At 39.3% G+C, this 576716-nt stretch overlaps 3 protein-coding genes across 9 annotated transcripts in view; 1 reads left to right on the top strand and 2 right to left on the bottom strand.

The window, feature by feature from the left end:
- Positions 1 to 112958, bottom strand: part of NUP42 (nucleoporin 42) — a 1164542-nt gene extending 1051584 nt beyond the window's left edge. Inside the window, exon 1 of the mRNA XM_050783137.1 lies at positions 112955 to 112958. The gene's annotated coding sequence lies outside the window, so the exon portion shown is untranslated. The remainder of the gene's footprint in view (positions 1 to 112954) is intronic.
- A 25535-nt stretch (positions 112959 to 138493) lies between these two features.
- On the top strand, positions 138494 to 183674 carry CDCA7L (cell division cycle associated 7 like). 7 transcript variants are annotated; one of them, XM_050785411.1, is made up of 10 exons: positions 138494 to 138651; positions 167626 to 167766; positions 172751 to 172885; positions 175944 to 176321; positions 177853 to 177924; positions 178036 to 178206; positions 178882 to 179031; positions 180302 to 180451; positions 181431 to 181567; positions 182157 to 183674. In XM_050785411.1, the coding sequence occupies exons 1-10, from the start codon at positions 138628 to 138630 to the stop codon at positions 182185 to 182187; spliced, it is 1389 nt and encodes a 462-aa protein (XP_050641368.1). In that variant the 5' UTR covers positions 138494 to 138627; the 3' UTR covers positions 182188 to 183674. The 7 variants fall into 7 exon arrangements, with proteins under 7 accessions (XP_050641368.1, XP_050641369.1, XP_050641367.1 ...); XM_050785412.1 differs by having other exon boundaries at positions 172748 to 172885; positions 178906 to 179031; XM_050785410.1 differs by having other exon boundaries at positions 172748 to 172885.
- DNAH11 (dynein axonemal heavy chain 11) lies at positions 183199 to 555778 on the bottom strand. The gene is made up of 83 exons (XM_050784822.1): positions 555257 to 555778; positions 553705 to 553848; positions 539038 to 539234; positions 538239 to 538431; positions 536881 to 536980; positions 533696 to 533907; positions 527542 to 527772; positions 525917 to 526084; positions 515660 to 515776; positions 509452 to 509589; positions 509019 to 509143; positions 508235 to 508430; positions 506626 to 506730; positions 506065 to 506457; positions 497518 to 497850; positions 496712 to 496966; positions 496463 to 496632; positions 496026 to 496248; positions 491106 to 491222; positions 490904 to 490990; positions 480351 to 480509; positions 479352 to 479435; positions 477857 to 478015; positions 474879 to 475001; positions 474004 to 474126; positions 459443 to 459667; positions 457540 to 457631; positions 456993 to 457045; positions 456329 to 456411; positions 441229 to 441378; positions 438187 to 438420; positions 415105 to 415236; positions 413151 to 413311; positions 409750 to 409906; positions 409483 to 409628; positions 406139 to 406255; positions 399252 to 399390; positions 394653 to 394745; positions 392844 to 393038; positions 391936 to 392013; positions 389552 to 389684; positions 386688 to 386815; positions 385512 to 385660; positions 379176 to 379326; positions 376245 to 376376; positions 371128 to 371301; positions 361915 to 362119; positions 358730 to 358895; positions 357914 to 358016; positions 355427 to 355666; positions 352981 to 353142; positions 352521 to 352714; positions 348863 to 349025; positions 347804 to 347927; positions 347248 to 347390; positions 332028 to 332189; positions 323693 to 323926; positions 318015 to 318161; positions 312592 to 312705; positions 310384 to 310527; positions 309569 to 309751; positions 307825 to 307926; positions 289513 to 289651; positions 283140 to 283306; positions 274833 to 275068; positions 273193 to 273315; positions 240755 to 240959; positions 231366 to 231530; positions 229539 to 229679; positions 221469 to 221639; positions 218700 to 218822; positions 216721 to 216914; positions 215373 to 215521; positions 214397 to 214524; positions 210280 to 210507; positions 203558 to 203749; positions 199720 to 199839; positions 191479 to 191721; positions 189372 to 189554; positions 189178 to 189293; positions 185053 to 185165; positions 184405 to 184545; positions 183199 to 183584 (listed from the first exon to the last, which is right to left on the bottom strand). Exons 1-83 carry the CDS (start codon positions 555629 to 555631, stop codon positions 183337 to 183339), a joined length of 13560 nt encoding a protein of 4519 aa, XP_050640779.1. The 5' UTR covers positions 555632 to 555778; the 3' UTR covers positions 183199 to 183336.
- Positions 555779 to 576716: the final 20938 nt, after the last annotated feature.

The raw sequence follows: 576716 nt of genomic DNA, 5'->3' as shown, positions 1-576716 counted from the left end.
GCTGTGGCTTCAGGGAGTGCAAGCCCCAAGCCTTGGCAGCTTCCATGTGGTGTTGAGCATGCAGGTACACAGAAGTCAAGAATTGAGGTTTGGGAACTTCTGCCTAGATTTCAGAGGATGTATGGAAATGCCAGGATGTTCAGGCAGAAGTTTGCTGCAGTGGTTGAGCCCTCATGGAGAACCTCTGGTAGGGCAGTGAGGAAGGGAAATATGGGGTCAGAGCCTCCACACAGAATCCTTACTAGGGCACTGTCTAGTGGAGCTGTGAGAGGAGAGCCCATGTCATCCAGACTCCAGAACGGTAGATCCACCAACAGCTTCCACCATGTACCTGGAAAAGCCACAGATACTCAGCACCAGTCTGTGAAAACAGCCAGGAGGAGGGGGCAGTACCTTGCAAAGCCACACAGGTGGAATTGCCCAAGGCTGTGGGAACCTACCTCTTGCATCAGTGTGACCTGGATGTGAGGCATGGAGTCAAAGGAGGTCATTTTGGAACTTTAAGGTTTAATGACTATCCTATTGGATTTCAGATTTGCATGGTGTCTGTAGCCCCTTTGTTTTTGCCAATTTCTCTCATTTGGAATGAGTATATTTACCCAGTGCCTGTATCCCCATTGTATCTAGGAAGTAACTAACTTGATTTTGATTTTACAGGCTCATAGGAGGAAGAAACTTGCCTTGTCTCAGATGAGACTGTGGACTTGGACTTTTGAGTTAATTCTGGAAAGAGCTAAGACTTTGGGGTACTGTTGGAAAGGCATGATTGTGTTTTAAAATGTGAGGACATGAGATTTGGGAGGGGCCAGGGTGGAATGATATGGTTTGGCTTTGTGTCTGCTCAAATCTCATCTTGAATTGTACTTCCTGTAATCCCCATGTGTTGTGGGAGGGATGCAGTGGGAGGTAACTGAATCATTGGGGTGGTTCCTCCCATGCTGTTCTTGTGATAGTTAGTTCTCACGAGATCCGGTGGTTTTATAAGGACCATCACTTATAAGGGTTTTCCCCCTTCGTTCAGCACTTCTCCTTCGTGCCACATGTGAAGAAGGATGTGTTTGCTTCACATCCACCTGACTGTAAGTTTCCTGAGGCCTTCCCAGCCCTACAGAACCATGAGACAATTAAACCTCTTTCTTTTATAAATTACTCAGTCTTGGGTACGTCCTTACAGCAGTGCAAGAACAGACTAATACAACTAGTGAGTGACAAGGCTGGAATTTGAAACCAGGGCTGTATGATTCCAGAGGCCTGTTACTGGTTATCAAACTTTGGCACCCAAGGTCACCTGCAGGGCTTATTAAACACAGATTGCTGGACCCCACTTCCAGAGTTTTTGGTGCAGTAGGTCTGGGTGGGGCCAGAGCATCTGCCTTTCTAGCAAGTTCCAGGTGCTGCTGCTGGTGCAACACCAGACTTTGAAAGAAGCTTTCCCAGCAGCTTTTGGACTCTCATGGCCATAAAAATCACCTGGGAACTTTTGTTTGTTCATTTGAGCAGATCTTCTGGCCCATTCCAGAAGATATGGATTTGGTAAATCCAAAACAGGGCCCAGGAATCTGCACTGTAAACCAGCAAACCCAGTGATTCTCAGAGGATCAGTGTCCACCCTTTGAGAAAGAATGTAGTTCCCACTTCCTTGAAGACCCACAAGGTCCTCAGCTTTGATGGCACATTGGAACCACCCGGGAAATTTTCAGAAATTTGAAGCTGAACTGATGTCTGGGATTCACCCTGAAAGATTCTAATTTCAGGTAGTGTGGGGAGAGGATGACCTGAGCCACTGGGTTTAAAAAAATTCTCATCAGGGTGACTCTAACATGTAGATAAATTTGAGAACCACCAGCACCGCTCAAAATAATAAGCTACTAGAGGCTGGTGACCATGTGCAAAATTCCGCAGCACTTAGGTAGCAGAGCCTGGGGGCCCCGGGAGTTCTAGTTCTTCCCCAGCACTCAGAAAGGGTCCGCCTCCTGACTAAGACCTTTTCCAGCCCAAAAGCCTGTGCATTTTTCCAGACAACTCACCAAAATTAGCACACATTCATTCACTTATTCATTTATTCATGGACAAAATGGCCATGTGGAGGCCGGATAAGCTGTGAGGGCACTGGGCCAGGTTGCCTAAATCAGACCTCAGCTTCAGCACTTGCTGGGAATGTGACACCCTGCACATTCGTTATGGGATGCCTGGCTTTCCTTATTGGAAAACCTTACCTCCTAGGCTTGTTGTGAGGAATAAGTGAGTCACTGCAGATGGAGATCTTATAGCTCTAAATTAGTGTGTTTTATAATCAATCATCGAAGAACTCTCTATCCAGCAACTACCACGTGTCAGGCACGGGGTACAACGGAATAAAACACAAGGTCCCTTATCTCATTGAGCTGACAATCAAGGAGCAGAAAGTGACAATATATCATGTGAGGGTAATAAGTTACTGCGTTTCTCAGAACCTCTCAAATGCCCAGGAGCACGCTAAGTAAGGGCAGCTGGACATCCTGTCCTGTGGGGTATCACAGATGAGGGGTGTCAATGAGGGAAGTGTGGCGGGTCAGGACGCTCATTCACCAGCTCGCTGCTTTGGTACCCGCCGCCTTCATGCTGTCGGGTTAAATCTTTCCAAGAAGGCACCCTTGATCTCTCTCTTTCTCTTCCCCTTTGCTCCTTCCTTCTCTGCCTCCTGCAACTGCTCCCAGGGATATGTCCCACTGTCGCTAGTGTTTCAGTTTCTCCTGCAGGATTTCCGTTTGGGGGTGGGGTGGGGGGCAGCAGGGTGGGGCGCAGAAGCACACATCATGGGGAGGCAGCGGTGGCAGGAGCTAGGGCCGCAGGGTCCGTCTGATAGGGAGAATGGAGCAGATTGAAGGTCGCATCTTTTCTCTTTTAACCCTGAAGGCATCTCCCAGCCGGCACTGGGGGGCGCGGGCCCCTTGATTTCCTAAAAGTCAGTGCCCCTGCGAGACCTTGCTGGCCATTCCTGCAGTGTCCCGTCTGGCAGCGCACGGTGGTCTCCGGGGGGCGCCTCTCCCCACTCACGGCCCCAGGCCGCTCCCCTCGCCGCGCTTGGAGCTCCGACGCCGGGTCGCCGTGCAGCGCGGTTCCGCAGGGCTTCGGCAGGTGTCACTGTGGTCTGGGGAGTGAGCGTCTGCGAACCCCTGGAAGGCTGGGCGCCGCCTGATGCGGTGTTGGGGGATGGGAGTACTGAGGAGCATGAAACCGAGCCTTAAGCAACTGCGGTGCCCAGACAGAGACTGTTCCCGTTGCAGTGGAGGCAGGGGGCCTTTTGGAGAAGCAGGGAGAGATCTGGATTTGACTCTTGCCGGTCTAGTGGGATCTCCGGTGCCGCTGCTTCCCCGACCTACTTGGAGCCGGCAGGTGGATGATTTTCCAAAGGCAGTGTGATCCCGGGGATGCAGATCTCGCGTCCGCACCCTAGAGTTTCTGATTAGGAACTAGTGGGTCGACGCCCAGGAATTTGTAGCTTTAGCGCCTCTGCTGTCACAATGGGTGCAGTTCCTGCTTCGAAAAACACAAAATAAGAGAACCAATCAGATTAAGTCAATTTGCTGGAGGTTTTCCCAAACATCTGTGTTCTGTTTCAAAATATGTTTCACCAGGTAATTAGGAAATTACATTAGTAATTTTACCTCCAAAGGGCAGGAAGTGGCCATTCCCACTCCTGATCCTATGGCTCATTCCCCCGCATCTTTGCAGGGCCTGCTGTCGACTCATTCAGGCCTCCACTCAAATGTCATTTCCCAATAATCTTCTCTGATGACACTACCCAAGAAAAGCGCTCCCTCTCCATCAATTCCCACCACCTTACTTTGCTATTAAATATTATTGTTATGCATAACACTCATCAGTATCTAAAAATTTTGTCACCCATTGTCCTTTTAAGTTCTTCCCTCTAATAAAGACTTTTTGGTCACACTTAGGTTTCCTAAAAAATGAAAATAATCACTTCTAATACAAAACAATGTCAGTGTGAACATGTGGTATTTGATTTTCTGTTCCTGCATTAGTTTGCTTAGGATGATAGCCACCAACTCCATCCATATTCCCGCAAAAGATGTGATCTCATTCTTTTTCATGGCTGCATAGTATTCTGTGGTGTATATGTACCACATTTTCTTTATCCAATCTGTCATTGTTGGGCAATTAGGTTGATTCCATGTGTTTGCTATTGTGAATGGTGCTGCAATGAACAGTGTGCATGTGTCTTTATGGTAGGATGATTTATATTCCTCTGGGTATATACCCAGTAATGGGATTTCTGGGTCGAATGGTAGTTCTGCTTTTAGCTCTTTGAGGAATCACCATATTGCTTTCCACAATGGTTGAACTAATTTATACTCCTACCAACAGTGTATAAGTGTTCCCCTTTCTCGGGAACCTCACCAGCTTCTGCTTTTGTTTTGTTTTGTTTTTCTTGATTTTTAGTAATAGCCATTCTGACTAGTGTGAGATGCTATCTCATTGTGGTTTTGATTTGCATTTCTCTAATGCCCGGTAATATTGAGCTTTTCCCATATGCTTTTTGGCTGCATGTGTGTCTTTTGAAAAGTGCCTGTTCGTGTATGACATAGATTTAAAATATAGGTGTGGCTTGCACCTATAATCTCAGCTACTGCAGAGGCTGAGGCAGGAGGGTAACTTGAGACCAGACTTTTGAGACCAGCCTGGGCAACATAGCAAGACGCTATCTCTAAAAATAAAACAAATTAGCTGGGTGTGGTGGCGTGCACCTGTAGTCCCAGCTACTTGGGAGGCTGAGGCAGGAGGATGTTTTTTTCCAAATGTGTCTTTGTTGTAGGTGGTGTTTGGTTTTCTTTTTCATTTTATAGAATTAAACAGTTGTAGAAGAGTCACAATCATATGCTAGACTACTGCCTATTTTAGATTTTGTTCCTGGCTACTTATTTTACCTTTTATTATTTAAAATTCAACTTATAGTAGACTTAAAAATATTTGGCAACCAAATCTCTATTTCTGTGCATCAGTACAATAAGGTAAGTATAAAGTCACATCGTGCAATAAAATTTCTCTTCTTAAAAGGTGGAAACTTTCCTTTCTTGGTGTGTTTATTAATCTCTTATAATACATTTGCATTATAAATCACTCCATAAAATACTGATATCTTATACACCTTTGCTGTTCTATCAACTATAACTTATTTACATTGAGCTCCATTGTGTCTGGAGTTGGTTCCTTTCAGTGGGTTCTTGGTCTCGCTGACTTCAAGAATGAAGCTGTGGACCTTTGCGGTGAGTGTTACAGCTCTTAAAAGTGGTGTGGACCCAAAGAGTGAGCAGCAGCAAGATTTATTGTGAAGAGTGAAAGAACAAGCCTTCCACAACATGGAAGGGGACCCCTGCTGGCTCGGGTGGCCAGCTTTTATTCCCTTAATTTGTCCCCGCCCATGTCCTGCTGATTGGTCCATTTTACGGAGCACTGATTGGTGCATTTTACAAACCTCTAGCTAGCTACAGAATGCTGATTGGTGCTTTTTACAATCCTAGCTACAGAGTGCTGATTGGTGCATTTTACAATCCTCTTGTAAGACAGAAAAGTTCTCCAAGTCCCCACTCGACCCAGGAAGTCCAGCTGGCTTCACTTCTCACCATCTTAAAGTATCAGATTTAAAGATTTTACATTTGTATTCGATTTAGAAATTAGAACTTCAAATAATTTGGAACTTATTCATGATTAACTCACAAAAATCAACACCAACATTTTCCCTGTACACCATTCACCCTCATAGACATACAAAATTTAATAGATACTTTCAGTGTTTCCAAATCAGAGGCATCCTGGAAGCAGATTTCTAGATCATAAAATTGCAAAACTGGAATTCAAAGGGACCTTAAAGTTCCAGAAGAACTTCTCAAGAGTATAAAATATCTTCTCCTAAGCTCCGTTGGTTTGTCCTACAGTATTTCAGTCTCATAAAGTTCAGAGAATAACCTGGGCAGAGCTATTTTCAGCAGAAAGAACAGATTGAGTGATTAAATAGCACAATCCAGTGCTACTGTTGCCTAGAGGATATTTAAGAATGTTCCCCATGAAGCCTTGGCTCCAGGCATAGAGATATGGATGTCTTCAGCTCAAATTCCAAGCAAGAGGTTATTCTTTCAGTCAGTAGGATTTTGGGGCTCTTCTTTCCACTTTCTAGGTGAAAACATGCAAAGAGTACGGTTTCTGAAAGGAGGAAACACACTCATCTGAGCAAAGGAGTATGCATCTCCCTCCTTCCCACCAGGGCCCCGTGTTGTCATGGGTCACTGGGTAAGGATTCATGGTGAATTTGCCCATGTGTCTGAACCTGCTGTGGAAGTGTTTTCACTGGTTTCCTAGTGTGACGACACCAAGACTCACATTAGAACCCATTACAGAAGTCATGTCGAATAAAAATGAACTCCAAAGCTGAGGCTGATGTACCTTTCCACCCACTGAACCACAAAAAAGAATTCTCATTTCTCCTACCAACTGGATCAATGAATTTGACCAAGAAAGAATGATGTTTTTGGGTGAGATGGAAGAGAAGGGAAGTTGCTGTTTTTGTTTTTGTTGTTTGTTTTGTTTTGAAGGAGGTTGTTTGCTAAGGATCAGATGGTGGTTACCGCAACATTGTGTGTGATGTTGTGGAAGGGCTTCCAAAGAGGCTCAGAGCAAAGCTGGAATTGCCGGGAGTCTGAACCATGGCTGATTCCCAGCTGCTCAGGTCTGCCTCATCAATGCCCTGGTCTAACAAGCCCCCTTCTCTCCCACCGCCATCTCACGTGCCTCTCATGGTCCATGGGCCTGAATTGTTACTCAATAGCTGCATCTGTACAAACAGCTACTGTATAAAAGTTATGATTTTTGTCTACACAAATATGTGGAAGCAACAAAATTTAGTTCTCACTACAGAATAAGATTTCTGCCATTCTTAAAGCTTTTTTCTGTTTCTAAAAAAAAAAAAAAAGTTAAATTTTTCTACAGCAGAAGTAGATTTATACTGAAGCAAAGAAATAATAAAGCTTAAGGTTCGGAGGTATGCATTTGTACAACTTCTTCCAAGAGCTGTAAAATTTGAAAAAATAAGATATTTTAACTGTAGTCAGTTAAGACCACTGTCTTTTCTGCTTTAACTTACCCTTTAATGACTTCTTATATCTGGTGGCATTGGAGTAGCCAAAGACATTTTTGGGATCCAGTTAAGGGAAAGCTGAATGACAGATACATTTTGTTTGGGTTTTATGAGATTGTATTGATTTGGTTCACAATTATTTCACGTAGGAAGAACTTAGGCTGAGTTATATTGATTGTCCCAGTGTGGGAAGGGTTTTTATGAATATACCTGTGGTCCACGGTGGTTCTCCTGGGAGTGTGAGCCAAAGGTGCCCCAAACCAAATATGCAAGCAATGAAGGAGAAATAAGGTTTAAAATGTATGAAGTCAGAAGCTAGTCTGCATGAAACGTGTACAGTCATCAGAAATGTAATATTTAAGTAGCGGACTTAGTGCTCATTGATGCTGGGTCAAAGTAGTCCTATCTGGTCAGGAAATAAAAATTTGAAAAAATTCATAATGAGCCTCCACAACAATGACATCCATGACTCTGAAGTGTTTTTGATTTATAGTATTTAAAATTAGTCACTCCCTAAAATCATAAACTCACATTTGAAAAAAACAACTTAATAGAGGTTTTCCTAAATTTGATGTCAATCTGAAAGATTTACATGGCATTAAGGATACTCAGCTGCTTTTATTTGGCAGCACGGAAATCATCATATAAAAAGTGTGCAGGCAAAATGTAGACAAAACTAATGTTGGGCTGGTCAGTCAATTACTATGTATGTATATACAGTAATATATTCATTAATATTTTAATAATTATATACAAATTATATGATGCCATGTTTCTGGATGTCGTGACATTTGTGATATTTGTCAACTTTTAAAAATTTATGGCCAGGTGCAGTGGCTTACGCCTGTAATCCCAGTACTTTGGGAGGCTGAAGCAGGTGGATCACTTGAGGTCAGGAGATCAAGACCAGCCTGACCAACATGGGGAAACCCCATCTGTACTAAAAATACAAAATTAACCAGGCATGGTGGCGCATGCCTGTAATCCCAGCTACTTGGTAGGCTGAGGCAGGAGAATTGCTTGAATCTGGGAGGCAGAGGTTGTAGTGAGTTGAGATTGCACCAATGCATTCCAGCCTGGGCAACAAGAGTGAAACTCCGTCTCAAAAAACAAAAAAAAATTGTCCTTGGTTATGATCTCATTTCTCATTCTAAATCATCACTTTTATAACCCACCCCCACCTACGTATTAAGATTCCACTGTCCAGGATGGACAAAAACAGGTAAGCAACTCCTCCTACAGGAACCTTTCTTAGCAAGCCTAAGACAAGAGGCAACACCACCCTACTAGCTAATCAGAATGGGAAAGAAAAAGTAGATCAAAAGAAGGAGAAACTAGAGAGAAAAGGAAGTAGTACAGAAACTCAAGCTAAACAGGTGAAAGAGGGCCAGCAGAAAGATGAAGACCCAATAATAGTTACTAACTAGAGGGAGACATATAAAGCAAAATATTAGGAAAATGTAGAGTAAAACAGACTAAACATTTTAGAGGGTTTTCTAACTCTCTGCCAGGCCTTTCCCAGATGGCAACTGAACCATTTGTTTAAATTAAGTCTTGCCTAAATTATAAGGAGCTGAGCTAATTTTCAATGTCAAGAATTCTTGGAATAGAGCCACAGGAGGTGGGAGAATGTACAGTAATGTGGAGGGGTTGGGGGAGAAGCGAAACATTTGTCAGCTGAGGGTTTCTGGGATCCTTCACTCATGTTTAAAACAATGGCCGCCCTCCAGAAGCCAGCCACTTCATCATTATTATAGTGTTGAAGCCTAGTTGTGTGAAATATTCGGCGTCTTGAATGGAAAACTTTTTTAAAAATTCCCCTGAAATAAATGTCATGGAGGAAAAGTGAAGGTTCAGGTAGCAGCCTTGTAGGTGGCTTTCTCCTCCCACTTCCTTGTTTTATAGATTTTATCAAGTTCTTTGAATTAGAAATAATTTTTAAAACAAGTAGGCAACCTGCAAGGTTAAAAATTAAGATAAAATTGACATTATTTTTGTTAAAGAGTCCTAAACAGTCACATATAGAAATAAGAATTTCCTGGCCTTACAAAATAGATTCCTAAATTTCTATGATGATGACACAGGATTTGAGATGAGCTATTAAAAGAGAGTGAAGAAAACATCCTGGAAATGGGCAGAAACCATAGGGGCTACTTCTGAATATCCGTGAAAGAGAAGCACCCGCTGGATAAGGACAAATGATCAGATTTCACCCTCTTCAAACTGTCTGTTCCTTTGCCCCTGAAAACAGCTCTTGGGGCTGTCCCCACACCCTTCCCAGCATCTCCAGTTCATCCGAGTCCTTGGTCAGATAGCTTCCTTCACACCCACCTGCCCCAGCTGTGTCTTTCAAAAACACTCAGATGCTGCAGCCAAGCCGGGATTTTTTTTTTTTTTTTAAACTTTCAGTTTTTATTGAGAAGTAAATTAGGAGTTGGGAAAAATCCCAACTTAACTTTCCTAAATACTGTCACTAAGTGGCCACGGGTGATTGCTTGAAAACTGCAGCCGCCAGATGACAGGTCTGCACAGAACAACCTGGGGTGGTCAGCAAACCTCCAAAGGGTCAGCCATTTGGCACCACTCCACTGCCACACCAAACCTCCTGGATCTGTGAAATTTGGATCAGAACTACCTAAACAGCTTCTCTATTGGCTTTTCTGGGCTAAAGGGACAAGAATGGTAATTGTTGAAAGCTAATGATGATGATGTCTAACAGAAAATCACCTGCCCATGTACACATCAAGTTGGATCAGGTTCTGGGGACTGTTCACCTAGTGCCAATGACTTTTAGAGTATCTCAGTGCCATAGGCAGGGGCATTTCAGCTCTTTAAATTCCTGCAGTGCATATGAAGGCAGTGTGACATATTGAAAGGAAATTGAACCCAGTTTCAGGTCTGCCTCTATTGCCTACCTGCAAGCAGTGCAAAGGTCGGGAAGTCACTCCATCTCTGGAAGCCTTAATATACCCATCTGTAAAAGTGGGGGAAAATATAGCAACATATGCACTTCAAAGGGTAGTTAAAGACATCAAAGTCAATAATGTTGACAGAGGATTTTGAGATTTCTATACAAATTGAAATAGAACATATTATACAAATGAAAGGTTCTTTATTACTAATGCCTGGAGTATGGTCTTGATCTGCAGACCCTGCTGAAGCAGCCATATCTGCTCGTGCCAAAGGCATTTCAGCAGGTCAGGAGCTGTGGTGTGGAATTCCTTGGATCAATGCGATTCTTTCAGTTAAAGAGTCAGTAGTAGTATTTGCAAAGTCCTTTAAGACTTTGAAAGAAATTTGGAGGTCTCTGATTTGCCACAAGTTTAGCCTGAATCTCAACCAGCCTCATATACAAGCATCATGATTGATAAGCATGTGTTGATAATGCGTGAGTGATGGAATGAATGAACACACAAGAACGCACAGAAAATCTTAGCTAGCCTGCAGGGTTGGCTACCGGCCCTCTTTGTTTTGACTCCATAATTATAATGAAGTAAATGACAGGAGAGCATCACTAACCTATGGAAGTGTCGTCATTTCCTACTCTGAGGACAGATTTTCCTTGTTTAATTGTTTGTTCCTGTTAGATTGTTATTAAGCCTAATGGTAGTTTTCTGTTAAGTTCTATCTTGCTTACTTGACTTTAAACCTTCCAAGCAAAAGGGCATCTGTTTTCTCATTCTTACTTTGATCTGTTGCTGGGGAGTGTTCACTTAGTGCCAATGACTTTTAGAGTATCTCAGTGCCATAGGCAGGGGCATTTCAGCTCTTTAATTTCCTGCAGGGTATATAAAGGCAGTGTGGCATAGTGAAAGGAAATTGAACCCAGTTTCAGGTCTGCCCCTATTGCCTACCTGTAAGCAGTGCAAAGGTCGGGAAGTTGCTCCATCTCTGGGAGCCCCAATATACCCATCTGTAAAAGGGGGGAAGATACAGCACCATACGTACTTCAAAGAGTTAAAGACATCAAAGTCAATAATGCTGAACATTCCTTCATGGGGTGAAATAGGAAAGTAATTGCCAGCAATAGTGAAACAGACCACAAAGCTCTCAGGCAGGGAAAACTGAGGAATTAGAAAACAAGGAGACCTTGTTTATTTTTGTATTTGTCTTTTCAAATTATAAAAGTAGTACATGTTATAGAAAATGTGTACAAAAAGTAAAGTAAAAGAGACAGAAATCACTGTTAACATATGGGCACTTTCCTTCCAGTTTTTTTTTTCCCTACAATGCCTTTGTCATAGCTCAAGTTAGTTGTTTATTCATTTAGTAAATAATTTTGGTGTGGCACCTATGTAACGGGCACCATGCTGGGCAGGCACTTATTTGGAAGACACTGGTGAACAGGACAGTTTGACCCAATGTTGTATTACTTTCTTCAGGGCTTCTCCCAGAGCATCATGAGCTCTGTCTGCAAAGTTGTGCTCAATTATCTTCCTATGTGGATTGTTTACTAAGAATCGCATCCGTCTCTGAGGCGCATGAAACTCTCTGTTCATTTGTTCCTTATGATAAAGCTATAACCATCTTAATACATCTAGTCCATGAAGGATAAGACCCCTGAATTCTGACAGTTACAATTGCCTTGGCCCAGCTGGCTCATCTTTTTCTGTGGAAGAGACAGAGAGACAGAGACAGAGAGGGAGGGAGGGAGGGAGAGAAACGGCATTGTTTTTATCCTTGCTCACATGACATGGAATTGTTCTCTACGGTATTCCCTCAGTCCTAGTCTCAGAATTTTATAGGCTTTCCTATTAGAATATTCCCACAAATGGTGAATCAAAGAAGAGAATGAAAGAGAAGTATTTTCTTTCTAAATTATTCATGTCTAAGAATACGGGTACAGATCAGACTGCAAAACCATTAAAAATGACTCTCCCTAGGATGTAGCAAATACCTCCACCCCCAGTCAAAAGTCAATTAACTTCCCACTGACTTAAGTGGCCTCCCCAGCCACAGAAAGGGCTCTCCCTCATTTTCCTTTGTACCCAGGCCTCCCTCCAGCCCTTGAATGAAATGATCTAAACATTTGTACACAATCAAGCTCTGAGTACAGTGTTCACAGCGGGGAGGGCTGAACAGAGGAGAGGCAAGAGATGCACAACGACCATCTCAGTGCCAGGGATCCATCCTGGGAAATATCTGAAAGTTCCCCCACTTTTTTAGAGAACAATATTTTTTAAGTCCCCTTGTTCAATACAAAAGCACCTTTTGAGTTCAGATTTTCAAAAAGTTATATTCAGTCTTTTCATATTACAGATGTCAATGGACATATGTATTGAGATGAAAATTTCCAGTATGTAGATGATTTGTTGCTAAAATTTTAAAGAGATTTATTGTCTTCTGTCACTCATTTTAGTTCAGGATAGCAATGCTTTAGTTCAGGATAGCAATAGTAATGCTTATAAAACAAGTCTTAAAAAAAAAAGACAAGTCTTACTCCCTGAGAAAGAGTAATTGGAAATTAAAAATATACATACATGTATGTGTGTGTGTGTGTGGTGTGTGTGTGTGTGTGTGTGTGTGTGTGTATATATATATATATATATATATACACACACAGTTGACCCTTGAACAATGCAGAGGTTAGGGGTGCCCATCAACACACAATTTAAAATCCATGTATAACTTTTGACTCCCTGAAAACTAATGGCCTACTATTGACTGAAAGCTTTACCAATAACATAAACAGTCAACACATATTTTGTATGTTATACATATTGTAGACTGTATTCTTAAAATAAGCTGGATAAAAAGTTAAGAATATCATAAGGAAGATAAAATGTCATTACTCTTCATTTGAGTGGATTGTCATAAAAGTCTTCATTGTCACCATCTTCATGTGGAGTAGGTTGAGGAAGAGGAAGAAAAAGAGAAAGGATTGGTCTTGCTGTCTCAGGCATAGGAGAGGCAGACAAAAATCTACATATAAGTGGACCCTCATGGTTCAAACCCTTGTTGTTTAAGGATCAACTGTATGTGTATACACACATTATAGATAGGTGGATAGATAGATACATAGAGAGATAGACACATACATATACTATGTGTAAAAGTATACAATTATACATACGTTTAATATATGTAATATATATGTAGCATATATTACACATACATATAATTGTATACTTTTTTCCTTTTGATAAAATATAATAGAATTCTTGATATTTCAAGTTTTTAATGAAAGATCTCCTAAGGCAATGGAATGGCTCCCTGTGCAAGTCCATTGGCCATCTACGTCAGAATCACCCAGGAAGATTTTTTTCTTTAATGTAGATTCAGGGTTTTTCATTTCTAGAGACTGACTTAGGGAGGTCTGGAATTTGTATTTTAAACATCAGCTCATTTTCACGCCCAGCTTGATTTGAGAACCACAATTTAATGAAATATATTTACTCAGTCGTGGAAAAAAAAAAAGCAAAACCATATGCCAGGCTTTAGTTTTCTAAAATAATAGTGGCAATGGCTATCACTGAGTTACTGTTAGGTTCCCGGCCCTGTGCTAGGTATTTCTGTTATATTATCTTGAATTAAACACTTGTTGAGAACCTATTATTGCTTTGATTTGAGGTCATCTGACCTAAGTCAAGAGTTTTTCTCTGGCTTTAGGAGGATGGTTTTTAAACCAGACCATATCTGAACAGTCTGTTAAAGTGTGCCTTGCTCTCTTTAGTTTGGGTTTCTTTTGGTGAGGTGCACAAAGAAGAGTTGTAATAGACTGAAAGACTCTCAAATATGTAGCTGTTAAATAACATTGAAAATGGTAGAAAGTACATTGTTAAGACACAAAAGAGTGGAGTACAGTTTTGGTAAGTGAGCTGATAGTCTATCTTTAGCAGTGTTATAGATTCCTTCTGTGATGCTGATAGCAAGCCTAGTAAATGCCTTACTAGAGAGATATAGAAATATATTTAGATAGATCAATAGTTTCATCTCTTTTCATATAGAGATCTATACATTTATATATATATATATATTTCCTTGTTCATTTCAATAATATAACTATGTAACTGTGCTGATTTTGGTGGTTAGAACTGTTATTATTTTTATATCTAAGGTACAGCCATTTGCAAGTTGGTTTATTGTTAATTATAAGCTATATTCCAAAGACCAATTTCAGGGCATGGTCTTTATCTTTTTGAGAATAACCCAGTTTGCTAAAGGTAACATTAGTTGTTACTGCAAGTAGAATTAGAATATAAGTCCATCCTTACACTGTCTCAATCACCTTGTTGGAGCCCACGTGATTTTTTGGTCTACGACATGAATGCTACCCTCCATCCTGACTGTCAAGTCAAAGCATTTGAGACTAGATAGAAAAAAACTGCCATACCCAGTTTGCCCTTTCAACCCCAATAATGCAGTATAGAAGCTATTTACTTTTCAAAGGTTTAGCAAGCATTGGTTTTTAGAATATCTGATCTCAGCAGCACTTTAGGGTTGTAAAAGAATGGATTTTCAGTCTGTGTGATTCTAAAGGCTCTTAACATCCCCCATATGGTCTGCGTTGTTTTGAGTACATCTTCTATGAATGTTGCTCAAATGGAGACCATCAAAATTCACGGGTCCTGGGCGATTTCTCCCCAGTGAAATAGAGAACTGGGATCTGTTTAAAAACTTAAAAGTTTTCAGCCATTATAATCCTGGCTAAATGTTAAGCATGAGGAAATCAGAACAATCTTCCTCTTATCTATTCAGACAGCTAAACTAATGGGCACAAAGTTCTTTTCTGGTAATGAAGAGCTGTCTCTTGGACAGTGGTATAATTGACTCAACAAACACTGATTGCATGGCTACCATGTGCCAGCAACTGGTCTAGACACTTGGGAAACGTCAAGGAACAAAGAGACAAAGATCGTTTGTCTCCAGAGCTTTTATACTAAAAGTTTTATGTATTAAACCCTATCGCATCCTTGGCTATTTGGAAATATCAATGGCATATTCCATTGGTCTATAAGTTGCAAACCAGTAATCAGAATTGTTAGTATAAACTTGCCTCCCTTACCTCAAATAATTCAGATACATTGAGTGTATTCACAGCTATATGTGAAATGTTTTATTGTTCATGAGATGTCAACTCCTAAGAGTTGTACTCACTTTGTACTCACTTTGCCTTACAAAGAGTATTCAAAAGGACCACTGACTGACATGGTTAGTAATAGCTAAGGTGATTCTAAAACTGACTCTATCATTCCTTTCTCTTACACTAACAAACCAAATTTTTTGGTTTTTTGTTGGCAAAACTATATGTGGTATGATTACTATTTACTGTTACTATTGCACTGTGTGACTCCCATACTCATGTTAGTCTTCTAAAATGGAAAGCTCCTCTCCCATCCCATCCACCCCCATAAATCCTCCCCATCCAGTCAGTTCAACTTATCCTCCCCTCAAGGTTCCCATCTCATCCATGAAAACAACCCATTCTATGCTAACCCTTGTTCATTTCCCCTTCTCTGAATCCATCACACATTTAGAGTAGTCAATGATAGTCATCCATTTGTTTATTCAACATTTATTGATTGTCTACCCCGATCTGCTCCAGGCACTCCACAGTTAGATTTAATCATAAATTGTCTTGTAGGGTTTAACGATAATTGTGATATGTTTATCCTGTCTTTTCAACAAAATGTGCATTTTCCAATGTGACGAACCGTGTCTGAGGCCACCATTAGCCACACAGTGCTCTGTGTGAGCTGGAAAAGGAGCCTCTTCTGTGTGTGGTGTGGAGAGGGAGCTTCCAGCCCCTGCTTACCCCTCACCTGTGCACTTTCTGTCTGCACTGGAACACCTAAACAACCACATGAGAGAGCCCAAGCACTGAACACTGCCCCAGCAAAGGGAAGGCACCTCAAAGCTTGACAAATAACTCATTTTGTTTAAGATGTAGATAGTCCTCAATTATCATTAATAACAGAATGAATCTTCCTAGCTTTGGATTAGCCAGGCTCTCAATTTCAATTCCTATATTACAAGTCCGATGTAAGGACAGAACATCGAGTCTTTGTTAAGCACTCAGTTTTTATTGGGGTGATAATAAAATTTACCTTCCAAACCTGGACACTTGTGAGAGGAGGTGCACACCAAGACACCAAGAATTAACTGGGACTGTCACAGACAAACTGGGATGTATGCATCCTAATGTCTACAGTAGTAAAATAAGGAGTGCCTCTCACTGCCCACTGTTTAAGATGGCATCAGCTCTAGTCTCTGACAAGATAGGGCAAAGGAGGACAACCTGCCTCCTACGTTAGGACAGGATAGGAGATCATTAAGGCCTGTAGCCAAGTGTTCATTCGGTTTTAGAGTCGAGTGGGCTGTGATGTGTCTAACATCTAGTCCTAAATAGTCATCATGCTCTCTACTACCCTGGCCCTTTTGGGTAAGTACTAGGACTTTCCAACGCAGCAAGAGGCTGCCCCACCAGCTTGCAAATCCTCCCTTGGGATCCCATTTTCAGCCCTGATCACTACCATCCACCATGATCATTTTAGCAGCTCAACACCCACAGAGGTGTGGTGGTATAACTCTCCAGAGAAAGAACCTCAGAGGAAAAGTCCTCTTTGGCCAATGAAGTAGCCTTTTGTATTCATTTGATAAATACTAATTGGATATCTGACTGTGAGAGAAAAACCCAGCTTCTTTCCATCCCATACTGGAGGTGGAAAGGGACTGAAACTACAGAGATCCTGTGATTTCTCTCTCCAAGGCAAAGGAAGAAGCTCCACCTTAAGATGTCATGAAGGAAGCTTGGAAGAAAGTCAGGGTTATCTATTTCTTAGGAGCTTCTTTAATCTCAAGATCAAGAGATTTTCATTCAATTCCAGCTTCCTTCTAAGAAAGTTTCACTCTCTAAGTCTTTCAAACGTGGAGGACATCTTTCAGGAACTTTGAATCTATTTAAGGACATGCCAAAATATTTCTGACCCAGAATCTTTTTAGACTAAGAAACTCACATGCAATACACATACACAAGGTCCTCTATATTTATGCCTATATGTGTATCTCCTCTCTATACAAATAGACAAACACCTTTTATCTTGATAAAGAAAGCATGTTCTATTCATAGGAAAATAGTTGGGTCAGGCTTTCTGGGCTTTTTGTTTGTGCTCCACAGGGTGCCTAATAGCACTGCAGGGGCAGGCATCCAATGTCACGCCAGCCACCTACAGCATGCGTGGTGCCAGAGGCAGTGATGAGAGCACTAATTAGAGGGTGTCAGGAAACAGGAGGGAAGCAAGGGACACACACACACACAAAAGCATAAAACCTTCCATGAAGATGGAAAGTAAAGGGGGATGGGGTTCTCCTTTTTATTTTTGGTGGGAATTCTCTGCTTTTGGACTGTACTTCCTTCAAAAGAGTACTTTCTCATTTTACAGTTTACAGCAGAGCTGGGTTTGTAGAAATTGCTGGATGATCTTTTGAACATTGGCTACCTGCTTATAATAAACATTGTTTCAATCTGCTTTTATCTACGTGTACACCATGATGACACCTTCTACTCTATAGCAGCCATCACTGACAGAGCATATATTCAAGAGTCTTCATGAAGATGCCCCAGTGTTGTAAAATTTATCCTATGGTCTAGCACTGACTGTCTTCCTATGGGCCATTTGTAGCTTTGTGTTTTCGTAGACATTACATTTTTATTTAAGTGGTCCAAGCCCCCTCACCCTGGATGGTTATGTTGGTGGACAAAGTAGATACCCTGTTAAAACGGTGTCATTACTAATGCTACTGATACACGCAATGTCTTCCAACATCTAAAGATTTGGATGGTTCTGGTTATACACTTGACATTATTTTCCTGGATCTGATGTTGCCTATTTTCCCCTGCCAGCAGTTGTCGTCTTTTCTAGGTAAGCCTTTTACAACCCTATATGAATGTAAAAATCATCTAGGAATGTTAAAAAATACCAGTGCCTAAATCTCACTCTAGACCAGTGAAATCAGAGCCTCTGGAGAGGATGTCCAAGAATTGGTTTCTTTACAAGTTATCCAGATAATTCCAGTATTCAGCTGGGGCCGAGAACCACTAGCTGTCCTCATCACACCTGTGAGTGGTCTGCCTGGCCCCACTGTCTCCTCCTTTGCACAAAATGCCACCCACTGCTTAATCAGCCTCTTTATGATTCTTAATCAGATCACCAGGGCCGGGACCAGGGGGAACTGAATGAGACACAAAATTTAAGGAGACAGTCACTCTTGTCTCATCCTAGTCCTGGCCTGCAAACCAGCAGACCTTCACAGAACCTTGCACTTGATTGTCCTTGAACTAAAAGCATTTACCTCCTAATTTATCTCCCGCCATCTCCATCTAAACCTGCCTTATTTCCTCTACCTGGTTTGACAATCCTGTGTAGCAAATGTCATTTTAAGGAAATGAGACTTTTTTTTTTTAATTGCCTTTGGAGCCAGCACCAAACTATAACTAAAAACATCGTTTGATTTTTGTTCTTTAATTTCATTTTAGGCTCAGGGGCACGTGCGCAGGTTTGTTACATAGGTAAACTCGTGTCATGGCGGTTTGTTGTACAGATTATTTTGTCACCCAGTACGAAGCCTGGTACCCGATAGTTTTTTTTTTTTTTTTTTTTTTTTTTTGATCCTCTCCCTCCTCCCACCCTCACTCCTAAGTAGGCCCCAGTGTGTGTCATTCCCCTCTAGGTGTCCATGTGCTCCTACTTATAAGTGAGAACATGCTGTAGTTGGTTTTCTGTTTCTGTGTTAGTTTGCCAAGGATAATGACCTTCAGCTCCACCCATGTTCCTGAAAAGGACATGATCTCATTCTTTTTTATGGCTGCGTAGTATTTCACGGTGTATACATACCACATTTTCTTTATCCAATCTGCCATTGATGGTCATTTAGGTTGATTCCATGTCATTGCTATTGTGAATAGTGTTGCAATGAACACATGTGTGCATGTGTCTTTATGATAGAATATACCCAGTAATGGGATTTCTGGGTCATATGGTAGTTTTTCTTTTAGCTCTTTGAGGAATCGTCACTCATAGTTCCATGATGGTTGAACTAATTTACACTCCTACATATGGTGTATAATCATTCATTTTTCTCTGCAACCTTGCTAGCATCTCTTATGTTTTTGACTTTTTAATCATAGCCATTCTGACTGGTATGAGATGGTATCTCATTGTGGTTTTGGTTTGCATTTCTCTAATGATAACCATATTTAGCTTTTTTCATATGCCTGTTGGCCACATGTGTATCTTCTTTTGAAAAGTGTCTGTCCATGTCCTTTGCCCACTTTTTAATGGGGTTGTTTGTTTTTTTTCATGCTAGTTTGTTTAAGTTCCATATAGATGCTGAATATTATTATAGACCATGGTCAAATGCACAGTTTGCAAATATTTCTTCCATTCTGTAGGCTGTCTGTTAACTTTGTTGATAGTTTCTTTTGCTGTAGAGAAGCACCTAAGTTTAACTAAATCCCATTTGTCGAGATTGCTTTTGACATCTTCATCATGAAATCTTTGCCAGTTCGTATGTCCAGAATGGTCTTGCCTCAGTTGTATTCCAGGGTTTTTATAGTTTTGGATTTTACATTTAAGTCTTTAATCCATCTTGAGTTTATTTTTACATATGGTGTAAGGAAGGGCTCCAGTTTCAATCTCCTCCCTATGGCTAGCCAGTTATCCCAGCACCATTTATTGGACAGGGAATCCTTTTCTCATTGCTTATTTTTGTCAGTTTTTTCAAAAAGCAGATTGTTGTAAGTGTGCAGCCTTATATCTGGGCTCTGTATTCTGTCTGTTGGTCTATGTGTCTGTTTTTGTACCAGTATGATGCTGTTTTGGTTACTGTAGGCTTGTAGTATAGTTTGAAGTTAGGTGCTTCCAGCTTTGTTCTTTTTGCTTAGGATTGCCTTGGCTATTCAGACTCTTTTGGTTCCATATGAATTTTAAAATAGTTTTTTCTAATTTCTTTTTCAAAGAAAGCCATTGGTAGTTTGATAGGAATAGCGTTAAGTCTATAAATTGCTTGGGGTAATAAGGCCATTTTAATGATACTGAGTCTTCCTATCCATGAGCATGGAATGTTTTTTCCATTTGTTTGTATCGTATTTGATTTCTTTGAGTAGTGTTTTGCAATTCTCATTGTAGCAACCTTTCGCCTCCCTGATTAGCTGTATTCCCAGGTATTTTGTTCTTTTTGTGGCAACTATGAATGGGAATATGTTCCTGATTTGGCTCTCCACTTGCCTGTTGTTGGTATATAGAAATGCTAGTGATTTTTGTGCATTGATTTTTGTATCCTGAAACTTTGCTGAGGTTGTTTACCAGCTGAAGTAGCTTTCGGGCCAAGACTATGGGGTTTTCTAGATATGGAATCATGTTGTCTGCAAACAGGGATAGTTTAACTGCCTCTCTTCCTATGTGGATGCCTTTCATTTCTTTCTCTTGCCTAATTGCTCTGGCCAGGACTTCCAATACTATGTTGAAAAGGAGTGGTGAGAGAAGGTATCCTTGTCTTGTGCCAGTTTTCAAGGGGAATGCTTCCAGATTTTGCCTATTCAGTATGATGTTGGCTGTGGGTTTGCCGTAGATGGCTCTTATTATTTTGAGGCATGGTCCTTCAATACCTAGTTTATTGAGAGTTCTTAACATGAACAGATGTTGGGTTTTATTGAAAGCCTTTTCTGTGTCTATTGAGATAATAATATGGTTTTCATCTTTAATTCTGTTTATGTGATTAATCACATTTATTGCTTTGTGTATATTGAACTAACCTTGCATCCCTGGGATAAAGCCTATTTGATCATAGTGGGTTAGGCTTTTGATGTGCTGCTGGATTTGGTTTGCAGGTATTTTGCTGAGGGCTTTTGCATCAATGTTCATCAAGGATATTGGCCTGAAGTTTTCTTTTTTTGTTGTCTCTCCCAGGTTTTGGTATCAGGATGATGTTGGCTTTATAGAATGAGTTGGGGAGGAGTACCTCCTCCTCAATTTTTTGGAATAGTTTCAGCAGGAATGGTACTAGCTCTTCTTTGTACATCTGATAGAATTCAGCTGTGAATCTGTCTGGCCTTAGGCTTTTTTTGGCTGGTAGGCTATTACTGCCTCAATCTCAGAGCTCGTTATTTATCTGTTCAGGGGTTCAATTTCTACCTGGTTCAGTCTCGGGAGGGTGTATTTGTCCAGGAATTTACCCATTGTTTTCTTGGAAAAACACTGTTTTCTTCTCATTAGAGGTATGATTACTTTTTGCCAAAATATTTTATGAGTAATTTTCTTTACTTTTTCCAAATACAAATTCTCCCTCAAAAGACCAAATCCCAAAACTATTGTTCTATTTCTGAAAAAATGTCTGGTGGAATTCCAAGGGCTTTTGTACCATATATCATACATTGACACCCCAAAACACCTTCTACGGGTAGAGTTGTTTTACTTCCATGATGATTAAATGATATAATTTACTTTGGATGGCTGTTACAGACCCTGGATGTTGCAACAGATGTCAGTTTTCTTTCCTTTAGACCCTCTTTTCCAATTTCCCACTGCCTTCCCCTCCACCCAGAGGCCCCACCTCTACCTCAGCTGAACATGTCTAAAACTCACCTCATTAGCCTTCCCTCCAGACCTCCTGCTTCTAAACCCTCCTCTCCCCTATTCCCTATCCTGGTGACTCACTCTTCTTTCTATCCCACTACACCAGACCAGAGTTCTGGAAGACATTCTGTTTATGCGTCCAACCAATCCAACTCCAACACCTGCTAATTCTACCCTCTCAACATCCCTCTGAGCTGTTTTCATAAGTAATACCACCCATTTCCTGAAACTGCCATGTTCTCTCATGCCCCTTTGGAAATGTTACATTCTTGCCCAGTGAGTTCTTTCATCGCTTGTCAGACATGTGCATGGTCTTTCTGACCTAGTTAATGGCCACCTCCCGTGGGAAACCACCTTTGAACCCTCTAGTCAATGATCTCTCCAGTTCTGAGTCCCCATTGCCCCAAGTGGATGCCCCCAGTATATCTTTTATCATATTTACTGTAATTGTCTGTGACTATGACTCTTTCTTCTCTCTGAAACCCTGGATTCCTTGGAGACAAGAGCCACTTTCCATTTATCTCTGTAGCCCCAGTCTTTTTTTTTTTTTTTTTTGAGACGGAGTCTCGCTCTGCCGCCCAGGCTGGAGTGCAGTGGCCGGATCTCAGCTCACTGCAAGCTCCGCCTCCCGGGTTCACGCCATTCTCCTGCCTCAGCCTCCCGAGTAGCTGGGACTACAGGCGCCGCCACCTCGCCCGGCTAGTTATTTTGTATTTTTTTTTTAAAGTAGAGACGGGGTTTCACCGTGTCAGCCAGGATGGTCTCGATCTCCTGACCTCGTGATCCGCCCGTCTCGGCCTCCCAAAGTGCTGGGATTACAGGCTTGAGAATAGCCGCAGTCTTAAGCCCAGTTAATGACAGCTGACAAATGTACAGTGGATGTTTCTTAAGTGGGAGAATACTTTGGTGGTGGTAAAGAGTAAGAACCCTTTAACAGGGAGTTAAACTACCTGAAATCAAACACTTCAGGACCCCTGTTTGCTAGTTGCATGAATCTAGGCAAGTTATTTTAACTTTCTCTGCTATAGTTTTTTAACCTATAAATTGATATAATAATAGGACCTACATCATGGGATTATTGTGAACATTAAATGAGCTAATAACTTTAAAGCACTTTCCAATCCTGAGATTTAAGAACTCCATACAAATACTCCCCCTCTCCCCATCCCCAGCAAATGTATGTATGAAGTTAGGGACTATGAGAGCCTTTTTGAGATCACTTGCAGCACCTAACCCAATGTAGTCCTTAAGATCAACTATTTCATAGCATAGTTGTGAGGATGAATGTAGTACCACATGTAAAGAACTTAGAACAGTGCCTGATACATTACATAGTAAGTGCTCAATAAACAACAGCTATTCTTATTATCATTATTGCCAATTCCCTCCCCAATTCCTTCAATAGCTCTCCAATGTTAACTTAATTAAGTCCAAATTCTGCAGCCCAATAATATGACTGATACACCTGTTTCTCATTTATAACCAGCATTTACTACTTTCACAAATGCTGTTCCTTTGACCCAGTATTCTTTTCCAGCCCCACTCACTTTTTCACTTGTTAGAATCCAGTCATCCTTTAAGGCATGTCTCAGATATTAACTTCTTAATAAAACTTGTTTTTTTGAATTTTGAAATTATGTATAAACTTTCTTATTCTGAATGCCTTGTGAACTTCCTTCATCTGTATTATTATTTTTTACTACGACTAACATTTATTGAGCACATAGTATATACCAGGACCCTGATATGCACAAAATACACACATCATATCATTTAACTGAAGTAAGTAGGAGGTAGTATTATCCCATTTTCACACTGCTTTAAAGAACTATCTGAGACTGGCTAATTTATAAAGGAAAGAGGTTTAATTGACTTGCAGTTCTGCATGGCTGGGGAGGCCTCAGGAAATTTACAATCATGGCAGAAGGCAAAGGGGAAGCAAGGCACATCTTACATGCCGGCAGGAGAGAAAGAGAGAGTGAGAGCAAGCGGGGAACTGCCAAACACTTTCAAACCATCAGATCTCACGAGAACTCACTCACTATCATGAACACAGCATAGGGGAAACTGCCCCCATGATCCAGTCACCTCATACCCAGGTCCCTCCCTTGACACGTGGGGATTATAATTCAAGATGAGATTTGGGTGGGGACACGGAGTCAAACCATATTAAAGGTTTATGTGGAAAAGGATTCAGGCAGAGTTGGAAAGGAGGTGCAGTGGGTGGGGTATGGCTGTGTTTCTGCCTGTGTCTGGCCTTGGGTTTATCCAGCTTCATGGAAAGCATATTACTTTGCTGGTTAGCAGAATAGGACCATTTGTTTTTGTCTTGGGTGACGGGGATTGGGCTTTTTAAATCTTACATCTCTAGTATAAAAATAAGACATTTTACAACTTTTTTTCAAATCTGTATCTTAGTTAATAAATATGAATTTTATTTAATCTTAACATTAGAAAGAACATAGTATGTTTTTTCTTTGATGATCCAGATGTCTCCTCTGTCAATAGGAAGATACACTATCAACGCTCTACACAACACAAAAGTACAAAAAGAGATTTTTCTCTTGATATGAGAACTCACCAATGATATCCATTGCATTTGTTTTTATTTTAGTACACTCCTGGTCAGTACAAAGCATGCTGCCTTTTCCAGCAATGAATCATTTGCATGTATACACTCAAAGCATAATATTGAGCCTGCTGATTTTTAGACCCCACTAGTGGATTAGTTTGGGAATCAGAGCATCTCCATAAATTGTCTGAGGAGTTTGACTCCCCTACCTGCCAAAAATGGAGAATGTATTATCCTCGGAATAATTTTTAATGTACATTATCTCATGTGGAATATTAAGCATGTGGATATGTAGTGCATTGATAGAACTTTTGTGGACAGCCTGGTGTGTTGATATCCACCCTCCCATTTAGTCAGCACTGCTGTGTGCTCTCCTGAAATCAAGGAGCTTCCTTACTCTCTGGGTCCAGTTGGGTTTGGCCAGTGGGAAGCACCAATAAGAGAATGGAGGGAGAGTGGAGAGTAATTGAAGTATTTAGTTCCTGGCCCCTCCCTGGCACAGTGCCTTGGTCATGGCTTCCATCAGGCTACCTTTTCCACACAGCTCCCTCTGGCAGTAAACCCCTTCTTCCCCTTGCTGGTTGAAGCCAAGGCGGGGGTAACAAGCCAAGTCTTGTGGTGTCCTTTACTTTGATGATGTCTTTATAAACAGTCCCTGTATGAAACATCTTCAAATTTCCAAATTTGGGTCTGCTACCTGCTCCCTAGATACTGGCTGAGAAGCCACCATTATCATACCTATATCTCTTAAAGTAATTTAGTGTCCAAGTTCAGGCAGGCAATGAAAAGACATCCAGGTGCAGCCAGGAGGTCTTTCTAAATCTCAAATAAGTTCTAACTTGAGGTCCTACCAAAGCTCTCAAGGAAAGGCCCGGAATGAGGGAGGAATTTCTCATATGGTTTTCATATAAGACCACTCCTGCATATATCACTGTTTCTTCTTAGAATTGGATCCAGAGCAAAAATGCCAGTGAATTCCAGAGATGACTTGTTGACTTAAATCCATGTTTACTTGCCAGGCTGGAAATTCATTGCAGCAGGCTTTGAACAGAAAATATTTGTCTGAAGTAAAATCTTGGAAGCTAGCAATGCATGATTCACAAATGGAAAGTGTCATTTTTTTTTTAAATTGGGGAAGATGGCTGTAAAGTGGAAGATTCTGTTATATCCTTAATTATGTGGCTGGTTCTTCATAAACTCTTAGTCTAATCTGCATAGATACAAAAATTACACAGCAATCTGGAAGCTTTAAAAAAAGATAGAATGAGAGAAAAGGAAAAAATGGCAGTAATTAAATGACAAAACTATATTCAAATAAAATTAAGGGTTTGACTTAAAGCCATGGGGGGCATCTCCCTTTGTTTCCTTCTCTATAGCATTTAAAGGAGAATGAAGCAAAAAGAGTATTCTGGAAGTGTCTGAGCACTGACTTGTAGCCCCAGCCTGAGGAGAGGTTCGTTGACCCAAACTGCCCTGTGAGTCCAGCACACAGTTTTACTGCTTTGGCTTCCTTGTTTTGCTTCATGTCAAAGCCCCAAAGAGGAGGCCCAAAATCCGGAAAGAAGGAAGGATCTTGAGTTTAGTTGTTAGGTTTATCTGTCATATCAAGGGCTTAAAAGATCCATTCTTGAGTAAAATGGAAGTTATTATAATATTAATGAAAAAAGAGGAGAATTTCAGATACAAAGAAAAGCACCCATATGCCCAGCTATATTTAATATATATGTTAACAGTGTGTTTCGTTTCTTAAAGGAATAGAATAGTTTTGGATATAGTCGAAGTCCCTAGAGTAGTCCTTCCTCTTCCCATTCCTCATACTCTCGCCAGAGTCATCACAGTATGGAAACTGGTGCTCACTTTTTCTATCATTTTATGCTTTGACTATAAAGGTATATATTTAGAAATAGCATGCATAGTCATCATTTTTTTTTTACTTTTAACTCTAGATAAATTGTATTATACTGCATTGGGTTTTCCAGATTATCCATGTTGATACATTGTAACTTTTAGATCACCCATTTTAAATGCTGGGTACTATTCCATCATATGAGTATACACCATGGTTTATTTCTCCATTTACTATTGACAAATATTTAGAATGTATCTATTTTTTTTAATGGTTTGATGAACATCTTGGTAAACATCTTCTTATATACACCTGCAAAAGATTCTCTAGGATTCTTACTTTGGAAAAAAATGTGGGGCCCCGTGTCATGTACACTAGCAGTGTCCCTGCATGTTGATATAGTGTCTCCAAAGGGGTTGAACAATTTGCATTCTTACCAGAAGGCTCTGAGAATATTCATTACCCCATCAGCCTTGTTTACATTTTGTATGATCAAACTTTAAGGTTTTGCTAATCCAGTGGTGGTTTTATTTGCATTTCCCTGATTGCTAGTGAGGCTAAGTTTCTTCTCAAGGGTTTATTGGCTGTTCAGGTTTTCTCTTTTTCAATGATCCTTTCATGGAGATTATTGCTCCTTTTTCTTTTGTATTGTTTGTCTTTCATAACTGATTTGTATGACTTCTTTATGCTGGGTTCTCATCTTTTGTCAGTTATTAACATAATTTTTCTCAGGGAAATTCCAGGTTCTGTCTACTAAGCAGCAAATATTGCAGATGCCTGTTGCAATTGACACATTATTCCAGGGTTGACTCTAGGTTTTGTCAAAAGGAAGAAGCAAGCCTGTAATGATATATATTCTCAGATGAATATGATAGCAGAGCAAGTCACCATCCTTTGTGGATTTAGGACCTGAGTTATTAGGGAGAAGGATCCTGGGAACACACCAAAAGCAGGAAATTAAGGATCTGTTGGAGAAGAAGTCAAAGCTCATACACGAGAGGCCAGCTTGGAAATTTACAGGACAGGAGTGAAGGGTTTCCAGGAAAATGTGTTAAAAGATGGGTTAGTGGTATATGCTCTGTGGTGGATAGGATGACTCTAATGGTCTCTGTGACCTGGAGGAAGAGGCATCCCAATTCCCCACTGTCAGTCCAGTGTCACAGCATGCTGAGGTGGGTGGGCAGCAGGGAGAAAAACCAAAAGGGATTTGAGAAGGAAAAGCTTGCAGTTAGCTGGTATTCCTCACTGTCAGAGCCACTAATAACTTTGCAGTGATTAGTCAGTGATTTTGCCAGTGAGGATGGCCAAAACCCAGCCAGGCTGTCTCCATTGCAATGTAATATCCACGATGGGGTAGGGCACCAGAGCTCAGATCTGTCACCAAATTGTAATTTAACTTAAGACAGTTTTAAATAACAAAACTAGGTGGTTTGCATTTGACCTCCTTGGCCTTCCCTTCCTCCCTGCCTAGCAGAGGTTGTAACTGACAAAATGACACTCACTGAGGTGGAGGCAGGCACAAGCACATCCTTGGCATCAATGGCTGGACACAGAGTAAGAGGATTGATGGTAACATAGCAGCCAAACTGACCCTCTCTTCTACTCTGGAGTATAGCAACCTGTGTGTTATTCAAGAAGGTAAGTAAAGGCTGATATGGTTTGGCTGTGTCCCCACCCAAATCTCATCTTGAATGGTAGTTCCCATAATCCCCACATGTCATGGGAGGGACCCAGTGAGAGGTAATTGAATCATGGGGGCAGTTTCCCCCATGCTGTTCTCATGATGGTGAGTGAGTTCTCACATCTGATGGTTTTATAAGGGGCTTTCCCCCCTTTTGCTTGGCACTTCTTCCTGCTGCCATGTAAAGAAGGACATATTTGCTTCCCCTTCTGCCATGATTGTAAGTTTCCTGAGGTCTCTCCAGCCATGCTGAACTGAGTCCATTAAACTTTTTTCCTTTATAAATTACCCAGTCTCAGTTATGTCTTTCTTAGCAGCTGAGAATAGACGAATACAAGGCTGAAAAGCAATTAAACTTAGAAATCCCCCAAATCGGACATCTGTTTGGTTTCTAGCTATTTCAGGTCCAAATAAATAAAACTAATTGAAAAGCTTCTTTCACTTGGGTGGTGAAACACTGTCTCATAAATCACCAAGTGAGGAAACTGAATCAACCCCAGTGCCTTGGGCATAATTAGCTGTATTAGAGAAGAAATTAAGAAGCACTCTACCCTACTGCTTAAGCTAAGCACAGCCTTTTCCTGTAAAGCCAGACATCAATCTTTGTTGCTGTTGTTTGTTGTCTTCTTGCTAGTACGTGTGAGAGTTGGTGTTCTCACCTGAATGTAGACTGCAGAGCAATGAAATATAATGTATAGCAGACATAGTAAGGCTTGCGGTAAGCATATAGATAAGTATTCTAATAAATAAACTAGTCCTGCAGTACTGATTAATTCCAAAGCCTAATTTCCTTTTGTTTTGTTTCATTCACCAAAGTCTATATTCTCTAAATCTACCTCACGATCCATCAGAACCAATTCTATGTGTCCTCAAAGCAGATTTGGAAAACAAGCAAAAGCAGATCAGAAACTCCTAGATTTCTTTTTGGCAGTATCAGTGGTTATTACCACAGAGCCATACAATGTTGTCAGAGACTTTAAAAAATAATAATAAGGGGCCGGGCGCGGTGTCTCACATCTATAATCCACTTTGGGAAGCCGAGGTGGACGAATTACGAGGTCAGGAGATCGAGACCACCCTGGCTAATACAGTGAAACCCCATCTCTACTAAAAATACAAAAAAATTAGCTGGGCATGGTGGCGGGCGCCTGTAGTCCCAGCTATGCGGGAGACTGAGGCAGGAGAATGGTGTGAACCTGGGAGGCAGAGTTTGCAGTGAGCTGAGATCGCGCCACTGCACTCCAGCTAGGACAACAGGGCGAGACACCTTCTCAAAATAATAATAATAATGAAGAAGAAGGGGAAGAAGGAATCAAATCAGTCTGGTGTCACAGATGACCAGGGAGTGAATTAGAATGTTAGAGGATGTCCCTTGCCTTTTCCAGAATTTAGGAATATCAGACAAACAAAATCTTCAGTTAACATGAAATTTCAAACAAAGTCTAACCCACCTTTGACATTCATCTTTACAATTCTATTAAAAGGGTTTTTTGATAAAAGTAGGTTATTGGGTTTCCAGTAATAAATGACAATCATCATTCATAAATATCTTTTCTCAGGTTATCATCTGATTATGTAGTCTCTGGAATTTCTCCTTTATTGCAATTTTAAGGAAATTTGCTTTTGCACAGGGCTATCCTCCAAATTAAGCTATAGCCCATTGAAAATTCTCTATATCCATTCAATTGGGAACCCAGCTTTCTGTTTCAAATTTATCTGTGCTTCTAAGGTGTTTTTTTTTTTTTTTCTTTGAGACACGGTCTCGCTCTGTCACCCAGGCTGGTGTGCAGTGGCACGATATCGGCTCATTGCAACCTCCACCTCCAAGGCTCAAGCAATTTTCCTGCCTCAGCCTCTCGAGTAGCTGGGACTACAGCGTGCACCACCCCACCCAGCTAATTTTTGTATTTTTTGTGTAGACAGGGTTTTACCATGTTGGTCAGGCTGGTCTCGAACTCCTCACCTCAGGTGATCCACCCGCCTCAGCCTCCCAGAGTGCTGGGATTACAGGCATGAGCCACTGTGCCCAGTCAAAAAGGTATACTTTAAAATTAAATTTCATCTAAAATTCCCTAATGTTGTTTCCAGTCATACCCTATCTCCTTTTTATCTGTGTACATGGAAAATATTTCTCCTCAAAAAAGTGATTTTACCTCTTTCTCCAGAGTCGTATGAGGATGCTTATCCCCTTTGATAAACAACTGAAGATATGAAGGAGACTGAGAAACATCTCATTACTGTATGGGAGAAAAAAGGGGGATCGGTTGGTCAGGTAGCATAGGAAAAGTCTCTTTCCCATACTTCTCTTTCCTGGAGTGGCCCTCCAGCCAGGCTGCATGTTAAATCCTCCTGGGAACTCTGAAAGATGAATAATGCTTAAGACCCATCCTACACTAACTAAATCAAGATCTCAAAGCAATGTCCCCAAATCAGCAGCAGCAGCAGCTGGGAACTTCATAGAAATGCACATTCTCACCCCCATCCCCTAAGACCTGCTGAATCAGAAACTCCAAGACTGGGCCCAGTAATCTATGTTTTAATCAGCACTTCCAGTGATTCTGGTCACATTCAAGCATGAGAGGAAATTCCCTTTAGGTTGATATTTTTATAAGTTCCCTAGATGACTCTGATGTGAAACCTGGGTTGAGGACATTTAGGGTTTTCCTTCTCTTCCTATTTTTTTGCTTCTGTTTGATTTCAGTGAAGAAAAGACCAACTGCCTATTTCATTTACAGTTATTTAGCTCAAACAGCTGTAGTTGAGAGTTCTGGCTTTCTATACTAAGGTTCTAAAAATCTCAGGCTAAAATGTGCCTGGGAGAATCTATCTCTGGGACCTGCCCTTTGACAGAAATGAAATCTCATCCCAGAGTACTAAGAAGTATTGTAAGATCCTGGAAGAAATGAAGAAACATTATTTAAATTACTAGAATACTAGTCATCTTTTTTATATTCATAATGTTCAGAATCTCAAGACCTTTCAGGTTTGTTTTGTTTTCAAGGGATCTGAGTGACTTTCTGATTGCTACTCACTTAATAAAATCTCAGGCCTGATATCACTGAACTTGGTTTGGTGGATAGAAATCCTCACAGTTTTAAATAGGAAGAGTCCATGAAACCATTTCCTCCTCTTAACTGCAGTTTCTTAAAATGTTCATCTTCTGCCTCCTCCTCCTTCCTTTTTTCCGTTAACTCTCACCATACTCCATTCTTCTCCTTTTATTAGCAAGTTTTCTGCTTCTCTGTAAGAGAAAAAAAAATCACTCTTACTAGAGCCACAATCTTCTTTCTAAAATCCTTGGGACCAGATGTTTTTTCAGTTCATGCCTATTTCAGTTTCTAAGGAATAATGCATTGTTCATATTGTGTATAGAGAGGTCTGGAGAAAAGGTGGAGATATTCAGCTGAAGTGGAATAGAGGCTATGCATAGCCTTATGATGGGTAAGGTTAGGTTTGCCATCAAATCACTTAAGAAACATTTGCAGGCTTTCAGAGCTTTTTGCATTTCAGCATCCTGAATATGGGATTATGGATGGTGTTCTATCCTTGAACCCAAGGGTAAGCTGGCACCAGCAGCATTAAAAAGTCACAGAATTCTGAAATGAGCTTAACATCTTGATGATGTTAAATTTAGATTGTTGACATTTAAAGGGAAGAACTTGTGAATATGTAGCATTGAGTGCCTAGTCCCTAGACCCTGTGATGAAAGCAGCCTGGCTTAAAATATGGTTTTCTATGTGATGACAGTCTGGGATGGTCATGTTACTCCTTAAGATGGACTACTAAATAATCACGCTGCATCTCTCACCCATTTTTAACTACAATACAGTCCAGGTGGCTCAAGTTATAAACATTCTTTAAGAAAATAAAGGAATGAATATGTTTACAATACTACAGTCGGGAGGACTTTTCAAACATAATGAAACTCCCAAAAGTCATAGAGTTAAGAGCTGTTAAATTTCACAAACATCAAAAATTTCTTTAAAGCAAACATTATTATGAAAGTGTCAAAGTGTCAACAAGTATTTGTAAAATATACTGGATAAACATCTTGGATAAACATGCCTTAAAGAGTGCTTTTATAAATCAAAAAGGAAAAGACCGCCAGCCTAACTGAAAAATGGGCAAATAAGCAAGCCACAGACAAAAAGAATTACAAATTTCTTTGAAACATGAAGAGATTCTCAACCTTATTTTTAGTTTAATAAGATGAAATGTGAAAAACAATCAACTGTCAAATTGCCAAGGATTAAGCTATTTGGTAATTCTGTTTTTAGAAATTCACCCTACAATTATGCTCACATAAATGAATGAAGAGATACCTACAAGGATTTTCACTGCAGTGTTACTTTCAATAGATCAAGATTTAGAAACAACCTAATTGTCCTTCAGTAGAAAGATTGGTTGAATAAAATGCATCCACATGCCAAAATAGTCTGTTGATGTTAAAACAAATGAAATTATTTTGCCGGTGCTGACACAAAAAGGTGTCCACTGTGTCTTGATCGGTGAAGAAAACCAGTTGCAGGACAGGATGTGGAGTGTGATTATACCTCTGTGTAGGGTGGTATCAACATAGAAAATGTCTGAGATAACACACACCACACTTAGGATAGTTGTTACCCCTGGTGAAGGTAAGCGTGGAGGGAGGGAGTGTTTTATACAATTTGATATACTGTTTGATTTATTTATAATAAACATGTGTTAATTCAATAATATATTTTGGAAAACTTTAAAAATCTGTGCACCCTTCTTGCAAGTCAAAGACAGCTTGGAGTCAGTCTTATTTTGGTAGACTTCCAGTGGGGCATAGATGGAGGTACGGTTGAAGGGATCGTATTGCATCATTTTGTAGGAATGTCTTATTTGCAGTGGATGCCTTACTGTCCATTTTCAAGAATGCCTCATCCTATCAGCATTTGTTGAGAATCTTAGCTATTTCAAGACAATCCCCAGTGGGATCTCAGACTAAAGATATTAGCCTCATACTAAAGGAACTTCATGGCATTCAAATTTTCTTGACTGAGGAGCATTATTCCTTTCACGCCTTATAAATACATTGACTATTAACCAGTGTGTCAGGGGCCAGAAAGGGACTGTGGACACTAATGTAGTCAGCAAGTGTCCAGGAAGGTCCGAGTGTAAGCCCAGCCCTGGGTGATGCCAGAGCCCGGGCCCACGGACATCCTGCTTTGCTGCCTTTTGTAGCTGTGCAGTGTATCTGTATCATGTGGGTTCCAGTCAAGCCGAACTGTTCAGGTTCTCTTCTGGAAGCTTTTACCAGCTGCCTAAGAGGATATCATGAGTAAGTTTGAAGCTGAAATCAGGATGACCAGAGACAGGAAAAACTGGTGCCAGATGTGAGACCCTGTTTCGTTTTGTTCTTTTTTCTTTCTTTCTTTCTTTTTTTACATGGAGTTTTGCTCTTGTGGCCCAGGCTAGAGTGTAGTGGTGCCATCTCGGCTCTCTACAACCTCCGCCTCCCGGGTTCAAGCGATTCTCCTGCCTCAGCCTCCCGAGTAGCTGGGATTACAGGCGCCCGCCACCACGCCTGGCTAATATTCGTATTTTTAGTAGAGACGGGGTTTCACCTTGTTGGTCAGGATGGTCTTAAACTCCTGACCTCAGGTGATCCACCTGCCTCAGCCTCCCAAAGTGCTGGGATTACAGGCGTGAGCCACTGTGCCTGGCCTAGTTTTGTTCTTTATGGTGTGGAAAGAAAAGAGCTGATGAGGACCTCATAGTTCCAGGCTGTCCTCCCACAACCTCACGTCATTGCTACAAAAGGCTCAGAACACACTTTCAACCAAAAGCAGTTCATCTTCCTATCAGCCAGGACCTCAGGCAAAAGAGAAACGGTGGGGTTGATGTGAGTGAAACCTGCTGGAGACTTCAGTCCCCAGAAAGCAGTCCCTCTCCGAATCCCAGCCAGCTTAGCCTCAGATCAGCTAGCCAGAGGCCTGAAGGCAAAAGTTTGGGACTACAAAGACCTTGACATCACCCTCTCTCATTTTACCTTTTTTGTTGTTGTTGTTGTTTTTCAAGCTAATCTAATGCGTTTTAAGCTTTGGCACGCAAGTGGGGTTTCTATTAGCAGCCAAGTCTGCACTGTTCACAAAATAATTAAAGAACCAAAAGGGGATCTACTGTGAAAATAAAAGCCATGAAGCTTTTTATCACTGTGATTTGCATCACTAACTTCCTAGCAATCCATCTGATTTACAATGACGTCTTCATGACTCCAAATTTAGAGCATTTATTTGGGAACTTTGCTTCAGTCTCTTAACAGCTACCTCCTGACAAGGCACATTGAAATGTATGCTGTATGTTTTGGGTTTGCTAATCCAACAGTCATTTCTGAGATCCATGCAAATGAAAAACATACCAATAAGACACGAAACCCTTAATTACTCTAATGTATGTGCCAAGGCTCTCCTCCCAGCTCCTCTCTCCCTTCCTCCCTCCACCCCAACCTTTCTTAACTCCTCCGGGCACAATCCACTAGCTGAAGCATCCAGCCCATCGCAGTTCACTTAAATGGCTGCAGGAAATTTGTTTTACAAGGCTGGTTTTAACTGAACTACCTGCTGTGCGCCACATTGCTACTGTTTGTGAAATGAATGATGGGAAAGGCAAGTCTGTGATTTCATTTGTTCAGACCGATTACTCACACGTTGCACACGGTATCATTTGCTTGTCACTTAATGACTGACCAGCCTGCCTGAATCATTAGTGCTGCAGTGCAGTGAAAAGAAGACCTCACGGCATAATGAGGAGCTGAAGGAAGTGGAGTGCTGTTTTACCTAAAAGAAATGGTGCGCAGAAATCCAGCACAGCTGCAGGTGTTCCAATGACAATGTGGGAAGCAGTTAGCTTCCAATTTAGCAGAAAATTAAGAGCGAAAAAACTGTTATTTGTGAGAGAAGATACTCATGGCAAGCAATCATCCTCGCTCTGCATCCACAAGATGAGCATTCAGCTGTCTTTGTCGTGACTTAAAACAATTGGTATCTTGGGCTGCATTCAACACCAGATTGGTGCTTATTATCTGCAGTTTATTCTTTCTTGGGACATTTTGTTCCCCCCCTCCTCTATTTTATGGTTAATTTGCTTGCTTGAATGTAAAGCCATTTAAGCTGAAAAATCTGGATTGTGGCTGATCATTGTGCCAGGGCTCTGAGCTGTATGATACAAGATAATTGGCAATTTTCAAATTCATAATCTATTTTGTTTCACTCGCTTCCCCCCTCCCTCTTCGTCTCTTCTGCTAGTTCTTCTACCCCGTTCTTTGGCATAGTCTTCAAAACTGGCCACAGACGGAAGGTGAGAGCATACAAATTCCTCCAGTCGAGACCCCAGACTCCCAAGATGTCTCTTTGGGGAAATGGCAAAGCTCTGTGATGTGAATCCACATGCCTCCAGGGAAGGCAGTCACAAAACAACGCGCGCACACACACACACACACACACACACACTGTTTTCCCAATGAAAGATTTCATTCCGTTTGGAGCCAACACTCAAAGTCATGTTGGTAGTAAAAATAATAAAAAGATTTTTACTTTATTTGAGGTTTTGGTTTGAGGCAGGCAAGAAAATCCTGGCATTCTATAAATCAACTGACATGTTCCCATTTGGTTGTGGTCCAGTGGACAGCTCAAACATAGCACGTTAGATTCCTATTACCCCTCGCTATGCTAATCAGGGTGATGATAGAGAAATATGACCATATCCATGCTGACCAATACCATTTTCTACTTTAAACAAGTCTAGCCCATTTACTCCTAATAGTATGATCTCTTCTTGTTTTATTCTTTTCTGCTTTTCTGATATGTTATCAGAGTTTACACATTTCAGTCAAGTAATTTGGGACCTGCCACGTTTCCCTCAGATATCTTTAGAGATGAAGTAGTGTGCTCCTGTTATGCTACCCTGACCTGAACACAGAGTGATGGTAGCACTCTATGTACAATTTCTCAGTGGAACTTCCAGGGGTGATAGCAACATGTTAAGCAGACCAGGGAGCTGTCAACAGCGATCCTGTTGCCTCAGCTCAACAAAATAGGCAGAGATTCTCTCTCATCAAGAGGGTTCAGTTTTCAATGAAATGTTTTATTCTTGCCAATGGCCAAGCCTCATTTCCTTGAAAGCAGGAAGGTAATGTCCTGGTTCACTTTTCTTCGTCTTATTGATTCCAATGTATTTCCATTCTGTCACTCTGTTATGTCTATGGACGCAGCTGCTAATAACATCAGTTAAAACTGTAAAACATCATGTTTCCCATTTTGCAATAATTTTCCACTTGAATTGTATTTTTCATGTATATTTGGGTAAATTCACAGAATGAAAACACAAAAGAGAAAGAATAGAAAGCACAAATATGGTGACCAATCATAGGTAAAACAAGCAACAAATTAGCAGACGGAGGAGAAAAACAAGCAGAGAGGAGATAAAAGGGTTTCCACCTGCAGATCCTATTTTATGTTCTGTGTTTATCTTTCATGACTGTGTCTTTCTGCTTTCATGTTACTCCCCAACTCAGGTACCCAATTCCCTTTCACCGTGGCTGTATTTATTTTTCAAAATACTGGCAGGCCGAAATTTCCAACTGATGCGCTGCTTTCTGTGCTGTAACTTGGATTTCCAAATACTCCCCATCCCATGCGGGTTTCATTTTACTACTTCCTCACGCGGATGTTCTGCTGTCACCAGCTGGCCTGAGAAAACACTCAGCCACACTCTATGTTTGTGTCCACTAATAGTCACTCCGTCTTCGGTTCTGCCAATTTGGTGCATAATATTTTCATTTTCTCTATATTCATTTCCAATACTGCTGTCAGGTTCCAGCGTCTCCTTCATTAAGCTTCTCCTCTGGTTTCGTAGCAATCAGCAATGAAGGATCTTTTGTGAGGCCGGGGGAGAATTGATCTTGTTCTCCCACCGCACTTGTGGAGCTGCCAGAGCGGGAGGATTTACTGCGTGTCACGCAGATTGCCTGGAGGATGCTCTGTGTCCCCATTTGTCACGCGGCTCCCATTGCTTACCAGGCGTGTGGGCTTGTAAACTTATTTCTGAAAACGTGAAAGGATTATCCTCGCTCATAAAATGCAAAATTTGCTTAACTGCCTTGGAAGATTTAAGGCTGTTCCACTTGTTTTTAAAGAAAGGCTTATTTGAATTACAAAGTATGACTGCTGTTGTGGTCGGAGAGAGGGAGGGGATGGCTACAGGCTGGCCAGACAAGACTCACTGTCAATGGTGCATAAAGGAAGCGATCATGTTGTCTTCCATGCTCTTCTACGCTGTGAAACACAGTCGTGGCGCGGGACATCTATTTCTTTAAGGGTTCTTGGTCCAATCTGCCTAATTTTCCTAATGGGCAAAAATACCAATGCAGAAGAGCATTGAAAAATAATTAAACTCCAGTTGGCTATTTAACTTTTATTTAGCTCCTAAGGAATGGTAGATTTGCAATAGAAGATACAAAGGCCCAGACCAAGAGTAGAATCTCCATATTTGGTAAGTCTAGTAACATCCTAAATAGGCACATGAAAACCTTCGTGTTTTTTTTTTTATCATTTACAGAATCCCATAGTTATTTTTATACCCAACCCAGAGATAAATCAACTCCTACAAACTGAGTTGTATGTGACATTTATAACGGAATCCAGATATGACTATACTTTTGTAAAAACATTAATAAACAATGACAACAAGAAAACCCGTTTGTTCCCTTGTTAAAGCTATATCCTTCTGACAAAATACCCTCTAGGACTAGCAATAAAATAAAATCACCTGTGAGAGGGGGCAGCTGTATCTCTTGAGGATCCTTCCCCAAGGGCAACCTAGAAAGCCAATCTCACCCTATCCATCTCTCTCTGCAGATCCCTTGGCAATGATGACTATGTCTTACTGGATTTTGTATCCCCCACACCTGTATTGGTGATTGGTACATATTAGTGCTCAGTAGATGGGTGTCTGGGTAAATGGATGAGGTGTGTAGTTCTGTGGCCATTTATTTCTTCTTCATTCTCAATGAATAGTTTCAACTCAGATCTGTTCATTCAAAGCAATTCATAAACTCACAAATTTATAAATGGAGGTGATATTTCTGGTGGAGAGAAAATTTCTTGAGGAAGTCTCAAAATGTGAAGTTAAAGGATATTTATAAAAGAGAATATCAAAGAGAATGCTCAAATGTAACCCCATGGGGTGGATGAAATAAATGATAGATACAGAGATAGAAGAAAGAAATAAGGGCTCTTATGCAACCAACTGAGACAAATGCCCATCTTCTTCACCTTCTTCAGAGGTGAGTGACAGGAGACTGATTTTAGCATCTGTAGAAAGGGGCGTTTCATGAGCAGCCTTCACCATACTTGTGAGTCAGGAAAAGTTTGCTGCTCTTTTTCTGTCACTCCATTTCTTGTCCTCACTCCCAGGTAACTATGCTACATTACTCTGTCACAGAGGGAACTGTGGTACGCTTCACCAATTCTTACTAAGGCAGGACAACAGAAAGGAGTTCTGTCATGACTCCCTGCAGAAATTACACAGGGTGTACTAGGAAAGTCTCTGGGGATATAGAAACACACAACTGTTCTACCTAAACATAATCGAGCACCTCTTCTTAGCCCCACATTGGCTGTATTTGACAATGGAATTTTTTCCCCTTCACATCCTCCATTTGTCCATTTTGGTGCCAATGCCTTCACTGTTTTTGTTTTCTTTTGCCGGCTCCTTTGACTGGCTCTCTCCCGACTATGAAATAGGCCTCAGCCTCCCATTTGGAGATCACGTGCTCTCTCTCAGGTCCTCCCTGGGCTGGTTCCCTGTGGGTGTCACCATTGGGCTCTATGTGCCACCTGTCTGTTCCTTCCCATTTATGGCAATGGCAGCACCCTTATCCTGGCCCCCAACGCTGCACTTACGACACCACTCTGACCCCTCTGTCTTTTTGCCTATCATCTGATCAGTCCGGCCAAGGGATATCAAGAGTTCATTCTAAAACTCTTTTCCATTTTTCTCATTTTCACTGTCATTACCCCAATCTAGGCCTTCATAACTTTGGGGCTGAATTATTGTATTAACTTATATTTGATTTTTCTCATTACCACCCCTCATAAATACATGCCCACACCTTCACCTTCTCATGCATCTGACATGTAGTTGCTAGATTAATACTACAAAAAGACCATTTCTATTAGGCTTATCTCCTTTTTTCATTTTTTTAAAAAAAACTTTGATTTTTTTTTAATTCACAAATAAGCATTATATATATTTATGTGTACAACATGAAGTTTTCATATATGTATACATTGTGGAATAGTTTAAGCAAATTAACGTATTCATTATCTCACATACTTATCCTTTTTTTTTGTAGGGAGAACATTTAGAATTTACTCTCCCAGCAATCTTCAAGTGTACAATGCATTGTTATTAACTACAGTCACCATGTTGTACAACGATCCCCTGGACTGATCTCTAAAGAGCTAAAAATAGTCTCCTTTTTGGGGGAACAGCATAGATTTTATGTAATTTTATTAAATATTATATCTTAATATAAGTCTTAGTGCTAGGAGTACTACTCTCTACAGTTTGGAATGCAACTAAAATGCCACAGGACAACTACCTGTATTCAAAAATCTCTTTCTTTAGCTTCACGGATCTCCAACTCTGATTCCACTTCATTAAAAGATGCCTTTGACCACAATTAACTCCTTCTGCATCTTTGATATTTCTCCTCAAAGATAAAAGGTTTTTTTTTTATCCTTAGAGATGGTTTTAAACAGAAAGAAGGGGAATATAGATACACTCAGAGGGTATGATGTTACATAAACACCTATATGCATTCCTTTTCACTTAGGACAAGCTTACCCTGACACCCAGAGGATTCTTTCCAAATTCTGTCCCTCACCCTGTGCCTTGCAGCGCCTACATTTATTGAAAATTTGCTTTGTACAGATTGCTTAAGACAATATTTAAGATTATATTTGAATTGTCCTCACTTATCCAAGGACAATTGGATATCCAAGGGCACTGGATATCTTTCAGTAAAAGGACTATGGATATTTTTCTCTCTAATTATTTTAAAGCACATCTGGACAAAACAAGTTTTAAACTATAATTTTTTTTTCATAATTTTGCATGGATGAGAGGTGCCAGGGAAGAAGTAGGGCAGGGGTCCCCAACTCCTGGGCCACAGACCAGTACCAGTCCATGGCCTCTGAGGACCCTGGCCACATAACAGGAGGAGAGTGGTGGGTGAACAAGCATTACCGCCTGAGCTCCGCCTCCTGTCAGATCAACAACGGCCTTACATTCTCACAGGAGAGTGAACCCTATTGCGAACTGCACGTGTGAGCAGCTAGGCTGTGTGGCCCTTATGAGAATCTAAGGCCTGATGATCTGAGGTAGAACAGTTTTATTCTCAAGCCATCCCCACCACTCCCCCTATCCATGAAAAAATCGTCTTCCATAAAACTGGTCTCTAGTGTCAAGAAGGTTGAGGACCGCTGAAGCAGAGGACCTCTTTGTTCAGCTAAAATCTTGAATGGTTTGTAGCTATGCAGAGGCAGGTTGGGACTTGTATTTGTGAGAAGGGACAAGAAAGCTGAGCAGCTGTGCATGAGAAGAAAAGACTTCAGAGCTCTAGAGGCCAATCTGAGAGAAAGGGGATAAGGAGGAAAGTGGAAGGGGAGGGAGGAGTCAGGCAGCCAGACTAAGATGCAGAGTGTTGTGTGGAATGAGTTAGCCAGTGAGAAATCCCTGTCTGGGCAAACAAAGGCAAATAAAAGGACTTCAACTACAGGAATGACAGAACACCCTACAGGTCCATCAGAGGGATCAACAGATTTGAGTATATTCATACAATGGAAGACTTGATAGCAAAGAAAATAAATGAATTAAAACTACGTAAACTGGTAGGAATCTTGTAAGCATAATGGTGAATAAAAACATTTTCCAAAGCAGATGTAATAAGATGCAATTGATATGAAATTTAAAAACATCAAACAACGTATCAGAAAAATATCAGTAAATTCATGGGAATAATAAATTCCAAATTCAGGATAGTAGTTACCTCTAGAAGGGAGGTGAGAGTATAATTGATAGAGGAGTATGTAAGGGACTTCAACTCTATCCATAAGCATCATTTTCTAAGCTGAGGAGCGGACACATGGTGTTCATTTTACCTTTTCACCTTGTGTATTAGTCAGGATTGTCTAGAGGGACAGAACTAATAGGATATATTTACATACAAAGGTGAGTTTATTCAGGAGTATTGACTCACATGATCACAAGGTGAGGTCTGAAGTAGGCCGTCTGCAAGCTGAGGAGCAAGGAAGCCAGTCAGAGTCCCCAAACCTCAAAAGGAAGGAAGCTGACAGTGCAGCCTTCAGTCTGTGGTCGAAGCTCCAAGAGTCCCAAAGCTGTAGAACTTGGAAAGATGTAGGCCAGAAGTCTAAACCAATCTAGTCTTTCCGTGTTCTTCTGCCTGCTTTTATTCTGGCAGTGCTGGCAGCCCCTTAGACTGTGCCCACCCAGATTGAGGGTAGGTCTTCCTCTCCCAGTCCACTGACTCAAATGTTAATCTCCTCTGGCAACACCCTCACAGACACACCCAGGAACAATACTTTGCATCCTTCAGTCCAATCAAATTGACACTCAGTATTAACCATCACACCTTTTTTGTATATCTCTTTAATACTCATACTTTTCAGAATAAATTTGATTTTTTGGAAGTTTCAGATTCATTGAAAAATTACAAAGATAATATAGAGAATTCCCATATACCCCAAAGGCACCCAGTTTTCTCTATATCCTAATATGGCACACTTCTTATAATTAATGAACCAATATTGATCCATTATTATAAACTAAGGTCCGTACTCTATTCAGTTTTCCTTAGTTTTAACCTAACATCCTTCTATTCCAAGATCCCACCCAGCATACCATGTTACATTTAGCCATTACGTTTCCTTAAGCTCCTTTTGTCTATGACTGTTTCTCAGACTCTCCCTGGTATTTTTTTTCCCCCTTGAGATGGAGTCTCACTCTGTTGCCAGGCTGGAGTGCAGTGGCACGATCTGCAACCTCTGCCTCCCAGGTTCAAGCAATTCTACTGCCTCAGCCTCCCGAGTAGCTGGGACTACAGGCGCCTGCCACCACGCCCAGCTAATTTTTGTATTTTTAGTAGAGACGGGATTTCACCATATTGGCCAGGATGGTCTCGATCTTTTGACCTCATGATCCATCCGCTTCGGCCTCCTAAAGTGCTGGGATTACAGACAGAGCCACTGCGCCTGGCCAACTTTCACTGTTTTTGATGATCTTGATAGTTTTGAGAGTACTGGTAGGTATTTTGCAGAATGTGCCTCTTTTGCAATTTGTCTGATGTATGTTTACTGATTGGACTGGGGTTATGGGTCTGGGAAGGAAGACCATAGATAAAGTGCCGTTCTTGTCACATCATATCAAATGCATATGTTGACATGTTGTCAACATAACTTATCACTATTGATGTTGACCTTGATCACCTGGCTGAGATGGTGTTTTTTAAGTTTTTCCCCTAAAAGTTTACTTTTTTTTTTTTTTTGAGATGGAGTCTCGCTCTGTCCCCTAGGTTGGAGTGCAGTTGTGTGATCTCGGCTCACTGCAAGCCCCACCTCCCGGGTTCACGCCATTCTCCTGCCTCCCGAGTAGCTGGGACTACAGGCGCCCACCTCCATGCCTGGCTAATTTTTTGTATATTTAGTAGAGACGGGGTTTCACCGTGTTAGCCAAGATGGCCTCCATCTCCTGACCTTGTGATCCACCCACCTCGGCCTCCCAAAGTGCTGGGATTACAGGCATGAGCCACCATGCCTGGCCAAGTTTACTTTTTTAGCCTCTTTCTATAAAGGGGTAAAAAACTTCTTTCTTTTGTTTTACAGCAAAATAAAAGGCCCACATTATCCACGAGGGATAAGTTCCCCAGTGATCACCTGAAACCTCATATACTATGGAACCTGACTGCCATCGCTTGAAACATTTCTCTTCATGTCCTCCACTCACAAATTTAATACCTTTTTCATTATAGCTAAGCACTTTTGAAAATCATGCACTATGACTATAACTTTTGTAGTCTGAAGTAAGACAGCAAAATTGCATGAATTTCTTTTTTCTTCTTCACAATTTCACAGATAGAAGATTCATTTTTATCAGATAATTTAGCAACCTGAACACATGGTTTTTTTCTTTGTTAGGTTGAGAACTTTCACCTTTTCATTGAAAGGAAGCACTTTATGGCTCCTCTTGGGCATAGACGAATTGCTGGCATCACCACTCTTGTGCTTCAGGCCATGATTCAGTAAAATAAAGGCTACTAAAACACAAGCATGCTGCGACACTGCAACAGCCTAAATTGATAACTGAGATGGCTGCTAAGTGACTACTTGGCCGGTAGCTTTTGGAGCATGAATACTCTGGACAAAGGGATGGTTCACATCCCAGGCAGGATGGCAGGAGATTTCATTGCATCATTCAGAATGGTGTGCAATTTAAACCTTATGAATTGCTTATTTCTGAAAGTTTCCATTTAATATGTTCAAATCACAGTTGACTGCAGGTAGCTGAAACCTCAAAAGCAACACCACGAATAAGAGGGGATTATTGTAATCACTTCCTCACTTTTTGGCACATGAGATGCTCCAGGTTCACCTTGTGTAGTTTTCACCTAGGTCCTAGAATCAACCGTTTCACCAAGGAGCCCTGGTTGCTTTTACTGACAAATGGGATTAGACACCAAGATTTGGATGTTAGATGTGCTCATTGCTACTGGGGTGCTGTTGCTTCTATGCTCTCTCTACAGACAAAACAAGGAAATTATATACATATCTATATATAATCATACTAACCCATACATATATACATTTCTATATATAACCATCTCTATTAAGCTAAATAAGAGTTCATGTTTATATCTCCAACTCTAATCATTACCATATGGGTCATTCTAGTCTCTTCCCCCTTGGTTATCTGTAAATTTTCACTCCAACAGCGAGAAACTTGGCTCCCACAATAATACACTTAAGTCAGTCTAAAATTTGGAAAAAGAGAAAAAGCTGTATATAAATGAGGAGTATGCTAATAGTTTTTCTGTTACAGAAAGCAAATTCTGCCTATCTTGTGTACACTGAGAAGTGAAAACACATTGAGTTGTAATAAAAGTGTTCATAGCCCAGAAACAGAATATATGTGTATATTCTACATTAATATACAAACTACACATATGTAATTTAAATATAGGACAATAAAACTGAAACATACATAATATGTAACATATTTACAAAAGAAATTCATAAAATGAGGAAGCCTAAACATTTACAAATCAAGTTTTATAAAAGATTCAAGTTCAAATTAAAATAATGTAATATTATTTTTCTCCTAAATCATTGTGTATGTATGTGTGTGTGGCACTACTGGTGAGTACATGGTGAGCTAGGCATTCTGTTAATACATAACCAACAATGATATAAAATTGTAACTACTTTCCCAGAAAGAAATCTGAGAATAAGAATAAAAAATCTTAAATATATTCTTAGCTTTGGGTTCAATAATTTCTCTTTTCAAAGCCTATTCTAGAAGCTAACACTCAGAAAAGTAGACAAATATTTTTGTCACAAAATGTTTATCACAGGATAACTTAAGACAGCAAAAGATAGAAATGATTACATTAGCAACTAGAAAACAATTAACTAATTTATGGCATCTTCATAGAAAAATATTGAAGTCATTGAAAATAATATATATAAAGTATTTTGAATAATATGGGGGAAAGGATAATATAAAATCAGTTAAGTGAAAAAATTCAGAAACTAAAATTGTTTTATAGTACAATCTCACCTATATTAAAAATTAAATAGCACAATTTAAAAATACATAGCAAAAACTTTTAAATGTGCATATCCTTAAACACTTCTTATTCCAAGAATTCATCCTATAGATATACTGACTTAAGTGTCAAATGCGTATGTGCAAATATGCATCCCAATATTGTGATAGAAGATTGGCAACAACTTATATGTTCCCAAAATAGGACTGGTTAAATAAATTATAATACATGAAGACAATGAATAGCATGCATTGAGGCAATGCTGTATGATTATATGCGATCTTGAAGATTTAGCGTTTAATGAAGAAAGTTGCAGGATAGTATTTTTATTTTCTTAAAACGTAATATATTCATATAACTTTTTATACTTATAGGATAACTCTGGATTCACAAGAAACTAGTAACAGTAGTTGCCTCTGTGGGATGGGGAATATGGTAACTAGAGGATCAGAGGTGGGAGGAAGAATTTTCACTTTTTTAGATCTTGCATGTTTTGAATATGTTACTAAGTGCATTCATTGTCTTTTGAAATTAAATTAATATTTTAATTTTAAAGAAAAGTACAAGAATATGTAGTAAATTCATTTCAGTTAAGTAATAAGTGGTTTGCTATGTGTTGCAGTCTTTTAAAAGCTGCAACAGTCTTTTAAAGGCTCCCAATCTCTCCCAAACATTCAAGTCAAGGCTTCATACCAGGGCTTTCTGGGAGTAGTTCTTTTGTTTTTTGGTTTCTGGGTTTTGAGGTTTCTTCGGCAATCAAAGAAAGCAGTTGAATTTCACATCTCGTTTGAAGCCAATTAGGAAAAGAACAGCAGTTTTGAGACAGTAAAAGCATCCTCAAAATCAACTAAAGCCACAGAAGAAGCAGCTCAGAAAGCCAAGGGTAACTATAAATATATATTATGGTTATAATATAACCATAAAAATATAAATATAAATGTAAAAATTGATATACATTTTATATGCTTATATAAATATGTAATTCCCCAGAATTACAGACATTATGGGGAAGTCATCAGAATTCATGGAGGACATGAAAATAGATGGAAGGGTGGCTGAGCCTGTTTTATCTAGATGTGAAGGAGAAGTGTGACTCCATCTGGCATGAAAATCTACATTTCTATGTGAAAACTGTGGACACTTTCATTGACAGTTTCTCAACGAAAACTGAGCAGAGAAAAATAACCAGCAGAAAATATTAATTACCAATCTTAAGAAAAATCAAACGATAAATTCAACTGTGTTGAAAAGGTCTTTTAAAATTCCAGGCAATGTTTAAGACTAACCCACTCATTAGAATTCTTCAATGGTTTTTTTTTTTTCTTTTTTTAGCCGGTGGGAAATTTCCTTTCATGGATGTATGATACATGGATCATATTAATGCACAATTCTAACAGAGGTGTCACAAAATCTTATATGCCCATTCGACTGCCAGCTAAAATATTTACATCTATGTTTAAAAAAAAAAAAATTGGATGTAGGCCTGGCGCGGTGGCCCATGCCTGTAATCCCAGCACTTTTGGAGGCCGAGGCGGGTGAATCACGACGTCAGGAGTTCGAGCCCAACCTGGCCAATATGGTGAAACCCCGTCTCTACTAAAAATACAAAAATTAGCCGGGTGTGGTAGCAGGCACCTGTAGTCCCAGCTACTCGGGAGGCTGAGGCAGAAGAATCTCTTGAACCCAGGAGACAGAGGGTGACAAAGCGAGACTCTGCCTCAAAAAAAAAAAAAAAAAAAAAAAAAAAAAAAGAGGAAAAAGAGGATGTATATCCCAACAAAAGATTTATCATAAATAGGCTCCTAGAAGATAACAAAAGAAATTTAACGCACTACCATTAAGTTTTGATAGATTATCAGTTCTTCCTAGCAAATATCACTAATAGAAGCTAGAAAAAATAATCAATTGCTTATGAGCGGTTACTATTTTTTAAATTGTGATTTCAAGAAAACCTATTCCAGTCACTAACACTTTACAATGGGACCTAAAGCACACAAAATAATAAATAACCATTTGCTTTTGGAATTTCCATCAAGGGGATAGGAGACTTGTGAATGTTGGAACAGTCTTCTTTCCTCTTCAGTGGAGCCTCTAACAGTTGTTATAATAGTTAGAACATTATGCTTCAATATAAGGCATCATGCTTGGTAATGTCATGCAGGTATTAGTCTATTTGCAGATTGTGTTTTATTACTGCTGCTCTTAGAGTAATAAACAATGCTCTGTGTTATTTGTAGGATTTTGAAACCATCAGAAGCTCTTATATTTGTCACCACTGCAGAGAAAAGACAAAAGGCAGCCTGTTGTTTCCAATGAGTTCACAATGTATTGGAGAACATGGGGCTTGCTTGAGGCAGAAAAAAATAAAAGTAAGTTCATATGCAGTTCAGTTATGTCTGAACTGATTAACGGTAAGTGTAATTTGTGAACTATTATTGTTTCCTACCACAGGCAGGTTTTATGATTTTCCATAATTATCTGAAACATATTTTACAAACTTTTGACAGCAATAAAAATATAAAGGTCTACAATTTAAGTGGCTCAAGACAAGTTCTGTAGAAATTTGACAAGTTTCTTGCCAACACAGAGAAGGAATTTACAACATAATAATTGAAAGAAAAATAAAACAAAGTGATCTTAGATCCATGGAGATTAGTTTACAGTCTTCCTTTAATTAGAAGTTGAATTCCTTCTTAAATGGAGATTTGTATTTCTGATTTCATATTATCCTTACTAAAAAAGGGAATTTATATTATTTTTAACACACTGTCATATTTACTGTTAAAAATGTAGATACTTAAAATTTTTTCTATCCAGTGGCCGCAAATCTCAGATTATAAAATCAATGATAACAACTCAGAATTTGTAGCAATGCAGTTAGTTAACAGCTTTCTTTGTTATCTCTAGTTATGAAAATATGTAATTGTGGAAATCACTACAAGTAAATGTGTCCTCTTCAATCTCCAGTTGGGTCACAGGCTTTTTACACAAAATTATTTTATTGAATCAAAAAGCCTTATTATATTGAACAAATCTCTGAATATCATTAAGTAGAAATATAGTTATATTGCCTTTGATTTTATTTATCTTTTAAACAACTGCATCAAGTTTGTATTGCTGCCTAGCAACCAGCCCCAAAACTTAATAGCTTGAAATTCCCTTCATTCGAGGTGATTTCTTAATTCCCCTGATTCTGTACGTTAGCTGGCAAGTTATCCTGCAGGGTTCATCTGAGCTCACCTGTTCAGCTGCATTCAGCTGGTGAGCCAACTTGGGCTAAGCTTAGCTATGACAGGATGGAGGGCCATTCTCTCCATGGCTGACAATCACCTGGACATGTCAGCTGGGACCCTTCCATTTTCCTTCAGGTTGGACTGGACTTCTTCATAGAAGAGTAGAGGAGTTCCAAAGCTTCTGCTTCAAAAGCAGAAGCTGCAAGGTCATTTGAAACCTACACTCCTCAAATTGGAGAATACCACTTCTACCACTTCTTGGTCAAACCAAGTCACAAGCTAACCCAGATTCAAGAAGTAGAGAAATAGATTCTATCTCTTTATTGGGGTAGCTACAAAAATATTCTGGCCATGTTTTCCAATCTACCGTGCCCATATAATTAGAGATACCAAATTTCAGTCCCCACTGATAGCTATGCAGATTATGTCTTTTCTCAAGACATTTTACTACCATCTTCTAGAAAACTGTAATAACTACATAGATCTAAGAGGATTACTAATTACAATGATATCTCCTGCAGTCATGCAGAGCACACATACATAATTGTAAATGGCTGTTCTGCTCAATTTCATACTGATTACTATATTAAAGGCAAGAAGGGGCTGGGCTTAGTGGCTGCTGCCTGTAATCCCAACATTTTAGGAGGCTGAGGCAGGAGGATTGCTTGAGCCCAGGAGTTCAAGAACGTCCTGGGCAACATAGTGAGACTTCACCTTTACAAAAAATAATAATAATTAAAAATAGCTGGGTGTGGTGGTGCACATATTTGGTCCCAGCTACTCAGGGGGCTGAGGTGGGAGGATTTCTTGAACCCAGAAAGTTGAGGCTGCAGTGAGCCATGAGCACACCACTGCACTCCAGCCTGGGCAACAGAGCGAGACCCTGTCTCAAACAAACAAACAAACAAACAAAAAGGTAGTAAGGGCTGGAATATCAATAGGTACTTAGAGATGATAATGAAATAAAGGGGTATTGGAAACCAGAAATATAGGCTCAAATATTTATGATGATAGTAGATTGTAATAGTCAAGAGGTTAGACTGCAGAATCAGACGATTTGAAATTAAATTCCTTGTTCGCGAGCTGTGTGATCTTAGGCAAAGTACTTACTCCCCTGTGCTTCAGTTTCCTCATCTGTAAAATGGGGATAATTATGCCACTTCTCACATTGACTTGTAGTAAGGATTGATTGATATAAAGCACTTGGAAAGTGTCTGGCATCTAGTAAGCATTGAAAAAGTATTCATCATCATCATTGGTAAAAGAAGGAATCCATCAAATTGGGTACACCATTAGAAAGGAGAAGAGGGATTTTTTTCCTGAGTGAAATAATTCTGAGAACCAAAACAATAATCTTGTTAAATCAGATCCCATCTTCCAATGCGAGCTAAATGTTTAGGATAAATAGAAGAAAATTTAACAAGATGATAACTTTGAACATTTCTGAAACAGAATTTTAACCATTTATCTAGAAAGCTTCAAAATCTGGAAAAATGTGTTACTTCATGGAATAATTAGGAATGGCGCAATGCTAACAAGGATAGAACAAAACAATGAAAAGCAGAAATTGTCCAAGGACTTTTGTTAGGTATTTTATTACAATATCTGAAGTCTGTAAGGAGCCTCTGGGTAATTTCTTAGAAACTGAGGAATTCAGGCCAGGTACGGGGGCACACATTTGTAATCCCAGCACTTTGGAAGGCCAAGATAGGAGAACTGCTTGAGCTTATGAGTTTGAGGTTATGGTGAGCTATGATCCTGCCACTGCACTCTAGCCTGGGTGACAGAGTGAGATCCTGCCTTCTAAAGAAAAAAAAAAAAAGAAATTTAGTAATTCACAGTGAATATCAGTGAGTTTCCATAGGAAATGTATCTATGTGTCTAATACATATTTATATACTACAAGATGAACATCCCAAATTCAAGTTTGAAATGCTCCAAAATCCAAAACTTTTTGAGCACCAACATGATGTTCAAAAGAAATGCTTATTGGAGCATTTTGAATTTCAAATTCGTGGCTTTGGTATGCTCAGCCAGTAACTATAATGCAAATATTCCAAAATTTGAAAAAATCCAAAGTCCTAAAAATTCCAAAATCTGAAACACTTCTGGTCCCAAGCATTTCTGATAAGGAATACTCAACCTGTAGACATTAGTAACCTTCCAAGTCCCCAAAGTTCTGTTCCATGAACACAGGGGTATGTATGTGTGTGTGTGTGTGTGTGTGTGTGTTTAGTGGAAGGTCAGGGTAGTGAGGTGTTTACACTTGGGAGACTCCAGGAATCTATGTTCCTAATAAGCATCCTAAGAGACTCTTACCATTAATCAGAACTGTGATACACTGCTCCCACTGAAATCTGGTCAATGGGCCAGCAGCATCAGCATCACATGGGATCTTATTAAAATGCAGAGGCCTGGCCTGGCGGCTCACTTCTGGAGGCTGAGGCAGGCAGATTGCTTGAGGTTAGGTGTTTGAGACCAGCCTGGCCAACATGGTGGAACCCCATCTCTACTAAAAATATAAAAAATTAGCCAAGCATGGTGGCAGACGCCTGTAATCTCAGCTACTCGAGAGGCTGAGGCAGGAGAATCACTTGAACCAGGAGATGGAGGTTGCACTGAGCCAAGATCGCACCACTGCACTCCAGCCTAGGTGACAGAGCAAAACTCCAGCTCAAAAAAATACATACATAAAATGCAGGATCTCAGGCCCCATTCCAGACCCCAGAATCTGCATTTTAATAAGATTTATTATTCCTATGCACATTAAGGTTTGAAAATAACTAGATGACAACGTTTGGTCACAGTTGCATTGTGGTTCCATTTTCCAAATCATTTTCAAACATTGCCAAGTTGGCATTTAAATTACTAGCTATGTAATTACTAGTAGTGTTCTCTTAAATAATGCCATTTCAATAAATTCTACAAGAAGATAAACCAAAGGTTCGTTTTTGCCACACCTGGTGTTTATGTCTCAAGGTATTAAGTTTTGAAATAAAGGCTTTAAAATAACAATTGTATGTGTAGAATAACAGAATCATTCTACTAATTCAAAAGAGATAATAATAACCACAACAACAATAGCTACCCTTTGACAGTGTCTTTGTCTAACAATAGGCTCTATTATGTGTTGCCGCGGCTTACATATGTTATCTTACAGAATCCTCAAACTTCTCATTGTAAAACCACAACATTATTTTATCATTATATGATAATAATTTACATACTTTTGGTAAGGTACAGGTAAAATCTCTTGTAGCTATGCTTTTTTCCTTCTACCTTTTAAGAAACATTAAAAACGTCACTACTTTGAAGCTAATTCCGCTGTAATTAAATTGCTCACTTGTGAATCACTTCACTAGTAAATAGAGTAAGCCAGTGGGTAAGGAATAGTGCAGACTCTTTTTGTGACTTTTGCCCATTCATTCATTCATTCATCTAACAAATAGTTATTGAGCTCAACATGTTTTGGGCTTTATACTCATACAAGAGATACAGAGGAGAACAAAATACAATCTGTCTTTAAGAAACATAAATCTAATAGAAAAGACAGATGAGGCCAGGCGCAGTGGCTCACTCCTGTAATTCCAACACTTTGGGGGACTGAGGCAGGAGGAAGCTTTTGTGTCCGGAATTGGTGGGTTCTTGGTCTTGCTGACTTCAAGAATGAAGCCACGGACCCTCCCGTGAGTGTTACAGTTCTTAAAGATGGTGTGTCTGGAGTTTGTTCCTTCAGACATTCAGATGTGTCTGGAGCTTCCTCCTTCTGGTGGGCTCATGGTCTTGCTGACAGGAGTGAAGCTGCAGACCTTCGCAGTGAGTGTTACAGCTCTTAAAGGTGGCGCGTCTGGAGTTGTTTGTTCCTCCCAGTGGGTGGGTTCGTGGTCTCGCTGGCTTCAGGAGTGAAGCTGCAGACCTCCACCGTGAGTGTTACAGCTCATAAAGGGGGCGTGGACCCAAAGAGTGAACAACAGCAAGATTTATTGCAAAGTACAAAAGAACAAAGCTTCCACCAGCGTGGAAGGGAACCCAAGTGGGTTGCTGCTGGCTAGAGCCAGCAGCCTGCTTTTATTCCCTTATCTGGCCCCACCCACATCCTGTTTATTGGTCCATTTTACAGAGAGCTGATTGGACCATTTTGACAGGGTGCTGATTAGTGCATTTACAATCCCTGAGCTAGACACAGAGTGCTAGACAGAAAAGTTCTCCAAGTCCCCACTAGGTTAACTAGACACAGAGCACTCTGTATCTAGCTCAAGGTTTGTAAACACACCAATCAGTGCTCTGTATCTAGCTCAGGGATTGTAAACACACCAATCAGCACCCTGTCAAAACAGTCCAATCAGCTCTCTGTAAAATGGACCAATCAGCAGGATGTGGGTGGTGCCAGATAAGGGAATAAAAGCAGGCTGCCTGAACCAGCCAGCAACAACACGTTGAGGTTCCCTTTCTCAGTGGTGGAAGCTTTGTTCTTTTGCTCTTTGCAATAAATCTTGCTGTTGCTCTTTCTTTGGGCCCATGCCACCTTTATGAGCTGTGACATTCACTGGGAAGGTCTGCAGCTTCACTCCTGTCAGCGAGACCACGAACCTACCAGGAGGAAGAAGCTCCAGACACATATGAACGTCTGAAGGAACAAACTCCGGACCCACCATCTTTAAGAACTGTAACACTCACTGCGAGGGTCCGTGGCTTCATTCTTGAAGTCAGCGAGACCAAGAACCCACCAATTCTGGACACACTTTGAGCCCAGGAGTTTGCCACCAGCCTTGGCAACACAACGAGAACTTGTCTCTACAAAAAAAAAAAAAAAAAAAAAAAAAAAAAAAAAACATTAGCCAGGCATGGTGGTATGCACCTGTAGCCCTAGCTGCTCAAGAGGCTGAGGTGGGAGGACCAGTTGAACCCAGGAGTTGAGGGCTGCAGAGAACTATAGTCGTGTCACTGTACTCCAGCCTGGGTGATAGATAGATAGATAGATAGATAGATAGATAGATAGATAGATAGATAATACATATGTAACAAGCAATCATAACTAGATTCAATACATAGTTTTAATAGCATTTTAAAGGATGCATAAGCGAGGCTCAGGAAGCACTTACACAGAGTTAATGGCCTGTGAGCTGTCATAATAGACAAGGGGACTTGATGAGGAAAGGTGCTACATACAGACAGTGGAAACAAAACAAGCAAAGGAGTGAAATCGCCTGATGTGTTTGGGGGAATGTTCTAGTTCACTATGGTTGTGGAGTGAACTAGGTGCATGTGTTTAGATATGTGGTTTGAAATGTTGGCAGAGGCTACATTGAGAATGTCAGGCTAAAGAGTTTGAATGAATATTGTCCTGATGGCAATAGGGATCCTTTGGAAGATTTATTTAGGGGAGTGAGATCATCAGAAGTACAGTTTGGAAAGATCATGCTGGCAGACATGTGGAAGATAGAATTGAGACAGTGGAGACAGCATTGAAAAATAAATGTATAGGCCAAGTCAGTAGGCATAAGGACAAGAAGACAAATTAGAGAGAAGTGTAAAGTCCAAATGGACATGGCTTGATGTCCGGTTGAATATAAGGGATGCTGAAGAGAGCAGCCTCCAGGATCCTGCTTAGCTTTCTGGCATGGATCCTAGGTGGATGATGGCATCAGTCACTTCAGTGGGGAACACCATAGGACAAACAGGTTTGGGGCAAGAGAATAAGACATGCCATTTGGAGCAGGTTGAGTTTGAGTAAGTTTGTACATTATCCACTGGAAGTGTGCAGTGCACGGCTAGTCTGGGGCCCAGAGGAAAGGCCTCAAATTATTTATGAAGTGTCTATCGTAATGGACCATTTATGGAGTGACTGACCATAAGTCGTCGTTATTCTCTTATATGACCATTTTAGCTGTCACATGCTTAGAAGGGATTTTCTTCCCTCTGCGTGACATTTTTCTTCTTTAGCAATGCTGTACAATGGAAGTTCTCTTTGTTGACCTCCATTTGAACAATATATAGAATTAAGCAAAATTCTCCATTCCCTCTTGTAAATCATAAACACTAACCTCACTGAACACTCCCAGGTAGTAGGTTTCTCTCAAATATAACCTCATACATCCCCTCGCACCAGCTGAGTTGAACACTTACCAAGAGTTAACTTGATTGGTTCCCAGACCTATTTCATACCAGTGTAGTTGCTATTGTAATTACATCATTTAAATAAATATTATAAAGAGCCATGAAATATGAAAGTGAAAATAAAGATGTGGTTTTTATGAAGACAATAAAAATAAGTTTGCTAAAAATTTCCTGTCAAATGAGTGGGTAAGACAAGTGTGATAGATCAGGGGAAATCATCAGAGTTTGGAAGAACTCATGTATTCAGATTGCTTTGCGTACATGTTAATTTCCCACTCCACTTTGAGGAAAGAAAGCTGGAAACTGTGCCAAAGGATTGTGCCTATAGTTAATGCAAGAAAGATGTTGAGAGATTCTAACCAGAGGACCCATTTTCAAAAAGTCTTGACTCTCCATAGTAAAGTTAAATTGTCAAGTTAATGTCCATTTGTAATTTTACATTGAAGTAAAACGTATAAACTAAGAACCTTTTAAAAAATATTGTCCCACTTTAAATGACTTTTTTGACTAAGTAGCCAATATGGGTCCTGATCTCTTGGTTAAGAGAGTTTCTATGATCTGTGATAAATGTGTCAAATGTTGTCTATAGCTTGAACTTTTGAGGAAACAAAGTGACCACGAAGAACTTAATTCTAAAACCCCCATAAAGCACAGGAGATGGGATCCTCTGGTTGTAGCTCTGACTTTAGTTATATGCTTGGCCTCAAACAAGTTTTCCTCCTCTCACACCAGTTATTTCTCTTGGAAAATGGTCATTTTAAGGCAACTCAACCACATTAAAAAAAAAAAAAAAAAAAAAAAAAAAAAAAAAACGGCCAGACGTGGTGGCTCACGCCTGTAATCCCAGAACTTTGGGAGGCCGAGGTGGGCGGATCACAAGGTCAGGAGAGTGAGACAATCCTGGCCAATATGGTGAAACCCCATCTCTACTAAAAGTACAAAAATTAGCTGGACGTGGTGGTGTATGCTTGTAATCCCAGTTACTTGGGAGGCTGAGGCAGGAGAATCGCCTGAAACCAGGAGACGACGGTTGCAGTGAGCCGAGATCGCGCCACTGCACTCTAGCCTAGCGACAGAGTGAGACTCCATCTCATTAAAAAAAAAAAAAAAAGGAAAAACACACAGAGTGAGAGTTTTGCTTTACAAAACACAGCAACAAATTTTACAATCTCTTGCTCCAGCACAACTGAAAGGGATGATGTCAGTCAGTATCATTTAGGATTTTCTGCTGCCATGTAGATGTTGGGCATGTAGGAATCCTCTAAAACATGGTCCTGCTGTCTTATTTACTTTGGCTTTTTAAAAATGTATAGGCCGGGCGCAGTGGCTCACACCTGTTATCCCAGCACTTTGGGAGGCCAAGGCGGACAGATCACTTAAGGTCAGGAGTTCGAGACCAGCCTGACCAATGGTGAAACTCTGTCTCTACCAAGAAATAAAAAAATTAGCCAGGTGTGGTGGTGTATACCTGTAATCCTAGCTACTCAGGACTCAGGAGGCTGAGGCAGGAGAATCGCTTGAACCCAGGAGGCAGATGTTGCAGTGAGTCAACGTTGTGCCACTGCACTCCAGCCTGGGCGAGAGAGTGAGACCCCTTCTCAAAAAAAAAAAAAAAAAAAAAAAAAAGTGTGTGTGGTGTGTGTGTGTACATATATACACATATATAAACAAATATATAGTATTTGTTCAAGTGAAAGCAATTAAAGCCACCAGTAAATGTTTCCTGAGTTTCATGCATCATGCCACATTACACCAGCCTGCAGTGAGGGGACTAATAGGCTTAAGTGACACCCCAGTGGCTAATCCCTTAGCTACATTTGGGAAAACTTGGGAAAAATATTGCAACCAAATGTATCTGAAAAGCAAGCCTCTCTAGAAGTCGTATCCTCAACAATGATTTAAGAAGATCAGCAAAGAAAATATTATCTTTCTTTCCTTATTCTTTTGTTTAAAAAAACCTTTATGAAATACATGTAGCACAAAAAGATTTAAGCACAAACTGGTGGCTCATGGATCCAGTTTTGCTTACATTCCTCTGTAGGAGCGACTGATTTTACGTTTAAAAATTGGGAGATTTCATACAAGCCTCTGAATCAGGATTTGGAGCTTTTTCACAAAATCAGAAAGGCTGACAAGAATCAGCTAGATTCAGCCATTGTGGCGGAGTGTAGAATATTCCCCAAACAGGTGCCTGTATGTTGCCTGTTTGCTATAAATGTTTAAGTTTGTAGCTCCTAAATTTTAGAAAGTAACAATATAAAATCAGCCACTGATACAAAACTCTGGCCCAAACTTCACATTCATTCAGTTATGCTCCCTCAATTATTTTCAGTTTACTTCTATCAGTAATTGGTGTCTATTTGTATTTAGCCATATATCAACTTCTGTATTTTCTAATTAATAATATTATCCATTGCTGTCTATATTCATCTGTATAGCTGCTACATTGCTACCTGCTTCTAATATGTCTTGAGGGCTTTTCTCCCCTCTTTAAGTAAGAGTCTTACTCTCTATATACAGTTTTGGAGGCTGGAGTTCTGTATCAGGCATCAACAAACTTTTGCTGTAAAAGGCAAGATAGCAAAATTTCTGGTTTTGCGTGTGACAGTTTCTACCCAATTGCTCAAATCTGCCATAGCCCACGAGAGGCCGCAAACAATGTCTTAGTCAGCTCAGGCTGCCGTAACAAAACACCATAGACTGGGTGGTTTAAACAACAGAAATTTATTTTCTCACAGTTCTGGAGGCTATAAGTCCGAGATCAAAGCGCCAGCGGGGTCAGGTCCTGCTGAGGGTCCTCTTCCTGGCTTGCAGACTGTCCCCTTCCTGCTTGGCGCTCTCATGGCCTTTCCTCAATGCACACATAGAGAGGCCCCTATCTCTTCCTTCTCCAGTAAGGCCAGCAATCCTATCAGATTAAGACCCCCACCCTCAGGAACTCACATAACCTTAATACTTCCTGAAAGTTCTGTCTCCAAATAGTCACACTAGGAGTTAAGGCTTCAACATACGCATTTTGAGGGGACACAATTCAGTCCATAGCAGATAGTCGGTGAGTGAATGAGCATGACAATATTCCAATAATACATTATTTCCAAAACCAGGCAGCAGACTGGATTTGGTCTGTGTGCTGCACTTCACCAGCCCCTGTTCTAAATCATTTCTTGATTTATTTTGAGAGTATATTTTTAGGTTAAGTTTTTCTTTCCATCTCTTCTTGCTGTTGAAATCAGTCTCTCCCTAGTAAGCTAAATGGAAAGTGGTTTTTGAATTGCAAAGATAGCTGAGCATATGCAATGTGTATTGATTAGCCTTGGAGAAGAATAGAAGAGGCCAAGATGTGAGGCTGCTCATTAACCTAACTGGCGTAACTGTCCCATTCAGGTAAGTTGCATATGAGGTGCTGAAGGACCTAGGGTTATCTGAAATGAACCTGAAGGTCATATCAAAATCATTGACATCCAGATCCCTACAGCACTGGCGGCCATGACCACAATCTGTTTAGCAGAAATTGTTCTTGCCTTACAAGCTTGATCCTTCAATCAATGATGTTGGTACACTGAAAATGAAAACTGGCCAAGAAATTCGCTGTACAAGGTAACAAAACAAACCTTAGTATAATATCCCACAACAGAATCTTTTAATCCGAGAGGACTGTTGGTTGGGAAAAAAAAAAAAAAAGATCTCATTTCCCAAAAACCCAGAGTGCTTCGCAAATTTCCGGACTTGCTCGGTAGATGAGTTGAGAATATATATTTTAACCCTGGGCAGCAATGTTGCCCCCTTGGCAAGGAGGGAAGGAAAGGAATCCATCTCATTCCATGGCTGGAAGCTGCATTTCCTTCCCGGTGAACCGCCCCACAGCCTGACGCTGAGTGGAGCACCCCCAGCCGCCTCCTCTCCTTGTTTACCTTCTACCCACACGACCTATGGCAGTCAGCATCAACAGTGTCAAAGCAATATTCTCTGTTGTTTTCATGGAAGGGATGTGTTGACACGAACTCCCTAGCTGTGAACGTAAACACGACGCTGACAGCAGTGAGGCAGATGGGTTAGCAGGTACCTCTGCTTACCAGGGGCAGATGTTTAAACTTGACATGAATAGCAATTAAGCAGAACCTCAGAAACCAGAGCCTCCCCAGGAGCCAATTAATAATTTGGTGGGGGAAATGCCGTATGCAAATTTCCCCCACAAACCACTCCAGAGTGGGCTTTCACCCTCCACTCAGTGGACTGAGCAAGGGAGTCATTTGTAACAAAGCCCTATGGTGTGGGTGTGAACAACTGGTAATTAGGCAAATTGAATGACTGTTGCATGTACATCAATTAATTCCTGGTACGAGATACTCAGTGATTGGTACTACCTGTGTTGTACATCGAAGGCTTCATCTTGACAGCAGCCTTTACCCGCCTTGCCTCCCTCCTGTCCCTTCTACACCCACTGCCCTCACTTAATTCTCCTTGAGTTACTTCATCCCAGTTTACTTTTACTTTATAACAACTAAGTATCAATATACACATTCCAAGCAGTCTTCTAAAAAGAAAAAAGCATCCCCTCCGCCGATTCAAGTGATGTTTATAAAACGCACGTATCTAGCATGTATTGCTCTTTCTGGGCACAACAGTGATAACATCCATTTCCTCTCCCACTGAGGCGAACAAAATAAAATAAGGCTTCTGTGAAAGAATGGCAGGCACAAGTTGGGGACTTCCCCACAGAGTAAATTGTTTGGGGAAGGCACATGATTCAACATAATTGTCCCAAGTTAGGTCCCCCTACTGTGGATTTATGTGGGACTGAGTCATCCCACTAAGAAAAAAGCCTTAGAGGAAATGTAGTTAAATAATCGGCCTCACAGTTCTCATTGCTTAGACAGATTGCACGGCGTTAAACCCCCTCAGTGCTGTAGTCGTGCCCCTGTAGGGCCGTCTAAATTTGCACGCTAAAATGTTATGGAAGGAAAAACAAAATAATTTCTCTACTGTATAGGGCCCCGACAGGAAAAGAATATATAAAAGCAAAGTTTAGGCCTCCACTGTAATTTAGTCCTAATGCTTCCTTCATCTTGGATGGAAGGTCCCCGATGCTAAACCCTCATTGGCCACCATTGTTTAGTTTTCTACAGAAGCAGTTATCTATTTTTTGTCCTGGTAAAGCTGACTATTCAAGAGGTAAGGGATTTCCAAGTAAAAAGGCCAACCGAAATGGAGCAATAGTGAGCTGGTGGGCTCCAGCGGGCCAGCTGTTGCTATCCTGGCAGATCAGCACTCCCTGAAGGAGAGGAAGGTCCAAGGCCAAGAGGAAGCAGCTGGGGGTGGGAAGGGTGCCCAGTGAGCACATGGCATAGGATACCTCAGCCCTGGAGGCTGAAGCTTGGATTGCCTCTTCGGTCCTATATGATTTGGGGCAAAGTATTGTATGGACCATGAGCAAAAGGACCCAAGGACACTCTGTTCAGCATTCATAGAAGAACCGATGCTCCTCCCCAAATCAAAGCCCCAGATTCAGCAAAATACTCAGATTCAATTTGGGAATGCTTTTTATAGCTAAGTGTTTTTCATTTATATTTATTATATATATAATATATAGTTCACACATATTACATATTCATTTATATTTATAATTTATTTGTATATATTTCATTTATATTTATATATTTCATTTATAATTAATATATAGTATACTTATATAACACATTATATATTTATATTTATATAAAAAACTATATATTTATATTTATAAAATAAAATTGATTTTATTATATGGCTGGCTGGCTGGGTAGATGAGAATTTATTGAAATTTTTTCCACACCCCCGTCATGCATCCCATCTGCAGCTCTGACTTTGTTCCATCATCCTACACTAGACACTGTTGTCTCCATGCAACTGTAAGCTCTTCAAAAGTAGACCCTGGGCCTTTTCTCTCTTTTCCATCACTTCCCCCAGTTGCACTGTTGTGCAATGCTGAGCACAGCATGGCATGGGTGCTTAGAATACATCCTCAAGTACATATTCAATAGATCCAATATCCTCACATTGAACCTAGCAAAGGAAAATAAAACCCTTAAGAATTTCAGGAGTCGGGAGCCAGGGAATTGCCTTAGAAAGCACTGAAAAGGAACCCCCCAAAAAAAAGAAAAAGAAAAGAATTTCAGGAGTCAAGGAACTAGAGTCACATTCATAGATACTCGGGATGAAGCCCCAGCTGCTGGGTATACCTCACCTGGCTTCTGCCAGCATCACCAGCACCTCCTCTGACTACTCCCCACCCCTACTCTCTGCTCCAATCATATCTGTTTTTCAGTTTTTCAGAAAACACCAAGTTCTTTCCTGATGCTATGCCTTTTCTTTCCTGTTATCCCTTTATTCTTGTCACACCAGCTGATGAGCAACTTCCAGTTGTTCTTTCTGTCTCAGCTTAAAACTCCCCTCCTTTGATAGCCTCCATCATCCTTTCAGAGAGAATTTGGATTCTCTTTTTTACAAACTCTTTTGTAATTCTCATCACATATGTAATGTTCAATAGCCATCCTTACGATAGACTTTGGGTTTGAGGAGAGGAAAGGGACTGGGGCTGTCATGCCCATTATTTAATTCCCAAGCATCTAACATAGTAGACATATGTGTTGAAGACATGGGTAGATGGATGTGTAGATGGATGGAAGGATGAGTGAATGAGAGGATGAATCGGTACATGTGTAGGTGGACAGATGGGCAGATGAGTGAATGGATGAGTAGATGGATGGGTGAATGAATGGATAGATGAATGGATAGATTTTTCTGTCCTTCCCTTACTTTTAGGGTTAGAAACCCAGGCCTCTGCTGTGGGCTGGGCTCTCTGGGGCTGAGCTGAGAAGGGACTAGGGTTATGGAGGCCAGCTGCAGCAGGAGGTAAATCAAAGGGCAGAACCAAAGATGTTAATTAGAGGTGGGGGCCAAAGGAAAAACCAGAAGACTATCTGAAGAGAAGACCCAGGGGAAGAGAGACACGTATGTTGTGGGGTTGAAAGGCTGCAGCCAGTGTCCCCAAGGTAAAGAATTAAAAAGAAGCCTGGAAACTGTCTTGAGAGGGGCTATAGTTTGTGTAAGCCTTGTTAAATGGTGTTTTCCTGGTAGATTGGCACTCCCTGAAGGAGAGGAGGGTCCAAGGCACGGAGGAGGCAGCTGGGGTTAGAATGGGTACCCAGTGGGCACGTGGTATAGAATGCCTTAGCCCTGGAGGCTAGAGCGTCTTCTGACAGTTTCCCAGCTTCTAATGATGAAGAAGGAGCTGTTGAGCATGCTGAATTGTTTTAAACAAACATACAAACTTGGGGAAAAGGTCATTTCAAATACTTTCTCCCAGAAGTTTAACATAGGGAGAAGCTCTATTGTTCCACATTTCTAATTGCCTCAAGTCAGTAGCCCAATGATGAAACATAAATCTCAAATGGATCATGCGTAGTTCAGTGGTTCTCAAACCTAGCTGGAGATTAGAATCACTGGAGAGTTTCTGAAAAATATCAATGTCAGGTCCTGCCCACAGAGATTCCAATATATTACATTGCAAAGTTACTCTCAGTGAGTGATTCTAATGTGAAGCCAGAATCGAGAAGCCCCTTGCTACTCAAGAGTGCTGTAATCGTGCTACTCACAGTGTGGTCTATGAACCAGTAGCATTGGCATCACTCAGGAGCTCATCAGAAATGCAGAATCTGGCCAGGCGCAGTGGCCTATAATCCCAGCGCTTTGGGAGGCCAAGGCAAGCAGATCACCTGAGCTCAGGAGTTCAAGACCAGCCTGGCTAGCATGGCAAAACCCTGTCTCTACTAAAAATACAAAAATTAGCCAGGCATGGTGGTGCGTGCCTGTAATCCTAGCTACTTGGGAGGCTGAGGCAGGAGAATCGCTTGAACCCAGGAGGCAGAGGTTGCAGTGAGCCAAGATTGCGCCGCTGCACTCCAGCCTGGGTGACAGAGCAAGACTCTGTCATTTAAAAAAAAAAAAAAAAGGCCGGCACAGTGACTCACGCCTGTAATCCCAGCACTTTAGGAGGCCGAGGCGGGCAGATCACAAGGTCAGGAGATTGAGACCATCCTGGCTAACACGGTGAAACCCCGTCTCTACTAAATATACAAAAAATTAGCTGGGCGTAGTGGTGGGTGCCTGTAGTCCCAGCTACTTGGGAGGCTGAGGCGGGAGAATGGTGTGAGCCCAGGAGGCGGAGCTTGCAGTGAGCCAAGATTGCGCCACAGAACTCCAGCCTGGGTGACAGAGCGAGACTCCGTCTCAAAAAAAAAACAAAAACAAAAAACAAAAAACAGAAATGCAGAATCTCAGGTCTCACCTCTCTATCGAAATTTGCATTTCAGCAAGATCCCTGGGAGATTCACATGCACATTAAAGTTTGAGTAACACAGCTCTAGTTAACCCAGATGTTATGAGAACCCAAAGAACATTCACCAAGGGCTGGACCAAGAGACATGGGCTTTGTGAGTTTCCTAGGGCTGCTGTCACAGAGCACTATACCCTGAGTGGCTTAAACAACAGGAATTTATCTTCTCACAGTTCCAGAGGCTAGAAGTCTGAGGTCAAGGTGTTGGCAGTGTTGATTCCTTCTTGAGAGCTGTGAGGAAGGATCTGTCCCAGGCCCTTTCCCTTGGCCTGTAGGTGGCCATCTTCATGCTCACATGTGTCCTCACTGTATGTGTGTGTGTGTCTAAATTGTGCCTTTTTAGAAGGACACCAGTCAGATTTGATTAGGAGCCCACCCTACTCCAGTATGGCTCATCCAACAACTTAACTAATTATATTTGCAATAAACTGAGTTCCAAATAAAGTCACATTCTCTTGGAGTTTAGGACTACTACATATGACTTTTGAGGGGACAAAATTTAGCCTATAATAATGGCCTAAGATTTTCCACACAGTTTAAGGAAACTTTTCTAAGGCAGGACAATAATAAGAAATAAAGGACAAAATGAGGAATTTGAAGTTCTCCTTCCACAGGATTAAAGTGGGCATCCATTCCTAGTCTCTTTGTTTACTTTCATTCCCAGCACAAAATAATTGCAAAAAATGCTCTTTCCTTAGCAGAGTCTCGAGTAAATCAGCAGCCAAATCCAAATTTCTACCTCTCCAGATGAAATCCAGGGGCACTCCTGAAAAGATCTGGCTGCCACCTTTTGACTTCACCATTTAGAAAATTATCTTCCCAAATGTCCTTTAAAATACCCAGGCAGCTTTAAAAGGATCAGCAACATTTCAAATGAAAAATAGCAAGCAATTTTACCTGATGTGGCCAAATAGATGGTTGGCAACAAATTCAAATTTTGTAAAACATGTCTTGACAGAAGGTGGTTTTCTCTTCATACTCATAGGTCTCCCAGACTTTGAAGGAGATGGGCAGATGGGGTTCCAGTGTGCCAAAGTAACTTTAGTCTCTTCCCTCCTGGTGGTCTCCTAGGGCGGACTTTGAAAATAAAATAATGATAATGGGTGAGACTTTTAATCATAGGGAGAGGTTTTGTACTGCTAAACCGGGCTTTCTCAACCTCAGACTATTGACATTTGGGGCCAGATAACCCTTTGTTGTAGAGACCGTCCTGTGCTTTGTGGGTTTAGCAGCATCCCCGGCCTCTACCCACAAATGCCAGTAGCACGTCACACCCTTACTGGGTGTGACTACCAAAAATATCTTCAGACATTGCCAAATGCCCCTTGAAAGTTGAGCAGCTCTAACCCAAAAAACCCATCTTAATTCTCCTAATATCCTATATTGTTCTTATTTTTTAATTCATGTAACAAAGTCTTGCTTTGATTAAAATAAGATTTACATAGATGATAGAGCTCAACTTTCTCTTCTTCCTTGTAGCAACCACCGCTGTTCTGAGCTTTAGAGAGATGATAAGAAATAAGGGACAATGTGATCAATAATTTTAAAACTACTGGCATAAGAACATCTTAAATTTGCCACAATGCACCATAGTCTAATAATACCGTTTCTTAAGATGCAGCGAGAAAGCATCCTTAAACCCAAGTGAATCTCACAGGAAAAACAAAGTCAACATTTTCTTAAGTTTCTTAATTTAATGGGTTCTAAAATTTATCTAAATACAACAGAGAGATTTGGGAGGCCGAGGTGGGTGGATCACTTCAGGTCAGGAGTTCGAGAACAGCCTGGTCAACATGGTGAAATCCTTTCTCTACTACTAATAAAAAATTAGCCGGGTGTGGTGCTGGGCGCCTGTAATCCCAGCTACTCCCAGTGGAGGCTGAGGCAGCAGAATTGCTTCAACCTGGGAAGTGGAGGTTGCAGTGAGCCAAGATCCAACCACTGCACTCCAGCATAGGTGAGAGAGCAAGACTCCACCAATCAATCAACCAACCAATCAATACAACAGTGAGAAAGTTAAACTGCATTAAAAGTAGCATATTTTTGGCCAGGCGCGGTGCCTCACACCTGTAATTTCAGCACTTTGGGAGGCTGAGGCAGGTGGATCACCTGAGGTCAGGAGTTCAAGATCAACCTGGCCAACATGGTGAAACACCGTCTCTACTAAAAATATAAAATTAGCCAGGCATTGTAGCATGTGCCTGTAATCCCAGCTAATCGGGAGGCTAAGGCAGGAGAATTGCTTGAATCCGGAAAGTGGAGGTTGCAGTGAACTGAGATCGCGCCATTTCACTCCAGCCTGGGTAACAGAGTGAGACTCCGTCTCAAAAAAAAAAAAAAAAAAAAAAAAGTAGCGCATTGTGGGATTCTTTGGGTCAGAGTGAACCAGCAGTCATTGGACGAAGTGAGTAACAAAACAGGACCAGCTCTTGTTAAGCATGGAAAGCAAAAATGATGTCTTTAACCAAAATTTCACTTAAAAGAACAATTAGTTAAAAGTCTATAGCTTTGCTCTCTCAGAATTTTCTTAAAACAAAATTTCACACTAAATTATCATGCGTTATCACAAATGATAGAGAGAACATTTTTCTGCAGTTAAAAGATACATGTAGGTGGCCAGGCGTGGTGGCTCACGCCTGTAATCCCAGTACTTTGGGAAGCCGAGGTGGGTGGATCACGAGGTCAGGAGATCGAGACCATCCTGGCTAACACGGTGAAACCCCATCTCTACTAAAAATACAAAACATTAGCTGGGTGTAGTGGCGGTCACCTGTAGTCCCAGCTACTTGGGAGGCTGAGGCAGGAGAATGGTATGAACCTGGGAGGCAGAGCTTGCAGTGAGCCGAGATTGTGCCACTGCACTCCAGCCTGGGGACAGAGTGAGACTCCGTCTCAAAAAAAAAAAAAAAAAAAAAAAATACATTTAGGCCAGGCATGGTGGCTCACACCTGTAATCCCAGCACTTTGGGGGGCCGAGGCGGGCAAATCACGAGGTCAGGAGATGGAGAGCATCCTGGCTAACATGGTGAAACCCCATCTCTACTAAAAATACAAAAAATTAGCTGGGCGTAGCGGCGGGCGCCTGTAATCCCAGCTACTCAGGAGGCTGAGGCAGGAGAATGGCATGAACCCGGGAGGCGGAACTTGCAGTGAGCAGAGATCACACCACTGCACTCCAGCCTGGGCGACAGAGCATGACTCCATCTCAAAAAAAAAAACAAAAAAAACATGGAAATGCATATGTGTGTGGGTAAGCAGATGGTCCTCAACTTATGGTGGAGTTACATCCAGTAAACCCACCATAAAGCTGACAAATAACAAGTCAAACCATTGTAAGCCAAGGGGGTGTGTGTGTGTGTGATGTCTTTTTCTGTTACAGTTTTGTGTTGCCTCAAATCCTGTGGAATGTTATGTTATAAAAAGAAACGTGCAATAATATCTCTCTTTTTCTTTTTTTAACTTTTAGTTTAAGTTCAGGGGTACATGTGCAGGTTTGTTACATCATCCAGGTATTAAGCCTAGTATCCATTCGCTGTTTTTCCTGATCCTCTCCCTCCTCCCACCCTTCACCCTCTGAAAGGCCCCAGTGTGTGTTGTTCCCCCCATGTGTCCATGTGTTCTCATCATTTAGCTCCCACTTATAAGTGAGAACATGTGGTATTTGGTTTTCCGTTCCTGTGTTAGTTTACTGAGGATAATGGCCTCCAGCTCCATCTGTGTCCCTGCAAAGGACATGATCTCATTCTTATTTGTGGCTGCATAATATTCCATAGTGTATATGTACTAATTTTCTTTATCTGGTCTATCAGTGGTGGGCATTTAGGTTGTTTCCATGTCTTTGCTATTGTGATTAGTTCTGCAATGAACATATGTGTGCATATGTCTTTATAGTAGAATGATTTGGCCGGGTGCGGTGGCTCACGCCTGTAATCTCAGCACTTTGGGAGGCTGACACAGGCAGATCACAAGGTCAGGAGATTGAGACCATCCTGGCTAACATGGTGAAACCCTGTCTCTACTGAAAATACAAAAAAATTAGCCAGGGGTGGTGGTGGGTGCCTGTAATCCCAGCTACTGGGGAGGCTGAGGCAGGAGAATGGTGTGAACCCAGGAGGTGGAGCTTGCAGTGAGCCAAGATCGTGCCACTGCACTCCAGCCTGGTGGCAGAGCAAGACTCTCTCCAAAAATAGTAATAAAAAAGAAAAGAATGATTTATAGTCCTCTGGGTATATACCCGTAATGGGATTGATGGGTCAAATGGTAGTTCTGTCTTTACGACTTTGAGGAATCACCACACTGTCTTCCACAATCGTTGAACTAATTTACACTCCCACCAACAGTGTATAAACGTTCGTTTACAACCTCACCAAGTGTTGTTTCTTTGGCTTTTTAATAATAACCATTCTGACTGCTGTGAGATGCTATCTCATTTGGTTTTGGTTTCCATTTCTCTAATGATCAGTGATGTTGAGCTTTTTTTCATATGCTTGTTGGCCACATGTATGTCTTCTTTTGAAAAGTGTCTGTTTATGTCTTTTTCCCATTTTTTAATGGGGTTGTTTTTCTCTTCTTGTAAATTTGTCTAAGTTCCTTATGAATGCTGGATATTTTACCTCTGTCAGATGCATGGTTTGCAAAAAATTTTCTCCCATTCTGTAGGTTGTCTGTTTACTCTGTTGATAGTTTCCTTTGCTGTGAGGAAGCTCTTTAGTTTGACAGATAGTATATCTTCCACATGTGTTGCACATAGCAGGTGCTTAATAAATGGCTTCAGAAGAACAAAAGGAGGAGGTTTAATTTCCCAGCTGGCAGGACTAAGGATCAGATTCAGAAATTAAATCAATTTTAAGAAAACACAGCATGTGATGTTCTTGTACATGTGAATCTGTGGACTGAGATTCATGCTAGTTATGTACATTTATGCTGCAAGATGTAACAAAACCAGCGTGTTAGCATTTGCCATCTGGGAGCCTCTCACCTACAGATTACTTAATGCTATGGGGTTGCAGAGATAAAGTGTTCCAGAAAAGACCAGACCCTACTTGCTGTCTACTGTAAATAGACACAAGCTATTTTGTGTAGCCTTTATCATCAATGCCCACCCAGCAACATGGATGGATGAACCCCTACAGGAGACTGTGTTCTAGGGATTACAGTCAGAGATGACGAAGACACAACTCCTGCCCTTGGGGAGCTCATAGTCTCAAAGGGGAGATGGATTTAAATAAGAAATATTCAGCAACTGCATAAAGAAGTAAATAATAAGTTGTTGGCAAGGACCAGGGGGAGGTCAGAGATGTTTTGCACAAGAGATGACTTTTTATTGAATCTAGCAAGATGTGTTTGTGTTCATCTAGGTGGAATGATGAAGGAGAAGGGAAAATATCGGCATAAGAAATAATGCATGCAAAGACAGAGGATCATAAAATCAAGCTCAGCAAACAATGTTGAGAAGTTCAGGGTCGCGTAGGGCTCTGGCAAGGCAAGACGTCACACACAGGAAAGGATCAGATAATGAAGGGCTTATATCCCTGTGAAGAAATGTGGATTGTATTCTGAAGGCAGCAGGAAGCCACTAAAGGAGAGGAGAAAAGTAATAACACCCTCATATTGATTTTAGAAGATGAGGCAACAAAGAATCCATGGTCAAGTGTAGCTCTCAGAGACAGTGAGAACTTTCATTTCCATGAAAATGATGGGAACACAATTATAGCAATTTTAGATCTAGGACATACAGCACTAAGTGTACTTTCAAATCAATGAGAGTCCAGGTCAGGAAGAAGAAGGGAGAAGTGCCCCAGGCTGGTATCTCCCAGCTCTTGACTTGGAGTCTTAACTGACGAGTGGGCAACCCGGGATCTGGGGACAGCTTGTAATGAGAGTGGAGTACAGAGCAGAAGAACTTTGTAGAAGACAACGACGAGGTGATTTACAGCTGCAGTGAATGCCGTTTCTCTGGAATGCTCTAACAAAGAGGAGAGGGCCCCACGGTCAGCCTGTGCTGTGACCCTGGCCACCACTGACCAATGGAGAGGTGGACACCTCACTGCAGCTGAGCCTGGAAGTGGGCATCATCTAAGACTCTTGTGGACAAGAGGGGTTGGAGCCGAATCTCATCAACATCAGGGCTCCACAGAGCAAGTCTACGTGCTTTATCATGTGACGTCCTGGGAGAAGGCCCCGTTCTGACCCCAGGACTATTCGTTCAGCTTTTCCATAGATACTGAGAGCTTCTCAAATATCTTTCCAATACATCTCTACCTTTTTAAGGGAAAGTGGGAGGAACAGAGTTGTTTTCAGCTACCTTACAAAAAGAACCCAAAACGGAAAAAAAAAAAAAAAAAAAAAAAAACACCACTTAACTGGTACAGAGGATTGATACGTTGCAAATGCTTTAATTGTTTTCAATCGTGGCCCCCTCTACATTCAGAGCCATGTTTCCAGATAGACCTCTCATACTGGGAGCAGACAGTGCCTTATGTGGCAACAGCCCTTGTACCTTGACAACCCCAGCCCTGTGTTTGGTGAACCAGGACACCTGGGTGAGAGAGGCGACACGGTCTTCCAGGTCTTCCTCTTTCACCGTCACTGGGATCCCCGGTCCTGCAGAAAAAGCTGTGGTCACAGAGCTAATGCGGTACAAAGCCCTGTTCAGTGAGGCCGAACAAACCCCGCTGTCAGCAGGATGGCACGGTCTCTCTTAGCTCTTTTCCTTCTTTAAAGCTTCCACTAAGAATTCCAGGAAACGTCAAGTGGCTTTTCTGCCCAGTCTCCCTGTTACTAATACTTGAGCACCAAGAGATGAAACACTTGGAACAGGAAAGACTAGAAGTAGGAGAAAATCCGAGGCTAATTCCAAAGTAGATGGGCTTTTCTTTTTATGTGTGGCCTTAACACTGTTTATAAAATTTCATGACATGCAAAAGCTGGGAGGTTGCAGATACTCCTAGCCTCTCCACTAGTAATTTGTTTCAGTTAGGTAGAATCATATTCAGATTCTGAATTTGAGATGAATTCTTGTTTAATATGTATTTCTATTATATATAGAACCTAATTAAAATGCTTAATGTTAATGTATCTTAACATATATTTCTATAATGTGTAGAACTACTTAATTTAGCGTAATTATCAAAATGAACCACGTCAAACCTTACAGGGAAATTGCAACCTGTTATAAAATAAGAGGGCCCGTATTATAGCCGAGCCCTCACCCTGTGAGATACCCTGTTAGAAAAGCCAAATATTGCAAATAAATCCTCACTCCCCAGTTCGATGCTGCTTTGGTGACTTGATTAATTATTGTGAAGTGAAACAGCGAACAAAGAAGGATAAATAAAAATAACTTCTTGCATCCAAAAAAAGGGTGTAAATTTTAACTCCAATGCATGACAGCAAATGTAAGCAAGAATTATAAACAATGGAGCCTGCTGAATGAATTAATATGCACCAGCCTCTGTTGCTAGAAATAGGCCCCTTATTGTACTGGTAAACTGTGGTTCCACTCAACCGCAAGTCTAGCTTTTCTTCTCCACTCTCCTGGGAATTCAGAAACTGTCTTCTTATTAACAACAATGAGGAAACACCACAGCTGAGAGGATCCTGAAAGTGCCTGTCTGTGAGCTTTACCCTTTTCCCTAGACCTTACTATTTTTATAAAGCATTTCTGGGTTTGGTGTGGCTTCCATTTCTCTTAATTCTTTAATATGGATTAGATAACTCTGCCGACATTCAAGTCCCACTACAAATTCCTGCTGGTCCATTTCCACTAGACTCTCGCTGATTCACCTTCTGATTCATTGTTTTTTCTGTTGTTGTTGTTGTTTTCTTTCTTTTTTTGGAGATGGAGTTTCATTCTTGTTGCCCAGGCTGGAGTGCAATGGCGCAATCTCGGCTCACTTGCAACCTCTGCCTCCCAGTTGAGTTCAAGCGATTCTCTTGCCTCAGCATCTGAGTAGCTGGGATTACAGGCACCCACTACCACGCCTGACTAATTTTTATATTTTTAGTAGAGACGGGGTTTCACCATGTTGGCCAGTCTGGTCTCGAACTCCTGACCTCAGGTAATCCGCCTACCTTGGCCTCCCAGAGTGCTGGGATTACAGGCGTGAGCCACTGAGCCCAGCCTGATTCATTGTTGAAAGTCAAATTCCAACCCCAAAAGTTTCTGTAAATATCTTACTTTTCTACAAGCCCCCAACACAAGCTGGTTTCTAAGCACCTATTTTATCGAGCTTAAGACGAGAGGCAAACACTGACCCAGCAACTACTAGGCACATAATGGTTGTACGTGGAGTGAGAGAGCACCCTGACGATGTGTATCACATCCATCAGTACGTTGTCTTCCCTTCATGCTCCATCCTCAATCCTATCCTTTCCTGTTTCCTTAGTAACCTTCCTTCCACATATTTGCTTCTTCCACTGCTCTCTTTCCTAACTGCTTCCTTTCTGCCTCTCAACTTGTTGCAAAATAAATCTTTTTTTTTTTTAACCAAAACCACCACAAAAGCCAACCAACCAACTGACTAAATAAACCAAAAGACATCATAAACTTGCCCTTAGGACTCTGAATTCCTGGAAAGCTGGGCAGGTCCAGTCCATCACGAAATAGGCCTATCCACCTAGCAGTGAGATATACGTACAGTCAGGTCCAGAGGAGGCCGTACACTTTTCTTGACTGAACCTTTCAGCCCAGAAGAGCCCACTTTCCATGGGTGTACAAGAATCCCCTTGCCCTGAGTCTCCATTATCCCTTTACTTCCCATGTGGGTGCAGCAAGTATCCCCTTTCTTGCACTTCTTGGATCCATGCAGCATGCCATTTGTCCTAGGCTGTCATATTCTTCCATTAGAACACCTTCAATACCAACAGCCCTCCCACTGTTCATCACATAGCTTTGATGTGTGTCCTTGCCCAAAAGCCCCACCCCACAAAGCTGGATGCTAGGGAGGGCTAATGGGGGGCGGGGGTTCACTTGATCTAACTGCTCCTTCCATTTGCCTATTTCTCTTTATTTCCTGACAAGTTTCTCTAAATGGTCTACAACTGCAGCGCCCATTTCCTTGTTATCTAAGACTGGTTCTGGCCAATACTACCCTTTGCCCCTGCCTTCCTGGGGCCATGCTCCAGCGCCCTTCTGAGTGTACAGTTTCCTTGGCTTCCTCTCTGTCTGACTCCCTGGGAACCCCTTCCAGATCGGCTCCTGGGCTCTCAGTTATCCCTTCTTCCTCACCCGCTAAACATTTCCAGTGCTCGTGACTTTAAACATTCCCATTTCTTCTCCCCATAAAAACTTCCATTCCCATTTCCTTGGAGAGGCTGGTCTCAGCTTGATGTTTGACTTTAAAGGGGGATTTTGCATGCTTTATGGCACAGAAATGACTGAGCTGCAAATTCTAACTATTCATATTTAATAGCTTCTGCCTGGTCTGCTAGGTTCAGAGTGCTTATGGACTGTGACTTCACCCAGACTCAAACCAGCTTGTCAGGGACTCATCAGATTCAGTCACCTCTCCAAAAGAACAAGGTGCCAACATTTTTCTTTGGCATTGTGTTTAGTGGGCATCTGGTCTTAGCATTGCTAAGTACCCAATTTTACCAAGCCAGTCATGCGTTCCCATATCATCCGCTAAAGCCAGAAGTGACACAGGAGAATGCTATGTCATAGTATGCACGTGTGTGCGTGTGTACGAAAACACACGCACAGCTACTGTGGGAAACTAACTCAGTTTGGGAGTCTTATTGCAACATGGAGGAAATACAGCAAGGTCACATTAAGTTTTTTAAAAATACACGATACGTTTTCATTCTTTCCTACTACAACTGCAAAGTGCAAAAGCTACAGTTCTGTATTTTAACTACTGACTATGATGTGTCCTTAAATCTACGTTCACTTTTTATTCTCAGCACTGGCCCTACTTTTGTGAGTGTACTTGTGACCACCTCATGCTCAGGTTATAGATATACCATAAACCTGTGGCAACAGAGGCCTTGTCATCTTGTGGTCATCATCAACATGATTTGGGAGTGCCATGGTAGGACACTATTGAAGAGCTTCAGGACCAGGCGGTGTGAGGTGAGGGTGTCATCCTAAAGGGGCTATAACTACATGAAATGATAACTAAAATCTCGTAGTAGTATAGAGGTGACATGGTAAATAGGCGCAAAACCATGAACAAATACATATGGAACAGGGCAGAGAGACGGAGAGGCAGAAAGGACTTCAGGATTGAGTATGAAGGTATTAAACCCGGTGGATTATTAACACGTCTAAAGAAATAAGCTGTTGATCATGAGAACACTTGGACACAGGAAGGGGAACATCACACACCAGGACCTGTCATGGGGTTGGGGGATGGGAGAAGGATAGCATTAGGAGATATACCTAATGTAAATGACGAGTTAATGGGTGCAGCAAACCAACACGGCACAGGTATACATATGTAATAAAACTGCACGTTGTGCACATGTACCCTAGAACTTAAAGTATAATTTTTTAAAAATGGAAAGATTGGTCTTAAAAGAGAAATAAAAATAAAATATAAAAATTTAAAAAAAAATAAGTTGTTGATCAAAAAGGAGAGAGGTCAACAAAGAGGACACAACCCAGGAAGAGTTTGAAGACAATGTCTGGCAGGGTCCATTGGAGCACTGCCCAAGACAGAAACCAGTGTGATTGTCCATCTAGTGCGAGGATGGAAGCGCGGGCCAGCAGAGACATGCCATTGTGTACTCAGAGCCTCTGATTCTTTGCTTACCAAGCAACCCCCTGGTAATTTGGCCCCCCATGCTGCTTGTAATATAACATGGAACAATTGTGCTTATAACAACCCATCCATCCTGTCTCTTTGGAAGTAATATTTTTTGTGATAATTTTGATTGCATTCTTATTTTATACATCAGTCTCTTGTAAGCTTTTTAATGTGAGTCAGCCTCCCTAACAGTGATCAATTCTGGGATTTTGTAAAGGTCAGAGCCCTCTGAACTTCCACAGCTGATGGCCAAACTTGATACCCAGGGCAGAGATTGCTATTTGTTTCTTAAAATGTATTTCCCCTTCTTCTGTTACTAACTATACTTCTAAATTTTAACTGGATACATGGCCTCAAATAATAAAAACCATATTTCCAAGCTTCACTGCTCCATGTGGCCATATGACTAGATTCTGGCAGAAGAAATACAAGTGGAAGTGATGTGTACAACATCCAGGTCATGTCCTTAAAAGGAAATAATGTGCCCATGTCCTCTCCTTGTCCTTTTTCTCTTTCCTACTTGCTGCAATGTTGACAGGTAGACTCAGATGAGATGAAAATGTCCTAAAGGATGGTGTATCCAGGAATCCAGTTCTCTAACACCACAGAGTCACTAAATCATCCTTGAACTTCTTACTCTCAGTAACTCCATAAGAAATAACTAACTTCTTCGCTGTTTAAGCTATTCTTATTTAGTTGAGTAATTGTTACAGCAACAGAAATTGTAAGACCTAATAGTGTACCATGAGCAGCTGATCTCCTAGAGGGCTACTGTTGAAGTTCCCTCAGGCTGACTGGGTGCGGTGGCTCACGCCTGTAATGCCAGAACTTTGGGAACTGAGGCGGGTGGATCACATGAGGTCAAGAGTTCAAGACCAGCCTGGCCAACATGGTGAACTCCAGCCTCAACTAAAAATACACAAAAATTAGCTGGGCATGGTGGCGGGCACCTGTAATCCCAGCTACTCAGGAGGGTGAGGCAGGAGAATCGCTTGAACCTGGGAGGCAGAAGTTGCAGTGAGCCGAGATCATGCCACTGTACTCCAGCCTGGGCAAAAAGAGCAAAACTCTATCTCAAAAAAAAGTTCCCCCAGGCCACACTGTTCCATTCATCACGTTGGGAGCTTTCCCACTGGAAATGTCTAGCTAATACAATAATAATCAAGCAGAAAATAAAACGGCAAAAATGGAAACCAAAGTGCTAAGGGGAAATATGCACAGGGACAGATTAAAAGGGAAAAACAGCAGCAGCCACCGTTATCCAACACTTGCTACATGTCAGACATGTTAAAGGATTAGCATAGAATTAATCCTTACAATAACCAGATGCAGTAGATATTATTTCTGCATCTACAAATAAGCCAATCAAGGAACAGGCAGTTAAAAAAACTGCCCAGTGTAACACAGCTAGAAAGTGGCAACGTTAGGATTCAAATCTAATTCTGTTTGAATCCAACACATTAAACTGGCCAAGTCAAGCCCCATAAGTAAGTCAAGTGGACAAAGCAGCAAATTCTCTTACCTTAGACATCAGCATCCTGGCTGGAAGGGGACCAGACTCAGAAACAGTCAAGATTATATACTTCAGAAAGATTTTTAAATATACTCATTCAATCCCTAAATATATATGTACAGGAAGAGGAGGAATTATTCAAGACAGCAACTATAAAATTTCATCTGATCACTAACCTGTAGCACAAATAACAACCATTTCAATTTAGAACTTTCTGTGGAATAACAGGAATCTGGGCAACCTTGCTCGATGCCTATTGTTCAATTGTGTCATTAAATCTCATTAAATCTCACTGTAACCATCACATTGATCAGCTCTCATGTTTTTAACAAAAAAGATTGTAAATGTTTTTCACCAAATTTGTAAAAATATATTTATTGTTAACCAAATGTTTTTATTTAGTGATTAACTGGAAAAGACTCCCATATTTAAAATGCTTTAATTTTTTAAAATAACTTTTTTTTTTTTTTTTTTTGAGAGAGTCTCGCTCTGTCGCCCAGGCTGGAGTGCAGTGGCTCCATCTCAGCTCCCTGCACTCCTCCCGGGTTCACACCATTCTCCTGCCTCAGCCTCCCAAGTAGCTGGGACCACGGGTGCCTGCCACCACGCCCGGCCAATTTTTTGTATTTTTAGTAGAGACGGGGTTTCACTGTGTTAGCCAGGATGGTCTCAATCTCCTGACCTCATGATCCACCTGCCTCGGCCTCCCAAAGTGCTGGCATTACCGGCATGATCCACCACGCCCAGCCTAAAATAACTTTTTTAAAAGCTGCTAAATTAGACTCCTGTTTGCTCACCAGTTGATTCTCAGAATCGACATTAAAATTGAGAGCTCATCGTGCCAGGCAGCCTGTTGCCTCTGGGGGCACATGGAGGAATCTGGAATGGGCTAGTCCCAGAGCAGCCTATTGGAATAGGAGGCACTCATTCCTATTGTAACTGAGTACCCCCATTTTTCTAACAAAAAGAGAATGAGTTAATATTTTTTAATTTTTTCTCTTCTATTCTTTTTTATCTGTTTCCTTCTGTTCCCCACTTCCTACTTAGTCCTTTAGAAATGCAAGTAGAACCTTTTACCTCCCCTTCACCAAACACTTCCTACAAGGCAAGTTAAGTATGAGCTTAGAAGCTCCAGAGTGGAACTCTTTTCCACCAGGAGACTGCCTCGAATAACAACAGTTAATCCACAGCCCAAAGTCCGCCCACCACGCACTCTTCCATCTGCAGAGTTTCGGCCACCTTTACAACCTAGTTCTGCCCACACAGGTGCTAACTTGATTGCCCGGTAGATAAGGCACCAAAGCGAGTACTCGGATCCCCACCTGCTCGCTTCCTCCCTTGGGTGCTATTCATGCTAGGCCCCCTTTTAAAAGCGCCCACATTTCTGTTCCAGAAGCCACGCAGTACCCTTAAGGCAAGAAGACTATATTTCTTCCCCTAAGCTAGCTTTGGAATAAAAGGTCACTTTCTTTATACAAGACTTTGCTCTTGTTAATTGCATTCTGCAAGTGGTAAGTGAATGAACCTGCAATTTGGTTATGCTCTCAGTGAAGAGTCACAGTCAGACTTGACGGGTTGAATCACAAAGGTAAAGAGCCTTGGAGAATGGGAGAAAGAGCAACCGCCGTATGGGAGTGGTTCTTTGGCCTTTCTTCAAGGGTCGAGGATTTCAGAGCAGTCCCATCCTCTCTCCCATTCTTACTCTCCACTCTCCTCTGCTCCATACACCTGACACCTTTGGAGAGAGAGTGACTGTGACTGTGTGTCAAGTTGATAGTTCCTTGTCAACACATTATAAAATGTCATATTTGTGCCAGGAAACTTGAAGTTGAAATATAGATGAGCTGGTCAGTATTTTTCTTCTGAACAATTGCCCCATCATTGTTGCAGGAGAGGTGAAGTTCTGGTTCCCAGGAAAAATCTGTGGAGCTAAATTACCTTGGTAGTTTTTAGAAAATGTAATGTGCTTGTTGGGGTATGGTGACTCACGCCTGTAATTCCAGAACTTTGGGAGGCTGAGGCAGGTGGATCACCTGAGGTCAGGTCAGGAGTCGAGACCAGCCTGGCCAACATGGCAAAAGCCCGTCTCTACTAAAAATAGAAAAATTAGTGGAGAGTGGTGGCACACGCCTGTAGTTCCAGCTACCCAGGAGGCTGAGGCAGGAGAATCACTTGAACTCAGGAGTTGGAGGTTGCAGTGAGCTGAGATTGTGCCACTGCACTCCAGCCTGAGTGATAGAAAGAGACTCAGTTTCAAAAAAAAAAAAAAAAGAAAGAAAGAGAAAGAAAGAAAGAAAATGTAATGTGCTAGATTAATCGTCTAGCCATTAAAAAAAAAGATGTGATTTTCAAGTTTGAATGTGTGAAAATACTAGTGGTAGAATGTGAATTTAAAAGGCAAGATACATAATTGAATGTGCAGTGTGATTTGAACTTTGTAAACAATGAAACGATGTGAGTTTAGATGGTTGAAAGAGTAGAGAACAGATCATTAATAAAGGTTATTTCTTAGTGGGATTTTTGAGTAATTCTTATTTTCATTTTTGTATCTTGCTATGTTTTCCAAATCTCTATAATGAGCACATGCTATTCCCTCCCCACTTCTTCTTCTCCCCTTCCCTCTCCCCCATTTCCCTCTCCCCCTACTTCCTTCTTTTTATTGATTACCTAATAACTGCCAGGCAGTATACCAGTTTCTGAGAATAAACAGATGGAAATAATAGAGTTCCCTGAGGAAGTAGTCACACTAAAACTTCCAAAGTACAGCCATAAACAGACTAAAGGATCCCTATTCCAATCCCTCCATGGGACAGGGAGTGCTGTTCAGAAACATATCATCATCTCTTTGAAATTTTCACGTGAAATATAGCCAGTGATTATGCTTATTGTAAATTGTGGATTCCCTTGGGCAGATGTTCCCTTCAATACAGAAATGCACTAAATAGAGACTTTGGCACCTATTCTTCAAACGAGTGTTAGGAAGCGCAATTCATTTTGGATCCTTCCCAGAGATCCTGGACAAAGCCTGTTGCTGTGACAGCTTGGTGGGGGCGTTGGTGCTCCTGTCACATCGTCCCACGCCCCACTTCTGGTTTACTACCGAGAGACCAGACATCAGGGTTCAAGGCCAAGTCAGCGAGACAGCTGGGTTCCCCCCACCCTTTGCATCCTGGTGGCCTCTGATGACTCCCAGCACAGCCTGTCTGCTGCTGCTTCTCCTGGACTCCTCATCCTGTCCCAGGGACAAACTCTGGCTCTCCAGTGGAGCCCTCAGCAAGGACCCCTGAGGCTCTGTAGTTGGCAAAGACAAAAGTGTTAAATACCCGGGGTTAAACAGCTGCAGGAGAAAATAAGTCTTTCTCTTTCTCTGGCCTGGCTACACAGCTTTCTTTTTCTTTCGTACTGTTCTTATTTCTTTCTTTGGCCTTACAGACTGTTTTCAAAGCCCCGGCTGAATGGTAGCTTGTGAGAAAACAAAAAAACAAAAAAACAAAAAAAAAACCATATTGAAAAGACAAGTAAGCATCCAGAACTCTGGAAAGAAGAAAGAAAATCTCATGAATATAACTCTGACCTCAGCTGACTCAAATAAGGTGTTCACTACCGAACGATTAGAACCACCTACACAAGACAAAGTGAATTTCTAATCAACAGGTAGTAATAATAAAACCCCTTCAAAGGCCAAGAAGCATTAGAGTGGATTATCCATGAAGAGAGGATTAGAAAAAGAGAGACCCGGAACCCAGCAAAGGAAACCCCAGCGGGCCAGCTGGCTAATGTTTGGGATAATAATTCCAAATGTATAAAAATAAATTGTGAGAAAGAAAAGGCTGAAGGCAATAAAAGCAAGCTTCACATGATACTGTATATTGTGGATAAAACCATGCACATTTGCAGTAGTCAGTTCCCCAGAGGCAGGCTGTAAAGGCACCCCCCCAGGAGAGACGGCAGAATTTAAAGAGACAGGAAGTCCACTGTATGCTAATAAGAGTTGCGAGAATAGGGATGGGGGAGGGAGGTGTTTATAACGAAACCTGCCTCACAGAAACTTCTTGTCCATTTTTCCTGTGGCCTGAGGAGTACTGTTTCACAATGTAGAAATGAGAAGGATGTAACAGTAGTAGACAACTTCACTCCTCCACAGTCTTAAATGCAGTCTTGCTTCATAAAGGACTTCTTCATTCCCTTAAGAAAGGACAGAAATGTTTCTTTTTAAATTATTTTTTATTTTTTTTTTTGAGACAGGGTCTCATTCTGCTATCCGAGCTGGAGTGCTGTGGTACCTTCACACTCACTATCGCCTTGACTTCCCAGGGAAAAGTGATCCTTCCACCTCAGCTTCCAGCCGAAGCACAGGACTATGTCTTGTTCCCCATTGGCTCTCCAGGCCCTGCTACAATGCCAGGTCTATGCAAACACTCAGAAAGTAATATATTTCAAAATGAGTTGTAGCTGGGACTATAGGTGCGCATCACCATGCCTGGCTAATTTTTTCTTTTCTTTTCTTTTCTTTTCTTTTTTTTTTTTTTTGAGACAGAGTCTCACTCTGTCGCCAGGCTGGAGTGCAGTGGCAAGATCTCGGCTCACTGCAACCTCCGCCTCCCGGGTTCAAGCAATTCTCCTGCCTCAGCCTCCCGAGTAGCTGGGATGACAGGTGCACACCACCACACCCAGCTAATTTTTGTATTTTTAGTAGGGACGGGGTTTCACCATGTTGGCCAGGCTGGTCTTGATCTCTTGACCTCGTTTTCTGCCCACCTCAGCTTCCCCCTGGCTAATTTTTAAAACATTTTTTGTAGAGATGGGATCTTTCTATGTTGCCCAGACTGGTTTAGAACTTCTGACCTCAAGCAATCCTCCCGCCTCAGCCTCCCAAAGTGCTGAGATTACAGGCATGAGCCACTGCACCGGCCAAATGTCTCTTCTTTTTTTCCCACTTCAGGAGTTTCACCGGAAATCCTTCTCAGCTCTTGACCCTCAAGGGAAGGACTAGAATTCGGAAGGCCACTGCAGAGTAGAGTGATCCATGTTTGTTTTCCCTATATCCAGAGCCTGCCAACATTTTAAAAAACTGTCATTTCTAAGTTTTCAATGATAAGATTTCTCACAGATCCATCACTACACTGAAACATTTGGGAAGAAGCTTGGAATGGATTGAACAGCCTTAGCTTCTCCAAAGCCTTGTATATTCTGCTCTCTTTTTGTCTTCATTTCATTTAAACATTTTTTTAAGATCCAAGTTTCATTAGATATCAGCAAACCTTAAACTTTCTTATTTAATGTATTTCAAATATACATAAAGTATAGAGAATATTTTTTAAAAATCTACCAACCCACCAGCGAGCTTTATCAACTCTGAATAGTTCTGCCATCATTTTTTATCTTGAGTGTCTGACTTTTTTTTTTTTTTTTTTTTTTTTTTTTTGCTTATTTGAGATGTCTTTGTTACTTCCAGGAAATCTGTAAATGCTATTTATTGGAATGTTCCCCCTAATTTTTTCCATTTTTAGCCTAGGTCAATGAAATAGAACAACTAGTCTAAGCTGGAGGAACTCACTGAGCCAAAGATTACAGGCTCCTTATATAATCACTGGGCCAAAGATTCCTGCAGTTACAGGCTCCTTCTTAACCCTTTAATTTATGAATCTGAAATTCCTTTATGGTTAACTTTTGGATAACTGGTGGCATTATTACTGAAGGATTTCCTTTCTGACTTGATTTGAGAGTGTGCATTGAGTCTGTGGTTCCGGTTTAATACCGTCCATCCATCAATCCATTCAACTATTAAGTGCCTAACACTTAGTAGGCACTGTTGAAGATGAAATAAACACAAATACAAATAAAAATGATTCTTGTCCTCCAGCCTTTATGGTTTATTGAGGAAATAAGATCTACAACAAGTAATGAGAGCAATGGTTTAAGAGAGAGGATCAAGGCTTTAGAGGGCTTTATGAGGATCTCCATGAGAAAGCTCCTGATGATTTTGATGAGTACTCAGAGAGGTCTCTATAGAGGATCTGAACATGAATTAACCCTGAAGAAAGAATGAGAAGCCAGAGGTCAACGTTATGTGTGGGAAGGACATGCCAGGGAAAGAACAGGAGGCAAATGCAAGTTCAAAAACTGGGAGGGAAGAAAGAGCACAGCTTGTTTAGAGATTAGCCATGTTTAGTTGCATGGCTGGAATGCAACTGTGTGTTGTTGAGGGTTTTGAGGTTGGAAGGGGAGGAGTAGAACGAGGAGAAATGACAGGAGATGACAGAAGAAAGCAAACCAGGGGCCAGATCATGCCCACTATTTTGCCCATAAAGGAATGTAGCCAAAGCAGAGTTTCCTGGATACAGTGTTCCTTTCACTAGTCTTCTTGGCTCCCAGTCTACCTTCCAGCTAATTAGAACTTGCTAAATGCTCCAGCATCCTCTCTTTTGGATAGCTGTGCATCTAGTTGGTTTTGATTTATTTGATACATGAGAATGTCATGAGGCCATTAATTTACCTCTTTGTAGATTTCTTAAGGAATAAGACCAAGATTAAATCTGTTTTTCCATATCCGGGTGTTGCCTTGTATAATCTTCCAACCAAAAAGTTTCAAACCTTTCTAGCAGAGCTGAGGACAGAAAATTGGGGATCTAGATCCACACAAATGAATTCAAAATTGAATGGTGCTCTCTCAACTTTACCAATCTATTGTACCACAGGTGTTCAGCTCTGCTAGAGACACATGTACCTTTGTAAGGACGAGGAAAAGACAATCTAATAGGGTTAGCCTATTAACAAAATAGTTCAGGTTCAGAACTTTTTCTTTCTTATTAAAAAGCATTTATTGAATAACACTTGTTGAAACAAGTGAAGTAAAACACAGATAGGAGGCAAGGCAAAATTATAATTCAGGATAATCTGCATCAAACACAATAAAACTACGTAAGATTGGAGGCAGTATGATGTAGTGGTTAATGGCCTGGGTATGTTGGTCAGACAAATCAGGTTTAAACTCAAGGCAGAGCTCTTATTGGCTGGGTGATCTTAGACAGCTTACTGGGTCTCTCAAATCCTCAGTTTTCTCATCTACAAAAAGAATCATGCCACCACTCCTGGAAAATTGTAGTCAGGATTAAATAAGATAATGTGTCTTGGGTGCATGCCACATGCTGATCAGGTAATAAGCATGTGCTAACTGGGGCTCTTTAAAATCCAGTGGGGTAAGTACAGTCCTAGCTCATTCATCAATTCCCCCAGGAGGTATTTTTGATGCCCCACAGTACCCCACCATCCACCCTGCAAGACTAGGCTAATGCTCCTTCTAAAAAACATATTCCCATAACATTTTATTCCACCCTTACTTAGGAACACATTCCATTTTCCAATTAGTGGTCTAACTCCCCCCGCCAGCCTATGAGCAACCGAAGCACAGGACTGTGTCTTGTTCCCCATTGGCTCTCTAGGCCCTGCTACAATGCCAGGTCTATGCAAACACTCAGAAAGTAATATATTTCAAAATGAGTTGTAGGCCAAGTACAGTGGCTCATACCTGTAATCCTAGCACTTTGGGAGGCTGAGGTGGGAGGATCATCTGGGGTCAGGAGTTCAAGACCAGCCTGACCAACATGGTGAAACTCCCATCTCTACTAAAAATACAAAAATTAGCTGGGCATAGTGGCGGATGCCTGTAATCCTGGCTACTTGGGAGGCTGAGGCAGGAGAATCACTTGAACCCGGGAGGTGGAGGTTGCAGTGAGCTGAGGTTATGCCACTACACTCCAGCCTGGGCAACAGAGAGACACTCTGTCTCAAAAACAACAACAATAACAACAACAAATTAATTAGTTAAATAAATAAATAAAATAAGTTGTAGTTTAAAAAGAAATTGTTGGCAGGCCACATCAGATGAGCAATGCAAAAATGTTAAGATAGTTTTGCCATCTAGCTTAGTGCATGGAACACCCACAGGCTTTAGCAATGGAGGAGCCTGGATTTTAGGTCAACCTTTACTGCTTGGTGGCTGTGTGACCTTGGGAAAATTAATTAATTTCTCTGAGATTCCTATTTGCCATCTCTAAAATGAGGATAAAACAACAAATAAAGTACGTAATGTCTGGCATATAGTAGGCACCTATCAAATGGAAACAGCTGATTTTGCTAATGTCATCTAAATAGTGTTAATACCTTTGCTGATGTTTTGGGGAACTTACAATAAATAGTATACGATTTCATTGGCCATGCAGAGAATGGTAGCAAACATTTATTGAAGATTTTTTTTTTTAATCTGCCAGGCACTGTCTCAAATCCTTTATTAATTTGTTCAACATCCTAAGAACTCTGAGATAATGTACCATGATTATCATCATCCCATTTTACAGATGAGGATATTGAATAAAGAGATTTGCCCAGTGCATAGTTAGTAAATTACACAGCCTAGACTCAAACCCAGGCACCAGGTCCATACCCTTGACCAAGCCAAGAATATAACTTCAGAAAAATGCACTGTGGAAGGAAGACTGAGATGCCAGCCTCTACTCTGCTTTTTATGAGACAAAGTCACTCCAGCTCTGAAACTTCATTTGCCTTCTGTAATGTGAAGGATCATGCTTGTCCTCACAAGATTCCAAAGTCAAGTACAGACATACTACTTTTTGTTTCCATAATGGTCTCCTGGAAACCACATTGTGAGGTAAATCATTGCCAAGTGTTGCATATTTTCCCATAGGAATGATGTTCTAATTGCAGGTTATATTCCTGAACAAGGCCTCAGAATCAAATAAATCATTAATATGACCCAAAATGTGTCAAAGGAGAAGATATTAAACAACTATAAACCTTTAGCGTCCTTTTAAGAATAAAACTGTCTTCCAGGTTCTGCAAAATAGGCACATACAAACTATTCCCAGGTTAAGCAAGTACATAAAGAGAAAAAGCACTGGTAACAAATTGAACCCATATGTTGAGTATTCTTGCTTTTAGTAACACTTAATTATTAATGGTATTGCTCTTTTTAGAATTTAGAATAGTTTTGGGGGCAATCATTTAATGGCTCATGGCTAACATTTTTGTTTTCTATGAAAAGCAGAGGTATTGAAAATAATTCCAGTGATCTCCCTGTTCCTCTTAAAATGGGGATTAGTGTTTTACAGTTTAGTCACCACAGAGTCCACATATTTAAGGCAACCCTAAGAACTGGTTGTTGGGGGCAGAGAAGCCTCTTGAAACTGGTCTTTTAATTTATTTTCTGTTCTGTGATTCAACTTCGCCTCCACCTCACTTCCCCTCTGCCATATGAGGGACAGTTAGAAAGATGGGGAACCTAGCAGGTTGGAAAATATTGAGCTTCTTGTTCTGTTGCCGCTTTATTAATAGAAGGTATCTGGGGGCTGATTGAATGGATAAACACCCAAAGGAGATGAAAGTCCCTGTTTAGAGTTGTCCTGAGACCCTACTGTTCACATGCAACTGAGGTGAAATAGTGACGTACATTGACCTAAGCTGTAAGGATTAGAGCATTTGGAACAATGATGATTATGTCTGTTACTAAATGGAAAAATCCATTTACAGTACAATAAGTGTAATATGATTCCATAATTGTAAATAATTGAAACACAAAGAAATTTCAAAGGATAGCTATATTTTAGCAGGAAAATTACAGTGATTATGTTTTCCTTTGGCCGCTTCCCTAAATGTTTTTATCTTTCTACAAAGGACAGCTTCTTTGCGATACTTTTTTTCTATTTCAAAAGAAAAAGAAACTTGGACTGATAGATGCGCATCTGTTTCTATTTGGTCTAGTATGAAACCCTTCAGCAACATTTGTAGGCTGGTATGTGGTTTCAGTGCATATCCAGGAATTGACCATGTCTTTGCCCTATGATAACATATTAATTAATAAAATAGAGCTGTTCATAACACTAACTGAGAATTGAGATATTAACATTTTTAGCCCATATGAAAATTTCTGGAGTGTCCTGTAATTCTGAGTTACTCCAGTAGATGGCAGTGTTGTACAAAACAGCCAATAAATTGGGGCTGAAGGACTAGAGAAAGATTTTTGCTGTCTTTCTAGAAGAGCACTCCCTCCCTCAATGCACAAATCACCGGAATGAGGTGAATAATAAAAACGGTATTTTCTTCCGTAGTACAATGCGGATGGTGTTAACGGGAAAGTTGTTTTATCTGTTTCAATATGTATGTATTTGGTAATTCTCAGGCCGGATGCTTTTATCCACGATATTAACAGAGAGGGTTAACCCTCTCTGTCCCCACCCACCACCAAGTTTAACAAGTCTTTGGTTTAAAGAAAGCGGGTCTCAGAGACCTTAGCTGTATTTTTATCTCTTTTCCTATATTACTACTCTGAGGTAAAGGTACAAAGTGAGGGATTGACACCCTTTTTTTTGTTAAATGTTTTCCTTTGTTTGTGTCTGAAAAACTACAACTGGGTGGTGGAAAGATCAGATGCTTTTACCCTAAAGGGTTCTCATCGTGGGTTTTTCACTCACCCCCTGGGCTGATTCTCTGATTTCTCCAAGCCCCAGGTTCCTCATCTGGGAGAAATGGAGCCAGCAACTAGTTTCAGATGTGTGTCTCTAGGGATTAGCCATTTCCATACACACAACTTGCTGACATGCCCTGCACAGCATAGATCCCCAACAAACGGTGGCAATTCATACTAAAATTGATATTGCCGTATCAATTGCCTATCTATCATCTACTCAACTGCCCGCACACACACATATGTGTGTGTGTGTATATACATGTGTGTGTATAGGTATATAAACATGGGTTTATACCCAGATCTGTAACTTGAATAAATTCCATGGGTTCATTTTTGCCTTGCCCCTTTCCTTATGTATAAGGTCTTTCTCCAACAGTGAGAAACTTGACTCTTTGTCTGATCTGGTATATAATTCTAGTATCCTTGTTGGAATACTAGAATTAGTATTAATCACATTAATGGATTAAACTATCCCACGATTAATTTCTGCTTTTATTCAATCTTCCAACATTGCCTTAAACTGAGGCAAGATAATTTTGCCAGCCTTGAGGTGGAATCTGTGTCATTTCTTTTCTTTCTTTTTCTTTATTTTGAGATAGAGTATCGCTCTGTCACCTAGGCTGGAGTGCAGTGGTGCGATCTAGGCTCACTGCAACCTCTGCCTCCCGGGTTCAAACCATTCTCCTGCCTCAGCCTCCCGAGTAGCTGGAACTACAGGTGGGGGCCACCATGCCTGGCTAATTGTTGTTATTTTTAGTAGAGACAGGGTTTCATCATGTTGGCCAGGCTGGTCTTGAACTCCTGTCTTCAGGTGATCCACCCGCCTTGGCCTCCTAAAGTGCTGGGATTACAGGTGTGAGCCACCACGCCCGGCCCTGTGTCATTTCTTAAAGAAGTGTGGACATCCGCAACTACCTTAAATTGATGTATGTATGCTAGAGTGCTGTCTTCACCAGAAACAAAATACTGTTGTTTTTTGTTTCGTTTTATTTTAAATAGGGTCTTACTCTGTCACCCAGGCTGGAGGGCAGTGACATAATCATAGCTCACTGCAGCTTCAACCTCCTGAGCTCAAGCGATCCTCTTGCCTTAGCCTCCCAAAGTGTTGGGATTACAGGCATGAGCCACCATGCCTGGCCACAAAATCCTGTTTTAGTAAATGAAGATGACAGTTATTGCTTAAGCACATGCATTGATGGTGAAGGGATGATGTTCGCCCAGCAGGGCGACTGGGGACTCATGATCTCATGCCCCAAATGAATGGATCTTACACATCATATGACTCAACATACTCATTGTACAGACAAGAAAACTCAGGCCCAACAAGGGTTTCATTTTTAAATTTTTCTTTTGAAATAATTTGAAACATACAGAAAAGGTGCAAAATTGTACAAAGAGTTTCTATATACCCTTCACTCAGTCTTTTCTAATACATGGCCATAACATAATCTTACATAACCACAGTAAGTTATGTAAAGAAATTAAGACTGGGTGCAGTGTCTCACGCCTATAATCCCAGCATTTGGGAGGCCGAGGCGGGCGGATAACCAGAGGTTGGGAGTTCGAGATCAGCCTGGCTAACATGGTGAAACTCCATCTCTACTAAATATACAAAATTACCTGGGCGTGGTGACGTGCGCCTGTAATCCCAGCTACTCTTGAGGCTGAGGAAGGAGAATTGCTTGAACCTGGGAGGCAGAGGTTGCAGTGAGCTGGGACTGTGCCACTGCACTCCAGACTGGGCGACACAGTGAGACTTGGTCTCCAAAAAAAAAAAAGAATTTGAACACAGTTACAATACTGTGAACTGAATCTAGTAACCTTTTTTGAATTCCTATTAACATCCTTTTTCTGTTCAAGACTCAGCCTAGGACCCCACATGGCATTTAGTTGTCATGACTCCTTAGTCCCCTCTAGTCTATAACAATTTCTGAGTCTTTTCTTACCTTTCCTGACCTTGTCACTTTTGAAGACTACGAATCAGTTATTTCATAGAATGTGCTTCAGTTTGGGCTTATCTGATGTTTTCTCATGGATAAAGGAGGTCAAGCATTTTTCGCAGGAATGCCGTGGAAATCAGTTTGCACCCTTCTATGTGCATCATATGATGTCCTATGTCTATTACTACAGATATGAGCCTTCGTTCCCAGTCAGGGAGGTGACTACCAGTTTTTCCAAAGTAAAATTACTATTTTCCAATTAGTAATTGGTTAATAAATGTATCTGGGAAGATACTTTAAGACTATGCAAATATCTTGTTTCTCCTTAAACTTATAGCCACTAATTTTAGCATCCTTTGATGTCTACAACCATTTTTACTGCCGGGTTTTCCCCCCATTTCCTCTTTTCCTTCTGCATTTATTAATAGGATTTCTTCTGTAATGAAGATGTGTCCCTTCTCTCCCATTTATTTACTACCTTATATCACTGTAGGCTCATGGATATTTATTTCAGTCTATGGCTTATAATCCAATGCTATTACCCTTTCTTGCTTGCTCAAAACTACTCCAGATTTGGCCACTGGGAGTTCCTTCAGGTGGGCTCCGTGTTCTTCTTACATGGCTCCATCCTTTGTGGCTACTTCCTTGTATTCTGGCACATGGTGTTCCAGGCTCTTTTTTTTTTTTTTTTTTTTCCTGAGACAGAGTCTTGCTCTGTCACCCAGGTTGGAGTACAGTGGCGCAAAGTCAGCTACCTGCAACCTCTGCCTCCCAGGTTCAAGCAATTCTCCTGCCTTAGCCTCCCGGGTAGCTGGGATTGCAGGCGCCCACCACCATGCCCAGCTAATTTTTGTATTTTTAGTAGAAACGGGATTTCACCATATTGGTCAGGCTGGTCTCAAACTCCTGACCTCAGGTGATCCACCCACCTCAGCTTCCCAAAATGCTGGAATTACAAGCATGAGCCCGGCCTCCAGGCTCATTTTATACTTTGCCTGCCCCAGTCTTAGAATCACCAACTTCTCCAAGGAGCATGGTTCTTTTTATTCAAGAGGGATATTTAGAAACTAAGATCTAAGCACTAAATGTATTCATTGCTACTAGAGAGTCATTGTTTCTAGGACCTTCCAGCAGAGCAAGGAACTGTGTGTATGTATACTAACTCATGCAGGCACACACATCTGTATGTGTGTGTGTCTGCCTACCTATCATCTACTCAACCGCCCACACACACACACGTGTGTGTGTGTGTATATATGTGTGTGTATATGTATATAAACATGGGTTTATACCAAGATCTGTAACTCGAATAAATTCCATGGGTTCATTTATGCCTTGCCCCTTTCCTTATGTATAACGTCTTTCTCCAACAGTGAGAAACTTGACTCTTTATCTGATCTGGTATATAATTCTAGTATCCTTGTTGGAAACAAATTTACTAACTACATTACAGTAATTGTATACTGATTCTTTAGACTTTAGCCTTCCACTTGCAAGTCAAAATTATGTTTTTCAAATTTACTTAGGTTTTTTTAAGGTATGGGAAATTTTGCTATAATTCTGAAAGTCAAAGTTATAAAAAGTCTGTGCTCAGAGAAAGGTTACTTCCTCCTTGTTCTTGCTACCGTGTTCCCATTATCTTATCCTTTCTACCCGGTTGCCTGCCATTCTTTGTAGGTAACCAATGTCTTTAATTTATGGTTTATAATTCCTATATTTCTTTTGCACAAAAAAGCAGATACAGTTATATTTCCTTATATCTCTTTTCTTACATAAAAGGTAGCATATAATAGAAACGCTTATAAACTTTGCCTTTTACACTTAACAATATATCCTGGAAACTACTCTATCTGTTCACAGAGATCTTCCTCTTTATCTTTTATAGCTGTGTAGTATTTCATTGTGTGGCTTTATCATAGTTTATTCAACCCACTTTCCTATAGACAGACAATTACATTGTTTCCCATATTTTTCAATTATAAACAGTACTGTAGCAAATAGCTTATACATATAATTTTTAAATGTCAGATGTGTATCTTTAAGGCAGATTTTTGAAAGCAGGATTACTGGGTCAAAAAGTAAGTACAGCTATGGTAAACAGACTGACAGCTCCTCAAGATGTTACACATAGAGTCCCAGCTACTTGGGAGGCTGAGGCAGGAGGATCACTTGAAACCAGGAGTTCAAGGCTGTCGTGCCTATGATCATGCCTGTAAATATCCACTGTACTCCAGCCTGAACAGCATAGATCCTCTCTCTTAGAAAAAAAAAGTTAAACATAAAATTATACAATTTGGCAATTCTACTTCTAGGCATATAGACAAAATAATTGAAAGCATGGATTTCCAAATGGATATTTGTACTCCAGTATTCATAGCTGGATTATTCACAAAGGCTAAAAATGTCCATCAACAGATGAATGAATTAAAATAATATTGTATATACATACCAGGAAATCTTACCCTTAAGAAGGAAGGAAATTCTAAGACGTGTTACAATAGGGATAAACTTTGAAAACATGCTGTGTGAAATTGGTGAGACACAAAAGGACAAATATTGTATGACTTCACTTACGGGAGTTACCTAAAGTAGTCAAATTCATAGAGTCAGAGAGACAGAAAGTAGAATGGTGATTACCAGGTGGTGGGAGAAGAAGAAATAGAGAGTTAGCGTTTAATGGGTAGAGAGTTTCTCTTTAGGATGATGAAACGGTTCTGGAAGTGCATGATGGTAATGATTACTCAACATTGTGAATATACTTAACGCCACTGAACTGTCTTTAAAATGGTTAAAATGGTGAATTTTATGTCATGCATATTTTATTAAAATTTAAAAACTGGAAAAAATAGGTACATATGTAGTTTTTTTATAAGTATTTCCAAAATCTCCCAGCAGGATTTTTAGTCTGCAGTTCCATGAGTTATATAGGAGTGCCTGTTTGCCCACAGCCTCACAACAGCTATTATACAATAAAAAGTACGATAACAAGTGCATCAAAATGTTATACTTTTTAATTATTGTCAATCTGTTAGGTGAGAAATTGTATCTCATATTGTTTTATTTGCATTTCTGTAATTATGAGTGAGCTTGAATATATTTTCATATAGTCAAGGGCTATTATATCATTTTTTGGTGAATGGTCTGCTCATATCTTTCCCCAATTTTTAGTGAGTTTTTGGTATTTTTGTCTCTCAATTTTTATAAGTTTTTTTTTTTAAATACACATTAGGGATATCAGCCTTGTGGTTGTAGTATATACTGTAAACAGTCTCTTCCAGTTTGCCAGTTGTCTTTTAGTTATAATTTTGATTATAGTGCTTTCACCATGCAAATGTTTTAATATTTATGTGAACAAATGCATTGATTTTTTTTCTTATATTGCCTCTCGATTTTGAGTCATAGTTAAAGGAAGTTTCTCTACATTGAGGTTGAAGAATTCACCAATATGTTCTTCTAGCACATGTATAGTTTCATTTTAACAGATTTGCTAAAACATTTGGAGTTTATTCTTGTGTATTTTGTGAGATATGGATCTAATTTAATCTTTTATTCCAAATGGACACCCAGTTGTCAATGTGCCATTTATTAAAATTTCCATCATTTCATTTGAGATGTCACTCTTATCATATACTACATTTCCATATATCCTTAGGTCTTTTCCTGGGCTTCCATTCCATTCTGTCTATGGATGTGCCATTACCACACTGTTCAAATTATAGAGCTTCATAATATGTTTTCATGTCAGTGGGATTCATTCTCCCTCATAGTTTTTCTTTTTCAATGTTTTCCTGGTTTTTCTTGCATTTTCACTTTTCTATGTGAACTTTACTGTCAACTTGCCTAGCTCCATCAAAGTGCTCACTGACATTTTTATTGGAATTTTATTAAATACATATATTAACTTAGAAAGAACTGGTATCTTTATATTTTTTCCACTTACTAACATGAATTTAAATTTTTAAAATATATTTTTAATTGATAAAAATTATATTCATTGTGTACAACATGTTTTGAAATATGAGATTGTGGATTGGCTAAATCAAACTAACATATATAGTACTTCATATACTTACCTTTTTTTGAGGTAAGAACACTTACAATTTATTCTCTTGGCAATTTTCAAGAATACAGTATGTTGTTATCAACTGTAGTCACTCTGTTGTAAAGTAGATCTCTTGAACTTTATCCTCCTATTGAGCTTATGTTTCATATCCTTTGACCAACATCTCCCAACTCTCCTGCTTCTCAGCCCTGAATAACCACCATTCCACTCTCCACTTCTATGAGTTCCACCATTTTAGATTCCACATGTAGATGATATCATGCAGTATTTGTTTTTCTGTACCTGACTTACTTTACTTGACACAAGGTCCTCCAGGCTCATTCATGTTGTTGCAAATGACAGGATTTCATTCTTTTTTATTCTGTTTTTGTTGTGTACCTATATCACATTTTCTTTATCCACTTATCCATTGATAAACACTTAGGTTGAATCCATATCTTGGCTATGATGAATAATGCTGCAATTGACATGAGAGTGCAGATATCTCTTCAAAATATGGATTTTATTTCCTTTGGATATTTACCCAGGAGTAGGATTGCCGGATCATAAGAACTAGTATCTTTATAAAGTTCAGACATTCTCTCCAAGAATGGAGGATGCTTTCCCATTTGTTCATGTCTACTTTTGTATCTTTCAGAAGTGTTTTTAAATTTTCCTGATTAGGTTTGTACATTGTTAAATTTATTCCTAAATACTTTATCTTTCTGTTGGTTCTCTAAATAGATTTTTTTCTCTCATAATATCCTCTAACTGGTTACTGTTTGTATATATTAAGGCTACTGATTTTTGTTTGTCCATTTTATATCCTACCACCTTATTAGTTTTTGCTAGTTTGTTGATTCTGTAGGATTTTCTTGTTAGATTATCATATTATCTGCAAACAGACTTTGGTTTCTTTTTTACCCATTCTATTTGATGTGTCTAATTAATTTATCTCATCTAATTGCCCTGGTGAATATGCTAATATAATTTTCAGTAATAGGGAAGAAAGTGGGTATTCTTGCCTTGTTAGTCATCTTAGTGAAAACACTTTTAATATTTTCCCATTAAACAAGATACCAGATTTAGGGTTTAGACAACACACACACACACATAAGCATATGCAGATATACACGTATACACATATAAAGAAAGCATTTCTCATTTTCTATTCTCTTGAGTGTTTCTATTCTCTGGAGTGTTAAAAATTTCTGAGTTAGGCTGGGCACAGTGGCTCACGCCTGTAATCTCAGTACTTTGGGAGGCCAAGGTGAGCAGATCACCTGAGGTCAGGAGTTTGAGACCAGCCTGGCCAACATGGCGAAACCCTGTCTCCACTAAAAATACAAAAATTAGCCAAGCGTGGTGGTGCACACCTGTAATCCCGGCTACTTGGGAGGCCGAGGCAGGAGAATCACTTGAACCCAGAAGGTAGAGGTTGCAGTGAGCCAAGATCACACCACTGTACTCCAGCCTGGGGGACAGAATGAGACTCTATCTCAAAAAAAAAAAAAAAAAAAAAAAAATTCTGAGTTAATGGCTTAAGAACACTTTTTTCCCTGTTGAAAGTATTTGAGGTTCAATTTTCATAATTTGCGGTGGGGGGGGTGGTTAAAGAATACTCAATTTGTAAAAATGCTTATTTAAGCCAATCAGAACAGAGCTCCTTTGGATTTTATAATCTAATTTGGTGGTATTTGGAAAATCTTACACAGTGAGGAATCAAACATATCTACAAATACAGAGAGCTTCTAGATGCAGTCCTAAAATTTCAGCCATGGATAAAGCATAAATAAAGAATTACAGAAGCTACTGGTCTATTTCAAAGAACTGTTCTCTTTCCAGTTGGTATGAATTCTTAATTGATTTGAGCTCAAAGCAAACAAATAAATAAATCAACAGGAAAGGCTAACATACCAGATTTTACCCAACAGGGATCTCTAAGAACCGTCAATCCATTTACAGAGGTCACCAAATGGTCAAGTCATAAAACCAAAAGAAGCAGGCACAAGAAATGAAGCAAGCACTCAAAAATAATCCAAATCAAATCTTGACTATGCTACCAATGGGCAAGAATCTGGAGTATAAAACCAAGAGTTGGATTCACCATTGGGTCTCTGATCACCTGTCAGGTGTAGAATCACAAAAGGCTCCAAGGGGCTTGTTGCTTAGGTGGAGTTCATGGAGAGCAGAAGGTGAAGTCCAAACCTATCCAAGTCACAGAACCAAACTGTGCAAGACAAAATGTACCTCAAAATGAAAGGGATTAACTTATTTAGAGTATAGCATTGGAAAAACCTTCATTAATGCAGGATGTCTCAAAGAAAAGGAAGGGATCCTGGGGTTTTTTAGAATCAAGTGATGCAGGGGAGGCAAGCTCCAAACTGGAGCTTAGTCTGGGAGGGTTCTTTGCTTCATCCAGGAAAGAATTCAAGGGCAAGCTGATGGTAGAAGAAACAGCTTTATCCAAGTGGCAGTGTTACAGCTCCGTGACTGCTCCTGCAGAACAAGGCTATTTCATAGGCAGTGTGCTGAGAGTAGCAGCTCAGGGGAATTCTGCAGTCATGTTTATACCTACCTTTAATTGCTTGCAGGTTAAGGGGTGGTTTATGTAGAAATTTCTAGGAAAAGGGTAGTAACTTCTGTCATGTTCTGTAGTGTTAAGAATTTTTACATTGTTGTACAAACAATGTCCAGGACACTTTCATCTTCCAAAACTGAGACTCCATACCCACTAATTGACTCCCTATCTCTCCTTATCCCAGCTTCGGCAACTACTTTCTATTAGTCTGACTATTGTAGATACCTCATATAGGTGGAATCATATAGTATTTTTTTATGATTGGCTTATTTCAGGTAGCATGATGACCTCAAGGTTCATCCAAGCTGTTCATCCAATTCATGTGTCAGAATTTCCTTCTTTAGTTTAAGGCTGCATAATATTGTATTGTATGTATATATGACATTTTGTTTACCATTTATTCATCGATGGACACTTGGGTTGCTTCCACCTTCTGGAGATTGTGAATAATGCTGGTAAATCTTGACGTTTTAAAGAGTAATTAAAAACCTGGGCCGGGCACAGTGGCTCACATCTGTAATCCCAGCACTTTGGGAGGCCGAGGCCGGCGGATCATTTGAGACCAGGACTTTGAGACCAGACTGGCCAACATGGTGAGACCCATCTCTACTAAAAATACGAAAATTAGCCGGGGTACTGGTGCGCACCTGTAATCCCAGTTACTCGAGAAGCTAAGGCAGGAGAATTGCTTGAACCTGGGAAACAGAGGCTGCAGTGAGCCAGTTGCACCACTGCACTCCAGCCTGGGTAAGAGAGTGAGACTCTGTTTCAAAAAAAAGAATAAATAAATAAATAAATAATAAAAACCTGACTGGCTGGAAAATATCCAGAGCTTCAAGTCATACATTATGCATTCTTTCATTCATTGCTTCAACATTTATTGAGCAGTTACTATAAGACACTATTGAAAGCACTGTACGGAGAAACAGTACAGTGAATTAAACGTAAAGTCTAATCTCAGTAGTGTGTGTCTAATAAACTTTGTTTTATACTGTTATTCTTAAATTATGCACTCCTGTAAATAAATCCTGGCCATTTCAAGCTTAATAAAAGAGACTAAAAGAAGGATAATATAGATCAAGGGAAAGCAACTGAGATCAAAGGCAAAACAGGAATTCCCCAAAATGTCATCTGGGAGAGTCCTTACATGCATACACTTTTTCATGAATGTGTGAATCCTTATGCTGTATTCTCTCAGAGTGCCTTGTGGACTCATCAAAAAGCCCTGATACTTTGTTTTTTACTTAAATTATTTTTAAGGCACCAAATAGTTGTACGTATTTATGGGGTACAGAGTGATGTTTTAATACACATATACAATATGTAATGGCCAAATCAAGGTAATTATCATATCTGTCACCTCAAAGACTTATCATTTATGTTGGGGACATTCAAAACCCTCTCTCCTAGCGATTAGAGAATATACAATAAATCATTTTTAACTATAGTCACCCTCCAGTGCTATAGAACACTGGAACTAATCCCAACACTTTGGGAGGCCGAGGCGGGCAGATCACGAGGTCAGGAGATGGAGACCATCCTGGCTAACACGGTGAAACCCCATCTCTACTAAAAATATTTAAAAATTAGCCTGGCTGAGGCAGGAGAATGGCGTGAACCTGGGAGGTGGAGGTTGCAGTGAGCCGAGATAGCGCCGCTACACTCCAGCCAGGGCGACAGAGCGAGACTCCGTCTTAAACAAACAAAAAACACTGGAACGTATTCCTCCTATCTAGCTGTAATTTTTATTTTTATATTTATTTGTTTGTTTGTTTGTTTGTTTATTTTTTAAGACAGAGTCTTACTCTTGTCACCCAGGCTGGAGTGCAGTGGTATAATCTCAGCTCACTGCAACTTCCACCTCCCAGGTTCAAGCGGTTGTCCTGCCTCAGCCTCCCTACTAGCTGGGATTACAGGTGCCCGCCACCACGCCCAGCTAATTTTTGTATTTTTAGTAGAGATGGTGTTTCACCATGTTGGTCAAGCTGGTCTCGAATTCCTGAACTCAGGTGATCCACCCACCTCAGCCTCCCAAAGTGTGGGATTATAGGCTTGAGCCTCCGTGCCCAGCTAATTTCATATCCTCTAACTAACCTCTTTGCTTTCTTCCCTCCCTCCTATGCCTCCCCACCTCTGGTAACAACTATTCTACTCTCTACTTCTTTGAGATCTACTGTTTTAGCTTCCACATATGAGTGAGAACACATGGTATTTATCTTTCTGTGGCTGACTTATTTCACTTAATGTCTTCCAGACTCATACATGTTGTTGCAAATGTCAGGGTTTCATTATTTTTAAAGACTGAATAGTATTTAATTGTGTATATATACCACATTTTCTTCATTCACTCATCCACTGATGAACACTTAAGCTGATTCCATATCTTGGCTATTATAAATAGTGCTGCAATGAACATGGGAGTGCAGGTATCTCTTAAACATACGGATTTTATTTCCTTTGGATATGTACCCAGTAGGATTGGTGGATCATAAAAACTGTTATCTTTATAATGTTCAGTCATTCTATCCGAGAATGGAAGATTCTTTTCCATTTGTTCAAGTCTACTTTTGTATCTATCAGAAGTGTTTTAAAATTTTGCTGATTAGGTTTGTACATTGCTTTTTAAATTTATTCCTAATATTTTATCTTTTTGTTCATTCTCTAAATGAGTTTTCTTTATCATAATGTCCTCTAATTGGTTATTGCTTATATATAAAGCCTATTGATTTTCATTTGTTAATTTTATAATCTACCACTTTATTAAATTATTTCTGTTGGTTCGAATGTTGGTTCTGTAGGATTTTTCTATTTATGCTATCATATCTGCAAACAGATAGTTTTTTTTACCCATTCTTATGCCTCTAATTGATTTATTGTATCTAATTGCATTGGCTAATACTCTAATACAATTTCTAGTAACAGGGACTCTAACAGGCATCCTTGCCTTGTTATAATCTTAGTGAAAACACCTTGAATGTATTTCCATTAAATAAGATGTCAGCTTTAGGATTCAGACACACACATACCACATATAAAGAAAGTATTTCTCATTTTCTGTTCTCTTGAGTATGTTTTGGTTTTTAAATTATGAATGGATGTTGAATTTTGTCAAGGGCTTTTTCAGCATATATGGAGATAATAATATGATTTTTCCCCATTAGGTTTATAAATTTTGTTTATGATATTAATTAATTTTCTGATACTGAACTAATCTTGTGTACTCCAGAAAGGTTTTGAAATGTATTAAAAGTAATGGTGAAAACCGCAATTACTTTCACACCAACCTAATAAAACTTAAAGTGAGTTAAGTTAAAATGTTATATACAAAGTGAAATATTGTATCCTAAAAATTGCTCAAAAGGCCTGAAAAGTGTATGCCCTCATCATTAGATGCATCAAAAAGATTTCCAGGATTATGTATGTTACTATATAAAAGGAAGCTTACATAGGCTAAGAATAATTTAATAGAAGAGTAATTTATGGAGTTATCCCATGACTAAGTGTGCCATGCAAAAATAAACACTCATGTATGTATATATAAGAATATACCACTCAGGAATCAAAATCAGACCACATAATTACAATAACCAGGTGTGAGCACTTCTTTGCAGCACTCAAGCCAGGATGGCCTATGTGAAGTGATGTTTGGAGTAGGGTCTAAATCAAGTTTCTCAACCTGAAATCACCTGGAGCTTTACAAACTTTTGATGCCCTCCAGAGAGTGCAATTTGGGTAGTCTGAAGTCCATTCTGGTTTACTGGAGTGTTAGAAATCTTCCCAGGTGATTCTAATGTTCAACCAAGGTTGAGACCCTCTGATCTAAATGCTTGCTCTACCTTGTTATTCACTTCATAAATATTTATTGGATGCCCACTACATGCATAGTGATAACTACTCTGTATGATTGTGCATGAGTCTTCACAAACATTTTAGTTTTCCTTCTAGGTATATGATAGGATAACATTTCTCTTCCCTTTAAGATATACATGGACAAGTCACGTGCTTTAGCTAATAAAATGTGGGCAGAAATTATGTGTGACACTTCCAAGCTGAACCTTTGAAAGCCAGTACACAATTTATAACACTCCCTTTTCCCCTGCTTCTGTAATTGAGAAGTCAGTGTTGAGATGGTCCCCTGTCATCCTGGATCCCTGATGGCTACAATGAGTGAAGTTTCCCTGCTGACCTGTACCAGGCAGGTATGTAGCATGAATGAGCAAGTTGTGTTGGGTTAATCCACTGGGATGTTGGAGTTCTGGCAGCAGCATAACCTAGGCCATTCCTCCCATTACACTCAAATACAGAGATGAGTCCATTGTAGACCTGGACTTCAAAAGGTTCCATTCTTAAGGGGAGACAAAACATGGACACGAATAGATATAACCCAGAATGCAAAGTGATATGAGCATGTGAAGCATTAGTCTTGAGTTTGATTTTTTGTTTTCATTCATTTAACAAATATCTGTATAGGTATACCGTACCTTTAGTTTCTTTCTTTCTTTCTTTCTTTTTTTTTGAGAGACAGAGTCTTGCTCTGTAGCCCAGGCTGGAGTGCAGTGGCGTGGTCTCTGCTCACTGCAACTTCCACCTCCTGGGTTCAAGTGATTTTCCTGCCTCAAATGTCCAAGTAACTGGGACTGCAGACATGCGCCACCATGCCTAGCTAACTTTTGTAGTTTTTAGTAGCGACCAGGTTTCACTATATGTTGGCCAGCCTGGTTCTGAACTCCTGACCTCAGCTGATCTGTCCGCCTCGGCCTCCCTAAGTGTTGGAATTACAGGCGTGAGCCATCGCACCTGGCCTGCACCTCCACTTTCTTATGAGGATCAAGATGCCTACATGGGAAAGGGTGTTACATACACAGGTGTGTGTGCGTGTGAGATAAATGGAATTATCCATGCAAAGCACCCAAACTAATGCCTGAATCATTTTTTGCCTCTTGACAAATGCTGATACTAGCTAACTTTTGTATAGCACTTATTATGAGCCTGGTATGATTCTAAGGGCTTGACATATGTTAGTTCATTTAATCCTCACAACAACTCTGACACTATTTTTAATCCCAATTAAAAATGAGGAAACAGAAGCATGGAACGTTTAAGTGACTCCCCCAGGTTATTCAGCTTGTAAGCAGAGGAGCGTATCTGCTCTAACGCTCATGCTGGTAACGTCCTCATCATTATTAACCACAGGTGCGAGACCCTTCTGTTCAGAGTCTTGTCTCTTAGTAATTCGAGTCTGGCCCATGGTATTTACTCATTTATGGGTGAGTGACACTCCTCAGTGCTCCTAAGACTGTGATGCCATGAGCAATAATAGGTAACCTTGGCCCAAAAGTGTGTGGAGATAAACCATGTATCAAGGTAATTTTGATGATGTGGGAATATAGAGATTAATAGATATTTAAAAATAGTCAGGCAATTCTAAAAGCAAATGAGCCTTCTTTCTATACCCTGGAATATCCATGCCTGAGAGCCTGAGCAGAATTTGGGGAAATCAAAAATGGTCTCCCCAGGCCAAGCTAGGGACCTGCTGATGAGCCCTTATATTCAATGTAAGCTCTCATTTACTTTAGCTGCATTTTAGATTTGTCTCCCGAGTGACATAAGGGAGAGCTTTTATAAACACAAAACACAAATTTGATGTTTGAATTCCAGCAGCCGGCCCTGCTCTCAGACTCCCGGACTCCGGGTTCCCGTTTCCCAAGGCCTGGGCTCTGCTCGTCTCCGGCCCTTGAGGCGCCACTTGGAATCCTTCACTGCTTTCTCTCCTCTCTTCACTAGATTTCAAGCCCTTATGAATGGCGGCAGCTCATACTTCACAGGTGCTTTCAAGGCAGTTAATTAATGCTAATTAAGCTGAAAATATTTAAAATTTAATTTGATAAACATTCATCAAGTTCCCCACTGCATGCCAAATACTCTTCTAAACACTGGTAATGAGGGCAGAAAGATCTAGCATGGTGATTTACACTAAATAGCAGTTCAATAAACGTGTGTAGCATAAAGGAAGGGCTCTTAGTTTGCTCATCATAGGGCTCAGTATCTGATGGGAAAGGCAGACAAATAAGAAAATACCTGCCACGTAGAGTGGGAATTACCAGGGAGGAAGGTAAGCAAGAACTGCTTGCTCAGGAAAGAGGTCACACCTGTGAAAGGACAGGTAGGAGCCAAGTCAGGTCATTGAGGGAGGGTGGGCCTAGGATGGGGAGGCGCAGAGCAGCATGCTGCGCTCAGTCCTCTCCTGGGGCTGCTGCAGGACAAGAAGGCATTTATGGGGAGAGGGGAGGGATGAGGCTGCAGAGCGTGGCAGGGGCCAGCCCAGGGAGGCCTCACTTGCAATTTAACCTGGGGAGTTTGGAGGAATTTAAATAGGGGAATGCATGACCAGATTTGTGATTTACAGCTCTCTGACAGCAGTTCAGAGGTGTATTTGGAACGTGGGAGCACAGGGCAGAAAACTAGTGACAGGAGCAATTGTGAAGTAGGCCCAGCAGGGATAGGGTGTGACCGAGACAGTAGTGGCAATGGAGAGAGGGTCAGAGCCTGAGACATTTAAGAGAGAAACTTTTGAAAGGATGTGAGCGGGGAGGGCAGAACAGAGGAGATGAGGAACACTCTAATTGTTTTTGCTTGATCCCTTGGGAAGAGAGGAATAAACTTCACCCAGACAAGGTGAGTAGGAAGAAGAGTAGGTTTGGGAAAATCGAAATAGTCTTCTTATGATGGGTGGAAGCATCTATGACGCTTTCAAAGGAGGTATCCGGGAGGTACTTGGCTGTCCTGTATGATGACAATGCAGGTGATGATGGTGATGCCATCCTGAAGAGAAGGTAAACAGGCAGAACAACCCCATGTATACTATTCTTTGTAAAATGATTCTTTTTGGCCAGGCGCAGTGGCTTGTGCCTATAATTCCAGCATTTGGGGAGGCTGAGGTGGGCCAATCAGTTGAGCTTAGCAGTTCCACACCAGCCTGGGCTACATGATGAGACCCCCATCTCTACAAAAAAATACAAAAATTAGCCAAATGTGGTGGCAGGTACCTGTAGTCCCAGCTACTCAGGAGACTGAGATGGGAGGATCATTTGAGCCCAGGAGGTCGAGGGTGCAGCGAGCTGAGATCATACCACTACACTCCAGCCTCGGCAACAGAGCAAGACACTGTCTCAAAATAATTAATTAATTTAATTCAATAATTTTTTATTGTACTTAAAAACACACATAACCTAAAATTTATCATCTATACCATTTCCAAGTGTACAGTTTGGTAGTGTTAAGTATATTCACATTGTTCTGCAAACAATCTCCAGAGCTTTTACATCTTATAAAACTGAAACTCCATACCCATTAAACAGCAACTCCCCATTTCCCCTTCCCCAGTCCCCTGGGGACTATTCTCTTTTCTGTTTCTATGAATGTGACAACTCTAAGTATTTAAAAATCGCACAGTATTTTTCCTTTCGTGACTAGCTTATTTAACTTAATATAATGGCCTTGTTATAGACTGAATTGTGTGCCTCCTGATTCATATGTTGAAGCCCTAACTCCCAGTACCTCAGAAGTTGACTGATTTGGAGATAGGGGTCTTTTAAAAGGTGATTAAGTTAAAATAAGGCCTTTAGGATGGGCTCTAATGCAATCTGACTGGTGTTTTCATAAAAAGAGGACATTTGGACAGAGAGACTCCAGGGATGCATGTGTGCAGAAAAAAGTCCATGTGAGGACGCAGTGACGAGGCAGTCACCTGCAAGCCATAGAGAGTGTTCTCAGGACAAACAAAGCTAGCTGGTGCCATGATCTTAGACTTCAAAACTTAAGAACTGTGAGAAAATAAATTCCTGTTTGTAAGCCATCTAGTCTGTGGTATTTTGTTATGGCAGCCCTAGCAAACTAATACAGGCCTCAAGGTTCATTCATGTTCTAGCATGTATTAGAATTTTTTTCCTTTTTAAGGCTGAGTAATATTCTAGTTTTGCTGTTGTTGTTGTTGTTGTTGTTGTCATGGAGACAGGATTTTGCTATGTTGCGCAGGCTGGTCTTGAACTCCTGGTCTCAAGCACTCTGCTAGCTTTGACCTTGCAAAGTGCTGGGATTACAGACATGAGCACTGCACAAGCCCTGTTGTATTTTTAGATTACATTTTCTTTATCCACTTATTTGTCAATAGACACTTGAGTTGTTTTCACCTTTGGCTAGCGTGAATCATGCTACTATAAATGTGGGTATACAATATCTCTTCAGTATCCTGCTTTTAATTCTTTTCAATATATACTCGGACATGGAATTAATGAATCATATAGGAATTCAATTTTTAAAATTTTGAGGAACTGCCATATTATGCTATTTATCCCATTTTAAATCTGCCCCATTTTATATTCCACCAACAGAGCACAGAGTTCCAATGTATCTGTATCCTCACCAGTACTTAGTTTCTGTCTTTCTTATGGAAGCCATGGGTGTAAGGTGATATTTCATGTAGTGTTGATTTATAGTTCTCTAATGATTAGTGATGTTGAGCATCTTTTCATATGCTTCTTTAGGCCATTTTCATAAGATCTTTGGAGAAATGTCTATTCAAGTCCCATGCCCATTTTTAAATCAGGTTTTTGTTGTTGCTGAGTTGTAGAAATTCTTTATATATTCTGAATATCAACCCTTTATCAGATATATGATTTGCAAATATTTTCTCCCATTCCATAGGTTGCCTTTTCACTCAAAGGATTGTGCCCCTTGATGCAATGAAATTTTTAGTTTTGAGGTAGACTGATTTGTCTATTTTTACTTTTGTTGCCTGTGCTTTTTGGTGTCATATCCAGGAAATTCTTGCCAAATCCAGTGTCATGAAGCTTTTCCCCTGTGTTTTCTTCTAAGAGTTTTATAGTTACATATACACGATTCTTTAACAAGTTTGGATATGTAGGAAAGGAGAAGAGGGGAGAATCTGAAACCAGGGAAGAATTATTTTGAGATGAGCAGAGATGTATCCTACTTCTAAGCTAAGAGAAAATACCAGAGCAGAGCTAGAACTTAAAGCTACAGAAGAAAAAGAATAATGAGTGGGTCTCAGACATCATGGAGGTATGTGTGTGAGGGGGAAGAAGGTGATGTCCAAAGGCCAGAAGAAGGGGGTGAACCAGATATAAGAGAAGCACCTTTTCCTCTGACAGGAGGTGAAGGAGGTAGGATGAGTGTGGTGGAGCTGAGGTTGTTAATTGAAGGCATATTATGGAGAGATATGCTTCAAGAGGGCTTCCATTTTTTTCAGTGAATCAGTCCCAACATCATCTAATGAGAGTAATGGAAGAGATGATGGTAAATGGTGAAGTTGGGGAGAAGTTGCTTAGGGAAACAGGAAGGGGCTGCCCTTGGACATGTTAGAAGAACTGTGAAACCCATTAGGCCAATGGATGTGAATTGATGCTGGTACCAACCCCATGTAGTTTTATCATGCAGTCCCTAGCAGCTCAGGTGGAGGATGAAGAAGTCAGGCTGTTGGATTGAGGTTAGTGTCAGGGTTTTCATGTCTGACATTGTATTTTTCATCTTTAGAAATTTAACTGAGTTTTTAAAAAAATATCTTTCACGTCTCTGTGTAATATGCACATGCCTTTGTCTATCTTAACATAATGTTGAATTGTCTTGTCTACAAATTTTATCATTAATGCCATTTCTAGGTCAGTTTCTATTGATTTTTTTTCCCTCCTCATTACAGACCATGTTTTCTTGCTTCTTAACATGCCCAGTAATTTTTTATATAATCCAAGTTGTGGTGGGTTTTATTTATACATTTTCCTTTTTTTTAGCTTTTATCACAAAGTTATCATTTAATATATGTCCAACACCAGAAATTCTGAAAGCATAGAAAGAAATATACATTTCTGACAGGTAATAGAGCACAACATTTTCATTTCATAGAAATTTAAACTTATAATGTGGACTCTTTGTATATTTATTTTTAAACAAATGATATTATTACAGCTTTTATCTTTGATTAATACGTACAATTTTTCAAGTAAATCAAGGCTGAGATATATATTGTTTATAAAATTGCTCCAAATATATATGAAATTTTATTTTAAGAAGGAATAATCAATAATTTTTCTCTCACCTTTTTTTTTTTAATCTAAAGATACCATATGGTACAGTGGAAACAGAAGGAGATTGGGGAAATCGAGAAATAGTTGAGTTTCAATCCTGCCTTCGTTTATTATTTCTCTGGGCTCAAATCAATTACCCTTCTGCATCTCATTCTCCTTATCTATAAAGTGATAAGATTGGAGTTAGTATACTGAAGTTTCCTTGTATGTCTAAAAGTGCATGATTCTAACATAAATATTTTTAAAATATTGAATAATTCTTGAAAATATGTATATACACACGAATACCAAATACACCCTATATAATTATCAGGAAAGCCATTGTAGATTCTAGTCTTCTTTCTGTTTTCTTTTTTTTTTTTTTTTTTTTGAGACAGAGTTTCACTCTTGTTGCCCAGGCTGGAGTGCAATGGCACAACCTCGGCTCAATGCAACCTCCGCCTCCCGGGTTCAAGCGATTCTCCTGCCTCAGCCTCCCAAGTAGGTGGGATTATAGGCATGCACCACCACACCTGGCTGTTATTTATACACTTTTCAAAATTTGTAAAAATAATCTTGAGCCTTGTTCTAAGATGCAGTTAACTTACTTTGTAACACCGATTTCTTTAATCATTCATGTGTTTGCTCTTGCCATGTTTAGGGAAGGCCATCAGGCAGGGACAGGGTGAAGGAGAAAGGACAGTACTACTTTAGACCTTCTGGGAGTCTGTGCAGGGGTTCACCAGTAAAGAACTGAGCAGACCTATATTGGGAAGGAGACCAGGGGGTTGAAACCAGTGAAATGGCTGAGACATGTTCTTTAAGATGTGACTTCATGCCCTGTGACCTACAAATATTGAGTGAGAGACCCCAAAACTCATGCTATGCTTAGTGTGATTGGGTTTCCTGTAGAATCCAGCAGGGGACGTCCATGTCGCCACAAGGCCAAACCAAGGTGGCCCATGAAGACTTAACTTGTGAAATAGAGAAGATTAGGAAGAAATAGGTCTGGGTTTGCAAAAATTATGAGGAGGATGGAAAAGGTACAGTTCTTCTGTTCTCACACATGAATGTGATGTTTGGATCTGCTCATACACGGTAGATAAGCAGGGGAACAAACCAACAAAATGTGGTGTTAGTCTGAGTACCCCTGAGAAGGAGACATCACAACAGAATTAAACATGCAAGAAACTTACAAGGAGAAACATCTGTCACAGAAAATGGGGAGGGAGAGGCTGGGAGAATCATCAGACCCTGAGTGAATCCCTAGTGCAGGAGAGAGGGAAGGAAAGAGGGGTGTGTGGGTGGAAGTGTCTGAGACTTCCTTAAATTCTATCAGGAATTTAAGATGTTTAAAACTAGGGTCACATTTTTATTGCGCCAGGAGGAACCTGGCAACACCACCAGGCAGTCTTCTAGCCAGAGTCACCTGATAGAGGATTCTCGTGTCTCCTGGAAATGAGCCTGCCTCGTTATCACTGTCACCAGAAACAGCAGATAAGGAGGTGACTATGCTTTTTGCTTGTGTCAGCAGAACCAAAAAAACCCATGACATCATTGAAGACATTGACCCATGGAGGAGTGGACCATGCACTGAGGCACACACACAAATACACAGAGCCTCATCTTTTTCTTCTTAGCCCAGTTCACCTTCCCTGTGGTTATCTCACATTGTTGTCTCACGTTTGTATAATTTTCTTGATGCAAATGTTTAATAAATGTGCCAATGTCAATTTCCTGGTTTGGATCATGTACTATAGATGTATAAGTTATCACTGTGGTGAGGAGGTGGGGGCTATGTGAAGGTTCTCCTAATCTCTCTATTATTTTTGCAACTTCTAATTAGTCTATAATGATTTTGAAATAAAAAGTTTTTGAATAATGTTTAACACAGAATCCCAAACATGAGTAAGCCTGCTGGTTTTAAGAACACAATAAAAACACACAAAAAAGATAGCCTTCATTATGGAAGCAAATCTCGACATAATAAAAGACATCTGAAAGAAATGATAGAAGAATGAATGTCATACCACAGAGCAACAGGCCTAAAGGAATATATCGTGTGCCTTCAGAGACAAGGCCGCAAACTTAGCAGAAAGGAGAACGGAACACATCACAGTTTTCCTGGCTTTAAGTGGAGTTGAACAGCATTTGAAGTGGATTGAAAATAATGACTATGATGTTAAGCCCAGCAGCCTACCATTTCGTGGAATCTAGTTTTGCTTGGAGCCATATAAGCTGCTGCTTTAAGAAAGGAAGAAACCGAAAACAACAAAAGCAGGATTTCTTTTTGAATCCAGACCAGAAGAAACAAAATCAGGGCAAATGAGTCATCTACCTCTGCTACTGCACATCTGGCTTCTAATATGATGGTCCTATTCACCACCTCTTTCTCCATCCTTTGGAAGCCACAACATCTCACCATATCACCATATCACTCTCATCAAGCAAACGTTACCTCTTTTTTTTTTTTTTTTTTTTTTTTTTTGAGACGGAGTCTCGCTCTGTTGCCCAGGCTGGAGTGCAGTGGCCGGATCTCAGCTCACTGCAAGCTCTGCCTCCCGGGTTCACGCCATTCTCCTGCCTCAGCCTCCCGAGTAGCTGGGACTACAGGTGCCCGCCACCTCGCCTGGCTAGTTTTTTGTATTTTTAGTAGAGATGTGGTTTCACCATGTTAGCCAGGATGGTCTCAATATTCTGACCTCGTGATCCACCCGCCTCAGCCTCCCAAAGTGCTGGGATTACAGGTGTGAGCCACCAGGCCCGGCCACGTTACTTCTTTTATCCAGGCCTAGTCCTACATTTATTCTATTAGGAATTCAAACTGTTTAAAACTAGAGTCACATTTTTGTGGGAGTGGTTTATTTTAATTAGTTTTTTCACATATTACTCTTGAGATTTTACTGTTGAATTTTTATTTTTGAAGGGGGAGTTTATTTTTTGTTTGATTTAGAGCAAGGGTCTCACTCTGTCACCCAGGCTGGAGTGCAGTTGCCCAATCATAGCACGATACAGTTTCAAACTCCTGGGCTCAAGTGATCCTTCTACCTTAACCTCCCAAGTAGCCAGAACTATAGGCACATACCACCACAATCAGCTAATTTTAAAATTTATTTTAAAGATGGAGTCTCACTCTGTTGACCAGGCTAGTCTCAAACTCCTGGTCTCAAGTGATTCTCCCAGCCTCAGCCTCCCAAAGTGCTAGAATTACAGGCATGAGCCACCATGCCTGGCCAAACTTTATAGTTTTTAATGTTGTGTCTGTAATTCCTTTTTCCCATCAGCCTATTATTTATATTGTACAAGATTCAATAATAACATGGTGATTTTTAGTAATACATATCCCAGGTTACTATTTCTTCTTGTATTTTAATTTTCATTTCCCTGGGTACTAACGTCATCCTTTCTTGTATTTTCTGGCCATTTGTGTATCTCTTTTGTTGTGACACAGATAGCCTAAATTTTTCTCATTTTTCTATTGCCTTATTCCCTTTCTAATGTGTCTGAGGTTTTTGTTTTTGTTTTTTGAGACAGAGTCTTGCTCTGTCGCCCAGGCTGGAGTGCAGTGGCATGATTTCGGCTCATTGCAACCTCTACCTCCCAGGTTCAAGTGATTCCCCTGCCTCAGCCTCCCGAGTAGCTGGGATTACAGGCACACGCCACCACGCCCAGCTAGTAGAGATGGAGTTTCACTGTGTTCATCAGGCTGGTCTCGAACTCCTGACCTCGTGATTTGCCCCCCTCCCCAGCCTCCCAGAGTGCTGGGATTACAAGCGTGAGCCACCATGCCCAGCCATGTGTATGACTTTTAAAAAATCTACTCTGCCTGTAATCCCAGCACTTTGGGAGGGTGAGGTTTGCAGATCACCTGAGACCAGCCTGGTCAACGTGGCGAAACCCCGTCTCTACTAAAAATGCAAAAATTAGCTGGGCGTGGTGGTGAATGTCTATAATCCCAGCTACTTGGGAGGCTGAGGCAGGAAAATCGCTTGAACCTGGAAGGTGGAGGTTGCAGTGAGCCAAGATCGTGCCACTGCATTCCAGCCTGGGCAACTGAGAGAAACTCCCTCTCAAAAAAAAAAAAAAAATTCTACTCTGGAAGTTCATTTTTTATCTATCATATATGAGCCAAATATTTTAACAGTTACTCTTTATTTAATGTACTCTTTTCTTGCCACTCTGCTTTTAATCAAGATATGTGCACACAGTTTAAAAAAACAATAAGCTCATGCCTAGAAGTAGATTTCCCTTGACGCTAATGAAGCTTAAACTTCAGGGCCTTCACTTGCAAGGCCCTGGGAGAGGCTCTGTTATGAGGCCATAACAGTGTACCACATTGTCATGAGTTTTTGTAAAATTTGCAAAGCAAGATGTATATTAATTTCTATTTTTGTTTTGTGCAGGTTTGTTACAAGGGTATATGGTATTGATGCTGAGGTTTGGGCTTCTATTGATCCTGTTGCTCAGATACTGTGAACATAGTACCCAATAGGAAGTACTCAATACAGTTCCCATCTTTATATCTGTGTGTATCCAAGATTTAGCTCCCACTTATAAGTGAGAACTTGTGATATTTGGTTTTCTGTTTCTGCATTAATTTGCTTAAGATAATGGCCTCCAGCTACATTCATGTTGCTGCAGAGGGTATTATTTCATTCTTTGCTGTGCCTGCATAGTTTTCTATGGTATATATATACCACATTTTCTTTATCCAATCCATGGTTGATGAGCACCTAGGTTGATTTCTTGTCTTTGCTATTGTGAACAGTGCTGCCATGAACATATGAGTACATGTGTCATTTTGGTAGAATGATTTATTTTCCTTTTGGTATATAGTGGGTCCAATGGTATTTCTATGTTTAGTTCTTTGAGAAATCTCTAAATTGCTTTGCACAGTGGCTGAGCTAATTTATATTCCCACCAACAGTGTATGAGTGTTCCCTTTTCTCCACAGCCTCGCCAACATCTGTTATTTTTTGACTTTTTAATGATAGGCATTCTGACTGCTGTGAGATGGCCTATCATTGTGGTTCTGATTTGTATTTCCCTGATGATTAATAATGTTGAGCATTTTTTTATATGTCTGTTGGCTGACAAAGTAAGATATATTAATGACAATCTGTTGCGACTGCTGCCTCTTCCTTCCTTTGTGTTTAGTGGTGTTGGAGCAGCTGCTGGAATTATTGGGGTCTGGCCAAGGGGATACTGAATTGGGGACATATGCTGTTTGGGTTTAGTGAGATACATTTATGTGGTTCACAGTCACTTCCACATATAGTAAAGTTATTGTTGGATATCTTGGTGTAGGTGTGGCTTTCAGAAATACATCTGCTCATCATGCTAACTCACCTAGCACTGTGACACTAAGGTTTGGGGCCAGAGGTCATACTGAGATATAAATGGGTTCTATTCTCCCAGCACTGGAAGTATGTGAGTAAGGGAGGAGAAATGAGGTTTGAAATTTCCATAGAAACTAGTCTATGGAAAATCCTTCCAATGTTCGGCTATGTAAATTATAAACAGAGGACAAGGTTCTCATCCATGCCTGGTCAAAATGGAAGTTCTCAACTGTAATAATGAATCCTTATATCAATACACAAAACAATATTACAAGGAGAACATAGATAACAAGTTGGTTTGTGAATAGTTTCAATTCAGAATATTAAGATTAATCACTGCACAAGAAAACTTTAAATGCCCTGAAATTTTACTGTTCATGTATTAAAGAAAGTGAACAGAACTTTTCAAAATTTTTCATAAATTCTATTAAATTAAATGGCATTACCAATAGCAAGGTGTGAGCTTAAAGAAACTTTTCTGTCCTTTCCTTTTTTTTAAGAGATAGGTTCTTGCTCTGTCATCCAGGCTGGAGTACAGTAGTGTGATCATAGCTCACTGCAGCCTCAACTTCCTGGGCTCAACTGATCCTTTTTCTTCAACCTCTGAGTAGCTAGGACTACAGGCATGGACCACCATGCCCTGGTAATTTTTTTTTTAAATTTTCTGTTGTAAAGACAGAGTCTTGCTATGTTACACAGGCTGGTCATGAACTCCTGGCCTCAAGTGGCCCTCCTGCCTCAGCCTCCCAAAGTGCTGGAATTACAGGTGTGAGTCATTGCTCCTGGCAGAAACTTTACTAAACTGTCAATAATAAAGAACAATTTCAGTTATCTGTGCTAAGTAAGGACTGTTTTATTCCTCCAAAAGAAATGGTGTGACATTATTTTTATATTACAATGAAGAGGCAGTCAAAAAATGTGTACCAAAAAATCAGGAAATGTTTTAAAGGGATGTGTCAGGTAGTTAATGAATAAAAATATGTTTTTTTCCCATATTTTGTGGTGTCTGTGGATTTGTTTTTTTTAAAATTTGTAACTTTTGTGTTTTCTAAATTCTAAATATTCACTTTTATAACTATTTTTATTTATAAATGTTTACTGTTTTGTTTAAACAGGACTCCCCTCTCCCCATATTGTAAGAACTTCAAGTGCCATAGAACCCAGATGTGCCCCGGTAGTATTTCAAAAGCTTATAATAAAACCAAGAAGTCTCCTCTGCTACTTCTCCATCCTTCCCAATCCCTAGAGTCATATATATATACACATATTTGCATATATATACACACACATTTTTTTTAGACAGAGTCTCGCTTTGTCACCCAGCTGTGATTCTACTAGTAATTTTCATATTCCAAAATAATACACTTATACTATTTCTTGATCTATCCAATTTTAGGTATTATGTAATGGCTTCTTCCTTGACAGATTCCAATTTAATCTAGTCATCCACTTTTACTCCTTTTACCATCTTTACATATTTCATCATTACTTTTAGTCAAATAAATAATGGTGCAATGGTGCAATCTCAGCTCACTGCAACTTCTGCCTCCCAGGTTCAAGCCATTCTCCTGCCTCAGCCTCCCAAGTAGCTGGGACTACAGGTGCCCGCCACCACACCAGGCTAGTTTTTTGTATTTTTAGTAGAGACGGGGTTTCACCGTATTAGCCAGAATGGTCTCGATCTCCTGACCTCATGATCTGCCCACCTTAGCCTCCCAAAGTGCTGGGATTACAGGTGTGAGCCACCACGCCTGGCCCATATTTTTCTTTTTTTAAAGCTGTGATTCTATTAGTAATTTTCATATTCCAAAATAATATGCTTATACTATTTCTTGATTTATCCAATTTTAGGCATTATCTAATGGCTTCTTCCTTGACAGATTCGAATTTAATCATCTACATTTACTTCTTTCACCATCTCTATGTATTTCATCATTACTGTTAGTCAAATAAATAATCAATATTTATGTCACAACTCTGCAAACATCATACATTTCAGAACCAAGACTTAAACCACAATTACAGCTTCTTTGTAATACAGCTTTGTGTTTTTGTTGAAGTTTCAAGTTGCTCATCTCTTTCCTTGTATAATATGCTATTCTCTAGTTTCCCTAATGCTTCATTTGATCATTCGCAGTTTTCAATTTCCCCTCTTTTCTAGGGCTCTTCCCTTTGGAGTCCTCCACTCTGTTCCAATCTGAGCTGTTACCTCCTCTGCCTGCTTTATAGCTCCTGTTCAAGATTTTCCTTTGACGTTGTCCTTATTGGATCCATATCTACTAGGTCTCTGTCTAAGTTTCCTCCCCTGTTTTCCCTGAGATAATCCTCTAATATATAAGAAGTAAATTTTCATGTATCAAATAATGTCTTTATTTTATACTTATATCAAACTGCTAGTTTTGCTAGGTATTTAATTACAGTTAAAAATCATTTTCTGACAGGGTGTGGTGGTTCATGGCTATAATCTCAGCATTTTGGGAGCCTGAGACAGGAGGATCATTTGAGGCCAGGAGTTCGAGGCCAGCCCGGGCAACATAGCAAGACCCCCCCCATCTCTATAAAACATTTTTTTTAAATTAGCAAAACCAAAAAACAATAATTTTCTCTCTATACTTTGGAAATATTGCTCCATTTTCTTCTAGATCCAGACTACCTGCTAAGAAGTTTGATATTATTCTGATACTTGTGATCTGTTCTTTCTGTAAACTTTAGGATCTTTTTTTTTTTTTTTTTTTTTTTGAGATGCAATCTTGCTCCATCACCCAGGCTGGAGTTCAGCGGTGCAATCTCAGCTCACTGCAAGCTTACCTCCCGGGTTCACACCATTCTCCTGCCTCAGCCTCCTGAGTAGCTGGGACTACAGGTGCCCACCAACACGCCCAGTTAATTTTTTGGTATTTTTAGTAGAGACGGGGTTTCACTGTGTTAGCCAGGATGGTCTCGATCTCCTGACCTCGTGATCCACTGGCCTCAGCCTTCCAAAGTGTTGGGATTACAGGTGTGAGCCAATGTACCCCACCAACTTTAGGATTTTCTTTTCATTCCTTGTGTTCTGAAATTCTGTGATGATTTGGAATAGCACGAAGGTGAGGATATATCATCACTTGTTATGTTAGCTAATCAGTGGATTCTTTCTGTCAGGATATTTAAGTTCCCATTTCTGGATTGATTTATTTGCCTGTTTGTCTATCTATATATGCATCCATATATCCATTTATCTACCACTCTATCTATTTACTTACTTGCCTAATTCTTCCTTTTCTATTTTCTCTGTTCTCTGAAACTCCCTTAGTCAATATTGGAACTCCTGCATTCATTCTATACATTTCTCATCTTTTCTCTAATACTCTCAACCTCTTTTTCTTTTACTTTACTTTGGGAAATTTCCTGGACCTTATCTTCAAAATATTTCATTGAATGTTTCTTTTGACTATTATATGTTTAATTTCTAAGAGCTCTGTCTTGTTCTATTTTGTTCCTTTTTCATAGCATCCTGTTCTTATATATGAGTATAATCTAACCTTTCTGAGGATACAAAACAAAGATTTTAAAAATGTTTCTTCTAGTGTCTGTTATTTCCTTTTTTGGTGAGTTTATTTTTCCTATTGGTTTGGTCAAATTTGTTTCGTGTTGGAGCATTCCCAAAATTATCTGGTATTCCTTGTTGTATTGTATTGTTTATATTCAAGAGTAGCCCATATTATGCTGATTAGAAACTCTGGTGGCATGGAGCTGACGTCTTGGCCACTGGGCTTCACTTTTGGACAACAGAAGAGAGCACTGAATATTTCACTTGAAGACCCACAGATGTCAGCGTGCGTGTGTTTTCCTCCCCCATTGTCCAGTCTGCAGGTTGGATTCCAGACTACTGATATACTGCATGAGGAGTAAAGGAAGAAGTCTCGGGTCCAATCACAGTCCATACAGACTTCGAATCAATTTCTCTGTTTTCAGAGCCTCACTTCTCCCTGCCCTAGGCCATACTTAGCCATACTAACCCTCTTCTGGTTGTTGCAGTAAATTGTATCTCTTCTCTTCCATATCCTTCTCAGGATTTTGGCTGCAAATTCTTCCACTATGCTAAATCAGTTACCAGCCATCCATTTGCTGTGATTCTTCCAAAAGTGGATTGAAATATCTCATCCTGATATCTTTTCTTCCATGTATATTTTTTTGCTCTTGTGGGTTTATACTTTTGTTTTAACTTCCCAATCATTTTAGTGAAGCCTTGAGAAAGGGGAAAGATAAAAACAGTCAACCTAGCATCTTTAACAGAAGGATTGCTTATCTTTTATCTTTGCTATGGTGATTTCTTAAATACAATTTTTAAAAATGTTAATATAGGTAAACTTGTCAGTTTAATGTAAAAAATTTCCCCCAAATGGCTCGACAATTTTCCCAACAATATTTGTCGATAGTCTTTACTGTCTCCGTTAATTGTAAATGTTGATTTTTGTCATATACTAAAATCCCTTATGTACATGGTCCTCTTTCTCAGTGTTCTATTATTTTTCCTGTACTAATGATGGCAGGCTGCAGCTGGGAGGGGTGCTGGGGTTGCATACTCCATGGAGCCTGTGGGAGCCCTGCCTCTTCTGAGTTGGGAGGGGCCCTCCCTGTGCTACTGCAGCCACCCAAATCGCAGCGGCAGACCCAGGCCTCCTACTCTAAGGAGCAGGCAGGATCCCTGCCCTCCTGGGTGGGGCTACAGCCACCCAAACTGCAGCTGTGGATCTGAGCCTTCCTGTGCTCTTGAGGGAGCCGGGAATAGGTAGGATCTGCCCTTTCAGGTGCAGCTGCAACCGCTGCACCCATGGCTGCAGACCTGGGCCTCTTGCTCCAGGAAGCAGGCAGGAGCTGGGGACAAGCGGGAGCTCCTGGATGCAGCTGTGGCTGCCCTCCCGGGTGCAGGACCCAGGTGTCTCTGAAGCCTGCACCCTCAAGTGCCCAGGAAGGACCCCCTGTCCCTGCAGGCTCAGGGGTGTCTGCTCCCACTACCTGGCCCCTCTCCACTCTCAGCGCTAATTTCCATCTGGGTTGGAATGGCAGCAGGAGGCAGACAGAGTCCTGGGTGGAAAGGGGTGGGGTCCCCAGTAAGGCCTCACCCTCAGGTTAGGGAGGTCCTGAAGGCTGGGGGCTGGGCTGCCAGTCTCAGGGACCTAAGTTGGGACTCGTGGTGCCTCTTCTGGGCCCACCTATGGCCACCCATGGATCAATCGGCACACACGTCCTCCCCTCTGAGGTCCATAAAAGCCCTGGGCGCAGCTAGAACAGGGCAGAGGAAAGCCAGAGACAAAGAGAGCAGAGGTTGGAGGGACGAAGAGACGACCAGCTGCAGAAAGGAGTGGCCTCTCGGCTGATAGCTAGAGACGATGGGATGACCAGCTACAGAGAGGAATACCCTCTCCACTGAGAGCAGCAGCCGCAGCAGATAGCTGCAGAGACATCAAATGTCTTGTCTACAGAGAGGAGCCACCCTCTCCAGGGCCTCCTTTCTGCTGATAGCTGAACACTCGAAGGAGGACCTGCCTATAGAGAAGAGCTATCCACCCCTCTGAGCTGTTCTAACACGCAATGAAGCTCTTCTTCTTCACCCCTCACTTGTCTGCGTACCTCATTCTTCCTGGATGCAGGACAAGAACTCAGGCAAAGATACTGTGGCCACAGTTTCTACCCAGAAAAATTGACACCCCAGAGATCCTGTAACACTGATACTACAATAATTACTCTATATAATATGTTTTCGTCTTTGGTAGGGTAAGTCTCCTCTTTTACAGTTCTTTTCAATTCCTGAACTCTCTTCTCACATATAAATTTTAGAATTCAGGACAGACACAGTGGTTCATGCCTGTAATCCCAGCACTTTGGGTGGTTGAAGTAGGAGGATTGCTCAAGGCCAGGTGTTTGAGACCAGCCCAGGCAACATAGCAAGACCTCTTTGCTACAACATATATTAAAAAATTAGCCAGGCATGGTGGCTGAGGAGCCTCAGCCACTCGAGAAGCTGAGGTGGGAGGGTGGCTTGAGCCCAGGAGGTTGAGGCTACAGTGAGCTATGATCACCACTGCACTCTAGCCACTCCAAAGAGGAGGCCCTGGAGAAGATGGCTCCTCTCTGCAGACAAGTCATTCGGATGTCTCTGTAGGTCTCTAAAGCTCTCTGCTGTGGCTGCTGCTCTCAGTGGAGCAAGATCTTGTCTCAAAAAATATATATATATATACACACACACACACACACATATACACATACACGTATACACACACGTGTGTGTGTGTGTGTATATATATGTCAATTGGCACACAGAATTTTGTTGTATTTTTAATTATGGTTATTTTACTTTACACATTAAATACAGGATTTTGACGATTGGAGTTTTCTCATTCATCAATATAGTATATCTGTCCCTTTATTCAGATCTTCTTTTACATATTTCAGTAACACTTTTTTTGTCATATACTTCATTTGTGTATAATGGTTTCATAATGTAGAGGCATTTAATAACCCATTTCAGTTTTCCAACAGCTCTTTTGATTTTTGAAGATAGGCTGTGTGACACAACCACTTGGCATTCTTTTGGACCATGTTTTCTATTGTTGGCTGGTAGAACATGTACCCTAGATGGAATAACATTAGGTTCAAGGTCCTAATTAATTAAGATTTGCCCTGTATAATGCTAGCTGCAAAGCCTCTGAAATAAGAAACAAAATTCCAAATCCAAAGAGACACGGGCTTCATTCAGAACACAGCAGACTCGTCTTGCTCTGTGGACAGGGGCCTGATATAGTCCATCTGCCAGCAGCGGGGAATGCATATGCATTTGAGATTGTGCCTGATTATATTTGCTTTGTCCATGTTCTGTACCACCCTTTTGGTGTTTGACCAAAGAGACCTACCTCAGCATGACCTGCAGCCTGCCATGCCCTGACAGCCTATGAACCCACTTGACATTCTGCAGGTTAATAAAACATTCATTGTTATGTACTATTCAAACTTGACCTTGATAGGACCCCATTTTCCGCCCAGTAACTGTTGAGCTCAAATGCGGTCTATTTTATACTCCTCAATTGTTCATGTCCACTTGGCCTTATTGCACCTTTGGAAGTTATCCAGGAGTTGCTATGAACCTGTGCCAGATGGTCCACAATCATGGCTGGCCACACTTTGCCCTATAGGCTGATTGTCTTCTGTTCTTCCCACTTAGGTGCTACAAAGTTGGGCCACAGAGAGGCAGCTTTCCATCGACAGCCTAAGGCTATCAGTAAACCAAGCAAAGGCTATCAGTCTAAGGCTATCAGTAAACAAAGCTGTGGCTTGTAACTATTAAAGAAGAATCTCAGCCAGGCCCTGTGGCTCATGCCTGTAATTCCAGCACTTTGAGAGGCCAAGGTGGGTGGATCGCTTGAGCCCAGAAGTTCAGGACCAGCCTGGGCAACATGGTAAGACCCCCATCTTGATAAAACATACAGAAATTAGCTGAGCGTGGTGGCATATTCCTGCGGTCCCAGCTACTTAGGAGGCTGAGGTGGGAGGATCTGCTCAGCCTGGGAGGTCTAAGCTGTAGTGAACCATGACTGTTCCACTGCACTCCAGCCTGGGAGACAGAGCAAGACCCTGTCCTCCAAAAAAAAAAAAAAAAAAAAAAAACGAATCTCAGTAGTATAGCCCATTGATCCGCAGATGGAGACCACCATTTGGATTTCATGAGACGGCACTACAGCGTCATCTCTGAGCTCTGCTGGGCCTTATTCAAGACCCTGGTTCTCTCTACCTAGGACTCCCATTTGGCATGTTCCTGACTTCCTGGCAGCTCCTTCTTATGTTAAAGTTGCTCTGACATACCCAAGACATGATTGAAAACGGCGAGGAGAGTAATAAAATGCCCATCAGCAGTTAGTGTGAGCTCAGATGAAGCTTAGTAATAATCACAACAGTGATAATGAATGATAATATTGAAGGTTAACTCGTAAAATTCTCACAACTACCTCTATCATTATTCTAACTTTACAGATTATTAAATTGAGGTACAGAGGGCATAAGAAACTGGCCGAAGGTAACACAACCAGGAAGTACCAAAGGTAGAGTTTAAATCCAAGCCAGCTGGCTCCTGTGTCTTTAGATCGAACCACTTTCCTCCTTCCAGATTTAATGCAAATTGTGAATATCAGTTTCCGGGAGACACGGGGTTCGAAGCCACTGCTACGCTGCCCACTGTCAGGCTAAAAAGTCGCAGCTGATGCCCCAAGCTTCATAGGATCATGTGGTTTGGCTCCCGCAGTACAGCTCCTGTCATGGCCTTTTGGGAATACCCTAGAGCAGCTTCTACTCAGTTCCCCACACAGTCAGTCTTCTTTCCAACCTGGAGGGCAGGACCCAAAACAGTCCACGATCATGGGATACAATTTTGCCAAAATCATAATGGTCTTACCAGGTGATGGGCTTATTGCATGGATTTGGGCAGAATCAGGGCTGAAAACTTATTCTTTTTTTTTTTTTTTTTTTTGAGACGGAGTCTCGCTCTGTCATCCCAGCTGGAGTGCAGTGGCACAATCTCGGCTTACTGCAGCCTCCGCCTCCCAGGTTCAAGTGATTCTCCTGTCTCAGCCTCCTGAGTAGCTGGGACCACAGGCATGCACCACCACACCCAGCTAGGTTTTGTATGTTTAGTAGAGACCGGATTTCACCAAGTTGGCCAGGCTGGTCTCGAACTCCTGACCTCAGGTGATCCACCCATCTCGGCCTCCCAAAGTGCTGGGATGACAGGCATGAGCCACCGCACCCAGCCCTAATAACTTATTCTTGACTGCATGTCCCTCCTATTTTGTTCCCTAGAGCAGGGCTGACATCCACTGGGCACAGAAGGCTGAGGCCTGTGATACTTCAGGGCCTAAAAAAAAGGTTTTAATTTTGTCTAAAATCAGAAGAAAAAAATGCATATAATAATAATGAATCCAGCCTTAATTATATTAATATTTGTCTTTATATCAACATAGTCACGAAATATCATTTTTAACATAGGTTATGGAGGAGGGCACCTACAAAGGCACAAGCGTCGAAGGTCCACAAAAGTCACCATGCAGCCCTGCCGGTGTGTATTAGTTAGTTATTTTTTGCCGAATTATCCTAAAATTCAGTAGCTTTACACAACACACATTTATTATTTCATGCTGTTCCTGAGGGTCAGGAATCTGGGAGTGGCTTAGCTCGATTGTTCAGGCTCGGGTTTGTCCTAAGGTAAGGTTGCAGTCACCTGAAGGCACTGCCGCGGGAAGATCTGCTTCTTAGCTCACTCCTGTGGTTGTTGGCCTCAATTTCCTCCTGCCTGTTGACCAAATACTTCAACTCCTCACCACTGAGCCTCCTCACAAACTGCCTGATGTGTTCACAAGGTGGCAGCCGGCTTCCCACAAAGGGAGTGAGCCGAGAGAGGGAGAGAGAGAGAAACAAAGATAGGAAAGGGAGAAGACACACAACTGTGACAGAAGCCAGTTTGTGCATTTGATGTTGTTTTTGTTATTGCTTTTGCTTAACACAACAAAGCTTATTTCTCACGTCTGCCACATATATGTCGTGGGTGACCAGTGATGTTCTGCTCATTGCGGTTGCCCAGAGACCCAAGCTGATGTAAGTTCCATCTTGGCAATATGCATCCAGAACTGCAGAGCCCCAGAAAAGATGTTGAACCACATGCTGGTTTAAAACATTATTTTTTTTTTATGATTTGAAGTAATTATAGACTCACAGGATGTTATAAAAATAGTACTGAATTTTTAATGTTCCACTTAGAAAGCAAGTTCTTCCAAATAGAAAAGTGCCTTGCAAGACCCTGACCTCTGAACTCTGTTTTAAAACTCAATTAGCTTCACCAAACCATATAGTTCCAAGGACTCCACTCATTTATTTATTTATTTATTTGTTTGTTTGTTTGTTTGTTTGTTTATTTGAGGTGAAGTCTGGTTCTGTCACCCAGGCTGGACTGCAGTGGCCCTATTTTTGCTCACTGCAAAAATAGCTGGGATTACAGGAGCATGCCACCATGCTCAGCTAATTTTTGTATTTTTAGTAGAGATGGGGTTTCACCAAGTTGGCCAAGCTGGTCTTGAACTCCTGACCTCAGGTGATCCGCCCACCTCAACCTCCCAGAGTACTGGGATTACAGGCATGAGCCACTGCACCTGATCTCTCTCTGTCTTTTTTTTTTTTTCCTGAAGCTACAGGTTCAAATATGAAAAGAACGGGAAGATGGTTTCATAAACATTAAAACAGAAATTCTTCTTAAAAGTAATAATGTGACATATCTGTAAATACAGATGAAAAAGGCCTGGGCAGACACATACCTTTGATTCAAGATCTCCCCTGGGTGTCTGTGTGGGGGGGGTGGGGAGTTGCAGGGAGAGGTGACAGAGGTAAAGAGGAACTGTAACGTCTTACACTTTGAGTAAGTTCATGCAAATGTCTTCGTGTGCTATATGTGTAACTAAATTTTTTAAGAAAAATATAGAGAAGTCAGTAAAACTTTCATTTTTTCATCTTAATCTAACTTCCTCTTTTTTTGATCAATCACGCAGGTAGAGTCACATCAATTAAAATATTTTTAGTTCCATTCTCACTTTACATCAAAAACATCAGCAATTATCTAATTTCTGCCTGGAAGTCTCCATTCAGAAGTCTAATGGGGGCCTGAGGAGCCCTCAGCTGCTAGATCTTTCCTAATATCATGGCCCAGGTTTCAGATATTGGCGTTCACTCAAGGTACCTGGTCCAAACTTTAAGCTTCCCCCTCACTTCAGGGATCCTTGGCTACTTGGCTGTGTGCTTCTGGGAAACCAGGGAACCATATCTGGGGTAACTCTGCCCTCAGCTCAGATCTCTTTAACCACTGAGCAGGACCAGTTGGAGTTAGGAGACAACTGGGTAAATTCCATTAACACAACTCCTTCAGTGGCACAAAGGCTAGCCTGTCTCTACACAGGAGTCCTCGGCATTTTTTTCTTCAGCTTCCAGATGTTCCTTCCAAATATAACTGAGGGGAGGTGGGGGCTGGGGGTGAGGCCAACCCCAATGATGACACCAAATACCACATTTAGTGACTAAGGGGAGGACACACACACACACACACACACAATTACCAATTTATGCTCCAAAGTCTTAACAGAAAGGAAGTGGCCACACGGGATAAGGGCAGATATAGATAAGATAATCTTATTTTAGGGCAGTTTCCCTTAATCCTTGAAATCCTCTACGAGGAATGTGAAGTAACCAGAGACATTGACAATGTCTGGTGAGAGGTCTGGGACAACTGGGAAGCCTCATTCTGTGCTTTACTGCTGACCTTTTTACATCACTGCTGAGGAAGAACTTGCCTAAATACAGTGCTCAATGCTTCTATTTAAGGAAGTGCTTTAAGACCTTGGGCTTTCCTATGTCTTCAACCAAGCTGAGCACTGGAAAGGTCTCCCTGTCACTGGAGGGAAAAAGCAGTCAATGCTGCTGTCTGAATCAGTATCCCTGCCTTCGGCTTTCCTGGGCTCAGGAAAGTCCACAGCCTGAACAGTATTTGCTCTTGTTTGCGTCCAGTGGTTCTTTATCTTTTCTCTCTTTTTGTCATCACCAGTCTTGTCAGAACTTTGTAGAAATTTGTGTCTTTTCTAAGAACTGGCTTGGCTTTTTACATTGCTTTTACTCTTTGCTTTGTTAGGTGTTATTTTTAATCCTTATTATTTCCTTGGAATTCATTCTGAAATGGGACAGTTCTCTAGCCCCCCCTCGCAGGACGTGTGACAGGGGTTTGGCTCTCTGTTCGGCCACCATGAGCTCAAACCCCCTACGCAAGGAGGAGCACACAGAGGAGCAGGTGCTGGAGCCGGGGTGAGCGCTTTGGGCTCCGGCCCCATGGTAGCATCTAGGGGTGGGTGTCTGTGACTCTCAAAGCCCAAGTGGGCATGTTACAGCGTCGCTTTTTTAGCTTTGCTGTCCGCAGATGGCTTAAGTGTTAACCTGTTTAGTCCCCTCTTGGTATCCGGGTCCTTGTGCAGAGTCCAGGAATAATCAGGTCACACACGGGCTTGAAGAGTGAATGCAGGGGTTTTACGGAGGGTTGAAGGTGGGATGGATGGAGAGCTGGAAGGGGGATGGAGTAGGAAGATGATCTTCCTGTGGAGTTTGGCTGTCCAGTGGCTGGTCTTCTCTCTGATAGTCCTCAGCTGAACTCCTCTGTGTTCAACATCCCTTCTCTTCTCTCCTTCTCTGTTGTGCTCTTCTGCTGTTTGTCTGCTTGTCTTCTCCTGGAGCTGGGGGTTTGGGGTTAATATGGGTACAGGTTGGGGGTGTGGCAGGCCAAAAGACAACATTTGGGGCTTGAAAACAGGAATGTCTGTACCCATTTAGGGCCACGGGTTTCCAGGCTTGAGGGTGGGGTCTTTGCTGGGGAGCTACCCTCTTCTACCCAGTATTTCCCTGTCTCCTGTCTTATCAATTCTATCCGTTTTTTCTTTTTAACCTTCAGATGAATGATTGGCTCATTTATTTTAAATATGTATTGTATACTAATAGATGCATTTAAAGTTTTACATTTCCCACAAGTTTGTCTTTAGCAGCATCCCCCAAGTTGTGACTGGCAATACTTTGGATACTTTTTGGTGCTATTTCATATTTTTTATTTTATTTCCTTTGAAATTATAAGTTAGTCAGAAGTAAGTTTTTGGTTTCTAAGAATCTGTTTTTGGTTTCTTTTTCTTCCTGTTACTGATTTCTTTTTTCTTTTCATTGAGACTAGAGAATATGATAGTTGTGATTCTGAGTCTTTGCAAATAACTGATACTTCCTTTATTCCTACTGAATTTTTAAATATGTTTTAGGATATGCATATTCTACATGCACACAAATGTATATTTTAGATCTTTCTTAATATTTTGTAAGCTTGATCAAAAACTTTCCAGAGATAGATTTAAAATTTCTCACACTAGCTTTATGGATGTGTCAGTTTCTGTATTAGGCTGTTCTTGCATTGCTACAAAGAAATACCTGAGACTGCGTAATTTATTTTAAAAAAGAAACTTGCTTGGCTCTTGTTTCTATCAATATCTCCCCAGCAATGCTTTTTCACCCAGGCAGCAGCAGTTCCTTCCCACAGAGGCAGCAGAATCCAGCTTGGGATTTTCTGACCCTTGTAGAACCAGGTGTATTGGGCCCACCTCAGCGACATCAGCATCAGCTGAGCAGCATGGCCCTTCAGGGTGTGTGAGTTTCATTCTTCAGGCCCTCGAATTGAATTGAATTGAATTGAATTGAATTGAATTGACATAAGATAGATTAACCAAGAGAAAAGCACACAAATCTATTTAACACAAGTTTTATGTGACAGGGGAGTCCTCATAAGGGAATGAAGACCTGAAGTTACAGTCAATCACTTACATGACGAATTGGACAAAGAACAGTGAGGTGTGAAATAAGAGAAGGCAAAGAGACTTGGGCTAAGGTAGTTAATTGGGTGGAGAAATGACTACGAAGATAAGAGTTGGTTTAACAAGGTTCATGGCGGAGCGCAGTGGCTCACACCTGTAATCCCAGCACTTTGGGAGGCCAAGGCAGGTGGATCACCTGAGGTCAGGAGTTTAAGACCAGCCTGGCCAACATGGTGTAACCCCGTCTCTACCAATAATACAAAGATTAGCCGGGCGTGGTCGCTCACGCCTGTAATCCCAGCTACTCAGGGGGCTGAGGTAGGAGAATCACTTGAGGAGGTTGCAGTGAGCCGAGATCACACAATTGCACTCCAGCCTGGGCAACAAGAGTGAAACTCTGTCTCAAAAAAACAAATAAATAAATAAAAAATAAACCAGATTTGTTTGTACAGATATTCCTTGGCTTCAATTTTCCATCTTTGATAAGAATGCTGCTTTCTTTTCAGGGTAGAGAGGGCATCTTCCACATGGGAATTTCATCCCTGGCTTTTAAGAAACAGCATGAAGGTCACAATGATGTTCATGTACCTACTATGTATTTTTTTTAAGTGCCTTTAACTTAAAATAGTGAATATGCCAGAGCAGCATATTTTGGAGTGGCATATTCTAAACTCCCTTTATAGTGTGGGCTGGCTGACTGTACCAGGAGCCTTTTTCCCTGTGTGACCGATACATATTTGATGTATTAGTCAGCTTGGACTGCCTTAACAAAATACCATAGACTGAGTGGCTTAAATAACAGAAGTTTATTCTTTCACAGTTCTGGAGGTTGAAGTCCAAAATTAAAGTGTTGGCCAGTTGGGTTTCTGATGAGGGTTCTCTTCCTGGCTTGTAGATGGTCACCTTCTCACTGTGTCCTCATATGGTGGTGGGTGGGGGTGGAAAGTGGTGGGAGGGGAAGAGAAAGGGGGGAAGGGAGAGAGGCAGAGAGAGAGGAGGGAGAGAGGAGAGAGAGAGAGAGGAGGGAGAGAGGGAGAGGGAGAGAGAGAGAGAGGAGGGAGAGAGGGAGAGAGAGGAGGGAGAGAGGAGAGAGAGGGAGGGAGAGAGGGAGAGGGAGAGAGGGAGAGAGAGAGAGAGAGAGAGAGAGAGAGAGAATATTTTCCTCCTCTTATAAGGCCACAGTCCTATCAGCTTAGGCTCCCACCCTCATGACTTTATTTAACCTTAATTGTCTCTTAAAAACCCTGTCTCCAGATACAGTCACATTGTTCGGGCTTCAACATATGATTTTGGCATGGGTTGGCAGGGGCACAATTCAGTGACTCTAGTTCACAATTCATTCAAGCATTCATAATATCCGACACAAATGTATGAGTGTGCAGTTACCCCATACAATGGGGCCACAATGAAAACATATAAAATGCTTATTCATTCAACCCTGTAAGAAGCACTACAATGTTCATCCATTTTTTAAAAAACCACATCTGTGGACCACTATTTAACATTCGAAATAATGTCCAGGTGCCATATGTTGTGGTCATCAAGAAGGAGAGAAGGCACATGAGACAGAAAGGTTGGAGAGGCATTTTGCTCTTTACCAGAGCCTAAAGCTAAAGTGAGAAGCATTTAGAAAACGCAAGCATTTTAAATGGCAGTGTTATTCAACATTGTACTAGCTATTGCAATAAGGCAAGAGAAAGAAATATAAGACCATTCGAAAAGGATAAAATAAAATTTTGTCTATTTGAAGATGAGATGATTGTCTACTTTGAAAATACCAAGGATTGCTGGGTGTGGTGGCTCATGCCTATAATCCCAGCATTTTGGGAGGCCAAGGCAGGCAGATCACAAGGTCAGGAGTTCAAGACCAGCCTGGCCAACATGGTGAAACCCCCATCTCTACTGAAAATACAAAAAATTAGCCGGGTGTGGTGGCACGTGCCTGTAATTCCAGCTACTTGGGAGGCTGAGGCAGGAGAATCACTTGAACCCAGGAGGCGGAGGTTGCAGTGAGCCAAGATTGCACCACCACACTCCTGCCTGGGCAACAGAGCAAGACTCTGTGTCAAATAAAAACAAAAAACAAAACAAAACAAAAAGCCCAAGGAGTCTCCAAAAAACTTCTAGGACTAAGTTCAGTCAGGTCATAGCATAAAAGATCAACATACAAAATCAACTGTTTTCTATATAGTAAGAATGAATGAGTGGAAACTGAAATTAAAAACTATAGGCCAAGCATGCTGGCTCACACCAGTAATTTTAGCACTTTGAGAAACTAAGGCAGGAGGATCCTGAAGCTCAAGAGTTCAAGACCATCCTGGACAACATGGCAAAATCCTGTCTCTACAAAAGAATAAAAATATTAGCCAGGTGTGGTGGTGCATCCCTGTTGTCTTCCCAGCTACTCAGGAGGTTGAGGTGAAAGGATCGCTTGAGCCCAGGAAGTTGAGGCTGCAGTGAACCATGTTCATGCCACTACACTTCTGCCTGAGTAACAGAGTGAGACCCTGCATCAAAAGAAAAAAAAGAGAAACTACTTATGATACTGTTGTAAAAGTACCACTTACAATTTCTCCAAAGAAAATAAATACTTAGGTATATACTTAAAGAGCATATACAACATGTATACTCAAGATTACAAAATGCTGATTTAAAAAATTAAAGAGGATGTCTTAGTCCATTTGTGTTGCTGTAAAGGAATACCTGAGGCTGGGTAATTTATAAAGAAAAGAGGTTTAATTGTCTTATGATTCTGCTTGCTAGATTGGGCATCCGGTGAAAACCTCAGGCTGCTTCCACTCATGGTGAAAGGCAGAAGGGTCTGCAGAGATCACATAGCAAGAGAGGAAGCAAGAGAGAGCAGGAGGGGTGCCAGGCTCTTTTTAACAACCAACTCTAGCAGAAACAGAGTGAGAACTTGCTCATTACCACAAGGACACCACCATTCATGAGGCATCTACCCTTATGAGGCAAACACCTCCCATTAGGCCACACCTCCAACACTGGGAATCAAATTTTATTTTATTATTTGTTTATTTATTTATTTATTTTTGAGACAGAGTCTTGCTCTGTCACCCAGGCTGGAGTGCAGTGGCTCGATCTCGGCTCACTGCAACCTCCGCCTCCCAGGTTCAAGTGATTCTTCATCCCTCAGCCTCCTGAGTCGCTGGGATTACAGGTGCCTGCCACCACGCTCAGCTAATTTTTGTACTTTTAGTAGAGACGGAGTTTTACCATGTTGACCAGGGTGGTCTTGAACTCCTGCCCTCAAGTGATCCACCCACCTCGGCCTCCCAAAGTGCTGGGATTACAGGCTTGAGCCACTGTGCCCGACTGGAATCAAATTTTAACATGAGGTTTAGAGGGGTCATATATCCAAACCATAGCAGAAGACATAAATTAACATACATACCTTGTTTATAAATTAAAAGAATCAACATAATAAAGATATAAATACTCTGCCAATTGATCTGTAGACATAACACCATTACTATCAAAATTCCAGTAAAGTTTTATGTAGACATAAGCAAACTTATTCTAAAATTTATATGGAAAGGCAGAGGCCCTAGAGTAACTAAAACAATCTAGACAAAGGTGAATTGAGTAGGAGAGCTCTATCTGAGGTTAAGGCCGAGCTACATAGCTGTAGTAATGAGACAGTGCCATATTGGTGGAGAGATAGACACATAGATCAATGTGCCAGAACAGAGAACCCAGAAGTAGACCCACATAAATATGCTCAACTGATTTTTGACAAAAATGCTGATATGGTTTGGATTTATGTTCCCACCCAAATCTCATGTCGATTTATAATCCCCAGGGTTGGAGGTGGGGCCTGGTGGAAGGTGATTGGATCATGGGGGTGGATTTCCTCCATTGGTGCTGTTCTCATGTGATCTGATTGTTTAAAAGTGTGTAGCACTGGCTGGGCGCTGTGGCTCATGCCTGTAATCCCAGCACTTTGGAAGGCTGAGGCAGGCAGATCATGAGGTCAGGAATTCAAGACCGGCCTGACCAACATGGTGAAACCCCATCTCTACTAAAAATACAAAAATCAGTGGGGCGTGGTGGCGGGCACCAGTAATCCCAGCTACTCGGGAGGCTGAGGCGGAAGAATCACTTGAAACCGGAAGGCGGAGGTTGCAGTGAGCCGAGATCGAGCCAATGCACTCCAGTCTGGGCAAAAGAGCAAAACTCCCTCTCAAAAAAAAAAAAAAGAAAAAACTGTGTAGCACCTCTCCCTCTTTCTTCCTTCTGTTATGGCCACCTAAAACGTGCCTGCTTCCCTTTCTGCCATGGTTGTAAATTTCCTGAGGCCTTCCCAGCCATGCTTCCCGTACAGCCTGTGGAACTGTGAGCTAGTTAAACCTCTTTTCTTTATAAATTACCCAGTTTGAGGTGTTTTTTATAGCAGTGCAAGAACAGACTAACAAAAGCAATTCTACAGAAGAGAGATTTTTGCCTTTTCACCCAATAATGTTTACACGTTTCGATAAAAGCCAAAAAAAAAGCCTTAACCTAAACCTCATCTTATAAAAAATTAACATAAAATGGATGATGGACTTAAACATAAAATGTAAAATAATAAAAGTCAAAAAAAAAAAAAGAGAGAGAGAAAATCTTCAGTATCTAGGTCTAGGCAAAGAGTTGACACCAAAAGCAGGATACTTAAAAGGGAAATTGGCCGGGCGCAGTGGCTCACACCTGTAATCCCAGCACTTTGGGAGGCCGAGGTGGGTGGATCACCTGAGGTCAGGAGCGCCAGACCAGCCTGTCCAACATGATGAAACCCCGTCTCTACTAAAAATACAAAACTTAGCCAGACGTGGTGGTGGGGGCCTGTAATCGCAGCTACTCAGAAGGCTGAGGCAGGAGAATCTCTTGAACTGGGGAGGCAGAGGTTGCAGTGAGCCAAGATCATGCCACTGCACTCCAGCCTGGGCAAAAGAGCGAAACTCTGTCTCAAAAATAAATAAATAAGTAAGTAAATAAATAAAATGGAAATTGATTAATTGAAGGTCATAAAATTGAAAACTTTTGCTCTTTGAAATCACCTGAAGAACATGAAAAGACAAACTAAAAATTGGCAGAAAATACTTGCAAACCATGTATCTGACAATGGACTAGTATCTAAAACATATAAAGGATTCCCAACTGTGCGTGGTGGCTCACGCCTGTAATTCCAGCACTTTGGGAGGCTGAGGCGGGTGGATCATGAGGTCAGATTGAGACCATCCTGGCTAACATGGTGAAACCCTGTCTCTACCAAAAATACAAAAAATTAGCTGGGTGTGGTGGCGGGCACCTGTAGTCTCAGCTACTGGGGAGGCTGAGGCAGGAGAATGGTGTGAACCTGGGAGGCGGAGCTTGCAGTAAGCCCAGATCCAGCCACTGCACTCCAGCCTGGCCGACAGAGCGAGACTCCATCTCAAAAAAAAAGAATTCTCAAAACTCAATAGTAAAAAGAAAATCCAATTAGAAAATGGGCAAAAGACATTGAATAGTCAATTAATCCAAGAAGATATACAGATGGCTAATAACAAATGTAAAGATCTTCAATATCATTAGCCATCAGGGAAATGCAAGCTAAAAACCACAGTAATCTATCACTACACATTTCTCAGAATGGTTAAAATGACAAATAGTGACAACACTGAATGCAGGAGAGGATGCATTTGGAGAAGAATATTGGAATCCTGGAGACTGGATAACTCATATATTTTAGTTGGAATGTAAAACAGTATTGCCACTCTGGAAAACAGTTCGGTAGTTTCATGTAAAACTAAATTTCAACTTTCATATGACCCAGTAACTACTTTTGGGCATTTACCCCAGAAAAATGAAAATTACATTCACACAGATATTCATACAAGCCTTATCTGCTATACCCCGAAACCAAAATCAGCCCAGATGCTCATCCACAGGTGAATGGTTAAAAACTGGTGGCACATATATACCATGGAATACTACACAACAATAAAAAGGAACCAACTGACTAATATACATTGCTACTTGGATGAATCTCCAGAGAATTGTACTGAATTTTTTTTAAAGCCAATTCCAAAATGTTATATACTGCATGATTCCATCCATGTAACATTTTTTAAATGAAAAGGTTTCTGAAATGGAGAATAAATTAATGGTTACCAGGGGTTAAGAAAGGAGGAGGCGATATGGGAGGAAGGTGGATGTGGCTATAGAGGGCAACAGGGGGAACCTTGTGTCCTCCTTGTGGTGGTGCATGGACAAACCTATACAGGTGGTGCCCACGACAGACAAGTAAAACTGGAGAAATCTGAGTAAGTTTAGTGGATCCTATCAATGTCAGTATCCTAGGTGGGACAGTGTACTGTTGTTTCCCAAAATGTTACCACTGGGGGAAACTGGGCAAAGTGTATACACAGAGTCTCTCTGTATTATTTCTTACCACTGTCTATTAATCAGCAATTATCTCAATAAGTATTGTAATTAAAAAGGACACTTCTAGAGGTCTATGTCAACCTTGATATTTGCTCCCAAAGAGGAGGAAATAAGAAACAGATGATTTACAGCTTTTGCCACAGGAGCACACGCTCTGTCACGTATTTGTAGCTGTAACTTGGGGATTTCTAAAGTTTAGAGATCTACAGTGACTACCAAATGGTCAGTAAAAATATGAAACAAGGTTGCACACCAGCCCTGTTGCTGGAAGTGATCAAGATGGAGATACTGAAGCAGAAGCTGTTAATACAACTGTTTTTGCTCACGTCCTGGGTTTCAGTTAAAAGATTTCATGAGGATGAAGAAAATCTAAACAGTTTCAAGCAATTATACTTTTGCCCAGAAGTTAATGAATTTCAGAACTGCTGATTTTAGCCTATGACTTCTGCCTAACCTATTTTGATACATTTAGTTTGCTTTTTTTTTTTTTTTTTTTTGAGGGAAAGGAGTAGAAAACCAAAGATAAATTTATGATGTCAAGTAAATGGCATGTTTACGTTGCCGTTTCTTTCAGTTTTTCAGCCTTGTAGCTCAGTTCCTTTTTGTTTGTAACATAGACACTTCTTTACTTTCTCTTCTCTTGGAATATGGTCTATGAATATCCAGGCACTAGTAGGTCAGAGAACACAGGCAGTTTCTGGAAAAAAAAAAAAAAATAGAACTCCATCTCCAACTTTTATTATCACTTTGACTTTGATTATTTCTTCTTTTCTTTTTCTGTTTTTTTTTTTTTTTTTTTTTTTTTTTTAGACGGAGTCTCGTTCTGTCGCCAGGGTGGAGTGCAGCGGCATGATCTCGGCTCACTGCAACCTCCGCCTCCCTGGTTCAAGCAATTCCCCTGCCTCAGCCTCCCGAGTAGCTGGGACTACAGGTCCTCACCTCTAAGCCCAGCTAATTTTTTTGTATTTTAGTAGAGATGGGGTTTCACCTTGTTGGCCAGGATGATCTTGATCTCCTGACCTCGTGATCTGCCCACCTCGGCCTCCCAAAGTGCTAGGATTACAAGCATGAGCCACTGCTCCTGGCCTGTTTTGTTTTTCTTATTACTTTGGGGAAGCTTGTTTCAAGTATGATAGATTTCTGTCTTGGCCCTCACATGCCCCACCTTTCCTAAGAAACTGCAAAACCTATGCTTCCTTCCAGAAAAAAATTCATCTACGCCTCTCCTGATCCCTATGGAGAACTGCAAGTTCTTTTATAGAAAATGCTTGAGGGTTTCAGAGTGTTCTGAAAGAAAATGGAAGCAAGAGATGGAGTGGGAGCAACTGCAGGAAGGAGGCAGGGAAGCTTTTGTTGCTTATGTTGCTTTTCTTTAAAAACAAAAAGACTCAGACTGTAACATCATTACATTTAAGTTTACTTGTTCAGAGTCTGATGGAAACAGAACACCTCCTGTTTGTAAGAGCACTGTGGAAAGGCTGAACATAACAAGCCATATTTAACATGCTTTCAGACTAGCAGAATTTGTTATATTTCATATACAGATATGATTTGCTTTGGAAGTAATGGCCAGAAATGCCAAGTCCTGTTGTACTGAGCCCATCTCGGAATTTATGGTTATCAATTTCATGAATAGTCTTAAGATTAGGCCTTGAATTTTATACTGTCAGAAATCTCCTGGTGCTGGGCTATAGTTAGCAAGGTCAGGAGCTTGTTTGGACTCAAAAGCTATAAAAGAATCCAGACATGACTTGTAGGTCAGAGCTGAAAGCTGTTAAAGACATGATGATCAGATTATCAGATTCGAATAACCAGCTGGGGCAAATTTTACAGCATTAAAGTCTAGACTATTTGTGGATTGCAGAAAAGAGAGCCAGGGGTGTGTGCGTGATGAAGTGGAGAAAGTCTTTTGAAAATAATTCAGGAATACTGTTAAAAATGGCCTATAAACAGATAAATAATCATTTTCAGAAAGAAATAGGGGGAAGGTATCAGAATTCTAGGCACAGTAAATAAACAGGTTGGGATGGTAGTATGTAAAGGACCTAGTTCCTTAATTTTATTATTTTGTTTATTAACTTGATCTTTTAATTTAATGCTTTTTGAGATTTATGCTTATGGATTGATAAATGTAGACCAATTTATTCATTCGAACTGATATACAGTATTCTAGTGTATGAATTAAACAGTTTACATCTACATGTCCTGATAGACAAATTAGGTTGTCATTAGCCTTTTAAATATTTTTAGTTGACATGTAATAATTGTACATATTTATGGGGTACAAAGGGATATTGGATACATTTTATACAATGTGCAATCCTCAAATCAGGGTATTTAGCATATCCATCACCTCAAACATTTATTATTTGTGTTGGGGACTTTCAAAACCTTCTCTTCAGCTTTTTAAACATATACAATAAATTGCTGTTGACTGTATTCACCCTACAGTGCTACAGAACGCATAGAACTTATTCTTCCTCTCTAGCTATAATCTTGTATCCATTCCCAGTCCCATTTTAATTAATTAATTATATATATTTTTGAGTCAGGGTCTTGCTCTGTCCCCCAGGCTGGAGTGAAGTGGTGCCATCACAGCTCACTGCAGCCTTAACCTACAGGGCTCAAGCGATCCACTTACCTCAGCCTCCTGAGTAGCTGGGACCACAAGGGCATGTTACCACACCTGGCTAATTTTTAAAAAACTTTTGGAGAGATGGGGGTCTCACAATGTTGCCCAGGCTCCATTTTTAAAATTGAAGTTTGAATCTCTTTTCCCTCTCTCTCAGGCTATCTGAAGAAAGGCAAAAATGTGAGAGGGTATAGCCTGATAGTAGCACAGATCTGAGTTCTAACTTGGCTCTGCTGGGTCACCCTGAGCAAGTGTTTTAAACCCTCAAAGCCTCAGTTTCTTCATCTGAAATGAAAAAAAAAAAAGATGGTATTCTGTACAACACATGTTTGTGGTAATGACTGAGTGGTATAATGTGTCAACAGGTTCTGGAACATGGTTAGTGATCAATACATGGAAGGATTACAACTATTAGTACTACTTTACAAGTGTAAAACACTCTAGCTTTCTCAAAATACAATTGCATTTGATACTACATGTTCATCTTTGTAAGAACACTGTTGAAAGGGGTGGGAGGACTGGGGAGATGTTGGTCAAAGAATGCAAAATTTAGATTTGACAGGAGGAATGAGTTCAAGAGAGTTCTTGTACATCATGGTGACTACAGTTAACAACAAAATATGTGTATTTGAAAATGCTAAAAGGGCTGACTGTAAGGTTCACAAAAAGTGTCAACTATGCCAAGTAATGCATATGTTAAATAGCTTGATTTAGCCATGCCAAAATGTACACATATATCAAAAATCTCATGTTGTACACATATAAACATATACAATTTTTACTTGTCAAATAAATAAATGAGAACCTTCACACACATACAAAAAGAAGAATACTGTTGAGGGGGTCAGGCAGGTATCTAGTATCCCGATTTTATAGATGAGAAAAATGAAGCTCAATGATTAGTCTCTAGATTGCCTGGTCGGTGAGCAGTACACCTTGGATTACAACTACAGAGGTTTGTAAATTTCAGTGAGGATAAGAATCACTAGAATGGTGACTAAAGTCCAGATTGCTGGGCTCCACCCCCAAAGTTTCCGATTCAGTAGGTCCAGAAGGGGGCCCAAGAATGTGAATTTCTTACCATAGCTCAAGTGATATGGATGCTGCTGATCTTGCCACACTTTGCAAGCCACTGAGCTATACTAGAGCAATGATTCTCAAATATGCCTGCTCATTAGAATCAGCTGGAGGCTTAAAAGGACTAAATAAACCCATAACTGCCTCACTTCCATACGTGTTCTGTTATCACAAATGCCATCCAGCCTTATCACTAGCATACAAATACTTGATTATTTCAAGAAGGATAAGTCTGTAACAACTTTGGAAATTCTGCAAAGCCTGGAAAGTTGTGTTTTTTTTTTTTTCTCTCAGGAATTTAGTATTACTATATTCCTTGGCCGGGCGCCATGGCTCATGCCTGTAATCCCAGCACTTAGGGAGGCCAAGGCTGGTGGATCACTTGAGGTCAGGAGTTCGAGACCAGCCTGGCCAAAATGGTGACACCCTATCTCTACTAAAGACACAAAAATTAGCCAGGTGTGGTGGGACATGTCTGTAATTCCCACTATTCGGGAGGCTGAGCCAGGACAATCGCTTGAATGTGAGAGGCAGAGGTTGCAGTCAGCCAAGATCGTGCCATTGTATTCCAGCCTGGGTAACAGCAAGACTCCATCTCAAAAGAAAAACTATATAGATAGATAGATAGATAGATAGATAGATAGATAGATAGATAGATAGATAGATAAGATATAGTATTACTCTATTTCTGATCCCAAATTTTCCATTTTATAACCCAAGATTTTCTATTTTTGCCTGTCAAATACTGAATTGGGGCTAGCAAATAGAGATTACTTACCATACCTGAAGCAATAAAGTTTTCCAAATATTATAACAAATATTAATACTCTGACTTTCGTTTCTGAAATACTATATGGTTGGTTATTTTAGCCTTGACAAAAAAGAAATTAAAAACTGCTTTTTAAAATATCCTGCATTTATCTATTGAACTAATGAAATATTTTATGACTTTTTGTTATTTAAGAAGTAATTTAAAAGTCATTTTTATAGATACATTTATTCTGAACTCTGTATATTGACATTTTATAGATTATTTTTAAGTATACTGCCTAAATGATTATGAAGAAAAATGTAGTTCTTTAAAATCTATGTACTAGAGTGCTTTTGTTGATACCACTAATTAGAAATTAAAAATTTTCTTTTATAAGACCTAAATTCATAAAGAATTACTGAATAACATGTTTTCATTTTCACTCATTTATTGTCAGTGCCTAGTCAAAATAATGTTTTATGTTCACATACTAAATGATAAATAATGCACTATCTATTGCAAAAACCTATGTAATATGGGTTGCATTAATCGTATTTGGAGTTTACATAGCATCTTTAAGAATTCCCAAATACTTTAAAAATATTGTTTTACTTACTTTTACAGCACTAGTTTTGAAAAGATGTAGAACTCTCAGTTGAAGGATTCAAGGAGGGAACAGATTCAAAGGTTAATTCAGCGCAGGGCTTAGAGCATGGTGAGTACTCTTTAAATTAGCTGCTATTCTTGATATCACAATTACTATTGACTTTTTGAAAGACCACAGGCAATAAAGTTTCATCATGATATGTATTTTTCTGCATCTGATATATGGACAGATCTGATTATTGATTGTCCAGGTTATTTTGTCATAAGCCATAGGGCAATTTTCATCAGAGTGTACTTACATTGTGAGATTGTGACAACATCATCTTGACATGCCAAGTCAGGAAAATGGAATACCAGGTTGTAATAGTAATAAAGAAAAACGTTTGAGAAAGGCACCCAGTCAGTATTAGATGATGATTTTACAAAAGACTCAATTCTAGATCTTTGATTCTTAGCAACTTGGAAATTTTATATTTGAATGTTTCAAATTTAGGGAGGTCTCCCCCTTCTAGGGTAGGTGTTATCTAATCACAATGAGATGGAAGTTTCAAGAGACCAAGAGCTAGAGAACAACCAGTGATGCTTTCTTGTTTAACCGTCACTTTATTTATTCATGACCACATACAATGCTAAGTGGTACTCAGATACTGTTACCAGCTAGGTCCTAGTGTGTTCTGCCCTGAACAGTAAATCATTTACTGTGACAAGAGTTTTGCAAAAGAAAAAAAAGGTTTATTCACAAGGGCATGGAGTGAGGAGGTGGGAGAATAGCTCTGAAATAAGCCTCCCTGAAGATAAGGCTTAGGGATATTTATGGTTTAGGGAAATGGGGTGGTCTGAGGTATGGGGAAATGTAATTGGCACTGGGAAAAAATGAAGTAACAGGCTCATCCTGCACAAATGTAGCCAGAGTTCATGGCATTATATAGGACGTGTGTACAGAAAAATGGCAGTGTTAGCATAATCTGAGGTTGGAGTTTTTGACCCTCTGACATCTCTCAGGCACTTGAAGAATTGGTGGTCTCAACCAGTTTGAACTGGACAGAAGCTGGCCTAAGTTTCTGGAAAAAAAAAAAAAAAGGAAGCAACAATTACCATGGTGACCTATGAATATTATCTATAAAGTAGCCAGTGAGGGTTAAGTTTCAGTGTTCAGTGGCCCGGTGTTCAGCAACTGCAGTCTTCAACTTCATGGGAAAAGGATACAACATCAAGAGGCAAATGACCAAAAGCAAGCAGGGGAGGCAGACCTAATGAAATTACCTCTCAGTTGCTCATGCTGTTTCCAGCTCTCTGCAGAAGGTAGATTCTCTGGTGAGTTGTCCAGAGCACCAAACCAGCATGATTTTCTGTTATGTGGGGAGGACTAGGGAGTTTGCCCACAACTAAGGTCTGTGGGGAAGGCAGAGATACTACTTCAGATAGAGGAGAGACGTTTGGGTTCCTTTTACAAAGCAAAAATTGTGGGCCAGGGTTGACATCCAATCACAGCTCTCTCACATCATTTAATGAGGTTAAATAATGGCTTTGTAGGGTTACGAGTAAAACTTCATCTCCATCCTTTTGAGTCCTGGCTGAGTCTGAGGATTAAACTGACATAAAATAGATGAACAAGATAAAAGCATATAGATTTGTTTAATCGAAGTTTTATGTGGCATGGGTGCCTTCTTAGGGAAATGAAGACCCCAGGATGAAGTTCAAGTTGGACATTTATATAGTGAATTGCACAGAGTAGTAAACTGAAAATGCAATAAGGCAAAAGGGCATGGGCTAGTGTAGTTAATTGGATGGAGAAGTGTCTAAGAAGATAAGGGTTAGTTTAACAAGGTTTGTTTGTACAGATTTCCCTCAGCTTCAGTTTCCTGTCTTTGATAAGCATGTGGCTTTCCTTCTTGTGTAGGGAGGACATCTTTCACAGGGGAATTTTATCGCCTGCTTTTAAGAAACAACATTAAGTTCAGAGTGATCTTCTTGTACCTGTTTTTTTTTTTTTTCCTTTTAAGTGCTTTTAACTTAAAATAGTGAATATGCCAGAGCAGCATATTTTAGTGTGGCATTATTAACTCCTTTGCCTTCTAATCACAAATTTCTTACCTTGTTCAAGGTACTGGGGACCAAGTTTTTACTCTCTCATAGAAACATTTAAAAAGCAATCAAGCATAGATTTCTGACAGACTTCTTAAAGGAAGTTGCAAACATTATGTCTTCTTTTTCTCTGTTGCAATACGTACACTGTTGCATCTGGGAAGGGACACTCATTCTTGCAGTGCCATGATGAAACCCAGTGCTCACATCCTGTGAACCCTATCAATAATAATTATTAGAAAGTATTACTGCAGTGTGATGTTAAAATCCTCTGGTTCCTTAGGGATTTTCCCAAAGCCTGACTAAAACAAAACAAAACACACCACTATATAACCAATTACTAAATACCATCAAGGGTGCACAGGCTTTGCTAAGCCCAGGAAGAAAATTTCCGGGTTGTCATCTGGACTTAGGGCTGGTTATAGCAAATTTCTGAAGAGAAAGGCTCAACAGCTTATAGGTTTCCTGATACAGAAGTAGCTAGGCTACGCTGCTTCAAGTGCTTTGCAAAATCTGACCTGCTTCAAATTTGTGCTCCCTTTTCCAAAATGGATTTGATTTAACCTACAACGAAAAGGAGTGCAAATAAGATCAGCAGTTCCTGAGGAAGCAATTATCTTAAAAAAAAAACCCCAAAAAACAAAAAATAAAAAACAAAAAAAGCCCCCACAAAACAAGGAAGAAGAGCTCTGATTGAATTAATTTTCACTGTAAGCTTCCTGGCAGCCAAAGGGAAAAACTACAAGAAAGGGAAAGAATGTTGGATCTGGAGGAATAAGGAATGGTTTTCAGTTTGGCAGTCTGCTGCTGTCACTTAGTGGCAGGGTGGCAGGGATCTCTTAAATGTATTTTCTTAGATTCTGTTTCCTTATTTTAAAAATGTGGACAATAAGAATCTGGAAGGATATTGAGAGGATTCAAAGAGATACTGCATGTGAAGGAAAACTCTAAAGCATAATAAAAATGAAGTAGCTACAATGAATAATTAACATTATCCAATAAAAATAAAACATTTTAAGTTAGACAATGTTGTATTGGTCTTACTACTACCAGGAAGTAAGAACACTGAGGGCTGGAACATGAGAGCACATAACACATGTTGTTTGCTGAACTAACCAAAGGAAATAAACCTTTTCCATGTTTTCTCTTAAAGCTTGAGTAAATGTTTAGCAAATTTCATTCACTCACTCAATAAAGATGAACGTCAGATCCTAAGCAGTTGAGAGGGGCTGCAGAAGGTCCTATGCATACAGGATGCTCTATTGTAAACCCATGACCACGGTTCTAAATAGGCGTTCGACACTGTCCAGCAAACCTGCTGTGATTTCAGGACAACTTCATTTACCATTCTCCCCACTCTCTACTTCAAGTCTCGCACAATTTCCACAAACTTAATTCCTCACTCTTCATACCTGAGCTCTAAGAAGTATTCCCTTACCTCTCCCAGATTGTCTCCCTATTTTACACCACCATAATACCACTTGCCTTTTTTCTCATGGCATCATCGCTCCAAATTGACATTTATTTGCATCATCATTACATTTGTCATTGCTAGTGGTATCAAATTAATATTAATTATAAATCTAATTTATAAAATTTACATCATTGTTATTATTACGCTTATTTGCATCATTGTTGTATTTATTTAGAATAATGCAATTAGGTTGGTAACTGGCTCTCAGGCTGTAAACTCCAACAGAGCAGGGGCCTGTTTTTGTTCACCCTTCTGTTCCTAGGACTAACCCAGTGCCTGATGCTTAGTAGGTGCCGGGGTCAATTCTGCTAAATTAATCAGCATTCCTGACCTCTACAAACTCTGTTTGGTGGGTGTGGAGGCCTACTGTGTAATGGCCGTTTAAAGTTTCAGGCGGATTTGCAGTGTCCACCGGGGCCCTGGTAAAGAAACCTGGGTTGCCCGTTTTGCAAAGTGAACCCTGTAGCAAATGTTTTGGGAGACGGAATCCTCCCAAAGAGAACGCTGCCCCTTTACAACAACAAAACAAAACAAGCCCCAAAACCGCCCTACAATATTTTCCTGGATCAGAGACAGGGGTTGCAGCAGAAGCTCGAGCCCTAGGGCATGACCTGGAATAAACCCTGCCAAGTATCCTGCGCGCGTGCCAGCTGGAGGCTGCGCCGGGACAGCCCCCTCATTTCTCCCGCGCTAAACCCCGCCGGACGGCTCCACTCCCTCCCTCCGCTACAGGGGGGAACCCGGCGCCCTAACACTGGTAACTGCTCATGCCACCCCCAACTGCAGCCCCCTCTCGCGCCGCCTGCGAAGACAAGGTCAGTGGCCGCGAAATTGGGACGGTGGTCGGAGCCACGAGGCCCAGTGAGGCGGCACCGAGCGGGCAGCGCGACGCGCTCCCCCTGTCCCGAGCGCCGAGTGCGCCCCTCCCGGGGCCCGCCTGTGCTCTGGGCGCTGCGCGCTGGCTGCTCGGGTGCGGGGCGTTCTTGGTGCGCCGGGCCGTGGCGAGTCCGGGCTCCCGTGGCCGCGTGCTGGGAGGAGACTGGCGCCCCGTCAGGAAGCATGGAGTTGGCGACTCGCTACCAGGTGAGGGTCTGGCCGTCCGCCGCCGTCCGGAAGCACCGACAGTTTGACTTCCCTTTGCGACTCGGTCCTGCTGGCCTTGGGCTGGAAACGTGGCCCTTGGCTGCTCTGCTGGGAATCTGGCGCGCCCAGCCGAGTGAGTGCCGGAGTGGGCGCGCCCTGCAGGTGTGCGCGGTGGGTCACGTTTGTGCCACACGGACCACAGAGCCCGGTCGCCCCAGCACAGAACTGCGCTCAGCCTGGCGCTCTGCTCAGTCTCGGGTGGCTGCCAGGGGTGCAGGCGGGGAGCTAGCGGGGCGCAGCGCTTGCGTTTGCAGCCCTCCTGAGTCGGGGGAGGGGCTTTTTTGTGCACTCCCCACACTTTCTCCGGGAATTGGCACAGAGATCAGGAAGCTTAAGAAAGTTGTATTATTTTTTTTAATAGTCGATCGCCAGACCAGTCCAACTTGGATAATGGAGTTTAAAAAGAGTAACTTTAGTGTTTATTCTAGAACTTTTGTAAACGTTCTCAAGGAATTAGTAACCATTTGGGGGAAATGGTAACGTCATTGGGCCAAGTTAAACAAGCTGCAAGATCCCAAATCATATGCACAGCACGACCCCAATTACGCGTTAAGGGCCTAACTATCCTTTAAAACTCATTAGCAAACAGTTGAGTAAGTTCCTCCAAACGTTTCAGTGAGTGGTGGGAATGTGAACGTGACTTCAGTTTTCTCTTTTTACCTCTTAAAAGAGCTTTACTCTACGTTATCGTAATGGAGATAAATGTTTACTTAGAAGTAAGCAATAAAAACATTTTTCAAAAGAACTAAAAATGCAACCTTTAAAAAGGGAAACAAGCAGCCACGCCTCTGCTTGTGAGTACAGAGATGCTTTGTGCGAGGATTTTTTTTTTTTTTTCCACTTGTTTTTGTGAGAGTCTCTAGACTCACTGCTTCCACTTTGCCTCCGACTGGTGTTTACTTTCCTCCACCTGCGTGCCTGGCCGGGGAGAAGGGGAGGCGGGGCCGCCAGCATCGGAAGGCGCTGAGTGCCAGGTGCCCGAGCCCAAGCCGCTGTCACCTGCCCGAGTCTGGCGGCAAAGACCGAGCCACTAACGGTAGCTTTGGCCTTTTAGTAGTTTCTGAAGCCTTCCTGAAAATGGTCGTTTGAGAAAAATCTGTTGTTGATGTTTCTGAGAATATTTTTAAAATGCCTCCTGTGAGAGAAACTCTGAAAAGCAAGGGAAACAAACAGTAAAGCCTAGGGAATGAGACAGGGTTCGATTTTTTGTTTTTTATTTTTTGCCACTAGCTTTTACCGTGCTAATTTTAATACCGTAAAACATTTAATTACCGTGCTAATTTTAATACCGTAAAAAATTTAATTACTGTGCTAATTTTAATACCGTAAAAAATTAGCATCCAATTTTTTTTTATTTTTTGAGATGGAGTTTCGCTCTTGTCCAGGGTGGAGTGTAATGGCGCTCACTGCAACCTCCGCCTCCCAGGTTCAAGCAGTTTTCCTGCCTCAGCCTCCCGAGTAGCTGAGATTACAGGCGCCCGCCACCGCGCCCAATTATTTATATTTGGTTTTTTTTTTTTTTAAGTAGAGACAGGGTTTCACAATGTTGTCCAGGCTGGTCTTGAACTGCTGACCTTAGGTGGTCCACCCGCCTCGGCCTCCCAAAGTGCTGGGATTACAGGCGTGAGCCACCACTCCCGGCCAGCGTCCTAACCTTCTAGGAGTTTCTGCTGCTACAGGACTCAAAACAAAACAAAACAAAAAACAAACCCTCTGGATGGAGATTTGAGCTCCTTGTGAGTTTAATCAGGAAATGTATCTGAAATTTATCCTGAGCTCCTTGTGAATGTAATCAGAAAATGTTTCTGGAGTGTATCACTCCTGTTGTTAGGCTGGAGAGTCCTTTGTACTTCCACCACTGATATTCATAATTCATGCTTAGGAAACTCAGAAGTCCCAGAATGTATAGTTGGAAGTGAACGTTTACTGCCATAAAATGAGGCTAATTTTTGGTAGTTCTAAAATGTTAAATAAACTATTTATCATGTAGGGGTTACCCACAAATTATATCCGATCCATTATGCACCAATTAAGGCAAATTACTATATGTAAGATGATCAGGGGTTTTTTTTTTTTTTTTTTTTCCCTTTTCTAAAGACCTAATTGGCAGTGCAAATCAAGATGTGTGATGATTTTTCCAGTGGAAATGTTCCTGTTCATCGTAATTTAAATGTGCACAGATTATTGTCTCTAAATTAGTGGAGAGTGGTTCTATCGGGTGGGCAGGTGACTGCAGATAAGAGCACTTAATGAACATTTCAGGCACAGCAAGATGTTAAATTCGTGTGGTTCCACCCTGTCTCCCAGCCTTATGAATAAAGCAACGTAATGAACCGCCTGAAGTGGCATTGCTGCACATCGAATGTCATTCAGCTCAGTGTGCAGTGAGTTTTAGTCTCACACATTGGAGTAAGTATAATTTCTATGGCTTGGAAAGCACAGAGCTAAGTGTTTCAGCAAAGCAGCTTAGGCCTAATGTTATGAGTAACAAGCAAACAAGGAGACTCATTTACTCTGAACTCCTTTCAAGTCTGCTTTCCTGCCATCCCACCAGTGTGTTGGATTTGATGTCCTCTGACAGTGATTATGCTTTCCACAGGCTGTAGTCTTGTGCTGACCACTGTGTCTTTGTGCTTTTATATAAAATGACAGAAATACCTCGTAAAGGCAAGGGTGTGATCTCTTACTAAGAGCTGTCAACAGTGCAGCTCCCTAGGAGAGAAACTGGTAGGCACTGAATGTCAGTGTTCTCCTCGTACTGTCTTCTAGCTCCAGAGTACAGGATGGCCCATTTGAGAAGGAAATGATGCTAAATGTTCTTGTAAATAGGCAGGAACATACTGTTGAAGGGGTAAAGGGGAATTTTTCTGGTATTGGTCTCTCAGCTACAAAATGCTCCCATCTGATCCTGTTGTTTAACATGTAATCACGGAGCCCCAGAAGCTGGTCACAGAAAGGACAATGATTTGTTACTTTAATAGTCCTGTATTTAAAAGGCTCCTTAGTTGGTCTGTCTCTGTTCTGCTGGCCACCCCATCCATAGCAGAGCAGGATTCTCAAAAATCAGGAGAAAACCTCAGAGATCATAACGATTCTGATCAGGTACACAGGCCAGGAAACAGTGAGATAATTGTGGCCTAAAACAATTATGAACATTAGGGTAAATTAATAAAAAAGATTAGAACATCATTGGAATAGAATAAGCCAGGCATATTACATTTAAACCGCTCTTGAGAGTTTTCCTTTACTCAAAGTTATGGTTTAGAATTTTTTACCTCCAGTATACAGTTTTGTTTTAGAAAAGACTCAGCTTTATTCACTAAAGTAGAATAGATACAGGCTACTTGAAGTAGGTGGGGATAGAGATAAGAAAGTATTACTGGGGCCATTTTGTTTTCTTTTTGTTTATGAAAAGCAGTGTTTTCTGGAGTTTTTTTTGAAATGGGACCATTCAGAGGCATACTTGGTAAATATCACTGAAGTTAACACTCAGAAAAATGTATCTTCCGTAGTAGTAAATGCTAGCACCCTGTATGCAGCACAGAAATAAGCTGCCAGCATCTCACAGTGCAAGGGGCCTGAGCTTTAGTTCAAATAAATAGATGGTGCTTCCTGCCTGTTTTCCTTCCTGATCATCAGCTGAGGACAGAGGGCTTGCTGATTAGTCCACTGATCACATACTCAATTGAGCATCTGTTATGTGCTAGGCATTGGTAGGGTGGAAGAACAAAGACAGAAAACACTCTTCTTTCCCCACACTCTACCAGAAGGCCACGCTTGAGCGCTTGAACTCCCTTCCTCTTTTGCTTTTGCCAAAGCTTAGCTGGCTCCTGCTCTGTGCTATGGGGACCTGGGGGACCTTGGGTTTGCAGAGTAGGAGACCTTAAGAGCCATCCATTTTTGCCCCCAAGGAATGGAAACTATCACTTCCTTTTAAAAGTCATGCTGTGCTAGGTGCTTCAAAGTCATCAAATTTAATCCTCACTGTAGTTCTGTGAAGTAGTTTGTGTTATCTGCATTTTAAAGATAAGGCTAAATTGACTAGTTTGCTCAGGGCAATTTGTAAGGAAGGTTACTCAGCCAGGATTCTGTCCCCAGAGCCTCTGCCTGGCCCTTGCTGCTGGAATCATGGGGCCTTGTCGAGTCAGGAAACTTGCCCTGTTCCTTCCTCCCTTTAACTGGAATGGCTGGAGTTAAGTTAACAGCAGCTAGCATGGTTCTTTTTAAGGAACGCACCAGATTATGCTTTATAAACTGCCTATAAAAGTCAGTTTGGGAATGTGAATAAGATCCACCAAGGTTTTACATAGGAATGACTTTTATGTGAAATTTGCATTGTGCTAAACAATAACATGTTACTGTAAGCTGCACTGAACCACTTCTCTGCTTCCCCTACTCTCCATGCCCCATTTTCTGCAGAGTTTCCGTCATCTTTGTCTAAACTTTACAGTATGATTGCTGTTGGAATCTGCTTTCCTTAGCACTGTCAGCATTACTTTTCCTAGTAGCTTAGAGGTCTTTACAGTTTTCATTTTTAGTGACCATGTAGTGTTTCCAGATGTGTATTTTATATATTTTTCTGTTGAAAAAAAATTTTTTTTCTTTATTAGAGGAACTTTGGTAAATATCTCAGGGTAGTATACTGTATATCTTATGGCTTGTGTTGGAGTCTGCACTATTTTTAATCACTCTTTATAATGTATTTAATATGTCATAAAGGGAATGTGCCTGATTTTCAATGGTTAGGAGCCTCTGACACGTTTTCCTAGGGCATTTCCCGTTTTGTTGCACTGTATTAGCTGAGAGAAAGCAATTTTTGCTGAGGTTAGAACCAAGCTTATGATAACTGGACTGAAAGAATGTTGTCTCCTTGAACTTAGAGCATCTCATAGAATGTTCTAGTTGGGGGGAAAGTGGACAGTAGTCCCAGAGATCTGTTCTTTACATCTGGTCTGCTTAGAAAACCAAGAAAACTCATAAATGTGTCAGTGGACATTTAGTGGAAGTGACTGGATTAGGGCTATGGGGAATTTGTGCAAGTTGGTCTCATTGACTTGGTGGAAGGCAGAGACGCCCCATCCAGAGCTTCAACATTCATGCTTCCACATGTGCATCTACAGCAGGTTCTCCAGGGTGACTGCATCCTGCAGCTGTGTAGGTTACTGCTCTTGGAAGTCTTCCTGACCATTGCCCCCACCGCTGGCTCAGGTGCTTGCCCTGGGAACTTCTGGAGTACCTGGGCTGACTTCCCTGATCACATTTATCATACCACACTGAAATTGTTTTAAAGATTATTTCTCTTACCCTACCACTTACGACTCAGTTTTCATCAGATCTCTTAGCATGGTGTCTGGCATATATTTGATACTTAGGAGATGATGTCCAGCACGTATTAGATGCTTAATAAATATCCATTGAATGGATGGAAGGGCAAAGTAGTACTGTTACCAATACACTTTTAATTAACATTTATATAGCGTCTTCTACTTTTCAGAGCACTTTGCAGGCATGGTTTGGAAGTCATCAGGGCTGGTTCTTTTCTTTCCAGGTAAGTGGTAGGGTTGCACTTTCCTGACCCTGAAGCAGACAAGGCCATTTGACTTGCTTTGGCCAGTGGAATATGAGAAGTACTGTGTGTCACTTCTAAGTGAATTATTTAAATGCCAGCATACCACTTACTGTATCTCATTCCCTCTGCCGCTGCATCTGCCAGCATTCTGCAGAGTGGTAGCTCTATCAGCCCAGGTTCTGGTGTGAGGACAGTGTGGAATAGAGCCTTGGGCTGGCCTGTGATGGACATGTAATGTGAACAAGACAGAAGCGTTTTTTTTTTTGGTTTTAAGCCATTGATTGAGATTTAGAGTTGCTTGCTACTGCTTTATAGCTTGTCATATGCTAACAGACCAGGACGCTTATATTTCAGTTTTGGATTCATTCACTCTGAGTGATCTGGGGTCATGGTAGTCGTGGTAACAAACGTGGGTGGGTTTCTTTTTGATTGTTAGCGTGATGAGGGTGATGGGAATGCCCCTGGTAAGTGGTTTGGAGTTCAGGGATGTTAAGCACCATATGGCAGGCAGGAGAGTCCCACAGGATGAAGCAGTTGTTCTGTCCAAAATGTCAATTGCACCTTGTTGGAAAACACTGAGAACAGACTTGTCCAATTTGATAATCTTTTACTTAGACTCCAGAGAAATCTTAACATTGGCTTCACATGTCCTATCTGCTGACCTCCTTGGAGGAGGAAATTACTTCACACTTCCCAAGTGATTTGGTTCACTTCACTCCCAGGATCTCTGCCAAAATTCTGGTTCATTAGGTACTCATCTGCTGAATAGCTCTTCTAAGCCCTCTGTAAATACATGTCTGAAACGTCTCCCCATTTATACCTTCTCTTTTAAACGTAACATTGACAACCTTGCGGGGCTTTTTATTGTGGTAAGATATACATAATAAAATGTACTCTTTTACCCTTTCAGTGTTATTAAGTACAGTCACATTGTTGTGCCACCATCACTGATCTCTCATGAGCTTTTTTCATCATTCTAAACTGAAACTCTCTATCTACTAAACAATTACCCCTATGACCTCTTCCCCCAGCCCCTGGTTACTTCTATTTTAGTTTCTGCCTCTGAGGATACGACTATCCTGGTTATCTCATATAAGTGGAATCATATGGTATTTGTCCTTTTGTGACTGGCTCATTTCACTTAACATATTGTTACGGTTTGTCCATGTTGTAGTATGTATCAGATTTTTTTTTTTTTTTTAATGATTTTTCTTTTGAGACAGGGTCTCACTCTGTTGCCCAGACTGGAGTGCAGTGGTGCTATCGTGGCTCACTGCAGCCTTGACCTCCTGGGCTCAAGTGGTCCTCCCACTGCAACCTCCCGAGTAGCTGGGACTACAGGCATGTACCACCCTACTTGGTGAATTTTTCTTTTTAAAATTCTTGTGGAGATGGAGTCTCTCTGTGTTGCCCAGGTTGGTCTTGAACTCCTGGGCTCAAGCAATCCTCCTGCCTTGGCTCCCAAAGTGCTGGGATTAGAGGCGTAAGCCACTGTGCCTGACCTCATTTCTTTTAAAGTCTGAATAATACTCTATTATATGTACATACCACTTTTATTTACTCATCTGTTTATGTTGTCAGTTGTTTCCACCTTTTGGCTATTGTAAATACCAATGAATAAACATTGGTATACAAATATCTGCTTGAGTCCCTGCTTTCAACTGTTCTGGGTGTATGTACCTAAAAGTAGAATTGCTGGGTTATATGATAATACTAAATTCAATTTTTTCAGAAACCACTATACTGTTTGGCACAGTGGCTGTGTCATTTTATATCATCACCAGCAGTGCACGATGGTTCCAGTTTCTTCACATCTTTGCCAGCCCTAGTTCTTTTCTGTTTTTTTGGTAATAGCCATTCTGATGTGCATAAAGTGGTATCTCATCCTGATTTTGTTTTGCATTTCCCCAATGATTAGTGATGTTAAGCATTTTTTTCTTGCGCTGATTGGTCACCTGTATATCGTCTTTGAAGAAACGTTAATTCAAGTCCTGTGCCCATTTCTTAACTGGGTTTTTCTAGTTGTTAAGTGAGTTATTTATATATCCTGGATATTAATCCCTTATTAGATATTATGATTTACAAATATTTTCTCCCATTCCTTAGATTGCCTTTTTACTGTCTTGATAGTGTCCTTTGCACAAAAGTTTTTCATTTTGATGGTCTAGTTTATTTTTCTTTGTTGCCATATCCAAGAAATTATTGCCAAATTCAGTGTAATGAAGCTTTTCCCCTATATTTTCTTCCATGAGTTTTATAGTTTTAGCTCTTATATTTAGATCTTTGATCCATCTTGAGTTAGTTTTTATAGATGGTTTAAGGTAAGGGTCCAACTTAATTGTTTTGTGTGTGGATATATCCAGTTTTCCCAGCACTGTTTGTTGAAAATACTGTTCTTTGCCATTAGTCTTGGCATCCTTGTTGAAAATCAGTTAACTGTATATGCAAGAGTTTGTATCTGGGCTCTTAATTCCCTTCCTTTGATATATATATCTGCCTTTATGCCAAGACCACACTGTTTTGATTACTATAGCTGTGTAGTAAGTATTGGAAGTCAGGAAATGTGAGTCCTCTAACACTGTTCTTCTTCTTCGTCTTCTTTTTTTTTTTTTTTTTTTTTTTTTTTTTTTTTTTTTTTTAAGAGATAGAGTCTTGCTCTGTCCCCCAGGCTAGGGTACAGTGGCGTGATCTTGGCTCACTGCACCCTCTGCCTCCCAGGTTCAAGCAATTCTGCTTTAGCCTCCCAAGTAGCTGGGACTATAGGCGCATGCTGCCACACCTGGTTAATTTTTTTTTGTATTTCAGTAGAGACGGGGTTTCGCCATGTTGCCCAGGGTGGTCTCGAACTCCTGAGCTCAGGCAGTCTGCCCACCTCGGCCTCCCAAAGTGCTAGGATTACAGGAGTGAGCCACCATGCCTGGCCTGTTCTTTTTTAAGATTGTTTTGGCTATTTAGGGTCCTTTGAGATTCCACATTAATTTTAGGATGGACTTTTTTTGTTTTTACAAAAGAGGTCGCTGAGATTTTGAGAAGAAATGCGTTGAGTCTGTACATAGCTTCAGTTAGAATTGTCATCTTATATTAAGCCTTCCAATCCATGAACATGGGATGGTTCTCCATTTCCTTGTCTTCCTTGATTTTTTTGGGGATGTAGTTTTCAGTGTACAAGGCTTTTTTCGCCTTTTTGGTTAAACTTATTTCTAAGTACTTTATTATTTTGATGCCATTGTAAATGGAATCGTTTTCTTAATTTTCTTTTCGTAATTGTTCATTGTCAGTGTGTAGAAACATAGTTGATTTTTGTGTTGATTTTGTGTCCTGCAATGTTGAATTGTTAGCTCTAACTACATTTTGTGTAATCTCTAGTGTTCTCTACATATACAATCATGTCTCTTATAGCAGAGATAAATTTTGCTTCTTCCTTTCCAATTTGGATGCGTTATTTATTTTTCTTGCCTGATTGGTCTGGCTAGAGCTCACAATACTGCGTTGAATAGAAGTGGTAAAAACAGGCATATTTGTCGTGTTCCTGATCTTAGGGGAAAAGCTTTCAATCTTTCATTCATCATTGAGTATCATGTTAGTTGTGGGTTTTTCATATATGGCCTTATGTTGGTGAGTTTAAATTTCCTTCTTTTTTTTTTTTCTGACGATGGGAGGGTGTTGAATTTTGTCAGATGTTTTTCTGCATCAATTGAGAGGATCTTTGTTTTTCCCCTTTATTCTGTTCATATGGTGTACTACGTTAATTGATTTTTATATGTTTGAACCATTTTGCATTCCTAGAATAAATGCCACTTGGTGACCTTGTATAATCCTTTTGCTACACTGCCAAATTTGTTTTACCCACATTTTGTTGAGGATTCTTGTATCGGTATTCGTAAGGGATATTGCTGTATAGTTTTCTAGTATCTTTCTCTGGCTTTTGTATCAGGATAATGCTGGTCACATAGAATGAGTTTCAGGTGTTCCTCCTTCTTCAAGTTTTTGGAAGACTTTGAGAAAGACTGGTGTTAGTTCTTCTTTAAGTGTTTGGTAGAATTTACCCATGAAGCTATCTTGTCTTGGGGTTTACTTTGTTGGGAGGTTTTTGATTACTACTTCAAATCCTTATTTCAAATACATTCAGATCTTCTATTTCTTCATAATTTAATCTAGCTAGGTTATTTCTAGGGATTTATCCACTATATCTAGATAATCCAATTTGTTGGCATATGGTCATTTATAGTACTCTTAAAATCCTATTTATTTATTTATTTATTTAGAGACAGAGTCTTGCTCTGTCGCCCAGGCTGGAGTGCAGTGGCACAGTCTCGGCTTACTGCAGCTTCTGCCTCCCGGGTTCAAACAATTCTCTGCGTCAGCCTCCCGAGTAGCTGGGATTACAGGTGCCCGCCACCATGCCTGGCTAATTTTTTTGTATTTTTAGTAGAGTTGGAGTTTCACCATCTTGGCCAGGCTGGTCTTGAACTCCTGACCTTGTGATCCACCCACCTCTGCCTCCCAAAGTGTTGGGATTACAGGCGTGAGCCACTGTGCCTGGCCAATCCTTTTTATTTATGTAAAATTGGTAGGGTAGTAATGTCCAATTTCATTACTAACGTCAGTAATTTGAGTCTTCTGTGTATATTTTCTAGTCATGTAGCTTAAGATTTGCCAGTTTGTTGATTTTTTTTTTTTCAAAGAATAAACTTTTGGTTTCATTGCTTTTTCTCTATTCTTATTCTATTATCTATTTTATTTATATCTGTTTTAATCTTTGTTTCCTTCCTCTTGCTAACTTTGGGTTTGGTGTGCTGTACATTTTCTATTCTTCTAATGTGTACAGTTCGTTGGTTGGAGGTCTTCATTTTTGTTGTGTGTAGAGCTATAAATTTACCTCTTAGCAGTGCCTTTTGCTGCATCCCATACATTTTGGTAAATTTTGTTTTTGTTTACATTCGTTTCAAGGTATTGTCTAATTTCCCTTGTGATTTCTTCTTTGACCCATGGTTGTTTAGGAATATGTTATTTAATTTCCACATATTTGTGAATTTTTCATTTTTCCTTCTGTTACTGATTTCTATTTTCACTCTATTGTAACAAAGGATAGTTTTATTTCAGTCATTTAAAAATGTATTCACACTTGTTTTGTGGCCTAACATATAGTGTGTCCTGGAAAATTTTCCATATGTACTTGAGAAAAATGTTCATTCTGTTGTTGGGTCGAGTCCTCTCTGTATGTCTATTAGTTTTATTTGGTTTATAGTGTTACTCAAGTCTTCTGTTTCCTTATTGCTCTGTCTTGTTCTGTTCACCATTGAAAGTGGAGTGTTGAAGTTTCCATCTCTTGTTGCAGAACAGTCTATTTCTTCATTCAGTTCTGTCAGTGTTTGCTTCATATATTTGGGAGCTTTGATGTTTGGTGTGCGTATATTATAATTATTCTGTCTTCTGGTGAATTGGCTCTTTTATCAATCTGTAATGTCTTTTTGTCTTTTAAAACAGTTTTTGACTATCTATTTTGTCTCAGTATAGCCACTGCATCTCTCTTTTGGTTACTATTTGCATTGAGTGTCTTTTTCTATCCTTTTACTTTCAACCTATTGGTGTCTTTAGATCTAAAGTGAGTCCGTTGTAGACAATGTATAGTTGTATCCTATTTTTAAAAAATCCTTCCTGCCAATCAATTTCTTTTGATTTGGAGTTTAACACATTTAAATTTAAAGTAATTACTGGTGGGGAATTACTTAATCTTGTGATTTAAAAAATAAGTTTTCTGTATATCCTATGGCATTTTTGTCCCTCATTTCCTCCGTTATTGCCTTCCTTTGAGTTTATTTGATTTCTTGGTAGTGACACATTTTGACTCTCTTCTCATTTCCTTTTCTTCTTAGATACTTTCTGTGTTACCATGGAGATTACATATAACATTCTAAAGTTATAGCAATCTGGTTTGAATGATACCAACTTCACTTCAGCGACATACAAAAATTCTACTCCTATTGTAGCTGTGTCTTTTTCCATCATTTTATATAATTGAGATAAGAAATTACATCTTTATGTGTTGTGCATCCATTAACAGATTCATAAGTATTTTTAATCCTTTAGAAAATAATGGATTATAAGCCAGATTTACAACAATACTCTAGTTTTTGTATTTGTCCATGTATTTACCTTTACCTGAGAACTTTATATTTTTGTATGGCTTTGACAAAGTTACAGTGTAGTGATTTTCATGTCAATGTGAAGTACTCCTTTCAGCATTTTCTGTTGCAAATGCCAGTAGTAATGAATTCCTTTGGCTTTTGTTTATTTGGGAATGTCTTAATTTTTATCTCATTTTTGAAGGGCAGTTTTTTGTGTTGTTTTTTTTAACCAGATAGAGAATTCTTGTTTGATAGTTTTTTTCCCCCTCAGCATTTTAAATACATTATAAATGTATCATCCTACTGCTTTCTGGTCTTTAAGATTTCTGTGATAAAACAGCTGATAATCTTTTTTTTTTTTCTTTTTTTTATACTTTAAGTTCTGGTATACATGTGCTGAACTTGCAGGTTTGTTACATAGGTATACATGTGCCATGGTGGTTTGCTGCACCCATCAACCCGTCATCTACATTAGGTATTTCTCCTAATGCTATCCCTCTTCTAGTCCCCCACCCCCGACAGGCCCCCATGTGTGATGTTCCTCTCCCCATGTCCATGTGTTCTCATTGTTCAACTGCCACCTGTGAGTAAGAATATGTGGTGTTTGGTTTTCTGTTCTTGTGTTAGTTTGCTGATAATTTAGCTGGTTTCCCGCTTCATCCATGTCCCTACAAAGGACATGATCACATCCTTTTTTACGGCTGCATAGTATTCCATGGTGTATATGTGCCACATTTTCTTTATCCAATCTATCATTGATGGGCATTTGGGTTGGCTCCAAGTCTTTGCTATTGTGAACAGTGCCACAATAAACATACGTGTGCATGTGTCTTTATAGTAGAATTATTTATAATCCTTTGGGTATATACCCAGTAATGGATTGCTGGGTCAAATGGTATTTCTGTTTCTAGATCCTTGAGGAATCGCCACACTGTCTTCCACAATGGTTGAACTTATTTACACTCCCACCAACAGTGTAAAAGTGTTCCTATTTTTCCACGTCCTCTCCAGCATCTGATGTTTCCTGACTTTTTAATGTTTGCCATTCTAACTGGCATGAGATGGTATCTCATTGTGGTTCTGATTTGCATTTCTTTAATGACCAGTGATGATGAGCTTTTTTTCATATGTTTGTTGGCTGCATAAATATCTTCTTTTGAGAAGTGTCTGTTCATATCCTTTGCTCACTTTTTGATGGGATTGTTCTTTTTTTTCTTATAGATTTGTTTAATTTCTTTGTAGATTCTGGATATTAGCCCTTTGTCAGATGGATAAATTGCAAAAATTTTCTCCCGTTCTGTAGAGTGCCTGTTCACTCTGATGGTAGTTTCTTTTGCTATGTAGAAGCTCTTTAGTTTAATTAGATCCCATTTGTCAATTTTGGCTTTTGTTGCCATTGTTTTTGGTGTTTTAGTCATGAAATCTTTGCCCCTGCCTATGTCCTGAATGGTATTGCCTGGGTTTTTTTCTAGGGTTTTTATGGTTTTAGGTTTTACAGTTAAGTATTTAATCCATCTTGAATTAATTTTTGTATGAAGTGTAAGGAAGGGGTCCAGTTTCAGTTTTCTGCATATGGCTAGCCAGTTTTCCCAGCACCATTTATTAAATAGGGAATCCTTTCCCCACTGCTTTTTTTGTCAGGTTTGTCAAAGATCAGATGGTTGTAGATGTGTTATTTCTGAGGCCTCTGTTCTGTTCCATTGGACTATATATCTGTTTCGGTACCAGTAGCATGCTGTGGTTACTGTAGCCTTGTAGTATAGATTGAAATCAGGTAGCGTGGTGCCTCTACTTTTGTTCTTTTTGCTTAGGATTGTCTTGGCTATATGGGCTCATTTTTGGTTCCATATGAAATTTAAAGTAGATTTTTCTAATTCTGTGAAGAAAGTTAATGGTATCTTGATGGGGATAGCATTGAATCTATAAATTACTTTGGGCAGTATGGCCATTTTTTACCATACTGATTCTTCCTATCCATGAGCATGGAATATTTTTCCATTTGTTTGTTTCCTCTCTTATTTCCTTGAGCAGTGGTTTGTAGTTTCCTTAAAGGGGTCCTTCACTTCCCTTGTAAGTAGTATTCGTAGGTATTTTATTCTCTTTGTAGCAATTGTAAATCAGAGTTCACTCATGATTTGGCTATTACTGGTGTATAGGAATGCTTGTGATTTTTGCACATTGATTTTGTATCCAGAGACTTTGCTGAAGTTGCTTATCAGCTTGAGGAGGTTTGGGGCTGAGACGATGGGGTTTTCTAAATATACAATCATGCCATCTGCAAACAGAGACAATTGGACTTCCTTTCTTCCTATTTGAATACTTTTTATTTCTTTCTCTTGCCAGATTGCCCTGGCCAGAACTTCCAATACTATGTTGAATAGGAGTGGTGAGAGAGGACATCCTTGTCTTGTGCTGGTTTTCAAAGGGAATGCCTCCAGCTTTTGCCCATTCAGTATGATATTGGCTCTGGGTTTGTCATAAATAGCTGTTTATTTTGAGATCCGTTCCATCAATACCTAGTTTACTGAGAGTTTTTAGCATGAAGGGGTGTTGAATTTTATTGAAGGCCTTATCTGCATCTATTGAGATAATCATGTGGATTTTGTCATTGGTTCTATTTATGTGATGGATTATGTTTATTGATTTTCATATGTTGAACCAGGCTTGCATCCCAGGGATGAAGCCAACTTGATCCTGGTGGGTAAGCTTTTTGATGTGCTGCTGGATTCGGTTTGCCAGTATTTTATTGAGGATTTTCACATCGATGTTTATCAGGGATATTATCCTGAAATTTTCTTTTTTTTGTTGTGTCTGCCAGGTTTTGGTATCAGGATGATGCTGGCCTCATAAAATGAGTTAGGGAGGATTCCCTTTTTCTATTGTTTGGAATAGTTTTAGAAGGAATGGTACTAGCTCCTCTTTGTACTTCTGGTAGAATTCGGCTGTGAATCTGTCTGGTCCTGGACTTTTTTGGTTGGCAGGCTATTAATTACTGCCCCAATTTCTGAACTTATGGATCCATTCAGGGATTCAAGTTCTTCCTGGTTTAGACTTGGGAGGGGGTATGTGTCCAGAAATGTATCCATTTCCTCTAGATTTTCTGGTTTATTTGTGTAGAGGTGTTTATAGTATTCTCTGTTGATAGTTTGTATTTCTGTGGGATCAGTGGTGATATCCCCTTTATCATTTTCTTATCGCATCTATTTGATTCTTCTCTCTTTTCTTCTTTGTCTGGCTAGCGGTCTATTTTGTTGATCTTTTCAAAAAACCAACTCCTGGATTCATTGATTTTTTTGAAGGGTTTTTCGTGTCTCCTTATCTCCTTCAGTTCTACTGTGATCTTAGTTGTTTCTTGTCTTGTGCTAGCTTTTGAATTTAATGGCTCTTGCTTCTCTAGTTCTTTTTTTTTTGAGATGGAGTCTTGCACTGTCGTCCGGGCTGGAGTGTGTAGTGGCACAATCTCGGCTGACTGCAACCTCCGCTTCCCAGGTTCAAACGATTCTCTTTGCCTCAGCCTCCCAAGTGGCTGGGATTACAGGTGCCCACCACTACGCCCAGCTATTTTTTTTGTATTTTTAGTAGAGACGGGGTTTCACTGTGTTGGCCAGGCTGGTCTTGAACTACTGACCTCATCATCTGCCCGCCTTGGCTTCCCAAAGTGCTGGGATTACAGGCGTGAGCCACTGCACCCAGGCCACTCTCTAGTTCTTTTATTTGTGATGTTAGGGTGTCCATTTTAGATCTTTCCTGCTTTCTCTTGTGGGCATTTAGTGGTATAAATTTCCCTCTAAACGCTCCTTTAGCTGTGTCCCAGAGATTCTGGTATGTTGTTTTTGTTCTCATTGGTTTCAAAGAACTTATTTATTTCTGTCTTGATTTCATTAGTTACCCAGTAGTCATTCAGGAGCAGGTTGTTCACTTTCAATGTAGTTGTGTAGTTTTGAGTGAGTTTCTTAATCCTGAGTTCCAATTTGATTGCACTGTGGTCTGAGAAACTGTTATGATTTCCGTTCTTTTGCATTTGCTGAGGAGTGTTTTACTTCCAGTTATGTGGTCAATTTTAGAATAAGTGTGATGTGGTGCTGAGAATAATGTATATTCTGTTGATTTGGGGTGGAGAGTTCTGTAGATGTCTATTAGGTCTGCTTGGTCCAGAGCTGAGTTCAAGTCCTGAATATCCTTGTTAATTTTCTGTCTCTTTGATCTGTCTAACAGTGACAGTGGGTGTTAAAGTCTCCCACTATTGTTGTGTGGGAGTCTAAGTCTCTTTGCAGGTCTCTAAGAACTTGCTTTATGAATCTGGGTGCTCCTGTATTGGGTGCATATATATTTAGGATAGTTAGCTGCTCTTGTTGGATTGATCCCTTTACCATTGTGTAATGCCCTTCTTTGTCTCTCTTGATTTTTGTTGGTTTAAAGTCTGTTTTATCAGAGACTAGGATTGCAATCTCTGCTTTTTTTTTCTTTCCATTTCCTGGGTAAATATTCCTCCATCCTTTTATTTTGAGTCTATGTGTGTCTTTGGGTGTGAGATGGGTCTCCTGAATACAGCACACTAATGGGTCTTGACTCTATCTAATTTGCCAGTCTGTGTCTTTTAATTGGGGCATTTAACCCATTTACACTTAAGATTAATATTGTTATGTATGAATTTGATCCTGTTATTATGGTGCTACCTGGTTATTTTGCCCATTAGTTGATGCAGTTTCTTCATAGTGTCGATGGTGTTTATAATTTGGTATGTTTTTGCAGTGGCTGATACTGGTTTTTCCTTTCCATGTTTAGTGCTTCCTTCAGGAACTCTTGTAACGCAGGCCTGGTGATAACAACATCTCTTAGCATTTGCTTATCTGTAAAGGATTTTATTTCTGCTTCGCTTATGAAGCTTAGTTTGGCTGGATGTGAAATTCTGGGTTGAAAATTCTTTTCATAAAGAATGTTGAATATTGACCCCCACTCTCTTCTGGCTTGTAGGGTTTCTGCAGAGAGATCCGCTGTTAGTCTGATGGGCTTACCTTTGTGGGTAACCTGACCTTTCTGTCTGACTACCCTTAACCTTTTTTCTTTCATTTCAACCTTGCTGAATCTGATTGATGATTATGTGTCGTGGGGTTGCTCTTCTCAAGGAGTATCTTTGTGGTGGTCTCTGTATTTCCTGAGTTTGAATGTGGGCCTGTCTTGCTAGGTTGGGGAAGTTCTCCTGGATGACATCCTGAAGAGTGTTTTCCAATTTGCTTCCATTCTTCTCGTCACTTTCAGGTACACCAGTCAAACGTAGGTTTGGTCTTTTCACATAGTCCCATGTTTCTTGGAGGCTTTTCCTTCCTTTTTCATTCCTTTTTCACTCTTTTCTTCTCTGATCTTGTCTTCATGCTTTATTTCATTAAGTTGATATTCAGTCTCTAATATCCTTTCTTCTGCCTGATCGATTTGGCTGTTGATACTTGTGTATGCTTCATGAAGTTTTCGTGCCATGTTTTTCAGCTCCATCAGGTCATTTATGTTCTTCTCTAACCTGGTTATTCTCGTTAGCAATTCTTCTTTTTTTCAAGGTTCTTAGCTTCCTCGTATTGGGTTAGAACATGCTCCTTTAGCTCGGAGGAATTTATTACCTACCTTCTGAAGCATACTTGTCAATTCATCAAACTCATTCTCCATCCAGTTTTGTTCCCTTGCTGGCGAGGAGTTGTGATCCTTTGGAGGAGAAGAGGCATTTTGGTTTTTGGAATTTTCAGCCTTTTTGCGCTGGTTTTCCCTCATCTTCATGGATTTATCTACCTTTGGTCTTTGATGTTGGTGACCTTCAGATGGGGTTTCCAAGTGGAAGTCCTTTTGTTGATGTTGATGCTATTCCTTTCTGTTTGTTAGTTTTCCTTCTAACAGTCCCCTCTTCTGCAGGTCTGCTGCAGTTAGTTTGCTGGAGGCCCACTCCAGACCCTGTTTGCAAGGTTGCAGAACAGCAAAGGATTGTTGCCTCTTTCTTCCTCTGGAAGCTTCGTCCCAGAGGGGCACCCACCAGATGCCAGCCAGAGTTCTCCTGTATGAGGTGTCTGTTGACCCCTGCTGGGAAGTGTCTCCCTGTCAGGAGGCATGAAGTCAGGGACCCACTTGAGAAGGCAAGTCTGTCCCTTAGCAGAGCACGAACACTGTGCTGGGAGACCCCCTGCTCTCTTCAGAGCTAGCAGGCAGGGATGTTTAAGTCTGCTTAAGCAGCGCACACAGCTGCGCCTTTCCCCAGGTGCTCTGTCCCAGGGAGATGGGGGTTTTATCTATATGCCCCTGACTGGGGCTGAACAGTTGATAATCTTATTGAGCGTCACTTATATGTGACAAGTAGCTTTTTTCTTACTACTTTCAACATTGCCTTTAGGCTTTTAATATTTGATTATATGGTGTCTTTGTAAGGATCTCTTTCGACTTGTCCTACTTGGAATTCATTGAGCTTCTTGGGTGTATTCCAATTCATGCCTTTCAGCCAGTTTGGGGAGTTTTTGCCCACTGTCGTATCAAATAATATTTGTCCCATTCTCTCTGTTTTCTTTCTGAGTCTCCCATTCCTATATTGGTGTGCCTAAAGAAGTATTTTAGGCTCTTTTCACTCTTCCTATTCTTTTTAATTTTTTCTCCTCTAATTTTTTCACCTCTGACTCAGTATTTTCAAATGCATTATCTTCAAATTTGCAGATTTGCCTGCCTCCTCAAATCTGTTTTTAAACCACTCTAGTGAAGTTTTCAACTTGGTCATTCTATTTTTTTCAGCTCCATAGTTTCTTTTGGAGTCCTCCTTCATTTCTCTTTGTTGATAGGCTCATTTTGCCCGTTTTCCTGATTCACATTATTTTTTTGTGCCTTTTGTTCTTTCAGCGTAGGATAGTTGTCTTTGTCTAGTAAGTCCAGTGTTTTCCTCTGGGAAAGTTTGTCAATTTATTTTGCTTCTTTGAATGGGCCAGGGTTTTCTTCTTTTTTATATGTCTTTGTTCTTTTGTTGAAAATTAGATATTTGAGAAAGTGGCCACCTCTTCCAATCTTTGCAGACTGACTCTGTGCTAGGGAAATCTTCAAAAGATTGACTGGGTATGTTCTGTGTCTGGAAACTGAAGATCATCTTAGATCTTTTCTGAACATATTGTCTTGCCTGGACCTGTGTGTGGCTTTTTTCAATCCCCCATGGCTTCTATTCAACGTCTTCATTATTATTATTATTATTATTATTATTCCTCTGTCACCCAGGCTAAAGTGCAGTGCCTTGATCACAGTTCACTGCCGCCTCCGACTCCCGAGCTCAAGAGCTCCTTTTGCCTTAGCTTCCCAAGTAGCGAGGACTACAGGCATGTGTGCCATCATGCCCAGCTAATTTTTAATTTTTTTTTTTTTTTTTTTAGAGATGAGGTCTTGCTACATTGCCTAGGCTGGTCTAGAACTGAGCTTAAGTGGTCCTCCTGCCTTAGCCTCCCAAAATGCTTGGATTACAGGCATGAGCCACTGTATCCAGCCAGTATTGCCTGTTTTTGATTTGCAGTTCCTTAATGACCGCTGATATGTGTATTTTTATGTACTTGTTTGTCATTTGTGTATCTTCCTTGGAGAAAGGTCTATTCAAATTCTTCACTTATTTTTTGATTGGTTGTTTGCCTTTTTCTTGAGTTGTAAGAAATCTTTATATATTCTAGATAGTAGATCCTTATTGATACATGATTTGTAGCTATTCCTCCCATTCTGTAGATTTTCTTTTCACTTTCTTGCTATCGTTTGATGCACAACTGTTTTTAATTTTGATGAAGTCCAATTTATTATTTTCCTCGAATTGTTACTTGTGCTCTTGGTGTTAGCATGAGTTTGTATTTTTTTTTTTATTAACTGCTGAATACTAATTAATATATAGTTACAGAAAAACAGATCGTTTTCCTATGAAGATGCTTGGAAATGTTTTTATGTAAGGACATTAACAAGCTACATGCCTTTGAGTAAGTCCAACTGTGGTTGCCCTAATTTTATTTTATTTTTATTTCTTATAGAGATAGGGTCTTGCTTTGTTGCCCAGGCTGAAGTTGAACCAGACTCAGGCTATCCTGTCTAGGCCATCTAAGTAGCTGGGACTACAGGTGTGTGCCTCTGTGCCTGGCTGTCACTCCATTATATGAAGAGAGACGCACAAACTGATGGATGAGATCCCTGATGGATGATCTCCCTGATGGATGAGGTCCATCTGATGATCTTTTTTTTTTTTCTTTAATTGTTTGAGATAGGGTCTTCTTCTGTTACAGTGGCAGATCATAGCTAACTGCAGCCTTGAACTCCTGGGCTCAATCAGTCCTCCCTCCTCAGTCTCCCAGGTAGCTGGGACTACAGGCACATGCCACTATGCCTGGCTAATTTTTTATGTTTTGTAGAGCTGGGGTCTTACTGTGTTGCCCAGGCTAGTCTTGAACTCCTGGGCTCAAATGATCCTCCTGCCTTGGTCTCCCACTGCACTGGGATTGCAGGCATGAGCCACCTCACACTTGGCCTGATAATCCTTGATTTTATGATTCTCTTAACTGCTAATAGTAATTCACATACTCCTTCACCCTGAGTTTAGCCACATTTTCCTGGCAGTCTTGAAAATTGTACTGTATATAATTTTTTAAAAATTAACTGCCCTATTTGAGATGTATATGACGATACTTAGTTTCTGAAGCCTTGGGTTCAGTGTCCTCATACCAGTTCTGTATAGGAGTGTTTGTCTCCTCACACCTTCCTCATCATCGAGCATGCCCTTAAAAACGGAACCAAAATGTTGCTAAATTGCTAGATGAAAAGAATACTTGTTTAACTTAACATTCTTTTCATTACTAGGTAGGTTGAGGACTTTTCAAGTGTTTTTAGCCTCTTTTGTTTTCCCTATTCAGTGAGTTTTCTTTGTTTTGCCATTTTGTCTGTGTGGCCTTGGTGTATATTTCGTCTCGTATGAGGTTTTTAGCAATTTTAATAATTTGTCATATTTTTGTCGGATCTTTGCCCTACTTTTTTTGTTTGTTTTTGTTTCTGAGTTTTCTTCTTTTAAGTAAGAAGCTTTAAATTGTTACATGGTCAGTGATACACTTTTCCATTTTGGACTCCTTTACGTGGATGGTGAAAGTCCTCCCCATTCAGAAGTCAGATGCATGTATGTGTTAATTTAATTCTCTTTTGTGCTCATTTACCATTTAACTCGTCGACCATCTGATTTATTTGTTTTCTTTTTATTCAGTTTTGAGCATTCTTTATATTTTCTGGATGCAAATCAGCGATAGCATTTTCAGATATTTTCTCCCAATGTGGGACTTTCCTTTTCATTCTCTTAACGGTGTTTTCTGAAGAGCAGAAGTTCTTAATTTTGATTGTTTAATTTACACATTTTAAAGATCTGTATTGTGCTTCTGGTATTGTATCTTAAGAATTCTTTGCCTAAGTTAAGGTCACAAAGATTTTCTCCTCTTCTAAAAGTTTTACAGTTTTATATTCAAGTTTGTGATCCATTTTGAGTTTGTTCTTGTGATTGGTACATGGTATGTACTTTTCTTATGGGCCAACCAATTTAATTGTAAAAGATTTAAATAAATGATTTTGCATAAGAAAATAACACAGAGTTCTCACCCTTCATGGTGTGTTAAAGAGGAAGGAATGTTCTCCTCTTCATAGATGCAAGACAGTACACCCCGCAAATTCTGCTGTCATTGCTATCAAAATTGCTTTCAAAACACTTAATAACGAAAATGCAGTAGTGTGCATAAATATCTTTTGTCTGCTTTGTAAATCTTAAAATGGAGCTTGTTTCTAGGTGAAATGTACATTGAATATTCTTGGAGTATATAAAAATCAGCCCTTGTATCAGTTGGCCTAAAAAGTGAATCTTATTTTCTTTCTCTTCAAAAACTAATACTGATAAATGTGTTCCTTCTGGGTGTAGGAGGTTGTATTTTTTTTAATCTGGGAAGGATGAATTTAGATATCATTGAGATATGGAAAAGCTTTAATTTAAAAAATATTATATTTAATTTCACTGTATAAAGTTTTAAATTAACAATACTTCACATTAAAATATTTTCAAAGGTAAATACTTGAAAACCAACTGGCAGTTTGACCATCTTTTTATAGCTTATTAGTTTTTTAAACTGAATTTTAATGGAGACTCAGGCTGACAAAAGTCAAAATGATGTGGAGACCTCCAAAACACTGCTTTGTATGCCTGAAAGGCACCTACTCAAGGAGAAGCCAGCAGCAACTCAGCAGGGTTTATTTTTATTAGTATAGCTTAGCTGGGATAGAGCAAAGCTGGATTTCAGCCAAGTGTGGTTCTGCAAACAGCTCTGTCCTCCGGACTATCAGTTCTCTTCTGGGCTTACAGGCTCAGATACCCAGTTGGTCAGACACTAAAGCTGAAGCCTTGGCACCTATGATAATGTATCTGAACCTTTCTTAGGTGAGAGAGTTGGGTTCTCAAGCCGCATGCTCCTGAAGTGATGGTAGCATTAAAACTAGGCTAAAGTCTGGACTTGTTCTGTCAGTTTGGAAGATTCCATTCACTTAAGGAAGGAAAAATTCCCCTCCACCCCGGTTTTTCTTTCTCTTTTGAGACAGGGTCTCGCTGACGCCCTGACTGCAGTGTAGTGGTACGATCATGGCTGACTGCATGCAGCCTCTAACTCGTGGGCTCAACCGATCCTCCCATTTTAGCCTCATGAGTAGCTGGGACTACAGGCACACGCCACCACAACCCAGCTACTTTTTTAATCTTTTTTTGGCAGAGATGGGGTCTCACCATGTTGCCTAGGCTGGTCTCAGACCCCTGGGCTCAAGTGATCTTCCTGCCTCGGCCTCCCAGAGTGCTGGGATTACAGGTATGAACCACCATGCCTGGCTTAAATTGTCTTTCTTAATTTGCCTTTTTTCGTTTTACTCTTTTTAAATTGTGCTAAGATACATATAGAATCTACCGTCTTAGCCATTTTTAAATGTATGGTTCAGTAGTGTTAAGCATATTTAAATTCCAGAACTCTTTTCATCTTGGAAACCTGAAACTCTGTATCCATTAAACAGTAACTCCACGTTTCTCCCTCCCCTCAGCATCTGGCAGCCACCATTCTGCTTTCTGTCTCCAGGAATTCAACCACTCTAGGTACCTGTTAGAAGTAGAATCATACAGTTCTTGGTTTTATGGAGACTGGCTTATTATTTAGCATAATGTCTTCAAGGTTCATCCATGTGGTGGCGTGTGTCATAATTTCCTTCCTTTTTAATGCTGAATAATATTCAATTATATATATGTATCACATTTTGTTTATCCATTTTTCCATCGATGGATACTTGGATTGCTTCCACTTTTTGGCTCTTGTGAATAATGCTGCCATGAACAAGGGAAAGGATATAATATTTTTCTTAATTTTCTTAACACTTTGATGCCCTCTACTGTTACTACTAAGCACTAGTAGATATATTAATACTGTTGGTAATATTTGGAATTCTGGCATTTACAGTTTCCTTGGTGTTCCACAAAGCCCTATGAGTTCCACTAAGCCCTATGAGTTCCACTGTGCGTGTTCCCTGAACAAGTTTGAGATCCAATCTGTAGATGGGAAGTTTCTTACCAGCACTTAGATTCCCAGATTCTCTGGGAATGTTGGAGGTCAGGCACACTAGACCCCTGTTCCCGCAGGGCAGTGATCAGCTGGAGCGGAGGAGTGGCCTCCTTTCCTGGATGTATGTGTTCAGCCCACCAGTCAGCACCATCCCGTATTTTCCTACAACTGACCTACTGCCCTGTTGCCCACCCGCTTGGCCCCAAAGCCTGTTGAGTTTGCATAATCTATTTCAGAGAAAAGCTCTCAGGTAATCTATATGGCTTATAAGGGAAACCTGCAGTCCTTTCTGAACGGGGAGCTGTGAATATGACTGCTTTGTAGATAGATGTCCTAGGATTCTGGGTGAAAATTCTTAATTCCCCTCATGTAGGAATGTCACAGAGTGTACCTTTTTGACTTAGTATTTTCCTAGTAAAATACACCTTTCTTAAGAAAATGACACAAAGTCAGATGCATGTAAATGCTTTCAGCCAGGGTTTATTGTTCATCTGCTTTAGGCTGGGCCCTGTGTTAGGTGCCCTGGGGTTCCTTTCTAGTACCTGTGTTCTTAGGGAGTTGAATCCTGGTCCCCCACATGACTTTTGATGATACTCACACTGTTAATTCCAGTAAAGACAGAGTAGACAAACAGAAACTGCATGAAAGTTAGGAATAGCATAAAGTTGTCAATTTTTAAAAAGTATGGTAAATAATGAAATGGTCTTTTCACTTTCAGATGAGAATTTCCCCTTTTTTTTGGTTCACTAGATTGTAGTTATCCTAATTTTGTAGAAGTTCAACTAATGTAAATATCCAATGATTGAGAAATTTTGTATTTTTGTTGTTTTCAGTTACTTGCTGTAGTGTTCTTTTTGGTGAGTCTTACGACTGGCATTATTGTAATAGAATGGAACACAAACTTTGAAAAAAAAAAGACTGTGCAGCTACCCAGTGGATCACTGCCGAATGGAACAGGAAAGTGACAGATCCTCGGGCCTAATGTATTGCTATGTTGTGGAACTGGCCATTCGTTAGAAGAGGTCCCTGTGTATCCTTTCTGTCAGGTCCTTCTCAAATTAATCTTGCTGCCTTTGTTGCATCTGTTAAACGAATCAGTTTGTTGCATTGAGGACACTTGAATATTTTACAGAGTTTTTTTTTTTTTTTTTTTTTTTTGCCAAATCCTGAAGCTTGTGACTATCTGAAACTCTTTTAATACGCTTTGAAGATTCAGAGCCCTGCATACCCCAGGCATGCACGCTGTTTTTTTGAAAGTGTGCTCTTTCCTTTTGTTCCTAATCAGTAATTACAGCCCGCTAATGGTACCTCTGGAGCAGATGCAGAAGTCAAAGATGCAGAAGGAGGAATTAGCTAGGCGGACACAGGTTCGCAGCAGGGGTGGGGCTGAACACAGTACCATGGGGACTAATGCAGTTGCTGCTGGAAGCAGTTTATTCCTATCACCAACACTCTCCATTCCTTATATGTATTTCCATTACATCCATAAATGGGGTGCTCCTCCTCCTTTAAACCATTTATGTTAAAAGAAGCTTCTGGGCCAGCAGGGCTTTTTCATTTTTGTTGAATGGTGAGAAGTCCAAAAGAAAAAGATTGAAGTTGACACACTGTCCCTGTCAGTGCCTCAGTGGCTATTATGTAACTACAACATAGGCACACTTTCATAAGTATTGTCTGTGTTTCTCTAGTCTGGGTGTTTTCCTTGTGTATTAGTTCTGAGTTTTGAGTGCTAAACCAACAACAAAAGGTGTCTTTGAAAAGATAAGGTGGCAAACATTGTTTAACATACCGCCTAGAGAAAAGTTTTAATATTTTCCCCAAGAACGATGTCAGAGTTAAGCTTTGCTAGTGCTGCCCTACATGTGGCTGGTAAAAAAATTGTTAGTTGAACTCTACTTCTGTAAGTGTTATTCTTGTGTGTCCCTTGCAGTGATTTTATTAGGTGGTGGGAAAGTGTTTGTATTAACCCTTTAGCATCACTGAACTTGGGGTATCCCATTTCTGTATTTATGTTATACTTCCTTTGATTGAACCATTATTTTCTAATTATTTTTAATCAAGAAGCATTAAAATAATGATGAAAGTAAATAGATTAAGGATTACCAATTTCTTAAATGGAACCTGACTAAATGTAAAATTAAGTCAATACACCCATACAGAGAATTCCAAGAAGCTAAGTAGCTTTTGAATACACAGCTCTGTGTATGCTAGCACAGTGGTCAAAGTGTGAGATGGAGGACCCTGAGACCCTTTCACGGGTCCATGAGGGCAAATGTAATGTCATACTACTACTAAGATGTTATTTGCCCTTTTTGCTGTGTTGATATTTGCACTGATTGTGCAAAAGCCAAAGTGAGAAAACTGCTGACCTTTAGCATGAATCCAGGTGGTAGCAGCAAACTATATTAGTAGTCATTGCATTATTCACCTCCATGCACTCAATTTACAAAGAAAGTGTCAATTTCATGTAAGAATGTTCTGATGAAACAGTAAAAATTATTAAATCTCAACTGTTAAGGACATCTTTTTAATATACTGCATGATGAAATGGGAAGTACATGTAAAACATTTCTGCATAACCATACTTTGTGTAGTGATCATCTGGTTAGCTGAAGGAAAAGATCCTGTGTATAGTGAGACTATGTTCCAGGGCTAGAAAGAACCGCAAAGAAATCTTGAACTGCACTGTTTGTTGTTGGTATATATTGGTGGCATCAGTTTGGCACTATTTTGTATTTATTGTAGATAGAGCACCACATGGATAAGTATATTAAAAATTCTGGGGATCGAGGGTTTTCCTTGTGGTGGAACAGCGATGCTAATGTGAGATGAGGGAGCAGAGGAAGAAGCCTCCGTGTTGGATTTGAATTCAAGGTGTCAACATGAACTTGTGATTTACCTATTTAAAATATCCTTGCTCTGTCCAAAGAGCCTACAAGCAATGATATTTCATTAACTGAGGTACACCACGTTCTCCGATCTTGGTTTTTAAATGCCATTTCCCAGTGAAAGGTTTCAGGGTTCCTTGGAGAAATGGCTGATTTGAGGTCTGGGACAGGAAACATACAAGGTTAGCTTGCCATGTTCGTTGCGTCAGAAAGCAAGGAGGTGTTGAAAGACCCCTAGTGCCATGTCAGAAGGACAGAGGATGACTTAAAGGAGCTCCCAATGGCCAAATTTGGGACAGTCAGAAAGAATTATGAGAGTATGGATTATAACACACTGAATAATACTTTTAAAAAATCCATGGATGTACATGGTAGAAGAAAAGGGGGAGAGTGAGAGAAACACCGTGTTATACAAGAATGCCAGCTACTTTATGAAGGAAAGAGAAAATCTGAAAATTTCTCTTTTGCAGTTCCTAATGTAATAATTGATTCAGGGGTGCACTGGCTCACGCCTGTAATCCCAGCAGTTTGGGAGGCTGAGGTGAGAGGATCACTTGAGGCAAGGAATTTGAGACCAGCCTGGGTAACATAGACCCTGTCTTTATTAAAATAAAAAATAATTTTAAAGAAAGCACTGTCAATGATTGCTGAAACTATTGAGTGAGATGTTATCAGGGAGGATATTCACAGAATCTCAAGTATCACTCTGCATAGTCCTTATTAGTGACAAAGAAGAAAAGGTGTTTTTTGTTGTTGTTGTTTTTTTTCTAAAGCAAAGAACAAATCAGGCCGATTCCACCATAACTTATTGACCAAACCGCAACACCACTAAAAAAAGAGACAGCCAGACCTTACGTGCTTTCCAAAGGAAGAGCACAGCACTTCCTACAAAGTAGTCTTGGCAAAAGCAAGCAAACTAGAAGTGAGCCTCCAGATTCAACGCCCAAATTGTAAATCCAGATGAGTCTGTTAAATGCCACCTAGGGGCTGCAAAAAAAATAAAACTTCAGACTTGGACAAACTCCACAGTCAAATGACCCAGTTTCTTCAAAATTAAACTGCAAGAGAAAAAAAGATAAAGGAGTGATGAGAAGGGATTTAAGAGCCATGTTGATCAGTGTGTGAACCTTAGTTGGATCACGATGCAGATAAACTAAGTTTTTAAAAAATGAGGCAGAAGAACTGTGAATACAGACTGTACATTTGATGATACAGAGTGACATGATACTATGTCTACAGTTGCTTCACAATAATTTGGAAGAAGGGGAGTTGGGTCGGGATACGGGGGAAGCACAGTTAGCCTTGGGCAGATAGCTACGGGGAGGATCAATGTGTGTTCATTAAAATATCTTCCTGTCTACTTTTGAAATACCTTTGCAAGTTTTTATAATGAAAAATTAAAAATTAATTAATAGTGGGATAACTTCATATTTTGTGCCCCCTTATGCAATGCATTGACGAGTACATGTCACCTATGTAGAATGGTGCCAAAAATACATAACCTGAATCTAATCATGAGGAAACACTCAGATAAGCTCAGAATACAAGACAAGGCAGTTGTCATGGTCTATCTAAAAAACAAGTCAGTGTTGTGAAAAGCAACAAAAAACACAAAATCAAATAGAATGCAAAACCTTGCTTGAGTGGATCTTATTGTCTCCAAAAAGTTATAAAAGGCATTTTGGGAACAGTTGCAGGTATTAAAATATAGAATTACAGTAAATCGTACTATTAATGTTAATTATTTTCGGTACAATTATGGTTTTGTGGTTCTATAGGAGAATGTCCTTATCCGTGGGAGATACATGCTGAATTATATGAGGGCCAATCAATACAATGTCTGCAAATTACTTTAATGTGGGTATATATGGATTAGGTTGGCTCATATTAAATTGCTGTTTTCCTAAGTTAAAAACAGCCAAATATCAGCAAATGCCCATGGTTCAACCTAATATTTGTTGAAACAGAGAAAGAAAGCAAATGCAGTGACAAATAATGGGTCTAGATAAAGAATCGATAGGTGTTTGTACTATTTGTTCACCTTTCTGTGTGTTTGAACTTTTTTTAAAACAAAGATTTGGGAGAAAATAGTCAACTTACAAAAATGAACTCCAGCAGATACATATTTGTGGATTAAGTGTGCTGACACTGTTCCCTCTGGGATCACTTATCCCCTAATAGCATTTGAATTCTGTTAGAATTAATCCCCAACTACTTAAGTTGACTTACAATATAGAAAAGAAGGAAAACTACTTATTTCATTGTATGAACTTTCTACTTTCTGAATCAGCCTATGACAAAGAAGAAAAAATAAATAGTGTAGCTGAACACTAAAAAAAGAGCTTAATAATGTTTTATGGTATCTTTTTTATGTAGATGACATTTAAAGATGCATCCACTGTAGGAGAAAAAAGAGATCATTGGTTCTCAGAAACAAGTTTTCTTTTTGTCAAGAGATAAAAAATGTCTTCTCTCTGGCCTGGTTTTAACATTCTCTGTAAAACAGGGTATATCTAGAATTTTAAGTTTTATCTCCCCCACCCCCCCTACACCTTATTTTCCCATGAGTTCTTAGCTGAATGAAGCGTGTTTTGCTCAGGGTTACTGGGGACTTCTGGGCAACCGTGGCAGTTGGATGAAGTAATGAGATCTCTTACTCCCCTCCAGAAAATGTCCCTAAGTGATTAGCAAGAGCCCCTGGTTTAATCCTGCCTCTTTTGAATCCAAAACAGATCCCTAAAGAAGTGGCTGACATCTTTAACGCCCCCAGTGATGATGAAGAGTTTGTCGGCTTCCAAGATGATGTTCCCATGGAAACCGTCTCGTCAGAGGAGAGCTGCGATAGTTTTGACTCACTGGAGTCAGGGAAACAGGTACGGATGATTCCTTCCAAGTAGGTGTGTTCATCTGGAGGCCTGAATCTTGGTTTGGATGTTCTTTTATTTGAACATGGTGTGAGATTGGTGAGATCAGTTCATTGTCTAGCATTTTATTTTAGAAACATTATATCTTCCTGTTTTAAAAAACTGGTGAGAGAACCTAGTTCACTTTGTTGTGCTAATCCTTCCCTGTACCATAATTCTTTTTTTTTTAAATGGACTTCACGTGATCCAAGTGCATGTTCTTGGCTGCCTTGGGGCTGTAACCTGCGGCGAGGCTGTGTTCAGTCTTCCCACAGAGGCGAGGCTGCGGCGAGGCATGAGGGATCGTGTGGTTGCGGGGAGACAATTGCACCTCTGTGGTCCTGTGGTGCAATTCTGTTGGCATGTCACTCTTGGGATTGCTGGGGAGAGCCTTATTCTTGCGTTAATTACTTTGATCTCTAGCACACACAAGTTAGTTCTCTGAGAGGTGTAGATTCCTGGAGGGTCACATTGTGTCCTGTAGTAGAATGGCCAATCAAAATCTCTACCCTTCAGTGGCATTTTCTTCTGAGTTCATTGCAGCACTCAGAATTCCTCATTCTCCCTTGACCACGGGCCTCTCCAAAACGGCAGCAAATTAAATCCACCTTGCCTCCACTGGGCAAGTACAGGAAGGGGAGCAGTTAATTGTATGTAAGTGAAGTGCCTGCTTAATTATGTGGGCTGCTGTAAGTTCTGGCCTGGGTGGGAGCTGTGCTTTCTGAGATCGCTGGGGGCTCCCTGGTCTGTGCTGTCCTCATCTCATTTGGCATCTCCACAGCAGTTGACCCCACCAGCCACCTCCTTCTAGCCCCCTGAGTTTCTTCCTCTCTGTTACACCTTTTTCTCTATTATTATTTTCTTTCTTTCCAAGATGGAGTATCACTTTGTCACTCAGGCTTGAGTGCAGTGGCGTGATCTCAGCTCACTGCAACTTCCACCTCCCAGGTTCAAGCAATTCTCCCAGCCTCAGCCTCCCGAGTAGCTGGGATTACAGGCTCCTGCCACCATGCCTGGCTTCTTTTTGTATTTTTTTTTTTTTTTTTTAGTAGAGAAGGGGTTTTGCCATGTTGACCAGGCTGGTCTTGAGCTCCCGACCTCAGGTGATCCGCCCGCCTCGGCCTCCCAAAGTGCTGGAATTACAGGCGAGAGCCACCGTACCCGGCCTGCTCTTTGTTACTATCGCTTGTTGTCCCTGTCCCTGTCCCTAAATGCGGATGTTCTCTAAGGTTTTGTCTTCAATCTTCTCACTTAGTGAACTTGTCTGTTGTCCTGCTTTGAGCTGTTACTGTATTGTTTTGTGGAGCTTGTCTTCTCTCTGCAGCCCCAGGTGGTTTCTGACTACCAGTTGGACTGGTCCTGGTTGCTAAGGGAGATCCGAAGCTCACTTCTCCTTCCCTTGGTTGTCTTTCTGGCTTCCCCCTTTCCCCATCTGGTTCTCCATCTTTTGTTGTTCTTGGCCTTCCTTCGCCTCTTCCATCTCCTTGACTCCCATCCAGAAGTTGATGAAACTTCTGCTGTGTTCCTGGTGTCCATCCTTCCCTTCCCTCTGCAGCTGCCATAGCCCTCGTAGCTCTTACCTGAATGCTCATCCCTTCTTACTAGGATCTGTTATAGGATTGAGCTGTGGTCAGCTCCTCCCTTACTCAGCCCTCCATCTGAGCACAGTCAGGCAGTGGGGAGAGCAGAGCCTGTTGGATCCACCTTGAGGAGCATTTGAGCAGGGCAGAACATGTCTAAAGGGCCGAGGACAGAGCCTGGCAGGCACCGGGCATTAAGAAACAGAACAGCTGCTTCTGCTGCTATGATGACTCTTTTGTAGTCAGGCGTGTTCTCCCCGGGGAGGACAGTGTGCCAACTGCTTTTCATACAAATATTGCATTTAATCCACAGAACTCCCTGGGAAGCTGCAGGTGCTGTTACTATCCCCATTTTGCAAGTGATGAAACTGAAGTTCAGGAAGGTGTAATGACTTGCCCAAGGCCCCACATCTGGGAAGTCCCAAGCTGGGATGTTCCAAATCCAGGGCCACCACTTCTCAGCCTCTTACCCCCTGGGTCTCTTTTCTACCTGCTATGCTGCAGGACGCAGGAACTGAATTGACATGCTCATTATCACTGTTCTGCCCTTTCTGCCCACTGGTCCGTGCTGTCCTTCCTGCCTATCTGTGCTGTCACCATTTTTCTAGCCTCTACTGTGGCTCACATCCAGTTATGCTACTTCTTCCATGAAGTCTTACTGGATTTTCTTTCCCTCCATGTGCCATATTGCTTGTGTATCCCTTAGAGCACTGACCCTCACCAGGGTTAGTCGTGGACCTATCTGCCTCCCTGTTAGATTGTAAACTCCTTGAAGAAGGGGGGACCTCATACTTGAATGGTGCTTTGTAGCTTCCCTGGCTCTGACTTTTCGTCCCCATGTATTGTTCCTTTCCTCTCATTTCAGGCATCTAACACCCCACGTGACTGTATACAGTGAGCACGGGGGTTGTTGTTTGCTGGGTGCAGTTGAAATGGGGTGTTTGTCTGGCTGTCTGGTTCAACAGGCCATTGCTCTCTAGTGTGTTTCTTCATGTCACATGGACTTCAAAATAAGTTTATCCACCTATGTTAGCTTCTCCTCTGATGTGTTACTTGCTTATTGTCCTGATCATGGTAGATGACCAAGGCCCATAGCATAGTGCCCAGTATTGATTTTGAGGGAGAATGAACCAGTGCCAGAGAGCAATTAGCAGTGCAAGGGTTTCTAACTCAGAATGCAGTGGAGCAGTGTGGAGTGGAGGTTGGCATCATACAGACCCACATGAAAAACAGTGTTTACACACTTTGGAGTAAGGAAACTAAAGCATAGGCCTCAGTTCAGGACAACGGTAAGTTGTTTTTCTCTATCAGGACTGACCATCAAAGATGGTGATCTCTCCCAGGATGCCCATTGCCCTGTAAGGCCAGCACACAAGATCAAAATAGCCAGAAAAACTGGAAGATGGGAACTCACTGCTTCAAGGCTTGCCCTGTTCTCTTCAGGCCCTAGGCAGGGGCTTTAGGTAGTTGTTGAAATTTACACACAGAAATACCGCCCTAAATTAGCCTGCAGGGGCTGGCCCAGGGCTCTGTGAGCCAGATGTTTCTTGCACTGAGAGGCCTCAGGTGCATGGTGGGTTTCCTTAGCAGCAGCTGTGTACCATTCTTCCTTAATAATCAAGCCCTGGCTGCTTCTCTACCCTGACCCCACACACTCATGATCCATTTTAACCAATAGAGAGAAGCTGTGCGAACTTGCACACAGTGTGTGTATGCTAACTCTGGTCTCCCTTAAACACGATTTGAATTTCACTTTAAAGAAACTTCCCTTTTGTGTGTGCAATTTTTTTTTCAAGCAGCTGCACTACAGCTATCAACAAAGGAACAAAGTAATTTAGCTCTGAGCAAACTCACTCCAATTACCCATAATAATTCATAGGAGACATTTTTAAGCTTACAGAATGCTAGATGTAGGCATTTCTTTGTGTGCCCCTGTAAGTTTTTCCACTTGTCTATCTATTTTTCCCCAGAGATATATGAGCCCAAAGAAATATATAATTAAAATCAGGGAAAGGCAGGGGTTAGATACAGATTCTCAGCCAAGTGTGGTGTTACAAGGGGTCATTGCTATATCAGGGATGGAGGGAAGAGACGTCAGAGGAAACTGGGGACAGACTCGAACACTGATGAGGCGTGGCGGGCTTACAGGAGGCTGGTCTCATGGGTCTCCCTTTGGTCTGCAGTTTATTTCCTCTTTCTTTCAAGCATACTTTTAAGAGAGCTGAGTTTCCTTCTTTGCCCTATTTCAAAAGCAAGAAAAAGTATTAGAAAATGCCTTTTCTTAAAGAGTCACATTGCATCTTTCCTTCTGCTCACTTGCCACCTAACCATGGTTGTTCACCTCTCACCTCCTGCAGGAGAGAAATTCCTGGGGGTGACCTTGGGTGAGCTTTCCATCAGGCCGCCGTGGTGTCTGCTCATGGAGCAAGTCTAGGCTCTCTGGTGTTGGGCAGTGAGGGCTGGGAGAGACCTCAGCCTTTTCCTACAGAGAAACTCGCGGTTGGTGAACGGGAGGCATGCTCACCCACTTGGAGGAGACTCCGGCTTTGAAAGGCTGTTGGAAAGGGAAGCCAGCATGTGGGAGGGAGCCAGGTTTTCTCCTCATGTCTTCTTTCCATGTGTTTTGGTTCTGTGTGAAAGCAGACGTGTCTGGTTGCCAGCTTTGGCAGGAGAAGCTGAATTCCATGAGCACTTACCAGTCACATTAGAAGCTGATTGAGACTACACCCAATTTTTAAAAATTGTCTGATTTGTAGGTCTGAATTTTGTAAGCTTTAGAAAATGTGTATATATATAATTTATATATGTATGTGGGTTTTTTTGAGAGAGGGTCTCGCTCTGTCACCCAGGCTGGAGTGACAGTGGTGTAATCTCGGCTGCAACCCAGGCTGGAGTGCGGTGGTGTGCAGCTCACTGCTGCCTCGACCTCCCAGGGTTGGGTAATCCTCCCACCTTTGCCTCCCAAGTAACTGAGACTACAGGTACACGCCACCAGACCCCAGCTAATTTTTGTATTTTTTGCAGAGACGAGATCTCACTATGTTGCTCAGGCTTGAACTCCTGAGTTCAAGTGGTCTGCCTGCCTCGGTCTCCCAAACTGCTGGGATTACAGGGTGAGCCACTGCACCCGGCCAGTGTTTGTTTTTTGTTTTTTTTTTTATTGTGGTAAAATACACATAACATGAAATATACCATTTCAGCTGTTTTTGATGTGTACAGTTGAGTGCGTTAAGTACGTTCACATTGTTGTCCGTCCATTTTCGTCATCTCCATCAGAAACTCTGCACCCGTTCAGTAGCTCCTCATTCTACCCTTCCCTGGTAACCTCTATTCTACTTTCCGTCTCTGATGTATGTGTGTCTTTAATTTAGCAGGATGTGCGCTTTCATTCCAAATACTTCACAGAAGAGCTAAGAAGAATTTTTATAGAGGACACTGACTCAGAGACTGAGGATTTTGCAGGATTTACGCAGAGTGATCTGAATGGAATGACTAATCCAGAAGTAATGGTAATAATTACAACAGGAAGGGATGTGGGTGGTAATGTTTTTAATCCTGTTTCTGAATTAGAGTTTTACTTTCAAGAAGTCAATTCACAAGTGAAAAGATTTTACTTTTTCTTACATATTTCTTATAAGCAATTCACATAACCTAAAAAAATTGCTCCTGGAAGGCTAATCCCTGGTCCACCAGTCCATTATTCTCTTAGAGAAAATCCATTACTTTTCCCCTCATGCCTGTTGGGTCTGGGGATGTGTCCCAGGCATCCTTTATTGTCCTTCTCAAAGAATTTCTCTCTCTTGGCCAGGCGCGGTGGTTCATGCCTGTAATCCCAGCACTTTGGGAGGCTGAGCTGACCAATATGGTGAAACCCCGTCTCTACTCAAAATACAAAAATTAGCCAGGCATGGTGGTGGGCACCTGTAATTCAAGCTACTCAGGAGGCTGAGGCAGGAGGATTACTTGAACCCGGGAGGTGGAGGTTGCAGTGAGCTGAGATTGAGCCACTGCACTCCAGCCTGGGTAACAGAATGAGACTCCATCTCAAAAAAAAAAAAAAAAAAAAGAAAAGAAAAACAGAAAACATTATCTCAAGAGTTTCTTAAACCTCTTTTATCTAAAAGTTTATCTTAGAGTGACAACTTCCTTGAGATACTTTCTTACTGTGTGTGAAGTGACAGTTTTTGGTTTGAAGTTAATTTGGCAAAAATGTGGCTGTGGTACAAGCTGGGTGTTCCCCATGCATTGTGCATTTGGATTTGTCATGCTTTTTAGTGTTAAAGATGACCCAGGCCTGCCTGGATTCTGGAGGGAAGTCTACTCTCAGCACTTCCTATGAACAGACTTGTGAGTTGATTTTTTTTTATCCTGCGCAGTTAGGCTAGTTTACTGCCCACTCGTGTTTGAATCTGAAGGTAACTTTAAGGCACAGCCTTCGGATTTAAGTGCAGAAATGTTTTCTGCTAAAAACAGCATACATTTATGCAAAAAATAAACATGCTACAGTATGAAGATGGAACGTAGAGTTTAAGCCTCTTCACAGTCAGAAGCTGCTAAGGACTAAGTTTTGGCAGAGACTCTGTAGAGGTTAAATAAGCTGTGACTCCTAGGCCTGCCTCATCCTTCACCTGTCCTGGGAGAGAATGTAGAGCATAAAAGCCCGCATGGTAGGCTGCTTTGTTTGATGGTGTTTTTTTGCTATGAGTAGCAACATAGAGCTGTGCCAGCCTGGAGGCCCCAGGTCTCCTTTGGCTTTCTTTGCAGAAGCTGTTTGTGTGGCAGTTCATCAGTTCTGGCCAGCAATTCCCCAGTTTCTTGCCAGCACGATATTAAAATCCTTCTAAAACCCTAATGGGCATCATTTGTTAGCGACGTACTTATTTTCTGTTCTTTAGTGAAGTGATGTCTGGTTATTTGAAGCATTTGTGTTTCTAGTGAGAGAAAGTGAATTACCCCAGAAGTCTTCCCTCCCACCTGCCCCCAAGTCTGTGGACTGTGATGTGTTACGTAGATCATGATATAGCTTAGAGTTCAGCACAGGCCCCTGCAAATTTTATTTTAGAATCCAGTGAGAAGAAAAGCATTGTTGCCTCCCAGCCCAGCCCCCTGCCCACCCCTGTGGGAACTGGCGAGCCTGTCTTTCTTGATAATGGGATATTGCTGTAACCTTGGTTTCCAGGGGCCTGCTGGCCGGATGCGAAATAGCCACATCCACGTGCTAGACTTGTGCTCTTCTCTCGGGTCTGATTCTGGGCTGCTGTGGACCATTTGTTCTTTCCTTCCTTCAGGCCTCTGTAGTGAGCCGTTCTACATCTGGTAAAGAGAGGCCTGTAGATGATGAGGATGGTAGATAAATGGATCAAAACTGAAGTTCTTCCCTGACAGTGTCCCCTAAAATTGGGTTCCTTTGCCGTACACCATTTTGAATTCTGAGGCTATTAATATGGAAAGTTCAGGGTATTAAAAAAAATAGGTAAATCAGTGCCGTATAGTATTATTTCTCACTTGGCTTGGTGTGGATATACTAGGGTTGGCAGTTATCTGCATTTTTTTTCTCCTTCTGTCTTATTTCTAACTTTAGTCCAATGAGAATTCGGGGTTGGTGGTGGTCACTGGGGAAGAAGCAGAGTCCCTGAACTGATCCCGGGCCCATATTGGTGCCATTCCACGCTCTTGGTAGATTTTCAGAATTCCCAGATAATGGTTCCCAAAGTTTTCTAACTTGTGGTCATGGAAGGATGCCCAGAAGATGTCCTGGATCTCACATACTTAAACCTGTCTCGGTACCACTAAGAGTCCCGTCACATCTAAGCCGTCACGTAGGTGATGTAACCCTGTTACTGCCTTCCATATTTACTGTGTTCTCACTTGTAAAACGGAGCAATGTTTGAATGCTGGAGACCTCTACCATGTGGAATTTGAACACGTCAGGTGAGGATTTATGGAGTTGACTGAGTGGTGTTTTGCTACAACCTGTCGAGCTTCCTGACCTGGTTTCACCTCATGGCTCTGTGAGGGTTCCAGGGAAGGGAAAGGTGCCCCTTGACTGAGGACCCAGTGGCAGGTCATCTGCCTGTCCTGGGTCACTGCCCTGAGGTGCAGTCAGCTCTCCCGCCCCGTTACTCAGGAGTCCGGTTTCTGCTATTTAGAGGAGACCAGTCAGCATTTTCCCCCCATAGCACCCTTTCCTGTCTGAAGATCACGTCTGTCAGGCATACCCTTTTTTGTGACTGTCTCTCCTCTTGCTGGCGCTCCTTGGTCGTCCCTCGGTGGAGGAGCCCACCCTGTCAGTGTTTCGCTTACAGCCCTCATGCTCCCCATGAAACCCAATTATGTCATGGGTATGACAGTGCACTGTTCGGTAGTAGGTTGTCTGCTCTTTGATTTTATTCATCAACCAATTTCTTGGACATTTAAAGGAAATTCAGAGGGAACTCATAATATGAAGGGAAAGCTTTTCATTTTTCATGTTTTTTCTCATATGCTGTCAGAGTTGTTTTAAATGCATGTCTTTTTTGTGGGTCTGTAACAGAGTCTTTGTGCTTTTTCTTGCTCTTATTTTATTAGGTCGTGGAGTCAGATTTGAGTGATGATGGCAAAGCATCTTTGGTGAGTGAGGAAAAGGAAGATGAAGAAGAAGATAAGGCTACCTCAAGAAGAAGTAGGTCTAGAAGAAGTAGTATTGGTCTTCGAGTAGCCTTTCAGTTCCCCACCAAGAAGCTGGCCAACAAACCAGATAAAAACAGTTCTTCCGAGCAGTTGTTTTCTAGCTCACGCTTACAGAATGAGAAAGAAACAGTTCTTGGAAGAAAGAAAGGCCGTAGACAGGTGATGCAAAGGGAAGATTCTACCTCTGAGTCTGAGGACGACTCTCGGGATGAGAGCCAGGAGAGTTCGGATGCTCTGCTGAAAAGGACCATGAACATCAAGGAGAACAAAGCCATGGTGAGGCTTCACGGAGGGCGCCCTGGGAGTTGGCATCAGGCTCTGGCAGCAGTTGCTGGGCTCCCGGAACCACTTTGAACCACTTTGCTTCTATAGTTGCTGCTGTTGCTTTGGCTTCTGTCAGGAAAATGTACTCTGGGTATTGTGTATCCTTTTTCTTTTCCAGAACCCAGAGCGACTGTTACATGATCAGCTCTGGTTTGGGAACAGAAAGAGATTCCCCAGGACCATTTTTAGCCCTTACACGGTGCCATCATGCTGCTTACTGTTGACCAAGCTAAGTTCTAAGTATATAGTTGTGTTGGGGATGACAGGGGCTGAACAACTGGCCTGTTCCCAGCAGAGTAAAGCAGAGGAAGTGGGATGTCACCAAGTCCACTGAGGAGCTGCGAGGAGCAGGTTGGGCAGGTAGCTTTTCACCATGGAACCACTCTTCTGTGGTGACCGGCCCTGGTTCTGAGACTTCTCAAGGAATGGAAGAAGTCTAGGAATTAAAACAACCTCAACAGTGTTAATTCACTCTAAAATGTCTTCATTAGAACAATGAAAATCTTGTTACATATATTTGGTGAAATCTTGTTACATATATTTGGTGAAATCTTTGTTACATATATTTGGTTTTTCTATATGTAATCAGTTACTGTTAATCTGATCATTGTAGAGAATCATTGTTTGCTTCACAATTGCTTATCTACAGAGTTTTTTTTTTTAATAGTTCTACCACTTATAATCACTTTTAGCATTTTTGTGTTTTTTTAATCTTTTCCTTTTAAAAAAATAATGATGTAGTGATACTGTATATGCAAGCTTATATGTCTAATATAAATCACTTACAAAAATGGAATGCCTACTTTCGGGTTATTTTTATCCTAAGAAACATTTTTACTTAGCTAAGGGAAATTTTCAGCACTGTATCCATCTACATCTTTAAAGTAAGAGCTATTTTCTTTATGATTTTTTTGGTGGCACTCATATAATTGTATAAACTAAAATGAATCCTAATTAAATTCTCTGGCATATTAATGCCTATTATTTGGTGTTATTAGTTGTTCACTTAGGAATATCTTCATAAATTACTTTGATAATTTATTTAAAGAATCAGATTTTTGGAGCTCTAACCATCGAAATAATCTTAATTGAGCTTTTTCTTTTTTGAACATCCTGAAACTTGAGACTCACATGTGCAAAATGAATTGTCCCAGGGTCACACTGCCTTGGATTAGCCTCCGAGTCAGGATCGGAACCTCATGCTCCAGCTCTTGATCATTCCAGGACTGTTTTCCTGGTGTTGTGTTGTCCTTATATATAAGGAATAGGCTAGTGTTCATTCATATGAATGATGACATCAGCATCTCAGGTCTGGAGATAAAATCTTTACATGTGAGGTTAAAAGTATAACTGTTGCGGGTTATGTAAACTATTCAAGTTAGGTTTCTTATGATAGCAAAATGGAAGACTTGAGATAGGTGTTGGATGACCTAACCCTGGAGCACTATTTATGTAAGATCCTTTCTTATGTTCTGAACTTCAGCTTGCCCAGTTATTGGCGGAATTGAACTCAATGCCAGATTTCTTCCCAGTACGAACCCCGACCTCAGCTTCTGTAAGTAGAACTCCTTATAATTATAGCAATACTGATATATGGTGATCAGCCACCAGATGGCTTTTATTCAAGAGAGTGCCCAGTTGCCTCTGTCTGTGCTCTTGATTTCAGAGGAAGAAAACAGTGAGGCGAGCCTTCTCGGAGGGACAGATCACGCGGCGCATGAATCCGACCCGGAGTGCACGGCCTCCTGAGAAGTTTGCTCTAGAGAACTTCACTGTCTCAGCCGCCAAATTTGCAGAAGAGTTTTACAGCTTCCGAAGAAGGAAGACAATTAGTGGGGTATTTTCTGACTAATACTTGAATTCGTTTTTGTCCGAGCTACTGTTCCTCCAAACGTGAACGCACATCACTGTCACCCCAGGGCTGTTTCTGACCCTGTGGGTCTGCGGCAGCTGAGAACTTGCATTTCTGTCTGCTTCCCAGGTGATGCCATTGCTCCCGAGATCATACTTTGAGAAGCAGCCCTGGTCTAAGCTGGAGGTCACAGAGAGAGTCTTTTATCCAAGCCGAGCTGAGAAGCAGCTCATTTGTTAGGACCCTGCTTTGATCTCTGCTGCAGGCAGTAAAGGCCTGTCCACAGCTCCAGTCAGCTTTGTGGTGTCCACTTCGTGGAAAAGTGCAGTGATTCCTCATTGCCTTTCTATTTTAGGCATGAGGCGTTTCAAGCGATTTCAGTTTGGAGGGAGAAACTTTGGACTCATTTGTGGGTTTGGCTGTTCAGTGTGGTTCACCTCTTCACAGAGTTTACAGCAAAGAACCAAAAACCTTGATTTTCTCCTTTATGACTGTATCGCCTTGCTGAGAAGGAAGCTTGGCAGGTGGCAGGAGCTCAGTAAATAACTAAATGAAATGGCTGCAGGGAAATAGAAGAGGGACAGGGTTAACATTAATGGATCTTTGAGAGTTTAAAATATTTATAATTTTTTTATAACTGCTCAAAACATCTCACTCCAGGTTCTGCCTGTGTTCACTGTGCAGGGGAAATGCCGGGAGTATAGACGACGTCACCGTATATCTTCTTTTCGGCCAGTGGAGGATATCACCGAAGAAGACTTAGAAAATGTTGCCATAACTGTTCGAGATAAAATCTATGATAAAGTTCTGGTAAATTATATATTATGGGTAATTTGCATGATTGTCATTCTTATGAGTCTAAAGCATTGATATTTGAAATCTCACTTGTTTTTAAACTCTATCAGGGCTTATGCCATCTCACCAAGGGCTCAGAGCCAGGTTCTGAATTGGAGGGTCAAGGGTCAGCTGTACCTGGGAGGCAGCCTAGTGCAGTAATTCCCATCAGGACAGCAGTCTCTCTTAGGGATGCATACAATCTGGGGGAAGGGAAGGGTATAGTTTAAAAAAGGGATTTTTATATGTAACTTACGGTTTAAATATTTATATAGTTTTATGTTTTAAATATTGAAAAAAGTTCGTGTATTTGGGGGGTAATATAACCATAGAAAATAAAGTTTGGCAGAATATCTGGTAGGAAACAGGTTAAATTTCTTGTAAATGGTGATTTAGAGGGAGGCTTTGCGTTTTGCTTTTTTTGTGTTTTTCTGGATAATGGGACACTGTCAAGATAGTATTAAAATGCTTTAAATTTAGTTGTCAATATTAAAAAAAAAATAGATTTCACATTGAAGATATGCAGGTCTGCAGAGCTAGGCTGGGGTCAAGGTGATGCCACCCAAGGCTCATTGCCACTCAGTCACTTGTCACCTTTCAGGGGCTCTGCCACCCCTGACTTAAGCTTTTCTCTGGTCTCTCTTCCTGACAGCCTGATCATTTCATTCCTTTTGGGTCTCTGCTCAGCCTCATCTGACCTAATATGCTTCTCTGGCCACAGACCTGTGATGGTTACATTCTAGAGTAGTAGTCCCCATTCTTTTTGGCACCGGGGACTGGTTTTGTGAAAGACAATTTTTCCATGGATTTGCGGGGTGGGCAGGGGATGGTTTCAGGATGAAACTGTTCCACCTCAGATCATCAGGCATTAGATTCTTTTAAAGGGTGCACAACTCAGATCCCTCACATGCACAATTCACAATAGATGGTTTGTGCTCCTATGAGAATCTAATGGTGTCACTGATCTGACAGGAGGAGGCAGAGCGCAGGCGGTAATGCTCGCCCACCCGCTGCTCACTTCCTGCTGTGCAGCCCGGTTCCAAACAGGCCACAGACTGGTTCTAGCCTGGGGGCTCGGGACCCCTTGTCTAGAGATGATGCTATGGTTCTTAGGAAGACAGTCCTGCTTCGTTTGAGGAGACAGGTGGTACTTCTTCATACACTTGGAAATGCACAGGATGGCATCTGGCCTCAGTGGGCATCAGCATATCCCTGTGTTCACCTGCTCACTGCCTTCCCCCCGTAGGGTAACACGTGCCATCAGTGTCGCCAAAAGACCATTGACACCAAGACAGTGTGTCGGAACCAGGGTTGCTGTGGTGTGCGAGGACAGTTCTGTGGACCATGCCTGCGGAACCGCTATGGAGAGGATGTCAGGTCGGCGTTGCTGGACCCGGTAGGCGCAGTGTTTGCATTTGTTGTAAATTGTATTGATGAAGGAAGCAAGCTGAAGATGGGCTTCCTGGGTTCTCACGGGGAACTGGGAGGTCCAGAACTCTGGTTTTTCCCTTCCATTTGTGTCTTAAGGCTCCAGGGAAAATGAAAAATAGGGATTCATTCTGGAAAGAGAGCAAGCTGACCAGTGAATAGAAGAATTTGTTAGATTTTCCATTGTCAGAGCAAAACTTGCTTACAGTCCTCTAGTTTTATACAAGTAATCCCTGTACCTGTCCTTCAGCAAAGTGATTTCCCTCTCATTTGTTTTTCTGGGCCAGGCTGAGAGGGAGGTGTACACTGCAGTATTAAGTGCTTTCTGTGTGCCTGGTACTGTGCAAGCTGTCGCTCACTCTTATAAATTCGTTTAATCCCATGAAATAGGTGTATAACCTGTCTCTCTCTCAGCTCCCTTGGTAAAATGAGACATAGTATCATGGTGAGTAGGCACGACCTTGAGCCTGGGGCAGTCCTGCTCCCAAGTGTGGCATCTTAGGCAGCAGTCATGGGGTAAATATATCGTCCTCAACTAACCAGCATAAACTGCTGCTCAGGTTAGTCATTCAACAATAAGCACACATTGAAAGGGCTGAAATTCACACCTTGATCTTTTGGAAACCTTGTGCTCCTAAACCAGGGCTGACATCCTAGGCCTGTGACCTGCACACTCACACAGGGCCCTGTGCTTGGCCAAATGCTTGTGAAACTCTCCATAATTTTTAAGCAGGGAGCCCTGAAAGGTGTCGTTTTTCAGTGTTTGCATGTGACGTGGGGTGATCAGCCTTCCTGCCTCGTGAGGAGCCCCCTGGGACGTAGACTGAAAGATGCCATGTGATTAAAGGTTGGAGGAGAGGCCAGCTGAGCCAGTCTGGATCCGAATCCCAGTTCTTGCCAGAGCCTGTAGATAATGAGCGAAGTGTCTGCTGTCATCTCTCTGTTAGGATTGGGTGTGTCCCCCCTGTCGTGGGATCTGCAATTGCAGCTACTGTCGGAAGCGTGACGGCCGCTGTGCCACAGGAATCCTCATTCATCTGGCCAAGTTTTATGGTTATAACAATGTTAAGGAATATCTGGAGAGGTAAGTCTCTAGCAGCTTAAAAACAGCTTGAAATCCCGAGGCCGAGCACGGGCGATCCTCTTGGCAAATAGTTGTTGCCTTCCTCTGTGACTTATATAAACCACGAGTGCCATCTATTCTGTATCTGTTTGCATTGGAAAAGCTCAGGCCTGATATTTTCCCTATTAGGGAATATTCTCCTTTGCTAGATTTTTCAACTCAACTCCATGTTGCCTTTAACCAAAATTTCTCCTCGAGGTGTATGACAGAAATGGAAGGAGTAAACAAGGCAGGCTGAGGGGAAACGACATAGATTATGAAAAGGCAGCCATAATCCTAGTGCAGAGAGAGAGTTCAGGGCAAGAGGACAGAATGTGAGCTACAAGTTTCACTAATGTGATAAACTCTGAATCGTGGTTCTGGAATGCGGGAGTGAGGCAAGTCGTGCTTCGGGCGTACTGTACCGGAGGGTGTACCGATATTGATGCAGAAAATGTCAGGATTTCGAGTGTCAGGAGATCTGGGTTCTGGCTTTGTACTCTTAGATGATTATAGAACCTCTCAAGCTTTGTACTAATTACTTACCAAATATTTCTCATCTTTTTCTCAGCTTACAAAAGGAGCTGGTAGAAGACAATTAAGAGGAAAACAGAACCAGCCACCTCACCATAGAGTACCCCAACAAGACATGCATACCATTTGTGCCTAAGATTTTTTACGGTTGTGTTTTTATACGGAAATTCTTTGTAGAGATTACTGTTTCTAAATACTATTTTTTTTAAGATTGTTTATATGCTTACAAAGATTTCTCAGGAAGACAGCAGAGCAGAGGAATCTATATAGATGTATGCACAGACCTATTTGTATGCTGAACTTTGTTCAGTGATTAAAAAGCACAGTTTAAATGGGGTGGGGTTAAAGTTCAGATAAGTTAGAGAGAAAACATTGTATGAGCAGCTCCTGCCTTGATCTATCTTTGGCTTCCCAAACAGTAACTCCAGGCCAAGTTTGCCTTAGCACGAGTGACCACAGTTTAATAGACCACACACATCGTTTAACCTGCTCTTGGTCATTGAAAATTTACACTGAACAAAGTGCAATTAACTGCAGAACAGTTTTACTAAAACTTGACTGAACAAAAGGGGACCGTCAACATTGTAGACACTGGAGGCCTCACAGAGTGCTAGCCTCTTCCTTCAGGACTCACCTGAGGCCTGCTGCTTTTATATTTTGAAAGAGTTTAAGGGCTAATAATTTTTAATTTAAGAACTAAAATCTCCCTTCTTTCTGGCTGCATTGCTTTTGCATGTTCAGATGTGATACAGGTTTTTTTGAGATGGAGTCTTGTTCTGTTGCCCAGGCTGGAGTACAGTGGCGCAACCTTGGCTCACTGCAACCTTTGCCTCCTGGGTTCAAGCGATTCTTCTGCCTCCTGAGTAACTGGAACTACAGTTGTGTGCCACCACACCCTGTTAATTTTTTGTAGTTCTAATAGAGATGGGGTTTCACCATGTTAGCCAGGATGGTATCGATCTGACCTCGTGATCCACCCGCCTCGGCCTCCCAAAGTGCTGGGATTACAAGCGTGAGCCACCGCGCTCAGCCCTGAATAAGTTTCTAATATTTTGTCTGATTTTCACTCTCCTTTCTTCACTTTTTAAGGATAGCGTTGAAAAAAGAATGCACATGTGAGTTACTAAAAAGTTGTAATAGAATACATTAATGTGCATGGGAACAGTGCAGCAACACAACAGAAAATCCTCACTGCACTCCAGCCGAGGCTAGAGTTCTTACACTTCTAGCAGCAGAGCCACTCCGGCTAGAACCCATTTTGCAGTCTTCTCTTCGCTCTTCAGCCTGAAGGTCCAGATGTAGCTGGGGCCTCTCAGTTTGGTTCTGTACACAGGGCACTCGTAGGTCTGCTTGGTTTCTTGTCTCTCCACGGGGGTGGCTTTTGCAAAGATGACCGGCATAGGGCATGTCAGCTCCTTGAGACGGGCTTCGACAATGGTTCCTGATTGGGTGTCCCAGCGGGCGCCTATAGCAAAAACACAACGGTTGCAATTGTGTGGCAGGTTGCTACTGATGATCAAGTTGTTTGATGCAATAAACATTCTGGTTTTGTCATGTTTTTTTGCTTGTCAGTGGTATTTTTACTGAGCTGGCCAGACTGAGCTTTGAAAGGTAGGTTACCCTGCCTGCAGTGGAGGCACCGCTTTGCTTCCATGCTTATTGGCTAAACTTTCCTGTGGAAGTAAGCTGATTTTATGAAATGGGATTCTAAGAGAATTCACATACATTAAACTAGTTTGCCCTCCCTTTAAATCTGCAGTTCAACACATTCCCTCCCCGTCGCACCTTATTCTCTTACACCAAGTTCCAGTCGTTCATTTATGTCAGAACTTGTGGCACTTGCTTTAAAGTGAAAAAGGAACATCTTGGTAGGGACCAAGTGTCCTGTAGAATAAATACGTGGCCAGATAAATTTGGAAAATATTGCATAGTGTAGCCCGCTCTCTGTCAGAGAGTTCACCCTACACAGTCACACCTTCAAGGCTTGGAGAAGTCTTGTAGTAAAATATTAGAGCAAATTTACGGACAGTTTTTAAACAGTAGAAGAAAGATTTTGAAATGATTATACTGAAAAGCCAAATAATGTGAATTCAGTCTAAGTCTAAAGTTATTCAGTGGCATTACCACCCAGATATATTTGCAAAATTTAAGTGGAAGAAATGAGATAATGACTAGCATCAGGTTACTGTGTGAGTGAGGAGATGCTGAGAAACAGTAAGAGGACAACCAACCAATCTGAACCTGAGCAAGAAAAGGTTCCCCACTTACTCCTTGGGGTGTCTTACCCTCCATGAAGAGTCCGTGGAGGTATGCACCTTCCCTTGGCGGGTGGCCATAATCTTCCTTTGTTTTTTTGGTAACATCAACAGTCAAGCACGTTTTATCCAGTGGCCACTCATTTTTTCGAGCCATCGTCTGCATGATTGCTTTGGAAACATAACAAACATTGAATAGGATGAAAATGTTGCATATAAGGTTCCCAGGAGCTACCAGTAAATTGAGGCATCCTTTAGTCCCATAGGGTGTTTCTTGGGCATTTGCACGTGGCTGCGCTGGAGCAGGCTTTGACCAACTAAGGCCTGCAGGACAAGCTCGCTGTTTCTGTAAATAGTTTTATTGGAATAGCCACAGCCATTTGTGTATTGTCTGTGGTTTTTGCACTACAATAGAGTAGCTATGCGGCCCTTTTACTAGAGGACACGGTGCCCCACCTCACTTGGCTGCTTTTGCTGCTATAGGAGGCCCTTTCCCTCCTGCTGCTACTCGCCTGTCCAGGGCTTTGTTTCCTCTGTAGCTGCTGGTCCTTTCTATAATGGCTGCTGCTTGAGGATTGGTTAGCAGGGCAAGGAGATGCCATCATAGGTAAACAGGGCAGGGCTTCTGGTAGGGTATGGTCCTGTCTGCATCAGGGACTGCACTGCCTCAGCCCTTACCCGTTAAGAAGGACTGAGGGTTGAAGAAGCCAGACAGCCACACGACAGCCGGAAGGGCAAGGTCTTGTGTCCAAGTATCGAGTTCTCGGCATCGCAGGAGGAGGTCACTGAACCTGGTTTACGGGAGGTAGGAAGAAATAAACTTGTTCAGTAAAATAGCCATTTTCCAATATGTTCTGGTGGTGGGGGGCGGTTAGGGCAGGGTGGTGGTAGAGAAGTATACCACTGGTAGCTGGTCAAATCCTTCCCTGACAATTTGCAGGGCACTGTCCCTTTAAAGGGCTAGTTTGTTTCCCATTGGAGACTTGATGCCTGTAGCTCTTACATTATGGCAAGATACACTGAGGAATGTGGAAAACTCATTTCCATTTATGCAACAAGTTCTATTAGAGCCTCTTCATGCTATATGATGACTGTACAAAGGTCCTCACCCTATGACTTGGACTGACAAATGCCAACTTGGAGGTATGGACAGGGTGTCTGAGGACCAGGGATGGCAAGGCTGTGATGGTGGTTACAAGACCAGAGTTGCCAGGAAAGCCAATAGGCAGAGGGAACAACGTGCGGAGGCAGTGGAGCACGTGACCGCAGTCTAAGCACGTGCAGTAGCTGCCTGAAAGAGGGGAGGAAAAGGTTAATAAGGAAAACAAGTCAGCCACGAATGGCATGCCAGTGGTTTGAGAAACGCTGCTGTTACATACATGTTCTCGGCTCCTCACAATTGGGCAAGGTAGGAAGTATCTGCAGTTGAGCTGGCTCACAGAGGCTAGGGACAGATGAACCTCTGATAAAATTAAGAGACAAGTGACACCTTGAATCATCAGTTTCAGAGGCTGCCTAAAGGGGACCAGGAGAATGGAGTAGAGAGAGCATAGCCTCAATGTAAAAGCCAGCGTTCTCCAGAAGGAAGGGCTGGCACTGAAGTTTTCTAGGACCTTGTCTGCTTCAGAGTTGCAAAGGAAGTGGGGGTGAATGAGGAAACACCCTGACAAACCACATGGCAGAAAATGTCTGCCTGAGATATTTGGCTGACTGGGCTGTGAAGAAGAAAAGGTTCAGAATACTTATGTTCAAACTTATGTTACCACAAGGAAAATCGCTGTGCCTGGACCTATATTAAATTCTTCCCGATAGCTAGATCAGAAAAAGCATACTTGATGGTAAGAAGAAGAAACAGCATAGGCACCACACAAAGGAAAAAGACGAAGAACAAGAAAAGCAAAGGCAGGCAGACATTTCTCTCAAAATGTTGCCATCATGAGGATAAACACTGCAGCCAATTTGTAACAACTAAAACAAGTGATTGTTGATATAAACAAGATCATGACTTAGAAGGGATCAGGTAGGAAAAAGTAAGGAAATTTAAGTTTGAAGATCCCAGAAAAGAAGTAGAAAATATAGAAATGAAGCAAAAAGTGAAACAGCATAAGGGAGAATAACAAAAATAAATGGAAGTGAAGAGGTAAAGGGTTAGAGTGAAAGCAATAAAATGAAAGCTGAAATGAGGCCAGACGTGGTGGCTCACATCTGTAATCCCAGCACTTTGGGAGGCCGAGGCAGGTGGATCACTTGAGGTCAGGAGTTCGAGACCAGCCTGGCCAACATGGTGAAACCCCATCTCTACTAAAAATAACAAAAGTTGGCCGGGCATAGTGGCACATGCCTATAATCCCAGCTACTAGGGAGGCTGAGGCAGGAGAATTGCTTAAACCCAAGTGGCAGAGGTTGCAGTGAGCTGCGATCACGTCACTGCACTCCAGCCTAGGCAACAGAATGAGAATCCGTCCCCAAAAATAATAATAATAATAATTCTAGAAAATTTGAGTTTTCCTAAATTATACCTTTGAATCTATATAATCAAGGGCACATCACGTTCCAAGAAAATTTGGTAGAGAGTAATCAATGCTAATATAAAGAATAATATGAACAATAAAGATAATCCCTGGATGGCCAGGGGAAAACCTGAAGCCATTTATAAAGGGAAAAGAAGTATGCTAGCTTTTGACATCTCCATGGCAGCATCTGACAAGAGGAGAGTGATGGCTACAAAGGCCTCCAACTGAGGGTGTTACTATTTTTTAATAACTAGCCAAACTGTCATTCGGGTATAGACAGAAGAGTATACGGCATGAAAAACCACCAGCAAATCCAACAAACAGGAAGGTTTATAACCCAGGAAATAGAGAAGTCTTGAAGAAAATACTTAATTGTAAGTATATTTAAACTTCTCAGGAAAAGAGAATAGTCAAAGAAGGAAAACAGGAAATTATGAAACTAGGCTGGGCACCCTTCCAAAAATATAAACAACCTGGAACTGAAAATTATGGACAATGAAATATATTTTATTTTTTGAGACAGGGTCTTGCTCTGTCACCCAGGCCGGAGTGCAGTGGCATGATCATGGCTCATTGCACCCTTGACCTCTTGGGCTCAAGCAATCCTACCACCTCTACACCTTGAGTAGCTAGGACGGCAGTCGCATGCCACCACACCTGGCTAATTTTTATTTTATTTATTTTATTTTTTTTAGAGACAGGGTCTCATTATGTTGCCCAGGCTGGCTTCGAACTCCTGAGCTCAAGTGATCCTCCTGCCTTGCCCTCCCAAAGCGCTGGGCATGAGCCACTGCACCCAACCTGGACAATGAAATCTAAATAATTAAGAGAAGAAACAGATTGGATACAGTTGAAGATATAATGAAGATCACCCGGAACTGATGAAGTCTACAAGTATACAGCTGAGAGACACTGAAAACGTTAAGAGGTCTGGCAGATAAATGTAGACATGAGAATAGAGAGAATGACAATATTCGGAGAAAAAAGCACTAAAGACTTTTTCAGAATAAAAGCTATGGATGGAGTCTCACATTTATAACAGTACTTTAAAAATCCACACCTCAATACAATAATAAAATTGTTGAACATCAAGGGTAAAGAGAAAACATTTTAAAACTTTACTTGGGAAGGAATGCAAATATTTAAGACCAGACCTACCCTCTACAATCAATGCTAGAAAACCATGGAGTTAGAACATCAAAGTCCTGAAGGAAAAATAATTGTTGTGTCCTGGAATTCTACATATAAGTAAACTATCAATCAAGAATGAGAGTGCGGTGAGGACAGTTTCAGATACACAAGATGATTGCATCCCCTGCCCCCCAAGCCCTGCTCTATATTTTATACTCTGATGAAAAAAAAAAAAAAAAGCCCAGAACAAGATACAAAAAAAGCAATGATAAGCAAAGAAATCAGTACAGTATATTGAAGCAAAAATAATGATTGACCACAAGCAAAACAGAACAAAAATAATGTGGTTTAAAATAAGATGGAACTACAATTCCAGACCAGAAGGAGGCTGGTGTTCAGAGGGAAGCTGAAGGGTCTAACATTGTGTTAGGAGAATCAAAAGTGTGCGTGCTACAATGTACAGTCTCCACTAATATAATAGGAATGGTACAGGGATAGTTGAGGTTCATGGAATAATGATTCAGGAAAGCAGGGGGAAAGAAAGTCAGCACCGAAAACCCAGGAATAAAGAGCTTTGTGAAACTTCCTGAATTGTCTACCAAGACCAAGGAGCAATTAGGTGTAACACCAGCCTTCAGTGATCTGTGAATTTCTGCCCTAGCTTTGTGACACATCTCTGCAGTTATACCCCCAGTCTAGTTTACTGCATACTGCATACCATATTACAAACTTTCAAAAGTTGTCTATGAGAAGGCATAGGAATCTCAGGTTTGCAAAGTAAAGTTACAAGATGACACAAAGGCAAATTCAAGTTGCTTTCCATGGCCATTTAACTCTTACAACAACTCAGTGAGGGGATTCTATTGCCGTCTACATTTTTCAGATTTAAAAAAGACAGATTATTTTGTCTAAGATCATATACCCAATGAGTGAGAGGCAGAATTTGAATCTTGCTCTGACCCTGTCTTTTAACTGATTTTTGCCTTTGATTCAATATACCAAGTAAACTCAAATGAAATTGGTGGAAGAGTTTTTACAGTTACAGGTTGAGTACAGTCACAAAGCCCAGTCTGCACAGTTCTTAGGAAGCATTATTCAGAACACTAACCCAGCACTGAGGCTGCTCAGGGCCAGTGGCAGTGAGGGTGGGGTAGCTTACCACTGGGCTAGGCCATAAGTAGAAGGATAAGCCAGTTTGCTCCAAGTGTCTGGTACCATGTCATAACTCAATGCAAACTGCTGGGCTTCCAGAGCAGGAGATAATGCCAGTTCCCCCTTGCATCGAGAAAAAAAGCCACATAGTGAATATCTTCCAATGTGCTGAAGTCTGCTATAGCCTCACTTTAAGCTTACCTTCAAACTAAGGTCCAGTTGTTCAAGTGATATACGTATTTCCCGAATGAGAATATTCATCCTCTCACATTCTTGGAAGCAAACAAGAACATATGGGCTTCTATTTGAATTTTTTTGCATTATCTCTGCCATGTTGAACTCTTCTGGAAGTTTCTCCAAAATGTCATCCAAGACATTCTTAACCTTAAAATATTAAAACAAAGATTTAGCTCCTTTCTATTTCAGTTTTGGTCATGGTGACTATATATATCCTCTACTTTTTGAAGTTCCAGAATATATCATACAACTTCTGAAGGTGCCTGCGAATGCATTTGAAAGATGCCTACGGCTCCCAGGAGGTGGGTGGTGTGGCAGTGCCAACTCCCTCAGCTGCCTCATTGGTGCTTCTGCACCAATGCCAGCACTCCCCCTTCCATGGAGCTGCAGATCTAGTCAAGAAGGAGCTACAGTTATTTGCAGTTTATTCACTTAACATTTAGGGAGTATAGAACTGTCATCAACTACGTGTTATTTATATGTAAAGATACGATCAGAGGAAGTAGAAGCCTATTATTTGGGTACTGTATTTTATAATCTGCTAAATTAACAAGATCCTTTTAAAAGCCATGTGAACCAGGGGCTGGGCACAGTGGCTCACGTCTGTAATCCCAGCACTTTGGGAGGCCAAGATGGGCAGATCACGTGAGGTCAGGAGTTCGAGACCAGCCTGGCCAATCTGGTAAAACTCTGTCTCTACTAAAAATACAAAAATTAGCTGGGCATGGTGGAGCGTGTCTGTAATCCCAGCTATTTGGGTGACTGAGGCATAAGAATCACTTGAATTTGGGAGGTAGAGGTTGCAATGAGCCAAGATGGTGCCATTGCACTCCAGCCTGGGCCACAGAATGAGACTGTCTCAAAAAATAAAAAATAAAATAAAAGTCACATAACCCAAATAAGCCTTTTAAGCATAAGCAAATTCTGGTGAACTATGATCCTGCCCTCCCAACCACGGCATCCTAAAATTCCCAATTTAGATCAACATTTTTAACAAAGAAACTTCTATCTTCTGTAGTTGCTCTGAAGGAATGAAAGATTTATATATTAAAGGTATGAGAATGTACATGGTATTCATTCTATCTAGACAGCTCCACTGAGCTGGAGAAACCAGTCAATATCTAGAGAGGAGAAAAGATGGAAGAACTTTGCCTGTCCTTAGCCTCAGGCAGCTTTCCTTCTTTCCTTGGTTTCTCAGACTACTGCCTCTAGTTCTGACATCATGCCTGCCAGCTGGCATCACTCTGACAGGTAATTTATCTGGTCCCGAAATCTTAAACTCATTTACAGCAGGGGTAGACAGTATATCCAAATGGCCGTAAGCATGTGAAAAGATGCTCAATATTATTCCTCAACTGAGGACTGCAAAGTTAAAACCACTATGAGATATCATTACTCTTACAAAATCACAAAAAGATAGAGCAACTGGAACTCACATGCACTGCTGGTGGGAGAGTAACTGGTACAACCACTTGAGAAAACTGATTGGGAATACTATTAAAGCTAAACATCATACCCTATTATCTGGCAATCCCACTTCTGGGTATAGAGAAGTGGGTAGTATGAATGGATGCCTTTGGGAGTTACCTTTGCATATTGACTGTAGAAGAATGTTCATGGTTGTGATATTTCTATAAAAGTGAAAAACAAGAAACCCAAACATCCATTCACAGTAGAATGAAGAATTTTATATTCATATAAAATTCAAAACAAAAATGAACGATTGGTACATAAGCAACATGGATGAATCTCACAAATGTAATACAGAATGAAAGGAGTTAGACATGGATGAATGCACACTGTATGATTTCATATATTTGGAATTAGGTAAAGCTAATCTGTGATGATGGAGGTAAAGATACTGATTATCTCTTGGGGAGATGAGGGATATGTTGACTGATAAGAGGCATGAGTATCCTGGAGTGTTGGAAATGTTATTTTCATCTAGATGGTGGTTAGATGAGTATAAGCCTAGGTAAAAACTTGTTGATTTGCACAATTAAGATTAGTACACTTCAGTACAAGTAAGTTATACCTCAATGAAAAAGAAAAGGAAGGAAAGGTTCTCTACCTTTTCTTCTGTAGACTGCCCCAGTTCATCACCACTGAGTGCATTTCTGGGCTGCATCTCCAGCAAAGTTCTGAAGAGAGTGTTGGACGTCACTGTCAGGAATTCTATTTCAGCGTTTGGGTGGAGGCCGTACAGTGCCGGGCTTTCTGGAGGAAGCATCTCCTCTATGTACTGGTGGTAGCCTGCATAATCTAGGTAGGGTGGGGCAGCAAATCCTGGTGCCAGCATCAGTTCATCTTCAATCTTCAACCACAAAAGAAAAGTCAGTTATTCCAAATGTAGGTAGGCATCCATTTTCACTTCCTCAACACTTTGAGAAGACCCTGACGAGAAGGCCCCAGCACAATGCTGGCTGGGTAGCAGGCTCCCTAAACTGTTTTATAATCAACCATTCTGCTCTATATGCAACACCAGACTGATCTCTGGGGAGGATCCCAAGGAACACCCATTAATCCTATCCCTAAGAAGACTCAGTTTGCAGTGTGCATGGGGCAGTGTGATACATGCACATAAAAGGAATGAGCCATCACAGAGCCCGGGCTACCCTATAACACGCTCCTATTCATTGATTCTCCCAACCATCCCCATTTCCCAGAGAGGAAGTCAAGACTCTGATGTGAATTTGCTGAGGTAGACATTTGATTTAAATCTTAATTCTGAACTCATTTTAGTAGGACTCTATAGCCTGTACTTCCCCAGGGCACCATACTTCCCACAGTACTGCATCCCATCATTTTATATATGATGTGAATTTATATACCTGAATTTTATAAATATAAATAATGATACATGCATTTAATGAAAAATGTGTGTGTATATAAGTACCATTTATAGACCATATATACTAAGAGTCAAACGGATCCTACCTTCCCAGGACTTTGAGCTACTCACAGCAGAGTCTGTCTTGTTTAGGATCCACAGACCCTGAGAGCTAAATACAGTTACCTACTGAGTGAAAGGCTGGAGAAAGTGGGCTTTTATCATGCCCATCTACTTTAATAAGGCTGGGGCAAGAGGGTAGACATTCCATTTAGAGGTAAGTTTTGAACAAAGGCAATGTGAATAGCAATAACAAACCCTCTAAACATTAGAACATAGAACTTCAAAATGTAACAAAAGAATTTATGAGCCTGAGTCTCTGACCAGCCATAAACACAGAGTCAATCAAGTGCTTACATTTTTCTAAGTAACAGTATAATCTTAGATTTATTTTTCCCTGATTGCTCTTTGGTTTCCAGGGACCATTAACCCCTCTGTCTTAATTCTCCCAGTCTCTTGCACCATAAATCCTGTCTGTATGTGCACTTAAATGTACAGGGGAATGTTATTTTTAAATTATCACCTAATGTAGCTATTTTCTGCCTAGATTTTCTAAGTGGGTTTCTGAAATGGATTTGTCTGTAACTGTGTATGCTACGCTGTGGTCCCCTCACTATCACCTGGAGACAAAGTGAATATTCTTTAATTCATTTAGTAATATGTACTCACCACCCAGTACACTACAACAAACCTTAGAAGTACAAGCTCCATATGACCTCGTTATTAAGGAACTGGGAGTCTAAAGAGGACAAAGTAAGTGTGAATTTCCATACAATCATGTGCGTAACAGTGGTTTTCTCTTTCCTTCTTAAACCTACAATCCAGGTTATGTAGAAAGCCTACGTCCTTAATAAGGATGCTCAACTGCTTTCTGTGAATTCCAAGCGCATTTTAAATATTTGACTGAGCATTTTTATTTTTATTTTGTACCAGGAGGATTTTTAAGTTATCTAATCCTTCATATTGCCAGAAATGGAAATCTTGACCCAATGAATATGGGAAGGAAGAAGTTGGACTATTCCACCACCAGTATCCATTGGCTTGGTTTTATTTATTCACATTTGTATCATTTCATGTTTATATATGAGAATCATCAAAACTTAAATGTCACCTGGCTCAGGGTGACCAAGATAAAACCATGCAGGAGAGTTAAACTCATCATTATTAGTATACGATGGATAAAGTAGCCAGAATAAAAATATGAGCAAAATATGAATAAGAAAACCAAAACCTAGAATCCACACATCCCAACTGAACATTGCTCCCTACAAACAAGTACTTGGTCTTCTCTATTTGTGCTTACTAGGAAATTGAAAGAAGTTTCAGAAGCCGCAGTTAATCTGTCCTTAATAAAAACAAAAAGTTAAAAACAGAATTTCAAGCAAAGAAACTGACCAAAACCAAAACCACTTGGAAAGGTTAAGCTGCCATGGGGACATTTGTTTGAATGCATGCTCATGTACTGTTGATGGGACTGCAAATGACCCATGCTCTTTGGAAAGAAAATTAGTCTTTATAGACATGTGACAAGTGCCTTCCATATGGTAGGCAATGAGCAAAGCAAAAGAAAACAGCCAACTCGAAACAGCCTGAGGTTTACAGCTAGACAGCCTGGTTCAGCTCCCATCACTTAATGGATTGGTGGCCTTAAGAAATGACAATTTATCTGCATTTCAGTCTCTTTATCAGTAAAATGTTGCTCATAACAGCAACCTAATGGTTGTGGCTATCAGAATTTAATAAGGTATGCAAACAGCTCAGCACACAGCAGGCTCTTATGTTAGTTTTGGTTTTCCTCGTACCCTAGCAGTAGACTTGATTTTAGTACATCTTGATTTTTCTAGAAGGAAAAAACAAAACCTGGGAAATGTCCTCCATATAGAGACTTGTGTTCCCTTTTACTTTAAGAAAACCGTCAAGACGTTAATATACTCAAGGAGCCCGGTGAATCCTGAAGCTGAATCTAGACTTTCTCCTTTCCCACTCAAGAGTTTTTATGAAAAGCTGCTTTTTGCCAAAGGAGACATAGTTGTAGAGCTCTCTACACAGTGGCCAACGTTCTTGCCTTGCGGGAGGTTTGTTTGAGAAAGCTGTTATAAAGCCTCAAAGAATCAAAAATTCTAAATAGACATTTTCTCCAAGGAAGATACACAAATAGCCAATAAGCACATGGAAAGATGTTCAACATTGTTAGTCTTCAGGGACACGCAAATCAAAACTGTAATGTGACACCACTGCACCTCCACCAGAATGGCTAAAATAAGAAATGTGGACAGTAGCAGTGTTGGTGAGGATGTGGAGAAAATAGAACCGTCATACATTGCTGCAGGGAATATAAAATGGTGCAGCCACTATTTAAAAAACAGTTTGGTGGTACTTGCAAATGATAAACATAAAGTTATCACTTAGCCCAGCAATTCCACTCTAAGGTACATATACAAAAGAAAACATATGTCCACACAAAATTTGTACGTAAAAGTTCATAGCAGCATTATTCATAATAACCAGAAAGGAGAAATAACCCAAATGTCCACTGAGAGATGAGGTAAACAAAATGTGGTATGTCCACACAATGGAACATTATTCGGTCTTAAAAGGAATCGAGTACTGATACATGCTACAGCATGGCTGAAGCTTGAAAACATTACGCTAAATGAAAGAAGGCTACATACTGCATGAAACCATTCATATAAAATGCCCAGATCATGCAAATCTATACAGACAGAAAATAGATTAGTAGCTGCCGGGGGCTGGGGAATAGGGGAATAGGGGAATATGGGGTGGGGAATAGGGGAATATGGGGTGGGAAATAAATGGTGACTGACCGTTAATGGTTACAGGGGTTTTTTTTGTGGGGGTGGGTAATAAAGCTGTTCTAAAACTGGTAATGGTTGCAGAATATACTAAAGACCTTTGAGTTGTGTAATTTAAATTGGTGTGCAAATTATATCTTAGTAAAACCTTTTTAAAAAATAATCAATAGAATCATGCTCATGCAGAAAGAACCTCCACATCATGAAAATATCATCAAAAATTTGGATGATATTTTTGGGCATGCACAGTGGCTCATGCCTGTAATCCCAGCATTTTGGGAGGCCGAGGCGGGCAGATCACAAGGTCAGGAGTTTGAGACCAGCCTGACCAACATGGTGAAACCCCATCTCTACTAAAAATACAAAAATTCGCCCGGCGTGGTGGTGCATTCCTGTAATCCCAGCTATTCGGGAGGCTGAGACAGGAGAATGACTTCAACCCGGGAGGCGGAGGTTGCAGTGAGCTGAGATCACGCCATTGCACTCCAGCCTGGGCAACAGAGCAAGACTCTGTCTCAAAAAGAAGGAAAAAAAAAAATTGAAATCATCCTTGTTGAAATCAGGGGCAGGGACAGTTACTAGAAACTGGAGAACCAGCATCCAGCCCACTATGTTGGAGTCCATGAGATTAGTGTCCTTTTTACATTTTCCTTTCTGGCATGTAATAAAAAACCGTCCCTGACTCCACTGCCTCTCCAAGTAGTGTTGGTAATGACAAGAAGCTCTAGTTCATTGTGAGTTTAAACACATGCATTTGCCCTTGGCCTTTTGGGTCAAAAATGCCATGGCCCCAAAATGCTGTTAGGGATTTTTAGATATTACTCAAGGTTGAATTATCATGGTGTCTTGAGAATGAAAAGGTACACTGGTGATTTTCCAGGCAATACCTTAATTTTACAAATGAATGAACTGAGGCACAGGGAAGCCATGCACAAAGCTAGACAGCAAGTCAGTAGCAGAACCAGAACTCTGGTCTTCCATATTGCCCGTGTTGTTCTCAGTGTCGGCCTGTACACCATCTACATACAGATACAAGTCATTGTTTTGGTGACCTGTACTACAAACAGCTCAGCACTCCAGCCACAGCAGTATGGTGCAGAGAAAGACCAGCCTTTGGAGTCTGACTGTGAGTTTAAATCCTGGTTCGGCTGCTTGACCTCTCTGAGCCTGAGGTTCTTTTTTGATTAAGTGGGATAATAATTACTCCTCCAGATTATAGTAAGAAGAAATCATACATATAAAGTGTGTGGTAATGACCCTTGGCAAAGAGCAGGTATTTACTAAAGGATTCCCATTGTTATCACAGATTAATGTACAGCCAAGTATTAAACATATATAATGAAAATGTATACTTCATAATAAAAAGATTTCCCATCTATTAAGCATATTGTTCTAGCATTGTACCAAAGTTTAGACCTGACAGCAAACCTGTAAGTTGATCATTCTTGTTTTGTAGATGATGAAACTGAGGCTAAGAGAGGCTCAAGTACATCATACGGCAAATACATAGAGGTACAGAGAGGTACTTCAATGGTGTTTTTTGTTTTTGTTTTTTACTTCAAAGCCCAGATTCTTGTTATTCTATATTACTAAAATAGTTTGTATGATATAACTTCAAGGTGATCTGGTACCTTATTCTCTGAAAGTAATTTACTGTATTTCTTAATTAACACTGCCAAATACATGCTTTATGTGAGAAAATGTTTTCTTTCTTAACTTTGGCCGGAGACCCTCTAAAGCCCATTGGAGAACTCTCTCTGAGCGCAAACTCATTCACTCAACAAGAAACTCACTGATCCTCCTAACAGCAAGATATCACTGAAAGCACTCTGATTCTTTTGATAAGAGCAGCAGAACTTTAAACCCCACACCATGAACGTGTTGCTTTTTGATCATGTTCCATTGCAACCAAAGACACTAATTTCCAAATATGTTAACCACTTGTGGGAAGTGGCAAAAAGATGTCCTGCAGATGAAGTGTTAGATCATGTTGCTAATCGTATCAACAGCATGAACAGGAGAAACGTGCATGAGAACAAAATAACTGGGATTTGCAGCCTCTGACAGCAAGTCAGTTAAGTGCTTTAATTTCCTTTGGTGAGTTGAGGCGGTTCCTCTCCAGTGAGGATGCCAGTTTGCAAATGAAGCATTTCGATCCTGAAAACCTCACCAGATCTGTATGGAAGGTCAGGTACCTAAATTTCTGAAGGGCTTATACACACCACTGATGCCCCTTCAGGTTTCATCACCTATATTTATTTTACAGTCATTTGAATGGGAGTTCAGGCTTGTGAAGGTTAATGGACTGCTGCATTTGACAACAGTAATTCTCCCCTCAGCCACAGGCCAGAGCCAGGGGAGGGAGCATCCGCGGGAGCTCCTTGCGGGCCCCTTGCCCTCCACCATCATTCAGAGAAATCAGCCTCTGTAAAGGTCGCATGCCTGGCACTGTTTAGCTTTCCCATCTCCATGGTAACTTGCTCCCAGACCTCTCCTGAGGAGTGACTTCTAATTGTGCTAAATTGGAAGTCTCTCTCTGACATGTGAAGTCCTGCTCATTAGAACTAAGGAAAGACCATGAGACTCACCATCAAAAGAAGCAATTACATAACATTGTGCATTTTTTGCACTCTCTCCAAATTGTTCCACATTATTAAAATTAGTAACAAAATAATGTCCCCAGTTTTCTATATTAGACTAAAATACACTATGTTTTCCTGGTGTATTTTACTCTAAAATGGACTAAATATTAGACTAATACGATTTTAGTGATTTAATCTAATATAGACTAAATATTAGACTGATATGATTATATTACTTCTTAAAATGAACTCAAGGAAGGTGATCAAATCTATATAATGCTTCTCTGAGGTGAAAGTTTCAGAGAAACTATAAATAGGACATTGCTCAAACTATTAAAAGCATTGCTTTAAACATAGTTGGTGTCTCACCCAGCTGGAAATAGACATGATATGGTGTACGGGTGCTTTAGGTTTCCAAGAAATAACCAGGAATGGCCATGAACCTGGATGCCATGAGAGAGAGAGCATGAGAAAACTACAGCCACCACACTCAGCTTGTGCAGTATGAGAAACAAAAATGGAGTACTTTTTCCAGAAAACACAGCCCCGGACTGGAACCATTCACATAGACACGGGATTACTAAGATGAGAAATGGGACAAGGATGCCTGGTCTTTAAAAACTCCACCTATAGGGGTGATCTGCCTCTTCCTCACGAGAGAAGGAAGAATGAGGCTCTCAAATCACCATACTTGTCTTTTTAACTGACACATAATAATTGTACATATTGATGGAGTACAATGGGATGTTTTGATACATGTATATGTTGTGTAATGATCAAATCAGGTAATTAGGCACAGCATCTTAAATATTTCTTATTTCTTTGGGGTGGGAACATACAAAATCCTCTCTTCTAGCTATTTTTAGATATACAATATTGTATTGTTGACTGCAGTTACCCTGCTGTGCAATAGGACAGACACCAGAACTTATTCTTCCTTTCTAGGGATGGTAACTTTGTATCCATTGACGATTCATTCCCCATTCTCTCCCTCCCCAGTCTCTGGTAACCACTGTTCTATTCACCACTTACAGGAGATCAGCTTTTTAGGAGTCTATGTGAATGAGAACATGTATTTGTCTTTCTGTGGCTGACTTATTTCATTTAACATAATGTCCTCCAGGTTCACCCTGGAGGATCTTTTCTCTTTTAAAAAAAAAAACTATATTACTTTATTATCACACATAAAATATTAACAGGAATTCTATATTACCATGATAGGTTAATGTTAATTTCCCATCGTGTCATAAATGTCTTTTTTTTTTTTTTTACAGTTCATTTGGAACAAGATCCAAATAAGGTTCTTACCTTGCACGTGGTTGATATAATCTTTTGGACTATCTTGTTAGATTTAATTTTATTTCAAATTGACAAATAATAATTATATATATTTATGGGGCACAGTGTGATATTTTGACACATGTGTACATCATGAATGGTTAAGTCAAGCTAATTAACAAATCTATCACCTCACATACTTATTCACCACATTTTTCTAGAGCACATATTATAATAGAGTAACTGATACTGGTCAAACTGTAGACTATTCTCTAGGACTTCTATGACAGGCAAAAAAGAAACTTTAGTGAAATGAACTCTGGAATATAAATCAAAAGACTTCTATCAAAAGACGCACACATCTCTTGCCCATGCCAACCTAGTGGCCTGGGGCAAATCCCCATGTTTCAGCATCTCGGCCTATAAAATGGAATAACAGTGTCAGCTCTGCATACCTCATAGGGTTTTTATAAAGAACCGATGAGTCAGTGCATGTGAGGGTGCCTCACGCTGGTACACTCTCTAGCACGCACAGAAATCACCTGGAAGACTTGTGAAAATGCAGATTCTGATTCTGTAGGTCTGGGATGGAACCCGAGATTCTGCTTTGCTAAGAAATTTCCCAAGAGGCCAAGCATCCTCAATAACATTAAGAATTACCCATAGTATAATTCGTTTATAAAATTCTTACCAGAATTTTTTCCTCAGTGAAATTAATTTACAAATTAATTAATTTACAAATGTCTTACCAGAGATGGATTCATGAATTCTTCTAAATATACCCGACACAGTTTGCGATCCCAGTCATCTGTGATGTGGCCTCCATACATGATCTCACCAAAGAGATAACGGAGATCTTCCCATGGGACCTGGGGGGAGAACCACACAAATACTCACTGCCGGGTGCAGAGTTTGCCTCAGAGTAGCCAACCAGTGGCACGTGCTGCTTTAACACAATGCCCTCCAAGCCTCTGTCAATAGGAGGATTTAAAGGTGGTTCAGAAATTGTCTAAGTTTCTGCAGATAATGTCTTGGGAGAATTATTTTCAGTGTCTTCTAATATAGTCAGTGAAAATTCACTAACATTGAGCTATTTATGAAGATTGTTTTTCTTTAAGAGATGAGGTCTGGTTTTGTTGCCTAAGCTGGAGTGCAGTGGCACAATCACAGATCACTGCAACCTTGAACTCTGGGCCTCCAGCAATCCTCTCGCCTCAGCCTCCCAAGTAACTAGGACTACAGGCACAAGACACCACATCTGGCTAATTTTAAAAAAATTTTGTAGAGACAGGGGTCTCACTACGGTGTCCAGGTTGGTCTCAAATTCCTGGCTTCAAGCCATCCTTCCTCCTTGGCCTCTCAAATTACTGGGATTTACAGGCTTGAGCTGCCATGCCCAGCCTTATGCAGATTTTAAAAGAAACTGAGTCACCCCTAGAACATGTTTGCAGGGAAAGTTTATACATTCAAAATCTCATCTAAAAATTGTGAAAGGATGTTGGTTCATAAGGCCTTTGAAGTGTGACATGTTTTTATTATCTGATTTATATCAGCTTATATTATCAGATTCAGGAAAAGAAAGCAACATCCACACAATGTGAATTTGGAGTGTATTTAGAATCCTAGTACTTTCCAAAAGTCCAGGCAAACAAATCCCCTTGCCACAGATGGAGTTGAGGGCTTGTCTTATGGCATGACTGGCCTAATGATTGTTGTAAGGGTTGTAACTAATGACTTTACCATGTTTTACTCAAGAAATCACTGTATCTCCTCTTTATTTGGCTGAGCAGGGTTTGAAGCCTCTCTTTACTACCCTTTAGCTTCTTCTGGGTTTGCAAAACATGCCAGTGTGTGATGAAGCCTTTCTAGACAGGAACCTTTACACCCTCGGGGGCAGTATACTGCCTCCCAACAGTTCAAGTAAAAACGTAATTATAGCCTTCGCTTGTTGCATGATGTGACAGAACAGAACAAGTAAAATTGCTTCAACTATGCCAACGTACTTGCTACAAGTTTATTTGAATTTGAATAAATGAACTTCAAATATGTCTTTTAAGCCAGGTTGAGGTGAATGAAAAATAAGAGAGTGGTGCCTAGACCACAACATGCTCTCTCAACCACTGCATGGACTACCTTCCAAAGAGCTGAAATGGATGGAAAACAAAGGCTTCTGACTTTTAGTTCTTTTTCCGCTTACATTTAATTGATGCTTGCTACACATTTCAGTATTCAATATGTATCTCTTTTCAATTTTTATTTAACTAGGGATCTGTTCTTTTCAATAATTATTTATTTCAATAATTATGTGTTCTTTTTGATAATTATTTAGCTAAGGATTTGCTCTTTCCTCTTGTTTTTGAGACAGAGTTTTGTCCTGTTGCTCAGGCTGGAGTGCAGTAGTATGATCTCAGCTTACTGCAACCTCCACCTCCAGGGTTCAAGCAATCCTCTCACCTCAGCCTCCTAAATAGCCGGAACTACAGGCACACACCACCATGCCCAGCTAATCTTTTGTATTTTTTATAGAGACTGGGTTTCCCCATGTTGCCCAGGCTGGTGTAGAACTTCTGGACTCAAGCTATCCTCCCGCCTTGGCCTCCAAAAGTGCTGGGATTATAGGCATGAGCCATCATGCCTGGCCTCAGATCTATTCTTTCTCAATAATAGATTCTCTTTCCCTCAATCCTGGTCTTTGTTTTTTACATATACTTTCTGGAAAAGGGCATTTTGTACAACTAAACGTGCTCACAGGAATTTAATTCCCAAATCCTGATAAGTCGCTTTATGATGTGCAGAAAATGACTAAGCTGAAGACACCTGAGAAACATGAGAATGTGTTAAAAACTTAAGGCTGTGTTGATCCTGGAGCCTCAGGATGAAGAAAAGCAGGACACAGTGTGACTCAGTTGGTCAACTGGTGTTTCCAAGACTCAGGATGTAAGAGCTGGAGAGAAACGCATGTGTCCACTTCCCTCTTCCTCCCCTTCCTTTCCACCTCAACTGTGTATAGGATTCAGCTGAAATACGATTCTATTCCTGGTCTCAGCCTCACAGGACAGTTATGAAGGACTTGAATCAAAGTCTTAAATGGTCCATTCCTTTTTCTACCTAGAACTATTATCATTTTAAGTGCAATAGTTTAGACAAAATGTGCTGGGAATCAACACAAAACTAGTACAATTAGAATGGTCAAAATATGCTCAAAGTATTCAGAATTACTTTTTAATTCTATAAATTAAAAAATGAGGCCGGGCATGGTGTCTCACGCTTGTAATCCCAGCACTTTGGGAGGCCGAGGCAGGTGGATTATGAGGTCAGGAGATCAAGACCATCCTGGCTAACACAGTGAAACCCCATCTCTACTAAAAATACAAAAAAATTAGCCAGGCGTGGTGGCAGGTGCCTGTAGTCCCAGCTACTCAGGAGGCTGAGGCAGAAGAATGGTGTGAACCCGGGAGGCAGAGCTTGCGGTGAGCCGAGATCGTGCCACTGCACTCCAGCCTGTGAGACAGAGTGAGACTCTGTCTCAAAAAAAAAAAAAAAAAAAAAGAAAAATGAGAGATATGGAACACTGAACATCAAATACCGTATTAAAACCATGTATTTTGGATATAACTTATTTAAAATTTGTTCCTTAGGAAAACACACCTATGTTAGGTACCAAGGATATCTATTCTAATAGCAATCAAATCACCACTGAAGCTTGAGAAAACTGACAACAAAAATTATAACAATTGTTACTGAAGGAACATAAAACAATAGTTTCCATTTAGAAACAGGGACGGGTGATTTTTAAAACGCTTTATAGAAAATGTGGCCTAGAGTACAACACTTGATTGGTTTTGACACATGTATCCTAGTTTTAACGGATTTAACTTAATGAAAAAAGTTTCCCTTGTGAGGATTAAGCTAGAAAATCCTTAGGAATGAATGGTTCTTGCTTTTTGAAATCCAATCATTGGGTTTATGAGAATTTACACAAATGTTCTTGATGAGGCATTCCCATTCCCATCTGTAAAACACATTTTAGCTACGAAATAAAATCATTCATCTACCTTTAACTTCAAATCAAGGGGAACATTACTGAGAAAGTCACAACAAGGTGGCATCCTTAATACATAATAATGACATATGCAGGAAATGCACCATTATTTATACATGTGACGCGCTGTAAATTGCTTCCATCATCAGAACTAATTGTAGTGATTATTAATGCAGTGTTATGAACTGTCAGAACTGCTGTATGTAATTACATTTGTGCAAATGCTTCATTACCTGCCTAATGAATCTGGCATATACGCACATGTAAACCACTGTTTTTGTTAACATAATGAAGGACATTTTTTTTTTTTTTTGGCACTAAGCTGCTGATGTAGAACTGGTTTGACCTATCTTATGAAGTTCGAACATCCACTGCTGGAAAACCTTTGATCTGGTTTATTTTCACACTTGGCAGAAGATACATACATAGTGTCGGCTATTTCAATAATAGCTTCAAAAGAGAAATTATGGTCAATTTTGATTGTGCCCAAAGACTGACAGTTTTGTAAACTCCTTGGAAGAGGTTATTTGACCACCAGCACTTACTTTAGGGTTTGCCTCTAAGTAGTTGTAGAGGACATTGGCACAAATGGTGAGGTCTCCAGGATTAAAAGGATAGTTTCGGCTCCAGCCCTGGGGGCCAAACCTCAGTCTCCCAGCAACACAGGCATGGAAGTAGCAGAGAGAAAAGAGGATGCTTTTAAACTCCTGCTCCTTGGAGCATATTTCAAGTGTATCCTGGGAGAAAAGAGAAGAAATACTCGATTATTCATCCATCTGTATGGTTTCCAAGAGCAACGGTCTGAGTTTTCAATAATCTTGTAAAGAACTTTGAGAGCAAGATGCTACAGAGGTCACATGTAGTTTTCAGCATGGCTCCTTATCCTATGAGAGCACAACAGGAGACGATTGGGCATTTGCCAGTCTGTTGGCTTAAGAGGAATACTTTTATTTTGCTTCAGTCATGCTTTTAAATGCTTCTAAGTTCACTAGAAAATGAGACACTTCATTTTAACCATTTCATACTGCTTGACATCATTTTCCCCTGCAAAAGTTTCCTTGTAGAATCTGGATGACATAAAGCCATCATCTTGATTTCATCACTGTAGTAGAACGCTATTAGAGTTTGGAGAATGCTAGTTAACCACAGCTATCCATTCTTCCCTAGTTCCATTGCAGTAGAGATCGCCTGGGCACACGGACACCTATGACTGTTTCCCAGCCTCCCTTGAAGACATTTGTGTCATAAGACCAAATTTTTGCCAACAGAATTTCAGCTGAAGTGTTGTGTATAACTTCCAGGTCATTTGCTGAAAATGAAATTGCTTGTGTTGTCACTCTTCCCTTTTTCCTGACTTTATTTTTTATTTTTATTTTTTTTTGAGATGGAGTCTTGCTCTGTCACCCAGGCTGGAAGGCAGCAGCACCATCTCAGCTCATTGCAACCTCTGCCTCCTGGGTTCAAATAATTCTGCCTCAGCCTCCTAAGTAGCTAGGATTACAGGTGCATGCCACTACACCCAGCTAATTTTTGTATTTTTAGTAGAGATGGGTTTTCACCACATTGGCCAGGCTGGTCTTGAACTCCTGTCCTCAGGCGATCCACCCTGCTTGGCCTCCCAAGGTGCTGGGATTATAGGCATGAGCCACGGGGCCCAGCAAACTCTTTTCTATGTCTAGAAATGATGACGATTGGACAAGTCTGGAAACCTTGAGTTAGGTATGGCAGAAGCACTCATCAGTCTGGGCGTGTGAATGATCTCATGGAACAAAGCTGCCTAATATGTGAGAGAAAAAAACTCCTATCTTGTTTGAATTCCTAGAGCTTTGATTCTCTTTCTTACAGCAGCTTAGCCTGTACCTTTAATAAAATCACCATGACACATCATTTCCTTCCAATGAACTAAAAGTAAAATTCATTGTTGGGATGGCTAGGTGACATATGGAAAATTGGGAAACACATGTCTAGACCTGTGAGGTTTTTTTTGTTTTGATTTTTGGTTTTGCTTTTTTGAGACAGAGCCTTGCTCTGTCACCCAGCGCCCCGGCTGGAGTGCAGTGGCACTATCTCGGCTCACTGCAACCTCCGCCTCCCTGGTTCAAGTGATTCTTCTGCCTCAGCCTCTCGAGTAGCTGGGACTACAGGCATGCGCCACCATATCTGGCTAATTTTTGTATATATTTTTAAATAGAGATGGGGTTTCACCAGATTGGCCAGGGTGGTCTCAAACTCCTGACCTCATGATCCACCCACCTCGGCCTCCCGAAGTGCTGGGATTACAGACGTGAGTCACTGCGCCCAGCCGAGACCTGTGAGATTTTTTTGAGAATGCAGATGGAAAGTGGAATCCTGGAATGCTACATTGATACGGTTAATGCTCAACAGCCATAAAATTAAAAGGAGAAAAATAGCTGTCCAATCTATGGCTTAAAAGTCATATTTCACCCATGTTCAGATTTGGCAGTTCTGTGAGGCAAGGAAAGGAAGTTGAGGACTACTCCTTCAGTTGGCATTGAGCAATAGGGGAGGAAGAGGCCAAAATCTGCCCTTCCCTGCTTAGTCCTTTAAAATGGGCAAACGATAGCCAGTTCACATTTGAAATGGATCGGACAACGTGGGCCATATATGAAGTATACATAGAACCAGTGAGTAGGGGTTCAGACTTAGTCTTCCAGAGGACTTGTGGTACTAAACCAAGACCAGATTTGTTCTGTGTAGGCCAGGACCAGAGAGCTTAGTTTCTTTAGACAGTGCTTTTAGCAGAATCCAGGGCTTCCACCAAATATGGTTCTAGAATTGGCCAGGAAGCATGTAGTGCAGATCCAATTAAATCACTAGGTCACTCTAAATCATTAGGCCATTTTTAGGTCATTTATGGGGCTTGGAAATATACAATCATTAAAAACTAACTTTTCCACAAATAAAGGGCAAGCTTTTGAAGGCAGAAAAGAGAAACTGTATAACTGGAATTAACCTTGAAGGGTATAAAAGAATATTACTTTTAAATGTAAGAAATTTCTAGGAGATCCATATAAGTATCAAAATTTCACTTTGGAATTATGATCTAACAAATCACTTAATACCTTTCTAAATTACAGGCAGTCCACATAAAACCCAAGGCACTACAATAATTAAGCAGATCACTTCAATCTGTATTTTATATAACTGACTTGGCTTTATCCTCAGTGTTAAAAGAAACAAGTCAATCCATTTCATTGTGTTCTGATAACATAAATGATGTAGGAAGAAAATATGAATCAGGCTGTCTGAAGAAAAGGTATGAGTCTACCTACCAATCCACATTTCAGGCCAGTGGTATTTTTGCAAACCAAGTGATAAGTAAATTAATATTTTATAAATACAGACTGCATTGTGAACAGAGAACAGGCATCTGCATACACATAACAGTGCTATTTGTACACAATCACCAATTTTATATGCACAATGATCAGTTACTTGTTTTTGTCTGCAAATTTTACAGAAACAGAAATCTATATTCTTACTCTAAAAAATATAGTTATCTGGGTGTGAAGGGAGCCAAAAGAGTACTCCTTTATGACATCTTCCTCAAGAGGCTTTTTAGCTGAAAGGTGTAGGTAGATGGCATCCTACAAGAAATGGTTCTTTATGTCTTGGTCACTTAATTAAATTTACAAAAATATTATGCAATGCTCGGGATAATAAAGCACTAATATTAAACTGTTCATTTTGAATACACACGCCAAAGTTTGGAGGCAAATTCTAATTTGTGAGGAAAGATTAAAAATATGGATTTAAAAATTAGCCAGGCATAGTGGCATATGCCTGCAGTCCCAGCTACTCAGGAGGCTGAGGTAGGAGGATTACTTGAGCCCAGGAGTTCAAGGCTGCAGTGAGCTATAAGTGTGCCAATGCACCTCAGCCTGGGTGACAGAGAAAAAAAAAAGAAAGAAAGAAAAAAAAAAGATTTAATTAGATTTGATTTGAAAAATATCCTAGCAGTACAGTTGACTTGTATAAACCTCTTGGATATTTTACTCCACTGTGAGGGACACCCAGGCAACAGGAACAACTGGTCCTCATTTACCTAACCCATATGGGTAACAAGAGAGATAGCATTCATCACTCTATCCATAGACAGGCTTTAACAAGATTGGACCACAGCAGCAACACAGAAGACCCAGGATAATACAAGGAGATGTGGGAAAGGACATCTGGGATGGAGACTGCTGACTGCCTTCCTTAAAAAGTCTTGCTAATTTTTAGCTGGGCATATGGTTGCTTAAGATAAATTCACTTTTCCTAGCCTCTCTTGCAGCTAGGTAATGCAATGTGACTAAGTTTGACCAATGAGATTAAAGGAGAATTTCTGTATGTTAACTTGTAGGAAGCACTTGTACACCAACGCAAACACGGTATTTTTTCTTTTGTCATCTTCTTTGTTTCTTCTTTCTTCCTCCTGTCAGGAATGTGGATATGGAGGCTGCAACTCCTGCAGTCACCAGGGACCATGACAAGCCCATACTAGAAATGGTGAACCATAAAGAGCCAGACTGATGACAATTTGTGGTAATACATGAGTTCTGAATGGACTATCTGTAAAACTCTTATGTGGCAGAACTACTTTTTGGCCTTGTGTATAAGCCACTGTTATTTTATAAGAACTTCTTTCAAAAGCAGCCAACCCAACATTCTAACTGATAGAAGGGTAATGGGAACTTATTCACAGAGAGCCAGGAAGCACAGGCTAAATCCCTTGAATTATATAATCTGATTAAAAACTGCATTTTGTTTTCTAACATAATGACAGGTCAGCATTCATAAAAGACTAACATTTTAGATTTTCTGCAGAGTTTTTATTTTTTTGGTTGGTTCTGGCTAAAATAGGTTTGATGAGAAGATTATTTAGTGAATCACTTTGGTTATCTTTGCTTTTGCTACTTATTATTAAGTTCAGTCTTAATATTTCAGAGGATCCTCTCCGCTAAATAAGAAACATTCTTCCTTGAAGTTCCTAAAAGTCTTTCCAATAAGCGTAATCTTCAATTAATAAAAGCGGCTTTCCAGATAGCAGTCAAAAGAACTGACAGGTTCATGAAAAGACCAGAACAGGTGTTCTTAACTAGGGAATTCATGCATAGGCTTTGGGGGAATCTGTGAATCTTCATCATTATATGCAACATATTTTTAACAGTTAATATTTATTATTTTTTGAGACACTGTCCTACTCTGTTGCTCAGGCTGAAGCACAGTGGTGTGATCATAGCTCACTGCAGCCTCGAACTCCTGGGCTCAAGTGATCCTCCTCTCAGCCTCCTAAAGTGCTGGGATTGTAGGCGTGAGGCACTGTGTCTGGCCCAATATGCAGTACATCTTTGAATGTGTATTTCCCTGGGGAGAGTGTCCGTAGTTTTATGAGATTCTCAAAGTGATCTTTACCAAAAAAACAAAACAAATGAACAAAAAAGCTGAAGGATAATTGGGCTGAAGCATATTTGTTCATGAAATGTTCACTTTCATGAATAAAGATAATTATTTCAGGGGGTAGATAAGTCCTATTTTAAATAAATCAAATCAAATTCCTCTTTGTACTTACTTTCGGGAATAGCTTGAAAATGTCATAAATAGCCAGAAATTATAAATTAAGGGATGATTAAAAACATATATGTCTGTCATAGTGGCATATTGCAAATATTTAATAGTTTCAAAAGATTTTTTGAGTCCTACTATTTATACAATCTTCTGTCTATATATAGGATACAAATTACTCAATTATTTAATGAAGTAATTAACTGCATTCTTCAACACTGTATTCTTAGGTAGTCGATTATCATAATTCCTTCATAATATTGGTTTAGGTACTGACCTAAAAACTACTAGAAACGAAGTTAAGGATGTTGACATGCTTCACAGAAAACGATATTTCTAGGAGGGGGCTGAATATTTATCACCAAATCATATGTATTTCCTCTTTAGAGTTCATTCTACTCTCCTAACAAGAATGCGATTTATCAAGGATTTCCAAAAAATTCAAGGAAGGAAGGAAGATCTCAGAGCAATAGCAAGAAAGGAAAGACTTGATAATGATATTGATAAATATGATAGTTTGGGTAAAAAGAGTAATGGTAATAAAGGTATCATTAATTTATATATGTATTCAGCCAGATGTGGTGGCTCACACCTGTAATTCCAGCACTTTGGGAGGCCAAGGTGAGCAGATCACCTGAGGTCCGGAGTTCGAGACCAGCTTGGCCAACATGATGAAACCCTGTCTCTACTAAAAATACAAAAGTTAGCCGGGCATGGTGGTGGGCGCCTGTAATCCCAGCTACCTGGGAGGCTGAGGCAGGAGAATCACTTCAACCTGGGAGGCTGAGGTTGCAGTGAGCCAAGATCGTGCCATTGCACTCCAGCCTGGGCACAAGAGCAAAACTCTGTCTCAAAAAAAAAAAAAAAATACATACATACATACATACATGAATTTTTTTTGTCTTATCTTGCAAAAAACATGAAAATATAAATAAGGTGTCATAGATATAACCTGGAAAGAAGGCTTTAAATTTACTCATATCAAACCAGGGCTAAAACATTACACTGAAACTTTTACCATGTCATTACTGTCACCATGATCAACAATAACAACAATGACTTCTCCTCTTTCTGTGGTCAGAGATACTAGTCTGCCATATTTGTTTTCAAGAAGCAAGTTCTGGCTGGGCGTGGTGGCTCATGTCTGCAATCCCAGCACTTTGGGAGGCTGAAGCAGGTGGATCACCTGAGGTCAGGAGTTCAAGACCAGTCTGGCCAACATGGTGAAACCCCGTCTCTACTAAAAATACAAAAATTAGCTGGGTGTGGTGGTGTGCATCTGTCACCACAGCTACTCAGGAGGCTGAGGCAGGAGAATTGCTTGAACCCAGGAGGCGGAAGTTGCAGTGAGCCAAGATCATGCCACTGCACTCCAGCCTGGGCGACAAAGTGAGACTCTGTCTCAAAAAAAAAAAAAAAAAAAGCAAGTTCCTTAAGAAGTTACCTAGTTTGCTTTCCCTACACAGTAGCTGAAGTTTTCTTAGCGTTAGGGTGAAACTGAAATATATTTACTGGTCATTAGAATAGGAAATGATGGGGCAATTCTTTCAAGAGATTAAAACACACCCACCCCAACCCCTCCACACGCGAACACTGAGAACTTGTTTCATCCCTCCCAATGACCTGCCTGGGTTGATGCTGGGCCCACAGTGAGAAAACTCTGACTTCATTGTCTGCCTAGCATGCTTCACTTTCTTACCTGATCAAAGTTGTAGAGGGCAGCATGCAAATTGGCCAGCATCCCTGTGGGGGGTTCATTAGTGATCTTAATGGAATTTTCCAGCAGTCCTTGAGGGATGATGTGCTCATCTGGTGTAGGTGCTGACTCGGCACTCATGAAAACCCTGTAATCTCTGTGACTTCCTTGGCTGAATCTTTCAAGGAGCTTCTCCAAGGTTCCTAGCCACTTGGCTACCAGATGAACATTCTGAAAGACAGTATGGTGCATAATTCCTGTGAAGGTGAGGCATATTACTTGCATTATAAGATTACATTTTCCTATATATAATTGCACTGAAAACTCAGAGAACCATGATTCAGCATTTTCTTTATCAATACATCATAAAAAGGAAAAAAAAAGCCAAAAGGAAATTGAACCTTGAACATATTAAATGTTGCCAATCAACACAGATTATCTTTGTAACCCAAAATCTCATGCAATACACATACCTACTTCAAACACCCACCAGTCACTTCTGAGATGCAGTTGCCTAGTACTTTTCTTTGTTATGGTTCAAATCCAATTACTGAGATGTATCGGGGTTAGTTTGAGAAAATATGAAAACTAAAAGCCAGAAATGTGCCTCATCATCCACTTCATTGGTTTCTGATGGAAACCTCTTCTACTCAAACTCCTGCTCATAAGCATATGGACTCAAAAGGATACAAGGGAAGCAAGGCTAGCTGAAAGAAAGCAATCATTCATTGTTAAGATACTTTGTGTATTCCTAACAGATGATTTTCCTTAAATCCTAGGGCTGTCAGAAATCACACACAAAAAATTAAATGCCGCCACCGTCATCATTCTTTGCTTTTCCGTTTTATGATTCACATATTTGCTCCTGCAATACCAAACACCCACAGGGTATAGCTTGGTAGTTGGTGCTGGGAGGGAGGTATAAAGGCTGCACCTTACACGCTCTCTGGCTTTGGAGAAGTCCTCGATATAGTAATTGAAACATCACACCCAGATATATATAATTATTTCCAACAAAGAAAAACATTTAAGATCACGACAGCCACAAAAATACAGAGAATGAAGGCAAACATGGAACAAAATAATAATGCAGGTATTCTTCTTTAAAATTTCTATTGCAAAAAGACCTAAGCCAACTCAGTCATTCACATTATTGGTTTTTATTCCCTTGGCAAATAATGAACATCGGTAGATGTGATGGGCTGAATTGTGTACCCTCAAATTCATATTTTGAAGTCTCAACCCCCAGCATCTCATAATGTGACTGTATTTGGAAATCGAGTCTTTACAGAGATGATTAAAGCTAAATGTGGTCCTTATGAAGGGTCTTAAACCAATATGACTGATGTCTTTATGAGAAGAAGGGATTAGGACTCAGAAACACAGAAGACACAAAAAGTTGGCCGTCTACTCTAGCACAGTAATACAGTAGATAAGGGCTCTAAGTTCCCTCCTTTACATGCTTGTTAACGCGTTATAAGGAAAGAGTATTTCTCACTCCTAATTGTGTCAATCATAAAAGAAAACAAAAGAAACAATAATAAAACCTGCTTTGTAAACTCAATTATATCTTCATTCTCTGTCTTACGGGGTACAGCAGTACCTTACTTGAAAAGTTTACTTGAAACAAATGTAAAAATATTCAAGGCAGTGACTTTGGAGTTACTGAAGGGGACAGAAAAACCTCCCAGCGAGCCATCGTGGAGCACAGGCACACGTCGGAATCTAGCTTGGCAGATATTCTTGAGGGTACTGGCTTCGGGACTGGCTAGATTCTTATGCCTATTTTTCCAAGAACAGCAATGCTTGTTTAGACAATCTATGTGTCTTGGAAACGCATGAAAAATGGTCATTTTGCCCTTGAGAAATGGTTTTTAGTATGCTATGTTAATTCACAAACCTTCTGGTGTGCATATGAGATAAAGATAGTTGCCAGCCTGCTACTTTTATGATAGTTTTCTTTGGAACATGGGCTTTTGATTAACTACTATCTAAACACCTTTAGTGGGCTCTATCTAATAATAATAATTGATCATATTGGGGCTTGGGTAAGAACCAATTAACATGTACATACATATCATATACCCATGTTAATATAATGTAAATTATGAACAGTATAACAAGTTTCCATTATGCTTGTCTTCTCTTTCTTCAAAGTCCTGCTTCTCTTTTTCCTGCTGATCAAATGATACTAGAAACTTCTAGACACTGGGATGGCCTAAAGCCTGGTATAATCCCTCCTTACCAATTACTCTATGTGGGTACGGGGACGGAGAGTGAAGAGGTTTAAACAGTTACATTCTTGGTTACCGGCTTAGCCCTAAGAACAAAAATCAAAGGTCTGAAACAAATATCCAAAAGTAGATCCTTGACAAAATAAGATCTTTTACATTTTTTTTTTTTACGTTAAAACTTACAACTTGCAATTTTAGGGACAACAAGTAACTCAGCATAGATACAAAAGTAATGGAAACAGTTATTTTGAATATGTTCTTTTGAGGATGACTATAGCCCTCCTAATGTTCTCTCCAGTCTGAGCCGCTGGGAGCATGAGAACGCTCAAAGAGCTCTTTCCTTTCTGAGACAATCTTAAAATTTACCAAACTGTCTAAGCCTCAACTGTTTTCTCTGAAAACGCCAACCCTCCTGTGTTTCTGATTCTGAGCCTCAGAAGGGGATGCACCACACTGCCCTCAAGTCCCCTTACAAAGGTCTCTCTATGAAGGCCTCATCGAAGCAGTGGGTATTGTCCTAGAAGGTTACATTCCTGCAGTCATAAGCCTGCTTGGACTCTGGAAGCTTCTTTATGAATCCAGTTGCATTTCAAGCACAAATGCCAAAGGCACCGAGTCTGGATACTGGAGACACTAAGGGAGGCCAATGCTGTATCTTGCATAAGGGTGGCTATTTTCAGGAATGTCACCTGCTGCCAAACAGACCTAGTCTCAAGTAGTAGCTCTGCTATCCAACCAGCCATGTGGCCTTGAGGCTCTCCAGCTACTAGGGTGCTCGCTTTTCTCATCTTTATATGGAGAATGGCGACTCTACCCTTGGAGCTTTGTTGTAATGATCCGAGATAAGGTAGCCTGTGAATTGCCTACTGAACCTTTGCATGACTGAGCTGAAAACTAAACAGCCATTCCTAGACCTGCTGAGACAGCTAACAGAGCGTGCTGTGGATGGAGTCAGCACATTTCTCAGGTGCCCTCTAATGCTGGCCTTTGCTCCACTGGTTCCTGTAATACTCAGCCAAGGGGGCCATCCCAGAGGACACTGGGGTGGGAGAACCATAGGTCTGTATGATGCTTGCCTGAGAAGGGATAAAGGAGTTTTCTACTCAAATTTAATTTATAATCAAAGGTAATGTTACACACCAGGTAGGGGCAGAGTTGGACTTGTATGAGATAATGATTAACGCAGGAGCCAGGTATTGGGGAAGGTCCCCAGAGGATCTCTGACCTGCCTGTGCATTGGGAGAATGCGGTGGAGCCATAGGAAATTGGCATCATTTGCAGCGGGGAGGAGCCTGGCCTCTACAGCTCCTGTGTGGTGGCTTGGTACTCAATCTGTGAGGTCGGGGCGTGTTAGCAGGATCCCCTCTCACTTTGCTGAGAGTATTTTTTTTTCTTTTTCGCTCAATAAATTCCGTTCCCCCCACCCTTCAATGTGTCTGTGTTCCTAGTCCTTTCTGGTTGTGTGACAAGAACCCGGTTTTAACTGAGCTAAAGAGCAAAATTCTGCAACAATAATATACATTAAAAAGAGTTCTGTCGACTCTAATGTCAACCCAGATACTATGATAACAGTGTTGGCAATCTAAACGAGCTTGTTTGTTCTCAGGCAGTATTGAGTGTTCCAGATATCTCTAAGTGAAGGGAATGATGAAGCTCTTCCTAACAGTTTTAATTTCAGAGCACAGTGGCGAGACAGTCTCTCAGAAGATGGCAGCCATCACTGTCCGCAGAGCCCCTCACCGTCTCTGCAGGCATCATGAACACTGACAGAACTGGCTGGACTCTGCAAATCGCCTTGTTAACGGGGCATTCTGATGGGCTGGACAGCTCTGCCCTGGCCCTCCTCTGTGTTTATGCCTGTGTCTTCCCTGAAACTTAATACTCACTTGGAGGATGACCCAGTGTCCTCCTTTGGAAGCTTTCTCCAGTGCCATTTCTGCCACCATCTCCTGACCTTGTCCTAAAGACACATTGTGGAATTTTCCAGAGTCAATTGTAAAGCCAAGTCTTTTGCCTGTGGGAGAATACACCATGGTGAGAGGAAACATCTATGAAGGAGGGTAAGAGGAGCCTGGAATTCTGTGGTCTAATGCACATCTGTGGTCACCGCAGCCATCTTCTGGGTGACTGTCCTGAAGAATCCAAATGAAACTTCTGTTGTATCCACAAGCAGCATTTTGAGCTCTCCACAGCTGCCTCACTGCAAGCATTAGAAAAGCCTGTGGAAGCCAGTTCCTTAGGTTTTATGATAATGAAGCTTTTGACATTTTGATAGATGGCAGGCATTGTTATGGAGCTTTATAAACTCTTGCAGGAGTAGCAAAGCATTTCTCTCATAAAAAGGAGCAACATGTGGTAGATATCACATCATTTTTTTTCAATGGATCTGTTCATTGGGTAAACGCACAAGCCTCTCACCTTGTGAGGCTGCATTTAAATTGAGCAGTCAGGTCACAGCTATATTAACCTGGTATTCTTGGTGCAGGCCGTGGGGAATGGTAATCCAGAACACAAAGGCGACAGTGCCTTGTGCAATCAAATACACTTGCTCTAATGACCATTATTTAGTCACAGGGGGCACAAGATTACATGAACATGGGGAAAATTGCCCTTTGGCCCTCATATAGTCAAAAGGTGGAAAACAGTACAAAGGAAACTTGCATTATGCCAGCCAGAGGAATGTTCCATTTCAACATTTCTTCAGACTATGGTGTTATTAGCTTTATATTTTCCATACATCCAATCTTCAACAACAATAAAAAAGAAACTAAGATCACTGTGAACTGAAAGGAAGGGAAGGGGGTGGGGGGTGAAAGGGAGGGAGGGAGAAAGGGCGGGCCAGTGAGCCTCCCTGCCACTCACCAAGAATCTCCAGGTCTTTAAGGGCATCTACCCCTGGAGACAGGATGAAGAATATGGGGGTGGCCGGGCTGCTTTCTTCGAATGCTTTAACTAAGTCCAATCTGGTCCTCTCTACATACTTTGCACCCAGTTTTTCCTCTACAAAATTTCTATAAAAAACAAGAATACAAAAAAACATGATCAGTCGTTTTGACCTTGAAGAGAGTCACCATTTGGATAAGCTTAAACCACACAGGCACAGGATAGAAGTAACCATGTTTATTATGTGGGATGTCTTGTTAGAATAACAATATGAATCCAACTGGATGTATGGGGTAGGTGTGTTAATGAAATCCCTCTCTTCCTTAGAAGCTCTGAAAATCAGAAGCCTACAATTCCATTTTGGGGGGCTACTGAGACCCCCCTCCGAGTGTCATCAGCTGTCTGCTATGGCTTTGTATCCCCCAAATCCCCTGCCAGATTCCCCCATTACTTATTAACAGTTCATTAGATTTGCCACAGTGCAATTTTCCAGCCTGCTGGGCTTCTCATGAATATACAAATGCTTTTTGGGGTGTTTCTAACACAGGGAGGCTCAATTAAGCAAGTATTTTCCAGCAGCATCAGATTTAGCAGAAAGTAAGTACTACTAAGCAGAATTAACTTGTAAAGTAGAGTTCAGCAGAGGCTTCTGCAAAGGGAAAATTGGCTGAACTAGACAAAGCAAAGGAAAAAACCTGAGGCACATGAATGTTACTGAAGAAACACAATAGGGAAGGAAGTTGAGAACTCTTTCCTTGGTGAATTCAAATTAGAATAAGACTTGTGTGAATTAAGCAGCACATTACCATTTAGAAGCCAAGAGGGCAAAGAAAAAGGACACTTAAACCAAGATGTAGACAAGGGTTTCTGCTTTGAAATTGCATTGGTTGTAAAGTTAGAGGGACTATGAGTGACTTCATGAAAGGAATTCATTTTGGTTTTACATGCAAAATCTTCAGAGCCAAAATGCCATCCCATCACTGAATGAAAACGATGGAAATTATACTTGGATAATGCATGAATGCATGTTCCTGGCCTCTGAACTCTGCTGACACCCATTTCTCTTCCAGGAGTATTTTCATCAGTCCCCTGTCTCCCCTCTACTGATTTCAGAATTAAGTTTTTCAGGAAGAATGTGCTGAGTCTGCCTAGCACATGGTTTAGTGTTTAGCAAATTTTAACAGTAGCAATGATTATAATATCAAAATCTCAGCAGAATCACTCCCCATCAATATGGATGGTAAACACTTCCACCAGATCCTCCTAACTCCTCAGACTACATTTCCTATATGTTTACTTGTGTTTCCAAAACTGCTGACCACCCCACCTGAGAGCATATGTCATTCTGTCAGGGCGCATTGCTCTCAGAATAATCAGCTTCTGTATTAAACTCTTCTTCTTCCATTCTTGAGGTAATTTTTCTTTTTCTGGACACTCGGATTCTACCCACTTCCTCCACTGCTTGGCAGATCCTTCCACATCTCGGTCTATGCCTCGAAATTCTTCCAAGAGGGCAATTGCCTGTAATATGATAGGGAAACAAGTAGGAATGGTGTGAACGATACTTCATAGTTTGAGATGAAGACTTGTGAATGTGCCTAATTTTATGTAAAAAATCCGTGCTGGATAGTGTTCACTTTCCTCTCCAGATTTCCTAATTTTGCTTTTGTTTTTGTTTTTTGCTCTGCGGAACGGGTGAGCTCAAAGGACACTTGAGCTAAGTTCCCTGGTTCCCTGACCTAGTTGGGTTTGGCCAACAAAATGCAATGACAGGAGCCTGGAAGACTGGAGAAGAGAGAAGTGGGGGTACTTCTGTCAGAGGCATTTGAACCAGAGCAACTCCATCTTGAATAGGAGTTGGGTAAATTGAGGCTGGGACCTGCTGGGCTGCATTCCTAGGAGGTTAAGGCATTCTAAGTCACAGGATGAGACAGGAAGTTGGCACAAGATACAGGTCATAAAGATAAAACAGCTTGCAGTAAGGAAGCTGGCTAAAACCCAACAAAACCAAGATGGTGATGAAGGTGACCCCGGTTGTTGTCACGGCTACACTGCACCAGTGCCATGACAGTTTACAAATGCCATGGTAACGTTAGGAAGTTACCCTATATAGTCTAAAAACGGGAGGTATGACTAATCCACCCTTTGTTTAGCATCAAGAAATAACCATAAAAATGGGCAACCAGCAATCTTCAGGGCTACTCTGCCTATGGAGTAGCCATTCTTCGTTCCTTTATTAACAGACTTGCTTTCACTTTACGGACTTACCCTGAATTCTTTCTTGCACGAGATCCAAGAGCCTCTCTTGGGGTCTGGATCAGGACTCCTTTCTGGGAACATTTCCACCCCAGCTCTTTCTCACAGGAATGTGGTTTGGCAGGGAATATGTTTCTCCGCCACAGGCCACAGATCCCCTACGGTTGGCTCTCTCCCATAACTTCATTTCTCAGTAGCTCCAGTAACTGTCCTTTTCCTCCTTTTTCCTGCCCCATCCCCTGGCTGATTTCCTAATCCTTCTTGCCCATACTATGAAAACAGACTCTTGGTTAAACTTTCTTCATCACCCTTTTGAATGTGCCATCTGTTTCCTGTTGACACCCTGAGTGATACACATTTGAACTTGAATTTTGAATTCTAAAGTTACAATCTAATTACAAATTCTAATTTAAAAAACTGAACATATATAAAAATAAGAGGTAACAGTTATTTTCAATGCATAGAAATATTTCCTTCTTAGAAAAAAGAGTAGGGCAAAGCTTAGCGTATGTTGAACATCATTAAGATACTCCAGATCCTGGGAGAATTAACTCCTAACAATAGGGCCTTTGACAGAAAAATGCAATGAGCATTGATAATTGAGGTTTAAGCCAACTGTCACTTTTTTCTCTATAATATTCTGCTTTGCTTAAACATTTTACAATGAGAATAAACTAACCTATTGTGGTGTAATTTAAAGAACTATTTAGAAAAATGGAGAAACAATTTAAAAAGAAAACAAAGTAGATTTAAGGAAATTTTAAAAAATATTCATTTGTATCACTTGGCTTTTATCAAAGGTCCTGACAGATTGTACATGTTTATTAACTTTTCCACCCATACATAAGTTAAAGGCTCCTTTACATCTAAATGAGAAATTAACCAATTTAATAATACAAAGATTAATAACATTACATTATATAGGGCATTTCTAAACTGAAATGGTGCTTAATACATCACTTGTATTCTTTAATGTTTACATTTCAACACTGGAGAGAGCTAGTATTTTAAATAAGATCCAGAAATTAAGAAACTGTATTCCTAACATACCTTGATAGCACTCCATGACTGAGAAGTTAGGAAGTCAACAGGACTCAGATGAGTGTGTTCAACGGTGAATCGAAGCAGGAAATCCAATTCAAGGGGGTCTATCTCTTTCTTTCTCAACAAAATCTTGAGAGTAGACAAAATTGAAAAGGATTATTTGGTTTACATCAAAATCATGACACCGGAAGTAGTCACACATTTAACAGACATGACTGAGCAGGTAGAACCACACCTGCTGGGAAGTCCAGTTGATATCTGTTCTATTGTTGAAATAGTGAATCTCAGATTATGTCAATGATCTCAAAACCATGATCAGAAATCTAACAGAAAATAATTATGAAGGCTGATTTACTCCAATTCTAACACCTATCTCTATTAGCAACATATTTAAAATATGCATTCATAAGTGTTTTATTATTAGATCAAACTTGTCTTAACACTTATTCAAAATGAGAAAGCCTCTGGTGACAATGGATTAAATTACTAAACAGAAGGTAGAATCAGTATTATTAGTTAATTCTGGTACAGTAGTTATTCAATAAACTACGAGGTACATGAAGTTTAATATGTAAGATTATATCGAGAAGAATGAGAAAACCTTTTACAGGTACAACTAAACACATTGTGAAGTGGAATAAACTTCAGATATTCTGCTCACAGAACTGATAAAAAATCCATAGTATATTTTGGAGAGTACAAATGAAGTATTCCTAATTTTCATATAAAAACCATAACACCCCACAGAACTAAACAGGTAAAATTTTTGAGCTTTATATTATCTTAAAATTCCAGATATTTTCAAAAGGTGTTATAAGTGATAACATGCATTAAAATATTTTATTAGATTTTTTTTCTTGAGTTTATTTCAACAAACAAATAATTGTCCATATAGTTATGAAACTTTGATTTATGTAGATTGTCAGGAGTTGAGGTTATGATACAGCTATGGCTTCCAAAGGGAAGTTTTAAATAGATGTTCATGTCATGTACTATCATCCCTGGCCTTTTCCTATTAATGAGCAGTACATACAAAACAAGTATTTCACGGCTGTCATCCCAGCACTTTGGGAGGCAGAGGCGGGTGGATCATGAGGTCAAGAGATCAAGACCATCCTGGCCAACACAGTGAAACCCCATCTCTACTACAAATACAAAAATTAGCTGGGTGTGGTGGTGCGTGCCTGTAGTCCCAGCTACTTGGGAGGCTGAGGCAGGAGAATCGCTTGAACCTGGGAGGCGGAGGTTGCGTAAGCTGAGATCGCGCCACTGCACTCCAGCCTGGCAATAGAGCGAGATTCTGTCTCAAAACAAACAAATAAAAAAACAAGTAATTCATTGTGTAATGCCTTGCTCCTGTTTATTAGATGTACAGTTCATCATTAGCTACAGGTGTGTATAAAGTGCCTTCTTTGGCACACACAGAATAGGTAAGATGTAGATATTTCCTTAACATTTGGATAGAAAAAGACATAAAGCAAACTAGCTGATAAAAAAAAGGGACAACCTGCTTATTTTATCTAGGAATGTGGTCTGCAAGGGTTTCTTTTTTCTTATCATGAACACTTTTTTTTTTTTTTTTTTTTTTTTTTAAAAGACGGAGTCTCCCTCTGTCGCCCAGGCTGGAGTGCAGTGGAGTGATCTCGGCTCACTGCAACCTTTGCCTCTCAGGTTCACACCATTCTCCTGCCTCAGCTTCCCAAGTAGCTGGGACTACTGGCGCCCGCCACCACGCCTGGCTAATTTTTTGTATTTTTAGTAGAGACGGGGTTTCACCATGTTAGCCAGGATGGTCTCAATCTCCTGACCTCGTGATCCACCCACCTCAGCCTCCCAAAGTGCTGGGATTACAGGCGTGAGCCACTGCGCCTGGCCACAAACACTTTTATTTAAACAAAGTCTTTCATAGAAATTCATGTGAAAAAGGAAAAAAAAAAAAAAAAGGAAGCAGGTTTCACTGAAGGTGTGGGCAAGAAACCTGGAGCTCTCTTTACCTATTCACTGCTGTCATTTTCCTAATTTTAATCGACAAATAATAATTATATATATTTAAGTGGTACAGTGTGATGCTTTGATACATGTTTATATTGTAGAATGGTTAAATTAAGCTAATTCATATATCCATCACGTCACATACTTATCTTTTTTGTGATGAGACTTAAAATCTCCTTTAGCAATTTAAAAATACACATTATTAACTACACACAATGTTAAAAAAGGAAAATTCAGTCATTTGTGACAACATGGATGAACCCAGTCGCTGTTTTGTAGGGAGACTCTGAACAACTCCCAGATCCACTCAGATCTGGACTCATAACCCTCATCTCAAAGAACCTTCCTGGTAGGGCCTGGACGGTTCTTTACAGGACCCGAGAAGGTGAGAAGAATGTCTCATGAATGTTTTTCAGGGTGACCACTGTGGTAGGAGTGTAATGTGTATACCCACCCCCCAGTGCCCACTCCCCAAACCAAAGCACTGGGACCTAGGAGAAGGCTGTCACATGCCCAAGTTCCCCATGGGAGGCAAATTCTCCTCATGCCACCAAGAGCTTCTGAAAAAGGTGCCTATTATATTTTGCTTCAACAGAAAATATATAATATTTTATATATTACATAAAAATATATACTATTTTACATAAAAATACATATATAATATTATATATATATTATATATATATAGAGAGAGAGAGACAGAGAGAGAGACAGAGAGAGAGAGAGAGAGAGGCATCTGCCTTTGGTTCTGGGGATCCTTTTTCAAGTAACTGATTTCCTTACCTGAAAAGCCATCTGGGACAGGAAGGTGAGCTTGTCCTTCTCAAACAGCGCCTGGCTGGTGTAGAGGAAGATGGCGTGGGTGATGCTCTCCATCAGGATAGAGATGCGTCCCTGCATGTCTTCCACCTTGTCAGCCTGCTCAATCACTCTGTGGAACAGCACGTTAAATGCCTGGGAAATTTAATGTGACCATTAAAATGTGACAATTGGCGCCTGGATATCTAGCTAGCCCCAGATACACAGGGCGATGGTTTAAGTTTTATCAATAGGGAGTGAGAATGAGGCAAAATTTTTAGAAGGATTATAGTTTCTGGCACATGGTACATGCTCATCAAATGTTTGCTGTCATTACTGTTATTATGAATATGATTCCATGAAATCCATTCAGTCTCTTTCCAAGCAACTGAATTGCATCATTTTCTCTCCTTCTGCCCATGTACTTAAAACAATATTTTAATATTTAATTGTGGTAGGATACACATAACATAAAAGTTACCATCTTAACAATTTTAAGTGTACACACATTCAGTTCAATAGTGTTAAGTATATTCACATTCTTGTGTAACCAGTCTCTGGAATTTTTTTTTCATGAACATAAATTACACTGTTTAATGCAGACTCAAGGCCACACATTTTTGGGGGAGTAGGTTTTACTTGCAGTACAGATTCTCTTCACGTAAGATTACAAAAATACAACACAATGTGATGAGTCCAATTTAAACATTACATGTGGCAGTCCATATTAACACAAATAGCTCCCAAAGAGGAACAAGAAAAGCTAAATCTTGTGTCACTAGGATGCCACAGCTTTTTCATTTTGCAAAACTGAAGCTCTGTACCCATTAAACAACTGTATATTCTTCCTTCCCCCCAACCCTGGCAACCACCTTTATTCTACTTTCTGTATCTATGACTTTGACTATTATAGGTACCTCACTGATATGGTTTGGCTGTGTCCCCACCTGAATCTCATCTTAAATTATCGCTCCCATAATTCCCATGTGTTGTGGGAGGGACCTGGTGGGAAATAACTGAATCATGGGGGCGGTTTCCCCCATACTGTTCTGGTGGTAGTGAATAAGTCTCATGAGATCTGATGGTTATATAAGGGGAAATCTCTTTCACTTGGCTCTCATTCTGTCTTGCCTGCTGCCATGTAAGAAGTGCCTTTCACCTTCCGTGATGATTGTGAGGCCTCCCCAGCCACGTGGAACTGTGACTCTCTTTCTTTATGAATCACCCAGTCTCTTGGGTATGTCTTTATCAGCAGTGTGAAAACAGACTAATACACTCATACAAGCAGAGTCACAGTCTTACTGTGACTGGCTCATTTGAGTTAGGATAATATCCTCAAGGTTCATCCATGTTGTAGCATGTATGAGAAATTTGTTCATTTTTAAGGCAAAAGAATATTCAACTGCATGGATATACATTCGATCAATCTATTCATCCCCTGATGGACACTTGGGTTGCTTCCACCTTTTGACTATTGTAAGTAATGCTATTATGAATTTGGGTGTTTGGATATCTCCTAGAGACCCTCATTTGATTCTTTTGAATAAACAGCTATAAGTGGAATTGCTTGATCATATGGTCATTCTATTTGTAATTTTTCTGAGGAACTGCTACACTGTTTTCCACAGCGGCTGTACCATTTTGCATTTCCACCAAAAGATTCCAATGTCTCCACGTCATCACCAACACTTGTTATTTTTTTTTTTATAGTAGCCATTCTAATGGGTGTGAGGTGATATCTCATTGTGGTTTTGATTTGCATTTCCCTAAAAATTGGTAATGTTGAGTATTTTTTCATATGTTTGTTGGTCTTTTTTTTTGAGACAAACTTTCATTCTGTCATCCAGCCTGAAGTGCAGTGGAGTAATCATGGCTCATTGCAACCTCAGCCTCCTGGTCCTAAACAATACTCCCACCTCAGCCTCTTGGGTAGCTGAGACTACAGGTATGTGTCATCACACTTGGCTAATTTTTAAATTTTTTTGTATACACAAGGTTTCTCTGTGTTGCCCAGGCTTGTTGACCATTTTTATAACATCTTTGGAGAAATGTCCACTTACGTCCTTATCCTATTTTAAAATCTGGTTATTTGCTTTTTTTTTTTTGGTTCCATGTACTTTCGGGATGCCCTTTGGTCATCTGTTCTTCCTTTAAGGATTACTCTTGATATTTATATCTCTCTCTATATATATAAATTTGAAAAATATATCTATATATATAAATAGCTGTCAATATACAAATATTTATTTATTTTTGGATGATAGGGACCAGAGACCACAGATTAATTAACCTTGAAGTATGTATATTTGAGTGAAAGTAAAATCCTACAATGACAGATATATACAGTAAATATTGGTAAGAAGGCATTAATGAAGGATAGCTTGAATATGTCTTATCTGAAATGGTTGGGGCCAGAAGTGTTTCAGATTTTGGATTTTTTCAGATTTTTGAATATTTGCATATACATAATGAGATATCTTGGGGATGGAACCCAAGTTTAAACACAAAAGCATTTATAGGTTGGGCTTGGTGGTTCATGGCTATAATCCCAGCACTTTGGGAGGCCGAGGCAGGTGGATCACCTGAGGTCAGGAGTTTGTTACCAGCCTGGCCAACAGGGTGAAACTCCATCTCTACTAAAAATACAAAATTTAGCCAGGCATGGTGGTGGGTGCCTGTAGTCCCAGTTACTCGAAGGGCTGGGACAGGAGAATTGCTTCAACCTGGGAGGTGGAGGTTGCAGTGAGCCGAGATCGTGCCACTACATTCCAGTCTGGATGACAGAGTGAGACTCTATCTCAAAAAACAAAACAAAATGAAAAAACAAAATTCATTTATGTTTCATATACACCTTATACACATAGCCTGAAGTTAATTTTATACAATATTTTAAATAATTTTGTGCAAGAAGTGCTTGAGGTCAGGTGTAGAATTTTCCACTTGCGGCATCTCGTCAGCATTCAAAAAATTTCGTATTTTGGAGCATTCCGGTTTTTGGATTAGGATGCTCAATCTGTACTAACCTGATATTTACACTTTTTTTGTTTTTGAGATGGAGTCTCGCTCTGTCGCTGAAGCTGGAGTGCAGTAGGGCAATCTCAGCTCACTACAAGCTCCGCCTCCCGGGTTTACGCTATTCTCCTGCCTCAGCCTCTTGAGTAGCTGAGACTACAGGCGTCCACCACCACGCCCGGCTAATTTTTGTATTTTTAGTAGAGATGGGGTTTCACCATGTTAGCCAGGATGGGCTCAATCTCCTGACCTTGTGATCCGCCCTCCTAGGCCTCCCAAAGTGCTGGTATTACAGGCATGAGCCACCATGCCCAGCCGATATTTACACTTTTTTAAAATCAGTTTTTCATTTACACACAATAAAATGTGCCTATTATATGTACAGCTTGATGAGTCTTGACAAATAGATATATTCTAATAACTGTAGCAACCAAGATATAGAACCTTTCTACTTACATCACCAGAAAAAGTTCTCACGTGCCTATTTACAGCCAATTTCCACCACCATCCCCAGCCCCAGTCAATTACTGACCTGCCTCTGTCACTGTAGAATAATTTTGCCTTTTCAATAATTTCACAGAAATAGCATCATATGGTATATACTCCTTGGTATCTGGCTGCTTCTTTTCAACATAATGTTTTGGTGACACATCCATGTTGTTGTGTATACCAACAATTCATACCTTTATGTTTTGAGTGATAGCCCACTGTGGGAACATGCAAAATCTGCATAACTATTAATGTGCCAGTCCTTTGGGTTGTTTTCAGACGTTGACTTTTATGAATAAAGTGTCTCTGAACATTTGTTAACAAGCTGTTTGCAGGCATACATTTTTATTTCTCTTAGGTAAATGCCTGGAGTAAAAGTGTGAGATCATATTTTGTAACTGTATATTTACCTTTATAAGAAATTGCCAAACTGTTTTCCAAAGTGGTTTATTGTGTTTCCTCCAGCAATGTGAGAGAGTTGTGATACCATATCTGTGTTACACTTGCTATTAACAGTCTTCTAAACTTGTAGCCCCCTGCATTCTGCTTTTATTTTGAATTTTTCTGATGCCTGATGAGCATTTTTAATGTGCTTGTGGATAATTCATATGTGTTACATGTCTGTTCAACTCTTATTACTGAGTTGTACAAGTTCTTTATATATCCTGATACAAATTCTTTGTTTTATATGTATGTATTGAGAATATTGTCTTTGGTTGTCTGTGGCCTACCTTTTCATCTTCATACCTTTTGAAAACCATAAACTTTTAAGTTTGATAAGGTTCAATTTATTAATTATTTTTTATTGTGTCCTAAGAAACCTTTACCTAACCCAAAGTCCGAAGCTTTTCTCTTATTTTTTTTCCTAGAAAATGTATAGCTTAATCAATTCATTTTGAATTTTTTATGTGGTATAACAATTTGAGGTTTATTTTATGTCATGTGGATATCCAATTGTCCTAGCACTATTTGTTGTAAAAACTAGCCTTTCCTCATTGAATTGTCTTGGCACCCCTACTGAAAATCAACTGACCATGCATTTGTGGGTGTAATTCTGGATTCTCTAATCTGTTCCACAGATCTATGCATTTTTTTTCAGGCCAGTACTACAACATCTTGATTTGTGTAGATATGTCTTTTCATTTTTTGAGACGGAGTCTCACTCTGTTGCCCAGGCTGGAGTGCAGTGGCACAATCTCATCTCACTGCAAGCTCCGCCTGACAGGTTCACGCCATTCTCTTGCCTCAGCCTCCCGAGTAGCTGGGACCACAGGCATCCGCTGCCACGCCCGGCTAATTTTTTGTATTTTTAGTAGAGACGGGGTTTCACCGTGTTAGCCAGGATGGTCTCAATCTTGTGACCTCATGATCCACCCGCCTCAGCCTCCCAAAGTGCTGCGATTACAGGCGTGAGCCAATGCGCCTGTTCACAGATAGAAGTCTTAAAAACAGAAATTGTAAGTCTTCCAACACTTTTTTCTTTTTCAAAATTATTTAGCTATTTTAAGTCTTTTAAATTTTCACACAAAGTTTTAGGATAAGCTTGCCAATTTCTACCAAAAGGAAAAAGGAAATGTCTTCTGGTGTTTTGACTGGGACTGAATTGAGTCTATCAGTTTGGAGCGAACTGACATCTTAATATTGAGCATTCCAATTGATAAACATGGTGTATCTATTTAGTTAAGCCTTCTTTAATTTTTCTCAACAATATTTTGTAGTTTTTAGAATACAAACCTTACATATATTTTAATAAAATTATTCCTAACAAGTTTCATGGCTTTGGAAGCCACTGTAAACAGTGCTAAGATACTGATTTTATTTTCCACTTGTTTCTCATGTATAGAAATACAAGGTACTTTGTATATCGACCTTATATCCTGCAACCTTGCTAAAAATTCACTTCTTAGTCCTAGCAGGGTTTTGGTGAGTTTCTTGGGAGTTTCTATATACATAATCAGGTCATCTGTGAAAATATAGAGTTTTCCTTCTTCTTTTCAATATCTTGCCTTCTATTGTCTTATTGTACCGACTGTAACTTCCAGTGCAGTGTTGAATAGATGTGCTGAGAGAAAGATATCCTTGTCTTGTTCCTGATTTTAGGGAAAAGCATTTCATTTTCAACATTAAGTATCATCTTAGGTGTAGATTTTTTCTAGATGCATTTTATCATGTTGAGAAGTCACCATCTATTCATTAGTTGAGAGTTGGTTGTTGTTGTTTTTAACTAATTTCTTGAAATTTTTCAAGTTCTTTGCATCAATTAAAACGACCATATGAGCTTTTTTCTTTTATTCTGTTAATTGATTAATTACACTTCGTGATTCTTGAATGTTAAACCAATTTGATTCTTGGCATACATTCCACTTGGTCATAATATGTTGTGCTTTTTGTATATGGCTGGATTCAATTTGTCAGCATTTTCTGGAGGAGTTTACCAACAATGTTTCCAAGGGGGACTGCCCAGTATTTTTCTTTTATTGTAATGCCTTAGTGTAGTTTTGGAATTTGGCTAATACTGAGCTGACACTGATGATTTAGTTTTATCCTTCTCCTCATACACAGTTACTCTCAAACTCCAACCACACTGTGCTTGTTAAAAGTTTTGCATACTAGTTCTGTACTCTTAGGAAACCTGCTAGTTATGCTCGATCCTTTCTTCTTTATTATTGCCCATAACCAGTCCATCTCGAAGAGTCAATGATTCCAGGTTCAAATCATATCTCAGGTCTGTTCATGTATCTCTGAGTCTTTTGTCATCACATCAGTTAACTGCTTGAAATCTTCCAATGGCTTCTTGTTGCACCCAGAATATAATCCCCAAATCCCACACACAGTGGTCTACAAAATTCTGTGTGATCAAGTCTTTCTCACCTCTCTAGATTCATTTCTTGCTACCTTTCCCCTAGCTCATTACCCTCCAACCACAGAAATTCACTCACTACCTGGAATCCCTGAATTCTTTCATCTCACACATTCCTGTTTTCTCCAAACTCTCTTTACATAGCTAAGTCCTACTTATCCTTCAGAAATAAATGTTACTTCCTCTGGGAGGCCTTCCCTGAGCCCCCAGTAAAGCAGCCTCTCCACCTCTATCATTCTCTCTTACAGTACTTTCTACTTTTATAAACTGATGTGTGTTCATAAAGGTGGAACTATATCTATGTGTACATATATATCTTTATGTATCTATATATAGATATAGCTCCACCCTTATGTTCTTTCCAAAAGTATATACTCAAGTGACAAACATCTGACATGATGATTGATCATAATAAACATTTGTCTAAAAATGGATGAACAGATGAACAGAATGAATGAGCACTGCCCAGCAGGCAGCAGCATGATACAAGGTATGGAGCATGGGCTTTGGAAACAGTTACAGGTTGAAATGCTGGCTCTTAACAATAACAGATATAATTTATTGGGCAATGTATTTAAAGTCTGAAAATGTCATCCTTATTTTTTTAATGGGGATGATATTATATTCTTTATTGAGATGTAACAGGGATAAAGAATGAGCCAAACTATAAAAATGTCTTGCATGTAATAGTGACTTAATAAATAGTTGTTCTTATTATTTTTCTTTCTTTAGCAAAGAAATATAAGCATTCTCTTTCCAAGACACATTTTCACAAAGACAAAATAGGAGCCTCAAGAAAAATTCTCTTTAATTTAAGAGTTGGCTGGCCAGGCGCTGTGGCTCACACCTGTAATCCCAGCACTTTGGGAGGCCGAGGTGGGTGGATCACGAGGTTAGAAGATCAAGACCATCCCGGCTAACATGGTGAAACTCCGTCTCTACTAAAAATACAAAAAAATTAGCCAGGCATGGTGGCGGGCGCCTGCAGTCCCAGCTACTAGAGAGGTTGAGGCAGGAGAATGGCATGAACCCAGGAGGCAGAGCTTGCAGTGAGCCAAGATCGCACCACTGCCCTCCAGCCTGGGCAACAAAGGGAGACTCCATCTCAAAAAAAAAAAAAAAAGTAAGAGTCTGCTCAGGAGCAATACACCAATATAATATGATACCATATCCATAGTTTAATTACCTCAAAGTCTTACTGAAAATTATAAATGAAAATTCCTGAGAATGAGGATTTTGCTTTTGTTATTTTGTTAACCAGATCCTCATGACTCCTTACTGGGTATACACTGATTGCTTAAAAATACATTCTGGCCACGCGCAGTGGTTTACACCTGTACTCTCAGCACTTTGGGAGGCCGAAGCAGGGGGGGATCACTTGAGGCCAGGAGTTCAAGACCAGCCTGGGCAACGTGGCAAAACCCTGTCTCTACTAATTATACAAAAATTAGCCCGGTGTGGTGGCGCACTCCTGTAGTCCCAGCTACTCAGGTGACTGAGGCATGAGAATTGCTTGAACATGGGAGGCAGAGGCTGCAATGATCATGCCACTGCACTCCAGCCTGGCGACAGAGTGAGACTCTGTCTCAATAATAATAATAATAGTTATTATTATTAATAAAATAAATTCCAAATTTCCAGAAACAAATTGAACTCCTAAAGTTTTCCATATTTCTTAGCTTATTCAGCATTACCTTCAAAGAGAACTGGTAGATGGGGTTGATTTTTTGGAGGTCATTAATAACAAAATAAAGAAGAGATGCTCTTGCTGCCACTGGTCTGTAACATTCTCGGGCCTCGTTGATTTTTCTTTCATTTTCTTTGGCTTCAATCACCTATGGTGGGATCAAACAAAATAAGTAACTTATATACTCTTCATATTCTCTACACATATCCAAGGAACGGAAGACGTACCTGAAATGAAAAATTATGAGTATTAAAATAGATAACATGCATGGCATCCATGTGCATGAGCTTTTCTAAAATGTTTACATTCATATTTTAAAATAATTTTTTAATAAACTGAGTTTCAGTGAGAATGGACATAACTCTAGTGGTTTTCTAGGTTACAGATTAAACAAACCTACTTGTTTTCGGTTCTACAGAATTTGTTTCTGAGTAATGTCACCTTTCTGCTCCTTCTCTCTCTTTCAAGGCTTAATAACCCAGCTATATCACCTCCCAGGGATGGCTCTTAAAAGTCTGCTGGGTCAATTCAATGCCAATAACTTTATTAGGCAACAAGGCATACAAAAGCAGTCAAGGTCAATAATATATCCGGTAACTATGCTTACTAAAAAGCCTTAATATAAAGACTCTCATGCCTAATTCTAACTTTGCACTGAATCATCCATATGTCCATATATTTCCATTTAGTTTATCTTTATGTATTAGCCTCTGGGCACATTCAGAGAGATAATTAAAAAAGAAAAACCACCACCACCATCAACCAATATATTCAGTTTTACCCAAGGCTCAAATATCTATTTATTTTATCCAGGACTACCGCTGGTCCCACAGGATACAGTATTTTCCCCAACCTTCTCTACAGACTTGACTCATAATATTTGTGTATAAAAGGGAATAAAATGTAGGGCAGAGAAGGAAGTCACTACATGGTGATATATGAAGAAGACAGGAAGACACATTTTAAGAGACAATTAGAAGTTAACTTCAAAGCTAAGTTAATTTACTTAATTGTTCTAACTTTGCCATCTTAGGAGCTGCCTAATATTCACTTACTTGAAAAGATGGAGAAATTTGGGATTCCATTTCCTCACTTAATTTAAGACAAATATATAGGATGTGTGGTGACACAGCTTCTGCTGGGTAATTAATAGATTACTTAGTAATAAGAGTATTCCAGAAAGCAAATAAGGGTCTAATTCACACTGAAATGATGGAATTTTAAGGGTTAACGGTCATTTGTGAAAGCCCAAAGTGCACATCACACATAAGGCATATTGGGACCCATGCTGGACGTTAGCAGGAAGCCTATTTCATAAAAATTTCTACTGGCTTTTAGGAAATGTCATTTTTCCAGGGGTGAATAGTGCATTTGAGTATAGCAGGAGACTATCATTTGCTCAGTATCCTGCCACGGCAGGCCAGTAAACAAAACTTCCACTCTAAGAATTTCTTTAAAATGTCCAACAGCTTGGAGAATCTGCAGAGAAGCTGTAGGATATAAGTTTGGTAGAGCCGGATGCTAAGGCTTTTCAGATTTTCAGCCATAGAAGCCAGCAGGCCTCAACTTTCTTTACATTTGATCACCCAGGAAAAATAGTAGCTGGACAGTGTCTGATTTGAATGAGATCTCTATGGAATTAGGAGAAGCACACATTCAACCATCTCCATCTCCATTTAGAATCCCACACAGTCCAGTTGCAGCTTATTAAATCACCTGAATTCCACACAGTGGTCCTCTTAGAGGAATTACTAAGTCTGATTACACTGCCCGCCCCATGTGTCTCATTCAAACAGACCATTAGAATCTGCCAGGTATCCTCTGCCCTTCCTACCTTGCGCTCTATCTCTGCCGCAGTGGCCTTTGTTGCCTCCAAGCTCTCTACTAGTTTGGTGTCATCCAGAAAGCTTCCCTCTGCTGCAGAAAGGCGCAAAAGGAGGTCGTCTTCCAGATACTTGAGCTCAATCTTAAAATCATTTTGGTGCTTTGTCAATACCAACTAATACAAACCAAGAAAAGTGTGAAAAATGGTGGTTAAGTACATTTATTATTTATTTATTTATTTATTTTTTTGAGAGGAAGTCTCGCTCTGTCACCCAGGCTGGAGTGCAGTGGTATAATCTTGGCTCTCTGCAACCTCTGCCTCCCAGGTTCAAGCGATTCTCCTGCCTCAGCCTCCTGAATAGCTGAGATTACAGGCACCTGCCACCACATCCAGCTATATTTTTGTATTTTAGTATAGACGGGGTTTCACCATGTTGGTCAAGCTGGTCTCGAACTCCTGAACTCAAATGATCCACCCACCTCGGCCTCCCAAAGTGCTGGGATTGCAGGCGTCAGTCACCGCGCCTGGACAAGTACTTATTTTTAAAGCAGAGTTTCCTTAATCACAAATTTCACGAAATCAGTATATAATAAAACACCCTTAACATTGAAACCATACCAATCATAATTTTTAGAAGTTCTTTATAAAAACTTCAGAAGGTATGTTAAGATCTAGTTGCACTCCAGGGCGCAGAGTATAAACACTTACAATAATTTAACATCATGAACCATAGGAAGAATCTGTTTAAGAAAACATCAGAAACTTCTGGTTTCTGCTCAGATGTATAAAGGCTTAGAAGTCTTGTTTCTGTTCTCAAAATAGGAAAAACACTCATCAACAATTCTTCTTACATGCATCAGAAAACTGAGGTCACAGGGCAAATTGCCATCGTAAAAATAGGCAAACAGAATCACAACTTCTCAGGAACACTGACATGGTAATTGGCTAATTGCTGAAGGTAGAACTTGAGTTAAAACTTCAGCGGGGCCCAGTCTTTGGAGTCTCTACACTTCTTTGAGTTTTACCTCCAGGAAACGCCATCAGGTTCTTACAGTGAAAGTCAGATAAAATCTACACCCGCTCTGGGCTCAGGATAGGAAAAGTAACCATTATGGCATAAGCTCAGAGGCAAAGTAATTATTTTAAATATGTCCAGAGCTTTCTGTTCTCCTTAACAAAATCCTGCCCACAAAGGAAACTACTTGGTCAGTGCCTAATATGACCTGGATGTATTAGTCTGTTCTCAATTTGCGATAAAGGATTTCCTGAGACTGGGTAATTTATAAGGAAAAGAGGTTTAATTGACTCATAGTTCCACATAGCTAGGGAGGCATCAGGAAACATAATCATGGCGGAAGGGAAGCAAACATGTCCTTCTTTCCTTGGCAGCAGGAGAGAGAAGTGCCCAGCAAAGGGGAAAAGCCCCTTATAAAACCATCAGATCTCATGAGAACTCACTCACTATCACAAGAACAGCATGGAGGAAACCAACCCCATGATTCAGTTACCTCCTACTGGGTCCCTGCCACAACATATGGGGATTATGGGAACTACAAGTCAAGATGAGATTTGGGTGATATCATAGCCAAACCATATCTCTGGGGAAGGGCAGACTTCCTGTCCTTTAAAAAAGGCTAAGTAACTCTTCTGAAGGTCACATTCCAGTGATTCAGGGCTCCTAAAAAACCCTGAGATTTAATGATAAGATAAAAGAATGCTTCCCGTCCATAATACCTTACCAACACATTGACAGACTCCAGTATATCAGTGGATTATAACTGAGAGATTTGCCAAATCAGTTTTTAGGGAAACCTAAAGACAACAAAGGAGACAAAAACAAGGACACTAGATAAAACTGAAGTCTACAATACAAACAGCTACAATGAACATGAAACACAGCCTTAACTCCTAGCCCTAGAAACATAAAACCTCACACTAAAATGGTATTTACTTCTGTGACAATTATCTAACACACCATGTCTGGCTTTCAACAAACAAGTACAAGGTGTACTAAAAAGCAAAAAACAGAACAAAACAAAAAGAAAACAAAAGACAAACCAGAAGAGAGAACGCAAACCTCAGCACGAGACTCAGATGTGGCAGAAATTTTGGAATTATCAGACTGGGAGTTAAAAGTAACTACTTAATGTGCTAAGAGCTTTACTGGAAAAGTGAACACCATGAAAGACCACATGGGCAATATAAGTAGAGATAGAAACTCAATGAATAAAAAGGAAATACTAGAAATAAAAAACAATGTAACAAAAATGGAGAATTTTTTTTTTTTTTGAGACGGAGTCTCACTCTGTCACTCAGGCTGGAGTGCAGTGGCATAATCTTGGCTGGGTCTTGATCTCCTGACCTTGTGATCCACCCACCTCGGCTTCCCAAAGTGCTGGCATTACAGACATGAGCCACTGTGCCTGGTCGAAGAATGTTTTTGATGGGCTCATGAGTAAATTAGACACAGTGACAAAAATCAGTATGCTTAGACATGTCAGTAGATACTTGAAAAGAAAAAAAGAATAAAAATTAAAAAGGAAAGAATATCCAAGAACTGTGAGATGCTTACAAGGAGAAGAAAGAAAAAAATGAGCAGAAGAAAGATTGGAAATAATGGTAGCTAAAAATTCTTCAAAATTAATGAAAGATACTAAACCATAGATCCAGGACACCCATAGCACGTTAAGCAGGATAAATGCCAAAAAATCAACTCCTAGGCATTTAATATTCAAACTGCGTATCAAAGACAACGAAAAAATCTTGAAGGAGTCCACAGGAAATAAATTACCTTACCTATGAAGGAACAAGGATAAGAATTACATGGAATTTCTCTTGAGAAACTATGCAAAAAGGAGAGTTGAGTAAAATATTTAAAATTTTATGGAAAAAAATTAACAAATAATTTTGTATCTTGTAAAATTATCCTTCAAAAGTAAAGCAGTAATAAAAGCTTTCTTAGACAAACAAGACTGAGGGATTTTGTTGTTAGTAGATCTGCCTTACCAGAAATGTTAAAAACAAAAATTCTTCATAGAGAAGAAAAATGACATAGGTCAGAAATTCACATCTATGTAAAGAATGAAAGAGTACTAGAGAAGGAGTAAATGAAAATAAAATAAGTTAGTTTACTAATTGAGCTGTCTTTTCAAAACAGTAATAACAGCAATATAGTCAGTGATTATAACTTATGGAGAAGTGAAATGAATGACAGCAATGTTATAAAGGATGAGAGGAAGGAAATGAGAATAGTCTCATTTTACCTGCATTGGTAATGCGGTATTTTTTACCTGCATTACCAATGAGGCAGTAGTGTTATTTGAAAATGGAGTTAGAGGCTGGGCACGGTGGCTCATGCCTGTAATCCCAGCACTTTGAAAGGCTGAGACGGGTGGATCACCTGAGGTCAGGAGTTTGAGACTAGCCTGACCAACATGGCGAAAAACCATCTCTACTGAAAATACAAAATTAGCTGGGCATGGTGGTACATGCCTGTAATCCCAGCTACTCGGGAGGCTGACGCAGGAGAATTGTTTGAACTGGGGAGGCAGAGGTTGCAGTGAGCTGAGATTGTGCCATTGCACTCCAGCCGGGGCAACAAGAGCAAAACTTCATCTCAGGGAAAAAGCAGAAAGAAAAAAAAGAAAATTGAGTTAGATTAGTTGTAAATGTATACTGCAAATGCTAAGGTAACCACTAAAAATTTTTTTAAAAAGAAATACAATTTATATTGTACTTATATATAGCAATATATTTTGTTAAGAGAAGATACATTAGAATCATATAAAATGCTTAATTAAAACCAAAGGAGGCAGAAGAAGAGGAAAAGAAAAATATTACAAATACAAAATACATATATTTATATTGTAATATATAAATATTACAGCAATATATACATATATAGAGAAAGAGTGTGTGAGCGTGAGCATGCAATATATACAGCTAAGACAGAAGAGACACTGGAATCATAGAAAGTGCTCATTTAAAACCAAAGATGGCAGAAAAAGAGAAAAAGACAAAAAAAACTAGTGAGAAACAAGTATAATGAATAAAAACCAATAAAATATGGTAGATATTGATGTAATTACAGCAACAATCTCTTTAAATGTGAATTATATTGACATAGTGGATAAAAAACAAGACCTAACTATCTACTGTCTATAAAATCCACTTTAAATATAAAAATTAAAAGGCGAGAGAGAGAGAGATGGAGAAAGATATATCATGCTAACACTAATCAAAAGAGAGTTGGGGTGGTTATACTAATTTAAGACAAAGTAGTTATCAGAATAAGAAAAATTATTGAGAACAAAGAAGTGCATTACATAATAAAGGGGTCTACTCTCCATGAAAGCATAACAATCTTTAATGTGTATGCACCTAATAACAGAGTGTCAAAATACACAAGGTAAAAACTAAGAGTTGCAAGGAGAAATAAACAAGGCCACAATTATAGCTGGACAATTCAAAACCCTTATATCATAACTGACAGATCCAGCAGGCAAAAAATCAGCAAGGATGTAGCTGAACTGTGCAACATCATCAATCATCTGGATTGAATGTCACTGACTACTTTATCCACCTACAGAAGAATATACATTTTTCTCAAGCTCACATGGAACATTCACAAAGATGAACCAAATAACACACCAAAAAGGCTTAAAAGAATAGAAATCATACAAAGTATGTTCCAGACCACAACAAAATTAAATAAGAAATCAGTAACGGAAAGCTTAAAATTCAAAAATATTTGGAGATTAAACGACACACTTTAAAATAACACATGGGTCAAAGAAGTCTCAAGAGAAACTTAAAAATATTTTGAAAGAAATGCAAACAAAAATACAACATATCAAAATTTGTGAGATGCAGAAAAAGCAGTGGTTAAAGGGAAATTTATAGCATTGAATGCATATATTAGAAAAGTACAGAAGAAAACCTAAAGGTATTTATCTAAGCTTTTACCTTAGAAAATTAAATAAAGGAGCAATGTAAATCTAAAGCAAGCTTATGAATACATAATAAAAATCAGAGCAGAAGTCAGTAATATTTTAACCAGAAAATCAATAAAATCCAAAGCTGATTATTTGAAAGGATCAACAGAATGTATAATTCTCTAGCCAGGCTAGCCAAGAGACAAGAGGCGGCACCAATTATTGGTATGAGAAATGAAAGAGGGGCATAAATACCAATTCCATGAACATTAAAGGATAATAAAAGAATCTTATAAACCATTACATGCTTACAAATTTGATAACTTAGATGAAGTGAATTGATACTTTGGAGGGCAGAATCTACCAAAAACACATACATAATCTGAAAAGGCCTATATGCATTAAATGAATTTATAATCTTTCAAAACAGAAACCACCAGGTCCAGATGATTCCACTGGAAGAAAAGAGTTAAGGGGGAAAGAGTATCAATTCTCTACAATATTTTTTTAGAAAACAGAAGCAGAAAGAACACTTCCTATCTCATTCTATAAGGCAAGCATTACTCTAAGACCAAAACCAGATAAACCCACTACAGGAAAAAACAAAAAAACTACAGACCAGTATCTCTGATGAGCATAGATGTGAACATCCTCAAAAAATTAGCAAATCAAATCCAACAATGTACAAAAATAATGAAACACCACGACCAAGTGGGATTTATTCCAGGTATGCAAGTCTGGTTCAAAAGTGAAGTAATGATCTATAACAAGCTAAAGAAGAAAAAATGTAGTCATATCAATCAATATAGAAAAAACATTTGATAAAATTTAACAGTAATTTAATGATAAAAACTCTCAGCAAATTAGAAATAGAGGGGAACTTTCTTGATAAAGAGCATCTAAAAGAAGAGAATCATAGCTAACATTGTACTTAATGGTGAGAAGCTAGAAGTTTTTTCCCTAAGATCAGGAATGAGGCAAGGTTCCACTCCTATTCAGTGTTGTACTAGAAGTGCTAACTAATACAGTAAGACAAGAAAAGGAAATAAAAGGTATACAGAATGGGAAGGAAGAAACAAAAAATTGTCTTTGTTCACGCATGACATGATAATCTATGTGGAAAATCCCAAAGTATGAACATAAGGCCTCTTGCAACCAATAAGCAGGTAGAGCACATTTGCAGGATGCAGATTAATATACAAAAGCCATTGCTCTTCTATACACCAGCTTTGAACAATTGGAATTTGAAATTTAAAACACAATGCCATTCACATTAGTACCAAAAAACTGAAACACTTAGGTACAGATTTCACAAAGTATGTTGAAGATCTGTCTGGAGGAGTAAAAAACTCTGATGAAAGAAATCAAAGATCTAAACAATGGAGAGATATTGCATGTTTATGAATAGGAAGTCTCAATATTGTTAAGCCATTCATTATTCCTTTCTGAAATTCAGCACAATATTATTCAAAATACCTGTACATTATTTTGTAGATATTGAAAATTTGATTCTAAAGTTTATATTAAAAAGCATAAGATCCAGAATCATCAAAAATATACAGAAAAACAAAGTCAGAGAATTGACACTACTTGGCTTCCAGACTATCAAGCTACAGTAATCAAGGTGGTGTGATATTGATGAAAGGATAGACAAACAGATCAATGGAATGAAATAGAGAACCCAGAAATATGAACAGATCCACAGAAATATGGCCAACGGATGTTTAACAAGGATCAAAGGCAATTTAAGGGAGAAAATATGGTCTTTTCAACAAATGGTGCTGGGACAACTAGATATCCACATGCAAAAGAATGAAGGTGTACCCCTACCTCACACCATGTACAAAAATTAACTCAAAATGTACAACGGAGCTAAATGTAAGCACTAAAATTACACAGCTCCTAAGAGAAAACATACATCTTCATGAACTGTCAGTTAATGATTTCTTAGATATGATACCAAAACACAAGCAAGAAAAAATAGATAAATTGAACATTACCAAAATTAAAAACTTTTGTGCTTCAAAGGACACTAACAAGAAAGTGAAAAGACAACCCACAGAATGGGAGAAAATTTTTGTAAGTCATAGATCCAATAAGAATCTGACATTCAGAACACAAGAACTCCTGCAACTTTTTTATGCTAACAGAAAAAAAAATACTATTTTCTTATATGGTCTGGTGGTGCCTTGATTACAGACATGGTCCCTGATCCAGCCTGGCAATTAGTGCACAAGGCAGCAAGCCACTGCTCCTTTGAATTCTGACTTGGTGGATGACCGACTCCTGGCATGTTGCAGTTCCACTGAATGTAGCACATTTGTAAGGAGGCCTCAGGGAACCATGTCCACTCATACCCAGCCTTGATCTCACAGCTGTCTTTGCCTACATGGCAACTGCTGCAGTGGCAAATCCAAGTAAAGCAGCCTCACAAAGAGTGTAAGCATGGACCAGAATTTCTTGCACGGCTTAGTAAAACATGATTGCTGGACCCCCAACCAGAGTTTCTCATTTAGTGGGATCTGGGCTGTGGCCAGATAATTTGCATTTAAAGCGTATTTGTATCAGCACCAGCTGATAGTGATGCTGCTGCTCCAGGACCCCCAGTTTGAGAATCACTGATTTATACCAGGGTGGCAATCTTTTTCTGGAAAGGGCCAGATAGTAAATACTTTTGGCTTTGTAGGTCATAAGGTATCTGTTGCAACTACCCCACTCTGCCATCATGGTGCAAAAGCAGTCACAGAAAATATGTAAATATATGAACAAGTCAATTTTTTGTTTGCTTTTGTTTTTGTTTGGGACAGTCTTGCTCTGTCCTCCAGGCTGGAGTGTAGTGGCACTATCCCCGCACACTGCAACCTCTGCCCCTGGGTTCAAGTGGTTCTTGTGACTCAGCCTCCCCAGTAGCTGGGGCTACAGTGGTGCACCACCACACATGGGTAATTTTTTGTATTTTTAGTAGAGATGGGGTTTTGCCATGTTGGCCAGGCTGGTCTCAAACTCTTGGCCTCAAGTGATCCAGCCTCAGCTTTCCAAAGTGTTGTATTACAGGTGTGAGCCACTGTGTTTGGCGATGGCTGTGTTTCAATAAACTTTATTAACAAAAAGAGGTGACAGGCCAAATTAGGCATGGGAGCCACAGTTTGCAGACTCCTGATTTGTACTAAGAAAAAGTATTCTAGCTTAGTTTTTCAAAATATGAATAATGTTGTTCATCTGTGGGAAGAAATCCTTTCAAGTTCCAAAATGTAGGCCATGAATCTCTAACATCTGAAATATAAATCCTTGTTTTAATTCTTAATATATCTCATTTAAATTTTTGAGACACACTATTGCCAAATTTGCCCAGGTTAGCATGTAAATTCTTTTTAATTTTCACATCACCATTTCAATATTCAAATTTATTGTTAGAAAGCTGGGCACAGCATGACCAGGCATGGTGGCTCATGCCTGTAATCCCAGCACTTTGGGAGGCTGAGGCACGAGGATCACGAGGTCAGGAGTTTGAGACCAGCCTGGCAAATATGGTGAAACCCCATCACTACCCAAAATACAAAGATTAGCTGGGTGTGGTGGTGCATGCTTGTAGTCCCAGCTACTCGGGACGCCGAGCAGAAGAATTGCTTGAACCCGGGAGGTGGAGGTTGCAGTGAGCCAAGACCATGTCACTGCACTCCAGGCTTGGCGACAGAGCGAGACTCCCTCTCAAAAAAAAAAAAAAAAAAAAAAAAAAGGAAAAAAGAAAGCTGAGCACAGCATTCCTTTATAGTTTACAACCTCTGTGTGTAGTTATGTGCCTTTGTCTTCTTTTACTTACCTTTTATCTTTTATTCTTCACTAGTCCTTATGGAGGTATATGTACTATATTACTTCATCACCCCTTCTTGCCAAAGAACTAGCTTGTTTATTTTGTTAATCTTTTCTGTTTCTCCATTTTCTGATTTTATCTTTATTATTGCCTTTCTTCTACATTTTAAGGTTATGTTGTTTTGTTTTCTGTATACAACACTAAATTTCATTATTTTCAGCATTGTTTCTTAATATACTTAGGGCCACAAATGTCCCTTTGAATACTAGTCATAACTAGCTACCAGGTCCTTAATTTTTCCAAGTTTTCTTCATTACACCTCTTTTTCATTCTTTAGCCCAGGCTAAATTAGTCGATTACATTCCAACCTACCTGGGCATACCTCTATTTTACATGACTCGTATGCCTCTTTGTTTGCTGTCAGACAAGATCCAGAGCCACCCTATCTCCTACTTGTGGTATAACCGTAACAATCTAGCATTTATGAAGAGCAACTTTGAATTGTTTAACTTTTAACATGTATACTTATTTTTCCCAATTAGATTGCAAGATGCTAGTGGGCAAGAATCCTATTTTATACTTCTGTGTCTAGCACTACGATCTGTGCAAAGCAAGTGCCGAATAAGTGTTGGTGGTGACGTAAACATTTTTACCTTAAGTTTCTCCAAATCTGGCCTCTCAATACTGACAACCTCTGCCAGCAGCTGGGCTTCTAGACCATCTTCTGTGACTGTGAAATTGAGGAGAGTTGTCTGAGCTTGTAATTCCGGCTTGTAGTGAGGATTTGCCAATTTTGTGTGAAGGATAAGGCGAAAGTTCTTGTGAAATTCGCATTCTTTATCTCCAATCATGATATACCTAAAGGGAGCAAAACACAGACTTTCAGGAGACTCCTATGACCCATAACTGATACTAAGGTGTCATTCCATTCCTGTATTCTTATAATGGACCTTGGCCAGAAGCTTAGGTGATTTAGAATTTTTCAGCTGCTCCCAAATTTCCTAAAGTACAGCAGGATCAGCAATCACCCACCAAATCTCTATATGATTTAGTTTTCTCATATGAGAAATATTGACAATAATAGTACTCACCTCATAGTGTCACTCTAACGATTAAATACAATCATATAAAAGACCTATAACAACAAGTAGTAGCTTTTATTATTATACAGTAAGACCTTGATGTCACTGATAAACTTGCAAACTGTGACTTTAAGCAAAACAACATATGTAGAAACCAGTTTTACCACTGGCTAATTGATAAAAACAAGAGTGAAGTTTTTATGGCATGTTCCTGGTCACAAAAACATCATCAAACTTCTAACTAAAGGCCCCAAACACTTCTAATATTAAACACTGAAATAAATGTGAGCTACATGTATATTTAAAAAGGTTAATAAAAACAAGTAAGATAATTATTTACTCAGTTTTTGGTGCGTTAATGAGAAATGGTGGGCATAATGGGGGTAGGTTAAATTGAGAAATAAATGTGTACGAAGCAGAAAATCTTAAGCAGCACCTCCTACCACCACACAGTTCAAAAGCAATGACAGATCTGGCAGGCTTGAGAAGGGCTTTTGTACTGCAATGTTCAGTGTCGTGCATTTGTATGATTATCGTCTAATTTACAAATTTTTATTTGACAACAGTTTGTATTCACTCATTCATTCCTTTTCCAACCCACTGATTCCAGTGCAGGCTCATGGGTGGCTGGAGACTACCCTGGCAGCTCAGGGCGCTGGGTAGGAACCAGCCCTGGACAGGATGTCATCCCATGGCAGGGCCACTCACACACCACCCCCGTCACTCACTCACACTGGGACCATACAGACATTCCAGCTCACCTAACGTGCTCAGCTGTGGGATATGGGAGGAAACAGGAGGACAAGAGAAAACCTAGGCAGACATGGGGAGCATGTGCAAACTCCACACAGACAGTGGTCCCAGCAAGCAGGAAGTGATTTGTTTTTTTTCCCTCATTAACATTAAAAGGATGTTATTTCAGGGCCAGCTGTACTTTCTGTGATTAAATGTACATTAAATACTGCTATTCTTTAAGGATAAGATAAAATGTGTATGTATGTGTTTATGTGTATCTGTGTATATACGTATAATGCATCTTAAGTGCATATGTATTTAATATACTTATGTATGTTAAATAATGTATTAAAATATTTTACTTTTATAAAGATGAAATGTTAAAAACACATATATCCTTTTTTTCTTTGGGACAGTGTCTCTCTCCTTCACCCAGGCTGAAATGCAATGGTACGATTTTGGCTCACTGCAACCTCCGCCTCCTGGGTTCAAGTGATTCTTGTGCCTCAGCCTCCTGAGTAGCTAAGATTACAGGTGCACACCACCACGTCCAGCTAATTTTTGTATATTTTTAGTAGAGGTGGGGTTTTCCATGCTGGTCAGGCTGGTCTCGAACAACTGACCTCAGGTGATCCATCTGCCTTGGCCTTCCAAAGTGCTAGGATTATAGGTGTGGCCACCTTGCCCAGCCCAAAACACATACATTTAAAAAATTACTTTCCAATACTTTCTGCATTGGCTTCCTGTAACTGCAAATCCTTGGTTGCCTCAGCATTTTCCTCTGAAAATTATTTCTGTAAATAGTCACTAGGCTAATTCTATTCAAAGCTCCCAGCTTAATTCATGTTATTTTTTAAATTTAAGGGTACATAGTAATTGCATGTGTTTATGGGGTACATGAGATGTTTTCATATCGGCTTCATGGTCTCTTTCCTGCTACGAACCTGCTGTGACGATCTAGTAAATTCTAATTTCTAATTCATGCAAGAGACAGAGAAGTCAAAACCACAAATACTGGAACTTCTCAAAGTGGCCTAAGCTGCTTAGAGTGAAACTTCTTATGAGACCTAGAGGCATGGGTGCAGCAAAAAGTCTCTTCTCAGTCTTCTATTTTACCTTACATATGAAAATTCTGGATTCTTCCTTCCTTCAGTGTATAAAATATTTAAATTGTATAGATATCACCATGACAGAAAATTAGACCCCAATTATTTTAATTGAAATTACTTTAAATAGCCATGAGAAAAAAATATTTATTTCCCATCTCATTGACTTCCAGGTGAGATGTTAATTCACTGAATTTGTCAGTTTTGAACAACTGGGTCAATTCTAAAGCAAAGACATTCTATCACATTCAGACAGGGCTCCTTTTTATCAAAATGTCACAATATTAGCAACAATTTTTAATCTGAGGAGCAATATCCAGAATGCCATAAAGTGGCAATGTTTTATGTGGTTCTTGGAGGATGTTTTATAATTATGTCTTGCTGAGAGATTAGGTCTCTTGTGTCTATGGTAAGGAAAGTGCCTCTGAACCACTGGCTGTGTTATTTGACTGGAAACATTTTTAATGAGACAACTGGTTTTAACGTGTGAAGACTATTTAAATATTATAATTTTCTTACATTACTAAAGCTTTTGTTGCCTGAATATGAATTTAAAATCCCAAAGAACTGATCAGTCCTATGACCTACTGTCTTCATCTAACTCTCAAATTTTGTTTTCCCTGCAGAGTGATCTTACACCGGCAACAAAAACCTTCCGAGTTGTTGATTAAGTGTCTAAACTTGAAAAAATTCTGACAAATAAGCCACTTTTGAAAACCCTGTTAGTTGAATGGTGAATTTATTCACTTTATTCAGTTTGGATTTGTTTTTACCTTGTCAGTATCTCTTACTATTTAACTGTTTTTCAAGAGGAGAATAAGCAACTCAGTTAGCAACCCTCTTCTGTCCCAGCCAGTCCCTTTTTTTGTTTTGAGACAGTCTCGCACTGTCACTGAGGCTGGAGTGCAATGGCACGATCCCAGCTCACTGCAACCTCCACTTCCCGAGTTCAAGCTATTCTTCTGCCTTAGCCTCCCGAGTAGCTGGGATTACAGGCATGTGCCTCCACGCCTGGCTAATTCTTTTGTATTTTTAGTAGAGACGGGGTTTCACCATGTTGTCCAGGCTGGTCTCAAACTCTTGACCTCATGATCCGCCCCCCTTGGCCTACCAAAGTGCTGGGATTACAGGCGTGAGCCACCGCATCCGGTCAGCATCAACTTTTAATATACTGATTTATTCTGTCATCTGTTCAGCCAATAAATATGTATTCAGTCATGTTTCTACAATTTGATAGGCATACAGGGATCAAACATCTGTACAAGTGAAAGGTGGGTAAAAGAACTAAATAAATATTTCTCCAAAGAAGAAATGCAAATGACCAATAAGCATATGAAAAGATGCTTAATATCATTAGTCATTAGGGAAATGCAAATCAAAGCCATAGTGAGGTACCACTTCACACCCATGAGAATGACTATAATAAAAAAACAAAGACAGTAACAAGTGTTGGTGAGGACATGGAGAAACTCATACACTGCTAATGGGAATGTAAAATTGTGCAACCACATTGGCAAACGGTTTGGCCATTCCTTAAAATTAGCATGGTGTGGTGGCGTGCACCTGTAGTCCCAGGTACTTAGGAGGCTGAGATAGGAGGATCACCTGAGCCTTGGGAAGTCGAGGCTGCAGTGAGCTGTCATCAGGTCACTGCACTCCAGCCTGGGCAACAGAGACCCTGTCTCATAAATAAATAAATAAATAAATAAATAAATAAATAAATAAAATAGTTTAAAAATCCAAACAATGAAATATTATGGAAAAACCCACAATTACTTTTGCACCAACCTAATATTTGGCCATAGAATGGAATGAAGTATTGATATATGCTATGACACAAATGAAACCTGAAAATGTACAAAGTGAAAGAAGTCACAAAAGATCACAAAAGATATTACATGACTCCACTTATGTGAAATGTCCAGAACAGGCAAATACAGAAAGACACAGGAATTTCAATTCTAAAACAGACTGTGCTGATGGTGGCCCAACTCTGCGAATATACTAAAAACCATTGAATTACACACTTTGAGTGGGCAAATTATATCATATGTGAATTATATCTTGATAAGGATGCTACCAAAAAAATGGAACAATTATCAAGAGGTCAAATCATTAACATTTGGGCTTTTATCAATCTGTAAGTTACCATGCTAATACAGTTTCTCAGAGGTTCATGCTTGTCTTTTGAGTATAGCAATGTGTATCACAGGATGATCTTGTTTGATAAGGACACCTTTCTAAATTAACCTGCCTCTTTTGACTGACAATTTAGTCAAATATGTCTACAATGGAGAGCATCATCAAAATTTCTCCTATTATTTGAGTTTCCTCTTTCCAAGGATTTCCAAAATGATCTCATAAGTAGTTTTGAGAAAATCTCTGTTAGTGCTATTCACTGTATAGTTCACTGCTAGTTCTGTTGACTCAGCTTAACTTTGGCATTTGTATGATTGACTTTTTAAAAAACTATTTGTAATTGACACATAATTGTACATATTAATGGGGCCCCATGTGATGTTTCAATACATGTATACATTGTATAATGATCAAACCATGATATTCAGCATATCCATCATCTCATTGATCATTTCTTTGTGGTGAGAATATTCAGAATCCTCTCTTCCAGTTATTTTGAAATATACACTATAATATTGTTTACCATAGTCACCCTACTGTGCTATAGAACACAGAACGTATTCCTCCCATCTAACTAAAAACCACTGAATTGCACACTTTAAGTGGGCGAATGGTATACAGTATGTGAATTATATCTTGATAATGGTGCTACCAAAAAAAAGTAACAATGATCTGTTAAAACGATCAATGGGCAATTTTGTAACCATTGACCAATCTCTCCCCACCATCCCCTCTCCTTTTCCCTCCCCTGTCTCTGGTAACCACTCTTCTACTCTACTTCTGAGATCAGCTTTTTTAGATAAAAATGAATGAGATCATGCAGTGTTTGTCTTTTTATGCCTGACTTATTTCACTTAACATAATGTCCTCCAGGTTCATCCATGTTGCCACAAATTACACGGTTTTATTCTTTTTTATGACTGAGTAGTATTCTATTGTGTATATATACCACATTTTCATTATGCATTCAATTGTTGATAGGCTGATTCCAGATTTTGGCTAATGTGAACAATGCTGCAATAAACATGCAAATGCAGGTATCTTTTTGACATGCTGATTTCATTTCCTTTTGATTCATCATAGTAGAAATGCTGGATCTTAAGAACTGGTAGTTCTTAGTTTTTTGAGGAATCTCTCTACTCTTTTCCATAATGGCTATATCAATTTACATTTCCACCGATGGTGTAGAAGCATCCCCTTTTCTCCACATCCATTCTAGCCATTGTTAGTCTTTTTGATAATATCCATTCTAATTGGGGTGAAATGATATCTCATTGTGGTTTTGATTTGCATTTCCCTGATAATTAGTGATGTGGAATATTTTTCATGTACCTGTTGGTCATTTGTATGTTTTCTGAGAAATGTCTATTCAAGTCCTTTGCCTGTTTTAAAATCACGTCCTTTTTTTTGTTGTTGTTACTAAATTGAGTTCCTTACATATTCCGGATATTAAGCTCTTGATTGTCAGAGACATATTTTGAAAACATTTTCTCCCGTTCTGCAGGTTGTCTCTTTGTTGGTTATTTCCTTTGTTGTGCAGAAGCTTTTTAGTCTGATGTAATCCCATTTGTCTATCTTTGCTTTTGCTGCCTGAGCCTCTGAGGTCTTATCCCAAAAATCTTTGTCCAGACCAATGTTATAAAGCATTTCCCCAATGTTTTCCTCTAGTAGTTTTATAGTTTCAGGTATTACATTTAAGTGTTTCATCCACTTTGAGTTGATTTTTGTCATTGATGAGAAATAGGGGTCTAGTTTCCTTTTTCTGCATGTGGTTATCATTTTTCCAACACCATTTATTGAAGAGACTGTTCTTTCCACAATATGCATTCTTGGTAACTTTGTTGAAAATCAGTTGGCTATAAGTGTGTGATTTCTGGGTTTTTTATTCTGTTTCATCTGTCTGTGTGTTTGTTTTTATGCAAGTGCCATGCTCTTTTGGTTATACAGCTTTGTAGCATACTTTGAAGTCAGGTAGTGTGATGCCTCTAGCTTTGTTCTTTTTACTCAAGATTGGTTTGGCTATTTGGAGTCTTCTCTTATTCCATATACATTTTAGGATGGTTTTTTCTATTTCTGTGAAGAATGTCACTGGTATTTTCATAAGGATTATATTGAATTTGTAGATCACTTTGGGTAGTATGGACATTTTTACAATGTTAATTATTTCAACCCATGAACAGGAAATATCTTTTCATTTGTTTGTGTCCTCCTCCAATTTATTTCATCAATGTTTCATAGTTTTCTTTGTAAGGATTTTTCACCTCCTTGGTTAAATTTCTTAGGTTTTTTATTTATTTGGTAGCTTTTGTAAATGGAATTGCTTTCTTGAATATTCAGATAATATTGGTGTATAGAAACACTACTGATTTATGTATGCTGATTTTGTATCCTACAACTTTACTGAATGTGTTTATTAGTTCTAACCTTTTTTTTTTTTTTTTTTTTGAGGAGTCTTTAGGACTTTCTATGTATACAATCATGTCATCTGCAAACAGGGACAATTTGACTTTCTCCTTTCCAACTTGGATGCCCTTTATTTCTCGTACTTACTTCTGCCTAGAACTTCCAGTACTGCACTGAATAGAAGTGGTGGAAGTGAGAATCCTTGTCTTGTTTCAGATTTTACAGGAAAAGCTTTCAGTTTTTCCCTGTTCAATACGTTAGCTGTGGGTTTGTCGTATATGGCCTTTATTGTTTTGAGGTATGTTCCTTCTATATACAATTTGTTGAGAATTTTCATCATGAAAGGATCTTGAATTTTATCAAAGTTTTTTCTGTGTTGATTGAAATAATTGTATGTTTTTTCACCTCAATTCTGTTAATGTGATGTATCACATTTATTGATTTGTATATGTTGAACCGCTCTTGCATTCCTGGAATAAATTCCACTTGGTCATAGTGAATGATCTTTTTAATGTGCTGTTGAATTTTGATTGGTCTTATTTTGTTGAAGATTTTTATAGCTATGTTTATCAGGCATATTGGCCCACAGATTTTTGTGTATGTCCTTATCTGGTTTTAGTATCAGGGTGATGCTGGACTCAGGTTGGGTTTGGAAGAACTACTTCTTTTGTGTTTTTTTTTTTTCGTTTTTCTTTTTTTGGAATAGTCTGAAAAGGATTGCTATTAGTTTTTCTTTAAATGTTTGATAGAATTCTGCAGTAAATGCATCAGGTCCTAGGTTTTTCTTTGACGGGACACTTTTGACTATTGATTCAACCTAATTTCTCATTATTAGTTTGTTCAGATTTTCTATTTATTCATGATTCAATTTTGATAGGTTGTACACGTCTAGGAATTTATCCAGTTCTTCTACATTTTCTATTTTGTTGGTATATACTTGTTCGTAATAGTCTGTTATTACTGTGGTATCAGTTATGTTTTCTTTTTCATCTCTGATTTGAAACTTTTGAAAATTTTAGTCTAAGTAGAGGTTTGTTGATCTTGTTTATGCTTTTGGTTTTTTTGGGACAGCATCTTGCTCTGTCACCCAGGCTGGAGTGCTAGACTGGTGTGCAGTGGTGTGATCATAGCTCACTGCAACCTTGAAATTCTAGGCTCAAGCTATCCCCCTGCCTTTACCTCCAAGTAGTTAGAGCTACAGGCATGCACCACTATGCCTGGCTAATTTATCTTACAATTTTTAAAAATTTTTGTAGAAATATGGTTTCTGTTGACCAGGTTGATCTCAAACTCCTGTCCTCAAGCGACCCTCCTGCCTTGGCCTCCCAAAGTGTTGGAATTGTAGGTGATTTTGTTTATATTTTCAAAAAGCCAACTGTTTTGTTATCTTTCGTCTTTCTTTTAGTCTCTATTTTGTTATTTCTATTCCGATCTTCATTACTTCTTTTCTTCTACTAATTTTGGGTTTAGATTTTTTTTTTTTTTTTTTAAGATCCTTGAGGCATAACCATGGGTAGTTTGAGATCCTTTTAATTTTTTGATGTAGGAATTTATTCCCTCTTAGAACTGCTTTTGCTGTGTTCCATAGGTTTTGGTATGCTGTGCTTCTATTTTTCTGGTTTCAAGAAATCTATTTTAATTTCCTTTTTTGACCCATTTGTTGTTTAGGAGTACATTTTTTAATCTCCAAGTATTTGTATAGTTTCCAAAGTTTCTCCCGTTATTGATTTCTACTTTTATTCTGTGTGGTCACAAAAAAGACTTGACATAATTTCAATTTTGTAAAAAAATTGTGTTGGGACTTGTTTTGTGGCAAAACATATGTCCTATCCTGGAGAAACTTGCATTTGCTGATGAGAAGAATGTATATTCTGTGCAATTGGGTGCAATGTTCTGTAAACATCTGTGAGGTTCATTTCGTCTACAGTGTGGTTTAACTCTGATGTTTCTTTCTTGGTTTTCTATCTGGATGTTCTGTCCATTGCTGAAAGTAAGGTGCTGAGGTTTCCTATTATTATCGTTTTGCTGTATTGACTGACGTTTAAATGAAATTTCAAGAGTGAAGGTTTCAAGTAATTAGGGCCTAGGGTTCTCACAGATAAGCGATACCAACATTTATACTCATTTGCATCTCTACAATAAAACTTATATTTTAAATACACCTCTGTGTACATTCTGTGATTTTTTTTCTTTTTGAGGTGGAGTCTTGCTCTGTCACCCAGGCTGGAGAGCAGTGGCGAGATCTTGGCTCAGTGCAACCTCTACTTCCTGGGTTCAAGTGATTCGCCTGCCTCAGCTCCCCCCCGCCCCCAGTAGCTGGGATTACAGGTGTGTGCCATCGTGTTGGGCTAATTTTTATCTAGTAGTAGAGACGGGGTTTCATCATGTTGTCCAGGCTGGTCTTGAACTCCTGACCTCAGGTGATCCATCCACCTTGGCTTCCCAAAGTGCTGGGATTACAGGCATGAACCACTGTGCCCAGCCCATCCTGTGATCTTTTCATTGCCACTCTACCTTGGGTGGAATTCATTCCTCCTCTTGTGGAGAGTCTCAGAGAAATTCCAGGCTGTCACCACCTTCCATCATTTCAGGTTGTTTGAAAATTTCCTCACTTGCTTAAGAATTTTCACCAGGTTTATGTTCATACTTCACAAACTTCCTGTTTCAACCAGTAACATATATTCCCCAATGAAAAGATAATTTATACATTCCTATAATTAAAAATTAAACAAATATGAAATGTAAATTTAAGTCAAGAACACTGAATCAGAGAAGACTAGAATTTTTGTTATTGTTCAAGGGGACAGTTCACTGTCATGGGATTAGGAACTGTGGTAAGAAGTCAGGTTAATTTAGAGATTTGTGTGGTATGTGTGTATGTGTTTGTGTTTATGTGTGTGTATTCACATATGCATGAGAAGCAGCACAAACCACCAGCAAGATGATTAACTTATTTTTTAAAGTAGCAGGTGTTCAGGCTTCAGTGAGAAATCCCTCTAGAGCAGGGGTTGACAAATTTCCCTGTAAAGGGATCAGAGAGTAAATATTTTAGGCTTTGTGGGTCATATACATCTCTGCCATATATTCTTCTTGTTTCCAATCCTTTAAAAGCATTCTTGGCTAGCCATTCTTGGCTCCTGGGTTGCACCAAAACAGGCCCCTTGTTCAGTGCCACTCTAGAGGATCACATTGGCTAATGGTACTAGTGTAATCTCTTCTCAGAGCAATAGGAGCTAATTTTTCCAATTAGCCACAATGTATAACGATGCTCTTTCCTCTAGGCTTTCAAGAATAAATGTGTGAGACTAGTCATCAGGAAGCATGAGGTTCTCAGACACAGATTGCAAATTGGATAAAGAGTCAAGATCCATCAGTGTGCTGTATTCAGGAGACCCATTTCACGTGCAAAGACACACATAAGCTCAAAATAAAGGGATGGACGAATATTTACCAACCAAATGGAAAGCCAGCCAAACTAAGCTTCATAAGCAAAGGAGAAATAAAATCCTTTACAGACAAGCAAATGCTGAGAGATTTTGTCACCACCAGGCCTGCCTTACAAGAGCTCCTGAAGGAAGCACTAAACATGGAAAGGAACAACTGGTGCCAGCCACTACAAAAACATGCCAAATTGTAAAGACCATCGACACTATGAAGAAACTGCATCAACTAACAGGCAAAACAACCAGCTAGCATCATAATGACAGGATCAAATTCACACATAACAATATTAGCCTTAAATGTAAATGGGCTAAATGCCCCAATTAAAAGAAGCATGAGGTTCTCACACTTTTGCTTCTGTGTGCAAGTGACAGAAGCTTTTTTTTTTTTTTTTTTTTTTTAGATGGAGTCTCACTTTGTCACCCAGGCTGCAGTGCAGTGGCGCAATCTCAGCTCACTGCAAGCTTTGCCTCCTGGGTTCAAGCAATTCTCCTGTCTCAGACTCCCGTGTAGCTTGGACTACAGGTGCCTGCCACCACACCTGGCTAATTTTTGTATTTTTAGTAGAGATGGGGTTTCATTTTGTTGGTCAAGCTGATCTTGAATCCTGACCTCAGGTGATCCACCTGCCTCAGCCTCCCAAAGTGCTGGGATTACAGGCGTGAACCACTATGCCTGGCCAACAGAAGCTTTTAACTGGTTAAATGTTTAATCAAGTATCTGAGTTAACCTCCATAAGATGCTTCATGGATGACTTCCTCCCTCTGTGTCTCTCTTGCATATCTACATATACCCTGAAGCATTCAGAGATTCCAGTTTGAAAAGCAGAAATGCATCTGCTTGGGGAACAGGTTTGATTTTCTGTGTGAAAAGAGAGGTTGATAGAGGGGAAGAGGATGCTGCTGTGCTGTTGGAAAGGAGAAGGATGTCTGCCTATAAAACTGGGTTCTATATCTTGCTCTGAAACATTATTTGATATGTTTAGATTTCCCAGGGATAGTAAATTATCCTCAATTGGGGTGTTTATGATCTATGAAAGGCAAAAATTGTATAATGACTCAGTGGGTTTTATCATTGCTGCTAAACTAATTTTTGGTTAATTTCCTATCTGGGAAAATTAAACAGACTGCTAATGTTCTCTCATGACTTGAAGGATCAAAAAGCAACAAAGTTAACCGGAGGGGTGGGAAAAGCAAACAGAATCACTTTGTTGTTTCTGCGAAAGACATGAATCCAGAGGTTATGACTTCTAGAACACTAAAGGTAGCTATGAGCTCTTGAACTTAAACTCCAAACAACAGCAACAGCAGGGGTGAAGAGTAACATAAAACTTGGAAGTGTGGCTATTTTCTTAAAAAGAGCTTCTTAATCCATCTTCCAGCTTCACCCTCCACAGGAACAAAATATACTGGCCCTTGTCACTGCACCACACTGAGAGTCAAGTGGGTGTGAATCTCCCAATCTGGCATGGGGCTCTGCTCCCATAGGATTTTTATACATCCCTCTGCAGGAGTGAGCTCCTCCTCTGTCTCTTCCCACTGCCTGAGATTTGCTGGTTTGGAGGTGAGAAGCTGCTTATGCAATCTCAGAACAGAAATAAAATTATTTTTCTGAGTACAAATACCATGGTTTAATTGGCTAGGACATGGGGTGAGTAAAAGAACATGCTGTTTCATCTAGCAGAGCATAATTTTAGACCAAGAAGAGCCACTAGAGATCATCCAACTGATTTCTTTTTATGGACCTCAAGTGTGTATGGCTTGGCCAAGGTCACTTAGCTCAGTGGCAGAGCTGGGACTAGAACCTGGGGTCTCTAGACTCCTAGTATAAAGTTCATTTCACTGCATAACATTGCAGGTTAATTTGCTCTGACAGTGGCAGCCTGTAATGTCAGCCTCTGTCAACCTGCCTGACTTTCTATCACAAGAGGGTACTGAGAGAATATGACTGACTCAGTACCAATCAACAGCCACTAGAGAAAAACAACAGACACAGTTCAGAGCACACGCCCTGCTGGTCTTTGGTCAGAAACTCTGTCCTTGTTTATGAAGGAGAACAGCACAACTACCGAAGTATTAAATCTTAATCTAAGATCTACAATTTCTGGTCAATAGATTCATAAATTGAATTATTAATTCATAATATTTTTTACAATAAATAATTCAACTTATATAAAAGTTTTCTGCTGTTTACCTCTCAGGGAAAGAAAATATATTAAGTGTGCCAAAATGTTTGCTAGTTAACCAAATGAATTATTTTATAATAACAACAGCCATCTTCAAACATATATCATCTATAAATTAACCTTTCATACGTTAGGTTTGCATAAAAGCCAGGTACACTGGAAATATCAAAATGCTTTCAATGTTTATTTAAAACTCAGCCAAAAAGTGAGTGTCCTGGGACAAAAAAAGAGGTCTAACTTCAAATCATGGACAGTTGTTACCGTTGTGGAAGATAGCTATGGAAATTACGTTAAAAACACTTGGGAATGATTTCTTGCCTAGTTTTCAAAGGACTTCTGTGATAGAACAAGTCAAACACTGGTCCCAATTATCAGTTTCCTGAAAACCAGAATCTCTGTGAGCTGAGAGAGGAACCATTATCTTAATATAACCAAGATGAGAATTTCAATTTAGCGATTACAATCTGAAATTCTTATTTCTAAAATCTTCATCTGAAAAGTCAGACGTCCCTTGTACTTTATTGGAAGCGTTCTCAAGATTTAGTATAGTTACTGTTGGAAATGCCATCAGTATTGATTATAAAACCAAAATGCATTTATTTAGCTATGAGATAGTCTGAGTATCTGAACAAACACCATCACTATTTTTCATTGCTATCTAAAACCAAACATGGAAAGCAACATATTTAATTTGGAATGAAGACTTACTACTGTGGCAGACCAGAGTCTTTAATAGCAGTGGCTTTATTAGAAATGGCTGCAGCAGGAATCTTTTCAAAAGATTTGCAAAACCCGCTGTTTGGAGAGAGATTTCCTAAGATATTGTATTATTATATTGAAGATTCTCACTCTAAGTTGGACAATTCAGATAGCCAACATGTTCTCTGAATAGGAGAAATTCCATTTTGGAGGCTTCAACAGAGCCATTTTGTCAAGGTAAAGAGATAGTAGCTGCTTTTTAAGATAAGCAAATAATATAGCCTACTAGTTGGTGGGGGTGGAGGGAACACATTTAGGAGAAGAAATAAACTTTTCAATGGACATCTAAAAGCCTTACTGCACATCCTGCTGTTTAAAATTAAAAGCTTCTAGATTAGACTTGGGAGTTCCAACAGCTACAGTCACGAGTACAGCGGAAAAGATCAGGTGTAGCAAATGTAGCAAACCACAAGAGGGGAGTTGTTACTTAGCAACCTCAGCGGGAAGGGCTGTGCAAGTTGGTCAAACCCGTTTACCGAAGAAAGGTTTTGGTTGAAAGCTGCACAGCTGGCAAGATGTTCAAGGAAAAGAAGGAAAGAAAACCCTGAATAGAAATGAGTTAATTGTCTTGCTGCTTCATACAGTTAATATAACCAACACGTCCTTCTAAGATAAAAGCAAACTTCAACCAGAATTTAAAAAAACAATAACAACATTGGTGTTTCAGGATTCCAGGTAATATTGCACAGGAAAAAAAAAAAAAAAAAAAAAAAAAAACCCCAGATAACTAAAAAAAAAGTCATAGATTATTTCTCTTTTGATACACATATACACACACTTCAACATATCCATATTTAAACATCATAATGTAGCATCAAAAACAAAGAAAATTGCACTTGTTTGTTATTTTATTGGAAGATTGCTTTTTAAAAAGAAAATAAAAGAATCTGAGGATTCTTTATCTGAAGTCCTGTTTGGTATTTATTTTCAGATAAAGTCAAACAACTATTACCAAGATGACTGAATGTGAGAATGCTTTATCTGCAAACGCTAAAGATTACACTATTAAGGAAAAAAAAAAAAAAAACTTTACTAAATTTAGGAATAGAAAAGCTGTTGGAGATTTGTGGCAATTAAATTTTATTTTGAATTTGGAAATTAGAACAGACTAGAATGCTGAATTCTATTATAGGAGAGCATGAATGAACTTGAAAATAAATCTATTCTTACCCGCAAAGGAAATAATGAGAGAACTACATAACTCTAGAGTTTATTTAAAATCCATAAGCTAGGCCAGGTGTGGTGGCTCATGCCTGTAATCCCAGCACTTTGGGAGACTGAGGAAGGCAGATCACCTGAGGTCAGGAGTTCTAGATAAGCCTGACCAACATAGTGAAACCCCGTCTCTACTAAAAATACAAAAATTAGCCAGGCATGCTGGTACAGGCCTGTAGTTCCAGCTACTTGGGAGGCTGAGGCAGGGGAATTGTTTGAACCTGGGAGGCAGAGGTTGCAGTGAGCCAGGATTGTACCACTGCATTCCAGCCTAGGCAACAGAGCAAGACTCTGTCTCAAAAAAAATAAAATAAAATAAAATTAAAAAAAATTCATAAGCTTCTAGCTCAAGACAGTACAGTCTACTACAGCATAGGGTTCAGTTTAACATGGTCCTGTCTTAAATCTAACCTAACTTTTCATTTGAATAGATCTATAGTCAACTATAATCACATGGCATCAACTCCAAGAACAGCAACATAATAATAGTTAATAAACTGGAAACTTGTTGACTGAAAGCAATTCTTCTTAATGTTAGCATAACTTTCAGGAAATCTAGTCATTATAAAATAAATATCTGTAAAATATCATCTCCCTCTTACCACTTCTGTAAAAATATTTAAAAAATCATATAGCTAATATTTCTATTAGCCAATTTTAAGTTCCTTTCTAGGGCATGCTACTTTAAGACTTATTAAAATAATAACTATGAAAAGTAAATACAGAATGAAGTATAAAATATCTTTTAATAATATGTGTATACACTCCAATAAAACCTGAAATACATATTACAGTAAAGTTACTCCAGTCTTTAAAAAATTATAATACTTAATAGTTTAAAAAATTCATTAACATTTAGGGGTATTTGAAAGATTAAAGAGAATTTTATGAAGATGCTTCACAGATCAGCAACTTCTCCAATATGTAAGCCAGTAAATTTGCTCTGGAAAAATTACATGTTGATAAATCTTTCCAGGTATGTTTTCTGTCGATTGATATAAAATATATTTTATTTAAAATTAGGATTGTCTGGAGCTTGGTGGATTTAATTATTTGTAATTACCCAGCTGTTGTCGGCCTGTGGCCATTTTATGACAGTGGTATCTACTGTGTGGGCCAGGTTCACCTGTATATCTTCTCAAACACAGATTTAATGTGCTATTGATGAAACCATTACTCGAACCAAATTAAAGTCTGGGCTGATATATTGGTCCACAGGGAGCTGTCAGACATGAAAGGAGTAATTAGTATTCATTACTTCATACTCCACAACACTCCAATTATTAATGAACTTCAACTTTTGGACTATGCTATATCTATCACAAACATTTCTCAGACATTCATTATTAGGAAGAATAAACTAATACTGGTTTAAAAAAAAAACACAACTCCCCCAAGCAAATAGAACTAGAATAAACAAAAACACTATTGATAGCCAAAAACTTTCTGAGGGATGTGAGTTTCTCAAAGGAGGATGGTGTTATCCCACCTGAGTTTGAGGATATGATAAAGATGTTCTGGGTGAATGTGGCAGATCAACAGTCCCTGCAGGCTGTTTTCCTTGCTCTCTCTTTTCAATGCTATCTCTTGTCTTTACAATACCAAGGAAAATGTTTGTAAACCCACAGGTTACATAGAGATAGAGTCACATAGGAAAAAAAAAAAAGAGGACAGAGAAATCAAGTAAAATGTTCATTGTTGGAAGTAAACAGGAAGATCCATTATAAAATTTACAAACATGTAGATTAATTTTCAAAAACTTTCTGTTCCTGTTATAACACTGCAAATCAGTACCTCTATTATTAATTTTAATTTTAGCAACATTTTCCCATTAATTTTCTTTTCTATTTTCTCCCAACTTTTGTTGCATTGAAAAAAGAAAAATAATTCCTATTTGTACCAATCTAATTTTTATTTTACCATATCTCTTCCTACTTTGCATATGTATGAATACTTTTTAGTTTCTCTCCTTTCTTTTAAAGAGTTAGATGAGGAAATAAGAAAGCCTTTATTTTGTTTCAAAGATACTTCTTATCAGGCAAAAACAATGCAATAACAAAAATATCAAAATTTATTCAAAATGCTTTTAAAGAAAATGCTTTTTATAGATTTAGGGGCTACAAGTGCAGCTTTGTCACCTGGATATATTGTGTGGTGGTGAAGTCTGTGCTTTCAATGTAACCATCATCCAAAAAATATACATTGAGCCCATAAGGTTACTTCTTATCCCTCACTCCTCTCCCACGGTCCACCTTTCAGAGTCTCCAATGTCTATTATTCCATTAAAGCACTTTTTAAGCATTTGTAACAAAACTATTTTGAAAGTTTAGAGTGCCCTCAATTTGTTCATTCAAAACTAAAAGTGGGGGAAAAAAGGAGGCAGGAATAGTTTGTCGAAGAGGTGGCTAATAGTATTAAATATGGGAAATCGTTTGGATTATAAAAACAGCAGAAGCATAAAAGTCCCGCTCAGTTCTCTGAAAGACTCCACAATTCTTACACACTACTAGTGAGCATGTACATTTCTAAACACTTTGGAAAACAATTCGGCATTATCTTTTAAAGTTGATTGTGCATACGTTCTACAACCTATCTTACTACAGAATATAAACACTGAAGAATCTTGCTGTGTGTACCTGTAGTTGTATGCATGAATGTGCGTACCTGTAGATGTATATATGAATGTGTGTGCCTGTAGATGTATACAGGAATATTCAGTAATATTCACAGCAGTGTCATTAATAGCAAAAAATCTAAAAATAAACAAAATGATCTTCAATAAGAATGTTAAATAAATTGAGGAATAGTCATATCATTGAATATTACAGTAATAGACCCAGTGTGGTGGCTCATGCCTGTAATCTCAGCACTTTAGAGGACGAAGTAGGCAGATCACTTAAGGTCAGGAGTTCGAGACCAGCCTGGCCAACATGGCAAAATCTGTCTCTACTAAAACTACAAAAATTAGCCAGGCCTGGTGGCAGGCGCCTGTAATTCCAGCTACTTGGGAGGCTGAGGCAGGAGAATCGCTTGAACCTGGGAGGTGGAGGTTACAGTGAGCCAAGATCGCGCTACTGCACTCCATCCTGGACAACAGAGTGAGACTCTGTTTCAAAAAGAATATTATAGTAATGAAATTGCAAGAACTAGAGCCAGAAGCAGCAATGTAGATTAAATCTTAGAAACATATGATTGAGGGAAAAAATCAAGTCCTTTTAAACTATATACACCATAATGGTGTTTTTATAAAGCTTTAAAAGAATATGTTGTTTCAGAATATATACACATATGATAAAACATTATTTTAAATAAAACAATGAAGTAATAAGCAACATTCAGAATCTTCACCTTCCTATGTCTTTGATTTGCATGTCCCTGATGACTAACGATGTTGAGCATATTTTCATGTGCTTATTAGCTATTTGTATTTCTTTGGAGAAATGTCTATTTAGATCTTTTACTTATCTTTTAATGGGAAAGATCTTTGATCTTTATACGCCAGTCACATTCTAGAAACTTGACTAAATACATATTTATTGACTGAATTAAAAATATATTTAATGTATGTTATTTAAAATATTAAATAAATAATATTTACTATGTCCTCTCTGTTAGGCTTTATGGAACTGATCATATCATTCCAATATATGAACACTGGTTACCTTTGGAAGTGGAGGCAGAATTGCCAAGGAGGGGAGCACAAAGGTAGCTTAAAGGATATTGTCAATAATTTGAATGGCAGATACATGTCTAATTTATTATGCTTTATAACTTTATATTTTATGTATTTTATAGGTATCAGTATTAAATAAAATTAAAGCACACTAAAAACCCAAAATACTTCTTCTAGGATGCAACTAGGATAGGACATTTTTTCTGCCTCTTCTCAGTGCCAAGCTAGAAAAGGAAAGTTTTCTTGATTTAGTAATTATTTGTGTGTGTTTATTAACAAATTTACCCTTAAACGGAAGGAGTGTCCTCTAGCTTTATACAGGAATCTCTTAGCAGACTGCATATCCTGAATAGGCTCTAGCCTTGTCCAAGCTTTGTACATCATCAAAAGAGAACCCCAAGGTCATCAGGTTTTTTTTGCAGGCACCCTCAGGAAGGAAACCATCTTTGGTGTTCCTTGTCTCTCTGAGTTCCTGCTTTTTGGTTGTACTTTTTTTTTTGTCCACTCATAATACATTTTGAAAGGTGTTTTAAATATTTTAACTAACATATTTAGTTTTGTTTTTAGTATTTGAATACCTAATCCACCATAGTAAGAGAAATAAAAGTTTTATGTTTGTATTGCTCTATTTTTGTTTTGGTTAACCATCTTTTTAAAGACATACAGTATATGATTCTTATCCATAAAGAACTTATAATCAATTACAGTTATGTATGAGTGAAAAAAATTAAGCATATTGTAAGGGGGAGAAAACTGCAAAATGACACAAGGAAAATATACTATGTAAAGGAGACATTAAATATGGAAAATTAAAATGTCCAGTTAACACTTAACTGCTATTGGCTAAATAGCAGTTAAATCCTGAATGTAGTGAATTTAGGCTTTGAAAAGAACAGTTAAGTAAAACAACATATCACAGGAGGGGGGATAATCTGTGGCATGAAGAAATGAAAGGCCTGGGCTATATTATAGGCAACTGTAGGTATGAAAAACATAGTTTCCAAAACAATGATGGGGAAATAAATGAGGCTTAGGAAAAAACTGAGGGGGGAAGAGTTAGACTGGTAACATGGCACTCATCAACACCCTACCAAAAGATAGTAGTGCCTGTTTATTTGCAAAAGCTTGCTAAAAGATAAAAGGTTTTGGGGATAAGACCTCAAAAAGAACAGCAACAAAAGCAACAATATATAAATGGGATTACATCAAGCTAAAAAACTTCTGCACAACAAAGGAAACAATCAATGCAGTGAAGAGACAACCTACAGAATGGGAGAAAATATTTGTAAACTATCCTTCTGATCAAGGATGAATAACTAGAATATATAAAGAACTCAAACAACCCGATAGCAAATAAATAAATAAATAAATAATAAAAAATAAAAGCAAATAATCTGATTTAAAAATGGGTAAAAGACCCGAGTAGATCTTTCTCAAAAGAAGACATACAAATGGCCAATAGGTATATGAAATTGCCCAACATTATTAATCATCAGAGAAATGTAAATCAAAACCACAAGGTGGTACCATCTCATCCCAGTTAGAATGGTTATTATCAAAAAGACAAAAAAATAACAAATGTGAGAAAGGGGAACACCTGTACACTGTTGGTGGGAATGTAAATTAGTACAGCCACTATGGAAAACAGTGGAGAGATTCCTCATGATCACGCCACATGATCCAGCAATATGGCTGCTGGGCATACATCCAAAATAAATGAAATCAGTATATCGCAAACGTATCTGCAATCCCACGTTCACTGCAGCAATATTCACAATAACCTAGATAAGAAACCCTTCTGAGTGTCCAATAATGGGTGAATTGTGATACGGTTTGGGTATTTGTCCTCTCCATATCTCATGTTGAAATGTGACTACCAGTGAATGCTGGAGGTGGGCCTGGTGGGAAATGTTTGGGTCATGGGGGCAGACCTCTCATGAACGGCTTGGTGTCCTCCCCTGTGAGAATGAGTTACCTTGAGATACCGTTGTTTAAAAGAGCCTGGCTCCTCCTTCCCACTCTCTATTGCTCCCTTTCTTGCTGTGTGACATGTCTGCTCCCCATTTACCTTCCACCATGACTGTAAGCCTCCTGAGGCTTCACCAGAAGCAGATGCAGGCACTATGCTTCTTGTATAGCCTACAGAACCATGAGCTACATCAACCTCTTTAAAAAAAAATAATAAATTACCCAGTCTCAGGTATTCCTTTATAGCAATGCAAAACAGATGAACACAAATGGGTAAAGAAATTGTGGTACATATACACAGTGAAATACTATTCATCCAGAAAAAGGAATGAAGCTGTCATTTGCAGCAACATGGATGGAACTGGAGGGTATTATGTTAAATGAAATAAGCTAGGCACAGAAAGACAAATATGGCATTTTCTTACTCATAGGCAGGAGCTAAAAAATCGGGTCTCATGGAGGCAAACAGCAGAATGGTGGTTACCAGAGGCCAGGAAGGGAAGTTGGTGGGGGAAGGGAAGTTGGTGGGAGAAGGGGAAGATAAGGAAAAGTTGGTTACTGGGTACAAAAATACACTTAGAAAGAATAATTCTAGTATTCAATAGAATAGTAGGAAACTTACAGTTAATAATTTATTGTATAGTTTGATATAGCTAGAAGAAAAGAACTGTAATGTTCTCAACACAAAGGAAAGTGTTTGACACGATGGATATCCCAATCACCCTGACTTGATCATCACACATTGTATACATGTATCAAAATACCTCATGTACCCCCAAAATATGTACAACTATGAGGTAGCAATTAAAAAACACAAAAAAGAGAAAAACCTGTTTAAGAAACTAGGTTTTCACATAAATTTCATATAGTTATAAGGTATGCAAGAGGACATTAATATCTCTGGGTCCCCATTTTTCTCATGGGAAAAGGGCAAAGGGTAGACAGGGTACCCCCTGTATTTTTCTGGCTATATAGAGTCTCCCTAGATAATCACATCCACCATGATGGCAGAACTCCTCCAGATAGATATTCCCCAATCTACATGGTCAACCAACATCCTTTCATTAAGCTCCATACGCACATATCCAACTGCTTTTTAGACTTCTGTTTTAGAAATGAGTGTTAAAGAAGTACCTCAACCTTTGCATATCTAGTAAGAGAAATTATTAGTTCTTTCCCTACACTTACTCTTATTCCTATATATACCTCACCATAAAGCACAGTATCATTTACCTGACAGAAGGCAGAAGAAAACATCCTCAAACCTCCTTTTTTACCACCAATAATATCCAATTAATTACCATAAACTAGTGGTACTAACTCCTTGATACCACACTGATTTGTCCTCTCCTCTCTTTCTACTGTGACTGCCTAAGTTTAGGCTCATACCATGTCTCAAATGGATTACTGCAATTATTTACTAACTAGACTCTGGCTCTAGGTCCACACCCTTTCAGTCAATACTTTCAGAAACATTGATCACATCGCTCCCAGTGTGCTCAAAAGTTCTTACTAGCTTCCCCGCTAACTTATGATCATGATACTTGAGTGAAAATATGGAGACTCCAGGAAGGCATGGTCCTTTAGTTAAAAACAATTGGTATTACCAACTAGTGTAACTGATAGAAATAGGCCCCTTGAGCGTACTTAGGAGGGGTTGGAAATTATCAACACATAGCAAAAGGCCAATGTAGGGATCAACCAAGGAAGTCTGCGCTCTGGGTCCTGCTCTCCTCTCCAGTCTCATCTGTCCCAGTCCACATCCTTCTCTCTTCCTCCCCAATACAGACTCTCCACCCATTTGGATTCTGTTTGCAGTTCCCCAAAGCTGTTGGATTGTTTTGTGTGTTTTACTATTTGAAATTAGGGCTCTCTGTCCAGGATTCTCTTTTCCCACTTGTCTACCTTACAAATACCTACTTAACTTTTGAGCCTTGCATTGAATAAAAATGTAATCAAAGGTAATTTTTTCCAAGAAGTCTTTCCAAGTCTCCACTATGGAACTGACAACTCCTTGCCATGTATACATCAATCACCACACCAACGGTTCTGCTTTACGTTCACTGATTGTTTTTAGGTCTATCTTTCCTTATGGAAATGTAGCTTCCTCAAGTGCAGGGTCTGTATCTTACCACACTAAATCTGCAGCCCCCAGCATAGTACCTGGCATACAGCAGTGCTCAGAGAAGGTTTACTCAATGACTGACAGGATATATAAGGACTCCACTGGCACTCATAGTCTCTGGGTGAAAATACTCTAAAAACATCTGCATGGAAGAGGGAAGGAGGAAAAGCTGAGGATAAAGAGTTGAGATTTACCCACAAACAAGTGGTTTTTCCCACACATAAGGGTTTAAGAGCCAGGATTCAGGTAACAACTGTATGCAATCAATACCACTTGTTACATTCTTACAGATTATCTTTAATCTTCTTGGCCTTAAAAGAAATGCTAGAATGATATTAAGGGAAGAGACTACCCCTCATATTGCCTTATGCCCAATTTCTGCTTCCAAAGAAAGAAAAAGTAAGAACTAAAAGGCAGAAATGAAAACCACAAGCAGACAGCCCGGTGCTACACCCTGGGCCTGGTAAAGATCCACCCCTGACCTAATTGGTTATGTTATCTATACATTACAGACTTTGCATAGAAAAGCACTGTGAAGCTCAAGCCTGTAATCCCAGCACTTTGGGAGGCCGAGACGGGCGGATCACGGACGAGGTCAGGAGATTGAGACCATCCTGGCTAACACGGTGAAACCCCGTCTCTACTAAAAAATACAAAAAACTAGCCGGGCGAGGTGGTGGGCGCCTGTAGTCCCAGCTACTCGGGAGGCTGAGGCAGGAGAATGGCCTGAACCCGGGAGGCGGAGCTTGCAGTGAGCTGAGATCCGGCCACTGCACTCCAGCCTGGGCGACAGAGCGAGACTCCGTCTCAAAAAAAAAAAAAAAAAGAAAAGCACTGTGAAAATCCCTATCCTGTTTTGTTCTGAGCTAATTACCGGTGCATGCAGCCCCCAGTCACGTACACTCTGCTTGCTCAATTGATCACAACCCTCTCACACGCACCCCTCTTAGAATTGTGAGTCCTTAAAAGGGACAGGAATTGCTCACTTGGGAAGCTCAGCTCTTGAGACAGGAGTCTTGTCGATGCCCCCGGCCAAATAAACCCCTTCCTTTTTTTTTTTTTTGAGACAGTCTCGCTCTGTCGCCCAGCTGGAGTGCAGTGGCCCAATCTCGGCTCACTGCAAGCTCCGCCTCCCGGGTTCACGCCATTCTCCTGCCTCAGCCTCCAGAGTAGTTGGGACTATAGGCGCCCGCCACCTCGCCTGGCTAGTTTTTTGTTTTTTTAGTAGAGATGGGGTTTCACCTCTTCCTTCTTCAACTCGGTGTCTGAGGAGTTTTGTCTGCAGCTCGTCCAGCTACATTTCTTGGTTCCCTGACTTGGAAGCGAGGTGACTGGCAGATGGTCGAGGCAGCTCCTTAGGCGGCTAAAGCCTGCCCTGTGGAACACCCCTGCAGGGAACTCTGACCAGCCCGAGCGACCCCGATCCTGAGAGCACTTCTGGGTAAGCATTTGCCTCAGTGGGATGCCTCGCCAAAGCAGTGTGTGGCAGGCCCCCGTGGAGGATCAACGCAGTGGCTGAACGCTGGGAAGGAACGGGCACTTGGAGTCTGGACATCTAAAACTTGGTAAGACTAGTCTTTGAAACTTGCCCACTCCGTTTGTGTGGAAGTGTGGCCTGAGCACCCATGGTGTGCCTTTATTGGCACTTTGGTTTTGGTTTTAGTTTTGACTTGGTTTGAATTGCTTGGCAGGACCGGTCTTGGAAACTTGCCCACTCCATTTGAGTGGAAGCGTGGCCTGATCACCCACGGCGTGCCTTTATTGGCACTTTGGTTTTGGTTTTGACTTGGTTTGAATTGTTTGGCAGGATTGGTCTTGGAAACTTGCCCACTCCATTTGAGCAGAAGCATGGCCTGATCACCCATGGTGTGCCTGTACCAGCACTTTGGTTTTTGTTTTTGACTTGACTTGGATTGCTTGATACTTTGGTTTTGGTTTTGACCTGGCTTGGATTTCTGGATACTCTGATTTTGTTTTTGATTTTGGTTTGGTGCAAACTGCAAAAGTGTGTGCGTGCCCTTTTTACCTGTTCTTTGTTTTGTGGTGTGCGTGTGGTGTGAGCGTGGTGTTTTGTCTCATAGAAGCATAGGTCAGACACAAATAAGCCCACCCTACTAGGAACTATGTTGAAAAATTTCAAAAAAGAATTTAAGGGACATTGGTCTCAGCAAGTGCCACTTGTCTTTTTACTGATTGAGTAAATCAGTACTTTTTACTGATGGAGTACTATGACACCAGGAAAACTTAAAACTTTGTGTAAGATAGACTAGCCAGCATTAGAGGTAGGTTGGCCATTAGAAGGAAGCCTGGACAGGTCCCTTGTTTCAAAGGTATGGCACAAGGTAACCTGTAAGCCAGGGAACCCAGACCAGTTCCTGCACATAGACACTTGGTTACAGTGGGTTTTAGATCCCCCACCCCCAACACACAGTGAATGAGAGAAGAGCAGCATAAGCAGCTGGCAGAGGCAAGGAAAGACCAGCAGAGAGAGAGAAAGGAAAGAGACAGAGAGGAAAAGAGGCAAAGAGAGAGAGGAAAAGCGGCAAAGAGAGACAGGAAAAGAGGCAAAGAGAAAGAGAAAGAGGAAGAGACAGAGAGGAAAAGACAAAGAGGGAGTCAGAGAGAGAGAGAGAAAGAAAGAAACAGGCAGAGATAGAAAGAGGAAGAGACAGAGGCAAAAGGAAAGTCAAAGAGAGACAAAGTCAAAACGAGAGAGAGAGAGATATACGAGTAGTTAAGAAAAAAAAAAGTGTACCCTATTCCTTTAAAAGCCAAGGTAAATTTAAAACCTACAATTGATAATTGAAGGTATTCTCCAACCCTATAATACTCCAATACCACTTTATTGTCAGTGTAAACAAGGGCATATCCCAAAAGCACTGATCCTTAACCTATCAAAAATCCTTAACCCAGTAACTAATCGGATGGCCCAAATGCATTCAATCTGTAGCGGCAACTGCTTTGCTAACAACTAAAAAAAAAAAAAGTAAAAAAAAATAACGTTTAGAGGAAACCTCATTGTGAGCACACCTCACCAGTTCAGAAGTATCCTAAAGAAAAAAAAAAGGAAAAAAAAAAAAGGTGGGGCGGGGGGCGGAATTTATATAAACAGAGTATTATATGGTAAATTCTTGTCCCGAAATAAATTAACTGCTTGTTTAAAGAAAAAAAAAATTTGTAATAAGTCAGAAAGTTGAGGCATGTCAAAGAATTGCAAAAGTCATGCAAGAGAAAAATGTTATAAAAAAGATTTTATGCAAGAAATGTATAATTCAAAGGTAGGCCTCCTGCACGTAAAAATACTGAAAAAAAAAAAAAAAAAACCCAAAAAAATAGTTTACATGCAAGGTGTATAAGAAAAGTAAAATATACCTTTGGTAAAAGGTATATATACCTTTGGTAAAAGGATTATAAGGAGGCGTAAGAATGTACATTTTTACCTACATTAAAAAGTTAAAAAAATTATTGTTTTGAAGGTTTAAGCAAGTTTTAAAATGCTAATTGTAAAGAAAATTCTGTGTGTAAACATATTAGCTAAAGTTAAAGAAGTATCATCCAGTTTTTCTGTAAACTGGACATTAAAGTAAAAGTATAACAGGTTTTTCTTAAAGCACCAACCTGTTCTTTAGCAAAAATTATAAAAGGTTAAAAAGAGTCTATAAAGTCTTACCTTACAGTCAAACATTAAAAATTAGATAAATATGCCTATAAGGTTTTATTAAAATTAGGTTTAACATTAATAACACACTAATATAAAGATAGAATTTAGCTTATCTGGTATAAAAATCATACGAGAAGCACTGTTAAATGTAAAATGGTATTTGGCTTTCTTTGGTTTAAAAACTAATAAAAATAGGTGCTAAAGGAAATTTCTCAGTAAAAATGCACTAAGGACTATAAAGTCCACTGCCAAGGTCCCCACATTTAAAACAAAAGGTCAATTTCTTAAAAATTATATACTTGGTTTATCTTCCACTTTCCTTTCTCTCAGAAACTAAAAGTCATTTAGCACATGTACCACCCCTAAAATTTCCGGTAAACCAGCACCTGCCTGAAGATCACGTTCTCATCAAAGGGTGAAAAGAAAAAAAACTCGAGCCAGCCTGGGAAGGACCCTACCTTGTGCTGCTAACCACCAAGACTGCTGTTCATACAGCAAAAAAAAAAAAAAAAAAAAAAAAAAAAAAAAAAAAAAAAAAAAAAAGATGGGCTTATAACACCTGAATCAAGAAAGCGCCACCCCCTCCAGAGTTCTGGGCCACAGTCCCAGGGGAAAACCCTACCAAACTAAAGATAAGAAAAATTTAACTCTTTTCATCTATTCTATTACTGTTTCTTCTTTCCTCGTTCTATTGCTGACCATCTAGTTATTAACATAACCAAGTCAATTTCGCCTCAAACTATTGCATTTAATGCTTGCCTTGTTATACCTTGTGGAGATTGCCAAGTCAAAGACAGCTTTCTACTTCAGAAAAGTACCTCTGTCCCTCCTGATTCTCCTCACACTGGACATTAGTACACTAGGACTATTTAATCCAGTGAGATTTCGATCAAGACCCCAGTGCCAACCAGGAGTCTTGCCCCCTGATGTAGAGCTTTCATGCCATAGTTGGTCCAACGTTCTGTGGACCACTAAAGAGCAAGGATGGACTGCCCCAACCAGTATTTGTAATTTCCTAAAACCATACATTCATTTTACTAGAGGATCAAAGAAGTTAAAGACTTGAAACAAACTTTGGCAATTAAGACAAGATACCAAGATGCAAATGCCTGGTTAAAATGGATCAAATATTCCATCTGCACATTAAACAAAAGCAATTGTTATGTTTGTGCACATGGCAGGCCAGAGGCCCAGATTGTCCCCTTTCCACTAACGTGGTCCTCTAGTGGATCAGGTGTAGGCTGCATGGTAGCTCTTTTCCAGGATTCTACAGCTTGGAGTAATAAGTTGTGCCAAGCTCTCTCTGCTATATCCCAAAGTCCAGCACCCTGCGGGTCAGCCCCCGAGAGGCATCCAGCCTCTATCTCCCAACACTAAGTTCACTTCGTGTCTCTCACAACAGGGAGGAAACTTAGCCTTCTTTGGAGACCTGAAAGGATGCAGTGAGTTTAAGTATTTTCAAGAGCTTATCAATCAGTCAGCCCTTGTTCATCCCTGAGCAGACGTGTGGTGGTATTGTGGTGGACCTTTACAGGGCACTCTGCTGAATAACTGGAGTGGCACTTGTACTTTAGTCTAATTGGCTATCCCTTTCATCCTGGCATTTCATCAACCAGAAGGAAAAAAAATAAGACATTGTAAAGCGAGAGAAGCCCCTCATGGGTCTTTCAACTCTCATGGCTGGCTATTTAGGTGCAACTGGAGTCCCACAAGGAGTACCAGATCAATTTAAAGCTTGAAATCAAATAGCTGCAGGATTTGAGTCAATATTTTAGTAGGTGACAGTTAATAAAAATGTAGATTAGATAAACTATATCTATTACAACCAACAGCAATGAGCTTTTCATGAGTTAAAAGAAAAACTCGTGTTGGCCCCAGTCCTGAGGCTACCTGACCTGACAAAACTCTTTACACTCTATGTGTCAGAAAGACAAAAAATGGCAGTTGGAGTTTTAACCCAGACTGTGGGGCCCTAGCCAAGGCCAGTGGCCTGTCTCTCAAAACAAAGACAGGGTTTCCAAAGGCTGGCTCCCAGGTCTAAGGGCCCTAGCAACAATGGCCCTGTTAGCACAAAAAGCAGATAAACTAACCCTTAGGCAAAACCTGAATATAAAGGCCCCCCATGCTGTGGTAACTTTAATAACTACCAAAAGACATCATTGGTTAACAAATGCTAGAGTAACCAACTACCAAAGCTTGCTCCATGAAAATCCCCATATAACCATTGAAGTTTGCAACACCCCGAACCCCACCACCTTGCTCCCGGTATCAGAGAGCTCAGTTGAACATAACTGTGTAGAGGTCTTGGACTCAGTTTATTCTAGCAGGCCCAATCTCCGAGACCATCCTTAAACATCAATAGACTGCGAGTGGCATGTGGACAGGAGCAGCTTCGCCAACCCCTGCAAACTGACTCTGAAGAAGATGACAAGCCCTGCTCCGGTCACACCTGGAAGCTGACTGGTCCACACGGCCGAAGCATGAGGAAACTCATCATGGGACTCATTTTCCTTAAAATTTAGACTTTTACAGTAAGGACTTCAACAGACCTTCCTCAGATTGAGGACTGTTCCCAGTGTATACATCAAGTCACTGAGGTAGGAAAAAGGCCTTACGGTCCTATTATTTTATGGTTATTATAAGTGTACTGGAACTCTAAAAAGACTTTGTTTGTATAATGTTATTCTATACGAGGTATGTAGCCCAGGAAATGACCAACCTGATGTGTGTTGTGACCCATCTGAGCCTCCGATGACCACAGTTTTTAAAATAAGATTAAGGACTGAGGACTGGTGGGGGCTCATAAACGATACGAATAAAGTGTTAGCCAAAACAGAAGAAAAAGGGGTGCCCAAACAAGTCACCTTAAAATTTGATGCCTGTGCTGTCATTAATAGTAATAAGTTAGGAATAAGGTGTGGTTCTCTTAATTAGAAAAGAGGCTATATGGCAGAAAATAAGTACATCTGTCATAAATTAGGACTGTGTGGAAATAAATGTAAATACTGATCTTGTGTCATTTAGGTCAATTGGACCAAAAAAAAAAAAAAAAAGAAAAAGATCAAGTCTACCTTCAAAAAGGAAAAAATGGCCCTTCCTGTACTAAAGGACAATGTAACCCCTTAGAGCTAGTAATAAGCAATCCCCTTGATCCTCGCTGGAAAAAAGAGGAGTGTGTGACCTTAGGAATTGACGGGGCTGGACTGGATACTCCAGTAAATATATTGGTTCAAGGTGAAGTTTACAAACGCTCTCCTGAGCCAGTGTTTCAAACTTTCTATGATGAACTAAATGTGCCAGTAACAGAAATTCCAGGAAAAACAAGAAATTTGTTTTTGCAATTAGCTGAGCATGTAGCCTAGTCTCTCAACGGCACTTCATGTTATGTATGTGGAGGAACTGTAATAGGAGATCAATGGCCATAAGAAGCCCGAGAATTAGTACCTACAGATCCAGTTCCTGATGAATTCCTGACTCAAAAGAATGATTTCTGGGTCCTAAAAGCCTCAATTATTAGACAATATTGCATAGCTACAGAAGGAAAAGAATTCACTCACCCCGTAGGACGACTTAGTTGTCTGAGACAGAAACTGTATAATGTACCACAAAAACAGTCACTTGGTGGGGTTCAAATCACAAAGAGAGAAATCCATTTTGTAAATTCCCAAAGTTGCAAACTGTGTGGACCCATCCAGAGTCCCACCGGGACTGGACAGCCCCCACTGGATTATACTGGTTATATGGGCATAGAGCTTACGCCACATTACCTGACCAGTAGGCAGGTAGTTGTGTTACTGGCACTATTAAACCATCTTTCTTCCCACTGCCCGTAAAAGCAGGCAAACTCCTGGGCTTCCCTGTCTATGCTTCCCGTGAAAAGAGAAGCATAGCTATAGGAAATTGAAAAAAAATAATAAATGGCCCTGAGAGAATCATACAATATTATAGGCCTGCTACTTGGGCACAAGATGGCTCATGGGGATACCAGACCCCCATTTACATGATCAACTGAATCATATGGTTACAAGCTGTCTTAAAAATAATCACTAATAAAACCGGCAGAGCCTTGACTATTCTGGCCCGGCAAGAAACTCAGATGAGAAATGCTATCAAAATAGATCAGCTCTTGACTACTTGCTAGCAGCTGAAGGAGAGGTCTATAGGAAATTTAACCTTACTAATTGCTGCCTACACATAGATAATCAAGGGTAAGTAGTTGAAGACATAAAGATATGACAAAACTGGCACATGTGCCCTTGCAAGTGTGGCATGGATTTGATCCTAGGGTCATGTTTAAAAAATGGTTCCCAGCGCTAGGAGGATTTAAAACTCTTACAATAAAAGTTATAATAGTAATAGGAACCTGCTTACTGCTCCCTTGTTTGCTACCTGTACTTCTTCAAATGATAAGAAGCTTCATCGCTACCTTAGTTCACCAAAATGCTTCAGCACAAGTGTACTATATGAATCACTATTGATCTGTCTTGCAAGAAGACATAAGTAGTAAAGATAAAAGTGAGAACTCCCACTATTGATTGAGAGTCTCAAAGAGGGGGAATAAGGGAGGAGACTACCCCTCATATTGTCTTGTGCCCAATTTCTGCCTCCAGAGAAAGAAAAAGTAAAAACTAAAAGGCAGAAATGAAATCCACAAGCAGGCAGCCTGGCGCCACACCCCGGGCCGGGTAGTTAAAGATCGACCCCTGACCTAATTGGTTATGTTATCTATAGATTACAGACATTGTACAGAAAAGCACTGTGAAAATCCCTATCCTGTTTCGCTCCAATCTAATTATCAGTGCATGCGGCCCCCAGTCACATACCCTCTGCTTGCTCAATCAATCACGACCCTCTCATGCGTACCCCCTTAGAGTTGTGAGCCCTTAAAAGGGACAGGAATTGCTCACTCGGGGAGCTCGGCTCTTGAGACAGGAGTCTTGCCGATGCCCCCGGCAGAATAAACCCCTTCCTTCTTTAACTCGGTGTCTGAGGAGTTTTGTCTGTGGCTCGTCCTGCTACAATATGATCAATTTTACAAGGCTTAACAGAGAGTACATATTCAGTAAATATTATTAATTTGAATTAAATTGTTCTGGCCTGATATTTGTGATAAAGACTTGCAGCTCTATGTAAAATTTGTTTCTAAAATTGAAGATCTCTAGAATCCTCACTAATAGTTAACTACATCCACACTGAGAATCATGACTCAAATTTATCAGTCTTTGGAAATTTCAGATTGTCCAACTATATATGTAATAAGAGTCATCAAATTGCTTACACCTAAATTGTGCTATTGAAGTTGAAGTTGAATATCAGAGAACATGCATTTCACTGATAAAAATTTTAGGTCTTCATAATAGAGTCAGAACCTTAATAACAAGGATTTCACTTCAGTGACATTCAACATTTTACACTATATTTTTAACACATCAGACACAGCTACAATTATATTTATGTTAAGAGTTGCAGTTTGTCAAGTGGCTTGTTAGATTGTTCTAAATGTGTGCCTGGGTAAATTTTGGTTTATTAAACAATTATAAGTTGTCAGTCACTCTAAATGGATTTACTTGGTGAGTTGTATGATAAATACCATACTAATCAGTTAGAGACCAAGAAGTTAGTCATCCTGATGTAGGCCTATTTCCACTTAAAATTGACAAGAATAAGCTAGTGATGAAAAAGGGGGCCTAGAGGCAGAGCGTGGGTGGTAAGGAAGAACAGGGTGGGGGAAGTTCTGAAATTATATCTCTTTGAAGAAAAAAAGAAGAGAGGGAAGGAAATTCAGTGAATTAAGTCTAATGAATGTTGGTTGCTTGTGTGAAGAGGCATAAGGAGTCTCTGGAGTGCCAGTTTCCCCTATGCCCACCCAGACTTGATTGAAGACACAATTGCTGCACCTGACCTTTCACACATTCATAGGAAAGTGACATGATGACTCCTCAGAAATGGCTTCAAGGCCCCTGAGAGAATGTTCTGGAAAGTACAATTTCTTGGGGGAATGGCCACCTCTTAGAAAGTCACATATAGCTCCTGGAGGGATAGGGGGAAGTGTTTCTCTGTTGTTGATAATCCAATATTGCTGGCATAAGGGATGATTTCAGGGATCCACTAATGAACTCTTCTTTTCTGAATGGTTACATTTTAAATTAGGAAAAACAGAGCTAGCACATTAAACCCATGCTGATTTTAAAAAACAGTGAATGGATTTAAAACCTAGTTAAAGAAAAATATTAAGTAAACAGGGCACAAGTGATATGTAGATTGGCAGCCATATTCAAGGTGTTCTGCAAATTACTGAAGTTAGAGAAACGTTGGTATAAATTTTAAAAGAGGCAACTATTCTCAGATTTATAACAATGCATTTTTTTGGCCTATAGATCAGGAATTGGATAAAACAAATCTAAATCCACCAAATAAATAGTCTGAAAGTCTGAATTATGTTGCAGTTGCTTTGGTCTTGGAGTGCAGGTGCATGAATTGGAAACTCAGAAATATCACTAAGATTTCAATAGACTCCTTGATTATGAAGCTAAGAAATAGATGCTGCTGCTGAAAATCATTTAGCACGATATATATGTTAAAAATTCAAGAATACTTACTTTCCTTTTTTAATTGTATTCCTGCCAAGTAGTGGATCCAGGACTGGATCTATTGTTTCCTCGAGATTTTCAATTAAGATGACATCACCAAAGGCCAAAGCAGTTTCAATGGCATTCACAAACCTTAAAAATCAGTGGGATTTGAGATAATAAAATGTAAATTGGCACAAAATGTTCAAAATTTTTATATGATCAAGTTATATTTAATGTAGATATTCTAAATGGGACAAACTTAGAGAAAACTATTTTATAAAGTAGTAGTTTCCTTTAACTAGATTACACAGAAATTAAATATGAAATTTTAAGATACATTTTAGTTGTATTTTCCAAGTGAAATTTAATAGTTTGAACTAATAAATCTATATATAGATTAGTTGCTTATAATAGCAACCATAGTTGAAATAAGTGTAAGTTACCAAAATATCATACATGTAAATTTATTTGATGGGTCTTTCTAAAGTAAAATTTCATGTGTTAAATGCTTTATAACTTGATCAAACTTTTATTTTTTAAATCTTTAAGTTTAGTCACTTACAATGGTGAGATATCATTTTACTTTGATCTTACTCTCCAACAAATATCTCCCTACCAAAAATAATTTTCTGCAAGTATTCAGATAAGCAAAAACTACATTAAAAAAAAAAACGAAAAACAAAAAAACAGAGATGGCGGTCTCACTCTGTTGTTCAGCCTGGAGTGCAGTGGTATGTTTATGGTTCAATGTAGCCTCCATTTCCTGGGCTCAAGTGATCCTCCTGCCTCAGCCTCTCAAGTAGCTGTGACTACAGGTAGGCACCACCATACCTGCCTACTTTTTTTGTTGTTGTTTTGGTAGAGATGGGGGTCTCACTATGTTGCTCAGGCTGGTCTCAAACTCCTGGCTTTAAGCAATCCTCCTGTCTCAGCCTCCTAAAGTGCTGGGATTATCGGCATGAGCTACTGCACCCGGCCTAAGAACTACATTTCCTTGTATAACTACAGAAATTTATTATTTCACTCTATGTATAAAAAGAGGATGGAAGGGTCAAGTGAAATATCCATAGTTCTAAAGTTATTCAACATTAACTGAATAGCAACTGCATAAAAGACAGCTTTCTATCTATCAGACAGTATTATCATGATGACTTAGTAACAGAAATTCTTGGAGTAGATTCAGTTCTCAAAGTGACATGTAAATCTTGACTAAGATAATAAATTAACTTCAGGCATCCAATGTTGGGACTTGTAGCCATGTTAAGATCCTTCTACAGGCAGAGTATAGATTTAGAAATATGACCGTAAACATCATTAAGCCTGGAGGCACCATTGACAATTCTTGTGTTACTATCCAAACACTCCAGAGAAGGAATGTAATATACATCCATGTTGGCTTTAGAAAATTCACATATTTTTCCCCACAGACACAATGTTTGTTCTAACCTTCAATTTTATCTCTTCTTCAGATAATTGGATGCCATCCAACAAGAATGCCTTTTCAACAGAGATACTTTATATGAAACACGAGCAGGCAGATAAACAAATAGCACCAAGTTGTAATACATCAGCGTGGTGGAGAGGTCTAAGAAACATCACGACTTTATACAAATCAGACTCACTTCACAGCAGGTAACAGAAAGCCAATCTCTTCAAACTTCACATACCCTTTCTGGCCCAAATGTGTGACTTTCAGGTCTGTTCCATACTTATTCTTGATCCACTTAATTCCCTGTTGCTGGGGATCTATCAGCAGAGGCCAGCGCTCACAGTGTGTTAGGATAGCAGCATTTTCGGTGGACATTCTGTCACTGGGCAGCCCTTCGTTATTCCAGGTGGCAACTGTAGCATCATCCGTCAACATGGAAATCAAGTCCAGGCCTTCAGTTAGTGGAATGGCAACCTTTCAAATCAGAGTTGAATGCAACAAATTGGCCACGTGGCAGAGAGAGAAGACAGACAAGAAAAGAAGAGAACAAAGCCATGAGAAAGTAACTCTAGGTAAACACATGATAATTTTCTGTGGATTCTCAGAAGCCAAACACAACTCATCATTAGATGCGATTTGACTTGATAAACCCAGTATTTTATATCTCAGAATTCTGTCAACTGTGGGATTCAACATTGGTTTTATCAATTGCATCTACTGGGCTTCAACTGAGAGAGACTTTGCCCCATACTTAGGTAAGAGAGAATTGACACACCAGGAAGAATGGCAGGACACCAGAAATGTATTTGCCCATGGAGCAATCCACACCCCCACCCCCATATAAGCAATGCTAAAATTCAGTATCTTGTTCAGGCACTTCATTTTTTTTTCTACAGACCAATGCTACAAAGAGATGACCTCTCTTTCTGGGATGGGTTAATGAAAAGTACTCAGTTCACTGGAACTCCATCAACTCCTCAGTTGTGCAAAGGATGTCACTTCTAGGCTAAGAGGAAATTATCCTTGCCTTGATTGCATTGGAAACTAAGGGGTTGGGGAGGGGCAAGCAAGGAGGAAGGGGCAAGCAGGGTGGACAGAGTGATCCATTTTAAAGAATAAACATAATTCTTTATAAAAATTGACAACAAATAATGTTGTAGCAAAAATCGTATTAAAGAATGTATTTGTTCACTCCTCCAGTCATCAATCACCAAACATTTATTGAGCATTTTCTACATACATGAAACACTGTCCAGAGACACCAAAATGTGCAGGATGAATACCGAGCTAGCCCCCCAGCTTGGTGGGGTGGTTAACATGGAAGCATGCCTCCATAAGAGACTGTAGTAAGAACCCTACCTGTAGTAGGTAGGGGAGTCTATATCAGCAGTAACAGTTTGGTTCATTGGTTTGTCACAGAGCTTCAAAACAAAATGCTGAAAGGATTCCCACATTAAGGCTGGGATGCAATTTGATATGAATATAGGAAAAGTAGCACAATGTTCTTACTGCCTCTGACTACAATGTTATCTTAAAAATGAATCAAACCCTATCTCCTAGTGATATTGAACAAGTCTTGGTATCTGACTTGATACGTAGTTCCCTTAGAGACATAGGCAATTTGATCTTTTAGAACAAGCACTTTTCTATTGGCAAGAGATATGTGCTTTGTTACCTTCTACTTAATACAAACAGCTGAAACAATTGGGGGCTGTGAGTAACTTTGATTTCTGAAGCTCTAAGGACTAACAGAAGGGGCACCTGCAGATTTCATATCCAAAATCAATGGTGTGAGTACCTACTCTGTGCAGAGTAGAGAGCCAGGGATCAAAGAGAATATCAATCTCCCCCTTTTTTCCTGGTCAGTAGGGGAAATAAAACCCATTTCAATATAAATGAAGAAATAAAACCCATCTTGATCTAAATGAAGACACCTACGTTAAAGAATATCATAACTACAATGACTACTTTGAGACTCAAATTTTTAGGATGTTTTAATAGTATTGTGTCCAAATAGCTAGGAGCATAGCTACCTACAGAATTTTTTTCATCAAAATATTTTTTGCTAGTTATAATACAGGCATCATTTTCACAATTAGTATTAACCGAAGTGTAGGCTGAGGAAAATAAGCCTCATTTCATACACAGGCGTGCACCATATGATATTTTGGTCAACGATGGACTGCATATACAAAAGTGGTTTCATAAGATTATAAAGGAGCCAAAAAATTCCTATCACCTAGTGACACTAGCCATCATGATGTTGTAGTACAATTACATTATTTTAAAAACAAATTTTGTGTAGACTAAGGGTACAGTGTTTACAAAGTCTACAGTAGTATACAGTAATGTCCTTGGCCTTCACATTCACTCACTGACTAAGCCAGAGCAATTTCCAGTTCTGCATGCTCCGTTTACGATAGGTGCTCTATACAGGTGTACCAATTTTAGTCTTTTATGCTATATTTTTTCTGTATCTTTTCTATGTTTGGATAGATTTAGATGCACAAATACTTATCATTGTGCTACAACTGCCTACCGCATTCAATAAAATAACATGCTGTGCAGGTTTGCAGCCTAGGAGCAATAGGCTATGCCATGTAGCCTAGGTGTGTAGTAGGCTGTCTCATCTAGGTCTATGCAAGTACAACAAAAGGCATTTCTCAGAACATATCCCCTTCATTAAGTGACATATTAGAGTATACCTTTTTATCATAATTAACTTGTCTTGTCAGAATTTCTTGGAGTCTGCAGCAAGGAAAATGGGTTTGGAAACCAAGTGTAAAGAGGGAACCCTTTAGTTCAAAGTCTGCTTCTAGAGTTAGCCTGTTGTGAGGCTCCATCTAATTGCTCTATTAAGTAGGGTCAACATGTTGTGAGTCAGGATGTTACTATGAGGTGGAGCTGAAAGAAAAAAGAAGGCTCACTCTTTGGAAAATAACCATTTGCTAGAGAGAAAAGACAAGGCTGGAAGCACATGCCATGAGCCAAAGTGAAATTAGTCATAACACCAAATGCCCGTCTGGCCTCTAGAAACTGACCAACTGGCATATTCCTAAGATAAAAGGGTAATTTCCTGTGGAGGTAATACTCCAAGTTTCTCCTAATGTTACAGTAATATAACAACTCATGTGTACGTAAGGCTTTACCTGTTCACAAAATTTATTCATATAGATTCATTCTTGCCATTTTTTCATTTAACCCTTACAAGAGTTCTTCAAGGTAAATCTCTATTTTATTGCATAGGACACAGAGGCTTAGAATTAGTGCTTGTAATAACTAATTAATAACTAATAACTAATTATTGGCACAAATAACTCCACATATTTGCTCTGTCTGTAAACTGCTGGGTCAAAGCAATGAGTGGAGTGCAAAGGCTGCCTTGAACTTGCCTATGATTCTGTCCATCTGCCCAGCAAACAGTGATTTTGGACGGAAACAACTTTGGAAAACAGTGTAATTTGGACCCTCAAGGCTGTGTATGCCCACAGCCCCTGTCCTTTTCAGCCACTACCCTCTGTGTTACTGTTTTCTCCCTGTCCCATCCCTCAAACTCATGCCCCAGTGGTTGTACTTTCTGACAACCCTTCCCCCATGCCCTTTAGTACCTTAGTCCTGTTTGGACCAAATTGCCTTATCTTCTCTACCTGCTTGTCTTAACCAAAACCAGGCTCTCCCCCAAGGGCAATGGCTGTCAACCCCAGGCTGGATATAGTACTTATGGGAGAGCTTTAAAAAGCTGCCAACAGGCATAGCCCTTCCCCCAAGTGATTCAGCATCAATGGGCATCAATACATTTCAAAAGTTCTCTCTCACATGATTTTAATGAGAGGCTGGGGTGGGGTACAAGAGTCATTGTTCTAGAGTCTCATTTCACTTGAGGGCCTTCGCAAGTGGCAAGAGTTCATTTTCCTCCCTTCCTACCTCTCTCTCTCTCTCTTTTTCTTTCTTTCTGAAATAAGGTCTCACTCTGTCACCCAGCCTGGAGTTCAGTGGTGCCATCAAAGCTCGCTGTAACCTCTAACTCCTGAACTCAAGTGATCCTCCCTCCTCAGCCTCTTTGCCACCACAACTGGCTGGGTTAAAAAAAATTTTTTTTTTATAGATAGGGTCTCACTGTGTAGCCCAGACTGGTCTCAAACTCCTGGCCTCAAGGGATCCTCTTGCCTTGGCCTCCCAAAGCACTGGGAGACGTGAGCCACCATACCCAGCAGACAGTTCATTTTCTTAATAATCCCATTACTGAAAAGTGGGTGTGGGAAAGAGTTGCCATTCCTCTTTCTTCCCTGTAAGTCAACCCAAATCATGATTCTTCCATCTTTAAGTCAAAATGCCACCTTTAAGACCCGTGGACTCCAGATATACAATCTCCGATCTATTTCCTCATCTTTTGAATGATATAGCTATTGGTCCTTCTCACCTTTCCAAGTTCTGCTTTCAATCCTTGACAACCTCAGTGCCCATGTAGATGACGAATCCCCTCTCTGGCCTTGACATCTTTCATGTTAAAGCACTGTATTTCCTTTCTACTCCAGCATGCTGGGGGAATTGGGGGAGGAAGCGGATGATATCAGAATCACCTGGGAAGATTATACAACACCCCCATCCCTGGCTTCCGATATGCACACCCCTTCCTCCCATGATGGTGATGTCTTTGGAGTGGTATTAGAGTGCCTCCTTTTTTGATGGGAAATGTTGTCCCAGACTTTGTAACAATCTGAAATTATTTCATCATTGAAAGCTAAAATTCCTGTACCCAACTCTTTATGACTGTCTACATCTCTTTCACATCTTTAAACATAACACTTATTCTAACAAATACTATGAACACACCAGGCCTTTACCCTATTTACTGTTTTACTTTGGCAAAATATAGTTAACATAAAATTTGTCATTTTAACCATTCCAAGTGTACAGTTCAAGTGGCATTAAGTACATTCACATTGTTGTACAACCATCATCATTATCTATCTCCAGAACTTTTTCATCTTCCCAAACTGAAACATACCTATTAAACAGTAACTTCCCACTCCTCCCTCTCCCAGCCCCTGGTAACCACCATTCCACTTTCTGTCTCTATGAATGTGAATGCTCTAGGTCCCTCGTAAAGTGGAAGTATTTGTCCTTTTGTGACCGGCTTATTTTAATTTTTTTTTTTTTGGGGGGGATGGCGTCTCACTCTGTCGCCCAGGCTGGAGTACAGTGGTGCGATCTTGGCTCACTGCAACTTCCACCTCCTGGGTTTAAGCAATTCTCCTGCCTCAGCCTCTTGAGTAGCTTGGATTACACCACCATGCCTGGCTAATTTTTAGTAGAGACAAGGTTTCACTCTGTTGGCCAGACTGGTCTTGAACTCCTTATCTCAAGTGATCCACCCGCCATGGCCACTCGAAGTGCTGGGATTACAGGCATTAGACACCAGGCCCAGCTGTGACTGGCTAATTTCAGTTAGCTTAATATTGACAAGGTTCATCCGTGTTGTAGCATGTACCAGAATTTCCTTCATTTTTGAGGCTGAATAACATTCTATTGTATGTTTATACCTTATAAACATAAGATAAAATCCATTCTGTCCATGGACACATGAATCACTTCCACCTTTTGGCTATTGTGAATAGTGCTGCTATAAACAATGGCATGCAAACATCTGTTTGAATTCCTATTTTTACTTCTTTGGGGTATATACCGACAAGTAGAATTTCTGGATCACGTGGCAATTCCGTGTTTAAGGTTTTGGGAAACTTTACCATATTTTAACATTAACTTCTGGCTAACCTCCCATCTCTTTTCAGCCGAAAGTGCTCCTCCCATTCCTTAACTGTTCTGCTAGTCACTGCAAGACTTTCCTCACCTCCTTTCTTTCTGGCTTACCTGCCTATAAACCTGGCTGGATTTGGCATTCTCTTTCCCCTCTTTTTACTCCTATACTTTGAATATTGCTGATGAAAGCTTTATTACTGTGACTATAAACTCATCTTGTCCAAATACTCTTGGGTTTCTTAAAGCTGTGTGGCGACTCTTACCATCTACTCCCCTGTTGCCCTTCACAGGTATTTTTGATATTTTTACCACTCTCCTCAAAGCTGTTCTTCTAATTTCAATTTTCTTTGGTTTGGCCAGCTTGCATTGCATTTTCCTACTTCCCTGAAGTAACAGAGACTAGCAGGTATGACTGCTTCAATTTTCTATTAATATCTGTACCCATGTCCATCTTTGTCTCCATACTCCAGAAAGGGCTAGATATATAAACTAAGAATCTGTTTTAATCAATTGAGATGACAGTGTTATACAGAAAATAGAGTCCTGGAAATCAGGAGGTCTGATTTTCTATTCTCTATGACTGAAGTGGAGTCATTTGTCTGTCTCAGTTTTCTCATTTGTACAAGGAGTATCTTAAACTAGATGATTTTACATTGTGCAAATCTATTATTTCACTTGACTTATGGGTTTGAATTTTCAAATTTAGGGTAAGCTACTCTATACTTACATACAAAATGCTACACTTTAAGTCTGAAAGTAGCCTTTTAAAATCTCTAACAAATAACCCATAATATTAGTAAGAAAACAAAAGTTTCATGCTATTCAATAACATGATGATCTGAGTTTGATTTTAGTTATCACTTCTGTTTAAAGCACTTTTCCAACTATAATTCTGTAGTTTACATAATTAATTTTTATGTTCTTGTTGAAACCATCACTAAAATAAGAAAAACTATTTCCATCTTTCATCATAAGCAAAAATCAAATCAGGCCAGGTGTAGTGGCTCACACCTGTAATTCCAGCATTTTGGGAGGCTGAGGCTGGTGGATCACCTGAGGTCAGGAGTTTGAGACCAGCCTGGGCAAATGGCAAAACCCCATCTCTACTAAAAATAAAAAAAAATTAGCCGGGTGTGGTGGCAGGTGCCTGTAATCCCAGCTACTTGGGAGGCTAAGGCAGTAGAATCGCTTGAACCTCGGGGGCGGAGGTTGCAGTGGGCCGAGACCGCACCATTGCACTCCAGCCTGGGCAACAAGAGGGAAACTCCATCTCAAAAAAACAAAATGAAACAAACAAAAAGCAAAACAAAAACAGAAAATCAAATCAAAATGGATTAAAGACTGAAATGTAAGACCTGAAACTATAAAACTTCTGTAGGAAAAATTGGGAAAATGCTTCAGGACATCTGGGCAAATATTTTTTGGGTAAGACCTCAAACAAATGCAAAAATGGGATCGTATCAAGCTAAAAGGCTTCTGCCTAGCAAAGGAAACAACCAACAGAGTGAAAAGATAATCTAGAGAATAGAAGAAAATACTTGCAAACTAGTCACCTAACAAGGCACCAATAACCAGAATACATAAGGAACTCAAACAACTCAATAGCAAAAAAGCAAAAAACTTGATTGTAAAATGGTCAAAGGACTTGAATAGATATTTCTCTCAGAAGATGTACAAATGGCCAATAGGTAACATGAAAAATGCTCAACATCACCGAGTCATCAGGGAAATGTAAATCCAAACCACAATGAGATATCATTTCACCTCAGTTAGAATGGCTATTATTAAAAACACAGAAAATATTAAATGCTGGTGGGGATGTAGAGAAAAGGGAAAGCTTTTGTACTGCTGATGGAAATTTAAATTAGTATAGCACTACAGAAAACAGTATGCAGGTTCCTAAAAAAAATAACTACCATACGATCCAGCAATCCAGTTGCTGAGCATATACTCAAAGAAAGGAAATCAGTATGTCAAAGAGATATCTGCACTCCTATGTTTACTGCATCACTATTCACAAGAGCCAAGACATGGAATCAACTTAACTGTCCATCAACAGATGGGCAGATAAAGAAAATGTGACACACATGCATAATGGAATACTATTCAGCCATAAAAACAATGAAATCCTGTCATTTTCAGCCACATGAATGGAACTGGAGGACTTTATGTAAGTGAAATGAGCCAGGCACAAAAAGATAAATATCGTGTGTTCTTACTCACATGTGGGAGCTAAAAAAGTGGATCTTATGGAGGTAGAGAGTAGAATGATGGTTACCAGAGAACTAGAGGGAGGGAAATGGGGGAGAGGGGATGCAGAGAAGTTGGTTACCAGGTACAAAAATACAGTTAGATAGAAGAAGTAAGTGCCAGTATTCAACAGCACAGTAGGGAAATTGTAGTTCATAATTTATTGTATATTTCAAATAGCTAGAAAGGAAGAATTATAGTGTTCCTAACACAGAGAAAAAAATAAATGTTTAAGGTGATAGATATCTTACTTACCCTGACTTGACCATTACACATTGTATACAGGTATCAAACTATCACATTACCCCGAAAGACATATGAGTATAATATATCAATGAAAACATTTTTAAAATAATGAAATATGAATTTTGTAAAAATAAGAAAAACTGCAGCACATAAGACACACCTTCACCGTGGAGTTTCTGGTCAGTTTTCATTACAGAGGTCCAAAAGTGTCTGGCATATACGTGGGTTTTACTACGCAAATCGCCATATGATCTTTCTACCTGTTGGCAAGGTAAGGAATTGAACTTACCTTCTGTTGAAGAAAGGGAACCCACTCGCAGTGCACCAGCTCCTGGCGATACTGCTTTGTAAAGGGTCCGACATAAGACACAAATGCTGCCGTGAGAAGAACATCTCCACAGAGTGTCTTCTCTTGAGCTTCAAAGGACTTAATGGATTGACCCCAGCGAATCTTCTCTGACTGAAAGATGAAATTACTCAGCTGTAATTGCAGGGTGAACGTCAACTCCACAAATGCTTAATGCAATTACCTCATGGCACAGTTTATGTCCTTCCACACAGTCACTAGAAGGAACAGAGTGTAATGGTTTGGTGTGACTATTATAATCTTTCATGTGTTTGAAACCCATCATTATGATGGAGTTCTCATACTCTCCTCAGTGGAGTTTATCACAAAGTGACATTAGTTCTTTAACATCTCTTCTCACTGGACATCCCAACTCTTCCATTATGATTGAGGTCCTTCTTGAAAGGCTGACAGTCTCTCCCCTGTCCCTCTGGGAGTGGAGGATGACCAAGAGCTGTGGCCAAGAATGAGTGATGTTAGGATTACTTATTTATTTGACAAGGTCTGGTTCTATCGCCCATGATGGAATGCCATAGCACCATCTCAGCTCATGGCAACTTCTACCTCCTGGGCTCAAGCCATCTTCTCACTTCAGCCTCTCAAGTAGCTGGGACTACAGGCATGTCCCACCATGCCTGGCAAATTTTTGTATTTTTTTGTAGAGATGGGGCTTCGCCATGTTGCCCAGGCTGGTCTCACACTCATGAGCTCAAGCAATCCACCTGCCTTGGCCTCCCAAAGTGCTGGGATTACAGGCGTGAGCCACCACACCTGGCCTGATATCAGGATTTTTAATGTCAGCCTAGCTGCTCTCCATTCTTCCCACTACACTGCCCTAGTCAAACTTTTTATTTACTTACCTATTTTTAACATGCTGGCAATGGTCTGATTACAGACAAAGGGAAATGACAAACACAACTCTTCTTAATTAGTTAAAACATAAAGCCGAAATAGCCATCTATTCTGGATTCTACTAATGAAAGAGTAGCATTAGTAGTTACTAAAATCAGGTTAGTTTTCTAATATAATCATTAAATCAGTGGAGGAAGCTATGATCTATGTAAAAAGGTGGAAATCAGGACTTCACAATACTTTCCAAGAACGCTGTTGAAGTCCTTATATCTAGTTGGATGGCCATTTAAAATCTGATTTACAGGTTAAATATCTGAAGCCCTTAATATTGGATTTGAATAAAACTGCAATAAATATGTATAGATTGACTGAACTGCAGGGTAGTTTACTAATTTATTTTGTTTCAATGTATGCTAAAAATACAACATTTTAAGAACATGCAAATTAATGGAACCTGAAAAGAAATCAGCAATTTGTTAGTACAAGCAAAGAGGCACCCTATGAAATTTTGCTTTCCCCATGAAAGTAGATTGACCACAGAAAACAAAAATGATGTCATAATGGATTGGAATGCCAGTTCCCTGCAAGCCATCTTAGTATCTACAACACTGAGGTCGGAGGTCATGAAATTAGCATGTGAAAATGGTTATCAAAGTGGTTTCAAGATCATCTCCTTGCTTTGCTTGATAAAGATCACCGCAAGTTAACTATATAATTAAACACTAAGGAACTTCAGCTCTCTAGCCCTCTACAGAATTTATTACTTTCCTTCCTCAGCCACAGACAACATATCCATTAATTTTCAGGAGGAATCTCTCATTCACCTACCCTCTATCTTTGTTGTTTTTGGTTTGTAAAGGATAAACAATAAAATGTACCCACCTCATTCTCCAAAACAGCTTTGAAATTTGAAGATTTGCTAAACATAGACTTATTGGCTATCGAAATCGTCAATAATTTTGCTATAGTATCCATGCAACATAAATCATTACTGACATTGGCTAACAAGGGTTTAAGAGTTGGAACATGTCCTGTAATAAATTTCTAGACAGTTAAAAATCACTATAATTTTATTCTAATGCATTATAGATTGCCTGTAATGTCATCCTGGCTGGGGTGACCCATTTCTAATTTTGAACAGCTGCTCAACTCAGGAGTTAGTTAATGATTAAATATAAATTGCCTGATTTATTAGTCTGAATGGCTGAGCTTCCAGGTCAATGCTATATAGACAAAATCATCAGTCTTGATGTTTTTCAGAAGTTAACTGTCTGCTGTTCTAGTCAGAAAGAATTTATCCTAAAAGAAAAAGATCTGACATCTTCAATGAATCCTTTAAAAATATATATTTTTTCTTAGTTCACATACTACAATCTTCTTTTCCTTTCCTTGTCTAAATCATCATGAGTAAGCAAAGCCTTTGGAAATATTGCTATATGTTAGAGACACGTGGTAGGACCTGCTTTCCCCTTGATAAAACTTTCAGACATTCTGTAACTAGTCCAGGAAAACAGTCTAATTATATGACACTTTTTCTCAGGTACCTCAGAAATGGTGAACTCTTCAAACTGCTTCTGGTGAAATTTCTCAACTCACCTAAGAAAAGCAAGTCTTCAAAAGGCTCCAGAATTTTAATACAGGAGGCTCCCAAAACTCACCCATTTATTAATGTATTCATTCAGTAAATATCTAGTGATGCCGATGACACACCGGGACTATTCTATATGCTTGGGATCAAGCAGTGCACAAAAAAGGTGAAGTTTCCTGTTCTTGAGAAGCTCATATTTCAATTGGGGAAAAAAAAGACCAAAAAAAGTATTTGTGTGTATGCATACATGTACAACTATGTTCATGCAATAAATGCTATCAAAAAACGGTAACAGAGCAAGTGGAGAAAATAGAGATGCATATGTGTGCTTGTATGTGCGTGTGTGAATGAGTGGGGGGGACTCATGTGTGTTGGATGAAGGCTCTTTTATGTGGGGATGTCAGAGAAAACCAATTGATAATGAGAACTTTCAGCAGAGCCTGACAAAGTGAAGAGCCAGTGATGTGATTGCCTGGGAAAGGCTAAGGCACAAAGAAGGAGAGTGCCTGGAAGTATGAGGGAGAGACAGAAGGCCAGTGAAGACAGGGCAAGAGGGAAGTGGCAGAGGTGAGGACAGGGGGGTATCCAGGAGACAGATCATCATGTAGGGCCTAGTAGGTCAGTAAAGCCTTTAGACTGGACTTTGAGTGATTAATTAGTTATCGGGGACTTCTGAGTGAAGGGGTGATGGGAATGTACTTAAGTTTGTAAAATATCACCTGGCTGCAATGAGGGAAATAAGCTTTAGGAGGTAATGGTGGGGCCTGCGGAGGCATCCTGGGGAGAGATGCCAGCAGCCTGGACCAGCATGGTGAGGTGAAGAGAATGCCAAGTGCTGGGATTTGGAATGAACCTGAAAAGCACAGTCAACAGAATATGCTGATGGACTGGATGTCAGAAAGAGTCATGGGTGATTCAAAAGCTTTGGGCCAGAAAAACTGGAAGAACAGAATTGCAGTTACTGAGATGGAATGGAGAGGGGATTTGCAGGGTGAATTATGAGTTTCTGCATAATGAACTATGCATTTCAGAGAGATAGTGTATTTCAACTTGTGGTGAATTAAATTTGTGGTAATAATTTAGGGTTTTAAAAATCTACTATAGGCTGGGTGTGGTGGCTCACACCTGTAATCCTAGCACTTTGGGAGGCTGAGGTGGGTAGATCATGAGGTCAGGAGATCGAGACCATCCTGGCTAACACGGTGAAACCCCGCTCTACTAAAAATACAAAAAAATTAGCTGGGCGTGGTGGCGGGTGCCTGTAGTCCCAGCTACTCGGGAGGCTGAGGCAGGAGAATGGCATGAACCTAGGAGGTGGGGTGAGCCGAGATCACGCCACTACACTCCAGCCTGGGTGACAGAGCAAGACTCCTTCTCAAAAAAAAAAAAAAAAAAATCTACTACAAGAAATGAGGCTATCACCTAGCTATCCTAAAACATGTTTCCCCCTTTCTTGCTAAGAGAACCCTGAATCTGAATAGGATGGTAATGGCGCCCAGTTCCATGAGATGAATGGTGACTTGCTAAGCAAATGATGATAGCCCCATTCCCCCTTTTCCAGACTTTTTTTTTTTTTTTGGGCAGGAGGTGTGGGGTGGAGTTAGGAGTTTATCTAGTTCTGACAAAAGAAACTTAAGTGGGGGTCTGTCAGAGACATTTCCAGAAAAACATAAGATTTTCTCATAAAAGGAGAAAACCCCAGCTGATATAGATTGTTCCCTTTCTCTATTGTCTCTCTGAATCTGAAGGTGTAGCAACGGTCTTGAGACCATGAGGCAAAACGCATGAGGGTGAATGACCACTTGCTAAGTGTGGAGAGGCAGAGGGCAACAAAGAGCCTAGGTGGCTGGTCACTAATCATCTAGATCAACACTGATAATGGTCTAGCCTTAGCATTTTCTGTAATATGTGAAAAATAAGCTCCCATTTGTTTGAGCCACTGTAAAAGTTAGATATCACCTCCAGCCAAATGCAGTTCTAATAGTGCAGTTACATATTTTAGTGCAGTTACACACTTGTCAGCTAAAGGCATTTCTAATAATACAGTTATATACTTTTAAATTATACACTGTTACTACTTTTTAGTTATATATTTTATGTACTTTCTAATAGTGCAGTTATAGACTTTATACTTTAAAAAGTAACTACTTTATTGAGATATAATTCACATACCATGAAACTCACCCTTTAAAATACACAGTAGAGTGGTTTTTACTATCTATATAAACTTGCACAATTATCTCCTGTTGCTCATTTTAGTACATTTCCCTCACCCCAAAGACAAACCGTGTATCCAGTAGTAGTCACTCCCCAAACCCCACACCCTTGTCCAGCCTCTGCAACCATTAGTCTATTTTGTGTCTATAAATTAGCCTGCTCTGGACATTTCGTACACAGGCAGAATGTGCCTCTGTATGATATATGATACCACATATCATGTGATATGTGACCTTTTGTGTCTGGTTTCTTTCTTTTAGCATGATATTTTCAAGACTCATACATTGTAGCATAACTCAGTATTCATTTTTATAGATGCATACTATTACATTATATGGATATACATTTTATTTGTCCATTTATCAATTAATGGACATTTGGGTTGTTTCTATTTTTAGCTATTATGAATAATACTGCCATGAACATTTGCATATGAGCTTTTTAATGGACGTTTATTTTCATTTATTTGGGGTATATACCTATGAGTAGATGATTGCATCACATGCTAACTTCATGTTTAATGTTTTGAAGAACTGCAGAACTGTTTTCCAAAGAGGCGGAACCATTTTACATTCCAACCAGCATTTCTCCATATCATTTGCCAATACCATTACTGTCCATATTTTTTATTACAGTCATCCTGGTGGTTATGAAGTAGTATCTTGTGGTTTTAATTTGCATTTCCCTAATGACTAATGGAGTTGAGCATCTTTTCATGTGCTGTCTGCGTATCTTGTATGGCGAAATGTCTATTCAAATCCTTTTCTTATTTTAAAATTTGGTTATTTATCTCTTTGACTTTTGTTAGGAAATACTTGAACATACATTATGTCTTTTGAGCATCATCACAACCTTGTAAGGGAAACATTATCCACATCCCTGTTTTAGACACAAGAAAACAAAGTTGAAGATGTTTGGTGATTTCCCCAAAACTGTTGAATGCCACATTGTAGAGCAAACAAAATCTGTGAACACTGATGTCACAGAACATATGTTCCTCTACCACTCACGTTCAAGCAAGAGGATGTTAATAAGAATTATAAAAAACCTTTACCTAATGGAATAACTATTAACATTAGCACATCAGTCACCTATAAAAAGATGTAACAACAAAACCATAAGCCAACCAGGTTTAACTTGAAAGAAATCATTTGCTGGTAGAATTCAATGGCAAATGTATATTAAAAGGATCAGACAACAAACAGTTCAATTTCACAATTATCTAGCAGCCATCCTGAGTTTTATAACCTATTTCAAGAAAACCATGCTTTCTTTTTGTTTTTAAAGGATTTTTTTCACAATGTGGTAAGAAAGGAAGGGGGAAAGTAGAAAAAATAAATACATAACCCACCCACAGCTGATGTACTCCATTGTCTTAAAGTGGATACAAGACCACTAACTTCTGATAAAGTATATGTCCTCCCTGTTTTCATTGGAGATCAGACTGATGGCACACTGAGTTCAGGACTATATATTAAAAGATATGTACTTGATCATTTCTTCCTTCTGGTGAGTTAGAGCCACAGTACGAGTGATTTTTAAATATTATCCTTTGTTGTTAATTCCATGTCTATTTAGTTATTATTGGTGGCAAATAATAAAATTCCCACGAGCAGATCTGAATATTTTAGTTAGAATGTTTGGAAGAAAAGGTTTAACTTGCCTCAAGTTCCTTGACAAGTCTGTTAGCTAATTTGATGGTTTTGTTGGTTTGGTTCACCTCTTCTTGACACCGGACTTTCTCAGTTGTTGCTTTTTCAAATGATGCTGTGAGTCTGCTCAGATTTCGATCCAGATCCTGAATCAGAATTGAATTAACTTTTCAGTCATTTTTAGTTAAAACAGAGAGATTACAATCATCTTAAAACATCTGTTACTGTAAGGTAAATAGACAAACCTCTTCCCCCCATTAACCTTTGTCCCTTTACCATACGTATTTTAGGGAAGAAGGAAAAGAAGGATATAATGAAATAAACACATCAGTGCCACTATAAACTAACAGCTTACGATGTGGTCTTCTTCCCTTTCATCTCCACTGGGCAGAATGCAAGGAGCCACTGGGGTGAATGGATGCGCCCTGAAGATGCAAATGTGCTGTAGGTGCACTATCATTCCCCTCTGCTCTTCTTGCACCTAAGCCTCATCCTCCAATACCAGCTTTATTAAAGACAAGAGTGACTTGTTTTGTTTCTCCACCTACTGATTCTTTTCTCTTTGGGTTCATAATTCAGGCAGTGAAGAGGGGTGTTAATTACTAAGCCCTTTAGACCTGGCTAGGCCAATCAGATTTTTCTTTTTCTTCTTTTTTTTTGGGATGAGTATTGCTCTGTTGCCCAGGCTGAGTGCAGTGGTGCAATCTCAGCTCACTGCAACCTCTGCCCCCCAGGTTCAAGTGATTCCTGTGCCTCAGCCTCCTGAGTAGCTGGGATTACAGGTGTGCACCACCACGCCCAGCTAATTTTTGTAGATTTAGTGGAGATGAGGTTTTGCCATGTTGGCCAGGCTGGTCTTGAATTCCTGGCCTCAAGTGATCCACCCACCTGGGCCTCCCAAAGTGCTGGGATTACAGGCGTGAGCCACTGTGCCTGGCCCACATTTTTCTCTTCTGGAGGTAGGAATTGAAACTCAGAGATAATCCATTGTCTTTAGCATCGAAAGACCTTGGAGGATGTGTGAATCAGAGGGCTTCATTTAAAGAGGGAACACCTTCCACCAGGGCACAGAAAAAAATAGAGAAAACCATTGTGGAGAAAGAGAAAAGGATGAAAGGGACGTACAAAGAGAAGCAAGATGAAAAGTCACACAGCCCTAGAGACTCCAAGAGAAGTTCATGGCAGCTTCTTGTTTCCTAGATCTCTTGGGGCCCCTGGTCACCTTTTGTCCAGGAGTTTGTCTTTGTGTCCTTTTTGGCTAAGGTGTTTTGAATGAGTTCATATCACTTATAGCCAGGAAGTCTTGACTTGAGATGTCAAATGCTTGTGAGACTCCTCACTATGGTATCTTGCTAGCATATTAAGTTCCAACAAACCTAATAAGATTTATAACATTGCTTTTGTAGGTGCATGCAAAGTTCCTAGAAACTTTAACAAGAAAACTTGCAGAATATAACCTATTAATAATTTAGAGACTATATTTGTCGATGACCCAGTTATTTCACCATTACTTTATATTGCTAAAGCAGTATATATATATACATAAATATGTATATACATCAAATTTAAGATTAATATGTAAAATAGCATCAAATTTATGAGAATTGATGGAGATATTATACATCACTAGTTAGAAATAAGTTTGAAATATGGCAGGGTGTGGTGGCTCATGCCTGTAATCCCAGCACTTTGGGAGGCTGAGGCGGGCAGATCACGAAGTCAGAAGTTCGAGACCAGCCTGGCCAACATGGTGAAACCCCATCTCTACTAAAAATACAAAAATTAGCCGGGCGTGGTGGCGGGCACCTGTAATCCCAGCTACTCTGGAGGCTGAGGCAGGAGAATCGCTTGAGCCTGGGAGGCAGAGGTTGCAGTGAGCCGAGATTGAGCCATTGCACTGCAGCCTGGGAAACAAGAACAAGATCCCATCTCAAAAAAAAAAAAAAAAAAGAAGATGGAAATAAAAATATTACAGGTCTATTTTGGGTTATTAAGGGTACTTACAGTTTATCAAACACAGAAGCACATGAAAGCTCTAGTATCAGACTCCGTGGGTTGATATTTGAATGCTGCTACCAGCTAAGCAGTATCAAGTTGGGGCTATTTATTTACCTTCTCTATGCTTCAACTTCAGTATCTTAAAAATAGAATTAATAACGTTACCTAGCTCAAAGGGGTGATTTTTTGAGGATTAATTTTGATGATTCATAGAATAATACCTAGGACAGTGGAAGGCAATGGTTCTTAAAATTTTTGGTCTCAAAACCCTTTTACATTCAGACCCCTACAGGGCACTGGTTCATACAGATGATATCAAGTAATATTTATGGTATTAGAAGTTAAAACTGACAAAAATTTAAAAATTAATTTAAGAATATGAATAAACTCACCATATATTAGCATAATTCTATTAAAAATAACAATATTACCCAAACAAAATTAATGAAAAATGGAATTTAGATTTTTGTGAACCTAATTTTAATGTCTTATTTAACAGAAGCCTGTCAGATTCTTATACCTGCTACTGCGTTCAATCTGTTGAGGTGCTGCATGTCATACAACCGCTGAAAAGCTCTGCTCTATGCTTGCTGGAGAATGAAGGTGAATAAAGCAGACAATGCCTTATATAACTTGCAGGAGAGGAAACTGAGACAAAAATCAGCTGAGTGATTTGCTATAGTTTCACTAGCTAGTGAGTGAAAAAAAAACAAGGCTATGAACCCAAACCTTCTGAGTCCTGGACCAATTTAATGGAAGGCATTTAATAAAATAGATGTTTGAGAAGGTCCAGTTGTGAAGAGACAGAGCAAATACTTCCAGGCTTCCCAGTCAGATCACACATGGTATACTGTATAGTTAACAGTATCCAGCTTTGAGTTTAAAAATGTCTTGGTTCTGCCAGATACGGTGGCTCACACCTATAATCCTAGCACTTTCTGGGAGGCTGAAGTGACCTGAGGTCAGGACTTCAAGATCAGCTTGGCCAGCAGGGTGGGACTCCATCTCTACTAAAAATACAAAGAATTAGCCTGGTGTGGTAGTGCATGCCTGCAGTCCAGCTACCCGGGAGGCTGAGGCACAAGAATTGCTTGAATCTAGGGGTCAAGGTTGTAGTGAGCTGAGATCGTGCCACCGCACTCCAACCTGGATGATGGAATGAGACTGTCTCAAATGAATGAATGAATGAATATAAGAGTGAATGAATGAATGTATGTATGTATGCATTGGTTTTAGTTCCTCTACCTCTTACTGGCCCTGGTGGTATGGGCTCATTTTTCACTTTATGTGAGCTTTATATTTTCCCATTTGTAAAATGGGACTACTACTACTAATACCTACTTCATAGGTAGGTGTGCTATGGAATCAAATGTGTGTTAATACATGTAAAATATGGCATAGCACATTCAGCAAGCACATGTGAAGTTAGCTTGGTCTGCAAATATCATTGGAGTTTATTTCAAATGGGATACAAATTCACTCTGGTTCATTTTTTCATTGAATGAAAACATAACTTAATGGCAAATGTTTGAACCTGGGAGGTGGAGGTTGTAATGAGCTGAGAATGCGCCACTGCACTCCAGCCTGGGCAACAAGAACGAAACTCCATCTCAAAAAGAAAAAAAAGAAAAAGTTCAAAGCAAATATATAATCATCAAGATGATTTTACTCTAAGATAAATAAGATTAGGTTTCCAAAATATTTTCTGATGGGTCTTAATATTGCTTGTACCTTTCTCCTTGTTTTCAAAAAATTTTTCTCTATAGAAAACTCTTTTCTTGCTGTTTTTCTTTTCTCACCACCCGTTCTCTCCTTCATCTATTTTAATCTGACTGTTATTCCTATCACTTTTTTTCTTTGTTTTTTCCTACCATTTTACTGAAACATATGTGATACAAACCACCTATGACTCTGATAAACAAGCTTCATTCTCTCAAGTTACTAATCATTATTTGAAAAACAAACAAACAAACAAACAATAACAACTAACAGTTACTGATCCTCTAGCAAGCACCCAGCACTATTCTAAGTATTTTACATGTGTTAATACATTTGATCATTTCGGTAAGTCTCAGATTTTTTCATTTTATAGGCGAGGAAATTAGAGTCAATAAGGCAAAAAAGTTACTCAAGCTCACACAGACGGGAAGTACTGGGCTAAGATGTGACACGTGATGTTTGGCCCCACAGCCTATGCTCAGATGCACTGTGGTATCTGCCCTCTTTACTGTTTGTTCCAGGTGATGGTTCCCTTCAGCCCCCATGACAACAATCTCTCTTGGCTCCTCATTCACCTTCCTAACCATCTCTTTTTCTTGCTCTTTCAGATATCATCATTCTGTATCCAGTTTATAAACTGTTTGTAATCCAAGTTTCTCTCCTTGACTTTGTTTTCATTCTGCTTCCCTCACCCATGTTCATTCTGCCTCCAGTCTCTTCCCCTTTGTTTGTTGGCCCACAGTTATCTTTCCAAAAGGTAAATGTGATCAGTTTATCCCTCCTGCCCCCAACTGCAGTTCTTCAACTGCTCTCCCTGTCTGACAGCGGCAGTTCTCATATACAGCTCACAGATCCCTACTGGGGCTAGTTTATTCTGCTAGAGCTCACTGAATCTACGTTTGCCTTAGTCATTGTCTGTAACATAGTTAAAAGAAAATATAACTACTATTCATGACTGTCTGGGACTTTTTTTTGGCATTAAGAGTCTTCAATATTAGGGAGCTTAGTATATTCTGGCCTATAGGACAAACACTTACTTCTTAACCAACCCCTTGCAACTTCCTATGTGATCATGTCCCTGCCTCGCTTTTCACCACAAGTGACCCCACACAGTGACATTTATACTCTATTCTTCAGCCATGTTGAGGTACTTATTGTCCACAGGACACAAGACCCTCTTTCTTGAAATACCCTTTCCCTATCTTCTGGGTGAAAACCTATTCATCTTTTAAGACTTGATTCAAGAGGAAACTGCTTCTCCAAACCTTTCCTGAGCACCCAACTACATCCTCACCTGCAGAACTGACCAACGCCATTCTTTGCACTCCAGTGGCAGCCAGTGCAACCTCCCTTGGCAGCACTTAGCAAATTAAACAGCATTTAGCAAATCTGTAAGAGTTTTCAGAGCAGAGACTGAGCCTTCTGTGTCCCCCTGACTCCAGTGCCTAGTCCAGTGTTACAAAATGTTTGTTAACTGTTAAAAGGAAAGTGAGTCCTTCAACTAGAATAAACCTTTAGTTAAAATATAATATATGGTTCTGTTTGTCAATTTAACTAATAGTTTTTGAGTTCCTCTCATGTGTCAGCTGCTAGGCATAAAAAGTTAGAAGACTTTAAGGAGCTCACAGTGTGGAAGACAAAGGAAATGAAAGTTCACATGTTAGGATGAAGTGTACAACTGATGTGTAGGGTGTGTGGAATAATAGGGAAACTGATCAAGTATTTTCTCCAAGGAGTTCCCCTAAAGTCCAAGCTTGATCTAGGAGAACAGCGAGAATTAGCAGATGATAAAGTACCAGATCCCAAATAGCTTTCAGTGTTAGTACACAGCAAAGGTCAGTACCCACTAGGTACTAGGTACTAGGACCCACACACCAAATCTAGCAGCCATCTGGTTTTGTGTGGCCTATGAGTAAAGAATGGATTTTACATTTTTAAATGTTAAATGTAAAAAATATTAACCTTTACCTGAGAACAGTTGTGCAAAGATTTGAGAACACAGAGGGATATCACCAAAATGGCAGAGTCGAAGTAATCTGGCTTCACTCTTGCCTACAGAAAACCCAAAACAAATATCCAGCGCTAAGACTATCACCAGCAACATCCCAGAACTCAAATCTGAGGCTGAGACATTACCCAGAGCCGCAGAGAAATAAAACACTCTGAGCAGTAGAAGAAAGAACGTCTCTATCTGCAATGCCCCTACCCAAATTTACTCAGGCACTGCACATAGAAAATGCCCCCTAGACTCATGGTTTCTACACTGGAGAAAGTGAGACTGAGGTGGGCAGTCATTTTCCCCACTCAGCCACCTTACATTCCCTTGCAGGAAAACTGCTTTTTACCTCAACCCGTGGGAAGTATTCTAAGTGTCTATAGAGACAAAAATCCCTGAAAGCATCTAGTGATAAAGAGCGAAGGTGAGACTAGCAACTGCAACGCATGAAACTCTGCTCTTTATCTCAGCCAAAGGCGATGCCAAATCAGAGTGGCTTTTCAACAGCACCACACTGTACGAGGCACACTCCCATGGGTCTTCTGGGCACAAAGCCCCTAGCTAGCTTTTCCACAAAGTCAGAGTATTTTTGGGGGGCCCCTTACCCTCAATTTAGGATGGTCAGTACTTCGAGCATTTCTAAGAGTCAAGGCAAACCTGGGCTTAATGTTCCATATAGTGCTGAAAAGCAAGCAGTGATCTAGAATTAAGGAACTCAACAGGCGAATACAAATAACCTGTAAGCAAACATACTCTAGAAAGACCAAAATAAGCCAGTCAGCAAAGACTGGCATAAATAACTAATCCTTCAGTGTAAAGCCATAGATGTATGTCCACAAGAAACAGCAGCAAACAGGGAGCCATGACCTCTCCAAACAAAGCAAGGAGTGAATGACCAACTCTAATGGGATGATGATATGGGAGCTCTCAGATCAATAATTCAAAATAGTAGTTTAAGAAAACTCAGCCGATTCCAAGATAATACAAAAAAGCAATTCATAAATTTATCAGAAGTTTAAGAGATTGAAATAATTTTTAAAAAATCAAACAGATCCTGGAACTAAGAAATACATTTGCTGAAGTAAAAAATGAATTTGAGGCTTTAAAGAGCAGAATGAGTAAAGCAGAAGAAAGAATCAGTAATTTCAAAGACAGGCTATTTGAAAATATGCAGAAGTGAAAAAAGGAAAAATGATGAAACAAACAAATGTCTACAGAGAATGACCTCAAAAGAGCACATCTAACAGTCACTGGAGTTCAAGAGGGAGTTTGAAAAGAGCAAGATGCAGAAAGCTTGTTCAAAGAAAGAAGTATATATAGTAAACATGAACAGATCTAAGTGGAGAGATAGACTGAAATACAGTAATAGTAGGGGACTTCAACACCCCACCCTCATTAATAGACAGATCATCCAGACATGAAATCAACAAAGAAACATCAATGATAAACTAAACACTAGATCACATACGTCTAAGTGACATTTATAGAACATTTCATTGAACAGCTGCAAAATACAAATTCTTTTCTTTTTTTGAGACAGAGTCTCACTCTGTCACCCAGGCTGGTGTGCAATGGAATGATCTCGGCTCACTGCAGCCTCCGCCTCCTGGCTTCAAGCGATTCTCCTGCCTCAGCCTCCTGAGTAGCTGGGACTATAAGCACGTGCCACCACGCCCAGCTAATTTTTGTATTTTTAGTAGAGATGGGGTTTCACCACGTTGGCCAGGATGGTCTCTATCTCCTGACCTTGTGATCCGCCCACCTCAGCCTCCCAAAGTGCTGGGATTATAGGCGTGAGCCACTGTGCCCGGCCTGACAAGTTCTTTTCATCAGCACATGGAACATTCTCCAGAACTGACCACATATTAGCCCACAAAACAAGTCTCAACAAATTCAAAAAAGTAAAAATCATATCAAGTACCTTTTCTGATCACAATGGAATAAAACTAGAAATCAATAACAAGAGCACGTTATGCACATGTACTCTAGGACTTAACGTATAATAATAAAAAAAAAATTAAAAAAAAAAAAAAGAGGAGCTTTGGCAACTATACGAACACAGGAAAGTTAAACATACTCCTACTCAGTGGGTCAATGACATTAAGAAGGAAATTTAAAAATTTTTTGAGACAAATTAATATGGAAACCCAACATATTCAGTCTATGGAATACAGCAAAAGCAATACTAAGAGAGAAGTTTACAGCAATACGTCAAATGCCTACATAGAAAAATAAAAAAATTAAAATAACAAACCTAATGATACACCTCAAGGAACTAAAATAGCAAGAACAAATCAAACCCAAAATTTTTAGAAGGAAAGAAATAAGAAAAATCAGAGCATAAGTAAATGACTGAGATTAAAAAACACAAAATATCAATGAAATGAAAAGTTCATTTTTTGAAAAGATAAACAAAACCAGCTAACCTATAAAGAAAAAAAAAAGAAGACCCAAATAAAATAATAAATGAAAATGAATATATAACAACTGATACCACAGAAATATGAAGGATCATTAGAAACTATTATTAACATGTACATGCCAACATATTGGAAAACCTACAAGAAATAAATAAATTCCTACACATATACAATCTACCACGATTGAACCATGAAGAAATAGAAAATCTGAACAAACCAGTAATGAGTAATGAGATTGAAGCATTAAAAAGCTTAAAAAGCAATAAAAAATGTCCATCAAGAAAACCCAAGGACCTAATGGCTTTACTGTTGAATTCTACCAAACAATTGAATAATACCAATTCTACTCAAACTTTTTCAAAAAATTGAAGAGGGAATACTTCCACACTCATTTGATGAGACCAGGATTACCTGACACCAAAACTAGACAAGAACACAACAAAAAACTACAGTCAGTATCTCAGATGAAGACAGATGCAAAAATTCTCAACAAAATACTAGCAAACTGAATACAACACCCATTGAAAAGATTATTCAGCATGACCACATGGGATTCAACCCAGGGATACAAGAACAGTCCATATGCAAATGAGTAAATGTAATACATCTTATTAAGAGAATAAAGAACAAAAACTGTATGATCATTTTAATAGATGCTAAAAAAACACTCAACAAAATTCAGTATCCCTTTATGATAAAAATGCTCAACAAACTGGCTATGGAAGGCACATACTTCAACACAAAAAAGGCCATATATGACAAAGTCACAGCTAACATCACACTTAATGCAGAAAAATGGAATTCCTTTTCTCTAAGATGTGAAATAACACAGGACATTTTCACCACTTTTATTCAACCTAGTACTGGAAGTTCTAGCCAGAGCACTTAGGCAAGAGAATGAAACAAAGGACATCTGCGTTGGAAAGGAAGAAGTCAAATTAGTCTTGTTTACAGATGACCTGATCTTATTCTGAGAAAAACCTAAATAATTCACAAAAAAACTGTTAGTAAAGTTGAAGGATACAAAATCAACATACATTGACATTTCTACACACCAACAATGAACAGTCTCAAAAAGAAATCAAGAAAACAATCCCATTTAAAACAGCTACAAAAAATATAAAATACCTAGTAATAAATTCGATCAAAGAAATAAAATAGCTCTACAGGAAAAACTGCAAAATTTTGATAAAAGAAATTGAAGAGGAGACACAAAAATGGAAAAGTATCCTATGCTTATAGGTTAGAAGAATACAGTTAAAATGTCCATACTACCCAAAGCAATCTAAAGGGTCAACACAATCCCTATCAAAATACCAATGACATTCTTCACAGAAATAGGACCACCACCCTAAAATTCATACAGAACCACAGAAGACTCCAAATAGTCAAGCAATCTTGAGCAAAAAGAATGAAGCTGGAGGACTCACACTCTATGATTTCAAAGTATACTATAAAGCCATAATAACCAAACCAGCATGGTACTGGCACAAAACAGACACATAGACCAATGCAGCAGGATGGAACAGCCAATTCATTTTTGCCAAAGGCATAAAGAACATACACTGAGAAAAGGACAGTCTCCTCAATATATGGTAGAGAGAAAATTAGATAACCACATACAGAAAGTGAGATTAGACCCCTATCTCTCACCATACACAAAAATCAAATAAAAATGGATTAAAGTCTTAAATCCAAGACTTAAAACTGTAAAACTACTAGAAGAAAACATTAGGGAAATGCTTCAGGACATTGGTCTGGGCAAAAATTTCCACTGTAAGACCTCAAAAGCATAGGCAGCAAAAGAAGAAGGAGACAAATGGGATCATATTAAGATCACATAGCAAAGGAAGTAATCAAAGTGAAAAGACAACCCACAGAGTAGGCAAAAGTATTTGCAAAGTATGTATCTGACATGGGGTTAGTATCTGGAATATATAAGGAATTCAAATAACGGAACAGTAAAACAACAAATAACCTGATTTAAAAATGGGCAAAAGATCTGAAGAGATATTTTTCAAAAGAAGATACCAAAAAGGCTAACAGGTATACAAAAAATGCTGAACATCACTAATAATCAGGGAAATGCAAATCAAAATCACAGTGAGATATCATTTTACCCCAGGTAAAATAACTCTTATCAAAAACACAAAAAATAATGGATGCCAGTGAGTATGTGGAGAAAGAACATGTAAAAGAAAGGAAATCATCATATTAAAAAGATATCTGTGCTTCCATGTTTATTGTAACACTGTTCATAATATCCAAGATGTGGAATGAACCTAAATGCCCCTCAATGGATGGATAAGAAAATGTTGTATACTGACACAATGGAATATTATTTAGCCATTAAAAAATGAAATCCTGTCATTTGCAAACACGGATAGAATTGGAGGTCATTATGCAAAGTGAAATAAGCCAGGCACAGAATGATAAATAGTGTATGTTCTCACTCATATGTGGGAGCTAAAAAAGTGGATCTCATGGAGGTAGAGAGCTGACTGATGGTTATCAGAGCCTTGTAAGTGTAGGAGGAGGTGAGGGATAAAAAGAGGTTGATTAATGGGTACATAGTTAGAAAAAATACGATCTAGTATTTGATAATATAGTAGGGGGACTATAGTTAAGAATAATTTGTTGCATAGTTGACAACAGCAGGAGGAGAGGAATTAGAATGCTCCCAAAATAAAGAAGGATAAATATTTGTGGTGATCAATGTCCCAATTGCCCTGATTTGATCATTACAGACTGTATGAATATATCAAAATATCATGTATCCCAAAATATATACATTATGCATCAATTTAAAAAGGTAGCAGAATATGTCCAAGCTAGCTCATGAATTAGCTAGCTAAATAAAGTTTTTAAAAAAGAGTTGAGAACATTGACTCCTGGCCTACAAAGCCTAATATAGTTATGATTTACAGAAGAAATTTGGTTATCTGGTATAGAGTAACAGTCACCCATCATGGCAGACTGCCCTTGCTCCAGTTCCAGCTCTATCTTCCTCCTTGTGATGTTCATCTATAAACTGGAGCTGAAACAGTTCCTTCTTCTTAAGGTTTTTGAAGATGACTCTATTAAATCACTGTATGCTTAGATTTGCATCTGGCACAGAGCAGGAGTCCTTTAAGTGTTAGCTATGATGATGATTATGATGATGATGATGATGACAATGACGACGACGATGATGACAACGACAACATACTAAATGAGATAGCATTTTGAAACCATGGTCTAACCTGACTAGGTCCACCAAACTTTACTTGCCTCACTTGTTTTTAATCACTTGCTTTTTGTTGATTAAAAAATCCTATATAGCTAAAAGTCACACGGCTGAATAATATATATCTAAATTCCCACTAGCTTCCTTATAGATAACATCTGTGATGTATAGGTCACCACACTAATGATTGTTTTTCAGGGACCTGGAGTCCACTCTTGCCCAGTTCAAACTGGCTGAGCCTCCCTATCATTCATCTGGGCTTGAATGAGTGTCTGATGGGTGGCCTTTTGACATCACTGGGCCCAAAACTCCACCCTCAGATCATGCTAACACTGCCATGTTCTGAACTTGTGTCCACGAAGAGCCATAAATTCTGACTATGCTTGTGAAGACTGCCAATTACCTCACTTTTCCTTACCTCCAATCACCTTCCCATCATAGACCATCCTGCTTCTTTATCTCATAAATATCCCTAAAACCCGTATTAAAGGAAGTAGATGTGCAACTTGTTCTCCCATTTCCTCACTTTGCTGCCTTGTGAATAAACCCTTTCTCTGCTGCAAAACTCATTGTCTCAGTGATTGGCAAACTGTGTGATGGGCAAAACATGCCTGGTTCAATAACAGTTTTACCAAGAGGATGGTATTGGCTGAATGGAATATGTTTTTTACATCCAAGTGATAGGGTAGAATTTGTACTGTATAAAAGTTCATTTGAAAGGACAAGAGACTGGCACTAGGGAAATCAGTGAGGAGGTTATTTTAGCAATCCAAATTAACATGAATCCAATTCATTATAAATCAGAAGATGGCAGGGCCAAAGAGATTGAGATAGATACACAAGACAGCCTTAACAGTGATTTCTTAGAGTGAAATCTCCTGACCTACTAGCATTGGGATCTTCTGGAATTCTTAATTAAAATTCAGATTCTGGAGCCCCCAGTTGAAAACTTCAGAATCAGAGTTTGTACTTGTGTGGCGTCTAGAAAACTGTATTTTATAAGCTCCTTGGGTGTCTTTTTCTGCACACTAATATGGATGACCTCTACTTTGGGAGTTAAATGTACCAGACTTTGGTGACTAGCTCTCCAGTTTGAGGAAGAATAGAGGTTTTGCCTATGTTTCTTATTTGGGCACTGGAAACAGAATAGAATATGTGGTAGCTGTATAAGTCTCTAGAGAAAGTGACATTAGTGACTCTGTTGCTTCACAGGAAATACCTCCTAGCTCCACACTGAGATGCACAGCCCTTCAAGATTGAAACAGAATGACCTAAATACACACAGAGCTAAGGTATAAAATGACTTATATCAGTTCCCTTCATAAAGTTGGGAAAAGGAGCTGGGTGTTGGGAGACCACAGTTTCCTTTGTTTCTGTGCCTCTTGTGAAGAAGAAATGGCAGCTCTTGTTCTGGATAATCTAACCATATTTGGATAGATCACGGGCTTGAAAGACAGAGATGTTGTTTCCCTGGAAGTAGGAGACAGCTTTGTTACCTAACCACAATACCAAAGATAATGTTTCCATCTGGGGCAAAGGTTCAGGAGGTTTGCCTGTGGTTCTCTTTATCCTGGAGTTTCCTAAGCTTGGGATTTCTCATCCATGACATAAACCCACTGTGTATGTAGCATCCACCTGTCTTCTTTGCATCATTCCCACAGGACTTGGGAGGTAAGCGGAACTGGTATGAACACGAAGCTCAGTCTCCTTGCTGTGCTGTGAGTAATGAAATCCTTTGGTCTCTGACCTACGAGTCTCATGTCTTCTTCCATCATCCATGAAACTGTGGCAGACTAACTTGCTAGTTTGCAAGTAGGGTAAAATGTTGGTGCCTTCACAGTTCTTGACAGACTCTGGCCTCTCAGTTTCTAGAAATAAATAGAGTGAGGAAGGAGGGACTTGGCCCAAGGATTTGAGTGCACCAGAAACCCTAAACCAATGGTTCTCAAACTTGAACATTCATCAGAACCACTCAAAGTGCTTGTTAAAACCAAGGTTCCTGGGCTTCACCACCAGAGTTTCTGATTCAGCAGGTCAGGGATTAGATCTGAGAATCAGTATGTCTAATAAGTTTCCAGGTGACATTGACACTGCTGGTCAGGGAACACACTTTGAGAAACACTGCCCTAAAGAGACTGAATTTGGATTTTATTTAGAGTAAGCCTTAGGCCCTGTATGTTTGCAAGACATGATGGTCTTTGTTCCACCCAGCTCAGCAATTTTTTTTTCACTTCAATATGAAGCCTTCTTTTAGTCTGAATTTAGAAACAAAGCCTCAAAAGAACAAATACATAGAGATCAGCCCACTGGTATGAATGAATTTCCATTGCAGCATAGATGCTGAAATCAGGCATATCCTGGCTTTGTGAGGCAAGAAGGCAACAGGAGGCATAAGATCAGCAGGAGGGAAAGTTCATGGAGGAGGAGAAACAAGAGGCTGGAGCAAATGAAGGCAAAGCTGCAAAAATTATACCTTCACATGTGCTCAAACCTTTATCTGACTGCATCCCAACAGGCAGAAACTATTCAAAGGTACCTTGTCCTTAGCATAACCAGCCACATGGCCTTGGTAGAGACTTAAACCTTGGGGGAAACTACAGCCAGAGGTTTTGTCATATTCATACCAAATCCACTCTTGGTAGGGGGACCGAGGTGACCCACTCTTCATAAAGCTATTTTGATTATTACTTTGTGCTCCTTTTCTCCGTATTCGAAAAGTTAGTTCTGAGGCTTATTAATATGTAAACTTCTGTTTAAATTGTAGATCTCTGAAAATAATTGGTATGAATAATTCTTTTCAGCCAGTTGCAGGCTACGTCCAAAGGATTACTAGTTCTGTAACCACAGAAAGTATTAACTGTATGGTTAACTCTATGGTTGTCTTAAGTATCCTCATATTTTTCCTATAAACATTTAATTACTTCTAATATTGATATGAAACCATTAAGAATAGATAACATTTTCTAAAGGTTTTAGTTAAGTTGAAAGGGAGAATTTTGACTAATGAACAAAGGTAATTTCTACAAAATTAATATGTTTATCCTAAACTTGTCTAAACCAGCAGTTGTTGTTGCCCACTTTTCTTTTACCAGTCACCAGATATTCATTGAACAGTATGCTTCATGCTACAGCAGGAATATGCCCTGCCTGGAGAGAGAGGAGGGGATGGTCAGGTCACCTGGCCAGGGAGTGGTGGTCAGGAGGGCCTATTAGAAACAGGAGCCTTAAAAGATAAGAGGGAGTGCATTATTATGAGAGGGGCTGAAATTATCCATCTTGTAAGGAGAGAGCTTTTGGGACTGTTAACCATCTTATTAAAATAATGTCATAAAAAGATGCATTGTAATTATTGAAGGTCAAAACGAGAGTGGCAATTTAAGCCCTTTCTGGTATATTCGAGAAATCAGTCAATGCCTTGGGCTCTGCTCTGACAAGTTGATCTTATTCCTCTGCTTTTGATAACTTGCCCTGAAATCTTGGAGGTGCTGTTAGAAAATGTCCTTCACCTTATTTTTATTGCCAAGTTGCCAAGTAGTGGCCCCAGCCATAAGCAGGTCAAATTCAAACCCCATTCTATAGGAAGCCCGGCCTGGCTGCCTGGCCACTCTGGGCACCATATTCTAGACTGCAGTGGCTGCCGAGTTTACCTCCTCAGGGACCAATGGCAGGATTTACTTTGAGTTAGAAGCATCCTCTCTGAGGTCTACCCTAAGTTCCCATTGCTTCTTAATCTTCACATTTTCATTAGGCAATATTTCTACACACATGATCTTTACACCAACTAGTATGGTTTGAATCTCTGTCCCCATCAAATCCCAAGTCGAATTGTAATCCTTAATGTTGGTAGTGGGGCCTGGTGGGAGGCAATCGGATCATGAGGATGCTTAGCACCCCATGAATGGTTTAGTACCATCCTCTTGGTACTGTCCTCATGACAGTGAGTGAGTTCTCATGAGATTTAGTCATTTAAAAGCCCCTCCCCATCTCTCACTCCTGCTTCTGCCACGTAAGATGCCTGATTCTCCTTTGCTTTCTGCCATGGTTGAAAGTTTCTTAAGGCCCCACCCAAAGCAGGAACTGTGATGCTTTCTGTATAGCCTGTAGAATCACGGACCAATTAAACCCCTTTCTTTATAAGTTACCCAGTCTCAGGTATTTCTTTATAGCAATGCGAGAACAGATGAATACACCAACCATTCCCAAATATATACTCCTGACCCAGGCTTTTCTCTCAAACTCCAGTCATGACTGCTGCACACTTACATATGGATTTTTCTGTAAGAAGAGGGTGGGAACTAAGATTTATGAAGTGTCTATTGTGTGCTGCACACTAAATAGTATCTTAATGCATCAGGAATCATAGGTGGGAATGATGGAGACCACTTCTAGCTAATTTAAGCTGAAGGGAGCTTGCCAGAAGTAGATGGGGGAGCTCTTAGGAGGGCAAGAAAGGCTGAGAACCACATATAGGCATCAAGGTGTCCCAGAGAGTCTTGGGAGCAGGAGCTGTTTACAAGTCTCATCAGGACATTATCTCTGCAATGTTATGGATTCTGTTTTCAGTCTTTTATTCCTTTTGCTCACGACTCAAACTCCAGAGAGGGAGGATCAAGTTGGGAAAGGCTGGATCATATATCGAGTCCTTAGCTTGAAAAGGCAAGGTCATTCCTGTTAAAAGCCTCGCCCGAGTGCATCCAATGCGGAGAGATTCTTCCCTAAAGAAAATCAAGCTGTTTTCACTCAAAGTTGGCAGACTGGATGCTGGGTAGCCCCAAATCACACATGGCCACCTTGAGAGGTAGTTTCTGTTACCACTACTTGACAGATGAGAAACTGAAGCTCCAGGGGTTTCTGTAAGCTGCCAGGGTTGTGCCGCCTCATCGCTCTGCTGGCTGTCCTCCATGCTGCCCTGCCAGGCACCTCACGCTCCTCATCCTGCTCCTGTATTCCTCCCATCTCTCTGTATTCCATCAGCCAGGACTGAGCGTATCTCCCTCCCTCCATCATGGCTGCTCCTGCCTGAGCTGAGGTTCTAACGGGATCCACAGCAGTGGCTTTCTCACTTGTCTGCCTGCCTCTAGGTTCTTTTCTTCTTCCAGCATCGATTCACTTCAGTTGTATCATTAACTTGTTAAAATCTTTCAAAGGCTCAGTGTCACCAATCAGATAAAATTTAAATTCTGTAGCATGAAAGGCAAAGAAAGCCTACGCTCACCTTTGCAAGTTCATTTTTCATGATTCCCTGTACTCTCCAAAACCTTCATTGCAGGGCTCTGGCCTGCTGGACTCTTCAAGTGTCCCAACTGCTCCTTCCCTCTTTTCCTTGCTTTCTGTCAGGAAAACCTTTCCCATCCTAGTTATCCTGGTGGTTCCTAAGCAACATCTAAAGCCCATGTCAACCCACCTTCACTAAGCAACTTCCTCTAATTTCTTTGGGCTCAGTACTTTTTGGTATGTTCTGTATATAGACACATATGTAGATAATTCTAGACTAGGATGACTGGTTTACATATTTGTAAAAACAGTAGTGGTATTTAGTAGTACATATAATATTCATTGAAAATATTTTCTTTTTTTTTCGAGATGGAGTCTCGCTCAGGCTGCAGTGCAGTGGCGCCATCTCGGCTCACTGCACGCTCCGCCTCCCGGGTTCACGCCATTCTCCTGCCTCAGTCTCTGGAGTAGCTGGGACTGCAGGTGCCCACTACCATACCCACATGTCCAGCTAATTTTTTTTCTTTTTTGTATTTTTAGTAGAGACGGGGTTTCACCATGTTAACCAGGATTGTCTCAATCTCCTGACTGCGTGGTCCACCCACCTCGGCCTCCCAAAGTGCTGGGATTACAGGCGTGAGCCACTGCGCCCGGCCAAAAATATTTTCGAAGTTCTTACTATGTGCCAAGTACCTTACTCTTATTTAATCCCCACAGTTCTATCTGAGAAATGGATGCTACTCAGGAATAATAGCTAATGCATGATAGGTTTAATACCCAGGTGATGGGTTGATAGGTGCAGCAAACCACCATGGCACACATTTACCTGCATAACAAATCTGCACATCCACCCTGGAACTTAAAATAAAAAGAAGGAAGGGAGGCAGGGAGGGGAAAAGAAAAGAAAGAAAGAAAAAAAGGAAGGAAGGAAAGAGAGAAAGAGAAAAAGAAAAGAAAAGGAAAAGAAGGAGGGAAGGAAGGAAGGAAGGAAGGAACGAACGAACGAAAGAAAGAAAAGCTTATTATCATAATACCTATTTCGCAGATGAGAAAACAGAGGCTCATAGAAGTTAACTACCTTGGCCGGGCGCGGTGGCTCAAGCCTGTAATCCCAGCACTTTGGGAGGCCGAGATGGGCGGATCACGAGGTCAGGAGATCGAGACCATCCTGGCTAACACGGTGAAACCCCGTCTCTACTAAGAAATACAAAAACTAGCTGGGCGAGGTGGCGGGCGCCTGTAGTCCCGGCTACTCGGGAGGCTGAGGCTGGAGAATGGCGTGAACCCGGGAGGCGGAGCTTGCAGTGAGCTGAGATCCGGCCACTGCACTCCAGCCTGGGCTACAGAGCGAGACTCTGTCTCAAAAAAAAAAAAAAAAAAAAAAAGAAGTTAACTACCTTGTACGGGATGCAACAGTAAACAGTGGAGCCAAGATATAAGCCAGATAGTCTGACTCCAGAAGACTTGCCTGGAATCACTGTGTGCTGCCCTCCCCTTTCTGCTGTCAGACTGCAAATGTTTCTCAGCTGTAGAAACCATGAACATTTGCACTTTCCCAGTTCAGTGTCTAGCATAGAGCAGATAAGAAATACCTGCTGAATGCTATATAAGGAAATACACTCATGGAAGATCAAATTCCTTTGTGCTTGATAGGGCTCAGATAAGGTGCTGTCTGAGGGTGGAATCCTAAGGTGGAGGCAGGGACCACCTCTTGGGAACCATTTCAATGTCATAGTTTGCACTTACCACAAGCTTTTTCCTGATAGCCTCTAGTTTTTCAGTTGCTGCAGCCAGTTCTAAGTTTGCTTGGGCTAATGCTTGGCGTTTTGGCTCCACATCACAGTAGACCTGAAAATTCATGAATTCATAAAGATACAAGGAGGGTAAGTAATCATTCAATCCTAGATAGGATGGATGCTTTATAATTAAAATCTCTAATTCACCTAGCAATTTCTCTTTTTTTATTGAGATGGGGTCTTCTCATGTTGCTTAAACTGGTTTTAAACTCTGGGGCTCAAGGGGTCCTCCCACCTCAGTCTCCCAAAGTGCTGGGATTACAGGTGTATGCCACCACACCTAGTCTGTTATTTTTCAGACATGGTACCACCTAAAGGCAGAGCACAATCAACATAGCCTTCCACATTGTCTCTGGTCCACCATTATTTTACTTATTTCATCTGGACCTTAGAGTTACAAGTACTTGCATAAAATGTGATGTAAGTCAAACACCATTAAGATACTAAAATCAATTTATCATAAAATGTGAAGATACTCCTCATATTACTAGAAATTACATCGTGCAGAAACCATAGCCAAAGCCGAGATCATGTCTAGCCTTTAAGGCAGAAAATAACTGTGGAAAAATTCTCAACACAGAAAAGAGAGTGGGAGATATCCACACAACATCAACCACATTGTCACTTTCTTTTCTAAGTTCCCGACCACTTTAAGCACACGTTGTTTGAATGGGCCATCTGAGAATTTAGGTGGATCAATTTTTCTGCTGGTAGGGAGAGAGGGAGACAATTAAATTTTCTTTCCTATTTTATAGCAAAATAAGACAGAATGCAGCCACAGTCAAGCTCTATGCTTGTCTTTTCACCTATTATACAAGTAGAAGACAGGGCTGAGACATTTCGTTATGGAGAGAGGCTGTACATCAACCACAACCTGTCTAAACTCTTGTTTTATGAAGATTTCCACTAAAGAGAGAGATCAAGACAGTCCTATTCTTGTGGGCCCCACAGTATAAAGGAAATAGCCTGGCTTTATGAAAATTACTTTGGGAATTGAATTGACTATATTGACTTTTTCTAATTCCATATTTGAATATAACATACGACCCTCCAAGACAAAGATGAGAGTTCTTCAGAGTCGTGGGCCATGCATAGTTCCCTTATTAGATCAAGTGCTCTGCAAAGTGCTTGGGATACAGTTGGTTGGCGATAAATATTTGATAAATAAATGCATGAAATTATAATCTATCTCTACACTGCTGAAAAGTACAAATTTTAGATTAGATCACATATAGGCACAAAACTTACCTGTCATTAAAATACTAACGCAAAGAAATGGTTATTTCCTTATCTCACTATGTCAACAATACAGATGGTTTGAATATTTGCTTTGAGAGCAGGGGCCACATTTAATTTGAGGTGAATTCAGATTTGCAGTTGTTTTAAGTCAACAGGAATTAAATATTTAAATGTAAATAAGTAAAATTCATATATAAGTTTTCATCTAACTACTTATTGCTCTTTAATATAAAGCAGCCAATCACTCTACCCGAAAAAAAGATAGTTTCTAACATTTCAAATAACCTCCTGTAGATAACTGTTTACTCTAACATGCTCATGTGTTATTCTTCGAACTATATATCCTTATTCAGAAAACGAAATAACAAATTTTACTCTTTTTGCTGACCTAGAAATTGATGCGTTTGTGGCCCTTTGTGGATAACATCTGTAAACACTCAATTTAGGATTGATACCTCATAGAATTTAATGATGTTGATGACCCAGGCACAGAGGCCAGCTGCTGCAAAAGATTTGGTTCGAATCAGGTTTGGATTAAACTCCGGGTCTTTCAAATACTGTTCATTCACCACTTTTAGACAGTTCTCTGGAATGTGCTCTTTGTCGTAGTTCATTAATGCTTGCAAAAAATCATCAACCTGCAAAGCAAAAAGATTTATGGCAATGAACCCATTTTGGCTGCAGAGAAAATTCCAAGATCAAAAGTTAAAATCAGCTTTTAGGACTCACATTACAAAAGCAAAATTGGCAAGCTGCATTTATCCTACTGTTCGACTTTTTCAGTCTTTGTAGTATGAAGTTAGAATTAGCAATGGACACTTTTAAAACCTCTTCTATCCCGGGGTAAAATATTCAGTCCCAGCACAGGAGGTATTCACATTTTGAAGAAAAGGCAGGCAGAAAAGAAAAAGCAAAAACACACCAAAAAGCCCCTGTGCTTCACCTTCCTGTACATTAGTAACATTTTTCCAACCTAAGAAATCCATGTAATTTTCTCCCTCCTACACTTAACTGCTTTCATAATTTTGCAAATAATTAGCAACCTTCCACCTGCTGCTGGCATTGACTTAGGTATGCCGTAACTCCAAGCTAACCTCCAACTTGGCAAACAAAAACTGTAAGTGTAGAGAACATATACAGTAGATTACATTCAGCAACTGTGAAGATGATTTCTTCTGACCTGAACATCTTTTGCTATTAAGCATAACCATAGTACTGAAAACAGTATGGAAATTATCAGGGTTTTCATCTTGCCAGGCTACGCTGATACCTTTCCCATGAAGACTTTAGCTGCTTTCCAACTTCGGTCTTTGGGCACTCTTCCCCGAGGAGCCAGAAGGACCATCACGGCTGCAGTAACATTGGTAACTGCAATGGGCGGGTTGGGAAAGGCTTTCAGCTCACTGAGGTTGACCTGAAGAAAAATACGCATGTGCGCACACACACATAGACAGACAGACAGGATTAGGGGAGGTCTGGTGAAGCTCTGTAAGTTGTCATGCTAGTCTTCAGTGGCCTACTCTCCTTATCAAACGAGTCTCAATTTGGCAATTCTTTGCCACCTGGGGACTCCACCTTGGAACTCCAGGAGGTTCAATTCTTGCTGGGAACTTCTCTGATACTCTGGAGACATCACTGCCCTTTCTTGCCTCCAAGAAAAATGATCTATATATCAGTCCTGCAGAGCTCTGCCCACTGAGACCAGGACATACACACACGTGTGTGTATGTGTGTATATGTTGTAAGATATTTATAGGTTCTGTCCCACTATGTAATAGATTTGCATCTTAACCAAACCCCTCCCAGACACATAATTCCTTAATTCAGTGTCTCTTAGGTTTGTTTTTCTGTCTTACATGTACAAGCAAGAAATATCTTCCATTACACTACAGGGACTCTCAACTAGGAGAGGGCCAAGATAGGCTGAACCTTCTTCTCTACTCCTTTATCGCCTCAGGTCAGACCATTGATTAATCCAACAGATGATGTTAATAGTATAAATTATATGGTATCAGGGCAAATACTATGAGGCAGGAACTAGCACATATAAGAAGCTCATGTAGGCTTATGATATTTAATACATGATTTAAAAACCAAAACCAACCAGGTATTTCCTATGATATTTTATGTGCTATGTAATACACTCTTGCTTATAAAACCTTATCAAATGTTGAACCTGATTCTGCTCCCTTATCAGAAGCTGCCTATTTATTTGGTATATGATTACAAAGAATGGAAAGAGAGTGAAAGCAAGAACAAAAACAAATACTTAAAATATGCTAATAATTGGGAGCTGGCTAACCAAGATTCTTTTATAATTTAGAAATATACACAGCTTTATAAGTGGTGCTATTTTGCCTGAGTAAAGAGTAATTATTCAGAGAAAAATTTGCAAATTTAGAGAAACACAATAAAGAAAATAAATATTCCATTACTCAGAGATAACCAATTAATCTTACTTTTTGCCAGTCTTTTTCTGTGCACATATTCTTACCAAAAGAATTAGTCATATGAAATACCCTATTTTATAATCTGCTTTATTCACTTAATATATCATGGTTAATGTGTCACATTGCTAATTAGCATTTGACAATATTATTTTAAAGGCATAAGGGTATTTGAAGGTGTAATAATTGGAATTCTATCATGGTATGTTTCCATTTAACATTTTTCAGTTTTATGGAAATACTGTAAGAAATACCCATGTAAGTATCTCTTTAGTCACAGTCAAAATTATTTTCTTCAAAAAAATACTTAGAAAACGAATTCAGTATTTCTATGAAGAACAGTGAAGATCTAGATTCTTTACTTTTTGAAATGGAATCTGAAGAATCTCAGGCCCAGTGATTTTCTGAGCTCTCCCCAGAGGACTGGGAGAAGACCCCAGGATGAGATTAGCTGCAGGCTCTTAAAAGAACACTGCCCTCCATTTCACTTTCCCTAACAATATGCTTGTGATGAACACAGCTTACTTTCTAAGAATTTGAGTGCTTAGGGAGGTTTCACCAACAACACGAAACTCAAAGAAATGGTGGGGACCAAACCTATGTATCTTTGCTCCCATTGTTCTTTCCATGAGGGTCTCTCATCAGTGCTACTCTTTATATTCCAGAGGAAATAAAGAATCCTTGGCCTAGTTCTTAAAGCAACACATGATATGAAAAATTGGATTTGGGTCAAATCCAGTTACCAACAATCCAGTTGCCTTTCATAAGAGTATAAATCCCATGCTGTTGGAAATATTCAAAAGGAGACTGCTTATTGGGTTGCTGTAGCACAGAGTCCTGGATGGCAAAAAAAAGTTGAACTATAATGACAACCTCAAAGGTTTGTCTCAACTTTAATATTTCATGGGTGTTTCTTTCCTTTTAAAATACTTTTTCGCTGCATGGGCTACACTCTCAGTTCAGTTATTCAAAGTCTAATAAGCTTTAAATATTACTCTGAAGAAACTCAGGGACCAATAAATCATCTTTACCCTGTTGAGTGTATTGAGTGCAGCTGTAGCAGCCACCAGTGCAGGCTCAGCCTTGAGTAAGTCAGCCTCGCATTCTCTCTGTTTCTGGAACACTTCAGTCTGAATGGCTGTCACCTAATTAGAGACAAAAAGCACACAAAGCTATACAAATTATTATCACAGATATCTCTAAAGAGAAATGGAGGTTGACTCAGATGCACTGCTAAATAATTCATTTCTCTGTACTTTGAACAGGTGAGGAATTTGTTAAATAGACTAATTTTCCTTTAGACATAGTATGTATACAAAGTTTTGTAAATGTAAAAAACACACAGTAACAAATCTCAATATAAATGGATTCAAGTTTCAAAATGCTCCAAGAAAAGCTTTGACTCATTTAATTATAAGGTACCACTAATAGTAAAAGCAAAATTAAGTGATTCCTCTGTTCTTCAGTTTTCTTTTTTAAAGAGTCCTGGATTAACAAACATCTGGGTTAGCTTAGTAACCTAGACCACAAAATATTCTTGCTAGGATTCTCTAATTTTTGCTAACTTTTGCTTAGAAGCCATGTTGGCTATTACTAAAGAACAGATTTGAAGCTCTTTTGATCAACTATCTACAATATATTCTATTCTGTGGTTGTGGATTGCATGCCTAACTATAAATAAAATGTTAGTGAAAACTACTGGTTGCTCCAAGGACATGGTAAGAAACCACAGATACAAGAGCCCACATCTGCCTTTGGTATTGGAACGATAACATTGATACCCACTCTCCTCTTGTGGATCCAGTGGCACCTCTTCCCAGGACACAGAGGGTGCTGCATCAGCCTTCTGACATGATATATAATATAGAGGAAACTCATGCTGGTAAACCTGAACCAAACCAAAATGAGAAGCGAGGGCGGAGGTGGGAGGTGGCTTATCCTCCCCTTAAGATACCTATAGAATCTGAAAGGCCAGGAAGAGTGAATTTTTAGTCCTCAGTAGAAATTTGAATTTCAAAGCTGTGGCACTAGGCACCAGGATCTAGCCACCATGGGAGATGGTTCCTGTGGTGATGGTGATTGTGGAATATAAAGTGTGAACAAAAGTATATTTCTTCAGATGTGTTTGAAATGAACAAGTTTAACTATACCATAAAATTAAACACTGCTCACAACAAATTATGTTGTCTACTACAGCTTTATTAGCAGTAATTACGCTTCTCCTGATTAACCATTATTTTGCTGTGTACTGTACCTTTTATGAAGATAATTGGTTCGGGGTAGATATGTGACCTCCTGCTAATATACACACAGCTATTGTTAATGTAAATAAGGAAACCCTGCATGTTTACTGAGAACTACTCAAAAACCACAACCCTCAAAAACTGCCAGGAATGGACCATGAAAATTTTCTGTATGCTACAGAACACTGCTACAGATAAACGAGTTTATGTGAGCAAAGGAGTTATCACCTCAGGTTTATGTAATTACCATAAGGATACAGTGAATCTATAAATGCTATTTGTTGCCATTTATAATGGCATCATTAAAAAATCATTTTAAATTGGACTCAGGATCATAGGTTTTTAGTACTGGATAAAACCTTAAAGAGTACTTCTTTTAAGTGCTCTTTCTTCCTTTTTTTTTTTTTTTTTTTTTTTTTTTTTTTTGTTTTTGAGACACAGTTTTGCTCTGTCACCCAGGTTGGAGTGCAGTGGCATGATCTTGGCTCACTGCAACCTCCACCTCCTGGATTCAAGTAATTCTCCTGCCTCAGCCTCCCAAGTAGCTGGGATTACAGGCGCGCTCCACTACACCCAGCTGATTTTTTATATTTTTACTAGCGGGGTTTCACTGTGTTGGCCAGGCTGGTCTTGAACTCCTGACCTCAAGTTATCCGCCTGCTTCAGCCTCCCAAAGTGCTGGGATTACAGGCATGGGCCACCACGCCTGGCTAAAGTGCTATTTCTATCAGCCTAGTAGCTGCTACTCATTTCTGACTCCTTTACTATTAATGGAGTATTTTTCGTTTGGGTAATTTTTATAAACAAAACAATTTTGAACATTAAATAAAAACCCACTCATACAAATGAAGAAAATTCTCAGGTTGGTCAACTTATTTCTCATTCTCAATACCTCTCACCCTAAGGTGCAACAATACTAGAGGAGTGAAAATTCTGTATATCTCAGTAAGCTGTTAAGCCAGTGTACAATTTCCTTTGCCCAGTGGCTCCTAGGTATTGGTCAGCAATGCTCAACCTATAAAACAAGAGAAGAGTTGCATGGAGTGCCTAGAGAGTGTGCTTTTCCCTTACCCTGTAAGTTAAAGCAGGAATTTGGAGACAGTTTCACCCATGGGCAGACAAGAAATTCTCTGCCTTGCATTCATCAACAGCCCCTTGCAGAAGTTCTTAAGATTTAGTGGTGAACACAGGGAGAGGATAAACAGAATAAAGTCCCAAAAACTGCTTGTTATGAGCTAAATTGTGTCCCCCCCCAAAATTCATATGTTGAAGACCCAAGCTCAGAATGTGACTGTATTTGGAGACAGGGCCTTTACAAGGAGGTCATTAGGGTGAGCCCTAATCCAAACTGACTGGGGTGAGAAGTTCGGACACACACAAGAGACATCAGTGGAAATAATCACGGAGAAAAGATCACGTGAGGACACAGCAGAAGGCAGCCATCTGCAAGTCACAGAAAGAGAAACCTAACTTACCAATACTTTGATCTTGGACTTCCAGCCTCCAGAACTTGGAGAAAATAAACTTCTACTGTTTAAGCCTCCCAATCTCCCAAAAGACCCCATGTGGTATTTTTGTCATGGCAGCCTTGGCAAGCTGACACAGTACACTTATCAGCCTTTGGATTGTAAGAATTTCCTTATGATCCTCTAAAACCCAGGCCCACCCACATTCAGAACAGAAACACACACAAAAACTGATAGCCATTCCAAATCAAGATTGATGCTCAACTTTTGAAGCGATGATATTAGCGCTTCAATTTAGAAGGTGCCTCTACTCATGAAGGTTTACACTCCACTCAAGGGAGAACACAATTGGAAAGCAATCAGAGAATTCTTAGCATTTTAGAATTTGGAGCTGAGAAGCCAAACCAAGGTGGAAGAAGAACTAATTTTCACAGGCTTGATGATGCTTGTGTCACTTGAAGTCATTGCTGGCAATGCCAGTGGTTCAAATTGCCCTTGATTACCTTATAGATTTGAAGCAATGATTTCAACCTGCTTCTCTACATGGGCTGTCGAGGTTCACGGCAAGACATTCTCTAACCCCAACATTAGTTTAGTCATATTAAACGTGGCTGTGTACTTTGTGAGCTGTGAAGCATTACTTTTAAATTAGTGCCTATGTTTGAAGACTTGAGACCCCAATTTCATAGGACCAGAAACAGTCCATATTCACCCCCTTTAGTATGGCATAGCATAGTATCTAGCACATTGCTGAACATATGACAAATGTGAGCCCACAGCAGGGACTCAGGTGTTGATGAATTTCTAGATGCTTCCTAGTTTAATTACGAAAGAACTTTCTTCCATGAATACCTAATTTACAGTAGTTCCTTCCCACCATCATGTCTCTCTACTTGATTTTCATCAGAGCACCTATCTCGATATATCCAGCTTCTCAATGTGTGACTTGTCTCCTGTCAGTCTTTTCCATTGCAATGTAATCTACACGAGAGCACCCTGCTTGTGAAATATCCCTAATAGTCTACAACAGTGCCTGGTGAAAAAATAGACGTTAATATTTGTTATTTATAATTAAATTAAGCTCCAATGAAAATGCTTAGAAGTATTATTTTTATGTCTTGGTATGGATTAAACATAAAAAATAGTATGTGCCTTCTTTGTGTTTGAAGTTCACTAAACAACCTGTCAGATGAGTTCTAATTTGCTAAAACTTCTTTCTCCTTTTATGAGGGAAATTTTTCCTTAAGAATTCACATGTAAAAATGCAAAAAAACCCCTCTTTATATTTTAAGTTTCCAAAAGTATCTGTGATGATAAGTTATGATATAATAACCACTAGAACATCACACGTTTGTGTAATACCTGAAAAATACTCCCTGGGTAGAATTAGCTCATGGTGATTGTATCATGTGTGATAACTAATTGCTCAATGTAATAATATATTTTGTCTTTTTTGCTCCTCTTTGATGGAGAATGGGGTCTCATTATGTTGTCCAGGCAGGTCTCGAACTCCTGGGCTGAAGCAATCCTCCTGCCTCTGCTTCCCTAAGTGCAGGGATTACAGGCATTAGCCACTGTGCCCAGTCCAATAATATACTTTTAAGGACATTCTCCACTTATCTGCAACTCAACAGAAACATTTACAACTCAAATTAGGAATTTTATGCCCGCTGATCACATAGGGCGTGCCAAATGTGTCTTATCTTCAATTTTAAATGCCATAATCTTATTTCTTAAAACTGTCTGTTTACAGTTTTGATGTTCAACAAACTTTTCAACTCTTTAGTTGTGCAAGGAAGACACGCTCAATACACATTGGAAAACAAGAAAAACAACTCAATTGTATATGAATGGCAACACCACTAGAAAAACTCACATATTTTCAGGTAACCTAAAAGGTAAGAAAAATGGCATAATCACTACCGATTCAATGGCTGTGAGAATGTTAGCAACTTACAACTTTTTATTAATTAGGCCCTGATTATAATCTTTTGTCTAAAATAAGAAATTTTTACTTTAAACATATACACTCAATTTTTAAATAAATATGTATTAAATTTTTTGTTTACTATGGTATTTCTTTTGAGAAATCAGATGTACAAAACTATGTCTTCCATTTGTAGCTGATGTTTTGGTAAAAGAAGATGACAAAAGACATTGTATTTATTTCAGAATTGCTAGAAACCTGAGTAGAAAGCAAGCAGAATCTATATAATGTTAAAAGGAATTATTTCCAACAATAAAACATAATACAGAATGCCAGGGCCTCAATCGAATCAAAAAGAACAAATTTAGCTTAGGACTTAATAATAAACTCCAGTTGTATTATTAAAATGCAAAATTTGAAAACCATCTTGCAAAGTGATGGAATGGGCTTTGTTAACAATTGAGTTGTTCAATTTGCCTAAAAAGTGGAAACCTTTAAAAACCTCAGAGGTGACTTCCTGACCTTTACTGTAATACAAATAGGCCTGATGTTCAAGATCCACATCCATTATATGCTTGAATGAGCTCAGTATTTATTGTTCTTTCATATCATTAAAAGAGCTAAAAGGTTGGGGAAATGCATAATGTAAAGAAAGGTCAAGTGGTAATCATGGTGTGAAATGCTGTTACATGTGTAACTATAATAATTCTTTAGACTTTACGCTCCCTGGAGAGGAAGTTGTTCAAAATTGTTCACCTACCAAGGTTTATTTTGTGCTAAATATAGCTCAGTACTCTAAATGGTGGAATTAGCCTGACCTTTCGCTCCTCAGCATCAGCCACAGTCTTTTCCCGGCTCACTTTCTCCGTCTGAAGGCCGATCTTTGTGATCAGAGCTTCCGCATCGTGATTTCTCAGTTGCAACTCGGCTTCTTGAGAGGCAAGTCTGGCTTTTAGATCTCCCACCTAAAGCAAAAGTCTGACGTCACTGGCCTTGTTCACAACAAATCCCAGGTAGAGCTTATGATTGGGAATGAATTCAGGGATTCCTAACAATTTGTATCTTGCATCTGTCTCTACCCTGATTTTCACTGTCTTCTGATTTGCACAAATGCAGCCACATTGCTTTTCTCCACGTGAGAACAAACAGAATATTTTCTAATGATTTTGCAGGACATATAATTATTTTTTGTCAGTACTAAGAGGTTGAGTCGGGAAGTTGCTCTTCCCTCTGTCTGACCACATGCTCCTCCAGCCATGTCTGCTTTTGGGTTCTAGGCAGCTCGGGCTCAAGGAAGCAGAGGTCGTGGGAAGACATACTTGGTCACGACCTGGAAGAACTATGCCTCTTCACTGTCCAACAGAAGGTTGCTGGAGGCTTCAGTAAGTTGAAGACATGAATACTCCTTGCCTGACTGCAGATTAATTGGCTGCATATTAAAATGCCCACTGTGGCCGCGGCGGTGGCTCACGCCTGTAATCCCAGCACTTTGGGAGGCCGAGTCGGGCGGATCACGAGGTCAGGAGATCGAGACCATCCTGGCGAACATGGTGAAACCCCATCTCTACTGAAAATACAAAAAACTTAGCTGGGCGTGGTGGCGGGTGCCTGTAGTCCCAGCTTCTAGGGAGGCTGAGGCAGGAGAATGGCGTGAACCCGGGAGGCGGCGGAGCTTGCAGTGAGTGGAGATCGCGCCACTGCACTCCAGCCTGGGTGACAGAGCGAGAGTCCCGTCTCAAAAAAAAAACCACACACACATAAAATGCCCACTGATAGGTCTCACCTCTTCCCATCAAATGGAAAATGGCCCTCTTGATTTTTTTCACCTCATTGATGATCGTGAAGCTAACCCAATATTCAACTTAATACCTACTAAGAAGAGCAAACCGTGTGTTTGAGGTATTACTATGCTGTGGCCAAAACTCAGTGAGCTTCAGGGACATACATGTCTCCCATTGGTCTATCACTAAATAACCTTACTGAGCTCTTGGAGAACTTAGCCTTCCAAGGAATCCATAAATTCATCTGCTAAAAAGAACCGTCCACTTTTTTGAGCTAAAATTTCATTAGGTTCAGAAGGCATTACTAGGTTCCTCAGTTTGAAGGTCATGTAACTAAAAGCAGAAGTGAGGTAATAGAGAAAAAGACATGACTCAGTTCTCAGAAATATCTGAAAGCAGCTTTATACATCACAATAATTCTCTCTTCATTACATTTCTCTTCCAAAAGTGTAAGTATTACCATTTTTAAAAATCACAGCAGCAAAGAACAATCATAACCATTTATTTTAACTCAATTGCTAAAGACATTTCAGTGGTTTCATCTTGTGGAACAACATCCCATTACTATATCCAAGTAATCTTGTAGTTTCCATCCAACACAGTATATTCACACTCTACCTAAAAAGCATGATTACTACTATGACTGCTACTTGTACTATTATAGATTAAGCTATGACTGATTTTTCAGCCTCTCTATGAATTCAGGGTAACTTTGCATACTGACATGCTTCTCCATTCTTTTTAGCCATATGAAACTAGTGTTATGTTAGGCCATAGTCAAAAGAATCATCTATCAGGAAAATGCAAGTAAAAACACACCTATTAGAATGGGTAAAATAAAAATCAGAGATACCACCAAATTATTGCAAAGAAGCTGAGAAACTGGCTCTCTCATACACTGCTGGTAGTAATGTATAATGTCACAGCCATTCTGGAAAGTATTTGCCTGTTTTCTATAAATGTAAACATGCAAGTACCAAACAATTCATTTTTGGTCATTTGTGGATTTATGTTTACAAAAAGAAACCTATACATGAGTATTCATAACAGCTTTATTTATAATAGCCAAAACCCAGAAATAACCCAGATGCCCTTCAGTGGTTGAATGGTTAAATTGTGCTACTTCCATTCTGTGGAATACTATTCAATAAAAAAGGACAAATTATGGATACACCTAATACCTTGGCTGGATCTCAGGGAAATTATGCTGAGTGAAGAAAACCAATAACCAAAGGTTACATATTTTATGACTCCATTTGTATAGCATTTTTGAAATGACAAAATTACAGAAATGGAGAATAGATTTGTGATGGCCAGGAACTAGGATTCAGGAGGTGGGGAGGAAGTGGGGGTGACGTAGGTGTGGTTATAAAATGGTAACATGGAATATTTCTGTAGATGGAACTTTTCTGTGTCTTGACTGTGTGAGCACCCAGACCTACAAGTGATAAAACTGCATAAAACTAAACACACACACACACACACACACGTACAAGTAAAACAGGAAATCTGAATAAGGTCTGTGGATTGTACCAATGCCATTTTCCTGGTTTTGACATTGTACTAGTTATGCAGGATGAACCTACCATTGAACCCATAAGATGTGACAGGGACCTGTCTGTAGTATGTTTTGTAATTTCTTCTCAATCTATTATCATCTCAAAATAGAAATAAAGCAAAAAGAATCACCCAGGAGACTAGGACAAAATTATGTTATTTCAAGCCCTAATTTCAGTTTCTAAGGAAGCTGTTAACTCTGAAATATTCAAAGTGACTGAAGCTGTGGAAGCAAGGCTTTATCTACGAAGAAAGGTCACTAGGACTATCTGTGATGACCTAAGCTGACTTCTAGAGAGAGGTTATTTGGCTATAAAAGGGGCTTACAGCTTTACTGTAAAGAATGAGCATTGCTAAGGTTTTCAAATGACATGGCATTCCTTAAGGCGGACCCTTAGAGGATGCATGCCCCAATATATAGGCATTACGCTCTTCATACAACCTGATCTTACGCTATATGGCTCTCCAATTCTCCACATAGGAAACCACCCTTCCTTTTTATAACCCACTTATTTCTAAAACTGTCATGTAGCTGTTGAATATTCCAACCACGTTTTTGATATTAGGAGCATTCTATGCACAAATACCTAATGAAAAGAAATCACCGTCAGTCTTTCCATCAAGACTTCATGTGTCAATCAAGACATCTTGTGTCTATAGACTTTCTGCCTGGGGTTCTTAGCTAAGGGGGAGTAAAGAGACTCAAGCAGCCCTGGACTTGGCACACACAGTGAATTAGCTCTCCCTTCTCCTGCTCCTCTCCCATCCCCTTGACTCATCAATATATAACTGAGGTGATTATTAAGAAATCACAGTCTCTCTCCTCTTCTTTTTTCCTATGGCTGAGATGCTGCCACCACTGCAATGGTTCAGGATGGTACTCCACTTGCTTTTAGCTCTGTCATTTGGGAAAACAACCCTTTAAGTATGGCAGAAGCACTTATTTCCTTTTAAGTATGGCACAAGCACTTTGCCAAGGATGCCCCCACAGTATTGAAAGCTCAGTTTGGGTGACAACACTATCATTTCCTGATAGTGGGCAAAGTCAACAGGTTCAGTTTGGGATGACATTCAAAGGGATATAAATGCTTTGTGACACAGAGCTCCTTCCTTGTCTTATTTAGCACAACAAGACTCCAGGGAAAATCTTTCTTACAGAAAGCCGTCTTGATTTAAATGAGATAGACAGATAGAAGAAAACAGACATGGAGAGGGGCAAAAGACAAGAAAGTAAAATAAAGTGTGAATAAAAAGAATCAGGAAAGACAGACTTTTTTATTTTTTATTTATTTATTTATTTTTTTAAGACAGGGTCTTGCTCTGTTGCTCAGGTTGGAGTTGAGTGGCCCAATCAGCACACTGTAACCTCAAACTTTTGGGCTCAAGGGATCCTCCTGCCTCAACCTTTCAAGAGGCTGGGTGTACAGGTGTGCGCCACCATGCTCGGCTCATTTAAAAAAATTTTGTGGAGATTGGGTCTCATTTTGTTGTCCAGGCTGGTCTCAAACTCCTGGACTCAAGCAATCCTCCCCCTTCAGCCTCCCAAAGTGCTGGGATTAAAAGTGTAAGCCACCATGCCTGGCCTAGATAGGCATTCTTTGAGAGGAAAGGAGAAGGTGCACAAATATGGATATGCTATTTGTGGGTTTCCTAGTAACTATTCTTAATGCCACTTGATCCCAACCATCCTGGAAACCTCCTCACTCTGGTTTCTCTTTCCTAATTGTAGTCCATCTACTCACTATTAGTACAGATCACAGTGTTTTGAACACAGAGTCATTCTCGGTATAGAAAACTAAGAGGGAAAGAGGCAATTGTGCTTTGGCCCAGAGTGACTGAAGGACGTGGCCAGAGAGCCCTTCAGAGTGAAAAGGTGCCCATGTGAAAAGGTGCTCCCTCCTTCGGGTCTCGGTTTATTTCAAGCCTAGCCACAGCTGGGTTACCCAGGCCACTTGGGGAAACCACTGGCCCAATCCTTGTAAAGCATATCAGAGTCTGACCTGACAACATTCACTCTGAGGCCACCAGTATTTCTAGTCTTGAGGTGATCACTACAGAGAATTCTTCTCACTCCAGCTCTAAGTCCTGGCTGGCTCAGAGAAAGGCTGGGCTACTCTTCAAAGTCTCCAGAGTCTCTCATTCCAATGTCTTCTTTCCAGCCACAGAGAGGCAGCATGGTGCCATGGACAACTCACGAGCATCAGCGCACCACATACCTGGGTCTAAAACCCAACCTCACTGACTCTCTGGCCTTAAACTCTTCACGCCTCATATATAAAATTATAGTAGCAACACCTACTTCATGAAATCCTTTATTTTTTAACAACTAAATAATGATGATATGTGTACAGAACCACACATGATTAACATCCTGTGCTGATTCTCTCCTGATTTACCCCTGCAAGTTAGAGACGTCACCCTTTGAGGGAGCAGGGGCCTTAGGACTGAGGACACAGATGAGCCTGGACACTTTTATCTCAGAGAGCTGGTGGCTAAGAGGAGCAGACCAGTCACTAAAGTAGGAGAAACGACTCTACTTTGGGATCTCGCCACAGTCATTAGCCAGAAAATGATGCCTTCACTGGAGGTTGAGAATCTGAGACCAAAAAAGATACTGGTCCATCCTAGGATGATAAAAACTTTGACGACAAGTGCCGTGCACTGAAGAAGTCACAGACAAGTGAGGCAATCGGCTGTGTCTGCTCCTTCAGTATTCCACACTGCCTTGCACTGAGTCAGGCCGGGAAGAGAAGGCTTCTCCCTAATCCAGCTGTGACACAGTAATCAGCCAACTCCATTGTAGGCTTTGGAAAGCAGTAGCAGTGTGTTCTTGGTGTCATGAAACTGTAAATTTCACCAGTTGGCATCTTATAGAAATGGATTTGGGGGAAGGGGGGAGGGATAGCATTAGGAGATATACCTAATGTAAATGACAAGTTAATGGGTGCAGCACAGCAACATGGCACATGTATACATATGTAACAAACCTGCACGTTGTGCACATGTACCCTAGAACTTAAAGTATAATAATAATAATAAAATAAATAAATAAATAAATAAATAAATAAATAAATGGATTTAGTAGTGCTTCAAAAGGAAATATATTTTTCTATTAAACAGCATAAATGTCACTCAGTAATAACACATCCTGGTCATACCTGAGAGGCTGTGGTTTTTAGTTTTTGGATGCCGTTCACCAGATGTTCTTTTTTCTTGGATACCTCATTTTGCTTCTTCTTCAACAGGTTCTTAAACAGTGATATTTGCTCTAGAAAACTCTTTGGGGTGGTATAGTTGTGCCTTCTCTCATTCCGGTAGTATCTGGTGCTCATTTCATTTACAGTGGTGTGGACATGTGCCATGAAAAGGCTAATAGAGTCTTTGTGCAGTGGCTGAAAACGTAAACATTACAGTTCATGTGAAATCCTTTCAAGTTAAAAATACAACTAAAAAAAAAACAGAAGAAAAATCAAGAAAATGATCATTTTTTTTCTAAAAGTCAGAAAAAGATTATAGTATAACCTAGGAAAACTTATTTAATCTTTAAGCATTATCCACAGGATTTGGGAGATTACAATAAAGCATTCAGCTTGACTAACCTTCTTCTTGCCAAGTAGGACAAAGGGTTTTTATGCGCTCCACATACCAAACGCAAAAGCCAACATATACAGCTCTTCACAACTTGATTTGTATCTACCAAGTGTGTGAAAGAGAAGGTGGAGAAACAGACATGATATCCTGAGAAATATTTCTGCCACTGCTTTCAAACTAAGCTTTAGACAAAGAGAAGCAATAACCCTGCAAAGTCACTGGAAAAAAAAAAAAAGCCAAAACTTAGAAACTCACAGTTTTGTGAGAACTCATGTAAACACAAACTGGATAGTAGGGTATAAATGTCACTGCTGCTGGGAGAAAAATGTCATGACCATTTCTATTCTTATTTGGCAAAGAAAACCCACAAAAGAGCAACTCTCCTTCAGTGAGTTACTGGAAGACCCCCCACTATACATTCCTTCTATTTTGTCCTCTACGACTTCTGAAGTAGTTAACTTTTTAATTTGTGGAGTCACATCTCCCTCATTTTAATGATTATTTATTGCATTCTGTACAAGATGAACCAGGTTCAATTAATCAAGGGAAGCCTAAAAATCAATTAATATGAATTAAATGAGCTACACCAACTCTTAGGAAAGTCACACATAATTTACCAAAGTGTTGTCAATAATGCCCAGACATCTTTGGGAAAACTGCACACAAGTGGCTGGTGATGCAGTTAAACGTTTCAAACCTGCACCATTAATATTACAAGCAGAGGGGTGAGGAGAGATAGGTCAATTCTTGTTGGTGAAAAACAACTGCTCCTGAACAATGTCTTTAAACAATCAACTTTCCAACATCATGACAAATTCCCGAGTGGGTTTAAAATACCTCCATATTGGATTGTGCTGCGTATTAAAAATCCATCTCACCAGTAACTGAAATAATGTATTACTAAAACAAAAGTTAAAAATAATGTGATATAAATTCTGAATATTCTTGGTTTCTAGTGGACCCTATTGATACAAATATATTTCCAAACGGTGGACTCAGAAAAATAAAATTTATGAAGAAGTTTATATAAACTTCATATAAATCATAATTCTTTGGAGACTTTATTTTTACAAGAGCTTGACTTCACTACAGACATGTGCAGGAATTTAACCTGTCCTGTCTTGTTTTAATGGGAACTAAAGGTACATACATACCTTTCTACAATATAGATAAATAATTCCTCAGCCAAGTGTAACCTCCTTACAGGAAGAAAAAAAAAAAAAAGAAAGAAAGAAAAAAAAAAACCACTCTGGCCTCTGCCCAGCCATGATCCTTATGAGGAGGCTCCTTGGAGGCGCTGAAAGCTCTCTTTAACAACAGTTTCATTTGTAAATCGGGGATGGAAGAAGTGGTTTCCGGTAGAGCTGAAAGTGGCCCGAGACAACTTGTCTCAATGGGGTAAAATAACTATTGTTATCGGGCTTAACAAAATGGCACAGCATGGGAGACTCGCTGAGCCAGGGAGCAGCTGGTTGTAATTCACACTGTTTTTCAGAAAACTCTAATCGTTCCAGAACAGACCTCTTTGATGACTGGTCTTCCCTGCATTCTCAATTTGTCACTTTCTCTTATGATAAGGTCAGTAGTGACAGCACTTCCTGACATTAACAGCTGTGGCTTTTAAAAGGGTCATTGTAGAACTACTAATTGCAGTAATTTCATTAGCATAAATTATTTATTCTGCCATTCATTTATCTCGTTTTTTTTTTTTTTTTGGTGGGGGGCGTGGGGGAGAGTTGAGAGGAGCTGCTGCTGGTGCCGCTGCAGCGAGGGCTACACAATGCTGTATTTTTCACTTTGAGAGACGTGAGGGGAGAATATCATTCCTGCTAGATTTGGCCTCTTAATAAAAACCAGTTGATAACCATTTATAGTCATTTAGCAGCTAATCATGATGATGGCAAAAATAAAAATAAGCAGAGTGCCAGTATTGAATGGTTATAAACTAAAGGTTTCCTCACTAAGATGTTCTGGAAAGTGATGCTGTCTCCAACGCATAATCAAATGCAAAGATGAAACTGCTTTTCCCCACATTAAGAAAATGTGTTTAATTTCTACTCTCTCAGTTGGCTTACTGTAAACACAAAAACATAAACAGATCTCTGCTATTTGGTGTGACAGTTCTCGGGCAGTCGTAGTCTCTGCCACACCGAGTACTCCAGCCACCTGGCACTTCAAGCAAGTGCCAGTATATTCCTCTTGAAAATGACAAATAGCAGAGTGGAATGTAAACCAATACCCAGAGGTCAGCACTAAGTCAATTTAGGATTTGATACCTTCCCAAGACCAGTAAAGAAGACTACACTGGTCTGTAATCCTAAATTTGGGCTTTCAAAAGCATTGTATTCAAGGGAGGGAGGGAGGAAGGGCAAAAGAGAAAAGGGCAGGTGAAAGAATCTACTTGCTCTCTATTTGAAGTTTAACGTGGGACAATTTTGTCACATTAAACGCCATATACCTACAGTAAGTCTTGAACATTTTTCTCAGAAATTATTTCTGTGTTAATTTTTAAATATGTCAAACTGATGTGCTATACAATCTATCTGATCTTCTTGCTCCTTTTAGGGTTGGTAAAAGAATATATTAATAAGATATTTGTGGTTTTTGATGGCTTATAAAAGAAAACTCACTAATGCATAAAATGAGCAGTGTTGCATTTTAACACTTGTCCTAAGCTGTTCATAGCTGTTTCACTCTGAGAAGAAGATTCTGGAGGGAGCCAGGGACACAGGGTTTGAATCCTAGGACCTGGGCTAGATTTCCAGTTCTGAAAAATCTAGTAAGATACTGCATACCCTCCTGTACTTCTTCCTGCCCACAACATTGCTCCTTTAAAAATTCTGTTTCCTTTCTTCTTTTAGCAGGAACTGGTTGAGCATCCCTAATCCGAAAATTCAAAATCTGAAATCCTCCAAAAGCCAAAACTTTTTGAGTGCGAACTTAACACTACAAATGGAAAATTCCACATATGACCTCATGTAATGGGTCACAGTCAAAACTTTGCTTCATGCACAAAATTATTCAAAATCTTATATAAAATTACCTTCGGACTATGTGCATAAGGAGTATATAAAACAAAAATGAATTTTGTGTTTAGATTTAGGTCCCATCCCCATGATATCTCATTATGTAAATGCAAATATTCCAAAATAAAAAAAAATCTGAAACCCAAAATATTTCTGGTCCCAAGTATTTTGGATAAGGGATACTCAACCTGTATCAGTTCTGCTGCTGTGGTAGAAGTAGCACCAACAGCAGTTGCAGTAAGATTACTACCATTACACAGGGCAGCGACAAGTGTTAAATGTAGCACCAAGTACAATTTTCTAAATCGTGTGCTGTTTTTTTGTTTTGAGTTATCTGGTGAGTGCATTATATTGTTATTTGCTTATGCTTTTTGTATCTTGCCTTTAATTCTGGAGCTCAACTACTGGTCAGAGGCAAGACAAAGTCCAACAGAAGCCAATAATTTCCTAGGTGAGTTTTCAGTCATTGAAAAAGGTACCTTCAATGGTTCTCTGCCAGAAAGTTAAAACGAAGAAGCAATTGAAGACTCAGGAGGAGTGGAGGAAAAATGAAATCCAGGCCGGGCGCAGTGGCTCATGCCTATAATCCAGCACTTTGGGAGGTGTAGGCAGGCAGATCACCTGAGGTCAGGAGTTTGAGATCAGCCTGGGCAACATGGCGAAACCCGTCTCTACTAAAAATACAAAAATTAGCAGGGCGTAGTGGTGTGCACCTGTGGTCCCAACTACTCAAGAGGCTGAGGCAGGAGAATCACTTGAACCCGAGAGGCAGAGGTTTCAGTGAGCCGAGATCGCGCCACTGTACTCCAGCCTGGGTGACAGAGTGAGACTCCGTCTCAAAAAAAGGAAAGAAAGAAAAAAAAAGAAATCCAGCTGCCTCTTTTATAGCAAGAGGACAAAGCAGGAGATGGTGTGAATGGTGTGGCTGCTTCTGGTGAGGCCAGCACCTAGAGAAAAGCCTCAAAACTACAAACTTACAGTGACAGCTCCATTTAAGTCAATTACACTTTCAGCTGAATATGCATGTCCAGATTCCTAGGCAGCTACAAAATCTGGACCCTACTTATGAGGTCGAGGCCTGAAGAATGGGGAAGGATGTTTACAACTACTTGGGTCTTCCCTCAGCCATCTGAAGGTATGCTTAAGCCTGGGCAAGACTGCATTCATTAGGAATTATTTCAAAAATCCAGAGCTGGCAGCCAGTGAGAGGTTCTTCTACACGGATGTGCACCTCCCGCATGCTCTGGTCACAGACAGGACTGGGTTGGTAAGAGGGCCTGATGGAACCGTGCCAGGCCCAGACACAAGTCTTAGAAGATTTAGGCAGAATCAAGATAAATTTGGTTGCATTTGTTTTTGTCTTAATATTTTTAAATGGCTTCAATATTCCTTAGAATGAGAATTATTTTCCTCAAATTCACACAATTTCTATTGCATAAGGTTATCTTTCTACTTTTTATTCATATTGAATAATCCTAATTTATATTTCAAGGAAAGAACTGTGCTTAAAGTCATTAATATAATAGAAACTCTGCTAATATAGCTATCACTGACAAAATGTTGTTTTATACCCTTTGTGTTTGGCATGCCATTTTAAAAATGAATTTACAGATCATTGGAGAAACAAGTCTTTAAATATAGCAGTAAAATAACTGTCCTCTTAGAGTGGACTTTCTCACAATCAGTTGTGGAAAACAGTAGTAAAATATTTCCTTCACAAGCTACCAAACTCTTCAACAATTGAAGGGGTGATTGCATGGGGAATAACTGCTTTTCCCTGAAAAAGCTGATGATACAGAGTTTGTGTCATTACTTTTAAGTGGCACCACATAAGGACAGAGGATTTTAACTCATTGGTTGGTCAACATGCCCCCAAAAGATGACCTCTTTCACCTTGCTCAGATCTACTCTACACCATCCAACACACATCTCACTCCTTCACCAGACAGCTCACTGTTTCATTTCCATTCAGTAACTTCTCCTTTCATCTGGCCCCACTTTCAAAGACGTTTATGATTCATTTTACCTTGAAAAGCAAAAACATCACTTGTTTTTCAACACCCCGGCTTCTCTTGAATTTTCGTTGTAGAACCCATGTACTAATCACCAAGGTCTTCACCCAATTCTCTCTCCAATGAGCTTCTCACAGCCTTTCCAACACTGTGGCCAGGTTTACCCAGAGGGCTTTTCCTTCTCTCCCTCCTTACACACCTCCTCCCATCTCCATTTCAAAATCTCCTTGGAGAGGTAGCGTGTGTTGACAAAGTCTTCAGATAAACACAAGTGTCAAACTGTTTCGGTCATTACTTGTCAGCTGTCATTTAGTTCAATATTAGGCAAGAGAAAAATAGCACAAACATTTATTTAGATGCAGTCAACCCGTACCCCTGGGTGCTGAGTGTGTACTGATGGAAAATTACATGTCAACACACACAAAACTGCTTGCCTTTAATGAATCCTTTCTCTGTGGCCAAAGGTGGTCACCTTGTATAAGTACCTTACGCTCAGCAAATGAGGTCAATAATTAAGAAGTGCCTAAATTATGCCAATAACTTTCAGTCTTAAAAAAGGAAATTAAGACTAAAAGAGTGATCAAATTGTGCTCATTCAAAAAACTTAAAAACTGTTTTTGACCTCTACAGAAAAGATACCACACGTTTTTAGAAGACCATGGACACATTGTACTCTGAATTAGAATTATTGCTCCTGCGCAACAAATTAGGAAGGTGGGGAAGTTAAATAAGCACCTTGCACTGAAATGAAATCATCTAATTTGTTTTGAGGCACAATTCAGTTCATCAGAAATGGTAAAGTGCTTTTAAAATTCCTATTTGGCGCTCAGCATCCTATAGGAGGCGTTATGACACCATCAGATCGAGCTTAGTACCTGACGGGAGCCCTCTGCACTTAACATGATGCAAGTCCTGCCTCATCCAGCAGATGTCAACGGTCACTGGCATATCAAAGCTCCTTTAGCTGTTTTCAAAGCGGCGCCCACCTGGACAAGAAAAAGCCTGCAAAGAGCAGCAAAGGGAAGGAACTTCAAAAGGCACTGTGCCAAATGCCAACTTAAACCATGCTACTAGCTCTAATTTCCTACCATTTGAGAAAGCAACATGCAGAAACAAAGTGCTCTGGTCCCTTTCTCTTCCTTACCAAACCAGCCTGATAAAACAGAACGTTGCTATTGGAAGATACATACTGACTCTCTCCCTGTAATAAAGCAGCATTCGGAACCCTTCTTGTAACTATCACAAGAGAAAATGATGCCCTAGAGAATTCCAGAAATGCAACAGACCTGGAAATTGCATAAGAAATTTGTGTTAATATTTATGACAATTATTTGTCATATTTAATGATTTTCCAGATGTTAGAGTACAAAATGTTCCTGGCAGACTTTAGAAGAGATAATTTATTATTTTCATTTATTTGTGGAAATGTTTTAAGTGTAAGTGTAGAGGAGAGAAGGAGAGGGGAGGTAGTGGAATATCCTAAAGTTTCTACCATATATATAATATATGTGTATGTGCATATATATGTATGTGTGTATATATATGTATGTGTATATATGTGTGTGTGTATGTGTGTGTGTGTATATATACATATGTATCTTCCAAGTTAGACATTGCTTGACAGCTCTTCCCTAGCAATCCAGCACCAAATAATTAGATTAATAAACATTTCAGGAAAAGACTAAAGGAGAAGAGGTCTCCCTCCACAAAATTCTGTAGGTATCGGTGAATACCTGCATGTGTACTTACCTCTATAGCTGCTTTTTTTTTTGTAGTAGAAGCAAAGGAAAATGATATTATGAACAATAAAGCTAGCTGCATACAAACAATTAAATATGTAAATATGACCAGGTTTTTAACCATATGGCTGCCGAACGATACAATATACAACAAAATGTAAAAGGATTGTTTTGGAAAGGTGGCAGTTATGCCTTTTGGAGTAAGGGTGGGACTACAATGGGTTGTACCTGTTCATGATAATCTTTCAACTAGAAACAGATATCATTCCTTACATATCTCCAGTTCTGTGTTTGCCTCTGAGAGTCACTTTCAGTGTCTGACCTATTCTAGGAAGCTTTCACCTTATCACTCAATGGAATGAGAAGACAAAGCTCCCTGGGAAATGTCCGCAATCACTTTTCCAAGCTATGTAATCAGAGAGGCGCTAGACACGAATAAAACTTCATCTTCAGGAAATCTAAATGATAACCTCATATCTACATCCTTTTTCCCTCTGAATCTGAATGTTTGAAGCTTTTGTTGTTTTGTTTTGTACAACCATTTTAAAATGCCATGGGAGGTACAAATATAACCCATAAATCTGTAAAACCATAAGCAGATATATTATTTGACTTACTGGTTATGGGATATGGGAGCTATTTTTCAACTATCGATACTATGAAAATAATCACAATTCACTGCCTTACTTGGTTAAGAAGCAAGCAGTGCATGGCTACGGTGACTACATTTCTGTCTGGGCTTTTAGTTTGGACTTAAAGGATTTATAATCAGTAAGTCCCATTATGATTCAAGGAAGTAATGATCCTGAGCTTCCAGTGAGTCAGTGCAGGAGTAAGGACACACTCAAGTGCTGTGTGCAAGTCCATGTTCACACACGTCTGCACATCCTCCTCAATACGTATGGCAAAAAAAAGGTCAGCCATCATATTCCTTAGAATGTAAACTAACGGCTAAGTTTAGCGTCTTAAACAAATCAGGATAACTTTCTGATAGGAGATGTATTTTGGAAAGTACTTATCTACTGAGGATTTTCTGTGTGTGTGTGTGTGTGTGTGTGTGTGTGTGTGTGTGTGTGTGTGTGTGAGAGAGAGAGAGAGAGAGAGACACATGCTGACACAGCATACCTCAATTCCCTTGGTTTCCTCAATGAACCTCCTGCTGACGGAGACCAGAGCCTCCTGCGGCCACGCATGAAACCAGTCAATAGCCGTGCAGTTAACTATGGCTGGGAACTTCCGAGCTCTAACTCTCAGCGTGTGACCAACTGGAGAGAAACACAAAATGATCTGTGGAGACATGGGGGCAAGGCAGAAACAGGCGGGTGATGAGTGAGCAGAGAATTACATTGCAGTCTTAGACAATGAGAGAAAGGAGTGCAGCCAACCGTGACATTAAACTACCCTAAAGCCCTAGAGAGTGGACAGCAACATTAACCTCCTTGCTAATCAAAGTATAAACCTGTCCAAAGAGGCTGCTCAACTGGACACACAGAAACACTGCTGTGTGCTTTCCTTAAAATTTGTCTCTCTGTGCTCAAACATTTTTGATGATTATCATTAATGGGGGGAAGTTTTATTCATTTACATTACACAGGTAACATTATAACAAAAAATAAAAATTAAAAAGAAATCACCATGATACAATAATACCAATGTTTTCATCTTCTGTTCCTTCCATTTTGTAATTCATCAGGCTCCATAAAGCTGCATAATACACTTTAAAAACAATGTTTTATCATCTTTAATGTTTATGTTTCCATTTAAAATGAAATAATCTACGTGAGCTCCCACTTCAGATTTTTAAAGGAATTAAAAATTCTGTTTATACTATCACACTCATCAAGAAAAAAAATCAGTTTAAACATTCTCCTGCTGAGAATTTTTTAAGTTTCTGCTGTAAATCTAAAGCTTTGTATAGTTATGTAACAATTTAAAAGTTAATTTAAATCTAAATATATTTCCACAGTTTTTTTAGGGACACAAGGGATTCTGTCAGGAGTCGCGAGGGTGGCTGTGATGTCTGGCTATGACAGTGGGTCACAGAAACTCAGTGAGAGGAGCACCTGGTCAGCTCCTGTGTGTTTCAGAAGGTTCATCAGAGACACCTTGTGTAAATGCTAAAATAAAGGAGGTGTTCAGTAAGCACCCTTTCCTTCTCTGCTTTTCTTCTCAAGTCCCTGTGTATGTGAGGACACTGGGAAGAGAACTGTCAATCGGGGTAAGGTCTGAGAGGGAGAATCTTGGTTTCCTCTTCTCTAGAAATGGCTCAGACCTGATGATATCAAACCCCGTGGCTGCCTCTAAGTCTCTTAACACTTTGAGATCGGGCAATTGGTGAAATCGTTTTTCAAAGGATGTGATTTTTTTTTTTTACCTACAGCATTAAAAAAATCCATGTCATAAAAAATTCCAGCATATATGAACCCATATAGTATCTCATTTAACAAGTGTTTTATGTTTATTTTATTTGCCATGTGTATTCAACAATTCAAGCTATATAAATATTAAGATCAAAATGTTTTCTTTTATTGTTCAAAAAACATGAGATCTACTCTCTCACATTTTTAAGTGTATGGTACAGTTTTGTTAACTGTAAGCCCAGCATTGTGCAGCAGATCTCTAGAACTTTTTCACCTTGCATTACTGAAACTCTACACCCATTGAATGGAATCTCTCTATTTCCCCTCCCTCTAGTTCCTGGTAATCACCATTCTACCTTCCGTTTCTAGGAGTTTGACTACTCTCAATACTGCACATAAGCAGAATCATACAGTAATTGTCCTGTGACTGGCTTATTTCACTTAGCATGATGTCCTCAAGGTTCATCCATGTTGACATATGACAAGATTTTGTTTTACAAATGAAAATATTCCATTGTGTGTGTGTGTGTGTGTGTGTGTGTATATATCACATTTTCTTTATCTAGTTGTCTGTTGATGGACATTTTTGTTGTTTGCATGTCTCAGCTATTGTGAAGTGAACATAAAAGTGTAGATATCTCTTCAAGATCCTAGTTTCAATGTCCTTGGCTATATACCTAGAAGAGGGATTGCTGGATCTTATGGCAATTCTGTTTTCAATTTTTTAAGGAACCACCAGACTGTTTTCCATAGTAGTTGCAGCATTTTACATTCCCACCAACAGGGCACAAGGGTTCCAATTTCTCCACAGCTTCACCAACACTTATTTTCTGCTTTTGTTTTTTTAATAATGACTATCCTATGTGAGGTGATGCTTCATCATGGTTTTGATTTGCATTCCCTGATTAGTAGGGATGTTGTATATCTTTTCCTATACCTGTTGGACATTTGTATGTCTATTTTTTTTGGAGACAGAGTCTCGCTCTGTTGCCCAGGCTGGAGTGCAATGGCGCAATCTCAGCTCACCGCAACCTCTGCCTCCTGAATTCAAGTGATTCTCCTGCCTCAGCCTCCTGAGTAGTTGGGACTACAGGTACGTGCCACCACGCTGGGCTAATTTTTGTATTTTTAGTAGAGACAGCGTTTCACTATGTTGGCCAGGCTGGTCTCAAACGCCTGACCTCATGATCCACCCACCTCAGCCTCCCAAAGTGCTGGGATTACAAGTGTGAGCCACCGCACCCGGCCTTGTATGTCTTCTTTAGAGATATGTCTACTCAAGTCCTTTGCCCATTTTAAAATCAAATTTTTAAACTTGAATTATAGGAGTTCCTTATATATTTTAAATATTAATTTCTTATCAAATATACAGTTGGCAAATATTTTCTCCCATTTCACATAGGTTGTCTTTCATTCTGTTGATCATTTCCTTTGCTGTATAGAAGCTTTTTAGTTTGATGTAGTACACTTGTCTGTTTTTGCTTTTGTTTCCTGGGATTTTGACGTCATATCAAAGAAACCATTGACAAGATGAATCTTCTGAAGACTTCCCCTATATTACATTTAAGTCTTTCATTTATTTTGAGTTGATTCTTCCATAGGTTGTAAGATAAGGTCCAATTTCATTTTTTGCATGTGGTTTAATGGTTTTTAATGTTGCATAAGCTGACTGATCATTTTTTCATTATATAAAATTCTAATTACAAACTAAATAATTGCTGTAATATTTAATGTGCTAACAAGCCTTAGTTAAAATGCATAGTTTTTACTTATATCTTAATTCTTAGGTTTCTTCTAACAGCTTTCCCCATACTTGAATATTTATCCTTTCTTCCCAAGTTGGTTTCCCACACCTAACTCATCTGTCATTTGTGCCAATTTTAGAAATGTCATTTACACATAATGTTAGCAAAGGCAGAGGAAAAAAGGCCTCTTTTATTTGACAAGATCCCAAGTATTTTCATCACTTCTACACTTATTTCCACGCTTGTAACTGGCATAGTATCCGATCTTAAGAATGTGTTAGAAAATACTGTATCTGAACCATATTTGTTCAACCTCAGGCAAAAATGCTTTCCCTGAGTTACTTGAGTGATAAGCCTTTGTTATTGGTATGGTTTGCCTCTGTGTCCATACCCAAACCTCATCTCGAGTTGAAATCCCCATAATCCTCATGTGTCGAGAGAGGGACCAGGTGGGAGGCGACTGGATCATGGGGGTGGTTTCCCCCATGCTGTTCTCATGAGATATGATGGTTTTAAAAGCATCTGGCATTTCCCCTGCATGCACTTATCTCTCCTGCCGCCATGTGAAGAAGGTTCTTGCTTCCCCTTCTGCCATGATTATAAGTTTCCTGAGGCCTCCCCAGCCATGTGGAACTGTGAGTCAATTAAACTTCTTTCCTTTATAAATTACCCAGTCTCAGGTATTTCTTTATAGCAGTGTGAGAATGGACTAATTATTTATTGAAAAATAATATAGAATGGTCACTTAGAGAACTATTTTTCTTTTCTACAATTTTATTATTGAAGATATTTTCTCCTATGTTATGTATTATTGCTTAAATAAGGATCCTTACAACACTATGTAAAATTGCATATTGTGAGTGGGCCTGGGAGGGTGGCATGGAGACCAGTTGTTCTCAAAGAACTGTCTAGGAGCTGGTTAGAAATGCAAATCCTTGGACTAACTCCAGACATAAATAATCAGAAACTCTGGGGGTGGGACTCAGCAATGTGTGCCTTCAACAAACACTCTCAGGTGATTCTGACACCCACAGTGACAGCCTGATAGTTTTAAATTGTCTACAGGAATACTTAAATGAAACATTGACTTTTTCCATGTTTTTGCAGTTCATTAAATATGCATAGAATCTAGGTCTCTACACACAGAGTAAGATGAAAAATTTAGAGAATTTTAAATACATAATTATATGTAATCTAAATTCTATCAGCTAAACTAGACTCTGGGAATTAAATTACAGAAATATACTTGTTCATTAGTAATTCCTTTGAAGGGAAAGGAGAGTGTCACGCTAGCCTTGAAAGTGCAGTAATTGACCCAATTCATTGCTCAGTAATTTCTAGTTTTGCTAAAAATTGAGCATAAAATTTCTCCTGCCACGCAGCTTTCCTTGGTAGTGGTGTCATGTGAGATTTTTCCAGAAACCCATGCTAATGTCTAGAAACCATTGGTTATTCTGCTCTTTTCTAAGATAGTTTACACAACTTTACAGATAACCTGAGGTAAACCCCAGTTGTCACAAGGAACATTACTGTGAGGGAAAAATCATTCCAAATAATTTTCCCATTATATTTCCCTTAATTTAATGAAAACTTAGTATAGCAAAGGGCTTATAAGAAATAAAAACAAAATAAATAATTTTAAAAGGGTGTTATATTGTCTATAATTTAACTAGTAGTATAATATGCATGTGAATAGTCATTTTATTTTACACCTTAGGGGCTGTTGGTTAATATCTGGAATACACCACCAAGGGCTACACAGACTGGTGGGGAGGTGGCTAATCAGTCTTGCATGGACTCTAATGGAAGCCCACACTGCAGAGCCAGCTACCAGAAGCTCTTAGCCAACTACTTCTCTTGTCAACATAAATGTTTGGTTAGGCAGCATCATGGATGGTAGACATGATTTTTCACTGAGGAAATAAGTAATGTTCAAGATATATGAAACAAAATCCCCCCACCAAAAATGTGTGCATAGCTGTGCCAAGGTATGAACAAAATTTAAAAATCTAAGTATCAAGGTATCCCAATAATTATATTTTGGGCAGTGGCCCTTGGGATTTTGGAACTTGACCAGTCCTCTGGTAAACTGCTTATAAAGAGTCTAGCCTTTTGATGTGATTCCAACGAGATCAGCTGAATCTTTCCATGGAAATATTGCCACATCTGCCCCAAAGAAACCTCCAGGGATGGGCAACCCAGGTCCCCAGAAGAACAGAGCTGGGATTACACTAAGATTATAGGGCAGGTTGTAAGGCTTCTGTGTGTGTCTCCTTATTATCAGCAATCAACTCTCTGTAGGAGGCTTCAGTCTGAGACATCCTTTCCTGGAAGCATACCTTGAGTTGGGAGATTTGGGGAAAAAGCCCTCTCCCTCACCCAACAGATGTCATCTACCTTGAAGTACCTAAACTCACTGAACTACACCGTCCTTTCTCCTCCCACCCCCACCAAAAAGTTCTTGATAATTGCGAGTGCGCAAATTGGCTTAAGTTAGTTTCCAACAGTGGGATTAGAAAGGAAAGTCAGTGGGAAAAAAAAAAAAAAAGTTAAAAATGCCTCTGGCAGCTGTGCTTTTTTCTCAAAGCAAATTCTCACAAGTAAAAAGCAAACCCTGAAATCACCATCTATGTACTTCCTGCAGCTCTAACATTTGGATGTCAGGAACTTGCTTTTGGAATTCATACCATAGAATTTTCTATTCCTTTTTTTTTTTTCTTTTGCCCACACAGGTGTTATGACTCATTTGCAGGAACCCACTTTTCCCCATGCTTTGTAATATGTTTTCATTTCTTTTAGATAAGATCTCATCGTCAGTACATATTTATTTGTAGATCACTAACGGGACTCAGTCCATTTCATCTGGTAATGAAAATGTGAATTGCTACAGTCACTCTGTATGTTTTTTCCAGTTGATACAGTTTATTCTCAGATGGTAGTAACCCTCCCACATATTTACTTCAGAAGCTTCCGTTCATCACTTACGTTTGCATTTATCCTCAAAAGTCTCAGTATTTTTCAAGAATAATCACATCTAAAACTGAGGAAACCCTCGCAGGAATGGAGGTTTAGTGGGGAAAACCTTCCCAGGTTTGACTGCTTCAGGGTCACTTTATCATGGTCCTCATATCTTTCTGTATCACCCCCCTATCTAATTACCTTTCAATTTCAATTTGTTCTTAAAAGATCCAATAGCTTCAACATGTGCACACTCAATACATTTTCTTATTTATTTCCCTTTTAGATAGCACACAATGAACTCATTCCCATAACCTTTGACTTGTGTAAATATTGGACATTACAAATTTTTGCTAGAAGAATGTTTGACATCAGGGAGTTTTAGTTAATTTTTCTTTCTTTTTCTGAACAAAAGTCTCCTATTCACAAAGAAAACTGTGTGTGGAATCCCAACAGATAGCAAAGAGCAAACCTATTCCTGAGGGGGAAGACAGGAAGTAGAGCCCTTGTCTCAGCTGCCGTGCTTGTCACCAGCGCCTGCACTGGTCACAGACTGCGTTCCAAGCCAGTGTCTAGCCCCATAACAACGTATAAGTTTTGTTTTGTTTTTAAAGAAAATCAGATGCCTATTTTTCTTTCTTCTGGCTGGGGCTTTATTTGAATTGTGTCATGCCAAGTCTCTGGCTTCCGATCAGCACTGCTCTGTTAGAGTAGCCGGTGTTTCTGCTGATGCAATGGGGTAACTCTACACACATGCATCATTGCAAGAACAGGCCTCAGACTCTACCAGCAAGCCCCACAGCTGAATGCTAGCAAAATGAGAAAAGCACGACATGCTTTCCAAAATGCAAAGGCTATTCAACACACAGTGATATTCTTACTCAAGGGATTAAGCACTGGATTTCTGGTGTAAAAATTTTCTTTTACAATATAAAATAATAGAAAGACTTCTATTCATGCTTTGGAACTCTCTTCTTGATCACTATTTTTTCGTGACATCTTCCTTGCCCTGTCTTCTGTTATCCTACATAATCTTTCTCTCTCAAGTACATCGTTGTGATTTTACTTTTTGTGTGTGATTACTGGATTGAATGAGGTGGCTCTAGGTGGGCAGTGGCTGGGTTAGCCTTTGCTCCCTGTCACATTCCAAGGACTCAGCACATCACGGGCACTCAGTACATATTTGCTGAGTGATGAATGGCTAAATGAATGAGTAAACATATAGCAGTTTGAAAAAAGCTTTTCTGGGCAAAATAAAACATTGATATTTGTGTCCTAATTTTTTTGAGGTTTTGTTGTTTTATCTAATCTTAAAGAGGGTGAACCTCAGATACAGAGTACAAGGTTGCACCTTTTGTCTTTTTCTAAAGTTCTTTTCATTCTACTTACATCAAATAATAACAGAAAATGGGAGGACAGAAACTAGAGCACTGTATCCAGAGAGATATGGTCCTGCAAAGCAAAACACAGTTGGCAGCATAGAGACTCACAGAGCTCTGGAACCAGTGATGGGCAAGCTGGCTGTTAGAGTGTTTCTTGTTCCTCATTAGTGCATGTGTCAGGATGTACGGCAGGAGGGGTGAAGAGTGCCCCTCTCATGAATGAAGCCGTCGAGATGGCTATCCGCATAAGGGAAAGAAGTCAAACGTTCTGCTCCTCAGCCAGAGGTAGGTTTGAAGAGACTCGACTGCACAATCTTATAAGGATAAGGTTCTGCGATAACTGATTTTCCACTGGCCAGGTGAGTAGTTGAGGTTTTACACAAAACGAAAAACATACCCTGAAAATTACTTGCGTTACTACTAAGTCTTTTGGCTTATGCCATGTGTGTCTGTGTTAATCTGTTGCTTGCATACAAGTGGGCTTGACATTTTTGTTGACACTCTTAGGTCCCTGCACATGACGCAGCGTGAGCCAGGAGGAAATCACCCACCTTGTCTGTTGCCATACTTTAGCTGTGAATTGCTGTCTCTACTATCCAAGAAGGAAGAAGAGGGAAGAAGCCTAAGTGGAGCCAGAGGAAGAAATACTATAAAACCAAGAAAAACAGAAAAGCTCCTGCAGACTGCAAGGCAGCTAATTCCTCTGAAGTTGATGTAATATAAGAACCTGAAGAAAAGAATAAAAACTTGCATAGCACTCTCAAGAGGTTGGAAGGAAAGAAAATAATAGAAATTCATAGTAGAACTAGCCAAGATGAAGAAAGAAGATAAAAGAAGGGGGTTTAAATAAAAACGAATAGGATAAACTGCAACACCTTTTCCTAAAAAATATTTAAAATACCTCAGGCCAACATTTCATCCAATACTCAATGATGGAAAGTTAATGGCATTCCCATTACCTAAATAAATAAATGAATAAAGATGATCATTATAGTTACTTAAAAATTTTAACTGTTGTTCAGAAAGTATGACTGTCCCAAGATATAGGAAAGTGGTGATTATTAAAAAGATTAAAAATTAAAAGATGATCTGTCTACTCAGCAAACTCTAAAGAACAAAATGCAAAAGCTAGTGGAATTAATGTGTGCACTGAATTGGTTGGTAAAACAAACACATAACTAAATATCCATCATTCCTCCTTCCCTCCATCCAATGGCTTTCTTTTATGTCCACAGTGATCAGTTAGAAATTTGGCAGGAGTGGAAAATGCTATAAAATATTGAGAAAAGAACTTAATGAGAAATGTGTAAAATGAATTGAAGACAATTAGTTGCTTTTTCCAAGCTCAAAGACATTTTGACTAAAGGAAGAGATGTGCCACATTCTCGGAAGAGGTCAATTATTATAAAGATGCTAATTCTTCCCACATTCATTAACAAATTTCAGGTGATTCTAATAATTCCCAACAGGATTAGCAGAATTTAGCAAAATGATTTTAAAGTTCAGCCAGAATAAAAACGAGTAAGAAGATCAAAGGATATCTGGAATAATACCCTTTGTGTTGTGAAAGAATTCACACTATCAAGAATAAACCTTAAATTATAATAAGGAAAACAGTGTAGGTGAATGAATAAAAATATTCAATATTGTAATTATATCCATTATCCCCCAAAATCAGTCTATACATTTTCATTGAATTTTTTTAAAAGTCGTCAAACTGATTTCATACTTAATCCAGGAAATTAAAGGTGCAAATAACTAAGTAAATGTGGAAAAGGAAGGTGATCTTGCTCTACTAGATTCCAGAATATACTATAAGGCTATAACAAACACACCAATTATGTGTGTTTATTATGCAGTGTGGCAATTATGCAGAAACAAATTAATGGGACATAATAGACAGCCCCAAATAGAATCTCATATATTTAGGAATTTAATAGATGAGATAAATAGCATTTTGAATCAGTGATAAAAGAGAGTTTATATAATAAATGGCATTGAGGGTATTCAGGGGTGGAATAGTAGGAAAGCCATCTTATAATTTACACAAAACTGTCTGGCTGAACATTAAAAATATTATAAATTAATGTAAAGAAAATTCAGAATAATATTTTTATAACCATAGAGTGCAAAAATTGCTTCCTAAAAAAGCCTTAACACATGAAAGCCATAAAATAAAAATTTAACATTTTTAACACATATGAATGTAAAACAGGAGGTCATCATAAAGTTAGCAGAATTATGATAAATTAAAAAAAGAACTGGAAACACCATACCAGAACATTCTGGACATATAAATAATATCCACTATATAAAGTGCTCATATAAAACAATATGAAGTTACAGCAAACCAATAGGAAATTTGGAAAAAGCTATAAATGGATAAAGGACTTTTTCTACAAAGAGTTGTTTAGAATAAAGTGCATTTCAGTTAAATAGTTCATTCCATTCACCAAATTTTTGAATCATTTGATTTTTACCCGCTATGGGAGCCTTCTAATCAGAAAAGGAAATGGGTAGGTAATTAAAGAAGACTGCGTGAGATGTGAATAAAAATTTTTTAGTTCTGAATATATACTTCATGTTTATATGCACTTAGAAAACTGAGAGGAAAGATACCAATATGTTATCTCTAGGCAATATTATTAAGGGTAGTTTAAAAATATTGTTTTCATGTTGTTTTGTATTTTTAAATTCTCTCCAATGAGTATATATTTTTTAAATGATCAGAAATGGATCCTATATATACACTTAAGTAGGTAGATAACGAGGCAAATATCTAAAATCTTGGGAGGGAATCAGAGGCTGCCACATAAATCAAGTGTCCTCTGCACTACAGCATCAGATGGTCAGGAAGGAAAGTAAGAAAGAAAAGTTACTGGGTTAACTAAGGTCCACCAGAGAGGAGACGGAAGTTCTGTATTCTAGCTGTAAGATGAGAACTGTGTGGGAAAAGATGCACATAGACAAATGTGAAGGAGAGAAGGCATCTGGCATTGCTATTCATTGGCTTATTTGAGGCAATCCAAGGACACACATCTGATGGTTGTTAATGAGAACTGCCCTCTGGGATTCAGAGGTCACATTTTGCATGCCAACAGGTTCTCATTGTCTCTGCATTCCAAGTGGGAACTGACTTTGGGTGGTGAGCATGGGTAATGGGGTGGCAACTTCACATCATTTAGCTTGACCTGCCAGGTGTGCTCACCAACCCCTTGTAACACATTAAGCTTTCCATGGTGCCCGGCTTGGAATGTATGCAAAGGAGATATCAGCTCATCAGAAATTCTGAGTCTTTAGTACACACTGGTGAGTATCATGATATCTGAAAATAACATAGAGCAATTTGGAATTCTTCTTTAAAATTCCAAGGATGTGGGGTAATATACATAAATTAAAAGAAAGAAGTTGGCATTTTCAGGCTAAAATACTACTCATTTTTACCATAATAGTTCTCCTTCAAGGTAAAGAGGTCATGGTGCTGACCATCAGCCTTCTGCAGGATGGATCGAACTAAGTGACAAGGCCAAAGGGGATCAGAAGTGGGATCCCTTCTTCTGACAGAGATACCCTATTTCTACTCGATGTTAAAAACAAAATAGCACATAACAAAAACAAAACCAACCTCCTACTCATTTTAGTAGGGAAGAGATAAGTCATTCAATTAATAGTCCTGTGATGATCGGGGGGTAGGGGTGGGGAATTATCCAAATCTAACTCCAAAATAAATTCCATCTTGCATTGAGTTAAATACTAAAAAATGAGGCCATAAAAAGGATTAGACAACAATAGAGATGAACACAAAACTGACCTCAGTTTCGGTAAGGTCTCCCTACACACAGACCCAAAGGAAACAAAGAAAAAGGCTGATGGATATAAAAATATAAAAATGTAAAACTTCCATATATCATTCTGTATTATATGAATATTAGTAAGTACAAGGAAAAAAACATATACATATCTCAATAGATGCTGAAAATGAATTTACTAGGTTGATACTTCTTTGACAAGATACATATTCTGAATCAAAAGCCAACATAAAACCTAACTGTGAAACATTAGACACATCCCCATTAAAGTAAGAATTAAGAGAGAATTCCTACTATTATCAAAATTACTTAATGTTCTGCAATATTTGCCAATGCAATGAGGGAGAAGAGCAGAAAAACAGAATAGCAGGAAAGACAAAATATATTTACTTGCAGGCTATATGATATCAACCAACTATTAGAAACTATAAGAGAGACAGTAAGGTTGCTGATTATAAAGTTAAAAATCAATAGCTCTCCTATATACAAATAATACACCATTACAAAACTTTATGAAACAATCTTTCTCTAAAAGCAATAAAAGACACTGTACCCTGAAGATTAAATTCTAATATAAAATAAGCATTCAGCATGATTTCAATCAAAGTTGACATGGAGTGTGTTGAGAATTTGACAAAATGATGCTAATACTTATCCAAACATATAAACACAGGAGAATAAGTAGAAAAAGCTTAACAAGAAAGAGCAACTGGAAATGGAAATAAATGATAAAGCTTTACTAATTTATAGTGCAATGCTGAAATCAGTAGCAGAGAGTTAACAAGAAAAGAGAACAGAGAATTTAGAAACAGACACAATTAATATGGCTATTGGACACACACTAGAGATGGTATTTGAAGCTGGTAAGGAAGAAACACATGGTGTTTAGGCAAGAAGACATCTTTTTGGGAAAAATAACCTGAAACCTCTCAGCTCACACTTCACCATATTTAATAAAAAATGTATTTCAGAGGTAGCAAAGTTTTAAACAGAGCATGAAAGCATATAGGCACTGAGATGACTGATACTGCTTCTTTTTAAAACTATTCCAAAACCCATTTCAAATTTTACTCATAAAGGCAACGTCCCCAAATTAAATATTTACTCCCGCAGACTCCTTAGTAGCTGGAGACAGCATGGGAAGCATTTGAGGCCAGTCAGACATCAGCTTAGGGTTTTGGGGAGGAGCTTAGGTTTCCTGGTACAGAGTCTCCAGGTCCTCTTCCCCTTCCATCCCCCTGCCTGGAACATAAACATACTGTACCCACCTGTGATCAGGAGGCAAGAGGCATCACGACAAAAGCAGGCAGAAGGGAAAGACGAGAGATGAGCATCTTTTCTAAGGGGCCTCTAAGGGTAATACTGAGCCAGTCTGGACTTGCTATTGTGAAAGGCTTCAAGAAACTGTTGAGTTTTCTCTTACTGTAGCTCAATGTGAGTTCCAACTGCTTCTAGTAAAGATTATCTTGCTCATGCCTGTAATACCAGCACTTTGGGAGGCCAAGGCAGGTGGACATGAGGCCATGAGTTCGAGACCAGCCTGTCCAACATGGTGAAACCCCATCTTTACTAAAAATACAAAATATTAGCCAAGTGTGGTGGCCGGCACCTGTAATCCCAGTTACTTGGGAGGCTGAGGCAGGAGAATCACTCGAACCCAGGAGGCAGAGGCTGCAGTGAGCTCAGATCACGCCATTGCATTCCAGCCTGGGCAACAAGAGTGAAACTCTGTCTCAAAAAATAAATAAGTAAATAAATAAAAACAAAAAATAAAAAGAGATTATCTTGAAGAGTAAAATACTTTTCTAAGAAATGGATCTGAGGATCCATTAAGGGAAAAACTGATTAATCTAATACATAAACCGTTAAAAAATTGGAAAGTTACAGACCTATAAATGAACATGCGCCATAAGTACATTTAAAAGACAAAAGAATAGGAAAAATATACATGAGACACATATAAATACATAGAACTCTTATAAACAAAAATATGTACAATCCAATAGAAAATTGAGCCCTTTATGACTTAGCCTTAGTTGTTGCTCAGCATCACCTCTGTCATACTGGATATTAGCTGAAGATTCATAAGCTCCCCACCCAAATTCAAGAAGAGGGGATCTAGATGCCACCTGTGAGTAAGAAGAGCATCAAAGAATTTGAAGGCATGTTTTAAAACTACCACAAGCTGTAACTATTGAATCTAGCAATATCCATTCTAGGAATTTATCCTGTAGATGCAAGCAAAGTTGAGCATGCAAGATATATACAATGTTCATTCTGGCACTATTTATAACAATGGCTCTTAAATTTCATCATGCCTCTGAATCACCTGGAGGCCTTGTTAAGAGAGATTTCTGGGGCCACCCAAAGTTTCTGCTTCAGGAGGTCTGGGGTGGAGTTGGAGAAACTACATTTTTCAAAAGTTTCTTGTTGATGTTGATTCTGCAGCTCTGAGCAATAGATTATGAGAACCACTGATTTATACTATTACTACCTCAAATTCTAACATTGTACTTGTTTTCCCATTCGATAAAGAAAATTTGATTCTAGTATATCACAATGGAACAGGAAGAAATCCCTGGCCTTGTTCCTAGCTGACAAATGTATTCTTAGTCTATTTTTGATGGGGAGAAACCTCTTTGGGCAACTGAACCTTAAGTTCTAACCTTCTAACCTCAGCCCAGAATTGCTTAGTAAAATTAATGTGAAACTTGAAATAGCAGAATGTTGGAGAAACTTAGTGACTCTACTCCCTAATGTCCAATCAAAGGCATATTCAGGGCCAGTGCCAGTCCCCATCTCCTGTCCTTAAATACTCCAGCTCTATAGCTGCCACAGCCTGCCACTAACTTGACAGGCATAACAACATGAGAAGCAACAGTTAAGCAGCAGCATTCCTAGATTACTAACCATTCCATACTAGAAAGCCTGAATTGTCCTAGCAGCATTCTTAAATTGGCTTCCTGATGAGTTTGGAGGCTCTCCCTGTTATCTTGTGATACTTGACCTTTATTGTTCTATTATCTGGTTATATTGTCTGCCTATGTGATACACTATAGCACAGAGCAGCCAATGAGGAAGAACACTGGGGTAATCCTTCAGAACATCTGAGCATTACTTCTTTTGTTTTTGAGACAGAGTGTCACTCTGTCACCCAGGCTGGAGTGTAATGGCGTGATCTTGGCTCACTGCAACCTCTGCCTCCTGGGTTCAAGTGATTCTCCTGTCTCAGCCTCCCAAGTAGCTGGGATTACAGGCGCATGCCACCAAACCTGGCTAATTTTTGTATTTTTAGTAGAGATGGGGTTTCATCATGTTGACCAGGTTGGTCTTGAACTCCTGACCTCAGGTGATCCTCCCGCCATGGCTTCCCAAAGTGCTGGGATTACAGGCGTGAGCCACTGCGCCTGGCCCATCTGAGTGTTACTTCTAAATTCCTTTCCTTGAAGTTACTGACATCATCATCACTTTCTTAATTCAAAACTCTCCTCACTATTCACTTCATGATTTAGAAATCTCTTATCTCATTCCAATTTACTTTTCCAGATTTATTGATCTCACTCTCCCTATAAGAACTCTATGTTCCAGGCCTTTAGAGGTAACTTGGGTTTCTCCAAATGTGTACCATGCACTTGACCTTTATATAAATGCCATTTCCCGTCCCTGAAAACTCCTCCCTTTGAATTCTTCTCCATGCTTGACACGTGGCTCATCATTTCCTCCAGGATGACCGGCTCCAGTGACGAAGGATACTGCGCTCCTCTGTAATCCCACAGCACTGTTTACATTTATATTGTATGATAATTATTTGTGATGTCTCCTGTGTTCTATAATAGTGTAAGTTCCTCAAGGGCACAGACCACAGGCGCTTCAGCTGAGGACTGCACACACTGCTCAGCAGTGCTTTGCAGGAGCCCAGCATCATGGGACACTTTAGGAAGATACGCTCCAGATACAGGTGTGTAAAAATGCACACATCCTTTCAAAATGCATTACTGAAATCCAAACTCATAATAAAAAACTCGGAATAGAACCAGATAGTTGCAATAGCAGGTTTTAACTAATATGCCAATTAAGCAAGTATTTCTTACTTTGAGCTGTAGTCGCACCCTGGCCAAAAAGAATTTCCAACAGTTTTCTCTGGAGTCCACCATGCCCAGAGCATGAACTTCATTATGAATTCCAGAAATTATCTTGTCCACATCTTCATCGCTGAACAGATCTGGGATTTCTCCTGCCCCAAAGAATGAGTAGAATTACTAAAAGATCATTGCAATTTAAATTTTACATATAACTTTTAAACGTTTGAAATGTTTTACAAGACAAAGTTCAGCATAAATGATGAGTTTAAAATCAGAAATGTCATGTTTCTTTTTTATTTACAAGACATACAACACACATAAGCCATGATGAACACGCCCTCTACACCCACAGACGTAGGAAGAACATTTGCTTCACTGAAGGCCTTCTCATCCATAAACAGACTAAGAAAGCAATACACCTCAAATTAGTTAGGTTTATAGGTTTCTCCCCAAAGACTGCCCAGCAAACATCTCAAAGACGAATTCTCTCTCTTTAAAGTTCACTGAAACTACAGATGATTTGTCATTGGGGAAGATCTTTCAAGAAATGTGTTGGTTTAAGCACCTGATGCCAGCAAGTCATTAATCAGCATGAGGAAGCTCTCGTCTAGAACCTGGGCATCTGTCAGCAGGAATACAGTGGGCATGTTCTTGGCTCCAGTTCGGATGTACAAATTGGCAAGATCTACCTGTAAGGAAAGGCCATCATTCATGTTTTGTTAAAATGCTGATGCGGCGTTGGGAGGATGTGTGTGAGTGCCGGGGAGAACTGAGTAACTGTATCGCCATAGCACTGTGGGGTGCCTTTCACTGGTTCACATATTCCTTCTCTGAGAGACCCCATTCTAGGGGACAGCAGTGCGACACCACCTCCATTTCCGACATGTAAGGATAAGTGTTGTGTTTCTGGCTTACTGCAGCAGAGAGATGAAAACAGACTCAGATCACCAACTCCCTTCTCACTGAGTACAAGCGAATTCATTGACGCCTTTTTCAAGCAGTGCCATAAAAAGAAGTCTGCTCATTTTAACAACTGTCCTATTTTACTGAAAATGGATTTTATTTCATTAGTAATATTAAAAATACGTGATTTTTTAAAATTTAAAATATCACTTGGCACAAATTGTAGGTACTATTTTGTAAGTACATTTGTTACTAAAAAGCAAAGCTTGAAAAACACACGAGAGTTTCCTGAACGTGTTACTCCTATTGCATCATCTTCTCCTATTCTTATCCGATGTGGAAGAAATCTATTTTCACTTGTGAAGTTAGTGTCTTTTTTCCCCAACCTGTCATACAGGAACACTAATGGCGATAAGCATCAGGTTTGATTAATAGAAAACAGAAAGACATTTGTGTAAGCAAGTATTTAAGTAAATATTTTCTAAGCCAGGTTTACATGTTATTAAACCTACATAAAACTTGTAAAAATTTATTATTACTAATTTGACCATAAAGGCAAAACCGCCAAAGGTCAATTACTGCTCTAAAGAGCTCCCGCTGTCCTGTGGTTGGGGAGGCCTTGGCCAAATCTGGGAGTCACAGCCCAGGTGGGCGCACTGGGAGCCTCGGCTTTATCTGCCAAGCAGAAGGGTCAGAAGAACTGCCTGTCTCCTTTACTCACCCGAAGTTCCTGGATTCCATAGCCCTCGGTCAGAGTGATCTGAAAGACCTCAAGGCCACAAAGGTAAGCTGCCAGCCTGGACAAGCTCTGCTTGCCACTGCCCCCCACTCCAACCAAGAGAGCACAGCCCTGAGGGGTTCGTAAGATCCGGCTGATGCGACACCTGGGGAAAGAAAGCACCCATCGTGGCACAGAATCGAAAATGCCCTGGGACTATGTCTGTTTTGTTTATTTTTATATATTTATTTATTTTTGAGATGGAGACTTGCTCTGTCGCCCAGGCTGGAGTGCAGTGGTGTGATCTTGGCTCACTGCAGCATCTGCCTCCCGGATTCAAGTGATTCTCCTGCCTCAACCTCCCAAGTAGTCGGGATTACAGGCACCCACCACCATGCCCCGCGAATTTTTGTATTTTTAGTAGAGACGGGATTTCACTATATTGGCTAGGCTGGTCTTGAACTCCTGACCTCAAGTGATCCACCTGCCTTGGCCTCCCAAAGTGCGGGGATTACAGGCGTGAGCAACAGCGCCTGGCCTATGTCTGTTTTGTTTATTCTTTAGATAAATAGTGAGAGACTAAATTCCAGTTTTTACTGGAAACCTCTAGTCCTTGTTCATTTGTTTCCCCATCAAAGATGGTATCTTCACCCTCACCCTTGAACTGCTCCCATGACAAACCATCCTATGCTAATAACATTTTGAATTCTTTTAGTGCTTTGCTATCACCACCAAAAGTCCAAAAAAAATATATATGCAAAGGCCTTGTGTTAAAGTCTTCAAAATATTTTGATTGGCAAGAAAGATCCGAATTCCACACCAGCATCCAAGTATGAGGACATCAAAGAAGGAGTAGCCTTGTGCCAGAAATCTTTGCTGTAGAATTATTTTGGAAAGAATGGATTTGTTTAGACCAACAGATCTCTCCGTGTGACTTACTCAGCAAATCAAGCACTTGTTTCTTAATGTAATTTTTGCTTCCTTCACACTAGAGCCTTCCCTTGTAACTACACCATTCTAGAATAATTTTCTGAAGCCATTCAGCACCGCAAAGTTAAATTTCCACCAAGGTCAACTAATCCCTTGTTCTGTAATATCCAAGGCATTCTGAATGCTTAATCTATTTATACTACTGCTATATTTTACAGCTATAAATAAACTGGCTTTAACGTTAACAAAAGATGGGTTTGGTTGAATAAATAGTTCATAATTATGTTAAAAATATTAAGAAAACCAAAAAAACAAAATATAAGCATGTAGATAGTAAAACACCTGAATTTGATGCCATCATTTTGCTCTAGGTTACTTTTCTGAAATGAACTAAAACTTCAGAACCTGAATAATCTACATAAATTGTTTTAAATAGTGCTTTTTGAAAAAGATTAAGTTGGGATCACTTATATTAGGACCAGCACACGTAAACATTTTCTGAAAACCTCCAATAACAGAAAAGATAGGTTATTTTTACAAGCTCAGTCATCACATTAAATTTTACTTCACATGACCACACAACAAAACAACCTTGGGGAAAGCTATAAAATTACTCTGACATGAGAGATACCCCAAGCTATAAAGCAGGGTTTTCATTTCATTTTAATGTATGCTTTGAGGTTTTTAACCTCACAAGATTCACTAAGTGGCAAAGTCCCTTTCTATAACACTCAAGGACATGCTCTTAAATCACCTCTAATGCTGAGTAAATCAGCTTCTAGCTCATAATCCCCGATCAAAGAAACAGCCTTACCTTTTAGGCCACTGAAAATTCCGTACTGAGGGATTACGTGGGAAAACGTCTCCTCAGTATCAATGGGAGGTTTCTGTTTCACCTGAGCCAGGACGCACATACACAGTGACTGTATATTAACCCAATGACAGATAGCATTGCTAATAGTTGATTTAACACCACGGTCTTAGATTCCAATTGAAACTTCCTTTGCATAGTCAGAGGAAGGATCACAACTGCAAAGGGATCAATAAAACTACCAACACTTAGTTATGATGACAGGAAGGGCTCTACAATTTTTGTAGGTTCTGGGGCCCAACATAAGTTTAAAGATTAATTCTTCTAAAAACTGAATTCTCCACATCTTATTTTCTCTGGATTTTTCCTTCTTCTTTTCTTTTATTTTTGAGAGATAGGGTCTCACTCTGTTGCCTAGGCTAGAGTGCAGTGGCATAATCCTAGCCCACTGCAGCCTCGAACTCCTGGGCTCAAGCAAGCCTCCCTCCTCAGCCTTCTGTGTAACTGAGACTACAGGCACATGCCACCACACCCAGCTCATCAAAATAAAAAAAAATTGTAGAGATGGGGTCTCACAACGTCATCCAGGCTGGTCTCAAACTTCTGGCCTCAAGGGATCCTCCTGCCTCAGCCTCTCAAAGTGCTGGGATTATAGGTGTGAGCCACCACACTCAGCCTCTTCTTGTTTTCAATGATTTCTTTTTTCTTTTTCAAGTCTTTGGCTGTTGTCACTTATTTAAGTCTTTGCTGGTGTCAATGAGAGATGAAGGTGACTTGGACTACTAGAGCAGTATCAGATGTAAACATGTGATCAACTTTCTACACAGCAGTGGCAATGTTAAGTTGTTTAGCCCAGACAATGAACTGTGTCATCCCCATGCTAAAACCCATCCAACCACTTCTCACTGCACTTAGAATAAAATCAAACTTCCTTCTTCTGGTTATAAGGAAATACTCCTTATTGGTAAGGCCATTTCCTGCCTCTCCATTTTTATCATATTTTTCTCTATGCTGCAGCCTAACTGGTCTTCTTTTCTGTATCTCAAACATTCTTGCCTTAGGGTCAGATGCAATCTTATCTCTGTCTAGAATGTTCTCCCTCCAGATCTTTCCATGTGTAGCACCTAGTTATCACTCAGGTCTCACTTTAAATGTCACCTCTTCACAGAGATGCCCAGTCCCTCTTTGGAAATTCACATATTGTATTTCTCACAGAATCAACCTATTTTCCTTCTTGGCATGACACATCACTTTCTGATATTTTTCTTGCTCACTCTCTTGCTTAGTTGTTCATGTCCTTATAGATGTCCATCTTCATCGCTAACATGTAAGCTCAACTATAGAGGGGACTGGATTGTGCTCACTGCTGCTGTATCTCAGCACCTAGAACAATGTCTAGGAGGGGCTGTAGATGGTTGCACAGTCTGTGCACTACATGAGGTACCAGGTCTAGGAGGTGAGCGAGAACCTTATCAGCCATGCTCTATCCAAGGACAGGTGCCTTTTTCTAATTTTCTGCCAACACAGAATGAGCCCTCTCCCATTTTAAATAATTTGCACAAAATTGCTGAAAGGCTGGCAATATTCCTAGCTGGCACTCAACAAAACCTGCTTAATCAATGAAAATCAGTCCTTTGTCCCTTATGAACTATGTGACTTTGAACAAGTAATTTACGTTTCCACTTTCTTAATATTCAAGTAAAATAATGGATATGATGGCATCTCAGAAAACAGTGTGCCTATGTAAGACATTATTAAGAATGTGACATTAAAAAGCAACCCTCTTATACTTTAAAATTATATGTCAAACAGCAGATAAGAACTGGTGGTTCAGAGTGCTTAGTATGATCTATTGAAAAATGACAGTTGTGGATACCCAGCCATTCTTCCTTTTATGAAAAAGCATCGTGACTAACTCACACATGTTGCATGGCATCTTCAAATAAAACTAGGTGCATGGCAGCATTTAGTTCGTTGTAGTTGTCTAAGGTTTCCGTAAGAATCATCTTCAGCACTTCCCAGTCCTTCACTGGCATGTAATGTGGGTCCTTCCCTCTGTTAGCAAAGTGGCAATAGATGAGGGGCTGTTGAAGTAGCATGTGACTATCTATACCCTGCAGGATGAGAAAGGGGAAAATATGGCATGTTAATCATCCACCGAGGTCCGGCTGCGGGCAGCATGACCTAGCAAGAGAAATGCTTGCAGACCCATGCAAGCATGGGTGTAATGTTCCCAAGCATAGACCAAGTGTATTCTGGAGTCACAGCCATTGCAAAAAGGTAAGCCCTTGTGCACCTCTCTCATATCCTCATCTAACTTTGGTCCCAATACCCAGTTGGTGTTGGAGTAAGTAGTGACCTCTGACATTCACACACTTACTTCAAAATATTTATAAGTGGTTTCCAGCATTTTTTTCTGAAACAAATCACAATCTTTTGTGTCTATCAGTTTGTCTCCATAAACACGGGCAGATTCATGAAGCCACAGACGTATTAAATCAAGTGGACCTTTTAAACACTCAGGAGAAGCAAATAAAATCCCCTACAAGGCAAAAATGGGGGAAAATAACTTAAATTCAAAGGTTGATGACATTCCAAATAAGTTTAACACTTTTTAAACTAAAATGTGAATTTAGCAAATGCTTAAAAGAAATATCATCAATAGTAATGTGCATGTTTGTGTATAAAAGTAGGTTTACTTTTTGAAAAGTGCAATATTTGAAAATTTTAGTATGCTTATACCCATTTTTAGGTATGCAAGTAAGACCATTTCAAGAGCCAGCACAGGCGTGAAATATCACATCTGAGTACTTGAGCCTATTAAGCCTTACAATGGACTAAGTTTACAAAACCAAAGTACAAACAGAAAGTCACAGTACTAACATGAAAGTCACAGAATCGTATTTTTTTTTTTACTACAAAATCATTTGATATCAGTCTAATCATTTCACAGATGAATACAAGACCAAAAGTAAAGTACCCAAATTCATACGTTATGGGTAGATCTGGGTCTAGCACCAACACACTGTGACTCCTGTGCCCACTCATGGTGCTTTCAGTATCTTAGGTTCACATCCACTCACTCGTCATGGAGAGAGGCCGCTTACTCTGGATGCACAGGAGAATAGTAAGGGGGTTGTGGAGAATTAAGTTGCAAAAGGCTAAAAAATTATTTGGCAGTGTCAGGTGCAGCTGACAGGCTGGATATGAAGAGTAAGGAGGCAGTCCTCTCGTCCCTTTTCACCTATGACCTCTCTTCCCTGTCCTTCCGAGATTAAAATTCTGCTTTTAAACAGCACGGTATTAAGCAATCTTTCCGGCAGGAGCTAGATACACAGACATGAAAAGAGCTGCTCCGTGTTCATAAGAAGCAACTGACTAATGCTGTGTTATGGACTTGAGGCAGTTGTGGAGTGATACTGAAAAGACGGTTATAAAAATATAAAGAAGTCCTATGGAGTCTTCATATTTAATCAATATACCACCTCTCTCACAAAAGAAATTTCAGCCATCCATTTGTACTGTACAGTGTAGACCGCATTAGTTGGATTTAAAAAAATAATTCCAGACTTTCAATTCCCTTTTCAGAATTTCCTAAGTCAAATACATAAACACTGTCCTTTTACCAGGTAAGCAAGGTAATTTTCAATATTAAACCAAAATGATCCAATAATTTAAAAATTACCATTTCTCTTAACATATGGTTAAAATCACACATAAATGCCTTATGCAAATACATGATCAATTATCCTTCTTACTTGGCACTCAGAACAGTAAGCACTCACTCACTCAATCTGAAGAGCCCAGACATCTACCTTTGCTTCCACTGCCAAGTCACCATATGCCATGGCCTGAATGGCCCCTACAATTCATGTCTTGAAACTTAATTGCCAATGTGACAATATTAAGAGGTGGGGCCTTTAGGAGGTGACTAAATCATGAGGGCAATGTGATCTTATGAAAGGGGTGCTGGGCATTTGCCCCATTTGCTCTGTCCCTTCTGCCCTGTGAGGATGCATCACGTAAAGCACCATTTTGGAAGCAGAGACCAGGCCCTCTCCAGACACTGAATCTGCCAGTGCCTTAATCATGGACTTCCCAGCCTCCATAACTGTGAGAAATAAAATTCTATTATTTACGAATTACCCAATCTCAGGTATTTTGTCACAGCAGCACAGACAAAGACATTATATGACTTGTGGAGAAGCACTGTTCTCATTGATGCAATGGGAATAATAAACCTGCCATATTTACTTCCTGAGAAGTTTATGAGTAAAGTTAAAGAATACATATGAAAGTATATAACCATAGTTTTAAGCTGTTTTATAAATGAACACCGTTAACAGTATGGCATGGTTTGGATGTGTGCCCCTCCAAATCTCATGTTGAAATGTGATTCCCAGTGTTGGAGGAGGGGCTTGGTGGGGAGTGATTGGATCATGGGGGCAGATCCTTCATGAATGGTTAGACCATCCCCTCTGTAATAAGTGAATTCTCACTCAGTTAGTTCATACAAGATCTGGTTGTTTAAAAGTTTGGGGACCTGCCCCGACTCACTCTCTTGCTCCTGGCTCTTGCCATGCAAAATGTGAAATACTGGCTCCCCATGACCTTCCACCATGATTGTCAGCTCCTGAGGCCCTCACCAGAAGCAGATGCTGGGGCCATGCTAGTCCAGCCTGCAGAACCATAAGCAGTTAAACCTCCTTTCTTTATAAATTACCCAGCCTCAGGTGTTTCTCTATAGTGACACAAAAAGTGGGCTAATACATAGTATTATAATTATTTGTCTACTCAAGAGGCATAACACAGAGCAGTCAAGGTACCTGGAAGACGTTTGATAAATCTCTCAGATTAAAGATGTAGTGGAATTTAATAGCCGTGGGTAAAAAGTTACACATCATTGTCTGATGGAATGCTATTGTTGCCTGGATCAAAGTGGGGCCACTCCTGAGAACTGATGGAGCAAATGCTTGCTGTTGGAAGTGGAAACTAAAGATTTGGCCATAGATGGTGTTTAGTGCATCCAAGGATGGAAAATTGAATGCAAACACTGTGAAATGTCTCTGAAAAGAAAAACAAATATAAGAGTGTAAAGATTACGATTGTACCAGAAAATTGCAAAGACCTGATTTTTTCACTCTTCCCTGTATCCAGGCCCATTACCATGTAGCTTTTTAGTGTTCCACTCTGACTCTGGGGTAGGCCATGTGATTTACTTAAGCCAATAGAAGGAGGCAGAAGTGACAGTGTGCCAGTCGTTGTCAGAGGTGTATATTTCTACTTACTTTGTTAAGCCTCTGACTTTGCCATAAACTCTACAGGCCCTAAAGTATGAGAGACACATAAAGCAGGGCCATGTTGTCACAGTTACTCCAGCCAAAGCCACATCAAATTAACTGACAGTTTATCCCCAACAGTTTATCCCCAAGATGAGCCCAGCCAAGATCAGCAGTCACTGAGCTCAGTCTCAGCTGAGTCCAGATGAATAAGCAACCACTGTATGCTACTGAATGTATGTTGGTGGTAGCTGTTTCTGTTGTCATGATTAAAAAGCTTATATGCGTACACAAAACGTGCACACAAATGTTTGTAGCAGCTTCCTTCATGATTGTCAAAAGTGAAAGCAACCAAGGTGTCCTTCAGTAGATGAATGGACAAACAAGCTGTGATGCATTCATACAGTGATTACTATTCAGCAATAAAAAGAGATGCACTATCAAGCCATGGAAAGACATGGAGAAATCTTAAGTGCATTGTTAAGCTAAGTGAAAAAAAGCCTATTTGGAAAGACTACATATCCTACGATTCTCACTACATGAAATTCTGGAAAAGGCAAAATTTATAGAAACAGAGAAAATATCAGTGCTTAAGGGATTAATATCCAGAATACATTGAGGCCTCCTAAAACTCAATGACAACAAAATAACCCAATTTAAACATGAGCACAAGACTTGAATAGACATTTCTCCAAAGAAGATACAAAAATGAACAAGCACATAAAAACATCACTAATCACTGGGAAAATGCAAATCATAACTACGAGATACTGCCTCACACTCAACAGCATGATTGCTGTCAAAAAACAAAACAAAACAGAAAATAAATGTGTGTGAGGATGTAGAGAAACTGGGACTCTGATGCACTGTCGGTAGGGAATAAAATAAGGTATAGTTGTCATGGAAAACAGTATCATGATTTCTCAAAAAATTAAAAGTAGAATTCTGATACAATTCATTAATTGTATTGCTGGGTGTACACCCCAAAGAATTAAAAGCAGGGTCTTGAAGATATATTTGTTCACCCATGTTCACAGCAGCATTATTTACATTAGCCAAAGTGTGGGAGCAACCCAAGTGTCCATCAACAAATGAATGACTAAGGAAAATGTGGTAAATACATGTACTAGAATATGACTCGGTCTCAAACAGGGAAAAAATTCTGCAACATGCCACAACTGGATGAACCCTGGACATTATGCTAAGTGAAATAAGCCAGCCACAAAAAGACAAATACTGGATAATTCCACTTATGTGAGGTACTTAAAATAGCCAAAATCATAGACACAGAAAGTAGAATGGTGGTTGCCAGCGGAAAGTGGGGAGGAGAAAAAGGGGAGCTCAATGGATACAGAGTTTCAGTTTCACAAGACGAAGTTATGGAGATGGGTGGTGATCTTGGCTGCCCAACATTATGTATGTAGTTAATATTATTGAACTGTACACTTGAAATGGTTAATGTGGTAAGTTTTATGTAACATATATTTTACAACAATAATAATAGTAAAGAAAAGACAAAAGATCAATTGTTACCAGGGACTCAGAGGGAAAAGAGAGAGGAATGAATTGGTTGAGTACAGAGATTTTGGGGCAGTGACACTATTCTATATGATATTGTTAACAGATGATACTTGTCATTATACATCTGTCAAAACCCATGGAATATATATAATACAAAGAAGGAATCCCAATGTAAACTCTGAACTTCAGTTAATAATACTGTGTCAATATTGGCTGATCATTGCAACTAATGCAAGATGTTAATAATAGGGTAAAACAAGTGGGGGCATTAGGAGAGTACATAGGAATTATCTGTACTTCCAGCTGATTTTGCTATAAACTTTGATATAAAAAGTCTACTAATTAAAACAAAAAGGCTTATTAGAACCCCTGTCTATTGTTAGTGGGAATAAAATATGGTACAGCTGCCATGAAAAACATGCTTAATCAGATGTCCCATAGGAATCCTAATCTGTACTCAAAAGCAGTACAATACAGATCTACAGTTTTTGAGTGCAGTATTCAACACCCTACCTGTAGCCTAGGATTGATGGTGAAGCTGCCCACCATTGGATTCATGCAGGCGACATACTGGCAGTTGTGGATTTCTTTAAGCATCACCTTCTGTCTATCATACCTGAAAGACAGAAAATAGAACCTTAAATCCAAAAACTGGAGATGACAAAACAACAAAATATAACAGTTCATAAAGGACTTCATCACAGATTATCTCCTTATCTTTATAATCACTCTGTGAGGTTGACCTTGTGAGCCTTATTTGAGAGACATCAAAACTGAAGCTCAAAAAACTGAAGGTGACTTAACTCCTTTGATGCCAAAATCAAGATCAAGAGCTGCATCAATATAAACTATTACTGCTTGTTGATTCTCATGTTACTCTGTAGAAGCTATCTTGTATCCACAGCAAGACTCCAGTGGATGGGCTGGGGGCTGTCCCTATAGTTAACTGTCAGGGATTGATGACTACAGTGCCCAAACATTTACACCCTGCCAAATCAGATCAAGTTTCTCTTAAATAATTTGGTGTGAGTTAACACTTAAAGAGGACATGATTTCTAGACAGTCTTAACATTTCTGAGATACTTTTCAATCCAATCTTCCAAAGATACAAAGGGAAACTATTCCATTTAATATGATGAAAAGAGATACAAAGTAAACCCAAAAGATATTCCTTAGAAGAAACTGGTGATAATTCCACTTGAATTCATCCATAATAATTATTCATAATATTTTTTTAAATTTTATTATGCATAATAAATATGGATAAATATTATTATCCATAATAATTATTAGATTTTGGGAGAGAGTAAACTACAGAGAATTGCTTACCAATGTCCATAATCAATATGCTGCCGGATCAGGGTGTGAGGCTGAACAGTGCCATATAAGTCCACTTCAGGCATGTTCATGTCATCGATAAAATAAATCAATTTTTTATTTCCTCCAGGACCATAGTTATGACCAGCTTTTTTCTCTAGGGGTTTCTCAAGAATTTCTGAAATAAACATATATTTCTGTCCACCAATCAATAGAATGTAAATGTTCTGTTTAGTCATTTTTCTTTTGTTCTTACCTTCTTCTGTTGATTTCATCTACCCCATGGTTTCAGGTATCACCTCTTCATAGGTTAAGAGACCTGACGTGTCTCTGGCCCCTCCTTTTGTGTCATGCTCTCCTGCCAATCTCCCTCCTGTTGCCAGAAGTCACTCCACCTCTCCTTTATGGAGACTGCAACATGTGCAGCACGACATCACCTTGTCCATCACAGCTGAAACAACCCAACTCCTGATCTGTGTACTTCCTCCCCTGTACCCATTCTATATGGCCACTGCTAGTCCAGCTATGGCCTGGTCTCTCAGTTCTCTTCTCTTATCATCTCTGCAGGAGAGTCTGGGAACAGCTCAGGAAAGTCTCCCATACCTGTCTTCTTAGGCGGCTGGAGTGCAGAAGCACAAGAACAGTGTACGTAGACACTATCCACAATGTAGACACCATCCGTGTATAAATAAAGTTACATTTCTTCCTGTGTCTATATGACTTTGTGTCTATTTTTTAAAGTCCTGGGTGAAGGAAATCCAGAACAGTGTGTGTCTGAGATGTAGTATCTAATTATTTGTTGACTCTCCAAACAGACTGTAAGAATTTTGAGACCAAGGAACTATGTCATATTCGTTGCTATACCACCAACAATGGCCACAACAAATACTTTTTTAAAATGAGCAAACAAATGAATGAATGAACAAAGAATCATACAATAAATAAACACCTTTTCCAAGAGGCAGACCCACATTTCCAAACACTTGCTGAGCACTAATTCTTACTAGCCATTACCATCCAACGTTCAGCCAACACTAAATCTGCCTCTTTTCCAACTCAGCTTAACATCTTCTCTTCCTCAATCATAATTCACCTCTTCCCTTTTGCCTCTGTGCTCTTGCTTATGGGGTTAACACGCCCAGTCAGCCAGATGCAAAGCCTCCCAGTAATCTCTCTCTCCTAGTCCCGTGTTTTCCAACCACAGCCTATAAATGGTACTTCATGTCATTTCCATATGTTCCCAACTTGCCACCTCCTTTTCTACAACTCTGGTCCAGGGTCACATTACATATAGCTCTTATACTACTCAGGGGGACTGATCTCCCCACCTCAGATCTCTCTTCTCAAAAGACAGTGCCCACCTTGTCAGTTACTTGCTTCCCTATCAATGGTTCACAGTCCCCTCATTTTGTGTCTCAGCATTCTCTCCAGTTGGTGTGATCAACCATCGGTGGTTGCCTGGGACCGTCCCAGTTTTAACACTACAAGTCCCACGTTCCAGAAAACACTTTGGTCTTTTGGCAAACTGGATAGGTGGTCACCCTATCTGCAGTATAACTCCACATCAATAGCTTAGCCTTTTCCATATCTTCCACCCAATCATCATGCTTCAGGCATCACAGAGATTCAATTCGTTGACTGTGTCCCACAATTTTCTTTCTTCCATGTCTTTCCTTAAGCTGGTCCTTCTATCCTAATCTTCTTCTTTGCCTATTTGTCGCCCCAACTCAAATGTTTGAAACCATAATTCTCTTTACAAGTATACTGACAACCATAGCTCTTTCTACTCCTCATACTAATAGGCCATCTCTAAATCTTATTCATGCCTGTATTCCTTTTAGGAATTAGCAAGATGCCCTCACATCATAGTCAAGTAATTTGTTCAACTACTGAACTGTAGCCTAATCTTCCATTTATAAATCATAGAGTCTTTCTTTCATATCTGCAAATGAAAAACATATACCCCACATAATGCTTGGGAAAAAGTAGGTAAATAATATGTATTTTCTGAAGAGATGAATGAAATAACTGGCTCTTTTTGGGAGACGGGTATCTCAATACATTTCCCAGGCTGGACTCAAACTCCTGGGCTCAAGCAATCCTCCGACCTCAGCCTCCTGAATAGCTGGGACTACCAGCATGTACCACCACATCTGGCTTGAGTTGGCTTTCTAAGGGTTCCATTCATAAAGATAAGACCAAATGACTAATAAAAAGTTGATAGAAAAATCACTATTGGCTGTTAATGATGTCAATGAGTAAGAAAATGTATTATTATTATTTTTTTTTTTGAGATGGAGTCTCGCTCTGTCGCCCAGGCTGGGGTGCAGTGGCCGGATCTCAGCTCACTGCAAGCTCCGCCTCCCGGGTTTACGCCATTCTCTTGCCTCAGCCTCCCGAGCAGCTGGGACTACAGATGCCCGCCACCTCGCCTGGCTAGTTTTTTGTATTTTTTAGTATTATTAGTCTCCACTGATATAGCTAAGAAAACAACATATATCCACATATAAACAGACACCTCGGAAACTCACATTCAGGACAACTCAATGGTTTTAATAAACAATTGGACATCAGAGAGTTTGGCTGTCCCCCAACAGAGCCCCCTTTCTCTGCTGGAGAGTGATTGGCCTTCCGACATCAGCTCTGTGATTTCCCCTCTACTTCCCATGTCTCTTGCTCACCCTACCTAACTCTGGGAATGCCCCAGATCTGTGAGGTTCTTTTGATTACATTGATTAGTTATTCAGTAGTTCAAAATTAGTTCTAGTGACTTTAAGATTTCATTAATGCCTCTTGGTTCTGTCATTTACTCAGTTTTAATGAATTTATCCTAAATTAATCTCTTACTTGAAAAAGTAGCCAGAACATACCTCCTTGAGTATACCCTTATATTGGTAAGACTCCAGGCAATTAAAGGTAACCAGTGGTTTTGAGGTACCAAATTAACACTACTGATGTATATTCTTGCTGCTCTAAAGCATAATCACCCAAATAAAGCCATGAGTGACACAAAAAGCCAAAATCACAACAATATTTAAAGAACGTATATTTAACAAGGATGATAAGTACAAATTCATCTGAGGCCCAAGCAACAACTCTAAATTCTAGGGAAAGGTATTATGAGTCTTTTGGGCCACATGTTCCCACCTTGATGATTTTTGATCCCTTGTTTCTGAAAAATAAACAGGTGCACTTACTTTGCAGAGCTGCGGATGTTGTGTAGTAGTTGAAAGGCACACGTGATACTATGTAATCCTGAGAGAGACTTGCCAATGTGTCACCTACAAAGACTGTTTTTCCCACTCCTGCATTTCCTACTAGCATTAGAGGTTTTCCTTTCTCAAGCAACAACTCCATGAAATATCTAAGACGAGTTGTCTCTGATGTGTGAACCAGAACTGTCTGGGAGGAGAAACAGAATGGAACAAAAATCAGAAAGAGAGAGCACGCTCACGCGAGCGAGAGGCATTTCAAAATTATTTATCAAACTCAACACAGTCACTTTAGAATTGAGATCCAAATAATTCATAGTTCAGATTAGCACCCAATGGGAGAGATTCCACTTTATTTTCAGTTTTGAATGGTCGTTGTTCAGACTTTGTAGCTTGAGGGGAGCAATTAGATAATGCCATCAACGTACCATAAAGTAAACAACTGATTTATCATTTCCAAATTAAGTACTAGCCCCCAAGGCTCCTTATTTCAGAATACCTACTCTACCCAACATTGTGGTAAGCACAGAAGGGAATACAGTAAACATATAAGAAACTATCTACAACATTTCAGGAGATGAGAAAATGTTCGAGAAGTCAAGACACACACAAACGAAAATTGGGACCAATTCCTTGGCCTCATTAGATTAAATGGCTAAATGATTCAGCATGCTAAAGGAGTTCAGTGTGGGAAGAGATCAGTTTAGGGAGAAATGATGGCTTTTAAGTGGAATATGAAGAAACCAAAACACATTTGAAACATATCATGCCTTGCTTTGTTAAAAACTAAAACTTAATTTTTATGTTTCAAAAATTGGCTATTTATGCACTCTATTACTTTACAAACAATTTGAAGTGGCTTACAGGAACACAAATAAATAAAAATCAAACTCAGGGAACACATTACAATGTAAGATCAGAACAAGAAGTAGATGTAGATATGCTGTAAACAGAATTTTGCTCAGTGATTAAAAGATAGGTGATTCTGGGTTTTGGCACCAAAACAAAACACAAAATACAAAAGATAATTAATGATTTGTTGCATTTCTTGGTGTTCAAATTTAAAAGGAGGGGAGAATCTACCTGCAAGACTCATATTGTTTGTAAGAAATCCACATAAAGTCTATAATGGATGAAATTCTTCTCTACTTGGCTAGCATATACTAAACACAACGGAATATTGTGAGGTTTTTGTTTTTTTGGTTTTGTTTTTTATGTTGTTGTTGTTTTTGAGACGGAGTCTCACTCTGTCACCCAGGCTGGAGTGCCGTGGTGTGATCATGGCTCACTGCAGGCTTGACTTCCTGAGCTCAGGTTATTCTCCCACCTCAGCCCCCCAAGTTGCTGGGAATACAGGCACCTGCCATCATACCCGGCTAATTTTTTGTATTTTTAGTAAAACGAGGTTTCACCATGTTAGCCAGGATGGTCTTGATCTCCTGACCTTGTGATCTCCCTGCCTCGGCCTCCCAAAGTGCTTGGATTACAGGCATGAGCCACCGTGCCCAGCCCATCATGAGTTTTTTTAATGACTATTTTTTTTGAGACAGGGTCTCACTCCTACACCCAGGCTGGAGTGCAGTGGCATGATCATGGCTAACTGCAGCCTTGACTTCCTGAGCTCAGGTTATTCTCCCACCTCAGCCTCCCAAGTAGCTGGGACTACAGGCATGCACCACCATGCCCAGCTAATTATTTTGTATTTTTTGTAGAGATGGGGTTTTGCCATGTTGCCCAGACTGGTCTCAAACGCCTGGGCTGAAGCGATCACCTGCCTCAGCACCCCAAAGTGCTAGGATCACAGGTGTGAGCCACCAAGGCTGACTTAACTGAATATTTTATACACAATTCAAGATCATCTTCATGACTGAACATGTACTCTAGAACTTCATTTTAATTCAGTGATACTCTTAGGGTTTCCTAAAAGACAGAACTGTTCTGTGCTACACTAAACAGTTCTAGACTACTCTTTAATAAACATTTGAGCTGCATCTCATATTTTTTTCTCCTTTCTTGCTGCTAGTTGTCATCATTTGCTTTTAAATTTGTCTGCTGGCCTTTTTTCACATACTAATACCAATAATTCACACTTACTGAGAAATGAGTATATAGGTGTGGCAGGTACCATGCTAAGCACTTTACATGCATAATGTCATAAGACACCCATAACAAACCTATAAAGACAGTTGCTATTTTTATTTCAGAGGTGATGAAACTAAAGCTAAAAGAACATAACCGACTTGGTCAAGGTCATGGTTACTAGTAAGTGGCAGTACTTCGATTCAAACCCAAGTCAGAGCCTGACCTCTCTCTTATCTACACATAGAATGCTCTTCAGAGCATGGACTCTGGAGCCAGGCTGCCTGGCTGTGAATCCTGCTTTGCTTGTTTTAGTGTGACCAACTCTTGTTAGTTTGCTAGGGATTTCCCAGTTTTAAAATTTAAAGTCCAATGTTCCTGAAACTCCTTTAATCCCAGTCAAACTAGAACTGTTGGTCATCCTATACTTACTACCTGTATAGCTCTGGATATATTTCTTCTCTTCATGCCTGTTTCTCCATATGTTTAAAAAAAAAAAAGGGGGGGGGGAGCTAGTGACAGTCCCTGCCTTAGAAGGTTGCTATAAGGATTGCTTTATGTACAGCATTCAGTAAAGCGCTTGACATATAACAGCATAATATTAGTATTTCTATTATTATTGACTTTCTATGGTTATCTTCCACTATATTAAGATGCTGTTAATTAAGTAATCACATTTGGTACAACTGTGTGGAAAGAAAGAGCACAAACTGCTCATAGGTTCTCTGTTGAATACAAGATATCATCACTAAGGTGCATCAACCTTGTGATAGCAGTTTTCAGGTCTTCAGCAGTTCTTGGTTGATTACATGTTCTCAGCCTTCAACCAGCTAGATTATACTTGTAGATAGCTGAATTCTAGGTAGCTTGAACAAAAAGCAAGATTTTCAAATAGATAAAGTAGATGGAGCAGACACTTTTGACTTTTTTTTTTTTTTTGAAATGGAGTCTCGCTCTTGTTGCTCAGGCTGGAGTGCAATGGCGCGATCTTGGCTCACTGCAACCTCTGCCTCCCGAGTTCAAGCGATTCTCTGCCTCAGCCTCCCAAGTAGCTGAGACTGCAGGCACCAGCCACCACACCCAGTTAATTTTTTGTATTTTTAGTAGAGAAGAGATTTCACAATGTTGGCCAGGCTGGTCTCAAATTCCTGGCCTCAGGTGACCCAACCCACCTTGACCTCCCAAAGCGCTGGGATTATAGGCGTAAGTCACTGCGCCCAGCCCTCCCTGCTTCTTCTTTGTTGGGAAAGACCCCACTTTGTCCAAGTCCTCACCCCTCCCCCACATAGCCATGTGCTCCACAGGAAGCTCTGCCTGGCTCCTGCAGGATTTTTGACTATTTTTAGTAGAGAAGAGCATCAGCTCCAGACTTCCGTGAAGTTGTTTTCTGGAACCACTAGAGACATCTTGAGACAAAAGGGATGGCTGTCTTAAATTCAAGTCAATGTTAAGAAGAGCAGTACAGAAAGACGGGATGAACAGAATCCTTGGTGATGCCGCCAAGTCACAGAAATCTGCATTGTGGTTATTCGACCTCTGAATTCCTTGTTTGTGAAATAATAAATTTCCTCATTGCTTGGGGTTGAACTGTCTCCTCCCCAAATTTCTATGTTCAAGTCCTAATCTGCAGTATCTCAGAATGTGATGTTATTTGGGAATAGGGTTGCTGCAGATGTAATGAGTTAGGATGAAGTCATACTGGAGTAATATTACAGGCTGATAATGTTGTGTCCCCACAACATTCATGTCATAAAGTCCTAACCCCGGTATTTCAGAATGAGACTGTATTTGGAGACAGAGGCTTTAAAGGGGCGATTAAGTTAAAATGAAGCCATTAGACTGAGTCCTAATCCAATCTGATAGGTGTCCTTATAAGAAAATTTGAACCCACAGGGAGACATCAGGGATACATATGCACAGAGAAAAGCCATGTGAGGATGCAGAGAGAAAGTGGCTATGAGGAGTGAGGCCTCAGGAGAAGCCAAACTTGCTGACACCTTGAGCTTGGACTGCTAGCCTCCAGAGCTGTGAAGAAAGAAACTTCTGTTGTTGAAGTTGCCCAGTCTATGGGATTTTGTTATGGCAGCCCTAGCAAACTAATACAGTTGTCCTCCTTTAACCTTGGCGAGGTATGTGCCAAGGCACCCAGGGAATGCCTGAAACCACAGATGGTACAGAACCCTATATATACTGTTTTTTCCTATACCTATATACCCTCTAGGTTTTACTTTTGAGATATGCTCTATATCTAGGTTAATTTTTTTTGTGTAGATTTCCATTCTACTAATACATTACAACTTAGTTTTTCAATTTTCCTTTTTTTGGTTGTTGTCAGGAACAACATGACCATGATCATCTTTGTATGTGTGGTTGGGTTTCTCTAGGTTACAACTATAATTAATTTTTTTGGATCACAGAGCTAAAATATGCTTTTTTTTTTAAAAAAAGTTAATTTTTAATTGACAAAATTATATATATTTATTGTGTATAACGTGATACTTTGAAATATGTATACATTGTAAAATGGCTAAATCCAGCAAATTAACATACACTTACAATTCACATAGTTTTTTGTTTGTTTGTTTGTTTGTTTTCTGAGATATTTTCACCCTTGTTGCCCAGGCTGGAGTGCAATGGCGCAATCTTGGCTCACTGTAACCTCTGTCTCCCAGGTTCAAGCAATTATCCTGCCTCAGCCTCCCATGTAGCTGGGATTACAGGCACATGCCACCACGCCCAACTATTTTTTGTATTTTTAGTAGAGACGGGGTTTCGCCATGTTGGCCAGGTTGGTCTTGAACTCCTGACCTCAGGTGATCCACCTGCCTCAGCCTCTCAAAGTGCTGGGATTACAGGTGTGAGCCACCGTACCCAGCCCCACGTGCTTATTTTTTATGGGAAGAATACTTACAATTTTTTCTCTTAATGGCTTTTTACAAATACTACACATTGTTATTAACTATAGTCACCATGTACAACAAATCTCTTGAACTTATTTCTCCTAACTGAAATTTTGTATTCTTTGACCAACATCTCCCCAGCCTCCTAACTCCAGCCCCTGGTAGCCACCATACCACACTCCACTTCTATGAGTTCAACTTTTAAAATTTCACAAATAAGTGAGATCATGCATTATTTGTCTGTGTCTGACTTATTTCACTTAATGTACTCCAGGTTCATCCAAGTTGCTGCAAAGGACAGGATTTCCTTCTTTGTAAAGGCTGAATGGAACAAGTTGAATATTCCTTATCTGAAATGCTTGTGATCACAAGTATTCTGGATTTCAATTTTTGGGGGTTTTGGGATATTTGCATTGTACTTACTGGTTGAGCATTCCTAATCTGAAATGCAAACTATTCCAATGAACATTTTATTTGAGCATCATGTCAGCCCTCCAAGTTTTCAATTTTGGAACATTTTAGATTTTTGAATGAGAGATGCTCAACCTATATGCCATTGTGTGTATGAACCTCATTTTTTTTGTCCGTTCATCCATTGATGGACACTTAGGTTAACTCCATATCTTGGCTATTGTGAATACTGCTGCAGTAAATATGTGAGTGCAGATATTTTGTTTCCTTAGGATATACATCCAGAAGTGGGATTGCTAGATTATACGGTAGCTCAATTTTTAATTTGAGGAACCTCCATACTGTTTTCCATAATGGCTGTACTAATTGATATTCTCACCAACAGTGTACAAAGGTTCCATTTTCTCATTTTTCTTGACAACACTTGTTATCTTTTGTCTTTTTGATAACAGACATTCTAACAGGTGTGAGGTGGTATCTCATCATGGTTAATACAGATTTTGATTTTGAGAAGTGGGCTGCTGTTGTAACAGATACCTAAAAAAGTGGAAGTGACTTTGGAACAGGATAAGAAAACAGGATAGAATAGTTTTAAGGCGCAGGCAAGAAAATGCCTAGATTGCATTGAAGAGATTGCTGATGGAAATATGAACATTAAAGAGGCTTCTGGTGAGGCCTCAGATGGTAATAAGGAATATGCTACTTGACACTGGCAGAAAAGCAATTCTTGTCATAAAGTGGCAAGGAACATGGCTGAATTGCATTCTAGTGTTCTGTGGAAGATAGAATCTGTGAGTGATTAGCTCAAGTACTTAACTGAGGAGATTTCTAAGAAAAGTGTTGAAGGTGTGACCTAGTTTCTCCTTATTGCTGGCAAAATTAAAGAGGTGAAAGACATATTGAAGAAGTAACTGTTAAGCAGAAAGGAACTAGAATTTAAAGATTTGGGAAATTCTCAGCTTCTCCATATGCAGAACATGAGAAAGTGTATTCTGGAGAGAACACCAAAGTGTGGCCAGCCAAAGTGTGGCCAGAAGATGACTCCATAAAGAAATTATGGGTGTAATTCTTAGACAAAATCAGCTATTTCAAAAGAAGTCAGAGATACAGATGTGGTTATACCAGCAGAAATATTGCCATCTTGGGGTAAAGAGGATGGAAACAGGACAAAATGAAGGAAGGTAAGACTTCTTAGGTTCTACAGGACAAGACAATTTAGCAACCTGGCTGCAAATGTGTATTAACCTCCAAGAAAAGGGAAAGTAACTCCAAAGGCAATTCAGAGATCAGCAGAACATCCACTGATGCCATCACTGGCCCAAAAGGTACAGATCAGGGAGATGAAGCTATTTCTCCCTCACTTTCAGGGAGTGGGGTTACCACTTCTGTCAGTGAGCTAGGATGCTACTGCCCGGTGCCCCAGGGACAGGGCTGCTGCCCAAGGCCATGGAGGTGGGGCTGCTCTCAAGGGCAACACTGCCACCTCAGTGGGTCCAGAGGCAGGGCCATCATCCCAGTGGGCCCTGGTATAGGGCATTGAGCCAAAGAAGATTATTTTAAAGTCTTAAGAATCTAAAGGAATTTGCTCTGCTAAGTTTTGGACTTCTGATTTCTCCCTTTACAAATGGAAAGGTCTATCCTATGCCTGTTCTACCACTGTATTTTGCAAGCAGGTAACTTCTCTGGTTTTGTAAGTTCACAGCTAGAGAGGAATTTTGCCTCAGGATGAATTGTACCTCAATTTATTTCATGAATTGATAGATGAAGTGTATCATGTAGATGATACTTGGATTATATTTGGGACTTAGAGTTGATACTGGAATGGATTAAGAATTCTGGGCTGTTGGTAGGCTGGGTGTGGTGGCTCATGGCTGTGATCCTAGCACTTTGGGAAGCCAAGGTGGGTGGATCACTTGAGGTCAGGAGTTCAAGACCAGCCTGGCCAACTTGGTGAAACCCTGTCTCTACTAAAAATACAAAAATTAGCTGGGCATGGTGGTGGGGTGCCTGTAATCCCATCTACTAGGGAGGTTGAGGCAGGTGAACTGCTTGAAACTGGGAGGCAGAGGTTGCAGTGAGCCAAGATTGCACCATTGTACTCCAGCCTGGGCAACAGAGTGAGACTGTCTCAAAAAAAAAAAAAAAAAAAAAAAAAAAAAAAAAAAGAAAGAAACGAAAAAAAGAATTTTGGGCTGTTGGAATGGGTGAATGTATTTTGTATGTTAGTAGGACTTGAATTTTGGGAGTCAAGAGGGCACATTATTACAGGCTGAATTATGTCTCCTCCAAAATTAATCTCTTAAAGCCTCAACCCCTCATACCTCAGAATGTGACTGTATTTGGGAATAGGACTTATAAAAGAGATAATTAAGTTAAAATGAGGTTATTAGGGTAGGCCCTTATCCAATGTGACTGGTGTTCTTAGGAGAAGAGGAAATTTAGACATACAGGGAGACAGTGACCATGAATGTGCACAAAGAGAAAAGGCTATGTGAGGTCACAGCAAGAGATGCCTATCAGCAAACTGAGGAGAGAGGCTGCAGGAGAAACAAAACCCCTTGGTATCTCCATCTTGGACTTCTAGTCTCTAGAACTAAGAGAAAAACACGTTTTTACTGTTTACGCCACCTGGTCTTTGGTCTTTTGTTATGGCAGCTCCAGGAAATGAATGTACTGGGCTTTCTGTTATTTGGCACTAACTGCCTCCTAATAAATGCCACAGAAATCACCTATATGCCACTCATACAGCACTCCCAAAATAATAAGCTCCAAATTGAATCAGAATGACATGATTTCGAGGAAGAAATAAAATGAAAAGGAAAACACACTGAGGCAGAATAAGATGATCAAAGAATAACTGAATCTAAGGGAAATGTAGAAGAGTGATCTATGCAAAGAAACAGTGAAGAGAGAAAGTTTCATTTGGATCATCAGCTGTCACGTGACTCAGTGAGAAGAGGAGATTAAACATATTCATGTGATAGCTGGAGGGTGTAAGAAGAAAGTTATATGTGAAAAGCGCTATCTAAGAAATTTACAATAAGTTCAGAAGTAAGAATCACTGAACAGAAATATGCCTTCAATGTTTAAAAACTCACAAAGTTTCTAGGAAAATATAAACAAATTATTTCTTTATATTTTATAGTTATTGCAGATTTAAGTTGTACTATTTTTTAAAAAGAGGATGCAGAAATATAACAGCCATCTCACTAAGCATTCTTATAGCTGCGATTCTTCTCTCCCAGTGATATATGTCATATGCTGAGCATATTAACACAACAACTTATTCATCAGGCAAGAAAGAAAAAAAAAGATTTTTTTTTTTAAAGGGATCACATCAGCACACTTCACTTGAATATTGGTGATATGGTTTGGATCCGTGACCCCACCAAATCTCACGTTGAATTGTAATCCACAATGTTGGAGTTGGGGCCTGGTCGGGGGGTGACTGGGTCATGGGGGCGGTTTCTCATAAATGGTTTAGCACCATCCGTCTTGGTACTGTTCTCATGATAGTGAATTCACTCTCATGAGATCTGGTCATTTAAAAGTGTGCAGCACCTGCCCCCTCACTCTCTCTTGTTCCCGCCTTGGCCAAGTGAAGTGTCTGCTTCCCCTTCCCCTGTGATCTCTTGAGGCCTTCCCAGAAGCCCAGCAGATGCCAGCATCATGCTTCCTGGGCAGCCTGTGGAATCATGAGCCAATTAAACCTCTTTTCTTTATAAATTACCCAGTTTCAGGGTTTTTAAAAAATATATATAGCAATATGAAAATGGACTAATACAATTGCTATGTTCCACACACCTACCTGCAGAGGCACATCTGGATCCATAGTAAATTGGGCAATTTTGTCAGCCCAAGGCAATAATTTCTTCGTTTTGTGGTCCACATAATAATCAAAGATTGTTCCCTGGGATGGAAATTTCACTGCTTTCATCTCTTTCTGCCACCACCGGCTGAAGTCAGCTTGATAATCAGAAAGCTAAGGAGAACAAGAGAAATACTTATTGTAGACTCAAAGGTAATTAAAACTATGAAAAAAAACAAGAAACAAATTATGAGTAATATCATCATAGGAGTAGAAGCCTAAAATTACCATATACCCATCAAGCACAAATTTTGTGAAATAATTAACTTAAAAAGCAAGGTAAAGTTAGGTGAATGCCAGATTACCTGTTGGTTATTCAATCTAATGACAACATATTATGCAAATTCCTGTGCTAGGTAGTCACTATTGAAGAGTGGTGTTCACTTCTACCAATGTTCACAACAATTTATGGGAAAATGGGAAAAATAAGAATGGAGTACTTTTAAAAAATTAATAACATTATTTGATTTAAATACTGTCCTTTGTTCTGAGCTTATAGCTTTCCTGGCCCTTTCAATAATAAAATAATTTTCCCTTATAAAATTATGGTGATAAATAGTTATTTTTATAAATGCTCTGGCTTAGAAAAGTAAACAACTGGCAACTCTATACCATTCCTACACATCATTATTGAAACTCTGTTGATCTCTGGAATTCTAAACCTGGGAATCCCTGCCATGAGAGATGGAGGAATGGAGAAACACATGGACCTGTTTTCCCACCAGACCAGATCTAAGGGTTGTAGTTGAAAACTGCATAGGGACCAACTTTCAGCCTCCAGAGAGATTTATAGTAGCAAGGAACAGACTCTCTTTACTGGGAGGTGCTTGTTTTAATATGAGTATAGATAGAAGTCATTTACTGCTAGATTAGGGTTTGGAAAATAAAGAGGAGGACAACTGTGTGCAACAACTAGAAAAACCCTTCTATATCAACAGGATGACCTGGCCCAGTGATGCCCATGTCCAGAGGATGACCTGGCCCAGTGATGCTCATGTCCAGAGGATGACCTGCCCCAGTGATGCCCATGTCCACAGGATGACCTGACCCAGTGACTCCTATATCCACAGGATAATCTGGCCCAGTGACTCCTATATCCATAGGATGATCTGACCAGTCACTGCCATAGCCACATGATGACCTAGTCCAGTGACACCTCTATCCATCCACAGAAGACCTGGCCCAGTTACTCGCATATCCACAGATGACCTGGCCCAGTTACTCCCATATGCACAGATGACCTGCCCCAGTGACTCTTGTATTCATAGGATGACCTGGCTCAGTGCCTCTTATATCCACAGGAGACCTGGCCCAGTGTATCCTATATCCATAGCATGACCTGACAAAGTGAGTTTGATGAACTTTTAAAAATACTGTGTGTGTCTACTGCTTTCAGCAATCTCATTTTTATCTATGACTTCAACTGTGATTTTTCCCCAGAGAAGTTTTTAAACCTGCTTTTACTTTGATGTCCCTATGTCATGGATTATGGCCTATAAACTGGGCAGGGGGGGGTGATCAGTGTTCACAGGGACAACTTGCCCCACCATCTTCCAAACCAGCTGAGAACATCCTTCTACCACCCCATGCATGAATTATGCATTTAGGTTCATTTAAATTATTTTCAGATTGGTGGCAGAAGACATTTCTTCACCCTATAAAAGTTGGTCTTGAGCCAGGACAGTTCAGACGATATCACTTATCTGGCACCATTCTCTGTAGGCAGACTACATTTAACTTTTACTTTACATCAAACTTTGCTTCACCTAACCACTACATAGGCAAAATGATTTTGGTGACAAATCTTTCATTCATTAATTCATTCAACTAAAGTGCATTTGTTCTAAAGTAGAAAAGAAAACAAACAGGGTCTCTCCTCTCACGGAGTTTATGGGGAAGATAGAGGGGAAGAATATGAAGATGTGTCATCCAGCTGAGGCTAAGTCCTCTAAGTCAACAAATGCAGAAATCAACAGTTGTCTTGAAAGTGGTTTGCTATAAGTGAGAGTAACAGAGGCAATGTATTTTAATTGGATGCTCAGGGAAGTCATCTTTAAGTGCCATTTCAGGAAGAGTCCAGCACGTACAAAATTCCTGTGGGATGAAAGAACTTGGTGTGTTCAAGAAACTGGACCCCGTAGCTGGCGGGCGGGCGGGCGGCGGGGGAGGGCGGGGAGTGGGGGAGGGAGTGGCAGAAGAAGAAACAGGAAGAGCTAAGCAGGGCTAGATTCAGAGGCCTTATAAACAGAATTAAAATTTGAAATGTTATCTTAAAGGCAATAAGCAGCCATTCAAGTGTTTTCAACTCTGGAGTGTATAATATGATTTCATGTGCATTTCAAAAAATCACCCTGACTGCTGAGTGGATGATGAATTATCAGAACAAATGTAGAAACAGAAAGCCCAGTGAGGAGGCTACTTCAGAAGCCACGTGAGAAATGATGGCGGTTTATGGGAGTTCAGATGAGCTTGAATTGAAACTCGTTTTGGAGGTTGGCTGCAACGACTAAAGAACACAGGTCCTAAGTCAGTCAGCTGCTGTTTGAACCTGGCTGAGGCATGGGTTAGCTTTGTACTTGGAAGCAGATTAATATACCTTTCTAAGCTTCAGTTCCTTATTTGTAAAAGAATAGTTGTACCAATCCATATAGGGTTTTATTGTTTTTGAAGATTAAATGAGGTACCCTATGAAAAGCTCTAAGCATATTCCCTGACACATATTAGGCACTCAGTTTGTTAAGCTACCAAGTGGCTATCCTGAGAACATTTCTTGTGTCTGTTTCACGCATATTGCCAACATCATGGCCTGTTTTTGAATGCTTTGTAGTTAGAGCCCTTTTGAAAATTTTAAGCTGCTGCTGCTGCTCATGTTGACTATTAATTACAGAAAGGAAGGTGCCAGTGATATCCAGCTTCCAGCTTATATAACTAGGGGGGGGGAAGGCTGATACATTTGGAAATTGGAAAGATTAAAAGAGGGTCAGCTGGGAGGGAGGTGAGGGGTTATGAGCAGGAGGGGGAAGATGTCCGCTGTCAACATCCCACTGATTTTATAGTCCTAGAAAGCGAGAAAACTTGTGGTAAATATTGAAAGAAATATCTGGTGGATGAGGAGGGTTGCCTATTGTCTGCATGTGGCTTCCATAAACAAGAAACCCACACATGTTGTAAACTGTGCCTCTGAGAAAGACACATGAAGTCCCTGACACGAACACTTGACTCTCACTCACATAGTATCGGCTGCTAATCTTTAGAGAGCACTTGGAAATTACAGAAGGAATCTGGCTTCTGAGAATGGCTGAAATAAGATCTAGGAGGCCAAGTGAATTCCAAATATATTATTATAATAATAGGCACGAGTTATGGTAACTTAGTGGCGAGAAGTGGAACTGGCCAACAGATTATATCAACCATTTATTTTCTGATCTACAGTGAGCAAACCAACAGCAATATAGGTCACTCTTGGCTGTGATGCCTTTCAGTGTAAATACCCCATTTACACCTGGAAAGAGCGAGGAAGCCTGGAAAATGTGTTACCTATTTTTTGTGTAAAAATTCAGGGGCACCCATAGAAGCACTATGAACCATGAGAGGCCCTGAGGTACCATGGAAGGTGTGGCTTTTGGAGAAAGAAACTCAGGTGGGAATCCTGATGTTGCCATTTCCCATCAGCGTGACTTTGGACAAGTTACTTTGCCCCTCTGAGCTTTACTTTACTTGTGCAATGAGGATAGCTTGAAGAATCAGGGTAAAGATCACAGGAGAAAAATTATACATAGAGGTACATGGTGGCAATTAGATCTGCAAATTTCTAAAGTTGAATAATTCCCACTTTGCACTTTGGCAGGCCTAAGCAGTTCGTGGGATATGTGTGCTGGTGCAAATGTTTGTCTCAAGTGTTAATCAGAAGCCACAAAAGGGCTCTGCAAGCAATCTGTACAGGCATGAATATTTCACTTTCAGCTAAAAAAAAAAAAAAAAAAAAAGACCAGTGATAAAGAAATTGGCCCAGGGTTGACTATGGTTCACAAATGACTATCCTGGGAATAGTGTGTGAGACTGGTTAGAAGCAAGAGGGACTGGAGACAGGGAGACCAATTTGAAGGTTATCGTATGCTACAACCGAATTGTGCCCCCTCCATGTCCCACCCCCAAATCCATATTTTGAAGCCCTACCCCTCAGTGTGATGGTATTTGGTGGTGCGGCCTTGAGACATAATTAGATTTAGACGATGTCATGAATATAGGGTTCTCATGATGGGTTTAGTATCCTCGTCAAAAGAGAAACCAGTATGTCTTTCTCTCTCTGTCACATGGGGACACAGCGGGAAAGTGGGGGTCTGAAAGGTGGGAAGAGAGTCCCTGCTGGAACTCAACCATGCTGACACCATAATCTTGGACTTTTAGTCCCCAGAACTGTGAGAAATAAATTTCTATTGCTTCAGCCACCCAATTTGTGGTATTTTGTTATGGCGATCTGAGCTACTAAGACACTATGATAGCCAGGGCAATCTAAAGATGCATTGCCCCTGAATTTAGGCTGCAGGGATGGAGAAGAGGGAACAGGGTTGGCAGCTATTTTACAGGTGCAACTGAAAAGGGTCTGAGATCACAGGACACAGAAATCAGGAAGAGTGATGTCTCCCACGTTTTTAACTGGAGCTACCGGGAAGAATGTACCACTGAGCAAAAGAAAAGAAGGAAGAGCAGGGGCAAGTTGGAGTATGGGGCAGAGGAGACGGTCTGTCTCAGGCACACTGAGTGGGATTTCTTGTAGAAGAGCATGCTGGAGGTGAAGCCCCAGAGGCAGCTGGAACACAGAACTTTCAGTTCAGAAGACACAGCCAGGCTGGAGGGTATGGATTTGGCATTGTCAGCTGGGGTTAGAACCATCAGGGATGGGACTACCTAGAGAATGCACAGACTTAGGAGAGAACAGGGCAAGTAGTATAGACCTATAACATAACAAAAAGGTATGGATCACATATTTTAACCTCCCCCTGACCCTGTCCCACACAAGACTGGAAACTGGTCCTGTAAACTACTTCTAAACATACCTGATCTTGTAGCAGGGTGCCTCCAAAAGCCCAGATACAAGCAAATACAAAATAGACTTCATAAACTTCTTTTGGACTGTCAGAAGGCACATTTTCAGGAGTTAGCAAGCACTCCAAAAGAACACATATAGTCTAAAGAAAAAGAAATAGTCAAATAAGGCAACATCTTTCAAATAGTGGAGTAAGTTCAAAGAATATTTTTACAACTCCACTTTATCCTTAAGAGAGTACATCGTTTCCCAACTGTGATTTGCTACATTGGGAGAGACAAAAATTACCACCTTAGGTGTCTAAGTTAACAGTAGAAAACTTGTCACTTTCAACCAAAATGATCTAGGTAATAACAAACTATTTTTTAAAAATAAAAATTTAAACATTCCAGTTAATAATCAGTATACAAACCAAAATCACATGTAAGCAAAAAAAAAAAGGGGCATATATCTGTATTCACTTTTTTATACATAGGAAACCATTTTCTAAATAGTATTCTATAATCCACTTCCTCGACTAAAAACTGAAGACATCTTTCCTTATCAATAAGTGTTGCTCTACACCATCACTGGAATGGATGCAGAAGATTCCATTGGATGAACAGGCATTTATTTTACTATTTCCTTCTTGTTGGACATTTAGATAAACCTCTTTCGGTAAGCGCTTTGGCAGTCATTTTCCCACCTGTTGTCATAAATTTAGAATGTTGGACTGGCAGCTTAGGCCTGTGGCAGTTTTTTGGACACCGAACTAAATTTAACCTTGAAAGAAATGCTGTTCAGGAACTCAGGCACATGTTCATACCCTCCAGGTGAAATGGCAACGTGCTGGGCGGTCCTAATAGACCTAGCCCATGCTTAGGGCAGTTGCGTCAGCAACGAGGGGAATGCGGCCGCTGCAGGGGACTTCACCATGTGAAATAATAACCAGTAATGAACAGGTTTGGGGGCTAGTTCTCTAAAGCACAGAAAGTTGTCATTAATTAGCACTGTTACAGATCCTAAAAACTCAAGAGACTCTTCCCCCAGTTTTTGCAGGCAAAGATAGATTTTCATCTCTGTTATACACACAGCAACGCAAGCTATCACAAATCAGGTCAGCACCGTGTGTGTGCCTTTCCTTCCTCGCCACAAAAGATGGGGAAATACTTTTCATTTAAATTGTTGAGCACTTACTACATTTTTAAATCTTCTTTCTTGATTTCTATTATTTCACGTTGTGCCACATTTGCCAATTTGAAATAATCTTTTAATAGAATAAAACCCACCAATTTGCTATTAAGAAACACAGTGTAAAACTGAGGCTTTGTTACTTTTTAGTAGAAGCCATGTTGTTCTAAGGAACTGTTGAAATCAAAACAAAAAAGACTGAAGGCTCTCAACGTGACGCTATCTGCTGAGATGAGCACATGAATAAGGCCATGTTTCTTCTATTTTCTCCCACAGTACTTGAGAAACATTTTGAGTTCTGTGTCAGCACATAACACACTTTAATGCACAATCTGAAAGAGTTAATACACCTTACCAAATTTAAAGAGGCATCATACATCCGAAAACAGAGTGCATTAATTTCTCAAGATAGCCATTTCAGGTTACTATCTTCTTACATTCATCTTTGTCTCAAATTCCCATACTTATTAGTAACCACAGAAGAGAAATTACTCTATAAAACAACAGCTTAAAAGGAGCTAAAAATTAAATGCCATTTCTGAATACAGTGAAATAAAGAAGTAGAGCAGAAGTCATATTAATTCCTACTGACCTATTTTCACACTACTCTTGAATGGAAAAGTTCACACCACAGAGAATCACACAAATACATAAGTCAACTTGAGAAAGAACACGATCATGCTTTTTTGCAAGTATTACACCAGAGGAAGTCTAATTAGGCTAACTACATAATTAATTCATAATGAATAAATTCAGACCTGCTTTCAGAAATAAATTATACCTCAGATAATTACTGTTGAAGACTATCGTTTATTTAATTGGTGTGTGAATTATCAAAAAACCTGAACTTTCTCTTATTATGCTTGTGACTATGTCTAATTTTGCATCAAACAAATTTGGTAAGGCACTCACTTAATGGTAACAAAGCACTTAGAAAGCAATTTTGCTCCTATAGGAAAAAAGGGGTGTGGGGGGTTTTCAAATTGTAAACCTTTCATGAAGTTTTTTGCTTGTAAGGGCTGGGGATAGTTTCTCTTCATGCTGAGATTAAGATCACAGCCTTCATTTCTGTGTGCTGTGAATTATTTTCATTGGCTTCCATGACAACCTATCATGTGTGCCCTTCACTCTTACCATCTGTCTCAAGATGAAGATGAGAAAAAATATATCCCTGGGATATTATGAACTCTTCATCCAGACTGACACGCCTCCATGAATATTTTTGGGAGGGGGAGGTCTGTGAGCGATGGCACCTAGGTGGTAGAATTCAGAGGCTTTCTCTTACTCACGGGCTGGCATCTTTAATTGCACAAGTTTATTTTATTCAGAAAACATACTGAGCACCTTCTCTGGGCAAGTTACTTAGGAACCAGAAAAATAAATAAAGCTATTGAAACTTTGTTGTTCTAATTCTGTGCAAAGACACTGGAAAGGAACACAATGGTCCAACAAACACATATCTGGCACCTACTATGTGCTAAGAGCTATCTGGGGATATTAAAAAAAAATCAATAAAACCTGGTTCCAACCTTCATTCACAAGATTGTGAAAAGGAGGACAGCACAAACTCAAACGCTAACAGAATGTGATAGATGTTTGCAAAAAGCTCCAGAGAACATGGGGGGCGGGGGCAGGGGCTGGAGGGTTGGGGCAATCTAACAGTTCCAGAAATCTTCTCATTTTCTTGGGCAAGCAAGAACTTCTGTTGCCTTGATCAACAAACACTACCGCATCAGGACTGGAATGTTAAATGGTGTAACCGAAGACAAACCTGCACCAGGCTACTTTCAGGAATTGAAGTGATGGTTTTAAAGCTTGTTCTCAGCTTATCCAAGCATGCGGGGACATATTTATCAAAAAGAATAGTCAAATTGGCCTTTTCTGATTGATGCCGCCTTCTGTCTATCCAACTGGCCACATACCTGAAAAGGAACACAGAAAAGCTTTTATTGAACACTAGGCTTGAAAAGCAGAATTTCACTAAGTCAAAAGTTTCCTCCTTCAACACAGCTTGGTGCAACAATTCAGGGACACGTTTAGTGAGTTCGTTCTATTTCTCAAACTGCAAATATTTTAAAATGGTCCTTTAAAAACTTGTTTTAATGGCCATTTTACCTTAATGAAAAGACTGTAAAAGAAACTCCTAATAGCACTTAGAAGCCAAACATAATGGAATATAAGTAGACCATTACTGAGCATTTATGAGGAAGTGCAGTGTGTCATTTCCTGAAGGGCTCAAACTATTCCCATAGTGTAGGCCTTATTTATGAAAACAGCTTGTGATTTTTCTTGATTAATCTTGGCATCAATTATTTAGTAATGAGAAATCAGTTACAAATAAAAAGATGAAAATTCCATAGGGGCTATTTCAAAGTGCCTCCTTTTTCAATGGACTAAATGTAACTCCAATCTGATAGCTGCAAATGAGTTTCCAATAGGTGGCTCTGATACGGCGTTTCATGCTTGGGTGTGTGTGTGTGTGTGTAATCTGAAACATAAAATGTTATCAATTTGATACATTAAATATCCTTAATGTATTAGTAAAATAATACTTATTAGTAAAACAAAGCATGACTTAGTAGCACCTATAGTAGTCTACAGGGCAAAAATGTATGATGTTAAACTAAAAATAATCCCTCAGAAAGTTCTCATTAAGGATGAAGCAGGGGGAATAAATACATTTAGCAGTCAGCAGAGAAGCAGTATGACCACAGGTCAATTTCAGCTACACCTTGCATTTTGAGCATCAGGAGACATTAAGGCAAGATGATTATCTGACAAAAAGCTCCTTTCACTTTTCGCAAGGCTTCACAATAGAGTTTATTAAACAGTCAGTTATGTTACACTCTGATGAAATTTATAAAATGTCAACTGTCAAAACTTTTTCAGGTCTAAGATAAATGGGTTTCAGTAGAAGTCCAGTTGCATAAGAGTAACCTGATAGAGTGTCTCTGTGTGGTAGTGACAGTGGGAACTGCGGAACGATGGAAAGCAGGTGTCAGTGCCTGGGGACAAAGGAATGAAGGCCACCCTCTCAACTACTGATTTTACCCTATATCAGCTGCCAGAGTGGAAAGTGGAATTTTTGTATCTAGAGCTTATCAAGAAAGGGGAAAGAGGATTGCCCAGGGAAAGGAAAGTCTAAAGTGAGACTGCCTGGATATGCATCTCCGTTCCACCATTTTTAAACTGTGTTACCTTGGGCAACTTACTTAACCTCTCTGTGCTTCAATTTTCTCCTCTGTAAATGGAGATGGTAATAATATGAACCTCCTGGGGTGGTTGTGAGGATTATGTAAGTTTGCATGTGCAAAGTGCTTACATTAGCATCTAAAAAATTCTCAATAAATGTTACTCATTAGTACAGAGTTGGTGGCATTGGGAAACTCAGGATTAGATTGCGGCTCCATCTCCCTGTGTTTCTCCTAAAGGCAGTAGTGTCCCATTGGGCACAAGAGTTGGCATCCTGGATTCTGATGGATATAACAAAACCTACACCCCACTTCCCAACAAAGTTTCTTCCAGGTTTCTGTGGGAGCAGAAAGCCATGGCAAGGATCACTAGGAGCAGTAACTTCAAAAAGTAGCCCAGAAGGAAGAAGTGGGCTTTGCACTTAGGGTGCAGGTAATAGCGACTTCATGGAGTCATATCAGCAGCAACTAAAGTCTCAGAGAAAATCTACTGAGCCCACTAGCAAATGATGCTTTTGCACAAATTACTTCCACAAGTGAGAGCTGCTCCAGAAAAAAGTCAGTCCAACCAAACCAGGAGATGTGGTAAGAGCTGATTCTGCTTGAGAGAGAGAGAAAAAAAGTGTGTGTTGGGGGGAGAATCAGATAAATGACCTCTACTAGGGATCAATCACACCACACAGCACAGGATAGAGAGTAAAAATGGCTATGTTGCTGGACAGTTTAAAAATTTATGTAGAAATTATTGCTAAACTTTCATAGCTTAGGAATAAAATACACATTAAAAGACGGTAAATTTAGAAGGAGAAACTGTTACCCTTCAGCAAACACTGAAGCTATAGGGCTGCACTTGTGTGCAATTCTTGCAACACTGCTTCACAAAAAAAAATTCCTTATGATTTTTAAAAGATGTGATAGATGTGAACATGACTACTATTATATTACATACAATTGAAAATGGCATACTAAAATGGCATTTCCTTGCCCACAGAAAAGATCACCCACATTGGTGCCCCACCTCAGGAAACGGCTACATTGTAATGCCCCAATGTATCATCTTAATGGCAACATGCAGGTTATTAACAGAGAGTTTTGGCTTTCCAGAATTTGCAAATGAGTCCTCCTATCAGCAGCTCAGTTGTTCCTCCTTCCTCCAGAACTGTTCCAGGTTTATTAAGTGAAGTCTAAAACCCTGTGGTTTCTAAACTTTCTAGAGTAGCCAAAGTTCTCAGACCTCTGAAAACTTTTTATTTATTACTCAGTCCTCTGGGGTTGGATCCTGTTGTATCAGATAGAAGGAATTGAACAAACTGTAAGTCTACCCTCAGAGCAAGTTTTGAGTTCTCTGTCATTCACCATGGCCTGGAAAAATGGTAGACAGTTAGCAGCACATGCTGACTAGCAGTGTATACCAATTATTTCTGAAGTTGCATGTTTATAATATATACAGTATCCAAATATGAGGCATTGGGACAATACGCTCATTTGATATAGGTGCAAGTATTAGTGATACAAAGCCAGAAGAATATTTTAAGCTCAAGTAATAGGAGAAAGAGGATGATCTAAAGCTGTGGCTTCCAAGAGTCATCTAGCAGTATCTAGTCTTTCATAATCAGACTTAGGGATGACTTTTTTGGTTTTTTTTGTTTTTTTTTGAGACAGAGTCTCACTCTGTCGCCCAGGCTGGAGTGCAGTGGTGTGATCTCGGCTCACTGCAAGCTCCGCCTCCTGGGTTCACGCCATTCTCCTGCCTCAGCCTCCCGAGTAGCTGGGACTACAGGAGCCTGACACCACGCCCGGCTAATTTTTTGTATTTTCAATAGAGATGGGGTTTCACTGGGTTAGCCAGGATGGTCTCGATCTCCTGACCTCATGATCCACTCGCCTCAGCCTCCCAAAGTGCTGGGATTACAGGCGTGAGCCACCGCACCCGGCCAGGATGACGTGTCTTAATGTCTCCATCTTAGTTTCATATATCTCAGCAAACATTAATAAAAGTAGAAAATGTGCCTCTATGCCAGAGAAAGAGAGAAAGAGAGAGAAAGTAAAAGTGGTAAAATGGTTAGTGATTGCAGGAAAAGCGTCTCTGCTGTGCATTGTACTACCTTTCCAACTTTTCTATAGCTTTGAACTTTATTTCAAAGTTTTGACTCTGAAAAAAGCATTGCTGACAACTGAGACTTAAGAGATTCGCTTGGAAAACTGGGCTAATAATTATGTCTATTTCAGAAGGTAACTGAGTATTAAATGAATTAATATGTATAAAGCTATCATTTTGTTAATATAACTACCTTGAAGTAAGATGTTAAGGTCTCCAATAACTATGGAGAGGAAAAAATACCCTTTATCCTAAAATAGCTATTTCGTGACTTATTGAAAGTTTATTGCAATGGGAGGTGAAAATAGAAAAATACCTTTTAGAGAAGATTTCCATTATTTTGGAAAATGACCTGGATGAATTCTTTGGTCACATCCATGAAAATTAACACCTACCCAATAATTTTGGATAAAACAAAACAAAAAAACCCAAAAGCAAAATCGAATGGTGAAGACAGCGTTGTTTGACTCTCTTAGGAATATAAATTGGGTGTCTCTTTAGCCAACCCATGACCTTTGATGTATTACATGAAAGTCCTTCTTTAAACAGAGATTTGGACCCAGCTTTTGTTAGCACAAATCTCCACAGGATAGGATTGAGATTGAATGACATATGCCTCGGGAGCTGTGAGGTTCACTACTGCGATCAGGGCACACCCAGGAGGGGTAAGAGGTCTCATGAAGGAAATGAATGCAGTGCCCAGGTTCTCTGTACAGAGGGAGTCAGGGCTGCTGTAGAAACTCCCTCAGGTAGCTCCCAACCAATAGAAGCATCCCAGGAGACAGAATCCCAAGTGTGGAAAGGAGTTATTATCCCAAGAAAAACACTCCATTTAAAACTTTTGAAAATCACTCCTTCTCCAAAACATATCCAATAAAGACTTTGTCAAAAGCAAAAGCCTGGGCATGGCTCTACTATGCCGCAGAGGTAAGGAATGAGACTTTTAGTGAGCGCATCAGTACACACAGGAAAGGCAGCCTGCAGAAGTACATCAGTTAGGCCTCTGGCAGGAAACAGATGTCATCTCCAAATCACGATAATAAGGGAAGGATCAATAAAAGGACTAGTTACAGAAGTGTGGGCAAGGAGTAGAGAAAATGGAAGGGACAGTACCATGCCAAGAGAGTAATTACAAGGAATGGTTACTGTACCTATGCCTGGAGGGACAAGAGAATGAAGGATTGCCAGAACCTGGAAGGAAAGATCCTTAATGGAGAGATATAAGAAGAGCTGTGACCTGCAGTCACAGAGAGACAGAACCATCCTGACATGACCCTGTTGGGAAGGAGAATAAATAGCCTGACCTCACTGTCCTCTCTCCCTCTCACTTCCCGCCAGGATTCTTCATTAGCCAAACCAACCAGAAGCCGGAAGGCAAGGAGCCCACTTATGTGGTCCATACAGACCACAGAAGAGGGTGAGAAGGCTGGAGAGTGTGTCCAGAGAGGTAAACAAAAGATTTCTGACATAAGAAGCATGCCAGGCACAAGCATGGGTTCAGTGGCAGAGCTCAGCGATTCCTACAGTTCTAAGTGCAAATGCTGGAGGTGACAAGTTACAACCAGAATGAACTGTAGAAAATGTAAGCATTTGAGGAGTAAGCAACTGGGCACCGTAAAGTTGCTCTAAATCAAAGCATTACAACTGTTCATATATGCATAGTATATATACATGCAAACATACATAACCTAAGCGATTTCTTTTTATATAAGTGTTCCATATAAGCTTTCATTATTTATTCACTTACTCAACAAATATTTACTGAGTTCTTAACATCTTCAAGGTATGTGAATCAGGTAATGTCCAAGTAAAAATGACAAAGGCATTCCAGTGCTAACTTAATTATCTTTAAATTAGCCTAATTCATTAGCTTTAAATTTAATTGCTAATACCTTCAAGTGAGCATATAAATATTTAGAATTTTATACTAAGATTTTAACAAGATCCAGGCACAATTTTAAAAAGCACTGAATAAAAAATGGGCAAAGAACTTACGTGAACATTTTTCGAAAGAAGACGTACAAACAGCCAATAAGCACATGAAAAGATGTTCAACATCACTAACCATCGGGGAAATGCAAATTAAAATGAGATATCACCTCATGCCCATTAGCACGGCTACTGTTAGAATAAAGGAAAATAACAAGTGCCGGCACAGATGTGGAGAGATTAGAAGGCTTGTCAACTGTTGATGGGAATATAAATGGGTAACAGCTGTGGAAAACAATGTGTCAGTTTCTCAAAAAATTAACATTAGAATTAACATATGATCTAGCAATTCTTCTGAGTTCTACCCAAAAGAATGGAAAGCAGGGTCTTGAAGAAATATTTGTACACCCATGTTTACAGCAGCATTATTCACAATAGCCAAAAGGTAGAAGAAATCCGTGTTCATTTATAGATGAATGGGTAAACAAAATACGGTATATACACATAATGGAGTACTATTCAGCCTTAAAAAAGGAAATACTGCAATATGCTGCTACGTGGATAAACTCTGAAGACATTATGCTAAGTGAAATAAACCTGTCACCAAAAGACAAACACTGTATGATTCCATTTATATGACCTACCTAGAGTAGTCTAATTCATAGAGATAGAAAGTAGAATGAAGGTTCCCAAGAGCTGGGAGGAGGGGACAATGAGGTGTTATTGTTTAGTGGATAAAGAGTTTCAGTTTGGGAAGATAAAAAACTTCCAGAGATGGATGGTGGTGATAGCTGTGCAACAACATGAATGTGCTTAAGCAAAATTTATTAAAATGGTAAATGTTATGTTACATACAATTTACTACAATAAACAAAAAAGAAATACTCACGGATTCCAGCCCAGATCTTGTGGGTTCACATACAGAATACCAGCTCTGGAAACAGTGGCCGGGGTTGCGCTCCTTAAGTGATGTATCTCAAACAGAAGCCTCATGAAGGGAGTGAGGGTGATGCGCTCATTGCTGGCGAGGGTCAGCACCTGGAGTGAGCAGCACAGCGGTGCACAGAGGTGCACTGTCACCCATGGGCAAAAGCAATGCTGCAAACATATAGAAGCAACAAGTACTTTCCCCTATCAGAAGTACCACAGGCTGTGGGCTCATTGTCCTGAATCAGAAGTGCAGTCTGAATAAAGATCTAAGCTCACCCCTGAGATGACCTGACTGACCCTTGAGGAACAAACTCACCTAAATGGACTTGTGAATGGCAACCTTTACATAATTGTAGTAATTTTATTACTAAGCCAAAGATAAGACATTTATTATAAAAATTAATCACATGAAAGGACCTGAATACCGTAAAAAAACTTTCTTTAGAATCTGAAATACCATGATTATCAATTGTCCAAAGAAACTTACACAAGTATAAAGATACCAAACCTGTATTTTATGATGAACAGTGTCTCAGTTGAGTAAGCAGTAATTACTGTTAATTCAAGGTGGTTACTAAATCTATTCTGGAGTAATGATGATTACTGATCTCTCTCTGCTGACCCCAACAATAGACCCTGTGTTGCTTGAATGATATCTCACAGACCTGTACCATCACCTTTTGTTTTTGCTGGGAATGCTGAATTAACTGTGGCAAAAAGCTTGGAAAAACATTTTAACTCAATCCATAGCCATAGGAACTAGTTAATTTCAATTATCATATAGCACAAACCCATTCTTTCATTGTTTAAGTATTTATACTTAAAGATGACAAGATATAATAATTTATGCCTACCTCTTAGAAAGTGGTAAGATGTGTAAACTAAATTCTTAGATCTGTATCTAACTCTCAGTAAAGGTGGCTGCATTCAAAGAAACAGAGAGAACATATTCCTTGAAATTCTTTAATGGTGAAATTAAAAAAAATTACCAGGAAAACAGCACTTACCGAAATAATAGTTACATAAAGAATCCCAGGTTAATGAGCAAAAACTAGTATTAACACCAACAAGTGAATGGAACTCTTAATACACTCAGGATGTTATATTTAAGGTTTACAACTGAAGTTTTGTTCACCTTGTTATCATCCATTACAGTATTGAGTGATTCAATCCACATGGGGTCAATATCTCCATCCAGGACTATCCATTTTGGTCCATCATTCTTAAGATTTGCTTGTTCTCGCAGAATGGATGAAAAGAGACCTATAAAACAAGAGTAAACAATCCTAATATATAAAGTCGTTGAGTGCTGTTTATTTCTACAATAGATTGGTATAATTCATGTTGGAAGCTCTTTTATTAACTAAATAAAAACGATTTTGCTGCCTCTTTCTAGTGAGCAGTGTGTAACACCTTTTGAGTCACACATGGGTTCCAGATCCAGCACTATTATTTACCAATGTGCAAGCTTCACCTCACTGAGAAGGACCCTTAACTTCCACGACTGAGCTTCCCCATATGCCAAACAGAGATAACAAAAACTTTCCTTCATGAACAGTTGTGGGGATCTGTAGAAGGTAACGTACATAAAACTCAAAACTTACACCAAATGAAGACATGATCCTTCTTCATACACGTATGTTCAGTATTCATTTTAGATCAAATATTTGTTTATTTCACCCTTTCTCCATTTTTCTATACCAATTTTCAAGGGCAAAATTCTGACGCTAAAGCATTCAGAAGCACTATACATCTCTTACAGAAATGTGTTCAATGGGATAGTAACTCATCATTCCTTAACAAGATGTATACGCAATAACATTTTAAATCTACAGTCCTTTTTGCCATTAGTACATATCTAAGCATTGTGTGTTTGATGTGACAGATTTAACAGTTGCAAATTTTTCAAGCTCTAGTAAATCTAATAGAATTGTGAGCAAAATTGTTTTGATGCATGTATGATGTTTCCTCTGTGACATATTTTGTGCCAAAAGTGACAGTATCTAATGGAACTTGCCACCACGATTCATAAAGCGGCCAGTAAACTTTTCTAATAGTCACTGATTCGAAGAGTTTCCACAGTTTTTCAGCCTAAACAGATAGGTACTCTCCCTGCCATACTTCTTTACAAAAAGACAGAAGCTAGCCTGAGACAGCAAAAACTGTCCCACAGAAAAAGGAGTGTACACAAGACAAGAGGATAGAGAATGACAAAAGGTGTCCTGCTTTATTATTACCGTGTTTTAAATTTCAACTTTTATTTTACGTTCAGATGATACACATGCAGGTGTGTTGCATGGGTACACTGTGTGACATTGAGGTTTGGGATAGAAATGGTGCCATCGTCCAGGTAGTAAGCATAGGAACCAACAGGTAGTTTTTCATCCCGTGCTCCTCTCCTTCCCTCCCACCTCTAGTAGGCCTCAGTGTCAATGGTTCCCATCTTTATGTCCACACGTACCCAATGTTTAGCTCCCACTTGTAAATGAGAACATGCAGTATTTGGTTTTCTGTTTCTGCATTAATTCACTTAGGATAATGGCCTCCAGCTACATCCATGTTGCTGCAAAAAACATGATGTTGTTCTTTTTTATGGCTACATAGTATTCCATGGTGTATATGTACCACGTTTTATTTATCTAATCCACCATTAATGGGTACTTAGGTTGATTCCATGCCTTTGCTATTGTGAACAGTGCTGCAATGAACATACGAGTGCATGTGTCTTTTTGGTAGAACAATTTGTTTTCCTTTAGGTATACACCCAGTAATGGGATTGCTGGGTCAAATGGTAGTTCCGTTTTAAATTTTTTGAGAAATCTCCAAACTGCTTTCCATAGTGACTGAACCACCAAGTCTATAAGTGGTTCCTTTTCTCCACAGCTTCACCAGCATCATTTGACTTTTCCATAATAGTCTTTCTGACTGGTGTGAGATTCTATCTCATTGTGATTTTGATTGGCATTTCTACTTTAGATCAGCCATCAGGGAAGTCTTCTATGATGTGACGTTTGACCAGATGCTGAAGTAAGATAAAGAAGCAAGTCATGCAGGCATCCAGAAGTGTTGCTGATGACAGGAACATGAGGTGCTGAGGTCCCGTGATGGGAACAAGTTCAAGGAATAGCAAAGAGGCCAGAATGAATGGATTATAGGAAGTGGTGGGAAACGAAGTCAGGGATGGTGGGATTTGGGGACGGGGGCAGGGATCCAATTACATAGAGCCTTATAAGCCATGGAAAAGGTTGGATTCTAAAGGTGATTGGAACCCACTTGAAATCAAAAGCAGAGAAGTAACATTTGAAGCCCCTCTGTCTGCTTTAGGTCAAATGAACTGCAGGGAAACCAGGAGGAGGAGATTACCCACTGCCGTAGTACAGGCGAGACATGATGGTGGCTTCGACTAACGTGGCATCTATGGAGAAGGTGAGAAGAACCGGAATTCACATACATTTTAAAGGTAAAGCCTATAGGATTTGCTGTGAGGTTGGATGTAGGGTGTGACAGGGAGACAGGCCTCAAAGATGATGCCAAGGTTAGCGCATTTACTGTAAAAGGAACTCCTAACAGATTGTCACAAAGGGATCTGTTTGCTCACAAATACTCTCAGGGCAGGAAACATGCCCTATTTACTTTTGTCCCTGGCACCTGGAACGTCTGCCTGAACTTCAGTCAGTGTCTCATATCAGGTACTTTATAGATGTTTCCTGAGGCATTCATGTTGACTTCACTCCTGATTTACAGGGAGCCCTGACATAATTGACGTGGGATAAAATACAACAGCTCTGAGTACAAATCCACTGAATGCAAATCAAGTACTTATTCAAATCTAGTTTTAATTTATACATTATAAATGCTGTTGTGATCTGCTATATTTCCAATAATGCCAACATATAAACAGTGAGTCTGTGACTATGACTAAAATTGGCTTGTATTGAAAAACAGCTTTCTGGATAGAAAAAAAAATTTTAGCACTTCTAAAGGGGAAATACTACTTGCCATCTTTCCATTCTCGGGTAGCATGATGTATGAAACCAAAGAGTTCATCTGTTGTCACAGCTTTAGGGTTTAAGTCATTCCAAACCGGCTTCTGTTTCATGTTAACATATGTTCGGTTCAGTGTTCTCAAAATCTGAGGGGAAGGAGGAAAGAGCCAAAAAAAATTAATACTAACATAAGCCAAATGGAAAGTAAAAGATTTCTGAAGAGTTTTCCTTATTCAGTATATGCTCCTAGATGCTCTGTGTGCGCTAAGATCCAGAAGGGGAAAAATGCACATATGTGCATTTCCATTACCATCTTGAAAAGCTTCCTCTTACAAATACTCAGCGAGACAGAATCCGTTCACTTGACTCTTTGAACCATTTAGAGTAAAGGGAGTCACTTTCTCATTTGAGATTTTTAATCATGTGTGCCAAGTGGAGGACCATACATAAATAAGCATCCATGTTGATTACAAAATCTACGCCACCTGCTGCACTCCAGCCTGGGTGACAGAGCAAGACTTAAAAAAAAAAAAAAAAAAAAAAAAAAATTCTACCCTGCCTGAATCAGCAAGATTGGTTTCTCTCAAAATGTAGCCTACATCAGATTGCTTGGAGGGTATTAAAATACAGATTGCTGGGCCCAATCCCAGAGCTTCTGTTTCAGTAGGTCTGAGGTGGGGCCAGTAATGTGCAGTTCCAACAAGGGCCCAGCTGATGCCAATGACGCTGGTCTGGCCATGCTTTGAGACCTAGCGACTTAGGGCAGTGGTTCTCAAAAACAGACTGTCTTGACTAGGGGGAAGAAAGGGGAAGGGACTTCTGGGCATCTAGTGGATAGAGACCAGGGAGGTTGCTAAATATCTTTCAATGCACAGGATAGCCCCCTATAGCAGAGTTACCCAGTCCAGAATGTCAACAGTGCTGAGGCTGAGAAACCCTGATCCTGATAATTGAGGAAAAGCCTTGAGAATGTGAACTCACAGAACAAGTGCTCAGTGTATGTCTATTCAATTAATTGATACCTTCAGTCAAATATCTGCCCTTACTCTCCCTTTTGCTCCTTTGAAAAGCTGTGGCTTTTGTCTTAGATATTTATCATGCTGACAAAACCCCTACTCACAGGGGTTTTGAAAAAACGGATAAACAATTGACAAACACTTTGAAATGATAAGATGCTAAAGAACGTCACCCTGAGCTGCAGCGCTCCGGGTATCTCGGGTTACGTACCTGTTGAGTAGAACAGAACTGGTGAAGACTAGAAGAAAGTAAGTAAATGCCTTAGGAATATTAAGCTTATATTTTTAGAAACCATTAATCTACTGGAAAGTATGGAATTTGATTTTATCCTTCCTTGAACTGTGGCCTACATCTGTAACTTACTCTAACAAAATAATTACAGGTCTATCAGTTATCTACTTTAATATTTCATTTATTATATTTTTCACTAGAAAAATGTCTACACAGAGTTTTTTTTTTTTTATCTTACAGTTGTTCCACTTTGGGTTCTGATCTAAATACTGGCAAGTTCCATATACTGCCATCCTCTAAAATCTCATATGCTCAATCTGATTATTTTTAGCTGTTGGCTACCAAGTATGTTTATACCCAAGCATCCTGAATTAAAATGCATGCAGTTCTGCATATACCGTCTGCCAACCAAGAAAATAAGTATGTTGCCAGGACTGTCAGTAAGACCAAACAAAATCAAGCGGTGAACTAAAAATGGGGATAATAACACCCATAGTATATCATTGTTGTGCAGAGTAAATCATACATAATGCACCTAGCACAGCATGTAATAGGTACCTCAAAAATGTGGGTTTTGCCACTTCCTTTTATTTTTAGGTTTTGTTTGGCCATATAGAGGGTTATATTTCTGAGGGAGTACTGAAGGAAAATATTTGGGTTTGTTTTTCTGAATGATGTGGGGAGGAGAATCAAGGATGACTTGGAAAAGAAAATAGGTTTGATAAATGTGGCTAGAGCCAATCAAATCTTCCAGCCAGATATCTTATTCCACAGTCTCTTAATATGTTTATCTTTGATAAAAGAATCCAAGCATAAATGTACTGAAAGGTGCGTAAGGTAGGATGGCGTGTATTGAAATGCCTTCATCTGATACTGAAAATCTCATGTGGAAAGCTCAATCTTCATGTCAGCTTGCTTTTCCTATGTGAATGCAATGCTCTATTTGTTTCTTGTTCTCCCCACTGCTGACCCAATATAAAGGAAAAGATCAATTGATCAAGCAGCAAGATTAGAGTCTCAGATTCTGACCCCAAATGATGGCAGGCTTCATGGTGGGGAATTCTTTTGAGTAGCATTGAAAATAGGCCAAACCACAATAACGACAAATGTTCTTTCCATAGCTGTAAGCTATTAGGCAATTTACTATACCTTACTCTTCCCTGTGCCTGCATTTCCAACCACAAAGACCGAGTGCCGCACAGCCAACAGTTCCTCAAGCTGGACAACCTGCAGAGCAAACAGCCAGTTGCTGGTTTCCTTTAATGAGTTGGTGACAAAAAGATGACCTACCATTTTTGCCCAATTCTTCTTTCCTTACACCCAGACCAGCCCCCACTGACAATAGTACGTTCACAGAAAGTTAAAATAGACCATAAGTGAAAAGTATAGTTTTTCCTGGATTTCCCATGTAGACCACAGGGATAAGACTAAAGCCAAACCGTGATTTTATGCAGTACTCAGTATATGGCAGGGGTTACTTACAAAAATCGTTAACTCTTCATGAAGTTTTGAACAAACACTGTACATAGCCAATCACCATCTACAACTGAGTAATGATTTATATCGTATAGAATATCTAAAATGGATAATGTATACAGTGTTTAATGTCCATGCATTCACTGAATTCAAACTGAATAATATGCACAAGGCTTTGATATGTCAGATAATATCTACCTAACTTATTCTCATACATGTTGTCATTCTTCCCTCATTAAAAGCATACACTAATGATTTTACTTCCAATGTTCTCTAAAAAGGAGGAAAGAACAAAGTAAATTTTTAGTGCATGTCTCCAAGAATCAACAAGTTTTTAAACCTAACTAAAAGTATGCTTACATTTAAAGCCATGTCAATCATACCTGTTTTCACCTTACAGAGTGGGGCTACTAAAATACTTATGTTTACTTAATCCTGCCATATGAAAATGCTTGAAAGCATATATTAAGATCCTATTAAGCTTAGGGTACAAGTTAACATCTTGCTTTAGCATCAGTTAGCCACAATTATTTCAACTGACAATCCCAACAGCTGCCATGAAAAGCAAATGCTCCTTTTACTTTGAGGATGAAGCTCTCTTCAGGCTGCAGGCGGAGCTCCAGGGTAGACTGCCTGACCATCTGTTCAAAGTGCAGCTTCCTCCTCCGGGGCACATCCAGGGTTGGAAACAGGTCACCGACCAGGCCAAGAAACACTGGGATGTCGTCAGTCACTATCTTAGGCATATTGAAATCCCTTAATGCTCTCATGAGTACCTAGGGGAAAAAAAAAATTTATAAAAAAGCCAAAACAAGTTCTAACAAACACCTGAAGAACTAAAGATGTTTGTTATTTTTAATCCTCATATGTGAAGCATGAGATATTGTTACTGTTCTCCATTAAGATGGCATTCTATCAATAGGGAGGTTAAATGTTTAAAACTGAGGTATCAGAACATGAGAAGGCTGAACTGATACCATGGACAATCCTTAGAATAAGAACAGCAAAGAGGCCTTTTCCTTCCCTGCCAATGATCTGTTTTGATCTTTAGAAACAATCTAAGGGCCTTCTCTCTTGAATCCTCAAACTCCAGAATTTAAATTAATCAAGCTCATCAGATCATTTTGTCCAAAGTCCTCTGCGAATCTTAGAAATGATAATCTCAAACATTTTTAGTTTTGTTGTTGTTGTTCTATCTTAGCTGTAAGCCAAAGATTTTAAAAGCAGTAACTCAAACGTCAGGATAACTTTTACAGAAAGAGCTAAGCATTCCAACAAAAATTTTAAAAAGCAAGATAACAAATAAACGAAAGAAAATCTTGACCTAGTACTAAATTACAAGGAAATTAAGAGGAAAAGAGAGAAATATTGGCAAAGTAGAAAAATACATAATAAATATCCCTCAATTTTAAAAAGGACACTTTTTTTTTTTTTTTTTTTTTTTTTTTTGCTATTTCTCAAGTCATATTGCACATACACATGGTGATACATATTGATATGGTTTAGATTTGTGTCCCCACCCAAATCTCCTGTCAAATCGGAGGGCTTAGTGGGAGGTGATTGGATCATCAAGGGGGTAGATTTCCTCCTTGCTGTTCTCACGAGATCTGATGGTTTTAAAGTGTGTGGCACTTTCCCCTTCACTCTCTCTCTCCCCTGCCACCATGTGAAGAAGGTCCGTGCTTCCCCCTTGCCTTCCTCCATGATTGTCAGTTTCCTGAGTTCTCCCAGTTACGCTTCCTGTTAAGCCTGTGGAATTGTGAGTCAATCAAACCTCTTTATAAATTTCCCAGTCTCAGGTAGTTCTTTGTAACAGTGTGAAAATGGACTGATAACACACAAATCCATTGCTCTCGCTACTTAAGGGAAAAATCCATGATGTGTTATCATTTCTCTCCAGGAATGAGAGCAGAACATTTCTCCAATAGCTCTGACCAACCAATCAAGCATTTCATTGGTGTTAGGCACCCTCCTTTCCTGTTTCATTCTGCAAGCCCATCTTACGTCCCATGAAATGGATGTTCTTTCTCCCATTATGTCTTCACTGACTTTCCAGGATTAACATCCCAACTCACTCAGATTTCTTAAATGTTCCTCAGAGGAAATCAGTGATTACTGAATTACTTGATTATGACTGTCAAAATACTTTTTGGGGCTATTTCAAAAGTACTTGTAAAATCACATTTTCTTTTCCAGATTCATATCTTTGTACTCAAGAACACTTGTGACCTCTTATAAGGAATGCCAATCCTCAAATCTCCTGCATTAACAATAGATGTTATGCTTTTTAAAAGTTGTGCTGTGCATGCCCCACCATCCAGGCATATACTTTCATTTCTGTGAAGCTGGCCAGCTACTCACTCAGCAAAATCATATTAGCATTGCAGTACCTGATCTTCAGGTCTATTTTTATCTCCTCGTTTCAGAGAGCCAGCCACAACCAAGACAGATTTAATAGCACGAAGTCCCCAATCATAATGATCCTAAAATCAAAACATAGGTTTATTTTCTCAAAAATTGTATGACGGAGTAAGATTCTCGTTCCAGAGGTAAGAGCTGAAAGTTTAAAAAAAGGAGTTCAGATAAATACACCCTTTAATGATTCAAAATACCATTTTCTTCTCCTCTTTGAAATTATGAAAATCACGTCCCCGTAGTGTCGTCCTGTTTCTTTTGCCTGTGTTTTTGTTTTTTGGCCTCTGTCAGCAAGTCTCTTCTTTCCATAGCACCTAACTGCAACATTTGCCCAAGGCTCCATCCACCTCCCTTGCTGTACTCTCTCAATAGACCTGCTAACTCAGTAGCTCAACAAATTCCACCTTTTCACCTCCAACCAGAAACACATTTCTCCACCTGTGCTGGTTTTATCAAGGGCCCTGATATTCTACTTCTCCCCAGACTTCGATCCCTAATGGCCCTAATTACTCCATCTCTTAATCAGACACTTCTGCCTAGATGCCAGCACATAATATAATAAAAACCATGTCCTTAAGATTCAATTATCTTTTTATGAGACTTCAACATTATCCCTAAGACTCCTCCCACAGGGTCTGGGCTCCTGGAGGATCTCAGAATATTACTTCTGAGATTGGATACAATTGCAACTCCATGCTCCCTGGGTCCAATTACATTTTTTCTTCTGTTTTTTTCTCATGCTAAACTTATTTCCCATATACTCACTGTCTTCTTGGGGCTAGCACAGTGCGTGGCACAGGGTAGGCGCTCAGTAAAGATATTCCAAATGAACTAACTGCTTACACGGGACTGGCCTTCTCTCTTTCGCCATCCAGCTACAATCCACATAGTAACAACCCATCTCTCAAATGTCTCTCAGCTGTGTCTGTGGGAAAGCCACTTTACCTCCCAGAGCCTCAGAATCATCATCTATAAAAAGGCAGATAAAAGCATCCACCTACTTTATAAGTGGTTGTAGGAGTAAAGGGAATTAATGTGAGTACAATTTTTTTTTTTTTGTGGGCAGTGAAACAATGTTACATGCGTAAATATCCCATTTACTCCATTAGTGGATAATAAAATCAGTTTAGTAGGTCTTGACCATCATTTTTGTCTGTAATAAAATGGAACGAAATGAAAAACACCGTGGTGTGGTGCAAATAAGAGCAAAAAGTGGCTGAGTGTGGTGGCTCATGCCTGTCATCTCAGCACTTTGGGAGGCTGAGGCGGAGTTCCAGAGCAGCCTGGGCAACAGGGGGAAACCCCACCACTGCAAAAAATAGAAAAATTAGCCGGGTGTGATGATGCACACCTAGAGTCTCAGTTACTTAGGAGGCTGGGAGGGAAAGATCGCTTGAGCCAGGGAGGTCGAGGCTGCGGTGAGCTATGATCACATTACTGTACTCCAGCCTGGGTAACAAAGCGAGACTCTCTCTCAAAATAATAAAAACAAAAAAAAGGAAAACGTGTTTGGTGAAATGTATGGTTCAGTTGTGTATGTATGTATACACTGAGTTGCAATAGAAGTATTTTTTACTGTGGGTCATGGTAAAGACCATTTGAAAGCCACTGATGGAGTAGGACGAGGCTTGAAGAGGAAAGGGAGGGGAAAGAACCAGAGGTTTTGTTGTTGTTGTTTACTTTAAGTTCTGGGATACATGTGCAGAATGTGCATGTTTGTTACACAGGTATACACGTACCATGGTGGTTTGCTGTACCCATCAACCTGTTATCTACATTAGGTATTTCTCCTAATGCTATCCCTCCCCTATCCCTCCACCCCACAACAGGCTCCAGTGTGTGATGTTCCCCTCCTTGTGCCCATATGTTCTCACTGTTCAACTCCTACTTATGTGTGACAACGTGCAGTGTTTGGTTTCCTGTTCCTGTGTTAGTTTGCTGAGAATGATGGTTTCCATCCTCATCCACGTCCCTGCAAAGGACATGACCTTATCCTTTTTTACGGCTTCATAGTATTCCATGATGTATATGTACCATATTTTCTTTATCCAGTCTATCATTCATGGGCATTTGGGTTGGTTCTAAGTCTTTGCTATTGTGAATAGTGCTGCAATAAACATATGTGTGCATGTGTCTTTATAGCAGAATGATTTATAATCCTTTGAGTATATACCTAGTAAGGGGATTGCTGGGTCAAATGGTATTTCTGAGAATCAGAACTTTGAGGACTCAATGGGAAGTCGCTAATTCATGCAGTAACAATAAAAGGAGTGGATGCAGAAGAAATTTTGGACCACAGATTTCAGAGGACTTGGTGCCTCTGCTAAAAGTTTAAACAATGCAAATTGCTAAAAGTATCTTCACAATTTTCATATCATTCTATTGGTCAAAAATGTCTACTGATTCTTTTCCCAAATCCATTTCTATAGCACAGAAAGGTATCCTTGAATTGTGTTCCTAACACAGCTCTTCTGTCCTGGCTAGATTTCTTTCTGCTCCTCTCACTTGTGACATTTCTGAGTTAGCAAACTCTTTTCTTCTTTGTTCTACCTGTACTCCCAACACCTTCCGCTTGTAATTGGCCACAGGTGTGTCTTAGACAGAATTAGAAAGAACTGAAGTCAAATCTTGCTCTTACCACTTGTTAGCTATACGGACTTGGGACAGGTTGCTTTGCTCAGTTTTCTCATATGTAAAACAGGGCTAATAAAATCAAACTTGTAAACTTCTTTTGACAATCTTGTAACATAACACATAGTACCCATTCAATAAGTACTGGTTCCTTTCTCCCTTGAAAACTCTGATAATCTTTTCATTCTCCATTGTCTCCCAATTTTTATGTCATGTAAACTGAATTACCTAAATTCTTCAAAGTCATACATCTGGGTGTGTGTTTCATTTGTTTTGAATCTTACCCATTCATCATGGTCAGCAAAAAGCACATTACTTAGATATACTAGACGCTCATTAAATGTTTAAATATTACTACTGAAAATGGATACAGTTGAAACGCCACATTCCCTGGGCTCTATTACATTTTTTCTTCTGACTTTTTACCATGATAAAATTAAAATAGGCTCATTAAAAGAATAAGGAAAAAAAATACCCATAATCTTACCATCCAGAGACAACTGTTAAAAATTATGATTCCACCCACTCAATGTAAATTCACAGTTACTAAAAGGACAACATAAATCACTCTCATATTCCATATTTTGCCCTAACAATGAGCAAGTTAAAATGAATATGTGGCAGTAAGGTAACTGAGTGGTTGCAACTGTGGTATTTTGATACTTTCATTTTGACTACAGAATAATGTCACCAGTAATTAATGAAATGTTATCAAAAGATCAAAAGTCAAAAATGATCATACAGCTAAATTTTAAAATATTGATGCTGACATATACGTAATTTCTGTGGCTTATCAGCAGCTTCAATACATCTTCAAGAAGCTTATGATTGGAGAGTAGAGAGTATGTAAATTTGACCCATTTTAGAGACAAGGAAATTGTAGAGCAAAAATTTAAAAGAACAGAAAATCAGTCAACCCTACCTTTAAATAAAGAATTACCAATAAAAGAGAATAATTTTAACATTCCCTGAGATATTCTTCAGAAAATTAGCCTTATCTTAGTCTTATGAATACTCCTGCCCTATCTTACTAGAAAATATTTTCACGAAGAAAGGGAGGCAACATAAAATTCCATTTATAATTACAAAATTGACAAAGCTAAAGAAAATCACACAGCTTGTTGGTTTAAAAAAGTATTAATACAAATAAAGTATCAGAACTAAAATATCTCAAATTTAACTTCAGAAAAAAATAAAAATTATAAAATAAAGTTTTCAAAATTTGTAGAAAATATAAAAATATTTCTAACATCAAATCAAATGGTAGTTCTAGTTTTTAAAGGAATCTCCATTTGATCCAGCAATCCCACTACTGGGTATCTTCCCAGAGGAAAAGTAGTCATTATATGAAAAAGACACTTGCACATGCCTATTTATAGCAGCACAATTTGCAATTGCAAAAACACAGACTAGCCTAAATTTCCATCAGCCAATGAGTGGATAAAGAAAATGTGGTATATACACACCATGAAATATTACTCAGTCATAAAAAGGAATGAAATAATGGCATTTGCAGCAACCTGGATGGAGGTGGGGACCATTATTCTAAGTGAAGTAACTCAGGAATGGAAAGCCAAATATCATATGTTCTCACTTATAAGTGGGAGCTAAGCTATGAGAATGCAAAGGCATAAGAATGATATAATGGCCTACAGGGACTTGGGAGAAAGGTGGGAGGTGGGTGAGGGATAAAAGACTACACACTGTGTACAGTGTACACTCCTCAGGTGATGGGTGCACCAAGATCTCAAAAATCACCACTAAAGAACTTATCCATGTAACCAGAAAACATCTGTTCCCCCAAACTATTGAATATTTTTTTAAAGTACAAAAAATTTTTAATGTCTAATGTAATTTGAATGATAAATTACCTAAAATCCATACTTCAAAAGCTTTTTCAGTTGCATGTAAAAACCAAGAAAATGTAACAAATGATCCCTCACCTGCTTGGAGAGGAGCTCCTTGCAAAGCGTATACAACATAATGAACTTTCGGGCTAATGCACGTGCATCCACAAAACCTTCAGCAACTAACATGATTTCACAGATTAGTTCAATGTCTGGGGCCACCATGGCACAGGGTCTAAAACGTAAATATGAATTTTAGTTTTAAAATGTGACAAGGTGATAAGCACAAATTGCTTAAATCAACTGATTATTTCGTACCGACATTTTAACCATTCCTAAGCAGATCATAATTATGTCTGTCAATCACAGCTAATAAGACCCTTCATTTCAACTTAAAAAATGTCCACTCATTACTGGACACAAAAAATGATAGAAAGTCTGGAATGGCAGAAGCACAGGTGTAGGAGTTCAAATAAAATCCATGAATACATTCCGTAAACTTCTGGTGTAAGTTGTCACTGCAGAAAGAGGAATAATTATGTTTTGAGCTAGGGCCAAGGCTTTACCTGTGGTTAATGGTGTGCAGGTTAATGTTTTCACAACCGGCTGTCTAGAAAATAGCATTTGCTTATTTCCATAGAATAAACCCTTCCACCATGGCTGATTCCAGGATACCAACACAGCATCACTAAATGTGGAGCTGAGAAGTATACCACCATATATAGACACAACAGACAGAAATAACCTCAAGAGCCTAAATATCAGTAAAATAAATAAAGTGACCAGTTTGGAGTATTTATCACCTTTGTTTTTAATACAACTTATTGAATCAAAAGTTGATATAATTTAGTTTTCATTAAACTAAAGAACCAACTCAGAACATTCATGAAAACTTAACCATCAGCTACCAAAAGCTTGTACCAGCCATCGCCAGCACATCACTACCTAGGACCAACTTGGATAGACTTTTAAAGGGACTTTCAGAAAAACACAGCTTCAAATCTCCTTTCTTTTGGTGAGGGACTTCCAAAAAGTCCCTCTCCAAAGACAATTGCTATTCATAGCAATGTTTGAAAACATTCCACTCAACTGAAGTCAAGTGCAAAGAAGAAGGAAGAGTAAATAAATAAGCTCATTATTTTAGACTTCGTAAAGTATACATTCCAATACCTGCCTACCTGTTTTTGTAAATATAATTGTAGTCTACTTCTTGCATACCTAATTTTCATCCCAAACATCCAACCTTAGAGTATCTTTGGATCTAGGTTATTCTACATCTCTTCTATGTAAACTAACCCCATATTTCTTCACACATTTATTACTTTTCGTGTGACACCAGAAGATGAAGAGTAAACGGAGAGAGAAAAGGCTAGCATATCTACATATTTTATATTTACATTAATATAGGCAACTAATTTTTACTGAGCACTTCATACCATATTGGGTGCTAAAATCTTTTTATGCATTCTCTCACTTAATCCCCACAACACTATGAGGTGTCCACTCCTCTTATCTTCATTTTACAGAGATGCAGTCTGATGTTCTCAGAAGTTCAAGCACATGCTGTAGGCCTCATGGTTGGTGATTGGTGGAATCAGAATACTCCAAAGGCACAAGCATATGGCCTCCATGCGTGAGTAATACTTTCATCACCCACTAAAGTTATTAAAAAATTCACAAAACAATTTCAAATTTCAAGACCCAAATGAAAGAAAGTATGAGATAAGTTGGGTCACAAATAGGATACTGGAAAGGCACACAGTTTTCAAACAAAGCTATTCTGTAGTTATTACATTTATTTCTAGAATGGTTATTCTCTATCTAGAATTTTTCAAGAAAGTTAGACATTATAAAATCATTATGCTAGAGAAAGTGGTTATTATGAGGAAAGAAAAACATTCAATACACAATGTTAGAATAATTGATTAACTATTAGGGAAAATAATTGTTTAAACACTCATTTCGTATTATCAACCAAAATAAGTTCTTATCAGATTAAATTTAATAAGTACAGTAATACTATAAAAATTAGAAGAAAATACAAATAAAATATGGTTAAATATCCAGATGGATGGACAAGCAAACTTTAAGTTTGAAAGAATGGAAGGAGATCACACTAAAAACTGTAGAGGTTCTTAGATTATATGTGAAGTGGAATATTATTAATTTAAAAGCACACTGAATAGTATTGAGCACACATATTGAGCACCCTAATAAAAACCCAAAATAAAACTGATAATCCTCTCGCTTATCTTGGAGGAAAAAGGAAGAGAGAGAAGATACAAGTTACCCACGTATCAGGCATGGAATTCAAGACATCACTACAGATAATAAGGGAATACTGGCCGCATGAATGTCTCCTTTTGAGAAGTGTCTGTTCATATCCGTCATTCACTTTTTGATGGGATTTTTTTCCTCATAAAATTTAAGTTCCTTGTAGATTCTGGATATTAGACCTTTGTCAGATGGATAGATTGCAAAAATTTTCTCCCGTTCTGTAGGTTGCCTGTTCACTCTGATGATAGTTTCTTTTGCTGTGCAGATGCATTTTAGTTTAATTAGGTCCCATTTGTCAATTTTGGCTTTTGTTGCAATTGCTTTGGTGTTTTAGTCATGAAGTCTTTGTCCATGCCTATGTCCTGAATGGTATTGCCTAGGTTTTTTTCTAGGGCTTTTATGGTTTTAGGTTTTATGTTTAAGTCTTTAAGCCATCTTGAGTTAATTTTTGTGTAAGGAAGGAATCCAGTTTGTTTTCTGCATGTGAATAGCCAGTTTTACCAGCACCATTTGTTAAATAGGGAATCCTTTCCCCATTGCTTTTGTCAGGTTTGTCAAAGATCATATGGTTGTAGATGTGTGGCATTATTTCTGAGACCTCTGTTCTGTTTTATTGGTCTATATATCTGTTGTGGTACCAGTACCATGCTGTTTTGGTTACTGTAGCCTTGAAGTACAGTTTGAAGTCAGGTAGCGTGCTGCCTCCAGTTTTATTCTTTTTGCTTAGAATTGTCTTGGCTATACAGGCTCTTTTTTGGGTCCATGTGAAATTTAAAGTAGTTTTTTCTAATTCTGTGAAGAAAGTCAATTATAGTTTGATGGGAATAGCATTGAATCTATAAATTACTTTGAGCAGTATGGCCATTTTCAAGATATTGATTCTTCCCATCCACGAGCATGGAATGTTTTTCTATTTGTTTGTGTCCTCTCTTATTTCCTTGAGCAGTGGTTTGTAGTTCTCCTTGAAGAGGTCCTTCACATCCCTTGTAAGTTGTATTCCTAGGTATTTTATTCTCTTTGTAGCAATCGTGAATGGGAGTTCAAACTTATGGAAAAAAGTTCATCTTCACTGGTCATCAAATGGAAATCAAAACCACAATGAGATACCATCTCACGCCAGTTAAAATGACAATCATTAAAAAGTCGGGAAACAACAGATGCTGGCGAGAATGTGGAGAAATAGGAATGCTTTTAAACTGTTGGTGGGAGTGTAAATTAGTTCAACCATTGTGGAAGACAGTGTGGCAATTCCTCAAGGATCTACAACCAGAAATACCATTTGACCTAGCAATCCCATTACTGGGCATATACCCAAGGGATTATAAATCATTCTACTATAAAGACACATGCATGTGTATGTTTCCTGTAGTACTATTTACAATAGCAAAGACTTGGAACCAACCCAAATGTTCATCAGTGATAAACTGGATAAAGAAAACGTGGCACATACACACCATGGAATACTAAGAAGCCATAAAAAGGAATGAGTTCATGTCTTTTACAGGGACATGGATGAAGCTGGAAACCATCATTCTCAGCAAACTAACACAAGAACAGAAAACCAAACTCCACATGTTCTCACTCATAAGTGGGAGTTGAACACCGAGAACACATGGACACAGGGAGGGGAACATCACACACCAGGGCCCATCAGGGGGTGGGGGGCAAGAGAAGGGAGATCATTAGGACAAATACCTAATGCATGGGCGGCTTAAAACCTAGATGATGGGTTGAGGGGTGCAGCAAACCACCATTGCACGTGTATACCTATGTAACAAACCTGCACATTCTGCACATGTGTCCCAGAACTTAAAGTATAATAAAAGTAAAAATTAAAAAATAATAATAAGGGAATATTAAAATGATATGCTTTGGTCGTGTGTCCCCACCCAAATCTCATGTTGAATTGCAGTTCAATGTTGGGGGAGGGTGGAAGGTGACTGGATCATGGGAGCAGATTTTCCCCATGCTTCATGAATGGTGGTTTTCATGATGGTGAGTAAGTTCTCATGAGATATGTGGGCTGAAAGTGCATGGCACTTCCCCACCTCACGCATGTTCTCTTTCTCTCCTGCTCCACCTTGTAAGACATGCTTGCTTCCCCTTAGCCTTCTGCCATCAGTGTAAGTTTCTTGAGGCCTCCTAGCCATGCTTTCTGTACAGTCTCTGGAACTTTGAGTCAATTAAACGTCTTTTCTTCATAAATTACCCATTCGCAGGTAGTTACTTATAGCAATGTGAGAATGGACTAATACAATGAACGAATGTGTGCCAATAGATTCAACTAGATAACACCAATAAGTTCCTTAAAAGATTTAAATTACCAAAATCGAATCAAGAAAAAATTAAAAATCAGAAAAACCCTATGTCTATTAAAGAAACTAAATTCATTATTAAAAAGATTCCAATAAAAATCTCTAGGTCCAAATGGCCTAACTGATTAATTCAATCAAATACTTCAGGATTAAATAACAGCAATTCTACACAAACTCTTAAGAAGATGGAGAAGAAAACACTTGCCAACTTATTTCATGATGTCAGCACTACTCTGATGCCAAAGCCAGAAAAACATTTTACAAGTACACTGTAGAACAATATCCCTCATGGCATAGATTTTTAAAAATTTCTTAACAAAAGAGTGTCATATTGAATCTAGCAGTACCTATTAATAAAATACTTCCTGACCAAATGGAGCTTATCTCTGGAATGCAACACTGAAGGACTGTTTAGCCTTTGAAAATCAATCAATATAGTTCAGCACATTGAATAAAGGAGAAAACCCATATGAAAACTACAAAACAACAAAGCTTATAAAATAAAACATAGTTAAAAAATTTTGCAAGCTTGGGCTAAGCACATTTTCTCGAATATGATATTAAAAACAAAAACAAATTGATAAATTGTATTTCATCACATTTAAAACTTCTATCTTTGCTGGACACAAGAAAATGAAAAGGCAAGCCACAAACTGAGAGAAAAAATATTTGCAATGTATGTATCTAACAAAGGAACTGTATGCAGAATACAGCATTTCACAAAAGATGGTATAGCAATAGACAACAAGTATGTAAAAGAGGCTCAACATCATTAGCCATCATGGAAATGCAAACTAAACCTATGATGACACGCTACTACCTATCTATTAGATTGGCTAAAAATAAAAAAGGCTGACAATATCAATTTTTGACAAGAAATTCTCATACATTGATGGTGAGGGTGTAAACTTGTAAAATCGCTTTGGAAACCAGACTGGCAGATTCTTATAAGTAAAACATACATTTGCCATGTAGACTAGCAATTCCAGCCATAGATATCTGTCCCAAATAAATAAAAATACATGTTCATATAAAGATTGCACATGAATGTTCATAGCCGCTTTATTCATAATAGCCCCAAACTGGAAACAGCCCAAGTGTCCATCAACTAGTGAATGGATCAACAAATTGCAGTAGGTCTATGTAATAGAATACTAATCAGTGAGAAAGAGGGGCAAACTACTGATACGCTCAACAACTTGGATAAATCTCAAAATCACAATGCTCAAAGAAGCCAGATGCAAATAAGTACATATTGTCTGCTTTCATTTACACGAACTCTAGGAATGACAAATTTAATCTATAATCACAGAAAGTACATCATTGGTATGGCAGGCTCACTTCAAAGAGGCAGAAGAGAATTTCTGAGGGTGTGAAAATATTCTGTACTTTGATTGTGGTTATGCTTTCACCAACTGTACACTTGATTGTATTAAATTATACCTGAATGTTTTTACTATCACTTGGTATGGTGATAAACTTTATAATTTTATCTCTAAACCTGATCTCTCATTCTCTAATAAAACATAAACCATATTTCAATTCTGTAAAATTGTAATACAGAGTTTTCTGGAAAACTGAACCAAAAAAAATGATACCTGAATGAAGTTGACTTAAATTATAAATGAATCATAACTGATACTAGATGTAGTAATACGTGTTCTCTTATAGACTCCTGCTAAGCGCATTGGCAGAGTACTTTTGAAAAGCAGGTCATCAGTAGAGATTTTAATCATTCACTTAAGTAATTCTACATTTAGAAATCTATTCTGAAATAAGAGTAATTTTTCATGTGAATAGAAGTTTACAGTCTGCTACTTCATTATAATAAGAAAAAGGAAACGAGAAACCCTACGTGACAGACAACAGTGAATGGTTAAGACATTTATGAACGAGGCATTTCTAAAGGTTTTTTAATAATACGCTAAAATATGTATGCCAAAATATTAAATGAAGAGAACTAAGGAAAAATCGTGCCTACCGTAATATCTTAATCCCACAAAATATAAATTATAAAAGAGGCTAGAAAACATAACAATCATTATTTCTGGATGGTGATGTAATTTTTTCTTTATTCTTTTCTATATTTTCCAAATAGTTCATAATTTATGAAAATTATGTTTATAATAAAAATATACATTACAAAATAGCTAACAGTAAATATGCAAATATACCACGTAACTTTTAAATACTGATTTTGAGTCCTGGTTTTATAATTCAAAAGGGTTAATTTATCGTGGTGAAAGTTCTATCTGTAAAAGGAGCCCAAAGAAATAATACAGGGTTTTCCTTAGGAATTTTCAAGCGAAAGCAAATCACTTAACAGTGCAGAACAACAACATTAGGTGGCATGAGTGCACCAGATGCTAAGCCACAAAGCATAACACTTGCCTGAAAAGAGCTTTGAGATTTTCCGGTAATTCGGTTCGACCAGCATAACCCGGGTTCATAGTAATAAATATTCCAACTGATGGCTTCAGTGCGATAGCTTCCCCAAGAAATACAAATCTACCATAAAAAGAATGTTGATGAAATTAAATGTGTTCATTGAATATGAATGCACATTGACAAATGCAAACCACTGCAAAATGCAAATTATTAGGAAGCTGTTTATTCTGTGTAATTTTCTTTAAAATTCATAAGCATACATATTTTGAATATGTTTTGAAGCATATTTATTAAAAATACCCTCCCTTTTCCCAGAGGAATTATAAAAATGGGAAGTATTCTTTTTTTATTTTAGCATAGCCTTAGAATCCTAGAATATAAAAATAAAGACTTGATTATTTTAACATTTAATGGAAGGTGATGTCATTTTTACCTTCAACATGGGCTGCAATTCCTTGAATGGGATGCTGCATAGACAGAGAATGCCCAAACTAAGAGGAGAAAGGGACGTCCTATTCAGTCTTAAATTTTGTCTATTTCTTCAACTTCTCTCTCTTCCTCTTTCCCTCCATACCTTCCACTGACTCAAGAAAAATCCATTAAATATCACTAAGAGGTACAATAGCTCTGGAGCCAGACTGTGAGTATTCAGATACCAGCCATATCACTTTAGGCAAGTTGATTATCCTATGTTCCAATTCCCTCATCTACTAAAAATAATAATCATATTACCCACCTTATTGGATTATGCAAGGATTTAAAGGGATTATAAATATAAACGGGTAAAAGTACAATGCCTAGAACATGGAAAATACTCAAGAGATGTTAGCTATGACTAATGCTATTACTGTCACTTAAAGGCATTGGAGAAACAGTGAAAGATTTGCATTGGAGAAATAGTGAAAGGTTTTCACAAAGATTTGCGAGGACCCAAGTGGGTTGTTGCTGGCCAGGGCAATGAATGGTAATGTGCTATGGGATCCATATTGAGAGATAGGTAGAAGGAAACTTTCCAATGAGAGTAAATGAGACAAAATATAAGGCTGATCTCTTGCATTGCTGAGAGGGAAGGGCTGAAACAGTTAAGGAGCTCGGTCTGCATCATGAAAGAGAGAAGACAGAAACCACAGTTTTTAGGACTAAGAGTGTCTTAGATACTAGGTAATTAGGAGCAGGTGGATTTTGTATAGTCAAGATAAAAATGGGGAAAACTTCATTTCCCAGAATGTCAGGCTAGGGAAGGTAGACAGGCTGACAGGGCTGCTCACACACAGAGAGGTGGCTCTTGCCACAGGATAACTGCCTCCTCTCCCACTGTACACAGGAGAGACAGCCACGGTCAAAGGTGTGGACCTCCAGAGGGTAGAGCTGGCAAGGCACTAGAAGGCTTTGTAACCGAGGCATGGTCCCATCTCTTAAATCTTCATGTGTAAAGAGAATTTAATAAGCTCATGAAATAAGAAGGAGCAGAGCTGTCTGCATATGGGCTAAAATAAGATGAAGAGAGAAGACCCACAGACATTCAGACAAGAGGAGACTACCAAGGAGTATTCTTGGCAATGTTCAGAAATCAGTACATGGATCAGTTACATAAATCTCCATAAGAAACGATGGCCTCAAATGACATCTGGGTTACAGCAAATAAAAAGATTTTGACTAAAAGCTGGATAAAATATAGCTGGAGATCTAAGAAGAAAGAACTGAGCTTCTCTATCACGGCCTTAGAGATGGGGCAGGTCAGGAAACAGACACCTGAACACGTAAAACTGGGGCCCAAGGTCCACGTGGCAGAAGGGCTGAGTGAGATATTTTCTAGAAGGCAGAAATATCCAAATATATCTACTGATAACCTGGAAACTTCTACAACAGGTACACAGTCCAAGAAGCTAGATAATCCTTGGGAGAATGAAAATGTTCCTATGGACAAGATAGCTAGCTGAGAAAAATATTCTAAAAACTAAGGGGGCACAGGTAGGCCAGATAAATAAGATTGCCCTGTTGATAAAATGTTAAAAAGAGAACCAGATTTGTGCTGCGTACTATATTAATTTATTTCTCAAATTAAGCCATCAAAGGTAAGTGCCAGTTGTGTTTTGCTTTTTGGAGTGTGGCATCGTGTTGAGAAGCATTTAGATTTCAAATATAATTTGAAAGGTCTTGGCCCAAGTTACTGGAAGAACATGAAGGTATAACCTATTGGGATGAGACAAATAGCAAAGAAGGAGTTGGTGGAAGGACTAAGATTTTGATTTTGGATATATTAAATATGAGAAGTCTGGGAGACCTCCAGTAGAGTCTTGTGATGCTCCAGGCAGTTGTTTAGGTCAGTCCAGAGATGAGGAGAAAGGAGGCCTGGGCATCTGGTACTCAGCAGCATTGACAGAGTTTTTTAAAGCCCTGGGACTAGTTGAAATCAACAAGGGGAGAAAATATAAAGAAAATAAATCCAAAGAAGGGCCTGTGATGTCTAACATGAATTGGCCAGGAAATAACAATAAAACATAATAGCAAACATAGATATGGTGCTTACTATGTGGTAGGCATTTGTCCAGGTACTTTGCATTTAATCATCACAGTAGTCTATAAGGCAGGTACTCTTCTTTCCCCCATTTTATAGATGAGAAGAAACCAGCAATGAAGCAGCTGTGAGGGGAGACAGACGTAGGAGAGGTGTTGTCCTCAACCCACGTGAAGAAAGTGTATCATGCAGTGGAGAATGGCCAACTGCATCAGATGCTGCCAGAGGTCAAGAAAGATGAGGACTGAGAACTGATCAATGGAATGAGCATCTTAGAAGTCTTTTGGAATTTTGGAGAAAGGGTCTTGCTCTGTCTCCCAGGCTGGAGCTCAGTGGCACAAACATAGCTCACTGCAGCCTTGACCTCCTGGGCTCAAGCAGTCCTCTTGCCTCAGCCTCAAAAATAACTGGGACTACAGGCACATGCTACCATGCCTGGCTAATTTTTAAAAATTTATTTATTTTGTAGACACCAGGTCTCGCTATATTGCCTAGACTGGTGTTGAACTTCTGGGCTCAAACAATCCTCTCGCCTCAAACTCCCAAAGTGCTGGGATTACAAGCGTGAGTCACTGTGTCTGGGCAATCCTAGAAGTTGTTTGTTTTTTAAGTGATTAAAGTAATGTAATACACATGGGTTGTACTCAACACTTAGAAACCACTAATAAAAATGGGAGACCATTCAAAATAATTCCCCCAAATCGACCAGACTCTTCCTTTATCTATTTCATGAGACAGGGAGAGGTAGCAATAGACAGTGAAGGGGAGGTTACCTTCATGACTCCATGCTTTTCTATTTGTAACAAGAGACAACCCACACGGCACTCACCTCTTTTTCCTGTTTCTGATGGCATCATGAATCATTTTCACCTGCACTGCCACCACTGACAGAACTTCCACGGAGATTCGGTTGAACTCATCAAAGCAGCCCCAAGCTCCTGTCTGCACCAATCCCTTATAGATATTTCCTATGGACTAAATGATAACGTGAGGCACTCAGAATTTAACAGAAGGGGTTTTTACGCTGTTATACTGAATAATTCCCAATCAGGAATAACGTTATAGAATACAGTTTTACACATTATTACTAACTTACTTTGTAGTCCATTTGCTCTGAACAGTTGAATACATAAACCATCATGCCAAGGGCACGTCCTAGGTCTTTGGTGGTCTCTGTTTTCCCAGTACCCGCGGGGCCAGCAGGAGCCCCACTCATGGTTAGATGAAGTGATTGAGTTAAAGTAATATAACACCTTTAAGCAACAGAAAACACAAATATCGGAGTCTAATATGAGATTTTTGTAAAACATCAGAGGCAAAACATTAGGAAAAAAGTTTACGAAGCTCTAGAATGTGACAGTAGCATCAAATACTGATTTACTTCTCATTTGTTCACGGCAATAACGAATCAGAATATTTTCTATCACATTTATTTTTGGGCTAGCTGTCTAAAAATACTAGAAAAGAATGTATTTCTTTGTTTATTGATCTCATTTCCTAAGAGCTGTGTATTTGAATACCAATAACACTGGATTTGTACCGCTGTTAAATTTCTGATATTTCTAGGTAAAGATACTATTAATACGGCAGACAACATCTCAAACTATTGTTTATAAAGGAAAAGTAGAAGAGAAGTCTTAGATGATGAATGAATTAAACATTGGCTGAATTAAACTGCTACTTAATACATTAAGAAATATGTAATGTCTATAAATACATAGCATACAAATAATATATCCCTATTTCAATATATAAAGCAAATATAAAAGGGCAATTTATTGTATTTAAATATATTTTAGAAATTCCTTTGGAATGTGTTGCTACATGCACTTAGATTACCATAATACTTATTTTTGCAGCAAAGACTCAGAGGTTCTTAGAAAATCATGAAACAAGAATATCTAATAAAAGAAGACAAAACACATAGCAAGGACATCAAATGGCTGTATTCTTTATCTGGGGTTTCCTCCGATGCATAAAATCGTTTTTCTCTTAGTACAGACAGCAGGTCTAGTGAAATGATACACACACAGAGGTCAGGAGACGAGAGACTAATGTCTCCTTTGCCAATCATCAGATGCTAATATTAAATAAGTCTTTTGACATCAACACACCTCAGTTTTCTCCTCCATTAAATGAGGTTAATTGTAGGAAAATATTCAGAAGGCCAAAGGTAAATGCCTTAAAAAATTGAAAGTACTATGCAAATAGAAGCAATTAATTATGAAAACAGAAAGTGTTTCTGCATTTGATATCCATTGCATGTTTCAGTGTATCTTACAATGAATGAGTGAAAAGGCTCCCAGACTAGGAATCAGGGTACTTTTTGTAGTAGAGATTTTCGCCTTGTAATTTTCTCCAGTGGTTCCAAGTTTTGGGTAGGCACATGGCAGCCAGTGCTTAGAGGCTACATTTCCTGCCTTCCTTCCAGTCAGGAGTTGCCAAGTGACCAAACTCCAACCAATAGTATATGTGCAGAAATGATTAGTGCCATTCCTAGAACACGTCCTTGGAGATATTTGACCTGGACTCTCTTTTTTCCCTTTTCACTGGCTAAAACACATGTGGAAACCATGTTTAGCCTGTCAACCACCTGCCAGTCTGTACTGCTGCCCCACTCACCTCTGGATTGTGAGACACCTGCTTCTGTGTTGTTTCAGCCATTGTGTTTTGTTTGGAATATCTAACAGCAGCTTAATTGGCATCCTCCTAGCCAATACATAGACGTAAGTCTCTGAACCTGCCCACATATGGAAGAAGGAGACACTGTATCCCCTGCCTACCTCACAAAGGGATGGTCAGCACCAAATGAAATATAATGGAAGAATTTGAAGGGCATCGTTTTGTCAATGTAAACAGTCAGTAAATAATTCAAAGAATGAAATGGGAATGGAATCATTTTATCCAATGCAATTCACACTATTAAAAGGAACATTCATCTTCCTTTTAGCTCCCAAAAAACCCACATAGTGATTCTTCTCATTTTGAAGTTAATAAACTATCAGGCCTCACATAACGATAAACTTTAAAATGCCTCTTCCCTTTTTCTCCCATACCCTGGGCCTCCCTTTCCTCCTTCTCTATTGACAGTGGGATGCATACAGTAGACTCTTCACATTTGCAGTTTTGACTATTCTCAAGTGACACTGTCAAGCTCCAATTTTAATCCCTCTCACTGAGAGCAGTGCATAAATTAACTAATGAGGACAGGGAATGCTGACTTTTAATCAGAGACAAGTTAGAACTGAATTAGATACAATTATAGAAACTATACAATACACAAATGTTGCAATTATGAGATTAATATGTGCAAGAACAATCACAAATGTAGTGTGAGGATCCTACCAGCCTCTCAGGACTACCATAGCAAACCAGCTTTATAGACTTACATTTGAAACTGTCTACACTTCGGTGATAGTGGATAATTGGGCCTGCTGCTATGACCTTGAGGTGTGATTTCTGCTTCATGAATGCCAAAGATTAAATGTGCTGTCTCCCATCAAACAGGTCAGCAGAGATTGGAATACTAACAAAGAAATTCCTCTCGATGTGACATATTCTTATCTCTGCAATATTCTGACTAAGTATGTATTTACTTGGAGTCAAGTGGAAATGAACTATTAATAATAGTAACCTCTTGCCCCCCTGAAGTACTTGAGCCACACTGGCTTTCTTTCTATCCCTGGAACTGGCCACGTGTCTCCCCACCTTGGAAACTTTGTCCTTGCTGTTGCCTGTAACTTTCTGACCCAGGATCCCTGACTAACTGGTTCCTCATTTTTTAGGTTCCAGCTCAAGCTCTCCACAATAGTAGGCTCTCCCTTCAAGATAATTTTAAACACATTGACCTTTTTTAAATTTTTGTCATAGCATATATTACAGCCTAAAATAATTATATTAGTTAATTTATTTGTTCATTGTTTCTCTTTATCCCCACTTACTAGAAAGTAATCTCTGTGACAGCAGGAACTCTGTTCAACACTGGAATAGTACTTAGCAGAGTACTTCAGAAGTACTTGTTGAATCATTTAATGAATGCTTTGTTCTTCCCCTTCCCTTCCTTTCACTGTATGCAATTCCTCAAATATTAGTTTGAACACAGGCAATTCCTAGTTATTTTTACGCTTTCAATAAAGGAATCCTGTGGGGATGGAGGGAGGTGGTGATAGATCCTGATACCAGAATGTTAGCTGTAGATAACTGGGCAGAATCAAAAATGTTTCCTTGAGCCATATTAATCCACTCATGATTTCATCATTTGTGCATTGTGCAGCTTCTGTAATTCTGTTTCTCTAATTCAGTTCCCTTCACCTTTTCCTAAAGTCAACATTCACTACCTTACATTATTTATTACTTTACATACCACTTTTGCATAGTTCATTGTTTGTTCATGGTTTCCTCTCATTCCTTCCTTTTTATTCTCACACATCTCTGCTCAAGCTAGGGGACTTTTTTGGGTTGGTTTTTCCCATCTGGATGGAAACTTAGAATTGTTACCTGTCAGTCAGAGGAGTGATCACCAGTCGAGGACTGTTGCCTAAGTATTCATAGAAGTACTGGAATTGGGCATCACAAATATTAACAAAGCAGTGTTTCTGGGTATCCTCCCATCGGTGACGAAGTTGAGACAGCCATGTAAAAGTTTGGGGACTGACAACCTAAAGGCATTGCATAATCATCACACACAGGACACTGGTAGTTTGGGGGCAACAAATTATTAATCTAATCAACTCTACTGCTTCACACTTTATTTCTAAAATTATCACAAACAGGAAATCTCTTGCATGTTATTGCAAATTATAATGGCACATACATGGTTAAATACTTAATAAGAAATATGCATGTAATAAATCTTCATTTTAAACTTTTATATAAAACAATATGAATTTCTTCAAGCAATGCTTTTTACCCCTTTTATGAATCACCCCAGGGGATTAGATAAATTTTGTAACTTTATACTCATATCACTGAAGTCAGATGGAAAAATACACTATCCATATTTAAATGATACATAATCCATAATTTCTGCATTGCAGAGGCATAAATAAACTACACTTTCAACCAAGTTCAGTCTGAAACCAATCTGCTTTTAGTACAGAGATTTTCTGCTTCATTTTTAATCACATCAAATAACAGTATTTTTCATTGCTATTCTTTCCCATCTACTCAACCCTAACTATTCATCTTCCAGTTAAAAATCCCTGTCTCTTTCAAGATAAATGTGACCCTTGGATTTCTTGAGAATCAGTTGAACTTACCAAAATTACTGTATACTAATTTGTCTGATGACTACATAGGTTTCAGCATTGCATATTCATGTATATAAGATGGTTGGGAATTAGACAAAAGTATTTTTAGTACAAAATAAAGGACATATTTTAAATCAGAATTTATCCTACTGCAAATCATCAGACTTATAAAACAGAATAAAATATGTAAGAAGATACAAGACCATATTAAAGGAGTAGTTATCAACAGTTCATTATTAAAATGAGAACACATGGTAAGTGATGTTTTGCAAGGAAAAGTTTTGGACTAGCAATTAAAGAATATCACTCACTAGTGGTCCTGAAGCTGGATCAAGGAATATTAATGTATGTTTATGGTTTACATGAAGAAGCATTTTCTTGCACTTTATACAAATAATTTAAATTCACTTTGCTTTTAATAAATTGAGAAAAAGAAACAGAAAAACCACAGAAACATTTCACAATACATACAGGCATTCGAATTGTGAAAGGAATTGCCTTGTTTTAGTACTACCAAACAAGCGTAACCCAGTAGACAAGCATATTCCTGACTTTTGTAAATAGGAATATATTTTGGAAAGAAGGATGACAAAATTCTCCTTTCACGTTAAACACTGCCAACACTTAAAGACACACAGACATTTTAAAGATATGTAAAAGAAAGGTTATTAGTATACTAAAAGAATTAGAAAATAACTTCTTACAAGACAATAATCTAGTTGTTCAAGGAAGAGACAAAGGATTACCCAAGTGACAACCTAGAATTATGACCAACACCTCTTTCTTCAAGGGGAAATGTATCAAAGGCACACAGACATGGTTTAAATTACATACACATAATCTTACTGCTATTGGCTGTGTAAATCACAGAGGTGAGGCTCACAGGCCAATGACCAAGATGGTCACACACAGAGAGATGAACACAGTGATTTCTCATGGTTCTTCCGTTGTGATAAAATTTTTTTAATGATCTGATGTTCCTAACTTGGCAAAACCTTTTGGGATATCACTTGGAATAAGTCTCATCAGGATAATATATTGGCTAACCAAAATCAAATGCACCCAAGTAAACCACAACCTTTCAGGACTAATTAAAACATACAAACTTTCAAAAAACAATGACTTTCTTGGAACTACTCTGGCAATAAACATCACTTTCAGGAAACAATAATGAATACATAAAATTTCTACAAACAACTTGCCTTCTGAGAAATAAGTTTTGCCACCACGTCTCTGGCATGGACATCTATGGTACAAATTGTCATGATCTTCTGTCTGTCTCCAGGTGGAAGTTCTCCCAGCAAAAGTGTAATCAGTGTATTCAGCTGAGAAATCTAGAAGGAATCATTTTTTAAAAAGGAGGGAAGGGTTACAAATATAAAATTTAAGAGCCCCAAATTCTTCATATTTGTAAAGACTGATTCAGTTTGCAAAACAATTTCTTCCTTTCTTTTTTTCTTTTTTGAGATGGAGTCTCACTCTCACCCAGGCTGGAGTGCAGTGGCGCGATCTCAGCTCACTGCAACCTCTGCATCCTGGGTTCAAGCAATTCTCCTGCCTCAGCTTCCCTAGTAGTTGGGATTGCAGGTGCCCGCCACCACACCCAGCTAATTTTTATATTTTTGGTAGGGACAGGATTTCACCATTTTGGCCAGGCTCGTCTCAAAACTCTTGATCTCAAGTGATCTGCCTACCTCGGCCTCCCATAATGCTGGGATTACAGGCATGAGCCACCACACCTGGCCACAAAACAATTTCAAATGTGTTACCCCACCTGGTCCTCCAAGAACCTTGGTATAGGAATGACAATATTATTATCCCCTCACACAGATGAAGGACAAGAGAACCTGTGAGTAATGACAAAGCCGGGGCAGACACAGGGTTTCCTGGCTGCACTGAACTGACCCTCTACCCTAATGATAATCTGGTCCATAACATTGTTGAAACAGAAATGACCACAAATCTTAAAAGGCCAAATTAGACTAAAAAAGCATAGTAAGAGCTAAATGACACATTCTATTTTTCTTTAGAGAAGCATTCACCTAACAATTTGTGTTTGCTTTGGTTTTTAAAAATACAAGATAGTGATGATTACTGAAAAAATATTTAAAATGTAGAGCTGAAGAATGTCCTCCTTTACTCGTATTTACATCCCTATTCTTGTTTAGGTCCGTTGTACTTGTAGATAAGTATTTTTCAAACTGCTGGTCTTTTTTTCATAGAATGGAAAGGAATAAAATGGAATGCCACGAATGACAATTCATTGAAGTGACTGGAATAGAAAATACAGCATTACAGGTAGTAAGAGAATGTATTGTTTCATGCTGTTTTATTTCTGTTTTGACTACCTACATAAACATATGAACTTGGATCTGATAGAAAATATTTCTTATGGTGAATTGTGGTCAGAGAGGTTTGAAAGATTCTGTCTTAGGTGGTCATTTTGTTAGTATGGTTATTTACACAAAAAGATTTCTCCCTTACTCAAGCCTTATTTACAAAACCAGTATTTCTGCCTTATTCCAGGTATCATACTGTGAAACAACACCATCCCCTTTTCTCTTCAGCTCTGCAAAAAGACAGTCAATGACAAACTGCTAGCACCTGAGAAAGCTGGCGGTAAATGAATATGACAGGTCACCAGAGACTCAACCCTTTGTAGCCTACTGTCAAATACAGGTTCGCTATTGTACTACTATCACGCCCCGGAAAATGCAAAAGCCTGCACACTTCCCTGAGATTGCTGTGCAGCTGGAGGCCGGAGAAAGTCATACAGCTGGAATAAGAAGGGAGAAGAAAGGCAGGAAGAGACAACCGTAACATGCGCAATTTCCATGAAATGAGAACACAGAAGTGTTCCAGGCACTGACTAAGCACGTTGCTGATCTCATTGCACTTAATCTTAAGACAATCTGTTATCTGAACTTTGCAGATGAGAAAATTGAGTCAAAGGCCTATTAACCACATTTGCCAATCCAGGGAGGGGAAATTCAAATTCCAACAGTCTGACTTCAGATTTATCACACAGACCCTCTCCAGCCTCCACAAGACCTACCCATCCCTTCAGGTCTGAGAAACTGTAGCTGTGCAAGAAGCATTCAGGACAGACTCAAAGTCAAACACAAAGGAAAGCTGGCTTAAAGAAATAAAAATATTATTATATATCCCCTAGACACTCAGGATACACGACAGCTTTATAAGCATTTGTCCTATTTCCCCCACCCTCTGGCTTTATTGAGGTATGATTGAAAAATAAAAATTGTATAAATTTAAGATATACAATGTGATATTTTGATATATGTATATATTGTGAAACTATTACCCCAAGGAAGCTAATCGACATATCCATCAGTTCACATATCTTTTAAGTGAGAATATTTGATATTTACTGTTTCAGCAAATTTCAAGTGTACACTACATTATTATTAACTATAGTTGCCATATGCTACATTAGGTCTCTAGAACTTATTCATGCTATAACTGCAAGTTTGTACACTTTGACCAATATCTTCTGTTTTCCTCCTCCGCATCCTCTGATAACCACCATTCTACTGTTACTATGTGTTAGACTTTTTTAAAAAATCCACTTATAAGTGAGATCATGCAGTATTTGTCTGTCTGTGTTTAGCTTGTTTTACATAGAATAACGACCTTCAGATTCATCCAGGTTGTCACAAATGGTGGGATTCCTTCTTTGTAAAGGCTAAATCATATTCCTCGGTGTGTGTATGTGCATGGGTGCTTGCATGAGTGTCTACACATTTTCTTTATCCATCTATCAATGAATACTTGGGTTTTTTTCCACATCTTGGTGATTGTGAATAAAGCTGCAATGAACACGGGAGTGCACATATCTTGTCAAAATAGTGATTTTATTTCCTTTACCTATATATCCAGAAGTGAGATTTTTGGATCATATGGTAGTTCTATTTTTAATATTTTGAGGAATGTTCATAATGTTTTCCATAATGGCTATACTACTTCCTACCGACCACCAAGGAGGTCAAAGATCTGTACACTGAAAACTACAAAACTCAAAGGAAAAAAATTAAAAACAAAAATAAATGGAATTATCCCATGCCCTTGGGTTAGAGGAATTTATGTTTGTTAAAATCTCTGTACTGCCCAGAATTCTCTGTAGACTTAATGCAACTGCATCAAGATTTCAATGGCATTTTTTTTTTTTTGCAGTTTTAGAAAAAACAATCTTAAAATTTGTATGAAATCACCAAGGACCCCGAATAGCCAAAGCAATCTTAAGCAAGAAAAACAAAGCTGGAGGCAGCACATCTCCTGATTTCAAATTATATTACAAAGCTATAGTAATCAAAACAGTGTGGTACTGGCATACAAAAAGGCACAAAGACCAATGGAACAGAATAGAGAGTTAAAAAATAAAATTTTCAACTAATTGTTAGCATAGGAACCAAAAACAGTGAAGAAAGAAGGCTCTTACATAAATGGTGTTGGAAAAAACTGGACATCACATGCAAAAGAATGAAATTGGACCCTTATATTATACACACACACACAAAAAAACTCAAAATGGATCTAAGACTTAAAGATAAGACCTGAAACTGTAAAACTCATTTAAAAATGTGGGAAAAGCTTCATGACTTTGGTCTTGACAATGGTTTTTTGGACTTGACACCAAAAGTATAGACAACAAAATAAAAAAATAAAAAACAAGTGAACTATATCAAACTAAAAAGTTTCTGTACATCAACAGAAAAAATCAACAAAATGAAAAGGTAGCCTATAGAATGGAAGAAAATATTTACAAACAATATATCTGATAAGGGGTTAATATCTAAAATATATAAGGAACTCATACAACTCAATGGCAACAAATAGCCTGATTAGCAATGGGCAAAGGACCAGAATAGCCATTCTCCCAAAGAAAACATACAAATGGCTAACTAGTATATGAAAAGATGCTCAAAATCACTAATCATTAGAGAAATCAAAACCACAATGAGCTATCACCTCACACCTACTACAGTGGCTATAATAAAAAAAGTCAAAAGATATTGTTGGTAATGATGTGCCTTAACCTACTACGAGAGTGACATAAAAGAGCACTGATCACAGGCCGGCCGTGATGGCTCACGCCTGTAATCCCAGCACTTTGGGAGGCTGAGGTAGGTGGATCACTTGAGGTCAGGAGTTCAAGACCAACCTGGCCAATGGGGTGAAACCCCATCTTTACTAAAAATACAAAAATATCAGCCAGGCATAGTGATGTGTACCTGTAATCCCAGCTACACGGGAGGCTGAGTCAGGAGAATCACTTGCATCTGGGCGGTCTAGTCTGCAGTGAGCTGACATCACACTACTGCACTCCAGCCTGGGTGACAGAGTGAGATTCTGTCTCAAAAAATAAAAAAGATTACTGATCACAGATCACTATGATAGATACAATAATAAAAAATTTAAATATTCCAAGAATTACTAAAATGTGATGCAAAGACACAAAGCAAGTTCATGTTGTTTGAATGATAATGTCAATGCCCAGCATAGAGGGGGTTGCCACAAATCTTACAAAAATAAAGCAGTATCTGCAAAGCACAGTAAAGCAAATCACAGTAAAATAAGATACACCTGAATTTTAATAAACTGCATCTTTAAAAAGTAGTTAAATGTTTAAAAAGCAGATGTGATTATTGTTTTATGTCTAATATGTTCACTGCTCATCATCCCCTAGATTTTATGTTCCATAAAGTCAAGGACAGCATCTATCTTATTCGGTGCCTTATCCCAGAGCCACTGAAGAACTGTCAGAGTGTGGGTGCTCAATGTGTATCTGCTGAAAAGATGAATTAATGTACAATAACAACCCACGCCTATACAAGTTTCTAAGGAAAATTAATATACACTTTAGTGAGAAAAGAGTTATTTAGGCCTTGGATATTTTCTTACCTGGGTCAAGATATCTGGTCTTTGTAGTATCCAATCTTATACCACTATCAGTATTTGGTTAAAAAAAAAGGGTGATTGCAACAACAGTAATAATATCGTATACCTTATAAGAACATTTATAATTTTAAGTGCATTCACATGCATTGTCTTATCTGAGCCTCCCAACAACCTGTGATTTCTGCATTATTGATTCATTTTTCACAGAAGTGCAGTCAAATGGAAGATGATTAAAAACACAGCTTGTCAACATAATCTGCACAGCATCATATGTTGGGGATCTTATACTGTATATCAAGATTAAACCTTCTCTGATGATACTCTTTAGTAAGTAATAAAATTCTGCACCCATAGTTATGTAATGTAGTTAAAAAATGTCTGTAGTATTTGGGCAGTGGCAACAGGTAGCAATCATCATGGTCAGTACTGTACTTGCATATAAGTTTATGGTATGTGACATATAAAACATTCCTTAGCAACTTTAAGGAAATACACCCTATCGTGTAATCAGTACATATTCTTGCCACTGATTGCAATAGTGTTACATGATTTTCTACCGGATCAAGGATGTCTGGCTCAAGTCTACCTACGTCCCTTTGAAACTCAAGTGGCTGTTTTCCTGGTACATCTTGGCTTCATTAGAGTGCAAGTACAGCATATATCTTGAACTAGAAATAAGCCCAACTTAGAGTAAAATCCAAACTTTTGTTCCTGGAGTACAAAGTCTTCCATGACCTCACACCACTCCTTTCCTATCTCACTTCAGTAACCATGCTGGCCTTCCCTTTGTTCTCCTATCACAGCTGCTTTAACGCCACAGCAACCATTTCATGTGCCTGGAGTCATCTTCCTTCTAATCCTTGTATGATTGGCTTCCTCTCATTATTCAAAGTTGTAGTTCAAATTTACCTCCTCAAATTGGCCTTCCCTGGCCATTCTATTTACTATTACCCCCTATTTATTCTAAATGCTTCTATTTTATTATCTTTATGGAACTTATGAGCATCCTACCAATCATGTATTTCTTTGTCTGTCTCCTCCACCCTAAGCTCTAAAGGAGCAAGGCCCATATCTATCTTATTCTGGGCTGTGTTCTCATGCTTAGCATAGCAGCCAGCATAAAGAATGTGTCCAAGTCAACACTCGCTGTATGAATTGATGAAGGAAGAAATGAACGAATGAACAATAGCAACAATACACACCAGAACAACAGTTTTTTGTTCTCTCATTCACTCATTCATACAAGATGACAAATGTGGTTCTTGTTTCCAGACCTTACAGGACAACAAGGAATGCAGATAAATAATTAAAATTGTTTTGCTAGGGCAAGTAGAAAGTACTCTGACAGCACACAGAAATAGGGCTTGCCTGATCTAGGGCTTAGAAAGGCACTTTAGGCCAGGCGCGGTGGCTCAAGCCTGTAATCCCAGCACTTTGGGAGGCCGAGACGGGCGGATCACGAGGTCAGGAGATCGAGACCATCCTGGCTAACACGGTGAAACCCCGTCTCTATTAAGAAATACAAAAAACTAGCCGGGCGAGGTGGCGGGCGCCTGTAGTCCCAGCTACTCGGGAGGCTGAGGCCGGAGAATGGCGTAAACCCGGGAGGCGGAGCTTGCAGTGAGCTGAGATCCGGCCACTGCACTCCAGCCTGGGTGACAGAGCGAGACTCCGTCTCAAAAAAAAAAAAAAAAAAAAGAAAAGAAAGGCACTTTAGAGGAATGTATACTAAGACCTAAAGAATGAGCAGGATTTAGGCTGAGAAGAATTTAGGGGTTGGCCAACAGGGAGGCAGTCGTTAAGCCACCGGGAGCAGCCTGCAGAAAGGCCCTGAATGGACAGGTGGCTCTGTGGAAGAACTGAAAGAGGTCACCCATGGCAGGAGTGGGCGGCAGAGGAAGGACAGGTGTTTAAAGATGCTGCAGAGGAAAGCAAGTGCCCACGTGTGCAGGGCTTACTCAGCTCAGTTAGGACAATGAGATGGTGCTGAAAGGTCTAGAAGGCAGAGTGATCATGAGATTTGTGTTATTAAATGATCTCTCAGGCTATGCTGTAAACAATGAATTGGAGGAAAGTAAGACTGGAAGAAAAAAGACCTGAGAGGAGGATGCTACAATCATTTAGATGAGAGAAGAGAGTGGCTTGGTCTAGGATATTATCAAAGCAGCTGGAGAAGGCAGTGAGAATAGGGATCTTTGGGACAGTTAAAGAGATTTGGTGGTTGATTGGCTGTTGAGCAAAAGAAGAGTCAAGCGGGCTTCTAGTGTGAGCAACTAGTGAAGAATGTTGGTTTTTTTTGTTGTTTTGTTGTTGTTGTTGTTGTTATTGTTTTTCCCGCAGCCAGGCACATTGGGAGGCAAGTATGAGAAGAGCGAATGTACACTGGATCTTTTAGGTTGGGTGTGCCTGTGAGACTTCAGTGAAAAATCCCTATCTGTTTCTGGCTGTGCTTCAGCAGAGAGATGCAGGATCACTAGAGTGATCCATCTCTTGATCAGGCCAGCATGGTCAACATGGCAAAACCCTGTATCTACTAAAAATACAAAAACATTAGCTGGGCATGGTGGTGCACACTTGTAACTCCAGTTACTTGGGAGGCTGAGGCACAAGAATTGTTTGAGGCAGAGGTTGCAGTGAGCCAAGTCACACCACTGCACTCCAGCCTGGACGACAGAGCGAGACCCTGTCTCAAACAAAAAACAAAACAAAACAAAACACAAAAACAGGTCAGGCACAGTGGCTCACATCTGTAATCCCAGCACTTTGGGAGACCAGGGTGGGTGGATCACCTGAGATCAGGAGTTCAAGACCAGGCTGGCCAAGATGGTGAAGCCCCGTCTCTACTAAAAATACAAAAATTAGCTAGGCATGATCACGCCTGTAATTCCAGGTACTTGGGAGGCTGAGGCAGGAGAATTGCTTGAACCTGGGAGGCAGAGGTTGCAGTGAGCCGAGATTGCACCACCTCATTCCAGCCTGGGCGATGGAGTGAAACTCCGTCAAAAACAAAACGAAACAAAACAACCCCCCCTCCCACACACACACACAAACCAAAACAGAATACAGCCATAAGGAACAGGAATATTTAAGGAGCAGGAGGAAGACCAGCCAGGTGAAGTAAAGAGCTGCCCAAGTTTTCTAGTTAGAAAACTAGAATTCAAAAAAAACATGAATATAAAGGAAGAGAGTAATGTGAAGAACTAGGAAGTATTTTCTAAGTTGAAGAAAATAGAAATAAACTCAATCAAGTGGTAGAAATAGGTTGTGGTGATGAGAAAAAGGAAAGAGCAAGTATAGACATTAGGTCAGCAAGCTTGATTATAAAAAAGGTTACAGAGATAAGGCAGGAAATAAAAGATGTGGCATGAATGAATAATTTTTAGTTATTTTGAGTAATGAGGGAGTTGGGCATGTTAATTACTGATGGGAATGAGCAAGAGGGAGAAACTGAAGAAACGGGAGGAAACAAAGTCAGGGCAGCCTTGAGCGAGGTCAGAGCAGAAGGGACCCAGAGCAGAGGTGGAAAAATGCTCTGGACAGTGGAGGTCACCCTTGCCTCCTACCTGGAGGATGGTATCGGGGGAGGGACATCAGCCTGATGGCCATTGCTCTAGTTCCTCTCTGATGATGTCAGCAGATAATAAAAGCACTGACTGACAGGCATTGTATGTGTACATGTGTACTGTGTGTTTTCTAATTTAATCATCACAACTTTATGAAGTAGGCACAATTAGTATTCCAGTTTTACATGTGAGAATATGAGATAATCTGCCGGAGATCACACAGTTATAAATGGTGGAGCCAGGGGCTAGTACACAATTCTAAGATCTTACTGTTTATTTTACAAATACAAAACCTTCTTATGTGGATAACAGGGCATCAGACCAGGCAAGTGCTGGCCTCCAATGATTAAGGTGAGGAGCGAGAGATAACTCAGTATACCCCACCTATGAATTCTCTTATTTATATAAACATAGAAATGCTTCCTAACAAAAAGACAAGATCTTACACCTTCTATGTCACATACCATGAAAAAAAGAAAAAGGAAAAGGCATGATCTTGACCACCATTGGGGTTTATAGGATACACATATCTAAGGGACTACAGTGTTCCCAAAGAGGGTCAGTGAGCGCGGTAGAATGATGGTGGGTTCACCATGTAGGACAATGTCAGACCTAGAAAGTAACAGACTCAAGGTCAGAAGGAAGCAGTGATTCCTGATACATAGTGGTAGCTGGTCCCCCATTTTTTTCCATCCTGGCTCCTATGGCATGATGGTAGAAGGAGGCCATACTGTGAATTTAAAGAGTGTATCCCTAAATAATATAGGTTTAAATCAGGCAACAAAGAAAAAAAAAAATCTTCCTTGCAGCAGAAGCATTGCAGTTTTGCCAGCATCAGCCATGGCATATCTCCCAATATGGGGACACCCAAGCCATGGTAGCAAAGAAGCTGGAAGAGGCCATTCTGCAGAAAAGTTGAGATCTGGACATTAGATTTGGTGGCTCATGCCTATAACCCTTGTGCTTCTGGAGGCCAAGGAGCAAGGATTCCTTGAGGCCAGGAGTTTGAGACCAGCCTAGGCAACACAGCAAGACCCCATCTCTACAAAAAATTTAAAAATTAGCCAGACATGGTGTCAGGCCTCTGTAGTCCTAGCTACTTGGGAGACTGAGGCAGGAGGACTGTTTGAGTCCAGTAGTTTGAGACTGCAGTGAGCTATGATCATGTCACTGCACTGTAGCCTGGACAATAGAGCGAGACCCAGTCTCTTAAAAATAGAAAAGTAGTCTGGAGCTAGAAGTCCTCAGCTTAGCAGATCAAAGTGAACATTACAATATAACTAGTATAGCACCTTGGGGATCAGTTACCAGAACTCTCAATCCCTTTCTAACAGGACATAATACTGAAGTTTTTCTTGTTTCATAACAGCAACAAGGACCTCTAATCTTGAAACCTACCAGTTTCACCTTCAGCAATATCAGAAACAATGAATTTTCATTTCCACCAGCCAGAGCAAAGGAAATGACAAAGAGACCAAATCCCATACTCTTAAAACTATCAGAACATGGATTGTTGAATTTCAGTTTGTTGTCCTCCTTCCCAATGCTCACTTCCTACTTCTCCTTTAATACTACTGCTAAAACCACTAGTGCAAAATTGAGCAATGAATGTCAGAGATAGTGAGCTTAATTACCTCGTTCTTGACACTAATGGAAATGACTCTAATGTTTCACCATTAAGTATGATTTTCTCTGCAGGTTTCTGGTAGATATTTTTCAAGTTTTAAAAGTTCCTTTAAATGCTTATATTAGAAAAGAAAAAGGTATAAAGTCAATAAGCACCCACCTTAAGAAACTTGAAAAAAAGGAACAAATTAAGCTCAAAGAAGAAGAAAGGAAATAATCAAAATAAGGGCAGAAATAAGTGAAATATAAAACAAACTATAGAGAAAACCAATAATGTCAAAGGTTAGTTCTTTGAAAACAGAAATAAAATTGATAAACACCTAGAAAACTCAATCAAGAAAAAAAGGAGAAAAAAATTACCAACCCCAGAAATGAAAGTAGGACATCTGGGCAGACCTTCCAGATGTTCTGAGGATAATACTGAAATAGCATGACCAACTTACATCAATAAATTGAAAAGTATAGACCAAGAGTGGCCCCTTTTCTGTAAAGGACCAGATAGTAAATCTTTTTGGATTTGTAGGCCATGCAGTCTCTGTCACAGCCACTCCACTCTGCCATCATGATGTGAAAATAGCCACAGACAATAGACACTGGGCCAGATTTGGCCAGAGGTCTGTAATTTGCCACATGCTGAATTACTTAAAATGGGCAAATATCTTGAAAAATACAAACTTCCAAAACTGACACAAGAAAAGAAGAAGCCCCAAAAAAACTAAACAGCTGCATATGTATAAAAGAAATCAATTTATAATAAAAAATGTTCTACAAACAAAACTTCAGGCCCAGATGCATCACAAGTGATGTCTATCATAAACTCTTTCACAAAACAGACATAAATGGATCACTTTCCAACTCCTTCTAAGAGTATACCCTGATTTCAAAATCTGGCAAAGATATCATAGAAAAAGAAAATTACAGACAAATGTCCCTGATAAACATAAATGTAGAATTTGTTAACAAAATAATAGCAAATAGAATCCAGCCAAAGATACACACACACACACACACACACACACACACACACCCCTACACACTTAAAGGATAATTCATAACCAAGTGTTTATTATTCAGGAACGCAAAGTTGGCTTCACTTTCGAAAATTCACCACAATAACAGAATGGCATGGTCATCTCGTGAGATTTGAGAAAGCTCAATGCTGATTTAAGATGCAAACTCTCTGCATGTGGTAATGGAAAGGACTTTCCTCTATCTGATAATGGGCATCTCCAAGAAACATTCAATTAACATCATATTTACTGGAGAAACATTATTCTTCCCAAAGAATGTAAATGGACAAGGATGTCTCACTACCTCTATTTAACATTGTGCTGGAGGCCCAGTCAATTCAATAACTCAAAAAAAGGAAATAAAAAACAAAAGGAAAAAGAATGGAAGAGAAGAAAACTGTCATTACTTATAGATGATGTATTTCTGTACATAGGAAGCCCTGTAGAGTATACATATATATATATTTAAAAACTACTAAATGTAGTAAGTAAACTTAGCAAAGCCCCAAGATATAAGGTGAATATTTAAAAATCAATAAATTTCTATATACCAGCCAAAAACACTGGGAAATAAAATTTAAAAATTAGTATGTAAAATAGAATAAAAAACATATCAGCTACCTAAAAATAAATCTAATGAGAAATGTGCAAGACTTCTACATTGAAAACTACAGAAAACATTGTTGAGAGAAGGTAGAAAAAACTTATATAAAGAGATATACCATGTTCTTGGGTTACAAGAACCATAATTATTGAGATGTTCATTCTTCCAAAATTTATATTTAGAGGCTGCCCCAGTCACAATTTAATTAGGATAAAAATTAATTTGATTTGTAAAAATAAACAATGTGATTGTAAAATTTATATAGAAAAGAACCTCAAACAGTCAAAACAATCTTGGGGAAAATAATGAACAAAGTTGAAGGATATATATAAAATGACTTTAAGGATTACTATAAAGCTACGGTAATTAAGAAAGGTGGATTTGGCATGAAGGCAGAAAAACAGATCAATGGAACAAGAGAATCTGAAAATAGACCCACATAAATATATAGTCAGTTGACTGTTGACCAAGGTGTCACATTAACTCAATAGAAAAAGGAAAGAGGTAAGGATTGTAGACCTAATGGGAAAAACCCAGAACCATGAAGCACCTTGAAAGAAACAGAAGTATATTTTCATGACTTTTGGACAGGCAGTAACATCTCTCTCTCTCTCTCTCTCTCTCTCTCTCTCTCCCCCGCCCCGACACACACACACACACACACACACAACACACAGAAAGAAAAAAAATGTTTAAAAAGACACAAAAAGCACTAGCCATGAAAAAAAAAAATTGATACACTACACTGCATCAAAATTATACCTTTCTGATAAAATATGCCATTAAGAAAATTAGTCCATTTTGTAACAGAAAACTTGTATCCCAAATAAATAAAGAAATCCTATAATCAACAATTAAAAAAGACCAGGCACAGTGGCTCACACCTTTAATTCCAACACTTTGGGAGGCTGAGGCAGGAGGATCACTTGAGGTCAGGAGCTCTAGAGAGCCTGGGAAACATAGCAAGACCTGCAAAAAGAATTTTTAAAATGTTTAACTGAATATGGTGGTGCTTGCCTCTAGTCCTAGCTACAAAAGAGGCTAAGGCAGGAGAATCGTTTGAGCCCAGGAGTTTGAGGCTGCAGACTATGCCACTGCACTCCAGCCTGGTTGACAGAGTGAGACCCTGTCTTAAAAATATATCAGGCAAATCATCCAATTACTTGAACAAGGAGCAAAAGATCAAAAGATCTTAATATATGCTTCACAATAGAGGATGTATGAATGCCCCCATGAGAAGTTGCTCAACATCTTTAGACATTAGAAAAATGCCAATTAAAATCACAATGATATACTATTTTATACCCACTGGAATGGTTGCAATTATAAAGACTGACAATATGAATATGGGCAAATATGTAAAGCAGCTGAAATTCTGTTACATTGTTCATAGGAATATAACAATAGAGAACTGTTTGGCTGTTTCTTAAATGGTTAAATGTATACTTTCTCTGTGATCCAGCAATTTCACTTTTAGGTTTCTACCCAGGAGATATGAAAATATATGTTCACAAAAAGACTTTATCCAATAATGTTTAAAGCAGCCTTAGAAACAATAACCTCAAACTGGAAACCCAAACATCAAGTAACAGGATGGGTAGAAAAATTGTGGTACATGTATACAATGTAATATTAGTAAGCAATAAAAAATAATGAACAGCAAATACATGCAACAACAGACATGAATCTCAAAAATATGTTCATTGAAAAATGTGAAGGGTCTGAAATTTTATCCTACTTGCAGGCTAACAAGTCATGGATGCTGGCAGAAGACATGAGACTCCTGGGTCAGAGATAAAGGACAGTTTATTACAGCAATATCACGAGCAATAGTAGAACATTAGCATTTGCACTATCTCTGAGTACAGATTTTCAAAGGATATTCAAAGAGGGCTAGCACATGCAGTGAGCTGTGTTACAAGAGAAACGTTCTGGATTTAGGGAGTGCAAATCTTTTATAAAAGACAGCATGTCTGACATTTGCCCCAGGAAGAGATATTATTTTTATTATACGAAATAACAAGTCAAAATGCCCTTTGCTCTGGAGAGAGATACTGTCTCTATTTTCAAGAATGTTCACTATAAAAATATATCTGGAACAAAGGGCAGTCATTACCTCTGTTCATAAGATGTATACAAATGTAAGACCCATAAGGACTGTCTCCCAATATTAAGTAAAAAATCCACACAAAAAAGAAGATATGCTAACTTAGGAGATTTGCCGAAAAAACTTTCCTTTGTATTTTATCATTGTGTGGTTTTTGTATTAAGTATATTAGAACTTTATAGAAGGAGTGGAAAATCCTTACATCTCTGTTTACATTCCAGAACAGTTGACGTAACATGGTGTTTATCTTTCCCATGATAAAATCACTGAAAAAGGGTCCTTTTAGGAAGGAGTGCCCATCTTTGACTACCATGACTACCATTTCAATTCTTCCATTGTCAATGATCTGCTTGAGTTTTCTAAATTATTTTGATTCAATTCTAGAAAAAGTATTCATAGAAAAACATCCATTTATTTTAGATTTTGACTTAATTACCAAAAAAAAAAAAAATCACATACTTACACAGTCATTTTAAAATCTGTTACTTATAGGGATGTTTTTTCCCTATCCCTTTATTGTATTTTTTTTTATTTCTTCTCCGAACTGCAAAAATTTCTTGGCATTATTGGTCTGTTCAAAGAACCAACTCTCATGTTAATGGATCATATTGAAATCAAACGGCATGTATGGGTGACAAATCCTTTTTTCTCTTACCTCCATCTCTCATTGTGGGGATTTTCAGTTACTTCAGGATTTGTTCTGCTTCTTTCTCTAAAGCAAAGGTGGTAAACTATAGGCCATGAACCAAATTTGGCCCACCACCTGTTTACGCAAATACCATTTTATTAGAACCCAGCTATACCTATTCACTTACAAATTACCAATTGCTTCTTTGCAACCACCACAAAAGAGATGCATGCATGCAGAAGACACTATGTGGCCTACAAAGACAAAAATAATTACTATCTGATTCTGCCCAGAAAAAGTAGGCCAACTCCTGCTCTTCAGTCGAGACATATTCATGACAGAAGCCCTCTATAAATGGCTCACTTTGCTTGCAAAGCATTTCTCAGGGCTTTGTACTGGGGACAAACACTTCTACTAATAGCCTCTTGGGATATACAGGGGAGAGAAGCGGCTCCAGTTGTCCATTTCTTCTAGATTTAATCCTTATCACTAACCATAAATTCCACGTTTCTTATATTTGTTTAAGGTGAGTTCATAATTTATCTGAAATTTTCCTGGGTGAAAATTGGCTTTCCATTGCAATAGCTTCCTCTTTTTATAGGTTTGGACTGATTTTCTCTGTTCTTAGTCAGCTATCAAATCAATTTCATATGTTCCTGGCATTCCTCAAATCATATATTCCTGTATTTCTAGGAACAATATGATTTTTTTTCATATACCTTACCTGTCATTCAATGTAATATTTGATGAGAGGGGAGGTAGGGAGTATGTGCTCTACTCATGATCTTGTGAGTTACTGCTGGATTATAAAGCATAAAGATATCAGATCATGTTGTTATATAAAGGTCAAAAAAAAAAAAAATACTTGTGTCCAGTATACACTTCGTAGCTCCAGGCTTGACAGGCCTCTCTATTCAGTAATAGGGCTGAAACAAGATAAGAATGCTAGCAATATTGTATCCAAATTTTTTAAAAGAATTTCTTAGCAACTAAAAGTGAGGCCAAAAATTGGCTTTCAGCAGCAAAATGAGGGTCTCTTTCTTATATGTATACTGGTATTTCTGAGTTTTGTTGAGAGGGAGAGGATGGTTAATGAGAAAAGTTTTATATTATTTATCATGAGTTCTTAGCAAAAGTCTCTGGGTAATGTCCCTGCACACTACAGATATTAATTTTTTCAAGTTTAAAACACTTCTATCTCTCTTTTGATGATTTTCACACAGCTCAACAATAAAAGTGGAGTAGAGAAACTTTCTTACCATATCCCAAGCCTCCAAAACAAAACGCTTTCACCAAGGAACCTTCAAATCTGAGAAATTAAATTGATCATACTTGCCACATTTTTCAAAGACTCTGACAAGGCAGTGTGTGTGTGTGTGTGTGTGTATATATATATATATATATATATGATCGATATATATTCAAAATGCAGTATTTTTGCTTTTAATCGCAATACTAATATGCAATCACCATAGATCCAGGGGGAAATAGAGTTTAAAATTATTACCTTGGTTTATTTATCTCACTACAATTTGGGATAACCAAGGAAAGGAATTACTTATAATCATCAATTATATACAACTCTGATACAAGTTTTAAAATTAAGTTATTTTAAATGACTAAAGCTCATTAAACAAACTGCTTGCAGTATTAGTAAGAATAATTTTAATTAAAAGTACACTCCAGCAGATGGTTACATTCATTTTGAAAGGAAGAAAACGGAAAAGGTTTCAACTTAGATGCAAACATTTCTCATGACCCAAACCACAGCTTTAGTAGAATTCAAATGTTAGCTTCTGTAATATACATGTTAGTGCCAGTCACAAAACTGAAACACTGTAGTAAAGGCATCTGTTTGTCTGGTCTGTCAAACACTTCAATTCATGCGAGAAGTGTTTTATAATTACGTGGATAAATGCTTTCTTCACAAATCATCCCCTTTCTCTACTTCTCATCCAACATGAAAAAAGAAGCACTGTATAACTTTTGAACAAAGTAGAAAACTTTTAAAAGATGTTAAGAGACAAACACTAAATTCCATGAGTTAGTTGAACAAGCCAAAGCTACTGGGATATGAATACCTTTATAAGAATGAGAAGAAAAAAAAGAACCAGTCCAATGTTGCTGACAGGGGAAGGAGTGGACACTTCTTATACACTGATATTGGGAAAGTAAATTTGGCACTATCTTGCAAAGGCTTTGATCTAGCAATTTGACATCTAGAAATTTATCCTGAATAAATAAAAATGCATGTGACATGTCTATACAAGGCTCTTCCTTGCAGTATTATTAACGATAACCAAAAATGAAAAAGCAACCCAACTAGCCAGTATTATCAACAATAATAATAATCATAATACGTGGTATTGCAATATATTAGATTAAATGAACATGGACAATTTGTTAACACAGAAATATTAAATAAAACAGAACATACCTAAAGTACATAGCCAAACATGAGAAAGGTGGAAAGGGAGAGGAGAGAGAAAAAGGGGGAGTGGTCAATAGTGGAGTGAGAGAGAGAGAGTGAGAGGGAGTGAGAGGGAGGGAGGGAGGGGAAGAGAGAATGAGTGAGTGAGAGAGTGAGTGAGTGAGTGAGTGAGTGAATGAGAGAGAGAGAGAGAGAGAGAAAGGAGATTGATCCCTTCCTGACAACAGGAACGGGCCTCAAAGTGAAGAGGTATGATGAGGTTGATAAGTGAATGCCATGGCAGCTCAAAGAATTTGTATAGAGAGCCAAATATCCGAAGCTGAGGTTTAAACTGCCACATGGGAACAGAAATGTTCCCATTTCAGTTGTGCCTCTCATACTCCCTCGAGCAAGGCAGAAAGTTGGAACTGAGACGTTGAACATAAAGTTGAGATACTGAAAGTGTTACAATTCTAGAAAAACTCTACCTGTCAGCTCAAGAAGCAACATGAAAGCTGGAAGTATCTGGAGGCTTTGGACCAGAAAAAATCTCTTAAAAGAAATCAAAATCTCACGTTTATACCATGTGAAGCTCTGGCATCCAAATTAACCCTGCTAATGTGATCAGAAAATCCTAAACTGAGTAACTGCAAAATTAATCTACAACCGGCCAAGGCAGTGGCTCACGCCTGTAATCCCAGCACTTTGAGAGACTGGGGTGGGAGGACAGCTTGAGGTCTGGGGTTTAAAACCAGCCTGGTCAACATAGTTAGACCACCTCTCTACAAGAAAAAAACAAAAATTAGCTAGGTGTGGTAGTATGCACCTGTGGTCCTAGCTATTCAGGAACATGAGCTAGGAGGTGGAAGGTTAGCTTGAGCTGCAGTTTGAGGCTGCAGTGAACCATGATCACTCCACTGAACTCCAGCCCAGGAAAAAGAGCAAGACTGTCTCAATCATAATCTCAATCTCAATCGTAATCCTAACCAATCATCATCATCCAGAACTTACGAGATCTATAGAGACTTGAAAGAATTGCGGGGCCGGGGGAGGGGAGATACACTGTAAGGATATTTGCTCAATTTAGGGAAGAAAATTCCTACAGAAAAAAAAAAACAAACATAAAGATAACCTTTAAAAATGAACATTAAAAAACAATCAAATTTAACAGGAGATCCAGCCTCAGAACTAGAGCTAGTAGAACAATCTAAGTAAAACTATTAAACATCTTTTTAAAATAATTAATGAGATTAAAGAATAGAAACCACAATGACAAGATAGGTCATCATAAAATTGATTTTTAAAGAAGCAAAACAAAAAACAAACAAAAAAAACAAACATAAAAACCAACTTTGGGAAACTGAGATATAATAACTGAACTTAAACTGAAGAATTGGGTATGTAAACTGAAGTGTTTGAAAAGGGAATCCTTGTACACTGTTGGTGGGAATGTAAGTTAGTGTAGCCATTATGAAAAATAGCATAAAGTTTCCTCAAAAAATTAAAAATAGAATTACCATATGATCCAGCAATCTGACTAATAAAGACACATACCAGAGAACTGAAATCAATATGTTGAAGAGATGTCTGTATCTCTTCAGCATTATTCAGAATAACCAAGCTATGGAATCAACCTAGGTGTCCATCAATGGATGAATAAAGAAAATACGGTAAATATGCACAATGAAATATTATTCCACCTTTTATAAAAAAAGGAAATCCTGTCATTTTGTGACAACCAGGAAGACATTATGTCAATTGAAATAAGCCAGGCATAGAAAAACAAATACTGTATGATCTCACTTTTATGTGGAATATAAAAATGCCAAACTCCATAAATAGACATTTTTCAAAAGAAGATATACAAAAACCAAAGGACACACGAAAAAATGCTCAACATCCCTAATCATCAGGGAAACGCAAATTGAAACCACAATGAGATATTATAACAGACAGAATGGCTATTAAAAAGACCAACAATGACAACAACACAGATGTTGGTTAGGATGCAGAAAAAAGGGAACTCTTATACACTCTTGGTGAGAACATAAATCAGTACAAGCCCTGTGGAAAACAGTACGGAGATATCTCAAAGAACTAATAATAGAACTAGCATTTGACCCAGCAATTCCATTACCAAGTATCTACTGAATGGAAGATAAGTCATTGCATCAAAAAGATATCTGCACTCCTACGTTTATTGTAACACTATTTACAATAGCAAAGTTATGGAATCAACCTAAGTGGCCATCAATGGATGAATGGAAAAAGAAAATGTGACATATATACACAATGGACTACTACTCCATCATAAAAAAGAATAAAATCACGTCTTTTGTAGCAACATGGATGGAACTAGAGGTCATTATCTTCAATGAAACAAGTGAGACATAGACAAATATCACATGTTCTCACTTATAAGTGGGAGCTAAACGATGTGTACACGTGGATATTGAGTGTGGAATGATAGATAATGGAGACTGGGAATCGTTAGGGGGTGGTAAGGAGTGGATGATGAGAGATTAAAGGACACAGTATACATTGTTCAGATGAAAGATACCCTAAAAGCCTTAAATTCACCATTACAAATTCAATGCAGGTAGCAAGATTGCACTTATACTTCATACATTTATGCCAATAAAATTTTTAAAAATTTTAAATGAGAAAGTCCAATTTATATAAACAGCAAAATAGTGGTTACCAGAGGCTGAGGGGTAGAAGGTCTGGGGAGAGATTAGTCAAAGGACACAAAATTTCAGATGGGAGGAGTAAGTTCAAGAGGTCTATTGTACATCACGATTACCTCAGTTAGTAACAAAATAACATATTTTTGAAAAGTGCTAAGAAAGTACCTTTAAACATACCACACAAAAAAGTATGTGAGGTAATGCATATGTTAAATACCCTGATTTAGGCATTCCATGATACATACAGATATCAAAACATTATGTGTACCCATAAATATACATGGTGTTTACCTTTCAATTAAAATGTAAAATTTTAAATAATGAAATATTTAGGGGTAAAGATTATGGTATCTGTAACTTCCTTTGAAATGATTCACAGATACAAAATGAATTGATGGATGGTTATAGGGTTTGATAAATGACATGTGATAAAGAAAATAAAACAAGATAGTAATTATAGAATCTAATTATAGAATCTACATGTTACAAAATTCTTTCAGCTTTTCTGTATGTTTGAAAACTTTTATTACAAATTACTAAGAAAAATCTATTAAATGAGTTGTGTATCACACTGGACACCATCGTCATTATTATCATAGCATTAACAACAGCAGCAATAGCCAGTCCTTATATAGCACATCAACACTATTTAAAAATAGTATTTGGCTGGGCACGGTGGCTCACATCTATAATCCCAGCACTTTGGGAGGCTGAGGCAGGTGGATCATCTGAGGTCAGGAGTTCGAGACCAGCCTGGCAAACACAGTGAAACCCTGTCTCTACTAAAAATACAAAAATTAGCTGAGCATAGTGGCAGGTGCCTGTAATCTCAGCTACTCAGGAGGTTGGGGCAGGAGAATTGCTTGAACCTGGGAGGCTGAGGTTGTAGCGAGTCGAGATTACACCATTGGACTCCAAACTGGGCAACAAGAGTGAGTGAAACTCTGTCTCAAAAAAAAAAATTATTTTCCATATACTAACTAAGTAATCCTTCTAATGATCCTATGATGCAAGTACTGTCATTGTCCGTGTTTTGCAGATGATGAAACTAAGGCACAGAGTAGTTAAATAGCTTGTCCATAGTCACACAGCTAATAAATAGTAGAAGCTGAGATTTGAGCCTACTTAATCTGGCCCTGGATTCCTCTTTCTTCTTGATCATATGCTACAAGGAAAAAAAGTTTTATCAGAACCACAAAAAGAAAGAAATCTTAAAATTATCCCAAAACAAGACAGACAGCTTATAGTGGAAAAATACTTTGAATGACATAAGATTTTATAATAACAACAATAAAAGCCATAAGATAAATGGAAAAATATTTTTAAGGTATTAAAAAAATTATCAACTTAGAATTATATACCCAGCTACATTATTAAAAAGGACGTCAAAATAAAGACAAGGAACCAGAAATTTTCCTGTAACAATTCATCACTACACAAACTGCTAAAATATATTCTATAGAAAGAAGAGAGCAAAAGGGAATCAGGTGAAAAATAAATAGAAAGTGAGCAAAGTCATTGGTAAATATGTTGGTGAATCTAATTAAGATCTGAAATAATACCACTCCCACCCTAATTAATGGATAAATTTTTAAAAATAAGGTTTAAATGACTGCATGTAAGATGGGGATGGAGAAGAGAGTAAATGATCCTAAGATTCTTGAGGAGAGACGTAAGATCTATTAACAATTAATTAGAATGTAAGTGTCTGAGTGGAGGAACATCACTGCTAGAACCACAGAACCTAGAACAGTGCCTGATAAGAAGTTAGAGAACCAGAGTAAACCGAAAGAAAGGAGAAGAAAGAAAATGAATTCTGGTATACCTATATAAAGAAATAATATTCAGTCACTTTTAGTGTGGATCGATGTATATTTATGACAAGAAAAAATGTAGATAATATATTGAGTGAAAATATACAGTAATCAAATAAATGTATGGAATGTAAAAGAATTTTTAAAAATGTATATCTATAGACACAGATACATAGCTACATAAATAACTACACTAATATATAAATAGCTAGAGATTTACACATGTTTATACCTATAAATAGGGATGTCTATACATACATAGGGAAATACAGATAAAGATAAACAGTAAATAGAGAAAAAACTTTTGATGTTTGCATGCCAAAATGTTAATAATTTTTCTCCTGAAAATGAATTTATGGATGTTGTTTAAATGTTATGTCCCTTCTTTTCATTTTCTGTGACTATTTTTGCTTTATCATCTTTAACAGCAAACAATAACAAAGAAACCATAAAATAAAAATAAAGCTGACATAAATAATACCCATAAAACATCATTTAACCTTATAAGCAATAAAATAGCAACAAAAAAAGACAAGTTGGAGATAAGAGTTAAGAGAAAAATAACAGAGTAAAATAAGTAGGAATATGCTTATAGAAAGATTTAAGTTTGAGCAATGATTGATAATAGCTGAAATTTAAAAGAGGATATTATTTTAACCAAGTATTTTTAAATGTCCTTAAATGCATAATGTAAATGGTCATAATAAAAGCATAAATATCAATAAATTAACCAGAGGCTATTTTATAAGAAAGGCATAATAGAATTGCATTTAATTATCTCAGTTATTTATGTCCATGAAAAAAAAATTTAACTACTCAGCTTCAGCAACCAAGTGGCAGTTACTAGAATTGCAAAGATGGCACCCTAGGAAGAAACCAGCCACTTCTTTAAATTGAATCCTGTAACTTCAAGTCTATTAAACAGAAACCATTACCTTATCTTCCTAAGAGTGTAAAATCAAGAATTTCTTTTTCTCCAAAAGTAAGTGGTACAAAAACTTCTTTAGTATTATAAATAAGCTGGGTGGTCACTATGCAAGATTGAAAGAGCAAAATTAAAAGGAATAATCTACACTTGAATCTTCAAATGTGTTAACAATACAAGGATCACTCGCTATCTAAATCCATTTGATTCTTAAGGTATTGAAGTAAAAGTACTGCTAAGGCAGAAAAGGGGTGATGAGGAACATTGGGAAGCATTTTAACTCAGTACCAGGAAGAGGGTGCAATCCTACCAGGTTTACTTATAAACTGTGCAACATTGGGAAAGCCACTTCATATTTCTGGATTCAGATTTTATCCACTGATAACCAGAAGAGTAGACGAACTAATACTTAAACTCCTTTTCAAGCCTAATATACTCTGATTCTATAAGCTCAAAGAAAGACTACATCTCTGAACTGTTATCTAGCTCACAGCACATAGTAAGATGAAAGACTTAAGGAAAGGTCACAGGGTAACTGGGATCAACAGAATTCAAAACAGATTATTTTTCAAAGTTCTCATCTGTAATTTAAAATTAACAGAAAACCAAAGCCCATGAAAATATTTGCTCTTGCTAAGCCACCCTCCATCATTTTGAATAATGCAAATCATGCACATGTTTTCTAATAAATACATGATCTGCCTAGTTGGAGAGTCTTACAGAGAAGGAAATAAGTATGTACAGTATCTAGGATGAGTGCTATCCTAGAGTCTTAGAAGACAATAGACATGATGTACTTTTTAAAAACCCATATAGAAATTTAGAAGGATACCACAAAGGTAAAAAATGATTTAACAACTGATTGCTAAAATCTTCCCAGCATAGTATTTTGCACACAGAAGACACTCTGTAAATGAATGACTAAAAGAATGAATGAAGCAAGCTTACATCTTGAAGTTCCTTTATGTCTCAAAATCACAAATCTATAAAATACCTGTTTTTTATGGAAATCCTTCAGGGCTGTTTCGTAGCCTTCTTCCAGTCTACTGAAGGCTATTCCTACATCTGTGGTCCACCATATTTGTGAGCTGGTTAGTGCAACTTGAGCCGGGAAATCAAAAATCCACAGTTCCCTAGGTTTTTCCTCATAGGCCACTATGGCTTCTGTGATAGAATGACGCACTGTGTCTTGCATAGTCTGTTCAAGTTGCAGAAGCCATGTTTCCACCTTTGGAAGCAAGTTGAAATGTTATAACACAGGATTAACTACGGAAGGATAATTTCATCCTCCTACTGGCTCTAAGGCCATGCAGCGGGTAATGCCCCAGGTGGATTCATTTTAAACCCAGGTAGAAAACTGCAAGAGGGATAACTCATAGAGGAAAGTGAACTGATGGTGAAATCTTTCTCCTACATGAACCTGTCTTCTCCCAGGAATAATGCTCATCTTACTTTACCCACCAGCTGGCTAACAACTTTCAACAGCTTAAACAGAAAAGGGGTTCTCCATTACTCATTTCTCAGCTTTGAAAGCAAGGAGGTTCTAGACCAAGATTCCCCTCTGGTAACACACAGTGTTTTCAGAAACCAAATGTCACAGACACCTGTAGAGGTATGAGTCATATTCTAGAGCTTTAATAATACAAATTCAGTTAAATTTTTTTCCTATTAATTTTTAAATCTACTGAACTCTTCTCTAAAATCTTCATAATTCATAGTTTTAAGATAAAATGTTTTCAGCAAGTACCTTAATTATATTCCCTACTGGTTCTAATCTTCACACTTGTCAGAAATTAGACCACAGGAGAGTATGAGAGATAGAACAACTGCTGACTTGTCAAACTTAATCTTTTTTTTTTTTAATTGAAGCTTACTTTGCTCCCACAAATACAACTTAGCCAGTTTTCCATCCTGTCAAATGTATTTTGTTATATTAATCCAGGTTTTGTTTCCTTGGGATATCATATAATTAAAAGGATACATATATTATTTGCAAATAATTGACCATAGCAATAAAAAGTGACTATAATAAATAAATACCAAGAATCACATGAGATTCTTAAGATGATACAACTGATTTCTTCCTCCACCCCTGTGAAGAGAGCAGCAGCATTCCTAGAACCTCTGGAGAATTGGGATGGAGTAATATGTGGTTAACAAGCTGACAACCTCCTCTCTTGAAAGAAACAGGAAACACTGCCCTGGCAACAGCCTCAGTATCTCTTCTTAAGGGCCGTCCCTCTGGCTTCACAACTGTGCTTTGTTAACAAGCAGGAGTTCAGATTAATCGAATTAGATCAGGTTGTTCTGATCTAACCAATGGGATCTGGTATCTCTGCCTTAATAACTAAGGGTAACTCTTAATGTCACCAAGCAACAAGTTCCCTCACTAATTCAGTCATTATTGTACGTCTCCTGGATACCCTGGGATCCACATCCTCCACATGGCCACCTGTTCTCAAGAACTCTGCAGTCCATTGGGAAGACCAAACACACATATATGTCAATATGTCAGCTCACGTACAGATGACTGTGCCAACAATGACAACCTAACTCAGTATGCTTTGAGAACTAAGCTCTGATGAGGTGCTTGCTGGATCCTTCCCTTTTTGGTACTTCTCAACCAACCCCCATAACAACAATTGCTACCTCCATTATTATGTGCATATCCATTTTCTCAATGGGCCTAAGAGCTCCTCGAAGACAAGGGCCATTTCTGAACTCCCAAAAGCCTGACCTAGCATCTGACGCACAGTAGGTATTCAACACTTGCTGAAGAATATACTAATGGACTAAATTGGGGGGAATCCAATTAAAAGAGTGCAGAAATACAAAAAAAAAGCACCAAATTAAAAGCATCTTTTTATAAAAGGAAGGCAATTAGAGGGTGAATTTGTATATGTTTACAAGTCTCTAGCATAAGTTGCTTATACAGAATAAATTAGAGCACTATAAAAACTTTCAATATCAAGGGTTCCTGCTAGTGACAAACACATCCATCAATTGGACTACCCCCTCCGGGCATCATGCCAGTCAGCGAGCAGTTTGCTGGGAGGGAGCAGACAGCAACACACTTTTGTCAAGAGAGTTTATGGCAACTTTTTCTAATCATTATAATATCATCCTAAAAAGCCCAAGAGATCAAAAAATATATTTTAATCAAAGTATTCCACCATCTGCTTCTCCTTCATTTGGCAGGATTTTTCTGGTACAATATTAAAAAGGAACAGAAAGGAGTAAAGAAAACCCTTGTAAAACAAGGTTGCAACTCGCATTTCTGCAAATACTTTAAGGAACCCCTGCCACAACCCAAATGGTTCTCCAATAGACGCTATTCCTTCAGTCACTCTGTGGATTAACCCAAGCTATGCGATCATCATCATAAAAAGATGCAATTCCCCTAAATCAGATGAAAACACCAGAAATGCTTTCATAAATCATAATGAGCCATTCTTGTGGATAACTGTTAAGAATATTTTTGAGGTATTTGGCTGCGAGAGGAGAGAATATGCTAACTTAATTCTGTGCACATGGTAATTAGAGTATAGGACATCAGCTTGCTAGACTCAATCAACTGTATTTACGAGGAGCCATTTATAACATTCACAATGGACTACTGAACCACAAAGCCTCTTTAAAACAAGCTTTATTGCAAGGTGCTGCTTCACTATAACCCTTCTCTGTTCTCTGAGCAGTGGTGAAAACAGAATACGCTTTGTAGGAGACTCAGTCACTGAGCTGCATTTGCCACTAATTCTGGGGTCACTCATTCAATCTGTGACAGTTGCTTCCGTCTAGTTCAATTCCTAGCATCTCTGAGACCCTGCTGGGTGCCAAAGCCACATGAGTAGAAACTGGGATGCATGGCAGAAGAGCCCTCTGTCACAGGGGATACAGGTAAAAAGGAACCTCCCAGCCCAAAACTAAGCAGAGCCTGATTTGACCTGAGTTGAATTTTTTTCTTGTTTAATTCAACCTTCTAAGAGTATGCTGAAAATACTCCCCTAACATGGAAAATCTCATAATCAAATCTTACATGGCCCACACATTCACACTCGGCTTGGAATGGGACATACTCCTTTTCTTTGCTGTACATTCCAACTGCCCTGTGTGCGGAGACATCCTGATTGTCTTCAAACTGCAGATCTGCAATGCTGTCGAAAAGTTTGGCAAGGTGATGTGTTACCTAAAATGAGAATATTAGAAAAGATAAGAGCATTTCTTACTGTAGGTGTATTCTGATAATCTAGAGATGATGCAATATGAAGTCATGAAACTTTCTGGAGTTAGAGTTTTCTCAAAATGTTTTCCCTCAAGATAAAAGTTACTTCTAAAATATCAGAGCTTGAAAGGATCTTGGTGGAGAAGTGGCCAGGCACTCTGGTCAAACCATCACATATTGGCTGACGAATGCTTACCATGAAAAGTGATCTATTTTCTACTTGATGACTGGAGGATTACTGACTTCTCTATCTCTACCGTATTCCTGTAGACGTGCATCCTGCTGGGCCTTCTGTAGTCAAATTTTAAAAATTCAAATTCACAGCATTAGTGTACACTATGAAAAAGCTATTAAAGTGTCTGAAATGAAAAATGTCAATTAGAAAGAATCTTACTTTTTTTTGAGGGCGGTTGTCTGTTAATATGCACTTGCCTTGATACTTTGGTGAGCCCCACAGTATCCTTGGTACATAAGAAAGGTGAGTAGGATTTCCCCCTTTTCATTGATAAGGAAATTGAAACTAAAATATTAAGTAAATTCTCCAAGTTGACATATAAAAGTAAGTGGCAGTTAGACATTGAATCTATAATTCCAGGCCACACCTATACAGATCAAGTTCTTCTGGTGTCATAACCTCTTACATCCTAAGTTTTGCATTCTCCAGTAGAAAACCAGTAAATAGTACATTGAACTCTATGCAGGTTCCAGACAATTTGGGGAAAGAAAAAAAAAAACAACAACAAAGATCAGATGAAAGACAAAATATTAGCATTTATTTTGCAGAAGTCAGTTTGAAGAACAAAATCTAACTGGCCTCCAACCGCAATCCCAGCATGTACAACACTTATTCATCTCGTTACATTAGTACAGACCAGAACAAGCCTCCTCTGGGGAGCGCTGCCCTATGTTTTTGTCATGGAGGAAAGGAAACAATGACATGTGTTGCGTAGGTAAATTCACACCCAAGGGGACAAAAGAGAACAGACTTTACTAATCAGGGAAGTTACTCTATCATCTCTCTTGGGGTAGACTGAGTCAAGGGCAGGGGTCAGCCCAGAAGAAGTATCAGAAATGGGAATACATGTTCCCTTGTTATCATGGTGCAAATAAAAGCTGCTAAGTGGAAAACAGTTTTGTGGTTCCTCAAAAACTTAAACAGAATTACCAATGATCCAGCAATTCCTCTCCTAGGTATATACTCATAGAGGTGAAAATAGGAACTCAAACAGGTATTTGTACATCTCTGCTCATTGAAGCATCATTCACAATAGCCAAAAAGTGGAAACAACCTAAATGTCCATCAAATGATGAATGGATAAACAAAATGTGGTATATCCATACAATGGAATATTGTTCAGTCATTAAAAGGAATATTACTGATACACGCTGCAACTTGGATGAACCTTGAAAACAAGCTAAATGAAAACCAGTCACAATATACTACACGTCATATCTTGTATTATCCAATTTATATGAAATATCCACAGTAGATAAATCCACAGATACTGACAGCAGATTGGTGGCTGCTAGGGGCAGGAGGGAGGGGTATGAGAAGCTACTGCTTAATGGATAGGGGGTTTTACTTTCTGCTTGATAAAAATGTTTTGGAATTAGATTAAAGGTGGTTGCAAGACACTGTGAATGTACAAAATACTATTGAATTGCATACTTAAAACAGTTAATTTTATGTTAAATTTTACCTCAACAGAAAAAAATATGAGCTGCTGATAACCAGAAGATAGGGTGAAGCAATACAAAACATTTCCAAGCATATAGTCTCCATTGCTGTAACAAACTTTTCTTGAAATGCAGTTTAACCGGACATGGTAAGTATACCATAGCAGCTTCTAGAAACAATAGCAACCTGCCTAAATTTTCCGCATGACAAGACCAACACCAATATTGGTAAGGAACTTCTTTAGGGTGATTTAATCTTTGAAGCTTTCAGCCTTTTCATTTTTGCTGTACATGCAGTTTTAGTATCAAAGAAAATCACAGCAAGAAGTCCTCTGAGTTTAAAATAGATGAGTTTTTGAGACTCTCGCTTACTTTAAACACAGATAGTGTGGTAGCTGCCTGATCACAGCTTGAGTTCTGTTCTCCTCCATCCCTGTACATTACCCAGAGGATATTAATATAGAGAAAGTCTCCAATAATCTCATAAATCACTCTCACAGCTGAAGTGGACAGGAAGTACACAGATGTTGAATGGCTTCTACTGTGTAATGGGCCTAGATAATATTCAACTGAAAAGCCTTCGGATAAATGAGACTTCAGCCATCAGACACCCTCACACATTATTGCTTGGGTGAGAAAATAATTTTGAGAACTTCTAGCTCTGTAGTAACTCAATGACCAGGAAACACAAACCTTAGGCAGAGTTCTCCTATTTCTTATATATGGCATAGTTGAAGTTAGATGTTTTCGTATTGTCTTCTATTTAAACTTTCTGAGGGAACAAGACTATTTTTTTAACTAGTGTGGACCCTGTTGCCCTCAGATTTGTTCTATTTTTAATGAGATCTCTTTGTATTTGTTAACCCAAAATTAAAATTCCTTCTTCCCAGTGAGCTGCTTGGAAAGGCCTTTCATTTTACAACTAAAAGGAATAAATTAGGCTGGGTGCTGTGGCACATACCTGTAATCCCAGCACTGTGGGAGGCCAAGGCGTGTTTATCACCTGAGGTCAGGAGTTCAAGACCAGCCTGACCAACACGGTGAAACCCCGTTCCTACTACAAATACACAATTATCCGGGCATGGTGGCGCATGCCTGTAATACCAGCTACTTGGGAGGCTGAGGCAGGAGAATCACTTGAACCCGGGAGGCGGAGGTTGCAGTGAGCCGAGAAGGCACCACCATACTCTAGCCTAGGCAACAACAGCAAAACTCTATCTCAAAATAAATAAATAAACGAAGACTTCGTAGGCCCCTCTTTTGATAGAGAAAGGAAATGAGCACGTCAAATCATTTTTTAAAAAGAACCAACAACTCATCATGTATTTTAAGTAGGTTTCTAAAAGATTAGTGCAAAAATTGAATACACTTAGTCCTGGCTTTGCAGAATAGTACAAAATCATAAAAATGACCACACTGGCTGAAATCACATTATGCAATCTGAATGATCAATGGGAGTAACCTATGATGGGACAACAACCTTTACAAATTTTTGTCAAAACATATAAAGCTTCTGTTTGTTATAAACATACAGGGTGATCAAAAAAAACCATCAACAAATATTTTGTCGACTGCATTTTAAAACACTAAACAGTTTTCTCTGCAGAAAACTTAAGTTATTTGAATAGCACTTGCCTCCTTCTCATCTTACTACTTAAGGTCCAGAACGAGCATCTTTTCTCTGCCTTGACAAACTCATACTCCCTTTGAATTTGTATCCGGCCATCAACATTTTATCTTTCAAGCATTCAATGTCATGAAATTTCTTGTAAATCTCTTTAATGTGAAGTCAGTTTTTGTTGTTTGGGGGGGGGTTTGTTTTATTTAATGTGTTTGTTTTTGCTGGCATCACTTTCTCTGGTACATTTTCATCCTTTTTGTCAAAACCACTGTTGTCATTCATGTTCCCAAGTTTATCTTCACTAAGTTCCCCTGGCTGCATATCACTCTCTCCAGTGGTGTTCGGTCGTCACTGCCCATCATCTCTCTCTTCTGTGACTCCCATCTACATTTGATTCCATTTTTGCTTCTAGCATTATCAATTTTCATTTATTTGCTATACTTCCAACTTTGTTACTATTTCCTTCTGTCCATTAACTAATGAAAAATGTCATGTAGGTTCATCATAGAACTAACTACAAGCTTAGCTGCCTGTGTGTGAAGTGAGTAAAAGCAGCACAGTGGCTGATCACTGACAGAATTAGAAAGATGTGACATGACTGTCACTGATCATGATGCACATCTGTTACTTAGGCAGTGATTTCTGTGGGCTGAAGAGTTAGTAATCAAGTATGTGCTTTATGCAATCACTCAGAGTTAACATACCGTAGTATCTGAAATGTGAACCGTGTTGTCAGGGCACTAGCGTTATTTAACCAAACCTTAGTAACTGAAATTCATAAATATCAGAACTGTGCACAGGGAGAACCTCTTATGAAATAAAAGAACTTACATTTATCTAATTGTAACTAACTGAAAATACTTAATCACTAGGTAATTTTATAATTTAAAATGCATACCGGTACAGTGATCAGTTAATCTACCTTCATGACTTACAGCTACTGTTCACTTAGAAAACAAAGGGAAAAAAGATGAAATTACAATAGCTTACAATTACATTCTCAAACCTTAATGCTTGCTTTCTGCCTATATCTAAGTTCGTATTTGCCCTATCTACCTAAAGATGTAGCTGCTGCTTATAAATGGGATAAAATATACACCAAGTCTAGTGCCACTCCTGGCCTGGTGAGCACCTTAGGACTCCTTCATATGTCTTCATTAACTGATTTATTCATAATGGCAATACTCACAATAATAATATTTGTAACAATATAAATCATGACCAAAATATGGACAACCCTGGTCTTTTGTGGATGATATTCTCTAGAATGAGATAAAGTGAGTCCATGATTTTTACATGTGTAAAAACTTAAGTCAATGTGTCAAAATAGTAAATGGTTGTATATATGTGTGTGTGTGTGTGTGTGTGTGTGTGTGTTTTAAATAACAGTTTTGGGCCGGGTGCGGTGGCTCACGCCTATAATCCCAGCACTTTGTGAGGCAGAGGCAGGTGGATCACCTGAGGTCAGAAGTTTGAGACCAGCCTGGCCAATATGGTGAAACCCCACCTCTACTAAAAATACAAAAATTTGCTGGGTGTGGTGGCACGCACCTACTCTGGAGGCTGAGGCGGAGAATCGCTTGAACCCGGGAGGCAGAGGTTGCAGTGGGCTGAGATTGCACCACTGCACTCCAGCCTGGGCGACAAGAATGAAACTCCATCTCCAGAGAAAAACATAATAATAAAATAATAAAATTAAATAACAGTTTTGGTCATGGTACAGGGAAATAGGCATGCAATACGGTTAAGAGACGAAATCTAAAAAAAAAAAAAAAAAAGCCTTCTAGAAACTAGTTAAATCAGTATGGCACATTCATAAAATGAAACCTCTTATAGCTACAAAACATCAAATGGTAGAGGAATATTACAATTTTGATTAAGTATATATGTTATAACTCACAAACACAGACACATTTAAAAAACTATGATCACTCAAAAATAGCAATGAGTATATTAATCTCATTTTTAATGTATTTCTATATTTTTCAAACTTTCAATAATGAACATGAAATTACTTACGTAATTCAGATTTGCTTTTACCAAAAATAAAATCACAGTATAATATTTTGTAATTTGATTTTTCACTTACTACTGTAACTTAAACATATCCATGTATCATCAGTGCATATAGGATTGACTTTGTGTTTCTTTCATAAAATGTTTACATGCATGAATTATATAATTTTGTATAAATGTGTTCACAACACAAATGCTGGCTTTTTTAAATATTTGGAAATTGGAATACATATGCAGAAAAACAGGAAAACATCATGTGTGTACAACTTAATAAATTTTAACAAAGCAAGCACAACTCTTGTGATTACCACAAGATTAAGGAATAGAATAGTGGCTGGGCATGGTGGCTCATGCCTATAATCCCAGCACTTTGGGATTACAGGCCAATGCAGTCAGATCACCTGAGGCCAGGAGTTTGAGACCAGCCTGGCCAACATGGCAAAACCCCGTCTCTACTAAAAATACAAAAATTAGCTGGCCGTGGTGGTGCACACCTATAATCCCAGCTACTCAGGTGGCTGAGGCATGAGAATTGCTTGAACCAAGGAGGTGGAGGTTGCAGTGAGTCGAGATTGCACTATTGCACTCCAGCACTCCAGCCTGGGTGACAGAGTGAGGCTCCGTCTCCAGAAAAAAAAAAAAAAAAAAAAGAATAGGATACCAGCACCCATAAGACTCCTCATGATGCATGCCAGTTACTATTTCTCTAAAAAGGGACATTATCTTTACAGAAGTGAATTCACATAGTATGCACTCTTTTGCATCTGCCTCCTATGGTTCAATATTATGTCACTTGAATTCATTCATGTTATTTGGTATAGCACTAGGTTTTTTTCATTTTTATTACTATATGGTATTCCACTGTATAAAGACAATACAATATATACAATATATTTAGCCATTCCACTGTTAAGGGACATTTAAATTGCTTCCCGTTTGGGACTATTATAAAAAAGCAGCTATGAAAATTCTTGTATACTTCTTTTGGTCCATCTATGTAAGTATCTCTGCTGAATGTACACTGAGAAGGTGAACTGCTAGATAAAAATGTATGATATATTCCTATTTAGAAGATGCTGTTAAACAGTTTCCCTAAGTAGTTGTATTAATTTATAATTCTGATGGCTAGATATGAACATTCCCATTACTCCACATCCTATTGTTTCGTGAGTTTTAATTTTAGCCTTTGGTGAGTTTGATCTTGATATCTCATTGTATTAGCAAGCATACGTGTTTTTTGAATCCCAAATCATATTAACAATTTAGGAAATATCCACGCAAATTAAAAAGAGAAGGGAAAATTAATACTAGGCAGAGTATTTCCGTCTAGTAAAGAGAAACACATTAACTTATGCTGTTTTCCCCAATCTTCCCAAACTCACTGATGTCAAAACAACGATATCAATGTATTCAAGAAGGGAAAAAATAAAAGAAAATAAAAACTTGAATTAGTACTTGATTTTAATAAATTTTTTGCTTTGTTTTTAAATTTCAAGTAAAATATTTTAAATCAGTAGCACATAAAGTCTTTGATATTGATGAATATATATCCACATACACATATATAAATATGTAAACACATAAAGAACATATATTAATTAACCTTGCAGTATAACAAAATACCCCAAGATTTACTGGCTTCTTCATGAGCCACAATTCTGTGTGTTGGTTTTGGGTTGCCTCAGCTAGTCCAGCTGGGCTCTTCCACACATTTGTAGTCTGCTGGTGATCGATGGCTTCTCTCACATGTGTGATGGTTGCCCAGCTGGTAGATTGGGTATGGGCATGTTCATCTCATTATCCAGCAGGCTAGTGTTGACTCATTCATGATGGGGTGATTACAGGTTTCCAAAGAGCAGCAAAAGGGCAAGTGCTGGCATACAAAAACTTTTCAAGCTTTTGCTAATGACACAGTGGCCAAAACAAGTGATATGGCAACCCAAATGAAGAATTAGTATCTAGCCTTGATAAATACTGCCACACCACATTGAAAGGGCATGGATACAGGAAAGCAAAGAATTTGTGGCCAATTTTACAATATTATATGTTATGTACTTTTACTGGTTCTTTATGCACTTTGTTTTGCCTGTTACTTAGAAGCCAAAGAGATAATACCTAATGCTTTCCCCATTTGGTATATAAGGATATTGAGGTTCAGAAACGTTAAGCAATAACATTGTCAGTAATCAATAGGGCCAGTATTTAAACTTACATATATATTATTTCAATGTTCCTATTTTTTTGATACCATTCCATCTTCTAGTGATTGGCTAATGCTCCAATTTTGTCTACTTCCATACAGTTGACATTTCAGTGTTCATAATTTTTTGGTGTAGATCCAAATTTCCATCTAGTGTCATCTTCCTTTTGCTTGAAGAACTTCCTCTAACATTTCTTGTAGTGCCAGTCTGGTGGTGATGAAATCTTTGAGTTTTTGAATGTGTTAAAACATCTTTATTTTGCTATCATTTTTTAAAAAGGTATTTTTACTGGGTATAAAATTCTAGGGTTACAGGTGTTTTTTTCTTTCAGTATATTGAAATTGCTACTCCACTGTAGGCCATGCATGGTGGCTCACATCTGCAATCCCAGCACTTTGGGAGGCTGAGGCAGGTGGATCACAAGTTCAGAAGATGGAGACCATCCTGGCTAACACGGTGAAACCCTGTCTCTAGTAAAAATACAAAAAAATTAGGTGTGGTGGCGGGTGCCTGTAGTTCAAGCTACTTGGGAGGCTGAGGCAGGAGAATGGTGTGAACCTGGGAGGTGTAGCTTGCAGTGAACTGAGATCGGGCCACTGCACTCCAGCCTGGGCAACAGAGCGAGACTCTGTCTCAAAAAAGAAAAAAAAAGAAAATAGAAATTGCTACTCCACTGTCTGCTCACTTGCATTGTTTCCAGTGTGAAGTCTGTTGTCATCCTTATGTTTGTTCACTTGTATAAAATTTGGTTTTATGGATGATTTTGAGAATTCCATATTGTTTTGACCAATTTGAGCAATTTGGTGTAGTTTTCTTCCTGTTTTTGTGTGTTTGGGCTCATTAAGTTTCAGGCAAGAAGGTAAATCCAGTTCCTTTCATCTTGGCCAGAAACAGAAAATATACCTCTTGTTGTGGTTTTAATTTGCATTTTTCCCCGATAACTTTTGAAGTTGAGCAACCATTCTTATGTTTACTAACCATTAGAATCTTTTTTTGTGAACTGTCTAAGGATTCTGCCCACTTTTATATTAGATTATGTGCCTTTGTTCTTTTGTAGGAATTCTTTATATATTCCATATATGAGTCTTTAGTTTGTATTGCAAACACCTTTTCCCACTTTGCAGCTTGCATTGTTACTCTCTTAACAAGTATCTTTTGATAAGCTAAAGTTTTAAAATTTTAACATAGTCAAATTTATCTAATATTTCCTTTGTAGTTAGGACTTTTGTGTCCAGTTTAAGATATTTTGCTTATTCCAAGATCATGAAGATATCCTTCCTCACACGTTGTATATTGTTTCATTGTTTTACTTGTCACATTTAGATCTACATCCATCTAGAACTGATTTTTAGACATGGTAGACATCTAATTTTTAGATATCTGATTTAGATATCTAATTTTTAGATCTAGTAGATTCCTCCTCCCCCAACCCTGGCAAATTTCTATCCAATCTGCCTTAGAGCCATTTCTTATTATTGTTTGATTCTCTGTATAATATCCTCCTTAACAGGGTCTGAGTTCCAGTTTTTATTTTATTTTCCTCCTTCTTTCAATTTCCATGAGCCTCCTGAAACCTCTGATCAGCTTCTCATGCCGTTGGCCACATCTATGAATTATCAAATGTCTCAAGGAGAAAAGCAGCATCAAACATTAGGCAAATCTCTTTGTGCTTTCTTCTGCTGCTATCTTAGCCCCTGAAACACTAACTTCTTCAATGCTCTTTAAATGTTCTTCAGTGCATTTAAACAGATTTAGTTAAATATTTTAGCCACTTTTCTAGTTGTTCCCAGAAAGAACGGTACTCTGTTAAAAGCTAATTTGTTATAGCTGGAAGCTCTACCCACTGAGTTTAAGCTGGAACTGGACAACCTTCATCAAGTGGCATCAAAGCGAGGCTGAGACCAGAACAATTTCATATTCCATACAAGGGCCTAGAACTCCTTGCTGGCAGGACCCCACGTTCACAACATTTAATTTTTGGATCTCATAACATCGAAGTGATATTTTACTTTAACCGCACATTGTAATAACCCTAATGCTGTTGTATAACTTATACATTGGCCATGGAGAGAATTCCAAAGGGGCTACAACAGAATAGAATGCAGTGGCAACACATATGCAAAATGAAGAAAAAATTGTGCATATTGTTATATAATTTGTGATTAACCACATATTTATCATTTTGAGAAGATAATCAAGGATAATCTCCATGGGATATAAAATTTGACATTTATTTTGAAAGTAGATTCTCTATTTTCTTGTCATACACCTAAATACCTGAACCTCTAAGTGAATCAGGCTGCATTTTTATTAAGGTATCCATTTAAAATATTACACATTCCTAAGTAATGACAAGTAGAGTTGCTCTTATGCTGCACTCTCTGTGACAGACTACCCTTTCACGAGCAGCTTCTATTCCTTGCTCCTCAGCTGCAGGTACATAGAGCCAATGGCAAGATGGTCAAAACCACGACCCCTTTTCTGTGCCCTTTTGCTCCTTCTTTCTCATTCCTTCTTCAGCCCCAACTTAAACTCAGGAGCAACCACTTCCTTCACTTTAGACGCCTCATATCTTTCCAGCTTTCTACTTCCTTTAGGAAAGTTAGAAGTTTTATTTCATTTTAACTAAAATTCATTCTTGCATGCCCTCAACTTACCATGTACATTTTGCGTCCTTTTCCTATTAATTTTCTAAAGAAGAATCTCCTCCTGTCAGCGAAGGTTTTGGCATACTATGAGTGATCATTGAGCTCCATCCTCTTGAAATTCATATGCTGAGACACTTTTACTTTTACTCCATCAGGAAGATAACCAAATGGAAGCTCTGCATAAAAACATACTGTGCTTGTGGGAATGTGGGGTCCAGATATTTGCTCCTTTAAGATCCAATGGTGCTTTTCATCACCTAATATAAAGCTCATTTCTCACAAGCACCTTTTTGAATGCCAATATTTACAGTCTATTAGAGGTATCAGTTGAGTACCATCTGTCTCATCACTGCAATTTAGGAGATTTCTCCAAAGACAAGTTGGCAGATTTCCTTGTGTGTAGACTGATGCAGATGCCCTTGAAGGGCATTTCTTCATGCAAACATTCAGCATTCCTGAGTGTATGTATCTTGTCATTTTAGAGAATGCATTGTGGCTTCAATTTGCACAGCTACAACCATCTAACAGCCACATTAAGTCATATTTTTAAAAGGTGAAATTAATTTTAATGTATATTTAATCCAGTATATCCCAAAATATTATCATTCAACATGTGAGTAATACATGATCTATTCCATTATTTTATTTGCGGCAAGTCTTTGAAACCAGGTATGTATTTTATATTTACAGCACAGCTCAATTTGGATTTTTCATCTGCAAATGCTACACCTGTATTTTCATTTCATAGAATACGCAGGGGCAAAGGTAGATTCACACACCCAAGTTGTTTCAAACACACAATGTTTTCCGATAACTGAATCAAATATCAAGGTTTAGATTTAAATCAATTGCAATTCATTACAATAAAAGTCAGTTCCTTAGCTGCCACATTTCAAGTGCTCAGTGGCCATGTAAGGGTCACAGCTACCCCATTAGAAGCACAAGTAGAGCCGATCACGTTGACAGCAAGTCTTTCTTTAGTATAAGCTCCATTGTGGGTTAGCTTCTCCAGACCTCACCTTCATGGAGAAGTTAAATGTTTCATAGACGAGAGAAAGAAAATGTGCAAACTGTTCTCAGACAAAAAGACCTTTCACATTAGGAATCAGTGGCTACAAACACCTTGATTGCCCAAAGTTTTCAGTTATTTTAAGGTAGTATATAACAACCTGAAAGGGTGCAAAGGGGTAAACTGATATTATTTTGTCTAACTTTAACCACTGTACTAATTCAGTTAAAAAATACAAATTTTTTCTGAAAGGGGAAAAAAATACCAAAGAATGTTAATACTGAATCCCATAAGGACTTCAGGTCAGTTGTCCGTAACTATTGTACCACATCAATGAATCCTGCAAATACACCTTTAAGTTTTATTTCTACAGCAACTACGAGAGAGTTTGACCACTGAAGTTAAGCAGCACCTGTATCCACCATCCTTTAGTTAACTGATAACCTTGGGAGGTCAGGCTGAATTTGGGGGGAAGAAAAATTTTAAAACTTGATGTTAACCAAACTTACCAAAACCTAATAATTACTGACAGCATTCTAGACACACCAATTTTATCCCTCTACCATTCCAACTCTTGTATCTTAAACTGGGGGTTTCTGCTTACAGAATTCGGGTTGTAGTGGTTATCAGACCTCCCTGGCTGGTCTATTCAAGCTGATCACATTCCACAATTAACTACAGAAACTCTCACTTGGACCAACACTCTTAAATGGAGTGTGGGTGGGTAAAGGAGGGGGGCCTGGAAAATTCAAGTCATTCACAAGATGTCAAGATGAGTTATCTACCCACAAAGGGCGCCTTTTATGGGGAAATTGCATTGTTGCTCCACAAGCTGCAGTTGCCATGTTATCTTGGTCACACTACAGGGAGCACATTCAGGAATGTTAGCACACAAGGCATAGACGGAAAGACTAAGTCTGGTGGTCTGAAACTGATTCTAATAATGAAAAGAGGGTAAGAGAGTGTGGCAAGATCACACTATCTGGCGTTAACAGCCTGTAGCATTAACTATTCCATAGTTAGTGAGCAAGAATTAAGAATGCATGTTGAATTTGCAGAACCATTTCTTTCAGGGAAAGAAGCCGGCTATTCCTCTAGATGACTCAAATGACCCTTAGCTCCTTTTCAACAAGTCACTTTTGGATAGTTATTTGTACCACAAAGGCTGCTAAACACTTCTTCTAATAATAGACCTTTAGTAACAGTGTGATAGCATTTTATGCAAATTTTAATTGTTCAAAATTTAAGTAGTGTACACAAAAAGACCTCAATGAAATCCCATTTTGAGCACAACTTGAAATACAAATTTTCTCAAAATTTCAAAATACATCAAAAATATATCCAACCACTTCAAATCTGTGTGTCAGAACTGTAAGCATGTTTATACTGTGGCCACAGGGCTAGATCCTATTAGCTGGCAAGAAGAAATACCCACCTCCCTTTGTTAGCATGGTGGCATTTATCAGCACAGCTGTGAGGGAGTTTGGAGAGCTCCATGCTGTGATTTTAACATTCAGCTTCATCATAATTTCAAATGTTTCAAAAGCCTTATATAATCTAGTCATTCATTAAGGAGGGGTACTAGTACTGAGCAATGTACCTGGAATTCACGGATTTAGAACTCATGGCTAAAATGCTATGAATGGGGTAGGCGAGGACACATCCACAGTAAGTCACACTGATAAAGGAGAAGATAGCACTCTGTAAAATACCAAAGTCATGTTGTGAAAAATTTTTTAAAGGGTTTACAAAGCACATCATTGAAATCTGAAAAATAAACTGGCATCAGGGATGCACAGACTGTGAGTCAACATGTAGTTTAGCTAAGGCACGAAGGATTTTTTTGAGGATTTAAAAGGAGGGTGAACAGAGTTGGTGACAAGAATTCATTGAGAGATCTTTTCCTCTAGCACAGAGTAGGACTTCGATTAAGGACAAAGAGGAAGTGAGTATGTGCACATTCTGAAGGTAACGGATGTGGGTTAGGACAGTTAGTCCCTCCAGGGTTTGGTAAGACACATCTCAATACCCCACCCTCCTCTACCTCCATGCACGCCTTCTACAGAAAGTACCATAGGGAGGAAGAGGGCAAAGGAGGCCATCTGCACAGTGTGAGTTATCAGCCACGATGCGGAGGCCATGGCATCTCCCTCCCCTTTTGTGGGTAAGATAGAAGACTGGGTCCCCCAACCTCCACTCTAAGGTCAAGCAAGAGGAATAGGAGAATCACTCATAAAAACTCTGGGTACCAGTAGGAAGTGAATCTTTGATGTGCCCCTTGTTTGGACACCTGCCTAGGTAGAAAAGGAGAAGGAAGATGGAACCAGGTGGCTGGTTACACTGCCAGGAGCAAGAACTGGAAGGATTAAAGTGGGGGTGGCTCTGGCATATACATCCCTGGGGAGGTTCCCTTTGTCCAGAGGACCTGCACACATGTTCCACCAGAAACCCAGCATGTGGATCCTTGCTGTTAAGGGTGAAGATGGACAGTCACTGCTAGTGAGGGAAGCAGGAGCAGTCATTAAGAAAGGGCAACAACAGAGAGATCACACCCCTAAACCCCTCTCCATGATAAATGGGCAGAGACGGGGGAGGAAAGGGCCAAAGTCTCCCTCTCAACCCCAAGTTATTAAATGACAGCTTAGTCTTGACATGGAGTGAGATGGAAATTTCCAACTAGAATATGATGAGTTGCTTTTGGTTTATTTTTTAAGTTTTTAATAAGAAAGGAAGACCAGGAAATTACAATACCTGCCCGAAATATTATAAAACCAATTGAATTTAGGTTCAAAGTTAAATGATGAAGAGAGAAATCATTAAGATAAATACTGCGCCCAAAGAACAGCAAAATTCAGGGAACTGCAGTGTAAAGAGACACACATTCCAAAGAAAATGGCATAAAAAATATCTAGAGAAAAATTTTTCCAAGAAAAAAAACTGGAGAAAACTCCACAATTATATAGCACAAGCTTGAGTTTCAAAATAATCTGTAATACACAGTCAACTCTAGGAGCGCCCAGCTACGTCAGCCACAACAACTGTAAGATCTTAGTGAACAGGAATGATTGAGTAGGTCTAAATGAAAGACAACATTCTCTTAAAGTTTACAGGAAGTAGTGCTTTGGAATTTGTACAAAGTTTGTCTCTGATCTGAGCTTTCAGATTACACACGATAATATCTGTTTTGATTTGCTTTAAATATTGACGTGGGAATCAGCAAAAAGGTGATGCACTATTTTTGCACAGATAGGGGAAAATTCGAGGGTTAATTCAGGATGATCCTGAAATTACACAAATCTAACTTGGACAGCACTGAAGATTAGCCCAATGTCGTAATTATGAAGGTGACTCTGGAGGGAGGAGTAAGAAGGTACCAGCCATGATCTCTTTCCAAGTGACCCTTTCTCCCCTAGGAAAGCTGCTACCAGGCAAGGGATGCCCCAGCTCTTGTCCCAGAATTCTGGGGGATTTGGTGATAGTGTTTCTTTCCATCAACTTCTTTCAGCACTGTAAGCCTTACACATTTAATATCGTTCCTCTTTACTGAGCACCAGACAGTTATTCTTCCCACTCCCTTTTGCACAGCCTCTGACATACCTCTGATGCTGCATTACAAATTTTAACTGCAGATTTTCTAGTTCCTGGCCCACGTGACATGACAGGTAGCATCTGACAATGATAGAGACACTATGACTTTCCTCTGCTAACACAGTATAATACGAGACTTTCAAAGAAATATTACCTGTTTAGGCTGAGCTCCTTTTGAAAGAATGTCAAGTAAATCACCAGAAGAGATGAAATAGAAGCGAGGAAAGGCTATGCGCTCTCACCAAGTCCTGTCCATTCATTACAGTAAACTTACTGTTTAACAGGTAGCTTACTTCCTTCTTTTTGACACCATCATCTATCTTGCTTATGACTAATATACAAGTTATGCCAAGTAGAAGAGGACTATGCCAAATACACACACACACACGCACACACACACACACCCCATTAGTTGTGGCTAAATATGAATTAGACTTAGGATTACGTTATTCACTGCTTTTCTGAATGACACTCCCAAGCAGCAGTGGAGAAGACCAGGTTGCCATCCTTCAACCTGAGAGCAAAATGCACTAGTAAGATGTAATTGGTTTACAGTCTTCTTTTCCCCCACTGGATGTCTACAAAACACAAGTGACTTCCCTCCTGTCAGGTATTCAGAGGAGTCATAAGATCCAGAATTGGTTCCACTTTATTGCCCTCAGCAGAGCAGAAATGACCCAGAGGCAGAGCCCCGAAGCCCCAAAGAGCATCACTCAACTGAAATAATTAACTTTGCCCTTTTCATTACCAAAAAAACTTTCAGACTCTAAAACTGCTTTGTTTATGTAATATAAAATTTTATTTAGGTCTTTCCTTACCTTGCAATAAAAAAAGGATCGCAGTTCCACAACCCATCATTTTAGTAGCAGATCTGACCATTTTTTATCAAAAGCCAGAATTAAATGTGAAAATTATTTTACAAATGGCCCTTGGGACCATGATTTCAAAAGTGCTACTGTGCTGCCTCAGGATAATTTCTAATCAAATGAAACCGTACAGAAATTAAAGGACTACATTAACAGAGTGCAATCCCAGTTCCTGGCACACAGTAGGTGCTCAATCAATATTTACAGGATAGTTTGATGAAAGAATTGATCAATCAACCATGTCAATTATCTTGATAAGAAGATATATTAGCATAATACTCCTTTCAGAAAACAAATATTTTTGGATTTATTTACATTAACTTACTATATGTATGTTCCATGTAATATGTATGAGACAACTAGACTATTATAAGCAAAATTACAAAATAATTTACAAGAGGTTGCACCTCCATAACACAGTATTAAACACTATTAGGTATGTGAAAGAGACTTCATAAAATTACAGTAAATTGATCATCTTCGATAGCTTTATTCTTACCTGGACTGTAAATCTTTAAGTTTTTCATAGAGATTAGGTCTGCATGTTGCTTCTAACACATTTTCTACTTTGGCTGTCTTGAACATTAACTCCTGTATGAAAGTGCAATACGGAGCCGTGGATATTAGAACAATATTTTCTAAACTTTTAAACGTTTCGAGAATTAAAAAATGAAGAACAAAGAATGAAGAGGCAAGGTTAAAGATACTTCTAAGAATGTCTGGCACCACATCTGTTTACTTTTGCTTTTCAACTCTTAGATGAAGATCAAAAGCATGTACAAGCACACCGTTTTTATCAAAATAAATGTGAGAAGCTCTGTCACCACTTTAGGCCCAGAGAATTTTTCTCTTCTAAATCAAACGAAAAAGAATAAAGAAAGGCAAAAGGAGAAAGGGAACGGAGAATGGGAAGAGGAAAGAGAAGAGAAAGGGAGACAGGTAGGAGCAGTGTGGGGGAGGAGAGGGAGAGAAAAAGGGAGAAAGGGAGAGAAAGAGAGAGAGAGAATGAGAGAGCGCCCAGAATCTTAAAAAGCACACCTACATATAAAAATGAGAGAGACCTAAACAATCTATTTTTTCTTCCTCAAAAGTGAAATGAATTAAAATTTATCTGTGACTTCTACTTTAGGTAGAAAGAAAAAACATTTAATCTCAATTTTTATGAGAAAGAAATAGTCATTATCCTTTGCCAGAAATCTCTCCAATCAATTATCATTATGTGCACCATGCCACGTGCTTTCTATGGCTTTTACAGAAAAGAAAAACCGAAACTAGTAGTAGTATTTTCTACCTGTTGTCTTTTCTCAGTCTTTTACCTCTAAGGATGAATCTGTTTACCTTTATTACCACAAGGGTCGGCAATCTATGGTACCTGGGACAAATATGGCCTGATGATTGTTTTGCATGACCTAGAAGCTAAAAATGGTTTTTACATTTATTTTGGAGACAGGGTCTCATTCTGTCACCTGGGCTAGAGTGCAGTGCTGCAGTCATAGCTCACTGTAACCTCAAACTACCTTGGCTCAGGTGATCCTCCCACCTCAGCCTCCCGAGTAGCTAGACAAGTGTGGGCCACCTTGCCCAGCTAATTATTACAAAGTTTTTAGTAGAGAAGGGGTCTCACTATATTGTCTAGGCTTGTCTTGAACTCTTAGCCTCAAGTCATCCTCTTACCTTGGACTCCCAAAAGGCTGGGATTATAGGTGTGAGCCACCGAGCCTAGCCTACATTTTTAAATCACTGAAAAAAATAACCGGCTGGGTGCGATGGCTCACGCCTTTAACCCCAGCACTTTGGGAGGCCGAGGTGGGCAGATCACAAGGTCAGGAGTTCGAGACCAGCCTGGCCAATATGGTGAAACCCTGCCTCTACTAAAAACACAAAAATTAGCCAGAAGTGGTGGCGGATGCCTGTAGTCCCAGCTACTCAGGAGGCTGAGGCAGGAGAATCGCTTGAACCAGGGAGGCAGAGGTTGTAGTGAGCTGAGATTAGGCCACTGCACTCCAGCGTGGGAGACAGAGCAAGACTCTGCCTCAAAATAAACAAATAAATAAATAAATATAAATAAAAATAAAAAACAGTATATTTTGTGACACATGAAAACTATGTGAAATTCAAATTTCAGTATCTACAAGTAAAGCTTGATTGGCATACAATCATATCCATTTGTTTATATATTACCCATGTCTTCTTTCATGTTATAATAGCAGCATTCGGAAGGTGTACAGAGGCTGCATGAACCACGCAGCCTGAAATATTTATTACCTGACCCGTTGCAGGAAAAGTATCCTGACTCCTGCTTACTCACGCAAAAATATATTCATTTTTATAAATACGATGCTCCAAATCATGTTTCTTTACAAAACTTTGCTAGAATAGCATACAACCTGTCTTTGACAAACCTTAAATTCAGCATCCACCCCATCAAATCTTCTAGCATCTTTCACAAGCTGGATTCGAATATCTTCTGAACAGACAAAAATGCTTTCCAGGTGAGACCAAGTTCGCTGGACTTCCATCCAGGTGAAGATGACCGAGTCTGCTATGTTTAATTTATTTTGCCAGCTTAACACTTGCTCAATGAAATATTCTACATACTTGCTTTGAAGAAGAGTCTGCAACTGAACCTAAAATAAAGGCGAAGAATTTTAAATAGTAGCTAAATTTAGTAGAATGTGAGTGCTATGAGGGAGGCACTATATCTGTTTATTGCTGGATTCTTAGACGTAGCATGTAATATCTGGAACTGGCATTTAATAAGTTTTTGCTAAATGAGTGAATGAGTGAATTAATGGTAGTAAATATTCATATTACCATTTTTCCAAAAAGAGAAAAGGTAAATATAAGCAGCTGTATCTCATTTGTCTTCCTCAAAAAGGCCCAGGATCTACTGCCAGCAGAAAAAAAAATTGTGTATCGGGGTTCAGCATTGGGAATTAAACTGTATTCTTTCATTGCTCTTCCCCTCATCCCTGCCTATTAGTCATGCCAAGATTGTGTAGGTATATGTTTATTAATCTTAAAAAAATAGGCTGGGTGCGGTGGCTCACGCCTGTAATCCCAGCACTTTGGGAGGCTGAGGTGGGTGGATCACAAGGTCAGGAGACTGAGACCATCCTGGCTAACACGGTGAAATCCCGTCTCTACTGAAAATACAAAAAATTAGCTGGGCATGGTGGCGGGTGCCTGTAGTCCCAGCTACTCTGGAGGCTGAGGCAGGAGAATGAAGTGAACCTGGGAGGCGGAGCTTGCAGTGAGCCGAGATCAGGCCACTGCACTCCAGCCTGGGCGACAAAGCGAGACTCCGTCTCAAAAAAATAAATAAATAAATAAATATAATATAATATAATATAATATAATAAAACAAAACTGCCCCCCACCAGCCTGCTAGGCCCTCGAGCTTCCACTTTCCTCCCTTTTCAGTTACTGCTAAGCTCCACAGCTCTCCTATCACCAGTGCTTGTTTTTGTTTTTTGTTTTTTTTCAATTATTGGTTGCAGTTTTATTTTGAAAAGAATGCTATAATTAATGTGGTTTTTGTTTCTCATGTTTATATTAAAAGAAAAGCTAACAAATTATATTTTAATTAAAATAAGTCTAGTATGTCTGAAACGCTTCTATCACAGAGCATTACATATCTGCTTAACTTAAATGTTTTAAGTCTGTCCTCATATGTCTTTTTTTCCAATATTTATTTTGGGTTTGGGGGGCACATATGCAGGCTTGTTACATAGGTAAATTGCACATTGTGGGGGTTTGGTGTACAGATGGTTTCATCAGCAAGGTAATGAGCATAGTACCTGTCAGGTACGTTTTTGATCCTCACCCTCCTCCTGCCCTCCACCCTCAAGTGGGCCCCAGTGTGTATCATTCCCTACTTTGTGTCCATGGGTACTCAATATTTAGCCCAGCAGCATTTGTTTTAATGCCATGCAGTCTAGCTAGTACTTCTCACCATTCTATGACATTGAAATCTCAGAAAGTCACTGAGTAGAATGACCTCTACTCCTCATTTTTCTCTACTCTAGGTATTTAACATTCTTGACTCTTTTTTGAGGGAAAACCCTTATCCCTTGACTTTTCTATGATATTACAGTATCCTATTTCAACTATTTCTCTTACCACTCTCTTGCTGCCTCATTTTTGTCTTCTCCTCTTGTTCACCAAATTCAGCCTTTTCCAATGCTCTATCCTCAGCTGGCTTATCTCCTTTACTCTCTATCTAGTTCATCAAGTCTCAAATACTGACAGTGAACTGCCAGACACCAGTTCTTGGCTGAACCTCTGTGTTGAGCTGTGGTCTGGTTTCACCTTTGCATAAACGGCTCTCACACTGAATAAACCAATAACAACAGTGTCATCTCTCCAAACCAGTTTCTTTTCCTAAATATCTCACATCTAGTAATAATACTACTGTTATTTCCTCTGAATAGTTTGTCTCTTCCACATTTCTTCTCATGTCTGAAGAGACGCTAACACCTACGATTTTAGAATTCAAGACCATACAGCACGTGCTCAGACTATCTGTCCAGGCCTACCTTTCACTATCCCTATAAAGAAAATCTGTATTTCAAGGAAACTAAAGTCTTAACATTACCTTTGAACGCTAGAGACATCCTGTCATTCCAAGGTGCTACTAATATTGTCCTCATTGCCTAAACACCCTTTCCTGACTGTCATTTTTTGAAGAATAATAGACTGAATAATAGAGTATCTGTCAAGTCTCAGCATAAGCACCATCATCTTCTAAGGCCCTCCCTGGGTCTTTCACCCACCTTAATCACAAAGCCTCCCTGTCTCTTCTGAGACTCCTTGGAGTCCTTTTGCTTGTCTCCCTACTCAAGTGCATCTTCCTAGAGAACAAGTGTTCATAACTTTAGATCACAAATGGTATCATACCTGGAGCCGGTAACAGTTAGATGCTCAATGAATAAATAAATACATGTTGAGTATTAGAACTAGAAAAAAGTAAAAAATCACAATTTAAAATAAAATCTGATTTAAACTGCATATGTAACCAACATCAGAGAACCTAAATATATAAATCAAATATGAACAGATCTGCAGTATGAGATAGACTGCAATATAATAATAGTAGGGGACTACAATATTCCACTTTCAACAATGAATACATCATCTGGACAGACAAGAGAGAAACAGTGGACTTGAACACCTTAGGCCAAATAGACCTGATAGACACATAGACAGACTATTTCATCCAATAGCAGAATGTAGATTTTTCTCAAGTACAAATGAAACAGTCTCCAAAACAGATCACGTGTTAGGCCAGTGATATGGTTTGGCTGTGTCCCCACCCAAATGTCATCTTGAATTCCCATGTATTATAGGAGGGACTCAGCGGGAGGTAATTGAATCACAGGGGCAGGTCTTTCCCATGCAGTTCTCATGATTGTGAATAAGTCTTGCAAGATCTGATGGTTTTAAAAAGGGGAGTTTGCAGGCACATGCTCTCTTCTCGTCTGCCGCTATAGAAGACGTGCCTTTCACCTTCTGCCATGATTTTGAGGCCTCCCCAGCCACATGGAACTGTAAGTCCAATAAACCTCTTTCTTTTGTAAATTGCCCAATCTTGGATATGTCTTTATCAGCAGCATGAAAACGAACTAATACAATAAACTGGTTCCAGTAGGGTGGGGTGCTGCTGAAAATATACCTGAAAATGTGGAAGCAACTTTGGAACTGGGGAACAGGCAGAGGTTGTAACAGTTTGGAGGGCTCAAAAGAAGACGGGAAAATGCCCAGGCAGAAGTTTGCTGTAGGGGCAGTATCCCCATGGAGAACCTCTGCTATGGCAGTGCAGAAAGAAAATGTGAGGTCAGGGCCCCACACACAAAGGGAAAGTTTGGAACTTCCTAGAGACTTGAATGGCTTTGACCCAAATGCTGACAATGACATGGACAATGAAATCCAGGCTGAGGTGGTCTCAGATGGAGATGAAAAACTTGTTGGGAACTGGAGCAAAGGTGACTCCTTTTATGTTTGAGCAAAGAGACTGGTGGCATTTTTCCCCTGCCCTAGAGTTTTGTGGCACTTTGAACTTGAGAGAGATAATTTACGGTATCTGCAGAAAAAATTTCTAAGCAACAAAGCATTCAAGAAGTGACTTGTGTGCTGTTAAAGGCATTCAGTTTTATAAGGGAAGCAGAGTATAGAAGTTCAGAAAATTTGCAGCCTGACAATGTGATAGAAAAGAAAATCCCATTTTCTGAGGAGAAATTCAAGCTGACTGAAGAAATTTGCAAAAGTAACCAGGAGCTGAATGTTAATCCCCAAGGCAATGGAGAAAATGTGTCCAGGGCATCAGAGATCTTTATGGCAGGCCCTCCCATCACAGGCCTGGAGGCCTAGGAGGAAAAAGGGGTTTCCTGGGCCAGGCCCAGGGTTCCCATGCTGTGTGCAGCCTAGAGACTTGGTGCCCTGCGTCCCAGCCACTCCAGCCATGGCTGAAAGGGGCCAATATAGAGCTCAGTATGTGGCTTCAGAGAATGCAAACCTCAAGCATTGGCAGCTTCCAAGTGGTGTTGATCCTGCCAGTGCACAGAAGTCAAGAATTGAGGTTTGGGAACCTCTGCATAGATTTCACAAGATGTATGGAAATGCCTGGATGCCCAGGCAGAAGTTTGCTGTCGGGGCAGTATCCTCAAGGAGAACCTCTACTATGGCAGAGCAGAAAGAAAATGTGGGGTCAGGGCCCCCACACAAAGTCCCTACTGGGGTACCACCTAGTGAAGCCATGAGAAGAGGGCCACTGTCTTCCAGATCTCAGAATGGTAGATCCACTGACAGCTTGCACTATACCCCTGGAAAAGCCACAGACCCTCAACACCAGCCTATGAAAGCAGGTGGGAGGGAGGCTGTACCCTGCAAAGCCACAAGGGTGGAGCTGCCCAAGACTGTGGCAACCCACCTCTTGCATCAGCGTGACCTGGATGTGAGACATGGAGTCAAAGGAGATCATTCTGGAGCTTTAAGATTTGACTGCCCTGCTGGATTTCAGACTTGCATGAGGCCTGTAGCCCCTCTGTTTTGGCCCATTTCTCCCATTTGGAATGGCTGTATTTACCCAATAGCTGTATCCCCATTTTATCTAGGAAGTAACTCGCTTTTGATTTTACAGGCTTATAGGTGGGAGGGACTTGCCTTGTCTTGGATGAGACTTTGAACTATGGACTCTTGAGTTAATGCTGAAATGAGTTAACACTTTGGGGGACTGTTGGGAAGGCAAGATTGGTTTTGAGATGTGAGGACATGATTTGGGAGGGGCCGGGGCAGAATGATATGGTGTGGCTGTCTCCCTACCCATATCTCATCTTGAATTCCCATATGTTGTGAGAGGGACCCAGTGGGAGGTAATTGAATCATGGGGGCGGGCCCTTCCTGTGCTGTTCTCCTGACTGTGAAGAAGTCTCAAGAGATCTGATGGTTTTAGAAAGGGAAGTCTGCCTGCACAGCTTTCTTCTCTTGTCTGCGGCCATGTGAGACATGCCTTTCACCCTCCACCACGATTGGGAAGCCTCCCTAGCCACATGGAACTGTAAGTCCAATAAATCTCTTTCTCTTGTAAATTGCCCAGTCCTGGGTATGTCTTTATCAACAGCATGAAAACAGACTAATACAGCCACAAAACAAGTCTTAACAAATTTAAGAGAAAAAAGAATGAAAAGCAGTAAAGATTATCTACAAGATAAATAATATTAAAAACTTTTGAAAACCTGAGAAAGATATAAATATTCAGGTACAAGAAGGTCAGAGAACACCACATAGAATGGACCCAAATAATACTACTCCAAGTCATATAATAATCAAACTCTCAAAGGTCAAGGACAGATAGAGAATCCTAAAGCAACAAAAGAAGCGAAGCAAATAAGATATAAAGGAGCTCCAATTTGACAAGCGACATCTCAAAAGAAAGAATACAGGCCAGCAGAGTGGAATGACATTTTCAAGTGCTAAATGTAACAAAAACACAACCCTGCTAATCAAGAATACTGTGTCCAGAAAACTTATCCTTCAAATATGAGGGAGAGATTAAAGTCTTTTCCCCAACAAACAAAAGCTGAGCTAATTCACTACCACCAGACTAGTTTTACACAAAATGCTAAAGGAAATTCTTCTATTTGAAACAGAAAAACACTGACATTAAACAATTTGTTTAAAGCCATAAAACCCAGTGGTAAAATTAAATACATGAATGAACATAGGATATTCTAGTACTATAACTATGGTGTGTAATCCACTCATACCTCTAGCATGAAGCCCAAAAGACAAATCTATCAAAAACAATAGCTACAGCAAACTGTTAAGAGGTAGATGATATTAAAATATGCAAATTGAGACAACTAAAGCACAAAATGTGGGGTAGGGGGAAGGAATGGAGTTTCTTCTTCATTTTTTCCTTAGTTTTTTTTTCTTTGTGATCTAACAGAAGTTGTCATCTCTTTAAAATAACTTGTTATATTTTTTCTAAACCTCGTGGTAACCACAATGCAAAAACCTATAATAGATTCACTAAAAATAAAAAGCAATTAATTAAAACATACTACCAGAGAAAATCACTTAACCATAAAGGAAAACAGTAAGAAAGTAAAAAAGAGGAATTACAAAGCAACGAGAAGATCAGTAACAAAATGGCAGTAATAAGTCTTTAATAACACTGACCATAAATGGACTCAATTCTCCAATTAAATGCATAAAGTGGCTGAACAGCTAAAGAAATGTAACAGAACTATACAGTGCCCACAAGAAGCCCACTTCACCTATAAAGACACACATAGACTGAAAGTGAAAGAGTGGAAAATGATATACCATGCACCTAGAAACCAAAGAAGAGTAGGAGTAGCTATAATTAGATCAGATAAAATACATTACAATCAAGACTGTAAAAAGAGACAAAGAAGGTGACTACATAATGATAAAGGAATCAATTAGGCAAGAGAATATAATAATTACACATATTAAATATCTGTGCACCCAACACCTAAACTCCCAAGTATATAAAACAAACTTTAATAGACCTAAAGGGATAAAGGGAAAGATAGACTGCAACACAATAATAGTACAGGACTTTAACACCCATTCTCAGTAATGGACAGATCTTCCAGATTTCAAAAACCAACAAAGAAACATCAAACTACACACTAGACCTAGTAGGCCTGACTGACACAGAGCATTCTGCCCAACTGCTGCAGAATACACATTCTTTTTGTCAGCACATAGATTCTCCAGAATAGATTATATCTTAGGGCACAAAACAAGTTCCAAAAAATTCTAAAAAGTAGAAATCATATTGAGTACCTTTTCTGATTACAATGAAATAAAACTAGAAATCGTAACAAGAGGAACCTTAGAAATATCACAAACACATGGAAATTAAACAACATGCTCCTAACCAATAAATCAATGAAGAAATTAAGAAGGAAATGTAAAAATTTTCACTCTTCATATTCAATATAGTACTAAAAGTCCTGGTCAGAGCAAATAGGCAAGAGAAAGAAATAAAAGGCATTCAAATTGGAAGGTAGAAGTCAAATTAGCCTTGTTCTCAGATTACATGATCTTGTACCTAGAAAAACCTGAAGATTCCACCAAAAAAACTGTTAGAACTGATAAACAAGTTTAGGAAAGTTGCAGGATATAAAGTAGACATACAAAAAACAGTTGCATTTATATGTACCAACAGAAAACATTTGAAAAAAGAAATCAAGAAGACAATCACATTTACAGTAGCTACAAATATCAAATATGTAAGAATCAAATTAACCAAAGAAGTGAAAGACGAAAAGCGAAAGTTTCTATATGAGAAACATTATGAAACACTAATGAAAGAAACTGAAGACACACACAAAAAACAGAAAGATATTCCATGCTCATGGATTGGAAGAGTATTGTTAAAATGACAATACTACCAAAGCAATGTCTAAATTCAATGCAATCTCTATCAAAATACCAATGACTTTTTTCCCACAGAAATAGAAAAAGTTTCAAAATTTATATGGAATCATAGAAGACCCTGAATAGTCAAAGCATCCTGAGCAAAAAGAACAAAACTAGAGGCATCAAACTACCTGTCTTTGAAATTTACTACAAAGCAAATCCTAGAGGAAAACCTAGGTAGTACCATTCAGGACATAGGCATGGGCAAAGACTTCATGTCTAAAACACCAAAAGCAACGGCAGCAAAAGCCAAAATTGACAAATGGGATCTCATTAAATTAAAGAGCTTCTGCACAGCAAAAGAAACTACCATCAGAGTGAACAGGCAACCTACAGAATGGGAGAAAATTTTTGCAATCTACTCATCTGACAAAGGGCTAATATCCAGAACCTACAAAGAACTCAAACAAATTTACAAGAAAAAAACAAACAACCCCATCAAAAAGTGGGCAAAGGATATGAACAGACATTTCTCAAAAGAAGACATTCATACAGCCAACAGACACATGAAAAAATGCTCATCATCACTGGCCATCAGAGAAATGCAAATCAAAAGCACAATGAGATACCATCTCACACCAGTTAGAATGGCGATCATTAAAAAGTCAGGAAACAACAGGTGCTGGAGAGGATGTGGAGAAATAGGAACACTTTTACACTGTTGGTGGGATTGTAAACTAGTTCAACCATTATGGAAAACAGTATGGCGATTCCTCAAGGATCTAGAACTAGATGTACCATATGACCCAGCCATCCCATTACTGGGGATATACCCAAAGGATTATAAATTATGCTGCTATAAAGACACATGCACACGTATGTTTATTGCAGCACTATTCACAATAGCAAAGACTTGGAATCAACCCAAATGTCCATCAGTGACAGATTGGATTAAGAAAATGTGGCACATATACACCATGGAATACTATGCAGCCATCAAAAAGGATGAGTTTGCGTCCTTTGTAGGGACATGGATGCAGCTGGAAACCATCATTCTTAGCAAACTATCACAAGAACAGAAAACCAAACACCGCATGTTCTCACTCATAGGTGGGAACTGAACAATAAGATCACTCGGACTCAGGAAGGGGAACATCACACACAGGGGCCTATCATGGGGAGGGCGGGGGGGAGGGATTGCATTGGGAGTTATACCTGATGTAAACGATGAGTTGATGGGTGCAGCACACCAACATGGCACAAGTATACATATGTAACAAACCTGCACATTATGCACATGTACCCTACAACTTAAAGTATAATAATAATAAATAAATTAAAAAAAAAAAAAAGAAATCTAAAAAAAAAAAAAAAAAAAAAAAAAAAAAAGAAATTTACTACAAAGCTATAGTAGCCAAATCAGAATAGTACTGGCATAATAACAGACACAGAGACCAATGGAACGGAATAGAGACCCAAGATATAAACCCATATATTTACATCCAATTAATCTTCAACAAAGGTGCCAAGAACATACAATTGGGGAAAGGACAGTATTTTCAATAAATGGTGCTGGGAAAACGGGATAACCATATGCAGAAGAATGAAACTAGATTCCTATCTCTCAATGTAAACAAAAATCAAACCAAAATGGATTAAGAGTTGAATCTAAGACCTGAAACTATAAAACTACTAGAAGAAAACACTGGAGAAATGCTCCAGGACATTGGTGTGGGCAAAGGTTTTTGTGTGTGTAAGACTTCAAAAGGCCAGGCAACAAAAGCAAAACTGGACAAATAGGATCATGCCAAGACAAAATGCTTCTGCACAACAATAGAAACAATTAATGAAGCGAAGAAGCAACCTACAGAATGGGAGAAAATATTTGCAAACTACTCATCTGATAAGGGATTAATAACCAGAATACATACGAAATTCAAACAACCCAGTGACAAAACAAAACAAAATAAAATCCTAATCTGATTTAAAAATTGCCAAAAAATTTGAATAGGCATTTCTCAAAAGAAGACATACAGGCTGGGCTCGGTGACTCACACCTGTAATCCCAGCACTTTGGGAGGCTAAGGCAGGCAGATCACAAGGTCAGGAGATCAAGACCATCCTGGCTAACACAGTGAAACCCCATCTCTACTAAAAATACAAAAAATTAGCCAGGTATGGTGGCGGGTGCCTGTAGTCCCAGCTACTCAGGAGGCTGAGGCAGGAGAATGGTGTGAACCCGGAAGTCGAGAGCTTGCAGCGAGCCGAGATCGCGCCACTGCACTCCAGCCTGGGCGACAGAGTGAGACTCTGTCTCAAAAAAAAAAAAGACATACAAATGGCCAACAGTTATATGAAAATAATGCTCAACATCACTAATCATCAGAGAAATGCAAATCATAATACAATGAGATATGATCTCACCCCAATTAAATGGCTTTTACCAAAAAGATAAGCAACAATGGATGCTGCTGGCAAGGATGTGGAGAAAGGGAAACGCTTTTACACTGTTGGTAGAAATGTAAATTAGTATAGCCACGATGGAGAACAGTATGGAGAGTTTTCAAAGAACTAAAAATTTAATCCAGCAACTCCACTACTAGGTATATACCCAAAAGAAAGAAAATCAATATGTTGAAAAAACATCTGCATTTCTATGTTTTTTTGCAGTACTAATTTATAATAGCCAAAGTATAGAATTGACCTCAGTGCCCACTAACAGATTCAAGAATGGTATATACAATAGAATACTATTCAGCCATAAAAATAATAATGAAGTCATGTCATTTGCAGCAATGTGGATGGAAATTATGTTAAGTGAAATAAGGCAAGTATAGAAAGACAAATATCACATATTCCCACTCACATGTAAGAAATTTTTTTAAAAAGTGGATCTCATAAGACCCACTGTTAGATAGATCAGTAGGGTGACTACAGTTTACAATAATCTATTGTGTATTTCAAAAGAGCTAGAAGAGAAAAATTCCAATAGTTTTAGCACAAAGAAAAGACAAATATTAAAATGATGGCCATCTCAATTACACTGATTTGATCTTTATGTTTTATATGAATATATTAAGTTATCACATGTACCTCCAAATTATGAACATCTCTTATGCATCCATATGAAAAAACATAAATGTTTTTTAAGTCTGCCAGATAATCTTAGATAAAAACTTAAGAAGATCAAAAATAACATGAAGTATTTTTCCAATCACAGTGGCATAAAAGTAGAAATTAATAACAGGAAGAATTTTGGAAACTCACCAATACATGAAAATTAATAACATGCTCCTGAACAACCAATGAGTCAAAGAAGAAATCAAGAGAGAAATTTTTAAATATATTGACACAAATGAAAACAGAAACACAACATACTAAAACTTATGGAATGCAGCAAAGCCAGTTCTAAGAGGGAAGTTTTTAGCAATGAATGTTTACAACAACAAGAAAATCTCAAATAAACAACTTAATGCTAACCCTTCAGGAACTAGAAAAAGAAGAACAAACTAAGCCCACAATCAATAGTAGGAAAAAATGATAAAGATCAGAGCAGTAATCAATGAAATAGAGACTACAAAGACAACAAAAAGACCAATGGAATGAAGAATTGGTTTTTTGAATAGTAAACAAAATCAACAAACCTTTAGCCAGACTAAGGAAAAAAGGGAGATAACTCAAAATCAGAAATGAAAGAAGAGTTATGACAACTGATACGACACAAATGCAAAGGATCATAAGAGACTACTATGAACAGTTATACGCCAACAAATTGAAAAGGTTAAGTTCCTAGAAACACACAATCTACAAAGTCTGAATCAAGAAGAAATAAAAGGTCTGAACAGATGAGCAAAGACACTGATTTGATACTAAAATATTTCCCCTCAAAAGAAAGGCCTAGAACAGAAGGGCTTCATGGTGGAATTCTGCCAAACATTTAAAGAAGAACTAATACTAATCCTTCTCAAACTCTTCCAAAAAAACTTGAGAAATACTTGCAAACTCACTTTATGAGGCCATCATTATCCTGATACCAAATCCAAAAACACTCCACAAGAAAAGAAAATTAGAAGCTAATATCCCTGATGAACATACATTTTAAAAATCCTCAGCAAAATACTAGCAAACTGATTTTAACAGTACACTAAAAAGGATCATTCACCACGATCCATGGGATTTATCTCAGGAATGCAAGGATATGCAAATCAATCAATGGGATATACCATATTTAAAAGGACAAAATGAAACGAACATCTGAATATATGCAGAAAAGGCATTTGATGAAATTCAACATCACTTCATGATTAAAAACTCCCAACAAATCTGGCATAGAAAGAATGTACTTCAGCACAACAAAGGCTGAACAATGAAAAGCACACAGCTAATATACTCAACGGCAAAAAATCGAAAGCTTTTCGTCTAAGGGCAGGAATAAGAGAAGGTTGCCCACTCTCATGCTTCTATTCAATACAGTACTGGAAGTTCTAGTCAGAGCAATCAGACAAGAAATAAAAAGCACTCAAATAGGAAAGGAAGCAGTGAAATTGTGTCTGTTTGCTGATGATATAAGCTTCTATTTAGAAAATCCTAAAAGCTCCACCCTAAAACTGTTAGAACTAAGAAATGAATTCAGCATACTTGTAAGGTACAAAATCAACACACAAAATCAGCATTCTTTTATACTAACAACAAGCTATCTGAAAAAGAAATTAAGAAATCAATCCCATTCATGATAGTATCAAACAATAAAACACTTAAGAGTAAATATAACCAAAGGAGGTGAAGTATCTGTATAGTAAAAACTACAAAACATTGATGAAAAAAATGTAGATAGTACCAATAAATGGAAAGGTATTCAATATTTAAAGTTATCCCAGTATTTAATATTGTTAAAATGTTCATACTACCTGCTATTTATTGTACTACCTGCTATTGTGTCTCAAAGCTCATGTGTTGCAAACTTAATCAACAATGCAACAGTGTTTGAGGTGGGACCTTTAAGAGATATTGTGAGGGCTCTGCCCTCATTATTGAATTAGTTATATTAAGAAAGTGGATTCTTGTCAGTCACCATGTGCAAAAAAATTTTTAAAGAAAAAAAAAACATGTAAAAGAAAGTGGGTTCATTATCATGACTGGGTTTGTTTTAAAAGTAAGTTCAACCTTCTCTTTCTCTCTCACCACGTGACGCCTTCTACCATGTTATGATACAGCAAGAAGGCCCTTACCAATGGCAGCTCTTTGATCTTGGACTTCTCAGTCTCCAAAACAGTGAGCCAAATAAATTACTGATCATTGTAAACTACCCAGTCTGCGGTATTCTGTTGTAGCAGCATAAAACAGACTAAGACACTACCCCAAAGAGATCTACAGAATCAATGCAATCCCTATCAAAATTCCAATGTAATGTTTTCCAGAAATAGAAAAAAAATTCTAAAATTTAGATGAAATGACAAAAGACCTAGAATAGCCCAGACAATCTTGAGCACAAAGAACAAAGCTGGAGGCATCACTCTACCTGACTTCAAAATCTATTACAAAGCTATAGTGATCAAAAGAACATGGTACAGGCATAAAAACAAACACATTGATCAATGGAACAGAATACAGAGCCGAGAAATAAACTTACATATTTATGGTAGATTGATTTTGAACAAAATTTAGAAGAACACACAATGGAGAAAAGACAATTTCTTCAATAAGTGGTGCTTTGAAAAGGGGATATCCACAAGTAGAAAAATGAAATTGGACCCTTATCTCACACCGTATAAAAAAACCAACTCATAATGGATTAAAGACTGAAATGTAAGACCTAAAACTATAAAATTACTAGAAGAAAACTAGGGGAAGTGCTCTACAACATTGGTCTACAGAAAGATTTCTTGAATATGACTTCAAAAGTACAGGCAAAAGCAAAAACAAAGAAATGAGGTTGCATCAAACTAAAAAGCTTCTGTACAGCAATGGGAACAACACAGCAAAGCTACAATGCATGGATTGGGAGAAAATATTTGCAAACCATAGATATAATAAGGGGCTAATTTCCAAAATATATAAGAAACTTAACTCAAAAGCAAAAAACCAAGTAACCTAATCAAAACAATGGGAAAAGGACCCAAACAGATACTTCTCAAAAGGTGACTTATAAATGACCAACAGATATTTGAAAAAATGTTCATCATCCACAATCATCAGGGTAATGCAAATTTAACACAATAAGATATCACTTCACACCTGTTAGAATGGCTATTATCAAAAAGACAAAAGATAAGTGTAGGTGAGAGTGTAGAGAAAAGAGAACCCTTTTGCACTGTTGGTAGGAATGTAAATTAATACAGCTATTACAGCAAACAGGATGGAGGCTCCTCAGAAAACTCAAAATAGACTTACCATATGATTTGACAATCCCATCTCTGGGTATATATCCAAAGGAAATGAAATCAGTAGACTGAAGACATATCTGTACTCTCAGGTTCATTGCAGCATTATTCACAGTAGCTAAGATATGAAAGCCACCTAGGTGTCCATTGTGAGATGAATGGATAAAGAACATGTGGTATATAAACACAATGGAATACCACCAGCCTTTAAAAGGAAGAAAATCCTGATTTGCAACAACATGGATGACCCTAAAGGACATTATGCTAAGCAAAATAAGCCAGGAACAAAAAGACAAATAATGCATGATGTCACTTATACATGAAATCTAAAAAAGTTGAACTCATAGAGAGTAGAATGATGGTTACCAGAGCCTGGGGGAGGGGGAAAGAGGAGCTGTTGATCAAAGGGTACAAATTTTCAGTTAGACAGGAGAAATAAGCTTTAGTGATCTATTGCACAGTTGGTGACTATAATAAATAATAACACATTGTATGTTTCAAAATTCCTAAAGGAGATTTTAAGCGTTTCACCACAAAAAAAAAAAATGTTAAGTATGTGAGACTGATTTAATCACTTCACATTGTAAACATGTATCAAAATATCACATTCTACCCTATAAATATATACAATTATTTGTTAAATAAAAATAAAATTTAAAAAACATGTGCAATAAAAATATCCATCTTACTTGGTTATGCTCTAGAGTTTCAAAAAGTTGTTCATCAGACTTTAGTAATGGAATGCCTGTTCGATAGTGAACTTCATAAGAAAACTTCATGGTTGCCCAGGTCTGACTGATTTCATTAATAACCTAGTAATCAACAATATAAATTAATTAATGTGCACAAAATTTAATTGAGAATCAACATCTAGGCTATTATCTGGAATTAATTATTTTTCGATTTTCAAAAATGCAAACTGATATCAAATATTATTGGCTTCAGTTTTTTCCTCCAAGTAATTCACAGTGATGGGGTTTGAAGAATGAATATTATCACATCAAAGGAATGAGCATCACACGGATATCAAACTTCTATTGAATGTGAGTTTATCATCCCTAACCAAAACAGAATTTGAGAGCAAGAAGGGACTTAAATGATTACCTAAATGTTTGGTAGATATTATTTACAAATTAGCCAGCATGAAATAGCTAACGCCTTAAATGTGAATCTCAGTGTTCTGTGTGAATCTGGGTAAGTTAATTACCTCTGTATACCTCAGTTTCCCCATCTGTAAAAGAGAGATACTATTACTCACCTCAGAAGATTAAATGGGTTAATATAAATAAAGCCACTCTAAGCATTAGAGTGGCTTTATTTATATTAAGGATATGTAAGTATTTTCTGCTATTATCATCATCATCAACAGGACCAATCCTCCTGTTTTACTATGGCTTAGAATGATCCTAGTTCCTGCTCATCCCACACCTAATGAACAGCAAGGAACAAAGTGGGACTCATCTCTCCAGGCTCCCAGGACATCAAAAGGACTTTTCTCTAAGTTGGCTTCTATGCAAATACCCAAAATTAACCAAGTAGAAATGACCCAGCCCAAGGACACTACCTTCTCAGTCCCCAGCTCTTTCACTGCTTTGTCCACAATCCTTCGGACATCATCTTCTGCTCTGTGTAACTGCAGTGCTAACAAATCTGCCAAAGTTGTGGCTTCATTTATTAAAAACTTGACCTGATTGGGGTGAAAAAAAGATAGACTTTATATTCCACATACATTAACGGTTCCTTTTGCCTAAAGGCTGGTAAAATGAATCCTAACTAAAATATACTCAAGTCAGGTGCTGAATACATCTCTCGTCTTGAAAGATGTGGACAATCTAAGACATTCCTTTTTAACTCACAATTCCTGAGGCATCACCTGCCAGAAGCAAGGGCCAAGGTTTAGTCACTTTTGTGCTACCCTATTTTCTTTGTTTCATATCTTTCCCTTGTCAGCACGTTTCTTAGCTCCTTTGCCCACAAAACCCATTTTTAAAGAGAATCTCATTGTTCATTTATTATAATTTGGTTGAAATCCCAGGAATCAGATAGTGGCTCATTTGTCTTTTCTTCCTGAAGAACCCTATTCACTGAACATAATTCCCAGCTGCTTCTGTGATTTAATCTAGTTTTACCACTAATTTAATCTCAGTTCATTGGCAAAAAATACTCTTACTCATAGTGTCATTCTTCATATTTACCATGTGAAAAATAATTCTCATTTCCACATTGCCTTGTGACAATGACTCCTCTTCTCTCACATTGACTACCCTTCCCTACCCTATATTTGGTCTTGAAGACATCCTCAGCTCTTTGACATACCCAAACTCACTCATGTCTCCTGAAAGTGAAGAGTTGAGACAGCCACAGGGTTGCAGGAAAGCCATTTTCTTTCCTGCTTTTGCTAAGAATATCCAGAACTGCTTCTGGGACGCTGCCACTGTCTGCTCTGCCCCTCCCTACCCTCTAACATTCTTCAGTACCATCCATCCCTCTGCATAAGAGGACCAAACGCCCTCGTTTGCTCAGGACTGAGGGGTTTCTAGCAAGTGGATTTCAGGGATGTAAGACTTTCAGTGCTAAAACCTGGAAAGTCCTGAGAAAACCAGATGAGTTTTGCCAGGCTATCTCTGTGTCAATTTTGGCCTCACTCTAGAGTTGCTGGGACCAGGGAGCTAGGTCTGCCCTTGAGAAGGAATGAGCAGAGATGTGTAATAGGGCCACCCTGATTAGTTGTGCAATTTGTGTACTGAACATGGACACCAGCCCAGATGACAAATGGAGATGGAATCCAGCCTCTGCTCTGCTGTCCTGGGGACAGCCTGGAGGAGGGTGCCTTTTTCTAAATTGTCTGTCAGAGCAGGCGACTTTTTCTAGCTGGCAAAAAGGCATAACACAGGCAAGTAGAGGCTATGCTGAGACAAAATTTTATGGGCAGAAATATGAGAAGGGGATGGGGAGCAGAGCACATAATCTACTACACATTCAAAGATTCGATACAAATTTTCTGAATGCACAAATTAATTACAAAGTCTAAATAGCCAATGTCTAAAAGACTCTATAAAAAATACAATAGTGACAATAGCTTCAGAGACCCATTTATTAAGCACTTACTACATACTAGGTCCTTTATATATAGTCAATCATCACTTAACAATGGGGATATGTTCTGAGGAATGTATTGTTAGGTGATTTTTGTCATTGTGTGAACACTATGGAGTGAACTTGCACAAACCTAGATAGCATAGCCTACTATGCAACTAGGGTAGATGGTGTGTAGTAGGCTATGCCATTTATGCCATGCTCCTAGGCTACAAACCTATACAGCACGTTACTGAACACTGCAGGCAATTATAACACAGTGCTAAGTAGTTGTGTATCTAAACATACTTAAACATATAAAAGCTACAGTAAAAATACAGTATCTTTTTATGGGACCAGTATAGTACATGTGGTCCAGCACTGACTGAAATGTCATTATGCAGTGCATGACTATGTGTATATATGTGTATGCATATGTGTGTTTTAAATATATGTGTATATATGTGTGTACATCTATATTTTATATATTATATATACTTATGTGTATGTGTGTGGGTGTGTGTATATATACACACATATATATAAAATTTCCAATGTGTTCGCCCAGTCTGCATGGGAAGTATTATATTTATTTTATAAAAGGGCCAACCGAGTCATAAAGAACAGGCAACTTGTCCCAGATTCCAGAGCTGCTAAGTGTTAGGGTTAGAACCACAAAGCCCAGGCTGTCCCCACTTCTCCACAATGCCCTTGCCCGTTTTCCTACTCTGCAACACCCCTTCACATCCTGAGAGTCTTTCTTCAGTGTGCCCCTCAAACTCTTGATTTGCTTAATGAAAACATACACATATTAGACTTTTTATATATTTTAAACTCATAAAGGTCATCTTCCGTGAAGAGTGCATAAGGTTGTTATATTTGCTTTCAATAGACATAGAAAGGCAAGAAAATAGAAGCTCAAGTGGCCTGGACACATGAGAAACCACTTTATGCCCTGCAATAAAATCAAAATCATCAAAAGACCATGAAAAAAAGGCACCATTATTAAATGAATTATGGGTGAAAAAGAAATCACAATTTTGGATTCCTTTTTCCCACAAATTCACTTTTATGCTTTGTGACCCTTTCCATAGAAAGATTCTTTGCAGCCATCTCACCAGATGGCTAGCTCTATAAAATGTTTTCATATTATCTCACTTATTCCTTGCAAGATACCCCTAATGTATAAGAGCAGATAGCATCCCTTCCCATTTGATTACTAAAAAGCAAAACTCAAATGAAAGAGGTTAAGTGACTTGCTTAAGGTCACATAGCCAGTAAGAGAAAAAAGGGGAGCAAGAACTAGGACCTTGGGCATCCAGACCACTGGTCCCCTCAAAGAGCTTGATCTCCTACGTCTGACTAGAGACCTTTTCATAAATTACACTTCATCCTGGATGATGCAAACCAAGAAGTAACACTTCACAGTCACAAAAATATTCAATTAGTGAGACCGAGGATACTGACCCCAATAGCTTTCATCAGCTGGTGCCAATGCCTGTCCCTGAGGGCAGGGCTCTGTAACTCTGTGATGGCCCTCAGGGAGGCTGTCATATCCTTAACCGTGCCTTCCAGGCCTGTGTAAGCATCCCAGATGCGGACTTCCTTGTTGAGTGACCCAATTTCCTAAAGAAAAGTGGAGGATAAAACCTGGCTCCAAAGATATAACAACAAGTATATATTAATAATTTGCCTCCTTTGGAAGAATAAACATACATTTCCCAACTCCCGGATTAGAAAAGAGTGAAAGCATTTGAACTCCTAGACCAAGGACCAAAACCAGAGAAACGGAAAGGGATCCACTCATTTGTACATTGCAAGTCTACTATGTACAAGCCACTTGGATACATTGCTTTCTCATTCACAAGATCTAACTGAATGTCCCATGAGGAAACACAGGTAAGTAACAGAGTTCACAGGACACGTGCAATAAAGAATGTTTCCTCTATAAACATAAATAAATGAAAACAGACTGTTATTGGATTACTAAGATCTCCTTCGGAATACATGACTCATTTAAACAATAGCTTTGGAATGATGATTACCTTTGAGTGCCTGTTTCTTGAAACTTAAATATTTCACCATCTTAAAATGCCAAATAGGTCCCTTGACTTGGCTGGTCCTCTCAGCCCAAGGAACGACATCAGCAATTGTGAATGAGAAAACCCATAAGAAAATAACTAGAACTCAGCACTAAATAAAGGGCAATGTGACCCCATGACATCCAAAAGAATGAAGGGACATTTTAGTTTGGGTCTTTGGGACTGGCATAATATAGGGGAAAATACAGGCGAGAGTGGATAGGAGCCGAAGCAAAGAAGCCCTGGGGTGGAAAAAAGCAAATGGCCCTGTCACTTTTAACTGCCTTTCACTGATATGCATTCTGGCTTTATCCAAAGATGCTCTGTCTTCAGAGGGCATACTGCTATGCAGAAAAGATATCAAAGTCCAGTAAGTACCAAATTACAATCGGCTCAGTTCTGTAATATGTTGAGCTCCCTTGGGATACCAGAGTCATTAATAAGAACAGAGATCACAGTATTCCACATAAATCCAGAGGTGGCATATTCCTATTAGTTGCCCAAATTCCAGAACCAAAAGGTACCTTTTCAGATACAAAATGTTTATGGTTGCTAAGTAAAGAAATCAAAAGCTTTCAGAAGTCTGACCCCTTGGCCCTGATAATGTTCCTCTCTGTTCTAGGAAGCTGTAGGAAGCTCATAATTAGAGTAGCTTCTCATAAATTCATTAACCCTAATATGCTTCTATCAATTCACTCACAGAAAGGCAGGCTTGATTAGAAGTGCAACTGACTAAGGGTGAAAAAAACACTGTCTGTTATCACTCTGTTAGAAGTAAATAAGTACATGCAGCCCAATACACCAGATACTAGGTTAGGGGAGATGGAAGGAGGTGGTGCTGAGAAAGATAAATTGTTGTAATAGACAGTTATGGAACTCGCCTTGGCAAACCTTCTGAGTTCTACATCCATCTGTTCCACATTAATCTGTCTCCACTGGGTTTTAGTCCAATTATCAATGCTTCTCTGAAAACGCAAAAGCAGATAAAAGTGTCAACAACATTTGGTGAAAGCAAGTCTCTGCAGCAAAATATATAAACTGATGATACACAGTAACTCTATCATCCAGTGGAAAGTCAATTTTTTAAATATTAACTGCACTTGTCAAAACTTCCCTATCACCAAAACAAAAAAGTTGTCAGAACATGTCAAACTAAAGGCTAAAACATTATGATATATTAATTTCTAGTAGCGATGATAAATTCCATACACATACCATCATTATCACTTAATCCTGTGTACTTTGAATAAACTGATAAGTAGATTAAATAACAGACTTTTACAATTCTACATGTAATAAGCTTTCACATGAAAATTTTCATCCATTATAAACAAAACTCTCATTAACCATTTCTTGACCATATTTTATAATTATATTTCTATATGGCTTTCAATTACCTTAAAAGATTATAGTGCTTGTTGCAATATGCCTCATTCCCTAGAACTTATTTTTTCACTTAAGGTTTTAACTTAATTAACCATATACAAATTATTTCTAGTAAGGGTCTGTTTGTATATGCCCAGGCATGTAAGTATAAGCATAGGTATATGTATGAGTTGGTATGCACAGATGACTACATGTGTAATATATATTTATATATTAATTTTTATTTATATTCTATACAATCTCCCCAAAGGATTTGAGGCAGTTAGCTTATTATACAAAGTTTCATCCTGAACTAAAAATAAAAACAACTGCTATTCAAAGAATAATAATCCACTAACAGAGATATATGAATTCTAATTTGGGGCTGGGGTGGGGACCTAATTTCCACATATTTCAAGGCATTACAAAACCCAAATAGAATGCCCAGGCTCTACAAACTGCATATATAAAGGAACTACTAAATAAAAAGCAGATTTTGAAAAAGTACATCTTACTCGAACATAAATGATGACATCCCACAGTCCCTTGAGCAATTTTATTTCTTTGCGACACTGTTTCATTTGTTTGTACTCTGGAAGAGCCACTTCAAAAAGACGAGTAGATTCTTGCATCTGCAACATTTCTTCTTCTAAGGCCTCGAGCTCTTGATTTGCCTAAGGAGAGAACATAAACACCTGCACACAAACTGCCAGAGAAAGAGAAGACACGCAGTTCTGGAGTTCTGGTTATCTCCACATTTCAATCTTTGTTTTTAAAAGGAAAATAAAAAGAAATCTGCAGCATAATTACTGGCAAAATGTAGAAGGTTTTAGAAGAGCAAACTCAGCTACTCAAAGTGAGAATAGACTACTATTAAACACAGTAACTTAACAATACTCTCCCTATACACGTATTTTAGCAAAATTTCCTCCTCATCAGATTTCTCTGAATACAATTTTTCCTCTTGGTTTTTGTACTGAGAACTGGGGAATTCTCTGAGGAACAAAAGGTGGGGCTCTAGAAACTTCCACGTAAGAATGAATTATCTTTTTAATAATGACTGTTTATTAAAACTTTCAGATTTAAAAAATACCCTACAGATTATCAATAATATCAAATGCACTGAAGAGAATTTGTGAAATAAAGCACAAAGCTAAAAACACAGCCCAGTATGAAAACATCACCATATGACTATCAAGGTTCACTTATATATGCCATCTATGTAGAACAGTTTACATTTTACACCACACTTAAATACTGGCATGTTTTTTCTTTTGTGATGAACCAACTCTTAATTTTCATCTTTAATTAACAAAATGGTACTATGTTTACATGGTAAAAGTTCAAGGTGTAGAGGAGCATTTGCAAGGCAGGAAAGCAATCCTTCAGGTTCACTCTCATTCTTTCGGATGCTATTTCTGTAACTCCCAATTCTGTGCTCAAGCTGCTCTCTCTTGATTGATCACATTTAGACATTATATTAGGTTACTACTGGCTTTGCAAAAGAAGGATTTGACTTTGTTTTTCCACTTTCTATTTTCTCCCATCCTCCTCCCAAGATTCAACAATTGTATGGCTTCAGTTTCTTTGAATTTTAAATACCCATACTTAATGCTTTTGTGTTCCATCAACCTTCAACTCTTTTTCAATTGACAAATAAAAATTGTACATATTTATCACGTACAACATGATGCTTTGAAATTGCGAGACCGGACACAGTGGCTCATGCCTGTAATCCCAGCACTTTGGGAAGTCATAGTGAGTGGATCACTTGAGCCCAGGAGTTTGAGACCAGCCTGGGCAACGTGGCGAAACCCCATCTCTATTAAAAGTGCAAAAAAATAAAAATAAAAATAAATTAGCTGGGCATGGTGGCATGTGCCTGTAGTCCCAGCTACTCGGGAGGCTGAGGTGGGAGAATGACCTGAGACCAGGGAAGGTTGGGGCTGCAGTGAGTTGAAATCGTGCCACTGCACTACAGCCTGGTCAGAGTGAGACTCTGTCTCAACAAAACAAAACAAAACAAATCTATATATTGTGAAATGGCTCTATAGAGCTAATTAATATATGCATTACCTCACATACCTCATCATCTCACACTTTTTATGGTAAGAACACTTAAAATGTACTCAGCAATTTTCAAAATACAATATGTTGCTATTAACTATAGTCACCATGTTGTACAAGAAGTCTTGTGAACTTATTCCTGAAATTTTCTGCCCTTGCCTAACATCTTCCCAACCCCAGCTCTGCTCTCTTCATTTCCTACTATGTAAAGAAGAATATTAGTATCCTGCTTTCATTTTCACAAGTTATATCTTCACAAACAAGAACTGCAATTCTTAGTTTTAAAATGTTTTATTATGAAACATTTTATACACGTAAAAAGATATGAGTTTGCTCCCCATCTAGCCTAAGAAATATGACTAATAATTTTTAATGCCTTTCTCAATTTTATCCCTTTTCCCTACTATTTAACCACAAAACCTAATTTTTTATGTAATAGTCTAATTTTTATATTTTCACATTAATGTACTGCTAAATGCTAGATATTAAAATTTATGTTCGTGAAATGTAGTTTACTACATATGTCACGTTTCAATTGATATTTATGTTCACTTATATATTCACGATGATGTGTGTGAAGCTCATTTCCACTACTGCACAGTACTACATTATATGAATATGCACTTTTTTTTTTACTTCTAATAGTCATTTTGGCTTTTCCTATATTTCACCCTTATTACTAATGCTACTAGGAACTTTCATGTTCCCTATCGTATAGTATTTTACGTAGAGGTTTAATTCTTTTATTAGGTAAAAAATGTCTTCTAAGTGTTTCTATCATGAATGAATGTTGAATGATAGCTAATGTTCTTTTGGCATTTCTTGCGATAATCATATGATTTTTTCTTCCTAATTTGTTAATGCAATTAATTATACTGATTTTCTAATGTTAAGTGAAACTTATTTTCCTTAAATGAAAACTTGTATATTGGTATTTGATTGCTTTGTTTTGTATGTTTGTATCTACATGTACATGAGAAAGACTGATCTCTATTTTTTTCCTTTCTTATACTATGGGTTTATAAAAATCAGACATGCTTCATAAAATAATTTTTGAGTGTTCATTCTTCTTCAGGTTGCTGGAATCTTGTGAATGGGATGTTTCTTGAAAGCTTCTTAAGATTCACCTGTAAAGCCATCAGGGCTTCTTAGTCTCTCTTTTGAAACTTTTTTTTTTCTGTGTTTTAATAACTGGTTAATATTTTTCTTTTTATTTTCGTGCTGGCTAAGTTTGAATAGTTATATGACTACTCAGATTTACTGAGACCTATATAAACACCTATATAAACATTATACTAGCATTTACCATTTCACTCCTAGGCATATTAACCTACCGCTCACACCTAGTAGCTTCTCTCCTCTGTCTAGAGGGAATAATGATATCACTCTTTATCATAGTTGCCCTTATTGCCTCGAACATACACTTCCCTCTAATCAACATCATACCCATTATCCTGCTAGTATTTGCCGCTTGCGAAGCAGCAGTAGGTCTTGCCTTACTAATCTCAATCTCCAATACATACGGATTAGATTATATCCACAACCTAAGCCTGCTTCAATGCTAAAAATAATTATTCCCACAACCATACTACTGCCTATAACATGACTTTCCAAAAATAATATAATCTGAATCAACTTGACCATATACAGCCTAGCTGTCAGCCTCATTCCCCTATTATTCTTCAACCAAACCAACAGCAACCTCCTTAATCATTCAACCTACTTATCCTCTGACCCACTAACAACACCCCTCCTAACGCTAACTGCCTGACTCCTACCTCTCATGATTATAGCGAGCCAATATCACCTATGCAACGAACCCCCATCACAAAAAAAACTTTACCTTTCCATAATAATTTTTCTACAAATCACTTTAATTCTGACATTCATGGCTACAGAACTAATTATATTCTACATCCTATTTGAAACTACCCTTATTCCTACCATAATTATCATCACTAAATGGGGAAACCAAACAGAACGTCTCAACGCAAGCACATATTTTCTATTCTACACGCTAACCGGCTCCCTACCCCTACTTATCATACTAAACCATACCTACAACAACACAGGCTCATTAAATATTATACTACTAACACTCACAGACCAAAAACTAACAACCACCTGATCCCACGACTTTACCTGACTAGCATGTATAATAGCTTTTATGGCAAAAATACCCCTATATGGTCTACACCTATGACTTCCCAAAGCTCATGTTGAAGCCCCTATTGCAGGATCAATAGTTCTTGCCGCAGTACTCCTAAAACTAGGTGGCTACGGCATAATACGACTCACTTCCATTCTTAACCCCTTAACAGAAAACATAGCCTACCCATTCCTCATGTTATCCCTATGAGGCATAATCATAACAAGCTCAACATGTCTCCGACAAACAGATCTAAAATCACTCATCGCATATTCTTCTGTAAGTCACATAGCCCTAGTAATTGTAGCCTCCCTTATTCAAACCCCCTGAAGCTTCTCTGGCGCAACCATCCTTATAGTTGCCCATGGACTCACCTCCTCCATATATTTCTGCTTATCTAATTCAAACTATGAACGTACCCACAGCCGTATCATACTACTATGCCGAGGACTCCAAATCCTACTCCCACTAATAGCCTTTTGATGATTCACAGCAAACCTTACTAACCTTGCCCTACCCCCCACTATCAATCTACTAGGCGAGCTCTTTGTAATCGCAACCTCATTTTCCTGATCCCATATTACCATCATACTAACAGGACTTAACATACTAATCACAGCTCTCTACTCTCTCCACATATTCATCATAATACAACGAGGAACACTTACACACCACATAATTAACATAAAACCCCCCTTCACACGAGAAAACATATTAATATTCATACACCTTGCTCCAATTATCCTCCTATCCCTCAACCCCAACATCATTCTAGGGTTTACTTCCTGTAAATATAGTTTAATCAAAACATTAGACTATGAATCTAACTATAGAAGCTTACCACTTCTTATTTACCAAGAAAACTCGCAAGGACTGCTAATCCATGTCTCCGTACTTAAAATTACAGTTTTCTTAACTTTTAAAGGATGACAGCCATCCATTGGCCTTAGGAGCCAAAAATATTGGTGCAACTCCAAATAAAAGTAATAACCATGTACACTCCTATTATGATAACAACCCTCATCTCCCTAACTCTTCCAATTTTTGCCACCCTCATTAACCCCAGTAAAAAATGCTCATACCCAAACTATGTGAAAATAACCGTAATATATGCTTTTATTACTAGTCTTCCTTCAACAACTTTATACATCTTCTTAAACCAAGAAACAACGATTTGGAGTTGACATTGAGTAATAACCCAAACATTAAATCTAACATTAAGCTTTAAACTAGATTACTTCTCCATAATATTCATTCCAATCGCACTATTCATTACCTGGTCCATTATAGAATTCTCACTATGGTACATAAGCTCAGACCCAAACATCAACCAGTTCTTCAAATACCTCCTTATTTTCCTCACTGCCATACTAATTCTAGTCACCGCCAACAACCTTTTCCAACTCTTCATCGGCTGAGAAGGCGTAGGAATTATATCCTTTCTCCTAATCAGCTGATGACACGCTCGAACGGATGCCAATACAGCAGCCATCCAAGCAATCCTATACAACCGCATTGGTGACATTGGTCTTATCCTAGCCATAACATGATTTCTCCTACATTGCAACTCATGAGACTTTCAACAAATATTAGCCCTAAATTCTAACTTAAATCTCCTTCCACTAGCAGGCCTCCTCCTAGCAGCAGCAGGAAAATCAGCTCAATTTGGCCTTCACCCCTGACTACCCTCTGCCATAGAAGGCCCAACTCCGGTCTCAGCTCTACTTCACTCCAGCACAGAATTTGGTAAATTCTGTTTTTCTAAAAATTTATCCATTTTGTTTAAGGTTTTAAGCTTCTTGTTAATAGTGCTCTATATTTTTGAATGTCTGCTGTTTCTGTACAATCATTCCCTATTTTATTCTAATACTGTTAATTTTCCTTTTTTTCTGTTTTTCCCTTGATGATTTCACCAGAGGTTTGTCCACAGAGTTAGTCTTTTCTAAGAACCAAATTTGGCATTGTTTGGAGTAAAACTAGTTATTCATCACTATAAATAACTAGAGCTATTTTAGTGATGGTTCACTATAAATAACTAGAGCTATTTATTTTAGTGATGGCTTATTGGTGGTAAATATGTTACATTTTTGTTTACCTGAAATATCTTCATTTCACTGTTATTGAGATATAATTTTTCCCAGTAGAATTGAAAGACATCATCCACTACCTTCTGGCTCTCATTTTTGCTAATGAGAAGCATGCTCTTCGCCTAATCATCATTTCTAACAAGTGACCAGTCTTTTCTATCTGGTTGCTTTGAAAATCTTTTTGCTTTTGGTGTTCTGCAGTTCACTGTGATGTGTCTAGATGCAGTCTTTGTATTTATCCTGGTTGGGAGTCAGTGAATTTCCTGAATCTATTGATTCATGTTTTGACCAGTGTATTAGTCACGGTTCTCCAGAAAGATAGACCCAACAGGGAAAAACAAATAGATATATGAGGGAAGTTTTATTAGGGGTATTGGCTCACACGATTATGAAGGCTGAGAAGTCTCACAATAAGCCATTTGCAAGCTGGAAATCCAGTAGTGTGGCTCAGTGCAAGTTCAAAGGCCTCAGAACCAGGAAAGCTGATAGTACAATCCTCAGTCTGGGGCCAAAGGCCTAAGAACCAGATGCTGAGGGTGGGGGGCTGTAGGTTCAAGTCCAGGAGTCCAAAGTCCAGGGACACTGGAATTCTGATGTCCAAGACCAGGAGAAAAGTATTCCTTTTCCAGGGGAGACAGTGAATTTGCCTCTCCTCTGCCTTTTTCTTCTATCTGGGCCCCCAGCCAATTGGACAATGCCCACCCGCACTGCAGGTGGATCTTCTCCACTCAGTCCACCAACTCACAAACCAGTCTCTCCTGTGTCCTCACAGACACACCCAGAAATAATGTTTTACCAGCTCTGTAGGTAGCCCTTAATCTAGTCAAGTTGACACCTAAACTTAACCATCACAACTAGTCTTTAAAAGTCTCAGCTATTGTCTTGCAGACTATATTCTGTTCATTCTCTTTTCCAGGAAGTACCAATAGAAGAGCTGGATGGCATTCTAACTTCTGTGTGTCCTTTAAGCTCTTTTATATTTTCCATCTCCTTACACCTATTCCTGCATTCTAAGTGATTTCTTCCAATGTAATTTGTATTTCACTAATTCTCTTTCCAATTTTAATGAGCTCTTTAACCCATCTGCTGAGTTGTATTTTTTTTCACAACTGCATTTTTCATTTTCATAAGTATCTGGCCCTTTTTCAAATTCAACTGATCACTGTTGATAGTCTCAAAACTGAGAACTTGCTCATTTTTTTCAATATTATCTTTTATTTCCTTCTAATATCTAAAGCTTTGTATGGATCCATATCTGTAGTTTATTTCAACCGACTCTTATGTGTAATGGTGTGTTTATTGTTTTATTGTGGACTCATATTTGACTGAACTTAATCTGTTGGACCCCCTAAAGAGACTGAATGAGAGTGCTTTTTTCCAGAGATGATTTAGGTTTGCTTCTACTAGTTGCTAGGAAGATACTTGTGACCATTTCAATTTCCTGGCTTAGAAATTCCTTAATCATACGGGTAGTATAAAACTGGACCATAGACCCTTGTGAGAACAGGAATATGTTAACAAACTCCCAGAGCATCATTTTCTGTGTTTTTCACCCTACTCTGAGCATTAGTGAAGACCCATAGAGACTCATAGGCTTCCTTTGCAGGCTGCAGACCTTCCCTAGCTCACTCTCCAATGAGGGTATCACCCTTAAGAGCATCTTCTATTTCTCCATGAGAAACTTAATCTCATAGTTCTAGACTTCTGATATTTTCATTTTCACTACAGCAGCACAGGCTTCGGCATTTGCCTCTACTTTTTCTTGTCCTTTAGAGATTTGTCTTATGTTCTTGCGAGCTCAGCAATAGATTAAAAATTACACATTTGTGAGTATGTGTTCAGCATCTGTTTTGTGAAAGAGGGCTTTTCAAAATGTCTGGTCTACCATAATCTCCAAAGTCAATATCCCTTTGATTTATTTTTTAATCATTTTTTTTCCTATTATGTATACTAATTCCATTATTCCTAGAAATATATACCCAGTTATGGCCGGGCACAGTGGCTCACGCTTATATTCCCAGCACGTTGGGAGGCTGAGGCAGGCAGATCACTGGAGGTCAGGAGTTCAAGACCAGTCTGGCCAACACAGCAAAACCCCGTCTCTACCAAAAATACAAAAATTATCCAGGTGTGGTGATGCGTGCCTGTCTGTGGTCCCAGCTACTTGGGACGTTGAGGCAGGAGAATCACTTGAACCTGGGAGGCAGAGGTTGTAGTGAGCTGAGATCATGCTGCCGTACTCCAGTCTAGGCAACAGAGCAAGACTCTGTCAAAGAAAGAAAAGGAAAGGAAAAGGAAAGGAAAGGAAAGGAAGAAATATCCAGTTATGTTAATTTAGCTGGTTATTAGATGGTTACTATATCTTTGGCTGTGAAGAAAAGGTAGCACTTTACCACCGAGCCTCATTTTAAAGGGAGGGATTCACTGCACTGTTCCCCTTATTTGTGGAAAGTCAGTGGTTTCTGTCTTGTGGACTGAGATGCCTTCAGTACCAGGGTCCACTATACCAGCCCAGAGCAAGAATTCATAGGACTTTCGCTGAGTCTAACTAGATTAACATTAGATATGTCTGCTGAACAAATACACCAACAACATGACTTTAAGAAAAAGTTCACCCAGCCCTACTACATTCAAAATATTCCTGTAGTTACAAGCATAAGCATCTCTGACTTTTCAATATGTAACTATATGCTGTTATAGTATAGCAGGAACATGATAAAATTCAATAAATAACTGTAGTAAATGTTTACATACAGCATGTTGGTTAGTCAAGTAAAAACGTTTCCCCATCCACAATCTGTTCAGACCACCTGCAATTTAGACATAATCTTAAAAAAATAAAAAATAAAACCAAGTATATTAGCATACTCTAACCTACTCCCTTTTCAATGAATATGTTAACCAATTTCCTTCTGCCAAGTGAAAGAGGCAACATGATGCTATAGAATGGTGTTTTCTGAATAAGTTTAAAGCAATTAAATCTAAATTCAACCCAAAATTTGGAAAGAGAGGTAAGGGCTCTGTCAGCTGCACCCGGCGAAGGAGTTAAGACTATCTCCAGCATGAAGTGAATTCAGGATGACAGGCTAGATGAGCAACACAGAAAGGTGCCCAGCTCCTAAATCTAAACTTCACACAATTATTTTCTTATTTTGGTTGCTAGGTAAAGTTCCTAGAGAAACAAAGACACCATTTTTCTAACAAAATTTTAAAACATCTTTTTAAGTGTTCTGTGAATTACTTATCATTTGGATTCTTTGCCCACCATATTCATTCTTATAGTCAACTATAATAAAGTACAGTTGCTCATTATAAACTAGGATTGAATGACTCAACAATCTTCATGTCCAGGGTTAAGTATAAGTTATGGGCTTCCTTGACTATGGTTAAAAGTTATAAGTAAAAGAATCACAAGAGAAGGGGTATAGTGTTTAAAATTTCTGATTTAAAAAAAGAGAAAAGTTTAGATAGCCAGAATGTTAATCCTAGTTCTGTCACTTACTAACAGAAATCTGTAAGGAATTACTTAATTATACAAGCCTTTTTTTTTTTTTTTTTTTTTGAGATGAAGTCTTGCTCTGTCACCAGGCTGGAGTACAGTGGCGCAATCTCGGCTCACTGCACCTCCACCTCCCGGGTTCAAGCGATTCTCCTGCCTCAGCCTCCTGAGTAGTTTGAATTACAGGCACCCACCACCACGCCCGGCTAATTTTTTTTTTTTTAATATGTATTTTAGTAGAGACAGGGTTTCACCATGTTGGCCAGGATGGTCTTGATCTCCTGACCTCGTGATACGCCTGCCTCGAATCCCAAAGTGCCTGGGTTACAGGTGTGAGCCACTGTACCCGGCCACAAGTTTGTTTTTTTATTTGAAATAGGAAAAGTAATATAAGCCATATCATAAGGAGACTGTGAGAATTTAAAAGAAATAATGTAAGTCATATGCTTAACAAAATTCTTGACATATAGTCAAAAAATAGTAGTAGTTGTTACTCTCTCTAGTATGATTACTACGATGATTGTGATGGTGAATACTGAGTGTCAACTTGATTGGATTGAAGGATACAAAGTATTGTTCCTGGGTGTGTCTGTGCGGGTGTTGACAAAGGAGATTAACAATTCAGTCAGTAGACTGGGAGAGGCAGACCCACCCTCAATCTGGGTGGGTACCATCCAATCAGCTGCCAGCACAGCTAGGAGAAGGCAGGCAGAGGAACGTGGAAGGCCTAGACTGGCTGAGTCTTCTGGCCTCCATCTTTCTCCCATGCTAGATGCTTCCTGTCCTCGAACATTGGACTCCAAGTTCTTCAACTTTTGGTCTCTTGGACCTACACCAGGGGCTTGCTAGGGACTCTGGGGCCTTTGGCCACAGACTGAAGGCTGCAGTGTTGGCTTCCCTACTTTTGAGATTTTGGGACTCAGAGAGGCTTCCCTGTTCCTCAGCTTGCAGATAGCCTACTGTGGGACTTCCCCTTGTGATGGTGTGAGTCAATACTCCTTAATAAACGTCCTTTCATATATACATCTATCCTATTAGTCCTGTCCCTCTAGAGAACCCTAATACAATGATGATGATGGTTTTGGGAGGCATGATTTGAAATACAATACAATTTACTTAAGGGGAAATTGCTTATAACTGGGTTTTAAATAAATCAATTCCTATTACAGCAAAATAAAGACAAAATGTGGCAGTATTTTGTGTCTAAACTTACATTTTTTAAAGTAGCTATTTTAAGGCACATAGGATATTTGAAATCTGTATTACCTTATCAAGTGCTGTGTATGGATTTTCTGCATTAAATCCAAGAGGGGCATAGCATCTGAATCTCTCTCTGAACTCGGCCTGCTTTCCCTGATCAGTGCAAAAAAAAAAAAAAAAAAAAAAAAAAACAAAGTGAATTTCAAACAAATACTTCAATTATCGTTGTAAAACCTTTCTTAAAGCAAAAACTTGGTAACTAGCTTACGTCAAACAAAATACATTTTTTCCTTATAAGAGTGACTTCCGCATTATGGAGAGGCGAGACTTCCTGTCTGACAGCTGCTGCGACCTTTTTGGTAGTTTCCCATCTTTCAGGTAATTCCTGCAAAAGCAAAGGTACAAATGAGAAATTACTTCAATTCCTAAAACAAATCAACCCTATAGGATTAAATTACTCTAATTTCTTTCTTTTTTTTTCTTTTTCCTCTTGCGATGAGGTCTGGCTCTATCCCCTAGGCTGGAGTGCACTGGCATGATCTCAGCTCACTGAAACCTTCGCCTCCCAGGCTCAAGTAATCCTCCCAGCTCAGCCTCCCCAGTAGCTGGAACTACAGGCAGGTACCACCATGCCCGGATAATTTTCATATTTTTTGTAGAGACAGGGTTTCAGCATGTTGTCTGGGCTGGTCTTGAACTAGTGAATTCAAGCGATTCACCTGCCTCTGGCTCCCAAAGTGCTGGGATTACAGGCATGAGCCACCATGCCCAGGTAAATGATTCTAATTTCTTTACACTAACCCATGACATCTCTTCATTCTTACATAATGAGTTTATGAAAAGAAAAAAAAAAAAAAAGGATGAAAGTGATGAAAAGGCTTAGAACCAGGGCTGCAGTACAGGCTGATTCACTGGCACTGCTGGGTTCAGAACTCCAAAACATGTACCAGAACTGTTTTCATCTCAGAATCCATGGAAATCTTTTTAAAATAAACACAAATCACCCAATTGCTTTGCTGCTGTGGGAATAAAATTAAAGTGCTCTGGAAATGACTTTGTTGATCTCTAACAACTAGAAATGGAAGCCAGCCATATTTAGTAATTTAGCAAGTGAAAAAAAAAGATGCTTTGAAAATGCTGGGCAAGGATGAAAATGTGAATCAATCTCATCCTCAGCTTTTCTCCAGCTCCCAAAGCTCTGTACATTCTCCTTCTTGTTGGAGAGTTTGAGGATTGAGGTTGGGTTTATTTTAGGGGACTGGGAGTTTTTGAAGGGAGAAGAGGCAAAGGGAAGAAAGGTGAATTCCTACTCTATGTAGGACAAAAGACACAATAAATAGTTCAGGTACCAACTCAACTCTGCTCTCCCTGCCTACAATGCAAATAGGACAAAATCAAGTTATTTTCTTTGAGGAGCCATGCATGGGGCATAATTACTGTTGAAAAGCATTCCTTGTGTCCCAGCTAACAAAGCACTGTTCCTCTGGGTCATCTCCTGGGACACTGAAATTGTTTTGTCATACAAAACCACCCATAGTGATGGAACTCTACCTGTGTAGCTGAAGTGCAAAACTCAAAGGTTCTAAAGACTATTTTGTAACCCTCAATAAATATTTGATGAATGATTCAGTAACTGCCAATTATGAAGAACGCACTGTGCTAAGTCTAAATACTATTTGTGTGGCGAACAGGGTGCTAAAAAGGCAAAACACATTCTCTGATTTAAATTGTTTTATAATCTGTCAGAGTGAGCAGGAGGCACACACAGTAACTATTCTACACAACAAAATGTGTTAGCTATCAGGATGTCTATGTGTTATGGAATCAAAACAGCTGGGAGACAATATGGTGACATGACAGGAATACCCAACTAGCTCAGGAAACAAGGGACCTGGGCTCTAAACCCCCTTGTCCTTCCCTCTTGTGGCTTCTCATCAAAACTCTGCATTCTCCCTCTGTACAGAGTCTCACTTTGCATTTCCAATTCCATTCCATGGAACCTAAGTATTCCATGGAGTCCCTCAGAGGCCATGGCTGGGAAGCCAGGAAGAAGTTACATCCATGAGCTCACGCCCCCTTATCCCTCTTCAAACACAGCAAATCTGCTTTATATTTGGGGATCCCAAACAAGTTTTACTTGATAAAAATAAATTTTCTTGAAACCCAAAAGATCAGATGATCTCCAAAGCCTCTTGAAGTCAGATGATCCACTCAAGGAGGAGGTAACATTGAAACTGAGGCTTAACGAAATGACTAGGTTTCAACAGGCAGAGATTAGGGTGAGATCCCTTGAGGTATGACGACCAATATAGGATGGTGTGAGTGTGTGAGCTCTTATGGAAGCTGGACAGCATTCGGGAAGTTAGGGGCAGTTAGTGAAGGTTTCTGAAGAGAAAAAGGACTGGATAAGTCCTGCAGATTAGAATTCATCTTGTTTCAGAGTATATTGTGGGTGAGGTGTGAGGAAGAATGGGATGCATTAAGGAGCTATTGCTGGGAGGTGAGAAGTAACAAGAGCTTAAATTAAATTTAAAGCGGGTGTAACAGCAATGAAAAGAGGCAAAAGACTGAAGAGATGCTCCACCAAGAGAAAGATCATCTTGCTGGTGGTGAGTCCCCATGACTTTAAGGAAGTAATACTTCAACTCTTAATAGGCACAGCCAGACTTTAGGGTGTTTTCACACAGAACTAAGCATAGACAACTATTTGGAAAATGTTATGACTTCTCATAATAATAAAGGAGAAACTGAAAGTAACTATCACTTGAAGTTGCTTAAATTAAAATAAAATTGGGCCCCGTCACCCTCCAAATACACCACATACCACCCATGAATCTTATTTTTCCTCCTGACAAGTCTAAATTACTGACACACAGCTAAAATTGTACCCTGCTTCTGAAATGTTGAAAAGCCTAATACTTTCAAATACTACCATCACCTGAAGGAGTGAACTAAACTTTTATAATACAAATTCTGGAGGCCATATCTAAACTTCCCTCATCAATTACTTATGTTATGACTACTTCCTCTATGATATATAGTTTAAGGTTCAACATCTGATTCAAGGAATATATAAGTCTTCCTAGAAACAAGAAATATTTATAGTTGCCTCTATTGTGACTGTTTTATCTCTTGGTCTTGTTATGTATCTATCTGTCTAGAACTTGTCATCTTGCTCCATGTCTAACTGGCTTGCAAGCTATAAGGGCAGTTTCATACTTAAATAGAATTTAACAATTCATATACAGTAATTCTCATAGTCTTTATAGTCAAGAGAACACTTGTAAATACCCTGCTGCATTTAATCCTCACAAAGCAAAATGACAGAATATAAAACAAAACAGCCACTGTGAAAAATAGCTTGGCAATGGCTCAAAAAGTTAAATATAGAATTACCAGATTACCCAGCAATTCCACTCCTAAGTGTACTGAAAAGAATTGAAAACAGATACTCAAATAAATACACACCAATGTTCACAGCAGCACTATTGACAATAGCCCAAAGATGGAAACAACCCAAATGTCCATTGACAGATGAGTGGATAAGCCAATGGTGGTATGGACATACAATGGAATGTTATTCAGCCATAAAAAGAAATGAAGTACCGATACATGCTACAATGTGAATGAACCTGGAAAACATTATACCAAGTGAAAGAAGCCTAACAAAATAGGTCACATATTGTATGATTCCATCTATAGGAAACATCTAGAGTAAATGAACCCATAAAGGCAGAAATAGATTGGCAATTGCCAAGGGTTGGTGGGTAGGGCTTGGCAGGGCTTGGCAGGGCATGGAGGAGGATAATGGGGAGAGACAGAGAAGTGGTATGGGATTTCTTTCTGGGAGTGATGAAAATTTCTGGAACTAGATAGAGGTGGTAGTTACACAATATTGTACTAAATTGTACATTTTATAATGGTTACTTTTATATGTTATCTGAATAGTAAATTTCACCTCAATAAAAAAAGAAAAAAACAGAAATTGATGGGAGCGAGTATAGAGAAATTGTTTAAATGAGCGATCATGAGGCATATTTTACCAAAAGGAAGTGTGGTCTCAGACATTAACAAACTTGCCAAGGCAAGCAGAAAAGATGAACTCATACAGTACTTCAAAACAAATCTAAATTCGAGTTCTGTGCTCTGACTACTAAACTAGATCAACTAGAATCCAGTGAAAGCTTTTTGGTTAATGTGTCCACTGATCACACTTGCAAAATTCAAGTACCCATGTGTACACACACACACACACACAATCTATAAAATATCAATATTGGCATACAAAAAGAACCTCAATTGTGAGACCGTGGTTCATGGTTTCAGTTATAATTAAAGAAACTTTGTTGCTAAAAAGCCCCCAAATCTTTCCACAGCATGGAAACAGGTGGATGGCATAGAAATCTGTTCAGAAAACACAGTGATTTCCCCATCCAAATTGAGTTTCATTTACTTATTACTATTATTGTGAGACACAGTCTCATTCTGTCCCCATGCTAGAGTGCAGTGGTGTGATCTCAGCTCCCTGCAACCTTCACCTCCCGAGTTCAAATGATTCTCCTGCCTCAGCCTCCTGAGTAGCTGGACTACAGGTGCGTGTCACCATGCCCAGCTAATTTTTGTATTTTTAGTAGAGATGGGGTTTCACCATGTTGGCGAGGCTGATCTTGAACTCTGGACCTCAGGTGATCTGCCTGCCTCAGCCTCTCACAGTGCTGGGATTACAGGTGTGAGCCACCACACCTTGCCTATTTATTCTTTATTAATGTGTCCATGATATGTTTGCAAGACTAGGACACTTCTTGACTGATAGGTAGTTTTTTTGAACGAAAAAAAAAGTATGGATATATTTCATATGCGAAAATGATGGTAAAACTGAACTCAAAAAAGCAACTCATAGGTTCTTTACAATCTACATTCTTTCTAATAAGAAGGCAGTGGAGCACAGTGGTTAAGAGTATTTTGTCATAAAACACACTTAGAGTGTTGGCTGGCTTTACTATTTGTGTGACCTTGAGAAAGTTATTAAATCTCCTTAAGTATCAGATTCCTAATTTGTACACTGAAAACATCAAATGTGTACAGTATAGATTGTTGTAAGGACATCATAAGGGAGTACATGTAAAGTACTTTAATAAAAGAGATGCTCAATTTATGGTAATTACGATTATTTCACCTCTGCACTTACCTCTAGCTGAATATAGACTTGCTCAGGCATCTTCTGGCCATAGCTTTCCAAGAGGGTGATGGTTTCTTTTAGAGGTTCAAAGAGTTCATCAGTAGCTCTCTGTCGGCTTCTTACAGCCAGAAGATTCCCCATGATGTCAACTAAACCATCATGATCACCTTCATTTAATTCTCTTTGAAGTCCTGCATCTGTCTCCTTTATAAATTCTTGTAGCTCATTCAGACTATTAAATATATATGTACATACACAAAAAAATAAGTTTATTAAAACATTTAGTATAAGACTTCTGATTGAATCTTATTTTCATTATGTACCTGATTAAACGTTATTTATCTCTATCATGAAATTGGCAACATTAACACTCTTAAAAGTAACATCTCAGTTTTAGAAAGCAGTTTAGAAAGTTATAATTCCAAATACCAAAGTACAAAGGCTACCTGTCAATGACAAATCTCAAAAGATGCTCCTGAAACATCCAGCTCCATTTCTTAATTATGGTTAACAAGCTCACTTTGAAAGGCTTCATGTCCACCTTGAACCAACTATCAAACACTCTGAAGTCATCAAATTTGCTCATCTGAGCGTACAAAGCTTCATAAATGTCGATCTGTAGTTAGAAAAAAATTAACTAGAACAACTCAATGAAAAGCCAGTTCACTGCATTAAATGCTAAGAGTTTTCCTTGCCTGTTCTTTGAATTGTTCAAGAGTTGGTGGTTGTTTGGGAATGTCTTCATTTGCACGAGCATCCATTTCATCGGAAGATACAGCGTGGCCATACAAGAGAAAATGCTTCATAAACTCAGCTCGATCATCCACCCAGAGGTAAGCATGGGTCTCCAGGGTGTTTCTGAAATCTAAGACTTTGTTGACGACATTCGACACTCTGTTCATGATCTCTTGCCTGACCTCTGCCAGGCCTAACATGTTATCCATATCATTCTAAATGAGAGGAAAACACAGCACTTATTCAAACCAACCTTGCTTTATCAATTATCTACAACATAACATTACCAAGGTAATTCTTCAAAGGGAAAGTAGTTAGAAAAATTAAAAATCATGTTGCTTTTTCCAACTTCTTTTTTCCCTGTGCTTACCATTATTCTAATTTGTTCTGGGTTTTGTTTTCTGGTGTTTTTTTTTTTTTTTTTTTTCCAGACAGGGTTTCGCCTTGTCGCTCAAGCTACAGGGCACTGGCTTTATCACAGCTCACTGCAGCCTCTAACTCCTGGGCTCAAGAAATCCTCCTGCCTGAGCTTCCTGAGTAACTTGGACTACAAGTGCATGCCACCATACCCAGGTAATTTTTTCATGTTTTGTAGAGACGGTCTTCCTATGCTGCTTAGGCTGGTCTTGACCTCTTGGGCTCAAGCAATCCTCTTGCCTCAGCCTCACAAAGTTCTAGGATTCCAGGCATGAGCTACCACACCCAGCCACAATTTGTTTTTGAATCATTAATATAAAAGCTAAATACCCATTAACTAAGAAAATACCTGATAATTTTTAATTTCCAGGTGTGTTGCTATTCGGTTCATCTGGGCAGATATTCTAAAACTATTGCATAACATTTCTTCTACCAGATCATAGAAGCCATCCCCAGCCTCTCTGTCTAGAGAAGGTTTAAACACAATCTCAGGAGGCAACAAGATCATTTGTGCTTGAAAAAATGGTGCTGGTTTCAACTGTTTCTCTGTATTCTTCAGAAAGAAGTCTAAGTCGTGCATTATAGCCTGAAAAAAGCCTTCCACCACAATGTCATCAATGAATTCTACATAAATTTTCCAGTTATCCAGAGAGGGATTGGCTTTGAAGAGCTTCCTATTTTCCTAGAAACAGACAAGTATTAGTAGATGAATATAAACAAATAATTAGCATAAAATTAAAACTTTCCATTTAAATCGTTTGTAAAAGAAGAGACTGCATTTTTGTGCACAAGACAGGAACATTCAAATACTAAGTTGCAGAACCTTAAGCTAGATGTCAAAGATCTAAGCAGGAATTAGAACATTAAGTTCACACATGAAATACATTCAAAAGTCATTTTTTCAAGGAAAGTTCTCTATGAAGATTGCTATCTTCAGATGCAGACAGGAAATACACTAGTTCCCAGTGAATTCTAGACATATCGGACCCGGGCTCTAGTTCTTGCTCTGTCACTAACTCTGTGTCTTTAGACTTTGTCTTCCAGGGCCTTCCCTATCATAAAGAGATCTGTTGAACTGGTCCTTCAGAGAACATTATTCTGGAACATCTGAAGATTATCAAGTCAGGAAAGTACTATGTACTCTATGCCATTCTTGGAGACTCACAATGTATGTATTCTATTAAAGTCCATTGAGGCTATTATTAAAAAGTCAAAAATAACAGATGCTGGTGAGGTTGCATAGAGAAAAGAATGTTTATATACTGTTGGTAGAAGTGTTAATTAGTTCAACCACTGTGGAAGACGGTGTGAAAATTCTTCAAAGACCCAAAAACAGAAGTATCACTTGACCCAGCAATCCCATCACTGGGTATACACCAAAAGGGATATAAATCATTCTATTATAAAGACACACACATGTATGTTCACTGTAGCACTATTCACAGTAGCAAAGACATGGAATCAACCTAAGTGTCTATCAATGACACACTGGATAAAGAAAATGTGGTACATGTACACCATGGAATACTAACTAGCCATAAAAAAGAATGAGATCATGTCCTTTGCAGGAACATGGATGGAGCTGAAGGCTATTACACTCAGCAAACTAATGCAGGAGCAGAAAACCAAATACTGCATTTTCTCACTTATAAGTGGGAGCTAAATTATGAGAACACATGGACCCATAGAGGGGAACAACACGCACTGGGATCTCTAAAGGAGGATGGAGGTTGGAAGGAGGGAGACGATCAGGAAAAATGATTAATGGGTACTAGGCTTAATACCCGGGTGATAAAATAATCTGTACACCAAACCTTCATGACACAAGTTTACCTATCTAACAAACCTGCACATATTCCCCTGAACTTAAAAGTTTATTTTACTTTTTACTTTTACTCTAAGTCCATTAAATGTGGTTTAGCCCAATTGTTTTCAGACCTTGTTTAAGCACAAATATTTTGTTTGTATGTATGTATGTATGTATTTACTTTGCAAACCATCTGTAATAAGCAACCTGTGGAATAGACCCAGTTTGGAAAACACTGGACTGGGGAAGTTCTAAGCTCCCTTCTTGCATCAACAATATGAGATTCTTGCACCTTAGTGTCTCCCAAGAGTTTGGGCGACATAATGGACAAGTCAGTTGGGGCAAAACAGGACCTGAAGGCAGAAGTGTGGTTAAAGACGACTACAGGCTGAGCACGTGGTGTGCATGGCCCAGAGACACAGGTTTCAAAAGGTCAGGTGGGCAGCAAAGTTGATTCCAGAGAGGCTATCTGAGTGGCTAAACTAGTCTATACAGATCAGACAGCAGATGCCCAAGGGAGGTAGTGTAGCACAGAGCAAAGAAGACATTGGAATAAGATCTGATTATAAAGTGGACTATACTCTGTTTTGATTATTCTTTACTATGGATATATGATCCAGGATGCAAAGGTGTATGCTTTAAGCAAGAATCAGAACTAGAAAGGTGAGTATAGATTCTAATAAGGCAGGGCAGAGATGAGAGAATCCTAGCCTTGAAACAAATTTAAGAACTGCTCCTTCTCAGGAATGCTGTGTTGCCCATCAGCCAGGTGGAACCATTCAAATCTGGGTAATCATGTGACATGCACACCTGGAATTGTGCAGTACACATCCCAGGAAGTATACACAGCTGTCCTGGCCCCTATGTAGGCACTAAAAGGGAAAAGTATAGCTAAAGAAAAATCTTCTTTTTCTTTTCTTACAGCTAAAGAAAAATCCTTAGAGACCATCATCTTAGAGATATTAATATGGTTTGACTCTGTGTCCTCACCCAAATCTAATCTTGAATGGTAATCCCCACGTGTTGGGAGAGTTGCTTGGTGGAAGGTGATTGAATCATGTGGACGGACTCCCTGCCCCAATCCCCCACTCGCTGTTCTCATGATAGAATTCTCATGAGATCTGGTTGTTTGATAAGTGCGTGTTTCTTCCCCTTTTCTCTCTCTCCTGCCACCATGTAAGATGGACCTTGTTTCCCCTTTGCCTTCTGCCATGATTGTAAGTTTCCTGAGGTCTCCCCAGCCATATGGAACTGTGAGTCAATTAAATCTCTTTTCTTCATAAATGACCATGTATCAGGTAGTTCTTTTTTTCACAGCAGTGTGAAAACAGACTAACACAGACATGAAAACAAAGACCTAATATACATTCAGCGTCACACTAGTAGGAAGTTAACAGCTGAGCTAGGACTAGAAACCAGCCCCCTTAACCTCCCAGAGTAGGGCCTTTCCCATCATGTCACAGTCATATACACTTTTTCATACCAAGAGATCCACTTTATATCACTACAGTCACATTGATGAGAAATGCTGTATCTTCAGCACACTAGGATAAAGGGAGCAAAAGGAAGAGAAAGGAGAGCTTTAGACAACTGAATGATCACTCAGGTCCCTTCCAGACCCAATATTCCATGGTCCTGTTCCTCTCTTCTCTTCATCTTTAACTCTCACTCCAGACCACTCACTGACATCCCACTGACCAGAAAACATGTAAAAGGCAGAACTGACTCACCCTTGGCCATATTTCTACAGCTTTTCCCCAAACCACGTTCCTCAAGTCAAGAGGAAAATAATCACTTAAAAGACCCAACTAAAGGAAACAAATAATCATTTAATTTCCATTTTAAAGCTGGCTTACATTCCCTCAAGGCAAAAGCTCTCTTCCATTCTCAGATTGAGAACGGTGATTTCAAAGCTTCTTAGTTTTTGCCTGAAGGACAAAAATAGGAGGATCCACTTATTAATAGAACAAATTCTAACATTTTTCTCTGAGATGACAATGCAAAATCTTGTTTTTATGACGATTTGTAGTCATGTCTTGGCCACACTTTTAATACATTTTCATGAGGATTCATAAATCTTAATGGTTTAAAATCCTTGAAGTTTGGGGAGTATATTTTTTTATTACCAAGAAAATGTAACAGAAAAAAACTAATTGTAATCCATCATCTGTCCCCTATGAGACAGATTCTAACACATAAACGGTTGTAGAGGTGTCTTAAAAGTCACAGAATAATTCACAGCATTTCAGTGAACAACTAGAAATAGTCTATGGCGTGACTTAGTTAAGATACTGCTGAAAAACAAATTAATTTCCAGATAAATGCCTCCTTTACATGTCAGGACACCCCTGAGATTCTCTCCAGGCTATCCAGGTCTTTGGCAGAGCCTTCCAAGGGAGAAGGGCCCTGCCCACACTTTGATTTCAGATTTCTAGCCTCTAGACTATGAGAGAATAAACTTCTTTCATTTCAAGACAGCCTGTTTGTGGACCTTGTCATAGCAACCTTGGGATGCTATTCCAGGCAGTACTTAAGGAAGATAGAAACAAAGTCTTTGCCCTAGCAAACTGTCATCGACGGGAAAATTAAAACTTTCTCAGAAATTCCAGAAAATGTTGGAAGTCAACAGAAACATTGAAACCCATGTTAATTGTGTACTTCTTTTTATTTTCTTCTAGAAAATATGCTCTATCCACTAGAGCATATCAAATGTACTGTACTTTACTTTTTGGTAAGAAAATCTGTTACCCTTCAAAGTCTTTCTTCACTCAGCTTCCTGCCCTGGTTTTCCTCCTCCTGTCTCAGCCTTTCCTTTTCTGTATCTTTGGCTGGTCCTTCTTCTCCCCAGTCTCCTAAGGGAAGAATGGTGGTCCAGCCAATAGTCCTTGATTTTCATCTATTCTCTAGCTAAACTCATGTTCTCAGTGATCTCATCTAGTTTCCTGGCTTAAATATCATTGTCACCCACTCCTCTTTCATTTGTGTTTTCAGTTTGGACCCCTCTCATTTACTCTAAATGAGTAAATCCAATAGCCCACTCAATTCCTCTACTTGGCTAATTAACATCTCAAATTCAAAAGGCCAAAACTGAAATCTTGACCTTCCTTGCTAAGTCTCTTCCTCTCACACCCTTCCGCATCCGAATAGATTGCAACTTCACCTTTCCAGTTGATCATGACGAAATGTGTAGAATAATCTTTAACGTGTCTTTCTTTCATGCTCCACATCCAGTCTTTAGGAAATTGTTTGCTCCACTTAATTCAAAATATACCCAGAATCCAACTACTTATAATCACTTTCACTGCTACCACCCTGCTCCAGCACCATCATCTGTTACGTGCCTGTGCCATGGTCTGAATGCTTATGTCCTCCCCAAATTCAAAAGTGAAAATCCTAACCCCCAAGGGGATGGTATTAGGAGGAGGGGTTTAGGAGGAGGTGACTAGGTCCTGAGGGCAGAGCCTTCATGAATGGGAGTACTGCCTATATAAAACAGGCCCAGGGGAACTTCTTCCATGCAAGGACACAGTGAAAAGTTGGCAGTCTGCAACCTAGAAGAGGGGCTTTGCCAGAAACTGATCATGCTGGCACCTGGACCTCCAGAACTATGAGAAAACCATTTCTGTTGTTTTAAAGTTACCCAGTTTTCAGTATTTTGCTATAGCAGCCTGAACATACTAACCCCTTAGATTACTAGTAAGAACTGCAACCTACCAGGTCACCCTGCCTCTTCCCTTGCCTCCCTACAGAGGGTCTCAACACAATAGCCAGAAATCCTTTTAGAATGAAAGTCAGATTGTATTTACTGCCCTCCTCAAAATTCTGCAGTGTCTTTCACATACCAGAGTGAGCCAAAGCCAGAGTCTGCACAAGGGTCTATGAAGCCTCCCCTGAGCTGCCAGTCCCTCCCCATGCAGCTTAGCATCTGACCTCACCTCAACAACTCTCCACTCAGCTCCCTCTACTTGCCCCCCCACACTTCCCTGCTCTTCCTCGAGCATGCCCAGGGAGCCCCTGCCCAACAGCTATCTCCTCTGCCTGGAACACTCTTCACCAAAGGTCTGCTTGGCTGACTCTATCACCTTTATCAAGTCTTTGTTCAAATTTCACCTTCTGGTTGGGGCCTACACTGATCATCCTACTTAAAACTGCATCTTCGACCCCACCCTCCAGAATTCCCTTGCCCTGCTCCAACTTGATTTTTTCCTGCAGCGTGTACCAGTTCTGACACACCACGACTTACTATGTCACTGCTTATTATCTCTCTCCCCTCACTAGATTCAAGTTCCATGAGAGCAAGGATCTTTGTCTGCTCTGCTCTCTTTCATATTTCAAAAACCTAGAAAGGTGGTGGGTACACGCAAGGCTCACAATAAATATTTCTCAAATAAGTGAATGATGATGGACTGCAAAGACAAGATAGATAATGGGTTGCATACAATTCCCAGCAGGAAAACCATAATCTATTTCTTGTTCTGCTGAGAATTAGCCTAGAGACAAGGACCTTCATTTTACACATGAGAAAATTCAGGCCCAGCCTCTGGAAGACTGTGGTTTCCAGCCTTTACCAAGGACACTTTCCCTACCCCACACTGTGCTACTTTATGATGGCTTCAGTGTGTGTGTGTGTGTGTGTGTGTGTGTGTGTGTGTGTGTGTGTGACAGAGAGATAGAGAGAGTGCATGAGGGAGAGAGAGTGTGTGTGTAATGTGAGAGAGGAAGAGTGTGTGTGAGAGTGTGTGACATACAGAGAAAAAGAGTGTATGTGAGAGCGAGAGAGATTTTGTGTTTGTGGGTGGCGGGCGAGGTCTGTCTGCCTTGTCCAAAGGAGAGTATTCATGGTTTAAGGACCGTGCCTGTCTATAGAGAAGACTCCACATAACAAGGATGCTCAGAGGAAACATGAAATACGCTCTTTCATTCCCATCCCTTTTTTCCTTAAGAAATAGGAACGACAAGAAATCAACTCCCCATGTTGCCATCATCAGCACTGCACATCTGTGAGCACCACATTGCTACCTTTGCCTTCCCTCCATCCTGTACTACAGATGAATGCTTCATGCTTCTATCTTAAGACACCTTCAGGTATTTATTGAATCCCATTCCCTCAATGGCTTTCTTCCAACAATTTTTTCTCCTTCCTAGATTACTGCAGTTAACATACAAACATCCTGAAACATCAACCACTGTTAAAAAGAAAACCCTCCCTACCCTGATACACAGGCCCCAGGTACTGCCCAGTTGTTGGTTTGCCCCACAGCAGAGCTCCTCAGGATCTCCTCGGCTGCCTCCACTCACATTTCCCCATTCTCTCATCAGCCCACTCCCATCAGGCTTCCATTCCGCCACCATATGAAATTGCCTCTTCTCATCCCAATGACTTCCATGTTGCCAGATCTGAGGGTTAGCCTCCGTCTTTATTTTCGGGTCCTACATCAGGATGGGACAGAGTTGAGCTCTTCCTCCTCCTTGAAATTCCTTCTTTATTGGTTTCCAGGGCATGACTCTCTCTTTTTCAGCATCCTGTGCAGGATTTTCCTCTTCTCCCTGACCTAGGGAGGATTTTGAGGCTAGTTTTTGGGCCTCTTTTCTATCTATAATTCCTACATGTTCTTAATTATATGCCTCTAAATACCATACATGTGTGCATGAATCTCAATTCTCTGCTACTTACCTGGATTTTGACCCGAACACAAGACACAGGTGCAATTCTAGTCTACTCAAAATTGTCCCTTAGGACGAGCATCTCTAACTAACTTGTCCAAAAGCAAACCTTTTTTTCCCCTACAAGATCTGCTCACCACAGTCTTCCTCATATCTGCCCTCATATTAAAGGGCAACTCCAGTCCAGTCCAATCACTCAGACCAAAAACCTTGAAATCATCCTTCTCTCTCCTCTGATTCCTCAAAGCAAATTCTGCTGGCCCTGCCTTCAAAATATATGCAGGATATGAACTGCCTTGATCGCTAGCACCGTGACCCAAGGCAGCATCATTTCTCACCTGGATTATTAGCGTAGGCTCTGAAGAGTCTCCCTGCCAACCACTTCTTTGCTCCCCTGTGGCTTACCCTCCACAGGGAAAGCCTTTGAGCAGAAAGTCTCTGGCTGTTCTTTTTCCCCTTACAGTAAAATCCAAAGTCCTCATAACAGCCTGCTAACCCCACGTAATGTGCCATTAGTCTCTTCTACCTCATCCGCCACTACCACTCCCCTTGCAAATTCTGCTCCCAGTTTGCTGACTGATCCTGGGACAGGACAGGCTGCTCCCGCCTCGAAGTGTCTACACTTTTGCTCTCCAGAATGTCCTTCTCCTCATATCCGTATGCTTTGTTCCCTGTCAGTTCTCTGCAGAAATACTATCTTAGGAAAGAGGCCTGCCCAACCACCCTACCCCCAAGTGACTCCTTATTCCACCTGCTCGGCTCTATTTTTCATCACTACTCCTAACACAACTGACATATTATCTATTTGTTCATTTCTCTTGCTAACTTCCTCTGACTAGAGTGTAAGCTCCATGAAATAAAGGATTTTGGCTGGGGAGGGGGGGGCTTTTTTGTTTGCTTTTATTTTCCTGCCTTCTGCATTTTGTGTTAGTTTTTTTTTTTTTCTGTTTTTCCTTGAATTCATAACCCTAGATTAGTGCCTGTTACTGTTTTAGGAACTCAAATTTTTGTTAAAAGGAGAGTAATTATTGTTGTCATCCTTAGGAGATGGTTGAGAGGGTTCCTTGAGATGACCTAAGCAAGGTGTTTGTTTGGCACATACAAGGCAGTCAACAAACAGTGGTAGCTATTAGGAGCATCCAAAAGAGGACGCAACTGTGACAAGGTAAAGATTCTATCACTAGCCTTTCTGTTTCATCAACACATCTCACATTCTGATCTCTTCCCTCAGAAATGAGAGTAGTGAGGGCTACAGAAATTGTAGGCAAGTAACACAAATTCTCCCATTTCGAATGCCTAATAAAACCATTCATGAAGTTCTTTCAGGCTTGATAAAAGAGTCCCACATTATTAGGTTAAGTATTTTTGCTCTTCTCTGAACTCAATGAAAAGATCCATAAATCTTGAAAGCTTAAAAGCCGTTACCTCAACCAAGTTGTGGATCTTGCAGCCATCTTCTTGGATTAACTTGTATTTTTTTGTAAACAAATCACCCTTGTCCTCCAAGGTGAAGGCCACCTCTCGTCTGTGCTCTCTCCTGGGAGGTAGCACGCACCCGGCCCAGGCCCTCATGGTCTGCTGGATCACCTTCACGTTGCTCTGCGTGCGCTCAACTCTGTGCTCCAACTCGGACGTGGCCTCCCTCACCCTCTCGATGTAGCCCCAGCAGTCATCCTGCCACGTCAGCCACATTGTGGCTGCTGTCAGCTGCTCATCAATAGCCCTCAGCTCATCTTCAATCAGAGGGTATTCAACTTCCAGGAGCGTCTGTTTGAGCTTATTATACCCTTGCACAAGAAGGTCAAGATTTCCAATGTACTGAGCAAAGAAAACAACAAAACAAAAAGTGCCAAATATGTTAGCTATTTTCTCTGTCTTAAAGGCGTAAAAATGTCATATAGGTCTATATAATAAATACAATTCAAAATATTTATATTCATAATAGGCCCTAGTATCTTTTTTTTTTTTTTAACAAAAAACACAAACCTTTAAAATAGTGTTCCTTTTATTGAAGATGGCTAAAGCTGAATCTGGTATGTCTTGTTTCTTCAACATCAGAAGATATTTCACTTCTCTCAATATAGCCACTAGCTATTAAAACAACAATTATTAAAATTATCGCATATTTTAATAATGTCACTCTATTTTAACTCAAGTTTAACTTGAAACACTTAGGATGTTATCCAAGGATTACTATATTTCCAAATCAACAAGGTAAATGGGCTTTTGTTTCATATATTTTTTAAAAACAAAAATCATACATTCCATAATATAGTAAAGGTATATGAATTATCCCTAAAACCTCTCAAGAAATTAGTTTCTATAAATTGGTTTTATGAAATTAGAAAGTAGAAGGAATCCTCAGTTTACTGTGTCATATATTTAGGTATGTGTGCTGAGTTTTACTAACAAAATAAAGTCAGTTATTCTCTGTATATGTTTTAGGGAAACAGATCAGAATTCAGGTACAGAGTATGCTTATCCAACTCAGTGAGGCTAACTTTCCCACTTCCTAGGCATGCATATGCACTGTCATGAGAGACTCCAGGTAATCACTAAGAGTGAATGTATAATCTTCACCCCCTAAAAATCCAGCCAGATGTTTAAGGCATTTTGTGTTTTGTCATGGAAATTACAAATAGATAGTCTTATAAGCTTGCCCCTTACCCTAAAGCATATCCATGGTGGTAAACAGAAAAGAAAGCTTATTTTGTGTCTCATGTCTAGCAAGCTGCCAGACTTGGAGATTGTTTGTTTAAAAAATATACAATGCGTATACATATGTACATGTACATCTAGTATTTAAATATTTGCACATATAATTATATACACATACACATATATGAATGGTAACAAAGTCCCATTGTTACATAACATGTAATGAAATTATGAGAAAATGAATTGAGAAAATATATGAAATTTCCTTTGTTACATGATTTACCATGCAGTAACAAAAGACCTGTTTAATAAATAAAATATTCATCCTGGATATTATTTAACTGTTAATATTTTTATATTGTTTTATTTTTTTTAAATTACCATCAATTTAATTACCATATACAAGCTTACTGTCCCTTTGAAAGAAATGACGATAAGTTAAAATTTACCAGTGCTCATCAAAAATGTGACATGTCTTTCATTCCGTGTATTCTGTTGATTCCCCAAATCTTAACTTATATGATGAAATTTTAACGAAAACACTGGTGTATGTTATGAATATATTTAAGTCAGAAACTATCTGGTAAAGACAAATGATTCAATTCAGTTGAGCTATCATTTACTAAGTGTAACCAAGCACCAGACACTAAACTAGAGAAACAGAGTACAAAGACGCAATGAAATGGATGCTACTCTCGGTGGCTCATTATCTAGTGAGGGTAGAGTGGTAAAGAAATAATTACAATACAAATTAATAGAGTAATGAGTAGAATTTGAGAAATCTCTACAACAAAGACCTACAAGAAATTGTTTACAGTTATAGTCCTCGCAACTCTGACATTTTCCCAAATGTAAATTACAAATGACTGGAAATACCAGAAACATGCTTATAATAAAAATGGCACTTATAAATCATCTTAAAAAATGAAATCCCTACCTTTGGGTCAAAATTGACACAGAGAAGACCATTTATGGCACTGAATTTAACCAAGGGTTGATTCAAATTCAATTCACAGATTTCATCCACATTACTTTTCCATTCATTATAGACATGATTTTCAAATTGATCAAGCAAAGTGGTCATTTCAACATACTTTTGATAAACTAAGGCATTATCAGGATTGCCCAAAAATCTGTAGGAATAAGGTTTTTCTACTGGTTTATACATATATTAGATAGATTTCAGCTTAATAATTGTATAGTAATACAATACACAATATAAAATATATAAAATATGATAATGCACTATAAACAACCAGGAAGAGAAACAGTCAAGACTAAATTATGCCTATGAATTGCTTTTGCTTTAAAAGATAAAGTTATAAGATGAATGAAACTCAAGATGTTACTAAATGTTGATAGCAACAAGCTACTGGCTCCTACGAAGAGAAGAAAAACGCAAAAAGACTGCATAATAAAAGCAGTGTTACTTATTGGAAAAAGGAAAAACAATAACAGCAAGAAACTCCAAACATGGTGGGTGGAAAGGACAAGTGAAAAGAAAAAAGGTCCAGAAAACATGTAAGCATATGAAATTCTAAGAGTCCCATTATAAATATTCCAAAACCATGGGAATGAATCCCTCTCCACAAACCCAACCAGTGAGAGAAGTGAACAGGGCAATGGCTTCCTAAGTGCTAATATGAACAGCTCACTCTCTTATATAAAACGTCACCCATACCATTAGAATAATTTGCCATGACCTAAGCTTAACTACTTACAGATAACGGAGAGATGCAAAGTTTGACCAAAACATTTGAAGTCGTTGGAGGACCTGTTGGGCCCATCTGATATTTCCTGAGGTAAATGGCATGTTCTTGTTAAGAACTACATGTCCACGTTCAATCTGCAAGTTGATATTTTGGTGAAGAGGAAGAAAGGGAACATTCAGTCAGAATGGTTTCCAACCTTGTAACCAATTGTTCATTTTAGTATTTTTACAGTAGTATAAAACATATGTGTTTAATCACTTGATTACTAGAAGAGTTACAGTCCTAAAGCAAGTTTACCATCTCCATGAGGAAACCAGTTAAATAAAAGCACAAAAAGGTAGTGCCTATATCTAGTCTTTAGATATAATCACAGAGTTCTAGTTGATGGTCATTATCTACAAAAATGATGCTGTGAATGTGTCCAACCTTATCCACCACTTACCTGTTTCATGTGTTCATTATACAATTGCTTACACACATCCAGCTCTGTATTAAACATATGCACTAGTGTGCTGTAATGTAGGCTGAAAATTTCCATGACAACTGGCTTCTGTAGAAAATTTCCAAATACGGTCAAAAGCTATAAAAATCAAAGTTAAGGCAACGTTAAGCACTATGAGTTTTTAACACAAATACCCAGCTCACAATGTCCCCCTTCAAATCTCTTACATGACTAGTTTAGAATCTTAAAAGTATCCTGTGATGCTTCAAAATGTAAAATGTATTTTTTGCATCTCCCTAAAATTTCTGTACATCCAATAAACCAATTCTAGATGTAAAATAATTTCCCTTTCTCAGCAGAAAGGAACCATTGTCTGTCTGCACTTTCTCCTCACAGCTAATATTATTTCCTGTTGGGTGGCAGGTAACGTTTCAGAAGACGCTTTGCAGACACAAGAATAGAAACAAGATTCATGTGCTTGTTATTGTTCTTCCCTCCTACATATGTATTCTTTAGATATAAATATCCATATATCCATATTGAGGCCCTCTAGGTCACAGCATGAATAATTATACCAGATGTGCCAGTCACCATGGACGCATGCCTATGGCCCCTGGTACATCCACGTGACCCAGCCACCCCCAACAGTGTCCTGGGGCTACAGTGGTGACTGTTACAAGGACAACCACTCCACAGGTGGACGACTCCTTTGACATGAATGTCCTGGCTCAAATCAATGCCTTGAGCTAATCAGATTCTTTCTCAGAGTCAGGGCCTGGCTGAATCCATGCTGGCTAAAATTATAAGTGAGCAGAAACTACTAGCAAGCAGAGGAAGCCAACTGATGGTGGGACAGCAGAAAGCAGACACACAGACTGAACAGGATCACATCACCAGCAAAGCAGGAGTGAAGTCTCACAAGCTCCTCTTGTTCAGTCAATGGAGTCCCCTAGATTTCAAACTTACCTTCACTGCCAGTGTTCACAAAGCTTAGTTATCCAGTGAGTCTGATTTTGGATTCCCATTAGTCTCTTGTTTACTACCCAGTGTGGATTCTTTTGTGTGCTAGCATAAAATAGCTCTTTCCTTGCAAGCAAAATGACATTTATTTGTATATAAATTTGTATAAAACAAATTTTATTTGTATATAACCAATGTTTCTATAGTGCTATGTCCCAGGAACTATACGTCAAGGGCCTTAAAAGTGCTGTTATTACACACTCCAGGTGAGGAAACTGAGTTACAAGGAGGGAACGATTTTCCCAAATAACAGCTAGTGGCGGAGCTGGGATTTGAAACCAGACAGTCTAGCATTTGGGTTTCTGTTTCACTGTGTAGCTTCTCATCAGCTAATATGCCATTGAAAGTTATATCATTTTGTCATCTGATCATTCTGTGTGGGCTTCATAATACGTTAGTTACTAAGCCTGTCATATAGATATTTTCTTTGAAAGAAGACATATCAAAACAACTAAGTATATTTACAGTGGCAGATAAACTGTATCCAAGGTCATGCCTTGTTTAGCAATATGGCAAAGGAGGGGGCTTTGTTCTTTTTAAGGAAATAATAGATGTTCCCTAAAATGTGTTTCACTTAAAAAACAGCTTTATAATAAAAATTTGCAAATATTTCCATAAACTACATTCACTGAAAATAAAATTACCATGAAAAAATTATAGAAACTAAAATGTAACTATAACTATACCTTAGGGGTCAATTTAGACAAACACATTCTGACTTTTTCTGGTAACATCAATTATAACTGCAGTAGAAACTGCTAAATATTTTTAAATCTACTACTCAGCTGCTACCTAGCAAAACGTAACTGATTAACTTTCTTCCCACAGTCATTTTTTTTGTTGAGTTTGGGTTTCAAATAAAATTTCTAAAGTAAACATTGTCTCATATCAAAAAAGTATACCCCAACAAGAATTTATAAGTATATTTATTTCACAACATTATTTTTTAAACACTTATCATATTGACCACAATGGAAAGAACAGTAGAAGTTTCCTAGCTACATCATATCTTGCCTACCAGCTTAGCGGTCCTTAACTCCAAGTTTTCAAGAGGAAAATATTCTGAGGCGAGGTTGTAAAGCCAAAAAGTAGTAGGAAAAGTCTCAAAGTTTTAGGCAATATACATTATTGTAATTGTTTGTCATCCAAAATGTATAAAAATTACCCTCCAGGAGGAGAGTAAAGGTCATTTCAAGCTCTTGCTTCTTTGTTCACAGTAAAACTAAAAGCTATTTTATGAAGAGTAGGGATGTTTTCTCTCACATTGACTTCAGGACTAAAGAGTAATTCCCACCACATGCTTCTCTTTCCAAATATCCCATCTGAGATCTGCAAGGTTTGCCTCAATTTTGCTCCACTTCTTTCATTGCATAATACAGCTTTTCATAACACTATTGCCATTGTTCAGTGTAGTACATATTTATATTTTTCCTAGGTGTGCCACTTTCAATGATTTTTAAAAATCCGTGGCCACCTAAACCACATACACTTCATATTTTAATAGTTTTCAAAGCTGCAGTCCTTTCTAGACAAATTTTTTTTTTTTTTTTTTTTTTACACACTTCGGTTTGCTTTCGTGTAAATTTTAGAGAGCCATTCAGTAGTATTTGTTTTTGTTTTTTGGTGAGCACACCTAGCACTTTAGATTTTGAAGTACTATACTTTTATATTAGAGTAGAACAGCCCTCAGTCCCAGTGCCCTTCCTGGCCACGTCTTTGACAATAGCAGGTATTGTAACAGTAGTCTTCAGAGAACAGTCTACAGATATTTTTCTTCCCAGGGACTAACAGTAAACGGTCAGAGCTCATCATCCTATCCCTATAGGTGAAATATTTTTCTCTGTAAGTACACACCCTTGTAATTTCTTCCTCTGCCATTACACTTGCAGCAGTTTACCCTCATCAGTATGTTATTTCATTACTTGAACTACCAGTCAGTCCACCTCACCTCAAGTAGTTATTAAATGCCACTTTGTACAAGTCACCATGGAAGGCAATCTATACAGAAGCTGTAAGATGATGCCACACCTCCGCCAAGCTTATGACAGTAGGATCTCATATTTGTTCAGTAAACAGGTCAAATATGTGAAAAGTTAAAGAAAAAAACCTTTTACCTAAGAGATTAAATTGTTTAGAAAAAAATTAACTGGCAGCTACTATAACAGAATTCATATTAATGGTTGTGAGAAAGAGAGACTTGAACTGAAAATGGCAGGAGCCTCTGTAATTGAGATTTCATTCTACATTCTTTTTTTGGTTATTTATAAAAGCATGAAAGAAAACTAGTTCCAGTAGCAAAGAATATGATAGACTATCACACAGACATTTAAAAAAATAATAGTTGAATTCTGTTATAAAGGCAAGAAAAAATTGTATGACTCTTTGTTAAGTGAAGATTACAGTAGAGGATGAAAATATAATGTCATTTTTGTCAAAGAGAAACAAGTATGCATATCTAGACAAAAAATAGTGGCAGTATTAAATATAATAATTATATATGACTATTATAAATGTTAGATATTAGATTACAGGTCATTTTATAACAACAGGCTGTATATTGTGGCTGATGGCACCTGAGTTTCACTGAAGAGTTCTTATAAAACAAAGAACTATTTGATGCTCATGAATTCTTTCTTTTTTTAATACTTTAAGTTCTGGGATACATATGCACAATGTGCAGGTTTGTTACATTGGCATACATGTGCCATGGTGGTTTGCTGCACTCATCAACCCATCATCTACATTAGGTATTTCTCCTAATGCTATCCCTCCCCTAGCCCCCAACTCCCTGACAGGCCCCAGTGTATGATGTTCCCCTTCCTGTGTGCATGTGTTCTCATTGTTTAACTCCCACTTATGAGTGAGAACATGTGGTGTTTGGTTTTCTGTTCCTGTGTTAGTCTGCTGAGAATGATGGTTTCCAGTTTCATCCATGTCCCTGCAAAGGACATGAACTCATCTTTTTTATGGCTGCATAGCATTCCATGGTGTATACGTGCCACATTTTCTTTATCCAGTCTATCATTGATGGGCATTTGGGTTGGTTCCAAGTCTTTGCTATCATGAACAGTGCTGCAATAAACATACTTGTGCATGTGTCTTTATAGAACGATTTATAATCCTTTGTGTATATACCCAGTAATGGGATTGCTGGGTCAAATGGTATTTCTGGTTCTAGATCCTTGAGGAATCACCACACTGTCTTCCACAATGGTTGAACTAATTTGCACTCCCACCAACAGTGTAAAAGCATTCCTATTTCTCCACATCCTCTCTAGCATCTGTTGTTTCCTGACTTTTTAATGATCACCATTCCAACTGGCATGAGGTAATATCTCATTGTGGTTTTGATTTGCATTTCTCTAATGACCAGTGATGATGAGGTTTTTTTCATGTTTCTTGGCCACATAAATGTCTCCTTTTGAGAAGTGTCTGTTCATATCCTTCACCCACTTTCTGATGGGGTATTTTGTTTTCTTGTAAATTTGTTTCAGTTCCTTGTAGATTCTGGATATTAGACCTTTGTCAGATGGATTGCAAAAATTTTCTCCCATTCTGTAGGTTGCCTGTTCACTCTGATGGTAGTTTCTTTTACTGTGCAGATGCATGTTAGTCTAATTAGATCCCATTTGTCAATTTTGGCTTTCGTTGCAATTGCTTTGGTGTTTTAGTCATGAAATCTTTGCCCATGCCTATGTCTTGAATGGTACTGCCTAGGTTTTCTTCTAGGGGTTTTATGGTTTTAGGTCATCATCCTATCCCTTACATTTAAGTCTTTAATCCATCTTAATTTTTCTATAAGATGTAAGGAAGAGGTCCAGCTTCAGTTTTCTGCATATGGCTAGCCAGTTTTCCCAACACCATTTATTAAATAGGGAATCCTTTCCCCATTGCTTGTTTTTGTCAGGTTTGTCAAAGATCCGATGGTTGTAGATGTGTGGCATTATTTCTGTTCCATTGGTCTACATACCTGGTTTGGTACCAGAACCATACTGTTTTGGTTACTGTAGCCCTGTAGTAGAGTTTGAAGTCAGGTAGCATGATACCTCCAGCTTTGTTCTTTTTGCTTAGGATTGTCTTGGCTACAACGTGCTCTTTCTTGGCTCCATATGAAATTTAAAGTAGTTTTTTCTAATTCTGTGAAGAAAATCAGTGGTAGCTTGATGGGGATAACATTGAATCTATAAATTACTTTGGGCAGTATGGTCATTTTCACCACATTGATTCTTCCCATCCAGCTCCTCATGAATTCTTTAGGTTAAAATGCTCAACTGGGGCCTGAGAACGCTGATGGCTTCACCACTGACTAGTCAATTCATTTACAGGTCAAAATCAAACAATATCTTTAAAAAAATCTGTGTCTGCTATATTGTTTGACACTGCCATTCTCAATGAATTATACCCATGATTTCTTAGCTCTTTTTCTTCTGATACTGAACCCTCCATCCCTCTTTTGGGATGTTATCTGATTATTAATTTATACTTGATTTGTAATTTTTTTTGTCAAGCAAGTTTTACATGGTGTTCCTATTCCCCATATTATAAGCTTTTCATATGGGGACACTATTGAGATGCTTTTCTTTTATGTAACTCTTAACTGTATTTCATCAATTCTGTGACAAGCATACTTTTATGTTTCAAAATCTCTGCAATTGAAATACATTATGCAATCAATGAAATTATAATTATTTGGCAGCATTTTTTAATTGTTACACAAAATAATGGTGTGTCTGATCATCAGTGATGTCTTATGCCTGGGTAAATACAGTATATAAATTGCTATTTGTTTCAGTCAGAAAAATAAAATAGGCAGATGAACCTAACATATCTAAACAATGGTAAATAAAAGAAATTCCTGAATTAAGGTATTTTTCACTTTTTACTGTGACTTAATTTTGAATCAGTATTTCACTGGCCAGGCCAAATTTTTTGTGAAGATAATGAGAGCTAAAACACTGTGAATGCAAGAAAAAGACAGTAACTAAATGTCCTAAAATCATCTTGTACAAAGTGTCATTATTCATTAGTACATTATTCAAAGTTTATTATTCAGTGAGCTGAATTTGAAGGGAATATGACTAGTTAACCTAGTTAATACTCTACCTGAATGAGAATTCACCCCTTTCATCTAACAGCCTATATTATTCATTAGTAAAACATTTTTTATGATAGCTTCTTCAGAACTAACCTTAAATGCAGCTTCTAAGCCATTGCAGTTAAAGAAAGCTTCACAAATAATTGTCCCAAGCCTTCTGTCAAATTCCAGAGTTTTGGACTTAAATGCCACATAATCACTTTCAAATTCCTGTAAAATTCAAAGTGAAATATTAGTGCATTGGAAAGAATCCAACAGTGAAAATAGCAATCACACAAGCGTGACCTTACTTTAGCTCTCTCTCGCCTTCTGAGTGAATTTATTTTTCATAGCAGGATTCCAGGGAAGATCAAGAAAGAGCTATATCTGACTGACTACAAGTGCCACCTTACAGAATCGCTGAAAGCTTAGTACTTTTCCCCTATGCTTTCCCAGTGCTTTTCAGTGGCTCAGGCCCCAACAGCAGTGCTTTGGTCCACGTGCTCACATAGAAGCCTCAGTCTCTCCTCCTTATCCCAATTCATTTTGATTATAAATGAAAAAGTGAAGTTTTTCAGAAAATAAAAAAGAACCTATCCTCATTATAACTTTAGTCCATCTATAAGTTTAAACAGGAAGGATTTTTGTTTGCTTTTTCACGGAGTTGAAAATCTACATGGAAACACTATTTCTTCAGGTGTAAACTGAAATCCACAGGTAAGAAAACATCATTAGTGATACAGAGGAAACAAATACTCTTACATTTTCCCAGTTTTTTATTAATATGTAGTTAACATCCCTCAGTTTCCTCCTAATACATAACCATGGTTATGTATGAAACGGTGAAAGAATAACTATGATCTTCATAGCATCACAGTTGAGTCTCCAGTAAAGAAATCCCAGGATTTCAGAAACATTTTGGTGCTTTACAGTCAAAAGGCCTCTGAAGTACACACAACAGATTTCTCATAATGAAGGCCTTTGCCACCTCTGTAAACTGAGCCTCCATCTATTAACAGTAATAACAGTAATAGAATAAATGACAGCTAGCATGTAAGTAATTCTGTTCTAAATGTTTCACATGATTAACTCACCTCTTACAACATCTCATGTAGGTAATATTTTTTTCCGCATTATAGGTGACAAAACAAATTCAGAGAAGTTAAACGATTCACCTAAAATCACACCACTGGTAAATGTCAGGGCTGGAATTTAAAGCCAGGCAACCTGGCTCCTGATCCCAGATGCTATGTTTCTTTGAAGGAATATACCTGCTAGGGTCTAAATGTTTTATGTCCTTGAAAAATTTTATTTTGAAATCCTAACCCTTAACACGATGATATCAAGAAGTGGTGCTTTCAAGGGTGACTAGGTAATAAGTGTGGGATCTTCATGAATGGGATCAGTGCCCATATAAAAGAGGCCTGAGAGAGGCCCCTCCATCCTTCTGCCAAGTAAGGACACGGCTAGAAAGTGCCATCTGTGAACCAGGATGTAGCCCTCCCCAGACACTGAATCTGTGGGAGCCTTGCTCTTGGACTTCTCAGCCTCTAAAACTCTGAAAAATAATTTTCTGTCATTTACAAGCTACCCGGCTTATCGTATTTTGTTATAGCAACCTAAACAGAGGGCACCTTATGCTGAATTTCACACACGGAAAAGCAGTGTAACAGCAAAGTTCTAGGACACTATGTGTCACACACCACAATGTTATATTTAGCATCAAGAAGAAGTTTCCACTTCTGAATTAGAGCCAAGCAATCTCTTCATTCAAGGCTCATTGGCTAATAAAGTAAACACAACTTCCCAACAAGTTTTAACAAGCCTAACATCCCTCTTCTTAGTATGGTAATAGAGAACATATGGCTTAAGGTCACCAAACATTAATTGAATATTCAGAAATAAGTATCTCAGGGAGAGAAAAATATGCTAGTCTCCCTCCCTGATATCTCTCCCTCACCCCCCTCCCTCCTCACTCACTCATTCCTGAAAACAAATTTAGAACTGCACATGGGCCCTCTCCCTTGGAAAGTCCCACAGAAAATTCATACTTAATTTGTTCAAGTACAAATCTGAACTCGTTATCTTCTCTACAAAGCTGCTCTTCTTTTTATACACCCTAATAGAAACTTGGGCAACCTCCTTGACTTCTCTGTCAAATGCTCTTCTAACTACCTCTGGAGTCTCTCTATTATTCTCCATCTCTCCACTATTCTCCATCTCTCCAGGATGCCCTTGGCCCAGGTCACCATTACTGCTCATCTGGATATCTGTTAACCACTTTCTACTCTTTGCCTCTAGTCTTATCTCTGATTCATCCTCCAATGGCTGACTAAATAATCTTTTTAAAAATAGAAATCTTATCATGTCACTTTCTTATTTAGAATCCTTTAACTCACAATCTTAATTCAGAATTGTCAGTTTCTCAGGATAATGTCCAAAGGTCTTAGCATAATCTATTACATAAGACCCTATGTGGTCTGGATGCCACTTACTGCTAACTATTCTGCCACCTCTCCCAATTTCACACTCTCGGATCCAGCCATGAAGCCTTATCACATTTTGTGTCTCTCTTTCACCCACTTCTCACCTGCTTCATTTCTATTTATGTTACAGGTCTCAGTTTACATTTCACCTCCTCTGGAAAGGAGGCCTATGTAAATGTTCTCAGAGCACTCTGTACTCTTCATACCCCAGCACCGGGCACCCATATGACAACTGCCTATCTACGTTCTCCTTTGGATTCTAATCTCTGAGCGTAACTGCCAGGTTTATTTATTTTTTCACAATTACAGTACCAATATTTAATAGAGTTCCCAGGACATACTTGTTTCTCAATAAATATGTATTACAGAATAAATGATGTGCTAGTATTATTCAGAAATCATTATAAAAATGTTACTGTATTCTGAAAACTGCATAATTGCCTTTATTAGCATCATGAGAAGCTATTGAAGGGTTTTAATTAGAGAAAAGCCATGGTTTGACTTAGTATCTAAAAGGCACTCAGGCTGCCATGTGGAGAATAAACTAACAAAGCCAAGATGGGGAAGAGGGAGCAGTTTGGAGGCAAGCACAATAATCCAAGTCACAGAAAAGACTTGGAAATACTTTCAAGGCATATCTGAAAGAACTGGATGTTTGTTGTGAGAAAATGAGCAAGATCACAGATGACTCAAAGTTTCTACGTAGCCCATTACATATACCATTTAATGAGTTGGAGAGACAGGCAAGAGTAGGTTTGGGGAGGGATAGGCAGGGGTTTAGATCTGAATGTGATTTTGAGATGTATATGAAATATCTCAGTGGAGACGTTGAGTAGGCAGTTGTGTTTGGCATGTGTTTCTGTGGGTACATAGAAGCCAAGAGTTGAGGCTTGAGAACCTCCACCTAGATTTCAGAGAATGTGTGGAAACACCTGGATGTCTAGGCTGAAGTCAGCTGCAGGAGCACAGCTCTCATGGAGAACCTCTACTAGGGCAGTGTGGGGTTGGAAAAGGGAAATGTGGGGTTGGAGCCCCCACACAGAGTCCCCACTGGGGTACTGCCTAGTGGAGCTATGAGAATAGCGTCACTGTCCTCCAGATCCCAGAATGGTAGATCCACTGACAGCTTACACCACACACCTGGAAAAGTTGCAGGCACTCGACACCAGCCCATGAAAGCAGTTGTCGGGACTGTATCCTGCAGAGCCACAGGGGTGGAGCTGCCTAAGGCCTTGGAAGCCCACCTCTTGCATCAGCGTGCCCTAGATGTGAGACATACAGTCAAAGGAGATTATTGTGGAGCTTTAAGACATAATGACTGTCTTGCTGGGTTTCAGACTTGCACGGGGCCTGCAGCCCCTTTGTTTTGGTCAATTTCTCCCATTTGGAAGGGGAACATTCACCCAACGCCTGTACCTTCATTGTATCTTGGATAACTAACCTGTTTTTTATTTTACAGGCTCATAGACAGAAGGGACTTACTTTGCCTCAGGTGAGAATCTGGACTGTGGACTTTTGTTTTGATGTTGAAATAAGACTGGGGGACTGTTGAGAAGGGATCATTTTATTTTGCAATATGAAGAAGGGTATGAGATTTGAGAGGGGCCAGGGGTGGACTGATATGGTTTGGATTTGTATCCCTGCCCAAATCTCATGACAAATTGGAAGAAGGGCCTGGTGGGAGGTGACTGGATCATGGAGCATGACTTTCCTCTGTTGTTCTCATGACAGTGAGTTTTCATGAGATTTGATGGTTTAAAAGTATGTGGCACTTCCCCCTTTGCTCTCTCTCTCTAAACACTATGTGAAGAAGGTCCTTGCTTCCCCTTCATCTTCCAACATGATTGTAAGTTTCCTGAGGCCTCCCAGTCATGCTTTCTGTTAAGTCTGTGGAACTGTGAGTCAATTAAACAACTTTCCTTCATAAATTACCCAGTCTCAGGTAGTTCTTTGTAGCAATGTGAAAATGGACTAATACACTACTTTAAAATCTTTTTCAAGTAATTCCAAAATCTCTATTATATTGGCATTGGCATCTAATGATTGTCTTTTTTTCACTCAGTTGAGATCTTCCTGGTTCTTGGTATACTAACTGATATTCTACTGAAATTTCATATTATTATAAGACTCTGACTCTTATTTAAACCTTTTGTTTTTGCTGACTTTCTCTGATACTGCTCCAGCCTCATTATAATAAAGTAGAGACAGTCCAGGTTCTCCACTTGGCATCTATTCATCCCCAAGGGTGGGCAGGGCTCCTTGTTACAGCTGGGCTGGGACTTCCAGTTCCCCATGTGGTCTCTACTGATGCCACAAGTGCAGGTGGCCTTGTTACCACTTGACCTCAGGGTGATAGTCTGGACTCTCCATCAGGTTTGCTCCAACATCAGGCTGGGTGAAGAAGGAAATCCAGGGTTCCCACATGGTCTCCAGACACCATAGAGAATGAAGTTAATTCCTGGCCAGGAGGGATGAAAATCATGGCTTCTTATGTAGTCATCTCTGACACCACCCCAGCAAGGGTGGGAGTTGGAGCATTTTCAGACAGACAGGGTGTAAGTCTAGGTTCCCCATTCACCTTTTCCTGGCAAGGGGAGGGGTGGGGCACAGTTTCTTCTGTGGTGTTTGGCTAGAGTGGAGAGATTATGGTTTGACAGATCTTCTTTTGTGCTAAGTTCTCTCCTTCTTGAGCCTTTGGCTAGGGAGAGATCAGGCTTTTACTGGCCTTTTTTTCTGGTCTGTGCCCACTGGCATTTCCTGGTTGCCAGTGTTTTCAGCTCCAAGTCTGTTACTTCCGGCAACAGGAAAATCCAGGGAACTCATCACGTTGTTGTTTCTTGAGTCCCAATATCCTTAGCCACTCTGCCTTTTTATTTTCACCTTTCAGATTCTTCTTATGTCTGTTTTATATATAATGGCCAGTGGATTTTTTTGTCTTTTTTTTGGCTCAGATACTGTTATTTCATTTCAGAAATAAGTAACACATATAGACACATTTCTCTTCCTGCCTGCCCAGAAAACCACTACCCCAAAGTAAGTTTCAATCTTTCCCATGTATGTTTTTATACTTTTGTTATAAACATCATAATATATACACATAAGTGTGCATTGAACACTTTTTCTTTACATTTCCTTGAAATACACTTAAGAATTCTGTCTTTCTTAATTGCTTACAGCACAAAGACCAGGCCTTCATGAGTAAGCTGAAATAGAGCACTGACACTAATATTAGACTAATTTATGCCCACAAAATGCTTTGGCCTAAAATATTCTAAGAAGCAAGGAGAACATCTGTCTTACCTCAAAAGAGCTGTTTATAAGCACAATCTCTCACTTACTTGCTTGATAGGGTCTTGGCTTAAGCCCCAGAAAGGATCAAACACATCATCCATACCCTCTATCAGAGTTTACATCTTTCAAGAGGGTCTTAAGTCAGTATTAATATCTTCTGGGATCTCAGATCTTGGCTTCCTTTTATCTCCTCTCCCCTACAACTCCAAGAACAGTCCCTTAAACCAACTTGGTGCTTCCTTTCTGGGCTTCCTGCAATAGACATTTTCAAGGGATGTTTGTGGCCACCAAGCTTGCTGAGGCCTTTCGGGCAGGCAAGGAAGACACATTCTTGGAATATGTATCAATCCTATACAAGATGAATTGCTGTCCTTCTTGGGTAATTACCTTCCCACCAAGCAGCTGTTTGGTCTCCTCAAGGGATAATATCATGTCGGAGCCTCAGAGTTAATCTCCATTGCCAGCAGGTAGGATAATCAGCAGCAACAAGAGCTAGAGGAGTCTCGGTCACAGGTGAACCATGCTATTGTATAATGGCCAGTGTTTTAGTTGCACTTAGTGGGAGGAATAGGGAAAAGTACATCTCCCTCTTTCCAGAAGCAGACGTTTCTAATAAAATTTTAAACAATGATATCTACTAAACAACATTTTAAAATAAATAAGACAAACTTTCGTATACGAAACTGATGGAATGTGTAGTTGTTTTAAGATGAGCAATGCTATTGTAGTGATACAGAATGACTGTCAAAATATAGTAAGTGATAAAAGCAAGGTATAAATGCTATTAATACAGAAGCAGAAAACAATGTATATGCCAGTGCATGCACCAAATATCTCTGGAACATCATATAAGAAATTTTTAATAGAGATGCCTTTGGGGAGGACAAATGGAAGACTAGGGAAAAGGCTATAGGGTGAGAAAAAGAGGACCAAGTTTTTACAAATGTTACCTTTCCAAAAGAATTACTAAGGAAGGTTGCTAAATAATTCATTTCATCTTGAATAATATGCAGGCAAAACATGGAAATACTGTGTATGACTAATAAAGATGAAATCTGTATAATTAAAATGAGAAAACACTACATAAAGTAATAGCAAAGGAATAGTTCAGTGGGTGACAGCAGAACAATAGACTCGTTCTAGGAAATAGAATACAACCTAGTACAGGTGAACTAAATAACTACTTTTAAAATGTATTTTAGATTCTGATATCATGGTGAGCTAGGCACCTGAATAAAGCTTCCCACTGAAAATCAGCAGAAAAACAGGCACAGCTACCTGGATCCCTCCATCTCCGGGCACGGGTCCTCAGGTGAGTTCCCTCAGATGAACTTATTCCTTTCATTTCAATGAGGACACAACAAGCAAGATAAATACTAACAGGGTGGTGTAGTGAAAAGAACGCAGAGGTTGGGCGTGGTGGCTCATACCTGTAATCCCAGCACTTTTGGAGGCCGAGGCAGGTGGATCACTTGAGGCCAGGAGTTTAAGACCAGCCTGGCCAACATGGTGAAACCCCATCTCTATTAAAAATACAAAAGTTAGTTGGGCGTGGTAGCACACTCCTGTAATCCCAGCTACTCAGGAAGCTGAGGCAGGAGAATCATTTGAACCTGGGAGGCAGAGGTTGCAATGAGCCGAGATCATGCCACTGCACTCCAACCAGGGTGACAGAGTGAGACTGTCTCAAAAAAAAAAAAAAAAAAAAAAAAAAAAAAAAGGAAGCCCGGGTGCAGGGGCTCACGCTTCTAATCTCAGCACTTTGGGAGGCCAAGGTGAGTGGATCATCTGAGGTCAGGAGTTTGAGACCAATCTGGCCAACCTGGCAAAACCCTGTCTCTACTAAAAGTACAAAAAAATTACCTGGGCATGGTGGTGCGTGCCTGTAATCCCAGCTACTCAGGAGGCTGAGGCAGGAGAATCACTTGAAGCTGGGAGGCGGAGGTTGGAGTGAGCTGAGATCACACCATTGCACTCCAGCCTGGGCGACAGAGTGAGACTCTCTCTTAAAAACAAACAAACAAAAAAAAACAGGAAGGAAGGGAGGGAGGGAAAATAAAAGTATGCAGGGATTGTGGTTGAGAGTTCTGGATTCAAACTTCCATTCCACCAACTGGAAACTATAATCTCAGATAATTTAGTGAAACTGTCATTTGCCTAGGGGACCACTCTCTGGGTTATAGTGAGAATTAAGCAGGTATATAATGTGGGAAAACTCTGGCACCATGCCTGGCACCCAGCATTGTTCCGTAAATATTAATTGACTCTCATTAGCAGAGACTAAGTGGAGACAAGAGGTTACCCTCAACAAGAATAGCGACCATCTTTGCTTAGGTATCTGAGGGATTTCATCAAGAAACACCATAGAATGACAGCAAAATTACTGAGTCTAATATTGCTGGACTAGCTGTTCAACATCAATTATGAAAAAAGCAAGTTTCTTCTCATAATTGTCTAGATTTCAAACAGTCCCCTAAGAAGATGTCAAAGAAAATACCTAAAGTAACATTCAGCAATTGAGAAACCCAAAACCATTTTTGTGGGTACACCTGATAAAATCCCCACATTCTGTAAATGGACCACAGCAGCAAACCTTTTGGTACAGCAAAGCTCAAAGCCTGATTAATAGGCTTGAGATTGATAAGAAGACAAATAAACAACAGCATTTCAAACAGCAAATTACCAGCGATCATTTCTTTAATTTACTGGAACATATTTAAACCATGTATATACCAAAGGGTAGAATGGCTGACCCTGACACACTTCCCTGTTACATAAGCACTAGTCTAGTCAGAGGGGATGGAGCAGCAGCAGTAACATGGGGCTGTATGCAATGGGAGGGGAAGGGCAGGGTTTGGGCATGTATTCATATGTACATACAAATACATGCATACACTAGGTTGGAAGTTGTTTGTTGAAATAATGTCTCAAAAATTACCAACTGATTTCATCATGAAGTCAAAGTACAGGGAACTCAGCTAAAAAGCACCGAAATGAACAGTTTATTAAGCAAAAATATACGATAAATGCAGTATTTTAAAGTAACAATGAGAGCCAAGACACGTTTTTTAAAAAAGCAATGGTCGTCTTCAACGTAAGTATGCCGATTAATTTAACTTTTAGTTAATTCACGTTTTAATTTTAGGGAATGACCAAACTCAAGGAGCTTCTACACTCTAAGGCAAGAATCAGCCAGGAGGATGAAGGGAACTTCAGGGGAAGGTTATGATGTCTCCAACCAGACTGAAGATCAGAGGTAAACACTGCCCACCTTCTCTGCAAAATAGAAGGGGCTTCCAAAATACAAATACCAAGCAGGTATACACCTCAAGAGCAAATGACTTTTCTATTCCTACATGTTTGTGGCTGTGCAGGCCTTAGGCAGAGACAGGAGTAAAATCAGGACCTTTGGCATTGCCAAGGCAGTGACGTCAATCAAACCTGGCCACATTCTCTAATTCTGGCACTCTGAAAACTTGCCAGTCTTTGCAGTTGTAACAAAATCAAGACTCTCTTGCTATTCAAATGTCCCCAAGGATCTTGTGCAGGCTCAGTCTCACACTCCTCCTCCACTAGCTCATTCAGCGGGGCTAACCTAGAGGCTCTCTGAAGAATCCCATTCTGTACATATTTATTGAATGCCTTCCAAGTGCCAGGCATCTTACAAGGCTTTGGGGATGAGCTCACTCAAATTATTCATCACCATGATCCTATATTCCTCATACATTTTCACAAACTGTAGGACGCTGGTTTAGCAAAGAGTCACCCACTAGAGCAGTGTCCTACCATTCACTCCACTTTCCAAAACTGACTACAATTCAGAGGGCTTAAGTTTGCTAACTACATCCTTATAAAGCTATCATACTGCACTCGTACATCAAAGAATCGATTGTTTGGCCAAATATAAACAACAGTGAATAAACTTACGTATAAAATAATAAGAACAAGAGCTAAATCCTCATTCTTTTGGACTTGGGCTTCACTGTTCTTGGCAAACTACTAAAATGAAGCTATTTTTATCCTAGAACTGCAGGGATGCTCACAGGTAGCTCCCTGGCTACTAACATGCTGGAACTGACAGAGCACAGAAGCAGCTTAACTCAGAAAGCTTCCCCCTTTCCTGTGGTTGGAAATACGAAATTATAATCAGCTCTCAAGAATAACAAAAATTGTAAGAAACAACCAACATGCTAATGATACACGTAATGAATGGGGTGAAACCAAGTGTTCAGGTGAAAAAAAAAATAGCCGGTGATTCAAGAAAAGGCTAAAATAAAGCACGTGAGTTACATGGACATCAGATCAAAATGAGTTAGTGTGGAAAGTTTCTGTTTAGTATACACAAACAAGATACAAATCCAGACTGAGGTCTGCAGTTTTATCAGCCATCATTCTGAACTGAAAACGCAAAAGCTTAAGTTCTGATCCCTGATCTACTAACTAAGTAGCTACAAGACTTCAGCAAGTCATTTAACCTCTTCTGGTCCTAGAGATGTTGGAATGGACGGCTCCTATTATTACTGAGACCAATCTTCCTTTTCAGCTATGAAATTATAGGATCCCATGAAATGAAAATGCAAAGGTACAACATTACCATGTTATTGCAATCAGATGGGTCATAAGTGCTCTGTTTAAAAACTTTATAGAGTTCCATAAATTCTTCATTCATCTCATGAACTTGTCCATTTAAAATTGCTCCTTTGGTACCACCGAATTCCAGTCTTTCCAGCTTTTCAAATTCCAAAGTGCTCACAAATATATCCTTTGTAAAAAAACACAGTAAAGACCTTTCTACTACATTGAGCAGCAAAATATTTTAAAGTTTCAAATCAAGAACATTTTCAAGTGTTCAAAATAAATGAGTCAATGGACACTTACATGACAGAAAATAAATATTAATTATTTAATTAACAAAGTCATTGCTAATTTTTAAAATTACTCTCCCATTTTCATATTTATTAAAAATTAACTCTCACTGGCCAGGTGCAGTGGCTCACGCTTGTAATCCCAGCACTTTGGGAGGCCAAGGCAGGAGGATTGCTTGAGCCCAGGAGTTTGAAACCAACCTGGGCAACAAAGACTCTGTCTCTACGAAACACAAAAAAGTGAACTAGGCATGGTGGCATGCACCTGTAGTCCTAGCTACTTGAGAAGCTGAGGCGGGAGGATCACTTGAACCAAGAGGTCAAGGCTGCAGTGAGCTGTGTTCACACCACTGCACTTAAGCCTGGGTGACAGTATGAGACCCTGCCTCTATAAACAAAGAAAAAGAATCTCTCAGTGTAAGTAACCTCTAATTCACCATAGCTAGACATATAACTCCCCCAGTTTTATATCCTCCTAAATGTAAGTCAGATCCCCAGGTAGTATCCAAAACTCCTGTTTTCATCACCCCATACTTTGCAGTGAGTCAGCTGCTTTACTGAAAGTGAGCCCAGGAAACTGTTAAGGAAGGGATATGTAAGCTGCCCTTCATTAGGTATTTCACATTCAGAGACAGAAGAGGCATTCAGACTCATTTAAGTGATTATGAGAATTCTCAAGACATAAAGCTCTAATTTTGAATGAAATAAAACAAATCTTATATCAATGACAATGTCCAAAATTCTTACAGCTTTACAAAGAAAATAAGGCAATGTCATCAATTTAAACTTTTTTAAAAAAAATCTAAGCCAATAGGCACCATACAAGTGTAAGAGTTTGTGTGTTGTATGTGTTTAATTTACAGAGCACATATTTCCATGTTTTATTTTTACCAGCGGTTTTAATATTTTTATAGTATAGCATATATTCATATACTAAAAAATAGTGTGATAATTTAAATTATCCAATGGGTTTTAGGGTATGAAATAGCAATTTTAAGGATTAAATATATAAAAGGAAAAGTGGATTTATTTACAGAGGATTAGTTTACTGCTTCCTGATTTACAACACTCTTCCAGATTAGTAAATTCTAACAGTCACTGATATATAAAGAGATTTACTTATACTCAGTGTAATAACAGAATCAAAAATGAACTTTTAAAAAATCAAAATGAAAGATTTAAAAATTGCCCTTGTATCATCATAGCATTGGCCTGCTGAGCTCCTTATTGAGAATCACTGGGAAAGGAGGCCTCCACCTATGATGTAAAGTAAACCATTCCATGAATCATGTGAAAAGCTACCGCCTTTTTGAACCCACCTTCAACATGAATAAGTGCAAGAAAAAAAGAATACCTCTATTTTTATCAAACGATCAAGGAACTTGTCAAATCTGCAAAACACCAGATGAGACTGGAAATCCCATGGTCTCAGCTTACTTCCCATAAAATAGCTTGCCAATTTTTTTCTATAGTTGAAAAAGCAGTTTCTGAAAGTCTTTAAGATGTTAACAGCCACCTGCACCTTTTCCAGTGACTCCTCTATTTCTCCCTTCAAAAGGTCCTCAGGTGAAAGGAAAGCTGTTGCCTAGGATTTAACGAAAGGGAACAATGATCAAAACTGTGTTTAATAATTCTTCCCTGTAACTGTCTTTGTTTCGAAGAATCATTTTTAAATGCCAGTATCTAAAGGTGGGCCAGCAATGCTGAAAGAAAGCAAGCACAAATTCTAGAAATTCAGCTACTTGGACTTCGATTACATACTTGTATAAGTTAGAATTTTATACAGGAGACCCTACTATTTCTGGATTTTTACATTCTAGCAAATGACTAAATTGTTGCTAAGCCTCATTATATGACAACTGTCATGTAATTTGCATGAGTGTGCCTGCCAGCAAATATTCTGAACAATCATTTTCTCATATAAAGAATATATAAGCCAGACAAGGAAATCTATCAGAACATGAATTTTTAAAGTACACTCACTTTATCTGGTAGTTCAGGGCCACTTGCAAAGGGAAAGACCTGATTAGGAGTGTGTAACAGTGGAAATTCTTTCAAGTTAGCAAACTTCTCTTCTGGGGGCTTAAGTAACATTACAGGACATACAGTCTAGCTGACATGTCCCACATGAACTAGTTTTGAATAGAGGAAAAGAAAGGAAGAGAAGAGAAGGGTAAAAGAGAAAGAAAAGACTAGAAGATCCATGTGGCACTGGTCAAATTCTCATGGGACCAACCAACACTCCCAACTTCTTCTCTCTTCATATTTGATACCCACATTCAGAATTCCCCTCTTCAAGGACCAAGAACCTGTGCATTCTGAAGGTTCTTTTGTATGCTACCTCTTCCTGATGCATCTTAACCTCATATGAATTATAGGTTTAATTTGTGTGCCTTCAATTTTGTAGTTGCTTAGAAAGTTGTTCAAGATGTCAATGGATAATGTAATGAAAGCCCTGAGTTCAAAATAGCAGAGGGAAGCACTTCTTCCTTAAATGTAGGCATATGACCTTCCATTTCCCATTAATGAAAACAGTTTTACAGGCAATATAGGCTCTGTGCCATGAATTTGTAAGGCAATAAGAAAATCATTCATTTAGTGTCTAAAACCCCTACTGATTAGACTCCTTTCCAATCTATGCTTTTATTTCCCAATCACGTTAGATAGAAAATTAACCTCCACATGAGGGCTGCTATAATAGCAAGTCATTCAGGACAGTGAAGAGAACCACCAGGAATCCCTTAGCAATGTGAATTTTAAGAGTTTACACTTTGATATGGTATATGGTGTATTCCATACACCTTTATCTCTATGTATTCTTTATAGTAAATGTATCCTTTTAGGATGCTGAAAAATCTATGGCAAACGACTCCATCTTTTGCTTGAGTGGCCCCTTCTGCTTTAGCAGCCCCCTGTTACCTAATTACTTGTGTTTAAAGTAACGTCCCTAGGACAATCCATGCTTAATGTTTATTCATGTGCTTCCTGGCTGGCCCTCACACAGATGAGACAATCATAGACAAGGAACCTCCTGTTCATACAGACCACTGTTGAGTAAGGCCTCCTAAGACAGGTTATAGTACTTAATATCCTAAATGAAAACACCCAGTCTGTCTCCTTGCATGGGGAGGCAGAATGTGTGAGGGAAAAAGCATGACCTGAGGCAGGGGCTGGCTGTGATCCCTCTAGGGGCCACGAACTACTTTTGTGATACTAGTTAAGTTGTCTCAGAGGATCTATTTCCTTAGCTGCAAAATGAGGGAAATGAATTAGGTAAATCTCAAAATCCCTTTTAGCTCATAAACTCTAAATTCTTTTCGACTTCTCACAGTACCCGCTCTGGAGCATGCCTAACCACAGCAGCTCTATCATCGCGTACTTAATGGTGCCAGCACAAACAAGCTAAAAGCCACCAGGATTTAGGATGAACTGGTCCCACTTCAGAGGACTTATAAACTAAAATACTGTTAAACAACTTATTTATCAATAAGCTGATCGATTAACCAATTTACCAATGATATTGTTAGTTTGAGGCTTGTCTCTCTGCTGCTGCTTCTCTATTCTTTTGCATGTGTTTTTACGGACTGTTGTTTTAGCTCAATCCTGACAGCTCTACTCCACTACTCAGACTTAAACTCTTCCTCACCTAGGATCTTGTAGGTGACAATGTCTACAACAGATACACCAAGCCATGGAATAGACAAGGCAGTGGCTAGAGTGGTAATGACACACAAGGACCAGGGAGTAGAGTCAGGTTACCAGAGAAGAAAGGCAAGGCATTAAGACCCCATTAGCAAAGCCTGTCTAGCATGCAAGGTGAACAGGTGATGCCTTTTATGTGTCTAGCCTAAATAATGATGTTAGTGGTCACCACTAGAAAACAAGAGAAAAGAAATACATTTGTTTTTAAAGTAACAAAGGGTTTCTGACTCTGACTGGCATTCCAGTCATAGGGTCAGGCATATAATGAAACTGAGTAAAGTAGATCAGAAACGACTGAACAGAGAAGGTCAGGGTCATCTAGAAAGCACCTGTTTCACCTAAAGCAGCATTTGAAGCTGTAGTCACTGGCTGCGCCTATGGGGATGGCGCAAGCACTGAGTTTTCACTGGAGGCTGAAATGCTGGCATTTAAATGAGATTTAAGTATTAACAACAATTTTTAAATTAAAAAATATTATACAAAATAAAAACACTGCATTGATCTTTGGGCCAAATGAGCTGATAGCATGTCAGCTTATGACCTCTAATACGTAACATAGGAAGGGTTTGAATTTTCACAAAAACTTGATCAATAAATTCATGAATGCAAAGAACATGTAGGTGACAAGAGGAAATACAATTATAGAAAACATAAAATGTGTAATCACACATATCATGCAAGGTACAAATTTAAAAACATGTTACCACTAGAACACAATAAATGACCCCCAATTTTCTGAAAGATGGCAATGCTCCAAGTTGACAGGTCATAGTGAAACCTTTTACACGTTGATAATAGCAACGTAATTGATATAACCTTTTAGAAAATAATTTTTAAGTATTAAATATTGCCGAAGAGCCATGAAAAGATTGTACCTTTTGACCAACATCAGGAATTTATAGTAAGCCAATTATTCCAGTCAAAAGAGGGGATCTTTGTATAGTTTTCTGCATGTTTGTTATAATCAAGGAAGCTGGAAGCAACTATACAGCAATAACAAAATCATCTTTCAAGAAGTTAGTACAAAATTGTACATATGATAAAATGTATAAATGCTTAATAGAATGACAAAACTGCAGAACTATTTCCATTGTTCCAACACTATGCAATGAGAATGTTTTACAATTATCATTAGCATACCATGTATTAGGTCACATTCAGACATAAAAAAACTTATTTTAAAATATGGAGCATGGTACAATGGGTGAGAACTCTATTATTGACTTGCTGGGTTGGAAAGTTACTTATCTTCTTAGGCTTCGGGGTTTTTTTCATTATAAAATGAAGCTACTAATAATACCTATGTCATAGTGTTGCTTAACTTTTGAATTTTTGTAAAGGGCTTGGAAAAGCTCCTGAATAAGTATGATATAGTGTTTGTTAAATAACTATATAAAAGTAGTAAAATTGGTGGCTGGTGGCTAGTGCTTCAGGGAACCAGCTATAGATACTGGCTAATTGTTAACTTTTGACTCCTAACATGTTGGGCATATTTACCACAAAGTCTGAAATCTGCTGTTCATAGAATCAAAGGAATCAGGTCAATGAAACCTTTGGATAGAAGCCAGAACTAAGGAACAAGAGAAGCCACATTATTTTATCAGGAACTTGGCAGAATCTGGCTGTTGACACAGAGAAGAAGTCAGAGATGAGAAGTTTACAGGCTTACAGGTAACCAGGACTTACAATAAGTCACCTGTGCTAACAAATAATCCCCTCTGTGATTTATACATTAACAAGGATTTGCAATGAAACAGTTTCAATTATTCTCAAAATGAGAAATAGGTCCCTAAAAAGGGGTTTGGGAGAAGTGGTGGTTATAGTTTTTGACCCTGCAACAGTGATTGTGGTGTTTTACATAGAGACCCAAGCCATTAGGGTCCAGGGAGCCTGTTTAACAAAAGGGCAAAACTGAGTTTGCCCAACAGAGTAACAGAAATTGAACAAAACCAGAGGATATGATGATAAAATATCGACCTGTTGTTATCTCCTACCAACAGCTGCAACTAGCCTGTAAGTCAACAGTTTGTCAAAAGAACAAAAGGCAACTAACATTTACTGAAACTCGATTAAACACCAAGCAATGCTGGGGATTTCACTTAGGTTATCTTTTAATCCTCGCAATAGCCATGGACTAGGCATTATCCCCACCGACAGATGTGGAAACTGAGGAGTAATTTAACTTCCCTTAAGTGGGTCAATTAGATTCGAATCCAGGTTGGTCTGGGTCCAAAGCCTTTCCCACACACCACTCCATCTTTTCAGAATCAGAGAGAGAAAGAGATGAAAAACACTAACAATGCAACCTCATACTCCAGAAACTCTAAGCTGCAAGTCTGCAGACCTGTTCTCTGGTCTGGCTTTCCTCCTAACTTCTTAGGGAAATTGAGCAAATGACACCATTTTTCCAGTGTTGGTTAATTCATTTGAAAACATCTGAACTGCGTCCCTTCAAATTGACATGTTGAAAGCCTAACTCCCAATGTGACTGTATCTGGATATAGGGTCTTTAGGAGGTAACTGTGATTAAATGAGGTTATAAAGATGGGAACTGAATCCGATAGGACTGTGGTCTTACAAGAAGAAAATGGCCGGCCGGGCGCAGTGGCTCACGCCTGTAATCCCAGCACTTTGGGAGGCTGAGGTGGGCGGATCACGAGATCAGAAGATCCGAGACCATCCTGGCTGACACACTGAAACCCCGTCTCTACTAAAAATACAAAAAAATTAGCCGGGCGTGGTGGCGGGCGCCTGTAGCCCCAGCTACTCCGGAGGCTGAGGCAGGAGAATGGCGTGAACCCGGGAGGCGAAGCCTGCAGTGAACTGAGATCCGGCCACTTCACTCCAGCCTGGGTGACAGAGCAGGACTCCATCTCAAAAATAAATAAATAAATAATAAAATTAAAAATAAATAAAAAGAGGAAGATGGCCAGGTGAGGACACAGTGAGAAGGCAGCCAGTCATCAGCAAGCCAGGAAGAGGGCCCTCACCAGAACCTGAGCACGCTGGCACTCTCATCTCAGACTTTCAGCCTCTAGAAATACGAGAAAAAATAAATTTCTGACGTTTAACCTACCCAGTCCATAGTACTTTGCTATGGAAGCCTGAGTAGACTAAGACACACCTCCAAATAAGAACCACTGGATTATGTAGCATCCAAGTATCTTTTAGCTCTCAAATTACGTAATACCCTCTGGTACTGTGAGCATGGAAGAATCCACATTCACATAGACAGGATGAGGACACAGAGGGAGCTGGTCCTTTTTTTTTTTTTTTTTTTTTTTTTTTTTTTTTTTTTTTTTTTTAACATTTCGCAGGTTGAGTAAGAAATAGAGAAGCAATTACAAAAGAGATTTTAAAAGACCAACAATGAATCACAAGTTTTTCAATACAATTCTACTACTATATTTTTAGGATTTTCTTTTTGCCAGATGCTCTTAACTTACCACACTTTCCAAAAGGCTTTTATCAGTCAGTGTTTCTGTGAAAACGAAAGGAAGGCTACAAAGAACGTACTACACATCTGTCTTTTACTGGAAGCTGCCTTAAAGCCTTTTGAAGAAAGGTACAGATATTAAACAAACAAAACCCACCAACAACTTGTCCTTTATGTCTGACTTATTTTCATAGCTTTCTGCCGTTTAGGATTAAAAGGTTACTTGGCCTTTGTTACCATAAATGTCCTTTCTCAAAAAAGAAAAAGAAAGATGGTGTTCTTACTGTATACTAGATTATTCTTCACTAGTCTAGTAAAACCTACCTGACAGCAACAATTCTTATTGTTCCTGTTTTTTGATGCTTCATACCTGGTTAATGAAGAGATTACAAAACTCTTGCAATAAAACTATAACCCGAGCAGGGGTGTTATAAAACTTGGAATGACTCCAGATCAGACAGATGGTATGAAATAATGGAGCGATTAATATGCGGGTCTGTGGGAATTCCGTCTCCTGGAGACATTGGATGTGTCTCCTCAGAGGTCTCAGGTAAAGTTCCACATCTTGGGCTTCGAGAAGGGCTGAAAGCAAAGAACCATCATTAACGTGATTCCGATGTACTATTATTTTTTTCTAAATTCACTTTACATGTAAAAGAGAGCCACGTAAAACAACATGGCCACACTTAAATGTTGTCATAGTTCCCTTTGTATTACTTATCCTACAATCTACACATGAGCAATGTGGAAGACTTTAGACACTGGCCATCTGTAACTCAGTCATTTGGGAGAGCACTGATCTAGTTACCCACATAGCATAAATAAATTGTGATGGAAAAAACAAGGGGAAAATACCCCTGGAGTCTAAAGAAATTTACTCAACCCTGTGGAAACTGTGGGAATAAAACCTCTCTGCAATGTTGTCACTTCATGGCTTGGATTACAAACTTCATCACTAGAATGTTAATTCCTTCTAAGAACTTGGTATAAGCACAATTGAATTGTTTACTCTCTCATTCGGGTTTCCTATGACAGTAACTCATGTAATGACTGAGAAAAATTATATCATTAATAAAGGTTTAAAATTGTTAAGAACAGTGATGAAAGTACTTTGAAACTCGACAGAGGTGAGGTTGTACTACAACATGAATGTACTAAAACTTGAATGAATTATACACTTTAAAATTGTTAATTTATGTTATGTGAATTTTATTTCAATAAAACAAATGTTAAGCATGGTAAATATTTTTTTTCACATGCTATAGAGGGCCAGGTGCAGTGGTCCATGCTTGTAATCCCAGCACTTTGGAAGGATTAGTTGAGTCCAGGAGTTCGAAACCAGCCTGGGCAACATAGCAAGACTTCATCTCTACAAAAAACTTAAAAATTAGCTGCGCATGGTGGCAGCTGCCTGTGGTCCCAGCTCCTCAGGAGGCTGAGGTGGAAGGATCACTTGAGCCTGGGAGGTCGAGGCTGCAGTGAGCCATAATCATACCACTGCACTCCAGCCTGGGCAAAAGAGCAAGACCCTGTCTCCAAAAAAGAAAAGGGAAGAAAAAAATCAAACCAAAGAATGCTATAGATATGAAGAAACATTTAAATATTTAACTCTCATTAATGACTGCTTAATCGAATCCAAAGTTTTCTCTTGCTTAGCACTGGTCCTTTTAATATACCCTAAGTGGATTTCCATGATATTCCATTTTGCTCCCAAGGCTACAAATACCCCTGATGAACTGAGAACAAATTTTATTATCAAAGTATGGAACAAGGTCAAGTAAATTCTAGTTTTTGGTGTTAACCCAAAAGACTTGTGTCAAGAACAAAGAAACCCTGCTGAATTTTGTCACCAGGAGTCAAGGACGCACCCAGCCACTTGATGTGTAAATAGTTAATTTGTCTATGTAACAATAAAGCCTGAGAATAAAAAGAATGTTCAGGAATTATTTTCAAGATGTACTCATGTTTCAAAATTAGTATTTTTATCAATGTTTATGTCAACATTAAATAACTGTATCTAGTAGGTAAGTGCCCTGAAATACTAAGTATCCTTAAAATGTGATCAGCATGTCTGGTGACTCCACAATGCCTGAACTATGTCTTTGAGAAGAGCTTTCTTCCTCCAGCTTGACCATCGGTTTGGGCCACTTGTTCTATTGAGAAGTGTTTTATTTCTGTATCTCCAGGCCACACGCACATAAGGCTCAGAGGACCCCGGGATTCATTCCTGCAGAAGCTGCATCCAGAGAAAATTTTCATCCTATGCTAACACAGAAAAAAAAAAATGCCAACAGCTTCTATGTATTGAAGCATACTTACTACATGCCCAGTACCTCGTACAGTGTATTATATGCTATCCCTAACCCAGTGGTTCTCCACCAGGAGAAATCTTGCCCCCAGGGGACATTTGGCCATGTCTGGAGACATTTATGATCACCACAACAGGGATGGCGCCAGCAGGTAAAGGCCAGAGATACTGCTAAATATCCTACAATATGTAAGATGGCCCCCCCACAACAAAAAATTATTTAACCCAAAATGTTGATTGTGACAAGATTGAGAAATACTAAATCCACATAGCAATTCTTCAAGGAAGGTGTTAATAGGCCAATACAAACCAGAGGCTTAGCAAATTTAAAATGCTCAGTAAGTGGGGTTGGGACAGGAATTCAGATCTTACAGAGCCCCTGCTGTATATATTCCTCCTTATCTTATGCCCTCTTTTAAACTGAATTCATGCAGAAAACCCTAAAGATGTATTAAAACATATTTGAAGTGAATTTTCAGTATTTCCTAACTTTCCAAATGTCATATGGGAAAAATAAACTTTTTAGTATTAGAGACAAAAGTTACTTGTCCATATTACCTCCAATTTTATTATTTAAAACCTCAGTATCATGTATATCCATAAGTAAATGCTTATCCATGTGCAAAGAAACATGAACAGAAATCAAGGAACTGAGCAGGATTGTCATCTTTGGATGGGGCTGAAACTAGATAGTGGATGGGCAAGGATGGTGAGAAGACTGTCAACTGGATATCATTTTATGATTCCTGGTTTGTAATAAGATGCATGCATTGTCTATTCAAAATTCAACAAGCCCTCCACTCTGTACATTTCATCTTCACCAAAACTTCAATGATGGCTTTGAGTGTTTGCAAGCTAAATAACTGGTGGATATCAAACACACTCAGAGAACTGAACTGGTGAATAACTAGACTCATCATAGCCCAATCTGTTGGCTGGAAAACCTCTATCCGGAGTTTTTTTTCCTCTGCTAAATACTGAAGGCCTCACTCCTCCACAAACAGTCTAATTAAAATTTCAATCTGGAGCCACTTTGGCAGGTATCTACTACATACCAGATAAACTAAAAGTAGTTTAGTATGGGTGGAGAATAAAGTACAAAGGGTGAGATGAATTTATCATCAGAAGAGCCAAGAGCAATCACTCCCTGAACATGGCGGAAGGGTAAATGTCAAGGCCAAGCAGGCAAGGGCTGGATCATGAGCAGATGGTGATATTGATGCCAGGCTGAGGAACAAGAGTCTTACCATTTTCTACAGCCAGAAAAATGTCCTTCAGAGTAGGAAAATAGCTGCTTTGTTTAGCTGTCAGGATCTTAACCATTTTGAGGACAATAGGTGCCTGAAGCTAAGTTAAAGGGAAAAAAAAAACTTTAATAAATATAAACTCGATTACTAAATAATGCATTCTGTAATAAAATATTTAAATTCTATTTCATTCACAAGTGATTCAGTATTTAATACTCAAAGTGAGATCTGGTTTCAAGTTGAAAATAATTTTCAAAATACATTGTTTTCTTAGCCTTGTATTTTATTTTGCATTTAAGTTTTTAAATTTGGATATAATTATATGTGATAGTTTTAATTGAGTGTCAACTTGATTGCATTGAAGGATGCAAAGTATTGTTCCTGGGTGTGTCTGTGAGGGTATTGCCAAAGGAGATTAACATTTTGAGTCAATGGACTGGGAGAGGCAGACCCACCCTCAATCTGGGTGGGCACCATCTAATCAGCTGCCAGAGCAGCAAGAATAGAGCAGGCAGGCAGAAGATGGAAAAGCATAACTGCTGAGTCTTCTGGCCTTCATCTTTCTCCCATGCTGGATGCTTCCTGCCCTCAAAGATCAGAATCCAAGTTCTTCAGCTTTTGGACTCTTGGATTTACACCAGTGGTTTGCCAGGGGTTCTTGGGCCTTTGGCGACCGACTGAAGGCTGCACTGTGAGCTTCCCTACTTTTGAGGTTTTGGGACTCAGACTGATTCACCACTGGCTTCCTTGCTCCTCAACTTACAGGCGGCCTATTGTAGAAGTTTACCTTGTGATCCTTTTGAGTCAATTCTCCTTAATAAACTCCCTTTCCTATATACATATATGCTATAGTTGTATCCTTCTAGAGAACCTAATACATTATATATGTAAAATATTAATTTTGCCATATGAAATTTGTTTCAGAAAATCTCCAAAAGCCATGTGAATGGATGTCTTAACTTTTAGAACCTTAAGTAAGTAATTTGTATGGCAAGCACCCAGCAGAGGAACCGAAGTTAGTCCTTCAAAGCTGTCTCTCTACCAAGCAAGACCTCACTCCTTCCCAAATCAATTAGGTTGACTAATTACATTTTCCAGTCTTCAACATTTCCCTGGGGAAGTACTGCTCTTCCAGGGTATCACAATATTTCCAATCATCTCAAATGCTGTCAAAATATTCTCATAAAGGCAAAGTTACTTTAATGTCAAAAGTGCACACCATACATACAGAACTCTGGATTAAGAAAAGAGGGCAGACCAGTAAATTATACAGTGTGTTAAACCTTTAAAACTATTGGTCATTGCTGCTCAGGAGACTTTGCTAATTTAATTTACAATTTCTAGGGCTATCTACTTACTTGATCATAAATGCATGACAGATTTTCTCTCCTCATCATCCAGAAATCTAGCTCTGCTTGAGGAGACAAGTGAAGACCATTCAACAAAGGCTGCACTGAATCTCTTTCTATAATTTCTTGGATTTGATGTGACCATTCAATAATCACAGATTCAATTGCATGAAGTATTATCCTTTCATTTGACTGTGGTGGCCTACAAACATTAAAATAAAATAATTCAAAGATGAATCATTTTATCCAAAGACACAGATTTTAAAAGTTATTTTAGGCATCCATAAACTAGTTTCCTAAAAATAAATTCTTCAAAATCCATTATGTTTATGTTCTTGAGTTGTGGGGTTATGTTATTCTGTCATTGACATGCCTCCAACCTCAAAAAACACAAAGAATTATATCCCCAAAACCCATTTTACTAAAGGAATACTGCTATTGGCATGGCAATTACTATAGTTTGCTTTTTGTATAATTTGCTTTTTAAAAGCATACTTTGAAAGGAAATAATACACATGGTGTTTCTGCACTTATTTTAAAAATATGATGTAGTTGTAATTCTCTATTTGCTAATGAATTTGCTAGGGGTGTGATATTAAATGGGTATGCTGACTTTCCATTTTATTTTATTATTTGATTTTATTTGTAGAGATGAAATCTCACTATGTTGCCCAGACTAGTCTTGAACTCTTGGTCTTAAGCAACCCTCCCATCTCGGCCTCCAAACTGCTTGGGATTACAGTCATGAGCCACCATGCTGGCCTGGCTCTCCATTTTAATATCCTGTATATACTGTACTGTTACGTACTTGTTCTCTGAATAATTCTGATCCAGATCAATCTTTCCTGCAACAGTGGGAATTGGTAGAAGAGTTCTTCTAGACATTTTGCCCCTAAAAATATACATCTTATTTTTCATGACTTCTATGTGATATTCCATATCTTGTGAAGTAAAACAGGACCAGGACTTATGGTTGTTCTTATTAGAAAGAACTGGCACTAAAATCTAGAGAAAGAGAAACATTGTTAAAAGCAGTCATATTAATTTACAGAAAATGTGTTCCTTCAAAGATTTTCTTGTCATACAAAATTGGCAACAAGACCGCCCAATTTCATAAATATCATCCAATAATATGAAATCTACAAAGAGAGGACAAAGTCAATGACCCATTTAGACTTAATCAATTAGACATAAATTCTGTCAAAGTGGAATTAGCATACTGCCTGTTCATTCACTTACCCATTTATCAAACATTTGTGGAGATTCCCAATAACTCAAACACTACATGAAATAAGCAGCCATGTCAAGTAAGTAAACTGCCCTCATAATGCAAACTGAGCACACTGGCAGGCACATTAATGAAAACAATCTTTCTGAATCATATGGAAGCTAGAAGTAAATTAATCTTCTCAAGCCCTGGGTGGCATCCCAGAGGATTAAAGTTTGGATAGTCAGAAACATGTTTATTCAGCCTCATGGACCTTATTCAGAACTTCTTCCACCATGAAATGGGACACATCAATGAAACTATGTGAAAACTCTCAAAAAGTATATTTTCCATTTCCAGAGTCTGGATATATTATGTAATCAATAAGAGAATGCTGCATTAATGAAGTTGGTCTCTTCTTGCTTTCCCTTGAAGTATCTATTCATTTTAAACTTTTTATTCATTTTTCTTATAATCTATATGTAACCTGACCAATTTATAAACATTTTACTATAAAATTTGAATTAGCCAAAATGCTCAGAAAATGTTTATTCTACCTTTTTAGAGTTTAGTTTGATACAATCTTCTAGTTAACTAAAAACAAGCTGAAAATTCACTTTCATTTTTGAATGGTGTTGAAACAAATGTCTCCAAATGTTATTATTATTATCTTTTCCTACTTAGCACCCATTACCTGTCAAGCTAGTAATACAGAAATTAGTACAAAATAGTCCCCGCCCTCAGTGAGCTCAGTAGGTGAGATCCTGGAACTGTGACGCTCAAGATAAGACGTGCCATGATTATATAGAATGAGACCACCACTTCTCCTGTTGTCCTTCCCAGCTTTTCCCCATCTCCCCTTTTCCCTAGTTTATAAGACAGGAGAAGGGGGAGAAAGCAAAAAGTTGGAAAGAAACAGAAGATAAATAGCTAGACGACCTTGGCGCCACCACCTGGCCCTGGTCGTTAAAATAATAATATTAACCCCTGACCAAAACTACTAGTGTTATCTGTAAATTCCAGACATTGTATGAGAAAGCACTGTAAAACTTTTTGTTCTGTTAGCTGATGCATGTAGCCCCCCGTCACGTTTTCCACGCTTGCTTGATTCATCATGACCCTTTTACATGGATCCCTTAAAGTTGTAAGCCTTTAAAAAGGCCAAGTATTTCTTCTTCAGGGAGCTCGGCTCTTAAGACGCGAGTCTGCCGATGCTCCCGGATGAATAAAAGCCTCTTCCTTCTTTAATCCGGTATCTGAGGAGTTTTGTCTGCGGCTTGTCCTGCTACAATTAGAGGTATGTCCAGGATGCATATGAAAACATGGGAGAAATATGTGCCTCTGGGAGAGAATGGTTTTAAGAAAGATTTGCCAGAGAAGTCGTTACTTGGTTTGAATCTTTAAGATGAAAGAATAGGGCAAGGCAGTTGTTACGATGTGAATATATATGTCCTCTGAAAATTCATATATTGAAATCCTAACCCCCAAAACGATGGTATTAGGAGGTGGCGTGTTTGGGAGGTGATTAATCATGAGGGCCGAGTCCTCATGAATGGGATTAGTGTCCCTATAAAATAGGCCCAACAGAGCTTGTTCACTCCTTCCACCATGTGAAGAAATAGCTAGAAGGGACCATCTATAAACCATGAAGCAGCCTTCAGACACCTGAATTTACTACTGCCTTGATTTTGAACTTCCAGCTCCAGAACTGTGAGAAATAAATGTCCAGTGTTTATATCCCACCAAGTTATTTTGTGATAGTAACCTGAACAAAGTAAGACAACAAGCATTCCAGAAATCAGAACACTGATAAAATCATGGGGACTCAGGGAGTATGGTGCTTGTAGGAAACCGCCAGTATGACCATCCTGGAAATACAGCCAGCACCCCTGAGAGAAACGGCAATACTTGGGCTGTGAGGAAGGTAGGGGTAGTTTGTGAAGAACTTTGCAAACAGGCTGAAGAGTTTAGGTTTAAGCAAACTAACACAGGAACAGAAAAACCAAATACTGTATGTTTTCACTTTTCTTTTCTTTTTTTTTTTTTTGAGACAGAGTCTCACTTTGTCACTGAGGTTGAAGTGCAGTGGCAAGATCTTGGGTCACCCCAACCTCCATGTCTCCTGGGTTCAAGTGATTCTCCTGCCTCAGCCTCCTGAGTAGCTGGAATTACAAGCATGTGCCACCATGCCCAGCTAATTTTTGTATTTTAGTAGAGATGAGATTTTGCAATGCTGGTCAGGCTGGTTTCAAACTCCTGGCCTCAAGTTATCTGCCCACAATGGCCTCCCAAAGTGGTAGGACTACAGGTGTGAGCCACTGCACCCGGCCATCCATGTTCTCACTTATATTAATAACTAGGAGCTAAACATTGAGTACACATGGACACGAAGAAAAGAACAACAGACGCTGTGGCCTTCTTGAAGGTGGAGGGTGGGAGGAGGGTGAGGACTAAAGAACTACCTATCAGATACTATGCTGATTACCTGGGTAACAAACTATCTGTATACCAAACTCCCATGACACACAATTTACCCAGGTAACAAACCAGTACATGTAGCCCTTGAATCTAAGATAAAAATTGGAAAGAAAAAAAGAGTTTAGATTTGTTGGACTTAACATGCATTACCTACTGGGAGACTGTTTTCTAGATTAAATCACTGACATCAATAGCTTTTTCTAAAAGTCAAGCTGAAAGAAAATTAAAGTTATTCAACATTTCTAATGTACTGGGTACTGTTTCAGACTTCACTTTATTTACTATTCTGAGAAAACATTTTAACTGGTCCATTTTTGAGGCATAATAAATCTAAGTACTGGCAGCCAGCCTGCAGATGTGACAAATCGCACAGCTCATGCACCTAGAAAGTCACAAAAAGTGAACAGAGTGTAGCGAATGGGTCAGTCCCTAAAAGGGAAGAAAGTTTCATTGTTGGGAAATTGAAACTTAAGCGGCGAAAGGGACCAGGGTGTAACCTTATAAGGGGGATAATGAAACTTAGGCAATGTCCGTGAGAATTGTAACCCCATAGTACTCAACTAACGAGGAACTGGGGGAAGAACTTGCATGATAGGAGATAAATGACCTGCTATAAATGCCCCGGGTGTGCCTGCCTACCAGACACCCAATCTTGCAAGACCGCCATTAAAAGTCTTGCTTCCACTGTTCTTCGTGTCTCCAAGTCCATTCTTTGGGTTCGGAAGGGTAAATGTGTTTCTCACAAACTTGGGGGCTCGTCTGGGAACTCTGTGCCTGTGTAGAGTAGGACTCCAGCTGAGAGTGGAAACACGTCCCACACAATTTAAGTGGCCCGCTCTGTCCAGGCATCCTGGATCCCTGCAGAGGCCATAAACAAACCCAAGACTGTGATTCAGGAGGCAGTGGAGGCAACACAGGGAGAAAAGCAGGCGCCACGGCAACCAGGCAACGTCATGCGTGAGGCAAGGGAGGAAAATTGAACTATAAGTACTGCCTTGGTGGTTGGGCATTTTCAGAAGTCAAGTGTGTGTGACTAAGATGTAACCTAGATATGAAGAAAGTGCGGAGTTCAAATCCCAATCCGTAGTTCTGTTCTCCCATGAGGGAAATGTCCACAGACAGGCAAAGCAATTGAGGTGTGCAAGAAACCTCCAGTAGTGGGGGGCTGAGTACACAGGGAAAAGCCTGGACACAAAGACTGACCAAAAATGGGATACAGAAATTGTAGGCCTATGGGCCAAAGGAAAGAGGGAGCCAAACAGACTCCCTCTGACATTCCCCCAGATAGTCCTTTGGGAAGAATGAGGATTGAAGGGATAACCCTTGAATCAGGGACAAAGAAAAGCAAAAAATGATAAAGTATTGCTGCTTATCGGGCCTAAAGACCCCATTCGTAAGCGTTTGGTCTTTTGGCCTAAGTTTGGCTCAGATAAAAATGGGGTATGCCAAGCTTTAATTCTCTATGTGAATGATAAAACCCCATCCTCACAAGAGGAGATGGGTTACTCTCTCTGCTGGATCAAGGAATTAGGCACCATGTTCCCCTTCAAAGAAGAAGAAAAAAAGCCTAGTAAAAAGCTTCTGCCCAGTGAAAAGCCCTTGGACCCCCTATCATCCATATGTCTCCATGTGTCTCACAAAATAGAGGACAGGAAAATCAAGGAGCAGCAGGAGGGTTAGGAATAAAGACCTGCAGACCATGGCGGAGTCGAACCAACTGCTCCTTTAAATCCTTATCCAAATTTGAGAAAAGAATTAGAACAGTGTAAGAGGGATATTGAGACTTCCCTATCCCTTCCACACAGCAGACATCTAGCATATTCCCTCTTAGGGAAGTTCCCATAGACAGGGAGAGATTGGCTTTGTAAATGCTCCTCTTACAAGTACTGAAGTTACGAATTTCAAGAAGGAAATGAAACCACTTCTAAAACATCCCCTGGGTTTAGCAAACCAGCTGAAATCAATTCCTAGAACCCAGCTTTTACACCTGGGCTGAAATGATGTCTAGCACAAGGATCCTTTATCACAGGAAAAGAAAGGGGAATGATTAGGAGAGGGGCCATAACCATCTGGGAGAGGTAACAACCCCGTGGGCAAGAAGTCTTACCAGCTGAACAAAAATTTCCAAATGTCAATCCCAAACGAGATAATAATGATCTCACGGGCCAGGTGCGTGGTTCATGCCTGTAATCCCAGCACGTTGGGAGGCCGAGGTGGGTGGATCAACTGAGGTCAGGGCCTCAAGACCAGCCTAGCCAACATGGCAAAACCTCATATCTACTAAAAAATACAAAAATTAGCCGGGCATGGTGGTATGCACCTGTAATCTCAGCTACTCAGGAGGCTGAGGCAGGAGAATCACTTAAACCTGGGAGGTGGAGGCTGCAGTGAGCCAAGATTGCACCACTGCTCTCCAGCTTGGGCAACAGAGTGTGAGACTCCATCTCAAAACAAAACAAAACAAAACAAAACAAAAAACCCAGAGAACAGACACAAATGCAGAACCTCAGGGAACTAATTGTAAAAAAGATAAAAAAGTCCACCACTAGGACACAAAAGGTCTCAAAGGCATTGGAGATTCAACAAAAACCAAAAGAGGAAACTTCCTCTGCATTCCTGCAGAAGGTCAGAGAATACATCAGATTAGATCCAGAGGACCCAGTAGGGCAAGGCCTTTTGAAAGTTTTAATATTCTTACTTTGTAAGAAAGAACTGGCCTGACATTAAAAAAAAAAATTACAAAGGACTAATGGATGGAATGAGAAACCATTTGAGAAATTACTAAGGGAGGCTCAGAAGGTCTTTGTAAGGAGAGAGGAAGAGAAGCATTAAAAAAAAGTGAAACTCATGGTTCCACTGTGGAAGACGTAGTCAAAAAAAAAAAAGGTTAGATCAAGATCCCCCTCGAAAGATACAAGGAGAATGATAGATTTCGACACAAAGAAAGAAGGGAAATACATGGAAAAGCTCCTAAGACTATGAGTGGATGTTACAAGTATGTAAAGCCAGGGCATTTTAAAAGAGAATGTCCTAAATGGAAAAAAAAAATGGGGATCCACCTCGTGACTGCTAATGAAGACTGGGTGAGAGTTTCTTCTGAGTAGGTCCCACCAGGAACCCTGAATAAATTTGAAGGTGGGACCCGAGAGAGAAGAAGTGACATTTTTGGTTGGTACTGGTGTGGATCGCTCCTCCCTAATTCACCAACCAAGGGGTACAGAACTCTCTAAGGAAAAACTGATAGGACCGGGTAAAGGGGAGGGATTTCAGGTTCCGATATTCAAGAAAATGTTAATTAGATTCGGACCAAAACAAATTGGTCACTCTTATATGTTCCTAAAGCAGAAACTAACAGCCTGGGTCGAAACCTGATTGTGAGATTGGGTTTACGATTACGAATAAAGGAAGGACAAGTAAAAGTAATAATGGGCCTCCCAAAAGAGGAGGAGGAAAGAAAATTAATAACCTTGCGTGGGTTAGAAAAGGGAATGGAGAGGGTTAAAAACCACACCCTTACAAATTAAACTAAAACGACCAAGAGAAGTAGTTTGCAAAAAAAAAAAAAAAAAATCCCATTTATACTGAAGGGAGAAAATATCTCCAACCAACCGGTAATAAAGGGATTAATGAAAGATGGACTATTAAAATCCTGCATGTCACCCATACAATACTCCAATTGTCTCAGTCTAAAAACCTAATGGGTCGTTGAGATTGGTGCAAGTTCTAAAGGCTATGTATCAGACTGTCCAGACCCACCACCCTGTGGTGCCTACCCCCTACACCCTCCTCAGTAAGATATCCTATGAACACAAGTGGTTCAGTGCGGTGGATCTAAAAGATGTATTCTGGGCATGTCCTCAGACTTTAGGAGTAGAGAGACCTCTTTGCCTTTAAATAGGAAAATCCTATAACTGGGAGAAAATAATGGTACCGCTGGACTGTGCTGTCACAAGGTTTTTTTTTTTTTTTTTTTTGAGATGGAGTCTCACTCTGTCACCCAGGTTGGAGTGCAGTGGTGCGATCTCGGCTCACTGCAAGCTCCGACTCCCAGGTTCATGCCATTCTCCTGCCTCAGCCTCCTGAGTAGCTGGGACTACAGGTGCCCGCCACCATCCCCGGCTAATTTTTTGTATTTTTTTTTAGTAGAGATGGGGTTTCACCGTGTTAGCCAGGATAGTCTCGATCTCCTGACCTCGTTATCCACCCACCTCAGTCTCCCAAAGTGCTGGGATTACAGGCATGAGCCACCGTGCCTGGCCTGCTGCCACAAGGATTCATGGAAGCCCCAAACGTATTTGGTCAAATCTTAGAAAAGGTCCTGGAGAAATTCCAACCTTCCAGGGGAACCCAGTTGTTACAATACAAAGAAAATCTTTTAATTTCTGGGGAGAAGAGGGCCAAGATATCAGAAACCACCATAAGCCTACTTAATTTCCTAGACGAATGGGGATTGCGAGTCTCTAAGAACAAATTGCAGTTTGTAGAAAAAGAAGTTAAATATTTAGGACACCTAATTAGCAAAGGGAAGTGAAGACTAAACCTGGAAAGAATATCGGCAATAGTGGGTCTGCCTTTGCCTAAGACAAAGAGAGAACTCCAAAAATTTTTACGTTTAACTGGCTACTGTAGGTAATAAATTAACTGATATGCTCAAAAAAAGACTCTATCTCAAGTTACTAGAAGAGAAACCCGATCCCTTGCTATGGTCCCAAAGGAAATTCAGGCAGTAAAAAAGCTAAAGCAGGCCTTCATTACTGCCCTGGTCCTGGCCCTCCCATCTTTAGAGAAACCATTCCATCTGTTTGTAACAATGGACCAGGGCATGGCCCCTGGGGTGCTCACTCAAACCTGGAGAGAGAAGAGGGAACCTGTTGCTTTTGTCTCCAAGCTTCTTGGTCCTGTCTCTCGGGGACAGCCCGAATGTGTGCAAGCAGTGCTGCCACAGCCCTGCTGCTAGGAGAGTGGAAAGTTAACATTTGGTGGGGCCCTAATAGTAAGCAACCCACACCAAGTCAGGAATATATTAAATCAAAAGCCGAGAGACAGTTTGAACACATTCTCAGACTCTAAAATATGAAGCCATAGCAGTTTAAAAAAAAAATGATTTGCTCATAACAAATATTTGCCTAAATCCAACTAGTTTCCTATGGAAAGGAGAGGAGAAAAAGAGAGACATCAGACCAGAACTGCTTAGATATCATAGAATACCAAACAAAAGTTAGACCAAACCTTAGGGAAGCTCCACTACAGGATGGGATAAGACTGTTTGTGGATAGGTCATCCTGAGTGATAGATGGCAAGAGACATAATCGCCATGCTGTCATTGATGGGAATAAACACTCCTTGTGTGAGAAAGGTAGATTACCTAATGGGTGGTCAGCCCAAACCTGTGAATTATATGGTCTTAACCAGGCCCTAAAGCTCCTTAATGCCCAAGAAGGCACTGTATGTACTGATTCTAAATATGCCTGTGGGGTGGTACACACTTTTGGAAAAATCTGGACAAAGTAGGGCCTAATAAATAGCAGCGGAAAATAATTGGTACATGGGGAATTGGTCAAACAGGTTTTAGAAAGCCTCCTGCTTCCAGCAGAGGTAACCATAGTACATGTAAATGGTCCTCAGAAAGGGAACACCATAGAAGCTACAGGAAACAAGCTTGCACATGGCACTGCTGAGCAAGCCTCCCTGGAGGAAGAAATTAGAAGACTATTTAGCCTGATCCCAGACATCCCTAAGGTAGTATTAAGGCCCCAGTTTACCAGAGAGAAGAAGGAAGAATTAGACAGGATAGGGGTCAAACTGAAGACATCAAATGGGTACTTCTTGATGGGAGAGAAATAAGTAAACTCCATGAGAAAATTAATATCTTTATTACACAAAGGGCGTCTTTGGGGAGCCCAGGCTCTGTGTGATGCAACACTTAGGAATTATGGGTGTATAGGGATTTATATTCTCGCTAAGTATGTGGAAGTAGTGTAACTCGTCAAAAGACAAACAAAAAGGTGATTAGAAAATAGGCCATGGGAGAAAGACCTCCCAGACTAAGATTATTTGAAAGCATTCAAGTCCAAAGTAGAAAGACTAAAGAATTTACTGGTAATCATAAATCACCTTTCTGGCTGGGTGGAAGCCTTCCCCTTCCACAGTCACCACTGGGAATGAGGTCAAAATATACTAAAACAGGTTGTACCTAGATTTGGCCTCATGGAAAATATTAATTCTGATAATGGGAGCCACTTTACCTCAAGGGTGTTAAGGGGACTTAGGGAAAGTTTTTGAATTAAATGGGATTATCACACCCCTTGGCATCTCCCTTCCTCTGGAAAGGTAGAAAGAATGAATCAAACTCTCACAAAGCATATCGCTAAACTAATCTTAAAAACTAAAATGCCTTGGACCAAATGTCTCCCAATAGCACTCCTTAGGATTAGAACAGCCCCAAGAAAAGACTTGGGATTGTCCCTCTACAAGTTATTATACGAGATCCTGTATTTGGGTACAGCTAGAGATCTCCCTACTATGGAAACCAAGGATCAATTCTTAAGAAATTATATACTGGCCATATACTCCACCCTGGTATCCCTTAGGTTAAAAGGACTTCTGACTCAAACTTCACCTCTTGAGTTCATGGCTCACCACTTCCAGGCTGGCAACTTGTTGCTGATCAAGACTTGGAAAGAAGACAAGCTCCACCTAAACTCGAAAGGTCCCTGTTATGTGCTCCTGACCACTGAGCTGGCTGTGCAAACAGCTAAACTGGGGTGAACTCACTATACTCAAGTCAAGAGATTGGTTTAAAAAAAAAAATGGAAGGGAGAAAAAAAAAAGATCAGTGAAAAGTGCACAGGTCACGTAAGGAACCCTTAAAGTTAACTCTGAGAGAAACCTAAAAAGAAAACATGGGCTGGCCCCATTTTGGAAGTTAATATGGCTGGGATGGGCTACTATACAAAGAGCAGGTCAAAACCCTCCCTACCCAATCAGGTTGCTAATTAACGTAACCAAGACAGTAGCACCCCAGACTGTAAGATTTAATGCCTGCCAGGTTTTACCTTGTGGGAATGTGGAAAATCAGAAACAGCTCTCTCAGGTGGATAAATATCTTTGCCCTGAAACAAATACAGGTTACAGTAGAGTATCATCCTGCCCCAGCCGGGATAATATATGGTGGACTACCCAATTTCAGGGTTGGATAGTAAACATGGGGTGGGTAACTCCAACCTGGAGACCCTTAAAGAATAAATTACATCTGTCCAAGGGCTCATCAAATAACTGCCAGAATTTAAAATGCAATCCTATAACTCATCACCGTTGATAGTCCAGCTGTTCTAAACCAAGAACCAAAAGTAGCATCTTGGTTATATGGGTTGGGGCAAATATCACAGGGAAAAACCCCTACAGCAAACTAACACAAAACTCAACCTGCCATTTGCCTAGGACTACTCCAACATCAAACCCTAATAAACACTTTAGCTCACCAAATAATGACCCTAAAAGGGTAAAAATAAGGTAAAAGATTTAAGGCAAATCTTAGAAATCGAGACAGGGTACAGAAATATGAATGCCTGGGTCAAATTTTCAGTACAAGCCCTCAACAAGAGTAGCTGTTATGCATGTGCAGTAGAACAACTTCAGGCACAGGTGGTTCTGTTTTCTCTAGGATGGGATACCAATCTTAAAGAAATGCACCATTTGTTGGCTCTATACCAGGACAAGGATGCATGGGGAAATGAGACTTATAAAAGTCTGTCATTGGCCAGGCACGGTGGCTCATGCCTGTATTCCCAGCACTTTGGGAGGCCAAGGTGAGTGGATCACCTGAGGTCAAGACCAGCCTGGCCAACATGGTAAAACCCCGTCTCTACTAAAAATACAAAGAATTAGCCAGGCACAGTGGCGAGTGCCTGTAATCCCAGCTACTCAGGAGACTGAGGCAGGAGAATCGCTTGAACCCACAAGTCAGAGATTGCAGTGAGCCGAGATTGTGCCACTGCACTCCAGCCTGGGCAACAAGAGCAAAACTCTGTTTCAAAAAGAAAAAAAGTCTGCCATTGCTCTTTCCCGCATTGCGGAGGTCAGATCCCAGAGCAATTCCCTCGTTCTCCATAGGCAATATGATCCACTCTTCTTGCCTCTCTAGGCAGGGGACAAAATTCAATAAGCCCATGGAAGAAGTCTCAATTGCACCCACTTCCTAAATATCACAAGTGAGTCAAGCAATGGCAATTACCCAGGTATCCATATGCCCCAGGCTAATGTCTGGTGGTACTGTGGGAAAAGGAACCTCTGTAAACTCTTACCCTCCAGTTGGATCAGGACTTGTACTTTAGTCCAATTGCCTTCACTCGGGCATTTCCTAAGATAGCCAAAAATACACATGGCCACTAAAACTGGAGATATTTGACAAATTCTTTTAATCCCAATATATATGTTAACTCAGTAGAAGTCCTTAGGGGGGTGCCTAATACATTTAAGGCCCAAAACCAAAGGGATCTGGGTTTAAGTTAGCACTCTTTCGGTGGTCAACTATTAATAAAAATATGGATTAAATTAACTATATCTATTATATTCAACAAAAATTCATCAATTATACTCAGGATGCCCTCAAAGGGGTAGCTAGCCAGTTAAATGCCACCAGCCAAATAGCCTGAGAAAACAGTCTTGCTCTCAACATGATACCAGCAGAAAAAGGGGGTATATGTGTTATGCTGGGTGGGAAGTGTTGTATTTTCATTTCCAAGAATACCGTCCCAGATGGCACCATCACAAAAGCTTTACAAGAACAACCCTAGCCAACAAACTAGCAAAAAATGCTGAAATTAATAACCCATTAATGGGTTGGGTAGAAGGTTGTTTTAAAATATGAAAAGGTATAATAGGTTCAATTCCTACATCTCTCATAAATGGGGCAGGAGTCTTAACAGCAGTAGGATGTTGTATTCCCCCTGTGTAAGGGGACTAGCACAAAAATTAAAAGAGCTATTAATAAACAAATGTGCATAACTTACTAGCAAAATAACCTGTACTATTAGAAACCAAATTAAACTCGCTCTCCTAAAAAAAAAAAAAAAAAAAGTAAACAACTTCTAGAGTGATTCAAGAACCAAAAGGGTTTGGACAAAAATAAAGCCAAAGAAAGTAAATAGAAAAGAGGAGGGAATTTGTGAGAAAACATTTTAAATGGTCCATTTTCAAGCCATGATAAATCTAAGTACTGGCAGCCAGTCTGTGGATATGACAAACCTATGGCTCATGCACCTAGAAAGTCATGATAAGTGAACAGAATGTAGACGAGGAGTCAGTCCATAAAAGGGAAGAAAGTTTCATTATTGGGAAATCAAAATATAAGCGAGGAAGGGGGCCAGGGTATAAACTTACAAGGGGCATAATGAAACTTAGGCAATGTCCAGGAAGATTGTAACCCCATAGTACTCAACCAGTGAGGAACTGGGAGAGGGACTTATGTGCTAGGAGATAAATTACTTGCTGTAACTGCCCCGGGTGTGCCTGCCTACCAAACACCCCATCTTGCAAGACCGCCATTAAAAGTCTTGCTTCTGCTGTTCTGTGTGTCTCCGAGTCCATCCTTTGGGTTTGGAAGGATAAATGTGTTTCTCACATTATTCTATGACAAAGCCAACTTCTTTTAAAACTTAATGTTTGTATCATGAGCTGTAGATAAAACACTAGGAAACTCTGAGCCACATGCTCTGGAAAGCAATTAGTAACTCAAACAGCTAAAGTATCTCTAGAAATATGATTTAAAGCAAATAGACCTGGGATGTACTTATTAATTACAATAAATTTTATCAAATATATACAAAGTAAGTCAATTAATTTGAGGTTTTGTCTTATTTTAGGTGTAAGTTTGTGTAGTTTTTGCATTTGTAAGAAAAATAAACTTTCTCTATGAACCAAAGTAAGGTTCACCTAGCACATATACACCTGTAGATAAAGGAGCAAATGTGCCTTTGCCGTGGATCTCTTTACTTACCTTCTGTTTCTTTTTTTAAACTGTGGGGTTTCCCTTTATGACCGTTCTTAAACCATTCAATACAATTACTGAGGAAACACTTTCAAAATACAGGAGCCTGGGCCCCTCTAGATTTTTTAAATTGGAATTTCCAAGGATGGGGCCCAGATATTGACTGAGAAGAACCAAATGATCTTCCCTTTAGGCTTTGGTAAGCATTCACAATTATTGTTTCTTTTGAAATGTGGGCCAGCGTGATACATAAAGAAATAACCATATGACATTTTAAATACTTTTGCTAAGTATAATTATATAATACAATCTGGTGACAAATAACAACATATGGAAACAAATCATAATGTTGAGGGGCAGGCATACCTTTTTCAGAATGTTATGCAGATCCTGGTACTGAGATAAAGAGTAGAGAAATTTGGAAAAGGCTTGTATCTTCTGTTGCCAGACACAGCAGAGCAAGAATCTCATAATGTAACCCTGCCCCTCCAAGTTCCAGTTGATAGTGGTCTAGATTCACATAATGAACCGAAGTCATCAGATTCATTCAGTTCAATTAAAATCTGAGCACTTGTTGCATACCAAAAATTGTTCCTGGCACTGAAGTTAAAAGACTGTCTTCCTAGCACCTCCCTGAAATCAGTTAAAGTCAATTAAATTCAACAGGAGCAAAGGGAAACCCAGGCAGGGTACAGAAGTTGGGGTGAGAGACTTTGGTTAGTCCAGCAGGAAAACACCTCCCTTGAAAAAGACAGAAGACACTCAAAAAGTAGAAGAGGTGTGATCATGAGAGACTGCTAAATAACTAGTAATAAATATGTCAGCAATTTTTCCTACCTTAAATATCGGCCTTGGCAGGACTACACTGATTAAAGAGGTCTGATTTAGAAATTGGCCTGGTAGATATCTAACCAGGCAGTTCCCAAAGCTCACTGTACATTAGAGTCACCTGGGGATCTTAAACAACTGCTGCCACCTGGCTCCCATTCAGGACGTTCTAAATTAATTGGTGAGGGGTGACCGAGGCATGATGTTAAAAGCTCCCCCAGGTGATTCTAATGTTCAGCAAAGTTTGAGAGCCGAGGTTCTAGTTCCATGGAACCTGGTTATTCGGTAGTTGCTCTTCCAAGCTAGTCCACGAACAAACAGCCTCAGCATCAGGTTAGAAATGCAGAACCTCGGGCTCCACTCTAGACTGAATGAACCAGCCTCTTTCACAAAATCCCCAGGCAGTTCTTACGCACATTCAAGTGTCAGTAACATTGGTTGAAGAGTATTTCTCTAATTTAAGAAGAGAAAAAGAAATTTTAAGAACCATTTCTAACACTTTCATCACCTTTTCCCATTATCTGCCATGAGTGAAACTTAAGTCTTTAACTGTTAGTTTCTAACAAGTATAAAAAAGAACTGATAATACTCGTTTTCAAAGTATAAATTTGTCTCTACTCTGAATGTGAAGTTTAAAACCTACTGCTAAGGTGCAAGAGCCTATTCAAGTTGCTTTTTATTTGCTTCTATTATCTTGGAAGAAAGAAAGGGAGAGAATGATCCCTGCAACTGCCACCTATTGAATATTAACATCTGTAAGCATGAGCTCCTTTCAGGAACAGTGTAGATGTTATGACTCCATTCACCTGGCTAGAGACTCCTGGCTTCTACAAGCTTTCCCCGCCCCCACAATCCCCTTCTCTTCCCCTCCCCATCCTAGCTCTTCTTTTAATTATAAGAGTCGTCTTGAATAATTCCAAATGTCACGGAGATAAGTGAAAGCTTTAAATATTAAAGACAGACCAGTACAGTACCTCATCGAGGAAAGCAGATACATGTCCAAGAGACAATGCAGGTAACCCTCCAAATAAAACCACTTGAGAAAAGTCATTCACTCCAATGCTTTCAGTAATCTTCTTGGAAATAAAAACAAGTTTATGGTTTGCATCTCTTGGAATCTAAAACAAGAGCAGGATAATTAGTTCTAGTTCACCATGTTGTGTTCTTGTTAACGAGCAGGATTTACTATATCCAACTTGTAGCTGTATTGCTAGCAGAAGAAACAAAACCTGGTGTCTTGCCTGCTCTATGAACAAGGTCCTTCTACCGCTCTTCCCTATTATGCAGAGTATACAGTTTTCTTCGTTCTTTTATAATGCTAATTTCACAGCATTACTGGTGTGGAAATATCACCTTTTTAAAGGCATGTCAATTATACCAGATCATTATATATTAAAAAAAAAAATCCTATAACTAAAAACAAATAAGGAGCATGTAGGCATGTAGAATGTTTCAATCCTAATGGGTTTCTATAATCTTCTCTGGTTTGGAAATAAGCCAAACTGAGATAAAGACAAGGCACAAGAGGTTAATTTGTATTTCTATCAAAGAATAGAAATGTATAACCAAAACATGCTAACATTTCCACAACTACTGAGTCATTTTATTGAACATTATAATAACTATTTAACTTAGGTAATACTAGAGTTAAGTGTTCTATCGTGTTATCTACTGACAAACTTATTTTTTAAAAAATTACAATTAGGAGAGTACTAAAACAAAAGAATTCAAAATTCACAATACCCTAAGGCAGCCTTCCTGTTTCTCTCTTATCTGAGATCCTATTTCCCAACTATTATAATGACCACAGCTAGTGATAAAAACGATATAACATGTTAAACTGAGCACGGGGCTATTTAAAAATTGTGAATCTTGCTCCTAACTCATCATACTTGAAAAATACTAAATACAAGTGCTGTACGTTAGATGATACGTTAACCTTTTAGTGGACGAGTAATCTAAATTCAAGAAGAAAAAGAGAGGAAGGAAGGAGGGAACTGCTCCCCCTAAATGGTTAGTAAACACCCATGTGTGCGAAGACTGCATGGGCATTCCTTAAGGACTCAATGTTTTTGCCTGGGGTGAAGCGTGGTTGGCACGTAGTCAAAATACGTGTCAAGTTATATGCGCTCTGCCAAACACCACCTTTTTTAAAGGATGTGACTCCAGGGAGACCCAAGAGCAATTGAAACGCAAGTTTTCTGGCACAGAAAGCCTACCTTGCGCCTAACACCCAGGCAGCTAAAGAAAGCGCTGGTTTTCTTGCATTACCCTGGTCGAACAGGCTCAACGGGGGATTCTCCATCAGATACAAACAGCTGACCTAGGAAACTAACCTGAAGCTGCTGAACTGCAGAGTGGGTGCACGTGGGGAGCAGTTCTGCGGGCCTCAGGATGGGGACTTCAAACCAAGTTTGTCAAAGTGCCCGAGTGAGCGCCCCGCGGGAATGCAAAGGGGCCCGACTGGGCTGTCTCCCCTGGGTAGTTTTGTTGGGTGGGCAGGTCCCCTTGACCGTCGTCTCTTACCTCCTGGGAAGCCGCAAGGCGCCCCGCGGCGGCGACGCTAAACACAAGGCAAGCCGGGCTAGTGCTTTCCAGAAACTCCCCAAGAATCTGCCGGTTGTCCTCGCTTTCCAAATACTGGCTCCATTTCTCCTCCGTGAACCCCAGCATCATCTCCAGGCGGCCGCCGAGGAAGCGCACCCGCGCGTCTTGGGCGAAACTCCGCGCTCTCCTGGCGGCCACCTCCTCCTCGTTCTCCTCCTCCTCGTTCTCCTCCTCCTCCTCTTCCTCCTCGAGCTCCATAGCGCGCACTGCCTCCAGGCCGGCCCCCGACGTTAGGCGAAGGATCGGGGCTTCTCGGAAGTCTCGCGCCTCCCGGGCTACCACCGGGGCTGCCATTGGGCAACCGTCCGAGGGAACGCGGGGCCGGCTGGCTCCTCACCCGAGACTCTGGGCCAGCCCGAAGTGAGCGAGGACACCTTGGGAGGCGCCCACCCTCCTCCGCGGTTGCCGCGAGCGCAGATCCTAGTCTCCCACCTGCTGCTACTTAGCCGCGCCACTTGCGCACAGCGGTAGCCTGGCAGGCCGAGGCGAAGGCCTGGGACAAGCAGCGCGTCCCGTTTCCCGGGGGACGGTGTCCCCGCCCCAGCCCGCTGGGGGCGGAGTGAGCGCACCGCGCCACTGTCCAGTAGACGCCAAGGCCAAGGCCGAGGGGAGCGGCCCTCGGGCTCTAGGTCCCGAACCTGGCAGAGAAGACGCGTGTCCGGGTCGGTCTGAGCTCCCCCGTGCGCTAGCTCCACTGCCCTCAGGCTCCTTCGCCTACTGGACACTTGATGGGGATCCCAGCGTTGGTTAAGTGCTCTGGATGAAGCAATGCTCTCTTGTGCCGAGCTCCGTGCTAAATCTCTTACCTTGACCGTAGAATAATCCGTAGAAAGCCAGGTCTCTGACTAGTCAGTCTTTGTTTTATGGGCAAGGGACTAAGTTACAAAAATAAGTAACAGAGAAGTTTCGGGGCTCAAGTTGAAGGCTATTATTCACCTTTCCCAAGGTGTCCAAATATTACCAGAAAAGAGTCAGTCCTGCAATTTAACTTTCCTAGTTGTGGGAATCCAAGATCTAAGTACTCAAAGTCCTCCTGATTCCCATCCTCAACCTGACACTTACTGGAATGTACATACACCCAGTAAGAGAACTCACAGTGCCCTTTCGTGATCTCCAAAACGTTCCGAAAATCTATAGATTTATCATTTAATTCAAGAGTAAAAAGGTCAAAGAGGAAAAGCTTCAAATTAGAAACAGTTTCATGATACTGAAATAGGATTTCATTGTGGTCCATTAGTGGCTTTTGTTGAGACTAATATGGAAATTCTAGTTATTAAAGTAACCAGAATTTTGTTGAGGAGTCCTCACACTGAACTTTTAAGTCTCCTTTGTTAATTGTTTATTTCAAACTAAAGTCTTCAACCCCCACCTCTTCGATGGGGGCTACTGAAGGACTGTTGCCCACAATAGTCCATTTAATACCTGAATGTTGATAAACATTTCCAGAAGATGGGGCTTCAAAATTTTTTTTTCTTTTCAGGATATTAACTGCCCTTGAAAACCATCTACACATTTCCAGTTATATGATCAGAATCTTGAAATAACACAGGCCCTTGGAAAACTTTGATAATGACTTCTAGCCTGTCAAGGCTGCTTTATATCATCCATATTAGTCTTTGGGGCTCCCAGTTGCTGGTATACAAGGCTAGCAATCACCAGTTCCTTCTCTCCCCTCTTATATTCCAGCTTCACATCCCTGTACCTTAGAAAACCAGGAATTCTGTAAATAATAGTTGAATTAAATTGAAAGTGAATAACCACTTTCAAATCTAGCAGGAAAATTGTTTAAATAATGCTAACTTTAAAGTGCAATTTCCAAAAAGTTAAATATGTAACTCGAAATATAGGATGAAGACATGTCAACGATTTATTTAACTCATAAATGAGGAAAGCAACAAAATGATGTAAGTTCCAAAGACAGTTAGAGAAAGAAATTTAGCAGCATTGGAGGAAGATAGGGTGAGTCAGATTGCTAGGTTCAATACAATACCATTAATGCCATACAGGGCAAAATAATCCTTTGTTTTTTAAAAAATAATTTGTTTTTCTGAAATAAATTACATCTGTAATGAACAAAAATCTGTAAATAAAAACATAACTTCACAGAGTTTGAGCCTTTGATCAATAGTAGTTAATGAGTCCAAAAAAGATACTTTTCCCTAAATAATTAATAATCCTTTCATTGGCCAGTGAAGCAGTGTTTCAATGTGACAATGAATGAATATGCCTTTACCTTTTTCCCAAGTTTTATACATTTTTTCTCAATAATAATAGCTAACATTGATCAAATACCAACTATGTGCCATGTACTGTGCTGAATTCTTTCATTTGTCTAACAAATCTTTACTGAATGCCTACTAAGTGCCAAGCACTGTTCTAGGTGTTGAGAAATATAACAGAAAACAAAACCGATTAAGTTTCTACCCTCATATTGGTGATACAGGCTAGATTCTACTGGATAGAGTGGAGCTATACCAACTGAATTTGCATTCCATTTCTATTTTCTGGGTGCCTGAATTTCCTCACCTGAAATAGGAAAAATAAAATAGTAGATGAGATTAGTTTTTAGCAAATATCTCTCCCCCAACCCCACCTTCGTGGAAAGAGTATGCTTATATCTTTTTGTGCTATTAAAATTGTGGCTGGTCATGTGACTTGCTTTGGTCCATAGGATATTGGCAGACATAACAAAAAGCATCACTTCTTTTGGCTAAGATCAAGTGTAGTAGCAAACAGAGGCTTGGAATGTCTTTGCATGGTGAGGCTTGCCTTCTTGTGCCTCTGCCACTGTCTTGAGAAGAACATCCCTAGTTAGCTTGCTAATGCAGGGAACCAGCCTGGACCCAACTTTTGTAGCTCAGAGGCAAGTCTAGCAAGGGCTAGTCTTGATCAGTCTACCCTCGGTCAGCCCACAGATGCATGTAAATAATGAGTGATTATTGTTTTAAGCTACATAGTTGTGGTGAGGTTTGTTATGTAGTGATAGTATGGTAATAGTAAATGATATACCACATAGAGTTGTTGTGAGAAATAATTCAGCTTAAATATGTTAAAAGCACAAACACTTAGGCCATGCCTGGCACATTTATTATTAGTTGTGGAGGGGAAATATGAGAAACTAGGCAAGCAAAGATATAATATGTTTATTATGTCACATGTGAAAGGAAATTAAATTTTGGGACTCTAAACTCATTTAGCCAATGGGAAAAGTCAAGCTGGGAACTGGGTCATGCAAACCTGCCTCCCCCTTTTGGTTCCTAAATAAGATGGCTACAAGATGAAAGGCTACATGCCTCCTCCATACTTTGCCCACAGGGAAATTATTGGTGAGCTGTTAAAACTTCACCATGGTAATGCAAATTGATAGCTTGTCTTTCCAGGTGCAATCACCCACCAGACACAAATGAGTATCTGATTGTTCCCCTACCCCATTTTGTTATCTTATGTAAAATGCGATTCCTCACATTCTTCCTCTGCCCCCTTTTGTTTATGTGAAAACTGTGTGCTTCTCAATATCCTCCCCTTTCCCCTTTAAATTTGGAGCCCTCAAATTTATCTTTGGAGAAAAGCATAGACTTGTCTCCCAGCGTGTCTTTAACTTTGGCAAACAAATCTCCTAAAATGATTGAGACTTGTCTCGTCATTTTCCTTGATTGACACAAATGATAAATTCTAAGAAAAAAAGCAACAGACTGTAAAAGGTTGGGTATGGAGAGCATGTTAATTACCATCAGTGTTTAAGGAAGGGCTTACTTTTGAGCAGAATTCTGAGAGTGAGCCATGGGTTTTGGAAGAACATTTCAGGCAGAGGGAAGAGCAAGTAGACCCACAAGAGAGGATGCTTGATTTTTGGAGAAACAGCAAGAATGCCAGTAAGAGGGAGAATAGCAAGAGATAAGGACAAAGAAGAAATATGAGACAAAAATCTCATAGGGCTGTGATAACAGCTAGGATTTTCTTAAAAGAAGATGATGTAGCAGAAACTGCTAACTGTCCCCAGTGTCCATTCACCTTTTCCTTCTCTTGGTAATATAACATTTACCCCTATTCCAAGTTTTAATGGGACTCATGTTCACCCAAACTGTATACCTCATTTACGTTCACTTCACATTAGCTAAAAGGGAAACTAGGAAATTTTCTTTGTAGCTAATGTGAAGTGAAAGTAAATGAGGTATAAAATGCTTATATCATACCCTTAGAATTTCCCAGTTCTCCATTTCCTCTTGTCTTTCCAACTTGCTGACTAGTATATCAACATGAAATGCTGAACCGTGTTCAATTATGCAAATGTCCCTTAAACATATAACAAGATGCTCAACTTCCCTCGCAAAAGAAAAATACAAATTCAAACAAGAGTACAATACTACTTTTTCACTTATTAGCTTTAAGACTGACATCATATTATTGGCATGACTGGGGAAACAGGCACTTTCGTACATCACTTCTGGAAATTCAAAATGATATAACCCCATAGAGTTCACTGATTTCTAGAAAAAATTCTATGCATCTTTATTCTAGAAATCTATACACAAGATTAGTCATTATAGCACTAATGGTAAGAGCAAAAGACGGGAAATAAGCCAAATATCCAGCCATAGGAGAGGGGTTCAATAAACTATCTAACATTCAAACAATGGAGTAATATACAGCTAAGAAAACAGAATGCAGCCAGCTGGGGCCTCCTGGCACCCCCACCCATGTTCTACAGCCAACAGAGTTCTAAATTCCCCCTGGGATGGATTGCCCAGAGTGCAGGACAGGCTACCACCTTGGCTGTTTGGGTGTCTCAGTCAGTCAAGTCTATGGGTCTTGGAGAGCTCAAACCAATCAGGAGCTGAAGGGATCCCCAACACAGCACAGCTACTCTACCAAAAAGCAGCCAGACTGCTTCTTTAATTGGGTCCCTGATCCTGTTCCTCCTGACTGGGTGAGACTTCCCAAGTGGGGTCTCCAGCCACCTCCTACAGGTATGTTTGGGCCAGCAAAAGGTCAGTACGCATCTGGGATGGAGCTTCCAGAGGAAAGGGCAGGCTGCCATCTTTGCTGTTTTGCAGCCTTCACTGGTGTTACCTCTAGGTAAAGAAAAAGTTGAGGTAACTAGGGTCTGGAGCAGACCCCCAGCAAACCACAGCAGCCCTACGGAAGAGTGGCTAGACTCAAACAACCCCCTTTCATCCAAATGACTGCAACACTCCTCCAGCAAGGGCTCAGAACTGGGCTGAGGCTAAGATGGCTGAAATGACAGAAGTAGCCATCAGAATGTGGATAAAAATATAAAAATGAACTTTGCTGAGCTAAAGGAGCATGTCGTAACCCAATGCAAAGAAGCTAAGGATCATGATAAAAACAATGCAGGAGCTATGCATGGTGGTTCACACCTGTAATCCCAGCACTTTGGGAGGCCGATGCAGGTGGATGACATGAGGTCAGAAGTTCAAGACCAGCCTGGCCAACATGGTGAAACCCCATCTCTACTAAAAATACAAAATGTATCCAGGCCTGGTGGCACATGCCTATAATCCCAGCTACTCAGGAGGCTGAGGCAGGAGAATCACTTGAACCTGGGAAGTGGAGACTGTAGTGAGCCTAGATTATGCCAGTGCACTCCAGCGTGAGTGACACAGCGAGACTCCATCTCAAAACAAACAAACAAACAAAAAACAATGCAGGAGCTGACAGCCAAAACAACCAGTTTAGAGGGGAACATAACCAACCTGATAGAACTGAAAAACCCACTACAAGAACTTCACAATGCAATCACAAGTATTAATAGCAGAGTAGACCAAGCAGAGGAAAGAATCTCAGAGCTTGAAGACTATCTTTCTGAAATAAGACAGGCAGATTAAGAATAGAGAAAAAAGAATGAAAAGGAATGAACAAAACTTCTGAGAAATATAGGATTATATAAAGAGACTATGACTAATTGATGTCCCTGAAGGATATGGAGAGAATGAAACTAAATTGGAAAACATATGTTAGGACCTCATCCAGGAGAACTTTCCCAACCTAGCAAGACAGGCCAATGTTCAAATTCAGGAAATCCAGAGAACCACAGTAAGGTACTCCACAAGAAGATCATCCCCAAGACACATAATCATCAAATTTTCCAAGGAAAAAGTGTTAAGGGCAGCCAGAGAGAAAGGCCAGGTCACCTACAAAAGGACGCCCTTCAGACAAACAGCAGACCTCTCAGTAGAAACCCTACAAACCAGAAGAGATTGGGGGCCAATATTAAACATTCTTAAAGAAAAGTACTTCCAACCCAGAATTTTATATCTGGCCAAACTAAGCTTTATAAGCAAAGGAGAAATAAGATCCTTTTTAGACAAGCAAATATTGAGGGAATTTGTTACCACCAGACCTCCCTTACAAGAGCTCTTAAAGGAAGCAGTAAATATGGTAAGAAAAACCATTACCAACCACGACAAAAGCACACTGAAGTACATACACAGACCAGTGACACTATGAAGCAACCACATAAGCCTGAGAAATAGCCAGCTAGCATCATGATGACAGGATCAAATCCACACATAACAATACTAACCTTAAATGTAAATGTGCTAAATGCCCCAATTAAAAGACATAGAATGGCCAGCTAGATAAAGGGACCAGGACCCATCAGTATGCTGTCTTCAAGAGACCATTTCACCTGCAAAGACGCACATAGGCTCAAAATAAAGGGATGGAGTAAAATGTACCACGCAAGTGGAAAGCAGAGAAAAGCAGGGGTTTCAATCCTAGTTTCTCACAAAACAGACTTTAAACCAACAGAAACCAAAAAAGACAAAGAAGGGCATTACATAATGGTAAAGGATTCAATTCAACAAGAAGACCTAACTATCCTAAATATATGCACCCAATACAGGAGCACCCAGATTCATAAAGCAAGTTCTTATAGACCTACAAAGAGACTTCAACTCCCACAATAGTAGTGGGAAACTTTAACACCCCACTGACAATATTAAGCAGATCATTGAGACAGAAAATTGACAAACATATTCAGGACCTGACCTCAGCTCTCGATCAAAGGGACCTGATAGACATCTACAGAACTCTCCACCCCAAAACAACAGAATTTACATTCTTGTCATTGCCACATGGCACTTACTCTAAAATTGATCACATAATCGGAAGTAAAACACTCCTCAGCAACTGCAAAAGGACTGAAATCATAACAAACAGTCTCTCGGACCACAGCACGGTCCAATTAGAACTCAAGATTAAGAAATTCACTCAAGACTGAGGGTGGTGACTCATACCTTTAATCCCAGCACTTTGGGAGGCCAAGGCAGGTGGATCACTTGATGCCAGGAGTTCGAGACCAGCCTGGCCAACATGGCGAAACCTCATCTGTACTAAAAATACAAAAATTACCCAGGCATGGTGGTGCATGCCTATAATCCCAGCTACTTAGAAGGCTGAGGCAGAAGAATCACTTGAACTCAGGAGGCAGAGGTTGCAGTGAGCTGAGATTGTGCCACTACACTCCAGCCTAGGCAACAGAGCAAGATTCTGTCTGAAAAAAGAAAAGAAATTCACTTAAAACTGTAAAACGACACAGAAATTGAACAATCCACTCCTGACTGATTCTTGGGTAAAATAATGAAATGTAGGTAGAAATCAAGAAGTTCTTTGAAACTACGAGAACAAAGAGAAGGTACCAGAATCTCTGGGACACAGCTAAAACAGTGTTAAGAGAAATTTACAGCACTAAATGCCCACATCAAAAAGCTAGAAAGTTCTCAACTTAACAACCTAACATCACAACTAAAAGAACTAGAGAACCAAGAGCAAACAAACTCCAAAGCTAGCAGAAGACAAGAAATAACCAATAATGGAGCTGAACCATGGAGATAGAGGCCTGAAAAACCCTTCAAAAAAATCAATGAATCCAAAAGCTGTTTTTTAATTGAAAAAATAACAATAAAATAGACTGCTAGATAGCCTAATAAGAAAAGAGAGAAGATTCAGATAAACATAATCAGAAATGATAAGGGGAATATCATCACTGACCACACAGAAATACACACAACCAGCAGAGAATACTATAAACACCTCTATGCACATAAACTAGAAAATCTAGAAGAAAGAAGAAATTGCCTCCCCTAATAGACTAATAATAAGTTCTAAAACTGAGTCAGTAATAAATAGCCTACCAACCAAAAAAAGCTCAGGACCAGATGGATTCACAGCTGGATTCTACCAGAGGTAGAAAGAAGAGCTGGTACCATTCCTACTGAAATCATTCCAAAAAATTGAAAAGGAGGGACTCCTCCCTAACTCATTCTATGAGGCCAGCATTATCCTGATGCTAAAACCTGTCAGAGATACAACAAAAAAAGAAAACTTTAGGCCAATTCCTTGATCAATATTGATGGAAAAATCCTTAACAAAATACTGCAAACCAAATCCAGCAGCACATCAAAAAGCTTATCCACCATGATCAAGTAGACTTCATCCCTGTGATGCAAGGCTTGTTCAACATATGCAAATCAATAAATGTGATTCATCACATAAAGAGAACTAAAGATAAAAAGCACATGATTATCTCAATAAATGCAGAAAAGACCTTCAATAAAATTCAACACCACTTCATGTTAAAAACTCTTAATAAACTGGGTATTGAAGGAACATGCCTCAAAATAATAGCCATTTATGACAAACCCTCAGCCAATATCATACTAAATGGGCAAAAACTGGAAGCATTCCCCTTGAAAACTGGTACAAGACAAGTTTGCCCTCTCTCACTGCTCCTATTCAACATAGTATTGGAATTTCTGGCCAGGGCAATCAAGCAAGAGAAAGAAATAAAGGTATTCAAATAGGAAAAGAGGAAGTCAAACTATCTTTGTTTGCAGATGACATGATCCAATATCTAGAAAACTCTATTGTCTCAGCCCAAAAGCTTCTTAAGCAGATAAGCAACTTCAACAAAGTCTCAGAATACAAAATCAATGTGCAAAGATCACTAGCATTCCTATACACCAACAATAGGCAAGGTGAGAGCCAAACCATGAATGAACTCCCGTTCACAATTGCTGCAAAGATAATAAAATACCTAGGAATACAGCTAACAAGGGACATGATGGACCTCTCGAGGAGAACTATAAACCACTGATCAAAGAAATCAGAGAGGACACAAACAAATGGAAAAGCATTTCATGCTTATGGATGGAAAGAATCAATATCATGAAAATGACCATACTGCCAAAAACAATTTATAGATTCAATGCTATTCCCATTAAACTACCATTGACATTCTTCACAGAACTGAAAACAAAATATTTAAAAATTCTTATGAAACCAAAAAGGATCCTGAATATCCAAGACAATCCTAAGCAAAAAAACAAAAAACAAACAAACAAACAAACAAAGCTGGAGGCATCACACTACCTAACTTCAAACTATCCTACAGGGCTACTTACTGCAACCAAAACAGGTACTGGTACAGGAACAGATACAAACAGACACAAAGACCAATGGAACAGAATAGAGAACCCAGAAATAAGACCACACACTTACAACCAGCTGATTTTCGACAAACCTGTCAAAAACAAGCAATAGGGAAAGGATTCCCTATTTCGTAAATGGTGCTGGGAGAATTAACTGGCTAGCCATATGCAGAAAATTGAAACAGGACCCCTTCCTTATACCATATACAAAAATCAACTCAACATGGATTAAAGATTTAAATGCAAAATGCAAAATTATAAACAAAACTCAGAAGAAAATCTAGGCAATACCATTCACGATATAGGCACAGGGAAAGATTTCATGATGAAGACACCAAAAGCAATTGCAACAAAAGCAAAAATAGACAAATTAAATCTAATTAAATGAAAGAGCTTCTGCACAGCAAAAGAAACTATCCTCAGAGTAAACAGACAACCTACAAAATGGGAGAAAATTTTTGCAATCTATTCATCTGACAAAGGTCTAATACCTAGCATCTATAAAGAACTTAAATAAATTTACAAGAAAAAAACAGCCCCATTAAAAAGTGGCCAAAGGACAAGAACAGACACTTCTCAAAAGAAGACATATAGGCAGCCAACAAACATATGAAGAAAACCTCAACATCACTGATAATTAGAGAAATGCAAATCAAAACCACAATGAGATACTATCTCACATAAGTCAGAATGGCTATTATTAAAAAGTCAGAAAACAACAGATGCTGGTGAGATTGTGGAGAAAAAGGAATGCTCTTAGACTGTTGGTGGGAGAGTAAATTAGTTCAACCATTGTGAGAGACAGTGTGGCAATTCCTCAAAGACCTAGAGGCAGAAATACCATTTGACCCAGCAAATCGTATTACTGGGTAAATGCCCAAAGGAATATAAATCATTATATTATACATGCATGTGTATGTTCATATGTTCATTGCAGCACTGTTCACAACACCAAAGACATGAAATCATCATAAATGCCTATCAATAATAGACTGGATAAAGAAAATATGGTACATATATACCATGGAATACTGTGCAGCCATAAAAAGGAATGAGATCATGTCCTTTGCTGGGACATGGATAGAGTTGGATGTCATTATCCTTAGCAAACTAATGCAGGAACAGAAAACCAAATACTGCATCCTCACTTACAAGTGGGAGTTGAATTATAAGAATACCTGAACACACTTAGGGAATGACACATACTGGGGCCTATCAGAGGGTGGGGTGTGGGAGGAGGGAGAGCATCAGGAAGAATAGCTAATGGATGCTGGACTTAATACCTGGGCGATGGGATGATCTGTGCAGCAAAGCACCACGGCACACATTTAACTGTGTAACAAACCTGCACATCCTACACATGTACCAATGAACTTAAAGTTGGAATTTTTTAAAAGGGAGAGAGAAGTTATGAGATGTGGTTAGATTCTGAATATGTTTTTAAAGTGAAGCCACAAGGAGTTGTTAATGATTTGAATATAAGATACATAAAAAGTAATGAGTATGAATTAATATAATTTTTTTCTGACAAAGTAAAGGATAGCTTTAAAATGTGATGAGAGGCTGGGTGCAGTGCTCATGCCTATAATCCTAGCTCTTTGGCAGGCTGAGGCAGGAGGATTGCTTGAGGCCAGGAGTTTGAGAACCACCTGGGAAACATAGCAAAATCACATCTCTAGTAAAAATAAGTTTTAAAAAGATTACCTGAGCATGGTGCCATGCGCTTATACTTCCAGCTACTCAGGAGGTTGAAGCAGGAGAATTGCTTGAGCCCAGGATGTTGAGGCTGCAGGAAGCCACACTCACAACACTGTATTCTAGCCTGGGCAACAGAGTGAGACCCTGTCTTGAAAAAAAAAAAATGCTGAGATAAGGAAACCTGCAGAATAAAATAGATTTGAGGAAGGAAATGAAGAATTGGCTTTGGGTATGTTAAATGTGAGGTGTCTATTAAACATTCACATGGAGATAGTGAAATGACAAATGGATTTATAGTAGAGGTTCAGGAAAGAGGTCCAACTTAGATAAATAAATTTGGAAATCATCAGCACAGAAATTATATTTGAAGTTATGACACTAGATGAGGTTACCTAAGGTTGTATAAAGACCAAACCCTGAGGCTGAGGAGGCACCAGTAAAGAACGCTGAAAAGAAAACTGGTAAAGATAGGGGGTAGCAGCGAGAGAGTGTATCGATTAGCAATGAAATAACAGAGTAGTTACTTACAGTTGTCAGAAATGAAGAAGTCTCTGGTAAGACCATGACGGTGAGTAGCTGAGGTAGAGTGGGGAATAAAAAGCATATGATGTACAAAGAGAACCAAGTGAAAGCAGAGTTCTAGACACCAACAGAAAAAAAAAGGACTTCCAGAAAAAGGGAGTAGCCAACTGTGCAAATGCCGAGGGGTCAAGTAAGATGAAGACTTGAATGAACTGCTGGACCTCATTACACGGAGCAGTTACTTATGACTTTGAAAAGAAGTCTGTCAATGGAGCAGTAGGGTCAAAAGTCTGGTTGGAATAAGTTTAAGAGAGAATGGAAGAAGAAAATTTAGAGTAAATGTGGAAAACTCTTTCTAGAAGGAACAGAGAAATGGAGTAGAAAGTAGGTCTAGAAACAAAACAGTTTTCTTTTTATAGGGATTTTCTTATTTTTAAAATATATCTCTGCATTTTCTTTTTCTGATGAAAGTGATTCAATAGAGAGGGAAAAGTTGCTGATGCTGGAGAGAAAAGGAAGGAATTGCTATCTTTGAGTAGGTAAGAAAAGGATGCAATCTAGCCTTAAATAGAGATTAACCTTTAGAAACACAGATTTCATCCATAGAAGCAGGAGGAAAGGCAGAGTAAGATACAGGTAGCTTGATAAAAGTGGAGATGGGAGTTTGTGGAGGTTCTCTTCTGCTTATGTCTATTTTCAACTTCTTTTTTTTCTCTTATTGGTACAGATGGGGTTTTACCCTATTGCCCAGGCTGGCCTAGAACTCCTTGACTCATGCCTCAAGTGATCCTCTACCTCAGCCTCCCAAAATGCTGGGATTTGTGAGCCACCATGCTGGCCCTGATTGTGTCTATTTTCTAATGAAATAAAAGCAAAGTATCAACTAAGAATGCAAAATAGGGAGGAAGTGTTCAGGAGACTGGAAAAGTGAATAAACTATGGAATATAGTATATTTGCAGAGCAGCAATAAAGGCCCACTTGAGTGTAATTATCATGGATTTGGATGTTTTCCTCCAACCTTATTCAACTGCATGGTTATTTGAGCTATGTTGGCTGGATTTAACCATGACTGGTTTGGATTTTGCCAGGATAGTGTGATTGAGAGACATTAGGGCAGGAGAATTCAGGGGATATAAAAGTGACTCATTAATATTTTACTATAATAGCTAAACTGGGTAAGGAGGGAAGTGAAGACATGAAGAAATTGAGAGGCAGTAAAAAGGCAATGACATCAATGGATTGCTCAGCCAGATGGGGTCAAAGATTTTTGAAGTGTGAGTAGTTGAGTAAGTGAGCTAGAAAGATAGGAGGTAGCAGCAATAATATAATGGTTAGAAGTGAATTAATGTAATGGGGGTACTTACTTACAGTTACTGGAAATGAAGAGGTCTAGGGTAAGACCAGTGGGGTCAGTAGCTGAGGTAGGGTGAACTTGAGGATCACTATAAGAGAAGAGGTCACATAATTAAGGCTTTAGAAGAATCATCTCTATGGCTATTGAAAGCACTAAAAATTGTTACGGAAGTGGTGTTGGACAGAGTGATAGTGTGCCAAGAGCTCTGTGAAGGAGTGGCCAGGGGTCTGGGGATGACTACAAGTTTGTGTGATTATGTGACTTTTCTCACATAATTCTCACAGTGACTCTAGAGATATTGCAGTTATTATCTCCATTTAACATACAAGGCAGCTGACAGATTAAATAACTCATCTAACGTATGGTAAATATGCAATCTCTTGTTTGGGAAAATAGTATTCATGCTGAACACCCCAAGGATGAATTCATACTTAGCTTTCAGTACCACACTAATAAATAACAATATATAATTATTTCCAGTCTCCTATTATTCTATAAGGATGAATAATCCAATCTCACAACTCTAAAATTTGATGGGCAGAGAATTTTAAAAGAATAGGAAGGTTCTGAATAACTGAAAGGGAAAAGACTGCCCTGAGGAGAAAGGAAAAGGGCAATGTATTAGTCCGTTCTCACACTGCTATAAAGAATGACCTGTGATTTATAAAGAAAACAGGTATAATTGGCTCACAGTTCTGCAGGCTGTACAGGAAGCATGGCTGGGAGGCCTCAGGAAACCTACAATCATGGTGGAGGGTGAAGGGGAAGCCAGCATGTTCTACAGGGCTGGAGCAGGAAGAATAGAGTGCAGGGGGAAGTGCCACACACTTTTAAACAACAGATCTGATGAGAACTCACTATCATGAGAACAGCAAGGGGGAAATCTGCCCCCATGGTCCAATCACCTCCCATCAGGCCCCTCTGCCAACATTAGGGATCACAATTTGATATAAGATTTGGGTAGGGACACAAATCCAAACCATATCATTTTGCCCCTGACCCCTCTCAAATCTTACGTCCTTCTAACATTTCAAAATACAATCATGCCTTCCCAATAGACCCCCAAAGTCTTAACTCATGCCAGCATTAACTTAAAAGTTCACAGTCCAAAATCTCATCTGAAACAAGGCAAGTCCCTTCCACCTACGAGCTTGTAAAATCAAAACCAGTTGTTACTTCCAAGATACAATTTGGGTACAAGCATTAGCTAAATACTCCCATTCCAAAAAAGAGAAATTGGCCAAAAACAAAGAGACTACAGGCTGCATGCAAGTCTGAAACCCAGCAGGGCTGTCATTAAATATTAAAGCTCCAAAATCATCTCCTTTGACTTCATGTCTCACATCCAGGTAATACTGATGCAAGTGGTGGGCTCCCAAGGCCTTGGGAAGCTCCTCCCCTGTTGCTCTGCAGTGTACAGACCCCTTTGCTGCATTCATGGGGTGGCACTAAGTGCGTGCAGCTTTTCTAGGCACACAGTGCAAGTCAATGGTGGATCTACCATTCTGGGATCTGGAGGACAGTGGCCCTCTTCTTACAGCTCTACTAGGCAGGACCCCAGTGGAGACTCTGTGGGGGCTCTCTAACACACACATTGCCCCTCCAAACTGCCCTAGTAGAAGTTCTCCAGTAGAGCTCTGCCCCTACAGCACACTTTTGCCTGGACATCCAGGTGTTTCCATAGATCTTCTGAAATCTAGACAGAGGCTCTGAAGCCTGAATTCTTGCCCTCTGTGCACCTGCACGCTTAAAACCACATGGAAGCTATCAAGGCTTATTGCACCCTCTGGAGCAGCAGCCTGAGGCGTATCTGGAGTACTCTTAGCTACAGATGGAGCTGGAGTGGCTGGGATACAGGGAGCAGTGTCCCAAGTTTGCACAGGGCAGCAGGGCCTTGGGTCCAGCCAGCAAAAGCATTCTTCCCTCCTAGGCCTCTAGGCCTGTGATGGAAGGGGCTGCTGTGAAGGTCTCTGAAATGTCTTCAAGGCATTTTCCCCATTCTGTTGGCCATTAACATTTGGCCCCCCTTTAATTATGCAAATTTCTGTAACCACTTGAATTCCTCCCCAGAAAATGAGTTTTTTTTTCTACCACATGGTCAGGTTGCAAATTTTCCAAACTTTTATGCTATTTCCCTTTAAAATGTAAGTTCCAGTTTCAGACCATCTCTTTGTGAATGCATCTGACCATATGCTGTTAGAAGCAGCTGTTAGAACAGCTTTTGCTGTTCGAAAACAGACCACATTTTGAATGCTTTGCTGCTTAGAAATTTCTTCCACCAGATATCCTAAATCATCACTCTCAAGCTCAAGATTCATCTCCAGCCACCTCCTAAGAATACAGCCACTAGGAGGAGCCTGAGGAAAATCCGGGTTCTCCTAGTGAGGGAAGGGGAAAAAGCATTCATTTGGTAGTCAACCAAGAGAGGTATGAAGGTGTTTTTGTCTCAGATGCCACTGCTACATATATAACATCATTGGAAATACCACTTTACACTAACGTGATTTCCCATAAATGATGAATACTTTATTACTATTTTTTTTAAGTATGGCTAAATGTTAAAGGAACTTTATTCTAGCAGAAGCCCCTGACTGAGGTCAACTTAAGGTTTTGCAAAGAGAAAAAAAAAAACAAGGTAAAATTGAGAAAACCATGTGACTTGAGGAATTTTAATATCTGGTTTAGAGACAGAAATAAGTAGGTGAAGGACAAATATAAGAGGGAGCTACTGTTTAGGTCATCAGATACATAACGTGGACAAGGGTGGAGGGAGAGAAGGATTTTCCACCAATAGAAGATGCATGCAGATCACAGGCAGGAATGTCAACTCATAAGGTAAAGACCATTCAAAGCAGAAATAAAATTAAAGGGAAATGGTCTTACCACTGCTGGTTTTGATAGAATAATTAAAAAAACAAAAACAGCCGAGCATAGTGGCTCATGCCTGTAATCCCAGCATTTTGAGAGGACGAGGCGGTGGATCACCTGAGGTCAGGAGTTCGAGACCAGACTGGCCAACATGGCAAAAACCATCTCTACTAAAAATATAAAAAAATTAGCTGGGTGTGGTGGTGTGCGCCTGTAATCCCAGCTACTCGGGAGGCTGAAGCAGGAGAATCGTGTGAACTCAGGAGGCAGAGGTTGCAGTGAGCCGAGATTGTGCCACTGCACTCCAGCCTGGGTGACAGCTAGGCTCTGTCTCAAAGCAAACAAACAAACAAAACAAAACAAACTGAAGCATCTCTGTATAATATAACATGAATTTAAGAGTTAAAGGAGGAAAAATAGTAAAGAAAAACTGACGAATTTATAGGAAAGAATAATGTTGCAATATCTACAGAGAAAAAAACTGTGGTGTACTAAAACTGTCAAAAGCAAGCAATCAAGGCCAGGCACAGTGGCTCAGGCCTGTAATCCCAGCACTTTGGGAGGCTGAGGCAGGTGGATCACTTGAGCCCAGGAGTTCAAGACCAGCCTGAGCAACATGGCAAAACCTCATTTCTACAAAAAAATATTTTAAAAATTAGATAGGCATGGTGACATGCACCTGTAGTCCCAGCTACTGGGGAGGCTGAGGTGGGAGAATCAGCTAAGCCCGAGAGGTCAAGGCTGCAGTGAGCCATGATGGTACCACTGCATTCTCGCTTGGGTGACAGAACAAGAGCCTGTCTTAATAAATAAATAAATAAATAAATAAATAAATAAATAAATAAATAAGGTAAGCAATCAAGAAAAGAAACAACCACAAGAATCTCAGGAGAGGAAGTCCTCATCTAGTACTTGTCTTCTTTTTCTTTACCAATATAATACACATTACCCTGCATTATACGTAATTGTATAGTTTTCTTAGTTTTCCTTGTAAGTATCCAAGCCCTTTGAAGGCAGGCACTATCAGGGACTGGGTCATTTTGTTAAATCCCTTGCAGCATCTAACCTAGGCCCTCTAGCAATACTGTTGTTCATATATTTGTTGAATTGAAAGAAGCACTACGAAGATGTTAAGGAGGGAGGGACTTCTGTGACCCAAGAAATTCCAGTCAGGGAAAGAGTCCCTGAAGGAAAAAAGGGGAAGGATAAATCTGTAAAACGAGATTTAAATTACAGGTGATCAGAACAAGAAAGAAGCTTTATTTTGGGAGTATTAGCTCCACAGAATGAAGAAGATTTAGGGATTAAATAAATTCATCCAAAGAATATGAAAGATAGTTAAGTTGTAGGGGGTATAAGCACAATTATCTCTGAACTTCTTCTAAATCGTATTAAACATCATTATTTCTATTTCTGTTCCTTATACCTTTCCTAGAAATCAGAAATGAAGAGAGAGCTCAGACAAAGTACTCAAAGTCAGGCACAGGTGGGAATTAAATGAGGATCTGCAACTCCTCTCAGCATGGAGGCAGCACACATATATAATTAAAGCGTACATTTGTCTGATGCTTAATAGTTTAAAAGTCTTTCCATATGTGATATCTTACTTATTGGAGAAGGATTAAAGGAGAATATCAGTGTGGTTAGGTCAGGTAAATCTCTGTCTTTATGTTTACTTTATGCACCCGTTGTGACACTGCTGATTGTTTGCATTCTTACTTCTCTCTCTCTCTCTCTCTCCATATATATATATATATATATATATATATATATATATATATATATATGCATTACCTAATATGCTGGTAATGAATTGTTGTGATATAGACTATTACATGTAACTGAAATATTCCCAGTTCTTTAAAGATTAATATGCTCTCTTTAACACCCCAAACTCCACCAGCATCATAAGCTCCTTCCCCAACAACCACCATCACCATTTACCCAGCAATTTCAGGACCCCACAAAGAAGGTATTCCCCTTCGTGACACTCATAGCAAAGGAGGCTTGGGCTGGGAAATGTTTGAGTTAACAAAGCATTCTTTCAGTTCACACCAACAGTTTTTCCCTCCATAACCAAACAAGCCCTGTGCGGTGCATGTAAAGTGGAGGATGTGAATACAGTAACCCCCTACAAACCTCAGGTTTGTCCTGAAATGGACAAGATCAAGTTCTTAGGGAAGGAAAGGAGTTGAGGGAGGCAGAAGGGATATAATAAACATGACCTAAAATGTCTTTCACTGATTCTATGATGCACATTTTTCCCTCGTATTTTAACATCTTTGAAAGTGAGATGGGTCTCTCATTTGTGGTCTGCCAACAGGCAGGTCTGTTATAGTTATTATTGCCCATACATCTCCAGCAAAACTTGCAGAATGTATATCATTAGTGTAGAGAAAATTCTCAAAGATAATAATGGAGCCTTCTTTTAAGAAATGCTGCGTCATTTATGCTTTTAAGGGTACAGAACGTATTGGTCGAAAATTGTTGACTCATGGTATGTTAGTTATCTATTACTGCATAACAAATGACCCCAAAATGTAGCAGTTTGAAACAACAAACATTTATTCATTTCTGTTGGTCAAGAATCTAGGACCAGCTTAGTTGGGTTTGCCAGTTCAGGGTCTCTCATGAGATGTAGTCAAAATGTTGGCTGGAGCTGCAGCCATCTGAATACTTGACTGGGCTGGAGGACCACTTCCAAGCTCACTTAGGTGGCTATTGCCCAGATACCTGAGTTCCTCTCCATATTGGGCCTCTTGATAGGATTATGTATGACATAGTGTCCGGCCTCCCTGAAGCAAATAATCCAAGAGAACAACTAAGAGGGAAGCCACTGTGACGTTTTACGACCTAGTGCCTGAAATCACAGCTGTCACATCCACTTTATGCTATTCATTAGAAGCCAGTCATTAAGTCCCTGCCACACCCAAGTGGAGAGGAATTAGGCTCCATTTATTGAAGGAAGGAGTATAAAAAAATTTGTGAACATAGTTTTAAAACTACCACTCGTGGGCAAAAACATGATAAGGTTATCACTGGCCGGGCATGGTGGCTCATACCTATAACCCCAACACTTTGAGAGGCTGAGGCAGGAGGATCACTTGAACCCAAGAGTTTGAGACCAGCCTGGAAAACATGGTGAGACCCTGTCTTTACAAAAAATTTAAAAATAACTAGGCATGGTGTTGTGCACCTACAGTCCCAGCTACTCAGGAGGCTAGGGTGAGAAGATCACTTGAGCCCAGGAGGTCAAGGCTGCAGTGAGTTGAGATCATGCCACTGCACTCTACTCTGGGCAACAGAGTGAAACTCTGTCTCAAAAACAAACAAACAAACAAACAAACAAAATCACTGATGTGAAGAAACTATTTCATTTATATATGTATATATTTTAAATTGGGACATAATTGTATGTATTGTGTAATGATCAAATCAGGGTAATTGACACATCCATCACTGCAGATATTTACCATTTATTTGTGTAGAGAACATTCAAAATCCTCTCTTATAGCTATTTTAAAATATACCATAATTTATTGTTAATTATAGCCACTCTGCTGTGCTATAGAATTTATTACTCTTACCTAACTTTAATTTTGTATCAATTAACCAATCTCTCTATCCCTCCCCCAACCCTCTACCGCCCCCCCCCAGCCTCTGGTAACCTCCATTCTCCTCTCTAATTCTATGAGATCAACTTTTTAAACTCCCACATATGAGTGAGAATGTGCAGTGTTTTTCTGTGCTTAGCTTATTTCACTTACCATAATATCCTCCAGGATCATCCATGTTGCCAAAAATTACAAATCATTTTATTACAGCTAAATAATATTCCATTGTGTATATATACCACATTTTCTTTATCCATTCGTCCATTGATGGGCACTTTGGTTGATTCCATATTTTCGCTATTGTAAACAGTGCTGCAATAAACATGGGAGTACAAATATCTCTTCAACATTCTGATTTCCTTTCCTTTGAATATATACTCAGTAGTAGAATTGCTGAATTAAATGCTATTTCTATTTTTAGTTTTTTGAGGAACTTCCATACTGTTTTTTATAATGACTGTACTAATTTGCATTCCTACCAACAGTATATAAGAGGCCTTCTTTTTCTGCATCCTTGTCAGCATTTGTTATTTTTTGTTTTTTTGATAACAGCCATTTTAACTGGGATGAGATGATATCTCATTGTCATTTTGACTTGCATTTTCCTGATGATTAGCGATGTTGAGTATTTTTTTCATACACCTGTTGGCCATTTGTATGTCTTCTCTTGAGAAATGTCGATTCAGATTATTTTGCCCATTTTTAAATCAAATTATTTGCTTTTTGGCTGTTGGTTGAGTTCCTTATACATTTTGGATATGAATCCCTTACATGGATAGCTTGCAAATATTTTCTCCCATCTTTTAGGTTGTCTCTTCACTCTGTTAATTGTTTTCCTTTGCTCTGCAGAAGCCTTTTAGTTTAATATAATCTCATTTGTCTATTTTTGCTTTGTTAACTGTGTTTTTGAGGTCTTATCCAAAAAACCTTTGCCTAGACCAATGGCTTGATGTGTTTCCCCCATGTTTTCTTCTAGTGATTTCACAGTTGTCGGTCTTACCTTTAATTCTTTAATCCATTTTGAGTTGATTTTTGTATATGGTAAGAGATAGGGGTCTAGTTTTATTCTTCTTCATATGGATAGTTTTCCCAGTACCATTTATCGAAGAGACTGTCCTTTCCCCATTTTATGTTCTTGAACTCCTGGCCTCAAGTGATCTTCCCACTGCAGGCTCCCAAAGTGCTGGGATTACAGGCATGAGCCACCATACCCGGCCTCCAGTTAAATATTATTGGAGCCTTTGTTGAAAGTCAGTTGGCTGTGAATATGTGGATTTATTTCTGGGTTCTCTATTCTGTTCCATTGGTCTGCACAGACTGTTTTTAGGCCAGTATCTTTCTGTTTGGGGTACTATAGCTTTGTAATATATTTCAACATCTGGTAGTGTGATGCCTCCCAGTTTTGTTCTGTTTGTTCAGATTGCTTTGGCTATTCAGGGTCTTTTGTGGTTCCATACAAATCTCAGCATTGTTTTTTCGGATTTCTGTGAGAATGTCGTTGGTGTTTTGATAGAGATTGCGTTGAATCCACAGATTGCTTTGGGTAATATATTTCACTTGTATTTCTAATGTAGAAAGAATTATATATGATAAAATATACCAATAAGTCTAACAGCTCTTTCATAAGTTTAAAAAAGCTTTTAAATGATATTAAAGTAGTGGATTACAGTGTAATTGGCAGAGTTTTTTAGTGGCATATGAAATAATAAATTGTGTCTTATATTCAATAAATACAGTTAACAGACGTTTTTGAAAAATCACTGAAAAGACAGTTTAGGAAGTAATCACATTTGTTGACGTAACAAACTAGCTGTAATCATTTCCCTTTCTCTGATTTGCCTTTTAAGATGGTTTGAGGTATCATAATCCA

The sequence above is a fragment of the Macaca thibetana genome, chromosome 3 (assembly GCF_024542745.1).
Source record: "Macaca thibetana thibetana isolate TM-01 chromosome 3, ASM2454274v1, whole genome shotgun sequence".
Classification (NCBI taxonomy): Eukaryota; Metazoa; Chordata; class Mammalia; order Primates; family Cercopithecidae; genus Macaca; species Macaca thibetana.
This window is presented reverse-complemented; position numbering and strand designations above follow the sequence as displayed.

Bases quoted from the DNA above. Each gene is read 5' to 3' on its own strand.
- CDCA7L (XM_050785405.1), top strand. From the start codon at position 144,134: ATGGAAGGGCAAAGTAGTACTGTTACCAATACACTTTTAATTAACATT. The intron at 180,452-181,430 runs GTAGGCGCAGTG...TCTCTCTGTTAG, and splicing joins GGTCGGCGTTGCTGGACCCG to GATTGGGTGTGTCCCCCCTG. The intron at 181,568-182,156 runs GTAAGTCTCTAG...TCTTTTTCTCAG, and splicing joins GTTAAGGAATATCTGGAGAG to CTTACAAAAGGAGCTGGTAG.
- DNAH11 (XM_050784822.1), bottom strand. From the start codon at position 555,631: ATGGCAGCCCCGGTGGTAGCCCGGGAGGCGCGAGACTTCCGAGAAGCC. The intron at 533,908-536,880 runs GTAAGACTCTTG...CTTTGCTTTCAG, and splicing joins TTTTCTGGCTGTAGAAAATG to CCCTTCTCGAAGCCCAAGAT. The intron at 214,525-215,372 runs GTGAGTGGCAGG...ATTCTCCCACAG, and splicing joins TAAAGACCTGGAGATTCTTG to GCAAAAGACTTGGCTTTACA.